Source organism: Pristiophorus japonicus, chromosome 11 (assembly GCF_044704955.1).
Source record: "Pristiophorus japonicus isolate sPriJap1 chromosome 11, sPriJap1.hap1, whole genome shotgun sequence".
Classification (NCBI taxonomy): Eukaryota; Metazoa; Chordata; class Chondrichthyes; family Pristiophoridae; genus Pristiophorus; species Pristiophorus japonicus.
The window spans coordinates 162197044-162758115 of record NC_091987.1 but is presented as its reverse complement, the minus strand read 5'-3'; positions in this window follow the sequence as shown (position 1 = coordinate 162758115).

The window sequence follows — 561072 nt, the reverse complement described above, 5'->3', positions numbered from 1 at the left end:
TTTTGGTACAATCAAGCAGAGAAGCCCATGGATTAATTGGCTGGAGGGAGAACATCAGTTCCGTATGGAGACTGCAAGGCTGCAAACGATCCCACAAGGCGTGCACGTTTGTATAGCGAGGCAGAAAAGAAAAGGAGCAACTTCTGGCCCTGCCAATTCCTTGCACAGACGAGTGGTGGATGCAGCAGTTAATGAGATGTGAATTGTGACTATCCAAACAGATGCAAACCCATCAGTACAGACATCGAGACTCATGGAGACGCATTAACTGAAAGCAGTGCATCAGGAGAATTGTATAACCTGTCATCGAGACCCATCCAGATGCATTACCTGAAAGCAGCGCAGCAGAAGACTTGTATAATCGAATCGATATATATGAAAGAGCTAGCAGAAGTAAAACACCTCAGGATAACAGGTCAAAGGAACAACTACCACGAAGCGGAACAATCGAAAGAAGAACAAGAAGGGGGAGAGACAAGCGGAGAAGCAAGCAGCCGGAACCCTTCCCTCGCTCTACGAGCCGACAATCGACAAAAGCAGCAACTCGCTAATGGCCGATTGTATGTCTTCGGTCAATCTCGAAGAAGTTTTGTTCTGTAATTCTTTGTTCTTTTTTGTGCAATAAACTAACAGTTGGATTTAAGCCTAAACGTTGCACTATGTGGAGTCCATTCTGTAATTCCCGATGTCTATGGATCAAAGTAGAGTGGAAAACGAACACTTTGTAGTTCCGGCAATTTTCTGATCTCAGTCCTTGTCCTTGTCCAGAAAATTGCAGACTTGCAAATTCGAGAGTTTAATGACTTTGAAAGGAGCATTTTTGTTTTGTGCAGTTTTGGCTGGAGAAATGCTTGTGAACCATTTTTTTTTACAGAAAGACGAATTCAGCATTTCAGATTCTCGCTCAACACTTCTCTCTGGGTTCTGAATTACCATAGTGCAGTGGTTATCTCTTTCACTTCATTCACGAAAGGTCCAGGTTTGATCACTGGTGGAAACATTATTTTGGAAAAATAACTTGTGTGCAACATAATTGAACAAAAACAACCTTGTTTCATTAGCAATGGACATTTTAAACCAGTCTCCTAAAATACGGAGTCTGTAAAGTCAGATAGGGGATAAAATTTCCTCAATGATTAAAGTTTCACAAATTATTAAAGTTCAGTTGTTGTAGTTCTGTCTGTCCCTCAGTGACCATTTTACCATTTCTTTCATTGTGCCCAACAAAGCTATCGGATAAAACTAGCAGATCTAAGCCGCATTTCAAACCCGGAAACCACTCATTAATTATTCGCTCTTCCCCAGTTACAGAGCTCAAAGGGTTATTATCCATCCCTCGGATGCAAGCTACCACGGTCCCGGATCTAATCTCCCCATACACCGAGCACAGGCTCAGGAAAACCCCGGAGAAGATGGTACCCCGGTCACTGGGCCTACCAGGAGCACTGAACAAACGCCTCGACTGAAACTTTCAAAAATATTAACGTGCTACTAGAGCATTCAACAGTAAGGATCGTCGAGCAGTCTAAGGTGCTGCTTTCGAATTGCAGCTACTTCTGTCGGTGTGGGTTTGCAGCTGACATTCATTGCATTTAATTACTATCTCATTTGTTTTAAAACCACTCTGAAGTGCTTTGGGACATCCATCTAACTTAAGGAAATTACTTCACTTCAATTAAAAACGGTGATATCAACATTACTTCCCAAACGGGGAATCAAACCCGTATTACTGTACCGATAGCAATGGTTTTGTGAAGCATTTAAAGGTGCCGTCTAAAAAGCTCACACTGCCAATTTAAAAGCACAGTTACAAATTGTTTTGGTATGAAAGAAGGCAGGCTGGAAGGGTCAAATGGCCGGCGCCTGCTCCTGCTTCTAGTGTTCTTATGCAGAGCACAGAACAAATGATGAAATTATCAACTCTCCCTCAGTTCGCCTTTCTTTCAGTGTTCAAAAGAAGATTATCGGTTAATTAATTTTGTTTTCCCATAAAAGCAACATAAAAAGTTCAGCGAAACATGAATATCCTCTTGCTCTGCCGACTGAGCAAGCCTGGTCTGGCTTAATAGTGTGAACCCTGTCGCTGACTGCAGCCAGGCGTATGTTGGGTCCGCCCCCGCAGTTTAACTTAAACTTTAAACCACGAACCAGGTACTCTTGAATTCCAAGTTGTGTAAGGAAATCAAACAACAAATGCCCTTTCATTAACCACAGGGGTTTCGGCAAGTTTCTGTTCGCAAAATGCTTTTAGTCCTTTTCAATAGCTCTTGTCTATTTCCCCGTGTTGCCCGATTCTGTCAGTCTTTCTCGCTATGTTCATCCTGTGTGTGGTCACCTGCAGGTTGATTTTCAACGAATGTCTGTGTTTGTGTCTTCAATAAAAACAGAAACTGTTTCATATATATTTCTTATTTTCCTTCCAATACCTAGATATCGTCCGTAACTTGTGGAGCTCAGAACTGGAGACACGACGCAAGCATAGGCCTTCCTGGTGCAAGGATCAAGGATGTTTCAGAGCGGCTGCAGGACATTTTGGAGGGGGATGGTGAACTGACAGTTGTCGTGGAGCGTATAGGTACCAATGGCATAGGTAAAAAACGGGATGAGCTCCTACAAGCTGAAATTAGGGAGCTAGGAGTTAAATTAAAAAGCATGACCTCAAGTGTAGTAATCTCAGGATTGCTAGCAGTGCCACGTGCTAGTCAGAGTAGGACTTGCAGGATAGCTAAGATGAATATGTGGCTTGAGGAGTGGTCTAGGAGGAAGGGATTATATTTCCTGGGACATTGGAACCGGTTCTGTGGGATGTGGGACCAGGAACAAACCGACGGTCTGCACCTGGGAAAAACTGGAATCAATTTCCGAGGGGAGTGTTTGCAAGTGCTGTTTGGGAGTGGTTAGCTAATATGGCAGGGGATGTTAACCTATGCAGGGAGACAGAGGTAAGTAAAATCGGTCAGAAGCAAAAGATAGAAAGAAGACAAGTTAAAGTGGAGGGTAGAGAAATCCAAGGCAAATATAAAGAAGGGCCACATAACAGCAAAATTCTAAAGGGACAAAGTCTGCGAAAAAAGAAAAACATGAAGACTCTGTGCCTCAGTGCGAGGAGTAATCGTAATAAGATGGAGGAATTAACTGCGCAGGCAGCTATTATCAAATATGATACAAATGGGATTATGGAGACATGGCTCCAGGTGAACAAGACTGGGAACTCAACATCCAGGGGTATTCAATATTCAGGAATGATAGACAGAAAGGAAAAGAAGGTGGGGTAGCGTTGCTGGTTAAAGACGAAATTAAGGCAATAGTAAGGAAGGGCATTAGCTTGGATGATGTGGAATCAATATGGGTAGGGATGCAGAATGCCAATGGGCAGAAAACACTAGTGGGAGTTGTGTGCAGACCACCAAAACATTGTTAATGAGGTTAGGGGCAGCATGAAACCAGAAATTAGGGAAGAGTGCAATAAAGTTACAGCAGTTATCATGGGCGACTTTAATCTACACATAGGTTGGGCTAAGCAAACTGGTAACAGTACGGTGGAGGAGGATCTCCTGGAGTGTATTAGGGCTTCTTTTCTAGATCAATATGTCGAAGAACCAACTAGAGGGCTGGTCATCCTAGACTAGGCGATGTGTAATGGGAAAAGTCTAATTAGCAATCTCATTGTGTGAGGCCCCTTGGGGAAGTGTGACCATAATATGGTAGAATTCTTTTTTAAGATGGAGAGTGACATCGTCTATTCAGAGCCTAGGGCCCTGAACGTAATAAAGATTACTTCGATGGTATGAGATGAATTGTCTAGAATAGATTGGCTAATGATACTTAAAGGGTTAACGGTGGATAGGTAATGGCAACCATTTAAAGATCACATGGATGAACTTCAGCAATTGTACATCTCTGCTTGGAGTAAAAATAAAACTGGGAAGGTGACTCAACCGTTGCTAACAAGGGAAATTATGGTAGCTTTAATCCATGGACGAGGCATAGAAATTGGCTGGAAAAAGCAACAAATCTGAGGAATGGGAAGAAATTTAGAATTCAATAGAGAAGGATTAAGGGTTTAATTAAGAGGGGGAAATAGAGTACGAGAGGATGCTTGCAGGGAACATAAAAACTGACTGCAAAAGCTTATATAAATATGTGAAGATAAAAATATTAGTGAAGACAAACGTAGGTCCCTTGCAGTCGGATTCAGGTGAATTTATAATGGGAAACAAAGAAATGGCAGACCAATTGAACAAATACTTCGGTTCTGTCTTCATGACAGAAGACACAATTAACCTTCCGAATGTACTATGGGACAGTGGGTCTTGTGAAAAGGAGGAACTGAAGGATATCCTTATTAGGCGGGAAATTGTGTTAGGGAAATTGATGGGATTGAAGGTCGATAAATCCCCGGGGCCTAATAGTCTGCATCCCAGAGTACTTAAGGAAGTGGCCCTAGAAATTGTAGATGCATTGGTGATCATTTTCCAACAGTCTATTGATTCTGCATCAGTTCCTGAGGACTGGAGGGTAGCTAATGTAACACGACTTTTTAAAAAAGGAGGGAGAGAGAAGAAAACGTGTAATTATAGCCTGAAACGGCTAGCCTGACATCAGTAGTGTGGGAAAATGTTGGAATCAATCATTAAGGATGGAATAGCCATGCATTTCGAAAGCAGTGACTAGATCGGTCCAAGTCAGCATGGATTTATGAAAGGGAAATCATGCTTTATGAATCTTCTGGAATTTTTTGAGGATGTAACTAGCAGAGTGGACAAGGGAGAACCAGTGGATGTAGTGTATTTAGACTTTCAAAAGCCTTATGACAAGGTCCGCACAAGAGATTGTTCTGCAAAATCAACGGGAATGTGATTGGGGCTAATGTATTGCCGTGGATAGAGAATTTCTTGGCAGACACAAAGCAGAGAGTCGGGATAAATGGGTCCATTTCAGAATGGCAGGCAGAGACTGGTGGAGTGCCGCAGGGCTCAGTGGTGGGATCCCAGCTCTTTAGAATATACATTAACGAATTAGCTGAAGGAATTGAGTGTAATATCTCCAAGTTTGCAGGTGACACTAAACTGGGTGGCAGTGTGAGCTGTGAGGAGGACGCTAAGAGGCTGCAGGGTGACTTGGACACGTTAGGTGAGTGGACAAATACATGGCTGATGCAGTATAATGTGAATAAATGTGAGGTTATCAATTTTGAGGGCAAAAACATGAAGGCAGAATGTTATCTGAATGGCGGCAGATTAGGAAAAGGGGAGGTGTAACGAGACATGCGTGACATGCTTTATCAGTCATTGAAAGTTGGCATGCAGTTACAGCAGGTGGTGAAGAAGGCAAATGGTATGTTGGCCTTCATAGCTAGGGGATTTTAGTTTAGAAGCAGGGAGGTCTTACTGCAGTTGTACAGGGACTTAGTTAGGCCTCATCTGGAATATTGAGTTCAGTTTTGGTCTCCTAATCTGAGGAAGGACGGAATTGCTATTGAGGGAGTGCAGCGAAGGTGCACCAGACTGATTCCAGGGATGGCTGGACTGTCATAGGAGGGGAGACTGGATCAACGGGGCCTTTATTCACTGGAGTTTAGAAGGATGAGAGGGGATCTCATAGCAGTGTATAAGATTCTGACGGGACTGGACAGGTTAGATGCGGGAAGAATGTTCCCGGTGTTGGGGATATCCAGACCCCGGGGGATAGAGTCTTAGAATAAGTGGAAGGCCATTGAGGACTGAAATGGGTAGAAACTTCTTCACTCAGAGAGTTGTTAATCTGTGGAATTCCCTGCCGCAGAGTTGTTCATGCCAGTTCATTGGATATAATAAAGATCGAGTTAGATTTTGGGCCTCACGGTTAAGGGGATCAAGGGGTATGGTGAGAAAGCTGGAAAGGCGTACTGAGGGAATGATCAGCCATGATCTTATTGAATGGTGATGCAGGCTCGAAGGTCCGAATGGCCTACTCCTGCACCTATTTTCTATGTTTCTATGTTTCTAACTGAAGGAGATGTTATTAGTCAGGAAATTGTGTTTGGAATATTGATGGGATTGAAGGCCGATAAATCCCCAGGGCTTGATAGTCTGCATCCTAGAGTACTTAAGGATGTCGCACGAGAATTAGTGAATGCATTGGTGCTCATTTTCCAACAGTCAATCCACTCTGGATCAGTTCCTATGCACTAGAGTTTAACTAATGCAACACCATTTTTTCAAAAAGTAGGGAGAGAAAAAATGGGGAATTATAGACAGGTTTACCTGACATCAGTAGTGGACAAAATGTTGGAATCAATTATTAAAGATTAAATAGCAGCGCATTTGGAAAGCAATGACAGAATCTGTCCAAGTCAGCATGGAGTTATGAAAGGGAAATCAAGCTTGCCAAATCTTCCAGAATTTTTTGAGGTTGTAACTAATAGAGGGGACAAGGGAGTACCAGTGGATGTGGTGTATTTGCATTTTTAAAAGGCTTTTGACAAGGTCCCCCACAAGAGTTTAGTGTGCAAGTTTAAACAACATGGTATTGGGGCTAATATATTCACGTGGATAAAGAATTGTTTGGCAGACAGGAAGCAGGACGTCGAGATAAACGGGTCCTTTTCAGAATGGCAGGCCGTGACTGGTAGCGTGCCTCAGAGCTCAGTGCTGGGACTCCAGCTATTTACAATGTACATCAATAATTTAGACGAAGGAATTGAGAGTAATATCTACAAGTTTGTAGATGACACAAAGCTGGGTGGCGGTGTGACATTTGAGGAAGCTGCTAACAGGCTGCAGGGTGATTGGAGAGGTTAGGTGAGTAGGCAAATGCATGGCATATGCAGTATAATAGAGATAAATGTGAGATTATTCGCTTTGGTGGCAAAAACATGAAGGCAGAACATTATCTGAATTTGGCAGATTAGGAAATGGGGAGGTGCAACGAGACCTGGGTGTCATGGTACATCAGTCATTGAAGGTTGTCATGCATGTGCAGCAGGTGGTCAAGAAGGCAAATGGCATGTAGACCTTCATAACTAGAGGATTTGAGAATAGGAGTAGGGAGGTCTTGCTGTAGCTGTACAGGGCCTTGATGAGGACTCAGCTGGAATATTGTTTTCAGTTTTGGTCTCCTACTCTGAGAAATTACGTTGCTGCTATTGCGCGACTGCAGCGAAGGTTCACCAGACTGATTCCCTGGATGGCAGGACCGACATATGAGGAGAGACTGGATCGAAAGGGCCTGTATTCTATTGAGTCCTAAGAATGAGAGGGAATTTCAAAGAAACATATAAAATTATGATGCGACTGGACAGGTTAGATGCGGGAAGAATGTAACCTATGTTGTTGGAGCCCAGAACAGTCTAAGGATAAGGAGTAAGCCTTTTAGGACCGAGATAAGGAGAAACATCAATCATGAAGTTTTTGCTATTGTTTGAAAACTCTGTATACTTGCACCAGCCCTCATTGCTAAAAGCTCTCAAAAGGTTGTTTCTTACTCGAAGTCGCTGTCACAATAGAATTGTGGTAACTGAGAGGCAGCGGCCAGATTGCAATATCTGACCGTGCTGGATATGTATTACTGGGATTATCTGACATTGAAGAACTGTACTGAGTGTCGTTAATTGAATGGGGTCAAACATCTGACGACAGTGGCCATGTAATATTGGAAGTATCTGTCATTATTGAAGTGTCCTAGGCGTGGGCCACTAACTGAAGTGGATAATTTTACTACAGTTATCATGTAACACTGGGCGTATATTCGACTGTAGCACTGCACTGGTTGTGGGTCATTGACGGTAGTGGGAAACCCTGATTCCATTGGTGATGTATTAGTGGAGGTGTCTGTCATTGAAGAATGTTATTATATGTGGTTTACTAACCAGCGTTGAACACCAGACTCCAGTGCCACATTTATCTGTCACTATAGAATTATTCTGAATGTGAGTCACATGTAGAATTATATATAGTGTACAGCTCAGAATTAGCCATTTGGCGTTTATATTCCACTCGATCCTTCTCATGTCTTTTCTCATCTAACTCTAACAGTGTAACCCTCTATTCCCTTATTCCTCATCTACTTATCTAGCCTCCTGTTAAATTAATGTATACTATTATCGCCTCAACCACTTCCTCACCAATCTCTGTCTCAGGACACTTCTGCTGAATTCCCCAGTTGGTTTCTTGGTGACTCTCTTATATTGACATTTCCAGTATAGTTCTGACCCACACGTGAACACACTCGCTCTGTGTCAACTCAATCAAAATCTTTCATAATATTAAACACATAAATTAGGTCACAGCTCAGACTTCTCTTTTCAAAAGAAAAGAGATCCAGTCTCTTCATCCCTTTCTGATAGGTATAAACTCGTATTTCTGGTTTCATTCTTGTACATCGTGTTTGCAACCTTTCCAGTGCCTCTACATCCTTTTTATAACATGGCGAACAGTACTGTACAGTGTACTGCAAGTGTGGTCCAAACAAGATTTGATACCAGTTCAGCATAATTTCACTAATTGTCAATACTATCCGTATTGAAATAACCCTTGGTGCTTCGTTTCCTTTTTATGGATGTATTAGCCCGCATCACTACCTTTACTGTTTATTTGTACTTCTGCTCTTAGATCTCTTTGCTCCTCTACCTCACTTAGATTCTTACTCTCACATAGGATTTGACCTCCTTACCTTTTTTCCCAAATTACGCTACCTCACTCTTTCTGTGTTGAATCGAATTCTCTAATTAAATGTTCAGTCTGCAAGATTATTAATGTTTTGTTGTAATTTGTTGCTGTCCTCCTAAATAATGTCTATCACCCCACCTCAATTTCGCGTCATCTGAAAATGTTGAAATTGTTTTCTGGCTTTCAAATCTAAATCGATAATTTAAATGCTGAACAACATTGGTCCCAGCACTGATCCTCATGCGAGCCCACTTTACACCTTCTGCACTCAGGATAATAATCCTTTACTTCTGCTTTCTGTCTTGAGGTCAGCTCGCTATACATTCTACTACTTGTCCCCTAACACTGCATGCTCTCACCTTATTCAGTATTCTAATATGTGGTAGCTCATTAAAGTCTATTTGGAAATTTAAGTATATTACATCTACTGCGTGATTCTTGTCTACTCTCCCTGTTACTTCTTCACAGAAATCAAATAAGTTGTTCAAGTAAGACTTTTCCTTTTGGATCCAAGCTGATTATTCATTATTATATTTTTGGTTTATAGATATTCTTCTATTCTCTACTTTAGTAGGGATTCCATTATTTTCCTACCACCCAAGTTCCGCTGAGTGATCTATAGATCCCCAGACATATTCCAACTCCTATCACAAATATAAGTATTACGTTAGCTGTCTGCCATTCCTCTGGCACTACATATTTTTCAAACTAATTATTAAATATTTGTAATAGTGCTCCTGCTATCTCTTCGATGTATTATTTTAAAGGTTATGGATGCAATACATCCACACCAGGGGTTCCATCCTCCTTTCATTTGATTCGTTCATTTAATATTTCTCCGCTTTATTTTATTGCAGTTATTTAATTTCTCATACATTATTCCGATGTCATGTCCATCTGGTCTGTCTCCGTAGTAAATACAGATGCAAAGTCATTATTTCATATATCATATTTGAATGTATGTGCGTTTAGAAAGTTAGATGACCGATTATGTCATCGGCTACCAAATAGTGGGAAGGATAAAGAGATATAAATGTAGTTAAACTGCAGAAGGCTTTAAGGTATGTAATGATAATGTTGGACATCAATATCAACTGGGAAAATAACCATGCAAAGGAAAAATGCAGGGGAGGATTTCCTGAAATCTTTAGTAGAACTTTCTCGATCAGTATGTTTCCAGCACGATGAGGAAGAAAGCAGTTCTGGATCTCGGAATGGACCAAGTAGAGCATGTTACTATGGAGGAGCATTGAGAAAACAGTGATCACAATATAATTAGCTTTAGAGTAGTTATGGAAAAGGAAAAGGTCCAATCTTGTGTGAAAATACTCAACTGTAGGAGGCCTAATTTCAATGAGCTGAAACGGATCTGGCCCAGGTATATTGAAACCAAAGTTTTCGAGGTAAAACAATAAATGCGCATTTGGAGAATTTCAAAAAGGAGATTGATCGGGTACAGAATAGACACGGGCTTCAGAAATGGCATCCATAGCTCGCTAAAGACCAGTGGATGACTGAAGATCAGCTAAAACACAAAAACGAATGCTTGTGGTAAACCTTAGGCTCATATTTCAGTAGAGAGCAAAGCAGAATACAGATTGAACAGAGAGGAACTGTCAAAGGAGGAGGAAATAGCAGTATTCATGCGATAAAATAGCTAAAGAAGATATGAAATGCTGACACACATCAAAGTACAAATATCAGCGAATTTGAATGGGACGCATCCTAACTTACTGAGGGAAGTACGAATGGAAATTATGGAGGCAATATAGGTCGCAATCTTCCAACCCACCTTTGTTTTGGGTGCAGTGCCAGAGGACTGGAAATTCGCAAATTTGAAATCCCTGTTTAAATAAGGGGAAAGGCTTAAACTAATGACAAGCCGATGTATCGTTTGTGGCAAGGTAATGATTAGAAACACCAATGTGTGAAAGTATTATTTTTGACAAACTTGATCGAGTTCTTTGATAATGTAACGTAGCAAGTTGATAATGGCAGTGCGTTTGATGTGTATATGAACTGTCAAAAGTTTTGACAAAGTACCACATATTAGACTTGTGAGCAAAACTAAAGCCCAAAGACTTAAAGGGACATTGGCAGTTTGGTGAGAACACTTGCTAATGGACAGAAACATGAGAGTGGTGGTGGTGAACAAAAAAATAAACTGCTGGGAATATTCATCACGTCAGGCAGCAGCTGAGGAGAGTGAAACAATGCGAAGGTTTCAGGTCCTTGACCTTCCGTCAGAATTGTTTCTTTTCCGATTACTGGCGTCAGCAGTATTTTGCTTGTGTATTAGTGGTAGTGACCTGTTCATTTCAGAACGGAGGATCGTTTCCCAGTTGTCGGTATAAAGAACAAATGTTATTTTTGATACATATTACTGACCTGGACCTGGGTATATAAGGCATAATTTCAAAGTTTTCAGATGCCGTAAACCTTGAGAATGTCGGAATCAATGAGATGGGCAGTAAGAGGTTTCCGCAGGACATACAGACAGTGGTAAAATGGGCAGACACATAGCAAATTCCATTTAACACAGAAATATGTGAAGTGACTAATTTTGATTGGAAGAAATAGGAGAGGAAATACATATTAAAATTATACCATTTTAAAAGGGCTTCAGGAAAAGATAGACCTGGGAGTATACCTACAGTCTCTGAATGTCTGAAGACAAGTTGAGAAGGCTGTTTCAAATAGTACATGGGATCTTTGGCTTTATTAATAAAGGCATAGAGTACAAAAACAAGGACGGAAAAGGAACCTTTCTAAAACACTGTTTAGGTCTCAGCTGTAATATTGTTTCAAAATCTGGGGATTACATTTTAGGAATAATGTCAAGTCCTTAGACAGAGTGCAAATGAGATTTACTAGATTGCGACGATGGATGGCGGACTTCAGTTATGAGGAGAGACTGAAGAAGTTGGGTTGTTCTCCTTAGAGCAGATAAGGATAAGAGGAGATTTAATAGAAATATTTTGATAGAGTACATAATGATAAACGAATGTCATGTACAGAAGGATCGGTAACCAGAGGACACAGATTTAAAGCGAAGCACAAACGACATAAGGAAAATTATTTTACACAGTGAGTTTTTGCGATCTAGAATGCACTGCGAAGTCACCTGGCAGTGCGCTCTTTTCTAGAGAATAAGGCTGTTCACACTTTCCCAAAGTACAACAGTAACTACACGAGTCGGGACGTCCTAGGGTCGTGAAATTCAAAAGATAAATGCAAAGTTTTTCATCCTTTCTTTTCCGATAGTTGTAGCCTCTCGTTTCTGGTATCCTACTTGTAAATAATTTCCTTCCATTTGTTCAGTTTGTCTATGTCTTTTTGTGATATGGAGACAACATCCATGCTCAATAAGCTAAGCATTGTTGAATCATGTTTCTTTATAAGTCTCGCATAAATTCTCTGCTTTTGACTTCGACACCTGTAAAAATGAGCCTTGCTCGCAATGTTTGTGACTCTATTAACCTGTGTTGCTGCGTTTAATGATTTGTGAATTCAGACGCCTTCATCCCTTTGCTGCACTAACTCTTCTATTCCAAATTGTAGGTGGTTTCCTTCTTCCTGCGAACAAAGTTCACCAAATCATATTTATCTGCATTGAAATTAATCTGCCATTTACAAGAAAGTAATGCAAGTTTGTTAATATCTTCCTGAATTTTATAACAGTGTTCCTCAGTATTAACTATACCCTCTAATTTGGTGTCATCCGTAAAGTTTGATATTGCACTGCAGAATTCCGAGTGCAAACCATTTAAGTAAATGTGAACAGCACTGGTCCCAGCACCATTCCTTATGGAACAGCACTACCATTCTGATAATCTACCTTTAACCGCCATTCTCTATGTTCTGTTTTTTTAGCAAATTTACTCTCCAGTCTGCTGTTTGCTCCTTAATTGCCATTGAATGAGTGCAACAAAGGTTCACCAGACTGATTCCTGGAATGTGGGGATTTTCCTATGAGGACAGATTGAGACGACGAGGCCTGCAGTCTCTCGAGCTTAGAAGAATGAGAGGTGATCTCAGTGAAATATACAGCATTCTTACAGGTCTTGACAGGATAGATGAAGAGAGCATGTTTCCTCTGACTGAGGAGTCCAGAACCAGGGGTCAACTTCTCAGAATAAGGTGACGGCCATTTAGGACTGAAATGAGGAGAAACCTATCTCTCAGAAAGTGGTGAATCTCATGATTTTTCTACCCCAGGAGTCTGTGTAGACACAATCTTTGAATATATTCAAGACAGGGATCAAAAGATTTTTGGAGATTAAGCGAGTCAAGTGATATGGGGATCGAGTAGGAAAGAGGAGTTGAGGTAGAAGATCAGCCGTGATCTCATTGAATGGCAGAGCAGGTTCTAGCGTGCGAATGGCCAACTCCTGCTCCTAATTGTTATATTCTTATGACTCCACATGCTCTGACCATAATCACGATTCTCCTATGTGGTACCTTATTTATGGCCTTTTGAAAGGCCATGAACTTAAATTCCATTGGTCCTATCCGATAAAACAGTTGCCTAATCAAAAGCCTCTAATCTCAGTTTCGAAATTTTCAATGAACTAGCCTCAAAAGCTTTATTGAAGTTTGAGTTTGGAAAGAGTTCCAGATTTACACTATCCTTTGTATGAAAACCTGTCTCCTGATAGCAAACATGAATGATCGAGCCTAAATGTTAAGGTTATGTCCCTTTGCTCTGGACTCCCCCACAAGAGGTAACATTTTTCTCTATATAATATTTTTTAATCATCTTTAACTATTCAATTAGTTAAACACTTAATCTCTGTGCTAAACTTGATAAAAGGCTTGTCTATGAAATGTGTCCTCATCAATTAACCCTTTTGGCCATGGTATCATTCTGGTGAATCTGCAATAGGTTGCCTCCAAATCTAGGCGCTTTCCTTTTTGTTACCGTATTTTTATGTACCCTTGTCGACTGTCTACTGGAAAGCGGTATCAATAACATCCGTGTGAACCTTCTTATCGACAAGTTAGTAAATTGATCAACATGTTGAACTAGATTTGTTTGCAGTGACTTCCCTTTTTTCAAATCCATGCTTGCTCTCTCTAGTTTGTTCATATTTGTCCACGGGCTTCGTCACTCTCCCTAATAATAGTTTTTCTTAACATATACACAGTACACTCGATACTAAGAGGTCTTGGAATTGCTGGTTCACCACCCCCACACCCTTCTTAAATAATAGAGTGAACGGCAATTTTCCAAACTTCAGGGACAATTCCTAAATCGAGACAGTTTTTGAAAATCATGAGTGACACATCAACATTTTTCTCACTATCTTCTTTTAGCACGCTGGGGTGAAAACTATCACGTTCTGGAGACTTCTCAATTTTCTTTTTCATTATTTTCTCCTTTACCATTGTAACCTGGATTTAATCTTGCAACTTCATGCATTGTTTACTTTTAACGTGTCCTTGTATCTCTGGTACTTTACCCTCTTCCTTTAGTACTGCGTATATCATTAAGGACCCACATTATCCTTAACCAACTGTTTCTCTTACTATACTTGTAGAAATTTTATTGTTGACCCTGACTAATTTTGCAATGTGTTTCTCATGTTCTGTTGTATCACATTTTTTTCTTTTTATCATTCCCAGATTGCTGTGTCTCCAACATTCATTGAATTTGTAATCTCTTTCTTTTAATTGTATACTCTCTTCAGTTTGAATCTGGTGACCAAGGTTGATTATTTGTAAAAATAACTTATTTGCTTAAAATCTATATTTGGGTCTTGTATTGTGTCAAATACTTATTTGAACATATCCCACTGTTCATTTGTAGTATTACAGCTAATAGTTTCGCCCAATTTACCGTGGCCAATTTTTATTCCACCCTCTTAAATTTAACCTCACCTGAATTTACACGTTGGCTTATGACTCAGCATTGTCCCTGTCACATCATGTTATGCGTCATGAAGAATAGTCCGTTGAACTTGATCAGTAATTGCTGTCTACGTTCTCATTCTTACAGTTAATTTAGTGGCGATTGTGATCCTGCCCCAAAGAGAGTGTGGGCTCTCCACGTGCATCACTCGCTATCTGTTGGCCTTGGCAGCGACAGATCTACTGGTTGTTATCACTGAGGTCATATTGTATCAAATCAATTTGTATTTCTTCCCAATATGCTTCCTGGACATCATCACTGTTTGCAAAATAATGACAATCCTGAGTCGCACATCGATAGACTGCTCTGCTGGGCTTACAGTCACACTTTCCATTGATCGCTATGTCGCTATTTGTTGACAAAAACTCAAAGCAAAATATTGCATCTAGAAAACTGCGGCTGTTATTTTTGCAACAACCTGCATTTTTCTCTGTTTGTAAAACATTCATTGGTACTTTTCTGATGAACCTGGGGAGAAAATCGACAATGTGCCATATTTTTGTATTGCAAAAACAAGCTATTTTACTGAGCCCGGATGGGTAGGATTTGACTGGTTTGATACAGTTCTAACCACAATGCTCCCATTCACTTTAATTTTGTTGCTTAACGCTTTGACCGTCAGATACATTTTATTGGCCAGTCGATTCCATAAGGGACTGAGGGGTCAGTGCAAGGGAGAGAATCACAGTGACCCAGAGATGGAGTGCAGAAGAAAGTCTGTGATATTACTCTTCACCATATCCGGCAGCTTCATACTTTTGTGGCTTTTATATGTTATAGAATTTTTCTACTATAGCATTACAAAAACATACAACTATGATTACAATGATTCATTATATATATTTCAACAAGTCAAATACAGGCTGCAAAATTTAAATTGCTGCAAAAATACAATTGTTTATGTGGTGACTCAGACCAAGTTCAGAGAGCAGTTCAAGAACGTGGTGAAATATCCCATTACCCTAATCGTTCAGTTAATTAACAATAAAAGTAAATGAGTATTTCTAGATCAGTAATCTAAATTTTGTCCCCAGACATCTACCCACTGAATTGCATGACGAATGACAAGATATCTTGAGATACATTCAGCATTGGAGCCACCTCACCATTTTTATTGACAAATGCGCCATTTTTTATGGGGTAGGGCTTTGATCAATGTTCAGAGTCAGTTCAGTTTTTCAGAGTAACAATCAACGTGCAGAGTGAACCCTGGGTCAATACGAAGAGCTGGGCTGTAGTTTCGAGGATGTGGTACATAGCTCATGACAATTCATCTTCAATATTTGAAACAAAACCTAAGTTTAGATGCAATAGTAAAGGCAACATTTCCAAACTGAAGGAAGTTTTTAAATTTCAAAAGAGAAGATTAAGATTTACTGCACAATGCAAGACCTTATGATGTGACATTTGTTTAGCTTTATTTAGAAAAGATTCCTAAAGTTAATAATTCCTTTAATTAAATAGGCCCCTTTGTTCTTACTTGTTCCATCACTATGTGGTTTTATCTTTCTATTTTTGTACATCTATTGTGTCTATCTTTCCATATCTCTCCCAGTTGTTATCTATAACTACTGCCTTACATCATTCACTATTTCTTACTGACTCGTTGTTAGTATTTCCACACTAAGCTGCCTCCTAATCTGCTTCTTATCTACTTTGAAGATTTCTCCCGATCTATCTCATTCTTTGTTCCAAAATATCCTTATCTCTGTCACTGTATCGCACTTTCGGTTTCGCATGCTGTCTGCAACGTTTCCATTCCAGTTACTTCCCTTGTGGTCTTGTTTCTATACATCTTCCTTTGTGTCTGTGTTTCTCGATATGTGTGTTTTTCTGTTCGTTTGTCACGTAAATATAGCAGAACTCTGGGTGCTTCCATCTCGAGTAGCGAATTGTTTTCTAGCTTTTTCATCCCAGCTTTTTGAATGAAATCAGAATATAGATGTAACCATAAAAATCCTCTATCTTGTTTCTTGCACCTGCCTTCCGAGTCAGTCCAATTGCATTTGAATGACAGCGCTCGCTTTTTTAAACAATCATTTTCTCGATCTTTCTTTTCTTCAACAACAGTGCGATATGTTATCTCTCTCTTTTGTGTTAAACTTATTCACTGTCTGATAATTTTGAATTCACAGCAGCTCTTCCAAAACCTTTTTCCAATCCCAAGCTTTGCTGCAACTTCACATTTGGATCTGAATTAAAGTAATTGGTCGGATTAGAAAGGAGTTGATGAGAATGTTTTTTCATCGAGAGCGTGTTGGGATCTGGGTCTCAGTGCATAAAAGAGTGTCAGAGGCAGAAACCCTAATCACATTTATATTCTATTTGGATGTCCACTTGATGTGCTGTAACTTACAATCTGGAAAGTAGTATTAGGTTGGATAGCTCATCTACGGGCGAAATTGCTATTATTCTATGATCACTTGATTCTAAATGCAGCCACTAATTGTCAACTAGTGCCTGAAAGCACAAATATTCTTTAAACAAATTTAAGTAGCAAGAACTGGAAATATTCGATTTACACACGACATTAATTAAAGCTTGAAAAACTTTGGAATGGTTTTAATGCAGGTACCAGGGAGTAAAGACTAGCATATAGTGGGAATGTTACTTACATAGATAGCAGTTTCGGAAGGGAATCAGAAACTGACAATATTTGTTACGCAGGCAGCGAGGAGTAAATAGTATCAGTTCTTAAATATTCCTGAATGAGGCACCAGGGATTAAGGTAATCATAAATGCGAATGTATCTTATACAAATGACAGAGTTAAAGTTATAGAAATAGACCATTTTTTATTAATGAGCTTTCACCCCACAGATAGTCATTGGTCCGGCATTTTCCGTGCGTTCATTCGAAACTGGAATGAAAATCGTAAATAATCTCTCAGTAAAAGTGTCGACAAGATTGTGGGGAAGGGACCTGTTATCCTCATTGTAAAATTACACCTGTCCACCCTCATAATCCAAGAACACGCCTATACTCCGGAGCTTCAAACTCGGGGTGAGGAGGGTCCACAAGGAGGAGCTTCTGGCAAAATAAAAACATCCGCTGAATAGCCACACAATTCAGTATCCGGCCGCAGGCCTCAATCCAGTGATTCGTTTCTTGTTAACAGACTCTTGTACCACTCCCACACCGCATCAAGTCGTGTGCATCACCTCTACCTCCCAGCAACGTTTCCCTGATGTGAATGTGTCCAATCCCACGATGCAGTGCCATTGATCAAACCTCTTTGGTATGGCAAGGAACGTCTCCCGACTGCCTGCATGTCATAAGAAAATAACAACATAAGAAATAGGCACAGCTGTCGGCCATATGGCCCCTCGGGCCGGCTCCGCCCTTTATACGATCATGGTTGATCCGATCACGGGCTCACGTCCACTTACCTGCCCGTTCCCCATAACCCTTAATCCCTTATCGGCTAAGAAACTGCCTATCACTGTCTTAAATCTATTCTATGGCCCGCTTCCACAGCTTTCTGAGCCAGTGAATTCCACAGATGTACAGCCCTCTGAGAGAAGAACTTCCTCCTCATCTCGGTTTTAAATGTTCGGCCTCTTATTCTTGGCTTATGCCCCCTAGTTCTAGTTTCCCCTATTAGTGAAAACATCCTCTCTGCCAAGTCCTCTTATAATCTTATACATTATGATAAAATCACCACTCATTCTTCTGAATTCAAATGAGTAGCCGCCCAACATCCTCAACATTTCCTCATAAATCAACCCCATCACCTGCTGAATCGACGTACTGACCCTTCTCTGAACTGCGTCCACAGCAAGTATATCCTTTCTTAAATATGGGAAACAAAACTGTAAGCAATAATCTAGGTTTGGCCTCACCAATACCCAGTATAATTATAGAAAGACTTCCCTCCTTTTATAATCAATCCCCTTGGCAATAAAGATGAAGATTCCGTTTGCTTTCCTGAACGCTTGCTGTACCTGCATACTAACCTTTTATGTTCCATGCATAATTACCGCCTGGTCTCGCTGTACTGCAGCACTTGTAATTTTGTTCCAATAAAAATGACTTGCTCTTTGATTTTTTTTCTGCAAACGTGCATGACCTCACACTTTCCAAAATTATACTCCATCTGCCAAATTGTTGCCCATTCATTTAGCCTGCTAATGTCCTTTTGCAGATTTTTTGTGACCTCCTCCCAAAATGCTTTTCCTCTCAGCTTTGTATCGTCATCAAACTTGGCTACGTTACACTTAGTCCTTTCTACCAAGGCGTTGGTACAGATTGTAAATAGTTGGGTTCCCAGCACTGATACCTGCGGCACCCCACTGGTTACTTTTTGCAAACCCAAGAGTTAACCATTCATCGCGACACTCTCTCTAATACTGTTGTGATCTGCAGCCAGAATGAGCCAGGAATAGGCTATATTAGGATACAGCGTCAGAGGCTGGGACTGCAGGAAAGTTAAAATAATACATTGAGTGATTTCGTTTCCTGCTGTGAAATTTGGCAATTGTGAGTGGTGTTCCTTGTTAACGTCCTGGCCTGCTGTATAATTTGATGGCGTTCAAGGGGCCAGCCGTCGGCTGAGACTCACTCCGCTCTGGGAATGGTGGAACAGAAGGCAGGGACTGCAGGAGGGGAGATCATGTGAAAGATTGCTTAAATTTATATATATATATAGGATATAATACTCTGATAACTGCCGTTCATTTGGAGGTGGTTTCTCTGTCATAATAATGGGAACTCCTACTTACTGACTTCCAATTATGATGAATGAGAAGATACTGTACCTTGATTGGCTGCCCAAAGCCATGTGTTTCCGGTTCCAGCTTACGAGCGTCCCAACGTGCATGCGCTGCAATGCACAGCGAGTGAAGGCCTCAGGACTGGGTTATCGAGCGGGCGCGGGAGAAAAAGGTAAATGCGCATCTTTTTTCCATTTTTCAGTCGTTTGCCCTCGGGAAGACATCGAGCGGGATGTCTAGGCAATTAGCTTTTGTGGAAAGATTAGATAGGTTGGGGTTGTTTTCGTCGGAAAAGAGTTATCTGCGAGGAGATTTAATTGAGGTGTCGACATTTATGAGAGGCCTACATAGTCTGGACAGAACGAGCCTATTTCTCTGAACAAGGTCGTCAACATCCAGTGGGGCATAGATTTAAAAGGAAACAACATACATTTTTAATTTTCTTTCAGACGGTAAGATGTCTAAGGCGCTGAGGCTGCTTCTTTTCTCCTGTACACAAACCGCTTCACTGGAATCAGTTCTCTGAAATGATCAGATAGTGTAGCAGTAAAATCGCTGCCCTCAGTGTGCACCTACTTGGTGCCAGCTTGCGAGGATGTTGAATTATGTTTCCTTTGTTGATATTACTTAGATGTGAATTGAAAGTAATTCATTGGTTGACTTCGTGAGGAAGGCAGAAGTCTGAATGAATCTGCCCTCATCTTTCCGTCTCGCAGGCAAGAATTAAACTGTCTGTTTTAAATGAGAGGTGACACAAGAGTGCTGACTTGGGAAGAGAAATTGAACTAAGATAAATTGAAGCAGTCAATTGCAAAGACACATCCGATAATAAAAGGATGATAAAAATGTTATTATATTGTTTACATGACTATCGCTAAATGTGTCAAAAGGAAGTCTGTGTGTGTGTGAATGTGTGTATGTGAGTACGCATGTGATTGTGTGCGCCTGTGTATCTGAGTGTGTTTCTATGTGTCACTCTGACTGTATGTATCTGTGTTTGTGTCCATGTGCATATATATATATACGTGCATATAAGTGCGTGTATGTATATGTGCGTGTATCTTTGCACGGTTGAATGTGTGTATATACGTGCGTACAAATGCGTGTGTGCGAGTTTGCGCACCTGTGCCTGTGTGTGTTAATCTGTGTGTGATAATGTCTGTATATCTGTGTTGCTGTTGTGGTGGGGTTAGGAATGGGTTTCATGTTTGAATCGCTTTTACAGTTCCGATAATTTGATTCAGACAGGGATTTCTTCCTTCAATTACAATTTGCATCTCCTGAATGTACCTTAATATTCCTGTAAACAAGTGCAGAAACTTTATACCCAGCTGAACTATGAGTTTAGCGTCGAACATGAATTCCTCTCTTGCAGTGCTATCTCAAACCATTCGAATGCGAGCAGATATAACAAAGAAAGTGTTTATCAGAGAATTATACAGTGCAGGCACAGATGCAGACCATCGTGTCTGTGCCAACTCTTTGGTGGAGCTTTCCAACGTGTCCCACTGCGCTGCTCATTCCCCGTAGCCCTTCAAATGCTTTCTTTCAAGTATTTATCCAATTCCTTTTTAAAAGTTATTATTCAATTTGATTCCACCAACCTTTTGGGCAGCGCATTGCAGATTACAACAACTCACAGCGCAAAAAAATATTCCTGATGCTGTATCTGGTTGATTTGCCAATCACCTTAAATATGTGTCTTTAAGTAAGAGACCCTTGTGCCACTGGAAACAGTTTACCTCATTTACTCTACCTAACCCGTTCATGATTTTGAATTCTGCGAGCAAATCTTTATGTCCTTCCAAAGTCTCTAACAACCCTACTTATTGTTTACCAAATTTCTGAGTTTCATTTCATCTGCAAACTTTTAAATTTTACCTATAGACCGAAGCCAAGGTTTCTAATATATTTATAAATACGGTGAATGCTCAGAAAAGTAAAGATGGCTAAATTTGGGTACATTTATTTCTGTTATAAATTTGGTAGTTCCAGTTTGCGATCACCTGTGTTCATTAGTAGCATGCTTTTGCATCCAGTGGGTCTCAGTTCCCAGCATGTTGTGATGAGCAATATAATGGCCCGGATTTTGCTGCAGAAACAATGGCGAAGCTATCAGATCTTTGCTTTATTAAGGAGTAAAGCAAACAGCAATTTCCACCATCCACACATCGCATTCAAATGCGAAAATCATGGAGGAGCTTTCAATGTTGCCCTACTCCTCCAATCGGTTACTACTGTGCTGTCGTACCAAGAGACTGGTTATTCACAGACATGGGACGGTGCGCAGTTGCGGTACTATCCACTAGATACCCACTAACGAAGTATGAGCTGTGAGTATGAAGCTAAGTGGTTGCTGGATGACTTGGACAGGTTAGGTGAGTGGGCAAATGCATGACAGATGCAGTATAATTTAGATAAGTGTGAGGTTATCCAATTTGGTGGGAAAAACAAGAAGACAGAATATTATCTGAATGGTGCAGATTAGGAAAATGGGAGGTGCAACGAGACCTGGGTGTGATGGCACATCAGTCATTGAAATGGGCATCAGGCGGTTATGAAGTCAAAAGGTATGTTGGCCTTCATAGCGAGAGGAATTGGATATAGGAGCAAGGAGCTCTTACTGCGGATGTACAGGGCTTTGATGACGCCACACTTTGAATGCTATGTACAGTTTTGTTCTCCTAATCTGATGAAGGTCAATCTGCAGGTTCAGCAGACTGTTTCCGGCAATGGCAGGACTTAAATATGAAGAAAGACCGGAACGACTACGCTTATATTCACTGGAATTTAGAAGAATGAGCGTGCACCTCATAGAAACATATACAATTCTGATGGGACTGGACAGGTTAGATGCAGGAAGAATGTTTCCGATGTTGGGGAAGTCCAGATGAGGGGTAGCAGTCTAAGGATAAGGGGTAAGCTATTTAGCAGCGAGATGAGGAGAAACCTCTTCACTAAGATAATTGTGAACCTGTGGAATGTGTAACCACAGAAAGTTGTTGAGCCCAGTTCGTTAGATATATTCAAAATGGAGTTAGATGTGGTCCTTATGGCTATCGGGATATATGGAGAGAAAGCATGAATGGGGTACTGAAGTTGCAGGATCAGCCATTATCATATTTAATGGTGGTGCAGGGTCGAATGGCCAAATGGCCTACTTCTATGATACACACTAACAGGTCAAGAAAAGCAAGGATTGTTGATACAGGAACAAAAAGTAAAAGGCAAGTCTTGGAAAGTCAAAAGCATCAAAAGACAAATATAACGCATTGTGGTGATAAAATAGGACCAATAGGAGACAGAATGGATTTTTCAGTACACCTACACTCGTAATGTATAATTTGATTATGTCCACTAACAGTGGATGATACAATGTAGGGAGTGCATACCTTCGTTTAATTTTATCCAGTCTGCACAGCTACTGTGTGTGTTGAAGCAAGAATAAAAATGCAGCGAGAGACTGTGGAGTGATGTGATCAGGGCCCAAGGCAGGCGTGAGTTCGGAGCTAAGGTCCCAATGGCAGCACGGTCCAGGCAACACTGCGATATGTGTGCACACTATGCTAGTGCAGCAGAGCTGGTCTCCAGTCGCCTTGGTTTGTCCTTGCCACTGGACCCAGACCGAGCTCTGTCAAGTTAAAAAATAAATCTATGCACAGGCAAATTATACCCTTCGGGATGAAGGTCAGGTCCTGGAACTTTAGGTCCTTCTTTGGAACAGCTGTGAACTTATCCTTTTTTGGCGTGGAAGCACGTCATCATCGTTTCGCAGGACCACCTTTGAATGAATAAATGAATGAAAAATATTGCTACCAGAAGCAAATGCTGATTTGTTATGATAAAACGGAAAAGAGTGACTAAAGTAAATGTTGGGCCCTTAGAAGATGAGAAAGGGGATTAAATAATGGGAAATGTGGAAATGGCTGAGGCCTTAAACAATTATTTTGCTTCGTTCTTCACAGTGGAGACACAAAACCCATATCAAAAATTGCTGGTCACGGGAATGTGGGAAGGGAGGACTTTGAGATAATCACTGTCACTAGAGGGTTAGTGCTGGACAGGCTAATGGGACTCAAGGTAGACAAGTCTCCTGGTCCTGCTGAAATGCATCCCAGGGTATTAAAAGAGATGGCGGAAGTTATAGCAGATGCATTCGTTATAATCTATCAAAATTCTCTGGACACTGGGGAGGTACCATCGGATTGGAAAGCAGCATCTGTTTTAAAAAGGAGGCAGACAAAAGGCAGGTAACTATAGGCCGGTTAGTTTAACATCTGTAGTGGGGAAAAAGCTTGAAGCTATCATCAAGGAAGCAATAGCGGGACATCTCGATAGGAATAGTGCAATCAAGCAGACGCAACATGGATTCATGAAGGGGAAATCATGTTTAACTAATTTACTGGAATTCATTGAGGATATAACGAGCATGGTGGATAGAGGTGTATCGATGGATAGTGTAATTAGATTTCCAAAAGGCATCAGATAAGGTGCCACACAAAAGGTTACTGCTTAAGATAAATGTACGCTGAATCTGAGGAAATGTATTAGCATGGATCGAGATTTGGCTGGCTAACAGAAAGCAGAGAGTCGGGATAAATGGGTCCTTTTCGGGTTGGAAATCGGTGTTACTGGTGTGCCACAGGGATCGGCGCTGGGACCACAACTGTTTACAATATACATAGATGAGCTGGAAGAGGGGACAGAGTGTAGTGTAACAAAATTTGCAGATTACACAAAGATTAGTGGGGAAGCGGGCTGTGTAGAGGGCACAGAGAGGCTGCAAAGAGAGTTAGTTAGGTTAAGAGAATGGCAGATGGAATACAATGTTGGACAATGTGAGGTTATCCACCTTGGGGAAAAAAACACAGTAAAAGGGAATTGTATTTGAATGGGGAGAAATTACAACAGGTTGCGGTGCAGAGGGACCTGGGGGTCCTTGTGCATGAATCCCAAAAATTAGTTTGCAGGTGCAGCAGGTAATGAGTAAGGCAAATGGAATGCTGGCCTTCATTGCGAGAGGGATGGAGTACAAAAGCAGGGAGGACCTGCTCCAACTGTCCAGAGTATTGATGAGGCCGCACCTGGAGTACTGCGTGCAGTTTTCGTCATCGTACTTAAGGAAGGATAGACTAGCTTTGGAGGGGTACAGAGACGATTCACTAGGCTGATTTCGGAGGTGAGGGGGCTGCCATATGATGATAGATTGAGTCGACTGGGTCTTTACTCGTTGGAGTTCAGAAGGATGAGGGGTGATCTTACAGAAACATTTAAAATAATGAAAGGGATAGACAAGATAGAGGCAGAGAGGTTATATCCACTGGTCGGGGAGACTAGAACTTGGGGGCACAGCCTCAAACTATGGGGGAGAATATTTAAAACCGAGTTGAGGGAAGTGACTGCTGCTGCGCCTTCTCCCTCGTGAGTGAGCTGAGTCCATGGCCTAATCAGCCATGATCTTGTTGAATGGCGGACCAGGCTCGAGGGGCTCGATGGCCTACTCCTGTTCCTAATTCTTATGTTCTTATGTTCTTATTGAGAAGGAATTTCTTCTCCCAGAGGGTTGTGAATCTGTGGAATTCTCTGCGCAAGGAAGCAGTTGAGGTTAGCTCATTGAATGCATTCAAATCACAGATTGATAAATTTTTAACCAATAAGGGAAGTATGGGTTATGGGGAGCAGGCGGCTAAGTGGTGCTGAGTCCACGGCCAAATCAGCAATGATCTTGTTGAATGGCAGAGCAGGCTCGAGGGGCAAGATGGCCTTCTCCTGCTCTTAATTCTTATGTTCTTATGTTCTTATGAAACGAAAGATGCAGGGTATTTTTTAAATTCAACAGGGCTAGTCTATTCAATTGCAAGTGCATCTGTAACAGCATGATATGTCTTGATTCCTGAAAACAACCTATATAGCACTGAAAATTTAATTTTATAAGTGTGGACGCTCATTGTTGAAAATTTAGGAAAATAATAACTTGTTAAAACTTTGTAATTGCGTCTCTTATATCTCTTTCTCTTACTCCCATCTTTCTTTCTCTCTCTTTATGTAGCTTTCTATGCACGATTTGGCATTGAATTAAATATTCGAACTTACAATTCCTTGTTTAGATTCTGAATATTTGAATAATGAATCTTCAATCTGATTTGTTAAGGACACATACAGGTTCTTTCCTTGTTCACACAGGTTCCCGATACTCTTCAGAGGGCGCTGCGCTGCTTTGCCTCGCTAATTACCACATTTCGCAGCGGAAAGTCCCACAATGGCAAGTGTTGTTCATTCGCGACTAACCGGAGAATCCTGGCCAATTTCACGTGTGTTCACGTAGCATGTTCCTATCAGTTCTTTCTTAATATCGGCTTATCCCATTGGATAGTGTGACACTGGCTATCCTATAAGAGCACAAGACATAGTGTGCCATTGGGACCTTGCATCCTACTCCACCATTCAACGAGATCATGGTGGCACTTCTGAAAAATTCTTGGCAAATAAAATCAAGGAAAACACAAAGATGTTTTTTAAATATATTAAGTGCAAGAGGATAACTAACAAAAGGATATGGCCTATTAGGGACCATGAAGGAAATCTGTGTGTGCGGGCGGAAGATGTGGGAATGGTTCTTAATGAATACTTTGCGACTGTTTTCACAAAAGAGAGGCGCGATGCAGATACTGCTATCGGGGATGTGGTGTGTGAAACATTAGATGAGATAAACATACTGGCAGAGGAGGTATGAAGTGGTTTAGCAGCTTTCAAAGTAGATAATTGTCCAGGCCCGAATGAAATGCATCCCTGTCTGTTATCGAAGCAAAAGAGGAAATAGCAGAGGCTTTGACAATCATTTTCGAATCCTCTCCGGCTTCAGCTGTGGTCCCAGAGGATTGGAGGACTGCTTTGTTTAAGAAGGGAGAAAGGGAAAGACCGACTAGTTACAGGCCAGTCAGCCTAACCACAGTTGTGGGAACATTATTCGAAAAAATCGTGAAGGACAGGATAAATCTAGATTTAGAAAGACACGGGTTAATCAGGGACAGTCAGCATTGATTTGTTAAGGGAAGGTCGTGTCTGATAAAATTGATTGACTTTTTCACGGAGGTAACTACGAGGATCAACCAGGTCAGTGCATATAATGTAGTGTGCATGGATTTTAGTAAGGAATTTGATTAGGTCCCACATGGCAGACTGTTCATGAAAGTAAAATCCCATTGGATCCAGGGCAAAGAGGCAAGTTGGACACAAAATTCACTCAGAGGCAGGAAGCAAAGTTTAATGGTTGGTGTGTGCTTTTGCGACTGGAACAATGTTTCCAGCGGGGTTCTGCAGTGCTTCTTGCTCGGTCCCTTGCTTTTTGTGGTATACAATCAATGATCTAGACATGAATATAGCGGTTATGATTACGAAGTTTGCAGCTAATACAAAAATAGTCTGTGTGGTTTATAATGCAGAAGAAAGCTGCGGACTGCAGGAAGATATCTAGCAACTTGTCAGATGGGCAGGACAATGGAAATTGAATTTAATCCACAGAAATATAATGCAATGCATCTAGGGAGTGCTCGCAATGAAAGGGAAACACATTAAATGGTAAGACCTTGGGTAGTGCAGTGGAACAAAGGAACATTGGAGTGTATATCCACATATCTCTGAACGTAGCAGGCGAGGTATATCAGGTGGTTAAGAAAGCATACGGCATGCTTGCCGACACGTAGAATATAAGAGCATTTGGGTTATGCTTGAACTGTATAAAACACTGGTTAGGCAATGGCTGGAGTACTGCGTGCAGTTCTGGTCGCCGCATGACAGGAAGATCGTGATTGCACTGGAGAGGGTACAGAGGAGATTAACGAGGATGTTGCTGTTAATACGGATTCTTTTTCCCTCAATCTGTTTCAGCGAATACACTGACGCGAACACCTTCTTGCCTTTTCTGTAAAAGACCTTTATTGAAGATTCTCTGGCCGGGACTTGTCAAGACAAAGGAACACTCTCAATTAGAGCCTGTTTACCTTCCTCTGGACAAGCCCCTCTACAGCGCAAAAAGCACAGTAGTTATACATTTTCAAAATATAACACATTTGATTAGCACTTGGTCTATCCACTCCCTTTCTTCCTCCCCCCCGAGTATGTCCAATGGCAGGCGAGGAGGTCTCCTAATTAGAACTGGCCCCGAAGTCAGCTTGTTTATAGCCTCATTAAATTCTTCTTCCTTATCAGTAAAACTTATTTCCCTCCTATCAGTAAAAAAGCATTACGTTACACTCTCCTATCCGTGATTGCCTTTTCTTTCCCGTGACCCGTGTTTAACCTCAACTCTCAGTAACCCCTTTTTTTTCCTGTTGATTCTGCAACTGTCTGCAACATGACATTTCTTTAGCTATTTTCCCATGATTCCCTATCTCCATCCCTCTGCCACATTCACAATCCTTCTGTACACATCCTCATTCCCCCCTTTTATCATTCCATGATAACCCTGGTGACTATTCCAGGAGTATCGCACTCAGCCGTTCGCACTCTCTTTCCTGATCCTCCTTGTTGTCTGTGTGTCCACCTCGAGCATCTTCGCAAGGTCTTATCAATGTCTGTTTAGGTTCTCACATCGTATCCTGTCGGAATATTATTGAATTGATAACTTCTGGAGCCTTGGTACAAGGCCGAAAAGAGGCCTTTTACCTCCTTATGGGCCGTTGCAAGAAACAGCACTTTAACCCTTGTCCCGCTGGTACCCCTAATGCCAAATTTCTCTTACAATTACCCCCTTTTGGCCCTTGGCTATACACCAAGCTGGCCATATTTTCCAATAACTATATCCCTGTAGGCATGTTCCAGATAGGTTCGTTTACCTGGGTGGCCATCTCCCAAGCTTCGGGACCTCCTGAAACCCTCCCACAGAGTTATATAAGGTAAGTCCTTCCTGTAGGACTGCTTAAATTTTCATCCCTTATGGCCTTAATCATAGTGCGTGCCCTGACTTATCGTTTTGCCTGTTTAATTCGTGCACATGTTAATCCTATCATGACCATCAGAACCAGACGCTGTATTACTACAAGTACATGTGATATTATTCTTATCCATGGGTGAAATTGAGTAGCAGGGCTGATCAGCCAGCATTGCTTTAGTGTCACTCTGTAAGTTGTCTATTTCTTCCATCAGCCGGACATACTGTCGTCTTTGATTCTGGATTCATTGCACCAAACGTAATTGTTCCTCATTTAGTTCCAGTATCTGTTTGCCTTGCGGTTCCCATACCACCTCATCGTATCCTTCTCGGAGGGTATCCGTGATTGTTCCATGGATGATTTCCGTTGTCTCGGGATATATGTGGTATCCATTTACATGTATTTTCCCCATGGGCCTGAAACACAAGTTAGGGTTGGTAATGACACAGGGCGTGACTCCTCCCCTGGTCTTAATCGTCGGGTTGGCTGCTCCTGTGCTCCATTCCTTTGTGGAGCAGCGATTGTTTCGCAATCGTGTTTGAGAGGAGTGATACTCAGCATGCATCCGTTTGTTTGGTGGAATCTGCAATCATCATTCGTCATTCGTGTCATACCTCGACATAAAACCACTTGGTTAATTTTATAGCAGTCAGTTATGTCAAAGCCTTTGGTACTATTGTTAATTTTAACCACCCATCTGGCAGGCTGATGGTAATGTAACCGAGATTGGTTTCTCACTTCACCAATATTATCGATCTGATATAAGGGGGTCTCCCTTTGTTACATCATACTGTGGTGTGGACAACACAAATCGGATCATATTCACCCGCCCAGTAATACATCTGAATTTTGGCACCCATGTGTGACTATTCCATCAACCTCGCATGTGTTATTCATTTTTTTTATCTCGAGTCCAATTGTTAAGTATGCTGTTCGGAATCCAATCTGGTATGTCTCCATTCTGGAGTTGCTCCAAATTATGTTGTACCTCATTTAATATCCAGGCCCCATACCCAGAGAAAACTATCTCAGCCTGTAATCGTTTACTTATATCTTTCCCCATTGCGTGGATCAATTTTATTGTCTTGGCATTTCGGCAATATATGGGCCACTTGTAACAGTTCCCCTTCCGCGCCATCTCCCCACCGCGCATGTAGGGCTTGGTTATCCAAGTCCCTCCCCACTAAACCACTCAAGACTACGCCATTAAGTTGTTAGCCCGGTCGTATATTGCATACAGGCCTATGGAATTCATCATCGTAACCCCTGCCGCATAACCCTTGCCTAGTGTTTCCATTATTCCCATTTTTGTTCGACCTTGCCCTGTTCCATTTCTGACATTAAATCTCAGGGTAGTGGGTTCCGGGCCTTCAAGGATCCGTTGTGTCAGGATCTCGTATAGACTTATAGTTTCATTCCCACAGAAGTTAGGAAAAATGATATCCATTAGGTTTAGGCTAAGTAGTCGCTGACACACCCCAAATTATATCCTTTCTTTAGATTATTTCCTGGGCAAAGACAGGCGTGCACCTTATATTCCAGAGACCTCCCTTGGTCTTAATTTTATCCCACTGGCCAGTTTTCCTAAACATCCTGGAGTCCCACCCCCTTTTTGCTCCGTTCTCTTCCCACCCTTCTGTTTCTTGCGGGTGGATTTGGCTGCTTGTTTGCAGCTTCGTCCGCCCAGGCATGAGCTTCTAGAACTGAAATTCCATCCAGTTGGATTTCTGCGCCCATCCCTTTTTGGTCCCATGAACTTGCTCCTGTCCTCGGAATCTACTGGCGCCCATGGCATCGGCAGCCTGCTGCATTATAACGTTAATTAATACACTATACATAGCCATGCGTTAAAATAAGTTCTGTCCTTGCTCCAGTCCTTGGCTGCTGGGATGCATATTTCGGAAGTCCAATTAAACAAAGCTAGTTAATGTAGTTGTGTCTTTCCTGCGTGTGCTATATCTCTCGTAGTCCATCTGTATTATCCAGTGCCTGCGTGGGCCTTATGTTCACAGTATCATGAGTCTCCAGAGTCGAAGTAGCCGCTGCGGTCCCATCTCTGTGAGTGTTTTATCTGCAAATTTTAAACAGACAGCCTGGTCGTCACCAGGTGTTAGGTTCTGGTCTACTCATATTTTATCCATGCATGTTGCGGTCACTCTGTGAAATCGGAGGTAAGGTTAGGTTGGGTTTGTAGACAACACTTACCCACCGTGGGGTACATTGGCTCTATTGTCATAGGTGATGGTGCTATGGCTGCGCACTGCACTATCCGTTTGGCCCCGTTTTAAAAAAAATCTGCTCCAACTTATTTATCCTAGCTTCTAACACTTGAATTTGTTTTGTTTGAGTATCTTTCTTTTATTTGTATCAGGCGAGTATTATTACATAGGCTAGTTCTGTTTTTATTTTTATTCTGACTATCGCACCATTTCCTCTGTTCGGTGAGTCTTTTTTATTCTGTTAAGAAATCCAAATTAATAATGTCCAGTATAAAGCAGCTGTCAATGGAAAGGGCTAACTCCTTTACAGGTTTGTAAGAAAGCCTGATGTCATTACGTGACTTCACGTAATCATCCGAAAACTTCTTTTTTTTTAAGTCTTTGTGCTTTCAAATCTTGCTTAGAAATTAGGAATCCGTTAAAACAACAGAAATCTTTAGTAAAGCCAACATAATAAAAGTCTTCTCATCAGGAAAGACGGCATTTTAGAGTAAACTCTTAACTTCTAATTGCCAAAGATTTTTTTTTCATTGATTTAATACGAGACCACACATTTTTAATAGCTATTTTGTTTACTGAAATCCAATTTTCACACACGCTGTGTACATTCTAACATTTCGTTTTATTTTACAGTCCCGTTTAATGGGCAAATCTTGTATTTTATTTCTCTCTCAGCACAAAATCTAAACATCCGTGCCAGTTCCATTTTCTATAAGAATTTTAAAATTTAGTAAGATTCTCTAATTCCCAGTTCTTTCTGTGCTGAGCTCGAATAGCTTAGATATTTTCTCCTCGATATTTTCAAAACCCTCCTGCTTGTTTAGATAGTTCGGGACTTTTCTTGATAAACACTGTCTATTCTGGAAATCTTTTCAAGCTGCAGTGAAACTTTCTGGTAATTTAAAATCATTATCACTGTACAGTGTCTTTTACCTCTTCCAATTTTTTTTTCCTTTTCCCAATTAAACCAATACCTTTTTCACAGCAAACATCAACTAGTATTTAGTAATTTATGCAGTTTTCCATCGCAAACACATTTTTTTCAGCACTTATTTAGTACGGTACATATTTTATCAAAACTTTTAGTTTTATATCTCCTTTTTTCTTTAAGAGATCAGATTTAATTTATTTTTTTTTGAATCCACCTCAGTATTTTGCTGTGCCTTCTATTAATATCTCAAAATCCCAATTTAAATTTTGTAATTTCAATCTTTATTTAAAACTTTTTTTTTGAGCTAGAAGCTTTTTTTAAAAGGCATTCTTTATCTCATTCCTGGACTAAATTAATGCCTTTCAACCCAATGTAATCAATCATTGCATGTTTTGTTTCGACAAGTAAGTGAGCGTGTCAAATAAATTATTTTATTTTCAACCACCGGGAACATGTATTTTTTATCTTTTACTCAACAAACCTATCCTTTGTGCATTTCCTAGCTCCGTAACTTATCATCCGAATATATCCGCACCTGCGTTCCAAACTTAAAATGTCTTAAAACTTCCCACGTACAGTACGACACTACAAAGGGTTGAAACAACTTTCACTCTGTTTGGAGAAGTGGGTGGAGCTAAAATAAACAAAGAGCTGCTCCACTCTTCCAAACAGGCTTTTAAAAACATTGAGAATGTGTAAAGGGTTGCGAAAATGATAGATGAATAGAGAAGGTGGCAAAAGGATGGAGATAGGGAATCATGGGAAAATAGTTAAAGAAACTGCAGAAACAACAGGAAAAAAAAAGGGTTATCAAGAGTTGAAGTTGAGGTTAGACACGGGACATGAGAAAGCCCAAGGCAGCACAAAGAAAGAAAGCAATCCTAGATAGGAAGGGAAAAGTAATAGCTTCTACTGATAAGGAAGAAGGGAAACTAATTGGGTTCTTTACTGATAAGGGAAGACGGTGCAGCAAAGCTATAACAAACCTGACCTGACACCAGCTCTAATGGTGAGACGTTCTTGCCTGCCATTGGACTTACTCGGGTGGGGGGGGGAGGCAGAAAGGGATTGGATAGACCAAGTGCTAATCAAATGTGTTCTGTTTTGAAAATGTATATCTACTGTGCTTTTTGCGCTGTAAAGGCATTGTCCAGGGGAAGAAAAACAGGCTCTGATTGAGAGTGTCCCTTTCTCTTGTCAAGTCCACGCCGGAGAATCTTCAATAAAGGTCTTTTACAGAAAAGGCAAAGAGGTGTTCGCGAAAGTGTATTCGCTGAAACAGACTGAGGGAAAAATAATCCGTAATAACATTTGGTGTCAGAAGTGGGATCTCAACGGACGGCTGCTGAAAGCTTGTGAATTAAGAGCCAAACTATACTAGCTTTGGAGGGGTACAGAGACGATTCACGAGGCTGATTCCGGAGATGAGGGGGTTACCTTATGATGATAGATTGAGCAGACTGGGTCTTTACTCGTTGGAGTTCAGAAGGATGATGGGTCTTCATATAGAAACATTTAAAATAATGAAAGGGATAGACAAGATATAGGCAGAGAGGTTGTTTCCAATGGTCGGGGAGACTAGAACTAGGGGGCACAGCCTCAAAATACGGGGGAGCCAATTTAAAACCGAGTTGAGAATGAATTTCCTCTCCCAGAGGGTTGTGAATCTGTGGAATTTTCTGCCCAAGGATGCAGTTGAGGCGAGCTCATTGAATGTATTCAAATCACAGATAGATAGATTTTTAAGCAATAAGGGAATTAAGGGTTACGGGGAGCGGGCAGGTAAGTGGAGCTGAGTCCACGGCCAGATCAGCCATGATCTTGTTGAATGGTGGAGCAGGCTCGAGGGGCGAGATGGCCTACTCCTGTTCCTAATTCTTATGTTCTTATGTTCTTATGTTCTTATGTTGATGGTGGATAAGCAATGGCAAACATTTAAAGATCACATAGATGAACTTCAGCAAATGTACATCCCTGTGTGGAGTAAAAATAAAACTGGGAAGGTGGCTCAATCATGGCTGACAAAGGGAATTAGGGATAGTGTTAAAGCCAAGGAAGAAGCATATAAATTGGCTAGAAAAAGCAACAAACCTGAGGACTGGGAGAAATTTAGAATTCAACAGAGGAGGACTAAGGGTTTAATTAAGAGGGGGGAAATAGAGTACGAGCGGAAGCTTGCAGGGAATATAAAAACTGATTGCAAAAGCTTTTATAATTATGTGAAGGGAAAAAGATTTATAAAGAGAAACATAAGTCCGTTGCAGTCGGATTCAGGTGAAATTATAATGGGGAACAAAGAATTGGCAGACCAATTGAACAACTACTTCGGTTCTGTCTTCACGAAGGAAGATACAAATAATCTTCCGAAGGTACTAAGGGACAGTGGGTCTGGTGAGAAGGAGGAACTGAAGGATATCCTTATTCGATGGCAAATTGTGTTAGGGAAATTGATGGGATTGAAGGCCATTAAATCCCCTGGGCCTGATAGTCTGCATTCCAGAGTGCTCAAGGAAGTGGCCCTAGAAATAGTGGATGCATTGGTGATCATTTTCCAACAGTCTATCGACTCTGGATCAGTTCCCATGGACTGGAGGGTAGCTAATGTAACACCACTTTTGTAAAAAGGAGGGAGAGAGAAAACAGGTAATTATAGACCGGTTAGTTTGACATCGGTGGTCGGGAAAGTGTTGGAATCGATCATGAAGGACGAAAGAGCAGCGCATTTGGAAAGCGGTGACAGGATCGGATCAAGTCAGCATGGATTTATGAAAGGGAAATTATGCTTGACGAATCTTCTGGAATTGTTTGAGGATGTAACTAGCAGAGTGTACAAGTGAGAACCAGTGGGTGTGGTGTATTTGGACTTTCAGAAGGCTTTTGACAAGGTACTGTAAAGAGATTGTTGTGCAAAGTCAAAGCTCATGGTATTTGGGGTAATATACTGACGAGGATAGGGAACTAGTTGGCAGACAGCAAGCAGAGAGTCGGGATAAACGGGTCCTTTTCAGAATGGCAGGCAGGGACTAGTGGAGTGCCGCAGGGCTCAGTGCTGGGACCCCAGCTCTTTACAACATATATTAACAATTTGGATGAAGGAATAGAGTGTAATACCTCCAAGTGTGCAGATGACACTAAACTGGGTGGCGGTGTGAGCTGTGAGGAGGATGCTAAGAGCCTGCAGGGTGACTTGGACAGGTTAGGTGAGTGGGCAAATGCATAGCAGATGCAGTATAATGTGGATAAATGTGAGGTTATCAATTTTGGGGGCAAAAACACGAAGGCAGAATATTATCTGAATGGCAGCAGACTAGGAAAAGGGGTGGTGCATCGAGACCTTGGGGTCATGGTTCATCAGTCACTGAAAGTGGACACGCAGGTACAGCAGGCGGTGAAAAGGCAAATGGTATGTTGGCCTTCATAGCTAGCGGATTTGAATATAGAAGCAGGGATGTCTTACTGCAGCTGTACAGGGCCTTAGTGAGGCCTCACCTGGAATATTGTGTTCAGTTTTGGTCTCCTAATCTGAGGAAGGACATTCTTGCTATTGAGGGAGTAAAGTGAAGATTCACCAGACTGATTCCAGGGATGGCTGGGCTGTCATATGAGGAGAGACTGGATCAACTGGGCCTTTATTCACTGGAATTTAGAATGATAAGAGAGGATCTTATAGAAACATACAAGATTCTGACGGGACTGGACAGGTTAGATGCAGGAAGAATGTTCCCGATGTTGGGGAACCAGGGGACATAGTCTTAAGATAAGGGGTAGGCCATTTAGGACTGAGGTGAGGAGAAACCTATTCACTCAGAGAGTTGTTAACCTGTGGAATTCCCTGCCGCAGAGAGCTGTTGATGCCAGTTCACTGGGTATATTCAAGAGGGAGTTAGACATGGCTCTTAGGGTGAAGGGGATCAAGGGGTATGGAGAGAAAGCAGGAAAGGGGTACTGAAGAAATGATCAGCCATGATGTTATTGAATGGCGGTGCAGGCTCGAAGGGCCGAATGGCCTACTCCTGCACCTATTTTGCTATGTTTCTATGTTTCTATGATGCAATCACAGAAAATAAGATGAAAATAAAAATGCGTGAGAAAAATTCGGGAAAAATGCATGTGGAAAAAAATATGGGAAAAAATGCAGCAAAACAAATGTGGGGAAAATGCGTTAAAAAATGCGGGGAAAAATAAACGTGAAAACAAAAATGCAGGTACAAAAATGCAGGAAGAAAAGTGCGGGGAAAATCTTCGGGAAAAAATATATGCAGGAAAAAACCTGGGAAACAAATGTGGGAAGACAAACATGGGGAAATAATAAGGGGGATAACACAGCGCAAAAAACATGGCAAGAAAAATTTTGAAAAAAACGTGAAAAAAACATGGGAAGTCAAATTGCAGTGAAAAAACTACATGGAAAAAATGGGGAAAATGCATAAAGAAGGTGCGGGCAAAAAAATTTGGAAAATAGAAACACGAGAAAAATAATTGCAAAATTCAACAGGGGAAAAAAATCAAGGAAAAAGTTTTAGAATAAAAATGCAAGAAAACAACACGGAAACAAATGCATTAAAAAGCGCGAGGAAAATTTTTTGGAAAAGAACATGAGAAAAAAAACATGAGAAATAAAAAGGCGGGAGAACAAACACAGGAAAATCCATTGGAAACCAACTATGCAGAAAAAAATCACAGAAAAAAAACGTGAAATTAAAAATGTGTAAAAAATTAACGGAAAAAAGGCGTTAAAAAAAGTGGGGAAAAACCGTGAAAAAAGGTGTGGAAAAATGCGTCAAAAAACGCTGAAAAAATTGTGAAGAAAAGATGAAAAGAAAAGCTAAGGAAATAAAACTATGGGGAAAATAGCACTGGAAAAAACAACGGGGGAAGAAATCAAGGAAACAAAACGTGAAAATAAAAATTCGGGACAAAATTTCGGGAAAAAAATTTGCGGGAAAAAATGGTAAAAAATGCCAGAAAAAAACACGAGAAAAAAAACATGTGAAAATAAAAACGCGGGGAAAAAAAGGGAGAAGAAAAATTCAGGAAAAAAAGGAAAAAAAAGCATTAAAAATATGTGGGAAAAAAATTTGGAAAAAAAGCGTGAGAAAAAATATTGGAAAAACTACAGGGAAAAAATCATGGAAAAATGCGTTAAAAAAGCAGTAACAACAATGTTGAAATAAGCATGAGAATTAAAAAGGCGGGCAAAAGCATGAGAAATAATATTGGAAACAATCACAGAAAATAACATGAAAATAAAAATGTGGGAGAAAAATTCGGGAAAAATATATGCGGAAAAAACTATGGGGAAAAAATGAAGCAAATCATGCGGGGATTAAAAACAAGTGAAAATAAAAATGGAAGCACAGAAACGCGTGAAGAAAATTGCGGGAAAAATGTTCAGGAATAAATATATGCGGGAAAAAAATATAGGAAACAAATGCGGGATTACAAATGCAGAAAAATAACAAGGGGAAAAACACAGAGCAAAAAAGATGGCAAGAAAAATTTGGAAAAAATCATGAGAAAAAAAACATGGGAAGTAAAATGGCCGTTTCAAAACTATGTGGGAAAAATGGGGAAAATGCGTAAAGAGGATGCAGGAAAAACAATTTGCAAAAATAAAAACACGAGAAAAAAATAATTGGAAAAACATTAAAGGGAAAAAAATCAAAGAAAAAGGTTCGATTAAAAATGTAGGAAAACATATGGAAGCAAATGCTTTAAAAAGTGTGGGGAAAAAATTGGTAAAAACATGAGAAAAAAACAGGAGTAAAAGAAAGGCAGAGGAAGAAAACACAGGAAAGTCTACAGGAAAATATCTACGCAGAAAAAAATCACGGAAATAAACATGAAAGTTAACATGTGTAAAAAAATTAAGGTGAAAAAAAGCTTAAAAGAAGTGGGAAAAAAGCGGAAAAAAAACGGGAAAAATAACGCGTCAAAATACGCTGAAAAAAATGATGGATAAAAACACGAGAAAAAATCATGGGAAATAAAAAGGTGGAGACAAAAGCACTGGAAAAAAACTACGGGGAAAGGAATCAAGCAAATAAAAGGGTGGGACAAAACATAGGAACATCTATTGGAAAAAAACAAGGCAGAAAAAAAATCACAGAATATAACGTGAAAACAAAAATCTGTAAAAAAAAAATTACGGAAAAAAGGCATTAAAAAAACGTGGGAAATAAACACGGAAAAATAATGCATCAAAAAATGCTGAAAAAATATTGGAAATAAGCACGAGAGAAAAAGCACGGGAAATGAAAAGGTGGGGAAAATAGCACTGGAAAAATCTACGGGAAAAAATTCAAAGAAAAAAAGTGAAAATAAAAAAGCGGGACAAAAATCCAGGGAAAAATATATGCGGGATAAAAAGGGATAAATTGCGAGAAAAAAACACGAGAAAAAAGCGGGAAAACAACATGGAAAAAATGCTTTTAAAACGCGATGAAAAAAGCTGGAAAAAACACAAGTAAAAAACGCAAGAAATATAAAGGGTGGGGGAAAAAACACAGGAAAATCTATTGGAAAAAACTATTCAGAAAAAAATCACGGGAAAAAAATTTGAAAATAAAAATTTACAAAAAATTAACAGAAAAAAAGGCATTAAAAACATGGAAAAAACGTGGGAAAAAGGAGGGAAAAAACACGTAAAAAAATGGGCAAAAATCACTGAAAAAATTGTTGGAAAAATCACGAGAGAAAAAGCATGGGAAATAAAAAGGTGTAAAAAATTAATGGAAAAAGGCATTAAAAAACCGTGGAAAAAACATGAAAAAAAAGGCTGGTAAAAACATGAGAAAAAAACCACGGAAAATAAAAAAAGTGGGGAAAAAAGCACTGGAACAAAACCATGGGGAAAAAAATCAAGGAAAAAAAGGTTAAAAAAAATGCAGGACAAAAATTGGGGGAAAAATTTATGTGGGAAAAAATGTGAAAAAATCTAAGAAAAAAATGCGAGAAAAAAAACCACATGAAAATAAAAATGTGGGAAAAAAACGCGAGAAGAATAATTCGACAAAAAAATGGAAAAAAATGCATTAAGAAAAATGTGGAAAAAAAAACTTGGAAAAAAAGCGCGAGAAAGAATAATAGAAAAATTAGAGTGAAAAAATTCATGGAAAAAATGTGTTAAAAAAAGCGGTGAAAACAATGTCGAAAAAAGCATGAGAAATAAAATGGCGGGAAAAAACATGAGAGAAAATATTGGAAACAATCATAGAAAATAACATGAAAATAAAAATGCGGGAGAAAAATTCGGGAAAAATATTTGGGAAAATATACATGCCGGAAAAAATATGGGACTCAAATGCGGGAATACAAATGCGGGAACATAAGAAGAGGAAAAACACAGAGCAGAAAACATAGAAAAATTTGAAAAAAAACATGAGAAATAAAACATGGGAAGTAAAAAGGCCGTGAAAAAAGCTACATGGAAAAAAATGGAAAAATGCATAAAGAAGTGGCGGGGAACAAAAATTTGAATTTAAAAATATGAGAAAAAATAATTGGAAATACACGACAGGGAAAAAAATCAAGGAAAAAACGTTAGAATAAAAAAAAAGACGGAAACAAATGCGTTAAAAAGCTGGGAAAATGAATTTAAAAAACACAAGAAAAAACACGAGCAATAAAAAGACAGTGGAAAAACACAGGAAAATCTATTGGAAAAAAACTAGGCAGTAAAAAATCATGGAAAAAAAGTGAAAATAAAAATGAAAAGAAAAAAAGGCATTAAGAAAAGTTGCAAAAACTTGAAGAAAAGGCGGGAAAAAACACGAAAAAAGGTGCAAAAAAGGCTGAAAAAATGTTGGAAAAATTCGAGAATAAAACCACGGGAAATAAAAAGGTGGGGAAAAAAGCACAGGAACAAAACTATGGGGAAAAAAATCAAGTAAAAAAAAGGTGAAAATAAAAATGCGGAACAATAATTCGGGAAAAAATATATGTAGGAAAAATGTGAAAAATGTGAGAAAAATGCGTGAAAAAATACGTGAAAATAAAAATGTGGGGAAAAACGCGAGAAGAATAATTCGGGGAAAAACCAGAAAAAATGCATTAAAAACGTGGGAAAAAAACACGGAAACAAATGCGTTAAAAAGCGCGGGGGGAAAAATTTGGAAAAGAACATGATAAAAAAAATACGAGAATAAAAAATGGAAAGAAAATATGGAAAAAAGTTGGTTAAAAACATGGGTGAAAAAATTGGAAAAAACACGAGAAATAAAACACGAGAAATAAAAAGGTGGGGGAAGAAAATAAAGGAAAATCTATTGGAAAAAAACGATGCAGAAAAAAATGTCAGAAAAAAAAGTGAAAATAAAAATGTGTAAAAAAATTAACGGAAAAAAAGGCGTTAAAAAACGTAGGGAAAAAACGTGAAAAAAGGCTGGAAAAAAACATGGAAAAAAATGCATGAAAACATGCTGAAAAAAATGTTGGAAAAAAACACGAGAAAAAAGCATGGGAAATAAAAAGGAGGGGAAAATAGCACTGCAAAAAACTACGGGAAAAAAATCAAGGAAAAAAAACGTGAAAATAAAAATGCGGGACAAAATTTCGGGAAAATTATCTGCGGGAAAAAATGGGAAAAAATGCGAGAAAAAAACACAAGAAAAAAAAACGTGTTAATAAAAATGCGGGATAAAAAACGCAAGAAGAAAAATTTAGGAAAAAAACGGAAAAAAATGCATATAAAATATGTGGGAAAAAAATTTGGAAAAAATGCGCGAGAAAAAATATTGGAAAAACTACAGGGAAGAAATCATGCAAAAATGCATTTAAAAAAAGTGGTAACAACAATGTTGAAAAAAGCATGAGAAATAAAAAGGCGGGAAAAAACACGAGAAAAAATATTGGAAACAATCACTGTAAGGGTTTCTGGGGAGTCTTGTGTCTTAGGTGTCTCTCTCTGGGCTTCTGCCCTCAGAGCTTATGCCTGGTCTGTGAGGTACCCTGAGTGCTGCAAGAGCGCTCCTGGAGAGACTGTGGCCACGGCTTATAAAGGGAGTTTTGAGACTCGTTCGTCCCCACAACTTATGACTAGCCTGTGAGGCACCTGTGAGTGTCAAACACTCCTAACCCCTTTCTTCCCTAGCCTGTGGCACACAGTTGAGCATTTTCGAGGCGCTCCTGGCTTCCCTTACACTGTTCTGACACAAGACGCACGATCAGGAGATGTAATACAACAGAACTGAGACGAGGCGATTCCAAGAGGAACTTGAAGCTTCCAATTTATTTGACAAGGTATATCTCAACAAAAAGAAATGCACCAGCAAAACAATCCCCCTAAATCCCACTAAACGGACACAACGACAATTTTTACACAAGTATTAGCAGTACAATGCCCATCCTCCCACCTTTCCTGACCTAACTGAGTTGGAAGTTCTGGGGAGCAGAGGCAGTACTCACTACTGTGCCTTTTGCAGTCTGGTGGTTTGTTTCTTCTGTCTTCGGTGTCTTCGGACACTGGTCTTCCTTCTGTGTCGAGAGGCTTGCTGGTTGCTGAATCACGAGAGCAGAACACCCACACACACCCACTTCTTATAGCCAGATATCCAGTACGACTTCATGAAATCGATCCTTCCCATTGGTGGGCTCTGTGATTTTGAAAAATGCAGCAGTGTTAGATTTTGCGTGTTTTTTCCACTTTCCATTCAGATGTTAACCTACTCACGGTTTGAGTAGGTGTTGATTGGGTTGGCAGGGTGTGTGCCTCCTGTAGCCATTGTGTAGGCCCTTGGTTTGTTTTGGGTTCCCTCGGTTTTCTGAAAGTCTGCATAATTTCCCGATAATGGTGTTTACATAGGGAAACCAATAGCCCGATAATGGTGATGAGTAAGTCCCACAGTTTTCGAGCAAGTGCTCTTCCATTAGCTTGAAGCCCCTTGCTTTGGGCTAACTCCGTCCCACCATTGGCCCTCTGGTGTCCTCCCGCATCCAATCACTGCTTGGCCAAGGCCACATAATCTCGGTCGCAACCCACGCCTGGATCTGGGTTCTCTGCTCATTCCAGGACTCTGGTTTCTGTTTTATTGCAGCACAGGCAGATCCCACAGCTCATTTTCTTCTGGGTAAAATGAGGGTTTTTGTCCTCCCCCACATCATCCCCCATCTGACACAGTCAGACACCACTCGAGTGTGTCAAAGTTCAGGGTGGTGAGAAAACCCTTGGTCTCCCAAATTGGCCAACTTTCCCCAGTTTAACTCTAAACTGATCCCGTCGATATATAAATCGTAATTCCTTTTAACGCGGTGAAAAACACAGAATCCAACAGGTTACAATATATAACAGCAATATACATATGTGTACTTAAGGTTACAGCAGTAATTGTACATTGAGTCTCATTTCAGTCTTAACCGCAAAACAAACAAACCTGCCCTGTAAGCTCCCCAGGGGCCATGTATTAAAACGCGGTCATCCCTGGAAATAACAAAACCACCTGAGTGTTGCGGTCAAGCTTTGTTTACACGCCTTGAGGGTTTAGCAACGGCTCTCCTGTCTGTGTAGTAGCCTGAGGAACTGCTTTCTTTTCCTTTTTCTCCTGAGTTTACAGTTTGTAGCTAGCAGATATGCTACAATCAGGAGTTGGCCGATTACGAAGACATGTGATACCACCCGGATCCACGCAGATATATCTGCCCGTATCCCCAAATCCCACCATGCTGGGGGTTTCAGCCGGGCAATCTCTCCTGCTAGAACTTCAGTTTTCTGATCCGTGGTGTAAAAATGTTTTTTGAGACAAATCCCCTGCCTGGAGGAGGGCTGTAGTTTCTCAGGTAGCGGGGCAATGGGATAGCCAAAATGGGCGACATATTGTTGTAGATGACTGACGTTGTTTTGTACCGTGAGGTGAATCGTGGAAGGTTGAGGGATGGGTGTGATTCTGGTGTGTGCCACTTGAACCTGTAGCCTGGGTTTAAAGCAAAAGCTCCTGTACGGTATTGGACACCATCTTCCTGGTCCGTGTTCAAACCGTTGGACACTTGTGGTGACAGAATATGTCCCACCGCCTACATATGCCAACTGTGGAGGCATGTGGTTCGGGGCCATTACCTCCATTGTGCAATCGATAGGCTCTGCCCCAGAAGTGCTAAACCTGCATTGTGGCCTTGCAAAAGCGTTCAAGTGTTGGGTGCTCCCCTGCTCCGACAACCCGAGAGGTCTGTACCTGTCACAGTGTGTTCCCACATTGTGACATAAGGTGGGACCTCATGGAATCAAACATGCAACCCTCCACGAATAACTCCCACATTCTCCACTCTGTACAGGGGTGCTGGTCATGGGGATGCCCTCAACATGGGCATCCTGACCACCACACCCATGATGGTATGGTTTGACTTTCCACAGTCCACCCGTTGCGGGTAGGCTTGCGACGCTACACGAAGTTGGCAAGGACTCAAAACATTATCATGAGGGTGCAGTGCTGCTAAGTGCTGGTTGCTGATCCAGGAGGGGACCTGTCCCTGTCACAGATCCTCGAGGTTACTCCATCCATCTCCCAGCAACCAGGCCCCATAGAGGACGCACGCCTCATTTTAGGCAGCTTGATCGGAGGCGTTTCTATCCTCCTGAATCAAAGCGTTTATAGCCCTGGCCAGTGCCTCCAATTGAGAGATAATCTCCTTTAAGTGAACCGTCATTGCCACCTCTTCATGGAGCGCGGATCCCACTACGGTATTCTCGTCCCCCAGGATTTTGCGCAGCTGATTCTTTAACCCATTTATCTGGAGGGCCAGCTGCATATTATCCAAACTGTTTAACGCCGATGCCCTGGTGTTAAACCCCGTGAAAATGTAATTTCAAGTGCTATGCCTCTGCCTGCCCGGTTCGGCCCTTTCACACTGTTTATTACAAGTCTGTCACTTTGACATCCCCGAAGTCCAGTTCGTAGAACTTCCGGAACATCTCCCGCAGAAGAGCCTGGTATAACAGCTCGGTTTCCCGGGGACACCACGTAGATAAGCGGACTTCTGTCAGATCTAGCACCACTGATGCCACCGCATAGTGTACCCCTCGATAAAGTAGTTTCTTGGTAGGGACCAACACTAAACCATTCCCCGGCCCCCGAGTTGTTGTCGGGCACTCGTGTGGGATGGTTGGCTTGGCCATGGGTGTGGGTTTCCTTTCCGAACTACTAGTTCGGTGGTGTTTACTGGTACCCGGGAATTGGGCGTCACACACGCCTCCCCGCTGTGATCCCAACCACCTCATCCCTGACATCCTGTCACCCCCTATAGAAAGCAATGGAGACCCCCGCTGACCACACGCGAGTGGATCCCCACATACACAAATAAATTCCAGGGTCGTACGCCCACCATTTCTCCCTGCACACCATGACCCGTCTGGATGACCCTGTGATGGTTCGGTAGGTATCATTATCCAGACGTTCCCAGTCCACGTGACGGTCTCCCACGTCCCTCTTGAGCTTTCTGACCCACCACCACCGTCCCAGAGGTATGTCCCCTTGGCAAGTTAGGCATACCTTCCTGCCTTCTGTCACTCTCACTCTGGAAGTGGCCACGGGGATCTCCGGGCAAGGGATGGAGGCCTCTCCCTAGGTGAAGTCTTTATAGTTGGAGTACTTGGTGGAATTAGATCCCAACCACCCAGGCCTTCTCCCTTCATGGGAGGAGATGACCCGGCCATCTGCCGCCCGAGTCCCTTCTCCTGTCATCACTGTCGGCGCTCTGCCCCCGGAGCATCCGAAAACCAGGGAGTCCTCTGTGTCCCCTCGCTACCCGGTGCAGATCCTTAGCGATACCAGCATCGCTAACGTCCAGTAGCGAGGTGTTGACATCTGAAAGGCAAGATGAACATGCCTTGCCTTGAGAGACCTCTCCAGGCTCGGCCCGCGTAACATGTTCCAAACATAAAATGCTGTACCCAACCATCACTGCCTTACCTAAACACATATGCTCACAGCACAAAGTAACAAAACAGGAAGGCAAAATATATACACCGCCATCCGTTCCCGGGTGGTCAGGCAACATCCTGTCACTGTACAGGCGGCGTCGACCACTAGGCTGACCGTACCCTGGGGGCCAGGATGCGCTCCGCTGAGGGGCTCGTATTGTCCCACTTAATGCATCTCGTGCTGCCCTCCAAGGCCCTCCCGAGTCCCGGATAATTGGTGGAAGACCCTTGCTAGTGCAACAGAGCACCAGCCCTGTTGTCTTTCACCTTCTCGGTCTGGGGCGTGGAGCTAAGTAAACAGGGGACCATGGCGCCCTGGGCTGTGGCACTCTTTCACTCCTCCTTACTGTCAGTGCAGAGTCCCACGTTATGGGCTGCAATGCTATCTCCTCCACCCCTTGGGCTAACCCCAGCTGATCCACCATGGGAGGTTCAGCTTCCCCTTGGACCTTGCTAGTGGTGGAGCCTTTCTCCCCACTTCTGTTAGTAGGCTGGGAACCCCTACCCAGTGGTGGGATAGACTTACTGGAGCAGTGAACCATCCCCGGCTGTAGAACTTTGGGGCCGGCTGACTCCTGCGGAGCCTCCACATCCACTGGGGCCTGTTCTTCCTCCAGTGCCTGGTTCCCTTCACTTGCTCGTCCCCTCTGTTTGTCAACCTCTTTTGGGGTCAAACAATTTAAACTGATTAATGTGATACCACTTCACCCGGCGAGGCAATTGAACCACATAAACCATAGAGCTAGCCTTGTCGTCTATGCTGTATGACCCCTTATGCAGTGGTTCAAATACCCCGACCGGGGCGAAGCTTTTCACCATCACCTGGTCGCCCACCTCCCAATCATGGTGACTGCGGGGTTCCAGCAGCAGCCGATTGATGCGGTGCTGTTTACCAATTTTGTTGGCCGCCTGCAAGTGAATCTGTTGAAGCTGTTCAAACAGATTCCTGATAAAGCGGTCCAGGTTCATCTCTCGAAGCTGCCCTTTGGTGAGAACCGATGCCAACACATGCACTGGGATTCTCATGATCCGGCCAGTCATCAGCTCATGGGGTGAGAACCCTTTTCTCTTTGACTGACTGGCCCGGATTCCCATGAGGACCAACGGTAAGACCTCCACCCACTTGTTTGGTGAGTCTCCCGTCTCCTTGCGCAGCCTTTCCATTTGGGTCCGGTTCAGGCATTCTATGGGGCCTGAGGACTGAGGGTTGTCGACGACATGCATTTTGGCTCTTATCCCCAGCACCTTTCGGGTGGCCTGCATCACCTGGCTGGTGAAGTGATTCCCCGGTCGAACTCCATGATTTGAGGTAGACCCCACCGAGAGAACACTTCCCTCACCAGGATTTTTGCAGTCCCCACCGTGGTAGCTATTCGGCAAGGGAAGGCTTCCATCCACTTGGAAAACACATCCACCAGGATGAGGCAGTATTTATAACCTCCCTGGGCGGCCGGTAGGGGTCCGATGTAGTCGATCTGGATGGATTGCCATGGTCTCTCTACACGCCTGAAGTGTCCCATGGACACCTTCCTTTTCTGGAGGACCGGGTTGTTTGCAGTGCAAACCATATAGCCCGCACAGAAGTCGTGGACGTCTTCCCGGAGGCCTGGCCATCACCCTGCCTTGTCTACCCATTGCCAGGTAGACTCCGGCCCGGGGTGTCCCGCACCTGGACACTCATCGGCCAGCTGAAGGAATTACCTCCGGTGTTTTGGCGGCACTACGCAATTGTCCCCTTTAAACAACATACCTTCCCGCACAGCAATATTTGCAGCACTTTACGGGCCCTCGGCCTTTTCCCCCTTTTTGATAGCAGCCAAGACAGCCTTCAGCACCGGATCCTGCATCTGGACTACTTTAAGGTCCGGGACCACAGCCTCCCCTACGCTCCCTTGTGTCCCTAGCTTGCTTGTTGCTGCTGCTATCCTGCCTGCCTCGCATGGGTCCCACAGGCGACCTGTACGAGCATCTTCCCTTGCCAGTAGATCTGCCTGCTGGTTACCTTCCCCCCGTGGCTCAGCTTTGGAGTGGGCCTTCACCTTATGGATATATACATCCCCGGATTCTCCCACTGCAGCCACGATCTTTTCTAGCAGGGGTTTGGTCACAAGCGGCTTCCCATCCGCAGAGGTGTATCCCGGCGTGACCAAATCGGCAGATACTCTGTACACGAATTGCAAGTGAACGTGCTGTCCGAGCAAATCGTGTATGGGGTAGGGAATTCCTCGGTATATGTGACCACATACGACTGAGAGTTCCGTCTGCTGGGCGCTCAGGGTGCATTGCATTTTAAGAGCCAAGGCAATCCCTGTTTTGGGATCCCAAACTCCGCAGCCCGTGAGTCTTGTACCCACGGACACTTAACTGGATCATCAACGGAGATCTCGCGGCCTGTGGGATTCCTGCACGAAATCCAAAGTTGATGTCCCATAACCCCTCCACAGAGCATCTATGCTGCTGCCCTGGATAGATTAAATTTGCTGCGAGCCTGGGCTCGCAGAGGCCCTTGACCTTTAATGCCATTTGGAAGAGAAGGAGGGTCATGCCAGTGATCCTAGCACTGCATTCGTAATAATCTACCAAAATTATCTGGTCTCTGGGGAGATACCAGCAGATTGGAAAGCAGTTAATGAAATGCCTCTGTTTAAAAAAGGGGGCAGACAAAAGGCAGGTAACTACAGGCCAGTTAGTTTAACATCTGTGGTGGGGAAAATGCTTGAATCTATCATTAAGGAAGAAATAGCGGGACATCGAGGTAGGAATAGTGCAATCAAGCAGACGCAACATGTATTCATGAAGGGGAAGTAATGTTTAACTAATTTACTGGAATTCTTTCAGGATATAACAAGCATGGTGGATAGAGGTGTACCGATGGATGTGGTGTGTTTTGATTTCCAAAAGACTTTCGATAAGGTACCACACAAAAGTTTACTGCAGAAGATAAATGTACGCGGAGTCAGAGGAAATGTATCAGCATGGATCGAGAATTAGCTGGCTAACAGAAAGCAGAGAGTAGGGATAAATGGGTCCTTTTCGGGTTGGAAATCGGTGGTTAGTGGTGTGCCACAGGGATCGGTGCTGGCACCACAACTGTTTACAATATACATAGATGACCTGGAAGAGGGGACAGAGTGTAGTGCAACAACATTTGCAAATGACACAAAGATTAGTGGCAAAGCGGGTTGTGAAGACGACACAGAGAGGCTGCAAAGAGATTTAGATAGGTTAAGAGAATGAGTAAGGTTTGGCAGATGGAATACAATGTCGGAAAGTGTGAGGTCATCCACCTTGGAAAAAAAACAGTAAAATGGAATATTATTTGAATGGGGAGAAATTACAACATGCTGCAGTGCAGAGGGACCTGTTGGCCCTTGTGCGTGAATCTCAAAAAGTTAGTTTGCAGGTGCAGCAGTTAATGAGGAAGGCGAATGGAATGTTGGCCTTCCTTGCGAGAGGGATGGAGTACAAAAGCAGGGAGGTCCTGCTGCAACTGTACAGGGTATTGATGAGGCCGCATCTGGAGTACTGCATGCAGTTTTGGTCATCTTACTTATGGAAGGATATACTAGCTTTGGAGGGGGTGCAGAGACGATTCACTAGGTTGATTCCGGAGATGAGGGGTTACCTTATGATGATATGTTGAGTTAACTGGGTCTTTACTCGTTGGAGTTCCGAAGGATGAGGGGTGATCTTATAGAAAAATTTAAAATAATGAAAGGGATGGACAAGATAGAGGCAGAGAGGTTGTTTCCACTGGTCGGGGAGACTAGAACTAAGGGGCACAGCCTCAAAATTAGGGGGAGCCAATTTAAAACCGAGTTGAGAAGGAATTTCTTCTCCCAGAGGGTTGTGAATCTGTGGAATTCTCTGCCCAAGGAAGCAGTTGAGGCTAGCTCATTGAATGTATTCAAATCACAGATAGATAGATTTTTAACCAATAAGGTAATTAAGGGTGATGGGGAGCGGGCGGGTAATTGGAGCTGAGTCCACGGCCAGATCAGCCACGATCTTGTTGAACATAAGAACATAAGAACATAAGAATTAAGAACAGGAATAGGCCATCTAGCCCCTCGAGCCTGCTCCGCCATTCAATAAGATCATGGCTGATCTCGCTGTGGAATCAGTTCCACTTACCCGCCCTCTCTCCGTAAAACTTAGTTCCCTTATTGGTTAAAAATCTATCTATATGTGACTTGAATACATTCAATGAGCTAGCCTCAACTGCTTCCTTGGGCAGAGAATTCCGCAGATTTACAACCCTCTGGGTGAAGAAATTCCTTCTCAACTCGGTTTTAAATTGGCTCCCCCGTATTTTGAGGCTGTGCCCCCGAGCTCTAGTCTTCCCTACCAGTGGAAACAACCTCTCTGCCTCTATCTTGTCTATCCCTTTCATGATTTTAAATGTTTCTTTAAGATCGCCCCTCATCCTTCTGAACTCCAACGAATAAAGACCCAGTCTACTCAATCTATCATCATAAGGTAACCCCCTCATCTCCGGATTCAGCCGAGTGAATCGTCTCTGTACCCCCTCCAAAGCCAATATAATCCTTCCTTAAGTAAGGTGACCAAAACTGCACGCAGTACTCCAGGTGCGGCCTCACCAATACCCTATACAGTTGCAGCAGGACCTCCCTGCTTTTGTACTCCATCCCTCTCGCAATGAAGGCCAACATTTAATTCGCCTTCCTGATTCCCTGCTGCACCTGCAAACTAACTTTTTGGGATTCATGCACAAGGACCCCCAGGTCCTTCTGCACCTCAGCATGTTGTAATTTCTCCCCATTCAAATTATGTTCCCTTTTGCTGTTTTTTCCCCCCAAGGTGGATGACCTCACACTTTCCGTCATTGTATTCCATCTGCCAAACCTTAGCCCATTAGCTTGACCTATCCAAATCACTATGCAGCCTCTCTGTGTCCTCTACACAACCCGCTTTCCCACTAATCTCAGTGTCATCTGCAAATTTTGTTGCACTACACTCTGTCCCCTCTTCCAGGTCATCTATGTATATTGTAAACAGTTGTGGTCCCAGCACCGATCCCTGTGGCACACCACTAACCACCGATTTCCAACCCGAAAAGGACCCATTTATCCAGACTCTGCTTTCTGTTCACCAGCCAATTCTCTACCCATGCTCATACATTTCCTCTGACTCCACGTACCTCTATCTTCTGCAGTAACCTTTTGTGTGGCACCTTATCGAATGTCTTTTGCAAATCTAAATACACCACATCCATTGGTGCACGTCTATCCACCATGCTCGTTATATCCTCAAAGATTTCCAGTAAATTAGTTAAACATGATTTCCCCTTCATGAATCTATGCTGCGTCTGCTTGATTGCACTATTCCTATCTAGATGTCCCGCTATTTCTTCCTTAATGATAGTTTCAAGCATTTTCCCCACTACATATGTTAAACTAACCAGCCTATAATTACCTGCCTTTTGACTGCCCCCTTTTTTAAACAGAGGTGTTCCATTAGCTGCTTTCCAATCCGCTGGTACGTCCCCAGAGTCCAGAGAATTTTGGTAGATTATAACGAGTGCATCTGCTATAACTTCCGCCATTTCGTTTAATACCCTGGGATGCATTTCATCAGGACCAGAGGACTTGTCTACCTTGAGTCCCATTAGCCTGTCCAGCACTACCCCCCTAGTGATAGTGATTGACTCAAGGTCCTCCCTTCCCACAGTCCTGTGACCAGCAATTTTTGGCATGGTTTTTGTGTCTTCCACTGTGAAGACCGAAGCAAAATAATTGTTTAAGATCTCAAACATTTCCACATTTCTCATTATTAAATCCCCCTTCTCATCTTCGAAGGGATCAACATTTACTTTAGTCACTCTTTTCCGTTTTATATACCTGTAAAAACTTTAACTATCTGTTTTTATGTTTTGCGCAAGTTTCCCTTCGTAATCTATCTTTCCTTTCTTTATTGCATTTTTAATCATTCTTTGCTGTTGTTTAAAATTTTCCCAATCCTCTAGTTTCCCACTAACCTTGGCCACCTTATACGCATTGGTCTTTGATTTGATACTCTCCTTTATTTCCTTGGTTATCCACGGCTGGTTATCCCTTCTCTTACCGCCCTTGGCGGAGCAGGCTCGAGGGGCTAGATGGCCTTCTCATGCTCCTAAATCTTATGTTCTTATGTTCTTATGTTCATATATGCTCACTGTCCCATCATTAATCTTTCCATCCTACAGTATCTGCGTCGGGGTATGATGGGTGAGGAGTGTAATGGAGGACACTCCAATAAAGATCTGAGCTCACTTTACTGCCCAGTCAGTGGCAAACAAGTGCCTCTCACAATTGGAGTATCTCTTTTCTACCTCCATGAGGTCCATGGAGGAGTACACCACTGGTCTCAGCTGGCCGGTTCACTCCTGGAGCAACACTGCACTTAAGCTATTGCCACTGGCTGCCACCTCCAGGAAGAATTCCTCTCCCCCATCAATTGCCCCTTGGGCCGGTGCTACCTGCAGGTCTCACTTCAGACGCACAAATGCTGCCTCACAGCCCTTGTCCCACTCCCACTCGACCCCCTTGTGTTGGAGTCTGAGCAGAGGGGCGGCAGTGGCTGCATCGTCCTCGATGAAGTCCCTACAGTAGCCAGTGATTCCCAAGAAATATCTCACCCCCGACACATTCCTAGGGACAGGGAGTTCCTGTACTGCCTTTCTTCTAACCTCATCAATGATCCTTTTTCCTGCCCTTATCATCAAGCCCAAGAATTTTACTTCTCCTGGACTTATCTGGGCTTTCTTGGGGTTAACGTTAAAACCCCCTTCCTTCAGTAAGACCAGCAGCTTGGCCAGCAGTGGACTGTGTTCCTCACTGCTGTTCGTGAACAGCAACAGGTCGTCCACATACTGCATCAGTTGGTGTGGTTGGCTGAAGCCTTTTAAGCAGTTCGCCATACTTTGGTCAAAAATGCTTGGACTGTTCTGAAAGCCCTGTGGGAGGCAGCTCCATGTATACTGCTATTCCCTGAAGGTGAAGACAAACTTGTACTGCTTTTCCCTCTGTACAGGGATAGACCAGAACCCGTTGGATATGTCCAACACTGTGAACGTCGTTGCGGATTCAGGGATTTCCCCTATCAGATCCGCAACCGGCGCTACTGAGGGAGCACAAGCTGGGATGTTTTTATTGAGCACCCTGTAATCCACAGTAGCCCTCCAAGAATTGTCCGGTTTCCTAACCGGCTAAAGCGGGGAGTTGACATGGGTAGCAATGGGTCTCAAAACACGCTGCTCTACAAGCGAGTTTAAAGCTGTCTCCAAGTCTGCTTCTGCCTCTCGGGGAAAGCCATACTCCTTTTGCGGGTGGGATATGGGATTCCCATCTATTCTAACCTCCACTCCTGTGACTCTCCCACAATCATGTTTATGGGTGGCAAATGCTGCAAGATTTGCTTGCACATAGGCCCGGTACTCGGCCGGGGTGTTACCGACCAGAACCTTCAGGTCGTAACCCCCTTTTGGCTTCACTGTACACAGAGTCCCTTTTCCCTGTTTCTTATCAATAACCATGACTTCTCCCTCTGCACCCGTGCTCACTGTGCCCCATAGACTGTGATTCCTCAAGTCTAGTAGGATCGGGCGAGTGATGATAAAATCGTCCCACAAGATCCCTTTTCCCACCTGCTCCCAGTTAATCAGGACGCACTTGGAGTGCTCCTAAACGAACTGGGAGCGGGACTGAGAAAAACCCAGTCTTCTCATTTCCTGTGAACCCAATTAGTTGTTACGGCACCCCGTTTGATAGAGGTGAAGTTGCAGGGTCCTCCGAATGGACTATGGTGCTGGAAGCATCAGTGTCCAAAAGATAAGTACCCATTACACTCGCAACCTCCATCTTGACCCAGGGTCGTCCCCAGGGGTTGTATTCTAGTGGGCAGAGTTATGCAGGCTGTATCTGGGCTAGTCACGGCCTCTGTACTGGCAGGATTGCTGGTGCTTCCCAGCCTGTTGCCGTGGCTACCTTCCCAGTCACCTCCAGCGCTGTCCTCACTGCAGCTACTATCTCGTCAAAGGATGGTGAGGAGCTCCCTCCACCTCCCCCACCTTGGTCGGCTCCTGAAGTAGTTCACCCCCACCCCCCGCCCCATATCTCTTTGCTGGGCTCCTGCAATCCCTTTTAAAATGCCCAGCTTTCCCACACCGTAGCACATTCTCTCCTTATCAGATGAGCGGCGACCCTCCTGGTGCCATTCCCTTTTGGGAATCGAGTTGGGTTTTACTTCATTTACCCGACCTTTGGAAGTTTACTCCTCCTCCCCTCCTCCATTCCGTTGGATCAGTGCCAGTTGCCTGACCACTGCTTCCTCGGTGAGTTTGGGGTCCTGTTAATCAAACCACAGTTCTGTCCTTGAACCGGGGCAAGCAGTTCGCCACAGCATTCTCAGCCAGTGGCCGGTCTATACTGCGGAAAGATTCGCCCGGACGAGAAGCTCCGCACAGGCTGCATGGTATACCACCCACAGTCTGTCCGGAAATGTCTGCGGGGTTTCCCCTGCAAGTTTCCTTGTCCTTTCGACCCGTTCGAAAGGACTGCCGTCATCGAAGCCCATAGCCTCAAGGACGGCCCTCTGGACCTCAACAAGTGTGCGCTGCCCCCTCCGGCATTCTGCCGGGAGGGCCTGGTACAATTTGCTGTCCAGAACGAAGAGCAGCAGCTTGGCTGTCTCTTCCTCATCGCATCCATTAATTTCCCCTGCCTACACCACCTCCATGAAGTGGATAGATGGGTCTCCGGTGCGAGTGAGTTGGGCCAAATTGGCCAGCGTGGCCCTGATTGATTGAACTCCATGGGGAATAATAAAGTCGCTCTCCAGCGCACCTCGACCCTGGCCACCTGCCTGTGGAGGACCATACTTGCACTGCCTGACCGGGCACATCCGCCCTGGTTCAGAATCTTTCAACGCTGGTCCCTCCACCTCCGGCTGTCCCACCATACCCGATGCAGCAGACAGTGCCTGGTCGCCTGATCCCACCCTTAACTGACCCTTAGCCGGTGCCTCACATCCCTGCTGCGGAGCGGGACACATTGGTCCTGCCCCCAGCCCTGGGTATGCTATTACCTGCGCGCTCTGCTCCTCCTGGTACCCCACCGGACAAACCACTGGTGCATCAGGATGTGTTCAGGCGTCTCTTGCCTTTGGATTCTCCTCTACCCCCCAATACTCTCCTTTGTCCCCTATGGACCATCCAGGTCCTATCAGGGTGACCATCCCCTTGCCTGGGATAGAGCGTGGTTGAGAGTTTTAATCCTCTCCTGGCAGGGGCTGTGATCTGCAAACTCACTGCTACTGGCTACCTTATAGGCTGCCTGTACATCTTTTAATTTATTCTCGAGTTCCCTAATTTTCTGGGCGTACCGAGAGTTCCGTTTCCGGAGGGACCCCTCACTATCCTTGGCCTCAGTGACCTGACACTGAAGATTGTCCCGGCTATTTCGGAAGGTCTCCTCCAACTGCCTCTTCCTTTGCTGCTCCTCAGCTAATTCGGCCAGCAGGTTGTCCTCAACCGCAGCCCAGATAGCCGAGAACTCTTCTGATTTCTGAAGACTCTGTTCCAAGTCCTTCACCCGCTGGTCGAGCTTTTGGACTTGGTGGGTGAGGCAGATAAGCCAGATGGCCTTTTCCACCCTACAGTTGTGGTCCTTCCCTGCTGTCCACTGAGCAGCAGCATCCACTGTGTTCTCTGCCCGTGTGAGGGCTTGCACCCAAGGTTTTGTGAGGTTTACCTTGCCAAAAATGTGTGAGGAAATTCTCTCCTCCATTTTAGTTTCTTCTCTTATCACTTCATCTGTTATATTAACATCTCCGGTTTGCTTGTGTCCTGCCGTGGTCACCATCTTCTGTAAGGGGTTCTGGGGGGTCTTTTGTCTTGGGTGTCTCTCTCTGGGCTTCTGCCCTCACAGCTTATGCGTGGCCTGTGAGGTACCCTGAGTGCTGCAAGAGCACTCTTAGAGAGACTGTGTCCAAAGCTTATGAAGGGGTTTTGAGACTCGTGTGTCGACATAGCTTATGACTAGCATGTGAGGCACTTGTGAGTGTCAAACACTCCTAACGCCTTTCTTTCCTAGCCTGTGGCACACAGTTAAGCGTTTTTGAGGCGCTCCTGGCTTCCCTTACACTGTTCTGCCACAAGACTCACGATCAGGAGATGTAATACAACAGAACTGAGACGAGGCGATTCCAAGAGGAATTTTAAGCTTCCAATTTATTTGACAAGGTATATCTCAACAAACAGCAATACACCATCAAAACAATCCCACTAAATCCCACTAAACGGACACAACGAAAATTTTTACACAAGTATTAGCAGCACAACGCCCAACCTCCCACCTTTCCTGACCTAACTGGAGTTGGGAGTTCTGGGGACCATAGTTAGTACTCACTACTGTGCCTTTTGCAGTCTGGTGGTTTGGTTCTTCTGTCTTCGATGTCTTCGGACACTGGTCTTCCTTCTGTGCTGAGAGGCTTGCTGGTTGCTGGATCACGAGAGCAGAACACCCACACACACTTGGTCAGAACCCCCTTCTTATAGCCAGACATCCATCCGCCTCTCGTGCTGAAATCGATCCTTCCCATTGGTGGGCTTTGTGATTTTGAAACAGTGTTCGATGAGTCAGTCCCACAATTTAACTCTGTCCCACCACTGGCCCTCTGATATCCTCCCCCATCCAATCATTGCTCTGCCAAGGCCACATGATCTCGGTCAAAACCCACGCCTGGATCTGGGTTCTCTGTTCCTTCCAGGACACTGGCCTTCTGTTTTATTGCAGCACAGGCAGATCCCACAGCTCATTTTCTTCTGGGTAAAATGAAGTGTTTTCGTCCTACCCTGCATCACAGAAAATAACATGAATTTAAAAATGCGGGAGAAAAATTCGGGAAAAATACATGCGGAAAAAACTATGGGAAAAAATGCAGCAAAACAAATGTGGGAAAAATGCGTTAAAATGCGGGGAATAAAAACAAGTGAAAATAAAAATGCAAGCACAAAAACGCGTGAAGAAAATTGCGGGAAAAATATTCAGGAAAAAATATATGCGGGAAAAAAATATGGGAAACAAATGTGGGAAGACAAATGCAGAAAAATATTAAGGGGTAAAATACAGAGCAAAAAACATGGCAAAAAATAATTTACTCTTGTTTTTTCCCACCTTTTTATATCTCATGTTTCTTTCAACATTGTTTTTACCGCTTTTTAACGTATTTTTTCCATGATATTTTTCTCTGCAGTTTTTCCATTATTTTTTCTCGTGCTTTTTTCCAAATCTTTTCCCCCCATTTTTTTAATGCATTTTTTTCCCCGAATTTTTTCCCACATCTTTATTTTGACTTTTTTTTTCTCGTGTTTTTACTCGCATTTTTTCCCATTTTTTCCCGCATATATTCTTTCCCGAATTTTTGTCCCGCATTTTTTTTCACGTTTTTTTCCTTGATTTTTTCCCCCGTATTTTTTTCCAGTGCTATTATCCCCACCTTTTTATTTCCCATGCTTTTTTTCTCATGTTTTTCCAATATTTTTTCAGCGTTTTTGGCCCATTTTTCCTTGTTTTTTTCATGCTTTCTTTTTCAAGTTGTTTTGCCAAGTTTTTGCAATGCCTTTTTTTCCATTAATTTTTTACCCATTTTTATTTTCATGTTGTTTCTCCGTGATTTTTTTCTGCATAGTTTTTTTTGCAATAGATTTTCCTGTCTTTTTTCCGACCGTCTTTTTATGTCTCATGTTTTATTTCTTGTCTTTTTTCCAGTTTTTTTCCCCGCATTTTAAATACATTTTTTCCCGACTTTTCATTTCTCATGTTTTTTTTCCTCGAATTCTTTTCCAAATTTTTCCCCCACGCTTTTTAACGCATTTGTTTCCGTGCTTTTTTCCTGCAATTTTATACTAACATTTTTTCCTTGATTTTTTTCCCTGTAGAGTTTTTCCAATTATTTTTTCTTGTATTTTTATCTTACAAATTGATTTTCCCGCACCTTTATTATGCATTTTTCCCGTTTTTCCAAGAAGTTTTTTATCACTGCCTTTTTACTTCCTATGTTTTTTTTCTCATGTTTTTTTCCAAATTTTTCTTGCCATTTTTTTTGCTCTGTATTTTTCCCCTTATTATTTTCCTTCATTTGTATTTCCGCATTTGTTTCCAATATTTTTTCCCGCATATATTTTTTCCCAAATAGTTTTCCCACATTTATCTTCCCACATTTTTGTTCCTGCATTTTTATTTTCAGGTGTTTCTTTCCCCGCATTTTTAACGCATTTTTCGCCCAGTTTGTATGCTGCATTTTTTCCCATACTTTTTTTCCGCATGTATTTTTCCCGAATTATTCTCACACTATTATATTTTCATGTTATTTTCTGTGATTGTTTCCAATATTTTCCTCCTGTTTTTTCCCACCTTTTTATTTCTCATGCTTTTTTCAACATTGTTTTTAATGCACTTTTAATGCATTTTTTCCATGGTTTTTTTTACCTGTAGCTTTTTCAAAATAGTTTCTCGCGCTTTTTTTCCCCAAATTGTTTTCCCACATTTTTTTAATGCATTTTTTTCCGTGTTTTTCCCAAATTTTTCTTCTCGCATTTTTTTCCCGCATTTTTATGTTCTTGTCTTTTTATTTCTCGTGTTTTTTTTCTCGTGTTCTTTTCCAAATTCCCCCCCCATGCTTTTTAACGCATTTGCTTCGTGTTTTTTTCCTGCCTGTTTATTCTAACATTTTTTCCATGATTTTTATCCCATGTAGACTTTTTACAATTATTTTTCTCGTGTTTTTATTTTCCAAAGTGTTTTTCCCACATCTTCTTTATGCATTTTTCCCGTTTTTTCCAAGTAGTTCTTTCACAGCCTTTTTACTTCCCATGCTTTTTTTCACGTTTTTTTCCAAACTTTTATTTACGTTTTTTTCTCTTTGTTTTTCTCCTTATTTTTTTCCCGCGTTTGTTTTCCCGCATTTGTTTCCAATATTCTTTTCCCATTTTTTTTCCCGAATATTTTTCCTGCACTTTTCTTCCTACGTTTTTGTTCCCGCATTTTTATTTTCATGTGTTTTTTTCCCTGCATTTTTAACGCATTTTTCCCACATTTGTTTTGCTGCATTTTTTCCCATCTTTTGTCCACATGTATTTTTCCTGAATTTTTCTCCTACATTTTTATTCTCGTGTTATTTTCTGTGATTGTTTCCAATACTTTTCTCTTGTTTTTTCCTGCCTTTTTATTTTTCGTGCTTTTTTCAACATTATTTTTACTGCTTTTTTAGCGCATTTTTTGCATGATTTTTTTCCCTGTGGTTTTTCCAATATTTTTTCTTGTGCTTTTTTTAAAATTCTTTTCCCACATTTTTTTAATGGATTTTTTTCCGTTTTTTTCCCGCATTTTTATTTTCACGTGTTTATTTCTTGTGTTTTTTTCTTTAATTTTTCCCATTTTTTCCCCGCATATATTTTTTCCAAATTTTTGTCCTGCATTTTTATTTTCATATTTTTTTTCCTTGATTTTTTTCCAGTGCTATTTTCCCCACCTTTTTAGTTCCCGTGCTTTTTTTCTCATGTTTTTTTTTCCAATTTTTTTTTCAGCGTTTTTTTGCCCCTTCTATTTCGTGTTTTTTTCCCGCCTTTTTTTTCACGGTTTTTTCTCATGTTTTTTAAATGTCTTTTTTCTGTTCATTTTTTTACACATTTTTATTTTCTCATTTTTTTCCTTGATTTTTTTCCCCTGTAGTTTCTTTGCAGTGCTTTTTGCCCCACCTTTTTTATTTCCCGTGCTTTTTTTCTCATTTTTTCCCAACATTTTTTTAAGCGTTTTTTGACGAATTTGTTTCCGTGTTTTTTTCCTGCCTTTTTATTTTAACATTTTTTCCTTGAATTTTTTTCCCTGTATAGTTTCGCCAATTACCTTTTTCTTGTTTTTACTTTCCAAATAATTTTTCCCGCATCTTCTTTACGCATTTTTTCCATTTTTTCCACGCATTATTTTCATGTTTTTTTCTCATGTTTTTTTCCAAATTTTTCTTGCAATGCTTTTTGCTCTGTGTTTTTCCCCTTCTGACATTCCCGCATTTCTATTTCCACATTTGTTTCCCATATTTTTTCCCCACATATATTTTTTCCTGAATATCTTTCCCCCATTATTCTTTGCGTGTTTTTGTTCCCAGATTTTTATTTTCACGTGTTTGTTTTCCAGCATTTTTAATGCATTTTTCCCATGTGTCTTTGCCTGCATTTTTAAAAAAATTTTTCCGCATGTATTTTTCCAGAATTTTTCTCCCGCATTTTGATTTTCATGTTATTTTCTGCGATTGCTTCCAATACTTTTTCTCTGTTTTTTTCCCGCCTTTTTTTTCAAGTTTTTTCCACGCTTTTTTAACATCTTTTTTCCATTAATTTTGAACTTATTTTTATTTTCACGTTTTATTTCCGTGATTTTTTCTGCATAGCTTTTTTCCAATAAATTTTTTCTTGTTTTTCTTCCTCCACCATTTTATTTCTCGTGTTTTTTTTCTCGTGTTTTTCCCAAGTATTTTCCCCATGTTTTAAACGTATTTTTTTATTTTTTTCTCGCCTGCCTATTTATTTTTATGCTTTTTTCAACATTGTTTTATCACCTTTTAAACGCATTTTCCCATAATTTTTTGCCCTGTAGTTTTACCAATATTTTTTCTCCCATGTTTTTTTAAATTTTTTTCCACGTTTTTTAAATGTATTTTTTTCTGTTTTTGTCCCGAATTTTTCTTCTTGTGCTTTCCCCCCCACATTTTTATTTTCACTTGTTTTTTTCTCGTGTTTTTTTCTCGCATTTTTTCCCATTTTTTCTCGCATATATTTTTCCCGAAGTTTTGACTCACATTTTTATTTTCACGTTTTTTTAACGCCATTTGTTCCGTTACTTTTTTACACATTTTTATTTTCAAGTTTTTTTCCATGATTTTTTTGTCATAGTTTTTTTCCAATAGATTTTCCTGTGTTTTTTCACCCCACCTTTTTATTTGTCGTGTTGTTTTTCCTCGTGCTTTTTCCAATTTTTTTCCTTATGTTTTAAACGCATTTTTCCCTCATTTGTTTAATGCATTTTTTTCTATTTTTTTCCCCGAATTTATCTTCTTGCGCTTTTCCCCCCATATTTTTATTTTTACGTGTTTTTTTTCTCGTGTTTTTTTCTCGCATTTTTTCAAATTTTTTCCTGCATAGATTTTTTCCCGGATTTTTGTCCCGCATTTTTATGTTCACATTATTTCCTGGATTTCATTCCCCGTGGTTATTTTCCAGTGCTTTTTCCCCACCTTTTTATTTCCCATGCTTCTCTTCTCATGATTTTTTTCCAACATATTTTTCAGCATTTTTCCATTTTTTTCCAAAATTTTTATTTTCACTTTTTTTTTCCTGATATTTTCCCTTAGTATTTTTCCAATATTTTTCCCCACCCATTTATTTCCCATGTTTTTTCCAACTTTGTTTGCAACATTTTATTAATTCATTTCTTCCCATGCTTTTACTCTCATTTTTACCTTCACGTTTTTTTACCCCGCGACTTTGCTCTGTGTTTTTGCCCCTTATTACTTCCGGTGTTTGTTTTACTGCATTTGCTTTGTCCCGTGCTTTTTAACATATTTTTTTCTGCATGATTTTTTTCTCGCATTTTCGTTTTCACGTTCATTTTCTGTTATTTTTCCCCCCGTAGTTATTTTCTTGTGCTTTTTCCCTGCCTTTTTTTCGCATGTTTATTCAACATCTTTTTCCCGAATTTTTAAAGCATTTTTTCTGTTACTTCCCGCATTTTTATTGGCACTTTTTTTTCCGTGATTTTCTTCTCCCGTAGTTTTTTTCCAATATTCTTCCCTGTGTTTTTTTATGCCCGCCTTTTTATTTCTCATGTTTTTTCTTGTGTTTTTCCCCAATTTTTTTTCCAGAATTTTTTTCAGGCACTTTTTCCGTTTTTCCCCACATTGTTTCTTCAATATTTTCAAGTGATTTTTTTCCAATATTATTTCCCGTGTTTTTTCCCGCATTTTTATTTTCATGATTTTTTCCGTGATTATTTGCCCCATACTGTTTTTCTAATATATTTTCTCGTATTTTTTTCTAAATCTTTTTTCCCACATTTTTTTAATGCATTATTTTCCATTTTTTTCCCCATAGTTTATTTCCCTGCCTTTTTACTTCCCGTGTTTTTTGCCTCTTGTTTTTTCCAAATTATTTCCCATATTCTCAAAGGCGAGAAAAATAAAGAGTTGTAATATGAAGAATCAGTTAAATTGGGCAAGAACAGGTAGAAATGGTGGGTCTACTGGAGCAATCCAGTTTGTGGATCTGAACAAGGAGGTGGAAGTGGGCTGGGCGGGGTTTTGGAACTATTTATTTGGCAGTCATGTTGGGAAGTTCTGCGGAGGAAATAAGGTTAGTGACAATCTTAAAAAAGTTGGCTTGGTCATCGGTCGTGGGCCATGGTCCACGGGAAGATAGAATGAGGTTTTTGACTAATGGTAATAATGACACCGTGTTTGTACTTACTTCCAGTCTATGCATAAAAATGCATACGAATTAAGAATTAGAGCCATTCGGCCCCTCAAGCCTGCTTCGCATTCAATAAGATCATGCCTGGTCTTCTACTTCAAATCCACTTTCCTGCACTTGATGCTCTTCATAAACAAAAATCTATCCACCTCTGTCTTGAATATACTCAAAGACTGAGCCTCCACAGCCCTCAGGTGTAGAGAATTCCAAAGATGTACCATCCTCTCAGTGAAGAGGTTACTCCTCATCGCAGTCATAAATGGCCAACGCATTGCTCTCAGACTGTGACCCCTGATTCTAGACAATTCAGCCAGAGGAAATGTCATCCTTGCATCTACCCTTTCAAGCCCTGTAAGAATTCTGTGTGTTTCACTGAGAGCATCTCTCATGCTTCTAAACTCTACTCAATCTCTCATTATAGAATCCCCAATGACAGGACTCAGATTGGTGAACCTTTGCACTCCCATATTGGCACATTTATTATTTCTTTGGTAAGGAGGCCAAAACTGTACACATGCTTTGCACTCCAAGCCAATCAATGGCTGTGAACCATTGATTGAATGAAATACGAGTCGTCCTGAAGTCCATCACCAGTCCCTGTGCTTCCTGCTCGCCAGATGTTCTGCTGCCCTCAGTGACTTTCATTGCTTCGTGTCCTCCTTTAACTCCTCCTAAATTTCAAACATTAAACGACAGCTCAGTCCGTTAATCTAATCTGCTGACTGCATTCAAGAAAATCCTTCCCTGCTTGGTGCCAATCTTTTACCTCTAACCTGTGGAGTGTCCCACCTCAGCAACATTACCTTTACCTCAGATCATCCACGAACGGAATCGTCATCCATGCCATCGTTACCTCTAGACTCAGATTGGCTTCCCATGTTCTACCCTATGTGAAGTTGAGCTCGTCAAAAAATAGACTACCCGTGTCGTAACTCACACCAATTCCATTCATCCATCACCCATAAGCTAGCTGACCTACAATGGCTCCTGTTAAGGCAACTCAACGGTTTTTACAATCTCATCCTCGTTTTGAAATCCCTCCATGTTCTTGCCCCTTACTATCTATGTAATCTGCTCCAGGCCCACAACCTATATCTGCACTACTCCAATTCTTCCCTTTCCGCATCCATGATTATAATCTCTATTAACTATTGGCAGCCTTACCTTCAGCTGCCTAGGCCCTAAGCTCCAGCATTCCCTCCCTAAACATCTCCACTTCTCTAACACTGTCTGCTCATAGAATCACAGAAACATAACAACACAGAAGGATGCCATCACCCCACCATGTCTGTATCGGTCGACCCAGCCTAATCCCACCTCCTGCACTAGGTCCGTAGTCCTGTTGGTCATGGGTCTTTAAGTGCAAATAAAGTGCATTCTAAAATGTTGTGAGAGTTTCTGCATTTATCATCCTTTAAGGTGGTGAGTTCCAAACACCTTGTTGGTGAAATTCTTACCTTCATCTTCCTTCTAATCATTGTACCAACTCCTTAAAATATATGCACTTGGTTTTTGAACCCTCTGCTACAGGAAATCGGTCCATTATATCCATTATATCCTGATCCTCATAATTTTATACATCGCAATTCAATATCCCCTCAGCCTCTTCTGTTGCAAATAAAACAACACAGCTGATCTAATCTTTCCTCATAGCTACAATTTTCCAGGCCAGGAAGCATCCTCTTAAATCGGCTCTGTACCCTTTCTCGTTCAATCACGTTTTCCTGTAATGCGGTGACCAGAACTTCACACAGTTCTCGAGCTGTGGCATAACTAATGTTTTGTGCAGTTCAAGCATAACCTACATGCTCTTGTATTCTATGCCTCAGGTATTAAAGTCAAATATTCCTTAAGTCATTTTAACTACATGATCAACCGGTTGTCCAAGTTTAAGGATCCGTGGACATGCAGTCCAAGGTCCCTTTGTTCCTCTACACTACACAGTGACCCACCATTTAACGTAAAGTCCCCTGCCTTGTTAACCCTCCCCAAATGCATGACCTCACACTTCTCTGCTTTGAATTCCATTGTCCATGGTTATGCACACCTGACCAGATCTTTGGTATCTTCCTGCAGTCAAGAACTTTATTTTTATTATCAACAACACCATCAATTGTTCTATCATCTGCAACTTCGTAATGGTACCCCCAACATTCGGTCTAAATAATTGATATATACCACAAACAATAAGGAACATTGAAGTGAGCACTGCAGAACCCCAGTGGAAACAGACATTCAGGACAAAACTCCAAGGACAAAAATTTTGCTTCCTTCCTCTGAGCCAAATTTGCATCCAATTTGCCAAATTGCCCTCAGTCCCATGGCGTTTATCTTCATGACCAGTCTGTCACATGAGGCCTTATTAAAACCCTTGCTAAAATCCATTTACACGACATCAAATGCACTACCCACATCTACCCAACTTGTCCCTCCTGAAAAAAGTCAATCAAGTTGGTCACGACTTTCCCTTATCAAATCTATGCCGACCTTCCTTGATTAATCCGTGTCTTTCTAAATGTTAATTTATCCTGTCCCTCATAATTGTTTCCTATAATTTGCCCACCACCGAGGTTAGGCTGACTGCCCTATAATTACTCGGTCTATTCGTTTCTCACTTTTTAATCAAAGGTATGACATTAGCCGTCATCCAGTCCTCTGCAGGACACCTGTAGCGAGGGAGGACAGGTAAATTTTAGTCAGCGCCTCTGCTATTTCCTCTTTTGCTTCTTTTTACAACCTGGGATGCATTTCCTCCGGGATCTGACAATGTTTCCATTTTCAAAGCTGCTCACCTCCTGAATACTTCCCACTGCTCTGACATTGATTTACTTTCAAGTAGCTGTTTCCAGTCGACTTTAGCTAAATCCGATGTCGCCTTAGCAAAATAATTGAGAACATTTATTCCTGGACTAACGTTGTCCTTTTCCATAACTATCCAAATCTAACTTAATTATGATCACTAGCACCAAATTGCTCTTCCACCGATACACATTCCCCTGCCCAGTTACGTTCCCTAAAACTAAGTCCAGAACCGCACCCTCCTTTGTTAGGCTTGCTACTATCCCAGTTAATATTAGTGTAGTTGAAATCCGCTACTATGCTGAAGATAGCCAGCTCTAACTAAGCATTACATCAATTGAAACCTCCACAGTCTCCAAATTGTCAGACTACTTGCCCGACATCCAGTATTGGATAAAAACATAGAAATATAGTAAATTTCAGCGCAGCTGGAGGCTATTTCGGCCTATCGTGTCCTCACGGCCCTCGGTTAGCAACCCCAAAGGTTATAAAAAGCCTATGAACAATGTACAATGGTGGACAGGTAAAGAGCATCCGGCTCAACCGAGCCACCCCATACAACCGATGTAGAACAAAATTTTACACCCAACCCCACCCAGAGCCATGCGGTCGCCTGGGAGAGGCAAAAGAAAAACAGGTAAAAACCCCAGAGCAAATGGGGGAAAAAATTTGGGAAATTTCCTCTCCAACCCGTCCAGGCTATCGAAATTAGCCCAGGAGATCACCTGGCCATACTAGATTTCCTGAAGTACTTACAATCATGTCTGTGCCAGCCAACAAGGGAATATCCAGTCTAATCCCACTTACCAGTTCTAGCTCATTAAACCTGCTGGTTATGGTACTTCAAGTTCATAACGAAACACCTTTTAAATATGATGAGGGTTTCTACCTCTACCGCCCTTCCAGGCAGTGAGTTCCAGATCCCCACAACCCTCTGTGTGAAGTAGATTCCTCTCAAATCCCTTATAAATCTTTCACCGCCAATCAATTTAGCGACAATGAAGATAATGAATTTGAATATATTTACAATTAATGGTATTTAGTTGGATTGCATTCTTTAATATTTAGTTGCTATTTCCGTTCCTTACCCCCTGTTTATCGTGGCTATACTCCCTCAGAAAAGCTGCTGCCAACTCCAGCTGCGCTCACAGTAGCACACCATTGATGGTGCAGAACCAGGGGCGTAATCCTATCTCCAGGTGACATCACAAAAAGCCAGGAACCAATCACAGAGCAGCCAGTAACAATGTCACAAAGCGGCCGGAGCTCCGCCCATCGAGGTGTCATGATGTCATGTGGCCATGTTCTGATACTGGTCTGCTCTCTTATTGGGGAGGAGCATGCAGTCCTTTCATTGATCCTGTTCCAATGTACTGAGTGTCCAGGCAGGGAACACAGCCAAACAAAATTGCCATTTAGGAATTTCCTCCGCCAATAATCCAAATATGGCTTCCTGTTAAATTATGTTAAAAATATGCATCTTAATTAATTTAAAAAATGTAACTTGTTATTCATTTAGTTAATATGTTTCTGTGTTCTGGGATATGCCCACTCTTAATTATGGCAGCTCTGTTAATAGTGAATCAACAAAAGTATGAATGGGGAACTCCCTACTCTGATAGATTGGGCTGGCTCACGTGATCCCAGTGATGTGTGCAAAGCCCTTACGTTCCGAGGATACGTGTCCCTGGGGTACATGTAGAGGCGCAAGACCAGAAATCTCCATACCTCCCAGGCGACCAGATACTTTCCCAAAAATATTTGTGGTTGGAGACATTACCCGCGGGAAGTCTCCCATGTAAATTACTGGCCAATGTGTGAGTCAACTTAAAACTTGCAGACATCGCCACTGGTAGCCTGCTTGCACGCGAGGTTTACCTGAAGTGATTCGCCCCCAGCACTGAATTCAGCACGAGGGTCGAACTCTTCGCTTGTGATGTAAAATCGGTGCTGCTCGCCGATTTACCTGTCAGCGCCGCTATTTTGATGTCAGTTGCAGCAGCACAATGGTAAGGGCCAAAACGACGGCCATGGGGAATCTGCCAACACCTGGAGAAAGACTGGTGGCCAACATTTTATTACCACTTAATGGTGCTATGGATTCATGCAAAGGCCATGAATGTCTCGCCCCTTACTCCCCAACAAGCGGAAATAGTTTATCTTTATCCACCCTATGAGTTTTCACTATTATCTTGACAAATTCCTTTAATCACCGCAAACTTTTAAATTCTAGGGAATATAAACCTACTTTGTGTAATCTTTCCTCTTAATTTAAACCTTGATCCTTCCTAAGGCATGTTGCCCAGAACTGCTCACAGTCACCATCATAGGCAGTCCCTCGGAATCGAGGAAGACTTGCTTCTTCTACTCTTAGAATGAGTTCTCACGTGCCTGACAGTCCAATACGAGAGCCGTAGTCGCTGCCACAGGTGGGCAGACAGCCGTTGAGGGTTTTCCGCATGTTTTTTCGCTGCCTCCAATTGTCTTCTGCATGCACTCAGCGATGAGACTCGAGGTGCTCAGCGCCCTCCCAGATGCACTTCCACCACTTCGGGCTGTCTTTGGCCAGAAACTCCCAGGTGTCGTTGGGGATGTTGCACTTTAACAGGGAAGGTTCGAGGGTGTCCTTGTAAAGTTTCCTCTGACCAACTGTGGCACATTTGCCATGAAAGAATGCCCAGTAGAGTGCTTACTTTGGGAGTCTCGTGTCTGGCATGGGGACAATGTGGCCTGCCCAGTGGAGCTGATCAAGTGTGGTCAGTGTTTCAATGCTGGGGATGTTGACCTCGACGAGGACACCGATGTTGATGCGTTTGTCCTCCCAGGGGATAGATAGGACCTTGCACTGGCATCGTCGGTGGTACTTCTCCCGCGACTTGAGGTGTCTATTTTACATGGTACATGTCCCTGAACCCTACAGGAGGTTGGCTATTACTACAGCACTGGAAAACATGAGCTGGTGGTAGATTTGAGCCTCCTCCGCCTCCGGGCCAGGTCCAAGTGTACCCCAACATCTGTCTTCGAGCTACAGTAAGCAGACGATGCCTATGTCTGCGCACATTCAGAGGCAGAACTCCAGGACATAGTCCACGTATTTACTGAGGCATAGAAAAGCATGGGCCTTATGCTAAACATTTGTAAGACAAAAGTCCTCCACCAACCTGTCCTCACTAAACAGCACTGCCCCCAGTCATCAAGATCCACAGTGTGACCCTGGACAACGTGGACCATTCCCCATACCTCGGGAGCCTTTTATCAACAAAAGTAGACATTGATGAGCAGATTCAACTCCGCCTCCAGTGCGCCAGTACAGCCTTCGGCCGCCTGACGAAAAGAGTGTTCAAAGACAAGGCCCTCAAATCTATCACCAAGCTCATGCTCACAGTACTCAAGGCATGGTCTCACCAGGACTTTGTATAGCTGTGGAATAATTATTACTCATTGTATTCAAGTCCTCTAGATATAAACCCAGCATTTCATTAACCCTTTTGTTATTTTCGCAACTGTTCACGATATCTTAATGACCTATGCGTGAACTACTAATTCGCTTTGTACTCCACTGTTTTTAGCCTTTCACAATTTACAAAGTACTCTGGTTTATCCGACTATGTTCAAAGCAGGGGAACTCGCACTTGTCGACATTGAAATCCATTTGCCACAGTTTTGCCTAATCACTTAATCAATGAATGTCCCTTTGTAATTGTATGCTTTCGTCCAGACTGCTTGCAATAGCACCTATCTTTGTACCATCCGCAAACTTGGATTCGTGGTTCTTAATCACATCATCTAACTCGTTCATAATTATGGGGAATTGGAGATGCCCCAATACGGATTCCTCCAGGACATCAGTAATTGCATCCTGACAATTAGAGTACCTGCTTATTAGCCCTACTCTCTGGCTCCTGCTTCTCAGTCAACTTCCGATCCAGATTTAAAATAATAAAAGGCATAGACAAGATAGAGGTGGAGAGGTTGTTTCCACTGATCGGGGAGACTAGAACTAGGGGGCACAGCCTCAAAATACGGGGGAGCCAATTTAAAACCGAGTTGAGAAGGAATTTCTTCTCCCAGAGGGTTGTGAATCTTTGGAATTATCTGCCCAAGGAAGCAGTTGAGGCTAGCTCATTGAATGTATTCAAGTAACAGATAGATAGATTTTTAACCAATAAGCGAATTAAGCGTTACGGGGAACGGGCGGGTAAGTGGAGCTGAGTCCACGGCCAGATCAGCCATGATCTTGTTGAATAGCGTAGCAGGCTCGAGGGGATGGATGGCCTACTCCTGTTCCTAATTCTTATATTCTTATGTTCTTTTTAATATCAATACATTGCCTTCTACTTTAGCTAGCAGTCTCTGCTGACCGAATTTATCGAGTGCCTTTTGGACGTCCATACAAATAACATCCATTTTCATTCTCCTGTCCACTACTTAGGTCATCTCTTCAAAACATTCATTCACTTTCGTCAGGCCTGAACTATCATATAAAAATCCACAGCTCTCTTTGATCAGCTGAAAATGTTCACGGTGTTCAGTCTCTCTGTCCATAATTATAGACTATTGTAATTTCCTGATGACAGCTGTTAGGCTAACTTGTCTGGTTTCCCTGTGTCAAGATTCTTAAATAGCGGAGAGCCATGTAGAATGTTCCAATCTATAATAATGGCTCCTAAGTTGAGAGAACGTTGGAAGATTTTAGTTGGGGCATGTGCAATGTGCTCACTTACTTCCCTTTGAACCCTGGGATGGGAGCCATCTGCTCCTCGGGCGTGTCACTCTTTAGTGTAATTATATTCTTTATTACTATTATATTTCTTGCATTTATCTTGGTGAGTAGCTGTCTCTGATTCAATATTAGCTTCCTTGGGATTTGGGGGGGTTCTATCCATTTCCTCTCCTGTAAATACTGATGCAAATTAATTATTGAAGAAACATAGAAACATAGAAAAGAGGTGCAGGATTAGGCCATTCGGCCCTTCGCGCATGCACCGCCATTGAAAATGATCATGGCTGATCATGCAACTTCAGTACCCCATTCCTGCTTTCTCTCCATATTCCTTGATCCCTTTAGCAATAAGGTCAACATCTAACTCCCTTTTGAACATATCTAACGAACTGGTCTGAACAACTTTCAGTGGTAGAGAATTCCACAGGTTCACAATTCTCCGAGTGAAGAAGTTTCTCCTCATATTGGTGCTAAACGGAATCCCCCTTACCCTTAGACTGTGACCCCTGGTTCTGGACTTCCCCAATATCGGGAACATTCTTCCTGCATCAAGAAGTCTGTCTTTTCCTCTTTACCATTGACAATATTACCGTTATCAGGTTCAAAGTGCTCCTGACAACCCTATTTTTCCGAATATAATTGTAAAATAAATATTGTGTGAATATTGATAAGCTTTGCAAGGTTAGTTTTCATCATATCTTTTGTAGCTCTTACTATCTGTTTGTTAGCCCTTGTTGACCTTTGTCACTATCGCAGTCGCCAGGATCTGTGCTATATTTTGCATTTCTTTATGCTTTTTCTTTAAGTTTCACATTGTTCCTTACCGCTTCAATCATCCATGGCTGTTATCTCCTCTCTTATCGTTGATGTAACTTCTCCTATGATCAATAAGGCTCCTCCTCCCATCTAATATTTTATGCAGACCTTATAACCAGGTGCATTCATTTCCCGGTTCTAACTGTCTTGTTGCCATGGCTCAGTAATGGCTACCATATCGTAGTCTTTACGTTACATTTTCGGCTGCAAATCATTCAATGGCACAGAACTTGCTCTCGGACAGTGGCGCGAAATGGGACCTATCATTATAGGGAGCATATGATATTCAGGCCCATTGATTGCAATGTACTTTGATTGGCATATTTATCCTTTCTACTAGGATCCTGGTCCCTGCCCAGTTCATTTGGAGCACGTCCCAATGGAACAGTTCCTTCCTGTGCCAATACTGCTGACAGTGCCCAATGATATTGAATCCCTCTTTCCCACACCACTCTTCCAGCCACGTGTTCACCTCCCCAATCTGTTCTGCCTATGCCAATCGAGAAATTATAACACTTGAGGTCCTGTTTTTTCAAATTTATGTCTTCGCTCTGGCTACTCTCCGAGAAGGACCTTTGCCTAACACAATGACTGGATCCTACCCCTTCCTCTCCAGTACCTTTTCAAGCCTGTTCGAGAAGTGACTCACTCTGGCACTAGGTAGGCAACGTACCACGAGGGACCCGCGATCATGTTAACAAAGAATGCTATCTGAATCCTTACTTATGGAATCCCGAACAACTACCAAATTACACTTCACCTCACCCTCCTCTGCTCACCGCACCCCCGTCCCCATTGCTCCATTCTTGCTGCCATTTCGATATCCTTATCCTCCAAAGATAGCAAAGCAAATTGTGCCTGTTGCACGGGACCAGTTTCTGCAGATCTTCGTTTTCTATCCCAACAGTATTCCCCTTATTCTGCGCACTGTCGGTCACACCAACCACCTTCGTATCCTGCAACTCTCTACCCGGTCTGAAGAAAATCTCGCAGATGTTATTCTTCCCCCCTGATCTGCTGCAGTGTCCACAATTCGCTTGCTCGCTCAGAGTCATTGAGCTGGAGAGTTCAAGGTGTAAACATCGACTGCAGAAGTGTTCGCTCGGGAGAGTCCAGATTTCCCAAAACTCCCTCATAAAGCAGTCCAGACACACAAACTGCTCAGTCATATCGGAGTCTATATTTATTAAGAGATAATTATTATCCATTTGATTTGCTTTGTACACACTATGTTTCACTAACCGATAAAGCACTGAACAAAATTTTAAATATTTACTGCCTCGAGCTTACCCACAACACTACAAGTATTAAAGGTAAGATGGTGCAGCTTCTGCCCATTCTGTACCGAATTCCCGCTCTCAGTAAATACTCAATGAGACGCTTCATTCACATTGCGAACTATAGTTGCATGTTGTACTTCAGCTCTGGTTGGAGCGATTTATGCTGGTAATTACGGTAGCTTTCGGCATAGAATATAGAGGTGACAAGTGCTTTGAAGAGTAAATTGCATTTGTAAATCGGGTGGTAATTTGCAAAGAGACAAGGGCCACGTGTGTGTTTTTGAGGAGGTGGCGATGATGGCAGACTTGACGGCGAGGGGGACAGTAATGAGGAAAGAGAACTTTAAACAATATCAGTTAACATGGGGGCTAGGAAAGGAAGTTGGCTGGTCAGTATATTAGTAGCAATAGATTCGAGGGAGCAGCAGTCAGGTCTCATGGGCATGATGAGCTTGGTGTGTGCATGAATGTCGATAAGAGACAAACTAGAGAAATATGCAAGTTCACGGCTTGGGCAGGGTATATGTTGCCGAGACATCACAAATGAATCTTGTGTTTCTGTTCCTGAAATACGGGTAAACTTTCAACTTGACAGGCCAGCATTAAACTCGCATTGTGGTTGGACCGTTAGTTATAAATCTGCCCGATACAGAAGGCCAGTTATACAACCATGGCAATAAGTTGAAAAACACACCCACCATCACCATCACGTCCATTATCACTAAATGGCGAAAGGAAATCCATTGTTTCCACTAGCCGAAGTTTTGATAACCAGAGGACACATATTTAAGACGATTGGCAGAAGAATGAGTGTGGAGATTAGGATTATTCTTTTTTACACAGCGAATTGTGATGTGGAATGCGCTGCCTGAAAGGGCGGTGGAAGCAGATTCATAAGTGACATTCAAAAGTGAATTGGATATATACTTGAAAGGGAAAGGTATGCGGGGCTTTTGGGGGAAGAACAGTTTTTTAATTCGTTCCTGCGATATGGGCGTCGCTGGCAAGGCCAGCATTTATTACCCATCCCTAATTGCACTTGAGAAGGTGGGAATAATTCGACAGATTTTTCAAAGAGCAGGCAAAGGCACAATGAGCCGAATGGCCTCCTTCTATGCTGAAAGATTCTATGATTGTATCGAAGTCATATTTTGTGTTGTCTAATAACAGGGACTGCGGGAAAATGAAAGTTAAAGATTTCAAACTAAATATGCCATTTTAAGAATACTGAGAGGCTGGAAGCTAAGGTACTAACAGGAAAGAGAACAGTGTGGTTGTGTATACTCCCGGTTTATGTAAATTGTCATGATAATTTAAGCCTCCAGGTTCCAGTATGCAATCCAAGTAGAATGCCCACCACCTACTGCTCCGAGGTAACTAAAAATGTGCACTAAATTCCGGTCTTTCCAGTGGCGCCACGATCCCGTGAGTGAATAATACAAAAAGGGAATTTTATAACAAGGTATTCTAATTGTTTGAAATGACAATTTAATGGACTGTAGTTTAGAAATACAGAAAAATAGAATCACAGAAAGTTATGGGACACAACGAGACCATTTGATCCATCGTGTCTATGCCCATCGAAAAAGAGCGATCCAAGCCTAATGCCACATCCCTGCTCTTGGCCCATAGCCTTCTGAGTTATGGCACTTCAAGTGAACTTCCAAGTATTTTTTTAATGTGATCAGCTTTTCTGCCCACTACCATCCTTTCAGGCATTGTGTTTCTATCACCCTAGCTGATTTGTTTTCCTCTATTCCATATAATCCTACTACCAATTATTTTAAATCTATACCTCTGGTTATTGATCTCTCTGTTGAGGAAAATAGATCCTTCCTATCCACTCTATCTAGACACCTTATAAATTGATATACCTAAATTAAGTTTACCCTCAGCCCCAGCGTATCCAATCTTACCTCAAATCTAACTTTCTCCAGTCCTGATGAAATCCTCGTTATTCTCCTTTGTACCCACACTAGTGCAGTCAGATATATCCTGTAATGACATGAACTGTATGCGGTACTGTAGCTGTAGCCAAACAGGTGATTTATACAGTTCAGGCATAACCTCCATGCGCTAATATTTTATGCCACGGCAAATAGAGTAAAATATGTCATACAGTCAAATGCACTCGGCTGTTTGTGTCAATAAAGGACGAGCCCACACTTAAAGCAGAAATCCCACTCCCAGAATTAAACAGGTTATTCAGGCGTATGAACTCAGTGTGTCCTTCTGAGCAGAGTGCATATCTTGCAATTTCTCAATGAGATACCGAAGATGTTTTACTAATTGTCGAGTCCACGTCTACTGTGTGCATTCAGAAATATTTTGATCCATAAAAGAATAGGAGGGATGGTGTAACCTTCCAGTCTCAGCGGGGGCTTAGTCTCTGTATAAAGAAGTCCCGTGGAGAGCAGCATGTATGAGACCATCCAGAACATCCACCAGATTACACGCTTCTCACAAATCATGGATCAACAATTCATAATTCTTCACATCGAAATGGTTTACTACGCTGTTATTGCAGTAGCCGGTATTCTCGGTAAGCTATGCCACATGGTTGTTAAGCTTAAAGCAAATTTACCCAGTTCTGTCGCCGATTTACTGAAACCACTTCAACCAATCGCACGGTCTATATCCCTCGCTTTTCCACCTGATGCTTTGCTCTAATGGTGAAAGTTATTGAATTTCCGCAAGGGGTGATGTTTGCAGGAGGTTATTGTATTTTTCCTTAAGCAGCTGAAAAGCTTTCCTCCAGGAAGAGCAGGTGCATGCGAGTGCAGATATCGAATGAAAGTTTGGTCTGATTTTAATTTCACTTAGCGTGGGGAATGATGCCGAGTGACACAGGGTGGTATCGACAGAAGAAGCACCTTGAATGAGGAAACAGAGGGAGAGAGGCGGAGAGATTTAATCAGGGAGTTCTAGAACTTGAATGAATGAATACATTGCATGTGTAAGGATGGTAAGCTCAACGTTTATGAAACTTTAGCTCGATTCCAGCTGCTGTCTGGTATAGGATTACAGGTGACACACAGGAAGGATTTCGAGCCCTTAGAGAGGGTGCAGAAGAGATGTGGTAGAATAGTGTCCGGGACGAAGGACTTAAGTTACGTGGTGAGACCAGCGAAGCTCGAATTATCCTCTTTAAAGCAGAGTAGTTTTTGGGCAGGTTTAACAGAGGTGTTGAAATTATGAAGCGTTTTGATGAATTAAGTAAGGAGAAACTGTTTCTAGTTACAGAAGGGTTGGTAACAAGAGGACACAAATGTAACGTACTTGGAAGAATAGCCAAATGCATATAAGGAGAACTTTTTTATGCAGCGAGTTATTTTGATATAGAATGCAGGGTTTCAAAGAACGGTGGAAGCAGATTCAATAATAAGTTTGAAAAGGGATTTGGATAAATGCTTGAAGGGCAAAACTGTGCAGCGGTATGGGGAAAGAGCAGAGTAATGTGTCTAATTGTGTCGCTTAAGGAGCCAGCACAGTCGTATTCTGCTGTTTCATTCTAAGATTTTCTTTCACAGTGCTGTTCGCGAGGATGTTCCAGGATTTTGACCCAGCAACCAAATAGAAATGGCGATATATTTCCATGTCAGGATCGGGTGTAATTTAGAGGGGAACTTATAAATGCTAGTGTTACTTTGTGCCTGCTGCCATTTTCCTTCTCAGTGGTACAGGTTGCGGGTTTGGACGGTGCTGTCGAAGAAGCCTTGGCGAGTTGCTGACGTGATTCCATGAGGTTGTGTTATCTTCCTGGTGCCAGGGTCAATGATGTCATTAAGCGGCTGCAGGGCATTCTGGGAGGAGCGAGTGAACAGCCAGAGTTCGTGGTCCATAATCGGGATCAATTACGTATGTAGTAAGAGGGATGAGGTCCTATAGGCAGAGTTTAGAAAGATAGGAGAAATTAAAAAGCAGGACCTCAAAGGTAGTAATCTCCAAATTACTCCCAGTGCCACGAGCTAGTGAGTACCAAAATAGGTGGATAGAGCAGATGGTGCAATAGGGAGGGTTTTAGATTCCTGAGGCAGTGAGACCGCTACTGGGGGTGGTGGGACCTGTACAACCCCCACGGGTTGCACCTCAACAGAGGCGGGACCAATACCATCGCGGGGGTGGGGGGCGGGGGGAATGCTGGTGCTGTTGTAAAGGGTTTAAATGAACTTGGCAGGAGGATGGGAACTTGGAAATAAATTCAATAGGGAGGCAAGTAAAGCTGGAAATGGAAAGCTTGAATGTAGAAAATGAATTTGAAGTACAGAGGAAACAGTGGCTTGAACGTCATCAACAAGGAGATCTGGATGTAAGAAATGGTATACACTTCGATGCAAGCAGTATAGCGAATAAGGCAATGAGCTGAGAGCACAGGTAGACACTTGGGAGTATGATATTACAGCTATTACAGCAACATGCCAAAAAGAGGTGCTGCTCAACTTTCTTGGTTACAGGATTTTAAGACGGGGTAGAGAAGGGCGGTAAAAGGGAGGGGTAGTCGCGGTTTTGATTAAAGAAACTATTACAGCTGTGAGAAGAAGATAATATTTTAGCGGAATCATCAAAGGAAGCCATAAGGGTAGACCTGAAAAAGAAAAAAGGTGTGAGCACACTGCCGGGGGTGTAGTATAGACAGCGAATGGGAGATATAGGAGCAAATGTGTAGCCACATTCCTGAGAAGTGCAAAAACTATAGGCCAGTAATAGTAGAGGCTTTCAACTATCCTAATATTAACTGGGACAAAATAATGTTAAGGGTATAAAGAGTGCGCAATTCCTAAAATGCATTCAAGTGAACTTTATTTAAGCCAGCATGATGCAAGCCCAACATGGGAGGGAGCGGTTTTGGATTTAGTTTTATGAACAGAAGCTGGGCAGGTGGAAGGGGTATCAGTGGGAGAGCATTTAGGTGCTAGTGACCACAATTCAGATTTAAAATAATTCTGGAAAAGGACATGGTTAAACCAGGAATAAAAGTTGTAAATTGGGGAAAAGCCAACTTTGATAAGCTGAGAGGTGATTTAGCCACAGTGGACTGGATAAAACTACTTGAAGGTAAATCAGTGTCAGAGCAGTGGGAGGCATTCATGGGGGAGATCTGGAGGGCTCAGGCCAAATATGTGCCCTTAAAGAAAAAGGGGGAAGCAACAAATCTTGAGCCCCATGGATGTCTAGGTACATACAGGGTAAGAAAAAGAAAAAGAGGGAAGCTTATAACATACACAGAGGGCGAAATATTGGAGAATCTCTCGTGGAGTATACAAAGTCGAGGGCTGAAATCAAAAGGGATATTCAGAAAGCAAAGATGGATAATGAAAAATTCTTACAGTAAAATCAAGGAAAGCCCAAAGATGTTTCATAAATATATTAAGAGAAAGAGGCTAACGAAAGAAAGTGCAGGGCCTACTAGAGACCATGAGGTTAATCTGTGTGTGGAGGTGGAAGATTTGGGTATGGCTTTTAATACATACTTTGCGTCAGTTTTCAGAAAAGAGATGGGCGATGCAGACACTGCTATCAAGGAGGAGGAGTGTGAAATTTTAGATGAAATAAGCATTGTGAGTGAAGGAGGTATTAAGGGGCTTAGCAGCTTTGAAAGTGGAGAAGTCCCCAGGCCTGGATGAAATATATGACAGGCTGTTAAGCGAAGCAAAAGAGGAAGTAGCAGAGGATTTGACCATCATTTTCCAATCCACTGCGGCTTCAGGTGTGATGCCAGAGGAGGACTGCTAATGTGGTTCATTTGATTAAGAAAGGGAGAAAGGGATAGACCGAGTAATTATAGGCCAGTCAGCCCAAAGTCGGTCGTGGGAAAATTATTGGAAAACTTCCAGAAGGACAGGATAAATCTTCATTTAGAAAGACAGGGATGCATCATGGAGCGTCACCATGGATTTGTTAAGGGAAGGTCATGTCTGCCCAAATTTTTTGTATTTTTCGAGGAGGTAACCAGGATGGTCGATGAGGGAAGTGTATATGATCTAGTGTATATGGATGTTTAACAAAGTTTTTGATAAGTTCCCACATGGCAGACTTGCCATGTAAGTAAAACTGCATGGGATGCAGGACAAAGTGCCAAGTTAGAACCGAAATTGGCTCAGAGGCAAGAAGCAAAGGGTATTGGTTAATGGGTGTTTTTGTGAGAGGAAGGATGTTTCCAGTGTGGTTTAGTACTAGGTCTCTTGCTTTTTGTGGTACACATCAATGATCTAAACTTGAATATTGGGGTTATGATTAAGGAGTTTGCAAATGTTACAAAAGTAGGTTTTGTGGTTGAAACATGGAAACATAGAAACTAGGTGCAGGAGCAGGCCATTCAGCCCTTCTAGCCTGCACTGCCATTCAATGAGTTCATGGCTGAACATGAAACTTCAGTACCCACTTCCTGCTTTCTCGCCATACCCCTTGATCTCCCGAGTAGTAAGGACTTCATCTAATTCCCTTTTGATTATATTTAGTGAATTGGCCTCAACTACTTTCTGTGGTAGAGAATTCCACAGGTTCACCACTCTCTGGGTGAAGAAGTTTCTCCTCATCTCGGTCCTAAATTGCTTACCCCTTATCCTTAGACTGTGACCCCTGGTTCTGGACTTCCCCAACATTGGGAACATTCTTCCTGCATCTAACCTGTCTAAACCCGTCAAAACTTTAAACGTTTCTATGAGGTTCCCTCTCATTCTTCTGAACTCCAGTGAATACAAGCCCAATTGATCCAGTCTTTCTTGATAGGTCAGTCCCGCCATCCCGGGAATCAGTCTGGTGAATCTTCGCTGCACTCCCTCAATAGCAAGAATGTCCTTCCTCAAGTTAGGAGACCAAAACTGTGCACAATACTCCAGGTGTGGCCTCACCAAGGCCCTGTACAACTGTAGCAACACCTCCCTTCCCCTGTACTCAAATCCCCTCGCTATGAAGGCCAACATGCCATTTGTTTTCTTAACCGCCTGCTGTACCTGCATGCCAACCTTCAATGACTGATGTTGACAATGAAGAAGAAAACTGCGGAATGCAGAACGATAACAATCGACTAGTCAGGTGGGCAGAACGGTGGCAAATGGAAATTAATCTGGTAATGCATTTCGGGAGGGCTAACAAAGAAAGGGAATACACATTAAAAGGCAGGAGGCTAAGACGTGTAGAGGAACAAAGGGACCTGGTAGTGCATGTCCACAGATCTCTGAAGGTAGCAGGCTGTGTACATAAAGTGGTTAAGAAGTTATATGGAAAGCTTTACTTTATTAGCCTAGGCATAAATATAAGAGCAGCGAGGTTATGTTTGACATTCACAAAACACTGGTTAGGCTACAGCTGGAGTACTGCGTGCAATACTGGTCACCGCTTTACAGGAAGGACAGGCCAGGGATGTTGATGGAGGAGTCTGAGACGTTGGCTGAAAGGTATGATTCTGTGAGGATGAATATGTCAGGCTGTTGTTTGACTAATCTCTGCGATAGCTATCCCAATGTTGGCACAAGTCCCTGGTTTCAGTGAGAAGGACTTTGGAGGGTTCCCTGAGCCTTTGAACTTCCGAATCTGGTGCAGGGGCTGATGCCAGGTTATCTATCAACTTTTATTATTCTTGTTTTTCTAACGGTTTTGGTACAATCGTGTGGCTTGCTAGGCCATTTCTGAGGGCAGTTAAGAGTCAACCACATTGCTGTGTGCAAGGTGTCACATAGGCTCATATGGGATAAAGCTGGCAGATTGCCTTTGCTAAAGGACTTTAGTGAACCAGATGGGTATTTTACGACAATCCATTAGTTTTACGGTCACTATTATGGATACCAGCTTTTTATTCCAGATTTATTTAATTAACTAAATTTAAACACCACAGCATCCGCGGTGGGATTTGAATTCATGCCTCCATCCATCAGTCCCGACCTCTAGATACATGAATGAATTTCAATCGCTGGATAGAATATCAACACATCAACTCTTAGAGAAATCTAATTACATTGAGGTGTTTGTTTTTGGTCGGGTATCTTCCTTATGTTTTTTCTTACAGTGAACTTGGTGGCGATTGTGATCCTGTGCCAAGGAAAGTGCGATCTCTCCAAATGCATCACTTGCTACCTGGTGGCCATGACAGCGGCGGATCTCCTGGTCGTGCTCTCCGATGTGATATTGTTTAGGATCTGTTACTATTATCCGGGTTCTTTCCTGGACTCCACTCCCGTGTCTTGCCTCAATGAATACCTGCATTACGGAGCCACGACGGTTTCGGTCTGGTTAACAGTGGCGTTCATCTTTGATCGGTTTGTAACTATTTGCTGCCAAAACCTGAAAACAAAATATTGCACCGAGAGAACGGCGGCTGTGGTTATCGCCATGGTGACTGTGCTGGGCTGTCTAGAATGTGTCCCCTGGTACTTCCTGTATGAACCTCGCTTTGTCATTAATAACGTACCCTGGCGATGCAGCACGGCGCAGAACTTGTACATTATCCCCTCGTGGACCGTCTTCGAGCTGTTTCACCGCATTTTGATTCCCTGTGTCCCCTTCGTTCTGATTTTGCTGCTTAACTCTCTGCCCGTCGGATACATTGTAGCAGCTGGTCGAGTCCGGAGGGGTCTCTGGGGCTGCAGCAATGGAGAGAATCACAAGGACCCAGAGATGGAGAACCGAAGGAGATCAATGATTTTACTCTTCACCATCTCGGGCAGCTTCATAGTATTGTGGACGACAGACGTGGTGTTTTATATATATATCAGCGAATTAGCAACCTTAACTATTACACTGCAAATGACCCGGCCTATGTCACGGCATCTGCAGGAGCAATGCTGCAGCTCCTCAGCTCCTGCACCAACACCTGTATTTATGTCGTTACCCAGACCAAGTTCAGAGAGCAGCTAAAGAATGCGGTGAAATACCCATTTAATCTCATTGTTAAATGCATCGGATGAACATCAGAAGCTCTTCCTGAATTAGAACTGCATCTCGGATACCTCCCTCCTACACACACACACACACACACACCCCACTGGCTACTTAATGTGAATTGGGAGTTTTTCTCCATTGTCACTGAGCACTCATTATCAGCAAAGCTCACAGCATCAGGTACAGCAGGTGTGAACAAACCATGCACAAATCTGAGATAATGCATGCTGTTCATTTAATTGTAAAGATATTTCAATAAAGTTAAAAAAAACAGACCAAACGGCCAAAATCGCCGGTTCAAAATGAAATGTATAATAGTGACAGTCGTTAGCATAAGTGAGATCTCCATCCTGCCTGTACGCCTCCCATTCAGGCAGTGGTCTGCAATTAGGGCCTGCTCACTCGTTGAGTTAATAGCTCATTCAGAGAGCCAGCACAGGTGCGATGGGCTGATTGGCCTCCTTCTCTGCTGCTGGATTCTATGACTCGATAAAGCTATGAGTAATATCTGTATGATGCATTTTGTCATCACAGGTCACAGTGATAACAAACTGACATTCTCTACACAGGAAGACATGCTTTGTGTGAACCTCACAGATTCGCTATAACTTCATGTGTTTATCATTCCACTTAGCTCCTGGAGCCCATTAATTTGTTACAAAACCTTCAGTTATAGAGGTTTGGACGGCCTCATCTGTGAACTAAATTCATGAATTGAAAAGAGCACAAAACTCTGTCAGTTTTTTCGAAGCAGAACATTTAATTTACGTGGATCGGTTGTTTTTTCTGTAATGTTCCTTTCATATAACAATCTGACTGGAAGATGTAACAAGCGTCACGTAGTATGTATCTTCAGACCTTTCACAGAGGAGCAGCCAGCATCCTGGTGGGCTGTTTACCTCCGGAAGAAGATAGCTGGCAGTTACAGTCAAGGCTGGAAACACATCTGGTTCTTTCTAGATTTCCATCTGTCCGTCTGATCAGTGTGTGGATACACCTTGATAGTTGAAGACCTTCACTGTAGACAGAATCAACATATTAATTTCACATTGAGAGAATAATATATATATTACAATCGTTTATTAAGGCAATGTTTTCTACTTGTTTTAGCACTGATACATTACATAACTGTGGAACTTACATATTATTTTAAAGCCTGACCTCAGTGGCACTAATGGGTACTGTTTCATCGAAGGTCTCGAATAAAATGCCATAATATAAGTTGACCCCTGTTCCCCAGGTGTGGGTATTGGACCACTGCTCTTTTTGATATGTATTAATGCACTTGACATGGATACACGGGGCATCAGGTCCAAATATTCAGATGAGATGGCATTCTTAAATGTAGTAAATAGTTAGGAGGATAGTAACAGGATTCAGGAGAACATAGACAAGTTGGTAAAATTGGTCACAATTAACGCAGAGATGTGTGAAATGGTTCATTCTGCTAGGAAGAATGAGGAGATGCAATATGATATAAATCGTACAAATTTAATGGGGATGCAGGAATAGAGAGACCTGGGGGTGCATGTACACACTACCTTTAATATGGAAGGCCAAGTTTAGAAAGCTGTTGAAAGCCATTCATGATCCTTGGCTTAATTAATAGAACATCAGAGTAAAAAGAAAGAATTAATTCCAAATCTTAATAGAACAGTAGTTATACCGTAGCTGCAACATTGAGTTCAATTCTGGCATTGCACTTTAGAGAGGATGTGAAGGTAGACACTTACTGGATTTGTACCAGAGACTTCAGTTATTTGGAGAGAATAAAGAAGCTGGGCTCTTCTGCGCAGAGTAGAGAAGGTTAAGAGGACATCTGATAGAGGTGTTCAAAATCATGAACGAGTTTGATGCAGGAACGAAGCAGAAATTGTTTCCAGTTGCAGAATGGTGGGTAACGAGATGAAACAGATTTAAGGTGATTAGCAAAAGAAGCAGAAGCGACAATAGGAAACATATTTGTTTATGCAGCGAGTTGATATCATTTGGAATGCACTGCCTAAAAGGGTGGTGGTAGCAGATGCAAGAGTATTATTGGAAAGATAATTGGCTATATATTTGAAGAAACAAATACAGGGCTATGGGAAACAACGGGGGCGTGGGACTAATCGAATAGCTTTACCAAAGAGCTGCACAGGCACGATGAGCCGAATGTCCTCTGCCTGTGCTGAATAATTGTATGATCTTTTAAATAGAAATTAACACACCATTTGTAACAGCCAGAATTATCCGATGGTTCAGCGGACGGGATTGGAAATGCTGATATTTTTGACAGTGGGTAGGGAACCTCTGTCAGCTTGCTCCCTTGCGCCTTTCTTGAATCACATAATTACTGACTTGTTTCGAACCACTGAACAATAATTTCAGCTTACATTTTGCATTTCACAGCACCGCCACGTGGTCCTCCCATGTAAGCTCCCAGCATACAGAAATATCTTCCCTCAGCCTCAAACGTTTGATCGCTGCATTTCAGCAACAGATTCAGCATGCTGAAAGTCCTTACAGAAATATCCAACCAATCTGACTTTATTACCTCTCCCACTATTGACAAATCGCTTCTGTCATCACTACATCGCCTGCCATCCATTCCATCTGCATGGCTTCATTGTATACTCTCTCATCTTGATCCTCAGAATCCCACCACGATCAACCACAACAACAGCAGTACCAAGCATACCAACAGCACCAACAACAACAGCAACCTTCTGTGAAATCATCTGATGCTGCACAGGAGAGCAGAACTTGGCACCCAGCCAAATTACTGCCCAGGAGGGCAGGGATGGCCGCACCATGACCAGGTATACTTCATTTGAATCTATGCTCCCTGGCAGCCACATGAAGCGTCAGATTGGAACCACTCCTCGACAACACCATAAACCATCCCTATGATGCCCAAGCTATTCCTTTCACACTCATGACTATTGCATTGGGTGCGGTTATTTCTCAATACACAATGCAATACACTAAACAACTTCCAATTTGAACTTGGATCTGTCGAAGAACGCCAATGTGTTGAAAATAAATGGTTCAATAGTTCACACCACATTAAAATACACTTTACATGGATATCCTTCTCTTGAACTAACAAGCTCTCTAGACGCCCCTCACCGGACCACTGCAGTAATGGAATCTCCTCCCAATCCTGTCCAATCGTCTGTTCAATCCTCCCAGGCTATATCAGTGGCCCCTTCTTCTTCCTCATCTATATGATGGTCCTCAGCAACATCATCCCCGAGCAGTGGTTACTTTCAACAAGTCTCACAGCTCTACCTGCTCACCAGCTCTCTTGGCCGATCTCTGCCTCTGCAATGTCAAAGTGATTGTCTGGACGCCGTTTCGCACCCTGGCCATGTTGATGGAGGCTTACAGCATGAGGCTTCTGTTCACCCTAGGGCTGAGCTTCAGATCCGATATAATCGCCAAAACTAGGCCTCTCACTTCAATCTCCACAATGTCGTCCAATTCTGCACAGTGCCAGTCCCCAATCACTGCAAAATTTGTACAGGTCTTCAGGAAGCCTTCCTGCGCATGTACAGAACAATTCTCTCTCTGCTCTTTACCACATTTAAAATTCCACAATTGAAGCAGCGTTTCTTCACAATTTTCCACATGGAGCGAGATCTGCCACCTTTCACCTTCACTTTAATCGATGGCCTTTGCAACCATTTCCTACACACACACACAATATACTGACACTTAGAAAATCTGAGTGCACGTAACTCAGATCATTGCTCCACATCCTTTATATGGTAACCCTTTGCTTGGAGTAATCTGCAGCCGAAGTTGGATATTAGAGGTTAGGCAAGAGTTGGACCACAGCGAGAGTACTGGAAATAGTTCTGGTCATCATATTACAGGAAGATGTGATTGTACTAGGGAGTGTACGGAGGAGATTTCGGAGGATGTTGCCCAGATTGGAGAATTATAGCTATGAGGAAAGATTGCGTAGGCTGGGTTTTATTTTTCTTTGGAATAGAGGAGGCCGAGGGAAGACTTGATTGAGGCGTATAAAATAGTGAGCGGCCGAGGTAGTGTATATAGGAATGACCTAATTCAACAAGCAGAAAGTTAATAACTTGGGGACATAGATGTAACATCGTTCTAGATGGTTTAGATTGGAGTTGAGGAGAACTTCTTTCATACAACGGTGGTGGGGGTTGAGAACGCACTGCCTGAAAGGGTGGTAGATCAGAAACGCTCATCACATTTAAAAAGTCCTTAGATATGCACTTGAAGTGCCGTAACCTACAAGGCTATGGAACAAGAGCCGTGAAGAGGGATTAGGCTGGATACCTTTTTTCAGTCAGCACAGAAACGATGGGTCGAATGGCCTCTTTCTGTGCCGTAAATGCAGTTAATGCTACGAATCTATAAAGAGGAGTTACTTAAAAGGTTGGTGTGCTCGAACTAGAAAAGTCACCCGGTCTGGATAGGATACATCCTAGGTTGCTGCAGGATGTATAGGTGGAGGTTACAGAGCTCCAGGCCACAATAAGGATTGTAAATATTACAGCCCTGGTTAGAAAAGGTGGGAGTGATCAATCCGGCAATAACAGACCCATCAGCCTAATGGCGGTGTCTGGGAATGTTTTTGGAACACTCATCTGGGAAAAATTACTTAACACTTGTAAAAATGAAATAATAAATGAAGGCCAGCCCTGACTTGTTAAAGGCAGATCGTGTTTGATTAACTTGATTGAGTTCTTTGGTAAAGTAAAAGAGAGGGTTGATGACGGTGACGCATTTGATGTTGTGTATATGGAATTTCGAAAGACTTTTGATAAAGTACCAACTCGTAGAATTATTGGCAATGTTACACTGGTTCAAAAAAATTCTGCTCAACTTCCTTCGAATCCTATTACCTAATGCGCAAAGTACTCATTTAGTAGATGACTGCCATCTGCCTTCATATGAAGATCTCCTTATGGTCACGAATCGACCCTTCCTGTGGCTACCTTTTTACTAGTTAGATGATTATAAAGGTGCAGGTCGCAGATCAATTGGATAGGATAAAATATATAAATTGTCAGTACCTGAATAGTGGTCAAGGTAGAAAGTCACCCGGTCTGTATGGGATGCATCTTACTTTGTTGTGGGAAATAATGGTGGAAATTTAGGAATCTCGGGCCACAATCTTACAATCCTCCTTAGGAAGTACAGGAGGAGGTTGCAAAGGACTGAAGGAGTGCATATGTTACAACCTATTTCAAAAAAGTGCTAGTGTTTAAACCCGGCAATTACAGACAGTCAGCCTAACGTTTAGACACAATAATCCAACAATAATTGCCACATGGAACAACATGGGTTCATAAATGAACAGCACAGATGTTAAAGGGGAACCGTGTCTAACAAACCTGACTGGGTCCTTTGATTATATAACACCGAGTGTCGAGGAGGATCGTACAGAAGATACTGTGCCAATGGACTTTGAAAAGGCCCGTTTTTTTGAAGTGCCATATAATATACGTGTTAAAATAATTGCAGCCCATTGGGTTAACGGAGCATTGATTGTGTGGATATGAAACTGGCAAAGCTACAGAAATCAGAGAGTACTAGTGAGTGGTTGTTTTTCCGACAGCAATCGTTTCACTAGGGTTTGGTAATAGGTCCACTGCTCTTTTTGATTAATTTTAATGACAAAGACTTGTGTATAGGTGGGATAATTTAAAAGCTTGCAGATGACCAATAAATCAATAGATGGCAAAGTGGGAAACAATGAGGAGACTTGAAAAGGACATAGACAGATTGGTGAAACAGACAGATGCATGGCCATTGAAATTTAATGCAGAGAAGATTAAACTGATGCAGTTTGGAAGGAAGAAAAAGGTATGACTACATTATAAATGTTAATGGAATGCAGAAACAGGGAGAGCTGGGGATTTATAAGGCTGTTTAAAAAAGTCATACGTGATAGTTGACTTCATTAATATAGGTATAACTTACAAAAGGAAAAAAAATAATGCAAAACCTTTATAAATCTCTGGGAAGGTCTGTGCCAAAGCAGTGTTTCAAATTGTGCTCACCACAATTTAGGAAAGATGTCAAGGTCTTGTGGAAGGTGTATGGGAGATTTACGAGAAATATACAAGTAATTCGGCACTTCAGTTGAATGGAGGGACTGGGGAAGCTGATTTTGTTCTCATTACAGCAGAGAAGATAAGGGGTGATTTAATAGAAATGTTAACAAATATGAAGACTTGTGATAACGTAAACACGGATAAACTATTTCCACTGGCAGAACAATATTGACCAGACGACATCGATTTTAAGATACCTGGGGAAAAAATCAGCGAATAGGAGATGTATTTTACACTGTGAGCTGCTTTGCTATGGAATGCGTTATCTCAATATGAAGAATAGAGCAAACACGAGGGAGAAACCTACTCAGTCTCGTCCTCACAAATCTACCTGCCACAAAAGCATGTATTCATGACAGCATTGGTAGCAGTGACCACTGCACAGTCATTGTGGAGACAAAGTCCCGTCTTCATACTGATGACACCCTCTATCGTGTTAGGCGGCACCACTACCGTGCTAAATGGGATAGATTCACAACAGATCGAGTCGCTCAAACTTGGCATCCGTGTGGCACTGTGGGCTGTGGGCCATCAGCAGCAGCAGAATTTTATTCCACCAAAATCTGTAAATCTACCATTACCATCAAGCAAGGGGAGCAACACTGGTTCATTGAGGCGTGTAGAAGGGCATGCCAAGATCAGCACCAGTCGTACCTAACTGAACCTGCTGAATCTGCAACACAGGGATACATGCTTGCTAAACAGCTGACGTGGAGAGGGAGACAGGCGGTTGGACAGATGAGGGTAGACAGCTGAAGAGACGGACAGGGTTACACAGAGAACAGTGGCAAGTGTTGGGAAATGGAGAGATGGACATAAGCAGGGAAATACAGTCATACAGTGGGAGAGACAGACCAATGGAGTGAGAGATGGATGGATGGAGATAGATTGGGGGAGATAGCTGGTGGGTGGCACAGAGAGAGACAGATGCGAAGAGGCTGACAGGACGAGACAAGTGGGGAGAAAGAGTGAAGACGATGACGTAGAGACAGAGAGAGACACTCAGATGGTGGGAGACAGAGGCAAGGGACGGAATGGTAGGATATGGGATCAAGAGAAATAGACAGACATGGATGGTCAGGCGGGCAGCCAGAGATAGATAGAGACATAGAGACATAGAGACATAGATAGATAGATAGAGAGCGAAAGCTAGAGATATATAGAAAGATAGAAAGATAGATGGATAGGTAGATAGATAGATGGATGGATAGATACATAGATAGATAGATAGATAGATTGATAGAGATATATGGATAGATAGATAGTTAGATAGATAGAGATATATGGATAGATAGATAGATAGATAGATAGATAGATGGATAGATATAGAAAGATAGATGGATAGATAAATAGATAGAGAGAGATAGAGAGATAGAGAGATGGATGGATAGATAGATAGATAGATAGAGAGATAGATATATATATAGAGAGAGATAGAGAGATAGATAGATAGATGGCGATAGATATAGAGAAATAGGTGGATAGATAGATAAATGGATTGATATATAGAGATAGCTAAATAGATAGCTGGATAGATAGCTAGAGAGATAGATAGATAGATAGATCGAGATACAGACATATAGATAGAGAGAGAGAGGGAGAGATGCATCGTGTCATGTATCTCACATTACTATATATAACTGTATCTTACCATGCTATACATGACTATAAGTGGATATGATCTGTAACAATAAGCATACCTTACCACCAGGGGTCACTTGCAGGAGACACTGCATATCTGCCCCACTGAGGTATATAAAGGGAGGTCTCAGGCAAGTGCAGTACTGGAGAGCTATGAATTAAAGGTGCAGATCCTGAGTCACCTTGACTTCAGCATGTCTCGTGTAAGTCAGTACATTAGAGTCAGGACTTAACAGTGACGACGAGTTACAGGATCACAGAATCCAATGAATGGCTACCAACAGCTCAGATGAAAAATACAATGCTGGAGACAATTGGGATGACTTTATAGAAAGGCTCCAGCAAAGCTTTGTGACCAAAGGTTGGCTGGGCGACGATAAGGCAGACAAGAGAAGAGCCCATTTCTTGACCAGCTGTGGTTCGATAACATACGCTTTAATGAAAGACCTGCTGGCACCCGAGAGACCAGCAAACAAGTCGTTTGAGGAGTTGCACACACTGGTGCGAGACCACCTGAAGCCAGTGAGCAGCCTACACATGGCCATACAACTACAGATGCTGTGTGGGCCAAAGCATACCCGACTTCGTGGCGGAACTTCGGAGGGTGGCTAGTTCATGTGAGTTCCCTGATGAACTAAGGAGAGAAGTACTGAGAGACTTTTTAAATGAATGAATACGCCACGCAGGCATATTCCAAAAGCTTATAGAGACTAAGAACTTGACTCGAGAGGCAGCAGCACTGGTCGCACAGACATTCTTGGCAGGCGAAGAAGAAACGAGGCTGAGCTATACTTCGGGTAAGATAACCAACGAGGCATCGGAACAAGGGGTTCACATTGTGAAACAAACCACTACCCCCACACACAGACAAAGGCAGGTGAGCAGGACTTCAACAGCAGACAGTGGCGCCAGAAGCCATCAAAATTAAGGGCCACATGAATGGCCGATCACACCTCATTAACCCACAATGCGAGCAATCAACAACAGAGTGAGAGACGCTCAAGGGAGATCAGCCAGACGCAGCTCATCCTTTGGAAACAATAGAAACGGTCTGTGTTGGAGATGTGGGGGAAGGCACTCAACCAGCGTATGTCGATTTCAGCATGATGTTTTCAGAAACTGCAACTACACAGGGCATCTGACTCGCATATGCAGAAAAACACAGCTCGGCTGATATACGAATCGGAAGGGTCGGAAAGCAGACCAGAAGATGGTTTGAACAGTGCACGGGACGCCGAGGTACAGTGGGTTAACACGATCAATGTCCAATGTTCTTACACCAAGATGCCTCCAATTATGATGAGGGTTCTACTCAATGGGATACCCGTCAACATGGAACTGGACATGGGGGCCAGTCAATTCCTCATGAGCGTTCAACAATTTGAACAGCTGTGGCCGCATAAAAGCAACAGACCAAAACTCACAAAGATCGACATCAAACTAAGGATCTATACTAACGAAATCGTCCCAGTCCTTGGCAGCGCCATGCTCTCGGTCACACACAAAGGGATGGTGAACCGACTTTCCCTGTGGATTGTCCCCGGGGAACTCCCAGCCCTGTTGGGGAGAAGCTGGCTAGCAGAACTTAATTGGAAATGGGATGATTTTCACGCCATGTCGTCACAGTTCTAAGCTGTTTTGAACATCTCTTTCAGCCAGGTGTGGGCACCTTCAAAGGGGCTAAAGTTAGAATCTACATCACACAGAATGCCAGACCGGTCCATCACAAGGCTAGAGCTGTGCCTTATAAGATGAGGTAAAAGATTGAACATGAATTGGACCGGCTTCTGCGGGAAGGCTTAATTTCTCATGTGGAATTCAGTGATGGGCAAGCCCCATCGTCCCCGTCATGAAGCCTGATGGATCCGTGCGAATCTGTGGGGATTACAAGTCTACCATAAACAGAGTCTCCCTACAGGACCAATAACCACTGCCCAGAGTGGAGGAATTATTTGCCACATTGGCTGGAGGAAAACTTTTCTCGAAACTTGAGCTCACATCTGCGTATATGATGCAAGAACTGACCAAATAATCTAAGCTACTCACCACCATCAACACACATCGAGGCCTTTTTGTGTACAATCGATGCCCATTCAACATCAGGTCAGCAGCTGCTATATTCCAGCGCAACATGGAAAGTGTGCTCAATTCCATCACGGGCATGGTTGTGTTTCAAGATGACATACTCATCACGGGCAGAGACACCGACTCTCATCTCCGCAATCTTGAGAAAGTACGAAGTCGATTAGATCGGGTAGGCCTAAGAGTTAAGAAATCCAGGTGTCTGTTTTTCGTGCATGTGGTTGAATTTTTGGGCAGAAGGAATGCTGCTGATGGAATCCGCCCAACCGAATCCAAACCGAAGTGATTCGACTGGCACCCAGATCCCTGTATGTCTCGGAACTGCGCGCCTTTGTTGGGCTACTCAATTACTTTGCGAACTTTATACTGAACTTGAGCATGCTGCTGGAGGCTCTCCACATGCTACTCAGAAACGGGTGCGATTGGTTTTGGGGGGAGGCCCAAGAATGCACCTTCAATAAGGCACGCAACCTTCTATGTTCCAAGTGTGTTTTAGCCTTTTTTGACACAGGTAAAAAGTTAGTCCTTACATGTGATGCGTCAGCGTACGGGGTCAGGTGCGTTTTACAGCACATAAATGATGCGGGTAAATTGCAGCCCATTGCATATGCCTCCAGATCACTTTTGCGGGCGGAGCGCGGGAACGGTATGGTTGAGAAGGAGGCGCTCACATGCGTGTATGGTGTCAAAAAGATGCATCAATACCTTTCCGTGCAACTATTGATGAAACAAACCTTAAAGACCAGGCTCTCGTTAATCCTCTCAGACATGCATGAAATTTTTGAGGCTAAGCATCAAAAGCTAACTGAGTACAATGATCAAAATTCGAGGGGGAGGTGGAATGAGATCGGGGACAAAGTGTTTGTGCTAAACTATGACCCGGGTCCCATATGGCTTGCAGGGACAGTAACAGGCAAAGAGGGAAACAGGCTACTGGTTGTACAAATGGACAATGACCAAACCTGCCGGAGGCATGTAGACCAAGTAAAAAGTAGATTCACTGATAATACTGAAGAATCAGAGAGAGACTACAATGTGGAACTCACACCACACATGGTGGACAGACAGGTGGAACAAGCTGAGGAAAGGGCAGCCTCAACAGACAGCCCAGGCGAGATACCAGCAATCACACCGAACAAAACAGACAACCCAGGCGAGATACCAGCAATCAAACTGAATGAAACGCAAGCAACAAGGCAAACAATTGAACCACAACTAAGACACTCCATGAGAGAGCGCAGACCACCTGAGAGACAGAATCTATAAAGGCAATAAGACCTTGGGGAGGGTGACGTCATGTATCTCACATTACTGTATATAACTGTATCTTACCATGCTATACATGACTGTAACTGGATATGACTGTAACGATAAGCATACCTTACCACCAGGGGTGCACTTGCAGGAGACACTGCATACCTGTCCCACTGATGTATATAAAGGGAGGTCTCAGGCAAGTTCAGCACTGGAGAGCTGAGTGACCTTGACTTTCAGCATGTGTCTTGTGTAAGTCAGTACATTAGAGTCAGGACTTAACAGATAGATAGATGGATAGATAGATAGATAAAGAAAGATAGATAGATATAGATAGATAGGGAGATAGATAGAAGGAGAGATATAGATAGATAGATAGATAGATAGATAGATAGATAGATAGATAGATAGATAGATAGATAGATAGATAGATAGATAGAGAAAGATAGATAAATAGATCGAGAAATAAATAGACAAATAGACATTCATTCATTCATTCATTCATCATTCCATTTCCATTTCCATTTCTACTTCCATTTCCATTCATTTACGAGGACAAACAGAAAGGAAAAGGAGGTGGGCTTGAATCAATGCAATAGTGTGGAATGATATAAACTCAAATGATGAGGAAGTTGAAACAGTTTGGGTGGAGATAAGGAATAATAAAGGGAAAAAGTCACTGCTGGGCATAGGCTTTACTCCCCCTATCAGTAGCAACTATGTTGGTCGGAGTATAAACCAAGAAATAGTGGAGGCTTGTAAAAAGGCAGCAGCAATAATCATGGATGATTTTAACCTCCATATTGATTGAACAAATGAAATTGGTCAGGGCAGCCTTGAGCAAGATTTCATAGAATGCATAAAATTTTGAAACATAGAAATTTACAGTGCAAAAGGTAGCCATTTTGACCAATTGTGTCTGCGCCTGCCAACAAAGAGCCACGCGGCCCTCGGTCAGCAGCCTTGAAGGTTACATATGAACAATAAACAATGCCATAAAGGTAAAGAGCACACAGTCCAACGACTCCGCCTCACATAACCATGAAACCCCTTACAGCGAAATAATCTAAATTCCACCCCAACTGGAGCCATGTGATCTCCTGGGAAAGGCAAAAACCAGATAAAACCCAGGCCAATTGAGGAAAAAACATCTGGGAAGATTCCTCTCCCACCCATCCAGGCGATCGACACTAGTCCAGAATATAGCCCGCTGCAGTACTTGTCATGTCTGCGCTGGACAAAAAGAGGTTATCCAGTCTAATCCCAATTACAAGTTCTTCGTCCGTAACACTGCAGTTTATGAAACTTTAAGTGCCCATCCAACCATTTCTTACAAGTGATGAGGGTTTCTGCATCCACCACTCTTCCAGGCAGTGAATTTGAAATCCCCACAAACCTCTGAGTATAGAAGCACCACGCCCCCTCCACCCCCAGCAACAAATCCCCTCTAAACCTTCCACCAACCACCTTAAATCTATGCCCTCTCATAATAGACTCCTACGCCAATGGAAATAGACCACTACTATCTACTATGTTCAGGCCCCTCAATATGTTGAACACCTCAATGTCGTCTCCTCTCAACTTCCTCTGTTTCAATGAGGACAAACCGAGCCTATCCAATCTGCCCTCATAACTAAGATTCACTATTCCAAGCAGAATCCTAGAACCCTCTCTAGTGCAATCACGTCTTCCTATCATAAGGCAATCAGAACTGCATGCAGTACTGCGGCTGTGGCCAAACAAAGTATTGTACAATTTAAGCATAACCTCCTTGCTCTTTTATTCTGTTCCTTGGCCAATAAAGAAAAGCATTCTGTATACCTTCTTAACCAACTTATCCACCTGGCCTGCTACTTTCAGGGGATCTGTGGACCAATGGTGGAGCTTTGGAGGCGTGGCCTCTTCAGCTGGAGCTGTGCTGCTGAGAGAGAAGGAACTCCCTGCTGAAGCTCCTGTCTCGAAAACCTGGAGTGAACCTTGAGAACAGCCCAGGAAGAGGAGGAGAGGGCTGGCTTACTACACATTCAACGTCCAGAGGGAGAGGAGGACAGCAGAAAATGTATCATTTATTGCTACTACAGAGAGTTGGAGAGAGGGGGAAAAGAACATCCTGAGAAAACACCATCCTGTGTGGAAGGAGGGAGAGCCATTTCGACAATCCTCGACAGGTGGGTGTGTTTTGGTGCATTCCCCGAAAGACTTTGTTGTATCGGTGGGGGGAGGAAAGAAGACCTTTCGAGGGCCGGAAAATCGCGGCGGGTGTGTGTGTGTGGAAGTGTGTGTGGGGTTCTTGCTTACAGCTAGGCCCCACACACCACTGAAGCACCCCTCCCCCATTGCCTAGCCTGGGATAGCTGGAACTACCTGGCTGATGTAGTACTAATCACGCTATTAAACATCATTGGGAGTGTGTGCCTGGGTGGCTCCAGCTACCCCAGGTGAAGACATCTGCTCCCCCCACCCGAAGACCATATACAAAGACTGTTTTTTGCCATCTGGGCAGTGCACCCCAGGAAACACCCACCCATCGCTGTGAGGGGAGACCTGCCCTCGCAGCTTCCATCTTTCCCACCCCCCCACCCTCATTCTCTCTCTCTCTGTCTCACCCCTCTCTCTCTGAGAGCCCTTTCCTCCCAATTGTAAAACAATTAAGACAACTGAGCAGAGGGAGCAAGGCCCCTCCCCATTCGTTAACTAGGGGAGAGGTGTGCCCCATTAAGAGCTCCCTCTGCTCAAAAAACCAACGAGGCCAATTAAAGACCATTAAGGCCTGTAACTTTGGGGTGGGTGTAGCCCTTAAAGGGACCCCATGATGCGACCCCATCCACGCCGGTGGCAGGGCCAGCTAGGACATATGCGCAGGCGGCATCCACATTCACGGCACCTCCTGCGCCTCCTGCTGCCCTTCCACCATTCAGACTGATAACAAAAAAACACGGGGTCAAGAGCTACACTCACCCCACAATGAGCATTGAGGAGTGCGTGCGGGCGATAGCTGGCGTAGTTGGCCCCTCGGCCATTGTCGCAGCCTCCAAGTTGTCTGGGAAGGCCGTGTTCTTCCTGGGGTCGGAGCGGCCGGTGTCCCTGGCCTTCGAAAAGGGGCTCACGGTGGGCGGGACTTTCCTGCCGGTGGACACTCTCGAGGCCACCGCGCAGAGGGTTATCATTTCAAACGTCCCGCCCTTTGTTCCCGCTGAGCTCCTCCTCCCTCACCTACACCAACTGGGGGAGGTAAGGTCGGGGATCAACCCCATACCGCTCGGCATCAGGGAGAACAGCCTGCGCCATGTGTTCTCCTTCAGCCGCCAGCTCTTTGTCTGGCTGGCACGGGAGGAGACGACGGAGGGCAATTTTAATGTGGTGCACGAGGGAACCCTCTACCGCGTCTTTTGGACATCGGACGGCGTGCGGTGCCATGCCTGCAGGGAGGTGGGGCACGTTCGCAAGAACTACCCCACCTCCAAAGCCACCAAACCACAGAAAGCGGCCAAGGGCTGGCGCCGCCGCCACACCTCACCCTAGTACCGACCGCATGCCGGGAGCTGTGGGTGCGCAGGCATCGTCGGGGGCCTTTGTTTTCACGGCCTCCGGTGAGGGGGAGGGATAGCGTCCGATCGGAAGGAAGGCACGGAGGAAGGCGAAACATCTCGAGGCGGGTCCCCTCAGTGCGCCAGACAGCTTGAAGACCAACCCTGACATCGGCGAGCGTGGGGTGCCCAGAGCCCGTGCCCGAGCGCTTGACCAGTACCACAGAGGGACTCGGGCACGGGCAAGAAAAGATAAAAGTGGAGGGTGGAGCGGGAGGCCTCGGCAGACATGGAGGTCTCCTTGCCTCCACGCCCCCCCAGGAACAAAAGGAGGCGCCGCTCCAATGAGGCGGAGGGGGAACAATATCCCTCCATGGAGGAGTTGGTGCCCGCCGCGTGTCCCGCGTCTCCCACCAGCGCCCCCAAACTGCGCCGTAGGTAGGAGGAATCTGTCCCCGGGGAGGGTGAGACAGTCGAGGCTGCCCAGCCTCTGCCTCACGGGGATGGCGTGGAAGATCTGCCTGTCATGAGGGGTGTGGGGCCAGCGGAGGAATGCATTGCTGTCGGGTCGAGCATCCCGGGGACTGAGGCGGGCGGGGCCGAAAAGGTCGAAGCTGAGCCCGCCCAGCTATTAACCAACTTCCCCCGGGTGTCGCTCAGCCCGGAAGAAACGGAAATTATGAATAATTTTACCGATTCTGTACACGCTGGGCCGGGGGTTGGCGGCGGGGAGGGGGAAGAACAACAACCCTCGCCCCCGACTTTGTAGCTGGGGTACTTGGAGGACCTGGAACATTACTTTGGCCAGGTCTCTCCGTGTTCCCCGGTTCCTGGGGCGGAGGAGGAACCCCTTCCGCTGTCACTTCCTGACCCATCACCACTTTTAAAAGAGCCCAGTGGAGACTCTTCTGTCGACGATCCTGGGGGTGGGATCGGGGCAGAGCCAGGGCCAGATGGAGCGGCCGGGCCTTTTGCCATACCTTGTGCGGTCGACGGGCCGGCTGCTAGCGGCGACCTCCCGGAGGGGGACGGGGACTTGGTGGAGGACACGGTTGAAGATCTCTAGTCCAGCGCCAGTGAGGCGGTGGATCTCTGCGTGCCCGCCGCTGAGTCCCCCCTCATTCCTGCAGAGGAACTCTGGGAATTTTTGGTCCAGAGCCAGGGTCGCCACAACCGAACCCATCTGGCCCGGGAAAGATGGTCCGAGCCGGGGCTGCTCATCGCTTCCGTCCGCGTCGCCGCTAAAACCATCGCCGCAGACGGGCACTTATCAAAGGCGCAAGGCCTTGAGCTGCGCCGGCTCAAAAAGTTCCTCGCTGGGCTGCTGAAGGAGTGGAGGTCAACAAACGACTCCACTCCGCCCACCCCCCACAATAGGTTAGGTAGAGGTTGCACTATGCTTTTGTCATGAAGATAACCATATCCAGCCTCAACATCAACGGCAGCAGAGATGCACACCGTAGATTTTACAATTTTTCACTCCTGCGGGAGGAGAAATATGCGATGTGCTTCCTGCAAGAAACCCACACCGTTCCGGGAGACGAAGCCACGTGGCTCCTGGAATGGCAAGGAGAGGTCCGCATGAGCCACCTCACTACCACTTCTTGTGGTGTGGCCATCTTGTTGGCCCCGCATTTTCAGCCGGAGATCTTGGGGGTCGAGGAGCCCGTGCCAGGCCGCTTGCTGCACGTCACGGTTCGCCTGGGGGACGTGCCGCTCCATATCGTGAACATGCCTCTATCCTGTCTATCCCTTTCATTATCTTAAATGTTTCTAGAAGATCAACCCTCATCCTTCTGACCTCCAACGAGTAAAGAACCAGTCTACTCAATCTATCATCATAAGGTAACCCCCTCATCTCCGGAATCAGCCGAGTGAATCGTCTCTGTACCACCTCCAAAGCTAGTATATCCTTCCTTTAGTAAGGTGAACAAAACGGCATGCAGTACTCCAGGTGCGGCCTCACCAATACCCTATACAGTTGCAGAAGGACCTCCCTGCTTTTGTGCTCCATAGCTCTCGCAATGAAGGCCAACATTCCATTCGCATTCCTGATTACCTGCTGCACCTGCAAACTGACTTTTTGGGATTCATTCACAAGGAACCCCAGGTCACGCTACACCGCAGTATGTTGTAATTTCTCCCCATTCAAATAATATTCCCTTTTACTGTAGTTTTTTCCAAGGTGGATGACCTCATAATTTCCGACATTGTATTCCATCTGCGAAACGTTAGCCCATTCACTTATCCTATCTATATCTCTTTGCAGACTCTCTGTGTCCTCTACACAACCCGCTTTCCCACTAATCTTTGTGTCATGTGCAAATTTTGTTACACTACACTCTGTCCCCTCTTCCAGATCATCTATCTATATTGTAAACAGTTGTGGTCCCAGCACCGATCCCTGTGGCACACCACCAACCACCAAGCAGGTAATCAGGTAGGTGTTTAAACGTGTATTGCCTCCCTTCCCAAGTGAATGCAAACTGGTTGTGGGATTCTTCCGCTATTGGAATGGAGAAAAAGGCATTGGCCAGGTCAATTACAGCATATCATTCCGTACCTTCTTCAGACAGCCGCTCTGTTATAGTTACTACATCTGGGACAGCGGCTGCCAGGGGAGGGGCAAATTTGTTCAGTTGTCGGTCGTCCACAGTCATCCTCCAACTTTTGTCGGGTTTCTGCACAGGCCAAACAGGGTTATTGTAGGGGGACACCGCATGTCTAATGATACCCACCTCCAAGAGACCTTGTATCATTTCCCCTATATCTTTGTGTCCCCCAGGTATTCGGTACTGTTTCATAGTTGCTATACGTGATGGCCGTGGTATTACCACAGGTTCCCACTTTGTTTCCCCTTCAATCACAGTGATCACCCGTATCCCGAATGAGAATCACCCGAACGAGGTATTGTGTGTGGTTCCCTTAAAAAGGTCCATCCCAATAATATGTTCCTTTACTTCCGATATTAATACAATTACCCAGTGCAGAGGCCCATTTCCCAACGCCATTCTGATAGTTGTTCGGACAGCGGGTGTTTCTGCCCCTCCGAACCCATTAATCATCATACGGGTCCCTGTTTTGTTTCCTAGGATTTCCATGGACAATAGTAACTTCTGCCCCTGTATCTGGTAAAGCAACATCTCTTTGTATGTTCCCCCCCGTCAATGTATCGTAATCGGAATGTGTGGCCTAAGGTCCCCGGGAGCTTGGGTTGATGTGGTTCTAAAGGGGAGTACTCCCAGATCCCGGCCACACCCCTAGTCGAGGGGATTACTAGCCTTCCACAGCTCTTCTTTGTTGGGGTATAGGCTGGAGGGAGGTGGTTTCTCCGCATCCGCCGACTTATCGCTGTCTGACTTAGTTTCTATTACCTCCCTCCTTTCACCCTTCCCTGTTCCTGGGATGCAGTGTTGCTTCCACATAGAATACATCGCTCCTGTTGAGATTCCATCAATTTTTTCCTTGGGGACCCCTTGCTTCAGTATAGCTGCGAACATGTCCCTCCGCGTAATTCTTTTTTTTGTTTTTCCTGACCCTGTACTTTTCCCAGAGATCGAACCTTGTCGCTGGTCCCGATCCCCCTCTACATTCGCTGTCCTCGACTCTTGCACACTATCTTCTACATCCTCTAGCTGTCCTAACAATAGGCAAGCGTGCCCCACCCGCTGCCATTGGGCTGATCCCAATAATGCGAGTAGTACACCCCTCATCATAGGAGGGCCACTCTTCATCAGCCTTCTCCGCATTCCTGCCGTAAAGATCTCCTGATCTGGCCCCCCATATGGTTTGTTATATAATCCTCCTTGTGCTGCCATGTTGCGCAACTGTATCGCACCCTTGGCCACAGTATTCCAAGGTTTTATCTCCTCTTCCCAATCAACGGCAGAGGGATATTTTTTGCCGGACCCCTACAGTAACCATGTCCGATAGCGAACCTGTGCCATGGACATTCCGTAGCACTGCTGTGATATGGTGGTCCGTAGTCATAGCCCACATTTTTGATAACTCTTCAGGTTTAAGTATTACGCCTGATGCTCCCTGGTCCCAAATCCGGGTTTGCCATTCTGACAACGATTCCACGGGTTTTTGGCAAAACCGAGGCCCTATTTCTTGTAACTCACTAGTGGTGAAGTCACGCACCGCTCTAATGGTTACCAGCAGTTCCCCATCTCGTTGTTTCGTCATAAGTGGTGAAGCTTCCGTGCTCGGAGTGTATGAGGGAGGGACTTAGTTTCCTCCCGTTCCCTCCCCTCTCCATCTGTCCACTCATATTCTGAGTCAGAGGAGTACCAGATGTCTCCGTCCCAACGATCGAATCCCAAGAGGATCCAGCTACCAATGCACGTAACTTTGACCGATCTATCTGTAATTTCTGTCGTCTGGCTTTATTTTTATTTTGTACTGTCAACAGATGGCATTTTAAAGTTTCTGATTGTTCATTGACTTTATCCGCCCGTTCTTATGCAGTGTGGACCGCTTCAATCAGAGTTTTGACTTTCCAAAACCTTAACAGCTGTTTTCACTGTAGGTTTTCTGCCTCACTTTCCTTAAGTTGTTTTCACATCGCCCTTAATGCTGTCAACAAAATGCATCCCATTTGTGGGGGACTACTTTTCTTCTGTGGGAAGCCCACTTCCTCCAGGAGAGACAGTACCGCTCTGTTCCAATAACTGCATATCCAATGTTGCGGGGGTCCAAATCGGGCTAGCATATTGGCAAGAGAACCAAAACCCTTATCCCCCATGCTCCACCCTGGTATTCTATACTTTTCTCCCGCAGGAGGAGACTACTTTTTGTCTTTTCTCTTAAACATTTTACCAGATCCTGCCGACTACGCCAAAATGTTTTGGATCGATAATAATAGACCCAGGTTCGGGATCTGGATGTATGTTAAATAAGAGACAAGACAATTGAAGTAAAGATAAAACACCGTTTACTGAGAGAAAAGAAAAATAATACAGTTTACGAAGAAAAGAGAAGTATGATAAGATGCAACAATGCTCACAGCCTTCGGCCCGTTGGGAACTCCACAACGACGGCTGGTCAGGAGCCTTGGGGGTCCCAGCACCGCTCGCGAATCACGGTCCAAGGTGAAGTTCAAAGAGCTACTGGACAGTTCCATTCCTTTATACTATTGAACAAACATGGCTGCATGTTGCTTATGGCCAACTCCTAATCTGTAAGGCCCCAGCTGTTCTTCCACAAAGCATGAGACCTCGAGGTGCCGATTGTCCCATAAACAAGATGGTGTGTGCATCAAGTTCTCTCTCTTCTCTGTCTCTGTCTCTCTGCATCAACAACATTCCACGAGGCATGAAGCAGAAAGCACACTGTAAATGTCGGAATATTATAATTAACCCTATGTGATTAACCCTTTACAATACACTTGCCCTTAATAGAAACATAGAAAATAGGTGCAGGGACAGGCCAGTCGTCCCTTCGACCTTGCACCGCCTTTCAATGAGTTCATGGCTGATCATGCAACCTCAGTACCCCACCCCTGCCTTCTCTCCATACCCACTGATCCCTTTAGCCATAAGGGCCACATCTAACTCCCTTTTGAATATGACCAACGAATTGGACTGAACAACTTTCTGTGGCAGAGAACTCTCTGGTGAAAAGGTTTTCCTCATCTCGGTCTTATATCACTTACTCCTTATCTTTAGACTGTGACCCCTGGTTCTGGACTTCCCTGTAAGAGAGCTTTGGCATTAGGGCGAACAGAGGGACAACGGTTAAAGTGTTGGTTCCTGCACTGATCCATAAGGAGGTAAAAGGCCTCTCTTCGGCCTTGTACCAAGGCTCCAGAAGTTATCAATTCAATAATATTCCGACAGGATACGATGTGAGAACCTAAACAGACATTGATAAGACCTTGCAAAGAAACCCGAGATAGACTTCATGGCACCAAAGGAAATGTAAAACAAATTCCATCCTAGAGATACCATTCTGGGGACGGTCTAAAATGGTCACGAGATCATGGCCTGTCAGTCAGAGCTCATGACCTGTCAATCCAGAGTAGTATTGATAAGGTAGTCCAATTAGAGATCGAGGGATGTTTTACCAGGGAACGAAGGGGTTTTTGAAATATATAAAAGTTGTATGATTGTGCTGTTCGGGGAGCATCTCCACTCACAGGCGGCTGTGATTAGTGGTGTTCCCGGATGTTCGTAATAAACATTGTTATACTTTGCCATCCATCTCTATCTGCTAACTTCGAGAATTGCGACGTGGGCTGGGGCGAGCGTTGACCCCCTATACCAGTGGGCCCACTCGTGGGAAAAGAAGCCTTCCCTCTCTCCCCTTACATTCCCCAACATCGGGCACATTCTATCTGCATCTAACCTGTTCAGTCCTGTCAGAATTTTATAAGTTTCTATGAAATCTCCTCTCATTCTTCTAAATTCCATTGAGTATATGGCTAGCCGATCCAAATTTGTGTCATATGTCAGTCCTGCTAACCCGGGAATAAGTCTGGTTAACCTTCGCTGTACTCCCTCAATTGCAAGCACGTCCTCCCTCAGATAAGGTGACCAAAACTGCACACACTACTCAGTGTGTGATCTCACCAAGGCCATGTACAACTGCAGTAAGACCTCCCTGCTCATATTCTCAAATCCCCTTGCTTTGAAGGCCAGCATGCCATTTGTTTTCTTTCGTGCCTGCTGTACCTGCATGCCTATCTTCAATGACTGATATACCATGACACCGAGATCTCGTTGCACCTCCTCTTTTCGGAATCTGTCACCTTTCAGATAATAATCTGCCGACCTGTTTTTGCCAATAAAGTGGATAACCTCACATTTATCCACATTGTACTGCATCTGCCGCGCATTTACCCATCCACTTAACCTGTCCAAGTCCGCTTGCAGCCTCTTAGCTTCCTCCTCGCAGCTCTCACTGCCACCCAGCTTAGTGTCATCTGCAAGCTTGAAGATATTACCGTCAAGTCCTTCATCTAAATCATTAATGTATATTGTAAATAGCTGGGGTCCCAGCACTGGACCCTGTGGCACCCCACTAGTCACCATTCTGAAAAAGACCAATTTATTCCGACTCTTTGCTTCCTGTCTGTCAACCAGTTCTTTATCCATGTCAATACATTACCCCCAATACGTTGTGCACACTAATCTCTTGTGTGGGACCCTGTCAAAAGCCTTTTGAAAGTCCAAATACACCACACCAAATTGTTCTCCCATAACCACTCCAATAGTTACATCCTCAAAAAACTTAAGAAGATTTGTCAAGCATGAATTCCCTTTCATAAATCCATGCTGACTTGGACCGATCCTGTCACTGCTTTTCAGATACACTGCTATTACATTTTTAATAATTGATTCCTGCATTGATTCCAGCACCAATGTCAGGCTGACCGGTCTATAATTACCCATTTTCTCGCTCCCTCCATTATTAAAAAGTGGGGTTATGTTAGCAATCCTCCAATCCATAGGAACTGATCCAGAGTCCATGTAATGTTGGAAAATGACCACCAATGCATCTACTATTTCTAGGGCCACTTCCTTAAGTACTCTGGGATGCAGAATATTAGGCCCTGGGGATTTATTGGCTTTCAGTCCCTTCAACTTCCCTAACACAGGAGAGGACTCTGAGCTAGATAGAATGGGTGAGAGCTCAATGAACAGGATCCCAAGAAAAAATGCAAAAGGCAGGAGGCAGCAGAGCAGAGTAGCACTGGGCTAAGTGTAAACCACAACGTGATAGGAAGGGACAATATGTATGAATATAAAGAGGCTGGAGGAGGGGTCAAAACTAAAAATCATGGTTTAAAAACTAGTATTAAAACACTCTACCTAAACGCACGCAGCATTCGAATTAAAGTAAATGAGTTGACGGCACAAATCATTGCAAATGGGTATGATTTGGTGGCCATGACAGAAACGTGGTTGCAGGGTGGCCAAGTCTGGGAATTAAATATACAGGGGTATCTGACAATTCGGAAAGATAGACAAGAAGGGAAAGGAGGTGGGCTAGCTCTGTTAATAAAGGAAGATATCAGGGCAGTTGTGAGAGACGATATTGGCTCTAATGAACAAAATGTTGAATCATTGTGGGTGGAGATTAGAGATAGTAAGGGGAAAAAGTCACTGGTGGGCGTAGTTTATAGGCCCCCAAATAATAACTTCACGGTGGGGCGGGCAATAATCAAGGAAATAATGGAGGCATGTGAAAAAGGAACGGCAGTAATCATGGGGGATTTTAACCTACATATCGATTGGTCAAATCAAATCGCACGGGGTAGCCTTAAGGAGGAATTCATAGAATGCATACGGGATTGTTTCTCAGAACAGTATGTTACACAACCTACAAGGGACCAAGCGATCTTAGATATGGTCCTATGTAATGAGACAGGAATAATAAACGATCTCCAAGTAAAAGATCCTCTCGGAATGAGTGATCACAGTGTGGTTGAATTTGTAATAAAGATTGAGGTTGAGGAAGTCGTGTCTCAAAAGGGCGTACTATGCTTAAACAAAGGGGACTACAGTGGGATGAGGGCAGAGTTGGCTAAAGTAGACTGGAAACACAGACTAAACGGTAGCACATTTGAGGAACAGTGGAGGACTTTAAAGGAGCTCTTTCATAGTGCTCAACAGAAATATATTCCAGTGAACAAGGGCGGTAAGAGACGGGATAACCAGCCGTGGATAACCAAGGAAATAAAGGAGAGTATCAAATTAAAAACCAATGCGTATAAGGTGGCCAAGGTTAGTGGGAAACTAGAAGATGGGAAAATTTTAAAAGAAGCAAAGAATGACTAAGAAAGCAAAAAAGAAAGGAAAGATAGATTAAGAAAGTAAACTTGCGCAAAACATAAAAACAGACAGTAAAAGCTTTTACAGATATATGAAACTGAAAAGAGTGACTAAAGTAAATGCTGGTCCCTTAGAAGATGAGAAGGGGGATTTAATAATGGGAAATGTGGAAATGGCTGAGACCTTAAACAATTATTTTGCTTCGGTCTTCACAGTGGAAGACACAAAAACCACGCCAGAAATTGCTGGTCACAGGAATGTGGGAAGGGAGGACCTCGAAACAATCACTATCACTAGGGGGGTAGTGCTGGACAGGCTAATGGGACTTAAGGTAGACAAGTCCCCTGGTCCTAATGAAATGCATCCCAGGGTATTAAAATAGATGGCAAAAGTTATGGCAGATGAATTCGTTATAATCGACCAATATTTTCTGGACTCTGGGGAAGTACCAGCGGATTAGAAAGCAGCTAATGTAACGCCCCTGTTTAAAAAGGGGGACAGACAAAAGGCAGGTGACTCTAGGCCAGTTAGTTTAACATCTGCAGGGGGAAAATGCTTGAAGCTATCATTAAGGAAGAAATAGCAGGACATCGAGATAGGAATAGTGCAATCAAGCAGACGCAACATGGATTCATGAAGGGGAAATCATATTTAACTAATTTACTGGAATTCTTTGAGGATATAACGAGCATGGTGGATAGAGGTGTACCGATGGATGTGGTGTATTTAGATTTCCAAAAGGCATTCGATAAGGTGCCGCACAAAAGGTTACTGTAGAAGATAAAGGTACGCGGAGTCAGAGGAAATGTATTAGCATGGATAGAGAATTGGCTGGCTAACAGAAAGCAGAGAGTCGGGATAAATGGGTTCTTTCGGGTTGGAAATCAGTGGTTAGTGGTGTGCCACAGGGATCGGTGCTGGGACCACAACTGTTTACAATATAGATAGATGATCTGGAAGAGGGGACAGAGTGTAGTGTAACAACATTTACAGATGACACAAAGATTAGTGGGAAAGCGGGTTGTGTAGATGACACAGAGAGGCTGCAAAGAGATTTAGATAGGTTAAGCGAATGGGCTAATGTTTGGCAGATGGAATACAATGTCGGAAAGTGTGAGGTCATCCACCTTGGAAAAAAATACAGTAAGAGGGAATATTATTTGAATGGGGAGAAGTTACAACATACTGCGTGTAGAGGGACCTGGGGGTCCTTGTGCATGAATCACAAAAGGTTTGTTTGCAGGTGCAGCAGGTAATCAGGAATGTGAATTGAATGATGGCCTTCATTGCGAGAGGAATGGAGCAAAAAGCAGGGAGATCCTTCTGCAACTGTATAGGGTATTGGTGAGGCCGCACCTGGAGTACTGCATGCAGTTTTGTTCACCTTACTTAAGGAAGGATATACTAGCTTTGGAGGGGGTACAGAGACGATTCACTAGGCTGATTCCGGAGATGATGGGGTTAACTTATGATGATAGATTGAGTAGACTGGGTCTTTACTCGTTGGAGTTCAGAAGGATGAGGGTTAATCTTATGGAGACATTTATAATAATGAAAGGGATAGACAAGATAGAGGCAGAGAGGTTGTTTCCACTTGTCGGGAAGACTAGAACTATGGGGCACAGCCTCAAAATACGAGGGAGCCAATTTAAAACCAAGTTGAGAAGGGATTTCTTCTCCCAGAGGGTTGTGAATCTGTGGAATTCTCTGCCCAAGGAAGCAGTTGAGGCTAGTTCATTGAATGTACTCAAGTCACAGATAGATAGATTTTTAAACAATAAAATAATTAAGGGTTACAGGGAGCGGGCGGGTAAGTGGAACTGATCAGCCATGATCTAGTTGAATGATGGAGCAGGCTCGAGGGGCTAGATGGCCTACTCCTGTTCCTGATTCTTATGTTCTTATAAGAGGGGGCTGTAAGAGAAATTTGGCATTTGGGGTACCAGCGGGACACGGGTTAAATTGCTGGTTCCTGCAGAAGGAGGTAAAGGCTTTTCATCTCACGCCTTGTATCTTTTCTCACGCCTTGTATCTCTTCTCACACATTGTACATTCCAGCTCCAAGGCTCCAGAAGGTACTGTTATGGGTTGGGATACCAGATAGTATTCCAACATGGAATGTCAATAGGAGAGAACCTAAACAGACCGCTGATAAGGCGCTGAGAAGAGAACAGAGAGAGACTTCATGGCACCAAAGGAAATGTATAACAAAGTACAACATAATGATACCATTCTGGGAACGGTCGAAGACAGTCACGAGATCATGGCCTGTCAGTCAGAGCTCATAACCTGTCAATCAGGAGTAGTACTGATAAGGTAGTCCATTTAGAGAAGTAGCGCTGATATGGTAGTCCAATTAGAGATCTAGGGAGGTCTTGTCCGGGAACAGAAGGGTTTTTGAAATGTATAAAAGTTGTATGATTGTGCTGTTCGGGGAGCATCCCCACTCACAGGCGGCTGTGATGTGGGTTGTTCCCAGACGTTCGTAATAAAGATCGTTACACTTTGCCATCCGTCTCTGTCTGCTAACTTCGAGAATCGCTACGTGGGCTGGGGCGAGCGTCGACCCTCTATATCAGTGGGCCCGCTCGTGCGAAAAGAAGCCTTCGCTCTCTCCCCCAACATTTGGCGCTGCGAGCAGGATGCGGACTTCCCGAATGGAACAATGACTCAGCTGTTGGGGTGAGTATGTTTTAATTTACCAACTTCAAGTTAGAGCTGTGACATGGTAAACCGCAAGGGAAGGACATCTATACAAAAGAACCATCTGTAGTGAGTCCCGGAGGGACAGAGATGGAGGACAAGGACGATCTCGGGGTGAAAGGGGGTCAAAAGGTGCATCCTAAAATACGCGCGTGGAGGTAGCACAGCAGTGCAATCAGGGTACGATGCAAGGGAAGATATAGAGGGAGAGAGAGATTTATTGACCTGAAGCAGTACAAGCGCAGGGTGCTGAGATGAGAGAGAGAGGGAATAGAGACACCGTCCCTGAGCAGTGACGGGATATATTGACCCAAAGCGTGCAGTAGTACGAGTGTATGTTGCAAGGGAAGACATATAAATCGCGTCCTGGATACCTGACACGAATTTAAGGGAGTACCGACGACCCTCATAGCCCGAAGAAGATGGGTAACTCGGCAAGTAAAGGATCAAATGGATCTGGTGAGGGAATGAGGACCCAGGCCATTAAACAAGTGAAAAGGGGAGAGGGTAACCAGGTACCCGAAGGGTCTCTATTAGAATTACTAAGTAACAAATATGCAACCTTAATGGAAGGAATGAAGCGGAGAGGGTGGCAGCCCACGGATGCCCCTGATAGACAGAAAAAATGGTGGGATAGTCAGACCAAAAACAAGGTTAGAATGGCCCAGGCAATTATCCTCACCTGCTACCGGGAACTAGTCATGGAAATAGATACCCATGTTGAGCTGATTCAGAGATTAAACACGAAAATAGCAACCTTAGAAAGGGCCGTGAAGGAGAACGGTAAACCCATACAGTGTGCATCAGAAATATCCAACCCAAAGGCAGCGCCGATAGCCGCTCCATTGTATCCCTCCCTGGAGGAAATATCAGTAGGAGAGCCTCCAGATGGTGCAACACAGAGAGAGCCTCCGGCATATAATGAATACATACAGGCAGCTCCCGTACACAAGACTACCACCCCTGCACACGGACAGCAACTCATTCACGTCACTATACAAGAAGTTCCCCTCACCCCGCATGAAAGACAGACACTATTAAAAGATCTATTCACACCCAAACCCAATAACAGAAATACAGAGTTCTGACAAAAGGTTGAGGAAATGTTCGATGCTCATAACTTAACCTTAGGTGACATTCACAGTTTGGTAAAGGCCAAAACCGGTAGTGTAAATTGGCAGAGGGCTACCCTAAACGTGCAAAATGGTGGCTGGATGACGATAGGGAACCGGACCAAGCCACAGCTGTTGCTCGACCTAAAGCACGGGATGGATGGATGTTGGGGACCTATAAGAATGAACTGCAGCAGAATATCAAAGATAACCCAGAAGCCAAACGAAACTGCAGGCGAGCATGAGGAGCGGAAATGGCTTGAGTATCAGGACCACTCCGGTGCAAATGACCCCGAGAAGGATGACGATGCATTTCTCGAAATGTTTAAGGATGGGCTGGGGGAGGCGCATCAAAAGGTAATTAAACTAGGATTTAAGACAGGGGATGACTATGATGAGATTTTAGAATGGGCACAGAAGGTCGAGGAGCTAAAGGCTGAGCAGAAGGAGAAAGTGTCAAAGATGGTGGCAACAGTATTAGCAACAGAAGGAAAGGAAGGGGATGGGGACCTCCGCGCCGCCGCCTTGACATGTTACACGTGCCATCAGGGCGGACACACTAGCAAAGAATGCCCACGAATGGATGCCAGAAAGGGGACGTTTAGATGCTATAATTGCAATAAACCGGGACACATGGCAAGACACTGCCGAACACAGAAAGGGGCGTGGTGGGGAAGGGCCCCCAACAAACCGGGAAACAAACTGGGACGCCCATTACCCGCGAGGAACTGGTGGAGATCCTTCAGCAAAAAGTACTGCCCCCGCCGGAGCCACCCTCTAATGAAGAGCTCCTTAACATGCGCAAAATTCAACCTGGGAAAAAGGATAAAGGTCCGACTGGGACACCAACCCCGCCCAAAGGGACCCTGGGAAGCCCTACAAATAGATTTTACCAGGCCACTGCTCAGCCAGAGGGGAAAATGTACTGCCTGGTAGTAATAGATCAATTTACAAAGTGCGTAGAAGCCTTTGCTACCAGGAATTGCACCGCCGATACAGTTGCTAAAATTCTGGCTGCGGAAATAATACCCAGGTGGGGGATGCCACTGCAGTTGGACTCAGATCAAGGTACACATTTTACGTGAAAAGTCAGGAAACAAGCCTGTGCCCTGCTAGGGATTAAACAAAAATACCACAGCCCATACCATCCAGAATCATCCGGATTAGTAGAGCGGATGAATAGGACCCTAAAAACTGCATTGGCCTAGGCAATCGAGGAGACCGGGAAGGGATGGGTGGAGTTACTTCCACGAATCCTAATGAAATTAAGAGCCACCCGGAACCGAACCACCGGATTGACCCCCTTTGAGCTAATGACAGGCAGAGCTATGAGATTGCCAGAAGTATTAGTATCTGGGAGTGAGGACGTGGGTACAAGGACAAGATATGGAGGTTTGTCATGGAGCTATGTAAACAGCTGCATGGATTACGAGCGCAAGCTAGGGACCAACAAGCCATTAAAGATTTAGAAAGGGATACGAAGGAACAAAGGGTTCAGGTACCCACCATAGGGAGCCAGGTCATGGTGAGGTTGAATCACGAGAGAGCCAGACTCTCACCAAAATGGACCGGTCCCCACCAAGTGATCATGATAAGCGACACATGCGCTTGCATAGATATGGGGGGTATTGGTAGATGGAAGCACTGGACCCAGTTGAAACGATTTGGATCTTAACCGACCGGTGAACACCGGAAACGTTGTGTTTTACAAGATCCTACTCCTCCTTGGAGCCGGGAAGTCATCCGACGAAGGAAGCTACAGACACCAAGGCCTATACTATAGATCATCTGAAACCATTAAGTGTGATTCGAGAGCCTTAGTGGTGGTAGCCGGTACAACAGTTGATTTAAATTGTAGCATTGGACAAACTGGCATAACTCAATTCAACACGGATGTCAATCGACATTGGGGGTGGACCAATAACCAGGGCATAACAGTAATAGTAAACGAGACCGCAGTGTGCTTCCTGCTAGAGAAGAAACGGGGAAGTTGTACTCACAGGGAGGGGGCACAAATAAGGTGCACGCCTGTCTTTGCCCAATTCTCAGGGAGATCTCAACCAGGGGATACCAGTTGGAGAATATGCCCGACCACCCCGTGTGTGGGTACAGATCAGTGGTGTTGGGACATTCAAGTCCAGAACAGATCCACCACCGTTGCTCCAACAACCACTCTAGGAACTACAACTCTTTATAGTACCACCACACATACCCCTCCCACATGCCCGTCCATAAAGATGGGAGTCACAGGGGGATTAGTAATAAGATATTCTAAGAAGAAGATACATTTTGGGGTGCGGCAACGGCTACTTACAGTGGTCCTAAACCTAACGGATATCATCCTTCCTAGCTTCCGTGGGAATGAGACTATAAGTCTGTACCAGAATCTGACTCAGAGAATCCTTGAAGGCCCGGAATCCACAACCATGAGATTCAATACCAGAAAGGGGATAGAACGAGGTTGAACGAAGAGGGACATACTGGAAATGCTGGGCACGGGTTACGCTGCGAGCCTTGCAACAGTGAATACCATAGACCTGTATGCAATAGACGATAGGGTCAATACCTTGACGCAAATCTTGAGGGGAGTGCTGGGGAGGGACATGGATAACCAAGCCCTACAAGCGTGGTTGGGAGATGGCGTGGAGGGGGAACTGTTGCAGGTGGCCCATACCTTGCAGAAACATGCCAAGACAATAAATTTGATCCACGCAATGGGGAACGATATAATTAAACGATTACAAGCTGAGCTAGTTTGCTCCGAGTATGGGGCCTGGATATTAAGTGAGGTACAACATAATTTGGAGCAACTTCAAAATGGGGACATACCAGAATGGATCCCAAACAGTATACTTAACAATTAGATTCTAGATAAAAAAGTGAATAACACATGCGAGGTACGAAGGAATAGTCACGCATGGGTGCCAAAATTCAGATGTATTACTGGGCGAGTGAATATGATTGGATTTGTGTTGTCCATACCACAGTATGATGTGACAAAGGGAGACCCCTTATACCAGATTGATAATATCGGTGAAGTGAGAAACCAAACTCGGTTGCGTTACCATCGGCCTGCCAGATGGGCGATTAAAGTTAACAATAGTACCAGAGGCATTGCCATAACTGACTGCTATAAAAATTAGCAAGTGGTTTTATGTCGAGGTACGCCACGAATGACGAATGATGAGTGCGGATTCCACCAGATAAATGGATGTATGCTGAGTATCACTCCTCTTGAACACGACCTGGAGACCATCGCTGTCCTGCAAGGGAATGGAGAGTGGTGCGTGAGCACAGGGCAGGCAACCTAACCATTAAGACCAGGGGAGGAATCACCCCCTGTGTCCTCATTAGTCCTAACATCTGCTTCAGACCGAAGGGAGAAATAGAAATAGACGGATATCATATTCATCCCGAGGCAACGGAAATCATCCACGGAACAATCACGGATACCCTCCGAGAAAGGTACGAAGAGGTGGTATGGGAACCGCAAGGCAAACAGATACCGGAATTAAATGAGGAACAATTACGTCTGGTGCAAGGAATCCACAGTCAAAGACGGCAGTATATCCGGCTGATGGAAGAAATAAACAATTTACAGAGAGACACTAAAGCAATGCTGGCTGATCAGCCCTGGTACTCAAAGCTGTTCGACATTGGACTTAATATTCAAATTCACCCATGGATAAGAATAATATCACACGTACTTGTAGTAATCCAGGGCCTTGTTCTGTTGGTCATGATTGGAATAACATGTGCACGAATAAAACACGCCAAACGGCACGTCAGGGCATGCACTATGATTAAGGCCATAAGGGATGAAAATGTAAGCAGTCCTAATGGAAGGACTTACCTTATATAACTCTGTGTGAAGGTTTCAGGAGGTCCCGAAACTTGGGAGATGGCCACCCAGCTGAACGAACCTATCTAGAACTCGCCTACAGGGAGATAGTTGTCGGGAATTATGGCCAGCCTGGCATATAGCCAAGGACCAAAAGGGGGGAAATTGTAAGAGAAATTTGGCATTAGGGGTACCAGCGGTACAAGGGTTAAAGTGCTGGTTCCTGCATAAGGAGGTAAAGGCTTTTCTTCTCACGCCTTGTATCTCTTCTCACGCCTTGTATCTCTTCTCACGCCTTGTACATTCCAGCACCAAGGCTCCAGAAGTACTGTTATGGGTTGGGATACCAGATAGTATTCCAACATGGAATGTCAATAGGAGAAAACCTAAACAGACCGCTGATAAGCCGGTGAGAAGAGACCAGAGAGAGACTTCATGGCACCAAAGGAAATGTATAACAAATTCCAACATAATGATATCATTCTGGGAACGGTCTAAGACGGTCAGAGCTCATGACCTGTCAATCCAGAGTAGTACTGATAAGGTAGTCCAATTAGAGAAGTAGCGCTGATAAGGTAGTCCAATTATAGATCTAAGGAGGTCTTGTCCGCGAACAGAGGGGTTTTTCAAATGTATAAAAGTTGTATGATTGTGCTGTTCAGGGATCATCCCCACTCACAGGCGGCTGTGATGGGGGTTGTTCCCGGACGTTCGTAATAAAGATCGTTATATTTTGCCATCCGTCTCTGTCTGCTAACTTCGAGAATCGCGACGTGGGCTGGGGCGAGCGTCGACCCTCTATATCAGTGGGCCCGCTCGTGGGAAAAGAAGCCTTCCCTCTCTCCCCCATCAGAGGCGGTCTTGGATTTAGTTTTGGAAAATGAAGCTGGGCAGTTTGGAAGGGTATTAGTGGGAGAGCACTTGGGTGCCAGTGACCATAATTTAGTCAGATTCAAGTTGGTCATGGATAAGGACAAGGATAGGCCAGGAATAAAGGTTCCAAATTGGGGAAAAGCTAATTTTGCGAAGTTAAGGAGTGATTTGCCCATAGTCGACTGGAAACAGCTACTTGTGGATAAATCAGTGTCGGAACAGTGGGAAGCATTCAAGGAGGAGATCCGGAAGGCTCAAGCTAAACATGTACCCTTAAAGAAAAAGGCGGGGAAAGTAATTCTCGAGCCGCTTGGATGTCTCGTGAATTATATGGGAGGATTGAGAAAAAAGGTACTCTTATGTCATACACCAACGGCTAAATAGTATAGAATCTCTAGAGGAATATGGAAAGTTAAGATGCAAAACTAAAAAGGATATTAGGAATGCTAAGAGACAGCACGACAAATTCTTGGCCAGTACAATTAAGGAAACACCTAAGATGTTCTATAAATATATTAAGAGTAAGGGGGTAAATAAAGAATGGGTAGGGGCTATTTGAGACTATGAGGGTAATCTTTGTGTGGAGGCGGAAGATGTTGGTAGGTTTCTTAATGAATACTTTGCATCTGTTTTCACAAAGGAAATGGGCAATGCAGGTACTGCTATCAAGAAGGAGTGTGATATTCTGGATGAAATAAATATAGTGAGAGAGGAAGTATTAAGGATTTAGCAGCTTTGAAAGTAGGTAAGTCACCAGGCCCGGAGGAAATGCATTCCAGGCTGTTGAGCGAAGTAAAAGACGAGATAGCAGAAGTCTTTACCATCATTTTCCAGTCCTCTGGATCTGCGCATGGTGCTGGAGGATTGGAGGACTGCTAATGTAGTCCCCTTGTTTAAGAAGGGAGAAAGGGATAGGCTGAGTAATTACAGGCCTGTTAGACTAACATCACTGGTGTCAACATTATTGGAAAAAATCCTGAAAGACAGAATAAATCTACATTTGGAAAGGCAAGGATTAATTAGAGACAGTCAGTACAGATTTGTTAAGGGAAGGTCGTGGTTGACTAACCTGATTGAATTTTATGAGGAAGTAACTAAGAGGGTCGATGAGGGTAGTGTGTACGATGTAGTATATATGGACTTCAGCAAGGCTTTTGATAAGGTTGCACATAGTAGACTGGACATGAAGGTTAATGCCCACGGGATACAGGGCAAAGTGGCAAATTGGATCTAAAATTGGCGTGGAGGTAGGAAGCAAAGTGTAATGATTGATGGATATTTTTGTGATTGGAAGTATGTTTCCAGGGGGGTTCCGCAGGGCTCAGTACTGTGTCCCTTGCTTTTTGTTGCATATATCAATGATTTTGATTTGAATGTAGGGTGTATGATTTAAGGAGTGCAGACGACATTAAAATTGGCTATGTCGCTGATAAGGAAGAGGAATGTCATGGACTGCAGGAGGATATCAGTCTCCTGTCAGGTGGGCAGAGCAGTGGCAAATGGAATTTCATTCAGAGAAGTGTGAGGTGGTGCACTTGGGAGGACTAATAAGGAAAGGGTATACACATTAACTGGTAGCCACTTAATAGCGTAGATGAACAATGAGACTTTGGAGTGTTTGTCCACAGAACTCTTTTGGGAGGAAACCAAAACATTAATTCTTAAATCGTGTCCCCCCGATCTGGGGTGCACACCAAACATTTACAAGGCCGTTTTTTTGTGTTTTTTTGGGGGGGTTTTTTGTGGGGTATTTTTAAGTTCTTTTTTTGGGCACATAAATCATATATATATTTTTCTTTCCTCCAAGTGCCCCCTACAAAAGGGGAGGGGGACACCAAAACCGCCGGCAATTAAAACAAATTAAACTTTAAAACATAAAATCAAATTAAAATTTGGTTGCCGGGCATGATGATGCACTCCAGTCCCTCTGGTGCCAACCTCTCGCAGAAGGTCGCAAGCGTACCGGTGGACACCGCGTGCTCCATCTCCAAGGACACCCTGGCGCGGCTGTACACGCGGAAGAGAGGCAGGCAGTCAAGTTGAACGACCCCCTCAACCGCCCGCTGCCTGGACCGGCTGATGGCACCCTTGGCCGTGCCCAGGAGCAGTTATACGAGGAGGCCCTCGGACCTACCAGCTCCCCTCCGCACAGGGTGCCCAAAGATCAGGAGTGTGGGACTGAAGTGCAGCCCCTTTAAATACTAAAACAGGGGCTGCAACCTCGTGCATTCAATAAAAACATGGAACACGGACTCTTCCAGACTGCAGAAATTGCAGGCGGCCTGGGAGCCCGTGAACTGGCTTAAAAATGTATTGCACAGCACTGCTCCTTGCACCACCCTCCAGGCCAAGACCCCGATAAATACTGGGAGGACTCCCGCATAGAGTGCCCTCCATCGGGGACCCACGCCTCCTCTGGATGGCAAGATGGTACGCCATGGCGTGTCCGGACGGCAGGTGAGGATGGCAAAATTGAGAGTGCGCAGGAGCAGCCCGTACAGGAAACCCCTCCGCGCGGAACTGAAAGGCACGGAGGGATTTCCTTGAGGCGGCTCAAGTTGTGAGGCACTGGCTCCCGAGGGAGGTTCCGGGGTTTTACGCCGATGAGGAATTTCGTACGGATGGGGGACAGTTTGGACGGGATTTCTCCACGTGCTTGAGCATCCTCGATGCACCTAATGGAGTCGGGGCCCAGAGCTGTTTTTAGCAACTCGATGGCATTGGCCGTGCGGCGGATGTTGGCAGAATTTAGGCGCCGCGCCAGCGTGTCTGGCGCCATCCAGCCCGCTCCTCCGCCATTAAGCAGGTCTCTGACCCTGGTCACCTCACCAGCCACAGCCCTCTCGTCCAACCGCCACATAAAACCTCGGTCGTGGAGGTACAGATTCCCGAGCAGCGGCTCCTGCAGGACAGCCGCCACTCCAGCCAGTGGAGAGCTGTGCTTGGTGGAGACTTTGTTCCAGACCCTGGTGAGTTCCTTGTAAAAGACAGGCAGCTCCTGGAAGGCGGTCCTGACGCCCCTCAAGCTCACAAACAGGAGCTGCGTGCCATAGTTGAGGCCGTGCTGCTGGCGGAAGATGTACGTCCCCAGAGCACGCCACCTGGGAGGGGGCTCGACGTAAAGGTATCTCTGCAGGGTCTGAAGACGGAAAGTCGCGAGCTGGGTGCTGACACACACCAACGACTGACCGCCCTCCCCAAGCGGGAGACTCAAGACCGTGGCAGAGACCCACTGCTTCCTGATGTTCCAGAAGAAGTCCACCAGCTTCTTCTGTATCTTGGTGACAAACGCAGGGGGAGGGCTCAAAGTGACCAGCCGGTACCACAACATGGCGGCCACCAGCTGGTTTATGACTAGCGCTCGACCCCTGTAGGACAGCGCTCGGAGCAGTCATGTCCAGCGCCCTACGCGAGCGGCGACCTTGGGCTCCAGCTCTTGCCAGTTCGCCGGCCAGGCTTCCTCGTCGGGGCTAAGGTAGACTCCCAGATCGAGGAGATGGGCCGTGCTCCAGGCAAAAGGCCTGAGCTCCCCCGGCAGGGAGTCCACCCGTCACTGACCCACCAGGTGTCCGGAACATTTCTCCCAGTTGATCCTGGCAGAGGATGCGTCCGAGTAAATCTCCTGGCACTCACGCATTCTCTGCAAGTCAGCGGGATCCTCTACCGCGAGGAGAATGTCATCGGCGTAAGCCGAGAGGACGACCTCCACGCCCGGCCCTTGCAGAGCCAGTCCCGTCAACCTCGTCCGCAGGAGGCGCAGGAAAGGCTCCACGCAGATGGCATATAACTGGCCGGACATGGGGCATCCCTGGCGCATCCCTTTCCCAAAGCAAAGGGGCGCCGTCAAGGACCCATTAACCTTTATCAGACACTCCGCGACGGCGTACAAAATTCAGATCCGGGCGACGAAATGCGTCCCGAACCCGAAAGCGCGCAGAGTCCTGAACAGGTAGTCATGATCCACCCTGTCAAAAGCCTTCTCTTGGTCAAGAGATAGGAACGCGACCGACAGACCAGCCTCCTGGGAATGATGGATGAGGTCCCGGACCAGATGGATATTATTGTGCATTGTCCGGCCCGGGACCGTGTAGGACTGGTCGGGGTGGATCATGTGGTCCAGCACAGCGCCAAGGCGAGCAGACATCGCCCTGGCGAAGATTTTGTAGTCCGTGCGAGGAGGGAGACTGGGCGCCAGTTCTTAAGGAGGCGGAGATCGCCCTCCTTAGGCAGCAGGACGATGACTGCCCTGCGCCAAGAGAGGGGCAACTCCCCAGTCGCCAGACTTTCCCCCAAGACCCAAGTGTAGTCGCCCCCCAGGACGTCCCAGAACGCCCTGTGGAACTCCACGGTCAGCCCGTCCAGCCCTGGGGCTTTTCCCCTCGAGATTCGGGCGAGGGGGCCGGTCAGCTCCGCCAGGCTTAGCGGAGCTTCCAGATTTTCGGCGCCCTCCGGGCTGACCTTCGGCAGATCCTCCCACAAAACTCTACACGCTTCCTCGCTGGACGGCTCCGGAGAGAACAGAGCCCCGTAATATTCATGGGCCCTGTTGTTGACCCCCTCCAGATCCGAGAGGAGAGAGCCGTCGTCGGCCAGCAGCATCAAGAGCTGCTTACGGACACTCTGTCTTTTTTCCAGCAAGTAGAAGAAGGGGGAGCTGCGGTCCAGATCCGGCAGGAACCGGATCCGCGACCTCTCGGACGCGCCTCGGGACCCGACGAGCTGCAGGTCCTTCAGCGCGGCCTTCTTCGCTTCGTACACCATCCGCAGGGCCGGGTCCTCGACGACTTGACCGAGACGGGACTCCAGGTCGAGCATCTCTTTTTCTAGGTGCCCGACCCTGGCCGCCCGCCTCTTGGTCGACCCCCTCACGTATTCTTGACAGAAGGCGCGGAAGTGAGCCTTGCCCATGTCCCACCATAGCCTCAAGGAGGGGAAGCCCCCCTGCTTCCTTCTCCAGTCGCCCCGAAATGACGGAACGAGTCCTGGAACCGCACGTCCTCCAGCAGCTGGTTGTTAAAATGCCAGTACACGGACCCCGTCCTCGCACGGAGCGAAGCGAGCTCCGCCCACACCAGGTGGTGGTCCGAACACGGCATCGGTCGCATGGAGGCCGCCGGGACGTAGGAAACGAACGCCTGAGACACATAAAGGTGGTCGACTCTGGACCATCCTACTCCAGGCCTCACCCAAGTAAAGGCGCTGGAGTCGGGATGGAGATTCCGCCCGACGTCCACCAAGTCGAAGGATGCGACCAGGTCCCTCCACTTCTCCATCGCCATCATGCTCTGCGGGGCACCGGAGTGGTCCCTCGCCTCGAGGGTGCAGTTAAAATCCCCCCCGAGGACAATGCAGTCGCCAATGTCGACGGAGCCAAGAGCGGATACCTCTTCGAAGAAGCGCGTTTGCTGCGGTCCGGGCTGAGGGGCGTACACGTTCACGAGATGGTGGGCACATCCCCCAGGTGAACCATGACATGCAGCAAGTGGCCTGGCATGGGCTCCTCGATCCCCAAGATCTCCGGCTGAAAATGCGGGGCCAACAAGATGGCCACCCCACAAGAAATGGTAGTGAGGTGGCTCATGTGGACCTCTCCTTGCCATTCCAGGAGCCACGTGGCTTCGTCTCCCGGAATGGTGTGGGTTTCTTGCAGGAAGCACACCGCAAATTTCCCCTCCTGCAGGAGGGAAAAATTGTTAAATCTACGGTGTGCCTCTCTGCTGCCGTTGATGTTGAGGCTGGCTATGGTTATCTTCATGACAAAAGCATAGTGCAACCTCTACCTAACCTATTGTGGGGGGGCGGAGTGGAGTCGTTTGTTGACATCCACTCCTTCAGCAGCCCAGCAAGGAACTTTTTGAGCCGGCGCAGCTCAAGGCCTTGCGCCTTTGATAAGGGCCCGCCCGCGGCCATTATTTTAGCGGCGACGCGGACGGAAGCGATGAACAGCCCCGGCTTGGATCATCTTTCCCGGGCCAGATGGGTTCGGTTGCGGCGACCCTGGCTCTGGACCAAAAAGTCCCGGAGTTCCTCTGCAGGAATGAGGGGGGACTCAGCGGCGGGCACGAGGAGATCCACCGCCTGACTGGCGATGGAATCTAGATCTTCACCCGCGTCCTCCACTGAGTCCCCGTCCCCCTCCGGGAGGTCGCTGCTGGCAGCCGGCCCGTCGACCGCACGAGGTAAGGCAAACGGCCCGGCCGCTCCATCCGACCCTGTCTCTGCCCCGATCCCACCCCCAGGATCCTCGGCAGAGGATTCCCCACCGTTCTCTTTTAAAAGCGGTGCTGGGTCAGGAAGCGACAGCGGAAGGCGTTCCTAATCCGCCCCAGGAGCCAGGGAACACGGAGAGACCAGGTCAAAGAAATGTTCCAGGTCCTCCAAGTACCCCAGCTCCAAAGTCGCAGGCGAGGGTTGTTGTTCTTCCCCCTCGCCGCCGCCACCCCCCGGCCCAGCGTGTACAGAATCGTTAAAATTATTAACATTTTCAGTGCCTGCCGAATCGAGCAAATCCCGGTGGAAGTTGAATAAAGGCTGGGCGGGCTCAAGTTCGGCCTTTTCGGCCCCGCCCGCCTTAGTCCCTGGGACGCTCAACCCGGCGGCTACGCATTCCTCCGCTGGCCCCACGCCCACCATGATAGGCAGATCTTCCACGCCATCCCCGGAAGGCAGAGGCTGGGCAGCCTCGACTGACTCACCCTCCCCGGGGACAGACTCCTCTCGCCTACAGCGCAGTTTGGGGGCGCTGGTAGGGGATGCGGGACACGCAGTGTGCTCCGACTCGTCCGCAGAGGGATGTTGTTCCCCCTCCAACTCATTGGAGCGGCGCCTCCTTTTGTTCCTGGGGGTGCACGGAGGCAGGGAGACCTCCATGTCTGCCGAGGCCTCCCACTCCACTCCCCCCTTTTTCTTTTCTTGCCCGTGCCCGAGCCCCTCTGTGATATTGGTCAAGGGCTCGGGCACGGGCTCAGGGCACCCCCCGCTCACCGGTGTCAGGGTTGGGCTGAGCGTGGTGTTCAAGCTGTCTGGCGCACTGAGGGTACCCGCCTCGAGATGTTTCGCCTTCCTCCGCGCCTTCTTTCCGATCGGACGTTCTCCCACCCCCCTGCCGGAGGCCGTGAAAATAAAGGCCCCCAACGATGCCCGCGCATCTACAGCTCCCGGCACGCGGATGCAAATAGGGGGAGCGGTGGCGGCGGCGCCAGCCTTGGCCGCCTTCGGTGGTTTGGCGGCCTTGGAGGCGGGGCAGTTCTGGCGAACGTGCCCCACGTCACTGCAGGCATGGCACCGCACGCCGTCCGACGTCCAAAAGACGCGGTAGGCAGTCCCCTCGTGCACCACATTAAAACTTCCCTCCATCGTCTTCTCCCGCGCCAGCCGGAAAAAGAGCTGGCGGTGGAAGGAGAAGACTTGGCGCAGGCTGATCTCCCTGAACCCGAGCGGTATGGCGTTGATCCGTGCCCTTACCTCCCCCAGTTGGTGTAGGTGAGGGAGGAGGAGCCCAGCGGGAACAAAGGGCGGAACTTTAAAAATGATGACCCTTAGCGCGGTGGCCTCGCGAGGGTCCACCGGCAGCAACGTCCCGTCCACCATGAGCCCCTTTTCGAGGGCCAGGGACACCGCCCGATCCGACCCCAGGAAGAACACCGCCTTCCCAGACATCTTGGAGGCTGCGACAATGGCCGAGGGGCCGACTACCCCAGCCATCGCCCGCACGCACTCGTCAATGCTCATTGTGGGGTGAGTGTAGCTCTTGACCCCATGTTTTTTTGTTATCAATCTGAATGGTGGCAGGGCAGCAGGAGGCGCAGGACGCGCCATGGATGTGGATGCCGCCTGCACATATGTCCTAGCTGGCCCTGCCACTGGCGTGGATGGGGTCGCCATCACGGGGTCCCTTTAAGGGCTACACCTACCCCAAAGTTACAGGCCTTAATGTTCTTTAATTGGCCTCATTGGTGTTTTGAGCAGAGGGAGCTCTTAATGGGGCACACCTCTCCCCTAGTTAACGAATGGGGAGGGGCCTTGCTCCCTCTCCTCAGTTGTCTTAATTAACTTTAATTTAAGGAGGAAAGGGCTCTCAGAGAGAGAGGGGAGAGACAGAGAGAGTGACAGAGAGAGAGAGTGTGGGGTGGGAAAGGGGGAAGCTGCGAGGGCAGGTCTCCCCTCACAGCGATGGGTGGGCGTTTTTCTGGGGTGCACTCCCCAGATGATGGAAAAAAACACAGTCTTTGTAGATGGTCTTCGGGTAGGGGGAGAAGATGTCATCACCTGGGGCAGCTGGAGCCACCGAGGCACACACTCCCAACGATGTTAAATAGGGTGATTAGTAATACTTCAGCCAGGTAGCTCCAGCTATCCCAGGCTAGGCAATGGGGGAGGGGTGCTTCACTGGTGTGTGGGGCCTAGCTGTAAGCAAGACTCCCACACACACTTCCACACACACACACCCCCCGCGATGTTCCGGCCCTCGAGATGGTCTTCTTTCCTCCCCCCACCGATACAACAAGGTCTTTCGGGGAATGCACCAAAAACCACCCACCTGTCGAAGATTGTAGAAATGGCTCTCCCTCCTCCCACACTGGATGGTGTTTTCTCAGGTTGTTGTTCTTTTCCCCCTCTCTCCAACTCTCTGTAGCAGTAAGAAGTTGATCAATTTTCTGCTCTCCTCCTCTCCCTCTGGACGTTGAATTGTCGTAACCCAGCCCCTTCCTCCTCTTCCTGGGCTGGTCTCATGGTTCACTCTAGGCCTTCCAGGCAGGAGCAAGGCAGCAAGCTCCTTCTCTCACCACAGCACAGCTCAAACTGATTAGGCCACGCCTCCAAAGCTCCACCATTGGTCCACAGATCCCTGAAATTAGCAGGCCAGGTGGATAAGGTTGTAAATAATTCATACGGAATGCTTGCTTTTATTGGCCGACGCATCGAATATAAAAGCAGGGAGGTTATGCTTAAATGTATGCTTTGGTTAGGCCACAGCTGGAGTACTGTGTGCTGTTCTGATCGCCGTATTTTAGGAAGGATGTGATTGCACTAGAGAGGGTGCAGAGGAGATTTACTAGGATGCTGCCTGAAATGTAGAATCTTAGTTATGAGGACAGATTGGATAGACTGGATTTGTTCTCATTGGAATAGAGGAGGCTGAGAGGAGACTGTAGTGAGGTGTAAACATAGTGAGAGGCCTTGGCATAGTGGATAGTAAGGGTCTATTTCCATTCGTGGACGGGTGTATTACGAGGGTGCATAGTTTTAAGGTGGTTGCTGGAAGGTTTAGAGAAGATTTGAGGAGGGGCTTCTTTACACAGAGCGTTGTGGGGCTCTGGAATTTGTTGCCTGGGAGAGTGGTGGATGCAGAAACCCTCACCACTTTTAAGAAATGGTTGGATGGGCACTAAAATTGCTGCATTACGGAGCTAGAGCTGGCTACGAAACTGACCCAAAGTGCCCCTACCAACTGCGCCCCCTAACTGCAGCACCCCTAACCACAGAAACCCCTACCTATAGCGACCCCTACCTGTAGCGACCCCTACCTACAGCGACACTTACCCAAAACACACCTACCGACAGCACCCCTTATCTGCAGATCCCTCTACTTGCAGAGCCACCTACCTACAGTGCTCCAACGCACAGCCCCCAACACCCACAGTGCTCCCTACCTGCAGCACCCCCCACATGCAGTACTCCTACCTACAGTGCTCCCTACCTGCAGCACCCCTACAGAAAGCGCCCCTTACCCACAGCGCACACAACCTGAAGCCCGCTTACCTGCAGTGCCCAGTACGCACAGCACCCCTTATCCATAGCTCCCCTATCTATAGCACCCACTACCCACAGTGTCCCTAACCCAACTCCTCTATGTGCAGCACCCACGAACTTCAGCACCCACAACACACAGCACCCCCTACCCACAGCACCCCCTACCCGCAGTGCACCGTACGCAGAGTGCCCAATACCTTCAGCGAACCACATGTAGCGCCCCCCCCCCACCTGTAGCTTCCATACCCATAGCGCCCGGTAAATGCAGCAACCTCTACCCACAGTGACCCCTACTTGCAGTGCAGCCGAAACACAGCGTCCCAAACGTGCAGTGTCAAATACCCACAGCACCCCCTAAAGGCAGCATCGCGTGCCTGCAGTGCTCCCTGCCCTCAGCGCCCGCCAGCCACAGCGACAATACCTACATTGCCCCCTATTTACAGAACTCACCACACGCAGCCACTCTATCTACAGTGCCCCCTACCTGCAACGCACCCTAGCCACAGTTCTCCCAATACACCGCACCCCCTACCCACAATGCCCCCTGACTGCAGTGCCCCTAACCTGCAGCGCTCCCTATCCGCAGTGTCCCGGAACCAAAGCGCCCCCTGCACACAGCGTACACTACCCTCAGTGCTGCCTACCTGCACTGCCCCTGGCTGCAGTGCCTCCTACTTCTAGCGCCCCCCCACCCACAGCACTTCCTGCCCACATCGCCCCCTACCTACAGTGCCCCTACCCACAGCGCCCCCTACACAGAGCGTCCACTATCCACAGCGCACCGTACCCACAGTGCCCCCTATGGCAGTGTCACAAAACTGCAGCACCCGCTACCTACAGCGCCCTCTCGCCACAGTGCCTCCTACCTGCAGTGCTCCCAACCACAGCGCCCCCTATGGAGTGACCCATACACAGCGCCCGCTATCCGCAGCACCGCACTCCTACAGTGCTCCCTACCTGCTACGTCCCCACACCGGAAGCAATGTCTTCGGGGGAGTGTTTGCTAGTGCTGATGGAGAGGGTGTAAACTAATATGGCAGTGGGATGGGAATCTATGCAGGGAGACAGAAGGAAGTAAAATGGGGGCAGGAGCAAAAGGTAGAAAGGAGATTGCGAAAGTTGGAGGGCAGAGAAATCAAAGGCAAAAATCTAAAAGAGTCATATTACAACATAATTCTAAACGGACAAAGTGTGTTAAAAAAACAAGCCTGAAGGCTCTGTGTCTCAATGTGAGGAGCATTTGTAATAACGTGGATGAATTAACTGCACAGATAGCTGTTAATGGATATGATTAAATTGGAATTATGGAGACATGACTTTAGGGTGACCAATGCTGGGAACTCAACATACAGGTTTATGCAATATTCAGGAAGGATAGACAGAAAGGAAAAGGAGGTGGGGTAGCTTGGATAATGCCAAATCTGTATGGGTAGAACTGCGGAACACCAAAGCAGAAAATGCTACTGGGAGTTCTGTACAGACCACCAAACAGTGGTCGTGAGGTTTGGGATGGCATCAAACAGGAAATTACGGATGGGTGCAATAAAGGTACAGCAATTATCATGGATGGCTTTATTCTATATATAGATTGGGCTAACAAAACTGGTAGCAACACAGTGGAGGAGGATTTCTTGGAGTGTATAAAGGATGGTTTTCGAGACCAATATGTCGAGGAAGCAACTAGAGAGCAGGTCATCCTATATAGGGCCTTGTGTAATGAGAGAGGATTAATTAGCAATCATGTTGTCCGAGGCCCCTTGGGAAAGAGTGATCATAATATGGTAGAATTTTTCATTAAGATGGAGAGTGACACAGTTAATTCAGATACGATGTTCCTGAACTTTAAGAGAGGTAACTTCGATGGTATGAGACGTAAGGTGGATAGGCCAGATTGGCGAATGACACTTAAAGGGTTGACGGCGGATAGACAATGGCAGACTTTTAAAGATCACATTCATGAACATCAACAATTGAATATCCCATCTGGCGCAAAAATAAAATGGGGAAGGTGGCTCAACCGTGGCTAACAAGGGAAATTAGAGATAGCGTTAAATCCAAGGAAGAGGCATATAAATTGGCCAGGAAAAGCAGCAAACCTGAGGAGTGGGAGAAATTTAGAATTCAGCAAGGAGGACAAAGGGATAATTAGGAGGGGGGAAATAAAGTATGAGAATAATTTTGCAGGGAACATAAAAACTGATTGCAAAATCTTCTATGGGTATGTGAAGAGAAAAAGCTTAGTGACAACAAATGTAGGTCCCTTGCAATCAGAATCAGGTGAATTTATAATGGGGAACAAAGAAATGGCAGACCAATTGAATAAATACATTGGTTCTGTCTTTACCAATGAAGTCACTAATAAGCTTCCAGAAATACTAGGGGACCAAGGATCCAGTGAGAAGGAGGAACTGAAGGAAATCCTTATTCGTCAGGAAATTGTGTTAGGGAAATTGATGGGATTGATGGCCAATAAATCCTCAGGGCCTGGTAGTCTGAATCCAAGAGTACTTAAGGAAGTGGCCCTAGAAATAGTGGATGCATTGGTGGTCATTTTCCAACATTCTATAGTCTCTGCATCAGTTCCTATGGATTGGAGGGTAGCTAATGTAACCCTCCACAACAACACTAGAAAACAGGGAATTATAGACCCATTAGCCTTACATCGGTGGTGGGGAAAATTCTGGAATAAATTATTAAAGATGTAATAGCAGCGCATTTGGAAAGCAGTGACAGGATCGGTCCAAGTCAGCATGGATTTATGAAAGGGAAATCGTGCTTGACAAATCTTTTAGAATTTTTTGAGGATGTAACTACTAGAGTGGACAAGGGAGAACTAGTGGAGGTGGTGTATTTTTACTTTCAAAAGGCTTTTGACAAGGTCCCACACAAGAGATTAATGTGCAAAATTAAAATACATTGTATTGGGGAAAAATATATTGACGTGGATAGAGAACTGGTTGGCAGACAGGAAGCAAATAGTAGGAAGGCAGGCAGTGACTAGTGGTGTACCGCAAGGTTCAGTGCTGGGCCCCCAGCTATTTACAATATACATAAATTATTTGGACGAAGAAATTGAAGGTAATATCTCCAAGTTTGTAGATGAAACTAAGCTGGGTGGCAGTGTGAGCTATGATGAGGATGCTAAGAGGCTGCAAGGTGATTTGGACAGGTTCGGTGAGTGGGCAAACGCAAGGCAAATGCAGTGTAATGTGGATAAATGTGAGGTTATCCACTTTGATGGCAAAAACAGGGAGGCCGAATATTATCTGAATGCTGACAGCTTAGGAAAAGGGGAGGTGCAACGAGACCTGGGTGTCATGGCACACCAGTCATTGAAAGTTGGCATGTAGGTACAGCAGGCGGTGAAGAATGCAAATGGCATGTTGGCCTTCATAGCGAGAGGATTTGAGTATAGGAGCAGGGAGGTCCTGCTGCATTTGTACAGGGCCTTGGTGAGGCCACACCTTGATTGTTGTTTACAGTTTTGGTCTCCTAATCTGAGGAAGGGCATTCTTGCTATTGAGGAAGTGCAACGAAGGTCCACCAGACTGATTCCCAGGATGGCAGGACTGTCATATGAAGAAAGGCTGGATCGACTAGGCTTATAGTCACTGGAATTTAGAAGAATGAGCGGGGATCTCATAGAAACATATAAAATTCTGAGGGGATTGGACAAGTTAGATGCAGGAGGAATTTTCCCGATGTTGGGGAAGTCCAGAACCAGGGGTCACAATCTAAGCATAAGCGGTAAGACATTTAGGACCGAGATGAGCAGAAACTTCTTCTCTCAGAGAGTTGTGAACCTGTTGAATTCTCTACCACAATAGTTTGTTGGGACCAGTTCATTAGATATATTCTAAAGACAGCTAGCTGTGGCCCTAATGGCTAAAGGGATCAATGGTTATGGAGAGAAAGAAGGAATGGGGTACTGAAGTTGCATGAACAGCCATGATCATATTGAATTATGTTGCAGGCTCGACGGGCCAGATGGTCTACTCCTGCACCTATATTTTATGTTTCTATGTTTCTATATAATACCCCCTACCCGCAGCGTCCCTTAACCACAGTGCCCCCTACATACAGCACCCAATAACTTCCTGCAGCACCGCTTACCTGCAGTCCCCTATCAACTGCACCACCCATCCACAGTGCCCCCCAATTGCTGTGCCTCGATCCGCAGCTCGACTTAGCTGCAGCGCCCCCTACCGGCAGCACCCATACACACATCGCCCCCTACCCACAGCGTCCCCAACCTGCAGCGCCCCCATGCACAGCAACCGCTACCCATAGCGCCCACTACACACAGCGCCCACCACGCTCAGTGCCCCCTATCCACAGTGCATCTACCCATAGAGTGGCCAGACACACAGTGCCCCCACCTTCTGTGCCCCTACCCACAGCACCACTGACCCGCAGTGGCCCCTATGTGCAGCTCCCCTACCCGCAGTACCACCTACCCGCAGCACTCAGTACCAACTGCGCCGCCTACCCGCAGCACCCCCTACCTGCAACGCCCCCTACCCACAGATCCCCCGACCCGCAGCACCCACTATCCACAATGACCCCTACGCAGAGTGTCTGCTACCTACGGCGCCCACGAGCCCTAGCGCCCCTACCCACAGCGCCCCCTACCCACAGTGACCCTTCCCACAGCGCCCCCTACCCGCAGTACCCCCGACCCACAACGCCCCCAAAACTCAGCGCCCCATATCTACAGCACCTCCAAATTGCTGCTCCCCTTATCCACAGTGCCCCCTCTCCAAAGCACCCCCAACCTGCAGCATCTCCTACCCACAGCGCCCACTACCCACAGTGCCCCCTAACTGCGACAGCCCCTTTCTGAAGTGACCCTACCAGCAGCGTCACCCACAGCACCTCCCACGTGCAAAGGCCCCGAGCTACAATGCCCCCTACCCGCACCATCCCCTACCTACAGAGCCTGCTATGGTAGTGACACATACTTGCAGTGCCCTCTACCTGCAGCGCCACTATCCAAAGTGCCACCTACCTGCAACGCCCAAACATGTAATGCCCCTTACCCACAGCGCCCCTTATCCACAGAGCCACCTACCCACAGTGCCTCCTAAATGCTGTGCCCCCTACCCGCATCTCGCCCTAGCTGCAGTGCCTCCTACTGCAGCATCCCAAATGCATGGCACCCCCATCCACAGTGCCCCCTAACTGTTGCGCCTCCTAACCGCAGCGCCCCCTACCTGCAGCACCACTTACCAGCAACATCCCCTATCCACAGCGCCCCCTATCCACAGCGCCCCTACCTGCAGCTCCTCCTACCTGCAGCGCCCCCTACCCATAGCACCCCTTCCCACAGTGCCCGTTAACTACAGCGCCACCTACATGTGTCACCCTCTACCTGCAGTGTCCCCCAACCGCAGCGCTTCCTTCCCGTGGAGCATGCTACTCGCAGTGTCCCCTATATGCAGTGCCACATACCTGCAGTGACCCCTACCTGCTGCACCATCTACCCACAGCACCCGCATCAAGGTGCCCCTACCCACTGCGCTACCATCCACCGAGCGCAATACATGTTGCGCCCCCTTCCCACAGCGCCCCCTATGCACAGCGTGCCCTAATTGCTTTGCCGCCTACATACAGCTCCTCCTACCTACTGCGCCCCTTACCTGCTGCGCCTCAACCCACTGCGCCCTTACCCGCAGTATTTCTCATGCACAGCGTCCCATACCTGCCATGCTCCCTACATGCAGTGCCCTCTAAATGTAGCGCCCCCTACCTGCTGCGCACCCTACCTGCAGCATCACCTACCCCGAGCGCTCCCCACCCTCAGCACCCTTACCCCACAGCGCCCCGTAGTTATGGTGCCCCTACCTGCAGCGCCCTCTTATTTGCAGCGTCCCCTACATGCTGCGCTCCCTAACTGCAGTGTCCCCTCTCCATAGCGCCCCTGCAGGCAGCGCCACCGTTATTGTGCCCTTTACCAACAACGCCCCCGACCTGCAGTGCTCCCTACCCACAGCACCCTCTATCTGCAGCGCCCCCACCTGATGCGCCCACTATCCGCAGCACCCACTACTTGCAGCACACCCTACTCACATCACCACCTACCCAAAGTGCTCTCCACCCTCGGCTCCCCTACGCCACAGCATCCCCTACATATGGCATCCCGTACTTGCAGCGTCTTCTTATCTGCAGCGTGCACTATCTGCAGCACCCCGTACCCGCAGTGCTCCCCCATCTTCAGAACCTCCAACACGCAGCGCCCCCTATTTATTGTGCCCCTAACCAACAATGCCCCCTACCCACAGCACTCGCTGCCCGCAGCGCCCTGCCAACCACTGTGCCTCCTACTTGCAGCGCCCCATAACCGCAGTGCTCCCCCACCGACACTGCCCCTAACTGCAGTGCCCCCTACTCGCAGTGACCTCCATCCACAGCACCCCCAAATACAGTGGCCACTTCCCGCAGCGCCCGATAAACTCATCAGCCCCTACCCGCAGTGGTCCCCCACCTACAGCGTCCCCTACCTGCGGCGCCTCTACCTGCAGCATCTCCCACATGCAACGTCCCCTACCCATAATGCCCTCTACCCGAAATGCCCTCTACCTGCAGTGCCTCCTACCCACAGAGCCCCCCACAAGCAGCGTCTTAACCCAAAATGCCCTTTACCAATAGCGCCCCTACCGGCAGCGCCCTCTACCTGCAGCGGTCCATACCCGCAGTGCACCTGATCCACTGCTCCCCATACCTGAAGCGCCCCATACGCACTGCGCACCCTACCTTAAGCACCTCAAGCCTCTGGGCTCCAACCCCGCATCTCCTCCCACCAATGCACGCCCTACCTGCAGCAGCCCCTACCTGCGGCGCCTCTACCTGCAGCATCTCCCACATGCAACGTCCCCTACCCATAATGCCCTCTACCCGAAATGCCCTCTACCTGCAGTGCCTCCTACCCACAGAGCCCCCCACAAGCAGCGTCTTAACCCAAAATGCCCTTTACCAACAGCGCCCCTACTGGCAGCGCCCTCTACCTGCAGCGGTCCATACCCGCAGTGCACCTGATCCACTGCTCCCCATACCTGAAGCGCCCCATACGCACTGCGCACCCTACCTTAAGCACCTCAAGCCTCTGGGCTCCAACCCCGCATCTCCTCCCACCAATGCACGCCCTACCTGCAGCAGCCCCTACCTGCAGCGCATCCTATCCACAGCACACCCTACCCTCAGCGCTCCCCACTCACAGCGGCCCCTACCTGCAGTGCACCCTATATGCAGCACCCCTCATCTGCATCGCACACTATCTGCACCATCCCCTGCCTGCAACGCCCCCTAATCGCTGCAGCCCCAACCTGCAGCACCATCGACCTGCAGCGCCCCTACCTACAGTAACCCCCACACACAACGCCCATTACTCACAGTGCCCTCTACTTGCAGCACCTTCTACCTGCAGCACCTCCAACCCACACAGCCCCCACAGGCAGATTCTTAATCCCTACTGATAGCACACACTACCTGCAGTGCCCCTACCTGCTGCGCCACCTACCTGCAGCAGTCCATAACCACAGCGCACCCGCCCACAGTACCCCCTACCTGCAGCATCCCCCAGACATAGAGCTCCCTAACTGCAGCGCTCCATACCCACTGCGCACAGTACCTGCAGTGCCATGACTCTCTGCACATATACCAGAACTCCCCCCATCCATAGTGCCCCCTTCCCGCAGCGCATCCTACCTGCAGAGTACCACTACCTGCAGCGCCACCTAGCTGTAGCATTCCCTATCCATAGCGATCTCCAAACACAGCACCCCATACATGTGGCGTCGCCTACCTGCAGCGCCCCCTCCCCACAGCGCCCCCTGCCCACAGCACCACCGAACCCACAGCACCCCCACTTGCATCCCTCCATACCCGCTGCGCTCCCCCACCCACAGCTCCCCTACCTGTAGTACCCCCTACCCGCAGTGACCACCAACCCACAGCGCCCCCTACATTCAGCGCCACCTACCTGCAGCGCCCGCGAACCTCAGGGCCCCTAGCCGCAGCGCTCCCCACCTACAGCACCCCCTAACTGCGGCGCCCCTATGTTCAGCACCCCCCACATGCATCACCCCTTACACACAGTGCCCTCTACCCGCAGTAACCTCTACCCGCAGTGCCTCCTACCCACAATGCACCCCACTCGCAGCATCTTAATACAAAGCACATCTTATCCACAGCAACCCTACCAGCAATACCCCTTAGCTGCAGCTGTCCATACCCGCAGTACCCTCGACCAACAGCACCCCGTACCTGCAGCGCCCCCCAGGCGCAGATCCCCCTACCTGCAGCGCCCCATACTAATGCGCCCCCTCCCTGCAGTGCCTCGACCATCTGCGCCCTTTACCCACAGCTCCCCCATGCATAGGGCCCCCTACGTGCAGTGCTCCCTACCCTCAACTACCCTACCTGCAGCGCTCCCTATCTGCATTGCCCACTATCGGCAGCACCCCTCACCCACAGCGGCCCAACCGACAGCGCAACCTACTTGCAGCATGCTCCACATCCTGCGCCCCCTTACTGCAGCTCCACCTCGCTGCAGCGCCCCCTACCCGTAGCATCCACCACCCACAGCTTTCCCTACCTGCAGCGCCCCCTACACGCAGCACAACCGACCCACAGCAACCCCTACCCTCAGCGCTCTCCACCCTCAGCGCCTCCTACCTGCAGTGCCCCCTACCTGCAGCAACCCCCTCCCCACATGCATCACCCCTATCTGTAGCACCGCTACCAACAGCGGCCCTACATCCAGCGCCCTCTACCTACAGCGCACCCTACATGCATTGCCTCATAACAGCAGCGCCCCCTATCTGCAGCGCCCCCTACCTGCAGCGTCCCCTGCCTGCAGGGCCCCGTACCTGCAGCACGGACGACATGCAGCGCCCCCATACCGGCAGCGCCCTCTTGCCTGCAGTGCCCTCTTACCTGCAGCGTCAGCATATTGGAAAACTTCAAATTTAATGCCCCTATTTAAAAAAGGAGGCGGACAAGAAGCAGCAAAGTATACATCAGTCAGCCTAACATCTGTGGTTGGGAAAATGTTTGAGTCCATTATTAAAGAAGCAGTAGCAGGACATTTGGACAAGCATAATTCGGTCTGGCAGAGTCAGCATGGATTATGAAGGGGAAGTCATGTTTGACAAATATGCTGGAATTCTTTGAGGACACAACGAGCAGAGGGGATAAAAGGGAACCAGTGGATGTGGTGTATTTGGATTTCCAGAAGGCATTTGGCAAGGTGCCACATAAAAGGTTACTGCAAGATAAAATTCACGGCTTTTGATGTATTATATTTGCATAGATAGAGGATTTGCTAAAAAACAGAAATCAGATAGTTGGGATAAATGCTTCATTCTCATGTTGGCAAGCAGTAACTAGTGGTGTGCCACCGGGATCAGTGCTGGGACCCAACTATTTACAATCTATATTAATAACTTGGAAGAAGGGAGCGAGTGTCATGTAGCCAAGTTTGCTGATGATGCAAAGATGGGAGGAAAAGCAATATGTGCGGAGGACACAGAAATCTGCTAAAGGATATAGACAGGCTAACTGAATGTGCAAAAAAATTGGCAGGTGGAGTGTAAGGTTGGAAAGTGTCAGGTCATGGAGTTTGGCAGAAGAAAATCAAAGAGCAGCTTATTATTTAAATGGAAAGAGATTGCAAAGTGCTGCAGTACAGCGGGACGTGGGGGTACTTGTGCAAGAAACACAAAAGGTTAGTATGCAGGTACAGAAAATGATCAGGAAGGCCATTGGAATCGTGGGCTTTATCGCAAAGGGGATGAAGTATAAAAGCAGCAAAGTCTTGCTACAGTTATACAGGGTATTGGTGAGGCCACAGCTGGAATACTGCGTGCAGTTTTGGTTTACATATTTATGAAAGGATATACTTGCTTTGGAGGCAGTTTAGAGAAGGTTCACAAGGTTGATTCCAGAGATGTGGGGGTTGACTTATGAGGAAAGGTTAAGTAGGTTGGGCCTCTGCTCATTGGAATTCAGAAGAATGAAAGATGATCTTATCGAAATGTACAAGATTATGAGGAGGCTTGACAAGGAGGATGCAGTTTCCACTGATGGGGGAGGCTAGAACTAAAGGGCAAAATGTTAAAATAAGCGGCAGCCCATTTAAAACTGAGATGAGGGGAAATTTCTGCTCTCAGAGGGTTGTGGATCTGTGGAAGTCACCGCCTCAGAGAACTGTGGAAGCTGGGACATTGAATAAATTTAAGATAGAAATAGATAGTTTCTTAAACGATAATGGAATAATGGTTATGGGGAGCGGGCAGGGAAGCGGATTTGATTTCATGATCAGATCAGCCATGATTGTATTATAATGTGGAGCAAGCTTGTGGGATCATATGGCCGACCCCTGCTCTTATTTCTTATGTTCTTATGCCCCTAGCCACAGCGCCCCCTGCCCACAGCACCCCCTTCCCACAGCACGCTCATCCACATCACCCTCTAACTTCAGCGCGCCAGCACAGCACCACCCACAGCAGCCACAGACTCATGGCCCCCTACCTGCAGAGCCTCTTACCCACAGCACCCCCTATCAGCAGTGCCGCCTACCCACAGCGCCTGTTGCCCTCAGCGCCCCTACACGCAGTGCCCCAACACGGAGCGCCCACTTTCAGCGGCGGCCCTACCTGTAGCTCCCCCACACGCAATGCCCCCTAACCTCAGTGACCTCTACCCACAGCACCCTCTACCTGCAGCATCTCCTAAATGCAGCATCTTAAGCAAAAGTCCCCCCTACCAGCAGCAGCCGCTATCTCCAGCATCCACCACACGCAATGCCCCCTAACCACAGAACCCTCTACCTGCAGCGCCTTCCACCCGCAACACATCCTACAACAGTGAAACCACAAGCAGCGCCTTAATTAAGTGCCCCCTACCTCCAGCAACCCAAACACACCACGCCCCTTTGCCATGGCGCCCTCTACCCAGAGTGCCCCCTACCTGCAGAGGCGCATACCCGCAGCAGCCCTACCCACAGCTCCCTCTACCTGCAGCGTCCCATACCCACTGCACACCCTACCCAGAGCACCCCCTATCTTCAGCTCTCTCCACCCTCAGTGGCCCCTACCTACAGTGCCCCCTACCTACAGCCCACAATCTGCATCTCCCACTCTCTGCAGCGCCCCCCGCCTGTGGCACCCCCTAACCGCAGCAGCCCCTACCTGCAGCGCTCCCTACACACAGTGCCCTCTACCCGCAGCACCCTCTATCCGCAGCACCTCCAACCCACACAGCCCCCGCAGGCAGAGCCTTAACCCAAAACAGCCCTTAACCACAGTGCCTCCTACCGGAAGCACCTCCTACCTGTCGTGCACCCTACTGGTAGTGCCATCTACCTGCAGCGATCCATACCTGCTGCGCAACCGACCCACAGCACCCCCTACCTGCAGTATCCCCCAGACGCAGAGCTCCTTAACTGCAGCGCCCCATAACCACTACGCCCAGTACCTGCAGCGCCCTGGTCCTCTGCGCCCTTACCGGAAATGCCCCCACACATAGTGTCCCCTACCTGCAGCGTCCACTACAGTCAGCGCCCCTACCTGCAGCACCCCCTAGCCGCTGCACCCCCTAACCGCAGCAAACCCTAGCCGCAGCGTTTCCCATGCTCAGCGCCCCCTAACTGCAGAGGCGCATAGCCACAGCACCCGCTATGCACAGCGCCCTGACCTGCATCGCCCCCCACTTGCAGAGCCCTCTACGCACAGCGCCCCATATCTGCAGCACCCAATACTTACAGTGCACCAAACTGCAGCACGATGACTCACTGCGCCATTACCCGCAGCGCCCCACCACCCATCGCGCACCCACCTGTAGGGCCCCCTACCCACAGCGCCCACTACCTGTAGCACCACCTACCTGCAGCGCCCGTTACCCGCAGCACTCCCCACCCACAGTGGCCCTACCTACAGCACCACCTACTTTCAGCACAATCCACACGCAGTGCCCCCCCACCTGCAGTGCCCCCTAGCCACAGCACCCCCTATCCGCGGCAGACCCTACCATCAGTGCGCCATACACGCAACGCCCCTACCCACAGCATACCTTACCCACTGCATCCCTACCCATGGTGCTCCCTACCCTCAGCACCCTCAACCTACAGAGCTCCCTACCTATGGCATCCCCTACCAGCAGCATCCTCATGCGTGCAGTGTCTGCGAACGGCAGTGCCCCCTAACTGCAGCGTCCCCTATCCACGGCTCCCTGAATGGCAGCGCTGCTACCTACTGTGACCCTTACCCACAAAGTCCCGTACCTGAAGCACCCCGAGCTGCAGCGCCCCCTACCTGCAGCGTCCCCTATCCACAGTGCCCCCCAACCACAGTGGTGCACCCTACCTGCAGCGCTCCGTAACCACAGCACACCCTCCATTGAGTGCCCCTTACCAGGAGCGCCTGCTACCCTCAGCGCCCTACCCACAGTGCTCCATATACACAGTGCTCCCTACCGACAGCTACTCTACCTTCTGTCCCCTACCCACTGCGCCCCCTGCCCACAGCACACCCGTCCCACAGCGTCCTCATCCACATCGCCCCCTAAACTTCAGCGCCCCAGCACAGCACCACCCACAGAAGCCACACACACATGCCCCTACCCACAGCGCTCTAATCAGAGTGCCCCATACACACAGCGCTCCCTAGCGACAGCGATACTACCTGCAGCACCCGCTACCTACAGCGCCCATATCTGCAGCATTCCTTAATCTGCCTACCTGCAGCACTGGCTATCTGCAGCGTCTCCGATCCACAGTGCCCCCGACATGTAGCGCCGACTATGTACTGCAACCCTTACCCAAAACGCTCCCTACCTCTAGCACCCTCTACCTGCAGTGACCCGTACTTGCAGCAGCCCCTATTGACAGCACCTCTCAACTACAGCACACCCTACCTCCACTGCCTCCTACTTACAGCGCTCAAACACACAACGCCGTCTATCCACAGCACATCCCACTCACAGGGCCCCCTGCCTGCAGTGCCTCATACCTGCAGCAACCCACCACCCACAGCGCCCCCGACATGCAGTGCCCCCTACCCGCAGTGACCCTCCACTTACAGCGTCCCCAACCTGCAAAACCCCTACACGCAGCACCTGCTACCCACAACGCCCCAACCCATAGCGCCTCCAACACATAGCGCCCCTACCCAGAGCGCTCTACCCACAGTGCCCCATACACACAGTGCTCCCTACCAACAGCTACTCTATCTGCAGCGTGCCTACCTGCAGCGCCCGCTAACTGCAGCATCTCCTTTCCACAATGCTCCCGACCCACAGCGCCGACTACCGACTGCAACCCTTATCCACAGCGCACACTACCTCAAGCACCCTCGATCTGCAGCGTCCCCTACCTGCAGCGGCCCCTATTCACAGCACCCCTCAACCACAGCGCCCCCTACCTGCGCTGCCACCTACTGAAAGCGCCCCAACCCACAGCGTCCCCTCCCGCAGAGCTCCCTACATGCAGTGCCTCCTACGCGCATTGCCTGCTACCCGCAGTGTCCGCAACCGCAGTGCCTTCCCAAACACAGTGCCCCCTATCTGCGGCGGCTCTACCTGCAGGCGAACAACAAGCAACGCCCAATAACCTCAGTGCCCTTTACCCGCTGCGCCCTCTACCTGCAGCACCTCCTACCCACAGCGAACGCACAAACAGTGCCTTCACCAAAAGTACCCCCTACCTGCAGCACCCCCTTGCTCCAGCATCCACCACATGCAACACCCCTTAACCTCAGCACCTTCTACTTGCAGCGCACTCTACCCGCAGCACCTCCTACCCAGTGAAACCACACGCAGCGGCTTAAACAAAGTGCCCCCTACCTCCAGCAATCCCCACACACCGTGCCCCTTTGCCACAGCTCCCCCAACCACAGCGCCCCCTACCTGCAGCAGCGCACGCCCGCAGTGCTCCCTATTTGCAGCGCCCCGATCCACTGTGCACTTACCCGCAGCAGCCCTCCACACACAGCAGCCCCTATCTACAGCGCCCCCTACAAGCAGCGTCCCCTACCTGCAGTGGCCACTACCCGCAGCACCCCCCACCAACTCTGGCCCTACCTACAGCCACCTACTTGCAGCACAATCCACATTGTGGAGTAAAAATAAAAAAGGGAAGGTGGCTCAACCGTGGCTATCTAGGGAAACCAGGGATAGTATTAAAGCCAAGGAAGTGGCATACAAATTGTCCAGAAATAGCAGCGAACCTGGGGACTGGGAGAAATTTAGAACTCAGCAGAGGAGGACAAAGGGTTTGATTAGGGCAGGGAAAATGGAGTACGAGAAGAAGCTTGCAGGGAGCATTAAGGTGGATTGCAAAAGTTTCTATAGGTATGTAAAGAGAAAAAGGTTAGTAAAGACAAACGTAGGTCCCCTGCAGTCAGAATCAGGGGAATTCATAACGGGGAACAAAGAAATGGCAGATCAATTGAACAAGTACTTTGGTTCAGTATTCACTAAGGAGGACACAAACAACCTTCCGGATATAAAAGGGGTCAGAGGGTCTAGTAAGGAGCAGGTACTGAGGGAAATCTTTATTAGTCGGGAAATTGTGTTGGGGAAATTGATGGGATTGAAGGCCGATAAATCCCCAGGGCCTGATGGACTGCATCCCAGAGTACTTAAGGAAGTGGCCTTGGAAATAGCGGATGCATTGACAGTCATTTTCCAACATTCCATTGACTCTGGATCAATTCCTATCGAGTGGAGGGTAACCAATGTAACCCCACTTTTTAAAAAAGGAGGGAGAGAGAAAGCAGGGAATTATAGACCGGTCAGCCTGACCTCAGTAGTGGGTAAAATGATGGAATCAATTATTAAGGATGTCATAGCAGCGCACTTGTAAAATGGTGTCATGATAGGTCCAAGTCAGCACGCATTTGTGAAAGGGAGATCAGGCTTGACAAATCTTCTGGAATTTTTTGAGGATGCTTACAGTAAAGTGGACAAAGGATAACCAGTTGATGTGGTATATTTGGACTTTCAGAAGGCTTTCTACAAGGTCCCACACAGGAGATTAATGTGCAAAGTTAAAGCACATGGGATTGGGGGTAGTGTGTTGACGTGGATTGAGAACTGGTTGTCAGACAGGAAGCAAAGAGTAGGAGTAAATGGGTACTTTTCAGAATGGCAGGCAGTGACTAGTGGGGTACCGCAAGGTTCTGTGCTGAATCCCCACATGTTTACATTGTACATTAATGATTTAGACGAGGGGATTAAATGTAGTATCTCCAAATTTGCGGATGACACTAACTTGGGTGGCAGTGTGACCTGCGAGGAGGATGCTATGAGGCTGCAGAGTGACGTGGATAGGTTAGGTGAGTGGGCAAATGCGTGGCAGATGAAGTATAATGTGGATAAATGTGAGGTTATCCACTTTGGTGGTAAAAACAGAGAGACAGACTATTATCTGAATGGTGACAGATTAGGAAGGGGGAAGGTGCAGCGAGACCTGGGTGTCATGGTACATCAGTCATTGCAGGTTGGCATGCAGGTGCAGCAGGCGGTTCAGAAAGCAAATGGCATGTTGGCCTTCATAGCGAGAGGATTTGAGTACAGGGGCAGGGAGGTGTTGCTACAGTTGTATAGGGCCTTGGTGAGGCCACACCTGGAGTATTGTGTACAGTTTGGTCTCCTAACTTGAGGAAGGACGTTCTTGCTATTGAGTGAGTGCAGCGAAGATTCACCAGACTGATTCCCGGGAAGGTGGGACTGACCTATCAAGAAAGATTGGATCAACTGGGCTTGTATTCACTGGAGTTCAGAAGAGTGAGAGGGGACCTCATAGAAACGTTTAAAATTGTGACAGGTTTGGACAGGTTGGATGCAGGAAAAATGTTGCCAATCTTGGGGAAGCCCAGAACCAGGGGTCACAGTCTAAGGATAAGGGGTAAGCCATTTAGGACCGAGATGAGGAGAAACTTCTTCACCCAGAGACTGGTGAACCTGTGGAATTCTCTACCACAGAAAGTAGTTGAGGCCAATTCACTAAATATATTCAAAAGGGAGTTAGATGAAGTCTTTACTACTCGGGGGATCAAGGGGTATGGCGAGAAAGCAGGAAGGGGGTACTGAATTTCATGTTCAGTCATGAACTCATTGAATGGCGGTGCAGCTAGAAGGGCTGAATGGCCTGCTCCTGCACCTATTTTCTATGTTTCTATGTTTACATGCAGCGCCACCTACCTGCATCGGCCCTTGCCGCAGTGCCCCCTTCTGCTGCACTCCCGACCCACAGCGCCACCTACATGAAGTGCCCCCTACCCGGAGCACACCATACCTGCAGCACCCCTACCCATGTCGCTCGCCACAATCAACACCCCCAACCCAGATCGCGCCCTGCCTCTCACTCCCCCTACCTGCAGAACCCTCTTACCTACAGCGTCCCCTTGCACCAGTGCCTCCTAATTGCAGTGTCCCCTATCCACAGCACCCCCGACAGACAGCAACCCCTACCTACTTCACCCCTTACCCACAATGCTTCCAATCTGCAGTGCCCCCTACCTGCAGCGCCACATACCTGCAGCGTTCCCATCCCAAGCGCCACCCAACCATTGCGCCCCATACCTGCAGTGCCCCCTAAATGCAGTGGCGGGAAGCACAGCGCCCCCTCCCCTCAGCACCCCCACACCCACAATGCCCCCTACCTGCAGCGCTCTATAACCGCAACGCTCCCCCACCCACAGCGCACCCTCCCTGCATCACCTTCTACCTGCAGTGATCCCCCACTCACAGCGCCCCGTACCTGCAGCGCCCCCTACCCACAGCACCCGCTAGCTTCAGCGCACCATACCCACAGCGACCCCCCCCACCTACAGCGCCACCTACGTGCAATACCCCGATCTGCAGCGCCACAACAAGCATCGGCACTCTACCCACAGCACCCTCTTCCCGCAGCTCCCTCTACCCACAGCGCCCCCGATGCACAGCGCCCCCCGTGCACGCAACATCTTAACTCAAATCGCCCCATAAGCACAGCGCCCCCTACCTGCAGCGCCCCCCAGACGCAGATTCCCCTATATGCAGCACATCATACACAATGCGCCCCCTACCTGCAGCGCTTCTTACTTGCAGCATTGCCGATCCATAGCGCCCCCTCTCCACACTGCCCGCTACCTGCAGCGCCCACTACCCGCAGCACCCCCGAACCACAGCACCCATCACAAGCTATGCCCCCGAGCCATAGCGCCCCCTAGTCGCAGGGCCCCTAACCACAGTGAAACCTTCCAGCAGGGACCCCAAGCCACAATGCCCGCTACCTGCAGGGAGCCCTAACCACATTGCCTATTAAGCGCAGCGCCCCTGACCCAGTTTACCTGCTGCACACGCTACCCACAGCGCCCCCTAACTGCAGTGACCCCTAACCACTCTGCCCACTACCCGCAGCGCCCCCGACCCACAGTACTTGCAGCGTCCCCTACCCACAGTGCCCGCATCAACAGCACGCCATACCTGCAGCGCCACCTACCCATAATTCCCCACACCAGGGCACACCCCAACCACCGCGCCCGTTGTGCACAGCGCCCCTTGCCTGCAGCTTCCCCACATGCAGTGCCTGCCACCTGCAGCGCAGTCTACCTGCAGCGTCACCCTCCTGCAGGCAGCACTTGAGGAGTGCCTCAGCCAGGCGGTGTGGAGCGAGGAGGGGAAGGGGTAGAGGCGGGTCAAAGAAGGGGAGGAGGAAGAAAAGTAAGATGCATGCCCGAAGGTGATGGCTTTGTTATATCTCCATCTCGGTGCATGCAATTCGTTATAAAGTATGGGGGTGGGGGCCACTCTGTTCATTTACATTTATGTTCTGTGTTGCTGGACATGTTGACCATTTGATTGATATCATTTTCTAAAAAGTGTTGTGGGGTGGGGTGGGGGTGTGTTGTTTTTGCCTGTTATACGTATGATTTCAGATCAATAGTCATATTAAATGTTTTTTATTTAACATAACGTTGTTGCGCATTGTCTCAGATAGCTGGTCCGTTACACACTAGTGAATACTTAAAATGAAAGAGTATAGTTGACATAGAAACATAGAAGCATAGAAAATTGGTGCAGGGGTAGGTCATTCGGCCCTTCTCGCCTTCACCGCCATTCAATGAGTTCATGGCTCAACATGCAACTTCAGTACCCCATTCCTGCTTTCTCGCCATACCCCTTGATCCCCCGAGTAGTAAGGACTGCATCTAACTCCTTTTTGAATATATTTAGTGAATTGGCCTCAACAGCTTTCTGTGGTAGAGAATTCCACAGGTTCACCACTCTCTGGGTTAAGATGTTTCTCCTCATCTCGGTCCTAAATGGCTTACCTCTTATCCTTAGACTGAGACCCCTGGTTCTGGACTTCCCCAACATTGGAACATTCTTCCTGCATCTAACCTGTCTGAACCCATCAGAATTTTAAACGTTTTTATGAGGTCCCCTCTAATTCTTCTGAATTCCAGTGAATACAAGCCCAGTTGATCTAGTCTTTCTTGATAGGTCAGTCCCGCCATCCCGGGAACCAGTCTGGTGAACCTTCGCTGCACTCCCTCAATAGCAAGAATGTCCTTCCTCAAGTTAGGAGACCAAAATGTACACAATACTCCAAGTGTGGCCTCACCAAGGCCCTGTACAACTGTAGCAACACCTCCCTGCCCATGTACTCAAATCCCCTCGCGATGAAGGCCAACATGCCATTTGCTTTCTTAACCGCCTGCTGTACCTGCATGCCAACCTTCAATGACTGATGTACCATGACACCCAGGTCTCGTTGCACCTCTCCTTTTCCTAATCTGTCAACATTAAGATAATAGTCTGTCTCTCTGTTTTTACCACCAAAGTGGATAACCTCACATTTATCCACATTATACTTCATCTGCCATGCATTTGCCCACTCACCTTACCTATCTTAGTCACTCTGCAGCCTCATAGCATCCTCTTCGCAGCTAACACTGCCACCCAACTTAGTGTCATCTGCAAATTTGGAGATACTACAATTAATCCCCTCGTCTAAATCATTAATGTACAGTGTAAACAGCTGGGGCCCCAGCACAGAACGTTGCGGTACCCCACTAGTCACTGCTTGCCATTCTGAAAAGTACCCATTTGCTCCTACTCTTTGCTTCCTGTCTGACAACCAGTTCTCAATCCATGTCAGCACCCTACCCCCAATCCCATGAGCCTTAACTTTGCACATTAATCTCTTGTGTGGGACCTGGTCGAAAGCCTGCTGAAAGTCCAAATATACCACATCAACTGGTTCTCCCTTGTCCACTCTACTGGAAATATCCTCAAAAAATTCCACAAGATTTGTCAAGCATGATTTCCCTTTCACAAATCCATGCTGACTTGGATCTATCATGTCACCTCTTTCCAAATGCGCTGCTATGACATCCTTAATAATTGATTCCATCATTTTACCCACTACTGAGGTCAGGCTAACCGGTCTATAATTCCCTGTTTTCTCTCTCCCTCCTTTTTAAAAAAGTGTGGTTACATTGGCTACCCTCCACTCGATAGGAACTGATCCAGAGTCAATGGAATGTTGGAAAATGACTGTCAATGCATCCGCTATTTCCAAGGCCACCTCCTTAAGTACTCTGGGATGTATTCCATTAGGCCCTGGGAATTTATCGTCCTTCAATCCCATCAATTTCCCCAACACAATTTCCCGACTAATAAGGATTTCACTCAGTTTCTCCTTCTTACTGGACCCTCTGACCACTTTTATATCCGGAAGGTTTGTTGTGTCCTCCTTAGTGAATACCGAACCAATGTACTTGTTCAATTGGTCTGCCATTTATTTTTTCCCCGTTATGACTTCCCCTGATTCTGACTTCAGGGGACCTATGTTTGTCTTTACTAACCTTTTTCTCTTTACATATCTATAGAATCTTTTGCAATCCTTGTTAATGTTCCCTGCAAGCTTCTTCTCGTACTCCATTGTCCCTGCCCGAATCAAACCCTTTGTCCTCCTCTGCTGAGTTCTAAATTTTTCCCAGTCCCCGGGTTCGCTGCTATTTCTGGCCAATTTGTATGCCACTTCCTTGGCTTTATTACTATCCATGATTTCCCTTGATAGCCACGGTTGAGCCACCTTCCCTTTTTTATTTTTCCACCAGACAGGAATGTACAATTGTTGTAGTTCATCCATGCGGTCTCTAAATGTCTGCCATTGCCCATCCACGGTCAACCCCTTAATTATCATTCGCCAATCTATCCTTGCCAATTCACGCCTCATACCTTCAAAGTTACCATTCTTTTAAGTTCTGGACCATGGTCTTTGAATTAACTGTCTCATTCTCCATCCTAATGTAGAATTCCACCATATTATGGTCACTCTTCCCCAAGCGGCCTCGCACAACGAGATTGCTAATTAATCCTCTCCCATTACACAACACCCAGTCTAAGATGGCCTCCCCCCTAGTTGGTTCCTCAACATATTGGTCTAGAAAACCATCCCTAATGCACTCCAGGAAATCCTCCTCCACTGTATTGCTTCCAGTTTGGTTAGCCCAATCTATGTGCATATTAAAGTCACCCATTATAACTGCTGCACCTTTGTTGCATGCACCTCTAATTTCCTGTTTGATGCCCTCCTCAAGTTGATTGAACTTAACTTCAATCAACTTAAACTTTAACTGGCACCAAGGTGATGCCTATGATTGATGTCTGAGTTGCACACACAGCAATGTACAAGCTTTGTCAACAACAGCAACATTCTTTCAGGCAAAGCTCTCATTTATCAGCTGCTGACGTAAGAACCTTGCAGCTTTGTATCCACCACGGTCCCTATCCTGCGGTCTGGAGTGGGGCGTTGGCATGGTTGCATAGTCCGCCTGATTGTCTGGCCCTAGGTCAGCGTCCAATCCCTCGTCCTGCACTTCCTCTCTCTCATGAGGTGGACCATCAGTCCCTTCTGGCAATTCTTGCCTCCTCCTGATAGCCAAGTTGTGCAGCATGGATCACACGACCACAAATTGAGCTAGCTGATCACAGAAACATCGAACCATATAAATTAGTTGCACGAATAGTCCATTCGGCCCTTCAAGCCTGCACCACCATTCAATAAGATCTTGGCTGATCATTCACCTCAGTATCCCGTTCCTGCTTTCTCTCCATACCCTTCAGCCATAAGGGCCATATAAACTCCCTCTTGAATATATCCAGTGAACTGGCATCAAAAACTCTCTGCGGTAGGGAATTCCACAGGTTAACAACTCTCTCAGTGAAGAAGTTTCTCCTCATCTCAGTCCTAAATGGCCTACCCCTTATCTTTAGACTGTGTCCTCTGGTTCTGGACTTCCCCAACATCGGGAAAATTCTTCCTGCCTCGAACATGTCCACTGCTGTCCGGATTTTCTGTTTCTATGAGATCCCCTCTCATCCTTCGAAACTCGATTGAATAAAGGTGCAGTCGATCCAGTCTCTCCTCATAGGTCAGTCCAGCCATCCTTGGAATCAGTCTGGTGAACCTTCGCTGCACTCCTTCAATAGCAAGACCGTTCTTCTTCAGACTAGGAGACCAAAACTGAACACAACATTCCAGGCGAGGCCTCACCAAGGCCCTGTACAAATGCAGTAAGACCTCCCTGCTCCTATACTCAAAACCGCTAGATACGAAGGCCAAAATACCATTTGCCTTCTTTATCGCCTGCTGTACCTGCATGCCAACTTTCAATGACTGATGAACCATGACACCCAGGTCTCATTGCACCTCCCCTTTTCCTAATCTGCCGACATTCAGATAATATTCTGCCTTTGTGTTTTTGCCCCCAAAGTGATTAACCTCACATTTATCCACATTGTACTGCATCTGCCATGCATATGCCCACTCATCTAATATGTCAAAGTCACCCTGCAGCCTCTTAGCATCCTCCTCACAGCTCACATTGCCACCCAGTTTAGTGTCATCTGCAAACTTGGAAATATTACACTCAATTCCTGCATCCAAATCATTAATGTATATTCTATGTAGCTGGGGTCCCAGCACTGAACACTGTGGCATCCCACTAATCACTGCCTGCCATTCTGAAAAGGACCGTTTATCCCGACTCTCTGCTTCCTGTCTGCCAACTTGTTCTCTATCAACGTCAGTACATTACCCCCAATACCTTGTGCTTTAATTTTCCACACCAATCTCTTGTGTGGGACCTTGTCAAAAAACCTTTTGAAAGTCCATGTACAGCACATCCACTGGTTCTCCCTTGTCCACTCTACTAGTTACATCCTCAAAAAATTCCAGAAGACTTGTCAAGAATGATGTCCCTTTCATAAATCCATGTTGACTGGGACCGATCCTGTCACTGCCTTCCAAATGCGCTGTTATTTCATCTTGTATAATTGATACCAACATTTTCCCACTACTGATGTCAGGCTAACCAGTCTATAATTACCGTTTTCTCTCTCCCTCCTTTTTAAAAAAATGGTTTTACATTCTCTACCCTTCAGTCCATAGGAACTGATCCAGAGTCGATAGACTTTTGGAAAATGATCCCCATTGCATCCATTATTTCTCGGGCCACTTCATTAAGTACTCTGGGATGCAGACTATCAGGGCCCGGGGATTTATCCGCCTTAAATCCCATCAATTTCCCTAACACAATTTCCTGCCTAATAAGAATATTCTTCACTTCCTCCTTCTCACTAGACCCTCGGTCCCCGAGTATTTGTGAAAGGTTATTTGTGTCTTCCTTCGTGAAGACAGAACCAAAATATTTGTTCAACTGGTCTACCATTGTTTGTTCCCCATTATAAATTCACCTGAATCTGACTGAAAGCGATCTACATTTGTCTTCACTGATCTTTTTCTCTTCACATATCTATAGAAGCCTTTGCAGTCAGTTTTTATGTTCCCGGCAAGCTTCTTCTCATACTCCATTTTTCCCCTCCTAATTAAATCCTTTGTCCTCCTCTGCTGAATTCTAAATTTGTCCCAGTCCTCAGGTTTGCTGCTTTTTCTGGCCAATTTATATGCTTCCAACTTGGATTGAACACTATGCTTAATTTTCCTTGTTAGCCATTGTTGAGCCACCTTCCCTTTGATTTTTACACCAGACGGGGATGTACAATTGGTGAAGTTCATCCATGTGATCTTTAAATGTTTGCCATTGCCTATCCGCCGAGAACCCTTTAAGTATCATTTGACAGTCTATTCTAGCCAATTCACGTCTCATACCAGCGAAGCTACCTTTCCTTAAGTTAAGGACCCCAGTCTTTGAATTAACTGTGTCACTCTTCATCTTAATAAAGAATTCTACCATATTATGGTCACACACAACAAGATTGCTCATTAGTCATTTCTCATTGCACATCACCCAGTCAAGGATGGACAGCCCGCTAGTTGGTTCCTCGACATATTGGTCCAGAAAACCATCCCCAATACAGTCCAGGAAATCCTCTTCCACCATTTTGCTACCAGTTTGGTTAGCCCAATCTATACGTAGATTAAAGTCGACCATGATAACTGCTGTACCTTTATTGCACTCATCCCTAATTTCTTGTTTGATGCTGTCCCCAAACTCACTGCTGTTTGGTGGTCAGTACACAAATTCCACTAGCATTTTATGGCCTTTGGTATTCCGCAGCTTCACCCATACAGATTCCACATCATCCAAGCTATTGGCCTTCCTTATTATTGTGTTAATTTCCTCTTTAACCAGCAACGCTACCCCACCTCCTTTTCCTTTCTTTCTATCCCTCGTGAATGTTGAACACCCCTGGATGTTGAGTTCCCAGCCTTGGTCACCCTGGAGCCATGTCTCTGCGATACCAATAATATCATATTCATTAATTGCTGCCTGTGCAGTTAATTCGTCCACTGTATTACGAATACTCCTTGCATTGAGGAACAGAGCCTTCAGACTTGTCTTTTTAACAACTTTTGGCCTTTTAGAATGTTGCTGCAATGTGGCCCTTTTTGATTTTTGACTTGGGTTTCCCTGCCCTCCAATTTTACTTTTCTTCTTTCTATCTTTTGCTTCTGTCCCCATTCTACTTCCCTCTGTCTCCCTGCATATGTTCCCGTCCCCCTGCCATATTAGTTTAATCAGGGTTGTATTGTTGCTCCCCTCCTGAGTGATCCAGGCATCTAAAGCAATGTTTAAGCACAAGAATGATTTTCTGGACGATACTGCATGTGGCACTGTGGCTCTTGTTTTATTGCTTCTTGTCTTCAGTGTGGATTTCACACAGCGGGGTCATAAGCCAGATGGCTAGGCCATATTGTTTGTCACCAAGCATCCAGCATTGACCTTGTGGCTCACTGGTAAACATGTCAGATACAGCACTCTCACGCAGGATGTGAGCTTCATCGATGCTGCTCGGAAATTTGGCATTCACTCCCATAATTATCTAGTTTTGGTCGAAAACTAGTTGGACCTTCAGGGTGTGAAATCCTTTTAGAAACATAGAAACATAGAAAATAGGTGCAGGAGTAGGCCATTCGGCCCTTCTAGCCTGCACTGCCATTCAATGAGTTCATGGCTGAACATTCAACTTCAGTACCCCATTCCTGCTTTCTCGCCATACCCCTTGATCCCCCTAGCAGTAAGGACCTCATCTAACTCCTTTTTGAATATATTTAGTGAATTGGCCTCAACAACTTTCTGTGGTAGAGAATTCCACAGGTTCACCACTCTCTGGGTGAAGAAGTTCCTCCGCATCTCGGTCCTAAATGGCTTACCCCTTATCCTTAGACTGTGACCCCTGGTTCTGGACTTCCCCAACATTGGGAACATTCTTCCTGCATCTAACCTGTCTAACCCCGTCAGAATTTTATATGTTTCTATGAGGTCCCCTCTCATTCTTCTGAACTCCAGTGAATACAAGCCCAGTTGATCCAATCTTTCTTGATAGGTCAGTCCCGCCATCCCGGGAATCAGTCTGGTGAACCTTCGCTGCACTCCCTCAATAGCAAGAATGTCCTTCCTCAGGTTAGGAGACCAAAACTGTACACAATACTCCAGGTGTGGCCTCACCAATGCCCTGTACAACTGTAGCAACACCTCCCTGCCCCTGTACTCAAATCCCCTTGATATGAAGGCCAACATGCCATTTGCTTTCTTAACCGCCTGCTGCACCTGCATGCCAACCTTCAATGACTGATGTACCATGACACCCAGGTCTCTTTGCACCTCCCCTTTTCCTAATCTGTCACCATTCAGATAATAGTCTGTCTCTCTGTTTTTACCACCAAAGTGGATAACCTCACATTTATCCACATTATACTTCATCTGCCATGCATTTGCCCACTCACCTAACCTATCCAAGTCGCTCTGCAGCCTCACAGCATCCTCCTCGCAGCTCACACTGCCACCCAACTTAGTGTCATCCGCAAATGTGGAGATACTACATTTAATCCCCTCATCTAAATCATTAATGTACAGTGTAAATAGCTGGGGCCCCAGCACAGAACCTTGCGGTACCCCACTAGTCACTGCCTGCCATTCTGAAAAGTACCCATTTACTCCTACTCTTTGCTTCCTGTCTGACAACCAGTTCTCAATCCATGTCAGTACACTACCCCCAATCCCATGTGCTCTAACTTTGCACATCAATCTCTTGTGTGGGACCTTGTCGAACGCCTTCTGAAAGTCCAAATATACCACATCAACTGGTTCTCCCTTATCCACTCTACTGGAAACATCCTCAAAAAATTCCAGAAGATTTGTCAAGCATGATTTCCCTTTCACAAATCCATGCTGACTTGGACCTATCATGTCACCTCTTTCCAAATGCACTGCTATGACATCCTTAATAATTGATTCCATCATTTTACCCACTACCGATGTCAGGCTGACCGGTCTATAATTCCCTGTTTTCTCTCTCCCTCCTTTTTTAAAAAGTGGGGTTACATTGGCTACCCTCCACTCCATAGGAACTGATCCAGAGTCAATGGAATGTTGGAAAATGACTGTCAACGCATCCACTATTTCCAAGGCCACCTCCTTAAGTACTCTGGGATGCAGTCCATCAGGCCCTGGGGATTTATCGGCCTTCAATCCCATCAATTTCCCCAACACAATTTCCCGGCTAATAAGGATTTCCCTCAGTTCCTCCTCCTTACTAGACCCCCCGACCCCTTTTATAACCAGAAGGTTGTTCGTGTCCTCCTTCGTGAATACCGAACCAAAGTACTTGTTCAATTGGTTCGCCATTTCTTTGTTCCCCGTTATGACTTCCCCTGATTCTGACTGCAGGGGACCTACATTTGTCTTTACTAACCTTTTTCTCTTTACATATCTATAGAAACTTTTGCAATCCGTCTTAATGTTCCCCGCAAGCTTCTTCTCATACTCCATTTTCCCTGCCCTAATCAAACCCTGATCATCCTGAGAATGTACACGCTTGCTGATGTGCGTACAGTGTATTGCTCCCTGCACCTTGGGGAAGTTTGCAATTCGGTAGAATGCTAGATCCCTGTCATTCTGAGCCTCCGTGGTCATAGGAAAGCTGATAAAGTCCATCCTATATGTGTACCGGGCTTCAGTGACCTGTCTAATGCAGCAATGTGTGGCATGCTGAAATATAGTGCAAATGTCGACCACGAAGGCCTGAAAGGAACCAGATGTGTCGAATGAAAGTGCTGTGGTGACCTTGACCTCGACGGACAGTGATGTCCTGAAGGTGCTGGCAGGCTGCAGATCTCCGTTGATGAGCTGGCATATCTCACTGATAACCACTATGTGGAATCACAGTCTTCAAAGGCAGGTGTTCTCAGATACGTCAAGATAAGAACGTTTCTCCCTGTAACGGGTGTCTGGTCTGGTCCTCCTCATCAGTCTGACACGTATTAGATTGGCCACATAATGCTGTGGATTAGATGTGCCATTTGCACTCTGCAGCATCAGCATTATAATCGATGCAGGCTGAGAAATGGCTGGCCCCATTCCAAAACTATAAGTGTGATGCGGATTGTTCACAAGCAATAACTTTCCCCACTAAGACACCTAATATAAAATCCAATTGTCCAAAGTATGATAAGATGTCTGTTCATGTGCTCACATCACCTTAAAAGAACTCCAGAGTACATCCAAACTCTCCTGAAGTTGAAGCAGCCTTTTCCATGAAGCGATGTGTGATTTATAAAATGACGTTCACACCGTTGTGATTAATTCAGGTCTGTTCAACCTTTTCACAGCATTTCTGTCGGTGAGCAAGATTGTGGGCGACATGTGTGCGAGGTGCTGAAAGTGAAGGTGGCCGATATACTGGACATTAGTTTCGGCAAATGTGATGTTTGTGACAAAAAATGGTGCCAGTTGGTTTCATTGAATCTCAGCATTAATTATATGCCAAAAGTAATGCTGGGCGATATTATGGGTGTTGGGTTCACCCATTCTGATGATTCTGCATAAAAAAAGAAGAAGAGCAGTATTATTTTTTTCTCGGCGTTACATGCATGCCGAAAGTAACGCTCGACGATATTTGATTGAGAAATGGCATCAGTTTCCATTTTGTGTCTAAATGAGCGAAATATGGGCATTACACCTCACTTCAGCATTAAAATGGATGTTGAGTGGGCGGTATGCATGCAAAAATAATGGAAAATCCAGCCCCATGTCAGCTCGTTTTAGTTCCGAGATCCATTCTTAACCCTTTAATTATAACAGAGCTCGATAGCCTCACTTCAGCCCCCTCTTTTGGTACTTGGCTACACAGCCCAAGATTACCAACCTAATTCTACTTCATCCTGTGTCCCCTGCTCCGTTCGTGGTGATGAGCCACGTGGTTTGGGAGCACGGCGCGTCACCTACGTCTGAAAGTATTTCAGGTTACTCTGCTAACAATTTTCACTGTTCCATTATTAAAGCTTTTTCTTTCCTTCTACGTTGCCTCTTTCTGCCATGCATAACCCAATACCTCATCCGACAGCTAGCCCTAGCTATATGACCACAATAAATGAGAGGCTATACTAATCTACATTCATTCCCTAATTCCATACATGTTCTCACTATTGAGTGTCTTCCAGGCTTCATTCAATGTCCTTTGAATGCTGTATGGAAGCTTCCAAAATCTCATGATAAAGATGTATGCTTTTCTCAGTGTTCTTTTTCAATTGCGTCAAATGTTCTTTGAGACGGGGAATGCTTTGCTAACTTTGTATGTAATTTGTTAAATTTCATCATCCCATCTCGGGTTGTTTAAAGTGATGTTCTCGATGAACTCCGCCCTTCATGGGAATAGGTATCGATGGCTTAGTTTGACCACAGCTATCAGCGTAAAACACAAGTTAGGTTGTGGGATCGCACATATGACATTACCATGCTTGTACTCATTTTGCTTGGTAGATATGTAGTACATCCCATAATCCCAGGCTACTATGCCAGTTCCTCTCTGACTAAGGGTATTGATGTGGTATATTTGGACTTTCAGAAGGCGTTCGACAAGGTCCCACACAAGAGATTGATGTGCAAAGTTAGAGCACATGGGATTGGGGGTAGTGTACTGACATGGATTGAGAACTGGTTGTCAGACAGGAAGCAAAGAGTAGGAGTAAATGGGTACTTTTCAGAATGGCAGGCAGTGACTAGTGGGGTACCGCAAGGTTCTGTGCTGGGGCCCCAGCTGTTTACACTGTACATTAATGATTTAGATGAGGGGATTAAATGTAGTATCTCCAAATTTGCGGATGACACTAAGTTGGGTGGCAGTGTGAGCTGCGAGGAGGATGCTGTGAGGCTGCAGAGCGACTTGGATAGGTTAGGTGAGTGGGCAAATGCATGGCAGATGAAGTATAATGTGGATAAATGTGAGGTTATCCACTTTGGTGGTAAAAACAGAGAGACAGACTATTATCTGAATGGTGACAGATTAGGAAAAGGGGAGGTGCAAAGAGACCTGGGTGTCATGGTACATCAGTCATTGAAGGTTGGCATGCAGGTGCAGCAGGCGGTTAAGAAAGTAAATGGCATGTTGGCCTTCATAGCAAGGGGATTTGAGTACAGGGGCAGGGAGGTGTTGCTACAGTTGTACAGGGCATTGGTGAGGCCACACCTGGAGTATTGTGTACAGTTTTGGTCTCCTAACCTGAGGAAGGACATTCTTGCTATTGAGGGAGTGCAGCGAAGGTTCACCAGACTGATTCCCGGGATGGCGGGACTGACCTATCAAGAAAGACTGGATCAACTGGGCTTGTATTCACTGGAGTTCAGAAGAATGAGAGGGGACCTCATAGAAACATATAAAATTCTGACGGGGTTAGACAGGTTAGATGCAGGAAGAATGTTCCCAATGTTGGGGAAGTCCAGAACCAGGGGTCACAGTCTAAGGATAAGGGGTAAGCCATTTAGGACCGAGATGCGGAGGAACTTCTTCACCCAGAGAGTGGTGAACCTGTGGAATTCTCTACCACAGAAAGTTGTTGAGGCCAATTCACTAAATATATTCAAAAAGGAGTTAGATGAGGTCCTTACTGCTAGGGGGATCAAGGGGTATGGCGAGAAAGCAGGAATGGGGTACTGAAGTTGAATGTTCAGCCATGAACTCATTGAATGGCGGTGCAGGCTAGAAGGGCCGAATGGCCTACTCCTGCACCTATTTTCTATGTTTCTCTGTTTCTTTGTTTCTATTTCCGACATGCAATTAACCGTCTGAGTGAACCTGTACGCTATATGTTGCTGTGCTTCTCAGCGGTGTGCATACACTATCTCATCTAAATATTGCATGCAACCACCAATATGCACCCCTTTAAATGTGTCACTGATTTTTCCCGCATAAGAGGGTGTATCATGGAACTGAACCCGTGATTGGCCTTGTATCTCGCCTATGTTCTGTGCTGCCCACAGAGGGTCAGCATCTGTACCCTCTGTCTGTGGGATAGCTAGAACCATACCTATTCCAATTCTCTGGTGATACAATTACTTTGGGACAAGAACACTTATGTTGTCCTACAAACATCACAGAGGTTAATACCGTCCTTAGTCCATTTGGACAAATGCTCAATACTTATCCAATCAGGTGTTTTCCTGTTTCGTCTGGTTTACATTGTATCGGATGTTCCTTGCAAGTTCTTTATGTGTTTCTTGGGTTAGATCATTTAATCGCACACTTATCTTATTGATAGTTTTGACATGAGGCTCTCGGATTTCCTCGACCTGCAGCATTTGTCTGGCGATGTTGTCCCTGGTTTCTGACAACTGTGAAGTCTGATTCTTTCCCTTTAGTAAAGGGTTCTCAAAAGTTGGGCTAAGCCTTGAACTTCTTGGTCTATACTGGCATTGTCAAATGTGTTAACAGCTACCACCCTCGCGACAGACCGATAGTGTATGGTGGTTGTTGTTAGACAATAGATAACATGAAAACCACACATAGTCTCGTGGTTCATTGTCGGACTATCTCGATCAAATGTACCATAAGTATCACCTCAGCGTCTAGCCTTTGTGATACTCTGTTCCCCATTTTGCTTAATGCCCATTGTACTTGGTCCTCAATTGGCCAAATTAAATATCCAACTTTATTATATCTTCCCTTTGTCAGTTACACTTTTAACTCCTTTCTCACAGTGATATTTATTTGCCTACACAAATAATTAGTTAATGAAACCCGCACTCCAAGTCTCACAGTTTGGACTGGGGAAATGAAAAAGGTTTCTGTCACAATGGTTCAAGTCAGATTGGTACCGTACTGGTATTCCGAGTGAATGGTGCTGAGACAATATTCACCCTTCCATCTTTATACAGATCAAACAGGAAAATGTTGGCCCGCAATTACCTTCGTGGTGCAGTTCCATGGTATCCCATACATTCGGGTTACAGTTCCCGTGTTCATTGTGTCCTAATACATTTCCTTAGACATGCTTGAGTAATACTCTACTATCCCTAACAAGGTGATGTCATTCTTTTCCTGTAACTGATACTTGTGCCACCAGGTACACCTGTACCAACCTTCTGACTTGGCACAGAGTCTTAGTAAGTTGATAAGTGGACATTGCCCTAGGTTTCCTTCAGTTACCCAGAAAAAGAGCTTTCCCTCTGCAATATGCTGCAGGTTTCCTTGGGCATGTTCCACTAACCAAGATCCATACATTACTTCGAGCCATTTTGTTGAAGACGATGTGTTCCCCTTCTATAATCTGGCTTACCCACTTTTTAGCATAAACCAGTTGTAACATATTAATCAGGCCACACCGCCTTCTGTGATGATTCTCCCCATTAGTCTTAACACCATTCGTGTCAAGGTACGATCAAGCCCATCACTTTCCCTGAACTCAGTGCAGGTTGTACTAGGCTTCTGCCAAAATCCCGTGTTCATTCTCCCATGTAGCCACACTGTTTTAGGCTTGCACCACCCAGGTAGTCCCACTTTGGTCAGATTCAATATTACAGGTACCACTTCGTGATGCACATCATGGTACAATGTCACCTGAGTTGAAATTAACATTAGCCCATGTGTTGGCCCTGGGGCGTGTTTATGACAAACAATTCGCTTTTCCCACAAATCTGTTTATTCCTTGGAGAAGGAGCCTTTGGATGAGTCTTAAAAAAAAACTCTACTGCTTGTACAACCACGCTCACGTCCTTGCACCTCTAGATATAATGGGCGGTTACAGTGGTATGATTACCATGCCACTGTAAACATACCTCTATCATTTACCCTCGGCCATCCTTACTTCTACCATTCATGATATGTCTCTTACTACTTTGTGAGATTGGCGGGGTTTGCGAGATATGTCTGTGGACAGGAGGTAGTTCCAAATCTAGGACCCGAGGAGATTCTTCCACCTCCCATGTCCTGTCCACTTCCCTTTGGATCATACTGTACCTGTTTAGGAAGGGGTATCCCATTAGGCACCTGTTCTCCTCATTACCTTGGAGAGGACGAATGCCACTTCTGAGATTTACTCCCAGATGTAGTCGGTTGCAGTGGTTTGCCCTCTTGACCCCTCAGGCACAATCGACTAAACCCTTTAATCAATATCGCTTCTTCCCGATGTTCACCTGCTTAAAATAAAAGACACAGGGAATATCTGGTAATTCTCTTCAAATTAAGAAGATTTCCAATAATCAAAAGGTATCACCCACTGAGTTAAAACAGAGTTCCCAGCTGCCTGTGAAAGAGTTAACTTCCTTTGTTCCGAAAGCTGACAAACACAGACACCATCAATCAATGCCGACTTCAGCTCACAGTCTTTTTTCAGTTTAAACCTTCCAGTTACACATTGCTCAGAATGTTTTAAAAACCATACTAATTATTGATGTGAAATGCCTTATGTCCTGAATTAAAGGCTGTCCACACAATTGACATCAACAAGAATTTGATCATGGCCATAATAAAAGTCTGTTTTTTTTAATAGGTTAATTAATAGGAATATTAAACTTCCCAATATCACTTGGAAAAGGGGGAGCAACCACAGCCAGACAAAGGAACAGTCGCACATGTTCATGTTTTCCTAAAACTTTTGTGAAACATCAAAGAAAAACACGAGAACAGTAAGAAAGAAACATGATCTTCCCTTTTCTCCTTTTGATTAGGCATAACTATTTATCCATTAGTCCTTAAATTAACTTTCAATTTCTGATCCTTATCATATCTCCTCTAACCTTCCCTTCAATTACTTTAAAACCATGCCCTCTGGTTGTTGACCTCTCCGCCAAGGGAAACAGGACCTCTCCATCAATTTATCCAGGCCCCAGCTAATTTTATTCAACTCCATAAAGTCTCCCCTCAGGCCTGCTCTATTCCAAAGAAAAGAGACCCAGCATCTCTAATACTTTGGCACAGCCAAAATTCTCCAGCGCAGGCAACATTCTTGTAAATCTCCTCTGCACCCTTTCCAGTGCAATCACATCTTTCCTGTAATGTGGTGACCCAACTAGAGTTTTCTACATTTCAAGCATGACGTCTTTGCTCCTGCAATCCATACCTCGACTAATAAAGGCAAGTATTCCATATGCCTTCCTAATCACCGTATGTACATAGCCTGCTAGCTTCAGGGCTCTGTGGACCTACAGTCCAAAGTCCCTTTGTTCCTCTACACTTGTCAGTGTCGTACCATTTAATGTTTGTTTTATAATGTGCACCATAATCTGTTGCCGCTTTTAGCACATATGACTACAATTCATGGTTCGGATTCGCACTGAATATCTCCTTTTAGATTTATTTCCTGCTTTTTTTTTAACGTCACCATAGTAACCAACTTCGACCCCTCATTTCTTGCATTGCAGAGAGCATCTCTCTCTCTACATTTCCACCACGTTTGTTGCAGTTATAACAGTCTTTGGATGTCCTACCACCGCCCGCCACCACCCCACCCCCATTGTTTCTAATTTCTGCTGGCAGTTGTTCCTTTTCATATGTCCTGATGGATGCTGTCGTCATCGCATCTACTGTCAGTTTATTTTGCTGCTTTCTCAGTCAATAAATGAGTCCATTTACTTAATTCATAATATGTGTGAGTGATTAAAACAAGGGCTTTCTCCTCCTCCTTTTGTTTCTTTTCCATCTCCCACCATTTTCTTTGTTCAGCAGGTGAATCTTCTGGTTTAAAATTTCATTTAATCATTATTTCAATTAGTTTTTGTTTTTCGTTTGCTCGGTCCCGACTCCAGCTTCTCATTTTGCATGGCTATAGGTTGTCAGCGGTAAGTGCTTTACTTACCCTCCTTGACTGAGACTAATACTTGCAACCTATTTGTTGTCAGCAGTACGTCCCTTACTAAATTACTCCTCATGAGTGAGACCATTACTTGCAACCTTACTCGTTGCCAGTGATATGTCCTTTACTTACTCGCCCTGAGTGAGACTTATACGTGCAACCTTATTGGTTGTCAGTGGTACATCCATTACTAACTTACTCCTCACGAGTGAGTTCATTACTTGCAAGCTTATCAATTATCAATCGCAATGTTACATAGAAACACTTCTATATAATCGTCAAAATAGTTTCACCTGGGATCTTCCGCTGACTACTTGAAGTCTCGGCCAGACTTGCAGTTTCAGATCTCTAAGGCAACTGAACCCAGACAGATTTCTGCCATTGTCCTAACTGTACGCGATAATTAAAGCATACTCATGCATTTGAAATAGCTTCCATCTGCTGGTGTCCGTCACCAGCTTCAAACCCTGCTCGGAGTGCCAATTGTAGTGGAATCTTTAAAATTAACACTAAACACCAGATCTGGATTCGAAGATTCAAGCAGTCTTTAATTTCTTGCAAGGGAGTGTCAATTCTGCAGTCAAGCTGGTGCTGGGCTGTCCTCACTTGCTCTTCTTGAACAAAAAAAAAACAGGGATTTTATAGAGTTCCTCGGCCTTTATTCAGATGATTAAGAAAGGGAAGATAGACAATAGACACATAGCAAATAGGTGCAGGAATAGGCCATTCAGCCCTTCGAGCCTGCACCACTATTCAATAAGTTCATGGCTGATCATTCACCTCAGTACCACTTTTGCTTTCCCTCCATACACCTGATCCCTTTAGCCATAAGGGCCATATCTAACTCCCTCTTGAATATATCCAATGAACTGGCATCAACAAATCTCTGCGCAGGGAATTCCACAGGTAAACAATTCTCTGAGTGAAGAAGTTTCTCCTCATCCCTGTCCTAAATGGCTTACCCCTTATCCTTAAGACTATGTCCCCTGCTTCTGGACTTCCACAAGATCGGGAACATTCTTCCTGCATCTAACCTGTCCAGTCTCGTCAGATTTTTCTATGTTTCTATGAGATCCTCTCTCATCCTTCTAAACTCCAGTGAATACAGGCCCAGTCGATTCAGTCTCTCCTCATATGTCAGTCCTGCCATCCCACGAATCCGTCTGGTGAAGCTATGCTGCACTTCCTCAATAGCAAGAACATCCTTCCTCAGATTAGGAGACCAGAACTGAACACAATATTCCAGGTGAGGCCTCACTAAGGCCCTGTACAACTGCAGTAAGCCCTCACTGCTCCTATACTCAAATCCCCATCTATGAAGGCCAACATACCATTTGCCTTCATCACCGCCTGCTGTACCTGCATGCCAACTTACAATGACTGATGTACAATGACATCCAGGTCTCGTTGCACCTCCCCTTTTCCTAATCTGCCACCATTCAGATAATATTCTGCCTTCGTGTTTTTGCCACCAAAGTGGATAACTTCACATTTATCCACATTATACTGCATCTGCCACGCGTTATCCCACTCACCTAAACTGTCCACGTCACCCTGCAGCCTCTTATCGACATCGACACAGCTCACACCGCCACCCAGCTTAGTGTCATCTGCAAACTTGGAGATATTACACTCAATTCCTTCATCCAAATCATTAATGTATATTGTAAAGAGCTGGAGTCCCAGCACAGATACCTGTGCCAACCTACTAGTCACTGCCTGTCATTCTGAAAAGAATCCATTCATCCCGACTCTCTGCTTCCTGTCTGCATCAGTACATTATCCCAAATACCATGTGCTTTAACTTTGAACACCAATCTCTTGTGTGGGACTTTGTCGAAAGCCTTTTGAAAGTCCAAATACACCACATCCAGTGGTTCTCCCTTGTCCACTCTACCAGTTACATCCTCAAAATGTTTTAGAAGATTTGTCAAGCAGGATTTCCCTTTCATAAATCCATGCTGACTTGGACCGATCCCGTCACTGCTTTCCAAATGTGCTGCTATTTCGTCTTTAATAATTGATTCCAACATTTTCCCCACTACTGATGTCAGGCCAACCGGTCTATAATTACCCGTTTTCTCTCTCCCTCCTTTCGGAAACAGTGGTGTTACATTAGCTACCCTACAGTCCATAGGAACCGATCCAGATTGATAGACTGTTTGAAAATGATCACCAATGCATCCACTATTTAAAGGGCTAGTTCGTAAAGTACTCTGGGATGCAGACTATCAGGCCCCGGGGATTTATCGACCTTCCATCCCATCAATTTCCCTAAAACAATTTCCCGCCTAATAAGGACTTCCTTGAGTTCCTCCTTCTCACTAGACCTGCGGTCCCCTAGTATTTCCAGAAGGTTATTTGTGTCTTCCTTCATGAAGACAAACCAAGGTATTTGTTTAACTGGTCCGCCATTTCTTTGCTCCCCATTATAAATTCACCTGAATCTGACTGCAAGGGACCTACGTTTGTTTTCGCTAATCTTTTTTTCTCTTCACATATCTATAGAACCTTTTGCAGTCAGTTTTTATGTTCCCAGCAAGCTTCCTCTCATACTCTATTTTCCCCCTCCTAATTAAATCCTTTGTCCTCCTCTGCTGTATAACCAAATTCTCCCAGTCCTCAGGTTTGCTGCTTTTTCTGGCCAATTTATATGCCTCTTCCTTGCATTTAACACTATCCTTAATTTCCCTTGCAAGCCATGGTTGAGCCAATTTCCTGTTTTATTTTTACTCCAGACAGGGATGTACAATTGTTGAAGTTCATCCATGTGATATTTAAATTTTTGCCATTGCCTATCCACTGTGAACCCTTTAAGTATCATTCGCCAGTCTATGATAGCCAATTCACATCTCACACCATCGAAGTTACCTTTCCTTAAGTTCAGGACCCTAGTCTCTGAATTAACTGTGTCACTCTTCATCTTGATAAAGAATTCTACCATATTATGGTCACTCTTCCCCAAGGTGCCTCGCAGAACAAGATTGTTAATTAGTCCTTTCTCATTACACATCACCCAGTCTAGGATGGCCAGCCCTCTAGTTGGTTCCTCGACATATTGGTCAAGAAAACCATCCCTAATACACGCCAGGAAATCCTCCTCCACCGCATTGTTACCAGTTTGGTTAGCCCAATCAATATGTAGATTAAAGTCGCCCATGATAACTGCTGTATTGCAAGCATCCCTAATTTCTTGTTTGCTGCTGTCCCCAAACTCACTACTACTGTTTGGTGGTCTGTACACACTCTCATTAGCGTTTTCTGCCCTTTGGTACTCCGTAGTTCCACCCTTACCGATTCTGCATCATCCAAGCTAATGTCCTTCCTTACTATTGCATTAATTTCCTCTTTAACCAGCAACGCCACCCCACCTACTTTTTCTTTCTGTTTATCCTTCCTAAATGTTGAATACCCCTGGATTTTGAGTTCCCAGCCTTGGTCACCCTGGAGCTATTTCTCCGTGATGCCAATTACATCATATCCGTTAACTGCTATCTGCTCAGTTAATTCGTCCACCTTATTCCGAATACTCCTCGCATTGAGACACAGAGCCTAAACTAGCACACAATATAAAAACAAATAGCAAGAGTTTTTATAAGTATATAAAATAAAAAGTAAATGTTGGTCCCTTCGAGGATGAGACCGGGGAATTAGTAATGAGGAACATGGAGATGGCAGAAACTCTAAACAAGTATATTGTATCAGTTGTTATGGTAGAGGATACTAACAATATTCCATCAGTGAATAGTCAAGGGGCTAAGGGGTGGGGGTGTGTGGGGGGGGGGCGGAGAAGAACTAAACACAATCACAATCACTAAGGAGGCGGTGTTTAGTAAGATAATGGGACTAAAGATGGATAAATCCGTTGGAGCTGATGGCACGCATCCTTGGGTTTTAAGGGAATAGTGGCAGGGATAGAGGATGCATTGGTTGTAATTTAACAAAATTCTATGGATTCTGGGGAGATCCAAGCAGACTGGAAAACTGCAAGCGTATTGCAGCTATTTAAAAAAGGAGGCAGACAAAAAGCAGGAAATTATATACCAGTTAGCCTAACATCTGTCGTTGGGAAATGGTTGGAGTCCATTATTAAAGAAGCATTAACAGGACATTTGGAAAATCAAAATTTGGTCAGGTAAAGTCAGCATGGCTTTATGAAGGGGAAGTCATGTTTGACAAATTTTCTGGAATTCTGTGAGGATGTAACGAACAGGGTGGATGAAGGGGAACCAGTAGATGTCGTGTATTTGGACTTCCACAAGGCATTTGACAAGGTGCAATACAAAACGTGACTGCACAAGATAAATGTTCACGGGGTTGGGGATAATATATTAGCATGGATCGAAGAGTAGCTGACAAACAGAAAACAGAGCGTCGGGGTAAAGGGTTCATTCTCTGGTTGGCAATTGTAATGCGTGGGAAGCCGCAGGGTTCAATGCTGGGACCCCATCTATTTATAATCTATATTAACGACTTGGAAGAGAGGACTGAGTGTAACGTAACCAAGTTTGCTGATGATACAATGATGGGAGGAATGGTAATGTGTGAAGAGCACATAAAGAAGCTGCAGGAGGATATAGACAAGCTAATTAAGTTGTCAAAAATTCAGCAGATGGAGTATAATGTCGGAAAATGTGAGATCATGCACTTTGGCAGAAAAAAATCAAAAAGCAAGTTATTTTTTAAATTGAGAAAGATTGCAAAGTGTGCAATACAGCGGGAACTGGGGGTACTTGTGCATGAAACACAAAAGGATAGTATGCAGGTACACCAATTGATCAAGAAGGCCAATGGAATCTTGGCCTTTATTGCAAAGGGGATGGAGTATAAAAGCAGGGAAGTCTTGTTACAGATGTACAGGTTATTGGTGAAACCACACCTGGAATACTGCGAGTAGTTTTGGTTTCCATATTTAAGAAAGGATATACTTGCTTTGGAGGCAGTTCAGAGTTGGTTCACTAGGTTGATCCCGGGGATGAGTGGGTTGAATTATGAGGAAAGGTTGAGTAGGTTGGGCCTCTACTCATTGAAATTTAGAAGAATGAGAGGTGATCTTATTAGAACGTAAAAGATTATGAGGGAGCTTGACGAGATGGATACAGAGAGGATGTTTCCACTGGTGGGGGAGACTAAAACTAGAGGACATGATCTTAGGATAAGGGGCTGCCCATTTAGAACTGAGATGAGGAGAATTTCTTTCTCTCAGAGGGTTCTGAATCTGTGGCATTCGCTGCCTCAGCGAGCTGTGGAAGGTGGGACATTAAATATATTTAATATAGAAAAGAGAGTTTCTTAAATGATGCGGGGATAAGGAGTTATAGGGAGCGGGCAAGGAAGTGGAGCTGTGTTCATGATCAGATCAGCCATGATTTTATTGAATGGCAGGGAAGGCTCAAGAAGCATTATGACCCACTCCTGCCCCTATTTCTTAAGTTCTTATGTTCTTATAATGGACGGAGATTCAATACATGAGGCATACATTGATTTGAATGGTCAAAACCCTTGTCACTCAAAGTAAAGGTACAATCCTGTCCAGGCCTACCTCCAGTACTTTTCCATAAACGATACTGTGTCCCAAAAGTTCATTAGCACATTGGAATGTTATCTTATCTCTCTTGCCTTGACCAGATGGAGTTTTTCCATTGTGTCACCTTTGACACCTTGCACTGTTGCTGCCCCTCTGGGTTTCCTGTGGTTCAACAGGTTGGCCTCCTGTAATTGTCCTCGGGTTACACAGCTTGTAACAATTAATCATTCTGGTTGCTAACTTCCTTGTTGGGCATGTTAAATACACTGACAAGTGTAGGTGAATAAAGGGACCTTGGAGTGCCTGACCAACGATAACTGAAAGTAGCAGGCCAGGTGGATAAGGTGGCTAAGAAGGCATATCGAATGCTTGCCTTTATTGGCCGAGGCATAGCATATAAGAACAGGGATGTTATGCTTAAATTGTATAATACTATGGTTAGGCCACAGCTGGAGTACTGCATGCAGTTCTGGTTGCCATATTATAGGAAGACGTGATTGCACTGGCGAGGAGATTTACGAGGATGCTGACTGTAATAGAGAATATTAGCTATGAGAACAGATTGGACAGGATGGATTTGTTCTCTTTGGAAAAGAGGCGGGGAGGAGACCTCATTGAGGTGTATAATATTTTGAGGGGCCTGGATATGGTGGATAGCAAGGGCCTACTTCCCTTGGTGGAAGGGTCTATTATGAGAGGGTATAGTTTTAAGGTGGTTGGTGGAAGGTTCAGAGTGAATTTGACGGGTGGCTTATTCACGCAGAGGGTTGTAGGTGTCTGGAATTCACTGCCTGGAAGGATGGTAGAACCAGAAACCCTCACTATATTTAAAAGTTGCTTGGATGGGCAGCTGAAGTGCCATTACCTGCAGTGTTACGGGTGGAGATCTGGTTAAGGGATTAGATTGGATAACCTCTTGTTGGCTGGTGCAGATACAATGGTAAGTACTGCAGGGAATCGACTACGGCCAGGGTGATCTGGACTAGTTTCGATCGCCTGGATGGATCGGAGAGGAATTTTCCCAGATTTTTTCCCCAATTGGCCTCGGCTTTTATCTGTTTTTTTTATATCTCTCGGGTAATCTCATGACTCCGGTTGGTGTTGAATGTAAATTTTGCGATGCCTAGGGCATCGCAGTTGTATGGGGCAGACTAGTTGGGCCGGATGCTCTTTACATTACACCATTTTTCATTATTCATAGGTTTATATGTAATCAGGGTTTCTGACTTAATTCCGGGTGGCTGCCGCTTTGTCGGCCGGTGCGGACGTAGTGGGAAGAAATGGCCTCCTTCTGTGCTGTAGATTTCTATTGCTCTAAAGAAGTATCCCTGAATGCATATCTGCTAACTCAGCACAGGCCAGCGATGAACCTTGTACCTTTCCTGTTTTATATTGGCTTAGTAGCACAACCCATGAGATGATCTAACATACCGTGGGTTGGTGATGAAGCCTCGGTCCAACGTGCTCTGTATGGCTCAGTACCATGCTGGATGAGATCAGCTACTGCAGCAAAGGCCTTCCTACTCTCTGTGTGGCCCAGAAACACATTGGGTGAGATAATCGATCTCAGCACAGGGCGGGAATGAAGCCTCGGACTTTCCTGTTCTGTGGGGCTCAGGACAACACCATTTGGGATCAGATATCTCAGTACAGACTGGAGATGGTTTGTGGCCCCATCCTGCTCTGTGTGGTGCTCAGTCCCATAGCTGGCGAGATGAACTAACCTAGCACAGGCCTGAGCTGGAGCCTGGGTCTTTTTTGCCCTATGTGGCTCAATAACACACAGAGGAGTTCTAGCCAGTAGCGGTATCGGATTTTGAAGGGGCAGATCAAGAAGCCTTGCTACAGTGCATCTTATGCACTGCACACACTGCAGCCACTGTGCGATGGTGGAGAAGGGACTGACTGTTTACAGTACTGGATGGAGTTCCAATTCCAATCTGGCTGCTGGTTCCCTGATGGTGCCAGATTGCTTGAGTGTTGTTGGAGCTGCACTCATCCATGGACGCGGAGAGTATTCCTTCGCACTCCTGGTTTGTGCCTTGTACATGGTGGAAATGCTTTGGGGAGTCAGAATATGAGCCACTCGCCACAGAATACCCAGCATCTGGCCGGCTCTTGTAGCCACATTGTTTATGTGGTTGAAACAGTTAAGTCCCTGGTCAATGGTGACCTCCAGGCTGTTGATATTGGGGCTTCTGCGGTGGTAATTCCATTGAATGTCAAGGGGCGGTAGTTAGACTTTATATTGTTGAAAATGGTTATTTGTTGATAATTGTGTAGCAAAAATTTAATCCCACTTATCAGCCCAAGCCTGAATTTTGTCCAGGTTTTTCTACATGAGGGCATGGGTTGCCTCCTGATCTGAAGATTTGTTAACTCGGTGCGAAGATCCCCACTTCTGACCTTACGGTGGAGGGAAGCTCATTGATGCAACAGCTGAAGATGGATGGGCCTAGGACACTGCCCTGTGGAACTTATGCAACAAGGTCCTGGGGCTGAAAGGATTGGCCTTCCACAACCATAACCATCTTCCATTGTGCTCGGATTGAATCCAGCCAATGGGCAGTTTCCACCTTGATTCTCATTGATATCAATTTTACTAGGGTTCCTTGATGCCACACACTCGGTCAAATGCTGCCTTAATGTCATGGGCTGTCACTCTCAGCTCGCCGCTGGAATTCAATTCTGTTCTCCATATTTGGACCAAGGCTGTAATGCAGTCTGGATCCGAGTGCTTTTCATATAATTCAACCTGAAGCTCGGGGTCAGTGCAGCTCATTGGGACTGCGGCGCCGACTCTCCCTTTACAACCCATAGGTGGCGACATAACAACGGGGAATATTACAGCCATATATTTAGTAACTTTTCAATAACCATGTCATTGCATTTCACTACCTTTCCAACATTGTGACGTCCCCTCTGGTGTGTCAGCTTTCTGTGTTTTTAAACACTTCCGCAAAACATTAGCATAACCCGAGCTCAGAGATATGGTCGGTCCCATTCCCTAGAATGAGGAATGAGCGGGAGGAGCAGTTCCATCCGGATTTCCGCAGTTTTTAGTTATTTACTGCCTCCGTCTTTGGTCCAACTCCGGAAAAGATCGATTTACAATTAAGTTATTTACCCATCACTGAAGTTTTGGGCTGGAACAGAGAGACATCAATGATGGAAATTATCACTATCGTCTGTATTCAGCTTTTATTTCACCATCTGCTTTTGACCTTTCCTCTGGTTTTGGCTCTCTCGGTACCAGATGAACATTTGATTTAATGCATTTTATTTCAAGTGCTGACTTTTGCACAACTCGGGGTAGTCAGACACGCTCTGTCTTTCCGTTCCTGCTTATACCATTAACGGGAACAGGCCAAGAATCAAAAAAATATCAGCAACTCGAAGGAATACAACTCAAAAGAAATATGTGTTGCTCTGCTCCATTGATAAATAATTTACCCGCGATATTTTGTGTGAATTATTTGTTGTAAAGTCTGGATATTGAAGGTAAATAGCAGTGAGGCAATTCCAGTTTTGGGGATTCTAGTCAGCAGCGTGAAGTCAATCATCTTATTAGTGAACATTTTCCGGTTTGAAGGCACTTCGGGGGACCAATGCCCCGGGAAACGAGTCACATAACAGCCTGGTCATACCTACGGATGTCAGACGTGACATACTTTCTGCGGCTGTGCCCACGGGAGAGGCACTGACCAAGTTGTGGTACCGGCTGAAGGTCTTGCATTATCTTTGCCCGATGACATTACAGGGCCAGCAGCAAGTCGCTGTGAGCAGATGCATCAAACAAACGCCCCTGACTGAACTGCCAGAGTAGATGTCTCAGAATCACGTAAACTTACAGTACAGGTACACAGCTAAGATACATTGATGAGTGTTCTAACGTCAAGGTATTGAATGAAACAGGGTTCAAGGGTTGCTACGCCTTCGGAACAGAGGAACACGAGAGGGGTTTCTTCCCCTCGAGCCTAGACGGCCATTTTATTAGAGCTAGCTGATTTGTATCGTAACTCAATTTAATCGTAACTTAATCCATATCCCAATGCCCTTATTGGTGCGCCAGTGCTGGCACCGTTTGTGTGTGCACTTCATCTACATAATGCTCCATTTTGAAGAATGAAGCTGAGAAAGAGCTACAGCCTGTTTGTATCTCGGCACAATTTCTATCTTGGGGGTAGGGCATATACTGCATTTTCTCTCTAAAATTCTTCCACAGCAAGGGGCTGTGTGAATTAAGGTGACTATGACATCGGTAAGGAGGAGGATGCGGAATCGGGAGAAAGTCCTCACTGACGATGGTGATGAAGCTTTTGTTTTTCTTTACTTAAAATGGGAGCACTTCAGGGCTCGTCCTGGAGATCTCGCGTTTCAAACTCACTGTGCGAGAATCAAACAATGTACTCCAAAGGACGCTGATCTACCGAGTTCCACCTGTCACTGGCGAGAGGTGATACTGTGTTCTACTCGCACACAAGGAAGTGCTGAAGGATAACTAATGGGTGTAACTGGAGGGGAACAATGTGGCGGTGGATAACAGTGTATAGGTTGTGTAAGTACTGGTGTAACTGTGTTCAGTGTGTGGTGTATGTAGCACACAAATCACTGACTCCACACCGTCTGCTGTGACCTTCATACTTTATTGAACAGCTCCAGAGTGACTATCAGATGTGGTGGTCTGCCTTTTATGCTGCCTCTTGCAGATACTTTCAGGTCTCCCACCACAGCGCCCCCTATGGTGTACCTTTGTGCTTATTATACATTTAAGGTACCAGGACGAAAAACACATCAATACATAACATCTCACTTCCCTTTGCCCCCCCCCCCACCCCAGGACGCAGGACAATACACACATCGATACATAACATCTCACTTCCCCCCCTCCTTGTCTCAAAGCCGTTGCCGGAGATCTCGGCCTTGTTTGTCCAACGGAAGGTTGGTATGCATAGACAGTGCGTTTGTATGGTACATGTTATCTGGTACAGATGTTCTGTCAACGGGTTGCGGGTACACTGAGCAGTTACATTAAATAGTTATTAAAGCCCAGCTCCTCTGGGTGAGGTGCAGTGACATGGTAACGGATCCCTGATTTCCTTATTAGCTCTTATCATTAATTATACTTCATAGCCATTATTTTATACAAACACAATGACCATTCAGCATTAAAATATTAATTCTTATTATAAATCCGTCATCGCACATTAACATAGCTGATTTTAGGCTCGCTCTTGCCTTACAAAAGTCACATTTTGGCGACCACCACGTGGTAAGGCCCTTTTTAGACTCCCGAGTGCGTTTCCTTTTTAAGGCGCCATCTTGGATTCCTCGAGGCTTCTCCGTGGGTGCCACCATCTTTGATGCTCTGCTGCTCTCGACACGAGGCCGCTGCCATCTTGCTCTCTGCCGCTCCGGATGCCGTCCGCCGCCACAGCCTCCGCTCCCCTTCGCTGCCACCTGACTTGCCGCCTCTCCTGCGGCCGTAGTCGTCGCTTCTCCAGCGGCCACCATAGCCGCCTCCCCTGCGGCCTCTGTAGTGGCCTCCCCTGCGGCCGTCGTGGCCGCCGACCTCAAGCTGCTGCCGCCAACCGACTCTGCAAGGCTGCTTGCCTGTGGGGGCGAAGGCTGCAGGATCTCTGTGGTTTGAGATCCGGGGCTGGGGCTTGCTCTGCTTGCCTGTGGAGGCTAAGGCTACAGGATCTCCGTGGCTTGAGGTCCGGGGCTGGGGCTTGCTCTGCTTGCCTGTGGGGGCTAAGGCTGCAGGGTCTCTGTGGCTTGAGGTCCGGGGCTGGGGCTTGCTCTGCTTGCCTGTGGGGGCTAAGGCTGCAGGATCTCTGTGGCTTGAGGTCCGGGGCTGGGGCTTGCTCTGCTTGCCTGTGGGGGCTAAGGCTGTAGGATCTCTGTGGCTTGAGGTCCGGGGCTGGGGCTTGCTCTGCTCGCCTGTGGGTGGATTAAGGCTGCAGCTCCAGCTCGGTCGGCGCTGCTCTCTGGCAACCGGGAGCACGGCAGCACCCCGGGGAGCAGCAGCCTGTGGAGTAGTGAAGTCTTCCCAGCTCCCACGGACTGTCCCCATCCACCTCCGGCTGAGGAGCGTCGGTCCATCGCCTGCAACGACCCACAAAGGTAAACCGTGCATCTCGTCCCCATGGGATACCTACACTTCCGCTCTGCCAAGTACAGATATCAGTTCCCTGGTATAGGTACACAGCACAGTCGTGACCGGGACCAGTTTGGGTCGTGCAGCTCGGTTAATCCACAGTTCATGAAAACTTCTCTGTCTCATCAACGACGGACCCGAGCCCGTGTCCACTTCGATACTCACAGGGACTCCGTTGATTTTTACTTCCATTACCACTGGAGGCGACTCGTCTGTGCACCTATCCAGTCCCAACACCTCATCTTCTTCTGCCTGCTCCTCGCTGAACAGTGGATCATCCCCCATCTCCTCAGCCACATGGTGAGTCCGATTTATTTTACAGATACGTTGAAGGTGGCCTTTCAGGTGGCAGGTATTGCACATGTACTCCGCAAATCTGCACCGGTGAGCCCCATGGCTTCCTCCGCAGCGCCAGCATGGTGTTGCTTCATTGGCACCCCTCAGCAGACTCTGAGTTCCAGGACCCCGAGATCCGTGCTCTCTGCCCTGGGCAGAGACACATTCTGCAGATTTGTCCATGGTGGGCGCTATCCTGTCGACAGTGCCTGCCGGGTTCGAGACTGTGTGGATCATTTGTTTGGTGCTGCAATTCGAGGTCACATGTGTCCGGCTGATGGTGATTGCCTTTGTCAGGGTGACTGTGAGTTCCATGGCTAGCAGCTTGTGAAGGAGACCCTCATGGCCAATCCCCATGCCGAAAACATCCTGCAACGCCTCGTCAAGGTATGGACCAAAATCACAAGGTGCCGCAAGTCTCCTGAGGTCTGCAGCATATTTGGTGACATCCTGGCCCTCGGGTCTGCAGCGATGGTAAAATTTGTACCTGGCCGTGAGGATGCTCTCCTTCGGTTTCAACTGGTCACGAATGAGTTCAGTCAGCTCCTTGTATGACTTGTCCCTGGCGCTCCCAGGTGCCAGCAAATCCCTGACGAGACAGTAAACCTCATCGACACAACTGGAGAGCAATATCACCTTACGCTTCTCTCTCAGTGCATTCGTGTCCTCCGTCAGATTGTTTGCTGTGAAGTAGTACTCGTGCCTCTCTGTAAAGTCCTCCCAGTCAATGCCCATGGTAAAATCCTTTAGCGAGCCCAGAGTAGCCATGGTTGTGTGGAATTCGTCTGCTTCCTTGTCGCGAATGTGCTGTATGTAACACATAAATCACTGACTCCATACGGTCTGGTGTTGATTTAACTGCTGTGACCTTCGTCCTTTATTGAACAGCTCCAGAGTGACTCTCAGGTGTGATGGTCAGCCTTTTATACTGCCTCTTGCAGGTACATTCAGGTCTCCCACCATAGCGCCCTCTGTGGTGTACCATTGTGCTTATTAAACATTGAAGGTACCAAGACGATACACACATCAATACATAACTCAGTGGGTAAATGGGAGATGCAGGAGAAGCAGCTGCCAGCAGAGAATATGTCAGAGCTGGAGTGGGAGTTGCTGGGGCGGTGGGTATGTGGTAGGATGAGGACTTGCGGATTTACATGGAAACATAAAAACATAGAAAATAGCTGCAGGAGTAGGCAATTCAGCCATTCGAGCCTGCACCTCCATTCAATAAGATCATGGCTGATCATTCCCTCAGTACCCCTTTCCTGCTTTCTCTCCATAACCCTTGATCCCTTTAGCCGTAAGGGCCATATCTAACTCCCTTTTTTGAATATATCCAATGAACTGGCATCAATAACTCTCTGCAGCAGGGAATTCCACAAGTTAACAGCTCTATGAGTGAAGAAGTTTCTCCTCATCTCAGTCCTAAATGGCCTACTCCTTATCCTAAGACTATGTACCCTGGTTCTGGACTTCCCCAACATCGGGAACATTCTTCCCGCATCGAACCTGTCCAGTCCCGTCAGAATCTTATACGTTTCTATGAGATCCTCTCTCATCCTTCGAAACTCCAGTGTCTAAAGTCCCAGTTGATCCAGTCTCTCCTCATATGCCAGTCCAGCCATCCCAGTAATCAGTCTGGTGAACCTTCGCTGCACTCCCTCAATAGCAAGAATGTCCCTCCTCAGATTAGGAGACCAAAACTGAACACAATATTCCCGGTGAGGTCTCACCAAGGCCCTGTACAACTGCAGTAAGACCTCTCTGCTCCTATACTCAAATCCCCTAGCTGTGAAGGCCAACATACCATTTGCCTTCTTCACCGCCTGCAGTACCTGCATGCCAACTTTCAATGACTGATGAACCATGACACCCAAGTCTCATTGCATCTCCCCTTTTCTTAATCTACCACAATTCAGATAATATACTGCCTTCGTGATTTTGCCCCCAAAGTAGATAACCTCACATTTATCCACAGTATACTGCATCTGCCATGCATTTCCCACTCACCTAACCTGTCCAATTCACCCTGCAGCCTCTTCGCCTCCTCCTCACAGCTCACTCCGCCACGCAGTTTAGTGTCATCTGCAAACTTGGAGATATTGCACTCAATTCCTTCATCTAACTCATTAATGTATATTGTAAAGAGCTGGGGTCCCCGCACTGAGCCCTGTGGCACCCTACTAGTCACTGCAAGCCATTCTGAAAAGGCTCCGTTTTTCCCAACTATCTGCTTGCTGTCTGCCAACTAGTTGTCTATCCACGTCAGTACATTGTCCCCAATACCATGTGCTTTGATTTTGCACACAAATCTCTTGTGTGGGACCTTGTCAAAAGCCTTTTGACAGTCCAAATACACCACATCCATTGGTTGTCCCTTGTCCACTCTGCTAATTACATCCTCAAAAAATGCCAGAAGATTCGTCAAGCATGATCTCCCTTTCATAAATCCATGCTGACTTGGTCCGATCCTGTCACTGCTTTCCAAATGCGTTGCTATTTCACCCTTAATGATTGATTCCAACATTTTCCCCACTACTGATGTCAGGCTGACCAGTCTATAATTACACGTTTTCTCTCTCCCTCCTTTTTTAAAAAGTGGTGTTACATTAGCTACCCTCAGTCCATAGGAACAGATCCAGAGTCAATAGACTGTTGGAAAATGATAACTAATGCATCCACTATTTCTAAAGCCACTTCTTTAAGAACTCTGGGATGCAGACTATCAGGCCCTAGGGATTTATCGGTCTTCAATCCCATCAATTTCCCTAACACAATTTCCCTCCTAATAAGGATATCCTTCTGTTCCTCCTCTCACTAGATCCTCTGCCCCCGAGTACATCAGGAAGGTTATTTGTGTCTTCATTTATGAAGACAGAACCAAAGTATTTGTTCAATTGGTCTGCCATTTCTTTGTTCCCCATTATAAATTCACCCGAATCTGACTGCAAGGGACCTACATTTGTCTTCACTAATCTTTTTCTCTTCGCATATCTATAGAAGCTTTAGCAGTCAGTTTTTATGTTCCCGGCAAGCTTCCTCTCGTACTCTATTTTCCCCCTCTTAATTAAACACTTAGTCTTCCTCTGCTGAATTCTAAATTTCTCCCAGTCCTCAGGTTTGCTGCTTTTTCTGGCCAATTTATATGTCTCTTCCTTTGGATTTAACACGATCCTTAATTTCCCTTGGTAGTTTTGATTGAGCCACCTTCCCCATTTTACTTTTACTCCAGACAGGGATGTACAATTGTTGAAGTTCATCCATGTGATCCTTAAATATTTTCCATTGCCTATCCACCGTCAACACTTTCAGTATCATTTGTCAGTCTATTCTGGCCCTTTCATACCTCATACCATCGAAGTTACCTTTCCTTAAGTTCAGGACCCTAGTTTCTGAATTAACTGTGTCACTCACCATCTGAATAAAGAATTCTACCATATTATGGTCACTCTTCCCCAAGGGGCCTCGCACAACAAGATTGCTAATTAGTCCCTTCTCATTACACATCACCCAGTCTAGGATGGCCAGCTGTCTAGTTGGTTCCTCGACATATTGGTCGAGAAAACTATCCCGAATACACTCCAGGAAATCCTCCTCCACCGCATTGCTACCAGTTTGATCAGCCCAATCAATATGTAGATTAAAGTCGCCCATGATAACTGCTGTACATTTATTGCACACGTCCCTTATTTTTAGTCTGATGCTGTCCCGAACCTCACTACTACTCTTTGGTGGTCTGTACACAACTCCCACTACTGTTTTCTGCCCTTTGGTATTCCGCAGCTCCACCCATACCGACTCCACAACATCCAAGCTAATGTCTCTCCTTACTTTTGCATTAATTTCTTCTTTAACCAACAACGCCACCCCACCTCCTTTTCCTTTCTGTCTATCCTTCCTAAATGTTGAATACCTCTGGATGTTGAGTTGCCAGCCTTGGTCACCCTGGAGCCATGTCTCCGTGATGCCAATTGCATCATATCCGTTAACTGCTATCTGCACAGTTAATGCATTCACCTTATTCCGAATACTCCTCTGATTGAGGCACAGAGTCTTCAGGCTTGTCTTTTTAACACACTTTGCCCCTTTAGAATTTTGCTGTAATGTGGCTCTGTTTGTTTTTTGCCTTGCATTTCTCTGCCCTCCACTTTTACTTTTCTCCTTTCTATCTTTTGCTTCCGACTCCATTTTATTTATCTCTGTCTCCCTACATAGGTTCCCATCCCCCTGCTATAATAGTTTAACTCCTCCCGAACAGCACGAGCAAACACTCCCCCTAGGATATTGGTTCCAGTCCTGCCCAGGTGGAGACCGTCCAGTTTGTACTGGTCCCAACTTCCCAAGAACCAGTTCCAATGTCCCAGGAATTTGAAATCCTCCCTTGTTCACCACTGCTCAAGCCAAGTATTCATCTGAGCTATCCTGCAATTCCAACTCTGACTAGCACGTGGCACTGGTAGCAATCCTGAGATGACTACTTTTGAGGTCCTACTTTTTAATTTAGCTCCTAGCTCCATGAATTCGTCTCAAAGGACATAATTCCGTTGTTTACCTATATCGTTGCTACCTATATGCACCACGACAACTGGCTGTTCTCCTCCCTTTTCAGAATGTCCTGCAACCGCTCCGAGACATCCTTGACCCTTGCACCAGGGAGGCAACATAGCATCCTGGAGTCTTGATTGCGCTGCAGAAATGCCTATCTATTCCCCTTAAAATCGAATCCCCTATCACTATAGCTCTCCCACTCTTTTTTCTATCCTCCTGTGCAGCAGAGCCAGCCACGGTGCCTTGAACTTGGCTGCTGCTGCCCTTCCCTGATAAGTCATCCTCCTCAACAGTACCCAAAGCAGTGTATCTGTTTTGCAAGGGGATGACCGCAAGGGACCACCGCACTACCTTCCTACCACTGCTCTTCCTGTTGGTCACCCATTCCCCATCTGGTTGTGTACTCTTTACCTGCAGTAAGACCAACTCACTAAACGTGCTATTCACAACATCCTCAGCATTGCGCATGCTCCAGAGTGCATCCACCCACAGCTCTAATGCCGCAATGTGGTCTGTCAGGCGGATGCACTTCCCGCACACGTAGTCGTCAGGAACACTGGAAGGATCCCTGACTTCCCTCAGATAGTACAGGAGGAGCATAAAACGTGTCCAAGCTCTCCTGCCATGAATTAACCCCTATATTAACTTAATTTGGCAACAACAATGCTAAATGTTACTTATTTATAAAGAAAAGAAAAAGAAAAAACTACTTACCAATCACCAGCTAATCAATTACCGCCTTGGCTGTGACGTCACCTTTCGATTTTTATTTCTGCTTCTTTTTTGCTTCCCTGCTGCAGCTGAACCAGCTGGCCTCTACGACGTCCCTGCTCTAAATCCTTCTGCCTCTCCGACCCCTGACTTTTATAGGCCGCCTCTCCAACGTCCCTGCTCGAAGTCCCTCTGCCTCTCTGACCCCGGACTTTTATAGACCGCCTCTCCGATGTCCCCATTCAAAGTCACGCTGCCTCTCCGACCCCGGACTTTTATAGGCCGCCTCTCCGACGTCCCCGCTCAAAGTCGCGCTGCCTCTCCAACACCGGACTTTTATAGGCCATCTCTCCGACGTCCCCGTTCAAAGTCGCGCTGCCTCTCCGACCCCGGACTTTTATTGGCCGCCTCTCCGACGTCCCCGCTTAAAATCGCGCTGCCTCTCCGACCCCGGACTTTTATAGGCCACCTCTCTGACGTCCCCAGTCGAAGTCCCGGAGAATAGTTTGCCGCTGGAGTTCGTGTTGGAGATTCTGGAAGAAGTGTGCCGGGTGTCACACTTTACAGTGAATAAAGTGCAAGTGGGGAAAGGAGGACATGGGGGTTCACTGCAAAGTGTGTCGGACCTCCTTAATACAGAATGGACCGAAGCAGACCCTGCCTTATGATCCAAACTCCTGAAGAGTTCCATTCCGATACTCCATCCCCATGGCCCTGCAAGTTTTATTCCCTCAAATATCTATCCAACTTTGTTTTGAAATCATTGATGGTGTCCGCTTCCATCATCCTCGTCGGAACCGAGTTCCATATCATTAACACTCGCTGTGTAAAAAGTTCTTCATCACATCCCCCCTGTATTTGTTGCTTAAATCTGTATTCCCGAGTATTGGACCATCAGTTAATCGAAACAGCCTGTTTCTCTCTACCTTATTCAATCCCGTCTTAATCTTGTACACCTCTATCAATGCTCCCCTCAACCTCATTTACTCCAAGGAGAACAACCGCAGCATTGCCAACCTAACCCTATCGTTAAAATGCCTCATCCATAGAACCATTCTGGTAAATCTCCTCTGCAACATTTCAAAGAACTTCATGTCATTCCAAAAGTGTGGTGACCAGAACTGGGTGCAATACTCTAGCTTTGGCTTAACCAGAGATTTATAAAGGTTCAGCATAACTTTCTTGTGTTTGTACAAAATGCCTCTATTTATGAAGCCCAGGATCTAATATGCTTGGCAAACTACTCTCTCAATATGTCCTGCCACTATCAAAGATTGATCCAATGAACACCTCGGTGCCTCTGTCCCTGCAAATTATTTACAACTGTGCCACAATCTATCACCTCACCTTTCTTTGTATTAACTTCCCTCTGCCACTTGTCTGCCAATTCTGCGAGCCTAGCTATGTCCTGTAGCAGTCAATTGGTATCATCTTCCATGTATGCCATACCTCCCAAGTTTGGTATCATTGGCAAATTGTGGAATTTTAGTCTGTATTCCAATATCAAAAAAATAATGGCCCGAGCACTGACCCTTGGGAGACATCACAGTTTACCATCCTCCAGTCTGAAAATCAACTATTTACCATGATGCATTGTTTTTTGTCTTTAAGCCAATTTCTTATCTAAGCCGATGCTGACCCTCCTATTACGAGCTTCGAATGATATTATCCAACCTTTTATGTGGTACTTTTCCCAACGATTTCTTAACTCTCATATAAACAAAACCCACTGCGTTCACTTCATTCACCTTCTATGTTTCTTAATCAAAAAATGCAATCAGATTTGTCAAACACAATCTGCTTTTGACAAGGTCCCACACAAGAGATTAGTGAGCAAAATTAAAGCACATGGTATTGGCAGTAATGTATTGACGTGGATAGAGAACTGGTTAGTGGACAACAAGCAAAGAGTATGAATAAACGGGTTATTTTCAGAATGCAGGCAGTGACTAGTGGGATATCGCAAGGTTCAGTGCTGGGCCCCCAGCTATTTACAATACACATTAATGACTTGGACGAAGGAATTGAATGTAATATCTCCAAGTTTGCAGATGATACTAAGCTGGGTGGCAGTGAGCTGTGAGGAGGATGCTAAGAGGTTGCAGGGTGAATTGGACAGGTTAGGTGAGTGGGCAAATGCATGGCAGATGCAATTTAATATCGATAATTGTGAGGTTATCCACTTTGGTGGCAAAAATGGGGATGCAGACTATTATCTGAATGGTGAAAGATTAGGAAAAGGGGAGGTGCAACGAAAGCTTGGTGTCTTGGTACGTCAGTCATTGAAAGTTTGTATGCAGGTACAGCAAGCGGAAGCGAGTGGATTTGATTATAGGAGCAGAGAGGTCTTACTGCAATTGTACCGGACCTTGGTGAGGCCACTCATTGAATATTATATGCAGTTTTGGTCCCTAATCTGAGGAAGGACATTCTGGCCATTGAAGGAGTGCAGCGAAGGTTCATCAGACTGATTCCCGGGATGGCAGGACTGACATATGAAGTCAGACTGGATCAATTAGGCTTATATTCACTTGAATGTAAAAGAATGAGAGGGTAGCTCATAGAAACATATACAATTCTGACAGGATTGGACAAGTTAGATGCAGGAAGAATGTTCCCGATGTTGGAGATGTCCAGAACCAGCAGTCACAGTCTAAGAATAAGGGGTAAGCTATTTAGGACTTCGATGAGGAGAAACTTCTTCACTCAGAGAGTTGTGAACCTGTGGAATTCTCGACCACAGAAAGTTGTTAGTTAGATATATTCAAAAGGGTGCTAGATGTGACCTTACAGCTTCAGGTTTTATATATGTAAACCTGTAAATACCTTATTTAACCACCAGAATGCTCAACCTCTGGAGTCCCAAGGGATCCCACAATCCCTGGGGAACAACTGTACTGAAGGAAGCCTCAAAGGCTGGAGAGGCACTCTGGAGATCTGTAATAAAAGACGAGGGTCACACTTTATTTTGAGCTCACAGTTTCTGTTCAGACTCTTTATTCAATACATAATAAATGTCGACGCGATACAGATGACGAACCCCACCGCAACGATGCAGAGAACAGTGGGCATCCTGGAGAAATTTTCGGAGGGAGATGATTGGTAAACCTTCGTGGAGTGACTCGATCAATACTTCGTGGCCAATGAGCTCGAAGGAGAAGCGAACACAACGAAACAATGGGCGATTCTCCTCACTGTTTGCGGGGCACCAACATATGGCCTCATGAAAAATTTGCTTGTTCCAGCGAAACCCACAAAGAAGTCGGATGATGATTTGTGCACACTTGTCTGGGAGCATGTTAACATGAAGGAAAACGTTTTGATGGCGAGGTACAGGTTCTACACATACTAGAGTTCTGAAGGCCAGGAAGTAGATAACTATGTCACCGAGCTAAGACACCTTGCAGGACATTGTGAATTTGAAGGGCAGTTGGAACACATGCTCAGGGATGTCTTTGTACTTGGCATTGGTCATGAAGTAATACATCATAAACGTTTGACTGTAGAGACCCCAACCTTGAGTAAAGCCATAGCGATAGCCCAGATGTTCATCGCCACCAGTGACAATACCAAGCAAATCTGTCAGCACATAACTGCTGCTACAAGTATTGTGAACAAAGTAATGAGTTGCTTTCGAATGGTAACATACAGGGCAGGCCTCACATGCCTGCAGCTACACGTTCGCAGATATCTCAGAGTCCACCATCAAGAGTGATGAATGCTAAGCCATTACCACCTTGTTGGCGCTGCGGAGCTGATCATCGTTTCCATTCATGACGCTTCAAAGGATACGTTTGCATGGGCTGTGGAACAATGGGACACCTCCAATGTATGTGCAGGCGAGCTGCAAACCCTGATAATCTTGCAAACCACCATGTTGCAGAGGAGGACAGATCCGTGGCAAATCACGACGAACCAGAGTCTCAGACCGAGGAGGCAGAGGTATATGGGGCGCACACACTTACACAAAGTGTCCCCCGATAATGCTGAAGGTTGAATTAAATGGACTCCCAGTGTCAATGGAGCTGGACACTGACACGAGCCAGTCCATTATGAGCAAAAAGACTTTAGATAAATTGTGGTGCAGCAAGGCCTCAAGGCCAGCCCCATTCGCACGAAACTGAGAACTTATACAAAGGAATTGATTCCCGTAATCGACAGTGCTACCATAAAGGTCTCCTACGATGGAGCGGTGCACAAGTTAGCACTCTGGGTGGTACCGCATGATGGCCCCATGCTGCTCGGCAGGAGCTGGCTGGGGAAGATACCCTGGAACTGGGATGACTTCCGAGCGCTCCCGCCCATCGATGATACTTCATGTGCCCAGGTCCTAAATGAGTTCCTCTCACTGTTCAAACCAGGCATCGGGAAATTCCAAGGAGCAAAAGTGCAGATCAACCCAATTCCGGGAGCGTGACCCATCCATCACAAGGCGAGAGCAGTACCGTACATGATGAGAGAGAGGGTGGAGATCGAGCTGCACCGGCTTTAATGAGAGGGCATCATTTCGCCAATCGAATTCAACGAGTGGGCCAGTCCGATTGTTCCAGTCCTCAAGGGAGATGGCACCGTCAGAATCTGTGGTTTTGTAATGTAATTATTAGCCTTTTCTCCCTGCAGGATTAATATCCAATACCAAAGGCAGACGACCTCTTTGCGACCCTGGCGGGAGGAAAGACATTTATGAAGCTGGAGTTGACCTCTGCCTACATGGCACAGGAGCTGGAGGAATCATCGAAGGGCCTCACCTGCATCAACACACACCAAGGTCTCTTCATTTACAACAGTTGCCCGTTTGGGATTTGATCAGCCATGGTGATATTCCAGAGAAATAGGGAAAACTTGCTGAAGTCAGTCCCGCGCACCGTGGTCTTCCAGTACGACATCTTGCTCACAGGTCGGGACACAGTCGAGCATCTGCAGAAACGGGAAGAGGTTCTTAGTCGGCTCAATCGCGTGGGGCTCAGGTTAAAACGCTCGAATTGCGTTTTCCTGGCGCCTGAAGTGGAGTTCCTGGAGAAGAATTGCAGGGGATGGCATCAGACCCACCGATTCAAAGACGGAGGCAATCGAGAATGAACCGAGGCCACAGAACGTGACGGAGCTGCGGTCGTTTCAAGGCTCCAGAACTACTTTGGTAACTTCTTACTGGGTGTCAGCACACTGTTAGAACCACTGCATGCCTTACTGCATAAAGGAGACGAATGGGTATGGGGTAAGAGCCAAGAAAATGCCTTTGTAAAAGCTAGAAAACTGTTATGCTCAAACAAATTGCTTGAGTTGTATGATCCATGTCAGCGTTTGATACTAGCATGGGATGCGTCATTATATGGTGTCGGGTGTGTATTGCAACACGCTAATGAATGTGGGAAATTGCAACTGGTTGCTTATGCATCCAGAAGTCTGTCTAAGACTGAGAGGGCCTTCAGCGTGTTTCAAATAGAAGCGTTAGCATGTGTTTATGTGGTAAAGAAAATGCAGCAATATCTGTTTGGGCTCAAATTTGAATTGAAAACTGAACATAAGCCACTGATATCCCTCTTTTTCTGAAAGTAAGTGGATGAATACGAATGCATTGGCCTGCAAACAGAGATGGGCACTCACGTTGTCCACATACAACTATGCCATCTGCAACTGGCCAGGCACAGAAAACTGTGCCGATGCTCTCAGTAGGCTGCCATTGCCCACCACGGGGCTGGAAATGACACAGCCCGCAGATTTAGTTATGGTAAGGAAGCATTTGTGAGTGAGCAATCACCTGTTACCGCCTGACAGATTAGAACTAGGATGAACCAGGACTCCTTACTGTCCTTCGTAAAAAACTGTGTGCTTCACGGTAGCTGGTCAGAAATGTAGGAAGAAATAAAGCTGTACCAGCAGCGCAAATATGAAATGTCTATACAGGCAGACTGCCTTCTGTGGAGAAATCGGGTAGTGATGCCAAAAAAGGGCAGGGAAACTTACATTAGTGATCTCCACAATACCCATCCAGGCATTGTAGTGACGAAAGCGAAAGCCAGATCCAACGTGTGGTGGCCCGGTATCGATGCAGACTTAGAGTCCTGCTTGCACAAGTGTAACACATGTTCACAATTAAGTAATGCACCCAGGGAGGCGCCACTAAGTTTATGGTCTTGGCCCTCCAAACCACGGCCTAGAGTCAATGTCGACTATGCAGGCCCGTTCTTGGGAAAAATGTTCCCAACAGTTGTAGATGCATAATCCAAATGGATTGAATGGGAGATATTGTCGGCAAGCATGTCCGCTGCCACCACTGAAAGGCTGTGGGCCATGTTTGCCACGCATGGCCTGCCCACCGTCCTGGTGAGCAACAACAGACTGTGCTTCACCAGTGCCGAGATCAAAGAGTTCATGATCCGCAATGAGATCAAACATGTCACATCTGCCCCTTTCAAACCAACATCCAATGGACAGGAAGAGTCAGTGCAAACAATCAAGCAGAGCTTGAAGAAGGTAATTGAAGGCTCACTGCAGACTTGCCTTTCCCGAGTCCTGCTTAGTTACCGCACGAGACCCCACTCGCTCACTGGGATTCCACCTGCTGAACTGCTCATGAAAAGGGCACTTAAAACAAGGCTCTCGTTTGTCCACCCTGATCTACACGAACAGGGAGAGAGGTGGTGGCTTCAAAAAAGTACATATCAGTATAGCGCAAATGTGTCATGCGGAATTGAGATTAATGATCCTGTCTTTGTGTTGAACCATAGACAAAGTCCCAAGTGGTTTTCGGGCACTGTCGTGGCCAAAGAGGGAAGTCGGGTGTTTTGGGTCGAACTTTCAAATGTATTCATCTACAGGAAACACTTGGACCAAACCAAACTCAGATTCACGGACTATCCAGAGCAACCCACATTAGACCCTACCATTTTTGAACCTCCAACACACACACCAGTGGCAACCAACACAGCGGTTGACCACAAAGCAGAACCCATCATCCACAGCAGCCCAACAGGACTCACCACACCAGGCAGCCCAGCAAGGATAGCTACACAGCAGCCCAGCGAGGGCCCAACAAACAACTCACCAAAATCAGCATTTGCACCGAGACGATCAACCAGGGAAAGAAAGGCCCCAGAACGACTCACCTTGTTAAGTTTGGAGGGGAGTGTTGTTTTATATGTAAACCTGTAAATACCTTGGTTAACCACCTGAGGGCTCATCCCCTGGATCCTCAAGGGATCCCACAATTCCTGGGGAGCATCTGTACTTAAGGAGGCCTCACAGGCTGGAGAGGCGCTCTGGAGACCTGCAGTAAAAGACTACGGTCACACTTTACTTTGAGCTCACAGTATCTGTTCAGACTCTTTATTCAAAACATAATAAAAGGTATCAAGCGGTATGGAGAGAAAGCAAGAATGGGGTACTGAAGTTGCATGGTCAGCCATGATCATATTGAATGGTGGTGCAGGCTCGAAGGGCCGAATGACCTATTCCTGCATCTATTTTGTATGTGTCTATGTTTCCATGAATGTGTGCATGCTCTCCTTAAATCGGTTAAATTGCTCCAAGTGCCTTTTAATTTTTTCTTGATTATGGTTTCCATAACCTTACGCACCACTGATGTTACACTTACTGCCCCGATTTTGTTAGGATTGTCCAGACACCATTTCTTGAACAAAGGTGTCACATTTGCCACTTTCCAATCATCTGGCACATCGCCTGCATCTAGGTGAGATTGGAAGATCATGTCAAGCCCTTCTGCTATCTCCACTCCACTTCCCTTAGCAACCTGGGATGCAAGGCATCTGGACCAGGCGACTTATCCACTCTCGGTATATGCAGCCTGTCAAGTACACCCTGCCTGTCACTTTGCATCCCATTTCATAGCTCCAATATTTCCACTTCTACCGATATTTTGTCAGCATCCTCTTCCTTAGTAAACACTGAAACAAAGTACTCATTACATATTCTAGCCTCTCAGCAAATATCACCTTCTTTGACCCTAATAGGACCCAACCCACCTCTAACTACCCCTTTACTATTTAAATATCGGCAGAAGATATTTGGCTTCCCTTTTATGTTAACTGCCATTCTATTATCATATCTTTTCTTTGACAGTTTTCTTTTCCTCTTCACTTCCCCTCTCAACTTATGTATTTGGCCTGGTTCTCACTTGTAGAATTCTCCTGACTTGCATCTTACACCCCCTCTTTTTTGTTTAATCACATGCTCTATCTCCTGCGTCATCCATGGAGCCCTGCGTTTGGTTCTCCTATTTTTATCTCTTGTTAAAATGTCCCTAGCCTGTACCTGAAACTTTTCATTCTAAGGGATCACCCATTGTTCTGTTGCAGATTTCCTGCTAATCTTTGATTCCATCTTACCCTGGATAGATCCCCTTTCAACTCATTGAAGCTTGCCCTGATCCAAATTAGAATTTCTACTTTAAATTGTTCCTTATTCTTCTCCATTATTAATTTAAACCTTATGATACAATGATCACTCTTACCAAGTTTTCACCAATTTATTTCGTCCCATCTGTCAGTCCTTTCTGAGATGCTTAATGAATTTGGATAGAATATCAACCTTGAAAACCATCCCTTGTAATACTGAAACCTTGGTACTCCCCGTCCTCTGGATCTGGGCTAGCTCACTCATGGATCTTTATTTCCCGTGCGATTACTAACCCTCATTGTTATACCACCATGTTATGTCGATTGTTGTACCTATATATTCGCCCAGATTCTCCATATTGCCAAATCTGCTCTGTATGAGTCTGTTTGACTCGAGAAGGTCAGTCACCAAATCAAATATTGAAAGTCATAATTAGTCCTAGTGTTGACACGGTCGCCAATTATGTTGGGTCTAAGGGATATTTTCTCTGGCTTGAGGACTGAGATGTCTGACTAATGCACTTTATTTCTTAAATAATTGATACGTTTAATTGTCGTGTCCATGAGTGTGGTAGCAAAATGTATTCACGTGCAAGGGACTCATCTGATGTTGTAATCTTGTGGTCTTAAGAGCTCATGCTAGTCTAAGTTGTCAAAGGCAAATCGTGCTTAACTAACTTGATTAAGTTCTTTGACGAACTTTCAAAATACCTTTGATGAAGTGCCGGACAGTAGATTTGCTCGCAAAATTGAAGCCCATTATATTAAAGGGACAATGGCTGCATAGATACGAAATTGTTTGTGAGATAGAAAGCAGAGAGTTGTGGAGAATGGTTGTTATTCAGATTGCAGAGAGGTATCCGGTGGTGTGTGCCCATTGGCAGTGTTGGGACCACTGCTCCTTTATGAGATATATTAATGTCCTGGACTTGTGCACACAGGGCATAATGTCAAAGTTTGCAACTGTCACAAAGTTGCAAATGTAGCAAATAGAGAGGAAAGTAGCAGACGTCAGGACAACATAGACAGACCAGCGAAATGGGCGGAAGCTTTGCTGTTGAAGTTTAATGCAGATAATTACGTACTGAAGCATATGTGTATTAGTGGTAAAAATGAGCAGAAGCAAAATATACTAAATGGTGCAATTTAAAAGGGGCTGCAGGAAGCAGAGACGTGTTACTTCACAGGTCCAAGAAGGTTTGGGAGCTTTAATCATGAACGGTTTTGATAAGATAAATGGAAATTGTTTCCACTGGCTGGAGGGTCAGAAACCATAGGACACAGATTTAAGATACCTGATAAGAAATCTAGTGGTGAAACATGAAGTTTCTTAACAACACTAATTATTATCGTGAATAACCTGACTGAAAGGGTGGAGGAAGCCGATTCAGCACTGACTGTCATGCGGGAATTGGATAAATGCTTGAAAGGCAGAATTTTCAGAACGATTGGAAAAGAGCAGCTGACTGGGACTAAATGTATAGCTCATTCAAAGAGCTGGCAAATGCACGGTGGGGCAAATTACCTGTTATGTGCTATGTTAATCTACAAAATATTTCAGCACGAGTGATCAGATTATCGTCTTGACTGCTCATGCTATCTGGATCGAAAGCCCTGAAAGGCTCCAGTGTGATGTATATTTTATCAGGTTAATTATGTCCTCATAATGTGATACTATTATGTCAAACTGTGCTCACTACGTCTGTATAATATGTGATTGCATTAAACCTCGACGTCCCCATGTCAAGTAATGTTTCCTTTAAACAAATCTGCCCCAATGTCTTCTGTATTGAATTATTTTTCCTTTCGGCATGAGAAACCATGTATATACACCATGGCCTTCTCCATATTTTCTCCTTTCGCTACATCATCTACATCGGGTCATTGAGAATATGAACTTGAATTTAGTCCTGATGCTGGAACATCTACTCCTCATTTAATGACTCTAACAATTTGGAGAAAGGGACATTTCACCACATACTTCAACTGCTCTCTGAACTTATTCTAGGTCACGGCATCAATACAAGCGTTCGTGCAGCAACTCAGGAGCTAGAGCATGTAACCTATTTATTTTATGTAAGAAGGTAGAGGTAAAGTATCATAACCTAAATACAGCATCCGGTTCCAAATAGAAAAGAACATAAACATAGCCCATAACAGAATGAAATTCCCCGAGATAACAAGCAGTAAAATGATGGATTCCTTTCGTCTCTCTATCTCTATGTCACTGTGAATCCCCTTGCTGCTGTGACTCTGGATTCTCCTGCGGGCTCTTCTGGCCAGTAAAATGTGTCTGATGGTTAAAGCATTGAGCAACAGAATCAGAACAAATGGGATGCAAGGAGTTAGAATATAATGAAGAAGCTCGATTGTCACCCACAAATCTGAAACCATAACAAGAACACTCATGTTACAGAACCAGGGGCATTTGTCAACCTGTACCAAGGTACATACATAAAGTACCAGAAAATGTTCTTTAAACAACTCAGGAGGGTCACTGCTCCAAGAACCATAGCCGCGGTTTTCTCAGTGCAGTAGTTAGTTTTCAGCTTCTGGCAACAAATTGGCACAAATCTATCAAGGTTACAGTGAACCCGACAGAACATTCTGTGGCTGCATAAAGCAGGATGGCGTGGATGTTACATATGTGGATTCCCCGCACAAATTGCAGATGATCGGCAATTGGAATCTGCCTCAATAACAGGTCAGTGATAACCAGTAGATGCACCGCTGCCATGGCCACCAAGTAGCGAGTGACACATTTGGAGAGACTGCAAGTTCCCCGAGACATAGAAACATAGAAACATAGAAAATAGGTGCAGGAGTAGGCCATTCAGCCCTTCGAGCCTGCACCACCATTCAATGAGTTCATGGCTGAACATGGAACTTCAGTACCCCATTCCTGCTTTCTCGCCATACCCCTTGAACTCCCTAGTAGTAAGGACTACATCTAACTCCTTTTTGAATATATTTAATGAATGAGACAAGATCATAATCGCCAGTAAATTAATTGTGGGGAAGGGAATCCAACAGACAAATTCACACAACAGGATGAGAGTGAAATCAACAGGTTGATATGAAATTTCAATATTTGTTACTGCTTGCAGTGATGGATATTAATAACATTCCTGAGAAAGGGCTTTTTGATGGAGACAGGATTTACAATGATGTTGCCAGTAGAAGTCGTGTATTTCGATTTTCAGAAGGCATTCGTTAAGGTGCCGCCTAAAAGGTTACTGCACAAGACAAGAGCTCACAGGGTTCGTGGTATTATATTAACAAGAATAGAGGATTGGCTAACTCACAGAAAACAAGAGTCTGGTTAAATGGGTCATTTTCAGGTCGGCAAACTGTAACTAGTGGGGTGCCACAGCGATAACTGCTGGGGCTTCGATTATTAACAATCTATATTAATGCCTTGGATGAAGGGACCGAGTATAACCTGGCCAAATTTTCTGATAATACAAAGATAGTTGGGAAAGCAAGTTGTGAGGAGGGTGCAAAGAATCTGCAACGGGAAATTGATAGTTAAAGGTTCAAAAATTGGTAGATGGCGTATAATGTGGGAAAATGTGATGTTATCCACTTTGGTAAGAAAAATAAAAAAGCTAATTATTATTTCAATAGGGAGTGATATCAAAATGCTGCAGTACAGAGGGGTCTGGGGATCCTTGTACATGAAACTCAAAATATTAGCATGCAGGTAAAGCAAGTATTTGGGAAATAAAAAGGATTGTTGGCCTTTATTGCAAGGGGTATGGAGTATAAAATTAGGTAAGTCCTGTTGTGAGACCATACCTGGAGTATTGCGTATAGTTTTGGTTACTTATTTAAGGATGGATATATTGCATTGTAGGCTGTTTAGAGAAGGTCCACGAGGCTGTTTCCTGAGATGAAAGGGTTGTCATATGAAGAAAGGTTGAGCAAGTTGGGCATATACCCATTGGAGTTTAGAAGACTGAAATGGGATCTTATTTAAAAGTATAAGTTTCTGATGGGGCTTGATAGGTTAGATGCAGAAAGGATGATACCTTTCGTGCAGAAATTTAGAATGAGGGGGCAAAGTTTCAGAATAAACGGCCGTCTATAGATAATTGCAATGAGAAAGAATGTCCTTTCTCAGCGGGCTCTGCATCGTTGTAATTTTCTGTCCCAGAGAGCAATGGAGGCTGGGCCATTGAATATAATTAAGTTGACATAGGCAGACTTTTGAAGAGTAGGTATAAACGTGTCCATTTCAGAATGGCAGGCAGTGACTAGTGGGGTACCGCAAGATTCAGTGCAGGGCCCCAAGCTATTTACAATACACATTAATGATTTAGATGAAGGAATTGAGTGTAATGTCTCCAGGTTTGCAGATGACACTAAGCTGGGTGGCAGTGTGAGCTGTGAGGAGGATACTAAGAGACTGCAGGGTGACTTTGGCAGGTTAGGTGAGTGGGTAAATGCATGGCAGATGCAGTATAATGTAGATAAATGTGAGGTTATCCACTTTGCTGGAAAAACAAGGAGGCAGAATATTATCTGAATGGTAACAGATTAGGAAAAGGGGAGGTGCAATGAAACCTGGGTGTCATGGTACAACAGTCATTGAAAGTTGGCATGAAGGCACCGCACATGGTGAGGAAATCAAATGGCATGTTGGCCTTCATAGCGAGCGGATTTCAGTAAAGGAGCAGGGTGGTCTTACTGCAGTGGTACAGGGCCTTGGTGAGTCCACACCTGGAGTATTGTGTACAGTTTTGGTCTCCTAATCTGAGGAAGGATGTTCTTGCTATTGAGGGAGTGCAGCGAAGGTTCACCAGACTGATTCCCAGGATGGCTGGACTGACATATGCGAAGAGACACGATCAACTGGGCCTTTATACATTAGAGTTTAGAAGGATGAGAGGGGACCTCATAGAAACATATAACATTCTGACGGGATTGGACAGGATAGATGCAGGAAGAATATTCCAGTGTTGGGGAAGTCCAGAACCAAGGGTCACAGTCTAAGGATAAGGAGTAAGCCATTTTGGACCGAGATGAAGAGAAACTTCTTCACTCAGAGAATTGTGAACCTGTGGAATTCTCTACCATAGAAAGATGTTGAGTCCAGTTCATTAGATATATTCAAAAGGCAGTTAGATGTGGCCCTTATGGCTAGAGATCAAGGGGCATGGAGAGAAAGCAGGAATGTGGTACTGACGTTGTTTCATCAGCCATCATCATATTGAATTGTGGTACAGGCTCGAATGGCCAAATGATCTACTCCTGCACCTATTTTCCATGTTTCTATGTTTCTATATTTCTATGTGTCTACGTTTCTATGATAAGGAAGACAAGTATTATGGGAGATAGTGCAGCAGGTGAGTTGAGCACAAGATCAGATCAGCCACGATCTTATTGAATGGCGGAGCAGGCTCGAGCTGTCAAATGCTCTCCCCTTGCTCCTATTTCTTCTGTTCTTATGTTGTGAATTCTGTACCACTAAATAATCAGTAATGAATTGTAAACTGAACCGGCAATGGGATTTAATGATGCAGGAGTAATGCCTGGTGGAAAATAATCATCATAGGATCAACAATGCAGTGGGATGATCCCTCATCTTCCGATTTGAAATATCATTGCTGGGTCCTGCAAGAATCGTGGAATCATCGAATTTCTGTGTTTCCAAATCCAGCCGATACCCAATCAGGAGCAGGATTTGAACAACAGGACTATCTCTGAAATTTCCGTGTGGGTCATCCTGGGTTTACGCCAAACATCCTCAATAATACAGCGCATGATCAGGAGAATCCTGGGCAGCAATTATAGGAGTGTGTCCAGGAAGTGTGAGACAGTGTCTGGGGAGAGTGAGTCAATGAGCGGGGATAGTGAGTCAGTGAGGGGGGAGAGTGAGTCAGTGACTGGGGAGAGTGAGTCACTGAGCGGGGAGAATGAGTCAGTGAGGGGGGAAAGTGAGTCAGTGACCGGGGAGAGTGAGTCAATGAGGGGTATAGTGAGTCAGTGAGCGGGAAGAGTGAGTCAGTGACTGGGGAGAGTGAGTCACTGAGCGGGAAGAATGAGTCAGTGAGCGGGGAGAATGAGTCAGTGAGCGGGGAGAGTTAGTCAGTGAGCGTGGAAAGCGAGTCAGTGACCGGGGAGAGTGAGCCAGTGACTGGGGAGAGTGAGTCAGTGAACGGGGAGAGGGGGTCAGTGAGCGGGGAGAGTGAGCGGGGAGAGTGAGACAGTGAGTGGGGATAGTGAGTCAGTGAGCGGGGAGAGTGAGTCAGTGAGCGAGGAGAGTGAGTCAGTGAGCGGGGAGAGTGAGTCAGTGAGCGGGGAGAGTGAGACAGTGAGCGGGGAGAGTGAGTCAGTGATGGGGAGAGTGAGTCAGTGATGGGGGAGAGTGAGACAGTGACCCGGGAGAGTGAGTCAGTGATGGGGGAGAGTGAGGCAGTGAGCGGGGAGAATGAGTCAGTGACTGGGGAGAGTGAGTCAGTGACCGGGGAGAGTGAATCAGTGACTGGGCAGAGTGAGTCAGTGAGCGGGGAGAGTGAGTCAGTGATGGGAAAGAATGAGACAGTGAGCGGGCAGATTGAGTCAGTGACTGGGGAGAGTGAGTCAGTGACCGGTGAGAGTCAGACAGTGAGCGAGGAGAGTGAGTCAGTGAGCGGGAGAGTGAGTCAGTGAGTGGGGAGAGTGAGCGGGGAGATTGAGCGGGGAGAGTGAAATAGTGAGCGGGGAGAGTGAGTCAGTGAGCGGGGAGAGTGAGTCAGTGACCGGGGAGAGTGAGTCACTGAGCGGGAAGAATGAGTCAGTGAGCGGGGAGAGTGAGTCAGTGAGCGGGGAGAGTGAGTCAGTGAGCGTGGAAAGTGAGTCAGTGACCGGGGAGAGTGAGTCAGTGACTGGGGAGAGTGAGTCAGTGAACGGGGAGAGTGGGTCAGTGAGCGGGGAGAGTGAGCGTGGAGAGTGAGACAGTGAGTGGGGATAGTCAGTCAGTGAGCGGGGAGAGTGAGTCAGTGAGCGAGGAGAGTGAGTCAGTGAGCGGGTAGAGTGAGTCAGTGAGCGGGGAGAGTGAGACAGTGAGCGGAGAGAGAGAGCGGGAAGAGTCAGTCAGTGAGCGGTCAGAGTGAGTCAGTGACCGGGGAGTCAGTCAGTGAGCGAGGAGAGTGAGACAGTGAGCGGGGAGTGTGAGTCAGTGATGGGGAGAGTGAGTCAGTGATGGGGGAGAGTGAGACAGTGACCCGGGAGAGTGAGTCAGTGATGGGGGAGAGTGAGGCAGTGAGCGGGGAGAATGAGTCAGTGACTGGGGAGAGTGAGTCAGTGACCGGGGAGAGTGAATCAGTGACTGGGCAGAGTGAGTCAGTGAGCGGGGAGAGTGAGTCAGTGATGGGAAAGAATGAGACAGTGAGCGGGCAGATTGAGTCAGTGACTGGGGAGAGTGAGTCAGTGACCGGTGAAAGTCAGACAGTGAGCGAGGAGAGTGAGTCAGTGAGCGGGAGAGTGAGTCAGTGAGTGGGGAGAGTGAGCGGGGAGATTGAGCGGGGAGTGTGAGAGAGTGAGCGGGTAGAGTGAGCGGGGAGAGTGAAACAGTGAGCGGGGAGAGTGAGTCAGTGAGCGGGGAGAGTGAGTCAGTGAGCGGCGAGAGTGAGACAGTGAGCGGGCAGAGTGCGACAGTGAGCGGGGAGAGAGAGCCGGGAGAGTCAGTCAGTGAGCGGTCAGAGTGAGTCAGTGACCGGGGAGTGAGTCAGTGAGCGAGGAGAGTGAGTCAGTAAGTGGGGAGAGTGAGACAGTGAGCGGGGAGAGTGAGTCAGTGATGGGGAGAGTGAGTCAGTGATGGGGGAGAGTGAGACAGTGACCCGGGAGAGTGAGTCATTGACTGGGGAGAGTGAGTGCGTGATAGGGGAGTGTGAGACAGTGACTAGGGAGATTGAGTCAGTGATGGGGGAGAGTGAGGCAGTGAGCAAGGAGAATGAGTCAGTGACTGGGGAGAGTGAGTCAGTGACCGGGGAGAGTGAGTCAGTGACCGGGGAAAGTGTGTCAGTGAGCGGGGAGAGTGAGACACTGAACAGGGATAGTGAGTCAGTGATGGGGAGAGTAAGTGACTAATGGGGGAGAGAGAGTCAGTGATGGGGCAGAGTGAGTCAGTGATGGGATCGAGTGAGACAGTGAGCGGGGAGACTGAGTCATTAACTGGGGAGAGTGAGTCAGTGACTGGGGGGAGTGAGTCAGTGATGGGGGAGAGTGAGACAGTGACTGGGGAGAGTGAGTCAGTGATGGGGGAGACTGAGGCAGTGAGCGGGGAGAATGAGTCAGTGACTGGGGAGAGTGAATCAGTGACCGGGGAGAGTCAGCCAGTGAGCGGGCAGTGTGAAACAGTGAGCGGGGAGAGTGAGTCAGTGAGCGGGGAGAGTGAGTCAGTGAGCGGGGAGAGTGAGACAGTGAGCGGGGAGAGTGAGACAGTGAGCGGGGAGAGAGAGCGTGGAGAGTCAGTCAGTGAGCGGGCAGAGTGTGTCAGTGAACGGGGAGTCAGTCAGTGAGCGAGGAGAGTGAGTCAGTGAACGGGGAGAGTGAGTCAGTGATGGGGAGAGAGAGTCAGTGATGGGGCAGAGTGAGACAGTGACCCTGGACAGTGAGTCAGTGACTGGGGAGAGTGAGTCAGTGACTGGGGAGTGTGAGTCAGTGATGGGGGAGAGTGAGACAGTGACTCGGGAGAGTGAGTCAGTGATGGGGGAGATGAGGCAGTGAGCGGGTAGAATGATTCAGTGACTGGGGAGAGTGAGTCAGTGACCGGGGAGAGTGAGTCAGCGACTGGGGAGAGTGAGTCAGTGAGCGGGGAGAGTGAGTCAGTGAGCGGGGAGAGTGAGACACTGAACAGGGATAGTGAGTAAGTGATGGGGAGAGTGAGTCAGCGACTGGGGAGAGTGAGTCAGTGAGCGGGGAGATTGCGTCAGTGAGCGGGGAGAGTGAGACACTGAACAGGGATAGTGAGTCAGTGATGGGGAGAGTAAGTTACTGATGGGGGAGAGTGAGGCAGTGAGCGGGGAGAATGAGTCAGTGACTGGGGAGAGTGAGTCAGTGACCGGCGAGAGTGAGTCAGTGACTGGGGAGAGTGTGTCAGTGAGCGGGGAGAGTGAGTCAGTGAGCGGGGAGAGTGAGACACTGAACAGGGAGAGTGAGTCAGTGATGGGGAGAGTAAGTTACTGATGGGGGAGAGAGAGTCAGTGATGGTGCAGAGTCAGTCAGTGATGGGGTAGAGTGAGACAGTGACCGGGGAGAGTGAGTCAGTGACCGGGGAGAGTGAGTCAGTGATGGGAAAGAGTGAGACAGTGAGCGGGGAGAGCGAGTCAGTGACTGGGGAGAGTGAGTCAGTGACCGGGGAGAGTCAGACAGTGAGCGAGGAGAGTGGGTCAGTTAGCGGGAGAGTGAGTCAGTGAGTGGGGAGAGTGAGCGGGGAATTTAACGGGGAGTATGAGACAGTGAGCGGGGAGAGTGAGCGGGGAGAGTGAGACAGTGAGCGGGGAGAGTGAGTCAGTGATGGGGAAAGTGAGTTACGGATGGGGGAGAGTGAGTCAGTGAGCGGGCAGAGTGAGTCAGTGAGCGGGGAGAGTGAGCAGGGAGAGGGAAACAGTGACTGGGGAGAGTGAGTCAGTGAGCGGGGAGAGTGAGTCAGTGACCGGGGAGAGTGAGTCAGTGACCGGGGAGTTTGAGTCAGTGAGCGAGGAGAATGAGTAAGTGAGCGGGGAGAGTAAGACACTGAACAGGGATAGTGAGTCAGTGATGGGGAGAGTAAGTTACTGATGGGGGAGAGTGAGGCAGTGAGCGGGGAGAATGAGTCAGTGACTGGGGAGAGTGAGTCAGTGACCGGCGAGAGTGAGTCAGTGACTGGGGAGAGTGTGTCAGTGAGCGGGGAGAGTGAGTCAGTGAGCGGGGATAGTGAGACACTGAACAGGGATAGTGAGTCAGTGATGGGGAGAGTAAGTTACTGATGGGGGAGAGAGAGTCAGTAATGGTGCAGAGTCAGTCAGTGATGGGGTAGAGTGAGTCAGTGACCGGGGAGAGTGAGTCAGTGACCGGGGAGAGTGAGTCAGTGACGGGAAAGAGTGAGACAGTGAGCGGGGAGAGCGAGTCAGTGACTGGGGAGAGTGAGTCAGTGACCGGGGAGAGTCAGACAGTGTGCGAGGAGAGTGGGTCAGTTAGCGGGAGAGTGAGTCAGTGAGTGGGGAGAGTGAGCGGGGAATTTAACGGGGAGTGTGAGACAGTGAGCGGGGAGAGTGAGCGGGGTGAAACAGTGAGCGGGGAGAGTGAGTCAGTGAGCGGGGAGAGTGAGCTGGGAGAGTGAGACAGTGAGCGGGGAGAGTGAGACAGTGAGCGGGGAGAGAGAGCGTGGAGATTCAGTCAGTGAGCGGGCAGAGTGTGTCAGTGAACGGGGAGTCAGTCAGTGAGCGAGGAGAGTGAGTCACTGAGCGGGGAGAGTGAGTCAGTGATGGGGAGAGAGAGTCACTAATGGGGCAGAGAGAGACAGTGACCCTGGAGAGTGAGTCAGTGACTGGGGAGAGTGAGTCAGTGACTGGGGAGAGTGAGTCAGTGATGGGGGAGAGTGAGGCAGTGAGCAAGGAGAATGAGTCAGTGACTGGGGAGAGTGAGTCAGTGACCAGGGAGAGTGAGTCAGTGACCGGGGAAAGTGTGTCAGTGAGCGGGGAGAGTGAGTCAGTGAGCGGAGAGAGTGAGACACTGAACAGGGATAGTGAGTCAGTGATGGGGAGAGTAAGTGACTAATGGGGGAGAGAGAGTCAGTGATGGGGCAGAGTGAGTCAGTGATGGGATCGAGTGAGACATTGAGCGGGAGAGTGAGTCAGTGATGGGAAAGAGTGAGACAGTGAGCGGGGAGAGTGAGTCAGTAACTGGGGAGAGTGAGTCAGTGACTGGGGGGAGTGAGTCAGTGATGGGGGAGAGTGAGACAGTGACTGGGGAGAGTGAGTCAGTGATGGGGGAGACTGAGGCAGTGAGCGGGGAGAATGAGTCAGTGACTGGGGAGAGTGAATCTGTGACCGGGGAGAGTCAGACAGTGAGCGGGGAGTGTGAAACAGTGAGCGGGGAGAGTGAGTCAGTGAGCGGGGAGAGTAAGTCAGTGAGCGGGGAGAGTGAGACAGTGAGCGGGGAGAGTGAGACAGTGAGCGGGGAGAGAGAGCGTGGAGAGTCAGTCAGTGAGCGGGCAGAGTGTGTCAGTGAACGGGGAGTCAGTCAATGAGCGAGGAGAGTGAGTCAGTGAGCGGGGAGAGTGAGTCAGTGAGCGGGGAGAGTGAGACACTGAACAGGGATAGTGAGTAAGTGATGGGGAGAGTGAGTCAGCGACTGGGGAGAGTGAGTCAGAGAGCGGGGAGATTGAGTCAGTGAGCGGGGAGAGTGAGACAATGAACAGGGATAGTGAATCAGTGATGGGGAGAGTAAGTTACTGATGGGGGAGAGTGAGGCAGTGAGCGGGGAGAATGAGTCAGTGACTGGGGAGAGTGAGTCAGTGACCGGCGAGAGTGAGTCAGTGACTGGGAAGAGTGAGTCAGTGAGTGGGGAGAGTGAGTCAGTGAGCGGGGAGAGTGAGTCAGTGACCGGGGAGAGTCAGACAGTGAGCGAGGAGAGTGGGTCAGTTAGCGGGAGAGTGAGTCAGTGATTGGGGAGAGTGAGCGGGGAATTTAACGGGGAGTGTGAGACAGTGAGCGGGGAGAGTGAGCGGGGAGAGTGAGACAGTGAGCGGGGAGAGTGAGTCAGTGATGGGGAAAGTGAGTTACGGATGGGGGAGAGTGAGTCAGTGAGTGGGGAGAGTGAGTCAGTGAGCGGGGAGAGTGAGACAGTGAGCGGGGAGAGTGAGCGGGGAGAGTGAGACAGTGAGCGGGGAGAGTGAGTCAGTGATGGGGAAAGTGAGTTACGGATGGGGGAGAGTGAGTCAGTGAGCGGGCAGAGTGAGTCAGTGATGGGGAGAGTGAGACAGTGAGCGGGGAGAGTGAGTCAGTGAGCGGGGAGAGTGAGCCAGTGAGCGGGGAGAGTGAGCAGGGAGAGGGAAACAGTGACTGGGGAGAGTGAGTCAGTGAGCGGGGAGAGTGAGTCAGTGACCGGGGAGAGTGAGTCAGTGACCGGGGAGTTTGAGTCAGTGAGCGAGGAGAATGAGTAAGTGAGCGGGGAGAGTAAGACACTGAACAGCGATCGTGAGTCAGTGATGGGGAGAGTAAGTTACTGATGGGGGAGAGTGAGGCAGTGAGCGGGGAGAATGAGTCAGTGACTGGGGAGAGTGAGTCAGTGACCGGCGAGAGTGAGTCAGTGACTGGGAAGAGTGTGTCAGTGAGCGGGGAGAGTGAGTCAGTGAGCGGGGATAGTGAGACACTGAACAGGGATAGTGAGTCAGTGATGGGGAGATTAAGTTACTGATGGGGGAGAGAGAGTCAGTGATGGTGCAGAGTCAGTCAGTGATGGGGTAGAGTGAGTCAGTGACCGTGGAGAGTGAGTCAGTGACCGGGGAGAGTGAGTCAGTGACGGGAAAGTGTGAGACAGTGAGCGGGGAGAGCGAGTCAGTGACTGGGGAGAGTGAGTCAGTGACCGGGGAGAGTCAGACAGTGAGCGAGGAGAGTGGGTCAGTTAGCGGGAGAGTGAGTCAGTGAGTGGGGAGAGTGAGTGGGGAATTTAACGGGGAGTGTGAGATAGTGAGCGGGGAGAGTGAGCGGGGAGAGTGAAACAGTGAGCGGGGAGAGTGAGTCAGTGAGCGGGGAGAGTGAGTCAGTGAGCGGGGAGAGTGAGACAGTGAGCGGGGAGAGTGAGCTGGGAGAGTGAGACAGTGAGCGGGGAGAGTGAGACAGTGAGCGGGGAGAGAGAGCGTGGAGAGTCAGTCAGTGAGCGGGCAGAGTGTGTCAGTGAACGGGGAGTCAGTCAGTGAGCGAGGAGAGTGAGTCACTGAGCGGGGAGAGTGAGTCAGTGATGGGGAGAGAGAGTCACTAATGGGGCAGAGAGAGACAGTGACCCTGGAGAGTGAGTCAGTGACTGGGGAGAGTGAGTCAGTGACTGGGGAGAGTGAGTCAGTGATGGGGGAGAGTGAGGCAGTGAGCACGGAGAATGAGTCAGTGACTGGGGAGAGTGAGTCAGTGACCAGGGAGAGTGAGTCAGTGACCGGGGAAAGTGTGTCAGTGAGCGGGGAGAGTGAGTCAGTGAGCGGAGAGAGTGAGACACTGAACAGGGATAGTGAGTCAGTGATGGGGAGAGTAAGTGACTAATGGGGGAGAGAGAGTCAGTGATGGGGCAGAGTGAGTCAGTGATGGGATCGAGTGAGACATTGAGCGGGAGAGTGAGTCAGTGATGGGAAAGAGTGAGACAGTGACTGGGGAGAGTGAGTCAGTGATGGGGGAGACTGAGGCAGTGAGCGGGGAGAATGAGTCAGTGACTGGGGAGAGTGAATCAGTGACCGGGGAGAGTCAGACAGTGAGCGGGGAGTGTGAAACAGTGAGCGGGGAGAGTGAGTCAGTGAGCGGGGAGAGTAAGTCAGTGAGCGGGGAGAGTGAGACAGTGAGCGGGGAGAGTGAGACAGTGAGCGGGGAGAGAGAGCGTGGAGAGTCAGTCAGTGAGCGGGCAGAGTGTGTCAGTGAACGGGGAGTCAGTCAGTGAGCGAGGAGAGTGAGTCAGTGAGCGGGGAGAGTGAGTCAGTGATGGGGAGAGAGAGTCAGTGATGGGGCAGAGTGAGACAGTGACCCTGGACAGTGAGTCAGTGACTGGGGAGAGTGAGTCAGTGACTGGGGAGTGTGAGTCAGTGATGGGGGAGAGTGAGACAGTGACTCGGGAGAGTGAGTCAGTGATGGGGGAGAGTGAGGCAGTGAGCGGGTAGAATGAGTCAGTGACTGGGGAGAGTGAGTCAGTGACCGGGGAGAGTGAGTCAGCGACTGGGGAGAGTGAGTCAGTGAGCGGGGAGAGTGAGTCAGTGAGCGGGGAGAGTGAGACACTGAACAGGGATAGTGAGTAAGTGATGGGGAGAGTGAGTCAGCGACTGGGGAGAGTGAGTCAGAGAGAGGGGAGATTGAGTCAGTGAGCGGGGAGAGTGAGACAATGAACAGGGATAGTGAATCAGTGATGGGGAGAGTAAGTTACTGATGGGGGAGAGTGAGGCAGTGAGCGGGGAGAATGAGTCAGTAACTGGGGAGAGTGAGTCAGTGACAGGGGGGAGTGACTCAGTGATGGGGGAGAGTGAGACAGTGACTGGGGAGAGTGAGTCAGTGATGGGGGAGACTGAGGCAGTGAGCGGGGAGAATGAGTCAGTGACTGGGGAGAGTGAATCTGTGACCGGGGAGAGTCAGACAGTGAGCGGGGAGTGTGAAACAGTGAGCGGGGAGAGTGAGTCAGTGAGCGGGGAGAGTAAGTCAGTGAGCGGGGAGAGTGAGACAGTGAGCGGGGAGAGTGAGACAGTGAGCGGGGAGAGAGAGCGTGGAGAGTCAGTCAGTGAGCGGGCAGAGTGTGTCAGTGAACGGGGAGTCAGTCAATGAGCGAGGAGAGTGAGTCAGTGAGCGGGGAGAGTGAGTCAGTGATGGGGAGAGAGAGTCAGTGATGGGGCAGAGTGAGACAGTGACCCTGGACAGTGAGTCAGTGACTGGGGAGAGTGAGTCAGTGACTGGGGAGTGTGAGTCAGTGATGGGGGAGAGTGAGACAGTGACTCGGGAGAGTGAGTCAGTGATAGGGGAGAGTGAGGCAGTGAGCGGGTAGAATGAGTCAGTGACTGGGGAGAGTGAGTCAGTGACCGGGGAGAGTGAGTCAGCGACTGGGGAGAGTGAGTCAGTGAGCGGGGAGAGTGAGTCAGTGAGCGGGGAGAGTGAGACACTGAACAGGGATAGTGAGTAAGTGATGGGGAGAGTGAGTCAGCGACTGGGGAGAGTGAGTCAGAGAGCGGGGAGATTGAGTCAGTGAGCGGGGAGAGTGAGACAATGAACAGGGATAGTGAATCAGTGATGGGGGGAGTAAGTTACTGATGGGGGAGAGTGAGGCAGTGAGCGGGGAGAATGAGTCAGTGACTGGGGAGAGTGAGTCAGTGACCGGCGAGAGTGAGTCAGTGACTGGGAAGAGTGTGTCAGTGAGTGGGGAGAGTGAGTCAGTGAGCGGGGAGAGTGAGTCAGTGACCGGGGAGAGTCAGACAGTGAGCGAGGAGAGTGGGTCAGTTAGCGGGAGAGTGAGTCAGTGATTGGGGAGAGTGAGCGGGGAATTGAACGGGGAGTGTGAGACAGTGAGCGGGGAGAGTGAGTGGTGAGAGTGAAACAGTGAGCGGGGAGAGTGAGTCAGTGAGTGGGGAGAGTGAGTCAGTGAGCGGGGAGAGTGAGACAGTGAGCGGGGAGAGTGAGCGGGGAGAGTGAGACAGTGAGCGGGGAGAGTGAGTCAGTGATGGGGAAAGTGAGTTACGGATGGGGGAGAGTGAGTCAGTGAGCGGGCAGAGTCAGTCAGTGATGGGGAGAGTGAGACAGTGAGCGGGGAGAGTGAGTCAATGAGCGGGGAGAGTGAGCCAGTGAGCGGGGAGTGTGAGCAGGGAGAGGGAAACAGTGACTGGGGAGAGTGAGTCAGTGAGCGGGGAGAGTGAGTCAGTGACCGGGGAGAGTGAGTCAGTGACCGGGGAGTTTGAGTCAGTGAGCGAGGAGAATGAGTAAGTGAGCGGGGAGAGTAAGACACTGAACAGGGATAGTGAGTCAGTGATGGGGAGAGTAAGTTACTGATGGGGGAGAGTGAGGCAGTGAGCGGGGAGAATGAGTCAGTGACTGGGGAGAGTGAGTCAGTGACCGGCGAGAGTGAGTCAGTGACTGGGAAGAGTGTGTCAGTGAGCGGGGAGAGTGAGTCAGTGAGCGGGGATAGTGAGACACTGAACAGGGATAGTGAGTCAGTGATGGGGAGAGTAAGTTACTGATGGGGGAGAGAGAGTCAGTGATGGTGCAGAGTCAGTCAGTGATGGGGTAGAGTGAGTCAGTGACCGGGGAGAGTGAGTCAGTGACCGGGGAGAGTGAGTCAGTGACGGGAAAGTGTGAGACAGTGAGCGGGGAGAGCGAGTCAGTGACTGGGGAGAGTGAGTCAGTGACCGGGGAGAGTCAGACAGTGAGCGAGGAGAGTGGGTCAGTTAGCGGGAGAGTGAGTCAGTGAGTGGGGAGAGTGAGCGGGGAATTTAACGGGGAGTGTGAGACAGTGAGCGGGGAGAGTGAGCGGGGTTAGTGAAACAGTGAGCGGGGAGAGTGAGTCAGTGAGCGGGGAGAGTGAGTCAGTGAGCGGGAAGAGTGAGACAGTGAGCGGGGAGAGTGAGCTGGGAGAGTGAGACAGTGAGCGGGGAGAGTGAGACAGTGAGCGGGGAGAGAGAGCGTGGAGAGTCAGTCAGTGAGCGGGCAGAGTGTGTCAGTGAACGGGGAGTCAGTCAGTGAGCGAGGAGAGTGAGTCACTGAGCGGGGAGAGTGAGTCAGTGATGGGGAGAGAGAGTCACTAATGGGGCAGAGAGAGACAGTGACCCTGGAGAGTGAGTCAGTGACTGGGGAGAGTGAGTCAGTGACTGGGGAGAGTGAGTCAGTGATGGGGGAGAGTGAGGCAGTGAGCAAGGAGAATGAGTCAGTGACTGGGGAGAGTGAGTCAGTGACCAGGGAGAGTGAGTCAGTGACCGGGGAAAGTGTGTCAGTGAGCGGGGAGAGTGAGTCAGTGAGCGGAGAGAGTGAGACACTGAACAGGGATAGTGAGTCAGTGATGGGGAGAGTAAGTGACTAATGGGGGAGAGAGAGTCAGTGATGGGGCAGAGTGAGTCAGTGATGGGATCGAGTGAGACATTGAGCGGGAGAGTGAGTCAGTGATGGGAAAGAGTGAGACAGTGACTGGGGAGAGTGAGTCAGTGATGGGGGAGACTGAGGCAGTGAGCGGGGAGAATGAGTCAGTGACTGGGGAGAGTGAATCAGTGACCGGGGAGAGTCAGACAGTGAGCGGGGAGTGTGAAACAGTGAGCGGGGAGAGTGAGTCAGTGAGCGGGGAGAGTAAGTCAGTGAGCGGGGAGAGTGAGACAGTGAGCGGGGAGAGTGAGACAGTGAGCGGGTAGAGAGAGCGTGGAGAGTCAGTCAGTGAGCGGGCAGAGTGTGTCAGTGAACGGGGAGTCAGTCAGTGAGCGAGGAGAGTGAGTCAGTGAGCGGGGAGAGTGAGTCAGTGATGGGGAGAGAGAGTCAGTGATGGGGCAGAGTGAGACAGTGACCCTGGACAGTGAGTCAGTGACTGGGGAGAGTGAGTCAGTGACTGGGGAGTGTGAGTCAGTGATGGGGGAGAGTGAGACAGTGACTCGGGAGAGTGAGTCAGTGATGGGGGAGAGTGAGGCAGTGAGCGGGTAGAATGAGTCAGTGACTGGGGAGAGTGAGTCAGTGACCGGGGAGAGTGAGTCAGCGACTGGGGAGAGTGAGTCAGTGAGCGGGGAGAGTGAGTCAGTGAGCGGGGAGAGTGAGACACTGAACAGGGATAGTGAGTAAGTGATGGGGAGAGTGAGTCAGCGACTGGGGAGAGTGAGTCAGAGAGCGGGGAGATTGAGTCAGTGAGCGGGGAGAGTGAGACAATGAACAGGGATAGTGAATCAGTGATGGGGAGAGTAAGTTACTGATGGGGGAGAGTGAGGCAGTGAGCGGGGAGAATGAGTCAGTGACTGGGGAGAGTAAGTCAGTGACCGGCGAGAGTGAGTCAGTGACTGGGGAGAGTGTGTCAGTGAGCGGGGAGAGTGAGTCAGTGAGCGGGGAGAGTGAGACACTGAACAGGGAGAGTGAGTCAGTGATGGGGAGAGTAAGTTACTGATGGGGGAGAGAGAGTCAGTGATGGTGCAGAGTCAGTCAGTGATGGGGTAGAGTGAGACAGTGACCGGGGAGAGTGAGTCAGTGACCGGGGAGAGTGAGTCAGTGATGGGAAAGAGTGAGACAGTGAGCGGGGAGAGCGAGTCAGTGACTGGGGAGAGTGAGTCAGTGAGCGGGGAGAGTCAGACAGTGAGCGAGGAGAGTGGATCAGTTAGCGGGAGAGTGAGTCAGTGAGTGGGGAGGGTGAGCGGGGAATTTAACGGGGAGTGTGAGACAGTGAGCGGGGAGAGTGAGTGGTGAGAGTGAAACAGTGAGCGGGGAGAGTGAGTCAGTGAGTGGGGAGAGTGAGTCAGTGAGCGGGGAGAGTGAGACAGTGAGCGGGGAGAGTGAGCGGGGAGAGTGAGACAGTGAGCGGGGAGAGTGAGTCAGTGATGGGGAAAGTGAGTTACGGATGGGGGAGAGTGAGACAGTGAGCGGGGAGAGTGAGTCAGTGAGCGGGGAGAGTGAGCCAGTGAGCGGGGAGAGTGAGCAGGGAGAGGGAAACAGTGACTGGGGAGAGTGAGTCAGTGAGCGGGGAGAGTGAGTCAGTGACCGGGGAGAGTGAGTCAGTGACCGGGGAGTTTGAGTCAGTGAGCGAGGAGAATAAGTAAGTGAGCGGGGAGAGTAAGACACTGAACAGGGATAGTGAGTCAGTGATGGGGAGAGTAAGTTACTGATGGGGGAGAGTGAGGCAGTGAGCGGGGAGAATGAGTCAGTGAATGGGGAGAGTGAGTCAGTGACCGGCGAGAGTGAGTCAGTGACTGGGGAGAGTGTGTCAGTGAGCGGGGAGAGTGAGTCAGTGAGCGGGGATAGTGAGACACTGAACAGGGATAGTGAGTCAGTGATGGGGTGAGTAAGTTACTGATGGGGGAGAGAGAGTCAGTGATGGTGCAGAGTCAGTCAGTGATGGGGTAGAGTGAGACAGTGACCGGGGAGAGTGAGTCAGTGACCGGGGAGAGTGAGTCAGTGATGGGAAAGAGTGAGACAGTGAGCGGGGAGAGCGAGTCAGTGACTGGGGAGAGTGAGTCAGTGACCGGGGAGTCAGACAGTGAGCGAGGAGAGTGGGTCAGTTAGCGGGAGAGTGAGTCAGTGAGTGGGGAGAGTGAGCGGGGAATTTAACGGGGAGTGTGAGAGAGTGAGCGGGGAGAGTGAGCGGGGAGAGTGAAACAGTGAGCGGGGTGAGTGAGTCAGTGAGCGGGGAGAGTGAGTCAGTGAGCGGGGAGAGTGAGACAGTGAGCGGGGTGAGTGAGCGGGGAGAGTGAGACAGTGAGCGGGGAGAGTGAGACAGTGAGCGGGGAGAGAGAGCGTGGAGATTCAGTCAGTGAGCGGGCAGAGTGTGTCAGTGAACGGGGAGTCAGTCAGTGAGCGAGGAGAGTGAGTCACTGAGCGGGGAGAGTGAGTCAGTGATGGGGAGGGAGATCCAGTGATGGGGCAGAGTGAGACAGTGACCCTGGAGAGTGAGTCAGTGACTGGGGAGAGTGAGTCAGTGACTGGGGAGAGTGAGTCAGTGATGGGGGAGAGTGAGACAGTGACTCGGGAGAGTGAGTCAGTGATGGGGGAGAGTGAGGCAGTGAGCAAGGAGAATGAGTCAGTGACTGGGTAGAGTGAGTCAGTGACCGGGGAGAGTGAGTCAGTGACCGGGGAAAGTGTATCAGTGAGCGGGGAGAGTGAGTCAGTGAGGGGAGAGAGTGAGACACTGAACAGGGATAGTGAGTCAGTGATGGGGAGAGTAAGTGACTATTGGGGGAGAGAGAGTCAGTGATGGGGCAGAGTGAGTCAGTGATGGGATCGAGTGAGACATTGAGCGGGAGAGTGAGTCAGTGATGGGAAAGAGTGAGTCAGTGAGCGGGGAGAGTGAGTCAGTAACTTGGGGGAGTGAGTCATTGACTGGGGGGAGTGAGTCAGTGATGGGGGAGAGTGAGACAGTGACTCGGGAGAGTGAGTCAGTGATGGGGGAGACTGAGGCAGTGAGCGGGGAGAATGAGTCAGTGACTGGGGAGAGTGAATCAGTGACCGGGGAGACTCAGACAGTGAGCGGGGAGTGTGAAACAGTGAGCGGGGAGAGTGAGTCAGTGAGCGGGGAGAGTGAGTCAGTGAGCGGGGAGAGTGAGACAGTGAGCGGGGAGAGTTAGACAGTGAGCGGGGAGAGAGAGCGTGGAGAGTCAGTCAGTGAGCGGGCAGAGTGAGTCAGTGAACGGGGAGTCAGTCAGTGAGCGAGGAGAGTGCGTCAGTGAGCGGGGAGAGTGAGTCAGTGATGGGGAGAGAGAGTCAGTGATGTGGCAGAGTGAGACAGTGACCCTGGAGAGTGAGTCAGTGACTGGGGAGAGTGAGTCAGTGACTGGGGAGTGTGAGTCAGTGATGGGGGAGAGTGAGACAGTGACTCGGGAGAGTGAGTCAGTGATGGGGGAGAGTGAGGCAGTGAGCGGGTAGAATGAGTCAGTGACTGGGGAGAGTGAGTCAGTGACCGGGGAGAGTGAGTCAGCGACTGGGGAGAGTGAGTCACTGAGCGGGGAGAGTGAGTCAGTGAGCGGGGAGAGTGAGACACTGAACAGGGATAGTGAGTCAGTGATGGGGAGAGTGAGTCAGCGACTGGGGAGAGTGAGTCAGTGAGCGGGGAGAGTGAGTCGGTGAGCGGGGAGAGTGAGACACTGAACAGGGATAGTGAGTCAGTGATGGGGAGAGTAAGTTACTGATGGGGGAGAGTGAGGCAGTGAGCGGGGAGAATGAGTCAGTGACTGGGGAGAGTGATTCAGTGACCGGCGAGAGTGAGTCAGTGACTGGGGAGAGTGAGTCAGTGACCGGGGAGAGTGAGTCAGTGACCGGGGAAAGTATGTCAGTGAGCGGGGAGAGTGAGTCAGTGAGCGGAGAGAGTGAGACACTGAACAGGGATAGTGAGTCAGTGATGGGGAAAGTAAGTGACTAATGGGGGAGAGCGAGTCAGTGATGGGGCAGAGTGAGTCAGTGATGGGATCGAGTGAGACATTGAGCGGGAGAGTGAGTCAGTGATGGGAAAGAGTGAGACAGTGAGCGGGGAGAGTGAGTCAGTAACTGGGGAGAGTGAGTCAGTGACTGGGGGGAGTGAGTCAGTGATGGGGAAGAGTGAGACAGTGACTGGGGAGAGTGAGTCAGTGATGGGGGAGACTGAGGCAGTGAGCGGGGAGAATGAGTCAGTGACTGGGGAGATTGAATCAGTGACCGGGGAGAGTCAGACAGTGAGCGGGGAGTGTGAAACAGTGAGCGGGGAGAATGAGTCAGTGAGCGGGGAGAGTGAGTCAGTGAGCGGGGAGAGTGAGACAGTGAGCGGGGAGAGTGAGACAGTGAGCGGGGAGAGAGAGCGTGGAGAGTCAGTCAGTGAGCGGGCAGAGTGAGTCAGTGAACGGGGAGTCAGTCAGTGAGCGAGGAGAGTGAGTCAGTGAGCGGGGAGAGTGAGTCAGTGATGGGGAGAGAGAGTCAGTGATGGGGCAGAGTGAGACAGTGACCCTGGAGAGTGAGTCAGTGACTGGGGAGAGTGAGTCAGTGAATGGGGAGTGTGAGTCAGTGATGGGGGAGAGTGAGACAGTGACTCGGGAGAGTGAGTCAGTGATGGGGGAGAGTGAGGCAGTGAGCGGGTAGAATGAGTCAGTGACTGGGGAGAGTGAGTCAGTGACCGGGGAGAGTGAGTCAGCGACTGGGGAGAGTGAGTCACTGAGCGGGGAGAGTGAGTCAGTGAGCGGGGAGAGTGAGACACTGAACAGGGATAGTGAGTCAGTGATGGGGAGAATGAGTCAGCGACTAGGGAGAGTGAGTCAGTGAGCGGGGAGAGTGAGTCAGTGAGCGGGGAGAGTGAGACACTGAACAGGGATAGTGAGTCAGTGATGGGGAGAGTAAGTTACTGATGGGGGAGAGTGAGGCAGTGAGCGGGGAGAATGAGTCAGTGACTGGGGAGAGTGATTCAGTGACCGGCGAGAGTGAGTGAGTGACTGGGGAGAGTGTGTCAGTGAGCGGGGAGAGTGAGTCAGTGAGCGGGGAGAGTGAGACACTGAACAGGGATAGTGAGTCAGTGATGGGGAGAGTAAGTTACTGATGGGGGAGAGAGAGTCAGTGATGGTGCAGAGTCAGTTAGTGATGGGGTAGAGTGAGACAGTGACCGGGGAGAGTGAGTCAGTGACCGGGGAGAGTGTGTCAGTGCTGATAAAAGAGTGAGACAATGAGCGGGGAGAGCGTGTCAGTGACTGGGGAGAGTGAGTCAGCGACCGGGGAGAGTCAGACAGTGAGCGAGGAGAGTGGGTCAGTTAGCGGGAGAGTGAGTCAGTGAGTGGGGAGAGTGAGCGGGGAATTGAACGGGGAGTATGAGACAGTGAGCGGGGAGAGTGAGTGGTGAGAGTGAAACAGTGAGCGGGAAGAGTGAGTCAGTGAGCGGGGAGAGTGAGTCAGTGAGCGGGGAGAGTGAGACGGTGAGCGGGGAGAGTGAGCGGGGAGAGTGAGACAGTGAGCGGGGAGAGTGAGTCAGTGATGGGGAAAGTGAGTTACGGATGGGGGAGAGTGAATCAGTGACCGGGGAGAGTGTATCAGTGATGGGGAGAGTGAGACAGTGAGCGGGGAGAGTGAGTCAGTGAGCGGGGAGAGTGAGCCAGTGAGCGGTGAGAGTGAGCAGGGAGAGTGAGTCAGTGACTGGGGAGAGTGAGTCAGTGAGCGGGGAGAGTGAGACAGTGAGCGGGGAGAGTGAGCGGGGAGAGTGAAACAGTGAGCGGGGAGAGTGAGACAGTGAGCGGGGAGAGAGAGCGTGGAGAGTCAGTCAGTGAGCGGGCAGAGTGTGTCAGTGAACGGGGAGTCAGTCAGTGAGCGAGGAGAGTGAGTCACTGAGCGGGGAGAGTGAGTCAGTGATGGGGAGAGAGAGTCAGTGATGGGGCAGAGTGAGACAGTGACCCTGGAGAGTGAGTCAGTGACTGGGGAGAGTGAGTCAGTGACTGGGGAGAGTGAGTCAGTGATGGGGGAGAGTGAGACAGTGACTCGGGAGAGTGAGTCAGTGATGGGGGAGAGTGAGGCAGTGAGCGGGTAGAATGAGTCAGTGATGGGGAGACTGAGTCAGTGACCGGGAAGAGTGAGTCAGTGACTGGGGGGAGTGACTCAGTGAGCGGGGAGAGTGAGTCAGTGAGCGGGCAGAGTGACTCACTGAACAGGGATAGTGAGTCAGTGATGGGGAGAGTGAGTCAGTGACCGGGGAGTTTGAGTCAGTGAGCGAGGAGAATGAGTAAGTGAGCCGGGAGAGTGAGACACTGAACAGGGATAATGAGTCAGTGATGGGGAGAGTAAGTTACTGATGGGGGAGAGTGAGGCAGTGAGCGGGGAGAATGAGTCAGTGACTGGGGAGAGTGAGTCAGTGACCGGCGAGAGTGAGTCAGTGACTGGGGAGAGGGTGTCAGTGATCGGGGAGAGTGAGTCAGTGAGCGGGGAGAGTGAGACACTGAACAGGGATAGTGAGTCAGTGATGGGGAGAGTAAGTTACTGATGGGGCAGAGAGAGTCAATGATGGTGCAGAGTCAGTCAGTGATGGGGTAGAGTGAGACAGTGACTGGGGAGAATGAGTCAGTGACCGGGGAGAGTGAGTCAGTGAGCGGGGAGAGTGAGTCAGTGAGCGGGGAGAGTGAGAAAGTGAGCGGGGAGAGTGAGCGGGGAGAGTGAGACAATGAGCGGGGAGAGAGAGTCAGTGATGGGGAAAGTGAGTTACGGATGGGGGAGAGTGAGTCAGTGACCGGGGAGAGTGAGTCAGTGATGGGGAGAGTGAGACAGTGAGGGGGGAGAGTGAGTCAGTGAGCGGGGAGAGTGAGCCAGTGAGCGGGGAGAGTGATCAGGGAGAGGGAAACAGTGACTGGGGAGAGTGAGTCAGTGAGCGGGGAGAGTGAGTCAGTGACCGGGGAGAGTGAGTCAGTGACCGGGGAGTTTGAGTCAGTGAGCGAGGAGAATGAGTCAGTGAGCGGGGAGAGTAAGACACTGAACAGGGATAGTGAGTCAGTGATGGGGAGAGTAAGTTACTGATGGGGGAGAGTGAGGCAGTGAGCTGGGAGAATGAGTCAGTGACTGGGGAGAGTGAGTCAGTGACCGGCGAGTGTGAGTCAGTGACTGGGGAGAGTGTGTCAGTGAGCGGGGAGAGTGAGTCAGTGAGCGGGGATAGTGAGACACTGAACAGGGATAGTGAGTCAGTGATGGGGAGAGTAAGTTACTGATGGGGGAGAGAGAGTCAGTGATGGTGCAGAGTCAGTCAGTGATGGGGTAGAGTGAGACAGTGACCGGGGAGAGTGAGTCAGTGACCGGGGAGGAGTGAGTCAGTGATGGGAAAGAGTGAGACAGTGAGCGGGGAGAGCGAGTCAGTGACTGGGGAGAGTGAGTCAGTGACCGGGGATAGTGAGACACTGAACAGGGATAGTGAGTCAGTGATGGGGAGAGTAAGTTACTGATGGGGGAGAGAGAGTCAGTGATGGTGCAGAGTCAGTCAGTGATGGGGTAGAGTGAGACAGTGACCGGGGAGAATGAGTCAGTGACCGGGGAGAGTGAGTCAGTGATGGGAAAGAGTGAGACAGTGAGAGGGGAGAGCGAGTCAGTGACTGGGGAGAGTCAGACAGTGAGCAAGGAGAGTGGGTCAGTTAGCGGGAGAGTGAGTCAGTGAGTGGGGAGAGTGAGCGGGGAATTTAACGGGGAGTGTGAGGCAGTGAGCGGGGAGAGTGAGCGGGGAGAGTGAAACAGTGAGCGGGGAGAGTGAGTCAGTGAGCGGGGAGAGTGAGTCAGGGAGCGGGGAGAGTGAGACAGTGAGCGGGGAGAGTGAGCGGGGAGAGTGAGATAGTGAGCGGGGAGAGTGAGACAGTGAGCGGGGAGAGAGAGCGTGGAGAGTCAGTCAGTGAGCGGGCAGAGTGAGTCAGTGAACGGGGAGTCAGTCAGTGAGCGAGGAGAGTGAGTCAGTGAGCGGGGAGAGTGAGTCAGTGATGGGGAGAGAGAGTCAGTGATGGGGCAGAGTGAGACAGTGACCCTGGAGAGTGAGTCAGTGACTGGGGAGAGTGAGTCAGTGATGGGGGAGAGTGAGACAGTGACTCGGGAGAGTGAGTCAGTGATGGGGGAGAGTGAGGCAGTGAGCGGGTAGAATGAGTCAGTGACTGGGGAGAGTGAGTCAGTGATTGGGAGAGTGAGTCAGCGACTGGGGAGAGTGAGTCAGTGAGCGGGGAGAGTGAGTCAGTGAGCGGGGAGAGTGAGACACTGAACAGGGATCGTGAGTCAGTGATGGGGAGTGTGAGTCAGCGACTGGGGAGAGTGAGGCAGTGAGCGGGGAGAATGAGTCAGTGACTGGGGAGAATGTGTCAGTGACCGGCGAGAGTGAGTCAGTGACTGGGGAGAGTGTGTCAGTGAGCGGGGAGAGTGAGTCAGTGAGCGGGGAGAGTGAGACACTGAACAGGGATAGTGAGTCAGTGATGGGGAGAGTAAGTTACTGATGGGGAGAGTGAGTCAGTGATGGTGCAGAGTCAGTCAGTGATGGGGTAGAGTGAGACAGTGAGTGGGGAGAGTGAGTCAGTGATGGGGAAAGTGAGTTACGGATGGGGGAAAGTGAGTCAGTGACCGGGGAGAGTGTATCAGTGATGGGGAGAGTGAGACAGTGAGCGGGGAGAGTGAGTCAGTGAGCGGGGAGAGTGAGCCAGTGAGCGGTGAGAGTGAGCAGGGAGAGTGAGTCAGTGACTGGGGAGAGTGAGTCAGTGAGCGGGGAGAGTGAGACAGTGAGCGGGGAGAGTGAGCGGGGAGAGTGAGACAGTGAGCGGGGAGAGTGAGACAGTGATCGGGGAGAGAGAGCGTGGAGAGTCAGTCAGTGAGCGGGCAGAGTGTGTCAGTGAACGGGGAGTCAGTCAGTGAGCGAGGAGAGTGAGTCACTGAGCGGGGAGAGTGAGTCAGTGATGGGGAGAGAGAGTCAGTGATGGGGCAGAGTGAGACAGTGACCCTGGAGAGTGAGTCAGTGACTGGGGAGAGTGAGTCAGTGACTGGGGAGAGTGAGTCAGTGATGGGGGAGAGTGAGACAGTGACTCGGGAGAGTGAGTCAGTGATGGGGGAGAGTGAGGCAGTGAGCGGGTAGAATGAGTCAGTGATGGGGAGAGTGAGTCAGTGACCGGGAAGAGTGAGTCAGTGACTGGGGGGAGTGACTCAGTGAGCGGGGAGAGTGAGTCAGTGAGCGGGCAGAGTGACTCACTGAACAGGGATAGTGAGTCAGTGATGGGGAGAGTGAGTCAGTGACCGGGGAGTTTGAGTCAGTGAGCGAGGAGAATGAGTAAGTGAGCCGGGAGAGTGAGACACTGAACAGGGATAATGAGTCAGTGATGGGGAGAGTAAGTTACTGATGGGGGAGAGTGAGGCAGTGAGCGGGGAGAATGAGTCAGTGACTGGGGAGAGTGAGTCAGTGACCGGCGAGAGTGAGTCAGTGACTGGGGAGAGGGTGTCAGTGATCGGGGAGAGTGAGTCAGTGAGCGGGGAGAGTGAGACACTGAACAGGGATAGTGAGTCAGTGATGGGGAGAGTAAGTTACTGATGGGGCAGAGAGAGTCAATGATGGTGCAGAGTCAGTCAGTGATGGGGTAGAGTGAGACAGTGACTGGGGAGAATGAGTCAGTGACCGGGGAGAGTGAGTCAGTGAGCGGGGAGAGTGAGTCAGTGAGCGGGGAGAGTGAGACACTGAACAGGGATAGTGAGTCAGTGATGGGGAGAGTAAGTTACTGATGGGGCAGAGAGAGTCAATGATGGTGCAGAGTCAGTCAGTGATGGGGTAGAGTGAGACAGTGACTGGGGAGAATGAGTCAGTGACCGGGGAGAGTGAGTCAGTGAGCGGGGAGAGTGAGTCAGTGAGCGGGGAGAGTGAGAAAGTGAGCGGGGAGAGTGAGCGGGGAGAGTGAGACAATGAGCGGGGAGAGAGAGTCAGTGATGGGGAAAGTGAGTTACGGATGGGGGAGAGTGAGTCAGTGACCGGGGAGAGTGAGTCAGTGATGGGGAGAGTGAGACAGTGAGCGGGGAGAGTGAGTCAGTGAGCGGGGAGAGTGAGCCAGTGAGCGGGGAGAGTGATCAGGGAGAGGGAAACAGTGACTGGGGAGAGTGAGTCAGTGAGCGGGGAGAGTGAGTCAGTGACCGGGGAGAGTGAGTCAGTGACCGGGGAGTTTGAGTCAGTGAGCGAGGAGAATGAGTCAGTGAGCGGGGAGAGTAAGACACTGAACAGGGATAGTGAGTCAGTGATGGGGAGAGTAAGTTACTGATGGGGGAGAGTGAGGCAGTGAGCTGGGAGAATGAGTCAGTGACTGGGGAGAGTGAGTCAGTGACCGGCGAGTGTGAGTCAGTGACTGGGGAGAGTGTGTCAGTGAGCGGGGAGAGTGTGTCAGTGAGCGGGGATAGTGAGACACTGAACAGGGATAGTGAGTCAGTGATGGGGAGAGTAAGTTACTGATGGGGGAGAGAGAGTCAGTGATGGTGCAGAGTCAGTCAGTGATGGGGTAGAGTGAGACAGTGACCGGGGAGAGTGAGTCAGTGACCGGGGAGGAGTGAGTCAGTGATGGGAAAGAGTGAGACAGTGAGCGGTGAGAGCGAGTCAGTGACTGGGGAGAGTGAGTCAGTGACCGGGGAGAGTCAGACAGTGAGCGAGGAGAGTGGGTCAGTTAGCGGGAGAGTGAGTCAGTGAGTGGGGAGAGTGAGCGGGGAATTTAACGGGAAGTGTGAGAGAGTGAGCGGGGAGAGTGAGCGGGGAGAGTGAAACAGTGAACGGGGTGAGTGAGTCAGTGAGCGGGGAGAGTGAGTCAGTGAGCGGGGAGAGTGAGACAGTGAGCGGGGAGAGTGAGCGGGGAGAGTGAGACAGTGAGCGGGGAGAGTGAGACAGTGAGCGGGGAGAGAGAGCGTGGAGAGTCAGTCAGTGAGCGGGCAGAGTGTGTCAGTGAACGGGGAGTCAGTCAGTGAGCGAGGAGAGTGAGTCACTGAGCGGGGAGAGTGAGTCAGTGATGGGGAGAGAGAGTCAGTGATGGGGCAGAGTGAGACAGTGACCCTGGAGAGTGAGTCAGTGACTGGGGAGAGTGAGTCAGTGACTGGGGAGAGTGAGTCAGTGATGGGGGAGAGGGAGACAGTGACTCGGGAGAGTGAGGCAGTGAGCGGGTAGAATGATTCAGTGATGGGGAGAGTGAGTCAATGACCGGGGAGAGTGAGTCAGTGACTGGGGGGAGTGACTCAGTGAGCGGGGAGAGTGAGTCAGTGAGCGGGCAGAGTGAGACACTGAACAGGGATAGTGAGTCAGTGATGGGGAGAGTGAGTCAGTGACCGGGGAGTTTGAGTCAGTGAGTGATGAGAATGAGTAAGTGAGCGGGGAGAGTGAGACACTGAACAGGGATAGTGAGTCAGTAATGGGGAGAGTAAGTTACTGATGGGGGAGAGTGAGGCAGTGAGCGGGGAGAATGAGTCAGTGACTGGGGAGAGTGAGTCAGTGACCGGCGAGAGTGAGTCAGTGACTGGGGAGAGTGTGTCAGTGAGCGGGGAGAGTGAGTCAGTGAGCGGGGAGAGTGAGACACTGAACAAGGATAGTGAGTCAGTGATGGGGAGAATAAGTTACTGATGGGGGAGAGAGAGTCAGTGATGGTGCAGAGTCAGTCAGTGATGGGGTAGAGTGAGACAGTGACCGGGGAGAGTGAGTCAGTGACCGGGGAGAGTGAGTCAGTGATGGGAAAGAGTGAGACAGTGAGCGGGGAGAGCGAGTCAGTGACTGGGGAGAGTCAGACAGTGAGCGAGGAAAGTGGGTCAGTTAGCGGGAGAGTGAGTCAGTGAGTGGGGAGAGTGAGCGGGGAATTTAACGGGGAGTGTGAGACAGTGAGCGGGGAGAGTGAGCGGTGAGAGTGAAACAGTGAGCGGGGAGAGTGAGTCAGTGAGCGGGGAGAGTGGGTCAGTGAGCGGGGAGAGTGAGACAGTGAGCGGGGAGAGTGAGACACTGAACAGGGATAGTGAGTCAGTGACGGGGAGAGTAAGTTACTGATGGGGGAGAGAGAGTCAGTGATGGTGCAGAGTCAGTCAGTGATGGGGTAGAGTGAGCCAGTGACCGGGGAGAATGAGTCAGTGACCGGGGAGAGTGAGTCAGTGAGCGGGGAGAGTGAGTCAGTGAGCGGGGAGAGTGAGACAGTGAGCGGGGAGAGTGAGCGGGGAGAGTGAGACAATGAGCGGGGAGAGAGAGTCAGTGATGGGGAAAGTGAGTTACGGATGGGGGAGAGTGAGTCAGTGACCGGGGAGGGTGAGTCAGTGATGGGGAGAGTGAGACAGTGAGCGGCGAGAGTGAGTCAGTGAGCGGGGAGAGTGAGCCAGTGAGCGGGGAGAGTGAGCAGGGAGAGGGAAACAGTGAATGGGGAGAGTGAGTCAGTGAGCGGGGAGAGTGAGTCAGTGACCGGGGAGAGTGAGTCAGTGACCGGGGAGTTTGAGTCAGTGAGCGAGGAGAATGAGTAAGTGAGCGGGGAGAGTAAGACACTGAACAGGGATAGTGAGTCAGTGATGGGGAGAGTAAGTTACTGATGGGGGAGAGTGAGGCAGTGAGCGGGGAGAATGAGTCAGTGACTGGGGAGAGTGAGTCAGTGACCGGCGAGAGTGAGTCAGTGACTGGGGAGAGTGTGTCAGTGAGCGGGGAGAGTGAGTCAGTGAGCGGGGATAGTGAGACACTGAACAGGGATAGTGAGTCAGTAATGGGGAGAGTAAGTTACTGATGGGGGAGAGAGAGTCAGTGATGGTGCAGAGTCAGTCAGTGATGGGGTAGAGTGAGACAGTGACCGGGGAGAGTGAGTCAGTGACCGGGGAGAGTGAGTCAGTGATGGGAAAGAGTGAGACAGTGAGCGGGGAGAGCGAGTCAGTGACTGGGGAGAGTGAGTCAGTAACCGGGGAGAGTCAGACAGTGAGCGAGGAGAGTGGGTCAGTTAGCGGGAGAGTGAGTCAGTGAGTGGGGAGAGTGAGCGGGGAATTTAACGGGGAGTGTGAGAGAGTGAGCGGGGAGAGTGAGCGGGGAGAGTGAAACAGTGAGCGGGGTGAGTGAGTCAGTGAGCGGGGAGAGTGAGCGGGGAGAGTGAGACAGTGAGCGTGGAGAGTCAGTCAGTGAGCGGGCAGAGTGTGTCAGTGAACGGGGAGAGTGAGTCAGTGATGGGGGATAGTGAGACAGTGACTCGGGAGAGTGAGACAGTGATGGGGGAGAGTGAGGCAGTGAGCGGGTAGAATGAGTCAGTGATGGGGAGAGTGAGTCAGTGACCGGGGAGAGTGAGTCAGTGATGGGGGATAGTGAGACAGTGACTCGGGAGAGTGAGACAGTGATGGGGGAGAGTGAGGCAGTGAGCGGGTAGAATGAGTCAGTGATGGGGAGAGTGAGTCAATGACCGGGGAGAGTGAGTCAGTGACTGGGGGAAGTGACTCAGTGAGCGGGGAGAGTGAGTCAGTGAGCGGGCAGAGTGAGACACTGAACAGCGATAGTGAGTCAGTGATGGGGAGAGTGAGTCGTGAGAGTGAAACAATGAGCGGGGAGAGTGAGTCAGTGAGCGGGGAGAGTGAGTCAGTGAGCGGGGAGAGTGAGACAGTGAGCGGGGAGAGTGAGACACTGAACAGGGATAGTGAGTCAGTGATGGGGAGAGTAAGTTACTGATGGGGGAGAGAGAGTCAGTGATGGTGCAGAGTCAGTCAGTGATGGGGTAGAGTGAGACAGTGACCGGGGAGAATGAGTCAGTGACCGGGGAGAGTGAGTCAGTGATGGGAAAGAGTGAGACAGTGAGAGGGGAGAGCGAGTCAGTGACTGGGGAGAGTGAGTCAGTGACCGGGGAGAGTCAGACAGTGAGCAAGGAGAGTGGGTCAGTTAGCGGGAGAGTGAGGCAGTGATGGGGAGAGTGAGCGGGGAGAGTGAAACAGTGAGCGGGGAGAGTGAGTCAGTGAGCGGGGAGATTGAGACAGTGAGCGGGGAGAGTGAGCGGGGAGAGTGAGATAGTGAGCGGGGAGAGTGAGACAGTGAGCGGGGAGAGAGAGCGTGGAGAGTCAGTCAGTGAGCGGGCAGAGTGAGTCAGTGAACGGGGAGTCAGTCAGTGAGCGAGGAGAGTGATTTAGTGAGCGGGGAGGGTGAGTCAGTGATGGGGAGAGAGAGTCAGTGACGGGGCAGTGTGAGACAGTGACCCTGGAGAGTGAGTCAATGACTGGGGAGAGTGAGTCAGTGACTGGGGAGAGTGAGTCAGTGATGGGGGAGAGTGAGACAGTGACTCGGGAGAGTGAGTCAGTGATGGGGGAGAGTGAGGCAGTGAGCGGGTAGAATGAGTCAGTGACTGGGGAGAGTGAGTCAGTGATTGGGAGAGTGAGTCAGCGACTGGGGAGAGCGAGTCAGTGAGCGGGGAGAGTGAGTCAGTGAGCGGGGAGAGTGAGACACTGAACAGGGATCGTGAGTCAGTGATGGGGAGTGTGAGTCAGCGACTGGGGAGAGTGAGTCAGTGAGCGGGGAGAGTGAGTCAGTGAGCGGGGAGAGTGAGACACTGAACAGGGATAGTGAGTCAGTGATGGGGAGAGTAAGTTACTGATGGGGGAGAGTGAGGCAGTGAGCGGGGAGAATGAGTCAGTGACTGTGGAGAGTGAGTCAGTGACCGGCGAGAGTGAGTCAGTGACTGGGGAGAGTGTTTCAGTGAGCGGGGAGAGTGAGTCAGTGAGCGGGGAGAGTGAGACACTGAACAGGGATAGTGAGTCAGTGATGGGGAGAGTAAGTTACTGATGGGGGAGAGTGAGTCAGTGACCGGGGAGAGTGAGTCAGTGACCGGGGAGAGTGAGTCAGTGATGGGAAAGAATGAGACAGTGAGCGGGGAGAGCGAGTCAGTGACTGGGGAGAGTGAGTCAGTGACCGGGGAGAGTCAGACAGTGAGCGAGGAGAGTGGGTCAGTTAGCGGGAGAGTGAGTCAGTGAGTGGGGAGAGTGAGCGGGGAATTTAACGGGGAGTGTGAGAGAGTGAGCGGGGAGAGTGAGCGGGGAGAGTGAAACAGTTAGCGGGGTGAGTGAGTCAGTGAGCGGGGAGAGTGAGTCAGTGAGCGGGGAGAGTGAGACAGTGAGCGGGGAGAGTGAGCGGGGAGAGTGAGACAGTGAGCGGGGAGAGTGAGACAGTGATCGGGGAGAGAGAGCGTGGAGAGTCAGTCAGTGAGCGGGCAGAGTGTGTCAGTGAACGGGGAGTCAGTCAGTGAGCGAGGAGAGTGAGTCACTGAGCGGGGAGAGTGAGTCAGTGATGGGGAGAGAGAGTCAGTGATGGGGCAGAGTGAGACAGTGACCCTGGAGAGTGAGTCAGTGACTGGGGAGAGTGAGTCAGTGACTGGGGAAAGTGAGTCAGTTATTGGGGAGAGTGAGACAGTGACTCGGGAGAGTGAGTCAGTGATGGGGGAGAGTGAGGCAGTGAGCGGGTAGATGAGTAAGTGACTGGGGAGAGTGAGTCAGTGACCGGGGAGAGTGAGTCAGCGACTGGGGAGAGTGAGTCAGTGAGCGGGGAGAGTGAGTCAGTGAGCGGGCAGAGTGAGACACTGAACAGGGATAGTGAGTCAGTGATGGGGAGAGTGAGTCAGTGACCGGGGAGTTTGAGTCAGTGACCGGGGAGTTTGAGTCAGTGAGCGGGGAGAGTGAGTCAGTGACCGGGGAGAGTGAGACAGTGAGCGAGGAGAGTGAGCGGGGAGAGTGAGACAGTGAGCGGGGAGAGTGAGTCAGTGATGGGGAAAGTGAGTTACGGATGGGGGAGAGTGAGTCAGTGACCGGGGAGAGTGAGTCAGTGATGGGGAGAATGAGACAGTGAGCGGGGAGAGTGAGTCAGTGAGCGGGGAGAGTGAGCCAGTAAGCGGGGAGAGTGAGCAGGGAGAGGGAAACAGTGACTGGGGAGAGTGAGTCAGTGAGCGGGGAGAGTGAGTCAGTGACCGGGGAGAGTGAGTCAGTGACCGGGGAGTTTGAGCCAGTGAGCGAGGAGAATGAGTAAGTGAGCGGGGAGAGTGAGACACTGAACAGGGATAGTGAGTCAGTGAGCGGGGAGAGTGAGACAGTGAGCGGGGAGAGTGAGCGGGGAGAGTGAGACAGTGAGCGGGGAGAGTGAGACAGTGATCGGGGAGAGAGAGCGTGGAGAGTCAGTCAGTGAGCGGGCAGAGTGTGTCAGTGAACGGGGAGTCAGTCAGTGAGCGAGGAGAGTGAGTCACTGAGCGGGGAGAGTGAGTCAGTGATGGGGAGAGAGAGTCAGTGATGGGGCAGAGTGAGACAGTGACCCTGGAGAGTGAGTCAGTGACTGGGGAGAGTGAGTCAGTGACTGGGGAGAGTGAGTCAGTGATGGGGGAGAGTGAGACAGTGACTCGGGAGAGTGAGTCAGTGATGGGGGAGAGTGAGGCAGTGAGCGGGTAGAATGAGTAAGTAACTGGGGAGAGTGAGTCAGTGACCGGGGAGAGTGAGTCAGCGACTGTGGAGAGTGAGTCAGTGAGCGGGGAGAGTGAGTCAGTGAGCGGGCAGAGTGAGACACTGAACAGGGATAGTGAGTCAGTGATGGGGAGAGTGAGTCAATGATGGGGAGAATGAGACAGTGAGCGGGGAGAGTGAGTCAGTGAGCGGGGAGAGTGAGCCAGTGAGCGGGGAGAGTGAGCAGGGAGAGGGACACAGTGACTGGGGAGAGTGAGTCAGTGAGCGGGGAGAGTGAGTCAGTGACCGGGGAGAGTGAGTCAGTGACCGGGGAGTTTGAGTCAGTGAACGAGGAGAATGAGTAACTGAGCGGGGAGAGTGAGACACTAAACAGGGATAGTGAGTCAGTGATGGGGAGAGTAAGTTACTGATGGGGGAGAGTGAGGCAGTGAGCGGGGAGAATGAGTCAGTGACTGGGGAGAGTGAGTCAGTGAGCGGGGAGAGTGAGTCAGTGAGCGGGGAGAGTGAGACACTGAACAGGGATAGTGAGTCAGTGAGCGGGGAGAGTGAGACAGTGAGCGGGGAGAGTGAGCGGGGAGAGTGAGATAGTGAGCGGGGAGAGTGAGACAGTGAGCGGGGAGAGAGAGCATGGAGAGTCAGTCAGTGAGCGGGCAGAGTGAGTCAGTGAACGGGGAGTCAGTCAGTGAGCGAGGAGAGTGAGTCAGTGAGCGGGGAGAGTGAGTCAGTGATGGGGAGAGAGAGTCAGTGACGGGGCAGTGTGAGACAGTGACCCTGGAGAGTGAGTCAATGACTGGGGAGAGTGAGTCAGTGACTGGGGACAGTGAGTCAGTGATTGGGAGAGTGAGTCAGCGACTGGGGAAAGTGAGTCAGTGAGCGGGGAGTTTGAGTCAGTGACCGGGGAGTTTGAGTCAGTGAGCGGGGAGAGTGAGTCAGTGACCGGGGAGAGTGAGACAGTGAGCGAGGAGAGTGAGCGGGGAGAGTGAGACAGTGAGCGGGGAGAGTGAGTCAGTGATGGGGAAAGTGAGTTACGGATGGGGGAGAGTGAGTCAGTGACCGGGGAGAGTGAGTCAGTGATGGGGAGAATGAGACAGTGAGCGGGGAGAGTGAGTCAGTGAGCGGGGAGAGTGAGCCAGTAAGCGGGGAGAGTGAGCAGGGAGAGGGAAACAGTGACTGGGGAGAGTGAGTCAGTGAGCGGGGAGAGTGAGTCAGTGACCGGGGAGAGTGAGTCAGTGACCGGGGAGTTTGAGCCAGTGAGCGAGGAGAATGAGTAAGTGAGCGGGGAGAGTGAGACACTGAACAGGGATAGTGAGTCAGTGAGCGGGGAGAGTGAGACAGTGAGCGGGGAGAGTGAGCGGGGAGAGTGAGACAGTGAGCGGGGAGAGTGAGACAGTGATCGGGGAGAGAGAGCGTGGAGAGTCAGTCAGTGAGCGGGCAGAGTGTGTCAGTGAACGGGGAGTCAGTCAGTGAGCGAGGAGAGTGAGTCACTGAGCGGGGAGAGTGAGTCAGTGATGGGGAGAGAGAGTCAGTGATGGGGCAGAGTGAGACAGTGACCCTGGAGAGTGAGTCAGTGACTGGGGAGAGTGAGTCAGTGACTGGGGAGAGTGAGTCAGTGATGGGGGAGAGTGAGACAGTGACTCGGGAGAGTGAGTCAGTGATGGGGGAGAGTGAGGCAGTGAGCGGGTAGAATGAGTAAGTAACTGGGGAGAGTGAGTCAGTGACCGGGGAGAGTGAGTCAGCGACTGTGGAGAGTGAGTCAGTGAGCGGGGAGAGTGAGTCAGTGAGCGGGCAGAGTGAGACACTGAACAGGGATAGTGAGTCAGTGATGGGGAGAGTGAGTCAGTGATGGGGAGAATGAGACAGTGAGCGGGGAGAGTGAGTCAGTGAGCGGGGAGAGTGAGCCAGTGAGCGGGGAGAGTGAGCAGGGAGAGGGACACAGTGACTGGGGAGAGTGAGTCAGTGAGCGGGGAGAGTGAGTCAGTGACCGGGGAGAGTGAGTCAGTGACCGGGGAGTTTGAGTCAGTGAACGAGGAGAATGAGTAACTGAGCGGGGAGAGTGAGACACTAAACAGGGATAGTGAGTCAGTGATGGGGAGAGTAAGTTACTGATGGGGGAGAGTGAGGCAGTGAGCGGGGAGAATGAGTCAGTGACTGGGGAGAGTGAGTCAGTGAGCGGGGAGAGTGAGTCAGTGAGCGGGGAGAGTGAGACACTGAACAGGGATAGTGAGTCAGTGAGCGGGGAGAGTGAGACAGTGAGCGGGGAGAGTGAGCGGGGAGAGTGAGATAGTGAGCGGGGAGAGTGAGACAGTGAGCGGGGAGAGAGAGCATGGAGAGTCAGTCAGTGAGCGGGCAGAGTGAGTCAGTGAACGGGGAGTCAGTCAGTGAGCGAGGAGAGTGAGTCAGTGAGCGGGGAGAGTGAGTCAGTGATGGGGAGAGAGAGTCAGTGACGGGGCAGTGTGAGACAGTGACCCTGGAGAGTGAGTCAATGACTGGGGAGAGTGAGTCAGTGACTGGGGACAGTGAGTCAGTGATTGGGAGAGTGAGTCAGCGACTGGGGAAAGTGAGTCAGTGAGCGGGGAGAGTGAGTCAGTGAGCGGGGAGAGTGAGACACTGAACAGGGATCGTGAGTCAGTGATGGGGAGTGTGAGTCAGCGACTGGGGAGAGTGAGTCAGTGAGCGGGGAGAGTGAGTCAGTGAGCGGGGAGAGTGAGACACTGAACAGGGATAGTGAGTCAGTGATGGGGAGAGTAAGTTACTGATGGGGGAGAGTGAGGCAGTGAGCGGGGAGAATGAGTCAGTGACTGTGGAGAGTGAGTCAGTGACCGGCGAGAGTGAGTCAGTGACTGGGGAGAGTGTGTCAGTTAGCGGGGAAAGTGAGTCAGTGAGCGGGGAGAGTGAGACACTGAACAGGGATAGTGAGTCAGTGATGGGGAGAGTAAGTTACTGATGGGGGAGAGTGAGGCAGTGAGCGGGTAGAATGAGTAAGTGACTGGGGAGAGTGAGTCAGTGACCGGGGAGAGTGAGTCAGTGACCGGGGAGAGTGAGTCAGTGATGGGAAAGAATGAGACTGTGAGCGGGGAGAGCGAGTCAGTGACTGGGGAGAGTGAGTCAGTGACCGGGGAGAGTCAGACAGTGAGCGAGGAGAGTGGGTCAGTTAGCGGGAGAGTGAGTCAGTGAGTGGGGAGAGTGAGCGGGGAATTTAACGGGGAGTGTGAGAGAGTGAGCGGGGAGAGTGAGCGGGGAGAGTGAAACAGTTAGCGGGGTGAGTGAGTCAGTGAGCGGGGAGAGTGAGTCAGTGAGCGGGGAGAGTGAGACAGTGAGCGGGGAGAGTGAGCGGGGAGAGTGAGACAGTGAGCGGGGAGAGTGAGACAGTGATCGGGGAGAGAGAGCGTGGAGAGTCAGTCAGTGAGCGGGCAGAGTGTGTCAGTGAACGGGGAGTCAGTCAGTGAGCGAGGAGAGTGAGTCACTGAGCGGGGAGAGTGAGTCAGTGATGGGGAGAGAGAGTCAGTGATGGGGCAGAGTGAGACAGTGACCCTGGAGAGTGAGTCAGTGACTGGGGAGAGTGAGTCAGTGACTGGGGAAAGTGAGTCAGTTATTGGGGAGAGTGAGACAATGACTCGGGAGAGTGAGTCAGTGATGGGGGAGAGTGAGGCAGTGAGCGGGTAGAATGAGTAAGTGACTGGGGAGAGTGAGTCAGTGACCGGGGAGAGTGAGTCAGTGAGCGGGCAGAGTGAGACACTGAACAGGGATAGTGAGTCAGTGATGGGGAGAGTGAGTCAGTGACCGGGGAGTTTGAGTCAGTGACCGGGGAGTTTGAGTCAGTGAGCGGGGAGAGTGAGTCAGTGACCGGGGAGAGTGAGACAGTGAGCGAGGAGAGTGAGCGGGGAGAGTGAGACAGTGAGCGGGGAGAGTGAGTCAGTGATGGGGAAAGTGAGTTACGGATGGGGGAGAGTGAGTCAGTGACCGGGGAGAGTGAGTCAGTGATGGGGAGAATGAGACAGTGAGCGGGGAGAGCGAGTCAGTGAGCGGGGAGAGTGAGCCAGTAAGCGGGGAGAGTGAGCAGGGAGAGGGAAACAGTGACTGGGGAGAGTGAGTCAGTGAGCGGGGAGAGTGAGTCAGTGACCGGGGAGAGTGAGTCAGTGACCGGGGAGTTTGAGTCAGTGAGCGAGGAGAATGAGTAAGTGAGCGGGGAGAGTAAGACACTGAACAGGGATAGTGAGTCAGTGATGGGGAGAGTAAGTTACTGATGGGGGAGAGTGAGGCAGTGAGATGGGAGAATGAGTCAGTGACTGGGGAGAGTGAGTCAGTGACCGGCGAGAGTGAGTCAGTGACTGGGGAGAGTGTGTCAGTGAGCGGGGAGAGTGAGTCAGTGAGCGGGGATAGTGAGACACTGAACAGGGATAGTGAGTCAGTGATGGGGAGAGTAAGTTACTGATGGGGGAGAGAGAGTCAGTGATGGTGCAGAGTCAGTCAGTGATGGGGTAGAGTGAGACAGTGACCGGGGAGAGTGAGTCAGTGACCGGGGAGAGTGAGTCAGTGATGGGAAGGAGTGAGACAGTGAGCGGGGAGAGCGAGTCAGTGACTGGGGAGAGTGAGTCAGTGACCGGGGAGAGTCAGACAGTGAGCGAGGAGATTGGGTCAGTTAGCGGGAGAGTGAGTCAGTGAGTGGGGAGAGTGAGCGGGGAATTTAACGGGGAGTGTGAGAGAATGAGCGGGGACAGTGAGCGGGGAGAGTGAAACAGTGAGCGGGGTGAGTGAGTCAGTGAGCGGGGAGAGTGAGTCAGTGAGCGGGGAGAGTGAGACAGTGAGCGGGGAGAGTGAGACAGTGAGCGGGGAGAGAGAGCGTGGAGAGTCAGTCAGTGAGCGGGCAGAGTGTGTCAGTGAACGGGGAGTCATTCAGTGAGCGAGGAGAGTGAGTCGCTGAGCGGGGAGAGTGAGTCAGTGATGGGGAGAGAGAGTCAGTGATGGGGCAGAGTGAGACAGTGACCCTGGAGAGTGAGTCAGTGACTGGGGAGAGTGAGTCAGTGACTGGGGAGAGTGAGTCAGTGATGGGGGAGAGTGAGACAGTGACTCGGGAGAGTGAGTCAGTGATGGGGGAGAGTGAGGCAGTGAGCGGGTAGAATGAGTCAGTGATGGGGAGAGTGAGTCAGTGACCGGGGAGAGTGAGTCAGTGAGCGGGGAGAGTGAGACAGTGAGCGGGGAGAGTGAGCGGGGAGAGTGAGACAGTGAGCGGGGAGAGTGAGACAGTGATCGGGGAGAGAGAGCGTGGAGAGTCAGTCAGTGAGCGGGCAGAGTGTGTCAGTGAACGGGGAGTCAGTCAGTGAGCGAGGAGAGTGAGTCACTGAGCGGGGAGAGTGAGTCAGTGATGGGGAGAGAGAGTCAGTGATGGGGCAGAGTGAGACAGTGACCCTGGAGAGTGAGTCAGTGACTGGGGAGAGTGAGTCAGTGACTGGGGAAAGTGAGTCAGTTATTGGGGAGAGTGAGACAGTGACTCGGGAGAGTGAGTCAGTGATGGGGGAGAGTGAGGCAGTGAGCGGGTAGAATGAGTAAGTGACTGGGGAGAGTGAGTCAGTGACCGGGGAGAGTGAGTCAGCGACTGGGGAGAGTGATTCAGTGAGCGGGGAGAGTGAGTCAGTGAGCGGGCAGAGTGAGACACTGAACAGGGATAGTGAGTCAGTGATGGGGAGAGTGAGTCAGTGACCGGGGAGTTTGAGTCAGTGACCGGGGAGTTTGAGTCAGTGAGCGGGGAGAGTGAGTCAGTGACCGGGGAGAGTGAGACAGTGAGCGAGGAGAGTGAGCGGGGAGAGTGAGACAGTGAGCGGGGAGAGTGAGTCAGTGATGGGGAAAGTGAGTTACGGATGGGGGAGAGTGAGTCAGTGACCGGGGAGAGTGAGTCAGTGATGGGGAGAATGAGACAGTGAGCGGGGAGAGTGAGTCAGTGAGCGGGGAGAGTGAGCCAGTAAGCGGGGAGAGTGAGCAGGGAGAGGGAAACAGTGACTGGGGAGAGTGAGTCAGTGAGCGGGGAGAGTGAGTCAGTGACCGGGGAGAGTGAGTCAGTGACCGGGGAGTTTGAGCCAGTGAGCGAGGAGAATGAGTAAGTGAGCGGGGAGAGTGAGACACTGAACAGGGATAGTGAGTCAGTGAGCGGGGAGAGTGAGACAGTGAGCGGGGAGAGTGAGCGGGGAGAGTGAGACAGTGAGCGGGGAGAGTGAGACAGTGATCGGGGAGAGAGAGCGTGGAGAGTCAGTCAGTGAGCGGGCAGAGTGTGTCAGTGAACGGGGAGTCAGTCAGTGAGCGAGGAGAGTGAGTCACTGAGCGGGGAGAGTGAGTCATTGATGGGGAGAGAGAGTCAGTGATGGGGCAGAGTGAGACAGTGACCCTGGAGAGTGAGTCAGTGACTGGGGAGAGTGAGTCAGTGACTGGGGAGAGTGAGTCAGTGATGGGGGAGAGTGAGACAGTGACTCGGGAGAGTGAGTCAGTGATGGGGGAGAGTGAGGCAGTGAGCGGGTAGAATGAGTAAGTAACTGGGGAGAGTGAGTCAGTGACCGGGGAGAGTGAGTCAGCGACTGTGGAGAGTGAGTCAGTGAGCGGGGAGAGTGAGTCAGTGAGCGGGCAGAGTGAGACACTGAACAGGGATAGTGAGTCAGTGATGGGGAGAGTGAGTCAGTGTCCGGGGAGTTTGAGTCAGTGACCGGGGAGTTTGAGTCAGTGAGCGGGGAGAGTGAGTCAGTGACCGGGGAGAGTGAGACAGTGAGCGAGGAGAGTGAGCGGGGAGAGTGAGACAGTGAGCGGGGAGAGTGAGTCAGTGATGGGGAAAGTGAGTTACGGATGGGGGAGAGTGAGTCAGTGACCGGAGAGAGTGAGTCAGTGATGGGGAGAATGAGACAGTGAGCGGGGAGAGTGAGTCAGTGAGCGGGGAGAGTGAGTCAGTGAGCGGGGAGAGTGAGCAGGGAGAGGGACACAGTGACTGGGGAGAGTGAGTCAGTGAGCGGGGAGAGTGAGTCAGTGACCGGGGAGAGTGAGTCAGTGACCGGGGAGTTTGAGTCAGTGAACGAGGAGAATGAGTAACTGAGCGGGGAGAGTGAGACACTAAACAGGGATAGTGAGTCAGTGATGGGGAGAGTAAGTTACTGATGGGGGAGAGTGAGGCAGTGAGCGGGGAGAATGAGTCAGTGACTGGGGAGAGTGAGTCAGTGAGCGGGGAGAGTGAGTCAGTGAGCGGGGAGAGTGAGACACTGAACAGGGATAGTGAGTCAGTGAGCGGGGAGAGTGAGACAGTGAGCGGGGAGAGTGAGCGGGGAGAGTGAGATAGTGAGCGGGGAGAGTGAGACAGTGAGCGGGGAGAGAGAGCATGGAGAGTCAGTCAGTGAGCGGGCAGAGTGAGTCAGTGAACGGGGAGTCAGTCAGTGAGCGAGGAGAGTGAGTCAGTGAGCGGGGAGAGTGAGTCAGTGATGGGGAGAGAGAGTCAGTGACGGGGCAGTGTGAGACAGTGACCCTGGAGAGTGAGTCAATGACTGGGGAGAGTGAGTCAGTGACTGGGGACAGTGAGTCAGTGATTGGGAGAGTGAGTCAGCGACTGGGGAAAGTGAGTCAGTGAGCGGGGAGAGTGAGTCAGTGAGCGGGGAGAGTGAGACACTGAACAGGGATCGTGAGTCAGTGATGGGGAGTGTGAGTCAGCGACTGGGGAGAGTGAGTCAGTGAGCGGGGAGAGTGAGTCAGTGAGCGGGGAGAGTGAGACACTGAACAGGGATAGTGAGTCAGTGATGGGGAGAGTAAGTTACTGATGGGGGAGAGTGAGGCAGTGAGCGGGGAGAATGAGTCAGTGACTGTGGAGAGTGAGTCAGTGACCGGCGAGAGTGAGTCAGTGACTGGGGAGAGTGTGTCAGTTAGCGGGGAAAGTGAGTCAGTGAGCGGGGAGAGTGAGACACTGAACAGGGATAGTGAGTCAGTGATGGGGAGAGTAAGTTACTGATGGGGGAGAGTGAGGCAGTGAGCGGGTAGAATGAGTAAGTGACTGGGGAGAGTGAGTCAGTGACCGGGGAGAGTGAGTCAGTGACCGGGGAGAGTGAGTCAGTGATGGGAAAGAATGAGACTGTGAGCGGGGAGAGCGAGTCAGTGACTGGGGAGAGTGAGTCAGTGACCGGGGAGAGTCAGACAGTGAGCGAGGAGAGTGGGTCAGTTAGCGGGAGAGTGAGTCAGTGAGTGGGGAGAGTGAGCGGGGAATTTAACGGGGAGTGTGAGAGAGTGAGCGGGGAGAGTGAGCGGGGAGAGTGAAACAGTTAGCGGGGTGAGTGAGTCAGTGAGCGGGGAGAGTGAGTCAGTGAGCGGGGAGAGTGAGACAGTGAGCGGGGAGAGTGAGCGGGGAGAGTGAGACAGTGAGCGGGGAGAGTGAGACAGTGATCGGGGAGAGAGAGCGTGGAGAGTCAGTCAGTGAGCGGGCAGAGTGTGTCAGTGAACGGGGAGTCAGTCAGTGAGCGAGGAGAGTGAGTCACTGAGCGGGGAGAGTGAGTCAGTGATGGGGAGAGAGAGTCAGTGATGGGGCAGAGTGAGACAGTGACCCTGGAGAGTGAGTCAGTGACTGGGGAGAGTGAGTCAGTGACTGGGGAAAGTGAGTCAGTTATTGGGGAGAGTGAGACAATGACTCGGGAGAGTGAGTCAGTGATGGGGGAGAGTGAGGCAGTGAGCGGGTAGAATGAGTAAGTGACTGGGGAGAGTGAGTCAGTGACCGGGGAGAGTGAGTCAGTGAGCGGGCAGAGTGAGACACTGAACAGGGATAGTGAGTCAGTGATGGGGAGAGTGAGTCAGTGACCGGGGAGTTTGAGTCAGTGACCGGGGAGTTTGAGTCAGTGAGCGGGGAGAGTGAGTCAGTGACCGGGGAGAGTGAGACAGTGAGCGAGGAGAGTGAGCGGGGAGAGTGAGACAGTGAGCGGGGAGAGTGAGTCAGTGATGGGGAAAGTGAGTTACGGATGGGGGAGAGTGAGTCAGTGACCGGGGAGAGTGAGTCAGTGATGGGGAGAATGAGACAGTGAGCGGGGAGAGCGAGTCAGTGAGCGGGGAGAGTGAGCCAGTAAGCGGGGAGAGTGAGCAGGGAGAGGGAAACAGTGACTGGGGAGAGTGAGTCAGTGAGCGGGGAGAGTGAGTCAGTGACCGGGGAGAGTGAGTCAGTGACCGGGGAGTTTGAGTCAGTGAGCGAGGAGAATGAGTAAGTGAGCGGGGAGAGTAAGACACTGAACAGGGATAGTGAGTCAGTGATGGGGAGAGTAAGTTACTGATGGGGGAGAGTGAGGCAGTGAGATGGGAGAATGAGTCAGTGACTGGGGAGAGTGAGTCAGTGACCGGCGAGAGTGAGTCAGTGACTGGGGAGAGTGTGTCAGTGAGCGGGGAGAGTGAGTCAGTGAGCGGGGATAGTGAGACACTGAACAGGGATAGTGAGTCAGTGATGGGGAGAGTAAGTTACTGATGGGGGAGAGAGAGTCAGTGATGGTGCAGAGTCAGTCAGTGATGGGGTAGAGTGAGACAGTGACCGGGGAGAGTGAGTCAGTGACCGGGGAGAGTGAGTCAGTGATGGGAAGGAGTGAGACAGTGAGCGGGGAGAGCGAGTCAGTGACTGGGGAGAGTGAGTCAGTGACCGGGGAGAGTCAGACAGTGAGCGAGGAGATTGGGTCAGTTAGCGGGAGAGTGAGTCAGTGAGTGGGGAGAGTGAGCGGGGAACTTAACGGGGAGTGTGAGAGAATGAGCGGGGACAGTGAGCGGGGAGAGTGAAACAGTGAGCGGGGTGAGTGAGTCAGTGAGCGGGGAGAGTGAGTCAGTGAGCGGGGAGAGTGAGACAGTGAGCGGGGAGAGTGAGACAGTGAGCGGGGAGAGAGAGCGTGGAGAGTCAGTCAGTGAGCGGGCAGAGTGTGTCAGTGAACGGGGAGTCATTCAGTGAGCGAGGAGAGTGAGTCGCTGAGCGGGGAGAGTGAGTCAGTGATGGGGAGAGAGAATCAGTGATGGGGCAGAGTGAGACAGTGACCCTGGAGAGTGAGTCAGTGACTGGGGAGAGTGAGTCAGTGACTGGGGAGAGTGAGTCAGTGATGGGGGAGAGTGAGACAGTGACTCGGGAGAGTGAGTCAGTGATGGGGGAGAGTGAGGCAGTGAGCGGGTAGAATGAGTCAGTGATGGGGAGAGTGAGTCAGTGACCGGGGAGAGTGAGTCAGTGACTGGGGGGAGTGACTCAGTGAGCGGGGAGAGTGAGTCAGTGAGCGGGCAGAGTGAGACACTGAACAGGGATAGTGAGTCAGTGATGGGGAGAGTGAGTCAGTGACCGGGGAATTTGAGTCAGTGAGCGAGGAGAATGAGTAAGTGAGCGGGGAGAGTGAGACACTGAACAGGGATAGTGAGTCAGTAATGGGGAAAGTAAGTTACTGATGGGGGAGAGTGAGGCAGTGAGCGGGGAGAATGAGTCAGTGACTGGGGAGAGTGAGTCAGTGACCGGCGAGAGTGAGTCAGTGACTGGGGAGAGTGTGTCATTGAGCGGGGAGAGTGAGTCAGTGAGCGGGGAGAGTGAGACACTGAACAAGGATAGTGAGTCAGTAATGGGGAGAATAAGTTACTGATGGGGGAGAGAGAGTCAGTGATGGTGCAGAGTCAGTCAGTGATGGGGTAGAGTGAGACAGTGACCGGGGAGAGTGAGTCAGTGACCGGGGAGAGTGAGTCAGTGATGGGAAAGAGTGAGACAGTGAGCGGGGAGAGCGAGTCAGTGACTGGGGAGAGTGAGTCAGTGACCGGGGAGAGTCAGACAGTGAGCGAGGAGAGTGGGTCAGTTAGCGGGAGAGTGAGTCAGTGAGTGGGGAGAGTGAGCGGGGAATTTAACGGGGAGTGTGAGACAGTGAGCGGTGAGAGTGAGCGGTGAGAGTGAAACAGTGAGCGGGGAGAGTGAGTCAGTGAGCGGGGAGAGTGAGTCAGTGAGCGGGGAGAGTGAGACAGTGAGCGGGGAGAGTGAGACACTGAACAGGGATAGTGAGTCAGTGATGGGGAGAGTAAGTTAATGATGGGGGAGAGAGAGTCAGTGATGGTGCAGAGTCAGTCAGTGATGGGGTAGAGTGAGACAGTGACCGGGGAGAATGAGTCAGTGACCGGGGAGAGTGAGTCAGTGAGCGGGGAGAGTGAGTCAGTGAGCGGGGAGAGTGAGACAGTGAGCGGGGAGAGTGAGCGGGGAGAGTGAGACAATGAGCGGGGTGAGAGAGTCAGTGATGGGGAAAGTGAGTTACGGATGGGGCAGAGTGAGTCAGTGACCGGGGAGAGTGAGTCAGTGATGGGGAGAGTGAGACAGTGAGCGGGGAGAGTGAGTCAGTGAGCGGGGAGAGTGAGCCAGTGAGCGGGGAGAGTGAGCAGGGAGAGGGAAACAGTGACTGGGGAGAGTGAGTCAGTGAGCGGGGAGAGTGAGTCAGTGTCCGGGGAGAGTGAGTCAGTGACCGGGGAGTTTGAGTCAGTGAGCGAGGAGAATGAGTAAGTGAGCGGGGAGAGTAAGACACTGAACAGGGATAGTGAGTCAGTGATGGGGAGAGTAAGTTACTGATGGGGGAGAGTGAGGCAGTGAGCGGGGAGAATGAGTCAGTGACTGGGGAGAGTGAGTCAGTGACCGGCGAGAGTGAGTCAGTGACTGGGGAGAGTGTGTCAGTGAGCGGGGAGAGTGAGTCAGTGAGCGGGGATAGTGAGACACTGAACAGGGATAGTGAGTCAGTGATGGGGAGAGTAAGTTACTGATGGGGGAGAGAGAGTCAGTGATGGTGCAGAGTCAGTCAGTGATGGGGTAGAGTGAGACAGTGACCGGGGAGAGTGAGTCAGTGACCGGGGAGAGTGAGTCAGTGATGGGAAACAGTGAGACAGTGAGCGGGGAGAGCGAGTCAGTGACTGGGGAGAGTGAGTCAGTGACCGGGGAGAGTCAGACAGTGAGCGAGGATAGTGGGTCAGTTAGCGGGAGAGTGAGTCAGTGAGTGGGGAGAGTGAGCGGGGAATTTAACGGGGAGTGTGAGAGAGTGAGCGGGGAGAGTGAGCAGGGAGAGTGAAACAGTGAGCGGGGTGAGTGAGTCAGTGAGCGGGGAGAGTTAGCCAGTGAGCGGGGAGAGTGAGACAGTGAGCGGGGAGAGTGAGCGGGGAGAGTGAGACAGTGAGCGGGGAGAGTGAGACAGTGATCGGGGAGAGAGAGCGTGGAGAGTCTGTCAGTGAGCGGGCAGAGTGTGTCAGTGAACGGGGAGTCAGTCAGTGAGCGAGGAGAGTGAGTCACTGAGCGGGGAGAGTGAGTCAGTGATGGTGAGAGAGAGTCAGTGATGGGGCAGAGTGAGACAGTGACCCTGGAGAGTGAGTCAGTGACTGGGGAGAGTGAGTCATTGACTGGGGAGAGTGAGTCAGTGATGGGGGAGAGTGAGACAGTGACTCGGGAGAGTGAGTCAGTGATGGGGGAGAGTGAGGCAGTGAGCGGGTAGAATGAGTCAGTGATGGGGAGAGTGAGTCAGTGACCGGGGAGAGTGAGTCAGTGACTGGGGGGAGTGACTCAGTGAGCGGGGAGAGTGAGTCAGTGAGCGGGCAGAGTGAGACACTGAACAGAGATAGTTAGTCAGTGATGGGGAGAGTGAGTCAGTGACCGGGGAGTTTGAGTCAGTGAGCGAGGAGAATGAGTAAGTGAGCGGGGAGAGTGAGACACTGAACAGGGATAGTGAGTCAGTAATGGGGAGAGTAAGTTACTGATGGGGGAGAGTGACACAGTGAGCGGGGAGAATGAGTCAGTGACTGGGGAGAGTGAGTCAGTGACCGGCGAGAGTGAGTCAGTGACTGGGGAGAGTGTGTCAGTGAGCGGGGAGAGTGAGTCAGTGAGCGGGGAGAGTGAGACACTGAACAAGAATAGTGAGTCAGTGATGGGGAGAATAAGTTACTGATGGGGGAGAGAGAGTCAGTGATGGTGCAGAGTCAGTCAGTGATGGGGTAGAGTGAGACAGTGACCGGGGAGAGTGAGTCAGTGACCGGGGAGAGTGAGTCAGTGATGGGAAAGAGTGAGACAGTGAGCGGGGAGAGCGAGTCAGTGACTGGGGAGAGTGAGTCAGTGACCGGGGAGAGTCAGACAGTGAGCGAGGAGAGTGGGTCAGTTAGCGGGAGAGTGAGTCAGTGAGTGGGGAGAGTGAGCGGGGAATTTAACGGGGAGTGTGAGACAGTGAGCGGGGAGAGTGAGCGGTGAGAGTGAAACAGTGAGCGGGGAGAGTGAGTCAGTGAGCGGGGAGAGTGAGTCAGTGAGCGGGGAGAGTGAGACAGTGAGCGGGGAGAGTGAGACAGTGATGGGGGAGAGTGAGGCAGTGAGCGGGTAGAATGAGTAAGTGACTGGGGAGAGTGAGTCAGTGACCGGGGAGAGTGAGTCAGCGACTGGGGAGAGTGAGACACTGAACAGGGATCGTGAGTCAGTGATGGGGAGAGTGAGTCAGTGACCGGGGAGTTTGAGTCAGTGACCGGGGAGTTTGAGTCAGTGATGGGGAGAGTGAGTCATGGCCGGGGAGTTTGAGTCAGTGAGCGAGGAGAATGAGTAAGTGAGCGGGGAGAGTGAGACACTGAACAGGGAGAGTGAGTCAGTAATGGGGAGAGTAAGTTACTGATGGGGGAGAGTGAGGCAGTGAGCGGGGAGAATGAGTCAGTGACTGGGGAGAGTGAGTCAGTGACCGGCGAGAGTGAGTCAGTGACTGGGGAGAGTGTGTCAGTGAGCGGGGAGAGTGAGTCAGTGAGCGGGGAAAGTGAGACACTGAACAAGGATAGTGAGTCAGTGATGGGGAGAATAAGTTACTGATGGGGGAGAGAGAGTCAGTGATGGTGCAGAGTCCGTCAGTGATGGGATAGAGTGAGACAATGACCGGGGAGAGTGAGTCAGTGACCGGGGAGAGTGAGTCAGTGATGGGAAAGAGTGAGACAGTGAGCGGGTAGAGCGTGTCAGTGACTGGGGAGAGTGAGTCAGTGACCGGGGAGAGTCAGACAGTGAGCGAGGAGAGTGGGTCAGTTAGCGGGAGAGTGAGTCAGTGAGTGGGGAGAGTGAGCGGGGAATTTAACGGGGAGTGTGAGACAGTGAGCGGGGAGAGTGAGCGGTGAGAGTGAAACAGTGAGCGGGGAGAGTGAGTCAGTGAGCGGGGAGAGTGAGTCAGTGAGCGGGGAGAGTGAGACAGTGAGCGGGGAGAGTGAGACACTGAACAGGGATAGTGAGTCAGTGATGGGGAGAGTAAGTTACTGATGGGGGAGAGAGAGTCAGTGATGGTGCAGAGTCAGTCAGTGGATGGGGTAGAGTGAGACAGTGACCGGGGAGAATGAGTCAGTGACCGGGGAGAGTGAGTCAGTGATGGGAAAGAGTGAGACAGTGAGAGGGGAGAGCGAGTCAGTGACTGGGGAGAGTGAGTCAGTGACCGGGGAGAGTCAGACAGTGAGCTAGGAGAGTGGGTCAGTTAGCGGGAGAGTGAGTCAGTGAGTGGGGAGAGTGAGCGGGGAATTTAACGGGGAGTGTGAGGCAGTGAGCGGGGAGAGTGAGCGGGGAGAGTGAAACAGTGAGCGGGGAGAGTGAGTCAGTGAGCGGGGAGAGTGAGTCAGTGAGCGGGGAGAGTGAGACAGTGAGCGGGGAGAGTGAGCGGGGAGAGTGAGATAGTGAGCGGGGAGAGTGAGACAGTGAGCGGGGAGAGAGAGCGTGGAGAGTCAGTCAGTGAGCGGGCAGAGTGAGTCAGTGAACGGGGAGTCAGTCAGTGAGCGAGGAGTGTGAGTCAGTGAGCGGGGAGAGTGAGTCAGTGATGGGGAGAGAGAGTCATTGATGGGGCAGAGTGAGACAGTGACCCTGGAGAGTGAGTCAGTGACTGGGGAGAGTGAGTCAGTGACTGGGGAGAGTGAGTCAGTGATGGGGGAGAGTGAGACAGTGACTCGGGAGAGTGAGTCAGTGATGGGGGAGAGTGAGGCAGTGAGCGGGTAGAATGAGTCAGTGACTGGGGAGAGTGAGTCAGTGATTGGGAGAGTGAGTCAGCGACTGGGGAGAGTGAGTCAGTGAGCGGGGAGAGTGAGTCAGTGAGCGGGGAGAGTGAGATACTCAACAGGGATCGTGAGTCAGTGATGGGGAGTGTGAGTCAGCGACTGGGGAGAGTGAGTCAGTGAGCGGGGAGAGTGAGTCAGTGAGCGGGGAGAGTGAGACACTGAACAGGGATAGTGAGTCAGTGATGGGGAGAGTAAGTTACTGATGGTGGAGAGTAAGGCAGTGAGCGGGGAGAATGAGTCAGTGACTGGGGAGAATGAGTCAGTGACCGGCGAGAGTGAGTCAGTGTCTGGGGAGAGTGTGTCAGTGAGCGGGGAGAGTGAGTCAGTGAGCGGGGAGAGTGAGCCACTGAACAGGGATAGTGAGTCAGTGATGGGGAGAGTAAGTTACTGATGGGGAGAGAGAGTCAGTGATGGTGCAGAGTCAGTCAGTGATGGGGTAGAGTGAGACAGTGACCGGGGAGAGTGAGTCAGTGACCGGGGAGAGTGAGTCAGTGATGGGAAAGAGTGAGACACTGAGCGGGGAGAGCGAGGCAGTGACTGGGGAGAGTGAGTCAGTGACCGGGGAGAGTCAGACAGTGAGCGGGGAGAGTGAGTCAGTGAGCGGGGAGAGTGAGCCAGTGAGCGGGGAGAGTGAGCAGGGAGAGGGAAACAGTGACTGGGGAGAGTGAGTCAGTGAGCGGGGAGAGTGAGTCAGTGACCGGGGAGAGTGAGTCAGTGACCGGGGAGTTTGAGTCAGTGAGCGAGGAGAATGAGTAAGTGAGCGGGGAGAGTAAGACACTGAACAGGGATAGTGAGTCAGTGATGGGGAGAGTAAGTTACTGATGGGGAAGAGTGAGGCAGTGAGCGGGGAGAATGAGTCAGTGACTGGGGATTGTGAGTCAGTGACCGGCGAGAGTGAGTCAGTGACTGGGGAGAGTCTGTCAGTGAGCGGGGAGAGTGAGTCAGTGAGCGGGGATAGTGAGACACTGAACAGGGATAGTGAGTCAGTGATGGGGAGAGTAAGTTACTGATGGGGGAGAGAGAGTCAGTGATGGTGCAGAGTCAGTCAGTGATGGGGTAGAGTGAGACAGTGACCGGGGAGAGTGAGTCAGTGACCGGGGAGAGTGAGTCAGTGATGGGAAAGAATGAGACAGTGAGCGGGGAGAGCGAGTCAGTGACTGGGGAGAGTGAGTCAGTGACCGGGGAGAGTCAGACAGTGAGCGAGGAGAGTGGGTCAGTTAGCGGGAGAGTGAGTCAGTGAGTGGGGAGAGTGAGCGGGGAATTTAACGGGGAGTGTGAGAGAGTGAGCGGGGAGAGTGAGTGGGGAGAGTGAAACAGTTAGCGGCGTGAGTGAGTCAGTGAGCGGGGAGAGTGAGTCAGTGAGCGAGGAGAGTGAGACAGTGAGCGGGGAGAGTGAGCGGGGAGAGTGAGACAGTGAGCGGGGAGAGTGAGACAGTGATCGGGGAGAGAGAGCGTGGAGAGTCAGTCAGTGAGCGGGCAGAGTGTGTCAGTGAACGGGGAGTCAGTCAGTGAGCGAGGAGAGTGAGTCACTGAGCGGGGAGAGTGAGTCAGTGATGGGGAGAGAGAGTCAGTGATGGGGCAGAGTGAGACAGTGACCCTGGAGAGTGAGTCAGTGACTGGGGAGAGTGAGTCAGTGACTGGGGAGAGTGAGTCAGTGATGGGGGAGAGTGTGACAGTGACTCGGGAGAGTGAGTCAGTGATGGGGGAGAGTGAGGCAGTGAGCGGGTAGAATGAGTAAGTGACTGGGGAGAGTGAGTCAGTGACCGGGGAGAGTGAGTCAGCGACTGGGGAGAGTGAGTCAGTGAGCGGGGAGAGTGAGTCAGTGAGCGGGCAGAGTGAGACACTGAACAATGATAGTGAGTCAGTGATAGGGAGAGTGAGTAGGTGACCGGGGAGTTTGAGTCAGTGACCGGGGAGTTTGAGTCAGTGAGCGGGGAGAGTGAGTCAGTGACCGGGGAGAGTGAGACAGTGAGCGAGGAGAGTGAGCGGGGAGAGTGAGACAGTGAGCGGGGAGAGTGAGTCAGTGATGGGGAAAGTGAGTTACGGATGGGGGAGAGTGAGTCAGTGACCGGGGAGAGTGAGTCAGTGATGAGGAGAATGAGACAGTGAGCGGGGAGAGTGAGTCAGTGAGCGGGGAGAGTGAGCCAGTGAGCGGGGAGAGTGAGCAGGGAGAGGGAAACAGTGACTGGGGAGAGTGAGTCAGTGAGCGGGGAGAGTGAGTCAGTGACCGGGGAGTTTGAGTCAGTGAGCGAGGAGAATGAGTAAGTGAGCGGGGAGAGTGAGACACTGAACAGGGATAGTGAGTCAGTGAGCGGGGAGAGTGAGTCAGTGACCGGGGAGTTTGAGTCAGTGACCGGGGAGTTTGAGTCAGTGAGCGGGGAGAGTGAGTCAGTGACCGGGGGGAGTGAGACAGTGAGCGAGGAGAGTGAGCGGGGAGAGTGAGACAGTGAGCGGGGAGAGTGAGTCAGTGATGGGGAAAGTGAGTTACGGATGGGGGAGAGTGAGTCAGTGACCGGGGAGAGTGAGTCAGTGATGGGGAGAATGAGACAGTGAGCGGGGAGAGTGAGTCAGTGAGCGGGGAGAGTGAGCCAGTGAGCGGGGAGAGTGAGCAGGGAGAGGGAAACAGTGACTGGGGAGAGTGAGTCAGTGAGCGGGGAGAGTGAGTCAGTGACCGGGGAGAGTGAGTCAGTGACCGGGGAGTTTGAGTCAGTGAGCGAGGAGAATGAGTAAGTGAGCGGGGAGAGTGAGACACTGAACAGGGATAGTGAGTCAGTGATGGGGAGAGTAAGTTACTGATGGGGGAGAGTGAGGCAGTGAGCGGGGAGAATGTGTCAGTGACTGGGGAGAGTGAGTCAGTGACCGGCGAGAGTGAGTCAGTGACTGGGGAGAGTGTGTCAGTGAGCGGGGAGAGTGAATCAGTGATGGGAAAGAGTGAGACAGTGAGCTGGGAGAGCGAGTCAGTGACTGGGGAGAGTGAGTCAGTGACCGGGGAGAGTCAGACAGTGAGCGAGGAGAGTGGGTCAGTTAGCGGGAGAGTGAGTCAGTGAGTTGGGAGAGTGAGCGGGGAATTTAACGGGGAGTGTGAGAGAGTGAGCGGGGAGAGTGAGTGGGGAGAGTGAAACAGTGAGCGGGGTGAGTGAGTCAGTGAGCGGGGAGAGTGAGTCAGTGAGCGGGGAGAGTGAGACAGTGAGCGGGGAGAGTGAGCGGGGAGAGTGAGACAGTGAGCGGGGAGAGTGAGACATTGAGCGGGGAGAGAGAGCGTGGAGAGTCAGTCAGTGAGCGGGCGAGTAAGTTACTGATGGGGGAGAGTGAGGCAGTGAGCGGGGAGAATGAGGCAGTGACTGGGAAGAGTGAGTCAGTGACCGGGGAGAGTGAGTCAGTGATGGGGAGAGTGAGACAGTGAGCGGGGAGAGTGAGTCAGTGAGCGGGGAGAGTGAGCCAGTGAGCGGGGAGAGTGAGCAGGGAGAGGGAAACAGTGACTGGGGAGAGTGAGTCAGTGAGCGGGGAGAGTGAGTCAGTGACCGGGGAGAGTGAGTCAGTGACCGGGGAGTTTGAGTCAGTGAGCGAGGAGAATGAGTAAGTGAGCGGGGAGAGTAAGACACTGAACAGGGATAGTGAGTCAGTAATGGGGAGAGTAAGTTACTGATGGGGGAGAGTGAGGCAGTGAGCGGGGAGAATGAGTCAGTGACTGGGGAGAGTGAGTCAGTGACCGGCGAGAGTGAGTCAGTGACTGGGGAGAGTGTGTCAGTGAGCGGGGAGAGTGAGTCAATGAGCGGGGATAGTGAGACACTGAACAGGGATAGTGAGTCAGTGATGGGGAGAGTAAGTTACTGAGGGGGGAGAGAGAGTCAGTGATGGTGCAGAGTCAGTCAGTGATGTGGTAGAGTGAGACAGTGACCGGGGAGAGTGAGTCAGTGACCGGGGAGAGTGAGTCAGTGATGGGAAAGAGTGAGACAGTGAGCGGGGAGAGCGAGTCAGTGACTGGGGGGAGTGAGTCAGTGACCGGGGAGAGTCAGACAGTGAGCGAGGAGAGTGGGTCAGTTAGCGGGAGAGTGAGTCAGTGAGTGGGGAGAGTGAGCGGGGAATTTAACGGGGAGTGTGAGAGAGTGAGCGGGGAGAGTGAGCGGGGAGAGTGAAACAGTGAGCGGGGTGAGTGAGTCAGTGAGCGGGGAGAGTGAGTCAGTGAGCGGGGAGAGTGAGACAGTGAGCGGGGAGAGTGAGCGGGGAGAGTGAGACAGTGAGCGGGGAGAGTGAGACAGTGAGCGGGGAGAGAGAGCGTGGAGAGTCAGTCAGTGAGCGGGCAGAGTGTGTCAGTGAACGGGGAGTCAGTCAGTGAGCGAGGAGAGTGAGTCACTGAGCGGGGAGATTGAGTCAGTGATGGGGAGAGAGAGTCAGTGATGGGGCAGAGTGAGACAGTGACCCTGGAGAGTGAGTCAGTGACTGGGGAGAGTGAGTCAGTGACTGGGGAGAGTGAGTCAGTGATGGGGGAGAGTGAGACAGTGACTCGTGAGAGTGAGTCAGTGATGGGGGAGAGTGAGGCAGTGAGCGGGTAGAATGAGTCAATGATGGGGAGAGTGAGTCAGTGACCGGGGAGAGTGAGTCAGTGATGGGGAGAGTGAGTCAGTGACCGGGGAGTTTGAGTCAGTGAGCGAGGAGAATGAGTAAGTGAGCGGGGAGAGTGAGACACTGAACAGGGATAGTGAGTCAGTAATGGGGAGAGGAAGTTACTGATGGGGGAGAGTGAGGCAGTGAGCGGGGAGAATGAGTCCGTGACTGGGGAGAGTGAGTCAGTGACCGGCGAGAGTGAGTCAGTGACTGGGGAGAGTGTGTCAGTGAGCGGGGAGAGTGAGTCAGTGAGCGGGGAGAGTGAGACACTGAACAAGGATAGTGAGTCAGTGATGGGGAGAATAAGTTACTGATGGGGGAGAGAGAGTCAGTGATGGTGCAGAGTCAGTCAGTGATGGGGTAGAGTGAGACAGTGACCGGGGAGAATGAGTCAGTGACCGGGGAGAGTGAGTTAGTGATGGGAAAGAGTGAGACAGTGAGCGGGGAGAGCGAGTCAGTGACTGGGGAGAGTGAGTCAGTGACCGGGGAGAGTGAGACAGTGAGCGAGGAGAGTGGGTCAGTTAGCGGGAGAGTGAGTCAGTGAGTGGGGAGAGTGAGCGCGGAATTTAACGGGGAGTGTGAGACAGTGAGTGGGGAGAGTGAGCGGTGAGAGTGAAACAGTGAGCGGGGAGAGTGAGTCAGTGAGCGGGGAGAGTGAGTCAGTGAGCGGGGAGAGTGAGACAGTGAGCGGGGAGAGTGAGACACTGAACAGGGATAGTGAGTCAGTGATGGGGAGAGTAAGTTACTGATGGGGGAGAGAGAGTCAGTGATGGTGCAGAGTCAGTCAGTGATGGGGTAGAGTGAGACAGTGACCGGGGAGAATGAGTCAGTGACCGGGGAGAGTGAGTCAGTGATGGGAAAGAGTGAGACAGTGAGAGGGGAGATCGAGTCAGTGACTGGGGAGAGTGAGTCAGTGACCGGGGAGAGTCAGACAGTGAGCAAGGAGAGTGGGTCAGTGAGTGGGGAGAGTGAGCGGTGAATTTAACGGGGAGTGTGAGGCAGTGAGCGGGGAGAGTGAGCGGGGAGAGTGAAACAGTGAGCGGGGAGAGTGAGTCAGTGAGCGGGGAGAGTGAGTCAGTGAGCGGGGAGAGTGAGACAGTGAGCGGGGAGAGTGAGCGGGGAGAGTGAGATAGTGAGCGGGGAGAGTGAGCCAGTGAGCGGGGAGAGAGAGCGTGGAGAGTCAGTCAGTGAGCGGGCAGAGTGAGTCAGTGAACGGGGAGTCAGTCAGTGAGCGAGGAGAGTGAGTCAGTGAGCGGGGAGAGTGTGTCAGTAATGGGGAGAGAGAGTCAGTGATGGGGCAGAGTGAGACAGTGACCCTGGAGAGTGAGTCAGTGACTGGGGAGAGTGAGTCAGTGACTGGGGAGAGTGAGTCAGTGATGGGGGAGAGTGAGACAGTGACTCGGGAGAGTGAGTCAGTGATGGGGGAGAGTGAGGCAGTGAGCGGGTAGAATGAGTCAGTGACTGGGGAGAGTGAGTCAGTGATTGGGAGAGTGAGTCAGCGACTGGGGAGAGTGAGTCAGTGAGCGGGGAGAGTGAATCAGTGAGCGGGGAGAGAGAGACACTGAACAGGGATCGTGAGTCAGTGATGGGGAGTGTGAGTCAGCGACTGGGGAGAGTGAGTCAGTGAGCGGGGAGAGTGAGTCAGTGAGCGGGGAGAGTGAGACACTGAACATGGATAGTGAGTCAGTGATGGGGAGAGTAAGTTACTGAGCGGGGAGAGCGAGGCAGTGACTGGGGAGAGTGAGTCAGTGACCGGGGAGAGTCAGACAGTGAGCGGGGAGAGTGAGTCAGTGAGCGGGGAGAGTGAGCCAGTGAGCGGGGAGAGTGAGCAGGGAGAGGGAAACAGTGACTGGGGAGAGTGAGTCAGTGAGCGGGGAGAGTGACTGAGTCAGTGACCGGGGAGTTTGAGTCAGTGAGCGAGGAGAATGAGTAAGTAAGCGGGGAGAGTAAGACACTGAACAGGGATAGTGAGTCAGTGATGGGGAGAGTAAGTTACTGATGGGGGAGAGTGAGGCAGTGAGCGGGGAGAATGAGTCAGTGACTGGGGAGAGTGAGTCAGTGACCGGCGAGAGTGAGTCAGTGACTGGGGAGAGTGTGTCAGTGAGCGGGGAGAGTGAGTCAGTGAGCGGGGTTGTGAGACACTGAACAGGGATAGTGAGTCAATGATGGGGAGAGTAAGTTACTGATGGGGGAGAGAGAGTCAGTGATGGGGCAGAGTCAATCAGCGATGGGGTAGAGTGAGACAGTGACCGGGGAGAGTGAGTCAGTGACCGGGGAGAGTGAGTCAGTGATGGGAAAGAATGAGACAGTGAGCGGGGAGAGCGAGTCATTGACTGGGGAGAGTGAGTCAGTGACCGGGGAGAGTCAGACAGTGAGCGAGGAGAGTGGGTCAGTTAGCGGGAGAGTGAGTCAGTGAGTGGGGAGAGTGAGCGGGGAATTTAACGGGGAGTGTGAGAGAGTGAGCGGGGAGAGTGAGCGGGGAGAGTGAAACAGTTAGCGGGGTGAGTGAGTCAGTGAGCGGGGAGAGTGAGTCAGTGAGCGGGGAGAGTGAGACAGTGAGCGGGGAGAGTGAGCGGGGAGAGTGAGACAGTGAGCGGGGAGAGTGAGACAGTGATCGGGGAGAGAGAGCGTGGAGAGTCAGTCAGTGAGCGGGCAGAGTGTGCCAGTGAACGGGGAGTCAGTCAGTGAGCGAGGAGAGTGAGTCACTGAGCGGGGAGAGTGAGTCAGTGATGGGGAGAGAGAGTCAGTGATGGGGCAGAGTGAGACAGTGACCCTGGAGAGTGAGTCAGTGACTGGGGAGAGTGAGTCAGTGACTGGGGAGAGTGAGTCAGTGATGGGGGAGAGTGTGACAGTGACTCGGGAGAGTGAGTCAGTGATGGGGGAGAGTGAGGCAGTGAGCGGGTAGAATGAGTAAGTGACTGGGGAGAGTGAGTCAGTGACCGGGGAGAGTGAGTCAGCGACTGGGGAGAGTGTGTCAGTGAGCGGGGAGAGTGAGTCAGTGAGCGGGCAGAGTGAGACACTGAACAATGATAGTGAGTCAGTGATGGGGAGTGTGAGTCAGTGACCGGGGAGTTTGAGTCAGTGACCGGGGAGTTTGAGTCAGTGAGCGGGGAGAGTGAGTCAGTGACCGGGGAGAGTGAGACAGTGAGCGAGGAGAGTGAGCGGGGAGAGTGAGACAGTGAGCGGGGAGAGTGAGTCAGTGATGGGGAAAGTGAGTTACGGATGGGGGAGAGTGAGTCAGTGACCGGGGAGAGTGAGTCAGTGATGGGGAGAGTGAGACAGTGAGCGGGGAGAGTGAGTCAGTGAGCGGGGAGAGTGAGCCAGTGAGCGGGGAGAGTGAGCAGGGAGAGGGAAACAGTGACTGGGGAGAGTGAGTCAGTGAGCGGGGAGAGTGAGTCAGTGACCGGGGAGAGTGAGTCAGTGACCGGGGAGTTTGAGTCAGTGAGCGAGGAGAATGAGTAAGTGAGCGGGGAGAGTGTGACACTGAACAGGGATAGTGAGTCAGTGAGCGGGGAGAGTGAGACAGTGAGCGGGGAGAGTGAGCGGGGAGAGTGAGACAGTGAGCGGGGAGAGTGAGACAGTGATCGGGGAGAGGGAGCGTGGAGAGTCAGTCAGTGAGCGGGCAGAGTGTGTCAGTGAACGGGGAGTCAGTCAGTGAGCGAGGAGAGTGAGTCACTGAGCGGGGAGAGTGAGTCAGTGACCGGGGAGAGTGAGTCAGTGACCGGGGAGTTTGAGTCAGTGAACGAGGAGAATGAGTAAGTGAGCGGGGAGAGTGAGACACTAAACAGGGATAGTGAGTCAGTGATGGGGAGAGTAAGTTACTGATGGGGGAGAGTGAGGCAGTGAGCGGGGAGAATGAGTCAGTGACTGGGGAGAGTGAGTCAGTGACCGGCGAGAGTGAGTCAGTGACTGGGGAGAGTGTGTCAGTGAGCGGGGAGAGTGAGTCAGTGAGCGGGGAGAGTGAGACACTGAACAGGGATAGTGAGTCAGTGAGCGGGGAGAGTGAGACAGTGAGCGGGGAGAGTGAGCGGGGAGAGTGAGATAGTGAGCGGGGAGAGTGAGACAGTGAGCGGGGAGAGAGAGCGTGGAGAGTCAGTCAGTGAGCGGGCAGAGTGAGTCAGTGAACGGGGAGTCAGTCAGTGAGCGAGGAGAGTGAGTCAGTGAGCGGGGAGAGTGAGTCAGTGATGGGGAGAGAGAGTCAGTGACGGGGCAGTGTGAGACAGTGACCCTGGAGAGTGAGTCAGTGATGGGGGAGAGTGAGGCAGTGAGCGGGTAGAATGAGTCATTGACTGGGGAGAGTGAGTCAGTGATTGGGAGAGTGAGTCAGCGACTGGGGAGAGTGAGTCAGTGAGCGGGGAGAGTGAGTCAGTGAGCGGGGAGAGTGAGACACTGAACAGGGATCGTGAGTCAGTGATGGGGAGTGTGAGTCAGCGACTGGGGAGAGTGAGTCAGTGAGCGGGGAGAGTGAGTCAGTGAGCGGGGAGAGTGAGACACTGAACAGGGATAGTGAGTCAGTGATGGGGAGAGTAAGTTACTGATGGGGGAGAGTGAGGCAGTGAGCGGGGAGAATGAGTCAGTGACTGTGGAGAGTGAGTCAGTGACCGGCGAGAGTGAGTCAGTGACTGGGGAGAGTGTGTCAGTGAGCGGGGAAAGTGAGTCAGTGAGCGGGGAGAGTGAGACACTGAACAGGGATAGTGAGTCAGTGATGGGGAGAGTAAGTTACTGATGGGGGAGAGTGAGGCAGTGAGCGGGGAGAATGAGTCAGTGACTGGGGAGAGTGAGTCAGTGACCGGCGAGAGTGAGTCAGTGACTGGGGAGAGTGTGTCAGTGAGCGGCGAGAGTGAGTCAGTGAGCGGGGAGAGTGAGACACTGAACAGGGAGAGTGAGTCAGTGATGGGGAGAGTAAGTTACTGATGGGGGAGAGAGAGTCAGTGATGGTGCAGAGTCAGTCAGTGATGGGGTAGAGTGAGACAGTGACCGGGGAGAGTGAGTCAGTGACCGGGGAGAGTGAGTCAGTGATGGGAAAGAGTGAGACAGTGAGCGGGGAGAGCGAGTCAGTGACTGGGGAGAGTGAGTCAGTGACCGGGGAGAGTCAGACAGTGAGCGAGGAGAGTGGGTCAGTTAGCGGGAGAGTGAGTCAGTGAGTGGGGAGAGTGAGCGGGTAAATTAACGGGGAGTATGAGACAGTGAGCGGGGAGAGTGAGCGGGGAGAGTGAGACAGTGAGCGGGGAGAGTGAGTCAGTGATGGGGAAAGTGAGTTACGGATGGGGGAGAGTGAGTCAGTGAGCGGGCAGAGTGAGTCAGTGAGCGGGGAGAGTGAGCAGGGAGAGGGAAACAGTGACTGGGGAGAGTGAGTCAGTGAGCGGGGAGAGTGAGTCAGTGACCGGGGAGAGTGAGTCAGTGACCGGGGAGTTTGAGTCAGTGAGCGAGGAGAATGAGTAAGTGAGCGGGGAGAGTAAGACACTGAACAGGGATAGTGAGTCAGTGATGGGGAGAGTAAGTTACTGATGGGGGAGAGTGAGGCAGTGAGCGGGGAGAATGAGTCAGTGACTGGGGAGAGTGAGTCAGTGACCGGCGAGAGTGAGTCAGTGACTGGGGAGAGTGTGTCAGTGAGCGGGGAGAGTGAGTCAGTGAGCGGGGATAGTGAGACACTGAACAGGGATAGTGAGTCAGTGATGGGGAGAGTAAGTTACTGATGGGGGAGAGAGAGTCAGTGATGGTGCAGAGTCAGTCAGTGATGGGGTAGAGTGAGTCAGTGACCGGGGAGAGTGAGTCAGTGACCGGGGAGAGTGAGTCAGTGACGGGAAAGAGTGAGACAGTGAGCGGGGAGAGCGAGTCAGTGACTGGGGAGAGTGAGTCAGTGACCGGGGAGAGTCAGACAGTGTGCGAGGAGAGTGGGTCAGTTAGCGGGAGAGTGAGTCAGTGAGTGGGGAGAGTGAGCGGGGAATTTAACGGGGAGTGTGAGACAGTGAGCGGGGAGAGTGAGCGGGGAGAGTGAAACAGTGAGCGGGGAGAGTGAGTCAGTGAGCGGGGAGAGTGAGCGGGGAGAGTGAGACAGTGAGCGGGGAGAGAGAGCGTGGAGATTCAGTCAGTGAGCGGGCAGAGTGTGTCAGTGAACGGGGAGTCAGTCAGTGAGCGAGGAGAGTGAGTCACTGAGCGGGGAGAGTGAGTCAGTGATGGGGAGAGAGAGTCACTAATGGGGCAGAGAGAGACAGTGACCCTGGAGAGTGAGTCAGTGACTGGGGAGAGTGAGTCAGTGACTGGGGAGAGTGAGTCAGTGATGGGGGAGAGTGAGGCAGTGAGCAAGGAGAATGAGTCAGTGACTGGGGAGAGTGAGTCAGTGACCAGGGAGAGTGAGTCAGTGACCGGGGAAAGTGTGTCAGTGAGCGGGGAGAGTGAGTCAGTGAGCGGAGAGAGTGAGACACTGAACAGGGATAGTGAGTCAGTGATGGGGAGAGTAAGTGACTAATGGGGGAGAGAGAGTCAGTGATGGGGCAGAGTGAGTCAGTGATGGGATCGAGTGAGACATTGAGCGGGAGAGTGAGTCAGTGATGGGAAAGAGTGAGACAGTGAGCGGGGAGAGTGAGTCAGTAACTGGGGAGAGTGAGTCAGTGACTGGGGGGAGTGAGTCAGTGATGGGGGAGAGTGAGACAGTGACTGGGGAGAGTGAGTCAGTGATGGGGGAGACTGAGGCAGTGAGCGGGGAGAATGAGTCAGTGACTGGGGAGAGTGAATCTGTGACCGGGGAGAGTCAGACAGTGAGCGGGGAGTGTGAAACAGTGAGCGGGGAGAGTGAGTCAGTGAGCGGGGAGAGTAAGTCAGTGAGCGGGGAGAGTGAGACAGTGAGCGGGGAGAGTGAGACAGTGAGCGGGGAGAGAGAGCGTGGAGAGTCAGTCAGTGAGCGGGCAGAGTGTGTCAGTGAACGAGGAGTCAGTCAATGAGCGAGGAGAGTGAGTCAGTGAGCGTGGAGAGTGAGTCAGTGAGCGGGGAGAGTGAGACACTGAACAGGGATAGTGAGTAAGTGATGGGGAGAGTGAGTCAGCGACTGGGGAGAGTGAGTCAGAGAGCGGGGAGATTGAGTCAGTGAGCGGGGAGAGTGAGACAATGAACAGGGATAGTGAATCAGTGATGGGGAGAGTAAGTTACTGATGGGGGAGAGTGAGGCAGTGAGCGGGGAGAATGAGTCAGTGACTGGGGAGAGTGAGTCAGTGACCGGCGAGAGTGAGTCAGTGACTGGGAAGAGTGTGTCAGTGAGTGGGGAGAGTGAGTCAGTGAGCGGGGAGAGTGAGTCAGTGACCGGGGAGAGTCAGACAGTGAGCGAGGAGAGTGGGTCAGTTAGCGGGAGAGTGAGTCAGTGATTGGGGAGAGTGAGCGGGGAATTTAACGGGGAGTGTGAGACAGTGAGCGGGGAGAGTGAGCGGGGAGAGTGAGACAGTGAGCGGGGAGAGTGAGTCAGTGATGGGGAAAGTGAGTTACGGATGGGGGAGAGTGAGTCAGTGAGTGGGGAGAGTGAGTCAGTGAGCGGGGAGAGTGAGACAGTGAGCGGGGAGAGTGAGCGGGGAGAGTGAGACAGTGAGCGGGGAGAGTGAGTCAGTGATGGGGAAAGTGAGTTACGGATGGGGGAGAGTGAGTCAGTGAGCGGGCAGAGTGAGTCAGTGATGGGGAGAGTGAGACAGTGAGCGGGGAGAGTGAGTCAGTGAGCGGGGAGAGTGAGCCAGTGAGCGGGGAGAGTGAGCAGGGAGAGGGAAACAGTGACTGGGGAGAGTGAGTCAGTGAGCGGGGAGAGTGAGTCAGTGACCGGGGAGAGTGAGTCAGTGACCGGGGAGTTTGAGTCAGTGAGCGAGGAGAATGAGTAAGTGAGCGGGGAGAGTAAGACACTGAACAGGGATAGTGAGTCAGTGATGGGGAGAGTAAGTTACTGATGGGGGAGAGTGAGGCAGTGAGCGGGGAGAATGAGTCAGTGACTGGGGAGAGTGAGTCAGTGACCGGCGAGAGTGAGTCAGTGACTGGGAAGAGTGTGTCAGTGAGCGGGGAGAGTGAGTCAGTGAGCGGGGATAGTGAGACACTGAACAGGGATAGTGAGTCAGTGATGGGGAGATTAAGTTACTGATGGGGGAGAGAGAGTCAGTGATGGTGCAGAGTCAGTCAGTGATGGGGTAGAGTGAGTCAGTGACCGGGGAGAGTGAGTCAGTGACCGGGGAGAGTGAGTCAGTGACGGGAAAGTGTGAGACAGTGAGCGGGGAGAGCGAGTCAGTGACTGGGGAAAGTGAGTCAGTGACCGGGGAGAGTCAGACAGTGAGCGAGGAGAGTGGGTCAGTTAGCGGGAGAGTGAGTCAGTGAGTGGGGAGAGTGAGCGGGGAATTTAACAGGGAGTGTGAGATAGTGAGCGGGGAGAGTGAGCGGGGAGAGTGAAACAGTGAGCGGGGAGAGTGAGTCAGTGAGCGGGGAGAGTGAGTCAGTGAGCGGGGAGAGTGAGACAGTGAGCGGGGAGAGTGAGCTGGGAGAGTGAGACAGTGAGCGGGGAGAGTGAGACAGTGAGCGGGGAGAGAGAGCGTGGAGAGTCAGTCAGTGAGCGGGCAGAGTGTGTCAGTGAACGGGGAGTCAGTCAGTGAGCGAGGAGAGTGAGTCACTGAGCGGGGAGAGTGAGTCAGTGATGGGGAGAGAGAGTCACTAATGGGGCAGAGAGAGACAGTGACCCTGGAGAGTGAGTCAGTGACTGGGGAGAGTGAGTCAGTGACTGGGGAGAGTGAGTCAGTGATGGGGGAGAGTGAGGCAGTGAGCACGGAGAATGAGTCAGTGACTGGGGAGAGTGAGTCAGTGACCAGGGAGAGTGAGTCAGTGACCGGGGAAAGTGTGTCAGTGAGCGGGGAGAGTGAGTCAGTGAGCGGAGAGAGTGAGACACTGAACAGGGATAGTGAGTCAGTGAGCGGGGAGAGTAAGTGACTAATGGGGGAGAGAGAGTCAGTGATGGGGCAGAGTGAGTCAGTGATGGGATCGAGTGAGACATTGAGCGGGAGAGTGAGTCAGTGATGGGAAAGAGTGAGACAGTGACTGGGGAGAGTGAGTCAGTGATGGGGGAGACTGAGGCAGTGAGCGGGGAGAATGAGTCAGTGACTGGCGAGAGTGAATCAGTGACCGGGGAGAGTCAGACAGTGAGCGGGGAGTGTGAAACAGTGAGCGGGGAGAGTGAGTCAGTGAGCGGGGAGAGTAAGTCAGTGAGCGGGGAGAGTGAGACAGTGAGCGGGGAGAGTGAGACAGTGAGCGGGGAGAGAGAGCGTGGAGAGTCAGTCAGTGAGCGGGCAGAGTGTGTCAGTGAACGGGGAGTCAGTCAGTGAGCGAGGAGAGTGAGTCAGTGAGCGGGGAGAGTGAGTCAGTGATGGGGAGAGAGAGTCAGTGATGGGGCAGAGTGAGACAGTGACCCTGGACAGTGAGTCAGTGACTGGGGAGAGTGAGTCAGTGACTGGGGAGTGTGAGTCAGTGATGGGGGAGAGTGAGACAGTGACTCGGGAGAGTGAGTCAGTGATGGGGGAGAGTGAGGCAGTGAGCGGGTAGAATGAGTCAGTGACTGGGGAGAGTGAGTCAGTGACCGGGGAGAGTGAGTCAGCGACTGGGGAGAGTGAGTCAGTGAGCGGGGAGAGTGAGTCAGTGAGCGGGGAGAGTGAGACACTGAACAGGGATAGTGAGTAAGTGATGGGGAGAGTGAGTCAGCGACTGGGGAGAGTGAGTCAGAGAGCGGGGAGATTGAGTCAGTGAGCGGGGAGAGTGAGACAATGAACAGGGATAGTGAATCAGTGATGGGGAGAGTAAGTTACTGATGGGGGAGAGTGAGGCAGTGAGCGGGGAGAATGAGTCAGTGACTGGGGAGAGTGAGTCAGTGACCGGCGAGAGTGAGTCAGTGACTGGGAGAGTGTGTCAGTGAGCGGGGAGAGTGAGTCAGTGAGCGGGGAGAGTGAGACACTGAACAGGGAGAGTGAGTCAGTGATGGGGAGAGTAAGTTACTGATGGGGGAGAGAGAGTCAGTGATGGTGCAGAGTCAGTCAGTGATGGGGTAGAGTGAGACAGTGACCGGGGAGAGTGAGTCAGTGACCGGGGAGAGTGAGTCAGTGATGGGAAAGAGTGAGACAGTGAGCGGGGAGAGCGAGTCAGTGACTGGGGAGAGTGAGTCAGTGAGCGGGGAGAGTCAGACAGTGAGCGAGGAGAGTGGATCAGTTAGCGGGAGAGTGAGTCAGTGAGTGGGGAGGGTGAGCGGGGAATTTAACGGGGAGTGTGAGACAGTGAGCGGGGAGAGTGAGTGGTGAGAGTGAAACAGTGAGCGGGGAGAGTGAGTCAGTGAGTGGGGAGAGTGAGTCAGTGAGCGGGGAGAGTGAGACAGTGAGCGGGGAGAGTGAGCGGGGAGAGTGAGACAGTGAGCGGGGAGAGTGAGTCAGTGATGGGGAAAGTGAGTTACGGATGGGGGAGAGTGAGACAGTGAGCGGGGAGAGTGAGTCAGTGAGCGGGGAGAGTGAGCCAGTGAGCGGGGAGAGTGAGCAGGGAGAGGGAAACAGTGACTGGGGAGAGTGAGTCAGTGAGCGGGGAGAGTGAGTCAGTGACCGGGGAGAGTGAGTCAGTGACCGGGGAGTTTGAGTCAGTGAGCGAGGAGAATAAGTAAGTGAGCGGGGAGAGTAAGACACTGAACAGGGATAGTGAGTCAGTGATGGGGAGAGTAAGTTACTGATGGGGGAGAGTGAGGCAGTGAGCGGGGAGAATGAGTCAGTGAATGGGGAGAGTGAGTCAGTGACCGGCGAGAGTGAGTCAGTGACTGGGGAGAGTGTGTCAGTGAGCGGGGAGAGTGAGTCAGTGAGCGGGGATAGTGAGACACTGAACAGGGATAGTGTATCAGTGATGGGGTGAGTAAGTTACTGATGGGGGAGAGAGAGTCAGTGATGGTGCAGAGTCAGTCAGTGATGGGGTAGAGTGAGACAGTGACCGGGGAGAGTGAGTCAGTGACCGGGGAGAGTGAGTCAGTGATGGGAAAGAGTGAGACAGTGAGCGGGGAGAGCGAGTCAGTGACTGGGGAGAGTGAGTCAGTGACCGGGGAGTCAGACAGTGAGCGAGGAGAGTGGGTCAGTTAGCGGGAGAGTGAGTCAGTGAGCGGGGAGAGTGAGCGGGGAGAGTGAAACAGTGAGCGGGGTGAGTGAGTCAGTGAGCGGGGAGAGTGAGTCAGTGAGCGGGGAGAGTGAGACAGTGAGCGGGGTGAGTGAGCGGGGAGAGTGAGACAGTGAGCGGGGAGAGTGAGACAGTGAGCGGGGAGAGAGAGCGTGGAGATTCAGTCAGTGAGCGGCAGAGTGTGTCAGTGAACGGGGAGTCAGTCAGTGAGCGAGGAGAGTGAGTCAGTGAGCGGGGAGAGTGAGTCAGTGATGGGGAGAGAGATCCAGTGATGGGGCAGAGTGAGACAGTGACCCTGGAGAGTGAGTCAGTGACTGGGGAGAGTGAGTCAGTGAATGGGGAGAGTGAGTCAGTGATGGGGGAGAGTGAGACAGTGACTCGGGAGAGTGAGTCAGTGATGGGGGAGAGTGAGGCAGTGAGCAAGGAGAATGAGTCAGTGACTGGGGAGAGTGAGTCAGTGACCGGGGAGAGTGAGTCAGTGACCGGGGAAAGTGTGTCAGTGAGCGGGGAGAGTGAGTCAGTGAGGGGAGAGAGTGAGACACTGAACAGGGATAGTGAGTCAGTGATGGGGAGAGTAAGTGACTAATGGGGGAGAGAGAGTCAGTGATGGGGCAGAGTGAGTCAGTGATGGGATCGAGTGAGACATTGAGCGGGAGAGTGAGTCAGTGATGGGAAAGAGTGAGTCAGTGACTGGGGAGAGTGAATCAGTGACCGGGGAGAGTCAGACAGTGAGCGGGGAGTGTGAAACAGTGAGCGGGGAGAGTGAGTCAGTGAGCGGGGAGAGTGAGTCAGTGAGCGGGGAGAGTGAGACAGTGAGCGGGGAGAGTTAGACAGTGAGCGGGGAGAGAGAGCGTGGAGAGTCAGTCAGTGAGCGGGCAGAGTGAGTCAGTGAACGGGGAGTCAGTCAGTGAGCGAGGAGAGTGAGTCAGTGAGCGGGGAGAGTGAGTCAGTGATGGGGAGAGAGAGTCAGTGATGTGGCAGAGTGAGACAGTGACCCTGGAGAGTGAGTCAGTGACTGGGGAGAGTGAGTCAGTGACTGGGGAGTGTGAGTCAGTGATGGGGGAGAGTGAGACAGTGACTCGGGAGAGTGAGTCAGTGATGGGGGAGAGTGAGGCAGTGAGCGGGTAGAATGAGTCAGTGACTGGGGAGAGTGAGTCAGTGACCGGGGAGAGTGAGTCAGCGACTGGGGAGAGTGAGTCACTGAGCGGGGAGAGTGAGTCAGTGAGCGGGGAGAGTGAGACACTGAACAGGGATAGTGAGTCAGTGATGGGGAGAGTGAGTCAGCGACTGGGGAGAGTGAGTCAGTGAGCGGGGAGAGTGAGTCGGTGAGCGGGGAGAGTGAGACACTGAACAGGGATAGTGAGTCAGTGATGGGGAGAGTAAGTTACTGATGGGGGAGAGTGAGCCAGTGAGCGGGGAGAATGAGTCAGTGACTGGGGAGAGTGATTCAGTGACCGGCGAGAGTGAGTCAGTGACTGGGGAGAGTGAGTCAGTGACCGGGGAGAGTGAGTCAGTGACCGGGGAAAGTATGTCAGTGAGCGGGGAGAGTGAGTCAGTGAGCGGAGAGAGTGAGACACTGAACAGGGATAGTGAGTCAGTGATGGGGAAAGTAAGTGACTAATGGGGGAGAGCGAGTCAGTGATGGGGCAGAGTGAGTCAGTGATGGGATCGAGTGAGACATTGAGCGGGAGAGTGAGTCAGTGATGGGAAAGAGTGAGACAGTGAGCGGGGAGAGTGAGTCAGTAACTGGGGAGAGTGAGTCAGTGACTGGGGGGAGTGAGTCAGTGATGGGGAAGAGTGAGACAGTGACTGGGGAGAGTGAGTCAGTGATGGGGGAGACTGAGGCAGTGAGCGGGGAGAATGAGTCAGTGACTGGGGAGATTGAATCAGTGACCGGGGAGAGTCAGACAGTGAGCGGGGAGTGTGAAACAGTGAGCGGGGAGAATGAGTCAGTGAGCGGGGAGAGTGAGTCAGTGAGCGGGGAGAGTGAGACAGTGAGCGGGGAGAGTGAGACAGTGAGCGGGGAGAGAGAGCGTGGAGAGTCAGTCAGTGAGCGGGCAGAGTGAGTCAGTGAACGGGGAGTCAGTCAGTGAGCGAGGAGAGTGAGTCAGTGAGCGGGGAGAGTGAGTCAGTGATGGGGAGAGAGAATCAGTGATGGGGCAGAGTGAGACAGTGACCCTGGAGAGTGAGTCAGTGACTGGGGAGAGTGAGTCAGTGAATGGGGAGTGTGAGTCAGTGATGGGGGAGAGTGAGACAGTGACTCGGGAGAGTGAGTCAGTGATGGGGGAGAGTGAGGCAGTGAGCGGGTAGAATGAGTCAGTGACTGGGGAGAGTGAGTCAGTGACCGGGGAGAGTGAGTCAGCGACTGGGGAGAGTGAGTCACTGAGCGGGGAGAGTGAGTCAGTGAGCGGGGAGAGTGAGACACTGAACAGGGATAGTGAGTCAGTGATGGGGAGAATGAGTCAGCGACTAGGGAGAGTGAGTCAGTGAGCGGGGAGAGTGAGTCAGTGAGCGGGGAGAGTGAGACACTGAACAGGGATAGTGAGTCAGTGATGGGGAGAGTAAGTTACTGATGGGGGAGAGTGAGGCAGTGAGCGGGGAGAATGAGTCAGTGACTGGGGAGAGTGATTCAGTGACCGGCGAGAGTGAGTCAGTGACTGGGGAGAGTGTGTCAGTGAGCGGGGAGAGTGAGTCAGTGAGCGGGGAGAGTGAGACACTGAACAGGGATAGTGAGTCAGTGATGGGGAGAGTAAGTTACTGATGGGGGAGAGAGAGTCAGTGATGGTGCAGAGTCAGTTAGTGATGGGGTAGAGTGAGACAGTGACCGGGGAGAGTGAGTCAGTGACCGGGGAGAGTGAGTCAGTGCTGATAAATGAGTGAGACAATGAGCGGGGAGAGCGTGTCAGTGACTGGGGAGAGTGAGTCAGCGACCGGGGAGAGTCAGACAGTGAGCGAGGAGAGTGGGTCAGTTAGCGGGAGAGTGAGTCAGTGAGTGGGGAGAGTGAGCGGGGAATTGAACGGGGAGTATGAGACAGTGAGCGGGGAGAGTGAGTGGTGAGAGTGAAACAGTGAGCGGGGAGAGTGAGTCAGTGAGCGGGGAGAGTGAGTCAGTGAGCGGGGAGAGTGAGACGGTGAGCGGGGAGAGTGAGCGGGGAGAGTGAGACAGTGAGCGGGGAGAGTGAGTCAGTGATGGGGAAAGTGAGTTACTGATGGGGGAGAGTGAGTCAGTGACCAGGGAGAGTGTATCAGTGATGGGGAGAGTGAGACAGTGAGCGGGGAGAGTGAGTCAGTGAGCGGGGAGAGTGAGCCAGTGAGCGGTGAGAGTGAGCAGGGAGAGTGAGTCAGTGACTGGGGAGAGTGAGTCAGTGAGCGGGGAGAGTGAGACAGTGAGCGGGGAGAGTGAGCGGGGAGAGTGAAACAGTGAGCGGGGAGAGTGAGACAGTGAGCGGGGAGAGAGAGCGTGGAGAGTCAGTCAGTGAGCGGGCAGAGTGTGTCAGTGAACGGGGAGTCAGTCAGTGAGCGAGGAGAGTGAGTCACTGAGCGGGGAGAGTGAGTCAGTGATGGGGAGAGAGAGTCAGTGATGGGGCAGAGTGAGACAGTGACCCTGGAGAGTGAGTCAGTGACTGGGGAGAGTGAGTCAGTGACTGGGGAGAGTGAGTCAGTGATGGGGGAGAGTGAGACAGTGACTCGGGAGAGTGAGTCAGTGATGGGGAGAGTGAGGCAGTGAGCGGGTAGAATGAGTCAGTGATGGGGAGAGTGAGTCAGTGACCGGGAAGAGTGAGTCAGTGACTGGGGGGAGTGACTCAGTGAGCGGGGAGAGTGAGTCAGTGAGCGGGCAGAGTGAGTCACTGAACAGGGATAGTGATTCAGTGATGGGGAGAGTGAGTCAGTGACCGGGGAGTTTGAGTCAGTGAGCGAGGAGAATGAGTAAGTGAGCCGGGAGAGTGAGACACTGAACAGGGATAATGAGTCAGTGATGGGGAGAGTAAGTTACTGATGGGGGAGAGTGAGGCAGTGAGCGGGGAGAATGAGTCAGTGACTGGGGAGAGTGAGTCAGTGACCGGCGAGAGTGAGTCAGTGACTGGGGAGAGGGTGTCAGTGATCGGGGAGAGTGAGTCAGTGAGCGGGGAGAGTGAGACACTGAACAGGGATAGTGAGTCAGTGATGGGGAGAGTAAGTTACTGATGGGGCAGAGAGAGTCAATGATGGTGCAGAGTCAGTCAGTGATGGGGTAGAGTGAGACAGTGACTGGGGAGAATGAGTCAGTGACAGGGGAGAGTGAGTCAGTGAGCGGGGAGAGTGAGTCAGTGAGCGGGGAGAGTGAGAAAGTGAGCGGGGAGAGTGAGCGGGGAGAGTGAGACAATGAGCGGGGAGAGAGAGTCAGTGATGGGGAAAGTGAGTTACGGATGGGGGAGAGTGAGTCAGTGACCGGGGAGAGTGAGTCAGTGATGGGGAGAGTGAGACAGTGAGCGGGGAGAGTGAGTCAGTGAGCGGGGAGAGTGAGCCAGTGAGCGGGGAGAGTGATCAGGGAGAGGGAAACAGTGACTGGGGAGAGTGAGTCAGTGAGCGGGGAGAGTGAGTCAGTGACCGGGGAGAGTGAGTCAGTGACCGGGGAGTTTGAGTCAGTGAGCGAGGAGAATGAGTCAGTGAGCGGGGAGAGTAAGACACTGAACAGGGATAGTGAGTCAGTGATGGGAAGAGTAAGTTACTGATGGGGGAGAGTGAGGCAGTGAGCTGGGAGAATGAGTCAGTGACTGGGGAGAGTGAGTCAGTGACCGGCGAGTGTGAGTCAGTGACTGGGGAGAGTGTGTCAGTGAGCGGGGAGAGTGAGTCAGTGAGCGGGGATAGTGAGACACTGAACAGGGATAGTGAGTCAGTGATGGGGAGAGTAAGTTACTGATGGGGGAGAGAGAGTCAGTGATGGTGCAGAGTCAGTCAGTGATGGGGTAGAGTGAGACAGTGACCGGGGAGAGTGAGTCAGTGACCGGGGAGGAGTGAGTCAGTGATGGGAAAGAGTGAGACAGTGAGCGGGGAGAGCGAGTCAGTGACTGGGGAGAGTGAGTCAGTGACCGGGGAGAGTCAGACAGTGAGCGAGGAGAGTGGGTCAGTTAGCGGGAGAGTGAGTCAGTGAGTGGGGAGAGTGAGCGGGGAATTTAACGGGAAGTGTGAGAGAGTGAGCGGGGAGAGTGAGCGGGGAGAGTGAAACAGTGAGCTGGGTGAGTGAGTCAGTGAGCGGGGAGAGTGAGTCAGTGAGCGGGGAGAGTGAGTCAGTGAGCGGGGAGAGTGAGCGGGGAGAGTGAGACAGTGAGCGGGGAGAGTGAGACAGTGAGCGGGGAGAGAGAGCGTGGAGAGTCAGTCAGTGAGCGGGCAGAGTGTGTCAGTGAACGGGGAGTCAGTCAGTGAGCGAGGAGAGTGAGTCACTGAGCGGGGAGAGTGAGTCAGTGATGGGGAGAGAGAGTCAGTGATGGGGCAGAGTGAGACAGTGACCGTGGAGAGTGAGTCAGTGACTGGGGAGAGTGAGTCAGTGACTGGGGAGAGTGAGTCAGTGATGGGGGAGAGTGAGACAGTGACTCGGGAGAGTGAGTCAGTGATGGGGGAGAGTGAGGCAGTGAGCGGGTAGAATGAGTCAGTGATGGGGAGAGTGAGTCAGTGACCGGGGAGAGTGAGTCAGTGACTGGGGGGAGTGACTCAGTGAGCGGGGAGAGTGAGTCAGTGAGCGGGCAGAGTGAGACACTGAACAGGGATAGTGAGTCAGTGATGGGGAGAGTGAGTCAGTGACCGGGGAGTTTGAGGCAGTGAGCGAGGAGAATGACTAAGTGAGCGGGGAGAGTGAGACACTGAACAGGGATAGTGAGTCAGTAATGGGGAGAGTATGTTACTGATGGGGGAGAGTGAGGCAGTGAGCGGGGAGAATGAGTCAGTGACTGGGGAGAGTGAGTCAGTGACCGGCGAGAGTGAGTCAGTGACTGGGGAGAGTGTGTCAGTGAGCGGGGAGAGTGAGTCAGTGAGCGGGGAGAGTGAGACACTGAACAAGGATAGTGAGTCAGTGATGGGGAGAATAAGTTACTGATGGGGGAGAGAGAGTCAGTGATGGTGCAGAGTCAGTCAGTGATGGGGTAGAGTGAGACAGTGACCGGGGAGAGTGAGTCAGTGACCGGGGAGAGTGAGTCAGTGATGGGAAAGAGTGAGACAGTGAGCGGGGAGAGCGAGTCAGTGACTGGGGAGAGTGAGTCAGTGACCAGGGAGAGTCAGACAGTGAGCGAGGAGAGTGGGTCAGTTAGCGGGAGAGTGAGTCAGTGAGTGGGGAGAGTGAGCGGGGAATTTAACGGGGAGTGTGAGACAGTGAGCGGGGAGAGTGAGCGGTGAGAGTGAAACAGTGAGCGGGGAGAGTGAGTCAGTGAGTGGGGAGAGTGAGTCAGTGAGCGGGGAGAGTGAGACAGTGAGCGGGGAGAGTGAGACACTGAACAGGGATAGTGAGTCAGTGATGGGGAGAGTAAGTTACTGATGGGGGAGAGAGAGTCAGTGATGGTGCAGAGTCAGTCAGTGATGGGGTAGAGTGAGACAGTGACCGGGGAGAATGAGTCAGTGACCGGGGAGAGTGAGTCAGTGATGGGAAAGAGTGAGACAGTGAGAGGGGAGAGCGAGTCAGTGACTGGGGAGAGTCAGACAGTGAGCAAGGAGAGTGGGTCAGTTAGCGGGAGAGTGAGTCAGTGAGTGGGGAGAGTGAGCGGGGAATTTAACGGGGAGTGTGAGGCAGTGAGCGGGGAGAGTGAGCGGGGAGAGTGAAACAGTGAGCGGGGAGAGTGAGTCAGTGAGCGGGGAGAGTGAGTCAGTGAGCGGGGAGAGTGAGACAGTGAGCGGGGAGAGTGAGCGGGGAGAGTGAGATAGTGAGCGGGGAGAGTGAGACAGTGAGCGGGGAGAGAGAGCGTGGAGAGTCAGTCAGTGAGCGGGCAGAGTGAGTCAGTGAACGGGGAGTCAGTCAGTGAGCGAGGAGAGTGAGTCAGTGAGCGGGGAGAGTGAGTCAGTGATGGGGAGAGAGAGTCAGTGATGGGGCAGAGTGAGACAGTGACCCTGGAGAGTGAGTCAGTGACTGGGGAGAGTGAGTCAGTGATGGGGGAGAGTGAGACAGTGACTCGGGAGAGTGAGTCAGTGATGGGGGAGAGTGAGGCAGTGAGCGGGTAGAATGAGTCAGTGACTGGGGAGAGTGAGTCAGTGATTGGGAGAGTGAGTCAGCGACTGGGGAGAGTGAGTCAGTGAGCGGGGAGAGTGAGTCAGTGAGCGGGGAGAGTGAGACACTGAACAGGTATCGTGAGTCAGTGATGGGGAGTGTGAGTCAGCGACTGGGGAGAGTGAGTCAGTGAGCGGGGAGAGTGAGTCAGTGAGCGGGGAGAGTGAGACACTGAACAGGGATAGTGAGTCAGTGATGGGGAGAGTAAGTTACTGATGGGGGAGAGTGAGGCAGTGAGCGGGGAGAATGAGTCAGTGACTGGGGAGAATGAGTCAGTGACCGGCGAGAGTGAGTCAGTGACTGGGGAGAGTGTGTCAGTGAGCGGGGAGAGTGAGTCAGTGAGCGGGGAGAGTGAGACACTGAACAGGGATAGTGAGTCAGTGATGGGGAGAGTAAGTTACTGATGGGGAGAGTGAGTCAGTGATGGTGCAGAGTCAGTCAGTGATGGGGTAGAGTGAGACAGTGACCGGGGAGAGTGAGTCAGTGACCGGGGAGAGTGAGTCAGTGATGGGAAAGAGTGAGACACTGAGCGTGGAGAGCGAGGCAGTGACTGGGGAGAGTGAGTCAGTGACCGGGGAGAGTCAGACAGTGAGCGGGGAGAGTGAGTCAGTGAGCGGGGAGAGTGAGCCAGTGAGCGGGGAGAGTGAGCAGGGAGAGGGAAACAGTGACTGGGGAGAGTGAGTCAGTGAGCGGGGAGAGTGAGTCAGTGACCGGGGAGAGTGAGTCAATGACCGGGGAGTTTGAGTCAGTGAGCGAGGAGAATGAGTAAGTGAGCGGGGAGAGTAAGACACTGAACAGGGATAGTGAGTCAGTGATGGGGAGAATAAGTTACTGATGGGGGAGAGTGAGGCAGTGAGCGGGGAGAATGAGTCAGTGACTGGGGAGAGTGAGTCAGTGACCGGCGAGAGTGAGTCAGTGACTGGGGAAACTGAGTCAGTGAGCGGGGAGAGTGAGTCAGTGACTGGGGAGAGTGAGTCAGTGACCGGGGAGAGTCAGACAGTGAGCGAGGAGAGTGGGTCAGTTAGCGGGAGAGTGAGTCTGTGAGTGGGGAGAGTGAGCGGGGAATTTAACGGGAAGTGTGAGAGAGTGAGCGGGGAGAGTGAGCGGGGAGAGTGAAACAGTGAGCGGGGTGAGTGAGTCAGTGAGCGGGGAGAGTGAGTCAGTGAGCGGGGAGAGTGAGACAGTGAGCGGGGAGAGTGAGCGGGGAGAGTGAGACAGTGAGCGGGGAGAGTGAGACAGTGAGCGGGGAGAGAGAGCGTGGAGAGTCAGTCAGTGAGCGGGCAGAGTGTGTCAGTGAACGGGGAGTCAGTCAGTGAGCGAGAAAAGTGAGTCACTGAGCGGGGAGAGTGAGTCAGTGATGGGGAGAGAGAGTCAGTGATGGGGCAGAGTGAGACAGTGACCGTGGAGAGTGAGTCAGTGACTGGGGAGAGTGAGTCAGTGACTGGGGAGAGTGAGTCAGTGATGGGGGAGAGTGAGACAGTGACTCGGGAGAGTGAGTCAGTGATGGGGGAGAGTGAGGCAGTGAGCGGGTAGAATGAGTCAGTGATGGGGAGAGTGAGTCAGTGACCGGGGAGAGTGAGTCAGTGACTGGGGGGAGTGACTCAGTGAGCGGGGAGAGTGAGTCAGTGAGCGGGCAGAGTGAGACACTGAACAGGGATAGTGAGTCAGTGATGGGGAGAGTGAGTCAGTGACCGGGGAGTTTGAGTCAGTGAGCGAGGAGAATGACTAAGTGAGCGGGGAGAGTGAGACACTGAACAGGGATAGTGAGTCAGTAATGGGGAGAGTATGTTACTGATGGGGGAGAGTGAGGCAGTGAGCGGGGAGAATGAGTCAGTGACTGGGGAGAGTGAGTCAGTGACCGGCGAGAGTGAGTCAGTGACTGGGGAGAGTGTGTCAGTGAGCGGGGAGAGTGAGTCAGTGAGCGGGGAGAGTGAGACACTGAACAAGGATAGTGAGTCAGTGATGGGGAGAATAAGTTACTGATGGGGGAGAGAGAGTCAGTGATGGTGCAGAGTCAGTCAGTGATGGGGTAGAGTGAGACAGTGACCGGGGAGAGTGAGTCAGTGACCGGGGAGAGTGAGTCAGTGATGGGAAAGAGTGAGACAGTGAGCGGGGAGAGCGAGTCAGTGACTGGGGAGAGTGAGTCAGTGACCAGGGAGAGTCAGACAGTGAGCGAGGAGAGTGGGTCAGTTAGCGGGAGAGTGAGTCAGTGAGTGGGGAGAGTGAGCGGGGAATTTAACAGGGAGTGTGAGACAGTGAGCGGGGAGAGTGAGCGGTGAGAGTGAAACAGTGAGCGGGGAGAGTGAGTCAGTGAGTGGGGAGAGTGAGTCAGTGAGCGGGGAGAGTGAGACAGTGAGCGGGGAGAGTGAGACACTGAACAGGGATAGTGAGTCAGTGATGGGGAGAGTAAGTTACTGATGGGGGAGAGAGAGTCAGTGATGGTGCAGAGTCAATCAGTGATGGGGTAGAGTGAGACAGTGACCGGGGAGAATGAGTCAGTGACCGGGGAGAGTGAGTCAGTGATGGGAAAGAGTGAGACAGTGAGAGGGGAGAGCGAGTCAGTGACTGGGGAGAGTCAGACAGTGAGCAAGGAGAGTGGGTCAGTTAGCGGGAGAGTGAGTCAGTGAGTGGGGAGAGTGAGCGGGGAATTTAACGGGGAGTGTGAGGCAGTGAGCGGGGAGAGTGAGCGGGGAGAGTGAAACAGTGAGCGGGGAGAGTGAGTCAGTGAGCGGGGAGAGTGAGTCAGTGAGCGGGGAGAGTGAGACAGTGAGCGGGGAGAGTGACCGGGGAGAGTGAGATAGTGAGCGGGGAGAGTGAGACAGTGAGCGGGGAGAGAGAGCGTGGAGAGTCAGTCAGTGAGCGGGCAGAGTGAGTCAGTGAACGGGGAGTCAGTCAGTGAGCGAGGAGAGTGAGTCAGTGAGCGGGGAGAGTGAGTCAGTGATGGGGAGAGAGAGTCAGTGATGGGGCAGAGTGAGACAGTGACCCTGGAGAGTGAGTCAGTGACTGGGGAGAGTGAGTCACTGACTGGGGAGAGTGAGTCAGTGATGGGGGAGAGTGAGACAGTGACTCGGGAGAGTGAGTCAGTGATGGGGGAGAGTGAGGCAGTGAGCGGGTAGAATGAGTCAGTGACTGGGGAGAGTGAGTCAGTGATTGGGAGAGTGAGTCAGCGACTGGGGAGAGTGAGTCAGTGAGCGGGGAGAGTGAGTAAGTGAGCGGGGAGAGTGAGACACTGAACAGGGATCGTGAGTCAGTGATGGGGAGTGTGAGTCAGCGACTGGAGAGAGTGAGTCAGTGAGCGGGGAGAGTGAGTCAGTGAGCGGGGAGAGTGAGACACTGAACAGGGATAGTGAGTCAGTGATGGGGAGAGTAAGTTACTGATGGGGGAGAGTGAGGCAGTGAGCGGGGAGAATGAGTCAGTGACTGGGGAGAATGAGTCAGTGACCGGCGAGAGTGAGTCAGTGACTGGGGAGAGTGTGACAGTGAGCGGGGAGAGTGAGTCAGTGAGCGGGGAGAGTGAGACACTGAACAGGGATAGTGAGTCAGTGATGGGGAGAGTAAGTTACTGATGGGGAGAGTGAGTCAGTGATGGTGCAGAGTCAGTCAGTGATGGGGTAGAGTGAGACAGTGACCGGGGAGAGTGAGTCAGTGACCGGGGAGAGTGAGTCAGTGATGGGAAAGAGTGAGACACTGAGCGTGGAGAGCGCGGCAGTGACTGGGGAGAGTGAGTCAGTGACCGGGGAGAGTCAGACAGTGAGCGGGGAGAGTGAGTCAGTGAGCGGGGAGAGTGAGCCAGTGAGCGGGGAGAGTGAGCAGGGAGAGGGAAACAGTGACTGGGGAGAGTGAGTCAGTGAGCGGGGAGAGTGAGTCAGTGACCGGGGAGAGTGAGTCAGTGACCGGGGAGTTTGAGTCAGTGAGCGAGGAGAATGAGTAAGTGAGCGGGGAGAGTAAGACACTGAACAGGGATAGTGAGTCAGTGATGGGGAGAATAAGTTACTGATGGGGGAGAGTGAGGCAGTGAGCGGGGAGAATGAGTCAGTGACTGGGGAGAGTGAGTCAGTGACCGGCGAGAGTGAGTCAGTGACTGGGGAGAGTGAGTCAGTGAGCGGGGAGAGTGAGTCAGTGAGCGGAGATAGTGAGACACTGAACAGGGATAGTGAGTCAGTGATGGGGAGAGTAAGTTACTGATGGGGGAGAGAGAGTCAGTGATGGTGCAGAGTCAGTCAGTGATGGGGTAGAGTGAGACAGTGACCGGGGAGAGTGAGTCAGTGACCGGGGAGAGTGAGTCAGTGATGGGAAAGAATGAGACAGTGAGCGGGGAGAGCGAGTCAGTGACTGGGGAGAGTGAGTCAGTGACCGGGGAGAGTCAGACAGTGAGCGAGGAGAGTGGGTCAGTTAGCGGGAGAGTGTGTCAGTGAGTGGGGAGAGTGAGCGGGGAATTTAACGGGGAGTGTGAGAGAGTGAGCGGGGAGAGTGAGCGGGGAGAGTGAGATAGTGAGCGGGGAGAGTGAGACAGTGAGCGGGGAGAGTGAGCGGGGAGAGTGAGATAGTGAGCGGGGAGAGTGAGACAGTGAGCGGGGAGAGAGAGCGTGGAGAGTCAGTCAGTGAGCGGGCAGAGTGAGTCAGTGAACGGGAAGTCAGTCAGTGAGCGAGGAGAGTGAGTCAGTGAGCGGGGAGAGTGAGTCAGTGATGGGGAGAGAGAGTCAGTGATGGGGCAGAGTGAGACAGTGACCCTGGAGAGTGAGTCAGTGACTGGGGAGAGTGAGTCAGTGATGGGGGAGAGTGAGACAGTGACTCGGGAGAGTGAGTCAGTGATGGGGGAGAGTGAGGCAGTGAGCGGGTAGAATGAGTCAGTGACTGGGGAGAGTGAGTCAGTGATTGGGAGAGTGAGTCAGCGACTGGGGAGAGTGAGTCAGTGAGCGGGGAGAGTGAGTCAGTGAGCGGGGAGAGTGAGACACTGAACAGGGATCGTGAGTCAGTGATGGGGAGTGTGAGTCAGCGACTGGGGAGAGTGAGTCAGTGAGCGGGGAGAGTGAGTCAGTGAGCGGGGAGAGTGAGACACTGAACAGGGATAGTGAGTCAGTGATGGGGAGAGTAAGTTACTGATGGGGGAGAGTGAGGCAGTGAGCGGGGAGAATGAGTCAGTGACTGGGGAGAATGAGTCAGTGACCGGCGAGAGTGAGTCAGTGACTGGGGAGAGTGTGTCAGTGAGCGGGGAGAGTGAGTCAGTGAGCGGGGAGAGTGAGACACTGAAAAGGGATAGTGAGTCAGTGATGGGGAGAGTAAGTTACTGATGGGGAGAGTGAGTCAGTGATGGTGCAGAGTCAGTCAGTGATGGGGTAGAGTGAGACAGTGACCGGGGAGAGTGAGTCAGTGACCGGGGAGAGTGAGTCAGTGATGGGAAAGAGTGAGACACTGAGCGTGGAGAGCGAGGCAGTGACTGGGGAGAGTGAATCAGTGACCGGGGAGAGTCAGACAGTGAGCGGGGAGAGTGAGTCAGTGAGCGGGGAGAGTGAGCCAGTGAGCGGGGAGAGTGAGCAGGGAGAGGGAAACAGTGACTGGGGAGAGTGAGTCAGTGAGCGGGGAGAGTGAGTCAGTGACCGGGGAGAGTGAGTCAATGACCGGGGAGTTTGAGTCAGTGAGCGAGGAGAATGAGTAAGTGAGCGGGGAGAGTAAGACACTGAACAGGGATAGTGAGTCAGTGATGGGGAGAATAAGTTACTGATGGGGGAGAGTGAGGCAATGAGCGGGGAGAATGAGTCAGTGACTGGGGAGAGTGAGTCAGTGACCGACGAGAGTGAGTCAGTGACTGGGGAAACTGAGTCAGTGAGCGGGGAGAGTGAGTCAGTGACTGGGGAGAGTGAGTCAGTGACCGGGGAGAGTCAGACAGTGAGCGAGGAGAGTGGGTCAGTTAGCGGGAGAGTGAGTCAGTGAGTGGGGAGAGTGAGCGGGGAATTTAACGGGAAGTGTGAGAGAGTGAGCGGGGAGAGTGAGCGGGGAGAGTGAAACAGTGAGCGGGGTGAGTGAGTCAGTGAGCGGGGAGAGTGAGTCAGTGAGCGGAGAGAGTGAGACAGTGAGCGGGGAGAGTGAGCGGGGAGAGTGAGACAGTGAGCGGGGAGAGTGAGACAGTGAGCGGGGAGAGAGAGCGTGGAGAGTCAGTCAGTGAGCGGGCAGAGTGTGTCAGTGAACGGGGAGTCAGTCAGTGAGCGAGGAGAGTGAGTCACTGAGCGGGGAGAGTGAGTCAGTGATGGGGAGAGAGAGTCAGTGATGGGGCAGAGTGAGACAGTGACCGTGGAGAGTGAGTCAGTGACTGGGGAGAGTGAGTCAGTGACTGGGGAGAGTGAGTCAGTGATGGGGGAGAGTGAGACAGTGACTCGGGAGAGTGAGTCAGTGATGGGGGAGAGTGAGGCAGTGAGCGGGTAGAATGAGTCAGTGATGGGGAGAGTGAGTCAGTGACCGGGGAGAGTGAGTCAGTGACTGGGGGGAGTGACTCAGTGAGCGGGGAGAGTGAGTCAGTGAGCGGGCAGAGTGAGACACTGAACAGGGATAGTGAGTCAGTGATGGGGAAAGTGAGTTAGTGACCGGGGAGTTTGAGTCAGTGAGCGAGGAGAATGACTAAGTGAGCGGGGAGAGTGAGACACTGAACAGGGATAGTGAGTCAGTAATGGGGAGAGTATGTTACTGATGGGGGAGAGTGAGGCAGTGAGCGGGGAGAATGAGTCAGTGACTGGGGAGAGTGAGTCAGTGACCGGCGAGAGTGAGTCAGTGACTGGGGAGAGTGTGTCAGTGAGCGGGGAGAGTGAGTCAGTGAGCGGGGAGAGTGAGACACTGAACAAGGATAGTGAGTCAGTGATGGGGAGAATAAGTTACTGATGGGGGAGAGAGAGTCAGTGATGGTGCAGAGTCAGTCAGTGATGGGGTAGAGTGAGACAGTGACCGGGGAGAGTGAGTCAGTGACCGGGGAGAGTGAGTCAGTGATGGGAAAGAGTGAGACAGTGAGCGGGGAGAGCGAGTCAGTGACTGGGGAGAGTGAGTCAGTGACCAGGGAGAGTCAGACAGTGAGCGAGGAGAGTGGGTCAGTTAGCGGGAGAGTGAGTCAGTGAGTGGGGAGAGTGAGCGGGGAATTTAACGGGGAGTGTGAGACAGTGAGCGGGGAGAGTGAGCGGTGAGAGTGAAACAGTGAGCGGGGAGAGTGAGTCAGTGAGTGGGGAGAGTGAGTCAGTGAGCGGGGAGAGTGAGACAGTGAGCGGGGAGAGTGAGACACTGAACAGGGATAGTGAGTCAGTGATGGGGAGAGTAAGTTACTGATGGGGGAGAGAGAGTCAGTGATGGTGCAGAGTCAGTCAGTGATGGGGTAGAGTGAGACAGTGACCGGGGAGAATGAGTCAGTGACCGGGGAGAGTGAGTCAGTGATGGGAAAGAGTGAGACAGTGAGAGGGGAGAGCGAGTCAGTGACTGGGGAGAGTCAGACAGTGAGCAAGGAGAGTGGGTCAGTTAGCGGGAGAGTGAGTCAGTGAGTGGGGAGAGTGAGCGGGGAATTTAACGGGGAGTGTGAGGCAGTGAGCGGGGAGAGTGAGCGGGGAGAGTGAAACAGTGAGCGGGGAGAGTGAGTCAGTGAGCGGGGAGAGTGAGTCAGTGAGCGGGGAGAGTGAGACAGTGAGCGGGGAGAGTGAGCGGGGAGAGTGAGATAGTGAGCGGGGAGAGTGAGACAGTGAGCGGGGAGAGAGAGCGTGGAGAGTCAGTCAGTGAGCGGGCAGAGTGAGTCAGTGAACGGGGAGTCAGTCAGTGAGCGAGGAGAGTGAGTCAGTGAGCGGGGAGAGTGAGTCAGTGATGGGGAGAGAGAGTCAGTGATGGGGCAGAGTGAGACAGTGACCCTGGAGAGTGAGTCAGTGACTGGGGAGAGTGAGTCAGTGACTGGGGAGAGTGAGTCAGTGATGGGGGAGAGTGAGACAGTGACTCGGGAGAGTGAGTCAGTGATGGGGGAGAGTGAGGCAGTGAGCGGGTAGAATGAGTCAGTGACTGGGGAGAGTGAGTCAGTGATTGGGAGAGTGAGTCAGCGACTGGGGAGAGTGAGTCAGTGAGCGGGGAGAGTGAGTAAGTGAGCGGGGAGAGTGAGACACTGAACAGGGATCGTGAGTCAGTGATGGGGAGTGTGAGTCAGCGACTGGGGAGAGTGAGTCAGTGAGCGGGGAGAGTGAGTCAGTGAGCGGGGAGAGTGAGACACTGAACAGGGATAGTGAGTCAGTGATGGGGAGAGTAAGTTACTGATGGGGGAGAGTGAGGCAGTGAGCGGGGAGAATGAGTCAGTGACTGGGGAGAGTGAGTCAGTGAGCGGCGAGAGTGAGTCAGTGACTGGGGAGAGTGTGTCAGTGAGCGGGGAGAGTGAGTCAGTGAGCGGGAAGAGTGAGACACTGAACAAGGATAGTGAGTCAGTGATGGGGAGAATATGTTACTGATGGGGGAGAGAGAGTCAGTGATGGTGCAGAGTCAGTCAGTGATGGGGTAGAGTGAGACAGTGACCGGGGAGAGTGAGTCAGTGACCGGGGAGAGTGAGTCAGTGATGGGAAAGAGTGAGACAGTGAGCGGGGAGAGCGAGTCAGTGACTGGGGAGAGTGAGTCAGTGACCAGGGAGAGTCAGACAGTGAGCGAGGAGAGTGGGTCAGTTAGCGGGAGAGTGAGTCAGTGAGTGGGGAGAGTGAGCGGGGAATTTAACGGGGAGTGTGAGACAGTGAGCGGGGAGAGTGAGCGGTGAGAGTGAAACAGTGAGCGGGGAGAGTGAGTCAGTGAGTGGGGAGAGTGAGTCAGTGATCGGGGAGAGTGAGACAGTGAGCGGGGAGAGTGAGACACTGAACAGGGATAGTGAGTCAGTGATGGGGAGAGTAAGTTACTGATGGGGGAGAGAGAGTCAGTGATGGTGCAGAGTCAGTCAGTGATGGGGTAGAGTGAGACAGTGACCGGGGAGAATGAGTCAGTGACCGGGGAGAGTGAGTCAGTGATGGGAAAGAGTGAGACAGTGAGAGGGGAGAGCGAGTCAGTGACTGGGGAGAGTCAGACAGTGAGCAAGGAGAGTGGGTCAGTTAGCGGGAGAGTGAGTCAGTGAGTGGGGAGAGTGAGCGGGGAATTTAACGGGGAGTGTGAGGCAGTGAGCGGGGAGAGTGAGCGGGGAGAGTGAAACAGTGAGCGGGGAGAGTGAGTCAGTGAGCGGGGAGAGTGAGTCAGTGAGCGGGGAGAGTGAGACAGTGAGCGGGGAGAGTGAGCGGGGAGAGTGAGATAGTGAGCGGGGAGAGTGAGACAGTGAGCGGGGAGAGAGAGCGTGGAGAGTCAGTCAGTGAGCGGGCAGAGTGAGTCAGTGAACGGGAAGTCAGTCAGTGAGCGAGGAGAGTGAGTCAGTGAGCGGGGAGAGTGAGTCAGTGATGGGGAGAGAGAGTCAGTGATGGGGCAGAGTGAGACAGTGACCCTGGAGAGTGAGTCAGTGACTGGGGAGAGTGAGTCAGTGATGGGGGAGAGTGAGACAGTGACTCGGGAGAGTGAGTCAGTGATGGGGGAGAGTGAGGCAGTGAGCGGGTAGAATGAGTCAGTGACTGGGGAGAGTGAGTCAGTGATTGGGAGAGTGAGTCAGCGACTGGGGAGAGTGAGTCAGTGAGCGGGGAGAGTGAGTCAGTGAGCGGGGAGAGTGAGACACTGAACAGGGATCGTGAGTCAGTGATGGGGAGTGTGAGTCAGCGACTGGGGAGAGTGAGTCAGTGAGCGGGGAGAGTGAGTCAGTGAGCGGGGAGAGTGAGACACTGAACAGGGATAGTGAGTCAGTGATGGGGAGAGTAAGTTACTGATGGGGGAGAGTGAGGCAGTGAGCGGGGAGAATGAGTCAGTGACTGGGGAGAATGAGTCAGTGACCGGCGAGAGTGAGTCAGTGACTGGGGAGAGTGTGTCAGTGAGCGGGGAGAGTGAGTCAGTGAGCGGGGAGAGTGAGACACTGAAAAGGGATAGTGAGTCAGTGATGGGGAGAGTAAGTTACTGATGGGGAGAGTGAGTCAGTGATGGTGCAGAGTCAGTCAGTGATGGGGTAGAGTGAGACAGTGACCGGGGAGAGTGAGTCAGTGACCGGGGAGAGTGAGTCAGTGATGGGAAAGAGTGAGACACTGAGCGTGGAGAGCGAGGCAGTGACTGGGGAGAGTGAATCAGTGACCGGGGAGAGTCAGACAGTGAGCGGGGAGAGTGAGTCAGTGAGCGGGGAGAGTGAGCCAGTGAGCGGGGAGAGTGAGCAGGGAGAGGGAAACAGTGACTGGGGAGAGTGAGTCAGTGAGCGGGGAGAGTGAGTCAGTGACCGGGGAGAGTGAGTCAATGACCGGGGAGTTTGAGTCAGTGAGCGAGGAGAATGAGTAAGTGAGCGGGGAGAGTAAGACACTGAACAGGGATAGTGAGTCAGTGATGGGGAGAATAAGTTACTGATGGGGGAGAGTGAGGCAATGAGCGGGGAGAATGAGTCAGTGACTGGGGAGAGTGAGTCAGTGACCGACGAGAGTGAGTCAGTGACTGGGGAAACTGAGTCAGTGAGCGGGGAGAGTGAGTCAGTGACTGGGGAGAGTGAGTCAGTGACCGGGGAGAGTCAGACAGTGAGCGAGGAGAGTGGGTCAGTTAGCGGGAGAGTGAGTCAGTGAGTGGGGAGAGTGAGCGGGGAATTTAACGGGAAGTGTGAGAGAGTGAGCGGGGAGAGTGAGCGGGGAGAGTGAAACAGTGAGCGGGGTGAGTGAGTCAGTGAGCGGGGAGAGTGAGTCAGTGAGCGGAGAGAGTGAGACAGTGAGCGGGGAGAGTGAGCGGGGAGAGTGAGACAGTGAGCGGGGAGAGTGAGACAGTGAGCGGGGAGAGAGAGCGTGGAGAGTCAGTCAGTGAGCGGGCAGAGTGTGTCAGTGAACGGGGAGTCAGTCAGTGAGCGAGGAGAGTGAGTCACTGAGCGGGGAGAGTGAGTCAGTGATGGGGAGAGAGAGTCAGTGATGGGGCAGAGTGAGACAGTGACCGTGGAGAGTGAGTCAGTGACTGGGGAGAGTGAGTCAGTGACTGGGGAGAGTGAGTCAGTGATGGGGGAGAGTGAGACAGTGACTCGGGAGAGTGAGTCAGTGATGGGGGAGAGTGAGGCAGTGAGCGGGTAGAATGAGTCAGTGATGGGGAGAGTGAGTCAGTGACCGGGGAGAGTGAGTCAGTGACTGGGGGGAGTGACTCAGTGAGCGGGGAGAGTGAGTCAGTGAGCGGGCAGAGTGAGACACTGAACAGGGATAGTGAGTCAGTGATGGGGAAAGTGAGTTAGTGACCGGGGAGTTTGAGTCAGTGAGCGAGGAGAATGACTAAGTGAGCGGGGAGAGTGAGACACTGAACAGGGATAGTGAGTCAGTAATGGGGAGAGTATGTTACTGATGGGGGAGAGTGAGGCAGTGAGCGGGGAGAATGAGTCAGTGACTGGGGAGAGTGAGTCAGTGACCGGCGAGAGTGAGTCAGTGACTGGGGAGAGTGTGTCAGTGAGCGGGGAGAGTGAGTCAGTGAGCGGGGAGAGTGAGACACTGAACAAGGATAGTGAGTCAGTGATGGGGAGAATAAGTTACTGATGGGGGAGAGAGAGTCAGTGATGGTGCAGAGTCAGTCAGTGATGGGGTAGAGTGAGACAGTGACCGGGGAGAGTGAGTCAGTGACCGGGGAGAGTGAGTCAGTGATGGGAAAGAGTGAGACAGTGAGCGGGGAGAGCGAGTCAGTGACTGGGGAGAGTGAGTCAGTGACCAGGGAGAGTCAGACAGTGAGCGAGGAGAGTGGGTCAGTTAGCGGGAGAGTGAGTCAGTGAGTGGGGAGAGTGAGCGGGGAATTTAACGGGGAGTGTGAGACAGTGAGCGGGGAGAGTGAGCGGTGAGAGTGAAACAGTGAGCGGGGAGAGTGAGTCAGTGAGTGGGGAGAGTGAGTCAGTGAGCGGGGAGAGTGAGACAGTGAGCGGGGAGAGTGAGACACTGAACAGGGATAGTGAGTCAGTGATGGGGAGAGTAAGTTACTGATGGGGGAGAGAGAGTCAGTGATGGTGCAGAGTCAGTCAGTGATGGGGTAGAGTGAGACAGTGACCGGGGAGAATGAGTCAGTGACCGGGGAGAGTGAGTCAGTGATGGGAAAGAGTGAGACAGTGAGAGGGGAGAGCGAGTCAGTGACTGGGGAGAGTCAGACAGTGAGCAAGGAGAGTGGGTCAGTTAGCGGGAGAGTGAGTCAGTGAGTGGGGAGAGTGAGCGGGGAATTTAACGGGGAGTGTGAGGCAGTGAGCGGGGAGAGTGAGCGGGGAGAGTGAAACAGTGAGCGGGGAGAGTGAGTCAGTGAGCGGGGAGAGTGAGTCAGTGAGCGGGGAGAGTGAGACAGTGAGCGGGGAGAGTGAGCGGGGAGAGTGAGATAGTGAGCGGGGAGAGTGAGACAGTGAGCGGGGAGAGAGAGCGTGGAGAGTCAGTCAGTGAGCGGGCAGAGTGAGTCAGTGAACGGGGAGTCAGTCAGTGAGCGAGGAGAGTGAGTCAGTGAGCGGGGAGAGTGAGTCAGTGATGGGGAGAGAGAGTCAGTGATGGGGCAGAGTGAGACAGTGACCCTGGAGAGTGAGTCAGTGACTGGGGAGAGTGAGTCAGTGACTGGGGAGAGTGAGTCAGTGATGGGGGAGAGTGAGACAGTGACTCGGGAGAGTGAGTCAGTGATGGGGGAGAGTGAGGCAGTGAGCGGGTAGAATGAGTCAGTGACTGGGGAGAGTGAGTCAGTGATTGGGAGAGTGAGTCAGCGACTGGGGAGAGTGAGTCAGTGAGCGGGGAGAGTGAGTAAGTGAGCGGGGAGAGTGAGACACTGAACAGGGATCGTGAGTCAGTGATGGGGAGTGTGAGTCAGCGACTGGGGAGAGTGAGTCAGTGAGCGGGGAGAGTGAGTCAGTGAGCGGGGAGAGTGAGACACTGAACAGGGATAGTGAGTCAGTGATGGGGAGAGTAAGTTACTGATGGGGGAGAGTGAGGCAGTGAGCGGGGAGAATGAGTCAGTGACTGGGGAGAGTGAGTCAGTGAGCGGCGAGAGTGAGTCAGTGACTGGGGAGAGTGTGTCAGTGAGCGGGGAGAGTGAGTCAGTGAGCGGGAAGAGTGAGACACTGAACAAGGATAGTGAGTCAGTGATGGGGAGAATATGTTACTGATGGGGGAGAGAGAGTCAGTGATGGTGCAGAGTCAGTCAGTGATGGGGTAGAGTGAGACAGTGACCGGGGAGAGTGAGTCAGTGACCGGGGAGAGTGAGTCAGTGATGGGAAAGAGTGAGACAGTGAGCGGGGAGAGCGAGTCAGTGACTGGGGAGAGTGAGTCAGTGACCAGGGAGAGTCAGACAGTGAGCGAGGAGAGTGGGTCAGTTAGCGGGAGAGTGAGTCAGTGAGTGGGGAGAGTGAGCGGGGAATTTAACGGGGAGTGTGAGACAGTGAGCGGGGAGAGTGAGCGGTGAGAGTGAAACAGTGAGCGGGGAGAGTGAGTCAGTGAGTGGGGAGAGTGAGTCAGTGATCGGGGAGAGTGAGACAGTGAGCGGGGAGAGTGAGACACTGAACAGGGATAGTGAGTCAGTGATGGGGAGAGTAAGTTACTGATGGGGGAGAGAGAGTCAGTGATGGTGCAGAGTCAGTCAGTGATGGGGTAGAGTGAGACAGTGACCGGGGAGAATGAGTCAGTGACCGGGGAGAGTGAGTCAGTGATGGGAAAGAGTGAGACAGTGAGAGGGGAGAGCGAGTCAGTGACTGGGGAGAGTCAGACAGTGAGCAAGGAGAGTGGGTCAGTTAGCGGGAGAGTGAGTCAGTGAGTGGGGAGAGTGAGCGGGGAATTTAACGGGGAGTGTGAGGCAGTGAGCGGGGAGAGTGAGCGGGGAGAGTGAAACAGTGAGCGGGGAGAGTGAGTCAGTGAGCGGGGAGAGTGAGTCAGTGAGCGGGGAGAGTGAGACAGTGAGCGGGGAGAGTGAGCGGGGAGAGTGAGATAGTGAGCGGGGAGAGTGAGACAGTGAGCGGGGAGAGAGAGCGTGGAGAGTCAGTCAGTGAGCGGGCAGAGTGAGTCAGTGAACGGGGAGTCAGTCAGTGAGCGAGGAGAGTGAGTCAGTGAGCGGGGAGAGTGAGTCAGTGATGGGGAGAGAGATCAGTGATGGGGCAGAGTGAGACAGTGACCCTGGAGAGTGAGTCAGTGACTGGGGAGAGTGAGTCAGTGACTGGGGAGAGTGAGACAGTGACTCGGGAGAGTGAGTCAGTGATGGGGGAGAGTGAGGCAGTGAGCGGGTAGAATGAGTCAGTGACTGGGGAGAGTGAGTCAGTGATTGGGAGAGTGAGTCAGCGACTGGGGAGAGTGAGTCAGTGATTGGGAGAGTGAGTCAGCGACTGGGGAGAGTGAGTCAGTGAGCGGGGAGAGTGAGTAAGTGAGCGGGGAGAGTGAGACACTGAACAGGGATCGTGAGTCAGTGATGGGGAGTGTGAGTCAGCGACTGGGGAGAGTGAGTCAGTGAGCGGGGAGAGTGAGTCAGTGAGCGGGGAGAGTGAGACACTGAACAGGGATAGTGAGTCAGTGATGGGGAGAGTAAGTTACTGATGGGGGAGAGTGAGGCAGTGAGCGGGGAGAATGAGTCAGTGACTGGGGAGAATGAGTCAGTGACCGGCGAGAGTGAGTCAGTGACTGGGGAGAGTGTGTCAGTGAGCGGGGAGAGTGAGTCAGTGAGCGGGGAGAGTGAGACACTGAACAGGGATAGTGAGTCAGTGATGGGGAGAGTAAGTTACTGATGGGGAGCGTGAGTCAGTGATGGTGCAGAGTCAGTCAGTGATGGGGTCGAGTGAGACAGTGACCGGGGAGAGTGAGTCAGTGACCGGGGAGAGTGAGTCAGTGATGGGAAAGAGTGAGACACTGAGCGTGGAGTGCGCGGCAGTGACTGGGGAGAGTGAGTCAGTGACCGGGGAGAGTCAGACAGTGAGCGGGGAGAGTGAGTCAGTGAGCGGGGAGAGTGAGCCAGTGAGCGGGGAGAGTGAGCAGGGAGAGGGAAACAGTGACTGGGGAGAGTGAGTCAGTGAGCGGTGAGAGTGAGTCAGTGACCGGGGCGAGTGAGTCAGTGACCGGGGAGTTTGAGTCAGTGAGCGAGGAGAATGAGTAAGTGAGCGGGGAGAGTAAGACACTGAACAGGGATAGTGAGTCAGTGATGGGGAGAATAAGTTACTGATGGGGGAGAGTGAGGCAGTGAGCGGGGAGAATGAGTCAGTGACTGGGGAGAGTGAGTCAGTGACCGGCGAGAGTGAGTCAGTGACTGAGGAGAGTGAGTCAGTGAGCGGGGAGAGTGAGTCAGTGAGTGGAGATAGTGAGACACTGAACAGGGATAGTGAGTCAGTGATGGGGAGAGTAAGTTACTGATGGGGGAGAGAGAGTCAGTGATGGTGCAGAGTCAGTCAGTGATGGGGGAGAGTGAGACAGTGACCGGGGAGAGTGAGTCAGTGACCGGGGAGAGTGAGTCAGTGATGGGAAAGAATGAGACAGTGAGCGGGGAGAGCGAGTCAGTGACTGGGGAGAGTGAGTCAGTGACCGGGGAGAGTCAGACAGTGAGCGAGGAGAGTGGGTCAGTTAGCGGGAGAGTGTGTCAGTGAGTGGGGAGAGTGAGCGGGGAATTTAACGGGGAGTGTGAGACAGTGAGCGGGGAGAGTGAGCGGGGAGAGTGAAACAGTTAGCGGGGTGAGTGAGTCAGTGAGCGGGGAGAGTGAGTCAGTGAGCGGGGAGAGTGAGACAGTGAGCGGGGAGAGTGAGCGGGGAGAGTGAGATAGTGAGCGGGGAGAGTGAGACAGTGAGCGGGGAGAGAGAGCGTGGAGAGTCAGTCAGTGAGCGGGCAGAGTGAGTCAGTGAACGGGGAGTCAGTCAGTGAGCGAGGAGAGGGAGTCAGTGAGCGGGGAGAGTGAGTCATTGATGGGGAGAGAGAGTCAGTGATGGGGCAGAGTGAGTCAGCGACTGGGGAGAGTGAGTCAGTGAGCGGGGAGAGTGAGTCAATGAGCGGGGAGAGTGAGACACTGAACAGGGATAGTGAGTCAGTGATGGGGAGAGTAAGTTACTGATGGGGGAGAGTGAGGCAGTGAGCGGGGAGAATGAGTCAGTGACTGGGGAGAATGAGTCAGTGACCGGCGAGAGTGAGTCAGTGACTGGGGAGAGTGTGTCAGTGAGCGGGGAGAGTGAGTCAGTGAGCGGGGAGAGTGAGACACTGAACAGGGATAGTGAGTCAGTGTTGGGGAGAGTAAGTTACTGATGGGGAGAGAGAGTCAGTGATGGTGCAGAGACAGTCAGTGATGGGGTAGAGTGAGACAGTGACCGGGGAGAGTGAGTCAGTGACCGGGGAGAGTGAGTCAGTGATGGGAAAGAGTGAGACACTGAGCGGGGAGAGCGAGGCAGTGACTGGGGAGAGTGAGTCAGTGACCGGGGAGAGTCAGACAGTGAGCGGGGAGAGTGAGTCAGTGAGCGGGGAGAGTGAGCCAGTGGGCGGGGAGATTGAGCAGGGAGAGGGAAACAGTGACTGGGGAGAGTGAGTCAGTGAGCGGGGAGAGTGAGTCAGTGACCGGGGAGAGTGAGTCAGTGACCGGGGAGTTTGAGTCAGTGAGCGAGGAGAATGAGTAAGTGAGCGGGGAGAGAAAGACACTGAACAGGGATAGTGAGTCAGTGATGGGGAGAATAAGTTACTGATGGGGGAGAGTGAGGCAGTGAGCGGGGAGAATGAGTCAGTGACTGGGGAGAGTGAATCAGTGACCGGCGAGAGTGAGTCAGTGACTGGGGAGAGTGTGTCAGTGAGCGGGGAGAGTGAGTCAGTGAGCGGGGATAGTGAGACACTGAACAGAGATAGTGAGTCAGTGATGGGGAGAGTAAGTTACTGATGGGGGAGAGAGAGTCAGTGATGGTGCAGAGTCAGTCAGTGATGGGGTAGAGTGAGACAGTGACCGGGGAGAGTGAGTCAGTGACCGGGGAGAGTGAGTCAGTGATGGGAAAGAATGAGACAGTGAGCGGGGAGAGCGAGTCAGTGACTGGGGAGAGTGAGTCAGTGACCGGGGAGAGTCAGACAGTGAGCGAGGAGAGTGGGTCAGTTAGCGGGAGAGTGTGTCAGTGAGTGGGGAGAGTGAGCGGGGAATTTAACGGGGAGTGTAAGAGAGTGAGCGGGGAGAGTGAGCGGGGAGAGTGAAACAGTTAGCGGGGTGAGTGAGTCAGTGAGCGGGGAGAGTGAGTCAGTGAGCGGGGAGTGTGAGACAGTGAGCGGGGAGAGTGAGCGGGGAGAGTGAGACAGTGAGCGGGGAGAGTGAGACAGTGATCGGGGAGAGAGAGCGTGGAGAGTCAGTCAATGAGCGGGCAGAGTGTGTCAGTGAATGGGGAGTCAGTCAGTGAGCGAGGAGAGTGAGTCACTGAGCGGGGAGAGTGAGTCAGTGATGGGGAGAGAGAGTCAGTGATGGGGCAGAGTGAGACAGTGACCCTGGAGAGTGAGTCAGTGACTGGGGAGAGTGAGTCAGTGACTGGGGAGAGTGAGTCAGTGATGGGGGAGAGTGTGACAGTGACTCGGGAGAGTGAGTCAGTGATGGGGGAGAGTGAGGCAGTGAGCGGGTAGAATGAGTAAGTGACTGGGGAGAGTGAGTCAGTGACCGGGGAGAGTGAGTCAGCGACTGGGGAGAGTGAGTCAGTGAGCGGGGAGAGTGAGTCAGTGAGCGGGCAGAGTGAGACACTGAACAGGGATAGTGAGTCAGTGATGGGGAGAGTGAGTCAGTGACCGGGGTGTTTGAGTCAGTGACCGGGGAGTTTGAGTCAGTGAGCGGGGAGAGTGAGTCAATGACCGGGGAGAGTGAGACAGTGAGCGAGGAGAGTGAGCGGGGCGAGTGAGACAGTGAGCGGGGAGAGTGAGTCAGTGATGGGGAAAGTGAGTTACGGATGGGGGAGAGTGAGTCAGTGACCGGGGAGAGTGAGTCAGTGATGGGGAGAATGAGACAGTGAGCGGGGAGAGTGAGTCAGTGAGCGGGGAGAGTGAGCCAGTGAGCGGGGAGAGTGAGCAGGGAGAGGGAAACAGTGACTGGGGAGAGTGAGTCAGTGAGCGGGGAGAGTGAGTCAGTGACAGGGGAGAGTGAGTCAGTGACCGGGGAGTTTGAGTCAGTGAGCGAGGAGAATGAGTAAGTGAGCGGGGAGAGTGAGACACTGAACAGGGATAGTGAGTCAGTGAGCGGGGAGAGTGAGACAGTGAGCGGGGAGAGTGAGCGGGGAGAGTGAGACAGTGAGCGGGGAGAGTGAGACAGTGATCGGGGAGAGGGAGCGTGGAGAGTCAGTCAGTGAGCGGGCAGAGTGTGTAAGTGAACGGGGAGTCAGTCAGTGAGCGAGGAGAGTGAGTCACTGAGCGGGGAGAGTGAGTCAGTGATGGGGAGAGAGAGTCAGTGATGGGGCAGAGTGAGACAGTGACCCTGGAGAGTGAGTCAGTGACTGGGGAGAGTGAGTCAGTGACTGGGGAGAGTGATTCAGTGATGGGGGAGAGTGAGACAGTGACTCGGGAGATTGAGTCAGTGATGGGGGAGAGTGAGGCAGTGAGCGGGTAGAATGAGTAAGTGACTGGGGAGAGTGAGTCAGTGACCGGGGAGAGTGAGTCAGCGACTGGGGAGAGTGAGTCAGTGAGCGGGGAGAGTGAGTCAGTGAGCGGGCAGAGTGAGACACTGAACAGGGATAGTGAGTCAGTGATGGGGAGAGTGAGTCAGTGACCGGGGAGTTTGAGTCAGTGACCGGGGAGTTTGAGTCAGTGAGCGGGGAGAGTGAGTCAGTGACTGGGGGGAGTGAGACAGTGAGCGAGGAGAGTGAGCGGGGAGAGTGAGACAGTGAGCGGGGAGAGTGAGTCAGTGATGGGGAAAGTGAGTTACGGATGGGGGAGAGTGAGTCAGTGACCGGGGAGAGTGAGTCAGTGATGGGGAGAATGAGACAGTGAGCGGGGAGAGTGAGTCAGTGAGCGGGGAGAGTGAGCCAGTGAGCGGGGAGAGTGAGCAGGGAGAGGGAAACAGTGACTGGGGAGAGTGAGTCAATGAGCGGGGAGAGTGAGTCAGTGACCGGGGAGAGTGAGTCAGTGACCGGGGAGTTTGAGTCAGTGAGCGAGGAGAATGAGTAAGTGAGCGGGGAGAGTGAGACACTGAACAGGGATAGTGAGTCAGTGATGGGGAGAGTAAGTTACTGATGGGGGAGAGTGAGGCAGTGAGCGGGGAGAATGAGTCAGTGACTGAGGAGAGTGAGTCAGTGACCGGCGAGAGTGAGTCAGTGACTGGGGAGAGTGTGTCAGTGAGCGGGTAGAGTGAGTCAGTGAGCGGGGATAGTGAGACACTGAACAGGGATAGTGAGTCAGTGAAGGGGAGAGTAAGTTACTGATGGGGGAGAGAGAGTCAGTGATGGTGCAGAGTCAGTCAGTGATGGGGTAGAGTGAGACAGTGACCGGGGAGAGTGAGTCAGTGACCGGGGAGAGTGAGTCAGTGATGGGAAAGAGTGAGACAGTGAGCGGGGAGAGCGAGTCAGTGACTGGGGAGAGTGAGTCAGTGACCGGGGAGAGTCAGACAGTGAGTGAGGCGAGTGGGTCAGTTAGCGGGAGAGTGAGTCAGTGAGTGGGGAGAGTGAGCGGGGAATTTAACGGGGAGTGTGAGAGAGTGAGCGGGGAGAGTGAGCGGCGAGAGTGAAACAGTGAGCGGGGTGAGTGAGTCAGTGAGCGGGGAGAGTGAGTCAGTGAGCGGGGAGAGTGAGACAGTGAGCGGGGAGAGTGAGCGGGGAGAGTGAGACAGTGAGCGGGGTGAGTGAGACATTGAGCGGGGAGAGAGAGCGTGGAGAGTCAGTCACTGAGCGGGCAGAGTGTGTCAGTGAACGGGGAGTCAGTCAGTGAGCGAGGAGAGTGAGTCACTGAGCGGGGAGAGTGAGTCAGTGATGGGGAGAGAGAGTCAGTGATGGGGCAGAGTGAGACAGTGACCCTGGAGAGTGAGTCAGTGACTGGGGAGAGTGAGTCAGTGACTGGGGAGAGTGAGTCAGTGATGGGGGAGATTGAGACAGTGACTCGGGAGAGTGAGTCAGTGATGGGGGAGAGTGAGGCAGTGAGCGGGTAGAATGAGTCAGTGATGGGGAGAGTGAGTCAGTGACCGGGGAGAGTGAGTCAGTGACTGGGGGGAGTGACTCAGTGAGCGGGGAGAGTGAGTCAGTGAGCGGGCAGAGTGAGACACTGAACAGGGATACTGAATCAGTGATGGGGAGAGTGAGTCAGTGACCGGGGAGTTTGAGTCAGTGAGCGAGGAGAATGAGTATGTGAGCGGGGAGAGTGAGACACTGAACAGGGATAGTGAGTCAGTGATGGGGAGAGTAAGTTACTGATGGGGGAGAGTGAGGCAGTGAGCGGGTAGAATGAGGCAGTGACTGGGGAGAGTGAGTCAGTGACCGGCGAGAGTGAGTCAGTGACTGGGGAGAGTGTGTCAGTGAGCGGGTAGAGTGAGTCAGTGAGCGGGGAGAGGGAGACACTGAACAAGGATAGTGAGTCAGTGATGGGGAGAATAAGTTACTGATGGGGGAGAGAGAGTCAGTGATGGTGCAGAGTCAGTCAGTGATGGGGTAGAGTGAGACAGTGACCGGGGAGAGTGAGTCAGTGACCGGGGAGAGTGAGTCAGTGATGGGAAAGAGTGAGACAGTGAGCGGGGAGAGCGAGTCAGTGACTGGGGAGAGTGAGTCAGTGACCGGGGAGAGTCAGACAGTGAGCGAGGAGAGTAGGTCAGTTAGCGGGAGAGTGAGTCAGTGAGTGGGGAGAGTGAGCGGGGAATTTACCGGGGAGTGTGAGACAGTGAGCGGGGAGAGTGAGCGGTGAGAGTGAAACAGTGAGCGGGGAGAGTGAGTCAGTGAGCGGGGAGAGTGAGTCAGTGAGCGGGGAGAGTGAGACAGTCAGCGGGGAGAGTGAGCGGGGAGAGAGAGTCAGTGAGCGGGGAGAGTGAGTCAGTGAGCGGGGAGAGTGAGACAGTGAGCGGGGAGAGTGAGCGGGGAGAGTGAGTCAGTGACCGGGGAGAGTGAGTCAGTGATGGGGAGAATGAGACAGTGAGCGGGGAGAGTGAGTCAGTGAGCGGGGAGAGTGAGCCAGTGAGCGGGGAGAGTGAGCAGGGAGAGGGAAACAGTGACTGGGGAGAGTGAGTCAGTGAGCGGGAAGAGTGAGTCAGTGACCGGGGAGAGTGAGTCAGTGATGCGGAGAGTAAGTTACTGATGGGGGAGAGTGAGGCAGTGAGCGGGGAGAATGAGTCAGTGACTGGGGAGAGTGAGTCAGTGACCGGCGAGAGTGAGTCTGTGACTGGGGAGAGTGTGTCAGTGAGCGGGGAGAGTGAGTCAGTGAGCGGGGAGAGTGAGACACTGAACAGTGATAGTGAGTCAATGATGGGGAGAGTAAGTTACTGATGGGGGAGAGAGAGTCAGTGATGGTGCAGAGTCAGTCAGTGATGGGGTAGAGTGAGACAGTGACCGGGGAGAATGAGTCAGTGACCGGGGAGAGTGAGTCAGTGATGGGAAAGAGTGAGACAGTGAGAGGGGAGAGCGAGTCAGTGACTGGGGAGAGTGAGTCAGTGACCGGGGAGAGTCAGACAGTGAGCAAGGAGAGTGGGTCAGTTAGCGGGAGAGTGAGTCAGTGAGTGGGGAGGGTGAGCGGGGAATTTAACGGGGAGTGTGAGACAGTGAGCGGGGAGAGTGAGCGGGGAGAGTGAAACAGTGAGCGGGGAGAGTGAGTCAGTGAGCGGGGAGAGTGAGTCAGTGAGCGGGGAGAGTGAGACAGTGAGCGGGGAGAGTGAGCGGGGAGAGTGAGATTGTGAGCGGGGAGAGTGAGACAGTGAGCGGGGAGAGAGAGCGTGGAGAGTCAGTCAGTGAGCGGGCAGAGTGAGTCAGTGAACGGGGAGTCAATCAGTGAGCGAGGAGAGTGAGTCAGTGAGCGGGGAGAGTGAGTCAGTGATGGGGAGAGAGAGTCAGTGATGGGGCAGAGTGAGACAGTGACCCTGGAGAGTGAGTCAATGACTGGGGAGAGTGAGTCAGTGACTGGGGAGAGTGAGTCAGTGATGGGGGAGAGTGAGACAGTGACTCGGGAGAGTGAGTCAGTGATGGGGGAGAGTGAGGCAGTGAGCGGGTAGAATGAGTCATTGACTGGGGAGAGTGAGTCAGTGATTGGGAGAGTGAGTCAGCGACTGGGGAGAGTGAGTCAGTGAGCGGGGAGAGTGAGTCAGTGAGCGGGGAGAGTGAGACACTGAACAGGGATCGTGAGTCAGTGATGGGGAGTGTGAGTCAGCGACTGGGGAGAGTGAGTCAGTGAGCGGGAAGAGTGAGTCAGTGAGCGGGGAGAGTGAGACACTGAACAGGGATAGTGAGTCAGTGATGGGGAGAGTAAGTTACTGATGGGGGAGAGTGAGGCAGTGAGCGGGCAGAATGAGTCATTGACTGGGGAGAGTGAGTCAGTGACCGGCGAGAGTGAGTCAGTGACTGGGGAGAGTGTGTCAGTGAGCGGGGAGAGTGAGTCAGTGAGCGGGGAGAGTGAGACACTGAACAGGGATAGTGAGTCACTGATGGGGAGAGTAAGTTACTGATGGGGGAGAGTGAGGCAGTGAGCGGGTAGAATGAGTAAGTGACTGGGGAGAGTGAGTCAGTGACCGGGGAGAGTGATTTAGTGACCGGGGAGAGTGAGTCAGTGATGGGAAAGAATGAGACAGTGAGCGGGGAGAGCGAGTCAGTGACTGGGGAGAGTGAGTCAGTGACCGGGGAGAGTCAGACAGTGAGCGAGGAGAGTGGGTCAGTTAGCGGGAGAGTGAGTCAGTGAGTGGGGAGAGTGAGCGGGGAATTTAACGGGGAGTGTGAGAGAGTGAGCGGGGAGAGTGAGCGGGGAGAGTGAAACAGTTAGCGGGGTGAGTGAGTCAGTGAGCGGGGAGAGTGAGTCAGTGAGCGGGGAGAGTGAGACAGTGAGCGGGAAGAGTGAGCGGGGAGAGTGAGACAGTGAGCGGGGAGAGTGAGACAGTGATCGGGGAGAGAGAGCGTGGAGAGTCAGTCAGTGAGCGGGCAGAGTGTGTCAGTGAACGGGGAGTCAGTCAGTGAGCGAGGAGAGTGAGTCACTGAGCGGGGATAGTGAGTCAGTGATGGGGAGAGAGAGTCAGTGATGGGGCAGAGTGAGACAGTGACCCTGGAGAGTGAGTCAGTGACTGGGGAGAGTGAGTCAGTGACTGGGGAGAGTGAGTCAGTGATGGGGGAGAGTGAGACAGTGACTCGGGAGAGTGAGTCAGTGATGGGGGAGAGTGAGGCAGTTAGCGGGTAGAATGAGTAAGTGACTGGGGAGAGTGAGTCAGTGACCGGGGAGAGTGAGTCAGCGACTGGGGAGAGTGAGTCAGTGAGCGGGGAGAGTGAGTCAGTGAGCGGGCAGAGTGAGACACTGAACAGGGATAGTGAGTCAGTGATGGGGAGATTGAGTAAGTGACCGGGGAGTTTGAGTCAGTGACCGGGGAGTTTGAGTCAGTGAGCGGGGAGAGTGAGTCAGTGACCGGGGAGAGTGAGACAGTGAGCGAGGAGAGTGAGCGGGGAGAGTGAGACAGTGAGCGGGGAGAGTGAGTCAGTGATGGGGAAAGTGAGTTACGGATGGGGGAGAGTGAGTCAGTGACCGGGGAGAGTGAGTCAGTGATGGGGAGAATGAGACACTGAGCGGGGAGAGTGAGTCAGTGAGCGGGGAGAGTGAGCCAGGAAGCGGGGAGAGTGAGCAGGGAGAGGGAAACAGTGACTGGGGAGAGTGAGTCAGTGAGCGGGGAGAGTGAGTCAGTGACCGGGGAGAGTGAGTCAGTGACCGGGGAGTTTGAGTCAGTGAGCGAGGAGAATGAGTAAGTGAGCGGGGAGAGTGAGACACTGAAAAGGGATAGTGAGTCAGTGAGCGGGGAGAGTGAGACAGTGAGCGGGGAGAGTGAGCGGGGAGAGTGAGACAGTGAGCGGGGAGAGTGAGACAGTGATCGGGGAGAGAGAGCGTGGAGAGTCAGTCAGTGAGCGGGCAGAGTGTGTCAGTGAACGGGGAGTCAGTCAGTGAGCGAGGAGAGTGAGTCACTGAGCGGGGAGAGTGAGTCAGTGATGGGGAGAGAGAGTCAGTGATGGGGCAGAGTGAGACAGTGACCCTGGAGAGTGAGTCAGTGACTGGGGAGAGTGAGTCAGTGACTGGGGAGAGTGAGTCAGTGATGGGGGAGAGTGAGACAGTGACTCGGGAGAGTGAGTCAGTGATGGGGGAGAGTGAGGCAGTGAGCGGGTAGAATGAGTAAGTGACTGGGGAGAGTGAGTCAGTGACCGGGGAGAGTGAGTCAGCGACTGGGGAGAGTGAGTCAGTGAGCGGGGAGAGTGAGTCAGTGAGCGGGCAGAGTGAGACACTGAACAGGGATAGTGAGTCAGTGATGGGGAGAGTGAGTCAGTGACCGGGGAGTTTGAGTCAGTGACCGGGGAGTTTGAGTCAGTGAGCGGGGAGAGTGAGTCAGTGACCGGGGAGAGTGAGACAGTGAGCGAGGAGAGTGAGCGGGGAGAGTGAGACAGTGAGCAGGGAGAGTGAGTCAGTGATGGGGAAAGTGAGTTACGGATGGGGGAGAGTGAGTCAGTGACCGGGGAGAGTGAGTCAGTGATGGGGAGAATGAGACAGTGAGCGGGGAGAGTGAGTCAGTGAGCGGGGAGAGTGAGCCATTGAGCGGGGAGAGTGAGCAGGGAGAGGGAAACAGTGACCGGGGAGAGTGAGTCAGTGACCGGGGAGTTTGAGTCAGTGAACGAGGAGAGTCAGACAGTGAGCGAGGAGAGTGGGCCAGTTAGCGGGAGAGTGAGTCAGTGAGTGGGGAGAGTGAGCGGGGAATTTAACGGGGAGTGTGAGACAGTGAGCGGGGTGAGTGAGTGGTGAGAGTGAAACAGTGAGCGGGGAGAGTGAGTCAGTGAGCGGGGAGAGTGAGTCAGTGAGCGGGGAGAGTGAGACAGTGAGCAGGGAGAGTGAGCGGGGAGAGTGAGACAATGAGCGGGGAGAGAGAGTCAGTGATGGGGAAAGTGAGTTACGGATGGGGGAGAGTGAGTCAGTGACCGGGTAGAGTGAGTCAGTGATGGGGAGAGTGAGACAGTGAGCGGGGAGAGTGAGTCAGTGAGCGGGGAGAGTGAGCCAGTGAGCGGGGAGAGTGAGCAGGGAGCGGGAAACAGTGACTGGGGAGAGTGAGTCAGTGAGCGGGGAGAGTGAGTCAGTGACCGGGGAGAGTGAGTCAGTGACCGGGGAGTTTGAGTCAGTGAGCGAGGAGAATGAGTAAGTGAGCGGGGAGAGTAAGACACTGAACAGGGATAGTGAGTCAGTGATGGGGAGAGTAAGTTACTGATGGGGGAGAGTAAGTCAGTGAGCGGGGTGAATGAGTCAGTGACTGGGGAGAGTGAGTCAGTGACCGGCGAGAGTGAGTCAGTGACTGGGGAGAGTGTGTCAGTGAGCGGGGAGAGTGAGTCAGTGAGCGGGGATAGTGAGACACTGAACAGGGATAGTGAGTCAGTGATGGGGAGAGTAAGTTACTGATGGGGGAGAGAGAGTCAGTGATGGTGCAGAGTCAGTCAGTGATGGGGTAGAGTGAGACAGTGACCGGGGAGAGTGAGTCAGTGACCGGGGAGAGTGAGTCAGTGATGGAAAAGAGTGAGACAGTGAGCGGGGAGAGCGAGTCAGTGACTGGGGAGAGTGAGTCAGTGACCGGGGAGAGTCAGACAATGAGCGAGGAGAGTGGGTCAGTTAGCGGGAGAGTGAGTCAGTGAGTGGGGAGAGTGAGCGGGGAATTTAACGGGGAGTGTGAGAGAGTGAGCGGGGAGAGTGAGCGGGGAGAGTGAAACAGTGAGCGGGGCGAGTGAGTCAGTGAGCGGGGAGAGTGAGTCAGTGAGCGGGGAGAGTGAGACAGTGAGCGGGGAGAGTGAGCGGGGAGAGTGAGACAGTGAGCGGGGAGAGTGAGACAGTGAGCGGGGAGAGAGAGCGTGGAGAGTCAGTCAGTGAGCGGGCAGAGTGTGTCAGTGAACGGGGAGTCAGTCAGTGAGCGAGGAGAGTGAGTCACTGAGCGGGGAGAGTGAGTCAGTGATGGGGAGAGAGAGTCAGTGATGGGGCAGAGTGAGACAGTGACCCTGGAGAGTGAGTCAGTGACTGGGGAGAGTGAGTCAGTGACTGGGGAGAGTGAGTCAGTGATGGGGGAGAGGGAGACAGTGACTCGGGAGAGTGAGGCAGTGAGCGGGTAGAATGATTCAGTGATGGGGAGAGTGAGTCAATGACCGGGGAGAGTGAGTCAGTGACTGGGGGGAGTGACTCAGTGAGCGGGGAGAGTGAGTCAGTGAGCGGGCAGAGTGAGACACTGAACAGGGATAGTGAGTCAGTGATGGGGAGAGTGAGTCAGTGACCGGGGAGTTTGAGTCAGTGAGTGATGAGAATGAGTAAGTGAGCGGGGAGAGTGAGACACTGAACAGGGATAGTGAGTCAGTAATGGGGAGAGTAAGTTACTGATGGGGGAGAGTGAGGCAGTGAGCGGGGAGAATGAGTCAGTGACTGGGGAGAGTGAGTCAGTGACCGGCGAGAGTGAGTCAGTGACTGGGGAGAGTGTGTCAGTGAGCGGGGAGAGTGAGTCAGTGAGCGGGGAGAGTGAGACACTGAACAAGGATAGTGAGTCAGTGATGGGGAGAATAAGTTACTGATGGGGGAGAGAGAGTCAGTGATGGTGCAGAGTCAGTCAGTGATGGGGTAGAGTGAGACAGTGACCGGGGAGAGTGAGTCAGTGACCGGGGAGAGTGAGTCAGTGATGGGAAAGAGTGAGACAGTGAGCGGGGAGAGCGAGTCAGTGACTGGGGACAGTCAGACAGTGAGCGAGGAAAGTGGGTCAGTTAGCGGGAGAGTGAGTCAGTGAGTGGGGAGAGTGAGCGGGGAATTTAACGGGGAGTGTGAGACAGTGAGCGGGGAGAGTGAGCGGTGAGAGTGAAACAGTGAGCGGGGAGAGTGAGTCAGTGAGCGGGGAGAGTGAGTCAGTGAGCGGGGAGAGTGAGACAGTGAGCGGGGAGAGTGAGACACTGAACAGGGATAGTGAGTCAGTGACGGGGAGAGTAAGTTACTGATGGGGGAGAGAGAGTCAGTGATGGTGCAGAGTCAGTCAGTGATGGGGTAGAGTGAGCCAGTGACCGGGGAGAATGAGTCAGTGACCGGGGAGAGTGAGTCAGTGAGCGGGGAGAGTGAGTCAGTGAGCGGGGAGAGTGAGACAGTGAGCGGGGAGAGTGAGCGGGGAGAGTGAGACAATGAGCGGGGAGAGAGAGTCAGTGATGGGGAAAGTGAGTTACGGATGGGGGAGAGTGAGTCAGTGACCGGGGAGAGTGAGTCAGTGATGGGGAGAGTGAGACAGTGAGCGGCGAGAGTGAGTCAGTGAGCGGGGAGAGTGAGCCAGTGAGCGGGGAGAGTGAGTCAGTGACCGGGGAGGGTGAGTCAGTGATGGGGAGAGTGAGACAGTGAGCGGCGAGAGTGAGTCAGTGAGCGGGGAGAGTGAGCCAGTGAGCGGGGAGAGTGAGCAGGGAGAGGGAAACAGTGAATGGGGAGAGTGAGTCAGTGAGCGGGGAGAGTGAGTCAGTGACCGGGGAGAGTGAGTCAGTGACCGGGGAGTTTGAGTCAGTGAGCGAGGAGAATGAGTAAGTGAGCGGGGAGAGTAAGACACTGAACAGGGATAGTGAGTCAGTGATGGGGAGAGTAAGTTACTGATGGGGGAGAGTGAGGCAGTGAGCGGGGAGAATGAGTCAGTGACTGGGGAGAGTGAGTCAGTGACCGGCGAGAGTGAGTCAGTGACTGGGGAGAGTGTGTCAGTGAGCGGGGAGAGTGAGTCAGTGAGCGGGGATAGTGAGACACTGAACAGGGATAGTGAGTCAGTAATGGGGAGAGTAAGTTACTGATGGGGGAGAGAGAGTCAGTGATGGTGCAGAGTCAGTCAGTGATGGGGTAGAGTGAGACAGTGACCGGGGAGAGTGAGTCAGTGACCGGGGAGAGTGAGTCAGTGATGGGAAAGAGTGAGACAGTGAGCGGGGAGAGCGAGTCAGTGACTGGGGAGAGTGAGTCAGTAACCGGGGAGAGTCAGACCGTGAGCGAGGAGAGTGGGTCAGTTAGCGGGAGAGTGAGTCAGTGAGTGGGGAGAGTGAGCGGGGAATTTAACGGGGAGTGTGAGAGAGTGAGCGGGGAGAGTGAGCGGGGAGAGTGAAACAGTGAGCGGGGTGAGTGAGTCAGTGAGCGGGGAGAGTGAGCGGGGAGAGTGAGACAGTGAGCGCGGAGAGTGAGACAGTGAGCGGGGAGAGAGAGCGTGGAGAGTCAGTCAGTGAGCGGGCAGAGTGTGTCAGTGAACGGGGAGAGTGAGTCAGTGATGGGGGATAGTGAGACAGTGACTCGGGAGAGTGAGACAGTGATGGGGGAGAGTGAGGCAGTGAGCGGGTAGAATGAGTCAGTGATGGGGAGAGTGAGTCAGTGACCGGGGAGAGTGAGTCAGTGACTGGGGGGAGTGACTCAGTGAGCGGGGAGTGTGAGTCAGTGAGCGGGCAGAGTGAGACACTGAACAGCGATAGTGAGTCAGTGATGGGGAGAGTGAGTCAGTGACCGGGGAGTTTGAGTCAGTGAGCGAGGAGAATGAGTAAGTGAGCGGGGAGAGTGAGACACTGAACAGGGATAGTGAGTCAGTAATGGGGAGAGTAAGTTACTGATGGGGGAGAGTGAGGCAGTGAGCGGGGAGAATGAGTCAGTGACTGGGGAGAGTGAGTCAGTGACCGGCGAGAGTGAGTCAGTGACTGGGGAGAGTGTGTCAGTGAGCGGGGAGAGTGAGTCAGTGAGCGGGGAGAGTGAGACACTGAACAAGGATAGTGAGTCAGTGATGGGGAGAATAAGTTACTGATGGGGGAGAGAGAGTCAGTGATGGTGCAGAGTCAGTCAGTGATGGGGTAGAGTGAGACAGTGACCGGGGAGAGTGAGTCAGTGACCGGGGAGAGTGAGTCAGTGATGGGAAAGAGTGAGACAGTGAGCGGGGAGAGCGAGTCAGTGACTGGGGAGAGTGAGTCAGTGACCGGGGAGAGTCAGACAGTGAGCGAGGAGAGTGGGTCAGTTAGCGGGAGAGTGAGTCAGTGAGTGGGGAGAGTGAGCGGGGAATTTAACGGGGAGTGTGAGACAGTGAGCGGGGAGAGTGAGCGGTGAGAGTGAAACAATGAGCGGGGAGAGTGAGTCAGTGAGCGGGGAGAGTGAGTCAGTGAGCGGGGAGAGTGAGACAGTGAGCGGGGAGAGTGAGACACTGAACAGGGATAGTGAGTCTATGATGGGGAGAGTAAGTTACTGATGGGGGAGAGAGAGTCAGTGATGGTGCAGAGTCAGTCAGTGATGGGGTAGAGTGAGACAGTGACCGGGGAGAATGAGTCAGTGACCGGGGAGAGTGAGTCAGTGATGGGAAAGAGTGAGACAGTGAGAGGGGAGAGCGAGTCAGTGACTGGGGAGAGTGAGTCAGTGACCGGGGAGAGTCAGACAGTGAGCAAGGAGAGTGGGTCAGTTAGCGGGAGAGTGAGTCAGTGAGTGGGGAGAGTGAGCGGGGAATTTAACGGGGAGTGTGAGGCAGTGATGGGGAGAGTGAGCGGGGAGAGTGAAACAGTGAGCGGGGAGAGTGAGTCAGTGAGCGGGGAGAGTGAGACAGTGAGCGGGGAGAGTGAGCGGGGAGAGTGAGATAGTGAGCGGGGAGAGTGAGACAGTGAGCGGGGAGAGAGAGCGTGGAGAGTCAGTCAGTGAGCGGGCAGAGTGAGTCAGTGAACGGGGAGTCAGTCAGTGAGCGAGGAGAGTGAGTCAGTGAGCGGGGAGGGTGAGTCAGTGATGGGGAGAGAGAGTCAGTGACGGGGCAGTGTGAGACAGTGACCCTGGAGAGTGAGTCAATGACTGGGGAGAGTGAGTCAGTGACTGGGGAGAGTGAGTCAGTGATGGGGGAGAGTGAGACAGTGACTCGGGAGAGTGAGTCAGTGATGGGGGAGAGTGAGGCAGTGAGCGGGTAGAATGAGTCAGTGACTGGGGAGAGTGAGTCAGTGATTGGGAGAGTGAGTCAGCGACTGGGGAGAGCGAGTCAGTGAGCGGGGAGAGTGAGTCAGTGAGCGGGCAGAGTGAGACACTGAACAGGGATCGTGAGTCAGTGATGGGGAGTGTGAGTCAGCGACTGGGGAGAGTGAGTCAGTGAGCGGGGAGAGTGAGTCAGTGAGCGGGGAGAGTGAGACACTGAACAGGGATAGTGAGTCAGTGATGGGGAGAGTAAGTTACTGATGGGGGAGAGTGAGGCATTGAGCTGGGAGAATGAGTCAGTGACTGTGGAGAGTGAGTCAGTGACCGGCGAGAGTGAGTCAGTGACTGGGGAGAGTGTGTCAGTGAGCGGGGAGAGTGAGTCAGTGAGCGGGGAGAGTGAGACACTGAACAGGGATAGTGAGTCAGTGATGGGGAGAGTAAGTTACTGATGGGGGAGAGTGAGGCAGTGAGCGGGTAGAATGAGTAAGTGACTGGGGAGAGTGAGTCAGTGACCGGGGAGAGTGAGTCAGTGACCGGGGAGAGTGAGTCAGTGATGGGAAAGAATGAGACAGTGAGCGGGGAGAGCGAGTCAGTGACTGGGGAGAGTGAGTCAGTGACCGGGGAGAGTCAGACAGTGAGCGAGGAGAGTGGGTCAGTTAGCGGGAGAGTGAGTCAGTGAGTGGGGAGAGTGAGCGTGGAATTTAACGGAGAGTGTGAGAGAGTGAGCGGGGAGAGTGAGCGGGGAGAGTGAAACAGTTAGCGGGGTGAGTGAGTCAGTGAGCGGGGAGAGTGAGTCAGTGAGCGGGGAGAGTGAGACAGTGAGCGGGGAGATTGAGCGGGGAGAGTGAGACAGTGAGCGGGGAGAGTGAGACAGTGATCGGGGAGAGAGAGCGTGGAGAGTCAGTCAGTGAGCGGGCAGAGTGTGTCAGTGAACGGGGAGTCAGTCAGTGAGCGAGGAGAGTGAGTCACTGAGCGGGGAGAGTGAGTCAGTGATGGGGAGAGAGAGTCAGTGATGGGGCAGAGTGAGACAGTGACCCTGGAGAGTGAGTCAGTGACTGGGGAGAGTGAGTCAGTGACTGGGGAAAGTGAGTCAGTTATTGGGGAGAGTGAGACAGTGACTCGGGAGAGTGAGTCAGTGATGGGGGAGAGTGAGGCAGTGAGCGGGTAGAATGAGTAAGTGACTGGGGAGAGTGAGTCAGTGACCGGGGAGAGTGAGTCAGCGACTGGGGAGAGTGAGTCAGTGAGCGGGGAGAGTGAGTCAGTGAGCAGGCAGAGTGAGACACTGAACAGGGATAGTGAGTCAGTGATGGGGAGAGTGAGTCAGTGACCGGGGAGTTTGAGTCAGTGACCGGGGAGTTTGAGTCAGTGAGCGGGGAGAGTGAGTCAGTGACCGGGGAGAGTGAGACAGTGAGCGAGGAGAGTGAGCGGGGAGAGTGAGACAGTGAGCGGGGAGAGTGAGTCAGTGATGGGGAAAGTGAGTTACGGATGGGGGAGAGTGAGTCAGTGAGCGGGGAGAGTGAGCCAGTAAGCGGGGAGAGTGAGCAGGGAGAGGGAAACAGTGACTGGGGAGAGTGAGTCAGTGAGCGGGGAGAGTGAGTCAGTGACCGGGGAGAGTGAGTCAGTGACCGGGGAGTTTGAGTCAGTGAGCGAGTAGAATGAGTAAGTGAGCGGGGAGACTGAGACACTGAACAGGGATAGTGAGTCAGTGAGCGGGGAGAGTGAGACAGTGAGCGGGGAGAGTGAGCGGGGAGAGTGAGATAGTGAGCGGGGAGAGTGAGACAGTGAGCGGGGAGAGAGAGCGTGGAGAGTCAGTCAGTGAGCGGGCCGAGTGAGTCAGTGAACGGGGAGTCAGTCAGTGAGCGAGGAGAGTGAGTCAGTGAGCGGGGAGAGTGAGTCAGTGATGGGGAGAGAGAGTCAGTGACGGGGCAGTGTGAGACAGTGACCCTGGAGAGTGAGTCAATGACTGGGGAGAGTGAGTCAGTGACTGGGGAGAGTGAGTCAGTGATGGGGGAGAGTGAGACAGTGACTCGGGAGAGTGAGTCAGTGATGGGGGAGAGTGAGGCAGTGAGCGCGTAGAATGAGTCAGTGACTGGGGAGAGTGAGTCAGTGATTGGGAGAGTGAGTCAGCGACTGGGGAGAGTGAGTCAGTGAGCGGGGAGAGTGAGTCAGTGAGCGGGGAGAGTGAGACACTGAACAGGGATCGTGAGTCAGTGATGGGGAGTGTGAGTCAGCGACTGGGGAGAGTGAGTCAGTGAGCGGGGAGAGTGAGGCACTGAACAGGGATAGTGAGTCAGTGATGGGGAGAGTAAGTTACTGATGGGGGAGAGTGAGGCAGTGAGCGGGTAGAATGAGTAAGTGACTGGGGAGAGTGAGTCAGTGACCGGGGAGAGTGAGTCAGTGACCGGGGAGAGTGAGTCATTGATGGGAAAGAATGAGACAGTGAGCGGGGAGAGCGAGTCAGTGACTGGGGAGAGTGAGTCAGTGACCGGGGAGAGACAGACAGTGAGCGAGGAGAGTGGTTCAGTTAGCGGGAGAGTGAGTCAGTGAGTGGGGAGAGTGAGCGGGGAATTTAACGAGGAGTGTGAGAGAGTGAGCGGGGAAAGTGAGCGGGGAGAGTGAAACAGTTAGCGGGGTGAGTGAGTCAGTGAGCGGGGAGAGTGAGTCAGTGAGCGGGGAGAGTGAGACAGTGAGTGGGGAGAGTGAGCGGGGAGAGTGAGACAGTGAGCGGGGAGAGTGAGACAGTGATCGGGGAGAGAGAGCGTGGAGAGTCAGTCAGTGAGCGGGCAGAGTGTGTCAGTGAACGGGGAGTCAGTCAGTGAGCGAGGAGAGTGAGTCACTGAGCGGGGAGAGTGAGTCAGTGATGGGGAGAGAGAGTCAGTGATGGGGCAGAGTGAGACAGTGACCCTGGAGAGTGAGTCAGTGACTGGGGAGAGTGAGTCAGTGACTGGGGAAAGTGAGTCAGTTATTGGGGAGAGTGAAACAGTGACTCGGGAGAGTGAGTCAGTGATGGGGGAGAGTGAGGCAGTGAGCGGGTAGAATGAGTAAGTGACTGGGGAGAGTCAGTCAGTGACCGGTGAGTGTGAGTCAGCGACTGGGGAGAGTGAGTCAGTGAGCGGGGAGAGTGAGTCAGTGAGCGGGCAGAGTGAGACACTGAACAGGGATAGTGAGTCAGTGATGGGGAGAGTGAGTCAGTGACCGGGGAGTTTGAGTCAGTGACCGGGGAGTTTGAGTCAGTGAGCGGGGAGAGTGAGTCAGTGACCGGGGAGAGTGAGACAGTGAGCGAGGAGAGTGAGCGGGGAGAGTGCGACAGTGAGCGGGGAGAGTGAGTCAGTGATGGGGAAAGTGAGTTACGGATGGGGGAGAGTGAGTCAGTGACCGGGGAGAGTGAGTCAGTGATGAGGAGAATGAGACAGTGAGCGGGGAGAGTGAGTCAGTGAGCGGGGAGAGTGAGCCAGTAAGCGTGGAGAGTGAGCAGGGAGAGGGAAACAGTGACTGGGGAGAGTGAGTCAGTGAGCGGGGAGAGTGAGTCAGTGACCGGGGAGAGTGAGTCAGTGACCGGGGAGTTTGAGTCAGTGAGCGAGGAGAATGAGTAAGTGAGCGGGGAGAGTGAGACACTGAACAGGGATAGTGAGTCAGTGAGCGGGGAGAGTGAGACAGTGAGCGGGGAGAGTGAGCGGGGAGAGTGAGACAGTGAGCGGGGAGAGTGAGACAGTGATCGGGGAGAGAGAGCGTGGAGTGTCAGTCAGTGAGCGGGCAGAGTGTGTCAGTGAACGGGGAGTCAGTCAGTGAGCGAGGAGAGTGAGTCACTGAGCGGGGAGAGTGAGTCAGTGATGGGGAGAGAGAGTCAGTGATGGGGCAGAGTGAGACAGTGACCCTGGAGAGTGAGTCAGTGACTGGGGAGAGTGAGTCAGTGACTGGGGAGAGTGAGTCAGTGATGGGGGAGAGTGAGACAGTGACTCGGGAGAGTGAGTCAGTGATGGGGGAGAGTGAGGCAGTGAGCGGGTAGAATGAGTAAGTGACTGGGGAGAGTGAGTCAGTGACCGGGGAGAGTGAGTCAGCGACTGTGGAGAGTGAGTCAGTGAGCGGGGAGAGTGAGTCAGTGAGCGGGCAGAGTGAGACACTGAACAGGGATAGTGAGTCAGTGATGGGGAGAGTGAGTCAGTGACCGGGGAGTTTGAGTCAGTGACCGGGGAGTTTGAGTCAGTGAGCGGGGAGAGTGAGTCAGTGACCGGGGAGAGTGAGACAGTGAGCGAGGAGAGTGAGCGGGGAGAGTGAGACAGTGAGCGGGGAGAGTGAGTCAGTGATGGGGAAAGTGAGTTACGGATGGGGGAGAGTGAGTCAGTGACCGGAGAGAGTGAGTCAGTGATGGGGAGAATAAGTTACTGATGGGGGAGAGAGAGTCAGTGATGGTGCAGAGTCAGTCAGTGATGGGGTAGAGTGAGACAGTGACCGGGGAGAGTGAGTCAGTGACCGGGGAGAGTGAGTCAGTGATGGGAAAGAGTGAGACAGTGAGCGGGGAGAGCGAGTCAGTGACTGGGGAGAGTGAGTCAGTGACCGGGGAGAGTCAGACAGTGAGCGAGGAGAGTGGGTCAGTTAGCGGGAGAGTGAGTCAGTGAGTGGGGAGAGTGAGCGGGGAATTTAACGGGGAGTGTGAGACAGTGAGCGGGGAGAGTGAGCGGTGAGAGTGAAACAATGAGCGGGGAGAGTGAGTCAGTGAGCGGGGAGAGTGAGTCAGTGAGCGGGGAGAGTGAGACAGTGAGCGGGGAGAGTGAGACACTGAACAGGGATAGTGAGTCAGTGATGGGGAGAGTAAGTTACTGATGGGGGAGAGAGAGTCAGTGATGGTGCAGAGTCAGTCAGTGATGGGGTAGAGTGAGACAGTGACCGGGGAGAATGAGTCAGTGACCGGGGAGAGTGAGTCAGTGATGGGAAAGAGTGAGACAGTGAGAGGGGAGAGCGAGTCAGTGACTGGGGAGAGTGAGTCAGTGACCGGGGAGAGTCAGACAGTGAGCAAGGAGAGTGGGTCAGTTAGCGGGAGAGTGAGTCAGTGAGTGGGGAGAGTGAGCGGGGAATTTAACGGTGAGTGTGAGGCAGTGATGGGGAGAGTGAGCGGGGAGAGTGAAACAGTGAGCGGGGAGAGTGAGTCAGTGAGCGGGGAGAGTGAGACAGTGAGCGGGGAGAGTGAGCGGGGAGAGTGAGATAGTGAGCGGGGAGAGTGAGACAGTGAGCGGGGAGAGAGAGCGTGGAGAGTCAGTCAGTGAGCGGGCAGAGTGAGTCAGTGAACGGGGAGTCAGTCAGTGAGCGAGGAGAGTGAGTCAGTGAGCGGGGAGGGTGAGTCAGTGATGGGGAGAGAGAGTCAGTGACGGGGCAGTGTGAGACAGTGACCCTGGAGAGTGAGTCAATGACTGGGGAGAGTGAGTCAGTGACTGGGGAGAGTGAGTCAGTGATGGGGGAGAGTGAGACAGTGACTCGGGAGAGTGAGTCAGTGATGGGGGAGAGTGAGGCAGTGAGCGGGTAGAATGAGTCAGTGACTGGGGAGAGTGAGTCAGTGATTGGGAGAGTGAGTCAGCGACTGGGGAGAGCGAGTCAGTGAGCGGGGAGAGTGAGTCAGTGAGCGGGCAGAGTGAGACACTGAACAGGGATCGTGAGTCAGTGATGGGGAGTGTGAGTCAGCGACTGGGGAGAGTGAGTCAGTGAGCGGGGAGAGTGAGTCAGTGAGCGGGGAGAGTGAGACACTGAACAGGGATAGTGAGTCAGTGATGGGGAGAGTAAGTTACTGATGGGGGAGAGTGAGGCAGTGAGCTGGGAGAATGAGTCAGTGACTGTGGAGAGTGAGTCAGTGACCGGCGAGAGTGAGTCAGTGACTGGGGAGAGTGTGTCAGTGAGCGGGGAGAGTGAGTCAGTGAGCGGGGAGAGTGAGACACTGAACAGGGATAGTGAGTCAGTGATGGGGAGAGTAAGTTACTGATGGGGGAGAGTGAGGCAGTGAGCGGGTAGAATGAGTAAGTGACTGGGGAGAGTGAGTCAGTGACCGGGGAGTGTGAGTCAGTGACCGGGGAGAGTGAGTCAGTGATGGGAAAGAATGAGACAGTGAGCGGGGAGAGCGAGTCAGTGACTGGGGAGAGTGAGTCAGTGACCGGGGAGAGTCAGACAGTGAGCGAGGAGAGTGGGTCAGTTAGCGGGAGAGTGAGTCAGTGAGTGGGGAGAGTGAGCGGGGAATTTAACGGAGAGTGTGAGAGAGTGAGCGGGGAGAGTGAGCGGGGAGAGTGAAACAGTTAGCGGGGTGAGTGAGTCAGTGAGCGGGGAGAGTGAGTCAGTGAGCGGGGAGAGTGAGACAGTGAGCGGGGAGAGTGAGCGGGGAGAGTGAGACAGTGAGCGGGGAGAGTGAGACAGTGATCGGGGAGAGAGAGCGTGGAGAGTCAGTCAGTGAGCGGGCAGAGTGTGTCAGTGAACGGGGAGTCAGTCAGTGAGCGAGGAGAGTGAGTCACTGAGCGGGGAGAGTGAGTCAGTGATGGGGAGAGAGAGTCAGTGATGGGGCAGAGTGAGACAGTGACCCTGGAGAGTGAGTCAGTGACTGGGGAGAGTGAGTCAGTGACTGGGGAAAGTGAGTCAGTTATTGGGGAGAGTGAGACAGTGACTCGGGAGAGTGAGTCAGTGATGGGGGAGAGTGAGGCAGTGAGCGGGTAGAATGAGTAAGTGACTGGGGAGAGTGAGTCAGTGACCGGGGAGAGTGAGTCAGCGACTGGGGAGAGTGAGTCAGTGAGCGGGGAGAGTGAGTCAGTGAGCAGGCAGAGTGAGACACTGAACAGGGATAGTGAGTCAGTGATGGGGAGAGTGAGTCAGTGACCGGGGAGTTTGAGTCAGTGACCGGGGAGTTTGAGTCAGTGAGCGGGGAGAGTGAGTCAGTGACCGGGGAGAGTGAGACAGTGAGCGAGGAGAGTGAGCGGGGAGAGTGAGACAGTGAGCGGGGAGAGTGAGTCAGTGATGGGGAAAGTGAGTTACGGATGGGGGAGAGTGAGTCAGTGAGCGGGGAGAGTGAGCCAGTAAGCGGGGAGAGTGAGCAGGGAGAGGGAAACAGTGACTGGGGAGAGTGAGTCAGTGAGCGGGGAGAGTGAGTCAGTGACCGGGGAGAGTGAGTCAGTGACCGGGGAGTTTGAGTCAGTGAGCGAGTAGAATGAGTAAGTGAGCGGGGAGACTGAGACACTGAACAGGGATAGTGAGTCAGTGAGCGGGGAGAGTGAGACAGTGAGCGGGGAGAGTGAGCGGGGAGAGTGAGATAGTGAGCGGGGAGAGTGAGACAGTGAGCGGGGAGAGAGAGCGTGGAGAGTCAGTCAGTGAGCGGGCCGAGTGAGTCAGTGAACGGGGAGTCAGTCAGTGAGCGAGGAGAGTGAGTCAGTGAGCGGGGAGAGTGAGTCAGTGATGGGGAGAGAGAGTCAGTGACGGGGCAGTGTGAGACAGTGACCCTGGAGAGTGAGTCAATGACTGGGGAGAGTGAGTCAGTGACTGGGGAGAGTGAGTCAGTGATGGGGGAGAGTGAGACAGTGACTCGGGAGAGTGAGTCAGTGATGGGGGAGAGTGAGGCAGTGAGCGCGTAGAATGAGTCAGTGACTGGGGAGAGTGAGTCAGTGATTGGGAGAGTGAGTCAGCGACTGGGGAGAGTGAGTCAGTGAGCGGGGAGAGTGAGTCAGTGAGCGGGGAGAGTGAGACACTGAACAGGGATCGTGAGTCAGTGATGGGGAGTGTGAGTCAGCGACTGGGGAGAGTGAGTCAGTGAGCGGGGAGAGTGAGGCACTGAACAGGGATAGTGAGTCAGTGATGGGGAGAGTAAGTTACTGATGGGGGAGAGTGAGGCAGTGAGCGGGTAGAATGAGTAAGTGACTGGGGAGAGTGAGTCAGTGACCGGGGAGAGTGAGTCAGTGACCGGGGAGAGTGAGTCATTGATGGGAAAGAATGAGACAGTGAGCGGGGAGAGCGAGTCAGTGACTGGGGAGAGTGAGTCAGTGACCGGGGAGAGACAGACAGTGAGCGAGGAGAGTGGTTCAGTTAGCGGGAGAGTGAGTCAGTGAGTGGGGAGAGTGAGCGGGGAATTTAACGAGGAGTGTGAGAGAGTGAGCGGGGAAAGTGAGCGGGGAGAGTGAAACAGTTAGCGGGGTGAGTGAGTCAGTGAGCGGGGAGAGTGAGTCAGTGAGCGGGGAGAGTGAGACAGTGAGTGGGGAGAGTGAGCGGGGAGAGTGAGACAGTGAGCGGGGAGAGTGAGACAGTGATCGGGGAGAGAGAGCGTGGAGAGTCAGTCAGTGAGCGGGCAGAGTGTGTCAGTGAACGGGGAGTCAGTCAGTGAGCGAGGAGAGTGAGTCACTGAGCGGGGAGAGTGAGTCAGTGATGGGGAGAGAGAGTCAGTGATGGGGCAGAGTGAGACAGTGACCCTGGAGAGTGAGTCAGTGACTGGGGAGAGTGAGTCAGTGACTGGGGAAAGTGAGTCAGTTATTGGGGAGAGTGAAACAGTGACTCGGGAGAGTGAGTCAGTGATGGGGGAGAGTGAGGCAGTGAGCGGGTAGAATGAGTAAGTGACTGGGGAGAGTCAGTCAGTGACCGGTGAGTGTGAGTCAGCGACTGGGGAGAGTGAGTCAGTGAGCGGGGAGAGTGAGTCAGTGAGCGGGCAGAGTGAGACACTGAACAGGGATAGTGAGTCAGTGATGGGGAGAGTGAGTCAGTGACCGGGGAGTTTGAGTCAGTGACCGGGGAGTTTGAGTCAGTGAGCGGGGAGAGTGAGTCAGTGACCGGGGAGAGTGAGACAGTGAGCGAGGAGAGTGAGCGGGGAGAGTGCGACAGTGAGCGGGGAGAGTGAGTCAGTGATGGGGAAAGTGAGTTACGGATGGGGGAGAGTGAGTCAGTGACCGGGGAGAGTGAGTCAGTGATGAGGAGAATGAGACAGTGAGCGGGGAGAGTGAGTCAGTGAGCGGGGAGAGTGAGCCAGTAAGCGTGGAGAGTGAGCAGGGAGAGGGAAACAGTGACTGGGGAGAGTGAGTCAGTGAGCGGGGAGAGTGAGTCAGTGACCGGGGAGAGTGAGTCAGTGACCGGGGAGTTTGAGTCAGTGAGCGAGGAGAATGAGTAAGTGAGCGGGGAGAGTGAGACACTGAACAGGGATAGTGAGTCAGTGAGCGGGGAGAGTGAGACAGTGAGCGGGGAGAGTGAGCGGGGAGAGTGAGACAGTGAGCGGGGAGAGTGAGACAGTGATCGGGGAGAGAGAGCGTGGAGTGTCAGTCAGTGAGCGGGCAGAGTGTGTCAGTGAACGGGGAGTCAGTCAGTGAGCGAGGAGAGTGAGTCACTGAGCGGGGAGAGTGAGTCAGTGATGGGGAGAGAGAGTCAGTGATGGGGCAGAGTGAGACAGTGACCCTGGAGAGTGAGTCAGTGACTGGGGAGAGTGAGTCAGTGACTGGGGAGAGTGAGTCAGTGATGGGGGAGAGTGAGACAGTGACTCGGGAGAGTGAGTCAGTGATGGGGGAGAGTGAGGCAGTGAGCGGGTAGAATGAGTAAGTGACTGGGGAGAGTGAGTCAGTGACCGGGGAGAGTGAGTCAGCGACTGTGGAGAGTGAGTCAGTGAGCGGGGAGAGTGAGTCAGTGAGCGGGCAGAGTGAGACACTGAACAGGGATAGTGAGTCAGTGATGGGGAGAGTGAGTCAGTGACCGGGGAGTTTGAGTCAGTGACCGGGGAGTTTGAGTCAGTGAGCGGGGAGAGTGAGTCAGTGACCGGGGAGAGTGAGACAGTGAGCGAGGAGAGTGAGCGGGGAGAGTGAGACAGTGAGCGGGGAGAGTGAGTCAGTGATGGGGAAAGTGAGTTACGGATGGGGGAGAGTGAGTCAGTGACCGGAGAGAGTGAGTCAGTGATGGGGAGAATAAGTTACTGATGGGGGAGAGAGAGTCAGTGATGGTGCAGAGTCAGTCAGTGATGGGGTAGAGTGAGACAGTGACCGGGGAGAGTGAGTCAGTGACCGGGGAGAGTGAGTCAGTGATGGGAAAGAGTGAGACAGTGAGCGGGGAGAGCGAGTCAGTGACTGGGGAGAGTGAGTCAGTGACCGGGGAGAGTCAGACAGTGAGCGAGGAGAGTGGGTCAGTTAGCGGGAGAGTGAGTCAGTGAGTGGGGAGAGTGAGCGGGGAATTTAACGGGGAGTGTGAGACAGTGAGCGGGGAGAGTGAGCGGTGAGAGTGAAACAATGAGCGGGGAGAGTGAGTCAGTGAGCGGGGAGAGTGAGTCAGTGAGCGGGGAGAGTGAGACAGTGAGCGGGGAGAGTGAGACACTGAACAGGGATAGTGAGTCAGTGATGGGGAGAGTAAGTTACTGATGGGGGAGAGAGAGTCAGTGATGGTGCAGAGTCAGTCAGTGATGGGGTAGAGTGAGACAGTGACCGGGGAGAATGAGTCAGTGACCGGGGAGAGTGAGTCAGTGATGGGAAAGAGTGAGACAGTGAGAGGGGAGAGCGAGTCAGTGACTGGGGAGAGTGAGTCAGTGACCGGGGAGAGTCAGACAGTGAGCAAGGAGAGTGGGTCAGTTAGCGGGAGAGTGAGTCAGTGAGTGGGGAGAGTGAGCGGGGAATTTAACGGTGAGTGTGAGGCAGTGATGGGGAGAGTGAGCGGGGAGAGTGAAACAGTGAGCGGGGAGAGTGAGTCAGTGAGCGGGGAGAGTGAGACAGTGAGCGGGGAGAGTGAGCGGGGAGAGTGAGATAGTGAGCGGGGAGAGTGAGACAGTGAGCGGGGAGAGAGAGCGTGGAGAGTCAGTCAGTGAGCGGGCAGAGTGAGTCAGTGAACGGGGAGTCAGTCAGTGAGCGAGGAGAGTGAGTCAGTGAGCGGGGAGGGTGAGTCAGTGATGGGGAGAGAGAGTCAGTGACGGGGCAGTGTGAGACAGTGACCCTGGAGAGTGAGTCAATGACTGGGGAGAGTGAGTCAGTGACTGGGGAGAGTGAGTCAGTGATGGGGGAGAGTGAGACAGTGACTCGGGAGAGTGAGTCAGTGATGGGGGAGAGTGAGGCAGTGAGCGGGTAGAATGAGTCAGTGACTGGGGAGAGTGAGTCAGTGATTGGGAGAGTGAGTCAGCGACTGGGGAGAGCGAGTCAGTGAGCGGGGAGAGTGAGTCAGTGAGCGGGCAGAGTGAGACACTGAACAGGGATCGTGAGTCAGTGATGGGGAGTGTGAGTCAGCGACTGGGGAGAGTGAGTCAGTGAGCGGGGAGAGTGAGTCAGTGAGCGGGGAGAGTGAGACACTGAACAGGGATAGTGAGTCAGTGATGGGGAGAGTAAGTTACTGATGGGGGAGAGTGAGGCAGTGAGCTGGGAGAATGAGTCAGTGACTGTGGAGAGTGAGTCAGTGACCGGCGAGAGTGAGTCAGTGACTGGGGAGAGTGTGTCAGTGAGCGGGGAGAGTGAGTCAGTGAGCGGGGAGAGTGAGACACTGAACAGGGATAGTGAGTCAGTGATGGGGAGAGTAAGTTACTGATGGGGGAGAGTGAGGCAGTGAGCGGGTAGAATGAGTAAGTGACTGGGGAGAGTGAGTCAGTGACCGGGGAGTGTGAGTCAGTGACCGGGGAGAGTGAGTCAGTGATGGGAAAGAATGAGACAGTGAGCGGGGAGAGCGAGTCAGTGACTGGGGAGAGTGAGTCAGTGACCGGGGAGAGTCAGACAGTGAGCGAGGAGAGTGGGTCAGTTAGCGGGAGAGTGAGTCAGTGAGTGGGGAGAGTGAGCGGGGAATTTAACGGAGAGTGTGAGAGAGTGAGCGGGGAGAGTGAGCGGGGAGAGTGAAACAGTTAGCGGGGTGAGTGAGTCAGTGAGCGGGGAGAGTGAGTCAGTGAGCGGGGAGAGTGAGACAGTGAGCGGGGAGAGTGAGCGGGGAGAGTGAGACAGTGAGCGGGGAGAGTGAGACAGTGATCGGGGAGAGAGAGCGTGGAGAGTCAGTCAGTGAGCGGGCAGAGTGTGTCAGTGAACGGGGAGTCAGTCAGTGAGCGAGGAGAGTGAGTCACTGAGCGGGGAGAGTGAGTCAGTGATGGGGAGAGAGAGTCAGTGATGGGGCAGAGTGAGACAGTGACCCTGGAGAGTGAGTCAGTGACTGGGGAGAGTGAGTCAGTGACTGGGGAAAGTGAGTCAGTTATTGGGGAGAGTGAGACAGTGACTCGGGAGAGTGAGTCAGTGATGGGGGAGAGTGAGGCAGTGAGCGGGTAGAATGAGTAAGTGACTGGGGAGAGTGAGTCAGTGACCGGGGAGAGTGAGTCAGCGACTGGGGAGAGTGAGTCAGTGAGCGGGGAGAGTGAGTCAGTGAGCAGGCAGAGTGAGACACTGAACAGGGATAGTGAGTCAGTGATGGGGAGAGTGAGTCAGTGACCGGGGAGTTTGAGTCAGTGACCGGGGAGTTTGAGTCAGTGAGCGGGGAGAGTGAGTCAGTGACCGGGGAGAGTGAGACAGTGAGCGAGGAGAGTGAGCGGGGAGAGTGAGACAGTGAGCGGGGAGAGTGAGTCAGTGATGGGGAAAGTGAGTTACGGATGGGGGAGAGTGAGTCAGTGAGCGGGGAGAGTGAGCCAGTAAGCGGGGAGAGTGAGCAGGGAGAGGGAAACAGTGACTGGGGAGAGTGAGTCAGTGAGCGGGGAGAGTGAGTCAGTGACCGGGGAGAGTGAGTCAGTGACCGGGGAGTTTGAGTCAGTGAGCGAGTAGAATGAGTAAGTGAGCGGGGAGAGTGAGACACTGAACAGGGATAGTGAGTCAGTGAGCGGGGAGAGTGAGACAGTGAGCGGGGAGAGTGAGCGGGGAGAGTGAGATAGTGAGCGGGGAGAGTGAGACAGTGAGCGGGGAGAGAGAGCGTGGAGAGTCAGTCAGTGAGCGGGCCGAGTGAGTCAGTGAACGGGGAGTCAGTCAGTGAGCGAGGAGAGTGAGTCAGTGAGCGGGGAGAGTGAGTCAGTGATGGGGAGAGAGAGTCAGTGACGGGGCAGTGTGAGACAGTGACCCTGGAGAGTGAGTCAATGACTGGGGAGAGTGAGTCAGTGACTGGGGAGAGTGAGTCAGTGATGGGGGAGAGTGAGACAGTGACTCGGGAGAGTGAGTCAGTGATGGGGGAGAGTGAGGCAGTGAGCGCGTAGAATGAGTCAGTGACTGGGGAGAGTGAGTCAGTGATTGGGAGAGTGAGTCAGCGACTGGGGAGAGTGAGTCAGTGAGCGGGGAGAGTGAGTCAGTGAGCGGGGAGAGTGAGACACTGAACAGGGATCGTGAGTCAGTGATGGGGAGTGTGAGTCAGCGACTGGGGAGAGTGAGTCAGTGAGCGGGGAGAGTGAGGCACTGAACAGGGATAGTGAGTCAGTGATGGGGAGAGTAAGTTACTGATGGGGGAGAGTGAGGCAGTGAGCGGGAAGAATGAGTCAGTGACTGTGGAGAGTGAGTCAGTGACCGGCGAGAGTGAGTCAGTGACTGGGGAGAGTGTGTCAGTGAGCGGGGAGAGTGAGTCAGTGAGCGGGGAGAGTGAGACACTGAACAGGGATAGTGAGTCAGTGATGGGGAGAGTAAGTTACTGATGGGGGAGAGTGAGGCAGTGAGCGGGTAGAATGAGTAAGTGACTGGGGAGAGTGAGTCAGTGACCGGGGAGAGTGAGTCAGTGACCGGGGAGAGTGAGTCATTGATGGGAAAGAATGAGACAGTGAGCGGGGAGAGCGAGTCAGTGACTGGGGAGAGTGAGTCAGTGACCGGGGAGAGACAGACAGTGAGCGAGGAGAGTGGTTCAGTTAGCGGGAGAGTGAGTCAGTGAGTGGGGAGAGTGAGCGGGGAATTTAACGAGGAGTGTGAGAGAGTGAGCGGGGAAAGTGAGCGGGGAGAGTGAAACAGTTAGCGGGGTGAGTGAGTCAGTGAGCGGGGAGAGTGAGTCAGTGAGCGGGGAGAGTGAGACAGTGAGTGGGGAGAGTGAGCGGGGAGAGTGAGACAGTGAGCGGGGAGAGTGAGACAGTGATCGGGGAGAGAGAGCGTGGAGAGTCAGTCAGTGAGCGGGCAGAGTGTGTCAGTGAACGGGGAGTCAGTCAGTGAGCGAGGAGAGTGAGTCACTGAGCGGGGAGAGTGAGTCAGTGATGGGGAGAGAGAGTCAGTGATGGGGCAGAGTGAGACAGTGATCCTGGAGAGTGAGTCAGTGACTGGGGAGAGTGAGTCAGTGACTGGGGAAAGTGAGTCAGTTATTGGGGAGAGTGAAACAGTGACTCGGGAGAGTGAGTCAGTGATGGGGGAGAGTGAGGCAGTGAGCGGGTAGAATGAGTAAGTGACTGGGGAGAGTCAGTCAGTGACCGGTGAGTGTGAGTCAGCGACTGGGGAGAGTGAGTCAGTGAGCGGGGAGAGTGAGTCAGTGAGCGGGCAGAGTGAGACACTGAACAGGGATAGTGAGTCAGTGATGGGGAGAGTGAGTCAGTGACCGGGGAGTTTGAGTCAGTGACCAGGAAGTTTGAGTCAGTGAGCGGGGAGAGTGAGTCAGTGACTGGGGAGAGTGAGACAGTGAGCGAGGAGAGTGAGCGGGGAGAGTGCGACAGTGAGCGGGGAGAGTGAGTCAGTGATGGGGAAAGTGAGTTACGGATGGGGGAGAGTGAGTCAGTGACCGGGGAGAGTGACTCAGTGATGAGGAGAATGAGACAGTGAGCGGGGAGAGTGAGTCAGTGAGCGGGGAGAGTGAGCCAGTAAGCGTGGAGAGTGAGCAGGGAGAGGGAAACAGTGACTGGGGAGAGTGAGTCAGTGAGCGGGGAGAGTGAGTCAGTGACCGGGGAGAGTGAGTCAGTGACCGGGGAGTTTGAGTCAGTGAGCGAGGAGAATGAGTAAGTGAGCGGGGAGAGTGAGACACTGAACAGGGATAGTGAGTCAGTGAGCGGGGAGAGTGAGACAGTGAGCGGGGAGAGAGAGCGGGGAGAGTGAGACAGTGAGCGGGGAGAGTGAGACAGTGATCGGGGAGAGAGAGCGTGGAGTGTCAGTCAGTGAGCGGGCAGAGTGTGTCAGTGAACGGGGAGTCAGTCAGTGAGCGAGGAGAGTGAGTCACTGAGCGGGGAGAGTGAGTCAGTGATGGGGAGAGAGAGTCAGTGATGGGGCAGAGTGAGACAGTGACCCTGGAGAGTGAGTCAGTGACTGGGGAGAGTGAGTCAGTGACTGGGGAGAGTGAGTCAGTGATGGGGGAGAGTGAGACAGTGACTCGGGAGAGTGAGTCAGTGATGGGGGAGAGTGAGGCAGTGAGCGGGTAGAATGAGTAAGTGACTGGGGAGAGTGAGTCAGTGACCGGGGAGAGTGAGTCAGCGACTGTGGAGAGTGAGTCAGTGAGCGGGGAGAGTGAGTCAGTGAGCGGGCAGAGTGAGACACTGAACAGGGATAGTGAGTCAGTGATGGGGAGAGTGAGTCAGTGACCGGGGAGTTTGAGTCAGTGACCGGGGAGTTTGAGTCAGTGAGCGGGGAGAGTGAGTCAGTGACCGGGGAGAGTGAGACAGTGAGCGAGGAGAGTGAGCGGGGAGAGTGAGACAGTGAGCGGGGAGAGTGAGTCAGTGATGGGGAAAGTGAGTTACGGATGGGGGAGAGTGAGTCAGTGACCGGAGAGAGTGAGTCAGTGATGGGGAGAATGAGACAGTGAGCGGGGAGAGTGAGTCAGTGAGCGGGGAGAGTGAGCCAGTGAGCGGGGAGAGTGAGCAGGGAGAGGGAAACAGTGACTGGGGAGAGTGAGTCAGTGAGCGGGGAGAGTGAGTCAGTGACCGGGGAGAGTGAGTCAGTGACCGGGGAGTTTGAGTCAGTGAACAAGGAGAATGAGTAAGTGAGTGGGGAGAGTGAGACACTAAACAGGGATAGTGAGTCAGTGATGGGGAGAGTAAGTTACTGATGGGGGAGAGTGAGGCAGTGAGCGGGGAGAATGAGTCAGTGACTGGGGAGAGTGAGTCAGTGACCGGCGAGAGTGAGTCAGTGACTGGGGAGAGTGTGTCAGTGAGCGGGGAGAGTGAGTCAGTGAGCGGGTAGAGTGAGACACTGAACAGGGATAGTGAGTCAGTGAGCGGGGAGAGTGAGACAGTGAGCGGGGAGAGTGAGCGGGGAGAGTGAGATAGTGAGCGGGGAGAGTGAGACAGTGAGCGGGGAGAGAGAGCGTGGAGAGTCAGTCAGTGAGCGGGCAGAGTGAGTCAGTGAACGGGGAGTCAGTCAGTGAGCGAGGAGAGTGAGTCAGTGAGCGGGGAGAGTGAGTCAGTGATGGGGAGAGAGAGTCAGTGACGGGGCAGTGTGAGACAGTGACCCTGGAGAGTGAGTCAATGACTGGGGAGAGTGAGTCAGTGACTGGGGAGAGTGAGTCAGTGATGGGGGAGAGTGAGACAGTGACTCGGGAGAGTGAGTCAGTGATGGGGGAGAGTGAGGCAGTGAGCGGGTAGAATGAGTCAGTGACTGGGGAGAGTGAGTCAGTGATTGGGAGAGTGAGTCAGCGACTGGGGAGAGTGAGTCAGTGAGCGGGGAGAGTGAGTCAGTGAGCGGGGAGAGTGAGACACTGAACAGGGATCGTGAGTCAGTGATGGGGAGTGTGAGTCAGCGACTGGGGAGAGTGAGTCAGTGAGCGGGGAGAGTGAGTCAGTGAGCGGGGAGAGTGAGACACTGAACAGGGATAGTGAGTCAGTGATGGGGAGAGTAAGTTACTGATGGGGGAGAGTGAGGCAGTGAGCGGGGAGAATGAGTCAGTGACTGTGGAGAGTGAGTCAGTGACCGGCGAGAGTGAGTCAGTGACTGGGGAGAGTGTGTCAGTGAGCGGGGAAAGTGAGTCAGTGAGCGGGGAGAGTGAGACACTGAACAGGGATAGTGAGTCAGTGATGGGGAGAGTAAGTTACTGATGGGGGAGAGTGAGGCAGTGAGCGGGTAGAATGAGTAAGTGACTGGGGAGAGTGAGTCAGTGACCGGGGAGAGTGAGTCAGTGACCGGGGAGAGTGAGTCAGTGATGGGAAAGAATGAGACAGTGAGCGGGGAGAGCGAGTCAGTGACTGGGGAGAGTGAGTCAGTGACCGGGGAGAGTCAGACAGTGAGCGAGGAGAGTGGGTCAGTCAGCGGGAGAGTGAGTCAGTGAGTGGGGAGAGTGAGCGGGGAATTTAACGGGGAGTGTGAGAGAGTGAGCGGGGAGAGTGAGCGGGGAGAGTGAAACAGTTAGCGGGGTGAGTGAGTCAGTGAGCGGGGAGAGTGAGTCAGTGAGCGGGGAGAGTGAGACAGTGAGCGGGGAGAGTGAGCGGGGAGAGTGAGACAGTGAGCGGGGAGAGTGAGACAGTGATCGGGGAGAGAGAGCGTGGAGAGTCAGTCAGTGAGCGGGCAGAGTGTGTCAGTGAACGGGGAGTCAGTCAGTGAGCGAGGAGAGTGAGTCACTGAGCGGGGAGAGTGAGTCAGTGATGGGGAGAGAGAGTCAGTGATGGGGCAGAGTGAGACAGTGACCCTGGAGAGTGAGTCAGTGACTGGGGAGAGTGAGTCAGTGACTGGGGAAAGTGAGTCAGTTATTGGGAAGAGTGAGACAGTGACTCGGGAGAGTGAGTCAGTGATGGGGGAGAGTGAGGCAGTGAGCGGGTAGAATGAGTAAGTGACTGGGGAGAGTGAGTCAGTGACCGGGGAGAGTGAGTCAGCGACTGGGGAGAGTGAGTCAGTGAGCGGGGAGAGTGAGTCAATGAGCGGGCAGAGTGAGACACTGAACAGGGATAGTGAGTCAGTGATGGGGAGAGTGAGTCAGTGACCGGGGAGTTTGAGTCAGTGACCGGGGAGTTTGAGTCAGTGAGCGGGGAGAGTGAGTCAGTGACCGGGGAGAGTGAGACAGTGAGCGAGGAGAGTGAGCGGGGAGAGTGAGACAGTGAGCGGGGAGAGTGAGTCAGTGATGGGGAAAGTGAGTTACGGATGGGGGAGAGTGAGTCAGTGACCGGGGAGAGTGAGTCAGTGATGGGGAGAATGAGACAGTGAGCGGGGAGAGCGAGTCAGTGAGCGGGGAGAGTGAGCCAGTAAGCGGGGAGAGTGAGCAGGGAGAGGGAAACAGTGACTGGGGAGAGTGAGTCAGTGAGCGGGGAGAGTAAGTCAGTGACCGGGGAGAGTGAGTCAGTGACCGGGGAGTTTGAGTCAGTGAGCGAGGAGAATGAGTAAGTGAGCGGGGAGAGTGAGACACTGAACAGGGATATTGAGTCAGTGAGCGGGGAGAGTGAGACAGTGAGCGGGGAGAGTGAGCGGGGAGAGTGAGACAGTGAGCGGGGAGAGTGAGACAGTGATCGGGGAGAGAGAGCGTGGAGAGTCAGTCAGTGAGCGGGCAGAGCGTGTCAGTGAACGGGGAGTCAGTCAGTGAGCGAGGAGAGTGAGTCACTGAGCGGGGAGAGTGAGTCAGTGATGGGGAGAGAGAGTCAGTGATGGGGCAGAGTGAGACAGTGACCCTGGAGAGTGAGTCAGTGACTGGGGAGAGTGAGTCAGTGACTGGGGAGAGTGAGTCAGTGAAGAGGGAGAGTGAGACAGTGACTCGGGAGAGTGAGTCAGTGATGGGGGAGAGTGAGGCAGTGAGCGGGTAGAATGAGTAAGTGACTGGGGAGAGTGAGTCAGTGACCGGGGAGAGTGAGTCAGCGACTGGGGAGAGTGAGTCAGTGAGCGGGGAGAGTGAGTCAGTGAGCGGGCAGTGAGACACTGAACAGGGATAGTGAGTCAGTGATGGGGAGAGTGAGTCAGAGACCGGTGAGTTTGAGTCAGTGACCGGGGAGTTTGAGTCAGTGAGCGGGGAGAGTGAGTCAGTGACCGGGGAGAGTGAGACAGTGAGCGAGGAGAGTGAGCGGGGAGAGTGAGACAGTGAGCGGGGAGAGTGAGTCAGTGATGGGGAAAGTGAGTTACGGATGGGGGAGAGTGAGTCAGTGACCGGAGAGAGTGAGTCAGTGATGGGGAGAATGAGACAGTGAGCGGGGAGAGTGAGTCAGTGAGCGGGGAGAGTGAGCCAGTGAGCGGGGAGAGTGAGCAGGGAGAGGGAAACAGTGACTGGGGAGAGTGAGTCAGTGAGCGGGGAGAGTGAGTCAGTGACCGGGGAGAGTGAGTCAGTGACCGGGGAGTTTGAGTCAGTGAACGAGGAGAATGAGTAAGTGAGCGGGGAGAGTGAGACACTAAACAGGGATAGTGAGTCAGTGATGGGGAAAGTAAGTTACTGATGGGGGAGAGTGAGGCAGTGAGCGGGGAGAATGAGTCAGTGACTGGGGAGAGTGAGTCAGTGACCGGCGAGAGTGAGTCAGTGACTGGGGAGAGTGTGTCAGTGAGCGGGGAGAGTGAGTCAGTGAGCGGGGAGAGTGAGACACTGAACAGGGATAGTGAGTCAGTGATGGGGAGAGTAAGTTACTGATGGGGGAGAGAGAGTCAGTGATGGTGCAGAGTCAGTCAGTGATGGGGTAGAGTGAGACAGTGACCGGGGAGAATGAGTCAGTGACCGGGGTGAGTGAGTCAGTGATGGGAAAGAGTGAGACAGTGAGCGGGGAGAGCGAGTCAATGACTGGGGAGAGTGAGTCAGTGACCGGGGAGTGTCAGACAGTGAGCGAGGAGAGTGGGCCAGTTAGCGGGAGAGTGAGTCAGTGAGTGGGGAGAGTGAGCGGGGAATTTAACGGGGAGTGTGAGACAGTGAGCGGGGAGAGTGAGTGGTGAGAGTGAAACAGTGAGCGGGGAGAGTGAGTCAGTGAGCGGAGAGAGTGAGTCAGTGAGCGGGGAGAGTGAGACAGTGAGCGGGGAGAGTGAGCGGGGAGAGTGAGACAATGAGCGGGGAGAGAGAGTCAGTGATGGGGAAAGTGAGTTACGGATGGGGGAGAGTGAGTCAGTGACCGGGGAGAGTGAGTCAGTGATGGGGAGAGTGAGACAGTGAGCCGGGAGAGTGAGTCAGTGAGCGGGGAGAGTGAGCCAGTGAGCGGGGAGAGTGAGCGGTGAGAGTGAGTCAGTGACCGGGGAGAGTGAGTCAGTGACCGGGGAGTTTGAGTCAGTGAGCGAGGAGAATGAGTAAGTGAGCGGGGAGAGTAAGACACTGAACAGGGATAGTGAGTCAGTGATGGGGAGAGTAAGTTACTGATGGGGGAGAGTGAGGCAGTGAGATGGGAGAATGAGTCAGTGACTGGGGAGAGTGAGTCAGTGACCGGCGAGAGTGAGTCAGTGACTGGGGAGAGTGTGTCAGTGAGCGGGGAGAGTGAGTCAGTGAGCGGGGATAGTGAGACACTGAACAGGGATAGTGAGTCAGTGATGGGGAGAGTAAGTTACTGATGGGGGAGAGAGAGTCAGTGATGGTGCAGAGTCAGTCAGTGATGGGGTAGAGTGAGACAGTGACCGTGGAGAGTGAGTCAGTGACCGGGGAGAGTGAGTCAGTGATGGGAAAGAGTGAGTCAGTGAGCGGGGAGAGCGAGTCAGTGACTGGGGAGAGTGGGTCAGTGACCGGGGAGAGTCAGACAGTGAGCGAGGAGATTGGGTCAGTTAGCGGGAGAGTGAGTCAGTGAGTGGGGAGAGTGAGCGGGGAATTTAACGGGGAGTGTGAGAGAATGAGCGGGGAGAGTGAGCGGGGAGAGTGAAACAGTGAGCGGGGTGAGTGAGTCAGTGAGCGGGGAGAGTGAGTCAGTGAGCGGGGAGAGTGAGTCAGTGATGGGGGAGAGTGAGACAGTGACTCGGGAGATTGAGTCAGTGATGGGGGAGAGTGAGGCAGTGAGCGCGTAGAATGAGTCAGTGACTGGGGAGAGTGAGTCAGTGATTGGGAGAGTGAGTCAGCGACTGGGGAGAGTGAGTCAGTGAGCGGGGAGAGTGAGTCAGTGAGCGGGGAGAGTGAGACACTGAACAGGGATCGTGAGTCAGTGATGGGGAGTGTGAGTCAGCGACTGGGGAGAGTGAGTCAGTGAGCGGGGAGAGTGAGACACTGAACAGGGATAGTGAGTCAGTGATGGGGAGAGTAAGTTACTGATGGGGGAGAGTGAGGCAGTGAGCGGGGAGAATGAGTCAGTGACTGTGGAGAGTGAGTCAGTGACCGGCGAGAGTGAGTCAGTGACTGGGGAGAGTGTGTCAGTGAGCGGGGAGAGTGAGTCAGTGAGCGGGGAGAGTGAGACACTGAACAGGGATAGTGAGTCAGTGATGGGGAGAGTAAGTTACTGATGGGGGAGAGTGAGGCAGTGAGCGGGTAGAATGAGTAAGTGACTGGGGAGAGTGAGTCAGTGACCGGGGAGAGTGAGTCAGTGACCGGGGAGAGTGAGTCAGTGATGGGAAAGAATGAGACAGTGAGCGGGGAGAGCGAGTCAGTGACTGGGGAGAGTGAGTCAGTGACCGGGGAGAGTCAGACAGTGAGCGAGGAGAGTGGGTCAGTTAGCGGGAGAGTGAGTCAGTGAGTGGGGAGAGTGAGCGGGGAATTTAACGGGGAGTGTGAGAGAGTGAGCGGGGAGAGTGAGCGGGGAGAGTGAAACAGTTAGCGGGGTGAGTGAGTCAGTGAGCGGGGAGAGTGAGTCAGTGAGCGGGGAGAGTGAGACAGTGAGCGGGGAGAGTGAGCGGGGAGACTGAGACAGTGAGCGGGGAGAGTGAGACAGTGATCGGGGAGAGAGAGCGTGGAGAGTCAGTCAGTGAGCGGGCAGAGTGTGTCAGTGAACGGGGAGTCAGTCAGTGAGCGAGGAGAGTGAGTCACTGAGCGGGGAGAGTGAGTCAGTGATGGGGAGAGAGAGTCAGTGATGGGGCAGAGTGAGACAGTGACCCTGGAGAGTGAGTCAGTGACTGGGGAGAGTGAGTCAGTGACTGGGGAAAGTGAGTCAGTTATTGGGGAGAGTGAGACAGTGACTCGGGAGAGTGAGTCAGTGATGGGGGAGAGTGAGGCAGTGAGCGGGTAGAATGAGTAAGTGACTGGGGAGAGTGAGTCAGTGACCGGGGAGAGTGAGTCAGCGACTGGGGAGAGTGAGTCAGTGAGCGGGGAGAGTGAGTCAGTGAGCGGGCAGAGTGAGACACTGAACAGGGATAGTGAGTCAGTGATGGGGAGAGTGAGTCAGTGACCGGGGAGTTTGAGTCAGTGACCGGGGAGTTTGAGTCAGTGAGCGGGGAGAGTGAGTCAGTGACCGGGGAGAGTGAGACAGTGAGCGAGGAGAGTGAGCGGGGAGAGTGAGACAGTGAGCGGGGAGAGTGAGTCAGTGATGGGGAAAGTGAGTTACGGATGGGGGAGAGTGAGTCAGTGACCGGGGAGAGTGAGTCAGTGATGGGGAGAATGAGACAGTGAGCGGGGAGAGTGAGTCAGTGAGCGGGGAGAGTGAGCCAGTAAGCGGGGAGAGTGAGCAGGGAGAGGGAAACAGTGACTGGGGAGAGTGAGTCAGTGAGCGGGGAGAGTGAGTCAGTGACCGGGGAGAGTGAGTCAGTGACCGGGGAGTTTGAGTCAGTGAGCGAGGAGAATGAGTAAGTGAGCGGGGAGAGTGAGACACTGAACAGGGATAGTGAGTCAGTGAGCGGGGAGAGTGAGACAGTGAGCGGGGAGAGTGAGCGGGGAGAGTGAGACAGTGAGCGGGGAGAGTGAGACAGTGATCGGGGAGAGAGAGCGTGGAGAGTCAGTCAGTGAGCGGGCAGAGTGTGTCAGTGAACGGGGAGTCAGTCAGTGAGCGAGGAGAGTGAGTCACTGAGCGGGGAGAGTGAGTCAGTGATGGGGAGAGAGAGTCAGTGATGGGGCAGAGTGAGACAGTGACCCTGGAGAGTGAGTCAGTGACTGGGGAGAGTGAGTCAGTGACTGGGGAGAGTGAGTCAGTGATGGGGGAGAGTGAGACAGTGACTCGGGAGAGTGAGTCAGTGATGGGGGAGAGTGAGGCAGTGAGCGGGTAGAATGAGTAAGTGACTGGGGAGAGTGAGTCAGTGACCGGGGAGAGTGAGTCAGCGACTGTGGAGAGTGAGTCAGTGAGCGGGGAGAGTGAGTCAGTGAGCGGGCAGAGTGAGACACTGAACAGGGATAGTGAGTCAGTGATGGGGAGAGTGAGTCAGTGACCGGGGAGTTTGAGTCAGTGACCGGGGAGTTTGAGTCAGTGAGCGGGGAGAGTGAGTCAGTGACCGGGGAGAGTGAGACAGTGAGCGAGGAGAGTGAGCGGGGAGAGTGAGACAGTGAGCGGGGAGAGTGAGTCAGTGATGGGTAAAGTGAGTTACGGATGGGGGAGAGTGAGTCAGTGACCGGAGAGAGTGAGTCAGTGATGGGGAGAATGAGACAGTGAGCGGGGAGAGTGAGTCAGTGAGCGGGGAGAGTGAGCCAGTGAGCGGGGAGAGTGAGCAGGGAGAGGGAAACAGTGACTGGGGAGAGTGAGTCAGTGAGCGGGGAAAGTGAGTCAGTGACCGGGGAGAGTGAGTCAGTGACCGGGGAGTTTGAGTCAGTGAACGAGGAGAATGAGTAACTGAGCGGGGAGAGTGAGACACTAAACAGGGATAGTGAGTCAGTGATGGGGAGAGTAAGTTACTGATGGGGGAGAGTGAGGCAGTGAGCGGGGAGAATGAGTCAGTGACTGGGGAGAGTGAGTCAGTGAGCGGGGAGAGTGAGTCAGTGAGCGGGGAGAGTGAGACACTGAACAGGGATAGTGAGTCAGTGAGCGGGGAGAGTGAGACAGTGAGCGGGGAGAGTGAGCGGGGAGAGTGAGATAGTGAGCGGGGAGAGTGAGACAGTGAGCGGGGAGAGAGAGCATGGAGAGTCAGTCAGTGAGCGGGCAGAGTGAGTCAGTGAACGGGGAGTCAGTCAGTGAGCGAGGAGAGTGAGTCAGTGAGCGGGGAGAGTGAGTCAGTGATGGGGAGAGAGAGTCAGTGACGGGGCAGTGTGAGACAGTGACCCTGGAGAGTGAGTCAATGACTGGGGAGAGTGAGTCAGTGACTGGGGAGAGTGAGTCAGTGAAGGGGGAGAGTGAGACAGTGACTCGGGAGAGTGAGTCAGTGATGGGGGAGAGTGAGGCAGTGAGCGGGTAGAATGAGTCAGTGACTGGGGACAGTGAGTCAGTGATTGGGAGAGTGAGTCAGCGACTGGGGAGAGTGAGTCAGTGAGCGGGGAGAGTGAGTCAGTGAGCGGGGAGAGTGAGACACTGAACAGGGATCGTGAGTCAGTGATGGGGAGTGTGAGTCAGCGACTGGGGAGAGTGAGTCAGTGAGCGGGGAGAGTGAGTCAGTGAGCGGGGAGAGTGAGACACTGAACAGGGATAGTGAGTCAGTGATGGGGAGAGTAAGTTACTGATGGGGGAGAGTGAGGCAGTGAGCGGGGAGAATGAGTCAGTGACTGTGGAGAGTGAGTCAGTGACCGGCGAGAGTGAGTCAGTGACTGGGGAGAGTGTGTCAGTGAGCGGGGAAAGTGAGTCAGTGAGCGGGGAGAGTGAGACACTGAACAGGGATAGTGAGTCAGTGATGGGGAGAGTAAGTTACTGATGGGGGAGAGTGAGGCAGTGAGCGGGTAGAATGAGTAAGTGACTGGGGAGAGTGAGTCAGTGACCGGGGAGAGTGAGTCAGTGACCGGGGAGAGTGAGTCAGTGATGGGAAAGAATGAGACAGTGAGCGGGGAGAGCGAGTCAGTGACTGGGGAGAGTGAGTCAGTGACCGGGGAGAGTCAGACAGTGAGCGAGGAGAGTGGGTCAGTTAGCGGGAGAGTGAGTCAGTGAGTGGGGAGAGTGAGCGGGGAATTTAACGGGGAGTGTGAGAGAGTGAGCGGGGAGAGTGAGCGGGGAGAGTGAAACAGTTAGCGGGGTGAGTGAGTCAGTGAGCGGGGAGAGTGAGTCAGTGAGCGGGGAGAGTGAGACAGTGAGCGGGGAGAGTGAGCGGGGAGAGTGAGACAGTGAGCGGGGAGAGTGAGACAGTGATCGGGGAGAGAGAGCGTGGAGAGTCAGTCAGTGAGCGGGCAGAGTGTGTCAGTGAACGGGGAGTCAGTCAGTGAGCGAGGAGAGTGAGTCACTGAGCGGGGAGAGTGAGTCAGTGATGGGGAGAGAGAGTCAGTGATGGGGCAGAGTGAGACAGTGACCCTGGAGAGTGAGTCAGTGACTGGGGAGAGTGAGTCAGTGACTGGGGAAAGTGAGTCAGTTATTGGGGAGAGTGAGACAATGACTCGGGAGAGTGAGTCAGTGATGGGGGAGAGTGAGGCAGTGAGCGGGTAGAATGAGTAAGTGACTGGGGAGAGTGAGTCAGTGACCGGGGAGAGTGAGTCAGTGAGCGGGCAGAGTGAGACACTGAACAGGGATAGTGAGTCAGTGATGGGGAGAGTGAGTCAGTGACCGGGGAGTTTGAGTCAGTGACCGGGGAGTTTGAGTCAGTGAGCGGGGAGAGTGAGTCAGTGACCGGGGAGAGTGAGACAGTGAGCGAGGAGAGTGAGCGGGGAGAGTGAGACAGTGAGCGGGGAGAGTGAGTCAGTGATGGGGAAAGTGAGTTACGGATGGGGGAGAGTGAGTCAGTGACCGGGGAGAGTGAGTCAGTGATGGGGAGAATGAGACAGTGAGCGGGGTGAGCGAGTCAGTGAGCGGGGAGAGTGAGCCAGTAAGCGGGGAGAGTGAGCAGGGAGAGGGAAACAGTGACTGGGGAGAGTGAGTCAGTGAGCGGGGAGCGTGAGTCAGTGACCGGGGAGAGTGAGTCAGTGACCGGGGAGTTTGAGTCAGTGAGCGAGGAGAATGAGTAAGTGAGCGGGGAGAGTGAGACACTGAACAGGGATAGTGAGTCAGTGAGCGGGGAGAGTGAGACAGTGAGCGGGGAGAGTGAGCGGGGAGAGTGAGACAGTGAGAGGGGAGAGTGAGACAGTGATCGGGGAGAGAGAGCGTGGAGAGTCAGTCAGTGAGCGGGCAGAGTGTGTCAGTGAACGGGGAGTCAGTCAGTGAGCGAGGAGAGTGAGTCACTGAGCGGGGAGAGTGAGTCAGTGATGGGGAGAGAGAGTCAGTGATGGGGCAGAGTGAGACAGTGACCCTGGAGAGTGAGTCAGTGACTGGGGAGAGTGAGTCAGTGACTGGGGAGAGTGAGTCAGTGATGGGGGAGAGTGAGACAGTGACTCGGGAGAGTGAGCCAGTGATGGGGGAGAGTGAGGCAGTGAGCGGGTAGAATGAGTAAGTGACTGGGGAGAGTGAGTCAGTGACCGGGGAGAGTGAGTCAGCGACTGGGGAGAGTGAGTCAGTGAGCGGGGAGAGTGAGTCAGTGAGCGGGCAGAGTGAGACACTGAACAGGGATAGTGAGTCAGTGATGGGGAGAGTGAGTCAGTGACCGGGGAGTTTGAGTCAGTGACCGGGGAGTTTGAGTCAGTGAGCGGGGAGAGTGAGTCAGTGACCGGGGAGAGTGAGACAGTGAGCGAGGAGAGTGAGCGGGGAGAGTGAGACAGTGAGCGGGGAGAGTGAGTCAGTGATGGGGAAAGTGAGTTACGGATGGGGGAGAGTGAGTCAGTGACCGGAGAGAGTGAGTCAGTGATGGGGAGAATGAGACAGTGAGCGGGGAGAGTGAGTCAGTGAGCGGGGAGAGTGAGCCAGTGAGCGGGGAGAGTGAGCAGGGAGAGGGAAACAGTGACTGGGGAGAGTGAGTCAGTGAGCGGGGAGAGTGAATCAGTGACCGGGGAGAGTGAGTCAGTGACCGGGGAGTTTGAGTCAGTGAACGAGGAGAATGAGTAAGTGAGCGGGGAGAGTGAGACACTAAACAGGGATAGTGAGTCAGTGATGGGGAGAGTAAGTTACTGATGGGGGAGAGTGAGGCAGTGAGCGGGGAGAATGAGTCAGTGACTGGGGAGAGTGAGTCAGTGACCGGCGAGAGTGAGTCAGTGACTGGGGAGAGTGCGTCAGTGAGCGGGGAGAGTGAGTCAGTGAGCGGGGAGAGTGAGACACTGAACAGGGATAGTGAGTCAGTGATGGGGAGAGTAAGTTACTGATGGGGGAGAGAGAGTCAGTGATGGTGCAGAGTCAGTCAGTGATGGGGTAGAGTGAGACAGTGACCGGGGAGAATGAGTCAGTGACCGGGGTGAGTGAGTCAGTGATGGGAAAGAGTGAGACAGTGAGCGGGGAGAGCGAGTCAATGACTGGGGAGAGTGAGTCAGTGACCGGTGAGTGTCAGACAGTGAGCGAGGAGAGTGGGCCAGTTAGCGGGAGAGTGAGTCAGTGAGTGGGGAGAGTGAGTGGGGAATTTAACGGGGAGTGTGAGACAGTGAGCGGGGAGAGTGAGTGGTGAGAGTGAAACAGTGAGCGGGGAGATTGAGTCAGTGAGCGGGGAGAGTGAGTCAGTGAGCGGGGAGAGTGAGACAGTGAGCGGGGAGAGTGAGACAATGAGCGGGGAGAGAGAGTCAGTGATGGGGAAAGTGAGTTACGGATGGGGGAGAGTGAGTCAGTGACAGGGGAGAGTGAGTCAGTGACGGGGAGAGTGAGACAGTGAGCCGGGAGAGTGAGTCAGTGAGCGGGGAGAGTGAGCCAGTGAGCGGGGAGAGTGAGCAGGGAGAGGGAAACAGTGACTGGGGAGAGTGAGTCAGTGAGCGGGGAGAGTGAGTCAGTGACCGGGGAGAGTGAGTCAGTGACCGGGGAGTTTGAGTCAGTGAGCGAGGAGAATGAGTAAGTGAGCGGGGAGAGTAAGACACTGAACAGGGATAGTGAGTCAGTGATGGGGAGAGTAAGTTACTGATGGGGGAGAGTGAGGCAGTGAGATGGGAGAATGAGTCAGTGACTGGGGAGAGTGAGTCAGTGACCGGCGAGAGTGAGTCAGTGACTGGGGAGAGTGTGTCAGTGAGCGGGGAGAGTGAGTCAGTGAGCGGGGATAGTGAGACACTGAACAGGGATAGTGAGTCAGTGATGGGGAGAGTAAGTTACTGATGGGGGAGAGAGAGTCAGTGATGGTGCAGAGTCAGTCAGTGATGGGGTAGAGTGAGACAGTGACCGGGGAGAGTGAGTCAGTGACCGGGGAGAGTGAGTCAGTGATGGGAAGGAGTGAGACAGTGAGCGGGGAGAGCGAGTCAGTGACTGGGGAGAGTGAGTCAGTGACCGGGGAGAGTCAGACAGTGAGCGAGGAGATTGGGTCAGTTAGCGGGAGAGTGAGTCAGTGAGTGGGGAGAGTGAGCGGGGAATTTAACGGGGAGTGTGAGAGAATGAGCGGGGAGAGTGAGCGGGGAGAGTGAAACAGTGAGCGGGGTGAGTGAGTCAGTGAGCGGGGAGAGTGCGTCAGTGAGCGGGGAGAGTGAGACAGTGAGCGGGGAGAGTGAGACAGTGAGCGGGGAGAGAGAGCGTGGAGAGTCAGTCAGTGAGCGGGCAGAGTGTGTCAGTGAACGGGGAGTCATTCAGTGAGCGAGGAGAGTGAGTCGCTGAGCGGGGAGAGTGAGTCAGTGATGGGGAGAGAGAGTCAGTGATGGGGCAGAGTGAGACAGTGACCCTGGAGAGTGAGTCAGTGACTGGGGAGAGTGAGTCAGTGACTGGGGAGAGTGAGTCAGTGATGGGGGAGAGTGAGACAGTGACTCGGGAGAGTGAGTCAGTGATGGGGGAGAGTGAGGCAGTGAGCGGGTAGAATGAGTCAGTGATGGGGAGAGTGAGTCAGTGACCGGGGAGAGTGAGTCAGTGACTGGGGGGAGTGACTCAGTGAGCGGGGAGAGTGAGTCAGTCAGCGGGCAGAGTGAGACACTGAACAGGGATAGTGAGTCAGTGATGGGGAGAGTGAGTCAGTGACCGGGGAGTTTGAGTCAGTGAGCGAGGAGAATGAGTAAGTGAGCGGGGAGAGTGAGACACTGAACAGGGATAGTGAGTCAGTAATGGGGAAAGTAAGTTACTGATGGGGGAGAGTGAGGCAGTGAGCGGGGAGAATGAGTCAGTGACTGGGGAGAGTGAGTCAGTGACCGGCGAGAGTGAGTCAGTGACTGGGGAGAGTGTGTCATTGAGCGGGGAGAGTGAGTCAGTGAGCGGGGAGAGTGAGACACTGAACAAGGATAGTGAGTCAGTGATGGGGAGAATAAGTTACTGATGGGGGAGAGAGAGTCAGTGATGGTGCAGAGTCAGTCAGTGATGGGGTAGAGTGAGACAGTGACCGGGGAGAGTGAGTCAGTGACCGGGGAGAGTGAGTCAGTGATGGGAAAGAGTGAGACAGTGAGCGGGGAGAGCGAGTCAGTGACTGGGGAGAGTGAGTCAGTGACCGGGGAGAGTCAGACAGTGAGCGAGGAGAGTGGGTCAGTTAGCGGGAGAGTGAGTCAGTGAGTGGGGAGAGTGAGCGGGGAATTTAACGGGGAGTGTGAGACAGTGAGCGGTGAGAGTGAGCGGTGAGAGTGAAACAGTGAGCGGGGAGAGTGAGTCAGTGAGCGGGGAGAGTGAGTCAGTGAGCGGGGAGAGTGAGACAGTGAGCGGGGAGAGTGAGACACTGAACAGGGATAGTGAGTCAGTGATGGGGAGAGTAAGTTAATGATGGGGGAGAGAGAGTCAGTGATGGTGCAGAGTCAGTCAGTGATGGGGTAGAGTGAGACAGTGACCGGGGAGAATGAGTCAGTGACCGGGGAGAGTGAGTCAGTGAGCGGGGAGAGTGAGTCAGTGAGCGGGGAGAGTGAGACAGTGAGCGGGGAGAGTGAGCGGGGAGAGTGAGACAATGAGCGGGGAGAGAGAGTCAGTGATGGGGAAAGTGAGTTACGGATGGGGGAGAGTGAGTCAGTGACCGGGGAGAGTGAGTCAGTGATGGGGAGAGTGAGACAGTGAGCGGGGAGAGTGAGTCAGTGAGCGGGGAGAGTGAGCCAGTGAGCGGGGAGAGTGAGCAGGGAGAGGGAAACAGTGACTGGGGAGAGTGAGTCAGTGAGCGGGGAGAGTGAGTCAGTGTCCGGGGAGAGTGAGTCAGTGACCGGGGAGTTTGAGTCAGTGAGCGAGGAGAATGAGTAAGTGAGCGGGGAGAGTAAGACACTGAACAGGGATAGTGAGTCAGTGATGGGGAGAGTAAGTTACTGATGGGGGAGAGTGAGGCAGTGAGCGGGGAGAATGAGTCAGTGACTGGGGAGAGTGAGTCAGTGACCGGCGAGAGTGAGTCAGTGACTGGGGAGAGTGTGTCAGTGAGCGGGGAGAGTGAGTCAGTGAGCGGGGATAGTGAGACACTGAACAGGGATAGTGAGTCAGTGATGGGGAGAGTAAGTTACTGATGGGGGAGAGAGAGTCAGTGATGGTGCAGAGTCAGTCAGTGATGGGGTAGAGTGAGACAGTGACCGGGGAGAGTGAGTCAGTGACCGGGGAGAGTGAGTCAGTGATGGGAAAGAGTGAGACAGTGAGCGGGGAGAGCGAGTCAGTGACTGGGGAGAGTGAGTCAGTGACCGGGGAGAGTCAGACAGTGAGCGAGGAGAGTGGGTCAGTTAGCGGGAGAGTGAGTCAGTGAGTGGGGAGAGTGAGCGGGGAATTTAACGGGGAGTGTGAGAGAGTGAGCGGGGAGAGTGAGCAGGGAGAGTGAAACAGTGAGCGGGGTGAGTGAGTCAGTGAGCGGGGAGAGTTAGTCAGTGAGCGGGGAGAGTTAGACAGTGAGCGGGGAGAGTGAGCGGGGAGAGTGAGACAGTGAGCGGGGAGAGTGAGACAGTGAGCGGGGAGAGAGAGCGTGGAGAGTCTGTCAGTGAGCGGGCAGAGTGTGTCAGTGAACGGGGAGTCAGTCAGTGAGCGAGGAGAGTGAGTCACTGAGCGGGGAGAGTGAGTCAGTGATGGGGAGAGAGAGTCAGTGATGGGGCAGAGTGAGACAGTGACCCTGGAGAGTGAGTCAGTGACTGGGGAGAGTGAGTCAGTGACTGGGGAGAGTGAGTCAGTGATGGGGGAGAGTGAGACAGTGACTCGGGAGAGTGAGTCAGTGATGGGGGAGAGTGAGGCAGTGAGCGGGTAGAATGAGTCAGTGATGGGGAGAGTGAGTCAGTGACCGGGGAGAGTGAGTCAGTGACTGGGGGGAGTGACTCAGTGAGCGGGGAGAGTGAGTCAGTGAGCGGGCAGAGTGAGACACTGAACAGAGATAGTGAGTCAGTGATGGGGAGAGTGAGTCAGTGACCGGGGAGTTTGAGTCAGTGAGCGAGGAGAATGAGTAAGTGAGCGGGGAGAGTGAGACACTGAACAGGGATAGTGAGTCAGTAATGGGGAGAGTAAGTTACTGATGGGGGAGAGTGACACAGTGAGCGGGGAGAATGAGTCAGTGACTGGGGAGAGTGAGTCAGTGACCGGCGAGAGTGAGTCAGTGACTGGGGAGAGTGTGTCAGTGAGCGGGGAGAGTGAGTCAGTGAGCGGGGAGAGTGAGACACTGAACAAGAATAGTGAGTCAGTGATGGGGAGAATAAGTTACTGATGGGGGAGAGAGAGTCAGTGATGGTGCAGAGTCAGTCAGTGATGGGGTAGAGTGAGACAGTGACCGGGGAGAGTGAGTCAGTGACCGGGGAGAGTGAGTCAGTGATGGGAAAGAGTGAGACAGTGAGCGGGGAGAGCGAGTCAGTGACTGGGGAGAGTGAGTCAGTGACCGGGGAGAGTCAGACAGTGAGCGAGGAGAGTGGGTCAGTTAGCGGGAGAGTGAGTCAGTGAGTGGGGAGAGTGAGCGGGGAATTTAACGGGGAGTGTGAGACAGTGAGCGGGGAGAGTGAGCGGTGAGAGTGAAACAGTGAGCGGGGAGAGTGAGTCAGTGAGCGGGGAGAGTGAGTCAGTGAGCGGGGAGAGTGAGACAGTGAGCGGGGAGAGTGAGACAGTGATGGGGGAGAGTGAGGCAGTGAGCGGGTAGAATGAGTAAGTGACTGGGGAGAGTGAGTCAGTGACCGGGGAGAGTGAGTCAGCGACTGGGGAGAGTGAGACACTGAACAGGGATCGTGAGTCAGTGATGGGGAGAGTGAGTCAGTGACCGGGGAGTTTGAGTCAGTGACCGGGGAGTTTGAGTCAGTGAGCGGGGAGAGTGAGTCAGTGACCGGGGAGAGTGAGACAGTGAGCGAGGAGAGTGAGCGGGGAGAGTGAGACAGTGAGCGTGGAGAGTGAGTCAGTGATGGGGAAAGTGAGTTACGGATGGGGGAGAGTGAGTCAGTGACCGGGGAGAGTGAGTCAGTGATGGGGAGAATGAGACAGTGAGCGGGGAGAGTGAGTCAGTGAGCGGGGAGAGTGAGCCAGTGAGCGGGGAGAGTGAGCAGGGAGAGGGAAACAGTGACTGGGGAGAGTGAGTCAGTGAGCGGGGAGAGTGAGTCAGTGACCGGGGAGAATGAGTCAGTGACCGGGGAGTTTGAGTCAGTGAACGAGGAGAATGAGTAAGTGAGCGGGGAGAGTGAGACACTAAACAGGGATAGTGAGTCAGTGATGGGGAGAGTAAGTTACTGATGGGGGAGAGTGAGGCAGTGAGCGGGGAGAATGAGTCAGTGACTGGGGAGAGTGAGTCAGTGACCGGCGAGAGTGAGTCAGTGACTGGGGAGAGTGTGTCAGTGAGCGGGGAGAGTGAGTCAGTGAGCGGGGAGAGTGAGACACTGAACAGGGATAGTGAGTCAGTGATGGGGAGAGTAAGTTACTGATGGGGGAGAGAGAGTCAGTGATGGTGCAGAGTCAGTCAGTGATGGGGTAGAGTGAGACAGTGACCGGGGAGAATGAGTCAGTGACCGGGGTGAGTGAGTCAGTGATGGGAAAGAGTGAGACAGTGAGCGGGGAGAGCGAGTCAATGACTGGGGAGAATGAGTCAGTGACCGGGGAGAGTCAGACAGTGAGCGAGGAGAGTGGGCCAGTTAGCGGGAGAGTGAGTCAGTGAGTGGGGAGAGTGAGCGGGGAATTTAACGGGGAGTGTGAGACAGTGAGCGGGGAGAGTGAGTGGTGAGAGTGAAACAGTGAGCGGGGAGAGTGAGTCAGTGAGCGGGGAGAGTGAGTCAGTGAGCGGGGAGAGTGAGACAGTGAGCGGGGAGAGTGAGCGGGGAGAGTGAGACAATGAGCGGGGAGATAGAGTCAGTGAGCGGGGAGAGTGAGCCAGTGAGCGGGGAGAGTGAGCAGGGAGAGGGAAACAGTGACTGGGGAGAGTGAGTCAATGAGTGGGGAGAGTGAGTCAGTGACCGGGGTGAGTGAGTCAGTGACCGGGGAGTTTGAGTCAGTGAGCGAGGAGAATGAGTAAGTGAGCGGGGAGAGTAAGACACTGAACAGGGATAATGAGTCAGTGATGGGGAGAGTAAGTTACTGATGGGGGAGAGTGAGGCAGTGAGCGGGGAGAATGAGTCAGTGACTGGGGAGAGTGAGTCAGTGACCGGCGAGAGTGAGTCAGTGACTGGGGAGCGTGTGTCAGTGAGCGGGGAGAGTGAGTCAGTGAGCGGGGATAGTGAGACACTGAACAGGGATAGTGAGTCAGTGATGGGGAGAATAAGTTACTGATGGGGGAGAGAGAGTCAGTGATGGTGCAGAGTCAGTCAGTGATGGGGTAGAGTGAGACAGTGACCGGGGAGAGTGAGTCAGTGACCGGGGAGAGTGAGTCAGTGATGGGAAAGAGTGAGACAGTGAGCGGGGAGAGCGAGTCATTGACTGGGGAGAGTGAGTCAATGCCGGGGAGAGTCAGACAGTGAGCGAGGAGAGTGGGTCAGTTAGCGGGAGAGTGAGTCAGTGAGTGGGGAGAGTGAGCGGGGAATTTAACGGGGAGTGTGAGACAGTGAGCGGGGAGAGTGAGCGGTGAGAGTGAAACAATAAGCGGGGAGAGTGAGTCAGTGAGCGGGGAGAGTGAGTCAGTGAGCGGGGAGAGTGAGACAGTGAGCGGGGAGAGTGAGACACTGAACAGGGATAGTGAGTCAGTGACGGGGAGAGTAAGTTACTGATGGGGGAGAGAGAGTCAGTGATGGTGCAGAGTCAGTCAGTGATGGGGTAGAGTGAGACAGTGACCGGGGAGAATGAGTCAGTGAGCGGGGAGAGTGAGTCAGTGAGCGGGGAGAGTGAGTCAGTGAGCGGGGAGAGTGAGACAGTGAGCGGGGAGAGTGAGCGGGGAGAGTGAGACAATGAGCGGGGAGAGAGAGTCAGTGATGGGGAAAGTGAGTTACGGATGGGGGAGAGTGAGTCAGTGACCGGGGAGAGTAAGTCAGTGATGGGGAGAGTGAGACAGTGAGCGGGGAGAGTGAGTCAGTGAGCGGGGAGAGTGAGTCAGTGACCGGGGAGAGTGAGTCAGTGACCGGGGAGTTTGAGTCAGTGAGCGAGGAGAATGAGTAAGTGAGCGGGGAGAGTAAGACACTGAACAGGGATAGTGAGTCAGTAATGGGGAGAGTAAGTTACTGATGGAGGAGAGTGAGGCAGTGAGCGGGGAGAATGAGTCAGTGACTGGGGAGAGTGAGTCAGTGACCGGCGAGAGTGAGTCAGTGACTGGGGAGAGTGTGTCAGTGAGCGGGGAGAGTGAGTCAGTGAGCGGGGATAGTGAGACACTGAACAGGGATAGTGAGTCAGTGATTGGGAGAGTAAGTTACTGATGGGGGAGAGAGAGTCAGTGATGGTGCAGAGTCAGTCAGTGATGGGGTAGAGTGAGACAGTGACCGGGGAGAGTGAGTCAGTGACCGGGGAGAGTGAGTCAGTGATGGGAAAGAGTGAGACAGTGAGCGGGGAGAGCGAGTCAGTGACTGGGGAGAGTGAGTCAATGCCGGGGAGAGTCAGACAGTGAGCGAGGAGAGTGGGTCAGTTAGCGGGAGAGTGAGTCAGTGAGTGGGGAGAGTGAGCGGGGAATTTAACGGGGAGTGTGAGACAGTGAGCGGGGAGAGTGAGCGGTGAGAGTGAAACAGTGAGCGGGGAGAGTGAGTCAGTGAGCGGGGAGAGTGAGTCAGTGAGCGGGGAGAGTGAGACAGTGAGCGGGGAGAGTGAGACACTGAACAGGGATAGTGAGTCAGTGACGTGGAGAGTAAGTTACTGATGGGGGAGAGAGAGTCAGTGATGGTGCAGAGTCAGTCAGTGATGGGGTAGAGTGAGACAGTGACCGGGGAGAATGAGTCAGTGAGCGGGGAGAGTGAGTCAGTGAGCGGGGAGAGTGAGTCAGTGAGCGGGGAGAGTGAGACAGTGAGCGGGGAGAGTGAGCGGGGAGAGTGAGACAATGAGCGGGGAGAGAGAGTCAGTGATGGGGAAAGTGAGTTACGGATGGGGGAGAGTGAGTCAGTGACCGGGGAGAGTACGTCAGTGATGGGGAGAGTGAGACAGTGAGCGGGGAGAGTGAGTCAGTGAGCGGGGAGAGTGAGCAGTGACCGGGGAGAGTAAGTCAGTGACCGGGGAGTTTGAGTCAGTGAGCGAGGAGAATGAGTAAGTGAGCGGGGAGAGTAAGACACTGAACAGGGATAGTGAGTCAGTAATGGGGAGAGTAAGTTACTGATGGAGGAGAGTGAGGCAGTGAGCGGGGAGAATGAGTCAGTGACTGGGGAGAGTGAGTCAGTGACCGGCGAGAGTGAGTCAGTGACTGGGGAGAGTGTGTCAGTGAGCGGGGAGAGTGAGTCAGTGAGCGGGGATAGTGAGACACTGAACAGGGATAGTGAGTCAGTGATTGGGAGAGTAAGTTACTGATGGGGGAGAGAGTGTCAGTGATGGTGCAGAGTCAGTCAGTGATGGGGTAGAGTGAGACAGTGACCGGGGAGAGTGAGTCAGTGACCGGGGAGAGTGAGTCAGTGATGGGAAAGAGTGAGACAGTGAGCGGGGAGAGCGAGTCAGTGACTGGGGAGAGTGAGTCAGTGACCGGGGAGAGTCAGACAGTGAGCGAGGAGAGTGGGTCAGTTAGCGGGAGAGTGAGTCAGTGAGTGGGGAGAGTGAGCGGGGAATTTAACGGGGAGTGTGAGAGAGTGAGCGGGGAGAGTGAGCGGGGAGAGTGAGACAGTAAGCGGGGAGAGTGAGACAGTGAGCGGGGAAAGAGAGCGTGGAGAGTCAGTCAGTGAGCGGGCAGAGTGTGTCAGTGAACGGGGAGTCAGTCAGTGAGCGAGGAGAGTGAGTCACTGAGCGGGGAGAGTGAGTCAGTGATGGGGAGAGAGAGTCAGTGATGGGGCAGAGTGAGACAGTGACCCTTGAGAGTGAGTCAGTGACTGGGGAGAGTGAGTCAGTGACTGGGGAGAGTGAGTCAGTGATGGGGGAGAGTGAGGCAGTGAGCGGGTAGAATGAGTCAGTGATGGGGAGAGTGAGTCAGTGACCGGGGAGAGTGAGTCAGTGACTGGGGGGAGTGACTCAGTGAGCGGGGAGAGTGAGTCAGTGAGCGGGCAGAGTGAGACACTGAACAGGGATAGTGAGTCAGTGATGGGGAGAGTGAGTCATGGCCGGGGAGTTTGAGTCAGTGAGCGAGGAGAATGAGTAAGTGAGCGGGGAGAGTGAGACACTGAACAGGGATAGTGAGTCAGTAATGGGGAGAGTAAGTTACTGATGGGGGAGAGTGAGGCAGTGAGCGGGGAGAATGAGTCAGTGACTGGGGAGAGTGAGTCAGTGACCGGCGAGAGTGAGTCAGTGACTGGGGAGAGTGTGTCAGTGAGCGGGGAGAGTGAGTCAGTGAGCGGGGAAAGTGAGACACTGAACAAGGATAGTGAGTCAGTGATGGGGAGAATAAGTTATTGATGGGGGAGAGAGAGTCAGTGATGGTGCAGAGTCCGTCAGTGATGGGATAGAGTGAGACAATGACCGGGGAGAGTGAGTCAGTGACCGGGGAGAGTGAGTCAGTGATGGGAAAGAGTGAGACAGTGAGCGGGTAGAGCGTGTCAGTGACTGGGGAGAGTGAGTCAGTGACCGGGGAGAGTCAGACAGTGAGCGAGGAGAGTGGGTCAGTTAGCGGGAGAGTGAGTCAGTGAGTGGGGAGAGTGAGCGGGGAATTTAACGGGGAGTGTGAGACAGTGAGCGGGGAGAGTGCGCGGTGAGAGTGAAACAGTGAGCGGGGAGAGTGAGTCAGTGAGCGGGGAGAGTGAGTCAGTGAGCGGGGAGAGTGAGACAGTGAGCGGGGAGAGTGAGACACTGAACAGGGATAGTGAGTCAGTGATGGGGAGAGTAAGTTACTGATGGGGGAGAGAGAGTCAGTGATGGTGCAGAGTCAGTCAGTGGATGGGGTAGAGTGAGACAGTGACCGGGGAGAATGAGTCAGTGACCGGGGAGAGTGAGTCAGTGATGGGAAAGAGTGAGACAGTGAGAGGGGAGAGCGAGTCAGTGACTGGGGAGAGTGAGTCAGTGACCGGGGAGAGTCAGACAGTGAGCTAGGAGAGTGGGTCAGTTAGCGGGAGAGTGAGTCAGTGATTGGGGAGAGTGAGCGGGGAATTTAACGGGGAGTGTGAGGCAGTGAGCGGGGAGAGTGAGCGGGGAGAGTGAAACAGTGAGCGGGGAGAGTGAGTCAGTGAGCGGGGAGAGTGAGTCAGTGAGCGGGGAGAGTGAGACAGTGAGCGGGGAGAGTGAGCGGGGAGAGTGAGATAGTGAGCGTGGAGAGTGAGACAGTGAGCGGGGAGAGAGAGCGTGGAGAGTCAGTCAGTGAGCGGGCAGAGTGAGTCAGTGAACGGGGAGTCAGTCAGTGAGCGAGGAGTGTGAGTCAGTGAGCGGGGAGAGTGAGTCAGTGATGGGGAGAGAGAGTCATTGATGGGGCAGAGTGAGACAGTGACCCTGGAGAGTGAGTCAGTGACTGGGGAGAGTGAGTCAGTGACTGGGGAGAGTGAGTCAGTGATGGGGGAGAGTGAGACAGTGACTCGGGAGAGTGAGTCAGTGATGGGGGAGAGTGAGGCAGTGAGCGGGTAGAATGAGTCAGTGACTGGGGAGAGTGAGTCAGTGATTGGGAGAGTGAGTCAGCGACTGGGGAGAGTGAGTCAGTGAGCGGGGAGAGTGAGTCAGTGAGCGGGGAGAGTGAGATACTGAACAGGGATCGTGAGTCAGTGATGGGGAGTGTGAGTCAGCGACTGGGGAGAGTGAGTCAGTGAGCGGGGAGAGTGAGTCAGTGAGCGGGGAGAGTGAGACACTGAACAGGGATAGTGAGTCAGTGATGGGGAGAGTAAGTTACTGATGGTGGAGAGTAAGGCAGTGAGCGGGGAGAATGAGTCAGTGACTGGGGAGAATGAGTCAGTGACCGGCGAGAGTGAGTCAGTGTCTGGGGAGAGTGTGTCAGTGAGCGGGGAGAGTGAGTCAGTGAGCGGGGAGAGTGAGACACTGAACAGGGATAGTGAGTCAGTGATGGGGAGAGTAAGTTACTGATGGGGAGAGAGAGTCAGTGATGGTGCAGAGTCAGTCAGTGATGGGGTAGAGTGAGACAGTGACCGGGGAGAGTGAGTCAGTGACCGGGGAGAGTGAGTCAGTGATGGGAAAGAGTGAGACACTGAGCGGGGAGAGCGAGGCAGTGACTGGGGAGAGTGAGTCAGTGACCGGGGAGAGTCAGACAGTAGCGGGGAGAGTGAGTCAGTGAGCGGGGAGAGTGAGCCAGTGAGCGGGGAGAGTGAGCAGGGAGAGGGAAACAGTGACTGGGGAGAGTGAGTCAGTGAGCGGGGAGAGTGAGTCAGTGACCGGGGAGAGTGAGTCAGTGACCGGGGAGTTTGAGTCAGTGAGCGAGGAGAATGAGTAAGTGAGCGGGGAGAGTAAGACACTGAACAGGGATAGTGAGTCAGTGATGGGGAGAGTAAGTTACTGATGGGGAAGAGTGAGGCAGTGAGCGGGGAGAATGAGTCAGTGACTGGGGAGAGTGAGTCAGTGACCGGCGAGAGTGAGTCAGTGACTGGGGAGAGTCTGTCAGTGAGCGGGGAGAGTGAGTCAGTGAGCGGGGATAGTGAGACACTGAACAGGGATAGTGAGTCAGTGATGGGGAGAGTAAGTTACTGATGGGGGAGAGAGAGTCAGTGATGGTGCAGAGTCAGTCAGTGATGGGGTAGAGTGAGACAGTGACCGGGGAGAGTGAGTCAGTGACCGGGGAGAGTGAGTCAGTGATGGGAAAGAATGAGACAGTGAGCGGGGAGAGCGAGTCAGTGACTGGGGAGAGTGAGTCAGTGACCGGGGAGAGTCAGACAGTGAGCGAGGAGAGTGGGTCAGTTAGCGGGAGAGTGAGTCAGTGATTGGGGAGAGTGAGCGGGGAATTTAACGGGGAGTGTGAGGCAGTGAGCGGGGAGAGTGAGCGGGGAGAGTGAAACAGTGAGCGGGGAGAGTGAGTCAGTGAGCGGGGAGAGTGAGTCAGTGAGCGGGGAGAGTGAGACAGTGAGCGGGGAGAGTGAGCGGGGAGAGTGAGATAGTGAGCGTGGAGAGTGAGACAGTGAGCGGGGAGAGAGAGCGTGGAGAGTCAGTCAGTGAGCGGGCAGAGTGAGTCAGTGAACGGGGAGTCAGTCAGTGAGCGAGGAGTGTGAGTCAGTGAGCGGGGAGAGTGAGTCAGTGATGGGGAGAGAGAGTCATTGATGGGGCAGAGTGAGACAGTGACCCTGGAGAGTGAGTCAGTGACTGGGGAGAGTGAGTCAGTGACTGGGGAGAGTGAGTCAGTGATGGGGGAGAGTGAGACAGTGACTCGGGAGAGTGAGTCAGTGATGGGGGAGAGTGAGGCAGTGAGCGGGTAGAATGAGTCAGTGACTGGGGAGAGTGAGTCAGTGATTGGGAGAGTGAGTCAGCGACTGGGGAGAGTGAGTCAGTGAGCGGGGAGAGTGAGTCAGTGAGCGGGGAGAGTGAGATACTGAACAGGGATCGTGAGTCAGTGATGGGGAGTGTGAGTCAGCGACTGGGGAGAGTGAGTCAGTGAGCGGGGAGAGTGAGTCAGTGAGCGGGGAGAGTGAGACACTGAACAGGGATAGTGAGTCAGTGATGGGGAGAGTAAGTTACTGATGGTGGAGAGTAAGGCAGTGAGCGGGGAGAATGAGTCAGTGACTGGGGAGAATGAGTCAGTGACCGGCGAGAGTGAGTCAGTGTCTGGGGAGAGTGTGTCAGTGAGCGGGGAGAGTGAGTCAGTGAGCGGGGAGAGTGAGACACTGAACAGGGATAGTGAGTCAGTGATGGGGAGAGTAAGTTACTGATGGGGAGAGAGAGTCAGTGATGGTGCAGAGTCAGTCAGTGATGGGGTAGAGTGAGACAGTGACCGGGGAGAGTGAGTCAGTGACCGGGGAGAGTGAGTCAGTGATGGGAAAGAGTGAGACACTGAGCGGGGAGAGCGAGGCAGTGACTGGGGAGAGTGAGTCAGTGACCGGGGAGAGTCAGACAGTAGCGGGGAGAGTGAGTCAGTGAGCGGGGAGAGTGAGCCAGTGAGCGGGGAGAGTGAGCAGGGAGAGGGAAACAGTGACTGGGGAGAGTGAGTCAGTGAGCGGGGAGAGTGAGTCAGTGACCGGGGAGAGTGAGTCAGTGACCGGGGAGTTTGAGTCAGTGAGCGAGGAGAATGAGTAAGTGAGCGGGGAGAGTAAGACACTGAACAGGGATAGTGAGTCAGTGATGGGGAGAGTAAGTTACTGATGGGGAAGAGTGAGGCAGTGAGCGGGGAGAATGAGTCAGTGACTGGGGAGAGTGAGTCAGTGACCGGCGAGAGTGAGTCAGTGACTGGGGAGAGTCTGTCAGTGAGCGGGGAGAGTGAGTCAGTGAGCGGGGATAGTGAGACACTGAACAGGGATAGTGAGTCAGTGATGGGGAGAGTAAGTTACTGATGGGGGAGAGAGAGTCAGTGATGGTGCAGAGTCAGTCAGTGATGGGGTAGAGTGAGACAGTGACCGGGGAGAGTGAGTCAGTGACCGGGGAGAGTGAGTCAGTGATGGGAAAGAATGAGACAGTGAGCGGGGAGAGCGAGTCAGTGACTGGGGAGAGTGAGTCAGTGACCGGGGAGAGTCAGACAGTGAGCGAGGAGAGTGGGTCAGTTAGCGGGAGAGTGAGTCAGTGAGTGGGGAGAGTGAGCGGGGAATTTAACGGGGAGTGTGAGAGAGTGAGCGGGGAGAGTGAGCGGGGAGAGTGAAACAGTTAGCGGCGTGAGTGAGTCAGTGAGCGGGGAGAGTGAGTCAGTGAGCGAGGAGAGTGAGACAGTGAGCGGGGAGAGTGAGCGGGGAGAGTGAGATAGTGAGCGTGGAGAGTGAGACAGTGAGCGGGGAGAGAGAGCGTGGAGAGTCAGTCAGTGAGCGGGCAGAGTGAGTCAGTGAACGGGGAGTCAGTCAGTGAGCGAGGAGTGTGAGTCAGTGAGCGGGGAGAGTGAGTCAGTGATGGGGAGAGAGAGTCATTGATGGGGCAGAGTGAGACAGTGACCCTGGAGAGTGAGTCAGTGACTGGGGAGAGTGAGTCAGTGACTGGGGAGAGTGAGTCAGTGATGGGGGAGAGTGAGACAGTGACTCGGGAGAGTGAGTCAGTGATGGGGGAGAGTGAGGCAGTGAGCGGGTAGAATGAGTCAGTGACTGGGGAGAGTGAGTCAGTGATTGGGAGAGTGAGTCAGCGACTGGGGAGAGTGAGTCAGTGAGCGGGGAGAGTGAGTCAGTGAGCGGGGAGAGTGAGATACTGAACAGGGATCGTGAGTCAGTGATGGGGAGTGTGAGTCAGCGACTGGGGAGAGTGAGTCAGTGAGCGGGGAGAGTGAGTCAGTGAGCGGGGAGAGTGAGACACTGAACAGGGATAGTGAGTCAGTGATGGGGAGAGTAAGTTACTGATGGTGGAGAGTAAGGCAGTGAGCGGGGAGAATGAGTCAGTGACTGGGGAGAATGAGTCAGTGACCGGCGAGAGTGAGTCAGTGTCTGGGGAGAGTGTGTCAGTGAGCGGGGAGAGTGAGTCAGTGAGCGGGGAGAGTGAGACACTGAACAGGGATAGTGAGTCAGTGATGGGGAGAGTAAGTTACTGATGGGGAGAGAGAGTCAGTGATGGTGCAGAGTCAGTCAGTGATGGGGTAGAGTGAGACAGTGACCGGGGAGAGTGAGTCAGTGACCGGGGAGAGTGAGTCAGTGATGGGAAAGAGTGAGACACTGAGCGGGGAGAGCGAGGCAGTGACTGGGGAGAGTGAGTCAGTGACCGGGGAGAGTCAGACAGTAGCGGGGAGAGTGAGTCAGTGAGCGGGGAGAGTGAGCCAGTGAGCGGGGAGAGTGAGCAGGGAGAGGGAAACAGTGACTGGGGAGAGTGAGTCAGTGAGCGGGGAGAGTGAGTCAGTGACCGGGGAGAGTGAGTCAGTGACCGGGGAGTTTGAGTCAGTGAGCGAGGAGAATGAGTAAGTGAGCGGGGAGAGTAAGACACTGAACAGGGATAGTGAGTCAGTGATGGGGAGAGTAAGTTACTGATGGGGAAGAGTGAGGCAGTGAGCGGGGAGAATGAGTCAGTGACTGGGGAGAGTGAGTCAGTGACCGGCGAGAGTGAGTCAGTGACTGGGGAGAGTCTGTCAGTGAGCGGGGAGAGTGAGTCAGTGAGCGGGGATAGTGAGACACTGAACAGGGATAGTGAGTCAGTGATGGGGAGAGTAAGTTACTGATGGGGGAGAGAGAGTCAGTGATGGTGCAGAGTCAGTCAGTGATGGGGTAGAGTGAGACAGTGACCGGGGAGAGTGAGTCAGTGACCGGGGAGAGTGAGTCAGTGATGGGAAAGAATGAGACAGTGAGCGGGGAGAGCGAGTCAGTGACTGGGGAGAGTGAGTCAGTGACCGGGGAGAGTCAGACAGTGAGCGAGGAGAGTGGGTCAGTTAGCGGGAGAGTGAGTCAGTGAGTGGGGAGAGTGAGCGGGGAATTTAACGGGGAGTGTGAGAGAGTGAGCGGGGAGAGTGAGCGGGGAGAGTGAAACAGTTAGCGGCGTGAGTGAGTCAGTGAGCGGGGAGAGTGAGTCAGTGAGCGAGGAGAGTGAGACAGTGAGCGGGGAGAGTGAGCGGGGAGAGTGAGACAGTGAGCGGGGAGAGTGAGACAGTGATCGGGGAGAGAGAGCGTGGAGAGTCAGTCAGTGAGCGGGCAGAGTGTGTCAGTGAACGGGGAGTCAGTCAGTGAGCGAGGAGAGTGAGTCACTGAGCGGGGAGAGTGAGTCAGTGATGGGGAGAGAGAGTCAGTGATGGGGCAGAGTGAGACAGTGACCCTGGAGAGTGAGTCAGTGACTGGGGAGAGTGAGTCAGTGACTGGGGAGAGTGAGTCAGTGATGGGGGAGAGTGTGACAGTGACTCGGGAGAGTGAGTCAGTGATGGGGGAGAGTGAGGCAGTGAGCGTGTAGAATGAGTAAGTGACTGGGGAGAGTGAGTCAGTGACCGGGGAGAGTGAGTCAGTGACTGGGGAGAGTGAGTCAGTGAGCGGGGAGAGTGAGTCAGTGAGCGGGCAGAGTGAGACACTGAACAATGATAGTGAGTCAGTGATAGGGAGAGTGAGTAGGTGACCGGGCAGTTTGAGTCAGTGACCGGGGAGTTTGAGACAGTGAGCGAGGAGAGTGAGCGGGGAGAGTGAGACAGTGAGCGGGGAGAGTGCGTCAGTGATGGGGAAAGTGAGTTACGGATGGGGGAGAGTGAGTCAGTGACCGGGGAGAGTGAGTCAGTGATGAGGAGAATGAGACAGTGAGCGGGGAGAGTGAGTCAGTGAGCGGGGAGAGTGAGCCAGTGAGCGGGGAGAGTGAGCAGGGAGAGGGAAACAGTGACTGGGGAGAGTGAGTCAGTGAGCGGGGAGAGTGAGTCAGTGACCGGGGAGAGTGAGTCAGTGACCGGGGAGTTTGAGTCAGTGAGCGAGGAGAATGAGTAAGTGAGCGGGGAGAGTGAGACACTGAACAGGGATAGTGAGTCAGTGAGCGGGGAGAGTGAGTCAGTGACCGGGGAGTTTGAGTCAGTGACCGGGGAGTTTGAGTCAGTGAGCGGGGAGAGTGAGTCAGTGACCGGGGGGAGTGAGACAGTGAGCGAGGAGAGTGAGCGGGGAGAGTGAGACAGTGAGCGGGGAGAGTGAGTCAGTGATGGGGAAAGTGAGTTACGGATGGGGGAGAGTGAGTCAGTGACCGGGGAGAGTGAGTCAGTGATGGGGAGAATGAGACAGTGAGCGGGGAGAGTGAGTCAGTGAGCGGGGAGAGTGAGCCAGTGAGCGGGGAGAGTGAGCAGGGAGAGGGAAACAGTGACTGGGGAGAGTGAGTCAGTGAGCGGGGAGAGTGAGTCAGTGACCGGGGAGAGTGAGTCAGTGACCGGGGAGTTTGAGTCAGTGAGCGAGGAGAATGAGTAAGTGAGCGGGGAGAGTGAGACACTGAACAGGGATCGTGAGTCAGTGATGGGGAGAGTAAGTTACTGATGGGGGAGAGTGAGGCAGTGAGCGGGGAGAATGTGTCAGTGACTGGGGAGAGTGAGTCAGTGACCGGCGAGAGTGAGTCAGTGACTGGGGAGAGTGTGTCAGTGAGCGGGGAGAGTGAATCAGTGATGGGAAAGAGTGAGACAGTGAGCGGGGAGAGCGAGTCAGTGACTGGGGAGAGTGAGTCAGTGACCGGGGAGAGTCAGACAGTGAGCGAGGAGAGTGGGTCAGTTAGCGGGAGAGTGAGTCAGTGAGTTGGGAGAGTGAGCGGGGAATTTAACGGGGAGTGTGAGAGAGTGAGCGGGGAGAGTGAGTGTGGAGAGTGAAACAGTGAGCGGGGTGAGTGAGTCAGTGAGCGGGGAGAGTGAGTCAGTGAGCGGGGAGAGTGAGACAGTGAGCGGGGAGAGTGAGCGGGGAGAGTGAGACAGTGAGCGGGGAGAGTGAGACATTGAGCGGGGAGAGAGAGCGTGGAGAGTCAGTCAGTGAGCGGGCGAGTAAGTTCCTGATGGGGGAGAGTGAGGCAGTGAGCGGGGAGAATGAGGCAGTGACTGGGAAGAGTGAGTCAGTGACCGGGGAGAGTGAGTCAGTGATGGGGAGAGTGAGACAGTGAGCGGGGAGAGTGAGTCAGTGAGCGGGGAGAGTGAGCCAGTGAGCGGGGAGAGTGAGCAGGGAGAGGGAAACAGTGACTGGGGAGAGTGAGTCAGTGAGCGGGGAGAGTGAGTCAGTGACCGGGGAGAGTGAGTCAGTGACCGGGGAGTTTGAGTCAGTGAGCGAGGAGAATGAGTAAGTGAGCGGGGAGAGTAAGACACTGAACAGGGATAGTGAGTCAGTAATGGGGAGAGTAAGTTACTGATGGGGGAGAGTGAGGCAGTGAGCGGGGAGAATGAGTCAGTGACTGGGGAGAGTGAGTCAGTGACCGACGAGAGTGAGTCAGTGACTGGGGAGAGTGTGTCAGTGAGCGGGGAGAGTGAGTCAATGAGCGGGGATAGTGAGACACTGAACAGGGATAGTGAGTCAGTGATGGGGAGAGTAAGTTACTGAGGGGGGAGAGAGAGTCAGTGATGGTGCAGAGTCAGTCAGTGATGTGGTAGAGTGAGTCAGTGACCGGGGAGAGTGAGTCAGTGATGGGAAAGAGTGAGACCGTGAGCGGGGAGCGCGAGTCAGTGACTGGGGAGAGTGAGTCAGTGACCGGGGAGAGTCAGACAGTGAGCGAGGAGAGTGGGTCAGTTAGCGGGAGAGTGAGTCAGTGAGTGGGGAGAGTGAGCGGGGAATTTAACGGGGAGTGTGAGAGAGTGAGCGGGGAGAGTGAGCGGGGAGAGTGAAACAGTGAGCGGGGTGAGTGAGTCAGTGAGCGGGGAGAGTGAGTCAGTGAGCGGGGAGAGTGAGACAGTGAGCGGGGAGAGTGAGCGGGGAGAGTGAGACAGTGAGCGGGGAGAGTGAGACAGTGAGCGGGGAGAGAGAGCGTGGAGAGTCAGTCAGTGAGCGGGCAGAGTGTGTCAGTGAACGGGGAGTCAGTCAGTGAGCGAGGAGAGTGAGTCACTGAGCGGGGAGATTGAGTCAGTGATGGGGAGAGAGAGTCAGTGATGGGGCAGAGTGAGACAGTGACCCTGGAGAGTGAGTCAGTGACTGGGGAGAGTGAGTCAGTGACTGGGGAGAGTGAGTCAGTGATGGGGGAGAGTGAGACAGTGACTCGTGAGAGTGAGTCAGTGATGGGGGAGAGTGAGGCAGTGAGCGGGTAGAATGAGTCAGTGATGGGGAGAGTGAGTCAGTGACCGGGGAGAGTGAGTCAGTGATGGGGAGAGTGAGTCAGTGACCGGGGAGTTTGAGTCAGTGAGCGAGGAGAATGAGTAAGTGAGCGGGGAGAGTGAGACACTGAACAGGGATAGTGAGTCAGTAATGGGGAGAGGAAGTTACTGATGGGGGAGAGTGAGGCAGTGAGCGGGGAGAATGAGTCCGTGACTGGGGAGAGTGAGTCAGTGACCGGCGAGAGTGAGTCAGTGACTGGGGAGAGTGTGTCAGTGAGCGGGGAGAGTGAGTCAGTGAGCGGGGAGAGTGAGACACTGAACAAGGATAGTGAGTCAGTGATGGGGAGAATAAGTTACTGATGGGGGAGAGAGAGTCAGTGATGGTGCAGAGTCAGTCAGTGATGGGGTAGAGTGAGACAGTGACCGGGGAGAATGAGTCAGTGACCGGGGAGAGTGAGTTAGTGATGGGAAAGAGTGAGACAGTGAGCGGGGAGAGCGAGTCAGTGACTGGGGAGAGTGAGTCAGTGACCGGGGAGAGTCAGACAGTGAGCGAGGAGAGTGGGTCAGTTAGCGGGAGAGTGAGTCAGTGAGTGGGGAGAGTGAGCGCGGAATTTAACGGGGAGTGTGAGACAGTGAGTGGGGAGAGTGAGCGGTGAGAGTGAAACAGTGAGCGGGGAGAGTGAGTCAGTGAGCGGGGAGAGTGAGTCAGTGAGCGGGGAGAGTGAGACAGTGAGCGGGGAGAGTGAGACACTGAACAGGGATAGTGAGTCAGTGATGGGGAGAGTAAGTTACTGATGGGGGAGGGAGAGTCAGTGATGGTGCAGAGTCAGTCAGTGATGGGGTAGAGTGAGACAGTGACCGGGGAGAATGAGTCAGTGACCGGGGAGAGTGAGTCAGTGATGGGAAAGAGTGAGACAGTGAGAGGGGAGAGCGAGTCAGTGACTGGGGAGAGTGAGTCAGTGACCGGGGAGAGTCAGACAGTGAGCAAGGAGAGTGGGTCAGTTAGCGGGAGAGTGAGTCAGTGAGTGGGGAGAGTGAGCGGTGAATTTAACGGGGAGTGTGAGGCAGTGAGCGGGGAGAGTGAGCGGGGAGAGTGAAACAGTGAGCGGGGAGAGTGAGTCAGTGAGCGGGGAGAGTGAGTCAGTGAGCGGGGAGAGTGAGACAGTGAGCGGGGAGAGTGAGCGGGGAGAGTGAGATAGTGAGCGGGGAGAGTGAGCCAGTGAGCGGGGAGAGAGAGCGTGGAGAGTCAGTCAGTGAGCGGGCAGAGTGTGCCAGTGAACGGGGAGTCAGTCAGTGAGCGAGGAGAGTGAGTCAGTGAGCGGGGAGAGTGTGTCAGTGATGGGGAGAGAGAGTCAGTGATGGGGCAGAGTGAGACAGTGACCCTGGAGAGTGAGTCAGTGACTGGGGAGAGTGAGTCAGTGACTGGGGAGAGTGAGTCAGTGATGGGGGAGAGTGAGACAGTGACTCGGGAGAGTGAGTCAGTGATGGGGGAGAGTGAGGCAGTGAGCGGGTAGAATGAGTCAGTGACTGGGGAGAGTGAGTCAGTGATTGGGAGAGTGAGTCAGCGACTGGGGAGAGTGAGTCAGTGAGCGGGGAGAGTGAATCAGTGAGCGGGGAGAGTGAGACACTGAACAGGGATCGTGAGTCAGTGATGGGGAGTGTGAGTCAGCGACTGGGGAGAGTGAGTCAGTGAGCGGGGAGAGTGAGTCAGTGAGCGGGGAGAGTGAGACACTGAACATGGATAGTGAGTCAGTGATGGGGAGAGTAAGTTAATGAGCGGGGAGAGCGAGGCAGTGACTGGGGAGAGTGAGTCAGTGACCGGGGAGAGTCAGACAGTGAGCGGGGAGAGTGAGTCAGTGAGCGGGGAGAGTGAGCCAGTGAGCGGGGAGAGTGAGCAGGGACAGGGAAACAGTGACTGGGGAGAGTGAGTCAGTGAGCGGGGAGAGTGACTGAGTCAGTGACCGGGGAGTTTGAGTCAGTGAGCGAGGAGAATGAGTAAGTGAGCGGGGAGAGTAAGACACTGAACAGGGATAGTGAGTCAGTGATGGGGAGAGTAAGTTACTGATGGGGGAGAGTGAGGCAGTGAGCGGGGAGAATGAGTCAGTGACTGGGGAGAGTGAGTCAGTGACCGGCGAGAGTGAGTCAGTGACTGGGGAGAGTGTGTCAGTGAGCGGGGAGAGTGAGTCAGTGAGCGGGGTTGTGAGACACTGAACAGGGATAGTGAGTCAATGATGGGGAGAGTAAGTTACTGATGGGGGAGAGAGAGTCAGTGATGGTGCAGAGTCAATCAGTGATGGGGCAGAGTGAGACAGTGACCGGGGAGAGTGAGTCAGTGACCGGGGAGAGTGAGTCAGTGATGGGAAAGAATGAGACAGTGAGCGGGGAGAGCGAGTCATTGACTGGGGAGAGTGAGTCAGTGACCGGGGAGAGTCAGACAGTGAGCGAGGAGAGTGGGTCAGTTAGCGGGAGAGTGAGTCAGTGAGTGGGGAGAGTGAGCGGGGAATTTAACGGGGAGTGTGAGAGAGTGAGCGGGGAGAGTGAGCGGGGAGAGTGAAACAGTTAGCGGGGTGAGTGAGTCAGTGAGCGGGGAGAGTGAGTCAGTGAGCGGGGAGAGTGAGACAGTGAGCGGGGAGAGTGAGCGGGGAGAGTGAGACAGTGAGCGGGGAGAGTGAGACAGTGATCGGGGAGAGAGAGCGTGGAGAGTCAGTCAGTGAGCGGCAGAGTGTGCCAGTGAACGGGGAGTCAGTCAGTGAGCGAGGAGAGTGAGTCACTGAGCGGGGAGAGTGAGTCAGTGATGGGGAGAGAGAGTCAGTGATGGGGCAGAGTGAGACAGTGACCCTGGAGAGTGAGTCAGTGACTGGGGAGAGTGAGTCAGTGACTGGGGAGAGTGAGTCAGTGATGGGGGAGAGTGTGACAGTGACTCGGGAGAGTGAGTCAGTGATGGGGGAGAGTGAGGCAGTGAGCGGATAGAATGAGTAAGTGACTGGGGAGAGTGAGTCCGTGACCGGGGAGAGTGAGTCAGCGACTGGGGAGAGTGTGTCAGTGAGCGGGGAGAGTGAGTCAGTGAGCGGGCAGAGTGAGACACTGAACAATGATAGTGAGTCAGTGATGGGGAGAGTGAGTCAGTGACCGGGGAGTTTGAGTCAGTGACCGGGGAGTTTGAGTCAGTGAGCGGGGAGAGTGAGTCAGTGACCGGGGAGAGTGAGACAGTGAGCGAGGAGAGTGAGCGGGGAGAGTGAGACAGTGAGCGGGGAGAGTGAGTCAGTGATGGGGAAAGTGAGTTACGGATGGGGGAGAGTGAGTCAGTGACCGGGGAGAGTGAGTCAGTGATGGGGAGAGTGAGACAGTGAGCGGGGAGAGTGAGTCAGTGAGCGGGGAGAGTGAGCCAGTGAGCGGGGAGAGTGAGCAGGGAGAGGGAAACAGTGACTGGGGAGAGTGAGTCAGTGAGCGGGGAGAGTGAGTCAGTGACCGGGGAGAGTGAGCCAGTGACCGGGGAGTTTGAGTCAGTGAGCGAGGAGAATGAGTAAGTGAGCGGGGAGAGTGAGACACTGAACAGGGATAGTGAGTCAGTGAGCGGGGAGAGTGAGACAGTGAGCGGGGAGAGTGAGCGGGGAGAGTGAGACAGTGAGCGGGGAGAGTGAGACAGTGATCGGGGAGAGGGAGCGTGGAGAGTCAGTCAGTGAGCGGGCAGAGTGTGTCAGTGAACGGGGAGTCAGTCAGTGAGCGAGGAGAGTGAGTCACTGAGCGGGGAGAGTGAGTCAGTGACCGGGGAGAGTGAGTCAGTGACCGGGGAGTTTGAGTCAGTGAACGAGGAGAATGAGTAAGTGAGCGGGGAGAGTGAGACACTAAACAGGGATAGTGAGTCAGTGATGGGGAGAGTAAGTTACTGATGGGGGAGAGTGAGGCAGTGAGCGGGGAGAATGAGTCAGTGACTGGGGAGAGTGAGTCAGTGACCGGCGAGAGTGAGTCAGTGACTGGGGAGAGTGTGTCAGTGAGCGGGGAGAGTGAGTCAGTGAGCGGGGAGAGTGAGACACTGAACAGGGATAGTGAGTCAGTGAGCGGGGAGAGTGAGACAGTGAGCGGGGAGAGTGAGCGGGGAGAGTGAGATAGTGAGCGGGGAGAGTGAGACAGTGAGCGGGGAGAGAGAGCGTGGAGAGTCAGTCAGTGAGCGGGCAGAGTGAGTCAGTGAACGGGGAGTCAGTCAGTGAGCGAGGAGAGTGAGTCAGTGAGCGGGGAGAGTGAGTCAGTGATGGGGAGAGAGAGTCAGTGACGGGGCAGTGTGAGACAGTGACCCTGGAGAGTGAGTCAATGACTGGGGAGAGTGAGTCAGTGACTGGGGAGAGTGAGTCAGTGATGGGGGAGAGTGAGACAGTGACTCGGGAGAGTGAGTCAGTGATGGGGGAGAGTGAGGCAGTGAGCGGGTAGAATGAGTCATTGACTGGGGAGAGTGAGTCAGTGATTGGGAGAGTGAGTCAGCGACTGGGGAGAGTGAGTCAGTGAGCGGGGAGAGTGAGTCAGTGAGCGGGGAGAGTGAGACACTGAACAGGGATCGTGAGTCAGTGATGGGGAGTGTGAGTCAGCGACTGGGGAGAGTGAGTCAGTGAGCGGGGAGAGTGAGTCAGTGAGCGGGGAGAGTGAGACACTGAACAGGGATAGTGAGTCAGTGATGGGGAGAGTAAGTTACTGATGGGGGAGAGTGAGGCAGTGAGCGGGGAGAATGAGTCAGTGACTGTGGAGAGTGAGTCAGTGACCGGCGAGAATGAGTCAGTGACTGGGGAGAGTGTGTCAGTGAGCGGGGAAAGTGAGTCAGTGAGCGGGGAGAGTGAGACACTGAACAGGGATAGTGAGTCAGTGATGGGGAGAGTAAGTTACTGATGGGGGAGAGTGAGGCAGTGAGCAGGTAGAATGAGTAAGTGACTGGGGAGAGTGAGTCAGTGACCGGGGAGAGTGAGTCAGTGACCGGGGAGAGTGAGTCAGTGATGGGAAAGAATGAGACAGTGAGCGGGGAGAGCGAGTCAGTGACTGGGGAGAGTGCGTCAGTGACCGGGGAGAGTCAGACAGTGAGCGAGGAGAGTGGGTCAGTTAGCGGGAGAGTGAGTCAGTGAGTGGGGAGAGTGAGCGGGGAATTTAACGGGGAGTGTGAGAGAGTGAGCGGGGAGAGTGAGCGGGGAGAGTGAAACAGTTCGCGGGGTGAGTGAGTCAGTGAGCGGGGAGAGTGAGTCAGTGAGCGGGGAGAGTGAGACAGTGAGCGGGGAGAGTGAGCGGGAAGAGTGAGACAGTGAGCGGGGAGAGTGAGACAGTGATCGGGGAGAGAGAGCGTGGAGAGTCAGTCAGTGAGCGGGCAGAGTGTGTCAGTGAACGGGGAGTCAGTCAGTGAGCGAGGAGAGTGAGTCACTGAGCGGGGAGAGTGAGTCAGTGATGGGGAGAGAGAGTCAGTGATGGGGCAGAGTGAGACAGTGACCCTGGAGAGTGAGTCAGTGACTGGGGAGAGTGAGTCAGTGACTGGGGAAAGTGAGTCAGTTATTGGGGAGAGTGAGACAGTGACTCGGGAGAGTGAGTCAGTGATGGGGGAGAGTGAGGCAGTGAGCGGGTAGAATGAGTAAGTGACTGGGGAGAGTGAGTCAGTGACCGGGGAGAGTGAGTCAGCGACTGGGGAGAGTGAGTCAGTGAGCGGGGAGAGTGAGTCAGTGAGCGGGCAGAGTGAGACACTGAACAGGGATAGTGAGTCAGTGATGGGGAGAGTGAGTCAGTTACCGGGGAGTTTGAGTCAGTGACCGGGGAGTTTGAGTCAGTGAGCGGGGAGAGTGAGTCAGTGACCGGGGAGAGTGAGACAGTGAGCGAGGAGAGTGAGCGGGGAGAGTGAGACAGTGAGCGGGGAGAGTGAGTCAGTGATGGGGAAAGTGAGTTACGGATGGGGGAGAGTGTGTCAGTGACCGGGGAGAGTGAGTCAGTGATGGGGAGAATGAGACAGTGAGCGGGGAGAGCGAGTCAGTGAGCGGGGAGAGTGAGCCAGTAAGCGGGGAGAGTGAGCAGGGAGAGGGAAACAGTGACTGGGGAGAGTGAGTCAGTGTGCGGGGAGAGTGAGTCAGTGACCGGGGAGAGTGAGTCAGTGACCGGGGAGTTTGAGTCAGTGAGCGAGGAGAATGAGTAAGTGAGCGGGGAGAGTGAGACACTGAACAGGGATAGTGAGTCAGTGAGCGGGGAGAGTGAGACAGTGAGCGGGGAGAGTGAGCGGGGAGAGTGAGACAGTGAGCGGGGAGAGTGAGACAGTGATCGGGGAGAGAGAGCGTGGAGAGTCAGGCAGTGAGCGGGCAGAGTGCGTCAGTGAACGGGGAGTCAGTCAGTGAGCGAGGAGGGTGAGTCACTGAGCGGGGAGAGTGAGTCAGTGATGGGGAGAGAGAGTCAGTGATGGGGCAGAGTGAGACAGTGACCCTGGAGAGTGAGTCAGTGACTGGGGAGAGTGAGTCAGTGACTGGGGAGAGTGAGTCAGTGATGGGGGAGAGTGAGACAGTGACTCGGGAGAGTGAGTCAGTGATGGGGGAGAGTGAGGCAGTGAGCGGGTAGAATGAGTAAGTGACTGGGGAGAGTGAGTCAGTGACCGGGGAGAGTGAGTCAGCGACTGGGGAGAGTGAGTCAGTGAGCGGGGAGAGTGAGTCAGTGAGCGGGCAGAGTGAGACACTGAACAGGGATAGTGAGTCAGTGATGGGGAGAGTGAGTCAGTGACCGGGGAGTTTGAGTCAGTGACCGGGGAGTTTGAGTCAGTGAGCGGGGAGAGTGAGTCAGTGACCGGGGAGAGTGAGACAGTGAGCGAGGAGAGTGAGCGGGGAGAGTGAGACAGTGAGCGGGGAGAGTGAGTCAGTGATGGGGAAAGTGAGTTACGGATGGGGGAGAGTGAGTCAGTGACCGGAGAGAGTGAGTCAGTGATGGGGAGAATGAGACAGTGAGCGGGGAGAGTGAGTCAGTGAGCGGGGAGAGTGAGCCAGTGAGCGGGTAGAGTGAGCAGGGAGAGGGAAACAGTGACTGGGGAGAGTGAGTCAGTGAGCGGGGAGAGTGAGTCAGTGACCGGGGAGAGTGAGTCAGTGACCGGGGAGTTTGAGTCAGTGAACGAGGAGAATGAGTAAGTGAGCGGGGAGAGTGAGACACTAAACAGGGATAGTGAGTCAGTGATGGGGAGAGTAAGTTACTGATGGGGGAGAGTGAGGCAGTGAGCGGGGAGAATGAGTCAGTGACTGGGGAGAGTGAGTCAGTGACCGGCGAGAGTGAGTCAGTGACTGGGGAGAGTGTGTCAGTGAGCGGGGAGAGTGAGTCAGTGAGCGGGGATAGTGAGACACTGAACAGGGATAGTGAGTCAGTGATGGGGAGAGTAAGTTACTGATGGGGGAGAGAGAGTCAGTGATGGTGCAGAGTCAGTCAGTGATGGGGTAGAGTGAGACAGTGACCGGGGAGAATGAGTCAGTGACCGGGGTGAGTGAGTCAGTGATGGGAAAGAGTGAGACAGTGAGCGGGGAGAGCGAGTCAATGACTGGGGAGAGTGAGTCAGTGACCGGGGAGTGTCAGACAGTGAGCGAGGAGAGTGGGCCAGTTAGCGGGAGAGTGAGTCAGTGAGTGGGGAGAGTGAGCGGGGAATTTAACGGGGAGTGTGAGACAGTGAGCGGGGAGAGTGAGTGGTGAGAGTGAAACAGTGAGCGGGGAGAGTGAGTCAGTGAGCGGGGAGAGTGAGTCAGTGAGCGGGGAGAGTGAGACAGTGAGCGGGGAGAGTGAGCGGGGAGAGTGAGACAATGAGCGGGGAGAGAGAGTCAGTGATGGGGAAAGTGAGTTACGGATGGGGGAGAGTGAGTCAGTGACCGGGGAGAGTGAGTCAGTGATGGGGAGAGTGAGACAGTGAGCCGGGAGAGTGAGTCAGTGAGCGGGGAGAGTGAGCCAGTGAGCGGGGAGAGTGAGCAGGAAGAGGGAAACAGTGACTGGGGAGAGTGAGTCAGTGAGCGGGGAGAGTGAGTCAGTGACCGGGGAGAGTGAGTCAGTGACCGGGGAGTTTGAGTCAGTGAGCGAGGAGAATGAGTAAGTGAGCGGGGAGAGTAAGACACTGAACAGGGATAGTGAGTCAGTGATGGGGAGAGTAAGTTACTGATGGGGGAGAGTGAGGCAGTGAGATGGGAGAATGAGTCAGTGACTGGGGAGAGTGAGTCAGTGACCGGCGAGAGTGAGTCAGTGACTGGGGAGAGTGTGTCAGTGAGCGGGGAGAGTGAGTCAGTGAGCGGGGATAGTGAGACACTGAACAGGGATAGTGAGTCAGTGATGGGGAGAGAAAGTTACTGATGGGGGAGAGAGAGTCAGTGATGGTGCAGAGTCAGTCAGTGATGGGGTAGAGTGAGACAGTGACCGGGGAGAATGAGTCAGTGACCGGGGTGAGTGAGTCAGTGATGGGAAAGAGTGAGACAGTGAGCGGGGAGAGCGAGTCAATGACTGGGGAGAGTGAGTCAGTGACCGGGGAGTGTCAGACAGTGAGCGAGGAGAGTGGGCCAGTTAGCGGGAGAGTGAGTCAGTGAGTGGGGAGAGTGAGCGGGGAATTTAACGGGGAGTGTGAGACAGTGAGCGGGGAGAGTGAGTGGTGAGAGTGAAACAGTGAGCGGGGAGAGTGAGTCAGTGAGCGGGGAGAGTGAGACAGTGAGCGGGGAGAGTGAGACAGTGAGCGGGGAGAGAGAGCGTGGAGAGTCAGTCAGTGAGCGGGCAGAGTGTGTCAGTGAACGGGGAGTCAGTCAGTGAGCGAGGAGAGTGAGTCGCTGAGCGGGGAGAGTGAGTCAGTGATGGGGAGAGAGAGTCAGTGATGGGGCAGAGTGAGACAGTGACCCTGGAGAGTGAGTCAGTGACTGGGGAGAGTGAGTCAGTGACTGGGGAGAGTGAGTCAGTGATGGGGGAGAGTGAGACAGTGACTCGGGAGAGTGAGTCAGTGATGGGGGAGAGTGAGGCAGTGAGCGGGTAGAATGAGTCAGTGATGGGGAGAGTGAGTCAGTGACCGGGGAGAGTGAGTCAGTGACTGGGGGGAGTGACTCAGTGAGCGGGGAGAGTGAGTCAGTGAGCGGGCAGAGTGAGACACTGAACAGGGATAGTGAGTCAGTGATGGGGAGAGTGAGTCAGTGACCGGGGAGTTTGAGTCAGTGAGCGAGGAGAATGAGTAAGTGAGCGGGAGAGTGAGACACTGAACAGGGATAGTGAGTCAGTAATGGGGAGAGTAAGTTACTGATTGGGGAGAGTGAGGCAGTGAGCGGGGAGAATGAGTCAGTGACTGGGGAGAGTGAGTCAGTGACCGGCGAGAGTGAGTCAGTGACTGGGGAGAGTGTGTCAGTGAGCGGGGAGAGTGAGTCAGTGAGCGGGGAGAGTGAGACACTGAACAGGGATAGTGAGTCAGTGAGCGGGGAGAGTGAGACAGTGAGCGGGTAGAGTGAGCGGGGAGAGTGAGATAGTGAGCGGGGAGAGTGAGACAGTGAGCGGGGAGAGAGAGCGTGGAGAGTCAGTCAGTGAGCGGGCAGAGTGAGTCAGTGAACGGGGAGTCAGTCAGTGAGCGAGGAGAGTGAGTCAGTGAGCGGGGAGAGTGAGTCAGTGATGGGGAGAGAGAGTCAGTGACGGGGCAGTGTGAGATAGTGAACCTGGAGAGTGAGTCAATGACTGGGGAGAGTGAGTCAGTGACTGGGGAGAGTGAGTCAGTGATGGGGGAGAGTGAGACAGTGACTCGGGAGAGTGAGTCAGTGATGGGGCAGAGTGAGGCAGTGAGCGGGTAGAATGAGTCAGTGACTGGGGAGAGTGAGTCAGTGATTGGGAGAGTGAGTCAGCGACTGGGGAGAGTGAGTCAGTGAGCGGGGAGAGTGAGTCAGTGAGCGGGGAGAGTGAGACACTGAACAGGGATCGTGAGTCAGTGATGGGGAGTGTGAGTCAGCGACTGGGGAGAGTGAGTCAGTGAGCGGGGAGAGTGAGTCAGTGAGCGGGGAGAGTGAGACACTGAACAGGGATAGTGAGTCAGTGATGGGGAGAGTAAGTTACTGATGGGGGAGAGTGAGGCAGTGAGCGGGGAGAATGAGTCAGTGACTGTGGAGAGTGAGTCAGTGACCGGCGAGAGTGAGTCAGTGACTGGGGAGAGTGTGTCAGTGAGCGGGGAAAGTGAGTCAGTGAGCGGGGAGAGTGAGACACTGAACAGGGATAGTGAGTCAGTGATGGGGAGAGTAAGTTACTGATGGGGGAGACTGAGGCAGTGAGCGGGTAGAATGAGTAAGTGACTGGGGAGAGTGAGTCAGTGACCGGGGAGAGTGAGTCAGTGACCGGGGAGAGTCAGACAGTGAGCGAGGAGAGTGGGTCAGTTAGCGGGAGAGTGAGTCAGTGAGTGGGGAGAGTGAGCGGGGAATTTAACGGGGAGTGTGAGAGAGTGAGCGGGAAGAGTGAGCGGGGAGAGTGAAACAGTTAGCGGGGTGAGTGAGTCAGTGAGCGGGGAGAGTGAGTCAGTGAGCGGGGAGAGTGAGACAGTGAGCGGGGAGAGTGAGCGGGGAGAGTGAGACAGTGAGCGGGGAGAGTGAGACAGTGATCGGGGAGAGAGAGCGTGGAGAGTCAGTCAGTGAGCGGGCAGAGTGTGTCAGTGAACGGGGAGTCAGTCAGTGAGCGAGGAGAGTGAGTCACTGAGCGGGGAGAGTGAGTCAGTGATGGGGAGAGAGAGTCAGTGATGGGGCAGAGTGAGACAGTGACCCTGGAGAGTGAGTCAGTGACTGGGGAGAGTGAGTCAGTGACTGGGGAAAGTGAGTCAGTTATTGGGGAGAGTGAGACAGTGACTCGGGAGAGTGAGTCAGTGATGGGGGAGAGTGAGGCAGTGAGCGGGTAGAATGAGTAAGTGACTGGGGAGAGTGAGTCAGTGACCGGGGAGAGTGAGTCAGCGACTGGGGAGAGTGAGTCAGTGAGCGGGGAGAGTGAGTCAGTGAGCGGGCAGAGTGAGACACTGAACAGGGATAGTGAGTCAGTGATGGGGAGAGTGAGTCAGTGACCGGGGAGTTTGAGTCAGTGACCGGGGACTTTGAGTCAGTGAGCGGGGAGAATGAGTCAGTGACCGGGGAGAGTGAGACAGTGAGCGAGGAGAGTGAGGGGGGAGAGTGAGACAGTGAGCGGGGAGAGTGAGTCAGTGATGGGGAAAGTGAGTTACGGATGGGGGAGAGTGAGTCAGTGACCGGGGAGAGTGAGTCAGTGATGGGGAGAATGAGACAGTGAGCGGGGAGAGTGAGCATGGAGAGGGAAACAGTGACTGGGGAGAGTGAGTCAGTGAGCGGGGAGAGTGAGTCAGTGACCGGGGAGAGTGAGTCAGTGACCGGGGAGTTTGAGTCAGTGAGCGAGGAGAATGAGTAAGTGAGCGGGGAGAGTGAGACACTGAACAGGGATAGTGAGTCAGTGAGCGGGAAGAGTGAGACAGTGAGCGGGGAGAGTGAGCGGGGAGAGTGAGACAGTGAGCGGGGAGAGTGAGACAGTGATGGGGGAGAGAGAGCGTGGAGAGTCAGTCAGTGAGCGGGCAGAGTGTGTCAGTGAACGGGGAGTCAGTCAGTGAGCGAGGAGAGTGAGTCACTGAGCGGGGAGAGTGAGTCAGTGATGGGGAGAGAGAGTCAGTGATGGGGCAGAGTGTGACAGTGACCCTGGAGAGTAAGTCAGTGACTGGGGAGTGTGAGTCAGTGACTGGGGAGAGTGAGTCAGTGATGGGGGAGAGTGAGACAGTGACTCGGGAGAGTGAGTCAGTGATGGGGGAGAGTGAGGCAGTGAGCGAGTAGAATGAGTAAGTGACTGGGGAGAGTGAGTCAGTGACCGGGGAGAGTGAGTCAGCGACTGGGGAGAGTGAGTCAGTGAGCGGGGAGAGTGAGTCAGTGAGCGGGCAGAGTGAGACACTGAACAGGGATAGTGAGTCAGTGATGGGGAGAGTGAGTCAGTGACCGGGGAGTTTGAGTCAATGACCGGGGAGTTTGAGTCAGTGAGCGGGGAGAGTGAGTCAGTGACCGGGGAGAGTGAGACAGTGAGCGAGGAGAGTGAGCGGGGAGAGTGAGACAGTGAGCGGGGAGAGTGAGTCAGTGATGGGGAAAGTGAGTTACGGATGGGGGAGAGTGAGTCAGTGACCGGAGAGAGTGAGTCAGTGATGGGGAGAATGAGACAGTGAGCGGGGAGAGTGAGTCAGTGAGCGGGGAGAGTGAGCCAGTGAGCGGGGAGAGTGAGCAGGGAGAGGGAAACAGTGACTGGGGAGAGTGAGTCAGTGAGCGGGGAGAGTGAGTCAGTGACCGGGGAGAGTGAGTCAGTGACCGGGGAGTTTGAGTCAGTGAACGAGGAGAATGAGTAAGTGAGCGGGGAGAGTGAGACACTAAACAGGGATAGTGAGTCAGTGATGGGGAGAGTAAGTTACTGATGGGGGAGAGTGAGGCAGTGAGCGGGGAGAATGAGTCAGTGACTGGGGAGAGTGAGTCAGTGACCGGCGAGAGTGAGTCAGTGACTGGGGAGAGTGTGTCAGTGAGCGGGGAGAGTGAGTCAGTGAGCGGGGAGAGTGAGACACTGAACAGGGATAGTGAGTCAGTGATGGGGAGAGTAAGTTACTGATGGGGGAGAGAGAGTCAGTGATGGTGCAGAGTCAGTCAGTGATGGGGTAGAGTGAGACAGTGACCGGGGAGAATGAGTCAGTGACCGGGGTGAGTGAGTCAGTGATGGGAAAGAGTGAGACAGTGAGCGGGGAGAGCGAGTCAATGACTGGGGAGAGTGAGTCAGTGACCGGGGAGTGTCAGACAGTGAGCGAGGAGAGTGGGCCAGTTAGCGGGAGAGTGAGTCAGTGAGTGGGGAGAGTGAGCGGGGAATTTAACGGGGAGTGTGAGACAGTGAGCGGGGAGAGTGAGTGGTGAGAGTGAAACAGTGAGCGGGGAGAGTGAGTCAGTGAGCGGGGAGAGTGAGTCAGTGAGCGGGGAGAGTAAGACAGTGAGCGGGGAGAGTGAGCGGGGAGAGTGAGACAATGAGCGGGGAGAGAGAGTCAGTGATGGGGAAAGTGAGTTACAGATGGGGGAGAGTGAGTCAGTGACCGGGGAGAGTGAGTCAGTGATGGGGAGAGTGAGACAGTGAGCCGGGAGAGTGAGTCAGTGAGCGGGGAGAGTGAGCCAGTGAGCAGGGAGAGTGAGCAGGGAGAGGGAAACAGTGACTGGGGAGAGTGAGTCAGTGAGCGGGGAGAGTGAGTCAGTGACCGGGGAGAGTGAGTCAGTGACCGGGGAGTTTGAGTCAGTGAGCGAGGAGAATGAGTAAGTGAGCGGGGAGAGTAAGACACTGAACAGGGATAGTGAGTCAGTGATGGGGAGAGTAAGTTACTGATGGGGGAGAGTGAGGCAGTGAGATGGGAGAATGAGTCAGTGACTGGGGAGAGTGAGTCAGTGACCGGCGAGAGTGAGTCAGTGACTGGGGAGAGTGTGTCAGTGAGCGGGGAGAGTGAGTCAGTGAGCGGGGATAGTGAGACACTGAACAGGGATAGTGAGTCAGTGATGGGGAGAGTAAGTTACTGATGGGGGAGAGAGAGTCAGTGATGGTGCAGAGTCAGTCAGTGATGGGGTAGAGTGAGACAGTGACCGGGGAGAGTGAGTCAGTGACCGGGGAGAGTGAGTCAGTGATGGGAAAGAGTGAGACAGTGAGCGGGGAGAGCGAGTCAGTGACTGGGGAGAGTGAGTCAGTGACCGGGGAGAGTCAGACAGTGAGCGAGGAGATAGGGTCAGTTAGCGGGAGAGTGAGTCAGTGAGTGGGGAGAGTGAGCGGGGAATTTAACGGGGAGTGTGAGAGAATGAGCGGGGAGAGTGAGCGGGGAGAGTGAAACAGTGAGCGGGGTGAGTGAGTCAGTGAGCGGGGAGAGTGAGTCAGTGAGCGGGGAGAGTGAGACAGTGAGCGGGGAGAGTGAGACAGTGAGCGGGGAGAGAGAGCGTGGAGAGTCAGTCAGTGAGCGGGCAGAGTGTGTCAGTGAACGGGGAGTCAGTCAGTGAGCGAGGAGAGTGAGTCGCTGAGCGGGGAGAGTGAGTCAGTGATGGGGAGAGAGAGTCAGTGATGGGGCAGAGTGAGACAGTGACCCTGGAGATTGAGTCAGTGACTGGGGAGAGTGAGTCAGTGACTGGGGAGAGTGAGTCAGTGATGGGGGAGAGTGAGACAGTGACTCGGGAGAGTGAGTCAGTGATGGGGGAGAGTGAGGCAGTGAGCGGGTAGAATGAGTCAGTGATGGGGAGAGTGAGTCAGTGACCGGGGAGAGTGAGTCAGTGACTGGGGGGAGTGAATCAGTGAGCGGGGAGAGTGAGTCAGTGAGCGGGCAGAGTGAGACACTGAACAGGGATAGTGAGTCAGTGATGGGGAGAGTGAGTCAGTGACCGGGGAGTTTGAGTCAGTGAGCGAGGAGAATGAGTAAGTGAGCGGGGAGAGTGAGACACTGAACAGGGATAGTGAGTCAGTAATGGGGAGAGTAAGTTACTGATTGGGGAGAGTGAGGCAGTGAGCGGGGAGAATGAGTCAGTGACTGGGGAGAGTGAGTCAGTGACCGGCGAGAGTGAGTCAGTGACTGGGGAGAGTGTGTCAGTGAGCGGGGAGTGTGAGTCAGTGAGCGGGGAGAGTGAGACACTGAACAAGGATAGTGAGTCAGTGATGGGGAGAATAAGTTACTGATGGGGGAGAGAGAGTCAGTGATGGTGCAGAGTCAGTCAGTGATGGGGTAGAGTGAGACAGTGACCTGGGAGAGTGAGTCAGTGACCGGGGAGAGTGAGTCAGTGATGGGAAAGAGTGAGACAGTGAGCGGGGAGAGCGAGTCAGTGACTGGGGAGAGTGAGTCAGTGACCGGGGAGAGTCAGACAGTGAGCGAGGAGAGTGGGTCAGTTAGCGGGAGAGTGAGTCAGTGAGTGGGGAGAGTGAGCGGTGAGAGTGAAACAGTGAGCGGGGAGAGTGAGTCAGTGAGCGGGGAGAGTGACTCAGTGAGCGGGGAGCGTGAGACAGTGAGCGGGGAGAGTGAGACACTGAACAGGGATAGTGAGTGAGTGATGGGGAGAGTAAGTTAATGATGGGGGAGAGAGAGTCAGTGATGGTGCAGAGTCAGTCAGTGATGGGGTAGGGTGAGACAGTGACCGGGGAGAATGAGTCAGTGACCGGGGAGAGTGAGTCAGTGAGCGGGGAGAGTGAGTCAGTGAGCGGGGAGAGTGAGACAGTGAGCGGGGAGAGTGAGCGGGGAGAGTGAGACAATGAGCGGGGAGAGAGAGTCAGTGATGGGGAAAGTGAGTTACGGATGGGGGAGAGTGAGTCAGTGACCGGGGAGAGTGAGTCAGTGATGGGGAGAGTGAGACAGTGAGCGGGGAGAGTGAGTCACTGAGCGGGGAGAGTGAGCCAGTGAGCGGGGAGAGTGAGCAGGGAGAGGGAAACAGTGACTGGGGAGAGTGAGTCAGTGAGCGGGGAGAGTGAGTCAGTGTCCGGGGAGAGTGAGTCAGTGACCGGGGAGTTTGAGTCAGTGAGCGAGGAGAATGAGTAAGTGAGCGGGGAGAGTAAGACACTGAACAGGGATAGTGAGTCAGTGATGGGGAGAGTAAGTTACTGATGGGGGAGAGTGAGGCAGTGAGCGGGGAGAATGAGTCAGTGACTGGGGAGAGTGAGTCAGTGACCGGCGAGAGTGAGTCAGTGACTGGGGAGAGTGTGTCAGTGAGCGGGGAGAGTGAGTCAGTGAGCGGGGATAGTGAGACACTGAACAGGGATAGTGAGTCAGTGATGGGGAGAGTAAGTTACTGATGGGGGAGAGAGAGTCAGTGATGGTGCAGAGTCAGTCAGTGATGGGGTAGAGTGAGACAGTGACCGGGGAGAGTGAGTCAGTGACCGGGGAGAGTGAGTCAGTGATGGGAAAGAGTGAGACAGTGAGCGGGGAGAGCGAGTCAGTGACTGGGGAGAGTGAGTCAGTGACCGGGGAGAGTCAGACAGTGAGCGAGGAGAGTGGGTCAGTTAGCGGGAGAGTGAGTCAGTGAGTGGGGAGAGTGAGCGGGGAATTTAACGGGGAGTGTGAGAGAGTGAGCGGGGAGAGTGAGCGGGGAGAGTGAAACAGTGAGCGGGGTGAGTGAGTCAGTGAGCGGGGAGAGTTAGTCAGTGAGCGGGGAGAGTGAGACAGTGAGCGGGGAGAGTGAGCGGGGAGAGTGAGACAGTGAGCGGGGAGAGTGAGACAGTGAGCGGGGAGAGAGAGCGTGGAGAGTCAGTCAGTGAGCGGGCAGAGTGTGTCAGTGAACGGGGAGTCAGTCAGTGAGCGAGGAGAGTGAGTCACTGAGCGGGGAGAGTGAGTCAGTGATGGGGAGAGAGAGTCAGTGATGGGGCAGAGTGAGACAGTGACCCTGGAGAGTGAGTCAGTGACTGGGGAGAGTGAGTCAGTGACTGGGGAAAGTGAGTCAGTTATTGGGGAGAGTGAGACAGTGACTCGGGAGAGTGAGTCAGTGATGGGGGAGAGTGAGGCAGTGAGCGGGTAGAATGAGTAAGTGACTGGGGAGAGTGAGTCAGTGACCGGGGAGAGTGAGTCAGCGACTGGGGAGAGTGAGTCAGTGAGCGGGGAGAGTGAGTCAGTGAGCGGGCAGAGTGAGACACTGAACAGGGATAGTGAGTCAGTGATGGGGAGAGTGAGTCAGTGACCGGGGAATTTGAGTCAGTGACCGGGGAGTTTGAGTCAGTGAGCGGGGAGAATGAGTCAGTGACCGGGGAGAGTGAGACAGTGAGCGAGGAGAGTGAGCGGGGAGAGTGAGACAGTGAGCGGGGAGAGTGAGTCAGTGATGGGGAAAGTGAGTTACGGATGGGGGAGAGTGAGTCAGTGACCGGGGAGAGTGAGTCAGTGATGGGGAGAATGAGACAGTGAGCGGGGAGAGTGAGCATGGAGAGGGAAACAGTGACTGGGGAGAGTGAGTCAGTGAGCGGGGAGAGTGAGTCAGTGACCGGGGAGAGTGAGTCAGTGACCGGGGAGTTTGAGTCAGTGAGCGAGGAGAATGAGTAAGTGAGCGGGGAGAGTGAGACACTGAACAGGGATAGTGAGTCAGTGAGCGGGGAGAGTGAGACAGTGAGCGGGGAGAGTGAGCGGGGAGAGTGAGACAGTGAGCGGGGAGAGTGAGACAGTGATGGGGGAGAGAGAGCGTGGAGAGTCAGTCAGTGAGCGGGCAGAGTGTGTCAGTGAACGGGGAGTCAGTCAGTGAGCGAGGAGAGTGAGTCACTGAGCGGGGAGAGTGAGTCAGTGATGGGGAGAGAGAGTCAGTGATGGGGCAGAGTGTGACAGTGACCCTGGAGAGTAAGTCAGTGACTGGGGAGTGTGAGTCAGTGACTGGGGAGAGTGAGTCAGTGATGGGGGAGAGTGAGACAGTGACTCGGGAGAGTGAGTCAGTGATGGGGGAGAGTGAGGCAGTGAGCGGGTAGAATGAGTAAGTGACTGGGGAGAGTGAGTCAGTGACCGGGGAGAGTGAGTCAGCGACTGGGGAGAGTGAGTCAGTGAGCGGGGAGAGTGAGTCAGTGAGCGGGCAGAGTGAGACACTGAACAGGGATAGTGAGTCAGTGATGGGGAGAGTGAGTCAGTGACCGGGGAGTTTGAGTCAATGACCGGGGAGTTTGAGTCAGTGAGCGGGGAGAGTGAGTCAGTGACCGGGGAGAGTGAGACAGTGAGCGAGGAGAGTGAGCGGGGAGAGTGAGACAGTGAGCGGGGAGAGTGAGTCAGTGATGGGGAAAGTGAGTTACGGATGGGGGAGAGTGAGTCAGTGACCGGGGAGAGTGAGTCAGTGATGGGGAGAATGAGACAGTGAGCGGGGAGTGTGAGTCATTGAGCGGGGAGAGTGAGCCAGTGAGCGGGGAGAGTGAGCAGGGAGAGGGAAACAGTGACTGGGGAGAGTGAGTCAGTGAGCGGGGAGAGTGAGTCAGTGACCGGGGAGAATGAGTCAGTGACCGGGGAGTTTGAGTCAGTGAACGAGGAGAATGAGTAAGTGAGCGGGGAGAGTGAGACACTAAACAGGGATAGTGAGTCAGTGATGGGGAGAGTAAGTTACTGATGGGGGAGAGTGAGGCAGTGAGCGGGGAGAATGAGTCAGTGACTGGGGAGAGTGAGTCAGTGACCGGCGAGAGTGAGTCAGTGACTGGGGAGAGTAAGTTACTGATGGGGGAGAGAGAGTCAGTGATGGTGCAGAGTCAGTCAGTGATGGGGTAGAGTGAGACAGTGACCGGGGAGAATGAGTCAGTGACCGGGGTGAGTGAGTCAGTGATGGGAAAGAGTGAGACAGTGAGCGGGGAGAGCGAGTCAATGACAGGGGAGAGTGAGTCAGTGACCGGGGAGAGTCAGACAGTGAGCGAGGAGAGTGGGCCAGTTAGCGGGAGAGTGAGTCAGTGAGTGGGGAGAGTGAGCGGGGAATTTAACGGGGAGTGTGAGACAGTGAGCGGGGAGAGTGAGTGGTGAGAGTGAAACAGTGAGCGGGGAGAGTGAGTCAGTGAGCGGGGAGAGTGAGTCAGTGAGCGGGGAGAGTGAGACAGTGAGCGGGGAGAGTGAGCGGGGAGAGTGAGACAATGAGCGGGGAGAGAGAGTCAGTGATGGGGAAACTGAGTTACGGATGGGGGAGAGTGAGTCAGTGACCGGGGAGAGTGAGTCAGTGATGGGGAGAGTGAGACAGTGAGCGGGGAGAGTGAGTCAGTGAGCGGGGAGAGTGAGCCAGTGAGCCAGTGAGCGGGGAGAGTGAGCAGGGAGAGGGAAACAGTGACTGGGGAGAGTGAGTCAGTGAGCGGGGAGAGTGAGTCAGTGACCGGGGTGAGTGAGTCACTGAACAGGGATAGTGAGTCAGTGATGGGGAGAGTAAGTTACTGATGGGGGAGAGTGAGGCAGTGAGCGGGGAGAATGAGTCAGTGACTGGGGAGAGTGAGTCAGTGACCGGCGAGAGTGAGTCAGTGACTGGGGAGCGTGTGTCAGTGAGCGGGGAGAGTGAGTCAGTGAGCGGGGATAGTGAGACACTGAACAGGGATAGTGAGTCAGTGATGGGGAGAATAAGTTATTGATGGGGGAGAGAGAGTCAGTGATGGTGCAGAGTCAGTCAGTGATGGGGTAGAGTGAGACAGTGACCGGGGAGAGTGAGTCAGTGACCGGGGAGAGTGAGTCAGTGATGGGAAAGAGTGAGACAGTGAGCGGGGAGAGCGAGTCAGTGACTGGGGAGAGTGAGTCAATGCCGGGGAGAGTCAGACAGTGAGCGAGGAGAGTGGGTCAGTTAGCGGGAGAGTGAGTCAGTGAGTGGGGAGAGTGAGCGGGGAATTTAACGGGGAGTGTGAGACAGTGAGCGGGGAGAGTGAGCGGTGAGAGTGAAACAGTGAGCGGGGAGAGTGAGTCAGTGAGCGGGGAGAGTGAGTCAGTGAGCGGGGAGAGTGAGACAGTGAGCGGGGAGAGTGAGACACTGAACAGGGATAGTGAGTCATTGACGGGGAGAGTAAGTTACTGATGGGGGAGAGAGAGTCAGTGATGGTGCAGAGTCAGTCAGTGATGGGGTAGAGTGAGACAGTGACCGGGGAGAATGAGTCAGTGAGCGGGGAGAGTGAGTCAGTGAGCGGGGAGAGTGAGTCAGTGAGCGGGGAGAGTGAGACAGTGAGCGGGGAGAGTGAGCGGGGAGAGTGAGACAATGAGCGGGGAGAGTGAGTCAGTGATGGGGAAAGTGAGTTACGGATGGGGGAGAGTGAGTCAGTGACCGGGGAGAGTGAGTCAGTGATGGGGAGAGTGAGACAGTGAGCGGGGAGAGTGAGTCAGTGAGCGGGGAGAGTGAGTCAGTGACCGGGGAGAGTGAGTCAGTGACCGGGGAGTTTGAGTCAGTGAGCGAGGAGAATGGGTAAGTGAGCGGGGAGAGTAAGACACTGAACAGGGATAGTGAGTCAGTAATGGGGAGAGTAAGTTACTGATGGAGGAGAGTGAGGCAGTGAGCGGGGAGAATGAGTCAGTGACTGGGGAGAGTGAGTCAGTGACCGGCGAGAGTGAGTCAGTGACTGGGGAGAGTGTGTCAGTGAGCGGGGAGAGTGAGTCAGTGAGCGGGGATAGTGAGACACTGAACAGGGATAGTGAGTCAGTGATTGGGAGAGTAAGTTACTGATGGGGGAGAGAGAGTCAGTGATGGTGCAGAGTCAGTCAGTGATGGGGTAGAGTGAGACAGTGACCGGGGAGAGTGAGTCAGTGACCAGGGAGAGTGAGTCAGTGATGGGAAAGAGTGAGACAGTGAGCGGGGAGAGCGAGTCAGTGACTGGGGAGAGTGAGTCAGTGACCGGGGAGAGTCAGACAGTGAGCGAGAAGAGTGGGTCAGTTAGCGGGAGAGTGAGTCAGTGAGTGGGGAGAGTGAGCGGGGAATTTAACGGGGAGTGTGAGAGAGTGAGCGGGGAGAATGAGCGGGGAGAGTGAAACAGTGAGCGGGGTGAGTGAGTCAGTGAGCGGGGAGAGTGAGTCAGTGAGCGGGGAGAGTGAGACAGTGAGCGGGGAGAGTGAGCGGGGAGAGTGAGACAGTGAGCGGGGAGAGTGAGACAGTGAGCGGGGAGAGAGAGCGTGGAGAGTCAGTCAGTGAGCGGGCAGAGTGTGTCAGTGAACGGGGAGTCAGTCAGTGAGCGAGGAGAGTGAGTCACTGAGCGGGGAGAGTGAGTCAGTGATGGGGAGAGAGAGTCAGTGATGGGGCAGAGTGAGACAGTGACCCTTGAGAGTGAGTCAGTGACTGGGGAGAGTGAGTCAGTGACTGGGGAGAGTGAGTCAGTGATGGGGGAGAGTGAGACAGTGACTCGGGAGAGTGAGTCAGTGATGGGGGAGAGTGAGGCAGTGAGCGGGTAGAATGAGTCAGTGATGGGGAGAGTGAGTCAGTGACCGGGGAGAGTGAGTCAGTGACTGGGGGGAGTGACTCAGTGAGCGGGGAGAGTGAGTCAGTGAGCGGGCAGAGTGAGACACTGAACAGGGATAGTGAGTCAGTGATGGGGAGAGTGAGTCATGGCCGGGGAGTTTGAGTCAATGAGCGAGGAGAATGAGTAAGTGAGCGGGGAGAGTGAGACACTGAACAGGGATAGTGAGTCAGTAATGGGGAGAGTAAGTTACTGATGGGGGAGAGTGAGGCAGTGAGCGGGGAGAATGAGTCAGTGACTGGGGAGAGTGAGTCAGTGACCGGCGAGAGTGAGTCAGTGACTGGGGAGAGTGCGTCAGTGAGCGGGGAGAGTGAGTCAGTGAGCGGGGAGAGTGAGACACTGAACAAGGATAGTGAGTCAGTGATGGGGAGAATAAGTTACTGATGGGGGAGAGAGAGTCAGTGATGGTGCAGAGTCAGTCAGTGATGGGGTAGAGTGAGACAGTGACCGGGGAGAGTGAGTCAGTGACCGGGGAGAGTGAGTCAGTGATGGGAAAGAGTGAGACAGTGAGCGGGTAGAGCGAGTCAGTGACTGGGGAGAGTGAGTCAGTGACCGGGGAGAGTCAGACAGTGAGCTAGGAGAGTGGGTCAGTTAGCGGGAGAGTGAGTCAGTGTGTGGGGAGAGTGAGCGGGGAATTTAACGGGGAGTGTGAGGCAGTGAGCGGGGAGAGTGAGCGGGGAGAGTGAAACAGTGAGCGGGGAGAGTCAGACAGTGAGCGAGGAGAGTGGGTCAGTTAGCGGGAGAGTGAGTCAGTGAGTGGGGAGAGTGAGCGGGGAATTTAACGGGGAGTGTGAGACAGTGAGCGGGGAGAGTGAGCGGTGAGAGTGAAATAGTGAGCGGGGAGAGTGAGTCAGTGAGCGGGGAGAGTGAGTCAGTGAGCGGGGAGAGTGAGACAGTGAGCGGGGAGAGTGAGACACTGAACAGGGATAGTGAGTCAGTGATGGGGAGAGTAAGTTACTGATGGGGGAGAGAGAGTCAGTGATGGTGCAGAGTCAGTCAGTGGATGGGGTAGAGTGAGACAGTGACCGGGGAGAATGAGTCAGTGACCGGGGAGAGTGAGTCAGTGATGGGAAAGAGTGAGACAGTGAGAGGGGAGAGCGAGTCAGTGACTGGGGAGAGTGAGTCAGTGACCGGGGAGAGTCAGACAGTGAGCTAGGAGAGTGGGTCAGTTAGCGGGAGAGTGAGTCAGTGAGTGGGGAGAGTGAGCGGGGAATTTAACGGGGAGTGTGAGGCAGTGAGCGGGGAGAGTGAGCGGGGAGAGTGAAACAGTGAGCGGGGAGAGTGAGTCAGTGAGCGGGGAGAGTGAGTCAGTGAGCGGGGAGAGTGAGACAGTGAGCGGGGAGAGTGAGCGGGGAGAGTGAGATAGTGAGCGGGGAGAGTGAGACAGTGAGCGGGGAGAGAGAGCGTGGAGAGTCAGTCAGTGAGCGGGCAGAGTGAGTCAGTGAGCGGGGAGTCAGTCAGTGAGCGAGGAGTGTGAGTCAGTGAGCGGAAAGAGTGAGTCAGTGATGGGGAGAGAGAGTCATTGATGGGGCAGAGTGAGACAGTGACCCTGGAGAGTGAGTCAGTGACTGGGGAGAGTGAGTCAGTGACTGGGGAGAGTGAGTCAGTGATGGGGGAGAGTGAGACAGTGACTCGGGAGAGTGAGTCAGTGATGGGGGAGAGTGAGGCAGTGAGCGGGTAGAATGAGTCAGTGACTGGGGAGAGTGAGTCAGTGATTGGGAGAGTGAGTCAGCGACTGGGGAGAGTGAGTCAGTGAGCGGGGAGAGTGAGTCAGTGAGCGGGGAGAGTGAGATACTCAACAGGGATCGTGAGTCAGTGATGGGGAGTGTGAGTCAGCGACTGGGGAGAGTGAGTCAGTGAGCGGGGAGAGTGAGTCAGTGAGCGGGGAGAGTGAGACAGTGAGCGGGGAGAGTGAGCGTGGAGAGTGAGACAATGAGCGGGGAGAGAGAGTCAGTGATGGGGAAACTGAGTTACGGATGGGGGAGAGTGAGTCAGTGACCGGGGAGAGTGAGTCAGTGATGGGGAGAGTGAGACAGTGAGCGGGGAGAGTGAGTCAGTGAGCGGGGAGAGTGAGCCAGTGAGCCAGTGAGCGGGGAGAGTGAGCAGGGAGAGGGAAACAGTGACTGGGGAGAGTGAGTCAGTGAGCGGGGAGAGTGAGTCAGTGACCGGGGTGAGTGAGTCACTGAACAGGGATAGTGAGTCAGTGATGGGGAGAGTAAGTTACTGATGGGGGAGAGTGAGGCAGTGAGCGGGGAGAATGAGTCAGTGACTGGGGAGAGTGAGTCAGTGACCGGCGAGAGTGAGTCAGTGACTGGGGAGCGTGTGTCAGTGAGCGGGGAGAGTGAGTCAGTGAGCGGGGATAGTGAGACACTGAACAGGGATAGTGAGTCAGTGATGGGGAGAATAAGTTATTGATGGGGGAGAGAGAGTCAGTGATGGTGCAGAGTCAGTCAGTGATGGGGTAGAGTGAGACAGTGACCGGGGAGAGTGAGTCAGTGACCGGGGAGAGTGAGTCAGTGATGGGAAAGAGTGAGGCAGTGAGCGGGGAGAGCGAGTCAGTGACTGGGGAGAGTGAGTCAATGCCGGGGAGAGTCAGACAGTGAGCGAGGAGAGTGGGTCAGTTAGCGGGAGAGTGAGTCAGTGAGTGGGGAGAGTGAGCGGGGAATTTAACGGGGAGTGTGAGACAGTGAGCGGGGAGAGTGAGCGGTGAGAGTGAAACAGTGAGCGGGGAGAGTGAGTCAGTGAGCGGGGAGAGTGAGTCAGTGAGCGGGGAGAGTGAGACAGTGAGCGGGGAGAGTGAGACACTGAACAGGGATAGTGAGTCATTGACGGGGAGAGTAAGTTACTGATGGGGGAGAGAGAGTCAGTGATGGTGCAGAGTCAGTCAGTGATGGGGTAGAGTGAGACAGTGACCGGGGAGAATGAGTCAGTGAGCGGGGAGAGTGAGTCAGTGAGCGGGGAGAGTGAGTCAGTGAGCGGGGAGAGTGAGACAGTGAGCGGGATGAGTGAGCGGGGAGAGTGAGACAATGAGCGGGGAGAGTGAGTCAGTGATGGGGAAAGTGAGTTACGGATGGGGGAGAGTGAGTCAGTGACCGGGGAGAGTGAGTCAGTGATGGGGAGAGTGAGACAGTGAGCGGGGAGAGTGAGTCAGTGAGCGGGGAGAGTGAGTCAGTGACCGGGGAGAGTGAGTCAGTGACCGGGGAGTTTGAGTCAGTGAGCGAGGAGAATGGGTAAGTGAGCGGGGAGAGTAAGACACTGAACAGGGATAGTGAGTCAGTAATGGGGAGAGTAAGTTACTGATGGAGGAGAGTGAGGCAGTGAGCGGGGAGAATGAGTCAGTGACTGGGGAGAGTGAGTCAGTGACCGGCGAGAGTGAGTCAGTGACTGGGGAGAGTGTGTCAGTGAGCGGGGAGAGTGAGTCAGTGAGCGGGGATAGTGAGACACTGAACAGGGATAGTGAGTCAGTGATTGGGAGAGTAAGTTACTGATGGGGGAGAGAGAGTCAGTGATGGTGCAGAGTCAGTCAGTGATGGGGTAGAGTGAGACAGTGACCGGGGAGAGTGAGTCAGTGACCAGGGAGAGTGAGTCAGTGATGGGAAAGAGTGAGACAGTGAGCGGGGAGAGCGAGTCAGTGACTGGGGAGAGTGAGTCAGTGACCGGGGAGAGTCAGACAGTGAGCGAGAAGAGTCGGTCAGTTAGCGGGAGAGTGAGTCAGTGAGTGGGGAGAGTGAGCGGGGAATTTAACGGGGAGTGTGAGAGAGTGAGCGGGGAGAGTGAGCGGGGAGAGTGAAACAGTGAGCGGGGTGAGTGAGTCAGTGAGCGGGGAGAGTGAGTCAGTGAGCGGGGAGAGTGAGACAGTGAGCGGGGAGAGTGAGCGGGGAGAGTGAGACAGTGAGCGGGGAGAGTGAGACAGTGAGCGGGGAGAGAGAGCGTGGAGAGTCAGTCAGTGAGCGGGCAGAGTGTGTCAGTGAACGGGGAGTCAGTCAGTGAGCGAGGAGAGTGAGTCACTGAGCGGGGAGAGTGAGTCAGTGATGGGGAGAGAGAGTCAGTGATGGGGCAGAGTGAGACAGTGACCCTTGAGAGTGAGTCAGTGACTGGGGAGAGTGAGTCAGTGACTGGGGAGAGTGAGTCAGTGATGGGGGAGAGTGAGACAGTGACTCGGGAGAGTGAGTCAGTGATGGGGGAGAGTGAGGCAGTGAGCGGGTAGAATGAGTCAGTGATGGGGAGAGTGAGTCAGTGACCGGGGAGAGTGAGTCAGTGACTGGGGGGAGTGACTCAGTGAGCGGGGAGAGTGAGTCAGTGAGCGGGCAGAGTGAGACACTGAACAGGGATAGTGAGTCAGTGATGGGGAGAGTGAGTCATGGCCGGGGAGTTTGAGTCAATGAGCGAGGAGAATGAGTAAGTGAGCGGGGAGAGTGAGACACTGAACAGGGATAGTGAGTCAGTAATGGGGAGAGTAAGTTACTGATGGGGGAGAGTGAGGCAGTGAGCGGGGAGAATGAGTCAGTGACTGGGGAGAGTGAGTCAGTGACCGGCGAGAGTGAGTCAGTGACTGGGGAGAGTGCGTCAGTGAGCGGGGAGAGTGAGTCAGTGAGCGGGGAGAGTGAGACACTGAACAAGGATAGTGAGTCAGTGATGGGGAGAATAAGTTACTGATGGGGGAGAGAGAGTCAGTGATGGTGCAGAGTCAGTCAGTGATGGGGTAGAGTGAGACAGTGACCGGGGAGAGTGAGTCAGTGACCGGGGAGAGTGAGTCAGTGATGGGAAAGAGTGAGACAGTGAGCGGGTAGAGCGAGTCAGTGACTGGGGAGAGTGAGTCAGTGACCGGGGAGAGTCAGACAGTGAGCTAGGAGAGTGGGTCAGTTAGCGGGAGAGTGAGTCAGTGAGTGGGGAGAGTGAGCGGGGAATTTAACGGGGAGTGTGAGGCAGTGAGCGGGGAGAGTGAGCGGGGAGAGTGAAACAGTGAGCGGGGAGAGTCAGACAGTGAGCGAGGAGAGTGGGTCAGTTAGCGGGAGAGTGAGTCAGTGAGTGGGGAGAGTGAGCGGGGAATTTAACGGGGAGTGTGAGACAGTGAGCGGGGAGAGTGAGCGGTGAGAGTGAAATAGTGAGCGGGGAGAGTGAGTCAGTGAGTGGGGAGAGTGAGTCAGTGAGCGGGGAGAGTGAGACAGTGAGCGGGGAGAGTGAGACACTGAACAGGGATAGTGAGTCAGTGATGGGGAGAGTAAGTTACTGATGGGGGAGAGAGAGTCAGTGATGGTGCAGAGTCAGTCAGTGGATGGGGTAGAGTGAGACAGTGACCGGGGAGAATGAGTCAGTGACCGGGGAGAGTGAGTCAGTGATGGGAAAGAGTGAGACAGTGAGAGGGGAGAGCGAGTCAGTGACTGGGGAGAGTGAGTCAGTGACCGGGGAGAGTCAGACAGTGAGCTAGGAGAGTGGGTCAGTTAGCGGGAGAGTGAGTCAGTGAGTGGGGAGAGTGAGCGGGGAATTTAACGGGGAGTGTGAGGCAGTGAGCGGGGAGAGTGAGCGGGGAGAGTGAAACAGTGAGCGGGGAGAGTGAGTCAGTGAGCGGGGAGAGTGAGTCAGTGAGCGGGGAGAGTGAGACAGTGAGCGGGGAGAGTGAGCGGGGAGAGTGAGATAGTGAGCGGGGAGAGTGAGACAGTGAGCGGGGAGAGAGAGCGTGGAGAGTCAGTCAGTGAGCGGGCAGAGTGAGTCAGTGAGCGGGGAGTCAGTCAGTGAGCGAGGAGTGTGAGTCAGTGAGCGGGGAGAGTGAGTCAGTGATGGGGAGAGAGAGTCATTGATGGGGCAGAGTGAGACAGTGACCCTGGAGAGTGAGTCAGTGACTGGGGAGAGTGAGTCAGTGACTGGGGAGAGTGAGTCAGTGATGGGGGAGAGTGAGACAGTGACTCGGGAGAGTGAGTCAGTGATGGGGGAGAGTGAGGCAGTGAGCGGGTAGAATGAGTCAGTGACTGGGGAGAGTGAGTCAGTGATTGGGAGAGTGAGTCAGCGACTGGGGAGAGTGAGTCAGTGAGCGGGGAGAGTGAGTCAGTGAGCGGGGAGAGTGAGATACTCAACAGGGATCGTGAGTCAGTGATGGGGAGTGTGAGTCAGCGACTGGGGAGAGTGAGTCAGTGAGCGGGGAGAGTGAGTCAGTGAGCGGGGAGAGTGAGACACTGAACAGGGATAGTGAGTCAGTGATGGGGAGAGTAAGTTACTGATGGGGGAGAGTGAGGCAGTGAGCGGGGAGAATGAGTCAGTGACTGGGGAGAATGAGTCAGTGACCGGCGAGAGTGAGTCAGTGACTGGGGAGAGTGTGTCAGTGAGCGGGGAGAGTGAGTCAGTGAGCGGGGAGAGTGAGACACTGAACAGGGATAGTGAGTCAGTGATGGGGAGAGTAAGTTACTGATGGGAAAGAGTGAGACACTGAGCGTGGAGAGCGAGGCAGTGACTGGGGAGAGTGAGTCAGTGACCGGGGAGAGTCAGACAGTGAGTGGGGAGAGTGAGTCAGTGAGCGGGGAGAGTGAGCCAGTGAGCGGGGAGAGTGAGCAGGGAGAGGGAAACAGTGACTGGGGAGAGTGAGTCAGTGAGCGGGGAGAGTGAGTCAGTGACCGGGGAGAGTGAGTCAGTGACCGGGGAGTTTGAGTCAGTGAGCGAGGAGAATGAGTAAGTGAGCGGGGAGAGTAAGACACTGAACAGGGATAGTGAGTCAGTGATGGGGAGAGTAAGTTACTGATGGGGGAGAGTGAGGCAGTGAGCGGGGAGAATGAGTCAGTGACTGGGGAGAGTGAGTCAGTGACCGGCGAGAGTGAGTCAGTGACTGGGGAGAGTCTGTCAGTGAGCGGGGAGAGTGAGTCAGTGAGCGGGGATAGTGAGACACTGAACAGGGATAGTGAGTCAGTGATGGGGAGAGTAAGTTACTGATGGGGTGAGAGAGTCAGTGATGGTGCAGAGTCAGTCAGTGATGGGGTAGAGTGAGACAGTGACCGGGGAGAGTGAGTCAGTGACCGGGGAGAGTGAGTCAGTGAGGGGAAAGAATGAGACAGTGAGCGGGGAGAGCGAGTCAGTGACTGGGGAGAGTGAGTCAGTGACCGGGGAGAGTCAGACAGTGAGCGAGGAGAGTGGGTCAGTTAGCGGGAGAGTGAGTCAGTGAGTGGGGAGAGTGAGCGGGGAATTTAACGGGGAGTGTGAGAGAGTGAGCGGGGAGAGTGAGCGGGGAGAGTGAAACAGTTAGCGGGGTGAGTGAGTCAGTGAGCGGGGAGAGTGAGTCAGTGAGCGAGGAGAGTGAGACAGTGAGCGGGGAGAGTGAGCGGGGAGAGTGAGACAGTGAGCGGGGAGAGTGAGACAGTGATCGGGGAGAGAGAGCGTGGAGAGTCAGTCAGTGAGCGGGCAGAGTGTGTCAGTGAACGGGGAGTCAGTCAGTGAGCGAGGAGAGTGAGTCACTGAGCGGGGAGAGTGAGTCAGTGATGGGGAGAGAGAGTCAGTGATGGGGCAGAGTGAGACAGTGACCCTGGAGAGTGAGTCAGTGACTGGGGAGAGTGAGTCAGTGACTGGGGAGAGTGAGTCAGTGATGGGGGAGAGTGTGACAGTGACTCGGGAGAGTGAGTCAGTGATGGGGGAGAGTGAGGCAGTGAGCGGGTAGAATGAGTAAGTGACTGGGGAGAGTGAGTCAGTGACCGGGGAGAGTGAGTCAGCGACTGGGGAGAGTGAGTCAGTGAGCGGGGAGAGTGAGTCAGTGAGCGGGCAGAGTGAGACACTGAACAATGATAGTGAGTCAGTGATGGGGAGAGTGAGTAGGTGACCGGGGAGTTTGAGTCAGTGACCGGGGAGTTTGAGTCAGTGAGCGGGGAGAGTGAGTCAGTGACCGGGGAGAGTGAGACAGTGAGCGAGGAGAGTGAGCGGGGAGAGTGAGACAGTGAGCGGGGAGAGTGAGTCAGTGATGGGGAAAGTGAGTTACGGATGGGGGAGAGTGAGTCAGTGACCGGGGAGAGTGAGTCAGTGATGGTTAGAATGAGACAGTGAGCGGGGAGAGTGAGTCAGTGAGCGGGGAGAGTGAGCCAGTGAGCGGGGAGAGTGAGCAGGGAGAGGGAAACAGTGACTGGGGAGAGTGAGTCAGTGAGCGGGTAGAGTGAGTCAGTGACCGGGGAGAGTGAGTCAGTGACCGGGGAGTTTGAGTCAGTGAGCGAGGAGAATGAGTAAGTGAGCGGGGAGAGTGAGACACTGAACAGGGATAGTGAGTCAGTGAGCGGGGAGAGTGAGACAGTGAGCGGGGAGAGTGAGCGGGGAGAGTGAGACAGTGAGCGGGGAGAGTGAGACAGTGATCGGGGAGAGGGAGCGTGGAGAGTCAGTCAGTGAGCGGGCAGAGTGTGTCAGTGAACGGGGAGTCAGTCAGTGAGCGAGGAGAGTGAGTCACTGAGCGGGGAGAGTGAGTCAGTGATGGGGAGAGAGAGTCAGTGATGGGGCAGAGTGAGACAGTGACCCTGGAGAGTGAGTCAGTGACTGGGGAGAGTGAGTCAGTGACTGGGGAGAGTGAGTCAGTGATGGGGGAGAGTGAGACAGTGACTCGGGAGAGTGAGTCAGTGATGGGGGAGAGTGAGGCAGTGAGCGGGTAGAATGAGTAAGTGACTGGGGAGAGTGAGTCAGTGACCGGGGAGAGTGAGTCAGCGACTGGGGAGAGTGAGTCAGTGAGCGGGGAGAGTGAGTCAGTGAGCGGGCAGAGTGAGACACTGAACAGGGATAGTGAGTCAGTGATGGGGAGAGTGAGTCAGTGACCGGGGAGTTTGAGTCACTGACCGGGGAGTTTGAGTCAGTGAGCGGGGAGAGTGAGTCAGTGACCGGGGGGAGTGAGACAGTGAGCGAGGAGAGTGAGCGGGGAGAGTGAGCCAGTGAGCGGGGAGAGTGAGTCAGTGATGGGGAAAGTGAGTTACGGATGGGGGAGAGTGAGTCAGTGACCGGGGAGAGTGAGTCAGTGATGGGGAGAATGAGACAGTGAGCGGGGAGAGTGAGTCAGTGAGCGGGGAGAGTGAGCCAGTGAGCGGGGAGAGTGAGCAGGGAGAGGGAAACAGTGACTGGGGAGAGTGAGTCAGTGAGCGGGGAGAGTGAGTCAGTGACCGGGGAGAGTGAGTCAGTGACCGGGGAGTTTGAGTCAGTGAGCGAGGAGAATGAGTAAGTGAGCGGGGAGAGTGAGACACTGAACAGGGATAGTGAGTCAGTGATGGGGAGAGTAAGTTACTGATGGGGGAGAGTGAGGCAGTGAGCGGGGAGAATGTGTCAGTGACTGGGGAGAGTGAGTCAGTGACCGGCGAGAGTGAGTCAGTGATTGGGGAGAGTGTGTCAGTGAGCGGGGAGAGTGAATCAGTGATGGGAAAGAGTGAGACAGTGAGCGGGGAGAGCGAGTCAGTGACTGGGGAGAGTGAGTCAGTGACCGGGGAGAGTCAGACAGTGAGCGAGGAGAGTGGGTCAGTTAGCGGGAGAGTGAGTCAGTGAGTTGGGAGAGTGAGCGGGGAATTTAACGGGGAGTGTGAGAGAGTGAGCGGGGAGAGTGAGTGGGGAGAGTGAAACAGTGAGCGGGGTGAGTGAGTCAGTGAGCGGGGAGAGTGAGTCAGTGAGCGGGGAGAGTGAGACAGTGAGCGGGGAGAGTGAGCGGGGAGAGTGAGACAGTGTGCGGGGAGAGTGAGACATTGAGCGGGGAGAGAGAGCGTGGAGAGTCAGTCAGTGAGCGGGCAGAGTGTGTCAGTGAACGGGGAGTCAGTCAGTGAGCGAGGAGAGTCAGTCACTGAGCGGGGAGAGTGAGTCAATGATGGGGAGAGAGAGTCAGTGATGGGGCAGAGTGAGACAGTGACCCTGGAGAGTGAGTCAGTGACTGGGGAGAGTGAGTCAGTGAGCGGGGAGAGTGAGTCAGTGAGCGGGGAGAGTGAGACAGTGAGCGGGGAGAGTGAGCGGGGAGAGTGAGACAATGAGCGGGGAGAGTGAGTCAGTGATGGGGAAAGTGAGTTACGGATGGGGGAGAGTGAGTCAGTGACCGGGGAGAGTGAGTCAGTGATGGGGAGAGTGAGACAGTGAGCGGGGAGAGTGAGTCAGTGAGCGGGGAGAGTGAGTCAGTGACCGGGGAGAGTGTGTCAGTGACCGGGGAGTTTGAGTCAGTGAGCGAGGAGAATGAGTAAGTGAACGGGGAGAGTAAGAAACTGAACAGGGATAGTGAGTCAGTAATGGGGAGAGTAAGTTACTGATGGGGGAGAGTGAGGCAGTGAGCGGGGAGAATGAGTCAGTGACTGGGGAGAGTGAGTCAGTGACCGGCGAGAGTGAGTCAGTGACTGGGGAGAGTGTGTCAGTGAGCGGGGAGAGTGAGTCAGTGAGCGGGGATAGTGAGACACTGAACAGGGATAGTGAGTCAGTGATTGGGAGAGTAAGTTACTGATGGGGGAGAGAGAGTCAGTGATGGTGCAGAGTCAGTCAGTGATGGGGTAGAGTGAGACAGTGACCGGGGAGAGTGAGTCAGTGACCGGGGAGAGTGAGTCAGTGATGGGAAAGAGTGAGACAGTGAGCGGGGAGAGCGAGTCAGTGACTGGGGAGAGTGAGTCAGTGACCGGGGAGAGTCAGACAGTGAGCGAGAAGAGTGGGTCAGTTAGCGGGAGAGTGAGTCAGTGAGTGGGGAGAGTGAGCGGGGAATTTAACGGGGAGTGTGAGAGAGTGAGCGGGGAGAGTGAGCGGGGAGAGTGAAACAGTGAGCGGGGTGAGTGAGTCAGTGAGCGGGGAGAGTGAGTCAGTGAGCGGGGAGAGTGAGACAGTGAGCGGGGAGAGTGAGCGGGGAGAGTGAGACAGTGAGCGGGGAGAGTGAGACAGTGAGCGGGGAGAGAGAGCGTGGAGAGTCAGTCAGTGAGCGGGCAGAGTGTGTCAGTGAACGGGGAGTCAGTCAGTGAGCGAGGAGAGTGAGTCACTGAGCGGGGAGAATGAGTCAGTGATGGGGAGAGAGAGTCAGTGATGGGGCAGAGTGAGACAGTGACCCTTGAGAGTGAGTCAGTGACTGGGGAGAGTGAGTCAGTGACTGGGGAGAGTGAGTCAGTGATGGGGGAGAGTGAGAAAGTGACTCGGGAGAGTGAGTCAGTGATGGGGGAGAGTGAGGCAGTGAGCGGGTAGAATGAGTCAGTGATGGGGAGAGTGAGTCAGTGACCGGGGAGAGTGAGTCAGTGACTGGGGGGAGTGACTCAGTGAGCGGGGAGAGTGAGTCAGTGAGCGGGCAGAGTGAGACACTGAACAGGGATAGTGAGTCAGTGATGGGGAGAGTGAGTCATGGCCGGGGAGTTTGAGTCAATGAGCGAGGAGAATGAGTAAGTGAGCGGGGAGAGTGAGACACTGAACAGGGATAGTGAGTCAGTAATGGGGAGAGTAAGTTACTGATGGGGGAGAGTGAGGCAGTGAGCGGGGAGAATGAGTCAGTGACTGGGGAGAGTGAGTCAGTGACCGGCGAGAGTGAGTCAGTGACTGGGGAGAGTGCGTCAGTGAGCGGGGAGAGTGAGTCAGTGAGCGGGGAGAGTGAGACACTGAACAAGGATAGTGAGTCAGTGATGGGGAGAATAAGTTACTGATGGGGGAGAGAGAGTCAGTGATGGTGCAGAGTCAGTCAGTGATGGGGTAGAGTGAGACAGTGACCGGGGAGAGTGAGTCAGTGACCGGGGAGAGTGAGTCAGTGAAGGGAAAGAGTGAGACAGTGAGCGGGTAGAGCGAGTCAGTGACTGGGGAGAGTGAGTCAGTGACCGGGGAGAGTCAGACAGTGAGCGAGGAGAGTGGGTCAGTTAGCGGGAGAGTGAGTCAGTGAGTGGGGAGAGTGAGCGGGGAATTTAACGGGGAGTGTGAGACAGTGAGCGGGGAGAGTGAGCGGTGAGAGTGAAACAGTGAGCGGGGAGAGTGAGTCAGTGAGCGGGGAGAGTGAGTCAGTGAGCGGGGAGAGTGAGACAGTGAGCGGGGAGAGTGAGACACTGAACAGGGATAGTGAGTCAGTGATGGGGAGAGTAAGTTACTGATGGGGGAGAGAGAGTCAGTGATGGTGCAGAGTCAGTCAGTGGATGGGGTAGAGTGAGACAGTGACCGGGGAGAATGAGTCAGTGACCGGGGAGAGTGAGTCAGTGATGGGAAAGAGTGAGACAGTGAGAGGGGAGAGCGAGTCAGTGACTGGGGAGAGTGAGTCAGTGACCGGGGAGAGTCAGACAGTGAGCTAGGAGAGTGGGTCAGTTAGCGGGAGAGTGAGTCAGTGAGTGGGGAGAGTGAGCGGGGAATTTAACGGGGAGTGTGAGGCAGTGAGCGGGGAGAGTGAGCGGGGAGAGTGAAACAGTGAGCGGGGAGAGTGAGTCAGTGAGCGGGGAGAGTGAGTCAGTGAGCGGGGAGAGTGAGACAGTGAGCGGGGAGAGTGAGCGGGAAGAGTGAGATAGTTAGCTGGGAGAGTGAGACAGTGAGCGGGGAGAGAGAGCGTGGAGAGTCAGTCAGTGAGCGGGCAGAGTGAGTCAGTGAACGGGGAGTCAGTCAGTGAGCGAGGAGTGTGAGTCAGTGAGCGGGGAGAGTGAGTCAGTGATGGGGAGAGAGAGTCATTGATGGGGCAGAGTGAGACAGTGACCCTGGAGAGTGAGTCAGTGACTGGGGAGAGTGAGTCAGTGACTGGGGAGAGTGAGTCAGTGATGGGGGAGAGTGAGACAGTGACTCGGGAGAGTGAGTCAGTGATGGGGGAGAGTGAGGCAGTGAGCGGGTAGAATGAGTCAGTGACTGGGGAGAGTGAGTCAGTGATTGGGAGAGTGAGTCAGCGACTGGGGAGAGTGAGTCAGTGAGCGGGGAGAGTGAGTCAGTGAGCGGGGAGAGTGAGATACTGAACAGGGATCGTGAGTCAGTGATGGGGAGTGTGAGTCAGCGACTGGGGAGAGTGAGTCAGTGAGCGGGGAGAGTGAGTCAGTGAGCGGAGAGAGTGAGACACTGAACAGGGATAGTGAGTCAGTGATGGGGAGAGTAAGTTACTGATGGGGGAGAGTGAGGCAGTGAGCGGGGAGAATGAGTCAGTGACTGGGGAGAATGAGTCAGTGACCGGCGAGAGTGAGTCAGTGACTGGGGAGAGTGTGTCAGTGAGCGGGGAGAGTGAGTCAGTGAGCGGGGAGAGTGAGACACTGAACAGGGATAGTGAGTCAGTGATGGGGAGAGTAAGTTACTGATGGGGAGAGAGAGTCAGTGATGGTGCAGAGTCAGTCAGTGATGGGGTAGAGTGAGACAGTGACCGGGGAGAGTGAGTCAGTGACCGGGGAGAGTGAGTCAGTGATGGGAAAGAGTGAGACACTGAGCGTGGAGAGCGAGGCAGTGACTGGGGAGAGTGAGTCAGTGACCGGGGAGAGTCAGACAGTGAGCGGGGAGAGTGAGCAGGGAGAGGGAAACAGTGACTGGGGAGAGTGAGTCAGTGAGCGGGGAGAGTGAGTCAGTGACCGGGGAGAGTGAGTCAGTGACCGGGGAGTTTGAGTCAGTGAGCGAGGAGAATGAGTAAGTGAGCGGGGAGAGTAAGACACTGAACAGGGATAGTGAGTCAGTGATGGGGAGAGTAAGTTACTGATGGGGGAGAGTGAGGCAGTGAGCGGGGAGAATGAGTCAGTGACTGGGGAGAGTGAGTCAGTGACCGGCGAGAGTGAGTCAGTGACTGGGGAGAGTCTGTCAGTGAGCGGGGAGAGTGAGTCAGTGAGCGGGGATAGTGAGACACTGAACAGGGATAGTGAGTCAGTGATGGGGAGAGTAAGTTACTGATGGGGGAGAGAGAGTCAGTGATGGTGCAGAGTCAGTCAGTGATGGGGTAGAGTGAGACAGTGACCGGGGAGAGTGAGTCAGTGACCGGGGAGAGTGAGTCAGTGATGGGAAAGAATGAGACAGTGAGCGGGGAGAGCGAGTCAGTGACTGGGGAGAGTGAGTCAGTGACCGGGGAGAGTCAGACAGTGAGCGAGGAGAATGGGTCAGTTAGCGGGAGAGTGAGTCAGTGAGTGGGGAGAGTGAGCGGGGAATTTAACGGGGAGTGTGAGAGAGTGAGCGGGGAGAGTGAGCGGGGAGAGTGAAACAGTTAGCGGGGTGAGTGAGTCAGTGAGCGGGGAGAGTGAGTCAGTGAGCGAGGAGAGTGAGACAGTGAGCGGGGAGAGTGAGCGGGGAGAGTGAGACAGTGAGCGGGGAGAGTGAGACAGTGATCGGGGAGAGAGAGCGTGGAGAGTCAGTCAGTGAGCGGGCAGAGTGTGTCAGTGAACGGGGAGTCAGTCAGTGAACGAGGAGAGTGAGTCACTGAGCGGGGAGAGTGAGTCAGTGATGGGGAGAGAGAGTCAGTGATGGGGCAGAGTGAGACAGTGACCCTGGAGAGTGAGTCAGTGACTGGGGAGAGTGAGTCAGTGACTGGGGAGAGTGAGTCAGTGATGGGGGAGAGTGTGACAGTGACTCGGGAGAGTGAGTCAGTGATGGGGGAGAGTGAGGCAGTGAGCGGGTAAAATGAGTAAGTGACTGGGGAGAGTGAGTCAGTGACCGGGGAGAGTGAGTCAGCGACTGGGGAGAGTGAGTCAGTGAGCGGGGAGAGTGAGTCAGTGAGCGGGCAGAGTGAGACACTGAACAATGATAGTGAGTCAGTGATGGGGAGAGTGAGTAGGTGACCGGGGAGTTTGAGTCAGTGACCGGGGAGTTTGAGTCAGTGAGCGGGGAGAGTGAGTCAGTGACCGGGGAGAGTGAGACAGTGAGCGAGGAGAGTGAGCGGGGAGAGTGAGACAGTGAGCGGGGAGAGTGAGTCAGTGATGGGGAAAGTGAGTTACGGATGGGGGAGAGTGAGTCAGTGACCGGGGAGAGTGAGTCAGTGATGGTTAGAATGAGACAGTGAGCGGGGAGAGTGAGTCAGTGAGCGGGGAGAGTGAGCCAGTGAGCGGGGAGAGTGAGCAGGGAGAGGGAAACAGTGACTGGGGAGAGTGAGTCAGTGAGCGGGTAGAGTGAGTCAGTGACCGGGGAGAGTGAGTCAGTGACCGGGGAGTTTGAGTCAGTGAGCGAGGAGAATGAGTAAGTGAGCGGGGAGAGTGAGACACTGAACAGGGATAGTGAGTCAGTGAGCGGGGAGAGTGAGACAGTGAGCGGGGAGAGTGAGCGGGGAGAGTGAGACAGTGAGCGGGGAGAGTGAGACAGTGATCGGGGAGAGGGAGCGTGGAGAGTCAGTCAGTGAGCGGGCAGAGTGTGTCAGTGAACGGGGAGTCAGTCAGTGAGCGAGGAGAGTGAGTCACTGAGCGGGGAGAGTGAGTCAGTGATGGGGAGAGAGAGTCAGTGATGGGGCAGAGTGAGACAGTGACCCTGGAGAGTGAGTCAGTGACTGGGGAGAGTGAGTCAGTGACTGGGGAGAGTGAGTCAGTGATGGGGGAGAGTGAGACAGTGACTCGGTAGAATGAGTAAGTGACTGGGGAGAGTGAGTCAGTGACCGGGGAGAGTGAGTCAGCGACTGGGGAGAGTGAGTCAGTGAGCGGGGAGAGTGAGTCAGTGAGCGGGCAGAGTGAGACACTGAACAGGGATAGTGAGTCAGTGATGGGGAGAGTGAGTCAGTGACCGGGGAGTTTGAGTCAGTGACCGGGGAGTTTGAGTCAGTGAGCGGGGAGAGTGAGTCAGTGACCGGGGGGAGTGAGACAGTGAGCGAGGAGAGTGAGCGGGGAGAGTGAGACAGTGAGCGGGGAGAGTGAGTCAGTGATGGGGAAAGTGAGTTACGGATGGGGGAGAGTGAGTCAGTGACCGGGGAGAGTGAGTCAGTGATGGGGAGAATGAGACAGTGAGCGGGGAGAGTGAGTCAGTGAGCGGGGAGAGTGAGCCAGTGAGCGGGGAGAGTGAGCAGGGAGAGGGAAACAGTGACTGGGGAGAGTGAGTCAGTGAGCGGGGAGAGTGAGTCAGTGACCGGGGAGAGTGAGTCAGTGACCGGGGAGTTTGAGTCAGTGAGCGAGGAGAATGAGTAAGTGAGCGGGTAGAGTGAGACACTGAACAGGGATAGTGAGTCAGTGATGGGGAGAGTAAGTTACTGATGGGGGAGAGTGAGGCAGTGAGCGGGGAGAATGAGTCAGTGACTGGGGAGAGTGAGTCAGTGACCGGCGAGAGTGAGTCAGTGACTGGGGAGAGTCTGTCAGTGAGCGGGGAGAGTGAGTCAGTGAGCGGGGATAGTGAGACACTGAACAGGGATAGTGAGTCAGTGATGGGGAGAGTAAGTTACTGATGGGGGAGAGAGAGTCAGTGATGGTGCAGAGTCAGTCAGTGATGGGGTAGAGTGAGACAGTGACCGGGGAGAGTGAGTCAGTGACCGGGGAGAGTGAGTCAGTGATGGGAAAGAATGAGACAGTGAGCGGGGAGAGCGAGTCAGTGACTGGGGAGAGTGAGTCAGTGACCGGGGAGAGTCAGACAGTGAGCGAGGAGAGTGGGTCAGTTAGCGGGAGAGTGAGTCAGTGAGTGGGGAGAGTGAGCGGGGAATTTAACGGGGAGTGTGAGAGAGTGAGCGGGGAGAGTGAGCGGGGAGAGTGAAACAGTTAGCGGGGTGAGTGAGTCAGTGAGCGGGGAGAGTGAGTCAGTGAGCGAGGAGAGTGAGACAGTGAGCGGGGAGAGTGAGCGGGGAGAGTGAGACAGTGAGCGGGGAGAGTGAGACAGTGATCGGGGAGAGAGAGCGTGGAGAGTCAGTCAGTGAGCGGGCAGAGTGTGTCAGTGAACGGGGAGTCAGTCAGTGAGCGAGGAGAGTGAGTCACTGAGCGGGGAGAGTGAGTCAGTGATGGGGAGAGAGTGTCAGTGATGGGGCAGAGTGAGACAGTGACCCTGGAGAGTGAGTCAGTGACTGGGGAGAGTGAGTCAGTGACTGGGGAGAGTGAGTCAGTGATGGGGGAGAGTGTGACAGTGACTCGGGAGAGTGAGTCAGTGATGGGGGAGAGTGAGGCAGTGAGCGGGTAGAATGAGTAAGTGACTGGGGAGAGTGAGTCAGTGACCGGGGAGAGTGAGTCAGCGACTGGGGAGAGTGAGTCAGTGAGCGGGGAGAGTGAGTCAGTGAGCGGGCAGAGTGAGACACTGAACAATGATAGTGAGTCAGTGATGGGGAGAGTGAGTAGGTGACCGGGGAGTTTGAGTCAGTGACCGGGGAGTTTGAGTCAGTGAGCGGGGAGAGTGAGTCAGTGACCGGGGAGAGTGAGACAGTGAGCGAGGAGAGTGAGCGGGGAGAGTCAGACAGTGAGCGGGGAGAGTGAGTCAGTGATGGGGAAAGTGAGTTACGGATGGGGGAGAGTGAGTCAGTGACCGGGGAGAGTGAGTCAGTGATGGTTAGAATGAGACAGTGAGCGGGGAGAGTGAGTCAGTGAGCGGGGAGAGTGAGCCAGTGAGCGGGGAGAGTGAGCAGGGAGAGGGAAACAGTGACTGGGGAGAGTGAGTCAGTGAGCGGGGAGAGTGAGACACTGAACAGGGATAGTGAGTCAGTGAGCGGGGAGAGTGAGACAGTGAGCGGGGAGAGTGAGCGGGGAGAGTGAGACAGTGAGCGGGGAGAGTGAGACAGTGATCGGGGAGAGGGAGCGTGGAGAGTCAGTCAGTGAGCGGGCAGAGTGTGTCAGTGAACGGGGAGTCAGTCAGTGAGCGAGGAGAGTGAGTCACTGAGCGGGGAGAGTGAGTCAGTGATGGGGAGAGAGAGTCAGTGATGGGGCAGAGTGAGACAGTGACCCTGGAGAGTGAGTCAGTGACTGGGGAGAGTGAGTCAGTGACTGGGGAGAGTGAGTCAGTGATGGGGGAGAGTGAGACAGTGACTCGGGAGAGTGAGTCAGTGATGGGGGAGAGTGAGGCAGTGAGCGGATAGAATGAGTCAGTGATGGGGAGAGTGAGTCAGTGACCGGGGGGAGTGAGACAGTGAGCGAGGAGAGTGAGCGGGGAGAGTGAGACAGTGAGCGGGGAGAGTGAGTCAGTGAGCGGGCAGAGTGAGACACTGAACAGGGATAGTGAGTCAGTGATGGGGAGAGTGAGTCAGTGACCGGGGAGTTTGAGTCAGTGACCGGGGAGTTTGAGTCAGTGAGCGGGGAGAGTGAGTCAGTGACCGGGGGGAGTGAGACAGTGAGCGAGGAGAGTGAGCGGGGAGAGTGAGACAGTGAGCGGGGAGAGTGAGTCAGTGATGGGGAAAGTGAGTTACGGATGGGGGAGAGTGAGGCAGTGAGCGGGGAGAATGAGGCAGTGACTGGGAAGAGTGAGTCAGTGACCGGGGAGAGTGAGTCAGTGATGGGGAGAGTGAGACAGTGACCGGGGAGAGTGAGTCAGTGATGGGGAGAATGAGACAGTGAGCGGGGAGAGTGAGTCAGTGAGCGGGGAGAGTGAGCCAGTGAGCGGGGAGAGTGAGCAGGGAGAGGGAAACAGTGACTGGGGAGAGTGAGTCAGTGAGCGGGGAGAGTGAGTCAGTGACCGGGGAGAGTGAGTCAGTGACCGGGGAGTTTGAGTCAGTGAGCGAGGAGAATGAGTAAGTGAGCGGGGAGAGTGAGACACTGAACAGGGATAGTGAGTCAGTGATGGGGAGAGTAAGTTACTGATGGGGGAGAGTGAGGCAGTGAGCGGGGAGAATGTGTCAGTGACTGGGGAGAGTGAGTCAGTGACCGGCGAGAGTGAGTCAGTGACTGGGGAGAGTGTGTCAGTGAGCGGGGAGAGTGAATCAGTGATGGGAAAGAGTGAGACAGTGAGCGGGGAGAGCGAGTCAGTGACTGGGGAGAGTGAGTCAGTGACCGGGGAGAGTCAGACAGTGAGCGAGGAGAGTGGGTCAGTTAGCGGGAGAGTGAGTCAGTGAGTTGGGAGAGTGAGCGGGGAATTTAACGGGGAGTGTGAGAGAGTGAGCGGGGAGAGTGAGTGGGGAGAGTGAAACAGTGAGCGGGGTGAGTGAGTCAGTGAGCGGGGAGAGTGAGTCAGTGAGCGGGGAGAGTGAGACAGTGAGCGGGGAGAGTGAGCGGGGAGAGTGAGACAGTGAGCGGGGAGAGTGAGACATTGAGCGTGGAGAGTCAGTCAGTGAGCGGGCAGAGTGTGTCAGTGAACGGGGAGTCAGTCAGTGAGCGAGGAGAGTCAGTCACTGAGCGGGGAGAGTGAGTCAGTGATGGGGAGAGAGAGTCAGTGATGGGGCAGAGTGAGACAGTGACCCTGGAGAGTGAGTCAGTGACTGGGGAGAGTGTGTCAGTGACTGGGGAGAGTGAGTCAGTGATGGGGGAGAGTGAGACAGTGACTCGGGAGAGTGAGTCAGTGATGGGGGAGAGTGAGGCAGTGAGCGGGTAGAATGAGTCAGTGATGGGGAGAGTGAGTCAGTGACCGGGGAGAGTGAGTCAGTGACTGGGGGGAGTGACTCAGTGAGCGGGGAGAATGAGTCAGTGAGCGGGCAGAGTGAGACACTGAACAGGGATAGTGAGTCAGTGATGGGGAGAGTGAGTCAGTGACCGGGGAGTTTGAGTCAGTGAGCGAGGAGAATGAGTAAGTGAGCGGGGAGAGTGAGACACTGAACAGGGATAGTGAGTCAGTGATGGGGAGAGTAAGTTACTGATGGGGGAGAGTGAGGAAGTGAGCGGGGAGAATGAGGCAGTGACTGGGAAGAGTGAGTCAGTGACCGGGGAGAGTGAGTCAGTGATGGGGAGAGTGAGACAGTGAGCGGGGAGAGTGAGTCAGTGACCGGGGAGAGTGAGTCAGTGACCGGGGAGTTTGAGTCAGTGAGCGAGGAGAATGAGTAAGTGAGCGGGGAGAGTAAGACACTGAACAGGGATAGTGAGTCAGTAATGGGGAGAGTAAGTTACTGATGGGGGAGAGTGAGGCAGTGAGCGGGGAGAATGAGTCAGTGACTGGGGAGAGTGAGTCAGTGACCGGCGAGAGTGAGTCAGTGACTGGGGAGAGTGTGTCAGTGAGCGGGGAGAGTGAGTCAGTGAGCGGGGATAGTGAGACACTGAACAGGGATAGTGAGTCAGTGATGGGGAGAGTAAGTTACTGATGGGGGAGAGTGAGTCAGTGACCGGGGAGAGTCAGACAGTGAGCGAGGAGAGTGGGTCAGTTAGCGGGAGAGTGAGTCAGTGAGTGGGGAGAGTGAGCGGGGAATTTAACGGGGAGTGTGAGAGAGTGAGCGGGGAGAGTGAGTGGGGAGAGTGAAACAGTGAGCGTGGTGAGTGAGTCAGTGAGCGGGAAGAGTGAGTCAGTGAGCGGGGAGAGTGAGGCAGTGAGCGGGTAGAATGAGTCAGTGACTGGGGAGAGTGAGTCAGTGATTGGGAGAATGAGTCAGCGACTGGGGAGAGTGAGTCAGTGAGCGGGGAGAGTGAGTCAGTGAGCGGGGAGAGTGAGACACTGAACAGGGATCGTGAGTCAGTGATGGGGAGTGTGAGTCAGCGACTGGGGAGAGTGAGTCAGTGAGCGGGGAGAGTGAGTCAGTGAGCGGGGAGAGTGAGACACTGAACAGGGATAGTGAGTCAGTGATGGGGAGAGTAAGTTACTGAGCGGGGAGAGCGAGGCAGTGACTGGGGAGAGTGAGTCAGTGACCGGGGAGAGTCAGACAGTGAGCGGGGAGAGTGAGTCAGTGAGCGGGGAGAGTGAGCCAGTGAGCGGGGAGAGTGAGCAGGGAGAGGGAAACAGTGACTGGGGAGAGTGAGTCAGTGAGCGGGGAGAGTGAGTCAGTGACCGGGGAGAGTGAGTCAGTGACCGGGGAGTTTGAGTCAGTGAGCGAGGAGAATGAGTAAGTGAGCGGGGAGAGTAAGACACTGAACACGGATAGTGAGTCAGTGATGGGGAGAGTAAGTTACTGATGGGGGAGAGTGAGGCAGTGAGCGGGGAGAATGAGTCAGTGACTGGGGAGAGTGAGTCAGTGACCGGCGAGAGTGAGTCAGTGACTGGGGAGAGTGTGTCAGTGAGCGGGGAGAGTGAGTCAGTGAGCGGGGATAGTGAGACACTGAACAGGGATAGTGAGTCAGTGATGGGGAGAGTAAGTTATTGATGGGGGAGAGAGAGTCAGTGATGGTGCAGAGTCAATCAGTGATGGGGTAGAGTGAGACAGTGACCGGGGAGAGTGAGTCAGTGACCGGGGAGAGTGAGTCAGTGATGGGAAACTATGAGACAGTGAGCGGGGAGAGCGAGTCATTGACTGGGGAGAGTGAGTCAGTGACCGGGGAGAGTCAGACAGTGAGTGAGGAGAGTGGGTCAGTTAGCGGGAGAGTGAGTCAGTGAGTGGGGAGAGTGAGCGGGGAATTTAACGGGGAGTGTGATAGAGTGAGCGGGGAGAGTGAGCGGGGAGAGTGAAACAGTTAGCGGGGTGAGTGAGTCAGTGAGCGGGGAGAGTGAGTCAGTGAGCGGGGAGAGTGAGACAGTGAGCGGGGAGAGTGAGCGGGGAGAGTGAGACAGTGAGCGGGGAGAGTGAGACAGTGATCGGGGAGAGAGAGCGTGGCGAGTCAGTCAGTGAGCGGGCAGAGTGTGTCAGTGAACGGGGAGTCAGTCAGTGAGAGAGGAGAGTGAGTCACTGAGCGGGGAGAGTGAGTCAGTGATGGGGAGAGAGAGTCAGTGATGGGGCAGAGTGAGACAGTGACCCTGGAGAGTGAGTCAGTGACTGGGGAGAGTGAGTCAGTGACTGGGGAGAGTGAGTCAGTGATGGGGGAGAGTGTGACAGTGACTCGGGAGAGTGAGTCAGTGATGGGGGAGAGTGAGGCAGTGAGCGGATAGAATGAGTAAGTGACTGGGGAGAGTGATTCAGTGACCGGGGAGAGTGAGTCAGCGACTGGGGAGAGTGAGTCAGTGAGCGGGGAGAGTGAGTCAGTGAGCGGGCAGAGTGAGACACTGAACAATGATAGTGAGTCAGTGATGGGGAGAGTGAGTCAGTGACCGGGGAGTTTGAGTCAGTGACCGGGGAGTTTGAGTCAGTGAGCGGGGAGAGTGAGTCAGTGACCGGGGAGAGTGAGACAGTGAGCGAGGAGAGTGAGCGGGGAGAGTGAGACAGTGAGCGGGGAGAGTGAGTCAGTGATGGGGAAAGTGAGTTACGGATGGGGGAGAGTGAGTCAGTGACCGGGGAGAGTGAGTCAGTGATGGGGAGAATGAGACAGTGAGCGGGGAGAGTGAGTCAGTGAGCGGGGAGAGTGAGCCAGTGAGCGGGGAGAGTGAGCAGGGAGAGGGAAACAGTGACTGGGGAGAGTGAGTCAGTGAGCGGGGAGAGTGAGTCAGTGACCGGGGAGAGTGAGTCAGTGACCGGGGATTTTGAGTCAGTGAGCGAGGAGAATGAGTAAGTGAGCGGGGAGAGTGAGACACTGAACAGGGATAGTGAGTCAGTGAGCGGGGAGAGTGAGACAGTGAGCGGGGAGAGTGAGCGGGGAGAGTGAGACAGTGAGCGGGGAGAGTGAGACAGTGATCGGGGAGAGGGAGCGTGGAGAGTCAGTCAGTGAGCGGGCAGAGTGTGTCAGTGAACGGGGAGTCAGTCAGTGAGCGAGGAGAGTGAGTCACTGAGCGGGGAGAGTGAGTCAGTGATGGGGAGAGAGAGTCAGTGTTGGGCAGAGTGAGACAGTGACACTGGAGAGTGAGTCAGTGACTGGGGAGAGTGAGTCAGTGACTGGGGAGAGTGAGTCAGTGATGGGGGAGAGTGAGACAGTGACTCGCGAGAGTGAGTCAGTGATGGGGGAGAGTGAGGCAGTGAGCGGGTAGAATGAGTAAGTGACTGGGGAGAGTGAGTCAGTGACCGGGGAGAGTGAGTCAGCGACTGGGGAGAGTGAGTCAGTGAGCGGGGAGAGTGAGTCAGTGAGCGGGCAGAGTGAGACACTGAACAGGGATAGTGAGTCAGTGATGGGGAGAGTGAGTCAGTGACCGGGGTGTTTGAGTCAGTGACCGGGGAGTTTGAGTCAGTGAGCGGGGAGAGTGAGTCAGTGACCGGGGGGAGTGAGACAGTGAGCGAGGAGAGTTAGCGGGGAGAGTGAGACAGTGAGCGGGGAGAGTGAGTCAGTGATGGGGAAAGTGAGTTACGGATGGGGGAGAGTGAGTCAGTGATGGGGAGAATGAGACAGTGAGCGGGGAGAGTGAGTCAGTGAGCGGGGAGAGTGAGCCAGTGAGCGGGGAGAGTGAGCAGGGAGAGGGAAACAGTGACTGGGGAGAGTGAGTCAGTGAGCGGGGAGAGTGAGTCAGTGACCGGGGAGAGTGAGTCAGTGACCGGGGAGTTTGAGTCAGTGAGCGAGGAGAATGAGTAAATGAGCGGGGAGAGTGAGACACTGAACAGGGATAGTGAGTCAGTGATGGGGAGAGTAAGTTACTGATGGGGGAGAGTGAGGCAGTGAGCGGGGAGAATGAGTCAGTGACTGGGGAGAGTGAGTCAGTGACCGGCGAGAGTGAGTCAGTGACTGGGGAGAGTGTGTCAGTGAGCGGGTAGAGTGAGTCAGTGAGCGGGGATAGTGAGACCCTGAAATGGATAGTGAGTCAGTGATGGGGAGAGTAAGTTACTGATGGGGGAGAGAGAGTCAGTGATGGTGCAGAGTCAGTCAGTGATGGGGTAGAGTGAGACAGTGACCGGGGAGAGTGAGTCAGTGACCGGGGAGAGTGAGTCAGTGATTGGAAAGAGTGAGACAGTGAGCGGGGAGAGCGAGTCAGTGACTGGGGAGAGTGAGTCAGTGACCGGGGAGAGTCAGACAGTGAGCGAGGAGAGTGGGTCAGTTAGCGGGAGAGTGAGTCAGTGAGTGGGGAGAGTGAGCGGGGATTTTAACGGGGAGTGTGAGACAGTGAGCGGGGAGAGTGAGTGGGGAGAGTGAAACAGTGAGCGTGGTGAGTGAGTCAGTGAGCGGGGAGAGTGAGTCAGTGAGCGGGGAGAGTGAGACAGTGAGCGGGGAGAGTGAGCGGGGAGAGTGAGACAGTGAGCGGGGAGAGTGAGACATTGAGCGGGGAGAGAGAGCGTGGAGAGTCAGTCAGTGAACGGGCAGAGTGTGTCAGTGAACGGGGAGTCAGTCAGTGAGCGAGGAGAGTCAGTCACTGAGCGGGGAGAGTGAGTCAATGATGGGGAGAGAGAGTCAGTGATGGGGCAGAGTGAGACAGTGACCCTGGAGAGTGAGTCAGTGACTGGGGAGAGTGAGTAAGTGACTGGGGAGAGTGAGTCAGTGATGGGGGAGAGTGAGACAGTGACTCGGGAGAGTGAGTCAGTGATGGGGGCGAGTGAGGCAGTGAGCGGGTAGAAAGAGTCAGTGATGGGGAGAGTCAGTCAGTGACCGGGGAGAGTGAGTCAGTGACTGGGGGGAGTGAATCAGTGAGCGGGGAGAATGAGTCAGTGAGCGGGCAGAGTGAGACACTGAACAGGGATAGTGAGTCAGTGATGGGGAGAGTGAGTCAGTGACCGGGGAGTTTGAGTCAGTGAGCGAGGAGAATGAGTAAGTGAGCGGGGAGAGTGAGACACTGAACAGGGATAGTGAGTCAGTGATGGGGAGAGTAAGTTACTGATGGGGGAGAGTGAGGCAGTGAGCGGGGAGAATGAGTCAGTGACTGGGGAGAGTGTGTCAGTGAGCGGGTAGAGTGAGTCAGTGAGCGGGGAGAGTGAGACACTGAACAAGGATAGTGAGTCAGTGATGGGGAGAATAAGTTACTGATGGGGGAGAGAGAGTCAGTGATGGTGCAGAGTCAGTCAGTAATGGGGTAGAGTGAGACAGTGACCGGGGAGAGTGAGTCAGTGACCGGGGAGAGTGAGTCAGTGATGGGAAAGAGTGAGACAGTGAGCGGGGAGAGCGAGTCAGTGACTGGGGAGAGTGAGTCAGTGACCGGGGAGAGTCAGACAGTGAGCGAGGAGAGTGGGTCAGTTAGCGGGAGAGTGAGTCAGTGAGTGGGGAGAGTGAGCGGGGAATTTAACGGGGAGTGTGAGACAGTGAGCGGGGAGAGTGAGCGGTGAGAGTGAAACAGTGAGCGGGGAGAGTGAGTCAGTGAGCGGGGAGAGTGAGTGGTGAGAGTGAAACAGTGAGCGGGGAGAGTGAGTCAGTGAGCGGGGAGAGTGAGTCAGTGAGCGGGGAGAGTGAGACAGTGAGCGGGGAGAGTGAGCGGGGAGAGTGAGACAATGAGCGGGGAGAGAGAGTCAGTGATGGGGAAAGTGAGTTACGGATGGGGGAGAGTGAGTCAGTGACCGGGGAGAGTGAGTAAGTGATGGGGAGAGTGAGACAGTGAGCCGGGAGAGTGAGTCAGTGAGCGGGGAGAGTGAGCCAGTGAGCGGGGAGAGTGAGCAGGGAGAGGGAAACAGTGACTGGGGAGAGTGAGTCAGTGAGCGGGGAGAGTGAGTCAGTGACCGGGGAGAGTGAGTCAGTGACCGGGGAGTTTGAGTCAGTGAGCGAGGAGAATGAGTAAGTGAGCGGGGAGAGTAAGACACTGAACAGGGATAGTGAGTCAGTGATGGGGAGAGTAAGTTACTGATGGGGGAGAGTGAGGCAGTGAGATGGGAGAATGAGTCAGTGACTGGGGAGAGTGAGTCAGTGACCGGCGAGAGTGAGTCAGTGACTGGGGAGAGTGTGTCAGTGAGCGGGGAGAGTGAGTCAGTGAGCGGGGATAGTGAGACACTGAACAGGGATAGTGAGTCAGTGATGGGGAGAGAAAGTTACTGATGGGGGAGAGAGAGTCAGTGATGGTGCAGAGTCAGTCAGTGATGGGGTAGAGTGAGACAGTGACCGGGGAGAATGAGTCAGTGACCGGGGTGAGTGAGTCAGTGATGGGAAAGAGTGAGACAGTGAGCGGGGAGAGCGAGTCAATGACTGGGGAGAGTGAGTCAGTGACCGGGGAGTGTCAGACAGTGAGCGAGGAGAGTGGGCCAGTTAGCGGGAGAGTGAGTCAGTGAGTGGGGAGAGTGAGCGGGGAATTTAACGGGGAGTGTGAGACAGTGAGCGGGGAGAGTGAGTGGTGAGAGTGAAACAGTGAGCGGGGAGAGTGAGTCAGTGAGCGGGGAGAGTGAGACAGTGAGCGGGGAGAGTGAGACAGTGAGCGGGGAGAGAGAGCGTGGAGAGTCAGTCAGTGAGCGGGCAGAGTGTGTCAGTGAACGGGGAGTCAGTCAGTGAGCGAGGAGAGTGAGTCGCTGAGCGGGGAGAGTGAGTCAGTGATGGGGAGAGAGAGTCAGTGATGGGGCAGAGTGAGACAGTGACCCTGGAGAGTGAGTCAGTGACTGGGGAGAGTGAGTCAGTGACTGGGGAGAGTGAGTCAGTGATGGGGGAGAGTGAGACAGTGACTCGGGAGAGTGAGTCAGTGATGGGGGAGAGTGAGGCAGTGAGCGGGTAGAATGAGTCAGTGATGGGGAGAGTGAGTCAGTGACCGGGGAGAGTGAGTCAGTGACTGGGGGGAGTGACTCAGTGAGCGGGGAGAGTGAGTCAGTGAGCGGGCAGAGTGAGACACTGAACAGGGATAGTGAGTCAGTGATGGGGAGAGTGAGTCAGTGACCGGGGAGTTTGAGTCAGTGAGCGAGGAGAATGAGTAAGTGAGCGGGAGAGTGAGACACTGAACAGGGATAGTGAGTCAGTAATGGGGAGAGTAAGTTACTGATTGGGGAGAGTGAGGCAGTGAGCGGGGAGAATGAGTCAGTGACTGGGGAGAGTGAGTCAGTGACCGGCGAGAGTGAGTCAGTGACTGGGGAGAGTGAGTCAGTGACCGGGGAGAGTCAGACAGTGAGCGAGGAGAGTGGGTCAGTTAGCGGGAGAGTGAGTCAGTGAGTGGGGAGAGTGAGCGGGGAATTTAACGGGGAGTGTGAGAGAGTGAGCGGGAAGAGTGAGCGGGGAGAGTGAAACAGTTAGCGGGGTGAGTGAGTCAGTGAGCGGGGAGAGTGAGTCAGTGAGCGGGGAGAGTGAGACAGTGAGCGGGGAGAGTGAGCGGGGAGAGTGAGACAGTGAGCGGGGAGAGTGAGACAGTGATCGGGGAGAGAGAGCGTGGAGAGTCAGTCAGTGAGCGGGCAGAGTGTGTCAGTGAACGGGGAGTCAGTCAGTGAGCGAGGAGAGTGAGTCACTGAGCGGGGAGAGTGAGTCAGTGATGGGGAGAGAGAGTCAGTGATGGGGCAGAGTGAGACAGTGACCCTGGAGAGTGAGTCAGTGACTGGGGAGAGTGAGTCAGTGACTGGGGAAAGTGAGTCAGTTATTGGGGAGAGTGAGACAGTGACTCGGGAGAGTGAGTCAGTGATGGGGGAGAGTGAGGCAGTGAGCGGGTAGAATGAGTAAGTGACTGGGGAGAGTGAGTCAGTGACCGGGGAGAGTGAGTCAGCGACTGGGGAGAGTGAGTCAGTGAGCGGGGAGAGTGAGTCAGTGAGCGGGCAGAGTGAGACACTGAACAGGGATAGTGAGTCAGTGATGGGGAGAGTGAGTCAGTGACCGGGGAGTTTGAGTCAGTGACCGGGGACTTTGAGTCAGTGAGCGGGGAGAATGAGTCAGTGACCGGGGAGAGTGAGACAGTGAGCGAGGAGAGTGAGCGGGGAGAGTGAGACAGTGAGCGGGGAGAGTGAGTCAGTGATGGGGAAAGTGAGTTACGGATGGGGGAGAGTGAGTCAGTGACCGGGGAGAGTGAGTCAGTGATGGGGAGAATGAGACAGTGAGCGGGGAGAGTGAGCATGGAGAGGGAAACAGTGACTGGGGAGAGTGAGTCAGTGAGCGGGGAGAGTGAGTCAGTGACCGGGGAGAGTGAGTCAGTGACCGGGGAGTTTGAGTCAGTGAGCGAGGAGAATGAGTAAGTGAGCGGGGAGAGTGAGACACTGAACAGGGATAGTGAGTCAGTGAGCGGGGAGAGTGAGACAGTGAGCGGGGAGAGTGAGCGGGGAGAGTGAGACAGTGAGCGGGGAGAGTGAGACAGTGATGGGGGAGAGAGAGCGTGGAGAGTCAGTCAGTGAGCGGGCAGAGTGTGTCAGTGAACGGGGAGTCAGTCAGTGAGCGAGGAGAGTGAGTCACTGAGCGGGGAGAGTGAGTCAGTGATGGGGAGAGAGAGTCAGTGATGGGGCAGAGTGTGACAGTGACCCTGGAGAGTAAGTCAGTGACTGGGGAGTGTGAGTCAGTGACTGGGGAGAGTGAGTCAGTGATGGGGGAGAGTGAGACAGTGACTCGGGAGAGTGAGTCAGTGATGGGGGAGAGTGAGGCAGTGAGCGAGTAGAATGAGTAAGTGACTGGGGAGAGTGAGTCAGTGACCGGGGAGAGTGAGTCAGCGACTGGGGAGAGTGAGTCAGTGAGCGGGGAGAGTGAGTCAGTGAGCGGGCAGAGTGAGACACTGAACAGGGATAGTGAGTCAGTGATGGGGAGAGTGAGTCAGTGACCGGGGAGTTTGAGTCAATGACCGGGGAGTTTGAGTCAGTGAGCGGGGAGAGTGAGTCAGTGACCGGGGAGAGTGAGACAGTGAGCGAGGAGAGTGAGCGGGGAGAGTGAGACAGTGAGCGGGGAGAGTGAGTCAGTGATGGGGAAAGTGAGTTACGGATGGGGGAGAGTGAGTCAGTGACCGGAGAGAGTGAGTCAGTGATGGGGAGAATGAGACAGTGAGCGGGGAGAGTGAGTCAGTGAGCGGGGAGAGTGAGCCAGTGAGCGGGGAGAGTGAGCAGGGAGAGGGAAACAGTGACTGGGGAGAGTGAGTCAGTGAGCGGGGAGAGTGAGTCAGTGACCGGGGAGAGTGAGTCAGTGACCGGGGAGTTTGAGTCAGTGAACGAGGAGAATGAGTAAGTGAGCGGGGAGAGTGAGACACTAAACAGGGATAGTGAGTCAGTGATGGGGAGAGTAAGTTACTGATGGGGGAGAGTGAGGCAGTGAGCGGGGAGAATGAGTCAGTGACTGGGGAGAGTGAGTCAGTGACCGGCGAGAGTGAGTCAGTGACTGGGGAGAGTGTGTCAGTGAGCGGGGAGAGTGAGTCAGTGAGCGGGGAGAGTGAGACACTGAACAGGGATAGTGAGTCAGTGATGGGGAGAGTAAGTTACTGATGGGGGAGAGAGAGTCAGTGATGGTGCAGAGTCAGTCAGTGATGGGGTAGAGTGAGACAGTGACCGGGGAGAATGAGTCAGTGACCGGGGTGAGTGAGTCAGTGATGGGAAAGAGTGAGACAGTGAGCGGGGAGAGCGAGTCAATGACTGGGGAGAGTGAGTCAGTGACCGGGGAGTGTCAGACAGTGAGCGAGGAGAGTGGGCCAGTTAGCGGGAGAGTGAGTCAGTGAGTGGGGAGAGTGAGCGGGGAATTTAACGGGGAGTGTGAGACAGTGAGCGGGGAGAGTGAGTGGTGAGAGTGAAACAGTGAGCGGGGAGAGTGAGTCAGTGAGCGGGGAGAGTGAGTCAGTGAGCGGGGAGAGTAAGACAGTGAGCGGGGAGAGTGAGCGGGGAGAGTGAGACAATGAGCGGGGAGAGAGAGTCAGTGATGGGGAAAGTGAGTTACAGATGGGGGAGAGTGAGTCAGTGACCGGGGAGAGTGAGTCAGTGATGGGGAGAGTGAGACAGTGAGCCGGGAGAGTGAGTCAGTGAGCGGGGAGAGTGAGCCAGTGAGCAGGGAGAGTGAGCAGGGAGAGGGAAACAGTGACTGGGGAGAGTGAGTCAGTGAGCGGGGAGAGTGAGTCAGTGACCGGGGAGAGTGAGTCAGTGACCGGGGAGTTTGAGTCAGTGAGCGAGGAGAATGAGTAAGTGAGCGGGGAGAGTAAGACACTGAACAGGGATAGTGAGTCAGTGATGGGGAGAGTAAGTTACTGATGGGGGAGAGTGAGGCAGTGAGATGGGAGAATGAGTCAGTGACTGGGGAGAGTGAGTCAGTGACCGGCGAGAGTGAGTCAGTGACTGGGGAGAGTGTGTCAGTGAGCGGGGAGAGTGAGTCAGTGAGCGGGGATAGTGAGACACTGAACAGGGATAGTGAGTCAGTGATGGGGAGAGTAAGTTACTGATGGGGGAGAGAGAGTCAGTGATGGTGCAGAGTCAGTCAGTGATGGGGTAGAGTGAGACAGTGACCGGGGAGAGTGAGTCAGTGACCGGGGAGAGTGAGTCAGTGATGGGAAAGAGTGAGACAGTGAGCGGGGAGAGCGAGTCAGTGACTGGGGAGAGTGAGTCAGTGACCGGGGAGAGTCAGACAGTGAGCGAGGAGATAGGGTCAGTTAGCGGGAGAGTGAGTCAGTGAGTGGGGAGAGTGATCGGGGAATTTAACGGGGAGTGTGAGAGAATGAGCGGGGAGAGTGAGCGGGGAGAGTGAAACAGTGAGCGGGGTGAGTGAGTCAGTGAGCGGGGAGAGTGAGTCAGTGAGCGGGGAGAGTGAGACAGTGAGCGGGGAGAGTGAGACAGTGAGCGGGGAGAGAGAGCGTGGAGAGTCAGTCAGTGAGCGGGCAGAGTGTGTCAGTGAACGGGGAGTCAGTCAGTGAGCGAGGAGAGTGAGTCGCTGAGCGGGGAGAGTGAGTCAGTGATGGGGAGAGAGAGTCAGTGATGGGGCAGAGTGAGACAGTGACCCTGGAGATTGAGTCAGTGACTGGGGAGAGTGAGTCAGTGACTGGGGAGAGTGAGTCAGTGATGGGGGAGAGTGAGACAGTGACTCGGGAGAGTGAGTCAGTGATGGGGGAGAGTGAGGCAGTGAGCGGGTAGAATGAGTCAGTGATGGGGAGAGTGAGTCAGTGACCGGGGAGAGTGAGTCAGTGACTGGGGGGAGTGAATCAGTGAGCGGGGAGAGTGAGTCAGTGAGCGGGCAGAGTGAGACACTGAACAGGGATAGTGAGTCAGTGATGGGGAGAGTGAGTCAGTGACCGGGGAGTTTGAGTCAGTGAGCGAGGAGAATGAGTAAGTGAGCGGGGAGAGTGAGACACTGAACAGGGATAGTGAGTCAGTAATGGGGAGAGTAAGTTACTGATTGGGGAGAGTGAGGCAGTGAGCGGGGAGAATGAGTCAGTGACTGGGGAGAGTGAGTCAGTGACCGGCGAGAGTGAGTCAGTGACTGGGGAGAGTGTGTCAGTGAGCGGGGAGTGTGAGTCAGTGAGCGGGGAGAGTGAGACACTGAACAAGGATAGTGAGTCAGTGATGGGGAGAATAAGTTACTGATGGGGGAGAGAGAGTCAGTGATGGTGCAGAGTCAGTCAGTGATGGGGTAGAGTGAGACAGTGACCTGGGAGAGTGAGTCAGTGACCGGGGAGAGTGAGTCAGTGATGGGAAAGAGTGAGACAGTGAGCGGGGAGAGCGAGTCAGTGACTGGGGAGAGTGAGTCAGTGACCGGGGAGAGTCAGACAGTGAGCGAGGAGAGTGGGTCAGTTAGCGGGAGAGTGAGTCAGTGAGTGGGGAGAGTGAGCGGTGAGAGTGAAACAGTGAGCGGGGAGAGTGAGTCAGTGAGCGGGGAGAGTGACTCAGTGAGCGGGGAGCGTGAGACAGTGAGCGGGGAGAGTGAGACACTGAACAGGGATAGTGAGTGAGTGATGGGGAGAGTAAGTTAATGATGGGGGAGAGAGAGTCAGTGATGGTGCAGAGTCAGTCAGTGATGCGGTAGGGTGAGACAGTGACCGGGGAGAATGAGTCAGTGACCGGGGAGAGTGAGTCAGTGAGCGGGGAGAGTGAGTCAGTGAGCGGGGAGAGTGAGACAGTGAGCGGGGAGAGTGAGCGGGGAGAGTGAGACAATGAGCGGGGAGAGAGAGTCAGTGATGGGGAAAGTGAGTTACGGATGGGGGAGAGTGAGTCAGTGACCGGGGAGAGTGAGTCAGTGATGGGGAGAGTGAGACAGTGAGCGGGGAGAGTGAGTCAGTGAGCGGGGAGAGTGAGCCAGTGAGCGGGGAGAGTGAGCAGGGAGAGGGAAACAGTGACTGGGGAGAGTGAGTCAGTGAGCGGGGAGAGTGAGTCAGTGTCCGGGGAGAGTGAGTCAGTGACCGGGGAGTTTGAGTCAGTGAGCGAGGAGAATGAGTAAGTGAGCGGGGAGAGTAAGACACTGAACAGGGATAGTGAGTCAGTGATGGGGAGAGTAAGTTACTGATGGGGGAGAGTGAGGCAGTGAGCGGGGAGAATGAGTCAGTGACTGGGGAGAGTGAGTCAGTGACCGGCGAGAGTGAGTCAGTGACTGGGGAGAGTGTGTCAGTGAGCGGGGAGAGTGAGTCAGTGAGCGGGGATAGTGAGACACTGAACAGGGATAGTGAGTCAGTGATGGGGAGAGTAAGTTACTGATGGGGGAGAGAGAGTCAGTGATGGTGCAGAGTCAGTCAGTGATGGGGTAGAGTGAGACAGTGACCGGGGAGAGTGAGTCAGTGACCGGGGAGAGTGAGTCAGTGATGGGAAAGAGTGAGACAGTGAGCGGGGAGAGCGAGTCAGTGACTGGGGAGAGTGAGTCAGTGACCGGGGAGAGTCAGACAGTGAGCGAGGAGAGTGGGTCAGTTAGCGGGAGAGTGAGTCAGTGAGTGGGGAGAGTGAGCGGGGAATTTAACGGGGAGTGTGAGAGAGTGAGCGGGGAGAGTGAGCGGGGAGAGTGAAACAGTGAGCGGGGTGAGTGAGTCAGTGAGCGGGGAGAGTTAGTCAGTGAGCGGGGAGAGTGAGACAGTGAGCGGGGAGAGTGAGCGGGGAGAGTGAGACAGTGAGCGGGGAGAGTGAGACAGTGAGCGGGGAGAGAGAGCGTGGAGAGTCAGTCAGTGAGCGGGCAGAGTGTGTCAGTGAACGGGGAGTCAGTCAGTGAGCGAGGAGAGTGAGTCACTGAGCGGGGAGAGTGAGTCAGTGATGGGGAGAGAGAGTCAGTGATGGGGCAGAGTGAGACAGTGACCCTGGAGAGTGAGTCAGTGACTGGGGAGAGTGAGTCAGTGACTGGGGAAAGTGAGTCAGTTATTGGGGAGAGTGAGACAGTGACTCGGGAGAGTGAGTCAGTGATGGGGGAGAGTGAGGCAGTGAGCGGGTAGAATGAGTAAGTGACTGGGGAGAGTGAGTCAGTGACCGGGGAGAGTGAGTCAGCGACTGGGGAGAGTGAGTCAGTGAGCGGGGAGAGTGAGTCAGTGAGCGGGCAGAGTGAGACACTGAACAGGGATAGTGAGTCAGTGATGGGGAGAGTGAGTCAGTGACCGGGGAGTTTGAGTCAGTGACCGGGGAGTTTGAGTCAGTGAGCGGGGAGAATGAGTCAGTGACCGGGGAGAGTGAGACAGTGAGCGAGGAGAGTGAGCGGGGAGAGTGAGACAGTGAGCGGGGAGAGTGAGTCAGTGATGGGGAAAGTGAGTTACGGATGGGGGAGAGTGAGTCAGTGACCGGGGAGAGTGAGTCAGTGATGGGGAGAATGAGACAGTGAGCGGGGAGAGTGAGCATGGAGAGGGAAACAGTGACTGGGGAGAGTGAGTCAGTGAGCGGGGAGAGTGAGTCAGTGACCGGGGAGAGTGAGTCAGTGACCGGGGAGTTTGAGTCAGTGAGCGAGGAGAATGAGTAAGTGAGCGGGGAGAGTGAGACACTGAACAGGGATAGTGAGTCAGTGAGCGGGGAGAGTGAGACAGTGAGCGGGGAGAGTGAGCGGGGAGAGTGAGACAGTGAGCGGGGAGAGTGAGACAGTGATGGGGGAGAGAGAGCGTGGAGAGTCAGTCAGTGAGCGGGCAGAGTGTGTCAGTGAACGGGGAGTCAGTCAGTGAGCGAGGAGAGTGAGTCACTGAGCGGGGAGAGTGAGTCAGTGATGGGGAGAGAGAGTCAGTGATGGGGCAGAGTGTGACAGTGACCCTGGAGAGTAAGTCAGTGACTGGGGAGTGTGAGTCAGTGACTGGGGAGAGTGAGTCAGTGATGGGGGAGAGTGAGACAGTGACTCGGGAGAGTGAGTCAGTGATGGGGGAGAGTGAGGCAGTGAGCGGGTAGAATGAGTAAGTGACTGGGGAGAGTGAGTCAGTGACCGGGGAGAGTGAGTCAGCGACTGGGGAGAGTGAGTCAGTGAGCGGGGAGAGTGAGTCAGTGAGCGGGCAGAGTGAGACACTGAACAGGGATAGTGAGTCAGTGATGGGGAGAGTGAGTCAGTGACCGGGGAGTTTGAGTCAATGACCGGGGAGTTTGAGTCAGTGAGCGGGGAGAGTGAGTCAGTGACCGGGGAGAGTGAGACAGTGAGCGAGGAGAGTGAGCGGGGAGAGTGAGACAGTGAGCGGGGAGAGTGAGTCAGTGATGGGGAAAGTGAGTTACGGATGGGGGAGAGTGAGTCAGTGACCGGAGAGAGTGAGTCAGTGATGGGGAGAATGAGACAGTGAGCGGGGAGAGTGAGTCAGTGAGCGGGGAGAGTGAGCCAGTGAGCGGGGAGAGTGAGCAGGGAGAGGGAAACAGTGACTGGGGAGAGTGAGTCAGTGAGCGGGGAGAGTGAGTCAGTGACCGGGGAGAGTGAGTCAGTGACCGGGGAGTTTGAGTCAGTGAACGAGGAGAATGAGTAAGTGAGCGGGGAGAGTGAGACACTAAACAGGGACAGTGAGTCAGTGATGGGGAGAGTAAGTTACTGATGGGGGAGAGTGAGGCAGTGAGCGGGGAGAATGAGTCAGTGACTGGGGAGAGTGAGTCAGTGACCGGCGAGAGTGAGTCAGTGACTGGGGAGAGTGTGTCAGTGAGCGGGGAGAGTGAGTCAGTGAGCGGGGAGAGTGAGACACTGAACAGGGATAGTGAGTCAGTGATGGGGAGAGTAAGTTACTGATGGGGGAGAGAGAGTCAGTGATGGTGCAGAGTCAGTCAGTGATGGGGTAGAGTGAGACAGTGACCGGGGAGAATGAGTCAGTGACCGGGGTGAGTGAGTCAGTGATGGGAAAGAGTGAGACAGTGAGCGGGGAGAGCGAGTCAATGACTGGGGAGAGTGAGTCAGTGACCGGGGAGTGTCAGACAGTGAGCGAGGAGAGTGGGCCAGTTAGCGGGAGAGTGAGTCAGTGAGTGGGGAGAGTGAGCGGGGAATTTAACGGGGAGTGTGAGACAGTGAGCGGGGAGAGTGAGTGATGAGAGTGAAACAGTGAGCGGGGAGAGTGAGTCAGTGAGCGGGGAGAGTGAGTCAGTGAGCGGGGAGAGTAAGACAGTGAGCGGGGAGAGTGAGCGGGGAGAGTGAGACAATGAGCGGGGAGAGAGAGTCAGTGATGGGGAAAGTGAGTTACAGATGGGGGAGAGTGAGTCAGTGACCGGGGAGAGTGAGTCAGTGATGGGGAGAGTGAGACAGTGAGCCGGGAGAGTGAGTCAGTGAGCGGGGAGAGTGAGCTAGTGAGCAGGGAGAGTGAGCAGGGAGAGGGAAACAGTGACTGGGGAGAGTGAGTCAGTGAGCGGGGAGAGTGAGTCAGTGACCGGGGAGAGTGAGTCAGTGACCGGGGAGTTTGAGTCAGTGAGCGAGGAGAATGAGTAAGTGAGCGGGGAGAGTAAGACACTGAACAGGGATAGTGAGTCAGTGATGGGGAGAGTAAGTTACTGATGGGGGAGAGTGAGGCAGTGAGATGGGAGAATGAGTCAGTGACTGGGGAGAGTGAGTCAGTGACCGGCGAGAGTGAGTCAGTGACTGGGGAGAGTGTGTCAGTGAGCGGGGAGAGTGAGTCAGTGAGCGGGGATAGTGAGACACTGAACAGGGATAGTGAGTCAGTGATGGGGAGAGTAAGTTACTGATGGGGGAGAGAGAGTCAGTGATGGTGCAGAGTCAGTCAGTGATGGGGTAGAGTGAGACAGTGACCGGGGAGAGTGAGTCAGTGACCGGGGAGAGTCAGACAGTGACCGGGGAGAGTCAGACAGTGAGCGAGGAGATAGGGTCAGTTAGCGGGAGAGTGAGTCAGTGAGTGGGGAGAGTGAGCGGGGAATTTAACGGGGAGTGTGAGAGAATGAGCGGGGAGAGTGAGCGGGGAGAGTGAAACAGTGAGCGGGGTGAGTGAGTCAGTGAGCGGGGAGAGTGAGTCAGTGAGCGGGGAGAGTGAGACAGTGAGCGGGGAGAGTGAGACAGTGAGCGGGGAGAGAGAGCGTGGAGAGTCAGTCAGTGAGCGGGCAGAGTGTGTCAGTGAACGGGGAGTCAGTCAGTGAGCGAGGAGAGTGAGTCGCTGAGCGGGGAGAGTGAGTCAGTGATGGGGAGAGAGAGTCAGTGATGGGGCAGAGTGAGACAGTGACCCTGGAGATTGAGTCAGTGACTGGGGAGAGTGAGTCAGTGACTGGGGAGAGTGAGTCAGTGATGGGGGAGAGTGAGACAGTGACTCGGGAGAGTGAGTCAGTGATGGGGGAGAGTGAGGCAGTGAGCGGGTAGAATGAGTCAGTGATGGGGAGAGTGAGTCAGTGACCGGGGAGAGTGAGTCAGTGACTGGGGGGAGTGAATCAGTGAGCGGGGAGAGTGAGTCAGTGAGCGGGCAGAGTGAGACACTGAACAGGGATAGTGAGTCAGTGATGGGGAGAGTGAGTCAGTGACCGGGGAGTTTGAGTCAGTGAGCGAGGAGAATGAGTAAGTGAGCGGGGAGAGTGAGACACTGAACAGGGATAGTGAGTCAGTAATGGGGAGAGTAAGTTACTGATTGGGGAGAGTGAGGCAGTGAGCGGGGAGAATGAGTCAGTGACTGGGGAGAGTGAGTCAGTGACCGGCGAGAGTGAGTCAGTGACTGGGGAGAGTGTGTCAGTGAGCGGGGAGTGTGAGTCAGTGAGCGGGGAGAGTGAGACACTGAACAAGGATAGTGAGTCAGTGATGGGGAGAATAAGTTACTGATGGGGGAGAGAGAGTCAGTGATGGTGCAGAGTCAGTCAGTGATGGGGTAGAGTGAGACAGTGACCTGGGAGAGTGAGTCAGTGACCGGGGAGAGTGAGTCAGTGATGGGAAAGAGTGAGACAGTGAGCGGGGAGAGCGAGTCAGTGACTGGGGAGAGTGAGTCAGTGACCGGGGAGAGTCAGACAGTGAGCGAGGAGAGTGGGTCAGTTAGCGGGAGAGTGAGTCAGTGAGTGGGGAGAGTGAGCGGTGAGAGTGAAACAGTGAGCGGGGAGAGTGAGTCAGTGAGCGGGGAGAGTGACTCAGTGAGCGGGGAGCGTGAGACAGTGAGCGGGGAGAGTGAGACACTGAACAGGGATAGTGAGTGAGTGATGGGGAGAGTAAGTTAATGATGGGGGAGAGAGAGTCAGTGATGGTGCAGAGTCAGTCAGTGATGGGGTAGAGTGAGACAGTGACCGGGGAGAATGAGTCAGTGACCGGGGAGAGTGAGTCAGTGAGCGGGGAGAGTGAGTCAGTGAGCGGGGAGAGTGAGACAGTGAGCGGGGAGAGTGAGACAATGAGCGGGGAGAGAGAGTCAGTGATGGGGAAAGTGAGTTACGGATGGGGGAGAGTGAGTCAGTGACCGGGGAGAGTGAGTCAGTGATGGGGAGAGTGAGACAGTGAGCGGGGAGAGTGAGTCAGTGAGCGGGGAGAGTGAGCCAGTGAGCGGGGAGAGTGAGCAGGGAGAGGGAAACAGTGACTGGGGAGAGTGAGTCAGTGAGCGGGGAGAGTGAGTCAGTGTCCGGGGAGAGTGAGTCAGTGACCGGGGAGTTTGAGTCAGTGAGCGAGGAGAATGAGTAAGTGAGCGGGGAGAGTAAGACACTGAACAGGGATAGTGAGTCAGTGATGGGGAGAGTAAGTTACTGATGGGGGAGAGTGAGGCAGTGAGCGGGGAGAATGAGTCAGTGACTGGGGAGAGTGAGTCAGTGACCGGCGAGAGTGAGTCAGTGACTGGGGAGAGTGTGTCAGTGAGCGGGGAGAGTGAGTCAGTGAGCGGGGATAGTGAGACACTGAACAGGGATAGTGAGTCAGTGATGGGGAGAGTAAGTTACTGATGGGGGAGAGAGAGTCAGTGATGGTGCAGAGTCAGTCAGTGATGGGGTAGAGTGAGACAGTGACCGGGGAGAGTGTGTCAGTGACCGGGGAGAGTGAGTCAGTGATGGGAAAGAGTGAGACAGTGAGCGGGGAGAGCGAGTCAGTGACTGGGGAGAGTGAGTCAGTGACCGGGGAGAGTCAGACAGTGAGCGAGGAGAGTGGGTCAGTTAGCGGGAGAGTGAGTCAGTGAGTGGGGAGAGTGAGCGGGGAATTTAACGGGGAGTGTGAGAGAGTGAGCGGGGAGAGTGAGCGGGGAGAGTGAAACAGTGAGCGGGGTGAGTGAGTCAGTGAGCGGGGAGAGTTAGTCAGTGAGCGGGGAGAGTGAGACAGTGAGCGGGGAGAGTGAGCGGGGAGAGTGAGACAGTGAGCGGGGAGGGTGAGACAGTGAGCGGGGAGAGAGAGCGTGGAGAGTCAGTCAGTGAGCGGGCAGAGTGTGTCAGTGAACGGGGAGTCAGTCAGTGAGCGAGGAGAGTGAGTCACTGAGCGGGGAGATTGAGTCAGTGATGGGGAGAGAGAGTCAGTGATGGGGCAGAGTGAGACAGTGACCCTGGAGAGTGAGTCAGTGACTGGGGAGAGTGAGTCAGTGACTGGGGAGAGTGAGTCAGTGATGGGGGAGAGTGAGACAGTGACTCGGGAGAGTGAGTCAGTGATGGGGGAGAGTGAGGCAGTGAGCGGATAGAATGAGTCAGTGATGGGAAGAGTGAGTCAGTGACCGGGGAGAGTGAGTCTGTGACTGGGGGGAGTGACTCAGTAAGCGGGGAGAGTGAGTCAGTGAGCGGGCAGAGTGAGACACTGAACATAGATAGTGAGTCAGTGATGGGGAGAGTGAGTCATTGACCGGGGAGTTTGAGTCAGTGAGCGAGGAGAATGAGTAAGTGAGCGGGGAGAGTGAAACACTGAACAGGGATAGTGAGTCAGTAATGGGGAGAGTAAGTTACTGATGGGGGAGAGTGACACAGTGAGCGGGGAGAATGAGTCAGTGACTGGGGAGAGTGAGTCAGTGACCGGCGAGAGTGAGTCAGTGACTGGGGAGAGTGTGTCAGTGAGCGGGGAGAGTGAGTCAGTGAGCGGGGAGAGTGAGACACTGAACAAGAATAGTGAGTCAGTGATGGGGAGAATAAGTTACTGATGGGGGAGAGAGAGTCAGTGATGGTGCAGAGTCAGTCAGTGATGGGGTAGAGTGAGACAGTGACCGGGGAGAGTGAGTCAGTGACCGGGGAGAGTGAGTCAGTGATGGGAAAGAGTGAGATAGTGAGCGGGGAGAGCGAGTCAGTGACTGGGGAGAGTGAGTCAGTGACTGGGGAGAGTCAGACAGTGAGCGAGGAGAGTGGGTCAGTTAGCGGGAGAGTGAGTCAGTGAGTGGGGAGAGTGAGCGGGGAATTTAACGGGGAGTGTGAGACAGTGAGCGGGGAGAGTGAGCGGTGAGAGTGAAACAGTGAGCGGGGAGAGTGAGTCAGTGAGCGGGGAGAGTGAGTCAGTGAGCGGGGAGAGTGAGACAGTGAGCGGGGAGAGTGAGACAGTGATGGGGGAGAGTGAGGCAGTGAGCGGGTAGAATGAGTAAGTGACTGGGGAGAGTGAGTCAGTGACCGGGGAGAGTGAGTCAGCGACTGGGGAGAGTGAGACACTGAACAGGGATCGTGAGTCAGTGATGGGGAGAGTGAGTCAGTGACCGGGGAGTTTGAGTCAGTGACCGGGGAGTTTGAGTCAGTGAGCGGGGAGAGTGAGTCAGTGACCGGGGAGAGTGAGACAGTGAGCGAGGAGAGTGAGCGGGGAGAGTGAGACAGTGAGCGGGGAGAGTGAGTCAGTGATGGGGAAAGTGAGTTACGGATGGGGGAGAGTGAGTCAGTGACCGGGGAGAGTGAGTCAGTGATGGGGAGAATGAGACAGTGAGCGGGGAGTGTGAGTCATTGAGCGGGGAGAGTGAGCCAGTGAGCGGGGAGAGTGAGCAGGGAGAGGGAAACAGTGACTGGGGAGAGTGAGTCAGTGAGCGGGGAGAGTGAGTCAGTGACCGGGGAGAATGAGTCAGTGACCGGGGAGTTTGAGTCAGTGAACGAGGAGAATGAGTAAGTGAGCGGGGAGAGTGAGACACTAAACAGGGATAGTGAGTCAGTGATGGGGAGAGTAAGTTACTGATGGGGGAGAGTGAGGCAGTGAGCGGGGAGAATGAGTCAGTGACTGGGGAGAGTGAGTCAGTGACCGGCGAGAGTGAGTCAGTGACTGGGGAGAGTAAGTTACTGATGGGGGAGAGAGAGTCAGTGATGGTGCAGAGTCAGTCAGTGATGGGGTAGAGTGAGACAGTGACCGGGGAGAATGAGTCAGTGACCGGGGTGAGTGAGTCAGTGATGGGAAAGAGTGAGACAGTGAGCGGGGAGAGCGAGTCAATGACTGGGGAGAGTGAGTCAGTGACCGGGGAGAGTCAGACAGTGAGCGAGGAGAGTGGGCCAGTTAGCGGGAGAGTGAGTCAGTGAGTGGGGAGAGTGAGCGGGGAATTTAACGGGGAGTGTGAGACAGTGAGCGGGGAGAGTGAGTGGTGAGAGTGAAACAGTGAGCGGGGAGAGTGAGTCAGTGAGCGGGGAGAGTGAGTCAGTGAGCGGGGAGAGTGAGACAGTGAGCGGGGAGAGTGAGCGGGGAGAGTGAGACAATGAGCGGGGAGAGAGAGTCAGTGATGGGGAAACTGAGTTACGGATGGGGGAGAGTGAGTCAGTGACCGGGGAGAGTGAGTCAGTGATGGGGAGAGTGAGACAGTGAGCGGGGAGAGTGAGTCAGTGAGCGGGGAGAGTGAGCCAGTGAGCCAGTGAGCGGGGAGAGTGAGCAGGGAGAGGGAAACAGTGACTGGGGAGAGTGAGTCAGTGAGCGGGGAGAGTGAGTCAGTGACCGGGGTGAGTGAGTCACTGAACAGGGATAGTGAGTCAGTGATGGGGAGAGTAAGTTACTGATGGGGGAGAGTGAGGCAGTGAGCGGGGAGAATGAGTCAGTGACTGGGGAGAGTGAGTCAGTGACCGGCGAGAGTGAGTCAGTGACTGGGGAGCGTGTGTCAGTGAGCGGGGAGAGTGAGTCAGTGAGCGGGGATAGTGAGACACTGAACAGGGATAGTGAGTCAGTGATGGGGAGAATAAGTTATTGATGGGGGAGAGAGAGTCAGTGATGGTGCAGAGTCAGTCAGTGATGGGGTAGAGTGAGACAGTGACCGGGGAGAGTGAGTCAGTGACCGGGGAGAGTGAGTCAGTGATGGGAAAGAGTGAGACAGTGAGCGGGGAGAGCGAGTCAGTGACTGGGGAGAGTGAGTCAATGCCGGGGAGAGTCAGACAGTGAGCGAGGAGAGTGGGTCAGTTAGCGGGAGAGTGAGTCAGTGAGTGGGGAGAGTGAGCGGGGAATTTAACGGGGAGTGTGAGACAGTGAGCGGGGAGAGTGAGCGGTGAGAGTGAAACAGTGAGCGGGGAGAGTGAGTCAGTGAGCGGGGAGAGTGAGTCAGTGAGCGGGGAGAGTGAGACAGTGAGCGGGGAGAGTGAGACACTGAACAGGGATAGTGAGTCATTGACGGGGAGAGTAAGTTACTGATGGGGGAGAGAGAGTCAGTGATGGTGCAGAGTCAGTCAGTGATGGGGTAGAGTGAGACAGTGACCGGGGAGAATGAGTCAGTGAGCGGGGAGAGTGAGTCAGTGAGCGGGGAGAGTGAGTCAGTGAGCGGGGAGAGTGAGACAGTGAGCGGGGAGAGTGAGCGGGGAGAGTGAGACAATGAGCGGGGAGAGTGAGTCAGTGATGGGGAAAGTGAGTTACGGATGGGGGAGAGTGAGTCAGTGACCGGGGAGAGTGAGTCAGTGATGGGGAGAGTGAGACAGTGAGCGGGGAGAGTGAGTCAGTGAGCGGGGAGAGTGAGTCAGTGACCGGGGAGAGTGAGTCAGTGACCGGGGAGTTTGAGTCAGTGAGCGAGGAGAATGGGTAAGTGAGCGGGGAGAGTAAGACACTGAACAGGGATAGTGAGTCAGTAATGGGGAGAGTAAGTTACTGATGGAGGAGAGTGAGGCAGTGAGCGGGGAGAATGAGTCAGTGACTGGGGAGAGTGAGTCAGTGACCGGCGAGAGTGAGTCAGTGACTGGGGAGAGTGTGTCAGTGAGCGGGGAGAGTGAGTCAGTGAGCGGGGATAGTGAGACACTGAACAGGGATAGTGAGTCAGTGATTGGGAGAGTAAGTTACTGATGGGGGAGAGAGAGTCAGTGATGGTGCAGAGTCAGTCAGTGATGGGGTAGAGTGAGACAGTGACCGGGGAGAGTGAGTCAGTGACCAGGGAGAGTGAGTCAGTGATGGGAAAGAGTGAGACAGTGAGCGGGGAGAGCGAGTCAGTGACTGGGGAGAGTGAGTCAGTGACCGGGGAGAGTCAGACAGTGAGCGAGAAGAGTGGGTCAGTTAGCGGGAGAGTGAGTCAGTGAGTGGGGAGAGTGAGCGGGGAATTTAACGGGGAGTGTGAGAGAGTGAGCGGGGAGAGTGAGCGGGGAGAGTGAAACAGTGAGCGGGGTGAGTGAGTCAGTGAGCGGGGAGAGTGAGTCAGTGAGCGGGGAGAGTGAGACAGTGAGCGGGGAGAGTGAGCGGGGAGAGTGAGACAGTGAGCGGGGAGAGTGAGACAGTGAGCGGGGAGAGAGAGCGTGGAGAGTCAGTCAGTGAGCGGGCAGAGTGTGTCAGTGAACGGGGAGTCAGTCAGTGAGCGAGGAGAGTGAGTCACTGAGCGGGGAGAGTGAGTCAGTGATGGGGAGAGAGAGTCAGTGATGGGGCAGAGTGAGACAGTGACCCTTGAGAGTGAGTCAGTGACTGGGGAGAGTGAGTCAGTGACTGGGGAGAGTGAGTCAGTGATGGGGGAGAGTGAGACAGTGACTCGGGAGAGTGAGTCAGTGATGGGGGAGAGTGAGGCAGTGAGCGGGTAGAATGAGTCAGTGATGGGGAGAGTGAGTCAGTGACCGGGGAGAGTGAGTCAGTGACTGGGGGGAGTGACTCAGTGAGCGGGGAGAGTGAGTCAGTGAGCGGGCAGAGTGAGACACTGAACAGGGATAGTGAGTCAGTGATGGGGAGAGTGAGTCATGGCCGGGGAGTTTGAGTCAATGAGCGAGGAGAATGAGTAAGTGAGCGGGGAGAGTGAGACACTGAACAGGGATAGTGAGTCAGTAATGGGGAGAGTAAGTTACTGATGGGGGAGAGTGAGGCAGTGAGCGGGGAGAATGAGTCAGTGACTGGGGAGAGTGAGTCAGTGACCGGCGAGAGTGAGTCAGTGACTGGGGAGAGTGCGTCAGTGAGCGGGGAGAGTGAGTCAGTGAGCGGGGAGAGTGAGACACTGAACAAGGATAGTGAGTCAGTGATGGGGAGAATAAGTTACTGATGGGGGAGAGAGAGTCAGTGATGGTGCAGAGTCAGTCAGTGATGGGGTAGAGTGAGACAGTGACCGGGGAGAGTGAGTCAGTGACCGGGGAGAGTGAGTCAGTGATGGGAAAGAGTGAGACAGTGAGCGGGTAGAGCGAGTCAGTGACTGGGGAGAGTGAGTCAGTGACCGGGGAGAGTCAGACAGTGAGCTAGGAGAGTGGGTCAGTTAGCGGGAGAGTGAGTCAGTGTGTGGGGAGAGTGAGCGGGGAATTTAACGGGGAGTGTGAGGCAGTGAGCGGGGAGAGTGAGCGGGGAGAGTGAAACAGTGAGCGGGGAGAGTCAGACAGTGAGCGAGGAGAGTGGGTCAGTTAGCGGGAGAGTGAGTCAGTGAGTGGGGAGAGTGAGCGGGGAATTTAACGGGGAGTGTGAGACAGTGAGCGGGGAGAGTGAGCGGTGAGAGTGAAATAGTGAGCGGGGAGAGTGAGTCAGTGAGCGGGGAGAGTGAGTCAGTGAGCGGGGAGAGTGAGACAGTGAGCGGGGAGAGTGAGACACTGAACAGGGATAGTGAGTCAGTGATGGGGAGAGTAAGTTACTGATGGGGGAGAGAGAGTCAGTGATGGTGCAGAGTCAGTCAGTGGATGGGGTAGAGTGAGACAGTGACCGGGGAGAATGAGTCAGTGACCGGGGAGAGTGAGTCAGTGATGGGAAAGAGTGAGACAGTGAGAGGGGAGAGCGAGTCAGTGACTGGGGAGAGTGAGTCAGTGACCGGGGAGAGTCAGACAGTGAGCTAGGAGAGTGGGTCAGTTAGCGGGAGAGTGAGTCAGTGAGTGGGGAGAGTGAGCGGGGAATTTAACGGGGAGTGTGAGGCAGTGAGCGGGGAGAGTGAGCGGGGAGAGTGAAACAGTGAGCGGGGAGAGTGAGTCAGTGAGCGGGGAGAGTGAGTCAGTGAGCGGGGAGAGTGAGACAGTGAGCGGGGAGAGTGAGCGGGGAGAGTGAGATAGTGAGCGGGGAGAGTGAGACAGTGAGCGGGGAGAGAGAGCGTGGAGAGTCAGTCAGTGAGCGGGCAGAGTGAGTCAGTGAGCGGGGAGTCAGTCAGTGAGCGAGGAGTGTGAGTCAGTGAGCGGAAAGAGTGAGTCAGTGATGGGGAGAGAGAGTCATTGATGGGGCAGAGTGAGACAGTGACCCTGGAGAGTGAGTCAGTGACTGGGGAGAGTGAGTCAGTGACTGGGGAGAGTGAGTCAGTGATGGGGGAGAGTGAGACAGTGACTCGGGAGAGTGAGTCAGTGATGGGGGAGAGTGAGGCAGTGAGCGGGTAGAATGAGTCAGTGACTGGGGAGAGTGAGTCAGTGATTGGGAGAGTGAGTCAGCGACTGGGGAGAGTGAGTCAGTGAGCGGGGAGAGTGAGTCAGTGAGCGGGGAGAGTGAGATACTCAACAGGGATCGTGAGTCAGTGATGGGAAGTGTGAGTCAGCGACTGGGGAGAGTGAGTCAGTGAGCGGGGAGAGTGAGTCAGTGAGCGGGGAGAGTGAGACAGTGAGCGGGGAGAGTGAGCGTGGAGAGTGAGACAATGAGCGGGGAGAGAGAGTCAGTGATGGGGAAACTGAGTTACGGATGGGGGAGAGTGAGTCAGTGACCGGGGAGAGTGAGTCAGTGATGGGGAGAGTGAGACAGTGAGCGGGGAGAGTGAGTCAGTGAGCGGGGAGAGTGAGCCAGTGAGCCAGTGAGCGGGGAGAGTGAGCAGGGAGAGGGAAACAGTGACTGGGGAGAGTGAGTCAGTGAGCGGGGAGAGTGAGTCAGTGACCGGGGTGAGTGAGTCACTGAACAGGGATAGTGAGTCAGTGATGGGGAGAGTAAGTTACTGATGGGGGAGAGTGAGGCAGTGAGCGGGGAGAATGAGTCAGTGACTGGGGAGAGTGAGTCAGTGACCGGCGAGAGTGAGTCAGTGACTGGGGAGCGTGTGTCAGTGAGCGGGGAGAGTGAGTCAGTGAGCGGGGATAGTGAGACACTGAACAGGGATAGTGAGTCAGTGATGGGGAGAATAAGTTATTGATGGGGGAGAGAGAGTCAGTGATGGTGCAGAGTCAGTCAGTGATGGGGTAGAGTGAGACAGTGACCGGGGAGAGTGAGTCAGTGACCGGGGAGAGTGAGTCAGTGATGGGAAAGAGTGAGACAGTGAGCGGGGAGAGCGAGTCAGTGACTGGGGAGAGTGAGTCAATGCCGGGGAGAGTCAGACAGTGAGCGAGGAGAGTGGGTCAGTTAGCGGGAGAGTGAGTCAGTGAGTGGGGAGAGTGAGCGGGGAATTTAACGGGGAGTGTGAGACAGTGAGCGGGGAGAGTGAGCGGTGAGAGTGAAACAGTGAGCGGGGAGAGTGAGTCAGTGAGCGGGGAGAGTGAGTCAGTGAGCGGGGAGAGTGAGACAGTGAGCGGGGAGAGTGAGACACTGAACAGGGATAGTGAGTCATTGACGGGGAGAGTAAGTTACTGATGGGGGAGAGAGAGTCAGTGATGGTGCAGAGTCAGTCAGTGATGGGGTAGAGTGAGACAGTGACCGGGGAGAATGAGTCAGTGAGCGGGGAGAGTGAGTCAGTGAGCGGGGAGAGTGAGTCAGTGAGCGGGGAGAGTGAGACAGTGAGCGGGGAGAGTGAGCGGGGAGAGTGAGACAATGAGCGGGGAGAGTGAGTCAGTGATGGGGAAAGTGAGTTACGGATGGGGGAGAGTGAGTCAGTGACCGGGGAGAGTGAGTCAGTGATGGGGAGAGTGAGACAGTGAGCGGGGAGAGTGAGTCAGTGAGCGGGGAGAGTGAGTCAGTGACCGGGGAGAGTGAGTCAGTGACCGGGGAGTTTGAGTCAGTGAGCGAGGAGAATGGGTAAGTGAGCGGGGAGAGTAAGACACTGAACAGGGATAGTGAGTCAGTAATGGGGAGAGTAAGTTACTGATGGAGGAGAGTGAGGCAGTGAGCGGGGAGAATGAGTCAGTGACTGGGGAGAGTGAGTCAGTGACCGGCGAGAGTGAGTCAGTGACTGGGGAGAGTGTGTCAGTGAGCGGGGAGAGTGAGTCAGTGAGCGGGGATAGTGAGACACTGAACAGGGATAGTGAGTCAGTGATTGGGAGAGTAAGTTACTGATGGGGGAGAGAGAGTCAGTGATGGTGCAGAGTCAGTCAGTGATGGGGTAGAGTGAGACAGTGACCGGGGAGAGTGAGTCAGTGACCAGGGAGAGTGAGTCAGTGATGGGAAAGAGTGAGACAGTGAGCGGGGAGAGCGAGTCAGTGACTGGGGAGAGTGAGTCAGTGACCGGGGAGAGTCAGACAGTGAGCGAGAAGAGTGGGTCAGTTAGCGGGAGAGTGAGTCAGTGAGTGGGGAGAGTGAGCGGGGAATTTAACGGGGAGTGTGAGAGAGTGAGCGGGGAGAGTGAGCGGGGAGAGTGAAACAGTGAGCGGGGTGAGTGAGTCAGTGAGCGGGGAGAGTGAGTCAGTGAGCGGGGAGAGTGAGACAGTGAGCGGGGAGAGTGAGCGGGGAGAGTGAGACAGTGAGCGGGGAGAGTGAGACAGTGAGCGGGGAGAGAGAGCGTGGAGAGTCAGTCAGTGAGCGGGCAGAGTGTGTCAGTGAACGGGGAGTCAGTCAGTGAGCGAGGAGAGTGAGTCACTGAGCGGGGAGAGTGAGTCAGTGATGGGGAGAGAGAGTCAGTGATGGGGCAGAGTGAGACAGTGACCCTTGAGAGTGAGTCAGTGACTGGGGAGAGTGAGTCAGTGACTGGGGAGAGTGAGTCAGTGATGGGGGAGAGTGAGACAGTGACTCGGGAGAGTGAGTCAGTGATGGGGGAGAGTGAGGCAGTGAGCGGGTAGAATGAGTCAGTGATGGGGAGAGTGAGTCAGTGACCGGGGAGAGTGAGTCAGTGACTGGGGGGAGTGACTCAGTGAGCGGGGAGAGTGAGTCAGTGAGCGGGCAGAGTGAGACACTGAACAGGGATAGTGAGTCAGTGATGGGGAGAGTGAGTCATGGCCGGGGAGTTTGAGTCAATGAGCGAGGAGAATGAGTAAGTGAGCGGGGAGAGTGAGACACTGAACAGGGATAGTGAGTCAGTAATGGGGAGAGTAAGTTACTGATGGGGGAGAGTGAGGCAGTGAGCGGGGAGAATGAGTCAGTGACTGGGGAGAGTGAGTCAGTGACCGGCGAGAGTGAGTCAGTGACTGGGGAGAGTGCGTCAGTGAGCGGGGAGAGTGAGTCAGTGAGCGGGGAGAGTGAGACACTGAACAAGGATAGTGAGTCAGTGATGGGGAGAATAAGTTACTGATGGGGGAGAGAGAGTCAGTGATGGTGCAGAGTCAGTCAGTGATGGGGTAGAGTGAGACAGTGACCGGGGAGAGTGAGTCAGTGACCGGGGAGAGTGAGTCAGTGATGGGAAAGAGTGAGACAGTGAGCGGGTAGAGCGAGTCAGTGACTGGGGAGAGTGAGTCAGTGACCGGGGAGAGTCAGACAGTGAGCTAGGAGAGTGGGTCAGTTAGCGGGAGAGTGAGTCAGTGTGTGGGGAGAGTGAGCGGGGAATTTAACGGGGAGTGTGAGGCAGTGAGCGGGGAGAGTGAGCGGGGAGAGTGAAACAGTGAGCGGGGAGAGTCAGACAGTGAGCGAGGAGAGTGGGTCAGTTAGCGGGAGAGTGAGTCAGTGAGTGGGGAGAGTGAGCGGGGAATTTAACGGGGAGTGTGAGACAGTGAGCGGGGAGAGTGAGCGGTGAGAGTGAAATAGTGAGCGGGGAGAGTGAGTCAGTGAGCGGGGAGAGTGAGTCAGTGAGCGGGGAGAGTGAGACAGTGAGCGGGGAGAGTGAGACACTGAACAGGGATAGTGAGTCAGTGATGGGGAGAGTAAGTTACTGATGGGGGAGAGAGAGTCAGTGATGGTGCAGAGTCAGTCAGTGGATGGGGTAGAGTGAGACAGTGACCGGGGAGAATGAGTCAGTGACCGGGGAGAGTGAGTCAGTGATGGGAAAGAGTGAGACAGTGAGAGGGGAGAGCGAGTCAGTGACTGGGGAGAGTGAGTCAGTGACCGGGGAGAGTCAGACAGTGAGCTAGGAGAGTGGGTCAGTTAGCGGGAGAGTGAGTCAGTGAGTGGGGAGAGTGAGCGGGGAATTTAACGGGGAGTGTGAGGCAGTGAGCGGGGAGAGTGAGCGGGGAGAGTGAAACAGTGAGCGGGGAGAGTGAGTCAGTGAGCGGGGAGAGTGAGTCAGTGAGCGGGGAGAGTGAGACAGTGAGCGGGGAGAGTGAGCGGGGAGAGTGAGATAGTGAGCGGGGAGAGTGAGACAGTGAGCGGGGAGAGAGAGCGTGGAGAGTCAGTCAGTGAGCGGGCAGAGTGAGTCAGTGAGCGGGGAGTCAGTCAGTGAGCGAGGAGTGTGAGTCAGTGAGCGGAAAGAGTGAGTCAGTGATGGGGAGAGAGAGTCATTGATGGGGCAGAGTGAGACAGTGACCCTGGAGAGTGAGTCAGTGACTGGGGAGAGTGAGTCAGTGACTGGGGAGAGTGAGTCAGTGATGGGGGAGAGTGAGACAGTGACTCGGGAGAGTGAGTCAGTGATGGGGGAGAGTGAGGCAGTGAGCGGGTAGAATGAGTCAGTGACTGGGGAGAGTGAGTCAGTGATTGGGAGAGTGAGTCAGCGACTGGGGAGAGTGAGTCAGTGAGCGGGGAGAGTGAGTCAGTGAGCGGGGAGAGTGAGATACTCAACAGGGATCGTGAGTCAGTGATGGGGAGTGTGAGTCAGCGACTGGGGAGAGTGAGTCAGTGAGCGGGGAGAGTGAGTCAGTGAGCGGGGAGAGTGAGACAGTGAGCGGGGAGAGTGAGCGTGGAGAGTGAGACAATGAGCGGGGAGAGAGAGTCAGTGATGGGGAAACTGAGTTACGGATGGGGGAGAGTGAGTCAGTGACCGGGGAGAGTGAGTCAGTGATGGGGAGAGTGAGACAGTGAGCGGGGAGAGTGAGTCAGTGAGCGGGGAGAGTGAGCCAGTGAGCCAGTGAGCGGGGAGAGTGAGCAGGGAGAGGGAAACAGTGACTGGGGAGAGTGAGTCAGTGAGCGGGGAGAGTGAGTCAGTGACCGGGGTGAGTGAGTCACTGAACAGGGATAGTGAGTCAGTGATGGGGAGAGTAAGTTACTGATGGGGGAGAGTGAGGCAGTGAGCGGGGAGAATGAGTCAGTGACTGGGGAGAGTGAGTCAGTGACCGGCGAGAGTGAGTCAGTGACTGGGGAGCGTGTGTCAGTGAGCGGGGAGAGTGAGTCAGTGAGCGGGGATAGTGAGACACTGAACAGGGATAGTGAGTCAGTGATGGGGAGAATAAGTTATTGATGGGGGAGAGAGAGTCAGTGATGGTGCAGAGTCAGTCAGTGATGGGGTAGAGTGAGACAGTGACCGGGGAGAGTGAGTCAGTGACCGGGGAGAGTGAGTCAGTGATGGGAAAGAGTGAGACAGTGAGCGGGGAGAGCGAGTCAGTGACTGGGGAGAGTGAGTCAATGCCGGGGAGAGTCAGACAGTGAGCGAGGAGAGTGGGTCAGTTAGCGGGAGAGTGAGTCAGTGAGTGGGGAGAGTGAGCGGGGAATTTAACGGGGAGTGTGAGACAGTGAGCGGGGAGAGTGAGCGGTGAGAGTGAAACAGTGAGCGGGGAGAGTGAGTCAGTGAGCGGGGAGAGTGAGTCAGTGAGCGGGGAGAGTGAGACAGTGAGCGGGGAGAGTGAGACACTGAACAGGGATAGTGAGTCATTGACGGGGAGAGTAAGTTACTGATGGGGGAGAGAGAGTCAGTGATGGTGCAGAGTCAGTCAGTGATGGGGTAGAGTGAGACAGTGACCGGGGAGAATGAGTCAGTGAGCGGGGAGAGTGAGTCAGTGAGCGGGGAGAGTGAGTCAGTGAGCGGGGAGAGTGAGACAGTGAGCGGGATGAGTGAGCGGGGAGAGTGAGACAATGAGCGGGGAGAGTGAGTCAGTGATGGGGAAAGTGAGTTACGGATGGGGGAGAGTGAGTCAGTGACCGGGGAGAGTGAGTCAGTGATGGGGAGAGTGAGACAGTGAGCGGGGAGAGTGAGTCAGTGAGCGGGGAGAGTGAGTCAGTGACCGGGGAGAGTGAGTCAGTGACCGGGGAGTTTGAGTCAGTGAGCGAGGAGAATGGGTAAGTGAGCGGGGAGAGTAAGACACTGAACAGGGATAGTGAGTCAGTAATGGGGAGAGTAAGTTACTGATGGAGGAGAGTGAGGCAGTGAGCGGGGAGAATGAGTCAGTGACTGGGGAGAGTGAGTCAGTGACCGGCGAGAGTGAGTCAGTGACTGGGGAGAGTGTGTCAGTGAGCGGGGAGAGTGAGTCAGTGAGCGGGGATAGTGAGACACTGAACAGGGATAGTGAGTCAGTGATTGGGAGAGTAAGTTACTGATGGGGGAGAGAGAGTCAGTGATGGTGCAGAGTCAGTCAGTGATGGGGTAGAGTGAGACAGTGACCGGGGAGAGTGAGTCAGTGACCAGGGAGAGTGAGTCAGTGATGGGAAAGAGTGAGACAGTGAGCGGGGAGAGCGAGTCAGTGACTGGGGAGAGTGAGTCAGTGACCGGGGAGAGTCAGACAGTGAGCGAGAAGAGTCGGTCAGTTAGCGGGAGAGTGAGTCAGTGAGTGGGGAGAGTGAGCGGGGAATTTAACGGGGAGTGTGAGAGAGTGAGCGGGGAGAGTGAGCGGGGAGAGTGAAACAGTGAGCGGGGTGAGTGAGTCAGTGAGCGGGGAGAGTGAGTCAGTGAGCGGGGAGAGTGAGACAGTGAGCGGGGAGAGTGAGCGGGGAGAGTGAGACAGTGAGCGGGGAGAGTGAGACAGTGAGCGGGGAGAGAGAGCGTGGAGAGTCAGTCAGTGAGCGGGCAGAGTGTGTCAGTGAACGGGGAGTCAGTCAGTGAGCGAGGAGAGTGAGTCACTGAGCGGGGAGAGTGAGTCAGTGATGGGGAGAGAGAGTCAGTGATGGGGCAGAGTGAGACAGTGACCCTTGAGAGTGAGTCAGTGACTGGGGAGAGTGAGTCAGTGACTGGGGAGAGTGAGTCAGTGATGGGGGAGAGTGAGACAGTGACTCGGGAGAGTGAGTCAGTGATGGGGGAGAGTGAGGCAGTGAGCGGGTAGAATGAGTCAGTGATGGGGAGAGTGAGTCAGTGACCGGGGAGAGTGAGTCAGTGACTGGGGGGAGTGACTCAGTGAGCGGGGAGAGTGAGTCAGTGAGCGGGCAGAGTGAGACACTGAACAGGGATAGTGAGTCAGTGATGGGGAGAGTGAGTCATGGCCGGGGAGTTTGAGTCAATGAGCGAGGAGAATGAGTAAGTGAGCGGGGAGAGTGAGACACTGAACAGGGATAGTGAGTCAGTAATGGGGAGAGTAAGTTACTGATGGGGGAGAGTGAGGCAGTGAGCGGGGAGAATGAGTCAGTGACTGGGGAGAGTGAGTCAGTGACCGGCGAGAGTGAGTCAGTGACTGGGGAGAGTGCGTCAGTGAGCGGGGAGAGTGAGTCAGTGAGCGGGGAGAGTGAGACACTGAACAAGGATAGTGAGTCAGTGATGGGGAGAATAAGTTACTGATGGGGGAGAGAGAGTCAGTGATGGTGCAGAGTCAGTCAGTGATGGGGTAGAGTGAGACAGTGACCGGGGAGAGTGAGTCACTGACCGGGGAGAGTGAGTCAGTGATGGGAAAGAGTGAGACAGTGAGCGGGTAGAGCGAGTCAGTGACTGGGGAGAGTGAGTCAGTGACCGGGGAGAGTCAGACAGTGAGCTAGGAGAGTGGGTCAGTTAGCGGGAGAGTGAGTCAGTGAGTGGGGAGAGTGAGCGGGGAATTTAACGGGGAGTGTGAGGCAGTGAGCGGGGAGAGTGAGCGGGGAGAGTGAAACAGTGAGCGGGGAGAGTCAGACAGTGAGCGAGGAGAGTGGGTCAGTTAGCGGGAGAGTGAGTCAGTGAGTGGGGAGAGTGAGCGGGGAATTTAACGGGGAGTGTGAGACAGTGAGCGGGGAGAGTGAGCGGTGAGAGTGAAATAGTGAGCGGGGAGAGTGAGTCAGTGAGTGGGGAGAGTGAGTCAGTGAGCGGGGAGAGTGAGACAGTGAGCGGGGAGAGTGAGACACTGAACAGGGATAGTGAGTCAGTGATGGGGAGAGTAAGTTACTGATGGGGGAGAGAGAGTCAGTGATGGTGCAGAGTCAGTCAGTGGATGGGGTAGAGTGAGACAGTGACCGGGGAGAATGAGTCAGTGACCGGGGAGAGTGAGTCAGTGATGGGAAAGAGTGAGACAGTGAGAGGGGAGAGCGAGTCAGTGACTGGGGAGAGTGAGTCAGTGACCGGGGAGAGTCAGACAGTGAGCTAGGAGAGTGGGTCAGTTAGCGGGAGAGTGAGTCAGTGAGTGGGGAGAGTGAGCGGGGAATTTAACGGGGAGTGTGAGGCAGTGAGCGGGGAGAGTGAGCGGGGAGAGTGAAACAGTGAGCGGGGAGAGTGAGTCAGTGAGCGGGGAGAGTGAGTCAGTGAGCGGGGAGAGTGAGACAGTGAGCGGGGAGAGTGAGCGGGGAGAGTGAGATAGTGAGCGGGGAGAGTGAGACAGTGAGCGGGGAGAGAGAGCGTGGAGAGTCAGTCAGTGAGCGGGCAGAGTGAGTCAGTGAGCGGGGAGTCAGTCAGTGAGCGAGGAGTGTGAGTCAGTGAGCGGGGAGAGTGAGTCAGTGATGGGGAGAGAGAGTCATTGATGGGGCAGAGTGAGACAGTGACCCTGGAGAGTGAGTCAGTGACTGGGGAGAGTGAGTCAGTGACTGGGGAGAGTGAGTCAGTGATGGGGGAGAGTGAGACAGTGACTCGGGAGAGTGAGTCAGTGATGGGGGAGAGTGAGGCAGTGAGCGGGTAGAATGAGTCAGTGACTGGGGAGAGTGAGTCAGTGATTGGGAGAGTGAGTCAGCGACTGGGGAGAGTGAGTCAGTGAGCGGGGAGAGTGAGTCAGTGAGCGGGGAGAGTGAGATACTCAACAGGGATCGTGAGTCAGTGATGGGGAGTGTGAGTCAGCGACTGGGGAGAGTGAGTCAGTGAGCGGGGAGAGTGAGTCAGTGAGCGGGGAGAGTGAGACACTGAACAGGGATAGTGAGTCAGTGATGGGGAGAGTAAGTTACTGATGGGGGAGAGTGAGGCAGTGAGCGGGGAGAATGAGTCAGTGACTGGGGAGAATGAGTCAGTGACCGGCGAGAGTGAGTCAGTGACTGGGGAGAGTGTGTCAGTGAGCGGGGAGAGTGAGTCAGTGAGCGGGGAGAGTGAGACACTGAACAGGGATAGTGAGTCAGTGATGGGGAGAGTAAGTTACTGATGGGAAAGAGTGAGACACTGAGCGTGGAGAGCGAGGCAGTGACTGGGGAGAGTGAGTCAGTGACCGGGGAGAGTCAGACAGTGAGTGGGGAGAGTGAGTCAGTGAGCGGGGAGAGTGAGCCAGTGAGCGGGGAGAGTGAGCAGGGAGAGGGAAACAGTGACTGGGGAGAGTGAGTCAGTGAGCGGGGAGAGTGAGTCAGTGACCGGGGAGAGTGAGTCAGTGACCGGGGAGTTTGAGTCAGTGAGCGAGGAGAATGAGTAAGTGAGCGGGGAGAGTAAGACACTGAACAGGGATAGTGAGTCAGTGATGGGGAGAGTAAGTTACTGATGGGGGAGAGTGAGGCAGTGAGCGGGGAGAATGAGTCAGTGACTGGGGAGAGTGAGTCAGTGACCGGCGAGAGTGAGTCAGTGACTGGGGAGAGTCTGTCAGTGAGCGGGGAGAGTGAGTCAGTGAGCGGGGATAGTGAGACACTGAACAGGGATAGTGAGTCAGTGATGGGGAGAGTAAGTTACTGATGGGGTGAGAGAGTCAGTGATGGTGCAGAGTCAGTCAGTGATGGGGTAGAGTGAGACAGTGACCGGGGAGAGTGAGTCAGTGACCGGGGAGAGTGAGTCAGTGAGGGGAAAGAATGAGACAGTGAGCGGGGAGAGCGAGTCAGTGACTGGGGAGAGTGAGTCAGTGACCGGGGAGAGTCAGACAGTGAGCGAGGAGAGTGGGTCAGTTAGCGGGAGAGTGAGTCAGTGAGTGGGGAGAGTGAGCGGGGAATTTAACGGGGAGTGTGAGAGAGTGAGCGGGGAGAGTGAGCGGGGAGAGTGAAACAGTTAGCGGGGTGAGTGAGTCAGTGAGCGGGGAGAGTGAGTCAGTGAGCGAGGAGAGTGAGACAGTGAGCGGGGAGAGTGAGCGGGGAGAGTGAGACAGTGAGCGGGGAGAGTGAGACAGTGATCGGGGAGAGAGAGCGTGGAGAGTCAGTCAGTGAGCGGGCAGAGTGTGTCAGTGAACGGGGAGTCAGTCAGTGAGCGAGGAGAGTGAGTCACTGAGCGGGGAGAGTGAGTCAGTGATGGGGAGAGAGAGTCAGTGATGGGGCAGAGTGAGACAGTGACCCTGGAGAGTGAGTCAGTGACTGGGGAGAGTGAGTCAGTGACTGGGGAGAGTGAGTCAGTGATGGGGGAGAGTGTGACAGTGACTCGGGAGAGTGAGTCAGTGATGGGGGAGAGTGAGGCAGTGAGCGGGTAGAATGAGTAAGTGACTGGGGAGAGTGAGTCAGTGACCGGGGAGAGTGAGTCAGCGACTGGGGAGAGTGAGTCAGTGAGCGGGGAGAGTGAGTCAGTGAGCGGGCAGAGTGAGACACTGAACAATGATAGTGAGTCAGTGATGGGGAGAGTGAGTAGGTGACCGGGGAGTTTGAGTCAGTGACCGGGGAGTTTGAGTCAGTGAGCGGGGAGAGTGAGTCAGTGACCGGGGAGAGTGAGACAGTGAGCGAGGAGAGTGAGCGGGGAGAGTGAGACAGTGAGCGGGGAGAGTGAGTCAGTGATGGGGAAAGTGAGTTACGGATGGGGGAGAGTGAGTCAGTGACCGGGGAGAGTGAGTCAGTGATGGTTAGAATGAGACAGTGAGCGGGGAGAGTGAGTCAGTGAGCGGGGAGAGTGAGCCAGTGAGCGGGGAGAGTGAGCAGGGAGAGGGAAACAGTGACTGGGGAGAGTGAGTCAGTGAGCGGGTAGAGTGAGTCAGTGACCGGGGAGAGTGAGTCAGTGACCGGGGAGTTTGAGTCAGTGAGCGAGGAGAATGAGTAAGTGAGCGGGGAGAGTGAGACACTGAACAGGGATAGTGAGTCAGTGAGCGGGGAGAGTGAGACAGTGAGCGGGGAGAGTGAGCGGGGAGAGTGAGACAGTGAGCGGGGAGAGTGAGACAGTGATCGGGGAGAGGGAGCGTGGAGAGTCAGTCAGTGAGCGGGCAGAGTTTGTCAGTGAACGGGGAGTCAGTCAGTGAGCGAGGAGAGTGAGTCACTGAGCGGGGAGAGTGAGTCAGTGATGGGGAGAGAGAGTCAGTGATGGGGCAGAGTGAGACAGTGACCCTGGAGAGTGAGTCAGTGACTGGGGAGAGTGAGTCAGTGACTGGGGAGAGTGAGTCAGTGATGGGGGAGAGTGAGACAGTGACTCGGGAGAGTGAGTCAGTGATGGGGGAGAGTGAGGCAGTGAGCGGGTAGAATGAGTAAGTGACTGGGGAGAGTGAGTCAGTGACCGGGGAGAGTGAGTCAGCGACTGGGGAGAGTGAGTCAGTGAGCGGGGAGAGTGAGTCAGTGAGCGGGCAGAGTGAGACACTGAACAGGGATAGTGAGTCAGTGATGGGGAGAGTGAGTCAGTGACCGGGGAGTTTGAGTCAGTGACCGGGGAGTTTGAGTCAGTGAGCGGGGAGAGTGAGTCAGTGACCGGGGGGAGTGAGACAGTGAGCGAGGAGAGTGAGCGGGGAGAGTGAGCCAGTGAGCGGGGAGAGTGAGTCAGTGATGGGGAAAGTGAGTTACGGATGGGGGAGAGTGAGTCAGTGACCGGGGAGAGTGAGTCAGTGATGGGGAGAATGAGACAGTGAGCGGGGAGAGTGAGTCAGTGAGCGGGGAGAGTGAGCCAGTGAGCGGGGAGAGTGAGCAGGGAGAGGGAAACAGTGACTGGGGAGAGTGAGTCAGTGAGCGGGGAGAGTGAGTCAGTGACCGGGGAGAGTGAGTCAGTGACCGGGGAGTTTGAGTCAGTGAGCGAGGAGAATGAGTAAGTGAGCGGGGAGAGTGAGACACTGAACAGGGATAGTGAGTCAGTGATGGGGAGAGTAAGTTACTGATGGGGGAGAGTGAGGCAGTGAGCGGGGAGAATGTGTCAGTGACTGGGGAGAGTGAGTCAGTGACCGGCGAGAGTGAGTCAGTGATTGGGGAGAGTGTGTCAGTGAGCGGGGAGAGTGAATCAGTGATGGGAAAGAGTGAGACAGTGAGCGGGGAGAGCGAGTCAGTGACTGGGGAGAGTGAGTCAGTGACCGGGGAGAGTCAGACAGTGAGCGAGGAGAGTGGGTCAGTTAGCGGGAGAGTGAGTCAGTGAGTTGGGAGAGTGAGCGGGGAATTTAACGGGGAGTGTGAGAGAGTGAGCGGGGAGAGTGAGTGGGGAGAGTGAAACAGTGAGCGGGGTGAGTGAGTCAGTGAGCGGGGAGAGTGAGTCAGTGAGCGGGGAGAGTGAGACAGTGAGCGGGGAGAGTGAGCGGGGAGAGTGAGACAGTGTGCGGGGAGAGTGAGACATTGAGCGGGGAGAGAGAGCGTGGAGAGTCAGTCAGTGAGCGGGCAGAGTGTGTCAGTGAACGGGGAGTCAGTCAGTGAGCGAGGAGAGTCAGTCACTGAGCGGGGAGAGTGAGTCAATGATGGGGAGAGAGAGTCAGTGATGGGGCAGAGTGAGACAGTGACCCTGGAGAGTGAGTCAGTGACTGGGGAGAGTGAGTCAGTGAGCGGGGAGAGTGAGTCAGTGAGCGGGGAGAGTGAGACAGTGAGCGGGGAGAGTGAGCGGGGAGAGTGAGACAATGAGCGGGGAGAGTGAGTCAGTGATGGGGAAAGTGAGTTACGGATGGGGGAGAGTGAGTCAGTGACCGGGGAGAGTGAGTCAGTGATGGGGAGAGTGAGACAGTGAGCGGGGAGAGTGAGTCAGTGAGCGGGGAGAGTGAGTCAGTGACCGGGGAGAGTGAGTCAGTGACCGGGGAGTTTGAGTCAGTGAGCGAGGAGAATGAGTAAGTGAACGGGGAGAGTAAGAAACTGAACAGGGATAGTGAGTCAGTAATGGGGAGAGTAAGTTACTGATGGAGGAGAGTGAGGCAGTGAGCGGGGAGAATGAGTCAGTGACTGGGGAGAGTGAGTCAGTGACCGGCGAGAGTGAGTCAGTGACTGGGGAGAGTGTGTCAGTGAGCGGGGAGAGTGAGTCAGTGAGCGGGGATAGTGAGACACTGAACAGGGATAGTGAGTCAGTGATTGGGAGAGTAAGTTACTGATGGGGGAGAGAGAGTCAGTGATGGTGCAGAGTCAGTCAGTGATGGGGTAGAGTGAGACAGTGACCGGGGAGAGTGAGTCAGTGACCGGGGAGAGTGAGTCAGTGATGGGAAAGAGTGAGACAGTGAGCGGGGAGAGCGAGTCAGTGACTGGGGAGAGTGAGTCAGTGACCGGGGAGAGTCAGACAGTGAGCGAGAAGAGTGGGTCAGTTAGCGGGAGAGTGAGTCAGTGAGTGGGGAGAGTGAGTGGGGAATTTAACGGGGAGTGTGAGAGAGTGAGCGGGGAGAGTGAGCGGGGAGAGTGAAACAGTGAGCGGGGTGAGTGAGTCAGTGAGCGGGGAGAGTGAGTCAGTGAGCGGGGAGAGTGAGACAGTGAGCGGGGAGAGTGAGCGGGGAGAGTGAGACAGTGAGCGGGGAGAGTGAGACAGTGAGCGGGGAGAGAGAGCGTGGAGAGTCAGTCAGTGAGCGGGCAGAGTGTGTCAGTGAACGGGGAGTCAGTCAGTGAGCGAGGAGAGTGAGTCACTGAGCGGGGAGAATGAGTCAGTGATGGGGAGAGAGAGTCAGTGATGGGGCAGAGTGAGACAGTTACCCTTGAGAGTGAGTCAGTGACTGGGGAGAGTGAGTCAGTGACTGGGGAGAGTGAGTCAGTGATGGGGGAGAGTGAGAAAGTGACTCGGGAGAGTGAGTCAGTGATGGGGGAGAGTGAGGCAGTGAGCGGGTAGAATGAGTCAGTGATGGGGAGAGTGAGTCAGTGACCGGGGAGAGTGAGTCAGTGACTGGGGGGAGTGACTCAGTGAGCGGGGAGAGTGAGTCAGTGAGCGGGCAGAGTGAGACACTGAACAGGGATAGTGAGTCAGTGATGGGGAGAGTGAGTCATGGCCGGGGAGTTTGAGTCAATGAGCGAGGAGAATGAGTAAGTGAGCGGGGAGAGTGAGACACTGAACAGGGATAGTGAGTCAGTAATGGGGAGAGTAAGTTACTGATGGGGGAGAGTGAGGCAGTGAGCGGGGAGAATGAGTCAGTGACTGGGGAGAGTGAGTCAGTGACCGGCGAGAGTGAGTCAGTGACTGGGGAGAGTGCGTCAGTGAGCGGGGAGAGTGAGTCAATGAGCGGGGAGAGTGAGACACTGAACAAGGATAGTGAGTCAGTGATGGGGAGAATAAGTTACTGATGGGGGAGAGAGAGTCAGTGATGGTGCAGAGTCAGTCAGTGATGGGGTAGAGTGAGACAGTGACCGGGGAGAGTGAGTCAGTGACCGGGGAGAGTGAGTCAGTGAAGGGAAAGAGTGAGACAGTGAGCGGGTAGAGCGAGTCAGTGACTGGGGAGAGTGAGTCAGTGACCGGGGAGAGTCAGACAGTGAGCGAGGAGAGTGGGTCAGTTAGCGGGAGAGTGAGTCAGTGAGTGGGGAGAGTGAGCGGGGAATTTAACGGGGAGTGTGAGACAGTGAGCGGGGAGAGTGAGCGGTGAGAGTGAAACAGTGAGCGGGGAGAGTGAGTCAGTGAGCGGGGAGAGTGAGTCAGTGAGCGGGGAGAGTGAGACAGTGAGCGGGGAGAGTGAGACACTGAACAGGGATAGTGAGTCAGTGATGGGGAGAGTAAGTTACTGATGGGGGAGAGAGAGTCAGTGATGGTGCAGAGTCAGTCAGTGGATGGGGTAGAGTGAGACAGTGACCGGGGAGAATGAGTCAGTGACCGGGGAGAGTGAGTCAGTGATGGGAAAGAGTGAGACAGTGAGAGGGGAGAGCGAGTCAGTGACTGGGGAGAGTGAGTCAGTGACCGGGGAGAGTCAGACAGTGAGCTAGGAGAGTGGGTCAGTTAGCGGGAGAGTGAGTCAGTGAGTGGGGAGAGTGAGCGGGGAATTTAACGGGGAGTGTGAGGCAGTGAGCGGGGAGAGTGAGCGGGGAGAGTGAAACAGTGAGCGGGGAGAGTGAGTCAGTGAGCGGGGAGAGTGAGTCAGTGAGCGGGGAGAGTGAGACAGTGAGCGGGGAGAGTGAGCGGGAAGAGTGAGATAGTTAGCTGGGAGAGTGAGACAGTGAGCGGGGAGAGAGAGCGTGGAGAGTCAGTCAGTGAGCGGGCAGAGTGAGTCAGTGAACGGGGAGTCAGTCAGTGAGCGAGGAGTGTGAGTCAGTGAGCGGGGAGAGTGAGTCAGTGATGGGGAGAGAGAGTCATTGATGGGGCAGAGTGAGACAGTGACCCTGGAGAGTGAGTCAGTGACTGGGGAGAGTGAGTCAGTGACTGGGGAGAGTGAGTCAGTGATGGGGGAGAGTGAGACAGTGACTCGGGAGAGTGAGTCAGTGATGGGGGAGAGTGAGGCAGTGAGCGGGTAGAATGAGTCAGTGACTGGGGAGAGTGAGTCAGTGATTGGGAGAGTGAGTCAGCGACTGGGGAGAGTGAGTCAGTGAGCGGGGAGAGTGAGTCAGTGAGCGGGGAGAGTGAGATACTGAACAGGGATCGTGAGTCAGTGATGGGGAGTGTGAGTCAGCGACTGGGGAGAGTGAGTCAGTGAGCGGGGAGAGTGAGTCAGTGAGCGGAGAGAGTGAGACACTGAACAGGGATAGTGAGTCAGTGATGGGGAGAGTAAGTTACTGATGGGGGAGAGTGAGGCAGTGAGCGGGGAGAATGAGTCAGTGACTGGGGAGAATGAGTCAGTGACCGGCGAGAGTGAGTCAGTGACTGGGGAGAGTGTGTCAGTGAGCGGGGAGAGTGAGTCAGTGAGCGGGGAGAGTGAGACACTGAACAGGGATAGTGAGTCAGTGATGGGGAGAGTAAGTTACTGATGGGGAGAGAGAGTCAGTGATGGTGCAGAGTCAGTCAGTGATGGGGTAGAGTGAGACAGTGACCGGGGAGAGTGAGTCAGTGACCGGGGAGAGTGAGTCAGTGATGGGAAAGAATGAGACACTGAGCGTGGAGAGCGAGGCAGTGACTGGGGAGAGTGAGTCAGTGACCGGGGAGAGTCAGACAGTGAGCGGGGAGAGTGAGCAGGGAGAGGGAAACAGTGACTGGGGAGAGTGAGTCAGTGAGCGGGGAGAGTGAGTCAGTGACCGGGGAGAGTGAGTCAGTGACCGGGGAGTTTGAGTCAGTGAGCGAGGAGAATGAGTAAGTGAGCGGGGAGAGTAAGACACTGAACAGGGATAGTGAGTCAGTGATGGGGAGAGTAAGTTACTGATGGGGGAGAGTGAGGCAGTGAGCGGGGAGAATGAGTCAGTGACTGGGGAGAGTGAGTCAGTGACCGGCGAGAGTGAGTCAGTGACTGGGGAGAGTCTGTCAGTGAGCGGGGAGAGTGAGTCAGTGAGCGGGGATAGTGAGACACTGAACAGGGATAGTGAGTCAGTGATGGGGAGAGTAAGTTACTGATGGGGGAGAGAGAGTCAGTGATGGTGCAGAGTCAGTCAGTGATGGGGTAGAGTGAGACAGTGACCGGGGAGAGTGAGTCAGTGACCGGGGAGAGTGAGTCAGTGATGGGAAAGAATGAGACAGTGAGCGGGGAGAGCGAGTCAGTGACTGGGGAGAGTGAGTCAGTGACCGGGGAGAGTCAGACAGTGAGCGAGGAGAATGGGTCAGTTAGCGGGAGAGTGAGTCAGTGAGTGGGGAGAGTGAGCGGGGAATTTAACGGGGAGTGTGAGAGAGTGAGCGGGGAGAGTGAGCGGGGAGAGTGAAACAGTTAGCGGGGTGAGTGAGTCAGTGAGCGGGGAGAGTGAGTCAGTGAGCGAGGAGAGTGAGACAGTGAGCGGGGAGAGTGAGCGGGGAGAGTGAGACAGTGAGCGGGGAGAGTGAGACAGTGATCGGGGAGAGAGAGCGTGGAGAGTCAGTCAGTGAGCGGGCAGAGTGTGTCAGTGAACGGGGAGTCAGTCAGTGAACGAGGAGAGTGAGTCACTGAGCGGGGAGAGTGAGTCAGTGATGGGGAGAGAGAGTCAGTGATGGGGCAGAGTGAGACAGTGACCCTGGAGAGTGAGTCAGTGACTGGGGAGAGTGAGTCAGTGACTGGGGAGAGTGAGTCAGTGATGGGGGAGAGTGTGACAGTGACTCGGGAGAGTGAGTCAGTGATGGGGGAGAGTGAGGCAGTGAGCGGGTAAAATGAGTAAGTGACTGGGGAGAGTGAGTCAGTGACCGGGGAGAGTGAGTCAGCGACTGGGGAGAGTGAGTCAGTGAGCGGGGAGAGTGAGTCAGTGAGCGGGCAGAGTGAGACACTGAACAATGATAGTGAGTCAGTGATGGGGAGAGTGAGTAGGTGACCGGGGAGTTTGAGTCAGTGACCGGGGAGTTTGAGTCAGTGAGCGGGGAGAGTGATTCAGTGACCGGGGAGAGTGAGACAGTGAGCGAGGAGAGTGAGCGGGGAGAGTGAGACAGTGAGCGGGGAGAGTGAGTCAGTGATGGGGAAAGTGAGTTACGGATGGGGGAGAGTGAGTCAGTGACCGGGGAGAGTGAGTCAGTGATGGTTAGAATGAGACAGTGAGCGGGGAGAGTGAGTCAGTGAGCGGGGAGAGTGAGCCAGTGAGCGGGGAGAGTGAGCAGGGAGAGGGAAACAGTGACTGGGGAGAGTGAGTCAGTGAGCGGGTAGAGTGAGTCAGTGACCGGGGAGAGTGAGTCAGTGACCGGGGAGTTTGAGTCAGTGAGCGAGGAGAATGAGTAAGTGAGCGGGGAGAGTGAGACACTGAACAGGGATAGTGAGTCAGTGAGCGGGGAGAGTGAGACAGTGAGCGGGGAGAGTGAGCGGGGAGAGTGAGACAGTGAGCGGGGAGAGTGAGACAGTGATCGGGGAGAGGGAGCGTGGAGAGTCAGTCAGTGAGCGGGCAGAGTGTGTCAGTGAACGGGGAGTCAGTCAGTGAGCGAGGAGAGTGAGTCACTGAGCGGGGAGAGTGAGTCAGTGATGGGGAGAGAGAGTCAGTGATGGGGCAGAGTGAGACAGTGACCCTGGAGAGTGAGTCAGTGACTGGGGAGAGTGAGTCAGTGACTGGGGAGAGTGAGTCAGTGATGGGGGAGAGTGAGACAGTGACTCGGTAGAATGAGTAAGTGACTGGGGAGAGTGAGTCAGTGACCGGGGAGAGTGAGTCAGCGACTGGGGAGAGTGAGTCAGTGAGCGGGGAGAGTGAGTCAGTGAGCGGGCAGAGTGAGACACTGAACAGGGATAGTGAGTCAGTGATGGGGAGAGTGAGTCAGTGACCGGGGAGTTTGAGTCAGTGACCGGGGAGTTTGAGTCAGTGAGCGGGGAGAGTGAGTCAGTGACCGGGGGGAGTGAGACAGTGAGCGAGGAGAGTGAGCGGGGAGAGTGAGACAGTGAGCGGGGAGAGTGAGTCAGTGATGGGGAAAGTGAGTTACGGATGGGGGAGAGTGAGTCAGTGACCGGGGAGAGTGAGTCAGTGATGGGGAGAATGAGACAGTGAGCGGGGAGAGTGAGTCAGTGAGCGGGGAGAGTGAGCCAGTGAGCGGGGAGAGTGAGCAGGGAGAGGGAAACAGTGACTGGGGAGAGTGAGTCAGTGAGCGGGGAGAGTGAGTCAGTGACCGGGGAGAGTGAGTCAGTGACCGGGGAGTTTGAGTCAGTGAGCGAGGAGAATGAGTAAGTGAGCGGGTAGAGTGAGACACTGAACAGGGATAGTGAGTCAGTGATGGGGAGAGTAAGTTACTGATGGGGGAGAGTGAGGCAGTGAGCGGGGAGAATGAGTCAGTGACTGGGGAGAGTGAGTCAGTGACCGGCGAGAGTGAGTCAGTGACTGGGGAGAGTCTGTCAGTGAGCGGGGAGAGTGAGTCAGTGAGCGGGGATAGTGAGACACTGAACAGGGATAGTGAGTCAGTGATGGGGAGAGTAAGTTACTGATGGGGGAGAGAGAGTCAGTGATGGTGCAGAGTCAGTCAGTGATGGGGTAGAGTGAGACAGTGACCGGGGAGAGTGAGTCAGTGACCGGGGAGAGTGAGTCAGTGATGGGAAAGAATGAGACAGTGAGCGGGGAGAGCGAGTCAGTGACTGGGGAGAGTGAGTCAGTGACCGGGGAGAGTCAGACAGTGAGCGAGGAGAGTGGGTCAGTTAGCGGGAGAGTGAGTCAGTGAGTGGGGAGAGTGAGCGGGGAATTTAACGGGGAGTGTGAGAGAGTGAGCGGGGAGAGTGAGCGGGGAGAGTGAAACAGTTAGCGGGGTGAGTGAGTCAGTGAGCGGGGAGAGTGAGTCAGTGAGCGAGGAGAGTGAGACAGTGAGCGGGGAGAGTGAGCGGGGAGAGTGAGACAGTGAGCGGGGAGAGTGAGACAGTGATCGGGGAGAGAGAGCGTGGAGAGTCAGTCAGTGAGCGGGCAGAGTGTGTCAGTGAACGGGGAGTCAGTCAGTGAGCGAGGAGAGTGAGTCACTGAGCGGGGAGAGTGAGTCAGTGATGGGGAGAGAGAGTCAGTGATGGGGCAGAGTGAGACAGTGACCCTGGAGAGTGAGTCAGTGACTGGGGAGAGTGAGTCAGTGACTGGGGAGAGTGAGTCAGTGATGGGGGAGAGTGTGACAGTGACTCGGGAGAGTGAGTCAGTGATGGGGGAGAGTGAGGCAGTGAGCGGGTAGAATGAGTAAGTGACTGGGGAGAGTGAGTCAGTGACCGGGGAGAGTGAGTCAGCGACTGGGGAGAGTGAGTCAGTGAGCGGGGAGAGTGAGTCAGTGAGCGGGCAGAGTGAGACACTGAACAATGATAGTGAGTCAGTGATGGGGAGAGTGAGTAGGTGACCGGGGAGTTTGAGTCAGTGACCGGGGAGTTTGAGTCAGTGAGCGGGGAGAGTGAGTCAGTGACCGGGGAGAGTGAGACAGTGAGCGAGGAGAGTGAGCGGGGAGAGTCAGACAGTGAGCGGGGAGAGTGAGTCAGTGATGGGGAAAGTGAGTTACGGATGGGGGAGAGTGAGTCAGTGACCGGGGAGAGTGAGTCAGTGATGGTTAGAATGAGACAGTGAGCGGGGAGAGTGAGTCAGTGAGCGGGGAGAGTGAGCCAGTGAGCGGGGAGAGTGAGCAGGGAGAGGGAAACAGTGACTGGGGAGAGTGAGTCAGTGAGCGGGGAGAGTGAGACACTGAACAGGGATAGTGAGTCAGTGAGCGGGGAGAGTGAGACAGTGAGCGGGGAGAGTGAGCGGGGAGAGTGAGACAGTGAGCGGGGAGAGTGAGACAGTGATCGGGGAGAGGGAGCGTGGAGAGTCAGTCAGTGAGCGGGCAGAGTGTGTCAGTGAACGGGGAGTCAGTCAGTGAGCGAGGAGAGTGAGTCACTGAGCGGGGAGAGTGAGTCAGTGATGGGGAGAGAGAGTCAGTGATGGGGCAGAGTGAGACAGTGACCCTGGAGAGTGAGTCAGTGACTGGGGAGAGTGAGTCAGTGACTGGGGAGAGTGAGTCAGTGATGGGGGAGAGTGAGACAGTGACTCGGGAGAGTGAGTCAGTGATGGGGGAGAGTGAGGCAGTGAGCGGATAGAATGAGTCAGTGATGGGGAGAGTGAGTCAGTGACCGGGGGGAGTGAGACAGTGAGCGAGGAGAGTGAGCGGGGAGAGTGAGACAGTGAGCGGGGAGAGTGAGTCAGTGAGCGGGCAGAGTGAGACACTGAACAGGGATAGTGAGTCAGTGATGGGGAGAGTGAGTCAGTGACCGGGGAGTTTGAGTCAGTGACCGGGGAGTTTGAGTCAGTGAGCGGGGAGAGTGAGTCAGTGACCGGGGGGAGTGAGACAGTGAGCGAGGAGAGTGAGCGGGGAGAGTGAGACAGTGAGCGGGGAGAGTGAGTCAGTGATGGGGAAAGTGAGTTACGGATGGGGGAGAGTGAGGCAGTGAGCGGGGAGAATGAGGCAGTGACTGGGAAGAGTGAGTCAGTGACCGGGGAGAGTGAGTCAGTGATGGGGAGAGTGAGACAGTGACCGGGGAGAGTGAGTCAGTGATGGGGAGAATGAGACAGTGAGCGGGGAGAGTGAGTCAGTGAGCGGGGAGAGTGAGCCAGTGAGCGGGGAGAGTGAGCAGGGAGAGGGAAACAGTGACTGGGGAGAGTGAGTCAGTGAGCGGGGAGAGTGAGTCAGTGACCGGGGAGAGTGAGTCAGTGACCGGGGAGTTTGAGTCAGTGAGCGAGGAGAATGAGTAAGTGAGCGGGGAGAGTGAGACACTGAACAGGGATAGTGAGTCAGTGATGGGGAGAGTAAGTTACTGATGGGGGAGAGTGAGGCAGTGAGCGGGGAGAATGTGTCAGTGACTGGGGAGAGTGAGTCAGTGACCGGCGAGAGTGAGTCAGTGACTGGGGAGAGTGTGTCAGTGAGCGGGGAGAGTGAATCAGTGATGGGAAAGAGTGAGACAGTGAGCGGGGAGAGCGAGTCAGTGACTGGGGAGAGTGAGTCAGTGACCGGGGAGAGTCAGACAGTGAGCGAGGAGAGTGGGTCAGTTAGCGGGAGAGTGAGTCAGTGAGTTGGGAGAGTGAGCGGGGAATTTAACGGGGAGTGTGAGAGAGTGAGCGGGGAGAGTGAGTGGGGAGAGTGAAACAGTGAGCGGGGTGAGTGAGTCAGTGAGCGGGGAGAGTGAGTCAGTGAGCGGGGAGAGTGAGACAGTGAGCGGGGAGAGTGAGCGGGGAGAGTGAGACAGTGAGCGGGGAGAGTGAGACATTGAGCGTGGAGAGTCAGTCAGTGAGCGGGCAGAGTGTGTCAGTGAACGGGGAGTCAGTCAGTGAGCGAGGAGAGTCAGTCACTGAGCGGGGAGAGTGAGTCAGTGATGGGGAGAGAGAGTCAGTGATGGGGCAGAGTGAGACAGTGACCCTGGAGAGTGAGTCAGTGACTGGGGAGAGTGTGTCAGTGACTGGGGAGAGTGAGTCAGTGATGGGGGAGAGTGAGACAGTGACTCGGGAGAGTGAGTCAGTGATGGGGGAGAGTGAGGCAGTGAGCGGGTAGAATGAGTCAGTGATGGGGAGAGTGAGTCAGTGACCGGGGAGAGTGAGTCAGTGACTGGGGGGAGTGACTCAGTGAGCGGGGAGAATGAGTCAGTGAGCGGGCAGAGTGAGACACTGAACAGGGATAGTGAGTCAGTGATGGGGAGAGTGAGTCAGTGACCGGGGAGTTTGAGTCAGTGAGCGAGGAGAATGAGTAAGTGAGCGGGGAGAGTGAGACACTGAACAGGGATAGTGAGTCAGTGATGGGGAGAGTAAGTTACTGATGGGGGAGAGTGAGGAAGTGAGCGGGGAGAATGAGGCAGTGACTGGGAAGAGTGAGTCAGTGACCGGGGAGAGTGAGTCAGTGATGGGGAGAGTGAGACAGTGAGCGGGGAGAGTGAGTCAGTGACCGGGGAGAGTGAGTCAGTGACCGGGGAGTTTGAGTCAGTGAGCGAGGAGAATGAGTAAGTGAGCGGGGAGAGTAAGACACTGAACAGGGATAGTGAGTCAGTAATGGGGAGAGTAAGTTACTGATGGGGGAGAGTGAGGCAGTGAGCGGGGAGAATGAGTCAGTGACTGGGGAGAGTGAGTCAGTGACCGGCGAGAGTGAGTCAGTGACTGGGGAGAGTGTGTCAGTGAGCGGGGAGAGTGAGTCAGTGAGCGGGGATAGTGAGACACTGAACAGGGATAGTGAGTCAGTGATGGGGAGAGTAAGTTACTGATGGGGGAGAGAGAGTCAGTGATGGTGCAGAGTCAGTCAGTGATGGGGTAGAGTGAGACAGTGACCGGGGAGAGTGAGTCAGTGACCGGGGAGTGTGAGTCAGTGATGGGAAAGAGTGAGACAGTGAGCGGGGAGAGCGAGTCAGTGACTGGGGAGAGTGAGTCAGTGACCGGGAAGAGTCAGACAGTGAGCGAGGAGAGTGGGTCAGTTAGCGGGAGAGTGAGTCAGTGAGTGGGGAGAGTGAGCGGGGAATTTAACGGGGAGTGTGAGAGAGTGAGCGGGGAGAGTGAGCGGGGAGAGTGAAACAGTGAGCGGGGTGAGTGAGTCAGTGAGCGGGGAGAGTGAGTCAGTGAGCGGGGAGAGTGAGACAGTGAGCGGGGAGAGTGAGCGGGGAGAGTGAGACAGTGAGCGGGGAGAGTGAGACAGTGAGTGGGGAGAGAGAGCGTGGAGAGTCAGTCAGTGAGCGGGCAGAGTGTGTCAGTGAACGGGGAGTCAGTCAGTGAGCGAGGAGAGTGAGTCACTGAGCGGGGAGAGTGAGTCAGTGATGGGGAGAGAGAGTCAGTGATGGGGCAGAGTGAGACAGTGACCCTGGAGAGTGAGTCAGTGACTGGGGAGAGTGAGTCAGTGACTGGGGAGAGTGAGTCAGTGATGGGGGAGAGTGAGACAGTGATTCGTGAGAGTGAGTCAGTGATGGGGGAGAGTGAGGCAGTGAGCGGGTAGAATGAGTCAGTGATGGGGAGAGTGAGTCAGTGACCGGGGAGAGTGAGTCAGTGATGGGGAGAGTGAGTCAGTGACCGGGGAGTTTGAGTCAGTGAGCGAGGAGAATGAGTAAGTGAGCGGGGAGAGTGAGACACTGAACAGGGATAGTGAGTCAGTAATGGGGAGAGTAAGTTACTGATGGGGGAGAGTGAGGCAGTGAGCGGGGAGAATGAGTCCGTGACTGGGGAGAGTGAGTCAGTGACCGGCGAGAGTGAGTCAGTGACTGGGGAGAGTGTGTCAGTGAGCGGGGAGAGTGAGTCAGTGAGCGGGGAGAGTGAGACACTGAACAAGGATAGTGAGTCAGTGATGGGGAGAATAAGTTACTGATGGGGGAGAGAGAGTCAGTGATGGTGCAGAGTCAGTCAGTGATGGGGTAGAGTGAGACAGTGACCGGGGAGAATGAGTCAGTGACCGGGGAGAGTGAGTTAGTGATGGGAAAGAGTGAGACAGTGAGCGGGGAGAGCGAGTCAGTGACTGGGGAGAGTGAGTCAGTGACCGGGGAGAGTCAGACAGTGAGCGAGGAGAGTGGGTCAGTTAGCGGGAGAGTGAGTCAGTGAGTGGGGAGCGTGAGCGGTGAATTTAACGGGGAGTGTGAGGCAGTGAGCGGGGAGAGTGAGCGGGGAGAGTGAAACAGTGAGCGGGGAGAGTGAGTCAGTGAGCGGGAATAGTGAGTCAGTGAGCGGGGAGAGTGAGACAGTGAGCGGGGAGAGTGAGCGGGGAGAGTGAGATAGTGAGCGGGGAGAGTGAGACAGTGAGCGGGGAGAGAGAGCGTGGAGAGTCAGTCAGTGAGCGGGCAGAGTGAGTCAGTGAACGGGGAGTCAGTCAGTGAGCGAGGAGAGTGAGTCAGTGAGCGGGGAGAGTGTGTCAGTGATGGGGAGAGAGAGTCAGTGATGGGGCAGAGTGAGACAGTGACCCTGGAGAGTGAGTCAGTGATGGGGGAGAGTGAGACAATGACTCGGGAGAGTGAGTCAGTGATGGGGGAGAGTGAGGCAGTGAGCGGGTAGAATGAGTCAATGACTGGGGAGAGTGAGTCAGTGATTGGGAGAGTGAGTCAGCGACTGGGGAGAGTGAGTCAGTGAGCGGGGAGAGTGAGTCAGTGAGCGGGGAGAGTGAGACACTGAACAGGGATCGTGAGTCAGTGATGGGGAGTGTGAGTCAGCGACTGGGGAGAGTGAGTCAGTGAGCGGGGAGAGTGAGTCAGTGAGCGGGGAGAGTGAGACACTGAACAGGGATAGTGAGTCAGTGATGGGGAGAGTAAGTTACTGAGCGGGGAGAGCGAGGCAGTGACTGGGGAGAGTGAGTCAGTGACCGGGGAGAGTCAGACAGTGAGCGGGGAGAGTGAGTCAGTGAGCGGGGAGAGTGAGCCAGTGAGCGGGGAGAGTGAGCAGGGAGAGGGAAAGAGTGACTGGGGAGAGTGAGTCAGTGAGCGGGGAGAGTGAGTGAGTCAGTGACCGGGGAGTTTGAGTCAGTGAGCGAGGAGAATGAGTAAGTGAGCGGGGAGAGTAAGACACTGAACAGGGATAGTGAGTCAGTGATGGGGAGAGTAAGTTACTGATGGGGGAGAGTGAGGCAGTGAGCGGGGAGAATGAGTCAGTGACTGGGGCGAGTGAGTCAGTGACCGGCGAGAGTGAGTCAGTGACTGGGGAGAGTGTGTCAGTGAGCGGGGAGAGTGAGTCAGTGAGCGGGGATAGTGAGACACTGAACAGGGATAGTGAGTCAGTGATGGGGAGAGTAAGTTACTGATGGGGGAGAGAGAGTCAGTGATGGTGCAGAGTCAATCAGTGATGGGGTAGAGTGAGACAGTGACCGGGGAGAGTGAGTCAGTGACCGGGGAGAGTGAGTCAGTGATGGGAAAGAATGAGACAGTGAGCGGGGAGAGCGAGTCATTGACTGGGGAGAGTGAGTCAGTGACCGGGGAGAGTCAGACAGTGAGCGAGGAGAGTGGGTCAGTTAGCGGGAGAGTGAGTCAGTGAGTGGGGAGAGTGAGCGGGGAATTTAACGGGGAGTGTGAGAGAGTGAGCGGGGAGAGTGAGCGGGGAGAGTGAAACAGTTAGCGGGGTGAGTGAGTCAGTGAGCGGGGAGAGTGAGTCAGTGAGGGGGGAGAGTGAGACAGTGAGCGGGGAGAGTGAGCGGGGAGAGTGAGACAGTGAGCGGGGAGAGTGAGACAGTGATCGGGGAGAGAGAGCGTGGAGAGTCAGTCAGTGAGCGGGCAGAGTGTGTCAGTGAACGGGGAGTCAGTCAGTGAGCGAGGAGAGTGAGTCACTGAGCGGGGAGAGTGAGTCAGTGATGGGGAGAGAGAGTCAGTGATGGGGCAGAGTGAGACAGTGACCCTGGAGAGTGAGTCAGTGACTGGGGAGAGTGAGTCAGTGATTGGGGAGAGTGAGTCAGTGATGGGGGAGAGTGTGACAGTGACTCGGGAGAGTGAGTCAGTGATGGGGGAGAGTGAGGCAGTGAGCGGATAGAATGAGTAAGTGACTGGGGAGAGTGAGTCAGTGACCGGGGAGAGTGAGTCAGCGACTGGGGAGAGTGAGTCAGTGAGCGGGGAGAGTGAGTCAGTGAGCGGGCAGAGTGAGACACTGAACAGGGATAGTGAGTCAGTGATGGGGAGAGTGAGTCAGTGACCGGGGAGTTTGAGTCAGTGACCGGGGAGTTTGAGTCAGTGAGCGGGGAGAGTGAGTCAGTGACCGGGGGGAGTGAGACAGTGAGCGAGGAGAGTGAGCGGGGAGAGTGAGACAGTGAGCGGGGAGAGTGAGTCAGTGATGGGGAAAGTGAGTTACGGATGGGGGAGAGTGAGTCAGTGACCGGGGAGAGTGAGTCAGTGATGGGGAGAATGAGACAGTGAGCGGGGAGAGTGAGTCAGTGAGCGGGGAGAGTGAGCCAGTGAGCGGGGAGAGTGAGCAGGGAGAGGGCAACAGTGACTGGGGAGAGTGAGTCAGTGAGCGGGGAGAGTGAGTCAGTGACCGGGGAGAGTGAGTCAGTGACCGGGGAGTTTGAGTCAGTGAGCGAGGAGAATGAGTAAGTTAGCGGGGAGAGTGAGACACTGAACAGGGATAGTGAGTCAGTGAGCGGGGAGAGTGAGACAGTGAGCGGGGAGAGTGAGCGGGGAGAGTGAGACAGTGAGCGGGGAGAGTGAGACAGTGATCGGGGAGAGGGAGCATGGAGAGTCAGTCAGTGAGCGGGCAGAGTGTGTCAGTGAACGGGGAGTCAGTCAGTGAGCGAGGAGAGTGAGTCACTGAGCGGGGAGAGTGAGTCAGTGACTGGGGAGAGTGAGTCAGTGATGGGGGAGAGTGAGACAGTGACTCGCGAGAGTGAGTCAGTGATGGGGGAGAGTGAGGCAGTGAGCGGGTAGAATGAGTAAGTGACTGGGGAGAGTGAGTCAGTGACCGGGGAGAGTGAGTCAGCGACTGGGGAGAGTGAGTCAGTGAGCGGGGAGAGTGAGTCAGTGAGCGGGCAGAGTGAGACACTGAACAGGGATAGTGAGTCAGTGATGGGGAGAGTGAGTCAGTGACCGGGGTGTTTGAGTCAGTGACCGGGGAGTTTGAGTCAGTGAGCGGGGAGAGTGAGTCAGTGACCGGGGGGAGTGAGACAGTGAGCGAGGAGAGTGAGCGGGGAGAGTGAGACAGTGAGCGGGGAGAGTGAGTCAGTGATGGGGAAAGTGAGTTACGGATGGGGGAGAGTGAGTCAGTGACCGGGGAGAGTGAGTCAGTGATGGGGAGAATGAGACAGTGAGCGGGGAGAGTGAGTCAGTGAGCGGGGAGAGTGAGCCAGTGAGCGGGGAGAGTGAGCAGGGAGAGGGAAACAGTGACTGGGGAGAGTGAGTCAGTGAGCGGGGAGAGTGAGTCAGTGACCGGGGAGAGTGAGTCAGTGACCGGGGAGTTTGAGTCAGTGAGCGAGGAGAATGAGTAAGTGAGCGGGGAGAGTGAGACACTGAACAGGGATAGTGAGTCAGTGATGGGGAGAGTAAGTTAATGATGGGGGAGAGTGAGGCAGTGAGCGGGTAGAATGAGTCAGTGACTGGGGAGAGTGAGTCAGTGACCGGCGAGAGTGAGTCAGTGACTGGGGAGAGTGTGTCAGTGAGCGGGTAGAGTGAGTCAGTGAGCGGGGATAGTGAGGCACTGAAAAGGGATAGTGAGTCAGTGATGGGGAGAGTAAGTTACTGATGGGGGAGAGAGAGTCAGTGATGGTGCAGAGTCAGTCAGTGATGGGGTAGAGTGAGACAGTGACCGGGGAGAGTGAGTCAGTGACCGGGGAGAGTGAGTCAGTGATGGGAAAGAGTGAGACAGTGAGCGGGGAGAGCGAGTCAGTGACTGGGGAGAGTGAGTCAGTGACCGGGGAGAGTCAGACAGTGAGCGAGGAGAGTGGGTCAGTTAGCGGGAGAGTGAGTCAGTGAGTGGGGAGAGTGAGCGGGGAATTTAACGGGGAGTGTGAGAGAGTGAGCGGGGAGAGTGAGTGGGGAGAGTGAAACAGTGAGCGTGGTGAGTGAGTCAGTGAGCGGGAAGAGTGAGTCAGTGAGCGGGGAGAGTGAGGCAGTGAGCGGGTAGAATGAGTCAGTGACTGGGGAGAGTGAGTCAGTGATTGGGAGAATGAGTCAGCGACTGGGGAGAGTGAGTCAGTGAGCGGGGAGAGTGAGTCAGTGAGCGGGGAGAGTGAGACACTGAACAGGGATCGTGAGTCAGTGATGGGGAGTGTGAGTCAGCGACTGGGGAGAGTGAGTCAGTGAGCGGGGAGAGTGAGTCAGTGAGCGGGGAGAGTGAGACACTGAACAGGGATAGTGAGTCAGTGATGGGGAGAGTAAGTTACTGAGCGGGGAGAGCGAGGCAGTGACTGGGGAGAGTGAGTCAGTGACCGGGGAGAGTCAGACAGTGAGCGGGGAGAGTGAGTCAGTGAGCGGGGAGAGTGAGCCAGTGAGCGGGGAGAGTGAGCAGGGAGAGGGAAACAGTGACTGGGGAGAGTGAGTCAGTGAGCGGGGAGAGTGAGTCAGTGACCGGGGAGAGTGAGTCAGTGACCGGGGAGTTTGAGTCAGTGAGCGAGGAGAATGAGTAAGTGAGCGGGGAGAGTAAGACACTGAACACGGATAGTGAGTCAGTGATGGGGAGAGTAAGTTACTGATGGGGGAGAGTGAGGCAGTGAGCGGGGAGAATGAGTCAGTGACTGGGGAGAGTGAGTCAGTGACCGGCGAGAGTGAGTCAGTGACTGGGGAGAGTGTGTCAGTGAGCGGGGAGAGTGAGTCAGTGAGCGGGGATAGTGAGACACTGAACAGGGATAGTGAGTCAGTGATGGGGAGAGTAAGTTATTGATGGGGGAGAGAGAGTCAGTGATGGTGCAGAGTCAATCAGTGATGGGGTAGAGTGAGACAGTGACCGGGGAGAGTGAGTCAGTGACCGGGGAGAGTGAGTCAGTGATGGGAAACTATGAGACAGTGAGCGGGGAGAGCGAGTCATTGACTGGGGAGAGTGAGTCAGTGACCGGGGAGAGTCAGACAGTGAGCGAGGAGAGTGGGTCAGTTAGCGGGAGAGTGAGTCAGTGAGTGGGGAGAGTGAGCGGGGAATTTAACGGGGAGTGTGATAGAGTGAGCGGGGAGAGTGAGCGGGGAGAGTGAAACAGTTAGCGGGGTGAGTGAGTCAGTGAGCGGGGAGAGTGAGTCAGTGAGCGGGGAGAGTGAGACAGTGAGCGGGGAGAGTGAGCGGGGAGAGTGAGACAGTGAGCGGGGAGAGTGAGACAGTGATCGGGGAGAGAGAGCGTGGCGAGTCAGTCAGTGAGCGGGCAGAGTGTGTCAGTGAACGGGGAGTCAGTCAGTGAGAGAGGAGAGTGAGTCACTGAGCGGGGAGAGTGAGTCAGTGATGGGGAGAGAGAGTCAGTGATGGGGCAGAGTGAGACAGTGACCCTGGAGAGTGAGTCAGTGACTGGGGAGAGTGAGTCAGTGACTGGGGAGAGTGAGTCAGTGATGGGGGAGAGTGTGACAGTGACTCGGGAGAGTGAGTCAGTGATGGGGGAGAGTGAGGCAGTGAGCGGATAGAATGAGTAAGTGACTGGGGAGAGTGATTCAGTGACCGGGGAGAGTGAGTCAGCGACTGGGGAGAGTGAGTCAGTGAGCGGGGAGAGTGAGTCAGTGAGCGGGCAGAGTGAGACACTGAACAATGATTGTGAGTCAGTGATGGGGAGAGTGAGTCAGTGACCGGGGAGTTTGAGTCAGTGACCGGGGAGTTTGAGTCAGTGAGCGGGGAGAGTGAGTCAGTGACCGGGGAGAGTGAGACAGTGAGCGAGGAGAGTGAGCGGGGAGAGTGAGACAGTGAGCGGGGAGAGTGAGTCAGTGATGGGGAAAGTGAGTTACGGATGGGGGAGAGTGAGTCAGTGACCGGGGAGAGTGAGTCAGTGATGGGGAGAATGAGACAGTGAGCGGGGAGAGTGAGTCAGTGAGCGGGGAGAGTGAGCCAGTGAGCGGGGAGAGTGAGCAGGGAGAGGGAAACAGTGACTGGGGAGAGTGAGTCAGTGAGCGGGGAGAGTGAGTCAGTGACCGGGGAGAGTGAGTCAGTGACCGGGGATTTTGAGTCAGTGAGCGAGGAGAATGAGTAAGTGAGCGGGGAGAGTGAGACACTGAACAGGGATAGTGAGTCAGTGAGCGGGGAGAGTGAGACAGTGAGCGGGGAGAGTGAGCGGGGAGAGTGAGACAGTGAGCGGGGAGAGTGAGACAGTGATCGGGGAGAGGGAGCGTGGAGAGTCAGTCAGTGAGCGGGCAGAGTGTGTCAGTGAACGGGGAGTCAGTCAGTGAGCGAGGAGAGTGAGTCACTGAGCGGGGAGAGTGAGTCAGTGATGGGGAGAGAGAGTCAGTGTTGGGCAGAGTGAGACAGTGACACTGGAGAGTGAGTCAGTGACTGGGGAGAGTGAGTCAGTGACTGGGGAGAGTGAGTCAGTGATGGGGGAGAGTGAGACAGTGACTCGCGAGAGTGAGTCAGTGATGGGGGAGAGTGAGGCAGTGAGCGGGTAGAATGAGTAAGTGACTGGGGAGAGTGAGTCAGTGACCGGGGAGAGTGAGTCAGCGACTGGGGAGAGTGAGTCAGTGAGCGGGGAGAGTGAGTCAGTGAGCGGGCAGAGTGAGACACTGAACAGGGATAGTGAGTCAGTGATGGGGAGAGTGAGTCAGTGACCGGGGTGTTTGAGTCAGTGACCGGGGAGTTTGAGTCAGTGAGCGGGGAGAGTGAGTCAGTGACCGGGGGGAGTGAGACAGTGAGCGAGGAGAGTTAGCGGGGAGAGTGAGACAGTGAGCGGGGAGAGTGAGTCAGTGATGGGGAAAGTGAGTTACGGATGGGGGAGAGTGAGTCAGTGATGGGGAGAATGAGACAGTGAGCGGGGAGAGTGAGTCAGTGAGCGGGGAGAGTGAGCCAGTGAGCGGGGAGAGTGAGCAGGGAGAGGGAAACAGTGACTGGGGAGAGTGAGTCAGTGAGCGGGGAGAGTGAGTCAGTGACCGGGGAGAGTGAGTCAGTGACCGGGGAGTTTGAGTCAGTGAGCGAGGAGAATGAGTAAATGAGCGGGGAGAGTGAGACACTGAACAGGGATAGTGAGTCAGTGATGGGGAGAGTAAGTTACTGATGTGGGAGAGTGAGGCAGTGAGCGGGGAGAATGAGTCAGTGACTGGGGAGAGTGAGTCAGTGACCGGCGAGAGTGAGTCAGTGACTGGGGAGAGTGTGTCAGTGAGCGGGTAGAGTGAGTCAGTGAGCGGGGATAGTGAGACCCTGAAATGGATAGTGAGTCAGTGATGGGGAGAGTAAGTTACTGATGGGGGAGAGAGAGTCAGTGATGGTGCAGAGTCAGTCAGTGATGGGGTAGAGTGAGACAGTGACCGGGGAGAGTGAGTCAGTGACCGGGGAGAGTGAGTCAGTGATTGGAAAGAGTGAGACAGTGAGCGGGGAGAGCGAGTCAGTGACTGGGGAGAGTGAGTCAGTGACCGGGGAGAGTCAGACAGTGAGCGAGGAGAGTGGGTCAGTTAGCGGGAGAGTGAGTCAGTGAGTGGGGAGAGTGAGCGGGGATTTTAACGGGGAGTGTGAGACAGTGAGCGGGGAGAGTGAGTGGGGAGAGTGAAACAGTGAGCGTGGTGAGTGAGTCAGTGAGCGGGGAGAGTGAGTCAGTGAGCGGGGAGAGTGAGACAGTGAGCGGGGAGAGTGAGCGGGGAGAGTGAGACAGTGAGCGGGGAGAGTGAGACATTGAGCGGGGAGAGAGAGCGTGGAGAGTCAGTCAGTGAACGGGCAGAGTGTGTCAGTGAACGGGGAGTCAGTCAGTGAGCGAGGAGAGTCAGTCACTGAGCGGGGAGAGTGAGTCAATGATGGGGAGAGAGAGTCAGTGATGGGGCAGAGTGAGACAGTGACCCTGGAGAGTGAGTCAGTGACTGGGGAGAGTGAGTAAGTGACTGGGGAGAGTGAGTCAGTGATGGGGGAGAGTGAGACAGTGACTCGGGAGAGTGAGTCAGTGATGGGGGAGAGTGAGGCAGTGAGCGGGTAGAAAGAGTCAGTGATGGGGAGAGTCAGTCAGTGACCGGGGAGAGTGAGTCAGTGACTGGGGGGAGTGAATCAGTGAGCGGGGAGAATGAGTCAGTGAGCGGGCAGAGTGAGACACTGAACAGGGATAGTGAGTCAGTGATGGGGAGAGTGAGTCAGTGACCGGGGAGTTTGAGTCAGTGAGCGAGGAGAATGAGTAAGTGAGCGGGGAGAGTGAGACACTGAACAGGGATAGTGAGTCAGTGATGGGGAGAGTAAGTTACTGATGGGGGAGAGTGAGGCAGTGAGCGGGGAGAATGAGTCAGTGACTGGGGAGAGTGTGTCAGTGAGCGGGTAGAGTGAGTCAGTGAGCGGGGAGAGTGAGACACTGAACAAGGATAGTGAGTCAGTGATGGGGAGAATAAGTTACTGATGGGGGAGAGAGAGTCAGTGATGGTGCAGAGTCAGTCAGTAATGGGGTAGAGTGAGACAGTGACCGGGGAGAGTGAGTCAGTGACCGGGGAGAGTGAGTCAGTGATGGGAAAGAGTGAGACAGTGAGCGGGGAGAGCGAGTCAGTGACTGGGGAGAGTGAGTCAGTGACCGGGGAGAGTCAGACAGTGAGCGAGGAGAGTGGGTCAGTTAGCGGGAGAGTGAGTCAGTGAGTGGGGAGAGTGAGCGGGGAATTTAACGGGGAGTGTGAGACAGTGAGCGGGGAGAGTGAGCGGTGAGAGTGAAACAGTGAGCGGGGAGAGTGAGTCAGTGAGCGGGGAGAGTGAGTCAGTGAGCGGGGAGAGTGAGACAGTCAGCGGGGAGAGTGAGCGGGGAGAGAGAGTCAGTGAGCGGGGAGAGTGAGTCAGTGAGCGGGGAGAGTGAGACAGTGAGCGGGGAGAGTGAGCGGGGAGAGTGAGTCAGTGACCGGGGAGAGTGAGTCAGTGATGGGGAGAATGAGACAGTGAGCGGGGAGAGTGAGTCAGTGAGCGGGGAGAGTGAGCCAGTGAGCGGGGAGAGTGAGTCAGTGAGCGGGGAGAGTGAGACACTGAACAGGGATCGTGAGTCAGTGATGGGGAGTGTGAGTCAGCGACTGGGGAGAGTGAGTCAGTGAGCGGGGAGAGTGAGTCAGTGAGCGGGGAGAGTGAGACACTGAACAGGGATAGTGAGTCAGTGATGGGGAGAGTAAGTTACTGAGCGGGGAGAGCGAGGCAGTGACTGGGGAGAGTGAGTCAGTGACCGGGCAGAGTCAGACAGTGAGCGGGGAGAGTGATTCAGTGAGCGGGGAGAGTGAGCCAGTGAGCGGGGAGAGTGAGCAGGGAGAGGGAAACAGTGACTGGGGAGAGTGAGTCAGTGAGCGGGGAGAGTGAGTCAGTGACCGGGGAGAGTGAGTCAGTGACCGGGGAGTTTGAGTCAGTGAGCGAGGAGAATGAGTAAGTGAGCGGGGAGAGTAAGACACTGAACACGGATAGTGAGTCAGTGATGGGGAGAGTAAGTTACTGATGGGGGAGAGTGAGGCAGTGAGCGGGGAGAATGAGTCAGTGACTGGGGAGAGTGAGTCAGTGACCGGCGAGAGTGAGTCAGTGACTGGGGAGAGTGTGTCAGTGAGCGGGGAGAGTGAGTCAGTGAGCGGGGATAGTGAGACACTGAACAGGGATAGTGAGTCAGTGATGGGGAGAGTAAGTTATTGATGGGGGAGAGAGAGTCAGTGATGGTGCAGAGTCAATCAGTGATGGGGTAGAGTAGGACAGTGACCGGGGAGAGTGAGTCAGTGACCGGGGAGAGTGAGTCAGTGATGGGAAACTATGAGACAGTGAGCGGGGAGAGCGAGTCATTGACTGGGGAGAGTGAGTCAGTGACCGGGGAGAGTCAGACAGTGAGCGAGGAGAGTGGGTCAGTTAGCGGGAGAGTGAGTCAGTGAGTGGGGAGAGTGAGCGGGGAATTTAACGGGGAGTGTGATAGAGTGAGCGGGGAGAGTGAGCGGGGAGAGTGAAACAGTTAGCGGGGTGAGTGAGTCAGTGAGCGGGGAGAGTGAGTCAGTGAGCGGGGAGAGTGAGACAGTGAGCGGGGAGAGTGAGCGGGGAGAGTGAGACAGTGAGCGGGGAGAGTGAGACAGTGATCGGGGAGAGAGAGCGTGGCGAGTCAGTCAGTGAGCGGGCAGAGTGTGTCAGTGAACGGGGAGTCAGTCAGTGAGCGAGGAGAGTGAGTCACTGAGCGGGGAGAGTGAGTCAGTGATGGGGAGAGAGAGTCAGTGATGGGGCAGAGTGAGACAGTGACCCTGGAGAGTGAGTCAGTGACTGGGGAGAGTGAGTCAGTGACTGGGGAGAGTGAGTCAGTGATGGGGGAGAGTGTGACAGTGACTCGGGAGAGTGAGTCAGTGATGGGGGAGAGTGAGGCAGTGAGCGGATAGAATGAGTAAGTGACTGGGGAGAGTGAGTCAGTGACCGGGGAGAGTGAGTCAGCGACTGGGGAGAGTGAGTCAGTGAGCGGGGAGAGTGAGTCAGTGAGCGGGCAGAGTGAGACACTGAACAATGATAGTGAGTCAGTGATGGGGAGAGTGAGTCAGTGACCGGGGAGTTTGAGTCAGTGACCGGGGAGTTTGAGTCAGTGAGCGGGGAGAGTGAGTCAGTGACAGGGGAGAGTGAGACAGTGAGCGAGGAGAGTGAGCGGGGAGAGTGAGACAGTGAGCGGGGAGAGTGAGTCAGTGATGGGGAAAGTGAGTTACGGATGGGGGAGAGTGAGTCAGTGACCGGGGAGAGTGAGTCAGTGATGGGGAGAATGAGACAGTGAGCGGGGAGAGTGAGTCAGTGAGCGGGGAGAGTGAGCCAGTGAGCGGGGAGAGTGAGCAGGGAGAGGGAAACAGTGACTGGGGAGAGTGAGTCAGTGAGCGGGGAGAGTGAGTCAGTGACCGGGGAGAGTGAGTCAGTGACCGGGGAGTTTGAGTCAGTGAGCGAGGAGAATGAGTAAGTGAGCGGGGAGAGTGAGACACTGAACAGGGATAGTGAGTCAGTGAGCGGGGAGAGTGAGACAGTGAGCGGGGAGAGTGAGCGGGGAGAGTGAGACAGTGAGCGGGGAGAGTGAGACAGTGATCGGGGAGAGAGAGCGTGGCGAGTCAGTCAGTGAGCGGGCAGAGTGTGTCAGTGAACGGGGAGTCAGTCAGTGAGCGAGGAGAGTGAGTCACTGAGCGGGGAGAGTGAGTCAGTGATGGGGAGAGAGAGTCAGTGATGGGGCAGAGTGAGACAGTGACCCTGGAGAGTGAGTCAGTGACTGGGGAGAGTGAGTCAGTGACTGGGGAGAGTGAGTCAGTGATGGGGGAGAGTGTGACAGTGACTCGGGAGAGTGAGTCAGTGATGGGGGAGAGTGAGGCAGTGAGCGGATAGAATGAGTAAGTGACTGGGGAGAGTGAGTCAGTGACCGGGGAGAGTGAGTCAGCGACTGGGGAGAGTGAGTCAGTGAGCGGGGAGAGTGAGTCAGTGAGCGGGCAGAGTGAGACACTGAACAATGATAGTGAGTCAGTGATGGGGAGAGTGAGTCAGTGACCGGGGAGTTTGAGTCAGTGACCGGGGAGTTTGAGTCAGTGAGCGGGGAGAGTGAGTCAGTGACAGGGGAGAGTGAGACAGTGAGCGAGGAGAGTGAGCGGGGAGAGTGAGACAGTGAGCGGGGAGAGTGAGTCAGTGATGGGGAAAGTGAGTTACGGATGGGGGAGAGTGAGTCAGTGACCGGGGAGAGTGAGTCAGTGATGGGGAGAATGAGACAGTGAGCGGGGAGAGTGAGTCAGTGAGCGGGGAGAGTGAGCCAGTGAGCGGGGAGAGTGAGCAGGGAGAGGGAAACAGTGACTGGGGAGAGTGAGTCAGTGAGCGGGGAGAGTGAGTCAGTGACCGGGGAGAGTGAGTCAGTGACCGGGGAGTTTGAGTCAGTGAGCGAGGAGAATGAGTAAGTGAGCGGGGAGAGTGAGACACTGAACAGGGATAGTGAGTCAGTGAGCGGGGAGAGTGAGACAGTGAGCGGGGAGAGTGAGCGGGGAGAGTGAGACAGTGAGCGGGGAGAGTGAGACAGTGATCGGGGAGAGGGAGCGTGGAGAGTCAGTCAGTGAGCGGGCAGAGTGTGTCAGTGAACGGGGAGTCAGTCAGTGAGCGAGGAGAGTGAGTCACTGAGCGGGGAGAGTGAGTCAGTGATGGGGAGAGAGAGTCAGTGTTGGGCAGAGTGAGACAGTGACCCTGGAGAGTGAGTCATTGACTGGGGAGAGAGAGTCAGTGATGGTGCAGAGTCAGTCAGTGATGGGGTAGAGTGAGACAGTGACCGGGGAGAGTGAGTCAGTGACCGGGGAGAGTGAGTCAGTGATGGGAAAGAGTGAGACAGTGAGCGGGGAGAGCGAGTCAGTGACTGGGGAGAGTGAGTCAGTGACCGGGGAGAGTCAGACAGTGAGCGAGGAGAGTGGGTCAGTTAGCGGGAGAGTGAGTCAGTGAGTGGGGAGAGTGAGCGGGGATTTTAACGGGGAGTGTGAGAGAGTGAGCGGGGAGAGTGAGTGGGGAGAGTGAAACAGTGAGCGTGGTGAGTGAGTCAGTGAGCGGGGAGAGTGAGTCAGTGAGCGGGGAGAGTGAGACAGTGAGCGGGGAGAGTGAGCGGGGAGAGTGAGACAGTGAGCGGGGAGAGTGAGACATTGAGCGGGGAGAGAGAGCGTGGAGAGTCAGTCAGTGAACGGGCAGAGTGTGTCAGTGAACGGGGAGTCAGTCAGTGAGCGAGGAGAGTCAGTCACTGAGCGGGGAGAGTGAGTCAATGATGGGGAGAGAGAGTCAGTGATGGGGCAGAGTGAGACAGTGACCCTGGAGAGTGAGTCAGTGACTGGGGAGAGTGAGTAAGTGACTGGGGAGAGTGAGTCAGTGATGGGGGAGAGTGAGACAGTGACTCGGGAGAGTGAGTCAGTGACTGGGGGGAGTGAATCAGTGAGCGGGGAGAATGAGTCAGTGAGCGGGCAGAGTGAGACACTGAACAGGGATAGTGAGTCAGTGATGGGGAGAGTGAGTCAGTGACCGGGGAGTTTGAGTCAGTGAGCGAGGAGAATGAGTAAGTGAGCGGGGAGAGTGAGACACTGAACAGGGATAGTGAGTCAGTGATGGGGAGAGTAAGTTACTGATGGGGGAGAGTGAGGCAGTGAGCGGGGAGAATGAGGCAGTGACTGGGAAGAGTGAGTCAGTGACCGGCGAGAGTGAGTCAGTGACTGGGGAGAGTGTGTCAGTGAGCGGGTAGAGTGAGTCAGTGAGCGGGGAGAGTGAGACACTGAACAAGGATAGTGAGTCAGTGATGGGGAGAATAAGTTACTGATGGGGGAGAGAGAGTCAGTGATGGTGCAGAGTCAGTCAGTAATGGGGTAGAGTGAGACAGTGACCGGGGAGAGTGAGTCAGTGACCGGGGAGAGTGAGTCAGTGATGGGGAGAATGAGACAGTGAGCGGGGAGAGTGAGTCAGTGAGCGGGGAGAGTGAGCCAGTGAGCGGGGAGAGTGAGCAGGGAGAGGGAAACAGTGACTGGGGAGAGTGAGTCAGTGAGCGGGGAGAGTGAATCAGTGACCGGGGAGAGTGAGTCATAGACCGGGGAGTTTGAGTCAGTGAGCGAGGAGAATGAGTAAGTGAGCGGGGAGAGTGAGACACTGAACAGGGATATTGAGTCAGTGATGGGGAGAGTAAGTTACTGATGGGGGAGAGTGAGGCAGTGAGCGGCGAGAATGTCAGTGACTGGGGAGAGTGAGTCAGTGACCGGCGAGAGTGAGTCAGTGACTGGGGAGAGTGTGTCAGTGAGCGGGGAGAGTGAGTCAGTGAGCGGGGAGAGTGAGACACTGAACAGGGATAGTGAGTCAGTGATGGGGAGAGTAAGTTACTGATGGGGGAGAGAGAGTCAGTGATGGTGCAGAGTCAGTCAGTGATGGGGTAGAGTGAGACAGTGACCGGGGAGAATGAATCAGTGACCGGGGAGAGTGAGTCAGTGATGGGAAAGAGTGAGACAGTGAGAGGGGAGAGCGAGTCAGTTACTGGGGAGAGTGAGTCAGTGACCGGGGAGAGTCAGACAGTGAGCAAGGAGAGTGGGTCGGTGAGCGGGAGAGTGAGTCAGTGAGTGGGGAGAGTGAGCGGGGAATTTAACGGGGAGTGTGAGACAGTGAGCGGGGAGAGTGAGCGGGGAGAGTGAAACAGTGAGCGGGGAGAGTGAGTCAGTGAGCGGGGAGAGTGAGTCAGTGAGCGGGGAGAGTGAGACAGTGAGCGGGGAGAGTGAGCGGGGAGAGTGAGATAGTGAGCGGGGAGAGTGAGACAGTGAGCGGGGAGAGAGAGCGTGGAGAGTCAGTCAGTGAGCGGGCAGAGTGAGTCAGTGAACGGGGAGTCAGTCAGTGACTGGGGAGAGTGAGACACTGAACAGGGATCGTGAGTCAGTGATGGGGAGTGTGAGTCAGCGACTGGGGAGAGTGAGTCAGTGAGCGGGGAGAGTGAGTCAGTGAGCGGGGAGAGTGAGACACTGAACAGGGATAGTGAGTCAGTGATGGGGAGAGTAAGTTACTGATGGGGGAGAGTGAGGCAGTGAGCGGGGAGAATGAGTCAGTGACTGGGGAGAGTGAGTCAGTGACCGGCGAGTGTGAGTCAGTGACTGGGGAGAATGTGTCAGTGAGCGGGGAGAGTGAGTCAGTGAGCGGGGATAGAGAGTCAGTGATGGGGAAAGTGAGTTACGGATGTGGGAGAGTGAGTCAGTGACCGGGGAGAGTGAGTCATTGATGGGGAGAGTGAGACAGTGAGCCGGGAGAGTGAGTCAGTGAGCGGGGAGAGTGAGCCAGTGAGCGGGGAGAGTGAGCAGGGAGAGGGAAACAGTGACTGGGGAGAGTGAGTCAGTGAGCGGGGAGAGTGAGTCAGTGACCGGGGAGAGTGAGTCAGTGACCGGGGAGTTTGAGTCAGTGAGCGAGGAGAATGAGTAAGTGAGCGGGGAGAGTAAGACACTGAACAGGGATAGTGAGTCAGTGATGGGGAGAGTAAGTTACTGATGGGGGAGAGTGAGGCAGTGAGCGGGGAGAATGAGTCAGTGACTGGGGAGAGTGAGTCAGTGACCGGCGAGAGTGAGTCAGTGACTGGGGAGAGTGTGTCAGTGAGCGGGGAGAGTGAGTCAGTGAGCGGGGATAGTGAGACACTGAACAGGGATAGTGAGTCAGTGATGGGGAGAGTAAGTTACTGATGGGGGAGAGAGAGTCAGTGATGGTGCAGAGTCAGTCAGTGATGGGGTAGAGAGAGACAGTGACCGGGGAGAGTGAGTCAGTGACCGGGGAGAGTGAGTCAGTGAAGGGAAAGAGTGAGACAGTGAGCGGGGAGAGCGAGTCAGTGACTGGGGAGAGTGAGTCAGTGACCGGGGAGAGTCAGACAGTGAGCGAGGAGAGTGGGTCAGTTAGCGGGAGAGTGAGTCAGTAAGTGGGGAGAGTGAGCGGGGAATTTAACGGGGAGTCTGAGAGAGTCAGCGGGGAGAGTTAGCGGGGAGAGTGAAACAGTGAGCGGGGTGAGTGAGTCAGTGAGCGGGGAGAGTGAGTCAGTGAGGGGGGAGAGTGAGACAGTGAGCGGGGAGAGTGAGCGGGGAGAGTGAGACAGTGAGCGGGGAGAGTGAGACATTGAGCGGGGAGAGAGAGCGTGGAGAGTCAGTCAGTGAGCGGGCAGAGTGTGTCAGTGAACGGGGAGTCAGTCAGTGAGCGAGGAGAGTGAGTCACTGAGCGGGGAGAGTGAGTCAGTGATGGGGAGAGAGAGTCAGTGATGGGGCAGAGTGAGACAGTGACCCTGGAGAGTGAGTCAGTGACTGGGGAGAGTGAGTCAGTGACTGGGGAGAGTGAGTCAGTGATGGGGGAGAGTGAGACAGTGACTCGGGAGAGTGAGTCAGTGATGGGGGAGAGTGAGACAGTGACTCGGGAGAGTGAGTCAGTGATGGGGAGAGTGAGACAGTGAGCGGGGAGAGCGAGTCAGTGACTGGGGAGAGTGAGTCAGTGACCGGGGAGAGTCAGACAGTGAGCGAGGAGAGTGGGTCAGTTAGCGGGAGAGTGAGTCAGTGAGTGGGGAGAGTGAGCGGGGAATTTAACGGGGAGTGTGAGAGAGTGAGCGGGGAGAATGAGTGGGGAGAGTGAAACAGTGAGCGGGGTGAGTGAGTCAGTGAGCGGGGAGAGTGAGTCAGTGAGCGGGGAGAGTGAGTCAGTGAGCGGGCAGAGTGAGACACTGAACAGGGATAGTGAGTCAGTGATGGGGAGAGTGAGTCAGTGACCGGGGAGTTTGAGTCAGTGAGCGAGGAGAATGAGTAAGTGAGCGGGGAGAGTGAGACACTGAACAGGGATAGTGAGTCAGTGATGGGGAGAGTAAGTTACTGATGGGGGAGAGTGAGGCAGTGAGCGGGGAGAATGAGTCAGTGACTGGGGAGAATGAGTCAGTGACCGGCGAGAGTGAGTCAGTGTCTGGGTAGAGTGTGTCAGTGACTGGGGAGACTGAGTCAGTGAGCGGGGGAGAGTGAGAAAGTGAGCGGGGAGAGTGAGTCAGTGATGTGGGTGAGCGAGACAGTGACCGGGAAGAGTGAGTCAGTGACTGGGGCGAGTGAGTCAGTGATGGCGGAGAGTGAGGCAGTGAGCGGGGAGAGTGAGTCAGTGACTGGGGAGAGTGAGCCAGTGAGCGGGGAGAGTGAGCAGGGAGAGGGAAACAGTGACTGGGGAGAGTGAGTCAGTGAGCGGGGAGAGTGAGTCAGTCACCGGGGAGAGTGAATCAGTGACCGGGTAGTTTGAGTCAGTGAGCGAGGAGAATGAGTAAGTGAGCGGGGAGAGTGAGACAGTGTGCGGGGAGAGTGAGATAGTGAGCGGGGAGAGTGAGTCAGTGACTGGGGAGAGTGAGTCAGTGAGCGGGGGCGAGTGAGAAAGAGAGCGGGGAGAGTGAGTCAGTGATGTGGGAGAGCGAGACAGTGACCGGGAAGAGTGAGTCAGTGACTGGGGCGAGTGAGTCAGTGATGGGGGAGAGTGAGGCAGTGAGCGGGGAGAGTGAGTCAGTGACTGGGGAGAGTGAGTCAGTGACCGGGGCGAGTGAGTCAGTGATTGGGAGAGTGAGTCAGCGACTGGGGAGAGTGAGTCAGTGAGCGGGGAGAGTGAGTCAGTGAGCGGGGAGAGAGAGACACTGAACAGGGATCGTGAGTCAGTGATGGGGAGTGTGAGTCAGCGACTGGGGAGAGTGAGTCAGTGAGCGGGGAGAGTTTGTCAGTGAGGGGGGAGAGTGAGACACTGAACAGGGATAGTGAGTCAGTGATGGGGAGAGTAAGTTACTGATGGTGGAGAGTGAGGCAGTGAGCGGGGAGAATGAGTCAGTGACTGGGGAGAATGAGTCAGTGACCGGCGAGAGTGAGTCAGTGTCTGGGGAGAGTGTGTCAGTGACTGGGGAGAGTGAGTCAGTGAGCGGGGGAGAGTGAGAAAGTGAGCGGGGAGAGTGAGTCAGTGATGTGGGAGAGCGAGACAGTTGCCGGGAAGAGTGAGTCAGTGACTGGGGCGAGTGAGTCAGTGATGGGGGAGAGTGAGGCAGTGAGCGGGGAGAGTGAGTCAGTGACTGGGGAGAGTGAGCCAGTGAGCGGGGAGAGTGAGCAGGGAGAGGGAAACAGTGACTGGGGAGAGTGAGTCAGTGAGCGGGGAGAGTGAGTCAGTGACCGGGGAGAGTGAATCAGTGACCGGGTAGTTTGAGTCAGTGAGCGAGGAGAATGAGTAAGTGAGCGGGGAGAGTGAGACAGTGTGCGGGGAGAGTGAGATAGTGAGCGGGGAGAGTGAGTCAGTGATGGGGGAGAGTGAGACAGTGAGTGGGGAGAGTGAGTCAGTGACTGGGGAGAGTGAGTCAGTGAGCGGGGGAGAGTGAGAAAGTGAGCGGGGAGAGTGAGTCAGTGATGTGGGAGAGCGAGACAGTGACCGGGAAGAGTGAGTCAGTGACTTGGGCGAGTGAGACAGTGATGGGGGAGAGTGAGGCAGTGAGCGGGGAGAGTGAGTCAGTGACTGGGGAGAGTGAGTCAGTGACCGGGGCGAGTGAGTCAGTGATGGGGAAGAGTGAGACAGTGAGCGGGGAAAGTGAGTCAATGTCTGGGGAGAGTGAGTCAGTGACCGGGGAGAGTGAGTCAGTGACCGGGGAGTTTGAGTCAGTGAGCGAGGAGAGTGAGTCAGTGAGGGGGAGAGTGAGTCAGTGAGCGGGGAGAGTGAGCGGGGAGAGTGAGTCAGTGACCGGGGAGAGTGAGTCAGTGAGCGGCGAGAGTGAGACAGTGAGCGGGGAGAGTGAGCGGGGAGAGTGAGACAGTGAGCAGGGAGAGTGAGTCAGTGATGGGGAGAGTGAGTCAGTGATGGGAAAGAGAGAGACAGTGAGCGGGGAGAGCGAGTCAGTGACTGGGGAGAGTGAGTCAGTGACCGGGGAGAGTCAGACAGTGAGCAAGGAGAGTGGGTCAGTTAGCGGGAGAGTGAGTCAGTGAGTGGGGAGAGTGAGCGGGGAATTTAACGGGGAGTGTGAGACAGTGAGCGGGGAGAGTGAGCGGTGAGAGTGAAACAGTGAGCGGGGAGAGTGAGTCAGTGAGCGGGGAGAGTGAGTCAGTGAGCGGGGAGAGTAAGTCAGTGATGGGGAGAGTGAGCAGGGAGAGGGAAACAGTGACCGGGCAGTTTGAGTCAGTGACCGAGGAGAATGAGTAAGTGAGCGGGGATAGTGAGACACTGAACAGGGATAGTGAGTCAGTGATGGGGAGAGTAAGTTACTGATGGGGGAGAGTGAGGCAGTGAGCGGGGAGAATGAGTCAGTGACTGGGGAGAGTGAGTCACTGACCGGCGAGAGTGAGTCAGTGACTAGGGAGAGTGTGTCAGTGAGCGGGGAGAGTGAGTCAGTGAGCGGGGAGAGTGAGACACTGAACAGGGATAGTGAGTCAGTGATGGGGAGAGTAAGTTACTGATGGGGGAGAGAGAGTCAGTGATGGTGCAGAGTCAGTCAGTGATGGGGTAGAGTGAGACAGTGACCGGGGAGAGTGAGTCAGTGACCGGGGAGAGTGAGTCAGTGATGGGAAAGAGTGAGACAGTGAGCGGGGAGAGCGAGTCAGTGACTGGGGAGAGTGAGTCAGTGACCGGGGAGAGTCAGACAGTGAGCGAGGAGAGTGGGTCAGTTAGCGGGAGAGTGAGTCAGTGAGTGGGGAGAGTGAGCGGGGAATTTAACGGGGAGTGTGAGACAGTGAGCGGGGAGAGTGAGCGGGGAGATTGAAACAGTGAGCGGGGAGAGTGAGTCAGTGAGCGGGGAGAGTGAGTCAGTGAGCGGGGAGAGTGAGACAGTGAGCGGGGAGAGTGAGCGGGGAGAGTGAGACAGTGAGCGGGGAGAGAGAGCGTGGAGAGTCAGTCAGTGAGCGGGCAGAGTGAGTCAGTGAACGGGGAGTCAGACAGTGAGCGAGGAGAGTGAGTCAGTGAGCGGGGAGAGTGAGTCAGTGATGGGGAGAGAGAGTCAGTGATGGGGCAGAGTGAGACAGTGACCCTGGAGAGTGAGTCAGTGATTGGGGAGAGTGAGTCAGTGACTGGGGAGAGTGAGTCAGTGAAGGGGGAGAGTGAGACAGTGACTCGGGAGAGTGAGTCAGTGATGGGGGAGAGTGAGGCAGTGAGCGGGTAGAATGACTCAGTGACTGGGGAGAGTGAGTCAGTGACCGGGGAGAGTGAGTCAGCGACTGGGGAGAGTGAGTCAGTGAGCGGGGAGAGTGAGTCAGTGAGCGGGGAGAGTGAGACACTGAACAGGGAAAGTGAGTCAGTGATGGGGAGAGTGAGTCAGCGACTGGGGAGAGTGAGTCAGTGAGCGGGGAGAGTGAGTCAGTGAGCGGGGAGAGTGAGACACTGAACAGGGATAGTGAGTCAGTGATGGGGAGAGTAAGTTACTGATGGGGGAGAGTGAGGCAGTGAGCGGCGAGAATGAGTCAGTGACTGGGGAGAGTGATTCAGTGACCGGCGAGAGTGAGTCAGTGACTGGGGAGAGTGTGTCAGTGAGCGGGGAGAGTGAGTCAGTGAGCGGGGAGAGTGAGACACTGAACAGGGATAGTGAGTCATTGATGGGGAGAGTAAGTTACTGATGGGGGAGAGAGAGTCAGTGATTGTGCAGAGTCAGTCAGTGATGGGGTAGAGTGAGACAGTGACCGGGGAGAGTGAGTCAGTGAGCGGGGAGATTGAGTCAGTGATGGGGAAAGTGAGTTACGGATGGGGGAGAGTGAATCAGTGACCGGGGAGAGTGAGTCAGTGATGGGGAGAGTGAGACAGTGACTGGGGAGAGTGAGTCAGTGAGCGGGGAGAGTGAGTCAGTGACCGGGGAGAGTGAGTCAGTGACCGGGGAGTTTGAGTCAGTGAGCGAGGAGATTGAGTAAGTGAGCGGGGAGAGTGAGACACTGAACAGGGATAGTGAGTCAGTGATGCGGAGAGTAAGTTACTGATGGGGGAGAGTGAGGCAGTGAGCGGGGAGAATGAGTCAGTGACTGGGGAGAGTGAGTCAGTGACCGGCGAGAGTGAGTCAGTGACTGGGGAGAGTGTGTCAGTGAGCGGGGAGAGTGAGTCAGTGAGCGGGGAGAGTAAGAAACTGAACAGGGATAGTGAGTCAGTGATGGGGAGAGTAAGTTACTGAGGGGAGAGAGAGTCAGTGATGGTGCAGAGTCATTCAGTGATGGGGTAGAGTGAGACAGTGACCGGGGAGAGTGAGTCAGTGACCGGGGAGAGTGAGTCAGTGATGGGAAAGAGTGAGACAGTGAGAGGGGAGAGCGAGTCAGTGACTGGGGAGAGTGAGTCAGTGACCAGGGAGAGTCAGACAGTGAGCGAGGAGAGTGGGCCAGTTAGCGGGAGAGTGAGTCAGTGAGTGGGGAGAGTGAGCGAGGAATTTAACGGGGAGTGTGAGACAGTGAGCGGGGAGAGTGAGCGGTGAGAGTGAAACAGTGAGCGGGGAGAGTGAGTCAGTGAGCGGGGAAAGTGAGTCAGTGAGCGGGGAGAGTGAGACAGTGAGCGGGGAGAGTGAGCGGGGAGAGTGAGACAGTGAGCGGGGAGAGTGAGCGGGGTGAGTGAGTCAGCGACCGGGGAGAGTGAGTCAGTGATGGGGAGAGTGAGACAGTGAGCGGGGAGAGTGATTCAGTGAGCGGGGTGTGTGAGCCAGTGAGCGGGGAGAGTGAGCAGGGAGAGGGAAACAGTGACCGGGGAGTTTGAGTCAGTGACCGAGGAGAATGAGTAAGTGAGCGGGGATAGTGAGACACTGAACAGGGATAGTGAGTCAGTGATGGGGAGAGTAAGTTACTGATGGGGGAGAGTGAGGCAGTGAGCGGGGAGAATGAGTCAGTGACTGGGGAGAGTGAGTCAGTGACCGGCGAGAGTGAGTCAGTGACTAGGGAGAGTGTGTCAGTGAGCGGGGAGAGTGAGTCAGTGAGCGGGGAGAGTGAGACAATGAACAGGGATAGTGAGTCAGTGATGGGGAGAGTAAGTTACTGATGGGGGAGAGAGAGTCAGTGATGGTGCAGAGTCAGTCAGTGATGGGGTAGAGTGAGACAGTGACCGGGGAGAGTGAGTCAGTGACCGGGGAGAGTGAGTCAGTGATGGGAAAGAGTGAGACAGTGAGTGGGGAGAGCAAGTCAGTGACCGGGGAGAGTCAGACAGTGAGTGAGGAGTGTGGGTCAGTTAGCGGGAGAGTGAGTCAGTGAGTGGGGAGAGTGAGCGGGGAATTTAACGGGGAGTGTGAGACAGTGAGCGGGGAGAGTGAGCGGGGAGATTGAAACAGTGAGCGGGGAGAGTGAGTCAGTGAGCGGGGAGAAGTGAGTCAGTGAGCGGGGAGAGTGAGACAGTGAGCGGGGAGAGTGAGCAAGGAGAGTGGGTCGGTGAGCGGGAGAGTGAGTCAGTGAGTGGGGAGAGTGAGCGGGGAATTTAACGGGGAGTGTGAGACAGTGAGCGGGGAGAGTGAGCGGGGAGAGTGAAACAGTGAGCGGGGAGAGTGAGTCAGTGAGCGGGGAGAGTGAGTCAGTGAGCGGGGAGAGTGAGACAGTGAGCGGGGAGAGTGAGCGGGGAGAATGAGATAGTGAGCGGGGAGAGTGAGACAGTGAGCGGGGAGAGAGAGCGTGGAGAGTCAGTCAGTGAGCGGGCAGAGTGAGTCAGTGAACGGGGAGTCAGTCAGTGACTGGGGAGAGTGAGACACTGAACAGGGATCGTGAGTCAGTGATGGGGAGTGTGAGTCAGCGACTGGGGAGAGTGAGTCAGTGAGCGGGGAGAGTGAGTCAGTGAGCGGGGAGAGTGAGACACTGAACAGGGATAGTGAGTCAGTGATGGGGAGAGTAAGTTACTGATGGGGGAGAGTGAGGCAGTGAGCGGGGAGAATGAGTCAGTGACTGGGGAGAGTGAGTCAGTGACCGGCGAGTGTGAGTCAGTGACTGGGGAGAATGTGTCAGTGAGCGGGGAGAGTGAGTCAGTGAGCGGGGATAGAGAGTCAGTGATGGGGAAAGTGAGTTACGGATGTGGGAGAGTGAGTCAGTGACCGGGGAGAGTGAGTCATTGATGGGGAGAGTGAGACAGTGAGCCGGGAGAGTGAGTCAGTGAGCGGGGAGAGTGAGCCAGTGAGCGGGGAGAGTGAGCAGGGAGAGGGAAACAGTGACTGGGGAGAGTGAGTCAGTGAGCGGGGAGAGTGAGTCAGTGACCGGGGAGAGTGAGTCAGTGACCGGGGAGTTTGAGTCAGTGAGCGAGGAGAATGAGTAAGTGAGCGGGGAGAGTAAGACACTGAACAGGGATAGTGAGTCAGTGATGGGGAGAGTAAGTTACTGATGGGGGAGAGTGAGGCAGTGAGCGGGGAGAATGAGTCAGTGACTGGGGAGAGTGAGTCAGTGACCGGCGAGAGTGAGTCAGTGACTGGGGAGAGTGTGTCAGTGAGCGGGGAGAGTGAGTCAGTGAGCGGGGATAGTGAGACACTGAACAGGGATAGTGAGTCAGTGATGGGGAGAGTAAGTTACTGATGGGGGAGAGAGAGTCAGTGATGGTGCAGAGTCAGTCAGTGATGGGGTAGAGAGAGACAGTGACCGGGGAGAGTGAGTCAGTGACCGGGGAGAGTGAGTCAGTGAAGGGAAAGAGTGAGACAGTGAGCGGGGAGAGCGAGTCAGTGACTGGGGAGAGTGAGTCAGTGACCGGGGAGAGTCAGACAGTGAGCGAGGAGAGTGGGTCAGTTAGCGGGAGAGTGAGTCAGTAAGTGGGGAGAGTGAGCGGGGAATTTAACGGGGAGTCTGAGAGAGTCAGCGGGGAGAGTTAGCGGGGAGAGTGAAACAGTGAGCGGGGTGAGTGAGTCAGTGAGCGGGGAGAGTGAGTCAGTGAGGGGGGAGAGTGAGACAGTGAGCGGGGAGAGTGAGCGGGGAGAGTGAGACAGTGAGCGGGGAGAGTGAGACATTGAGCGGGGAGAGAGAGCGTGGAGAGTCAGTCAGTGAGCGGGCAGAGTGTGTCAGTGAACGGGGAGTCAGTCAGTGAGCGAGGAGAGTGAGTCACTGAGCGGGGAGAGTGAGTCAGTGATGGGGAGAGAGAGTCAGTGATGGGGCAGAGTGAGACAGTGACCCTGGAGAGTGAGTCAGTGACTGGGGAGAGTGAGTCAGTGACTGGGGAGAGTGAGTCAGTGATGGGGGAGAGTGAGACAGTGACTCGGGAGAGTGAGTCAGTGATGGGGAGAGTGAGACAGTGAGCGGGGAGAGCGAGTCAGTGACTGGGGAGAGTGAGTCAGTGACCGGGGAGAGTCAGACAGTGAGCGAGGAGAGTGGGTCAGTTAGCGGGAGAGTGAGTCAGTGAGTGGGGAGAGTGAGCGGGGAATTTAACGGGGAGTGTGAGAGAGTGAGCGGGGAGAATGAGTGGGGAGAGTGAAACAGTGAGCGGGGTGAGTGAGTCAGTGAGCGGGGAGAGTGAGTCAGTGAGCGGGGAGAGTGAGTCAGTGAGCGGGCAGAGTGAGACACTGAACAGGGATAGTGAGTCAGTGATGGGGAGAGTGAGTCAGTGACCGGGGAGTTTGAGTCAGTGAGCGAGGAGAATGAGTAAGTGAGCGGGGAGAGTGAGACACTGAACAGGGATAGTGAGTCAGTGATGGGGAGAGTAAGTTACTGATGGGGGAGAGTGAGGCAGTGAGCGGGGAGAATGAGTCAGTGACTGGGGAGAATGAGTCAGTGACCGGCGAGAGTGAGTCAGTGTCTGGGTAGAGTGTGTCAGTGACTGGGGAGACTGAGTCAGTGAGCGGGGGAGAGTGAGAAAGTGAGCGGGGAGAGTGAGTCAGTGATGTGGGTGAGCGAGACAGTGACCGGGAAGAGTGAGTCAGTGACTGGGGCGAGTGAGTCAGTGATGGCGGAGAGTGAGGCAGTGAGCGGGGAGAGTGAGTCAGTGACTGGGGAGAGTGAGCCAGTGAGCGGGGAGAGTGAGCAGGGAGAGGGAAACAGTGACTGGGGAGAGTGAGTCAGTGAGCGGGGAGAGTGAGTCAGTGACCGGGGAGAGTGAATCAGTGACCGGGTAGTTTGAGTCAGTGAGCGAGGAGAATGAGTAAGTGAGCGGGGAGAGTGAGACAGTGTGCGGGGAGAGTGAGATAGTGAGCGGGGAGAGTGAGTCAGTGACTGGGGAGAGTGAGTCAGTGAGCGGGGGCGAGTGAGAAAGAGAGCGGGGAGAGTGAGTCAGTGATGTGGGAGAGCGAGACAGTGACCGGGAAGAGTGAGTCAGTGACTGGGGCGAGTGAGTCAGTGATGGGGGAGAGTGAGGCAGTGAGCGGGGAGAGTGAGTCAGTGACTGGGGAGAGTGAGTCAGTGACCGGGGCGAGTGAGTCAGTGATTGGGAGAGTGAGTCAGCGACTGGGGAGAGTGAGTCAGTGAGCGGGGAGAGTGAGTCAGTGAGCGGGGAGAGAGAGACACTGAACAGGGATCGTGAGTCAGTGATGGGGAGTGTGAGTCAGCGACTGGGGAGAGTGAGTCAGTGAGCGGGGAGAGTTTGTCAGTGAGGGGGGAGAGTGAGACACTGAACAGGGATAGTGAGTCAGTGATGGGGAGAGTAAGTTACTGATGGTGGAGAGTGAGGCAGTGAGCGGGGAGAATGAGTCAGTGACTGGGGAGAATGAGTCAGTGACCGGCGAGAGTGAGTCAGTGTCTGGGGAGAGTGTGTCAGTGACTGGGGAGAGTGAGTCAGTGAGCGGGGGAGAGTGAGAAAGTGAGCGGGGAGAGTGAGTCAGTGATGTGGGAGAGCGAGACAGTTGCCGGGAAGAGTGAGTCAGTGACTGGGGCGAGTGAGTCAGTGATGGGGGAGAGTGAGGCAGTGAGCGGGGAGAGTGAGTCAGTGACTGGGGAGAGTGAGCCAGTGAGCGGGGAGAGTGAGCAGGGAGAGGGAAACAGTGACTGGGGAGAGTGAGTCAGTGAGCGGGGAGAGTGAGTCAGTGACCGGGGAGAGTGAATCATTGACCGGGTAGTTTGAGTCAGTGAGCGAGGAGAATGAGTAAGTGAGCGGGGAGAGTGAGACAGTGTGCGGGGAGAGTGAGATAGTGAGCGGGGAGAGTGAGTCAGTGATGGGGGAGAGTGAGACAGTGAGTGGGGAGAGTGAGTCAGTGACTGGGGAGAGTGAGTCAGTGAGCGGGGGAGAGTGAGAAAGTGAGCGGGGAGAGTGAGTCAGTGATGTGGGAGAGCGAGACAGTGACCGGGAAGAGTGAGTCAGTGACTTGGGCGAGTGAGACAGTGATGGGGGAGAGTGAGGCAGTGAGCGGGGAGAGTGAGTCAGTGACTGGGGAGAGTGAGTCAGTGACCGGGGCGAGTGAGTCAGTGATGGGGAAGAGTGAGACAGTGAGCGGGGAAAGTGAGTCAATGTCTGGGGAGAGTGAGTCAGTGACCGGGGAGAGTGAGTCAGTGACCGGGGAGTTTGAGTCAGTGAGCGAGGAGAGTGAGTCAGTGAGGGGGAGAGTGAGTCAGTGAGCGGGGAGAGTGAGCGGGGAGAGTGAGTCAGTGACCGGGGAGAGTGAGTCAGTGAGCGGCGAGAGTGAGACAGTGAGCGGGGAGAGTGAGCGGGGAGAGTGAGACAGTGAGCAGGGAGAGTGAGTCAGTGATGGGGAGAGTGAGTCAGTGATGGGAAAGAGAGAGACAGTGAGCGGGGAGAGCGAGTCAGTGACTGGGGAGAGTGAGTCAGTGACCGGGGAGAGTCAGACAGTGAGCAAGGAGAGTGGGTCAGTTAGCGGGAGAGTGAGTCAGTGAGTGGGGAGAGTGAGCGGGGAATTTAACGGGGAGTGTGAGACAGTGAGCGGGGAGAGTGAGCGGTGAGAGTGAAACAGTGAGCGGGGAGAGTGAGTCAGTGAGCGGGGAGAGTGAGTCAGTGAGCGGGGAGAGTAAGTCAGTGATGGGGAGAGTGAGCAGGGAGAGGGAAACAGTGACCGGGCAGTTTGAGTCAGTGACCGAGGAGAATGAGTAAGTGAGCGGGGATAGTGAGACACTGAACAGGGATAGTGAGTCAGTGATGGGGAGAGTAAGTTACTGATGGGGGAGAGTGAGGCAGTGAGCGGGGAGAATGAGTCAGTGACTGGGGAGAGTGAGTCACTGACCGGCGAGAGTGAGTCAGTGACTAGGGAGAGTGTGTCAGTGAGCGGGGAGAGTGAGTCAGTGAGCGGGGAGAGTGAGACACTGAACAGGGATAGTGAGTCAGTGATGGGGAGAGTAAGTTACTGATGGGGGAGAGAGAGTCAGTGATGGTGCAGAGTCAGTCAGTGATGGGGTAGAGTGAGACAGTGACCGGGGAGAGTGAGTCAGTGACCGGGGAGAGTGAGTCAGTGATGGGAAAGAGTGAGACAGTGAGCGGGGAGAGCGAGTCAGTGACTGGGGAGAGTGAGTCAGTGACCGGGGAGAGTCAGACAGTGAGCGAGGAGAGTGGGTCAGTTAGCGGGAGAGTGAGTCAGTGAGTGGGGAGAGTGAGCGGGGAATTTAACGGGGAGTGTGAGACAGTGAGCGGGGAGAGTGAGCGGGGAGATTGAAACAGTGAGCGGGGAGAGTGAGTCAGTGAGCGGGGAGAGTGAGTCAGTGAGCGGGGAGAGTGAGACAGTGAGCGGGGAGAGTGAGCGGGGAGAGTGAGACAGTGAGCGGGGAGAGAGAGCGTGGAGAGTCAGTCAGTGAGCGGGCAGAGTGAGTCAGTGAACGGGGAGTCAGACAGTGAGCGAGGAGAGTGAGTCAGTGAGCGGGGAGAGTGAGTCAGTGATGGGGAGAGAGAGTCAGTGATGGGGCAGAGTGAGACAGTGACCCTGGAGAGTGAGTCAGTGATTGGGGAGAGTGAGTCAGTGACTGGGGAGAGTGAGTCAGTGAAGGGGGAGAGTGAGACAGTGACTCGGGAGAGTGAGTCAGTGATGGGGGAGAGTGAGGCAGTGAGCGGGTAGAATGACTCAGTGACTGGGGAGAGTGAGTCAGTGACCGGGGAGAGTGAGTCAGCGACTGGGGAGAGTGAGTCAGTGAGCGGGGAGAGTGAGTCAGTGAGCGGGGAGAGTGAGACACTGAACAGGGATAGTGAGTCAGTGATGGGGAGAGTAAGTTACTGATGGGGGAGAGTGAGGCAGTGAGCGGCGAGAATGAGTCAGTGACTGGGGAGAGTGATTCAGTGACCGGCGAGAGTGAGTCAGTGACTGGGGAGAGTGTGTCAGTGAGCGGGGAGAGTGAGTCAGTGAGCGGGGAGAGTGAGACACTGAACAGGGATAGTGAGTCATTGATGGGGAGAGTAAGTTACTGATGGGGGAGAGAGAGTCAGTGATTGTGCAGAGTCAGTCAGTGATGGGGTAGAGTGAGACAGTGACCGGGGAGAGTGAGTCAGTGAGCGGGGAGATTGAGTCAGTGATGGGGAAAGTGAGTTACGGATGGGGGAGAGTGAATCAGTGACCGGGGAGAGTGAGTCAGTGATGGGGAGAGTGAGACAGTGACTGGGGAGAGTGAGTCAGTGAGCGGGGAGAGTGAGTCAGTGACCGGGGAGAGTGAGTCAGTGACCGGGGAGTTTGAGTCAGTGAGCGAGGAGATTGAGTAAGTGAGCGGGGAGAGTGAGACATTGAACAGGGATAGTGAGTCAGTGATGCGGAGAGTAAGTTACTGATGGGGGAGAGTGAGGCAGTGAGCGGGGAGAATGAGTCAGTGACTGGGGAGAGTGAGTCAGTGACCGGCGAGAGTGAGTCAGTGACTGGGGAGAGTGTGTCAGTGAGCGGGGAGAGTGAGTCAGTGAGCGGGGAGAGTAAGAAACTGAACAGGGATAGTGAGTCAGTGATGGGGAGAGTAAGTTACTGAGGGGAGAGAGAGTCAGTGATGGTGCAGAGTCATTCAGTGATGGGGTAGAGTGAGACAGTGACCGGGGAGAGTGAGTCAGTGACCGGGGAGAGTGAGTCAGTGATGGGAAAGAGTGAGACAGTGAGAGGGGAGAGCGAGTCAGTGACTGGGGAGAGTGAGTCAGTGACCAGGGAGAGTCAGACAGTGAGCGAGGAGAGTGGGCCAGTTAGCGGGAGAGTGAGTCAGTGAGTGGGGAGAGTGAGCGAGGAATTTAACGGGGAGTGTGAGACAGTGAGCGGGGAGAGTGAGCGGTGAGAGTGAAACAGTGAGCGGGGAGAGTGAGTCAGTGAGCGGGGAAAGTGAGTCAGTGAGCGGGGAGAGTGAGACAGTGAGCGGGGAGAGTGAGCGGGGAGAGTGAGACAGTGAGCGGGGAGAGTGAGCGGGGTGAGTGAGTCAGCGACCGGGGAGAGTGAGTCAGTGATGGGGAGAGTGAGACAGTGAGCGGGGAGAGTGATTCAGTGAGCGGGGTGTGTGAGCCAGTGAGCGGGGAGAGTGAGCAGGGAGAGGGAAACAGTGACCGGGGAGTTTGAGTCAGTGACCGAGGAGAATGAGTAAGTGAGCGGGGATAGTGAGACACTGAACAGGGATAGTGAGTCAGTGATGGGGAGAGTAAGTTACTGATGGGGGAGAGTGAGGCAGTGAGCGGGGAGAATGAGTCAGTGACTGGGGAGAGTGAGTCAGTGACCGGCGAGAGTGAGTCAGTGACTAGGGAGAGTGTGTCAGTGAGCGGGGAGAGTGAGTCAGTGAGCGGGGAGAGTGAGACAATGAACAGGGATAGTGAGTCAGTGATGGGGAGAGTAAGTTACTGATGGGGGAGAGAGAGTCAGTGATGGTGCAGAGTCAGTCAGTGATGGGGTAGAGTGAGACAGTGACCGGGGAGAGTGAGTCAGTGACCGGGGAGAGTGAGTCAGTGATGGGAAAGAGTGAGACAGTGAGTGGGGAGAGCAAGTCAGTGACCGGGGAGAGTCAGAGAGTGAGCGAGGAGTGTGGGTCAGTTAGCGGGAGAGTGAGTCAGTGAGTGGGGAGAGTGAGCGGGGAATTTAACGGGGAGTGTGAGACAGTGAGCGGGGAGAGTGAGCGGGGAGATTGAAACAGTGAGCGGGGAGAGTGAGTCAGTGAGCGGGGAGAGTGAGTCAGTGAGCGGGGAGAGTGAGACAGTGAGCGGGGAGAGTGAGCGGGGAGAGTGAGACAGTGAGCGGGGAGAGTGAGACAGTGAGCGGGGAGAGAGAGCGTGGAGAGTCAGTCAGTGAGCGGGCAGAGTGAGTCAGTGAACGGGGAGTCAGTCAGTGAGCGAGGAGAGTGAGTCAGTGAGCGGGGAGAGTGAGTCAGTGATGGGGAGATAGAGTCAGTGATGGGGCAGAGTGAGACAGTGACCCTGGAGAGTGAGTCAGTGATTGGGGAGAGTGAGTCAGTGACTGGGGAGAGTGAGTCAGTGATGGGGGAGAGTGAGACAGTGACTCGGGAGAGTGAGTCAGTGATGGGGGAGAGTGAGGCAGTGAGCGGGTAGAATGAGTCAGTGACTGGGGAGAGTGAGTCAGTGACCGGAGAGAGTGAGTCAGCGACTGGGGAGAGTGAGTCAGTGAGCGGGGAGAGTGAGTCAGTTAGCGGGGAGAGTGAGATAGTGAGCGGGGAGAGTGAGTCAGTGATGGGGGAGAGTGAGACAGTGAGTGGGGAGAGTGAGTCAGTGACTGGGGAGAGTGAGTCAGTGAGCGGGGGAGAGTGAGAAAGTGAGCGGGGTGAGTGAGTCAGTGATGTGGGAGAGCGAGACAGTGACCGGGAAGAGTGAGTCAGTGACTTGGGCGAGTGAGACAGTGATGGGGGAGAGTGAGGCAGTGAGCGGGGAGAGTGAGTCAGTGACTGGGGAGAGTGAGTCAGTGACCGGGGCGAGTGAGTCAGTGATGGGGAAGAGTGAGACAGTGAGCGGGGAAAGTGAGTCAATGTCTGGGGAGAGTGAGTCAGTGACCGGGGAGAGTGAGTCAGTGACCGGGGAGTTTGAGTCAGTGAGCGAGGAGAGTGAGTCAGTGAGGGGGAGAGTGAGTCAGTGAGCGGGGAGAGTGAGCGGGGAGAGTGAGTCAGTGAACGGGGAGAGTGAGTCAGTGAGCGGCGAGAGTGAGACAGTGAGCGGGGAGAGTGAGCGGGGAGAGTGAGACAGTGAGCAGGGAGAGTGAGTCAGTGATGGGGAGAGTGAGTCAGTGATGGGAAAGAGAGAGACAGTGAGCGGGGAGAGCGAGTCAGTGACTGGGGAGAGTGAGTCAGTGACCGGGGAGAGTCAGACAGTGAGCAAGGAGAGTGGGTCAGTTAGCGGGAGAGTGAGTCAGTGAGTGGGGAGAGTGAGCGGGGAATTTAACGGGGAGTGTGAGACAGTGAGCGGGGAGAGTGAGCGGTGAGAGTGAAACAGTGAGCGGGGAGAGTGAGTCAGTGAGCGGGGAGAGTGAGTCAGTGAGCGGGGAGAGTAAGTCAGTGATGGGGAGAGTGAGCAGGGAGAGGGAAACAGTGACCGGGCAGTTTGAGTCAGTGACCGAGGAGAATGAGTAAGTGAGCGGGGATAGTGAGACACTGAACAGGGATAGTGAGTCAGTGATGGGGAGAGTAAGTTACTGATGGGGGAGAGTGAGGCAGTGAGCGGGGAGAATGAGTCAGTGACTGGGGAGAGTGAGTCACTGACCGGCGAGAGTGAGTCAGTGACTAGGGAGAGTGTGTCAGTGAGCGGGGAGAGTGAGTCAGTGAGCGGGGAGAGTGAGACACTGAACAGGGATAGTGAGTCAGTGATGGGGAGAGTAAGTTACTGATGGGGGAGAGAGAGTCAGTGATGGTGCAGAGTCAGTCAGTGATGGGGTAGAGTGAGACAGTGACCGGGGAGAGTGAGTCAGTGACCGGGGAGAGTGAGTCAGTGATGGGAAAGAGTGAGACAGTGAGCGGGGAGAGCGAGTCAGTGACTGGGGAGAGTGAGTCAGTGACCGGGGAGAGTCAGACAGTGAGCGAGGAGAGTGGGTCAGTTAGCGGGAGAGTGAGTCAGTGAGTGGGGAGAGTGAGCGGGGAATTTAACGGGGAGTGTGAGACAGTGAGCGGGGAGAGTGAGCGGGGAGATTGAAACAGTGAGCGGGGAGAGTGAGTCAGTGAGCGGGGAGAGTGAGTCAGTGAGCGGGGAGAGTGAGACAGTGAGCGGGGAGAGTGAGCGGGGAGAGTGAGACAGTGAGCGGGGAGAGAGAGCGTGGAGAGTCAGTCAGTGAGCGGGCAGAGTGAGTCAGTGAACGGGGAGTCAGACAGTGAGCGAGGAGAGTGAGTCAGTGAGCGGGGAGAGTGAGTCAGTGATGGGGAGAGAGAGTCAGTGATGGGGCAGAGTGAGACAGTGACCCTGGAGAGTGAGTCAGTGATTGGGGAGAGTGAGTCAGTGACTGGGGAGAGTGAGTCAGTGAAGGGGGAGAGTGAGACAGTGACTCGGGAGAGTGAGTCAGTGATGGGGGAGAGTGAGGCAGTGAGCGGGTAGAATGAGTCAGTGACTGGGGAGAGTGAGTCAGTGACCGGGGAGAGTGAGTCAGCGACTGGGGAGAGTGAGTCAGTGAGCGGGGAGAGTGAGTCAGTGAGCGGGGAGAGTGAGACACTGAACAGGGAAAGTGAGTCAGTGATGGGGAGAGTGAGTCAGCGACTGGGGAGAGTGAGTCAGTGAGCGGGGAGAGTGAGTCAGTGAGCGGGGAGAGTGAGACACTGAACAGGGATAGTGAGTCAGTGATGGGGAGAGTAAGTTACTGATGGGGGAGAGTGAGGCAGTGAGCGGCGAGAATGAGTCAGTGACTGGGGAGAGTGATTCAGTGACCGGCGAGAGTGAGTCAGTGACTGGGGAGAGTGTGTCAGTGAGCGGGGAGAGTGAGTCAGTGAGCGGGGAGAGTGAGACACTGAACAGGGATAGTGAGTCATTGATGGGGAGAGTAAGTTACTGATGGGGGAGAGAGAGTCAGTGATTGTGCAGAGTCAGTCAGTGATGGGGTAGAGTGAGACAGTGACCGGGGAGAGTGAGTCAGTGAGCGGGGAGATTGAGTCAGTGATGGGGAAAGTGAGTTACGGATGGGGGAGAGTGAATCAGTGACCGGGGAGAGTGAGTCAGTGATGGGGAGAGTGAGACAGTGACTGGGGAGAGTGAGTCAGTGAGCGGGGAGAGTGAGTCAGTGACCGGGGAGAGTGAGTCAGTGACCGGGGAGTTTGAGTCAGTGAGCGAGGAGATTGAGTAAGTGAGCGGGGAGAGTGAGACACTGAACAGGGATAGTGAGTCAGTGATGCGGAGAGTAAGTTACTGATGGGGGAGAGTGAGGCAGTGAGCGGGGAGAATGAGTCAGTGACTGGGGAGAGTGAGTCAGTGACCGGCGAGAGTGAGTCAGTGACTGGGGAGAGTGTGTCAGTGAGCGGGAAGAGTGAGTCAGTGAGCGGGGAGAGTAAGAAACTGAACAGGGATAGTGAGTCAGTGATGGGGAGAGTAAGTTACTGAGGGGAGAGAGAGTCAGTGATGGTGCAGAGTCATTCAGTGATGGGGTAGAGTGAGACAGTGACCGGGGAGAGTGAGTCAGTGACCGGGGAGAGTGAGTCAGTGATGGGAAAGAGTGAGACAGTGAGAGGGGAGAGCGAGTCAGTGACTGGGGAGAGTGAGTCAGTGACCAGGGAGAGTCAGACAGTGAGCGAGGAGAGTGGGCCAGTTAGCGGGAGAGTGAGTCAGTGAGTGGGGAGAGTGAGCGAGGAATTTAACGGGGAGTGTGAGACAGTGAGCGGGGAGAGTGAGCGGTGAGAGTGAAACAGTGAGCGGGGAGAGTGAGTCAGTGAGCGGGGAAAGTGAGTCAGTGAGCGGGGAGAGTGAGACAGTGAGCGGGGAGAGTGAGCGGGGAGAGTGAGACAGTGAGCGGGGAGAGTGAGCGGGGTGAGTGAGTCAGCGACCGGGGAGAGTGAGTCAGTGATGGGGAGAGTGAGACAGTGAGCGGGGAGAGTGATTCAGTGAGCGGGGTGTGTGAGCCAGTGAGCGGGGAGAGTGAGCAGGGAGAGGGAAACAGTGACCGGGGAGTTTGAGTCAGTGACCGAGGAGAATGAGTAAGTGAGCGGGGATAGTGAGACACTGAACAGGGATAGTGAGTCAGTGATGGGGAGAGTAAGTTACTGATGGGGGAGAGTGAGGCAGTGAGCGGGGAGAATGAGTCAGTGACTGGGGAGAGTGAGTCAGTGACCGGCGAGAGTGAGTCAGTGACTAGGGAGAGTGTGTCAGTGAGCGGGGAGAGTGAGTCAGTGAGCGGGGAGAGTGAGACAATGAACAGGGATAGTGAGTCAGTGATGGGGAGAGTAAGTTACTGATGGGGGAGAGAGAGTCAGTGATGGTGCAGAGTCAGTCAGTGATGGGGTAGAGTGAGACAGTGACCGGGGAGAGTGAGTCAGTGACCGGGGAGAGTGAGTCAGTGATGGGAAAGAGTGAGACAGTGAGTGGGGAGAGCAAGTCAGTGACCGGGGAGAGTCAGACAGTGAGCGAGGAGTGTGGGTCAGTTAGCGGGAGAGTGAGTCAGTGAGTGGGGAGAGTGAGCGGGGAATTTAACGGGGAGTGTGAGACAGTGAGCGGGGAGAGTGAGCGGGGAGATTGAAACAGTGAGCGGGGAGAGTGAGTCAGTGAGCGGGGAGAGTGAGTCAGTGAGCGGGGAGAGTGAGACAGTGAGCGGGGAGAGTGAGCGGGGAGAGTGAGACAGTGAGCGGGGAGAGTGAGACAGTGAGCGGGGAGAGAGAGCGTGGAGAGTCAGTCAGTGAGCGGGCAGAGTGAGTCAGTGAACGGGGAGTCAGTCAGTGAGCGAGGAGAGTGAGTCAGTGAGCGGGGAGAGTGAGTCAGTGATGGGGAGATAGAGTCAGTGATGGGGCAGAGTGAGACAGTGACCCTGGAGAGTGAGTCAGTGATTGGTGAGAGTGAGTCAGTGACTGGGGAGAGTGAGTCAGTGATGGGGGAGAGTGAGACAGTGACTCGGGAGAGTGAGTCAGTGATGGGGGAGAGTGAGGCAGTGAGCGGGTAGAATGAGTCAGTGACTGGGGAGAGTGAGTCAGTGACCGGAGAGAGTGAGTCAGCGACTGGGGAGAGTGAGTCAGTGAGCGGGGAGAGTGAGTCAGTTAGCGAGGAGAGTGAGACACTGAACAGGGAAAGTGAGTCAGTGATGGGGAGAGTGAGTCAGCGACTGGGGAGAGTGAGTCAGTGAGCGGGGAGAGTGAGTCAGTGAGCAGGGAGAGTGAGACACTGAACAGGGATAGTGAGTCAGTGATGGGGAGAGTAAGTTACTGCTGGGGGAGAGTGAGGCAGTGAGCGGGGAGAATGAGTCAGTGACTGGGGAGAGTGATTCAGTGACCGGCGAGAGTGAGTCAGTGACTGGGGAGAGTGTGTCAGTGACTTGGGAGAGTGAGTCAGTGAGCGGGGGAGAGTGAGAAAGTGAGCGGGTTGAGTGAGTCAGTGATGGGGGAGAGCGAGACAGTGACCGGGGAGAGTGAGTCAGTGACTGGGGCGAGTGAGTCAGTGTTGGGGGAGAGTGAGACAGTGACTCGGGAGAGTGAGTCAGTGATGGCGGAGAGTGAGACAGTGAGCGGGGAGAGTGAGTCAGTGACTGGGGAGAGTGAGTCAGTTACCGGGGAGAGTGAGTCAGTGACCGGGGAGAGTGAGTCACTGAACAGGGAAAGTGAGTCAGTGATGGGGAGAGTGAGTCAGCGACTGGGGAGAGTGAGTCAGTGAGCGGGGAGAGTGAGTCAGTGAGCGGGGAGAGTGAGACACTGAACAGGGATAGTGAGTCAGTGATGGGGAGAGTAAGTTACTGCTGGGGGAGAGTGAGGCAGTGAGCGGGGAGAATGAGTCAGTGACTGGGGAGAGTGATTCAGTGACCGGCGAGAGTGAGTCAGTGACTGGGGAGAGTGTGTCAGTGACTTGGGAGAGTGAGTCAGTGAGCGGGGGAGAGTGAGAAAGTGAGCGGCTTGAGTGAGTCAGTGATGGGGGAGAGCGAGACAGTGACCGGGGAGAGTGAGTCAGTGACCGGGGAGAGTGAGTCAGTGAGCGGCGAGTGTGAGACAGTGAGCGGGGAGAGTGAGCGGGGAGAGTGAGACAGTGAACAGGGAGAGTGAGTCAGTGATGGGGAGAGTGAGTTTTTGATGGGGGAGAGTGAGTCAGTGACCGGGGAGAGTGAGTCAGTGATGGGGGAGAGTGAGACAGTGAGCGGGGAGAGTGAGACAGTGAGCGGGGATCGTGAAATAGTGAGCGGGGAGAGTGAGTCAGTGAGCGGGGAGAGTGAGTCTGTGACCAGAGAGAGTTTGTCAGTGATCGTGGAGTGTGAGTCAGTGAGCGAGGAGAATGAGTCAGTGAGCTGGGAGAGTGAGACAGTGTGAGGGTAGAGTGAGTCAGTGACTTGGGAGAGTGAGTCAGTGACCGGGGAGAGTGAGTCAGTGAGCGGGGAGAGTGAGACAGTGAGCGGGGAGAGTTATTCAGTGAGCGGGGAGAGTGAGACAGTGAGAGGGGAGAGTGAGTGGGGAGAGTGAGACAGTGAGCGGGAAGAGTGGGTCAGTGACCGGGGTGAGTGACTGGGGAGAGTGAGTCAGTGAGCGGGAAGAGTGAGACAGTGAGCGGGTAGAGTGAGTCAGTGATCGGGGAGAGTGACTCAGTGACTGGTGAGAATGAGTCAGTGATGGGGGAGAGTGAGACAGTGACTGGGGAGAGTGAGGCAGTGAGCAAGGAGAATGAATCAGTGACTGGGGAGAGTGAGTCAGTGACCGGGGAGAGTGAGTCAGTGACTGGGGAGAGTGAATCAGTGACTCGGGAAAGTATGTCAGTGAGCGGGGAGAGTGAGTCAGTGAGCGGGGAGAGTGAGACACTGAACAGGGATAGTGAGTCAGTGATGGGGAGATTAAGTTACTAATGGGGGAGAGAGAGTCAGTGATGGGGCAGAGTGAGACAGTGACCGGGGAGAGTGAGGCAATGTCTGGGGAGAGTGAGTCAGTGACATGGGAAAGTCAGACAGTGAGCGAGGAGAGTGAGTCAGTGATGGGTAGAGTGAGTTACTGATGGGGGAGAGTGAGTCAGTGACCGGGGAGAGTGAGTCAGTGATGGGGGAGAGTGAGAAATTGAGCGTGGAGAGTGATTCAGTAACTGGGGAGAGTGAGTCAGTGAGCGGGGAGAGTGAGACAGTGAGGGGGCAGAGTGAGTCAGTGACCGGGGAGAGTGAGTCAGTGACCGGGGAGAGTGAGCCAGTGAACGGCGAGAGTAAGCCAGTGAGCGGGGAGAGTGAGCGGGGAGAGTGAGACAGTGAGCAGGGAGAGTGAGTCAGTGATGGGGAGAGCGAGTTACTGATGGGGGAGAGTGAGTCCGTGACCGGGGAGAGTGAGTCAGTGATGGGGGAGAGTGAGACAGTGAGCGGGGAGAGTGAAATAGTGAGCGGGGAGAGTGAGTCAGTGAGCGGGGAGAGTGAGTCTGTGACCAGATAGAGTGAGTCAATGAGCGAAGAGAATGAGTAAGTGTGCGGGGAGAGTGAGACAGTGTGCGAGGAGAGTGAGACAGTGACCGGGGAGAGTGAGTCAGTGATGGGGGAGAGTGAGACAGTGAGCGGGGAGAGTGAAATAGTGAGCGGGGAGAGTGAGTCAGTGAGCGGGGAGAGTGAGTCTGTGACCAGATAGAGTGAGTCAATGAGCGAAGAGAATGAGTAAGTGTGCGGGGAGAGTGAGACAGTGTGCGGGGAGAGTGAGACAGTGAGCGGGGAGAGTGAGTCAGTGATGGGGGAGAGTGAGGCAGTGAGCAAGGAGAATGAATCAGTGACTGGGGAGAGTGAGTCAGTGACACGGGAAAGTGTGTCAGTGAGCGGGGAGAATGAATCAGTGACTGGGGAGAGTGAGTCAGTGACCGGGGAGTGTGAGTCAGTGAGCGGGGAGAGTGAGACACTGAACAGGGATAGTGAGTCAGTGATGGGGAGAGTAAGTTACTAATGGGGGAGAGAGAGTCAGTGATGGGGCAGAGTGAGACAGTGATGGGGTAGAGTGAGACAGTGACCGGGGAGAGGGAGTCAGTGATGGGAAAGAGTCAGACAGTGAGCGAGGAGAGTGAGTCAGTGAGCGGGAGAGTGAGTCAGTGACCAGAGAGAGTGAGTCAGTGAGCGAAGAGAATGAGTAAATGAGCGGGGAGAGTGAGACAGTGTGCGGGGAGAGTGAGTCAGTGATGGGGGAGAGTGAGACGGTGAGTGGGGAGAGTGAGTCAGTGACTGGGGAGAGTCAGTCACTGAGCAGGGGAGAGTGAGAAAGTGAGCGGAGAGAGTGAGTCAGTGATGGGGGAGAGCGAGACAGTGACCGGGGAGAGTGAGTCAGTGATTGGGGCGAGTGAGTCAGTGATGGGGGAGAGTGAGTCAGTGATGGGGCAGAGTGAGTCTGTGATGGGGTGGAGTGAGAGAGTAACCGGGGAGAGTGAGTCAGTGACTGGGGAGAGTGAGTCAGTGAGCGGGGAGAGTGAGACAGTGAGCGGGGAGAGTGAAATAGTGAGCGGGGAGAGTGAGTCAGTGAGCGGGGAGAGTGAGTCTGTGACCAGAGAGAGTGAGTCAGTGAGCGAAGAGAATGAGTAAGTGTGAGGGGAGAGTGCGACAGTGTGCGGGGAGAGTGAGACAGGGAGCGGGGATAGTGAGTCAGTGATGGGTGAGAGTGAGATGCTGAGTGGGGAGAGTGAGTCAGTGACTGGGGAGAGTGAGTCAGTGAGCGGGGAGAGTGAGAAAGTGAGCGGGGAGAGTGAGACAGTGATGGGGGAGAGCGAGACAGTGAGCGGGGAAAGTGAGTCAATGTCTGGGGAGAGTGAGCGGGGAAAGTGAGTCAATGTCTGGGGAGAGAGAGTCAGTGACCGGGGACAGTCAGACAGTGAGGGAGGAAAGTGAGTCAGTGAGCGGGAGAGTGAGTCAGTAAGCGGGGAGAGTGAGCGGGGAAATTGAGCGGGGAGAGTGAGACAGTGAGCGGGGCGAGTGATCGGGGAGAGTGAAACAGTGAGCGGGGAAAGTGAGTCAGTGAGCGGGGAGAGTGAGTCAGTGACTGGGGAGAGTGAGTCTGTGACCGGGGAGAGTGAGTCAGTGTGATGCGAGAGTGAGACAGTGAGCGGGGAGAGTGAGCGGGGAGAGTGAGACAGTGAGCAGGGAGAGTGAGTCAGTGATGGGGAGAGTAAGTTACTGATGGGGGAGAGTGAGTCAGTGACCGGGGAGAGTGAGACAGTGAGCGGGGAGAGTGAAATAGTGAGCGGGGAGAGTGAGTCAGTGAGCGGGGAGAGTGAGTCTGTGACCAGATAGAGTGAGTCAGTGAGCGAAGAGAATGAGTAAGTGTGCGGGGAGAGTGAGACAGTGTGCGGGGAGAGTGAGACAGTGAGCGGGGAGAGTGAGACAGTGATGGGGGAGAGTGAGGCAGTGAGCAAGGAGAATGAATCAGTGACTGGGGAGAGTGAGTCAGTGACCGGGGAGATTGAGTCAGTAACCCGGGAAAGCATGTCAGTGAGCGGGGAGAGTGAGTCAGTGAGCGGGGAGAGTGATACACTGAACAGGGATAGTGAGTCAGTGATGGGGAGAGTAAGTTACTAATCGGGGAGAGTGAGTCAGTGATGGGGCAGAGTGAGACAGTGATGGGGTAGAGTGAGACAGTGACCGGGGAGAGTGAGTCAGTGATGGGAAAGAGTCAGACAGTGAGCGAGGAGAGTGAGTCAGTGAGCGGGAGAGTGAGTCAGTGACTGGGGAGAGTGAGATACTGATGTGGAGAGTGAGTCAGTGATGGGGCTGAGTGAGTCAGTGATGGGGTAGAGTGAGACAGTGACCGGGGAGAGTGAGTCAGTGACCGGGGAGAGTGAGTCAGTGATGGGGAAGAGTGAGACAGTGAGCGGGGAAAGTGAGTCAATGTCTTGGGAGAGTGAGTCAGTGACCGGGGAAATTCAGACAGTGAGCGAGGAGAGTGAGTCAGTGATGGGGAGAGTGAGTTACTGATGCGGGTGAGTGAGTCAGTGACCGGTGAGATTGAGTCAATGATGGGGGAGAGTGAGAAATTGAGCGGGGAGAGAGAGTCAGTGACTGGGGAGAGTGAGTCAGTGAGCGGGGAGAGTGAGACAGTGAGCGGGGAGAGTGAAATAGTTAGCGGGGAGAGTGAGTCAGTGAGCGGGGAGAGTGAGTCTGTGACCAGAGAGAGTGAGTCAGTGAGCGAAGAGAATGAGTAAGTGAGCGGGGAGAGTGAGACAGTGTGCGGGGAGAGTGAGTCAGTGATGGGGGAGAGTGAGACGGTGAGTGGGGAGAGTGAGTCAGCGACTGGGGAGAGTGAGTCAGTGAGCGGGGGTGAGTGAGAAAGTGAGCGGGGAGAGTGAGTCAGTGATGGGGGAGAGCGAGACAATGACCGGGGAGAGTGAGTCAGTGATTGGGGCGAGTGAGTCAGTGATGGGGGAGAGTGAGTCAGTGATGGGGCAGAGTGAGTCAGTGATGGGGTAGAGTGAGAGAGTGACCGGGGAGAGTGAGTCAGTGACCGGTGAGAGTGAGTCAGTGATGGGGGAGAGTGAGACAGTGAGCGGGGAGAGTGAGTCAGTGACTGGGGAGAGTGAGTCAGTGAGCGGGGAGAGTGAGACAGTGAGCGGGGAGAGTGAGATAGTGAGCGGGGAGAGTGAGACAGTGAGCGGGGAGAGTGAGACAGTGAGCGGGGAGAGAGAGCGTGGAGAGTCAGTCAGTGAGCGGGCAGAGTGAGTCAGTGAACGGGGAGTCAGTCAGTGAGCGAGGAGAGTGAGTCAGTGAGCGGGGAGAGTGAGTCAGTGATGGGGAGATAGAGTCAGTGATGGGGCAGAGTGAGACAGTGACCCTGGAGAGTGAGTCAGTGATTGGGGAGAGTGAGTCAGTGACTGGGGAGAGTGAGTCAGTGATGGGGGAGAGTGAGACAGTGACTCGGGAGAGTGAGTCAGTGATGGGGGAGAGTGAGGCAGTGAGCGGGTAGAATGAGTCAGTGACTGGGGAGAGTGAGTCAGTGACCGGAGAGAGTGAGTCAGCGACTGGGGAGAGTGAGTCAGTGAGCGGGGAGAGTGAGTCAGTTAGCGGGGAGAGTGAGACACTGAACAGGGAAAGTGAGTCAGTGATGGGGAGAGTGAGTCAGCGACTGGGGAGAGTGAGTCAGTGAGCGGGGAGAGTGAGTCAGTGAGCGGGGAGAGTGAGACACTGAACAGGGATAGTGAGTCAGTGATGGGGAGAGTAAGTTACTGCTGGGGGAGAGTGAGGCAGTGAGCGGGGAGAATGAGTCAGTGACTGGGGAGAGTGATTCAGTGACCGGCGAGAGTGAGTCAGTGACTGGGGAGAGTGTGTCAGTGACTTGGGAGAGTGAGTCAGTGAGCGGGGGAGAGTGAGAAAGTGAGCGGGTTGAGTGAGTCAGTGATGGGGGAGAGCGAGACAGTGACCGGGGAGAGTGAGTCAGTGACCGGGGAGAGTGAGTCAGTGAGCGGCGAGTGTGAGACAGTGAGCGGGGAGAGTGAGCGGGGAGAGTGAGACAGTGAACAGGGAGAGTGAGTCAGTGATGGGGAGAGTGAGTTTTTGATGGGGGAGAGTGAGTCAGTGACCGGGGAGAGTGAGTCAGTGATGGGGGAGAGTGAGACAGTGAGCGGGGAGAGTGAGACAGTGAGCGGGGATAGTGAAATAGTGAGCGGGGAGAGTGAGTCAGTGAGCGGGGAGAGTGAGTCTGTGACCAGAGAGAGTTTGTCAGTGATCGTGGAGTGTGAGTCAGTGAGCGAGGAGAATGAGTCAGTGAGCTGGGAGAGTGAGACAGTGTGAGGGTAGAGTGAGTCAGTGACTTGGGAGAGTGAGTCAGTGACCGGGGAGAGTGAGTCAGTGAGCGGGGAGAGTGAGACAGTGAGCGGGGAGAGTTATTCAGTGAGCGGGGAGAGTGAGACAGTGAGAGGGGAGAGTGAGTGGGGAGAGTGAGACAGTGAGCGGGAAGAGTGGGTCAGTGACCGGGGTGAGTGACTGGGGAGAGTGAGTCAGTGAGCGGGAAGAGTGAGACAGTGAGCGGGTAGAGTGAGTCAGTGATCGGGGAGAGTGACTCAGTGACTGGTGAGAATGAGTCAGTGATGGGGGAGAGTGAGACAGTGACTGGGGAGAGTGAGGCAGTGAGCAAGGAGAATGAATCAGTGACTGGGGAGAGTGAGTCAGTGACCGGGGAGAGTGAGTCAGTGACTGGGGAGAGTGAATCAGTGACTCGGGAAAGTATGTCAGTGAGCGGGGAGAGTGAGTCAGTGAGCGGGGAGAGTGAGACACTGAACAGGGATAGTGAGTCAGTGATGGGGAGATTAAGTTACTAATGGGGGAGAGAGAGTCAGTGATGGGGCAGAGTGAGACAGTGATGTGGTAGAGTGAGACAGTGACCGGGGAGAGTGAGTCAGTGATGGGAAAGAGTCAGACAGTGAGCGAGGAGAGTGAGTCAGTGAGCGGGAGAGTGAGTCAGTGACTGGGGAGAGTGAGATACTGATGGGGAGAGTGAGTCAGTGATGGGGCAGAGTGAGTCAGTGATGGGTTAGAGTGAGACAGTGACCGGGGAGAGTGAGGCAATGTCTGGGGAGAGTGAGTCAGTGACATGGGAAAGTCAGACAGTGAGCGAGGAGAGTGAGTCAGTGATGGGTAGAGTGAGTTACTGATGGGGGAGAGTGAGTCAGTGACCGGGGAGAGTGAGTCAGTGATGGGGGAGAGTGAGAAATTGAGCGTGGAGAGTGATTCAGTAACTGGGGAGAGTGAGTCAGTGAGCGGGGAGAGTGAGACAGTGAGGGGGCAGAGTGAGTCAGTGACCGGGGAGAGTGAGTCAGTGACCGGGGAGAGTGAGCCAGTGAACGGCGAGAGTAAGCCAGTGAGCGGGGAGAGTGAGCGGGGAGAGTGAGACAGTGAGCAGGGAGAGTGAGTCAGTGATGGGGAGAGCGAGTTACTGATGGGGGAGAGTGAGTCCGTGACCGGGGAGAGTGAGTCAGTGATGGGGGAGAGTGAGACAGTGAGCGGGGAGAGTGAAATAGTGAGCGGGGAGAGTGAGTCAGTGAGCGGGGAGAGTGAGTCTGTGACCAGATAGAGTGAGTCAATGAGCGAAGAGAATGAGTAAGTGTGCGGGGAGAGTGAGACAGTGTGCGAGGAGAGTGAGACAGTGACCGGGGAGAGTGAGTCAGTGATGGGGGAGAGTGAGACAGTGAGCGGGGAGAGTGAAATAGTGAGCGGGGAGAGTGAGTCAGTGAGCGGGGAGAGTGAGTCTGTGACCAGATAGAGTGAGTCAATGAGCGAAGAGAATGAGTAAGTGTGCGGGGAGAGTGAGACAGTGTGCGGGGAGAGTGAGACAGTGAGCGGGGAGAGTGAGTCAGTGATGGGGGAGAGTGAGGCAGTGAGCAAGGAGAATGAATCAGTGACTGGGGAGAGTGAGTCAGTGACACGGGAAAGTGTGTCAGTGAGCGGGGAGAATGAATCAGTGACTGGGGAGAGTGAGTCAGTGACCGGGGAGTGTGAGTCAGTGAGCGGGGAGAGTGAGACACTGAACAGGGATAGTGAGTCAGTGATGGGGAGAGTAAGTTACTAATGGGGGAGAGAGAGTCAGTGATGGGGCAGAGTGAGACAGTGATGGGGTAGAGTGAGACAGTGACCGGGGAGAGGGAGTCAGTGATGGGAAAGAGTCAGACAGTGAGCGAGGAGAGTGAGTCAGTGAGCGGGAGAGTGAGTCAGTGACCAGAGAGAGTGAGTCAGTGAGCGAAGAGAATGAGTAAATGAGCGGGGAGAGTGAGACAGTGTGCGGGGAGAGTGAGTCAGTGATGGGGGAGAGTGAGACGGTGAGTGGGGAGAGTGAGTCAGTGACTGGGGAGAGTCAGTCACTGAGCAGGGGAGAGTGAGAAAGTGAGCGGAGAGAGTGAGTCAGTGATGGGGGAGAGCGAGACAGTGACCGGGGAGAGTGAGTCAGTGATTGGGGCGAGTGAGTCAGTGATGGGGGAGAGTGAGTCAGTGATGGGGCAGAGTGAGTCTGTGATGGGGTGGAGTGAGAGAGTAACCGGGGAGAGTGAGTCAGTGACTGGGGAGAGTGAGTCAGTGAGCGGGGAGAGTGAGTCAGTGAGCGGGGAGAGTGAGTCTGTGACCAGAGAGAGTGAGTCAGTGAGCGAAGAGAATGAGTAAGTGTGAGGGGAGAGTGCGACAGTGTGCGGGGAGAGTGAGACAGGGAGCGGGGATAGTGAGTCAGTGATGGGGGAGAGTGAGATGCTGAGTGGGGAGAGTGAGTCATTTGACTGGGGAGAGTGAGTCAGTGAGCGGGGAGAGTGAGAAAGTGAGCGGGGAGAGTGAGACAGTGATGGGGGAGAGCGAGACAGTGAGCGGGGAAAGTGAGTCAATGTCTGGGGAGAGTGAGCGGGGAAAGTGAGTCAATGTCTGGGGAGAGAGAGTCAGTGACTGGGGACAGTCAGACAGTGAGGGAGGAAAGTGAGTCAGTGAGCGGGAGAGTGAGTCAGTAAGCGGGGAGAGTGAGCAGGGAAATTGAGCGGGGAGAGTGAGACAGTGAGCGGGGCGAGTGATCGGGGAGAGTGAAACAGTGAGCGGGGAAAGTGAGTCAGTGAGCGGGGAGAGTGTGTCAGTGACTGGGGAGAGTGAGTCTGTGACCGGGGAGAGTGAGTCAGTGTGATGCGAGAGTGAGACAGTGAGCGGGGAGAGTGAGCGGGGAGAGTGAGACAGTGAGCAGGGAGAGTGAGTCAGTGATGGGGAGAGTAAGTTACTGATGGGGGAGAGTGAGTCAGTGACCGGGGAGAGTGAGACAGTGAGCGGGGAGAGTGAAATAGTGAGCGGGGAGAGTGAGTCAGTGAGCGGGGAGAGTGAGTCTGTGACCAGATAGAGTGAGTCAGTGAGCGAAGAGAATGAGTAAGTGTGCGGGGAGAGTGAGACAGTGTGCGGGGAGAGTGAGACAGTGAGCGGGGAGAGTGAGACAGTGATGGGGGAGAGTGAGGCAGTGAGCAAGGAGAATGAATCAGTGACTGGGGAGAGTGAGTCAGTGACCGGGGAGATTGAGTCAGTAACCCGGGAAAGCATGTCAGTGAGCGGGGAGAGTGAGTCAGTGAGCGGGGAGAGTGATACACTGAACAGGGATAGTGAGTCAGTGATGGGGAGAGTAAGTTACTAATCGGGGAGAGTGAGTCAGTGATGGGGCAGAGTGAGACAGTGATGGGGTAGAGTGAGACAGTGACCGGGGAGAGTGAGTCAGTGATGGGAAAGAGTCAGACAGTGAGCGAGGAGAGTGAGTCAGTGAGCGGGAGAGTGAGTCAGTGACTGGGGAGAGTGAGATACTGATGTGGAGAGTGAGTCAGTGATGGGGCTGAGTGAGTCAGTGATGGGGTAGAGTGAGACAGTGACCGGGGAGAGTGAGTCAGTGACCGGGGAGAGTGAGTCAGTGATGGGGAAGAGTGAGACAGTGAGCGGGGAAAGTGAGTCAATGTCTTGGGAGAGTGAGTCAGTGACCGGGGAAATTCAGACAGTGAGCGAGGAGAGTGAGTCAGTGATGGGGAGAGTGAGTTACTGATGCGGGTGAGTGAGTCAGTGACCGGAGAGATTGAGTCAATGATGGGGGAGAGTGAGAAATTGAGCGGGGAGAGAGAGTCAGTGACTGGGGAGAGTGAGTCAGTGAGCGGGGAGAGTGAGACAGTGAGCGGGGAGAGTGAAATAGTTAGCGGGGAGAGTGAGTCAGTGAGCGGGGAGAGTGAGTCTGTGACCAGAGAGAGTGAGTCAGTGAGCGAAGAGAATGAGTAAGTGAGCGGGGAGAGTGAGACAGTGTGCGGGGAGAGTGAGTCAGTGATGGGGGAGAGTGAGACGGTGAGTGGGGAGAGTGAGTCAGTGACTGGGGAGAGTGAGTCAGTGAGCGGGGGTGAGTGAGAAAGTGAGCGGGGAGAGTGAGTCAGTGATGGGGGAGAGCGAGACAATGACCGGGGAGAGTGAGTCAGTGATTGGGGCGAGTGAGTCAGTGATGGGGGAGAGTGAGTCAGTGATGGGGCAGAGTGAGTCAGTGATGGGGTAGAGTGAGAGAGTGACCGGGGAGAGTGAGTCAGTGACCGGTGAGAGTGAGTCAGTGATGGGGGAGAGTGAGACAGTGAGCGGGGAGAGTGAGTCAGTGACTGGGGAGAGTGAGTCAGTGAGCGGGGAGAGTGAGACAGTGAGCGGGGAGAGTGAGATAGTGAGCGGGGAGAGTGAGACAGTGAGCGGGGAGAGTGAGACAGTGAGCGGGGAGAGAGAGCGTGGAGAGTCAGTCAGTGAGCGGGCAGAGTGAGTCAGTGAACGGGGAGTCAGTCAGTGAGCGAGGAGAGTGAGTCAGTGAGCGGGGAGAGTGAGTCAGTGATGGGGAGATAGAGTCAGTGATGGGGCAGAGTGAGACAGTGACCCTGGAGAGTGAGTCAGTGATTGGGGAGAGTGAGTCAGTGACTGGGGAGAGTGAGTCAGTGATGGGGGAGAGTGAGACAGTGACTCGGGAGAGTGAGTCAGTGATGGGGGAGAGTGAGGCAGTGAGCGGGTAGAATGAGTCAGTGACTGGGGAGAGTGAGTCAGTGACCGGAGAGAGTGAGTCAGCGACTGGGGAGAGTGAGTCAGTGAGCGGGGAGAGTGAGTCAGTTAGCGGGGAGAGTGAGACACTGAACAGGGAAAGTGAGTCAGTGATGGGGAGAGTGAGTCAGCGACTGGGGAGAGTGAGTCAGTGAGCGGGGAGAGTGAGTCAGTGAGCGGGGAGAGTGAGACACTGAACAGGGATAGTGAGTCAGTGATGGGGAGAGTAAGTTACTGCTGGGGGAGAGTGAGGCAGTGAGCGGGGAGAATGAGTCAGTGACTGGGGAGAGTGATTCAGTGACCGGCGAGAGTGAGTCAGTGACTGGGGAGAGTGTGTCAGTGACTTGGGAGAGTGAGTCAGTGAGCGGGGGAGAGTGAGAAAGTGAGCGGGTTGAGTGAGTCAGTGATGGGGGAGAGCGAGACAGTGACCGGGGAGAGTGAGTCAGTGACCGGGGAGAGTGAGTCAGTGAGCGGCGAGTGTGAGACAGTGAGCGGGGAGAGTGAGCGGGGAGAGTGAGACAGTGAACAGGGAGAGTGAGTCAGTGATGGGGAGAGTGAGTTTTTGATGGGGGAGAGTGAGTCAGTGACCGGGGAGAGTGAGTCAGTGATGGGGGAGAGTGAGACAGTGAGCGGGGAGAGTGAGACAGTGAGCGGGGATAGTGAAATAGTGAGCGGGGAGAGTGAGTCAGTGAGCGGGGAGAGTGAGTCTGTGACCAGAGAGAGTTTGTCAGTGATCGTGGAGTGTGAGTCAGTGAGCGAGGAGAATGAGTCAGTGAGCTGGGAGAGTGAGACAGTGTGAGGGTAGAGTGAGTCAGTGACTTGGGAGAGTGAGTCAGTGACCGGGGAGAGTGAGTCAGTGAGCGGGGAGAGTGAGACAGTGAGCGGGGAGAGTTATTCAGTGAGCGGGGAGAGTGAGACAGTGAGAGGGGAGAGTGAGTGGGGAGAGTGAGACAGTGAGCGGGAAGAGTGGGTCAGTGACCGGGGTGAGTGACTGGGGAGAGTGAGTCAGTGAGCGGGAAGAGTGAGACAGTGAGCGGGTAGAGTGAGTCAGTGATCGGGGAGAGTGACTCAGTGACTGGTGAGAATGAGTCAGTGATGGGGGAGAGTGAGATAGTGACTGGGGAGAGTGAGGCAGTGAGCAAGGAGAATGAATCAGTGACTGGGGAGAGTGAGTCAGTGACCGGGGAGAGTGAGTCAGTGACTGGGGAGAGTGAATCAGTGACTCGGGAAAGTATGTCAGTGAGCGGGGAGAGTGAGTCAGTGAGCGGGGAGAGTGAGACACTGAACAGGGATAGTGAGTCAGTGATGGGGAGAGTAAGTTACTAATGGGGGAGAGAGAGTCAGTGATGGGGCAGAGTGAGACAGTGATGGGGTAGAGTGAGACAGTGACCGGGGAGAGTGAGTCAGTGATGGGAAAGAGTCAGACAGTGAGCGAGGAGAGTGAGTCAGTGAGCGGGAGAGTGAGTCAGTGACTGGGGAGAGTGAGATACTGATGGGGAGAGTGAGTCAGTGATGGGGCAGAGTGAGTCAGTGATGGGGTAGAGTGAGACAGTGACCGGGGAGAGTGAGGCAATGTCTGGGGAGAGTGAGTCAGTGACATGGGAAAGTCAGACAGTGAGCGAGGAGAGTGAGTCAGTGATGGGTAGAGTGAGTTACTGATGGGGGAGAGTGAGTCAGTGACCGGGGAGAGTGAGTCAGTGATGGGGGAGAGTGAGAAATTGAGCGTGGAGAGTGATTCAGTAACTGGGGAGAGTGAGTCAGTGAGCGGGGAGAGTGAGACAGTGAGGGGGCAGAGTGAGTCAGTGACCGGGGAGAGTGAGTCAGTGACCGGGGAGAGTGAGCCAGTGAACGGCGAGAGTAAGCCAGTGAGCGGGGAGAGTGAGCGGGGAGAGTGAGACAGTGAGCAGGGAGAGTGAGTCAGTGATGGGGAGAGCGAGTTACTGATGGGGGAGAGTGAGTCCGTGACCGGGGAGAGTGAGTCAGTGATGGGGGAGAGTGAGACAGTGAGCGGGGAGAGTGAAATAGTGAGCGGGGAGAGTGAGTCAGTGAGCGGGGAGAGTGAGTCTGTGACCAGATAGAGTGAGTCAATGAGCGAAGAGAATGAGTAAGTGTGCGGGGAGAGTGAGACAGTGTGCGAGGAGAGTGAGACAGTGACCGGGGAGAGTGAGTCAGTGATGGGGGAGAGTGAGACAGTGAGCGGGGAGAGTGAAATAGTGAGCGGGGAGAGTGAGTCAGTGAGCGGGGAGAGTGAGTCTGTGACCAGATAGAGTGAGTCAATGAGCGAAGAGAATGAGTAAGTGTGCGGGGAGAGTGAGACAGTGTGCGGGGAGAGTGAGACAGTGAGCGGGGAGAGTGAGTCAGTGATGGGGGAGAGTGAGGCAGTGAGCAAGGAGAATGAATCAGTGACTGGGGAGAGTGAGTCAGTGACACGGGAAAGTGTGTCAGTGAGCGGGGAGAATGAATCAGTGACTGGGGAGAGTGAGTCAGTGACCGGGGAGTGTGAGTCAGTGAGCGGGGAGAGTGAGACACTGAACAGGGATAGTGAGTCAGTGATGGGGAGAGTAAGTTACTAATGGGGGAGAGAGAGTCAGTGATGGGGCAGAGTGAGACAGTGATGGGGTAGAGTGAGACAGTGACCGGGGAGAGGGAGTCAGTGATGGGAAAGAGTCAGACAGTGAGCGAGGAGAGTGAGTCAGTGAGCGGGAGAGTGAGTCAGTGACTGGGGAGAGTGAGATACTGATGGGGAGAGTGAGTCAGTGATGGGGCAGAGTGTATCAGTGATGGGGTAGAGTGAGACAGTGACCGGGGAGAGTGAGTCAGTGACCGGGGAGAGTGAGTCAGTGATGGGGAAGAGTGAGACAGTGAGCGGGGAAAGTGAGTCAATGTCTGGGGAGAGTGAGTCAGTGACCGGGGAAAGTCGGACAGTGAGCGAGGAGAGTGAGTCAGTGATGGGGAGAGTGAGTTACTGATGGGGGAGAGTGAGTCAGTGACCGGGGAGAGTGAGTCAGTGATGGGGGAGAGTGAGAAATTGAGCGGGGAGAGTGAGTCAGTGACTGGGGAGAGTGAGTCAGTGAGCGGGGAGAGTGAGACAGTGAGCGGGGAGAGTGAAATAGTGAGCGGGGAGAGTGAGTCAGTGAGCGGGGAGAGTGAGTCTGTGACCAGAGAGAGTGAGTCAGTGAGCGAAGAGAATGAGTAAATGAGCGGGGAGAGTGAGACAGTGTGCGGGGAGAGTGAGTCAGTGATGGGGGAGAGTGAGACGGTGAGTGGGGAGAGTGAGTCAGTGACTGGGGAGAGTCAGTCACTGAGCAGGGGAGAGTGAGAAAGTGAGCGGGGAGAGTGAGTCAGTGATGGGGGAGAGCGAGACAGTGACCGGGGAGAGTGAGTCAGTGATTGGGGCGAGTGAGTCAGTGATGGGGGAGAGTGAGTCAGTGATGGGGCAGAGTGAGTCTGTGATGGGGTGGAGTGAGAGAGTAACCGGGGAGAGTGAGTCAGTGACTGGGGAGAGTGAGTCAGTGAGCGGGGAGAGTGAGACAGTGAGCGGGGAGAGTGAAATAGTGAGCGGGGAGAGTGAGTCAGTGAGCGGGGAGAGTGAGTCTGTGACCAGAGAGAGTGAGTCAGTGAGCGAAGAGAATGAGTAAGTGTGCGGGGAGAGTGCGACAGTGTGCGGGGACAGTGAGACAGGGAGCGGGGAGAGTGAGTCAGTGATGGGGGAGAGTGAGATGCTGAGTGGGGAGAGTGAGTCAGTGACTGGGGAGAGTGAGTCAGTGAGCGGGGAGAGTGAGAAAGTGAGCGGGGAGAGTGAGACAGTGATGGGGGAGAGCGAGACAGTGAGCGGGGAAAGTGAGTCAATGTCTGGGGAGAGTGAGCGGGGAAAGTGAGTCAATGTCTGGGGAGAGAGAGTCAGTGACCGGAGACAGTCAGACAGTGAGGGAGGAAAGTGAGTCAGTTAGCGGGAGAGTGAGTCAGTAAGCGGGGAGAGTGAGCGGGGAAATTGAGCGGGGAGAGTGAGACAGTGAGCGGGGCGAGTGATCGGGGAGAGTGAAACAGTGAGCGGGGAAAGTGAGTCAGTGAGCGGGGAGAGTGAGTCAGTGACTGGGGAGAGTGAGTCTGTGACCGGGGAGAGTGAGTCAGTGTGATGCGAGAGTGAGACAGTGAGCGGGGAGAGTGAGCGGGGAGAGTGAGACAGTGAGCAGGGAGAGTGAGTCAGTGATGGGGAGAGTAAGTTACTGATGGGGGAGAGTGAGTCAGTGACCGGGGAGAGTGAGACAGTGAGCGGGGAGAGTGAAATAGTGAGCGGGGAGAGTGAGTCAGTGAGCGGGGAGAGTGAGTCTGTGACCAGATAGAGTGAGTCAGTGAGCGAAGAGAATGAGTAAGTGTGCGGGGAGAGTGAGACAGTGTGCGGGGAGAGTGAGACAGTGAGCGGGGAGAGTGAGACAGTGATGGGGGAGAGTGAGGCAGTGAGCAAGGAGAATGAATCAGTGACTGGGGAGAGTGAGTCAGTGACCGGGGAGATTGAGTCAGTAACCCGGGAAAGCATGTCATTGAGCGGGGAGAGTGAGTCAGTGAGCGGGGAGAGTGATACACTGAACAGGGATAGTGAGTCAGTGATGGGGAGAGTAAGTTACTAATCGGGGAGAGTGAGTCAGTGATGGGGCAGAGTGAGACAGTGATGGGGTAGAGTGAGACAGTGACCGGGGAGAGTGAGTCAGTGATGGGAAAGAGTCAGACAGTGAGCGAGGAGAGTGAGTCAGTGAGCGGGAGAGTGAGTCAGTGACTGGGGAGAGTGAGATACTGATGTGGAGAGTGAGTCAGTGATGGGGCTGAGTGAGTCAGTGATGGGGTAGAGTGAGACAGTGACCGGGGAGAGTGAGTCAGTGACCGGGGAGAGTGAGTCAGTGATGGGGAAGAGTGAGACAGTGAGCGGGGAAAGTGAGTCAATGTCTTGGGAGAGTGAGTCAGTGACCGGGGAAATTCAGACAGTGAGCGAGGAGAGTGAGTCAGTGATGGGGAGAGTGAGTTACTGATGCGGGTGAGTGAGTCAGTGACCGGTGAGATTGAGTCAATGATGGGGGAGAGTGAGAAATTGAGCGGGGAGAGAGAGTCAGTGACTGGGGAGAGTGAGTCAGTGAGCGGGGAGAGTGAGACAGTGAGCGGGGAGAGTGAAATAGTTAGCGGGGAGAGTGAGTCAGTGAGCGGGGAGAGTGAGTCTGTGACCAGAGAGAGTGAGTCAGTGAGCGAAGAGAATGAGTAAGTGAGCGGGGAGAGTGAGACAGTGTGCGGGGAGAGTGAGTCAGTGATGGGGGAGAGTGAGACGGTGAGTGGGGAGAGTGAGTCAGTGACTGGGGAGAGTGAGTCAGTGAGCGGGGGTGAGTGAGAAAGTGAGCGGGGAGAGTGAGTCAGTGATGGGGGAGAGCGAGACAATGACCGGGGAGAGTGAGTCAGTGATTGGGGCGAGTGAGTCAGTGATGGGGGAGAGTGAGTCAGTGATGGGGCAGAGTGAGTCAGTGATGGGGTAGAGTGAGAGAGTGACCGGGGAGAGTGAGTCAGTGACCGGTGAGAGTGAGTCAGTGATGGGGGAGAGTGAGACAGTGAGCGGGGAGAGTGAGTCAGTGACTGGGGAGAGTGAGTCAGTGAGCGGGGAGAGTGAGACAGTGAGCGGGGAGAGTGAGATAGTGAGCGGGGAGAGTGAGACAGTGAGCGGGGAGAGTGAGACAGTGAGCGGGGAGAGAGAGCGTGGAGAGTCAATCAGTGAGCGGGCAGAGTGAGTCAGTGAACGGGGAGTCAGTCAGTGAGCGAGGAGAGTGAGTCAGTGAGCGGGGAGAGTGAGTCACAATGGGGAGATAGAGTCAGTGATGGGGCAGAGTGAGACAGTGACCCTGGAGAGTGAGTCAGTGATTGGGGAGAGTGAGTCAGTGACTGGGGAGAGTGAGTCAGTGATGGGGGAGAGTGAGACAGTGACTCGGGAGAGTGAGTCAGTGATGGGGGAGAGTGAGGCAGTGAGCGGGTAGAATGAGTCAGTGACTGGGGAGAGTGAGTCAGTGACCGGGGAGAGTGAGTCAGCGACTGGGGAGAGTGAGTCAGTGAGCGGGGAGAGTGAGTCAGTTAGCGGGGAGAGTGAGACACTGAACAGGGAAAGTGAGTCAGTGATGGGGAGAGTGAGTCAGCGACTGGGGAGAGTGAGTCAGTGAGCGGGGAGAGTGAGTCAGTGAGCGGGGAGAGTGAGACACTGAACAGGGATAGTGAGTCAGTGATGGGGAGAGTAAGTTACTGCTGGGGGAGAGTGAGGCAGTGAGCGGGGAGAATGAGTCAGTGACTGGGGAGAGTGATTCAGTGACCGGCGAGAGTGAGTCAGTGACTGGGGAGAGTGTGTCAGTGACTTGGGAGAGTGAGTCAGTGAGCGGAGGAGAGTGAGAAAGTGAGCGGGTTGAGTGAGTCAGTGATGGGGGAGAGCGAGACAGTGACCGGGGAGAGTGAGTCAGTGATGGGGGAGAGTGAGACAGTGAGCGGGGAGAGTGAAATAGTGAGCGGGGAGAGTGAGTCAGTGAGCGGGGAGAGTGAGTCTGTGACCAGATAGAGTGAGTCAATGAGCGAAGAGAATGAGTAAGTGTGCGGGGAGAGTGAGACAGTGTGCGGGGAGAGTGAGACAGTGAGCGGGGAGAGTGAGTCAGTGATGGGGGAGAGTGAGGCAGTGAGCAAGGAGAATGAATCAGTGACTGGGGAGAGTGAGTCAGTGACACGGGAAAGTGTGTCAGTGAGCGGGGAGAATGAATCAGTGACTGGGGAGAGTGAATCAGTGACCGGGGAGTGTGAGTCAGTGAGCGGGGAGAGTGAGACACTGAACAGGGATAGTGAGTCAGTGATGGGGAGAGTAAGTTACTAATGGGGGAGAGAGAGTCAGTGATGGGGCAGAGTGAGACAGTGATGGGGTAGAGTGAGACAGTGACCGGGGAGAGGGAGTCAGTGATGGGAAAGAGTCAGACAGTGAGCGAGGAGAGTGAGTCAGTGAGCGGGAGAGTGAGTCAGTGACTGGGGAGAGTGAGATACTGATGGGGAGAGTGAGTCAGTGATGGGGCAGAGTGTATCAGTGATGGGGTAGAGTGAGACAGTGACCGGGGAGAGTGAGTCAGTGACCGGGGAGAGTGAGTCAGTGATGGGGAAGAGTGAGACAGTGAGCGGGGAAAGTGAGTCAATGTCTGGGGAGAGTGAGTCAGTGACCGGGGAAAGTCGGACAGTGAGCAAGGAGAGTGAGTCAGTGATGGGGAGAGTGAGTTACTGATGGGGTAGAGTGAGTCAGTGACCGGGGAGAGTGAGTCAGTGATGGGGGAGAGTGAGGCAGTGAGCGGGGAGAGTGAGTCAGTGACTGGGGAGAGTGAGTCAGTTACCGGGGAGAGTGAGTCAGTGACCAGGGAGAGAGAGTCAGTGAGCGTGGAGAGTGAGTCAGTGACTGGGGAGAGTGAGATACTGATGGGAAGAGTGAGTCAGTGATGGGGCAGAGTGAGTCAGTGATGGGGTAGATTGAGAGAGTGACCGGGGAGAGTGAGTCAGTGACCGGGGAGAGGGAGTCAGTGATGGGGAAGAGTCAGACAGTGAGCGGCGAAAGTGAGTCAATGTCTGGGGAGAGTGAGTCAGTGACCGGGGACAGTCATACAGTGAGCGAGGAGAATGAGTCATTGAGCGGGAGAGTGAATCAGTGAGCGGGGAGAGTGAGCGGGGAGATTGAGCGGGGAGAGTGAAACAGTGAGCGGGGAAAGTTAATCAGTGAGCGGGAAGAGTGAGTCAGTGACCGGGGAGAGTGAGTCAGTGACCGGGGAGAGTGAGTCAGTGATGGGGAGAGAGAGTCAGTGATGGGGCAGAGTGAGACAGTGACCCTGGAGAGTGAGTCAGTGACTGGGGAGAGTGAGTCAGTGACTGAGGAGAGTGAGTCAGTGATGGGGGAGAGTGAGACAGTGACTCGGGAGAGTGAGTCAGTGATGGGGGAGAGTGAGTCAGTGAGCGGGGAGAGTGAGTCAGTGAGCGGGGAGAGTGAGACACTGAACAGGGATAGTCAGTCAGTGATGGGGAGAGTGAGTTACGGATGGGGGAGAGTGAGTCAGTGACCGGGGAGAGTGAGTCAGTGATGGGGAGAATGAGACAGTGACTGGGGAGAGTGAGTCAGTGAGCGGGGAGAGTGAGTCAGTGACCGGGGAGAGTGAGTCAGTGACCGGGGAGTTTGAGTCAGTGAGCGAGGAGAATGAGTAAGTGAGCGGGGAGAGTGAGACACTGAACAGGGATAGTGAGTCAGTGATGGGGAGAGTAAGTTACTGATGGGGGAGAGTGAGGCAGTGAGCGGGGAGAATGAATCAGTGACTGGGGAGAGTGAGTCAGTGACCGGCGAGAGTGAGTCAGTGACTGGGGAGAGTGTGTCAGTGAGCGGGGAGAGTGAGTCAGTGAGCGGGGAGAGTGAGAAACTGAACAGGGATAGTGAGTCAGTGATGGGGAGAGTAAGTTACTGTTGGGGAGAGAGAGTCAGTGATGGTGCAGAGTCATTCAGTGATGGGGTAGAGTGAGACAGTGACCGGGGAGAGTGAGTCAGTGACCGGGGAGAGTGAGTCAGTGATGGGAAAGAGTGAGACAGTGAGCGGGGAGAGCGAGTCAGTGACTGGGGAGAGTGAGTCAGTGACCGGGGAGAGTCAGACAGTGAGCGAGGAGAGTGGGTCAGTTAGCGGGAGAGTGAGTCAGTGAGTGGGGAGAGTGAGCGAGGAATTTAACGGGGAGTGTGAGACAGTGAGCGGGGAGAGTGAGCGGTGAGAGTGAAACAGTGAGCGGGGAGAGTGAGTCAGTGAGCGGGGAGAGTGAGTCAGTGAGCGGGGAGAGTGAGACAGTGAGCGGGGAGAGTGAGCGGGGAGAGTGAGACAGTGAGCGGGGAGAGTGAGTCAGTGATGGGGGAGAGCGAGACAGTGACCGGGGAGAGTGAGTCAGTGACTGGGGCGAGTGAGTCAGTGTTGGGGGAGAGTGAGACAGTGACTCGGGAGAGTGAGTCAGTGATGGCGGAGAGTGAGACAGTGAGCGGGGAGAGTGAGTCAGTGACTGGGGAGAGTGAGTCAGTTACCGGGGAGAGTGAGTCAGTGACCGGGGAGAGTGAGTCAGTGAGCGGAGAGAGTGAGTCAGTGACTGGGGAGAGTGAGATACTGATGGGAAGAGTGAGTCAGTGATGGGGCAGAGTGAGTCAGTGATGGGGTAGATTGAGAGAGTGACCGGGGAGAGTGAGTCAGTGACCGGGGAGAGGGAGTCAGTGAGCGGGGAGAGTGAGCGGGGAGATTGAGCGGGGAGAGTGAGACAGTGAGCGGGGCGAGTGAGCGGGGAGAGTGAAACAGTGAGCGCGGAAAGTTAATCAGTGAGCGGGGAGAGTGAGTCAATGACCGGGGAGAGTGAGTCAGTGACCGGGGAGAGTGAGTCAGTGAGCGGCGAGTGTGAGACAGTGAGCGGGGAGAGTGAGCGGGGAGAGTGAGACAGTGAACAGGGAGAGTGAGTCAGTGATGGGGAGAGTGAGTTTTTGATGGGGGAGAGTGAGTCAGTGACCGGGGAGAGTGAGTCAGTGATGGGGGAGAGTGAGACAGTGAGCGGGGAGAGTGAGACAGTGAGCGGGGATCGTGAAATAGTGAGCGGGGAGAGTGAGTCAGTGAGCGGGGAGAGTGAGTCTGTGACCAGAGAGAGTTTGTCAGTGATCGTGGAGTGTGAGTCAGTGAGCGAGGAGAATGAGTCAGTGAGCTGGGAGAGTGAGACAGTGTGAGGGTAGAGTGAGTCAGTGACTTGGGAGAGTGAGTCAGTGACCGGGGAGAGTGAGTCAGTGAGCGGGGAGAGTGAGACAGTGAGCGGGGAGAGTTATTCAGTGAGCGGGGAGAGTGAGACAGTGAGAGGGGAGAGTGAGTGGGGAGAGTGAGACAGTGAGCGGGAAGAGTGGGTCAGTGACCGGGGTGAGTGACTGGGGAGAGTGAGTCAGTGAGCGGGAAGAGTGAGACAGTGAGCGGGTAGAGTGAGTCAGTGATCGGGGAGAGTGACTCAGTGACTGGTGAGAATGAGTCAGTGATGGGGGAGAGTGAGACAGTGACTGGGGAGAGTGAGGCAGTGAGCAAGGAGAATGAATCAGTGACTGGGGAGAGTGAGTCAGTGACCGGGGAGAGTGAGTCAGTGACTGGGGAGAGTGAATCAGTGACTCGGGAAAGTATGTCAGTGAGCGGGGAGAGTGAGTCAGTGAGCGGGGAGAGTGAGACACTGAACAGGGATAGTGAGTCAGTGATGGGGAGATTAAGTTACTAATGGGGGAGAGAGAGTCAGTGATGGGGCAGAGTGAGACAGTGATGGGGTAGAGTGAGACAGTGACCGGGGAGAGTGAGTCAGTGATGGGAAAGAGTCAGACAGTGAGCGAGGAGAGTTAGTCAGTGAGCGGGAGAGTGAGTCAGTGACTGGGGAGAGTGAGATACTGATGGGGAGAGTGAGTCAGTGATGGGGCAGAGTGAGTCAGTGATGGGGTAGAGTGAGACAGTGACCGGGGAGAGTGAGGCAATGTCTGGGGAGAGTGAGTCAGTGACATGGGAAAGTCAGACAGTGAGCGAGGAGAGTGAGTCACTGATGGGTAGAGTGAGTTACTGATGGGGGAGAGTGAGTCAGTGACCGGGGAGAGTGAGTCAGTGATGGGGGAGAGTGAGAAATTGAGCGTGGAGAGTGAGTCAGTAACTGGGGAGAGTGAGTCAGTGAGCGGGGAGAGTGAGACAGTGAGGGGGCAGAGTGAGTCAGTGACCGGGGAGAGTGAGTCAGTGACCGGGGAGAATGAGTCAGTGAACGGCGAGAGTAAGCCAGTGAGCGGGGAGAGTGAGCGGGGAGAGTGAGACAGTGAGCAGGGAGAGTGAGTCAGTGATGGGGAGAGCGAGTTACTGATGGGGGAGAGTGAGTCCGTGACCGGGGAGAGTGAGTCAGTGATGGGGGAGAGTGTGACAGTGAGCGGGGAGAGTGAAATAGTGAGCGGGGAGAGTGAGTCAGTGAGCGGGGAGAGTGAGTCTGTGACCAGATAGAGTGAGTCAATGAGCGAAGAGAATGAGTAAGTGTGCGTGGAGAGTGAGACAGTGTGCGGGGAGAGTGAGACAGTGACCGGGGAGAGTGAGTCAGTGATGGGGGAGAGTGAGACAGTGAGCGGGGAGAGTGAAATAGTGAGCGGGGAGAGTGAGTCAGTGAGCGGGGAGAGTGAGTCTGTGACCAGATAGAGTGAGTCAATGAGCGAAGAGAATGAGTAAGTGTGCGGGGAGAGTGAGACAGTGTGCGGGGAGAGTGAGACAGTGAGCGGGGAGAGTGAGTCAGTGATGGGGGAGAGTGAGGCAGTGAGCAAGGAGAATGAATCAGTGACTGGGGAGAGTGAGTCAGTGACACGGGAAAGTGTGTCAGTGAGCGGGGAGAATGAATCAGTGACTGGGGAGAGTGAGTCAGTGACCGGGGAGTGTGAGTCAGTGAGCGGGGAGAGTGAGACACTGAACAGGGATAGTGAGTCAGTGATGGGGAGAGTAAGTTACTAATGGGGGAGAGAGAGTCAGTGATGGGGCAGAGTGAGACAGTGATGGGGTAGAGTGAGACAGTGACCGGGGAGAGGGAGTCAGTGATGGGAAAGAGTCAGACAGTGAGCGAGGAGAGTGAGTCAGTGAGCGGGAGAGTGAGTCAGTGACTGGGGAGAGTGAGATACTGATGGGGAGAGTGAGTCAGTGATGGGGCAGAGTGTATCAGTGATGGGGTAGAGTGAGACAGTGACCGGGGAGAGAGAGTCAGTGACCGGGGAGAGTGAGTCAGTAATGGGGAAGAGTGAGACAGTGAGCGGGGAAAGTGAGTCAATGTCTGGGGAGAGTGAGTCAGTGACCGGGGAAAGTCGGACAGTGAGCGAGGAGAGTGAGTCAGTGATGGGGAGAGTGAGTTACTGATGGGGGAGAGTGAGTCAGTGACCGGGGAGAGTGAGTCAGTGATGGGGGAGAGTGAGAAATTGAGCGGGTAGAGTGAGTCAGTGACTGGGGAGAGTGAGTCAGTGAGCGGGGAGAGTGAGACAGTGAGCGGGGAGAGTGAAATAGTGAGCGGGGAGAGTGAGTCAGTGAGCGGGGAGAGTGAGTCTGTGACCAGAGAGAGTGAGTCAGTGAGCGAAGAGAATGAGTAAATGAGCGGGGAGAGTGAGACAGTGTGCGGGGAGAGTGAGTCAGTGATGGGGGAGAGTGAGACGGTGAGTGGGGAGAGTGAGTCAGTGACTGGGGAGAGTCAGTCACTGAGCAGGGGAGAGTGAGAAAGTGAGCGGGGAGAGTGAGTCAGTGATGGGGGAGAGCGAGACAGTGACCGGGGGAGTGAGTCAGTGATTGGGGCGAGTGAGTCAGTGATGGGGGAGAGTGAGTCAGTGATGGGGCAGAGTGAGTCTGTGATGGGGTAGAGTGAGAGAGTAACCGGGGAGAGTGAGTCAGTGACCGGTGAGACTGAGTCAGTGATGGGGGAGAGTGAGACAGTGAGCGGGGAGAGTGAGTCAGTGACTGGGGAGAGTGAGTCAGTGAGCGGGGAGAGTGAGACAGTGAGCGGGGAGAGTGAAATAGTGAGCGGGGAGAGTGAGTCAGTGAGCGGGGAGAGTGAGTCTGTGACCAGAGAGAGTGAGTCAGTGAGCGAAGAGAATGAGTAAGTGTGCGGGGAGAGTGCGACAGTGTGCGGGGAGAGTGAGACAGGGAGCGGGGAGAGTGAGTCAGTGATGGGGGAGAGTGAGATGCTGAGTGGGGAGAGTGAGTCAGTGACTGGGGAGAGTGAGTCAGTGAGCGGGGAGAGTGAGAAAGTGAGCGGGGAGAGTGAGACAGTGATGGGGGAGAGCGAGACAGTGAGCGGGGAAAGTGAGTCAATGTCTGGGGAGAGTGAGCGGGGAAAGTGAGTCAATGTCTGGGGAGAGTGAGTCAGTGACCGGGGACAGTCAGACAGTGAGGGAGGAAAGTGAGTCAGTGAGCGGGAGAGTGAGTCAGTAAGCGGGGAGAGTGAGCCGGGAAATTGAGCGGGGAGAGTGAGACAGTGAGCGGGGCGAGTGATCGGGGAGAGTGAAACAGTGAGCGGGGAAAGTGAGTCAGTGAGCGGGGAGAGTGAGTCAGTGACTGGGGAGAGTGAGTCAGTGTGATGCGAGAGTGAGACAGTGAGCGGGGAGAGTGCGCGGGGAGAGTGAGACAGTGAGCAGGGAGAGTGAGTCAGTGATGGGGAGAGTAAGTTACTGATGGGGGAGAGTGAGTCAGTGACCGGGGAGAGTGAGTCAGTGATGGGGGAGAGTGAGACAGTGAGCGGCGAGAGTGAGTCAGTGACTGGGGAGAGTGAGTCAGTGAGCGGGGAGAGTGAGACAGTGAGCGGGGAGAGTGAAATAGTGAGCGGGGAGAGTGAGTCAGTGAGCGGGGAGAGTGAGTCTGTGACCAGATAGAGTGAGTCAGTGAGCGAAGAGAATGAGTAAGTGTGCGGGGAGAGTGAGACAGTGTGCGGGGAGAGTGAGACAGTGAGCGGGGAGAGTGAGACAGTGATGGGGGAGAGTGAGGCAGTGAGCAAGGAGAATGAATCAGTGACTGGGGAGAGTGAGTCAGTGACCGGGGAGATTGAGTCAGTAACCCGGGAAAGCATGTCAGTGAGCGGGGAGAGTGAGTCAGTGAGCGGGGAGAGTGATACACTGAACAGGGATAGTGAGTCAGTGATGGGGAGAGTAAGTTACTAATCGGGGAGAGTGAGTCAGTGATGGGGCAGAGTGAGACAGTGATGGGGTAGAGTGAGACAGTGACCGGGGAGAGTGAGTCAGTGATGGGAAAGAGTCAGACAGTGAGCGAGGAGAGTGAGTCAGTGAGCGGGAGAGTGAGTCAGTGACTGGGGAGAATGAGATACTGACGGGGAGAGTGAGTCAGTGATGGGGGAGAGCGAGACAGTGACCGGGGAGAGTGAGTCAGTGACTGGGGCGAGTGAGTCAGTGATGGGGGAGAGCGAGACAGTGACCGGGGAGAGTGAGTCAGTGACTGGGGCGAGTGAGTCAGTGTTGGGGGAGAGTGAGACAGTGACTCGGGAGAGTGAGTCAGTGATGGCGGAGAGTGAGACAGTGAGCGGGGAGAGTGAGTCAGTGACTGGGGAGAGTGAGTCAGTTACCGGGGAGAGTGAGTCAGTGACCGGGGAGAGTGAGTCAGTGAGCGGAGAGAGTGAGTCAGTGACTGGGGAGAGTGAGATACTGATGGGAAGAGTGAGTCAGTGATGGGGCAGAGTGAGTCAGTGATGGGGTAGATTGAGAGAGTGACCGGGGAGAGTGAGTCAGTGACCGGGGAGAGGGAGTCAGTGAGCGGGGAGAGTGAGCGGGGAGATTGAGCGGGGAGAGTGAGACAGTGAGCGGGGCGAGTGAGCGGGGAGAGTGAAACAGTGAGCGCGGAAAGTTAATCAGTGAGCGGGGAGAGTGAGTCAATGACCGGGGAGAGTGAGTCAGTGACCGGGGAGAGTGAGTCAGTGAGCGGCGAGTGTGAGACAGTGAGCGGGGAGAGTGAGCGGGGAGAGTGAGACAGTGAACAGGGAGAGTGAGTCAGTGATGGGGAGAGTGAGTTTTTGATGGGGGAGAGTGAGTCAGTGACCGGGGAGAGTGAGTCAGTGATGGGGGAGAGTGAGACAGTGAGCGGGGAGAGTGAGACAGTGAGCGGGGATCGTGAAATAGTGAGCGGGGAGAGTGAGTCAGTGAGCGGGGAGAGTGAGTCTGTGACCAGAGAGAGTTTGTCAGTGATCGTGGAGTGTGAGTCAGTGAGCGAGGAGAATGAGTCAGTGAGCTGGGAGAGTGAGACAGTGTGAGGGTAGAGTGAGTCAGTGACTTGGGAGAGTGAGTCAGTGACCGGGGAGAGTGAGTCAGTGAGCGGGGAGAGTGAGACAGTGAGCGGGGAGAGTTATTCAGTGAGCGGGGAGAGTGAGACAGTGAGAGGGGAGAGTGAGTGGGGAGAGTGAGACAGTGAGCGGGAAGAGTGGGTCAGTGACCGGGGTGAGTGACTGGGGAGAGTGAGTCAGTGAGCGGGAAGAGTGAGACAGTGAGCGGGTAGAGTGAGTCAGTGATCGGGGAGAGTGACTCAGTGACTGGTGAGAATGAGTCAGTGATGGGGGAGAGTGAGACAGTGACTGGGGAGAGTGAGGCAGTGAGCAAGGAGAATGAATCAGTGACTGGGGAGAGTGAGTCAGTGACCGGGGAGAGTGAGTCAGTGACTGGGGAGAGTGAATCAGTGACTCGGGAAAGTATGTCAGTGAGCGGGGAGAGTGAGTCAGTGAGCGGGGAGAGTGAGACACTGAACAGGGATAGTGAGTCAGTGATGGGGAGATTAAGTTACTAATGGGGGAGAGAGAGTCAGTGATGGGGCAGAGTGAGACAGTGATGGGGTAGAGTGAGACAGTGACCGGGGAGAGTGAGTCAGTGATGGGAAAGAGTCAGACAGTGAGCGAGGAGAGTTAGTCAGTGAGCGGGAGAGTGAGTCAGTGACTGGGGAGAGTGAGATACTGATGGGGAGAGTGAGTCAGTGATGGGGCAGAGTGAGTCAGTGATGGGGTAGAGTGAGACAGTGACCGGGGAGAGTGAGGCAATGTCTGGGGAGAGTGAGTCAGTGACATGGGAAAGTCAGACAGTGAGCGAGGAGAGTGAGTCACTGATGGGTAGAGTGAGTTACTGATGGGGGAGAGTGAGTCAGTGACCGGGGAGAGTGAGTCAGTGATGGGGGAGAGTGAGAAATTGAGCGTGGAGAGTGAGTCAGTAACTGGGGAGAGTGAGTCAGTGAGCGGGGAGAGTGAGACAGTGAGGGGGCAGAGTGAGTCAGTGACCGGGGAGAGTGAGTCAGTGACCGGGGAGAATGAGTCAGTGAACGGCGAGAGTAAGCCAGTGAGCGGGGAGAGTGAGCGGGGAGAGTGAGACAGTGAGCAGGGAGAGTGAGTCAGTGATGGGGAGAGCGAGTTACTGATGGGGGAGAGTGAGTCCGTGACCGGGGAGAGTGAGTCAGTGATGGGGGAGAGTGTGACAGTGAGCGGGGAGAGTGAAATAGTGAGCGGGGAGAGTGAGTCAGTGAGCGGGGAGAGTGAGTCTGTGACCAGATAGAGTGAGTCAATGAGCGAAGAGAATGAGTAAGTGTGCGGGGAGAGTGAGACAGTGTGCGGGGAGAGTGAGACAGTGACCGGGGAGAGTGAGTCAGTGATGGGGGAGAGTGAGACAGTGAGCGGGGAGAGTGAAATAGTGAGCGGGGAGAGTGAGTCAGTGAGCGGGGAGAGTGAGTCTGTGACCAGATAGAGTGAGTCAATGAGCGAAGAGAATGAGTAAGTGTGCGGGGAGAGTGAGACAGTGTGCGGGGAGAGTGAGACAGTGAGCGGGGAGAGTGAGTCAGTGATGGGGGAGAGTGAGGCAGTGAGCAAGGAGAATGAATCAGTGACTGGGGAGAGTGAGTCAGTGACACGGGAAAGTGTGTCAGTGAGCGGGGAGAATGAATCAGTGACTGGGGAGAGTGAGTCAGTGACCGGGGAGTGTGAGTCAGTGAGCGGGGAGAGTGAGACACTGAACAGGGATAGTGAGTCAGTGATGGGGAGAGTAAGTTACTAATGGGGGAGAGAGAGTCAGTGATGGGGCAGAGTGAGACAGTGATGGGGTAGAGTGAGACAGTGACCGGGGAGAGGGAGTCAGTGATGGGAAAGAGTCAGACAGTGAGCGAGGAGAGTGAGTCAGTGAGCGGGAGAGTGAGTCAGTGACTGGGGAGAGTGAGATACTGATGGGGAGAGTGAGTCAGTGATGGGGCAGAGTGTATCAGTGATGGGGTAGAGTGAGACAGTGACCGGGGAGAGTGAGTCAGTGACCGGGGAGAGTGAGTCAGTAATGGGGAAGAGTGAGACAGTGAGCGGGGAAAGTGAGTCAATGTCTGGGGAGAGTGAGTCAGTGACCGGGGAAAGTCGGACAGTGAGCGAGGAGAGTGAGTCAGTGATGGGGAGAGTGAGTTACTGATGGGGGAGAGTGAGTCAGTGACCGGGGAGAGTGAGTCAGTGATGGGGGAGAGTGAGAAATTGAGCGGGTAGAGTGAGTCAGTGACTGGGGAGAGTGAGTCAGTGAGCGGGGAGAGTGAGACAGTGAGCGGGGAGAGTGAAATAGTGAGCGGCGAGTGTGAGACAGTGAGCGGGGAGAGTGAGCGGGGAGAGTGAGACAGTGAACAGGGAGAGTGAGTCAGTGATGGGGAGAGTGAGTTTTTGATGGGGGAGAGTGAGTCAGTGACCGGGGAGAGTGAGTCAGTGATGGGGGAGAGTGAGACAGTGAGCGGGGAGAGTGAGACAGTGAGCGGGGATCGTGAAATAGTGAGCGGGGAGAGTGAGTCAGTGAGCGGGGAGAGTGAGTCTGTGACCAGAGAGAGTTTGTCAGTGATCGTGGAGTGTGAGTCAGTGAGCGAGGAGAATGAGTCAGTGAGCTGGGAGAGTGAGACAGTGTGAGGGTAGAGTGAGTCAGTGACTTGGGAGAGTGAGTCAGTGACCGGGGAGAGTGAGTCAGTGAGCGGGGAGAGTGAGACAGTGAGCGGGGAGAGTTATTCAGTGAGCGGGGAGAGTGAGACAGTGAGAGGGGAGAGTGAGTGGGGAGAGTGAGACAGTGAGCGGGAAGAGTGGGTCAGTGACCGGGGTGAGTGACTGGGGAGAGTGAGTCAGTGAGCGGGAAGAGTGAGACAGTGAGCGGGTAGAGTGAGTCAGTGATCGGGGAGAGTGACTCAGTGACTGGTGAGAATGAGTCAGTGATGGGGGAGAGTGAGACAGTGACTGGGGAGAGTGAGGCAGTGAGCAAGGAGAATGAATCAGTGACTGGGGAGAGTGAGTCAGTGACCGGGGAGAGTGAGTCAGTGACTGGGGAGAGTGAATCAGTGACTCGGGAAAGTATGTCAGTGAGCGGGGAGAGTGAGTCAGTGAGCGGGGACAGTGAGACACTGAACAGGGATAGTGAGTCAGTGATGGGGAGATTAAGTTACTAATGGGGGAGAGAGAGTCAGTGATGGGGCAGAGTGAGACAGTGATGGGGTAGAGTGAGACAGTGACCGGGGAGAGTGAGTCAGTGATGGGAAAGAGTCAGACAGTGAGCGAGGAGAGTTAGTCAGTGAGCGGGAGAGTGAGTCAGTGACTGGGGAGAGTGAGATACTGATGGGGAGAGTGAGTCAGTGATGGGGCAGAGTGAGTCAGTGATGGGGTAGAGTGAGACAGTGACCGGGGAGAGTGAGGCAATGTCTGGGGAGAGTGAGTCAGTGACATGGGAAAGTCAGACAGTGAGCGAGGAGAGTGAGTCACTGATGGGTAGAGTGAGTTACTGATGGGGGAGAGTGAGTCAGTGACCGGGGAGAGTGAGTCAGTGATGGGGGAGAGTGAGAAATTGAGCGTGGAGAGTGAGTCAGTAACTGGGGAGAGTGAGTCAGTGAGCGGGGAGAGTGAGACAGTGAGGGGGCAGAGTGAGTCAGTGACCGGGGAGAGTGAGTCAGTGACCGGGGAGAATGAGTCAGTGAACGGCGAGAGTAAGCCAGTGAGCGGGGAGAGTGAGCGGGGAGAGTGAGACAGTGAGCAGGGAGAGTGAGTCAGTGATGGGGAGAGCGAGTTACTGATGGGGGAGAGTGAGTCCGTGACCGGGGAGAGTGAGTCAGTGATGGGGGAGAGTGTGACAGTGAGCGGGGAGAGTGAAATAGTGAGCGGGGAGAGTGAGTCAGTGAGCGGGGAGAGTGAGTCTGTGACCAGATAGAGTGAGTCAATGAGCGAAGAGAATGAGTAAGTGTGCGGGGAGAGTGAGACAGTGTGCGGGGAGAGTGAGACAGTGACCGGGGAGAGTGAGTCAGTGATGGGGGAGAGTGAGACAGTGAGCGGGGAGAGTGAAATAGTGAGCGGGGAGAGTGAGTCAGTGAGCGGGGAGAGTGAGTCTGTGACCAGATAGAGTGAGTCAATGAGCGAAGAGAATGAGTAAGTGTGCGGGGAGAGTGAGACAGTGTGCGGGGAGAGTGAGACAGTGAGCGGGGAGAGTGAGTCAGTGATGGGGGAGAGTGAGGCAGTGAGCAAGGAGAATGAATCAGTGACTGGGGAGAGTGAGTCAGTGACACGGGAAAGTGTGTCAGTGAGCGGGGAGAATGAATCAGTGACTGGGGAGAGTGAGTCAGTGACCGGGGAGTGTGAGTCAGTGAGCGGGGAGAGTGAGACACTGAACAGGGATAGTGAGTCAGTGATGGGGAGAGTAAGTTACTAATGGGGGAGAGAGAGTCAGTGATGGGGCAGAGTGAGACAGTGATGGGGTAGAGTGAGACAGTGACCGGGGAGAGGGAGTCAGTGATGGGAAAGAGTCAGACAGTGAGCGAGGAGAGTGAGTCAGTGAGCGGGAGAGTGAGTCAGTGACTGGGGAGAGTGAGATACTGATGGGGAGAGTGAGTCAGTGATGGGGCAGAGTGTATCAGTGATGGGGTAGAGTGAGACAGTGACCGGGGAGAGTGAGTCAGTGACCGGGGAGAGTGAGTCAGTAATGGGGAAGAGTGAGACAGTGAGCGGGGAAAGTGAGTCAATGTCTGGGGAGAGTGAGTCAGTGACCGGGGAAAGTCGGACAGTGAGCGAGGAGAGTGAGTCAGTGATGGGGAGAGTGAGTTACTGATGGGGGAGAGTGAGTCAGTGACCGGGGAGAGTGAGTCAGTGATGGGGGAGAGTGAGAAATTGAGCGGGTAGAGTGAGTCAGTGACTGGGGAGAGTGAGTCAGTGAGCGGGGAGAGTGAGACAGTGAGCGGGGAGAGTGAAATAGTGAGCGGGGAGAGTGAGTCAGTGAGCGGGGAGAGTGAGTCTGTGACCAGAGAGAGTGAGTCAGTGAGCGAAGAGAATGAGTAAATGAGCGGGGAGAGTGAGACAGTGTGCGGGGAGAGTGAGTCAGTGATGGGGGAGAGTGAGACGGTGAGTGGGGAGAGTGAGTCAGTGACTGGGGAGAGTCAGTCACTGAGCAGGGGAGAGTGAGAAAGTGAGCGGGGAGAGTGAGTCAGTGATGGGGGAGAGCGAGACAGTGACCGGGGGAGTGAGTCAGTGATTGGGGCGAGTGAGTCAGTGATGGGGGAGAGTGAGTCAGTGATGGGGCAGAGTGAGTCTGTGATGAGGTAGAGTGAGAGAGTAACCGGGGAGAGTGAGTCAGTGACCGGTGAGACTGAGTCAGTGATGGGGGAGAGTGAGACAGTGAGCGGGGAGAGTGAGTCAGTGACTGGGGAGAGTGAGTCAGTGAGCGGGGAGAGTGAGACAGTGAGCGGGGAGAGTGAAATAGTGAGCGGGGAGAGTGAGTCAGTGAGCGGGGAGAGTGAGTCTGTGACCAGAGAGAGTGAGTCAGTGAGCGAAGAGAATGAGTAAGTGTGCGGGGAGAGTGCGACAGTGTGCGGGGAGAGTGAGACAGGGAGCGGGGAGAGTGAGTCAGTGATGGGGGAGAGTGAGATGCTGAGTGGGGAGAGTGAGTCAGTGACTGGGGAGAGTGAGTCAGTGAGCGGGGAGAGTGAGAAAGTGAGCGGGGAGAGTGAGACAGTGATGGGGGAGAGCGAGACAGTGAGCGGGGAAAGTGAGTCAATGTCTGGGGAGAGTGAGCGGGGAAAGTGAGTCAATGTCTGGGGAGAGTGAGTCAGTGACCGGGGACAGTCAGACAGTGAGGGAGGAAAGTGAGTCAGTGAGCGGGAGAGTGAGTCAGTAAGCGGGGAGAGTGAGCGGGGAAATTGAGCGGGGAGAGTGAGACAGTGAGCGGGGCGAGTGATCGGGGAGAGTGAAACAGTGAGCGGGGAAAGTGAGTCAGTGAGCGGGGAGAGTGAGTCAGTGACTGGGGAGAGTGAGTCAGTGTGATGCGAGAGTGAGACAGTGAGCGGGGAGAGTGCGCGGGGAGAGTGAGACAGTGAGCAGGGAGAGTGAGTCAGTGATGGGGAGAGTGAGACAGTGAGCGGGGAGAGTGAGTCAGTGATGGGGGAGAGTGAGACAGTGAGCGGCGAGAGTGAGTCAGTGACTGGGGAGAGTGAGTCAGTGAGCGGGGAGAGTGAGACAGTGAGCGGGGAGAGTGAAATAGTGAGCGGGGAGAGTGAGTCAGTGAGCGGGGAGAGTGAGTCTGTGACCAGATAGAGTGAGTCAGTGAGCGAAGAGAATGAGTAAGTGTGCGGGGAGAGTGAGACAGTGTGCGGGGAGAGTGAGACAGTGAGCGGGGAGAGTGAGACAGTGATGGGGGAGAGTGAGGCAGTGAGCAAGGAGAATGAATCAGTGACTGGGGAGAGTGAGTCAGTGACCGGGGAGATTGAGTCAGTAACCCGGGAAAGCATGTCAGTGAGCGGGGAGAGTGAGTCAGTGAGCGGGGAGAGTGATACACTGAACAGGGATAGTGAGTCAGTGATGGGGAGAGTAAGTTACTAATCGGGGAGAGTGAGTCAGTGATGGGGCAGAGTGAGACAGTGATGGGGTAGAGTGAGACAGTGACCGGGGAGAGTGAGTCAGTGATGGGAAAGAGTCAGACAGTGAGCGAGGAGAGTGAGTCAGTGAGCGGGAGAGTGAGTCAGTGACTGGGGAGAATGAGATACTGATGGGGAGAGTGAGTCAGTGATGGGGCAGAGTGAGTCAGTGATGGGGTAGAGTGAGACAGTGACCGGGGAGAGTGAGTCAGTGACCGGGGAGAGTGAGTCAGTGATGGGGAAGAGTGAGACAGTGAGCGGGGAAAGTGAGTCAATGTCTTGGGAGAGTGAGTCAGTGACCGGGGAAAGTCAGACAGTGAGCGAGGAGAGTGAGTCAGTGATGGGGAGAGTGAGTTACTGATGCGGGTGAGTGAGTCAGTGACCGGTGAGAGTGAGTCAATGATGGGGGAGAGTGAGAAATTGAGCGGGGAGAGAGAGTCAGTGACTGGGGAGAGTGAGTCAGTGAGCGGGGAGAGTGAGACAGTGAGCGGGGAGAGTGAAATAGTTAGCGGGGAGAGTGAGTCAGTGAGCGGGGAGAGTGAGTCTGTGACCAGAGAGAGTGAGTCAGTGAGCGAAGAGAATGAGTAAGTGAGCGGGGAGAGTGAGACAGTGTGCGGGGAGAGTGAGTCAGTGATGGGGGAGAGTGAGACGGTGAGTGGGGAGAGTGAGTCAGTGACTGGGGAGAGTGAGTCAGTGAGCGGGGGTGAGTGAGAAAGTGAGCGGGGAGAGTGAGTCAGTGATGGGGGAGATCGAGACAATGACCGGGGAGAGTGAGTCAGTGATTGGGGCGAGTGAGTCAGTGATGGGGGAGAGTGAGTCAGTGATGGGGCAGAGTGAGTCAGTGATGGGGTAGAGTGAGAGAGTGACCGGGGAGAGTGAGTCAGTGACCGGTGAGAGTGAGTCAGTGATGGGGGAGAGTGAGACAGTGAGCGAGGAGAGTGAGTCAGTGACTGGGGAGAGTGAGTCAGTGAGCGGGGAGAGTGAGACAGTGAGCGGGGAGAGTGAAATAGTGAGCGGGGAGAGTGAGACAGTGAGCGGGGAGAGTGAGACAGTGAGCGGGGAGAGAGAGCGTGGAGAGTCAGTCAGTGAGCGGGCAGAGTGTGTCAGTGAACGGGGAGTCAGTCAGTGAGCGAGGAGAGTGAGTCAGTGAGCGGGGAGAGTGAGTCAGTGATGGGGAGATAGAGTCAGTGATGGGGCAGAGTGAGACAGTGACCCTGGAGAGTGAGTCAGTGATTGGGGTGAGTGAGTCAGTGACTGGGGAGAGTGAGTCAGTGATGGGGGAGAGTGAGACAGTGACTCGGGAGAGTGAGTCAGTGATGGGGGAGAGTGAGGCAGTGAGCGGGTAGAATGAGTCAGTGACTGGGGAGAGTGAGTCCGTGACCGGAGAGAGTGAGTCAGCGACTGGGGAGAGTGAGTCAGTGAGCGGGGAGAGTGAGTCAGTTAGCGGGGAGAGTGAGACACTGAACAGGGAAAGTGAGTCAGTGATGGGGAGAGTAAGTTACTAATGGGGGAGAGAGAGTCAGTGATGGGGCAGAGTGAGACAGTGATGGGGTAGAGTGAGACAGTGACCGGGGAGAGGGAGTCAGTGATGGGAAAGAGTCAGACAGTGAGCGAGGAGAGTGAGTCAGTGAGCGGGAGAGTGAGTCAGTGACTGGGGAGAGTGAGATACTGATGGGGAGAGTGAGTCAGTGATGGGGCAGAGTGTATCAGTGATGGGGTAGAGTGAGACAGTGACCGGGGAGAGTGAGCCAGTGACCGGGGAGAGTGAGTCAGTGATGGGGAAGAGTGAGACAGTGAGCGGGGAAAGTGAGTCAATGTCTGGGGAGAGTGAGTCAGTGACCGGGGAAAGTCGGACAGTGAGCGAGGAGAGTGAGTCAGTGATGGGGAGAGTGAGTTACTGATGGGGGAGAGTGAGTCAGTGACCGGGGAGAGTGAGTCAGTGATGGGGGAGAGTGAGGCAGTGAGCGGGGAGAGTGAGTCAGTGACTGGGGAGAGTGAGTCAGTTACCGGGGAGAGTGAGTCAGTGACCAGGGAGAGAGAGTCAGTGAGCGTGGAGAGTGAGTCAATGTCTGGGGAGAGTGAGTCAGTGACCGGGGAAAGTCGGACAGTGAGCGAGGAGAGTGAGTCAGTGATGGGGAGAGTGAGTCAGTGACCGGGGAGTTTGAGTCAGTGAGCGAGGAGAATGAGTAAGTGAGCGGGGAGAGTGAGACACTGAACAGGGATAGTGAGTCAGTGATGGGGAGAGTAAGTTACTGATGGGGGAGAGTGAGGCAGTGAGCGGGGAGAATGAATCAGTGACTGGGGAGAGTGAGTCAGTGACCGGCGAGAGTGAGTCAGTGACTGGGGAGAGTGTGTCAGTGAGCGGGGAGAGTGAGAAACTGAACAGGGATAGTGAGTCAGTGATGGGGAGAGTAAGTTACTGTTGGGGAGAGAGAGTCAGTGATGGTGCAGAGTCATTCAGTGATGGGGTAGAGTGAGACAGTGACCGGGGAGAGTGAGTCAGTGACCGGGGAGAGTGAGTCAGTGATGGGAAAGAGTGAGACAGTGAGCGGGGAGAGCGAGTCAGTGACTGGGGAGAGTGAGTCAGTGACCGGGGAGAGTCATACAGTGAGCGAGGAGAGTGGGTCAGTTAGCGGGAGAGTGAGTCAGTGAGTGGGGAGAGTGAGCGAGGAATTTAACGGGGAGTGTGAGACAGTGAGCGGGGAGAGTGAGCGGTGAGAGTGAAACAGTGAGCGGGGAGAGTGAGTCAGTGAGCGGGGAGAGTGAGTCAGTGAGCGGGGAGAGTGAGACAGTGAGCGGGGAGAGTGAGCGGGGAGAGTGAGACAGTGAGCGGGGAGAGTGAGTCAGTGATGGGGAAAGTGAGTTACGGATGGGGGAGAGTGAGTCAGTGACCGGGGAGAGTAAGTCAGTGATGGGGAGAGTGAGCAGGGAGAGGGAAACAAAGTGACCGGGGAGTTTGAGTCAGTGACCGAGGAGAATGAGTAATTGAGCGGGGATAGTGAGACACTGAACAGGGATAGTGAGTCAGTGATGGGGAGAGTAAGTTACTGATGGGGGAGAGTGAGGCAGTGAGCGGGGAGAATGAGTCAGTGACTGGGGAGAGTGAGTCAGTGACCGGCGAGAGTGAGTCAGTGACTAGGGAGAGTGTGTCAGTGAGCGGGGAGAGTGAGTCAGTGAGCGGGGAGAGTGAGACACTGAACAGGGATAGTGAGTCAGTGATGGGGAGAGTAATTACTGATGGGGGAGAGAGAGTCAGTGATGGTGCAGAGTCAGTCAGTGATGGGGTAGAGTGAGACAGTGACCGGGGAGAGTGAGTCAGTGACCGGGGAGAGTGAGTCAGTGATGGGAAAGAGTGAGACAGTGAGCGGGGAGAGCGAGTCAGTGACTGGGGAGAGTGAGTCAGTGACCGGGGAGAGTCAGACAGTGAGCGAGGAGAGTGGGTCAGTTAGCGGGAGAGTGAGTCAGTGAGTGGGGAGAGTGAGCGGGGAATTTAACGGGGAGTGTGAGACAGTGAGCGGGGAGAGTGAGCGGGGAGATTGAAACAGTGAGCGGGGAGAGTGAGTCAGTGAGCGGGGAGAGTGAGTCAGTGAGCGGGGAGAGTGAGACAGTGAGCGGGGAGAGTGAGCGGGGAGAGTGAGACAGTGAGCGGGGAGAGTGAGACAGTGAGCGGGGAGAGAGAGCGTGGAGAGTCAGTCAGTGAGCGGGCAGAGTGAGTCAGTGAACGGGGAGTCAGACAGTGAGCGAGGAGAGTGAGTCAGTGAGCGGGGAGAGTGAGTCAGTGATGGGGAGAGAGAGTCAGTGATGGGGCAGAGTGAGACAGTGACCCTGGAGAGTGAGTCAGTGATTGGGGAGAGTGAGTCAGTGACTGGGGAGAGTGAGTCAGTGAAGGGGGAGAGTGAGACAGTGACTCGGGAGAGTGAGTCAGTGAAGGGGGAGAGTGAGGCAGTGAGCGGGTAGAATGAGTCAGTGACTGGGGAGAGTGAGTCAGTGACCGGGGAGAGTGAGTCAGCGACTGGGGAGAGTGAGTCAGTGAGCGGGGAGAGTGAGTCAGTGAGCGGGGAGAGTGAGACACTGAACAGGGAAAGTGAGTCAGTGAGCGGGGAGAGTGAGTCAGTGAGCGGGGAGAGTGAGACAGTGAGCGGGGAGAGTGAGCGGGGAGAGTGAGACAGTGAGCGGGGAGAGTGAGTCAGTGATGGGGAAAGTGAATTACGGATGGGGGAGAGTGAGTCAGTGACCGGGGAGAGTAAGTCAGTGATGGGGAGAGTGAGCAGGGAGAGGGAAACAGTGACCGGGGAGTTTGAGTCAGTGACCGAGGAGAATGAGTAAGTGAGCGGGGATAGTGAGACACTGAACAGGGATAGTGAGTCAGTGATGGGGAGAGTAAGTTACTGATGGGGGAGAGTGAGGCAGTGAGCGGGGAGAATGAGTCAGTGACTGGGGAGAGTGAGTCAGTGACCGGCGAGAGTGAGTCAGTGACTAGGGAGAGTGTGTCAGTGAGCGGGGAGAGTGAGTCAGTGAGCGGGGAGAGTGAGACACTGAACAGGGATAGTGAGTCAGTGATGGGGAGAGTAAGTTACTGATGGGGGAGAGAGAGTCAGTGATGGTGCAGAGTCAGTCAGTGATGGGGTAGAGTGAGACACTGACCGGGGAGAGTGAGTCAGTGACCGGGGAGAGTGAGTCAGTGATGGGAAAGAGTGAGACAGTGAGCGGGGAGAGCGAGTCAGTGACTGGGGAGAGTGAGTCAGTGACCGGGGAGAGTCAGACAGTGAGCGAGGAGAGTGGGTCAGTTAGCGGGAGAGTGAGTCAGTGAGTGGGGAGAGTGAGCGGGGAATTTAACGGGGAGTGTGAGACAGTGAGCGGGGAGAGTGAGCGGGGAGATTGAAACAGTGAGCGGGGAGAGTGAGTCAGTGAGCGGGGAGAGTGAGTCAGTGAGCGGGGAGAGTGAGACAGTGAGCGGGGAGAGTGAGCGGGGAGAGTGAGACAGTGAGCGGGGAGAGTGAGACAGTGAGCGGGGAGAGAGAGCGTGGAGAGTCAGTCAGTGAGCGGGCAGAGTGAGTCAGTGAACGGGGAGTCAGACAGTGAGCGAGGAGAGTGAGTCAGTGAGCGGGGAGAGTGAGTCAGTGATGGGGAGAGAGAGTCAGTGATGGGGCAGAGTGAGACAGTGACCCTGGAGAGTGAGTCAGTGATTGGGGAGAGTGAGTCAGTGACTGGGGAGAGTGAGTCAGTGAAGGGGGAGAGTGAGACAGTGACTCGGGAGAGTGAGTCAGTGATGGGGGAGAGTGAGGCAGTGAGCGGGTAGAATGAGTCAGTGACTGGGGAGAGTGAGTCAGTGACCGGGGAGAGTGAGTCAGCGACTGGGGAGAGTGAGTCAGTGAGCGGGGAGAGTGAGTCAGTGAGCGGGGAGAGTGAGACACTGAACAGGGAAAGTGAGTCAGTGATGGGGAGAGTGAGTCAGCGACTGGGGAGAGTGAGTCAGTGAGCGGGGAGAGTGAGTCAGTGAGCGGGGAGAGTGAGACACTGAACAGGGATAGTGAGTCAGTGATGGGGAGAGTAAGTTACTGATGGGGGAGAGTGAGGCAGTGAGCGGCGAGAATGAGTCAGTGACTGGGGAGAGTGATTCAGTGACCGGCGAGAGTGAGTCAGTGACTGGGGAGAGTGTGTCAGTGAGCGGGGAGAGTGAGTCAGTGAGCGGGGAGAGTGAGACACTGAACAGGGATAGTGAGTCATTGATGGGGAGAGTAAGTTACTGATGGGGGAGAGAGAGTCAGTGATTGTGCAGAGTCAGTCAGTGATGGGGTAGAGTGAGACAGTGACCGGGGAGAGTGAGTCAGTGAGCGGGGAGATTGAGTCAGTGATGGGGAAAGTGAGTTACGGATGGGGGAGAGTGAGTCAGTGACCGGGGAGAGTGAGTCAGTGATGGGGAGAGTGAGACAGTGACTGGGGAGAGTGAGTCAGTGAGCATGGAGAGTGAGTCAGTGACCGGGGAGAGTGAGTCAGTGACCGGGGAGTTTGAGTCAGTGAGCGAGGAGAATGAGTAAGTGAGCGGGGAGAGTGAGACACTGAACAGGGATAGTGAGTCAGTGATGGGGAGAGTAAGTTACTGATGGGGGAGAGTGAGGCAGTGAGCGGGGAGAATGAGTCAGTGACTGGGGAGAGTGAGTCAGTGACCGGCGAGAGTGAGTCAGTGACTGGGGAGAGTGTGTCAGTGAGCGGGGAGAGTGAGTCAGTGAGCGGGGAGAGTGAGAAACTGAACAGGGATAGTGAGTCAGTGATGGGGAGAGTAAGTTACTGAGGGGAGAGAGAGTCAGTGATGGTGCAGAGTCATTCAGTGATGGGGTAGGGTGAGACAGTGACCGGGGAGAGTGAGTCAGTGACCGGGGAGAGTGAGTCAGTGATGGGAAAGAGTGAGACAGTGAGAGGGGAGAGCGAGTCAGTGACTGGGGAGAGTGAGTCAGTGACCGGGGAGAGTCAGACAGTGAGCGAGGAGAGTGGGCCAGTTAGCGGGAGAGTGAGTCAGTGAGTGGGGAGAGTGAGCGAGGAATTTAACGGGGAGTGTGAGATAGTGAGCGGGGAGAGTGAGCGGTGAGAGTGAAACAGTGAGCGGGGAGAGTGAGTCAGTGAGCGGGGAGAGTGAGTCAGTGAGCGGGGAGAGTGAGACACTGAACAGGGATAGTGAGTCAGTGACTGGGGAGAGTGTGTCAGTGAGCGGGGAGAGTGAGTCAGTGAGCGGGGAGAGTGAGAAACTGAACAGGGATAGTGAGTCAGTGATGGGGAGAGTAAGTTACTGAGGGGAGAGAGAGTCAGTGATGGTGCAGAGTCATTCAGTGATGGGGTAGGGTGAGACAGTGACCGGGGAGAGTGAGTCAGTGACCGGGGAGAGTGAGTCAGTGATGGGAAAGAGTGAGACAGTGAGAGGGGAGAGCGAGTCAGTGACTGGGGAGAGTGAGTCAGTGACCGGGGAGAGTCAGACAGTGAGCGAGGAGAGTGGGCCAGTTAGCGGGAGAGTGAGTCAGTGAGTGGGGAGAGTGAGCGAGGAATTTAACGGGGAGTGTGAGACAGTGAGCGGGGAGAGTGAGTGGTGAGAGTGAAACAGTGAGCGGGGAGAGTGAGTCAGTGAGCGGGGAGAGTGAGTCAGTGAGCGGGGAGAGTAAGACAGTGAGCGGGGAGAGTGAGCGGGGAGAGTGAGACAGTGAGCGGGGAGAGTGAGACAGTGAGCGGGGAGAGAGAGCGTGGAGAGTCAGTCAGTGAGCGGGCAGAGTGAGTCAGTGAACGGGGAGTCAGACAGTGAGCGAGGAGAGTGAGTCAGTGAGCGGGGAGAGTGAGTCAGTGATGGGGAGAGAGAGTCAGTGATGGGGCAGAGTGAGACAGTGACCCTGGAGAGTGAGTCAGTGATTGGGGAGAGTGAGTCAGTGACTGGGGAGAGTGAGTCAGTGAAGGGGGAGAGTGAGACAGTGACTCGGGAGAGTGAGTCAGTGATGGGGGAGAGTGAGGCAGTGAGCGGGTAGAATGAGTCAGTGACTGGGGAGAGTGAGTCAGTGACCGGGGAGAGTGAGTCAGCGACTGGGGAGAGTGAGTCAGTGAGCGGGGAGAGTGAGTCAGTGAGCGGGGAGAGTGAGACACTGAACAGGGAAAGTGAGTCAGTGATGGGGAGAGTGAGTCAGCGACTGGGGAGAGTGAGTCAGTGAGCGGGGAGAGTGAGTCAGTGAGCGGGGAGAGTGAGACACTGAACAGGGATAGTGAGTCAGTGATGGGGAGAGTAAGTTACTGATGGGGGAGAGTGAGGCAGTGAGCGGCGACAATGAGTCAGTGACTGGGGAGAGTGATTCAGTGACCGGCGAGAGTGAGTCAGTGACTGGGGAGAGTGTGTCAGTGAGCGGGGAGAGTGAGTCAGTGAGCGGGGAGAGTGAGACACTGAACAGGGATAGTGAGTCATTGATGGGGAGAGTAAGTTACTGATGGGGGAGAGAGAGTCAGTGATTGTGCAGAGTCAGTCAGTGATGGGGTAGAGTGAGACAGTGACCGGGGAGAGTGAGTCAGTGAGCGGGGAGATTGAGTCAGTGATGGGGAAAGTGAGTTACGGATGGGGGAGAGTGAGTCAGTGACCGGGGAGAGTGAGTCAGTGATGGGGAGAGTGAGACAGTGACTGGGGAGAGTGAGTCAGTGAGCATGGAGAGTGAGTCAGTGACCGGGGAGAGTGAGTCAGTGACCGGGGAGTTTGAGTCAGTGAGCGAGGAGAATGAGTAAGTGAGCGGGGAGAGTGAGACACTGAACAGGGATAGTGAGTCAGTGATGGGGAGAGTAAGTTACTGATGGGGGAGAGTGAGGCAGTGAGCGGGGAGAATGAGTCAGTGACTGGGGAGAGTGAGTCAGTGACCGGCGAGAGTGAGTCAGTGACTGGGGAGAGTGTGTCAGTGAGCGGGGAGAGTGAGTCAGTGAGCGGGGAGAGTGAGAAACTGAACAGGGATAGTGAGTCAGTGATGGGGAGAGTAAGTTACTGAGGGGAGAGAGAGTCAGTGATGGTGCAGAGTCATTCAGTGATGGGGTAGGGTGAGACAGTGACCGGGGAGAGTGAGTCAGTGACCGGGGAGAGTGAGTCAGTGATGGGAAAGAGTGAGACAGTGAGAGGGGAGAGCGAGTCAGTGACTGGGGAGAGTGAGTCAGTGACCGGGGAGAGTCAGACAGTGAGCGAGGAGAGTGGGCCAGTTAGCGGGAGAGTGAGTCAGTGAGTGGGGAGAGTGAGCGAGGAATTTAACGGGGAGTGTGAGACAGTGAGCGGGGAGAGTGAGCGGTGAGAGTGAAACAGTGAGCGGGGAGAGTGAGTCAGTGAGCGGGGAGAGTGAGTCAGTGAGCGGGGAGAGTGAGACACTGAACAGGGATAGTGAGTCAGTGACTGGGGAGAGTGTGTCAGTGAGCGGGGAGAGTGAGTCAGTGAGCGGGGAGAGTGAGAAACTGAACAGGGATAGTGAGTCAGTGATGGGGAGAGTAAGTTACTGAGGGGAGAGAGAGTCAGTGATGGTGCAGAGTCATTCAGTGATGGGGTAGGGTGAGACAGTGACCGGGGAGAGTGAGTCAGTGACCGGGGAGAGTGAGTCAGTGATGGGAAAGAGTGAGACAGTGAGAGGGGAGAGCGAGTCAGTGACTGGGGAGAGTGAGTCAGTGACCGGGGAGAGTCAGACAGTGAGCGAGGAGAGTGGGCCAGTTAGCGGGAGAGTGAGTCAGTGAGTGGGGAGAGTGAGCGAGGAATTTAACGGGGAGTGTGAGACAGTGAGCGGGGAGAGTGAGCGGTGAGAGTGAAACAGTGAGCGGGGAGAGTGAGTCAGTGAGCGGAAAGAGTGAGTCAGTGAGCGGGGAGAGTGAGACAGTGAGCGGGGAGAGTGAGCGGGGAGAGTGAGACAGTGAGCGGGGAGAGTGAGACAGTGAGCGGGGAGAGAGAGCGTGGAGAGTCAGTCAGTGAGCGGGCAGAGTGAGTCAGTGAACGGGGAGTCAGACAGTGAGCGAGGAGAGTGAGTCAGTGAGCGGGGAGAGTGAGTCAGTGATGGGGAGAGAGAGTCAGTGATGGGGCAGAGTGAGACAGTGACCCTGGAGAGTGAGTCAGTGATTGGGGAGAGTGAGTCAGTGACTGGGGAGAGTGAGTCAGTGAAGGGGGAGAGTGAGACAGTGACTCGGGAGAGTGAGTCAGTGATGGGGGAGAGTGAGGCAGTGAGCGGGTAGAATGAGTCAGTGACTGGGGAGAGTGAGTCAGTGACCGGGGAGAGTGAGTCAGCGACTGGGGAGAGTGAGTCAGTGAGCGGGGAGAGTGAGTCAGTGAGCGGGGAGAGTGAGACACTGAACAGGGAAAGTGAGTCAGTGATGGGGAGAGTGAGTCAGCGACTGGGGAGAGTGAGTCAGTGAGCGGGGAGAGTGAGTCAGTGAGCGGGGAGAGTGAGACACTGAACAGGGATAGTGAGTCAGTGATGGGGAGAGTAAGTTACTGATGGGGGAGAGTGAGGCAGTGAGCGGCGAGAATGAGTCAGTGACTGGGGAGAGTGATTCAGTGACCGGCGAGAGTGAGTCAGTGACTGGGGAGAGTGTGTCAGTGAGCGGGGAGAATGAGTCAGTGAGCGGGGAGAGTGAGACACTGAACAGGGATAGTGAGTCATTGATGGGGAGAGTAAGTTACTGATGGGGGAGAGAGAGTCAGTGATTGTGCAGAGTCAGTCAGTGATGGGGTAGAGTGAGACAGTGACCGGGGAGAGTGAGTCAGTGAGCGGGGAGATTGAGTCAGTGATGGGGAAAGTGAGTTACGGATGGGGGAGAGTGAGTCAGTGACCGGGGAGAGTGAGTCAGTGATGGGGAGAGTGAGACAGTGACTGGGGAGAGTGAGTCAGTGAGCATGGAGAGTGAGTCAGTGACCGGGGAGAGTGAGTCAGTGACCGGGGAGTTTGAGTCAGTGAGCGAGGAGAATGAGTAAGTGAGCGGGGAGAGTGAGACACTGAACAGGGATAGTGAGTCAGTGATGGGGAGAGTAAGTTACTGATGGGGGAGAGTGAGGCAGTGAGCGGGGAGAATGAGTCAGTGACTGGGGAGAGTGAGTCAGTGACCGGCGAGAGTAAGTCAGTGACTGGGGAGAGTGTGTCAGTGAGCGGGGAGAGTGTGTCAGTGAACGGGGAGAGTGAGAAACTGAACAGGGATAGTGAGTCAGTGATGGGGAGAGTAAGTTACTGAGGGGAGAGAGAGTCAGTGATGGTGCAGAGTCATTCAGTGATGGGGTAGGGTGAGATAGTGACCGGGGAGAGTGAGTCAGTGACCGGGGAGAGTGAGTCAGTGATGGGAAAGTGTGAGACAGTGAGAGGGGAGAGCGAGTCAGTGACTGGGGAGAGTGAGTCAGTGACCGGGGAGAGTCAGACAGTGAGCGAGGAGAGTGGGCCAGTTAGCGGGAGAGTGAGTCAGTGAGTGGGGAGAGTGAGCGAGGAATTTAACGGGGAGTGTGAGACAGTGAGCGGGGAGAGTGAGCGGTGAGAGTGAAACAGTGAGCGGGGAGAGTGAGTCAGTGAGCGGGGAGAGTGAGTCAGTGAGCGGGGAGAGTGAGACAGTGAGCGGGGAGAGTGAGCGGGGTGAGTGAGACAGTGAGCGGGGAGAGTGAGTCAGTGATGGGGAAAGTGAGTTACGGATGGGGGAGAGTGAGTCAGTGACCGGGGAGAGTGAGTCAGTGATGGGGAGAGTGAGACAGTGAGCGGGGAGAGTGATTCAGTGAGCGGGGTGTGTGAGCCAGTGAGCGGGGAGAGTGAGCAGGGAGAGGGAAACAGTGACCGGGGAGTTTGAGTCAGTGACCGAGGAGAATGAGTAAGTGAGCGGGGATAGTGAGACACTGAACAGGGATAGTGAGTCAGTGATGGGGAGAGTAAGTTACTGATGGGGGAGAGTGAGGCAGTGAGCGGGGAGAATGAGTCAGTGACTGGGGAGAGTGAGTCAGTGACCGGCGAGAGTGAGTCAGTGACTAGGGAGAGTGTGTCAGTGAGCGGGGAGAGTGAGTCAGTGAGCGGGGAGAGTGAGACAATGAACAGGGATAGTGAGTCAGTGATGGGGAGAGTAAGTTACTGATGGGGGAGAGAGAGTCAGTGATGGTGCAGAGTCAGTCAGTGATGGGGTAGAGTGAGACAGTGACCGGGGAGAGTGAGTCAGTGACCGGGGAGAGTGAGTCAGTGATGGGAAAGAGTGAGACAGTGAGTGGGGAGAGCAAGTCAGTGACCGGGGAGAGTCAGACAGTGAGCGAGGAGTGTGGGTCAGTTAGCGGGAGAGTGAGTCAGTGAGTGGGGAGAGTGAGCGGGGAATTTAACGGGGAGTGTGAGACAGTGAGCGGGGAGAGTGAGCGGGGAGATTGAAACAGTGAGCGGGGAGAGTGAGTCAGTGAGCGGGGAGAGTGAGTCAGTGAGCGGGGAGAGTGAGACAGTGAGCGGGGAGAGTGAGCGGGGAGAGTGAGACAGTGAGCGGGGAGAGTGAGACAGTGAGCGGGGAGAGAGAGCGTGGAGAGTCAGTCAGTGAGCGGGCAGAGTGAGTCAGTGAACGGGGAGTCAGTCAGTGAGCGAGGAGAGTGAGTCAGTGAGCGGGGAGAGTGAGTCAGTGATGGGGAGATAGAGTCAGTGATGGGGCAGAGTGAGACAGTGACCCTGGAGAGTGAGTCAGTGATTGGGGAGAGTGAGTCAGTGACTGGGGAGCGTGAGTCAGTGATGGGGGAGAGTGAGACAGTGACTCGGGAGAGTGTGTCAGTGATGGGGGAGAGTGAGGCAGTGAGCGGGTAGAATGAGTCAGTGACTGGGGAGAGTGAGTCAGTGACCGGAGAGAGTGAGTCAGCGACTGGGGAGAGTGAGTCAGTGAGCGGGGAGAGTGAGTCAGTTAGCGGGCAGAGTGAGACACTGAACAGGGAAAGTGAGTCAGTGATGGGGAGAGTGAGTCAGCGACTGGGGAGAGTGAGTCAGTGAGCGGGGAGAGTGAGTCAGTGAGCGGGGAGAGTGAGACACTGAACAGGGATAGTGAGTCAGTGATGGGGAGAGTAAGTTACTGCTGGGGGAGAGTGAGGCAGTGAGCGGGGAGAATGAGTCAGTGACTGGGGAGAGTGATTCAGTGACCGGCGAGAGTGAGTCAGTGACTGGGGAGAGTGTGTCAGTGACTTGGGAGAGTGAGTCAGTGAGCGGGGGAGAGTGAGAAAGTGAGCGGGTTGAGTGAGTCAGTGATGGGGGAGAGCGAGACAGTGACCGGGGAGAGTGAGTCAGTGACTGGGGCGAGTGAGTCAGTGTTGGGGGAGAGTGAGACAGTGACTCGGGAGAGTGAGTCAGTGATGGCGGAGAGTGAGACAGTGAGCGGGGAGAGTGAGTCAGTGACTGGGGAGAGTGAGTCAGTTACCGGGGAGAGTGAGTCAGTGACCGGGGAGAGTGAGTCAGTGAGCGGAGAGAGTGAGTCAGTGACTGGGGAGAGTGAGATACTGATGGGAAGAGTGAGTCAGTGATGGGGCAGAGTGAGTCAGTGATGGGGTAGATTGAGAGAGTGACCGGGGAGAGTGAGTCAGTGACCGGGGAGAGGGAGTCAGTGACCGGGGACAGTCAGACAGTGAGCGAGGAGAGTGAGTCAGTGAGCGGGAGAGTGAGTCAGTGAGCGGGGAGAGTGAGCGGGGAGATTGAGCGGGGAGAGTGAGACAGTGAGCGGGGCGAGTGAGCGGGGAGAGTGAAACAGTGAGCGGGGAAAGTTAATCAGTGAGCGGGGAGAGTGAGTCAATGACCGGGGAGAGTGAGTCAGTGACCGGGGAGAGTGAGTCAGTGAGCGGCGAGTGTGAGACAGTGAGCGGGGAGACTGAGCGGGGAGAGTGAGACAGTGAACAGGGAGAGTGAGTCAGTGATGGGGAGAGTGAGTTTTTGATGGGGGAGAGTGAGTCAGTGACCGGGGAGAGTGAGTCAGTGATGGGGGAGAGTGAGACAGTGAGCGGGGAGATTGAGACAGTGAGCGGGGATAGTGAAATAGTGAGCGGGGAGAGTGAGTCAGTGAGCGGGGAGAGTGAGTCTGTGACCAGAGAGAGTTTGTCAGTGATCGTGGAGTGTGAGTCAGTGAGCGAGGAGAATGAGTCAGTGAGCTGGGAGAGTGAGACAGTGTGAGGGTAGAGTGAGTCAGTGACTTGGGAGAGTGAGTCAGTGACCGGGGAGAGTGAGTCAGTGAGCGGGGAGAGTGAGACAGTGAGCGGGGAGAGTTATTCAGTGAGCGGGGAGAGTGAGACAGTGAGAGTGGAGAGTGTGTGGGGAGAGTGAGACAGTGAGCGGGAAGAGTGGGTCAGTGACCGGGGTGAGTGACTGGGGAGAGTGAGTCAGTGAGCGGGAAGAGTGAGACAGTGAGCGGGTAGAGTGAGTCAGTGATCGGGGAGAGTGACTCAGTGACTGGTGAGAATGAGTCAGTGATGGGGGAGAGTGAGACAGTGACTGGGGAGAGTGAGGCAGTGAGCAAGGAGAATGAATCAGTGACTGGGGAGAGTGAGTCAGTGACCGGGGACAGTGAGTCAGTGACTGGGGAGAGTGAATCAGTGACTCGGGAAAGTATGTCAGTGAGCGGGGAGAGTGAGTCAGTGAGCGGGGAGAGTGAGACACTGAACAGGGATAGTGAGTCAGTGATGGGGAGATTAAGTTACTAATGGGGGAGAGAGAGTCAGTGATGGGGCAGAGTGAGACAGTGATGGGGTAGAGTGAGACAGTGACCGGGGAGAGTGAGTCAGTGATGGGAAAGAGTCAGACAGTGAGCGAGGAGAGTGAGTCAGTGAGCGGGAGAGTGAGTCAGTGACTGGGGAGAGTGAGATACTGATGGGGAGAGTGAGTCAGTGATGGGGCAGAGTGAGTCAGTGATGGGGTAGAGTGAGACAGTGACCGGGGAGAGTGAGGCAATGTCTGGGGAGAGTGAGTCAGTTACATGGGAAAGTCAGACAGTGAGCGAGGAGAGTGAGTCAGTGATGGGTAGAGTGAGTTACTGATGGGGGAGAGTGAGTCAGTGACCGGGGAGAGTGAGTCAGTGATGGGGGAGAGTGAGAAATTGAGCGTGGAGAGTGAGTCAGTAACTGGGGAGAGTGAGTCAGTGAGCGGGGAGAGTGAGACAGTGAGGGGGCAGAGTGAGTCAGTGAGCGGGGAGAGTGAGTCAGTGACCGGGGAGAGTGAGTCAGTGAACGGCGAGAGTAAGCCAGTGAGCGGGGAGAGTGAGCGGGGAGAGTGAGACAGTGAGCAGGGAGAGTGAGTCAGTGATGGGGAGAGCGAGTTACTGATGGGGGAGAGTGAGTCCGTGACCGGGGAGAGTGAGTCAGTGATGGGGGAGAGTGAGACAGTGAGCGGGGAGAGTGAAATAGTGAGCGGGGAGAGTGAGTCAGTGAGCGGGGAGAGTGAGTCTGTGACCAGATAGAGTGAGTCAATGAGCGAAGAGAATGAGTAAGTGTGCGGGGAGAGTGAGACAGTGTGCGGGGAGAGTGAGACAGTGACCGGGGAGAGTGAGTCAGTGATGGGGGAGAGTGAGACAGTGAGCGGGGAGAGTGAAATAGTGAGCGGGGAGAGTGAGTCAGTGAGCGGGGAGAGTGAGTCTGTGACCAGATAGAGTGAGTCAATGAGCGAAGAGAATGAGTAAGTGTGCGGGGAGAGTGAGACAGTGTGCGGGGAGAGTGAGACAGTGAGCGGGGAGAGTGAGTCAGTGATGGGGGAGAGTGAGGCAGTGAGCAAGGAGAATGAATCAGTGACTGGGGAGAGTGAGTCAGTGACTGGGGAGAGTGAGTCAGTGAGCGGGGAGAATGAATCAGTGACTGGGGAGAGCGAGTCAGTGACCGGGGAGTGTGAGTCAGTGAGCGGGGAGAGTGAGACACTGAACAGGGATAGTGAGTCAGTGATGGGGAGAGTAAGTTACTAATGGGGGAGAGAGAGTCAGTGATGGGGCAGAGTGAGACAGTGATGGGGTAGAGTGAGACAGTGACCGGGGAGAGGGAGTCAGTGATGGGAAAGAGTCAGACAGTGAGCGAGGAGAGTGAGTCAGTGAGCGGGAGAGTGAGTCAGTGACTGGGGAGAGTGAGATACTGATGGGGAGAGTGAGTCAGTGATGGGGCAGAGTGTATCAGTGATGGGGTAGAGTGAGACAGTGACCGGGGAGAGTGAGTTCAGTGACCGGGGAGAGTGAGTCAGTGATGGGGAAGAGTGAGACAGTGAGCGGGGAAAGTGAGTCAATGTCTGGGGAGAGTGAGTCAGTGACCGGGGAAAGTCGGACAGTGAGCGAGGAGAGTGAGTCAGTGATGGGGAGAGTGAGTTACTGATGGGGGAGAGTGAGTCAGTGACCGGGGAGAGTGAGTCAGTGATGGGGGAGACTGAGAAATTGAGCGGGGAGAGTGAGTCAGTGACTGGGGAGAGTGAGTCAGTGAGCGGGGAGAGTGAGACAGTGAGCGGGGAGAGTGAAATAGTGAGCGGGGAGAGTGAGTCAGTGAGCGGGGAGAGTGAGTCTGTGACAGAGAGAGTGAGTCAGTGAGCGAAGAGAATGAGTAAATGAGCGGGGAGAGTGAGACAGTGTGCGGGGAGAGTGAGTCAGTGATGGGGGAGAGTGAGACGGTGAGTGGGGAGAGTGAGTCAGTGACTGGGGAGAGTCAGTCACTGAGCAGGGGAGAGTGAGAAAGTGAGCGGGGAGAGTGAGTCAGTGATGGGGGAGAGCGAGACAGTGACCGGGGAGAGTGAGTCAGTGATTGGGGCGAGTGAGTCAGTGATGGGGGAGAGTGAGTCAGTGATGGGGCAGAGTGAGTCTGTGATGGGGTAGAGTGAGAGAGTAACCGGGGAGAGTGAGTCAGTGACCGGTGAGACTGAGTCAGTGATGGGGGAGAGTGAGACAGTGAGCGGGGAGAGTGAGTCAGTGACTGGGGAGAGTGAGTCAGTGAGCGGGGAGAGTGAGACAGTGAGCGGGGAGAGTGAAATAGTGAGCGGGGAGAGTGAGTCAGTGAGCGGGGAGAGTGAGTCTGTGACCAGAGAGAGTGAGTCAGTGAGCGAAGAGAATGAGAAAGTGTGCGGGGAGAGTGCGACAGTGTGCAGGGAGAGTGAGACAGGGAGCGGGGAGAGTGAGTCAGTGATGGGGGAGAGTGAGATGCTGAGTGGGGAGAGTGAGTCAGTGACTGGGGAGAGTGAGTCAGTGAGCGGGGAGAGTGAGAAAGTGAGCGGGGAGAGTGAGACAGTGATGGGGGAGAGCGAGACAGTGAGCGGGGAAAGTGAGTCAATGTCTGGGGAGAGTGAGCGGGGAAAGTGAGTCAATGTCTGGGGAGAGTGAGTCAGTGACCGGGGACAGTCAGACAGTGAGGGAGGAAAGTGAGTCAGTGAGCGGGAGAGTGAGTCAGTAAGCGGGGAGAGTGAGCGGGGAAATTGAGCGGGGAGAGTGAGACAGTGAGCGGGGCGAGTGATCGGGGAGAGTGAAACAGTGAGCGGGGAAAGTGAGTCAGTGAGCGGGGAGAGTGAGTCAGTGACTGGGGAGAGTGAGTCTGTGACCGGGGAGAGTGAGTCAGTGTGATGCGAGAGTGAGACAGTGAGCGGGGAGAGTGAGCGGGGAGAGTGAGACAGTGAGCAGGGAGAGTGAGTCAGTGATGGGGAGAGTAAGTTACTGATGGGGGAGAGTGAGTCAGTGACCGGGGAGAGTGAGTCAGTGATGGGGGAGAGTGAGACAGTGAGCGGCGAGAGTGAGTCAGTGACTGGGGAGAGTGAGTCAGTGAGCGGGGAGAGTGAGACAGTGAGCGGGGAGAGTGAAATAGTGAGCGGGGAGAGTGAGTCAGTGAGCGGGGAGAGTGAGTCTGTGACCAGATAGAGTGAGTCAGTGAGCGAAGAGAATGAGTAAGTGTGCGGGGAGAGTGAGACAGTGTGCGGGGAGAGTGAGACAGTGAGCGGGGAGAGTGAGACAGTGATGGGGGAGAGTGAGGCAGTGAGCAAGGAGAATGAATCAGTGACTGGGGAGAGTGAGTCAGTGACCGGGGAGATTGAGTCAGTAACCCGGGAAAGCATGTCAGTGAGCGGGGAGAGTGAGTCAGTGAGCGGGGAGAGTGATACACTGAACAGGGATAGTGAGTCAGTGATGGGGAGAGTAAGTTACTAATCGGGGAGAGTGAGTCAGTGATGGGGCAGAGTGAGACAGTGATGGGGTAGAGTGAGACAGTGACCGGGGAGAGTGAGTCAGTGACCGGGGAGAGTGAGTCAGTGATGGGGAAGAGTGAGACAGTGAGCGGGGAAAGTGAGTCAGTGAGCGGGAGAGTGAGTCAGTGACTGGGGAGAGTGAGATACTGATGGGGAGAGTGAGTCAGTGATGGGGCAGAGTGAGTCAGTGATGGGGTAGAGTGAGACAGTGACCGGGGAGAGTGAGTCAGTGACCGGGGAGAGTGAGTCAGTGATGGGGAAGAGTGAGACAGTGAGCGGGGAAAGTGAGTCAATGTCTTGGGAGAGTGAGTCAGTGACCGGGGAAAGTCAGACAGTGAGCGAGGAGAGTGAGTCAGTGATGGGGAGAGTGAGTTACTGATGCGGGTGAGTGAGTCAGTGACCGGTGAGAGTGAGTCAATGATGGGGGAGAGTGAGAAATTGAGCGGGGAGAGAGAGTCAGTGACTGGGGAGAGTGAGTCAGTGAGCGGGGAGAGTGAGACAGTGAGCGGGGAGAGTGAAATAGTTAGCGGGGAGAGTGAGTCAGTGAGCGGGGAGAGTGAGTCTGTGACCAGAGAGAGTGAGTCAGTGAGCGAAGAGAATGAGTAAGTGAGCGGGGAGAGTGAGACAGTGTGCGGGGAGAGTGAGTCAGTGATGGGGGAGAGTGAGACGGTGAGTGGGGAGAGTGAGTCAGTGACTGGGGAGAGTGAGTCAGTGAGCGGGGGTGAGTGAGAAAGTGAGCGGGGAGAGTGAGTCAGTGATGGGGGAGAGCGAGACAATGACCGGGGAGAGTGAGTCAGTGATTGGGGCGAGTGAGTCAGTGATGGGGGAGAGTGAGTCAGTGATGGGGCAGAGTGAGTCAGTGATGGGGTAGAGTGAGAGAGTGACCGGGGAGAGTGAGTCAGTGACCGGTGAGAGTGAGTCAGTGATGGGGGAGAGTGAGACAGTGAGCGGGGAGAGTGAGTCAGTGACTGGGGAGAGTGAGTCAGTGAGCGGGGAGAGTGAGACAGTGAGCGGGGAGAGTGAAATAGTGAGCGGGGAGAGTGAGACAGTGAGCGGGGAGAGTGAGACAGTGAGCGGGGAGAGAGAGCGTGGAGAGTCAGTCAGTGAGCGGGCAGAGTGAGTCAGTGAACGGGGAGAGTGAGTCAGTGATGGGGAGAGAGAGTCAGTGATGGGGCAGAGTGAGACAGTGACCCTGGAGAGTGAGTCAGTGATTGGGGAGAGTGAGTCAGTGACTGGGGAGAGTGAGTCAGTGATGGGGGAGAGTGAGACAGTGACTCGGGAGAGTGAGTCAGTGATGGGGGAGAGTGAGGCAGTGAGCGGGTAGAATGAGTCAGTGACTGGGGAGAGTGCGTCAGTGACCGGAGAGAGTGAGTCAGCGACTGGGGAGAGTGAGTCAGTGAGCGGGGAGAGTGAGTCAGTTAGCGGGGAGAGTGAGACACTGAACAGGGAAAATGAGTCAGTGATGGGGAGAGTGAGTCAGCGACTGGGGAGAGTGAGTCAGTGAGCGGGGAGAGTGAGTCAGTGAGCGGGGAGAGTGAGACACTGAACAGGGATAGTGAGTCAGTGATGGGGAGAGTAAGTTACTGCTGGGGGAGAGTGAGGCAGTGAGCGGGGAGAATGAGTCAGTGACTGGGGAGAGTGATTCAGTGACCGGCGAGAGTGAGTCAGTGACTGGGGAGAGTGTGTCAGTGACTTGGGAGAGTGAGTCAGTGAGCGGGGGAGAGTGAGAAAGTGAGCGGGTTGAGTGAGTCAGTGATGGGTGAGAGCGAGACAGTGACCGGGGAGAGTGAGTCAGTGATGGGGGAGAGTGAGACAGTGAGCGGGGAGAGTGAAATAGTGAGCGGGGAGAGTGAGTCAGTGAGCGGGGAGAGTGAGTCTGTGACCAGATAGAGTGAGTCAATGAGCGAACAGAATGTGTAAGTGTGCGGGGAGAGTGAGACAGTGTGCGGGGAGAGTGAGACAGTGAGCGGGGAGAGTGAGTCAGTGATGGGGGAGAGTGAGGCAGTGAGCAAGGAGAATGAATCAGTGACTGGGGAGAGTGAGTCAGTGACACGGGAAAGTGTGTCAGTGAGCGGGGAGAATGAATCAGTGACTGGGGAGAGTGAGTCAATGACCGGGGAGTGTGAGTCAGTGAGCGGGGAGAGTGAGACACTGAACAGGGATAGTGAGTCAGTGATGGGGAGAGTAAGTTACTAATGGGGGAGAGAGAGTCAGTGATGGGGCAGAGTGAGACAGTGATGGGGTAGAGTGAGACAGTGACCGGGGAGAGGGAGTCAGTGATGGGAAAGAGTCAGACAGTGAGCGAGGAGTGTGAGTCAGTGAGCGGGAGAGTGAGTCAGTGACTGGGGAGAGTGAGATACTGATGGGGAGAGTGAGTCAGTGATGGGGCAGAGTGTATCAGTGATGGGGTAGAGTGAGACAGTGACCGGGGAGAGTGAGTCAGTGACCGGGGAGAGTGAGTCAGTGATGGGGAAGAGTGAGACAGTGAGCGGGGAAAGTGAGTCAATGTCTGGGGAGAGTGAGTCAGTGACCGGGGAAAGTCGGACAGTGAGCGAGGAGAGTGAGTCAGTGATGGGGAGAGTGAGTTACTGATGGGGGAGAGTGAGTCAGTGACCGGGGAGAGTGAGTCAGTGATGGGGGAGAGTGAGAAATTGAGCGGGGAGAGTGAGTCAGTGACTGGGGAGAGTGAGTCAGTGAGCGGGGAGAGTGAGACAGTGAGCGGGGAGAGTGAAATAGTGAGCGGGGAGAGTGAGTCAGTGAGCGGGCGGAGTGAGTCTGTGACCAGAGAGAGTGAGTCAGTGAGCGAAGAGAATGAGTAAATGAGCGGGGAGAGTGAGACAGTGTGTGGGGAGAGTGAGTCAGTGATGGGGGAGAGAGAGACGGTGAGTGGGGAGAGTGAGTCAGTGACTGGGGAGAGTCAGTCACTGAGCAGGGGAGAGTGAGAAAGTGAGCGGGGAGAGTGAGTCAGTGATGGGGGAGAGCGAGACAGTGACCGGGGAGAGTGAGTCAGTGATTGGGGCGAGTGAGTCAGTGATGGGGGAGAGTGAGAGAGTACCGGGGAGAGTGAGTCAGTGACCGGTGAGACTGAGTCAGTGATGGTGGAGAGTGAGACAGTGAGCGGGGAGAGTGAGTCAGTGACTGGGGAGAGTGAGTCAGTGAGCGGGGAGAGTGAGACAGTGAGCGGGGAGAGTGAAATAGTGAGCGGGGAGAGTGAGTCAGTGAGCAGGGAGAGTGAGTCTGTGACCAGAGAGAGTGAGTCAGTGAGCGAAGAGAATGAGTAAGTGTGCGGGGAGAGTGCGACAGTGTGCGGGGAGAGTGAGACAGGGAGCGGGGAGAGTGAGTCAGTGATGGGGGAGAGTGAGATGCTGAGTGGGGAGAGTGAGTCAGTGACTGGGGAGAGTGAGTCAGTGAGCGGGGAGAGTGAGAAAGTGAGCGGGGAGAGTGAGACAGTGATGGGGGAGAGCGAGACAGTGAGCGGGGAAAGTGAGTCAATGTCTGGGGAGAGTGAGCGGGGAAAGTGAGTCAATGTCTGGGGAGAGTGAGTCAGTGACCGGGGACAGTCAGACAGTGAGGGAGGAAAGTGAGTCAGTGAGCGGGAGAGTGAGTCAGTAAGCGGGGAGAGTGAGCGGGGAAATTGAGCGGGGAGAGTGAGACAGTGAGCGGGGCGAGTGATCGGGGAGAGTGAAACAGTGAGCGGGGAAAGTGAGTCAGTGAGCGGGGAGAGTGAGTCAGTGACTGGGGAGAGTGAGTCTGTGACCGGGGAGAGTGAGTCAGTGTGATGCGAGAGTGAGACAGTGAGCGGGGAGAGTGAGCGGGGAGAGTGAGACAGTGAGCAGGGAGAGTGAGTCAGTGATGGGGAGAGTAAGTTACTGATGGGGAAGAGTGAGTCAGTGACCGGGGAGAGTGAGTCAGTGAGCGGGAAGAGTGAGACAATGAGCGGGGAGAGTGAAATAGTGAGCGGGGAGAGTGAGTCAGTGAGCGGGGAGAGTGAGTCTGTGACCAGATAGAGTGAGTCAGTGAGCGAAGAGAATGAGTAAGTGTGCGGGGAGAGTGAGACAGTGTGCGGGGAGAGTGAGACAGTGAGCGGGGAGAGTGAGACAGTGATGGGGGAGAGTGAGGCAGTGAGCAAGGAGAATGAATCAGTGACTGGGGAGAGTGAGTCAGTGACCGGGGAGATTGAGTCAGTAACCCGGGAAAGCATGTCAGTGAGCGGGGAGAGTGAGTCAGTGAGCGGGGAGAGTGATACACTGAACAGGGATAGTGAGTCAGTGATGGGGAGAGTAAGTTACTAATCGGGGAGAGTGAGTCAGTGATGGGGCAGAGTGAGACAGTGATGGGGTAGAGTGAGACAGTGACCGGGGAGAGTGAGTCAGTGATGGGAAAGAGTCAGACAGTGAGCGAGGAGAGTGAGTCAGTGAGCGGGAGAGTGAGTCAGTGACTGGGGAGAGTGAGATACTGATGGGGAGAGTGAGTCAGTGATGGGGCAGAGTGAGTCAGTGATGGGGTAGAGTGAGACAGTGACCGGGGAGAGTGAGTCAGTGACCGGAGAGAGTGAGTCAGTGATGGGGAAGAGTGAGACAGTGAGCGGGGAAAGTGAGTCAATGTCTTGGGAGAGTGAGTCAGTGACCGGGGAAAGTCAGACAGTGAGCAAGGAGAGTGAGTCAGTGATGGGGAGAGTGAGTTACTGATGCGGGTGAGTGAGTCAGTGACCGGTGAGAGTGAGTCAATGATGGGGGAGAGTGAGAAATTGAGCGGGGAGAGAGAGTCAGTGACTGGGGAGAGTGAGTCAGTGAGCGGGGAGAGTGAGACAGTGAGTGGGGAGAGTTAAATAGTTAGCGGGGAGAGTGAGTCAGTGAGCGGGGAGAGTGAGTCTGTGACCAGAGAGAGTGAGTCAGTGAGCGAAGAGAATGAGTAAGTGAGCGGGGAGAGTGAGACAGTGTGCGGGGAGAGTGAGTCAGTGATGGGGGAGAGTGATTCAGTGACCGGCGAGAGTGAGTCAGTGACTGGGGAGAGTGTGTCAGTGACTTGGGAGAGTGAGTCAGTGAGCGGGGGAGAGTGAGAAAGTGAGCGGGTTGAGTGAGTCAGTGATGGGTGAGAGCGAGACAGTGACCGGGGAGAGTGAGTCAGTGATGGGGGAGAGTGAGACAGTGAGCGGGGAGAGTGAAATAGTGAGCGGGGAGAGTGAGTCAGTGAGCGGGGAGAGTGAGTCTGTGACCAGATAGAGTGAGTCAATGAGCGAACAGAATGTGTAAGTGTGCGGGGAGAGTGAGACAGTGTGCGGGGAGAGTGAGACAGTGAGCGGGGAGAGTGAGTCAGTGATGGGGGAGAGTGAGGCAGTGAGCAAGGAGAATGAATCAGTGACTGGGGAGAGTGAGTCAGTGACACGGGAAAGTGTGTCAGTGAGCGGGGAGAATGAATCAGTGACTGGGGAGAGTGAGTCAATGAGCGGGGAGTGTGAGTCAGTGAGCGGGGAGAGTGAGACACTGAACAGGGATAGTGAGTCAGTGATGGGGAGAGTAAGTTACTAATGGGGGAGAGAGAGTCAGTGATGGGGCAGAGTGAGACAGTGATGGGGTAGAGTGAGACAGTGACCGGGGAGAGGGAGTCAGTGATGGGAAAGAGTCAGACAGTGAGCGAGGAGTGTGAGTCAGTGAGCGGGAGAGTGAGTCAGTGACTGGGGAGAGTGAGATACTGATGGGGAGAGTGAGTCAGTGATGGGGCAGAGTGTATCAGTGATGGGGTAGAGTGAGACAGTGACCGGGGAGAGTGAGTCAGTGACCGGGGAGAGTGAGTCAGTGATGGGGAAGAGTGAGACAGTGAGCGGGGAAAGTGAGTCAATGTCTGGGGAGAGTGAGTCAGTGACCGGGGAAAGTCGGACAGTGAGCGAGGAGAGTGAGTCAGTGATGGGGAGAGTGAGTTACTGATGGGGGAGAGTGAGTCAGTGACCGGGGAGAGTGAGTCAGTGATGGGGGAGAGTGAGAAATTGAGCGGGGAGAGTGAGTCAGTGACTGGGGAGAGTGAGTCAGTGAGCGGGGAGAGTGAGACAGTGAGCGGGGAGAGTGAAATAGTGAGCGGGGAGAGTGAGTCAGTGAGCGGGCGGAGTGAGTCTGTGACCAGAGAGAGTGAGTCAGTGAGCGAAGAGAATGAGTAAATGAGCGGGGAGAGTGAGACAGTGTGTGGGGAGAGTGAGTCAGTGATGGGGGAGAGAGAGACGGTGAGTGGGGAGAGTGAGTCAGTGACTGGGGAGAGTCAGTCACTGAGCAGGGGAGAGTGAGAAAGTGAGCGGGGAGAGTGAGTCAGTGATGGGGGAGAGCGAGACAGTGACCGGGGAGAGTGAGTCAGTGATTGGGGCGAGTGAGTCAGTGATGGGGGAGAGTGAGAGAGTACCGGGGAGAGTGAGTCAGTGACCGGTGAGACTGAGTCAGTGATGGTGGAGAGTGAGACAGTGAGCGGGGAGAGTGAGTCAGTGACTGGGGAGAGTGAGTCAGTGAGCGGGGAGAGTGAGACAGTGAGCGGGGAGAGTGAAATAGTGAGCGGGGAGAGTGAGTCAGTGAGCAGGGAGAGTGAGTCTGTGACCAGAGAGAGTGAGTCAGTGAGCGAAGAGAATGAGTAAGTGTGCGGGGAGAGTGCGACAGTGTGCGGGGAGAGTGAGACAGGGAGCGGGGAGAGTGAGTCAGTGATGGGGGAGAGTGAGATGCTGAGTGGGGAGAGTGAGTCAGTGACTGGGGAGAGTGAGTCAGTGAGCGGGGAGAGTGAGAAAGTGAGCGGGGAGAGTGAGACAGTGATGGGGGAGAGCGAGACAGTGAGCGGGGAAAGTGAGTCAATGTCTGGGGAGAGTGAGCGGGGAAAGTGAGTCAATGTCTGGGGAGAGTGAGTCAGTGACCGGGGACAGTCAGACAGTGAGGGAGGAAAGTGAGTCAGTGAGCGGGAGAGTGAGTCAGTAAGCGGGGAGAGTGAGCGGGGAAATTGAGCGGGGAGAGTGAGACAGTGAGCGGGGCGAGTGATCGGGGAGAGTGAAACAGTGAGCGGGGAAAGTGAGTCAGTGAGCGGGGAGAGTGAGTCAGTGACTGGGGAGAGTGAGTCTGTGACCGGGGAGAGTGAGTCAGTGTGATGCGAGAGTGAGACAGTGAGCGGGGAGAGTGAGCGGGGAGAGTGAGACAGTGAGCAGGGAGAGTGAGTCAGTGATGGGGAGAGTAAGTTACTGATGGGGAAGAGTGAGTCAGTGACCGGGGAGAGTGAGTCAGTGAGCGGGAAGAGTGAGACAGTGAGCGGGGAGAGTGAAATAGTGAGCGGGGAGAGTGAGTCAGTGAGCGGGGAGAGTGAGTCTGTGACCAGATAGAGTGAGTCAGTGAGCGAAGAGAATGAGTAAGTGTGCGGGGAGAGTGAGACAGTGTGCGGGGAGAGTGAGACAGTGAGCGGGGAGAGTGAGACAGTGATGGGGGAGAGTGAGGCAGTGAGCAAGGAGAATGAATCAGTGACTGGGGAGAGTGAGTCAGTGACCGGGGAGATTGAGTCAGTAACCCGGGAAAGCATGTCAGTGAGCGGGGAGAGTGAGTCAGTGAGCGGGGAGAGTGATACACTGAACAGGGATAGTGAGTCAGTGATGGGGAGAGTAAGTTACTAATCGGGGAGAGTGAGTCAGTGATGGGGCAGAGTGAGACAGTGATGGGGTAGAGTGAGACAGTGACCGGGGAGAGTGAGTCAGTGATGGGAAAGAGTCAGACAGTGAGCGAGGAGAGTGAGTCAGTGAGCGGGAGAGTGAGTCAGTGACTGGGGAGAGTGAGATACTGATGGGGAGAGTGAGTCAGTGATGGGGCAGAGTGAGTCAGTGATGGGGTAGAGTGAGACAGTGACCGGGGAGAGTGAGTCAGTGACCGGAGAGAGTGAGTCAGTGATGGGGAAGAGTGAGACAGTGAGCGGGGAAAGTGAGTCAATGTCTTGGGAGAGTGAGTCAGTGACCGGGGAAAGTCAGACAGTGAGCAAGGAGAGTGAGTCAGTGATGGGGAGAGTGAGTTACTGATGCGGGTGAGTGAGTCAGTGACCGGTGAGAGTGAGTCAATGATGGGGGAGAGTGAGAAATTGAGCGGGGAGAGAGAGTCAGTGACTGGGGAGAGTGAGTCAGTGAGCGGGGAGAGTGAGACAGTGAGTGGGGAGAGTTAAATAGTTAGCGGGGAGAGTGAGTCAGTGAGCGGGGAGAGTGAGTCTGTGACCAGAGAGAGTGAGTCAGTGAGCGAAGAGAATGAGTAAGTGAGCGGGGAGAGTGAGACAGTGTGCGGGGAGAGTGAGTCAGTGATGGGGGAGAGTGAGACGGTGAGTGGGGAGAGTGAGTCAGTGACTGGGGAGAGTGAGTCAGTGAGCGGGGGTGAGTGAGAAAGTGAGCGGGGAGAGTGAGTCAGTGATGGGGGAGAGCGAGACAATGACCGGGGAGAGTGAGTCAGTGATTGGGGCGAGTGAGTCAGTGATGGGGGAGAGTGAGTCAGTGATGGGGCAGAGTGAGTCAGTGATGGGGTAGAGTGAGAGAGTGACCGGGGAGAGTGAGTCAGTGACCGGTGAGAGTGAGTCAGTGATGGGGGAGAGTGAGACAGTGAGCGGGGAGAGTGAGTCAGTGACTGGGGAGAGTGAGTCAGTGAGCGGGGAGAGTGAGACAGTGAGCGGGGAGAGTGAAATAGTGAGCGGGGAGAGTGAGACAGTGAGCGGGGAGAGTGAGACAGTGAGCGGGGAGAGAGAGCGTGGAGAGTCAGTCAGTGAGCGGGCAGAGTGAGTCAGTGAACGGGGAGTCAGTCAGTGAGCGAGGAGAGTGAGTCAGTGAGCGGGGAGAGTGAGTCAGTGATGGGGAGATAGAGTCAGTGATGGGGCAGAGTGAGACAGTGACCCTGGAGAGTGAGTCAGTGATTGGGGAGAGTGAGTCAGTGACTGGGGAGAGTGAGTCAGTGATGGGGGAGAGTGAGACAGTGACTCGGGAGAGTGAGTCAGTGATGGGGGAGAGTGAGGCAGTGAGCGGGTAGAATGAGTCAGTGACTGGGGAGAGTGAGTCAGTGACCGGAGAGAGTGAGTCAGCGACTGGGGAGAGTGAGTCAGTGAGCGGGGAGAGTGAGTCAGTTAGCGGGGAGAGTGAGACACTGAACAGGGAAAGTGAGTCAGTGATGGGGAGAGTGAGTCAGCGACTGGGGAGAGTGAGTCAGTGAGCGGGGAGAGTGAGTCAGTGAGCGGGGAGAGTGAGACACTGAACAGGGATAGTGAGTCAGTGATGGGGAGAGTAAGTTACTGCTGGGGGAGAGTGAGGCAGTGAGCGGGGAGAATGAGTCAGTGACTGGGGAGAGTGATTCAGTGACCGGCGAGAGTGAGTCAGTGACTGGGGAGAGTGTGTCAGTGACTTGGGAGAGTGAGTCAGTGAGCGGGGGAGAGTGAGAAAGTGAGCGGGTTGAGTGAGTCAGTGATGGGGGAGAGCGAGACAGTGACCGGGGAGAGTGAGTCAGTGACTGGGGCGAGTGAGTCAGTGTTGGGGGAGAGTGAGACAGTGACTCGGGAGAGTGAGTCAGTGATGGCGGAGAGTGAGTCAGTTACCGGGGAGAGTGAGTCAGTGACCGGGGAGAGTGAGTCAGTGAGCGGAGAGAGTGAGTCAGTGACTGGGGAGAGTGAGATACTGATGGGAATAGTGAGTCACTGATGGGGCAGAGTGAGTCAGTGATGGGGTAGATTGAGAGAGTGACCGGGGAGAGTGAGTCAGTGACCGGGGAGAGGGAGTCAGTGACCGGGGACAGTCAGACAGTGAGCGAGGAGAGTGAGTCAGTGAGCGGGAGAGTGAGTCAGTGAGCGGGGAGAGTGAGCGGGGAGATTGAGCGGGGAGAGTGAGACAGTGAGCGGGGCGAGTGAGCGGGGAGAGTGAAACAGTGAGCGGGGAAAGTTAATCAGTGAGCGGGGAGAGTGAGTCAATGACCGGGGAGAGTGAGTCAGTGACCGGGGAGAGTGAGTCAGTGAGCGGCGAGTGTGAGACAGTGAGCGGGGAGAGTGAGCGGGGAGAGTGAGACAGTGAGCAGGGAGAGTGAGTCAGTGATGGGGAGAGTGAGTTTTTGATGGGGGAGAGTGAGTCAGTGACCGGGGAGAGTGAGTCAGTGATGGGGGAGAGTGAGACAGTGAGCGGGGAGAGTGAGACAGTGAGCGGGGATAGTGAAATAGTGAGCGGGGAGAGTGAGTCAGTGAGCGGGGAGAGTGAGTCTGTGACCAGAGAGAGTTTGTCAGTGATCGTGGAGTGTGAGTCAGTGAGCGAGGAGAATGAGTCAGTGAGCTGGGAGAGTGAGACAGTGTGAGAGTAGAGTGAGTCAGTGACTTGGGAGAGTGAGTCAGTGACCGGGGAGAGTGAGTCAGTGAGCGGGGAGAGTGAGACAGTGAGCGGGGAGAGTGATTCAGTGAGCGGGGAGAGTGAGACAGTGAGAGGGGAGAGTGAGTGGGGAGAGTGAGACAGTGAGCGGGAAGAGTGGGTCAGTGACCGGGGTGAGTGACTGGGGATAGTGAGTCAGTGATGGGGAGAGTAAGTTAGTGATGGGGGAGAGTGAGGCAGTGAGCGGGGAGAATGAGTCAGTGACTGGGGAGAGTGAGTCAGTGACCGGCGAGAGTGAGTCAGTGACTGGGGAGAGTGTGTCAGTGAGTGGGGAGAGTGAGTCAGTGAGCGGGGAGAGAGAGAAACTGAACAGGGATAGTGAGTCAGTGATGGGGAGAGTAAGTTACTGAGGGGAGAGAGAGTCAGTGATGGTGCAGAGTCATTCAGTGATGGGGTAGAGTGAGACAGTGACCGGGGAGAGTGAGTCAGTGACCGGGGAGAGTGAGTCAGTGATGGGAAAGAGTGAGACAGTGAGCGGGGGGAGCGAGTCAGTGACTGGGGAGAGTGAGTCAGTGACCGGGGAGAGTCAGACAGTGAGCGAGGAGAGTGGGCCAGTTAGCGGGAGAGTGAGTCAGTGAGTGGGGAGAGTGAGCGAGGAATTTAACGGGGAGTGTGAGACAGTGAGCGGGGAGAGTGAGCAGTGAGAGTGAAACAGTGAGCGGGGAGAGTGAGTCAGTGACCGGGGAGAGTGAGTCAGTGATGGGGAGAGTGAGACAGTGAGCGGGGAGAGTGATTCAGTGAGCGGGGTGTGTGAGCTAGTGAGCGGGGAGAGTGAGTCAGTGATGGGGAGAGTGAGACAGTGACCGGGGAGTTTGAGTCAGTGAGCGAGGAGAATGAGTAAGTGAGCGGGGAGAGTGAGACACTGAACAGGGATAGTGAGCCAGTGATGGGGAGAGTAAGTTACTGATGGGGGAGAGTGAGGCAGTTATCGGGGAGAATGAGTCAGTGACTGGGGTGAGTGAGTCAGTGAGCGGGGAGAGTGAGACACTGAACAGGGATAGTGAGTCAGTGATGGGGAGAGTAAGTTACTGATGGGGAGAGAGTCAGTGATGGTGCAGAATCATTCAGTGATGAGGTAGAGTGAGACAGTGACCGGGGAGAGTGAGTCAGTGACCGGGGAGAGTGAGTCAGTGATGGGAAAGTGTGAGACAGTGAGCGGGGAGAGCGAGTCAGTGACTGGGGAGAGTGAGTCAGTGACCGGGGACATTCAGACAGTGAGGGAGGAGAGTGAGTCAGTGAGCGGGAGAGTGAGTCAGTAAGCGGGGAGAGTGAGCAGGGAGATTGAGCGGGGAGAGTGAGACAGTGAGCGGGGCGAGTGATCGGGGAGAGTCAAACAGTGAGCGGGGAAAGTGAGTCAGTGAGCGGGGAGAGTGAGTCAGTGACCGGGGAGAGTGAGTCAGTGACCGGGGAGAGTGAGTCAGTGAGCGGCGAGAGTGAGGCAGTGAGCGGGGAGAGTGAGCGGGGAGAGTGAGACAGTGAGCAGGGAGAGTGAGTCAGTGATGGGGAGAGTGAGTTACTGATGGGGGAGAGTGAGTCAGTGACCGGGGAGAGTGAGTCAGTGATGGGGGAGAGTGAGACAGTGAGCGGGGCGAGTGAGCGGGGAGAGTGAAACAGTGAGCGGGGAAAGTTAATCAGTGAGCGGGGAGAGTGAGTCAGTGACCGGGGAGAGTGAGTCACTGACCGGGGAGAGTGAGTCAGTGATGGGGAGAGAGTGTCAGTGATGGGGCAGAGTGAGACAGTGACCCTGGAGAGTGAGTCAGTGACTGGGGAGAGTGAGTCAGTGACTGGGGAGAGTGAGTCAGTGATGGGGGAGAGTGAGACAGTGACTCGGGAGAGTGAGTCAGTGATGGGGGAGAGTGAGTCAGTGAGCGGGGAGAGTGAGTCAGTGAGCGGGGAGAGTGAGACACTGAACAGGGATAGTCAGTCAGTGATGGGGAGAGTGAGTCACCGACTGGGGAGAGTGAGTCAGTGAGCGGGGAGAGTGAGTCAGTGAGCAGGGAGAGTGAGACACTGAACAGGGATAGTGAGTCAGTGTTGGGGAGAGTAAGTTACTGATGGGGGAGAGTGAGGCAGTGAGCGGGGAGAATGAGTCAGTGACTGGGGAGAGTGAGTCAGTGACCGGCGAGAGTGAGTCAGTGACTGGGGAGAGGGTGTCAGTGAGCGGGGAGAGTGAGTCAGTGAGCGGGGAGAGTGAGACACTGAACAGGGATAGTGAGTCAGTGATGGGGAGAGTAAGTTACTGAAAGGGGAAAGAGAGTCAGTGATGGTGCAGAGTCAGTCAGTGATGGGGTAGAGTGAGACCGTGACCGGGGAGAGTGAGTCAGTGAGCGGGGAGAGTGAGTCAGTGATGGGGAAAGTGAGTTACGGATGGGGGAGAGTGAGTCAGTGACCGGGGAGAGTGAGTCAGTGATGGGGAGAGTGAGACAGTGACTGGGGAGAGTGAGTCAGTGAGCGGGGAGAGTGAGTCAGTGACCGGGGAGAGTGAGTCAGTGACCGGGGAGTTTGAGTCAGTGAGCGAGGAGAATGAATAAGTGAGCGGGGAGAGTGAGACACTGAACAGGGATAGTGAGTCAGTGATGGGGAGAGTAAGTTACTGATGGGGGAGAGTGAGGCAGTGAGCGGGGAGAATGAGTCAGTGACTGGGGAGAGTGAGTCAGTGACCGGCGAGAGTGAGTCAGTGACTGGGGAGAGTGTGTCAGTGAGCGGGGAGAGTGAGTCATGAGCGGGGAGAGTGAGAAACTGAACAGGGATAGTGAGTCAGTGATGGGGAGAGTAAGTTACTGATGGGGAGAGAGAGTCAGTGATGGTGCAGAGTCATTCAGTGATGGGGTAGAGTGAGACAGTGACCGGGGAGAGTGAGTCAGTGACCGGGGAGAGTGAGTCAGTGATGGGAAAGAGTGAGACAGTGAGCGGGGAGAGTGATTCAGTGAGCGGGGTGTGTGAGCCAGTGAGCGGGGAGAGTGAGCAGGGAGAGGGAAACAGTGACCGGGGAGTTTGAGTCAGTGAGCGAGGAGAATGAGACACTGAACAGGGATAGTGAGCCAGTGATGGGGAGAGTAAGTTACTGATGGGGGAGAGTGAGGCAGTTATCGGAGAGAATGAGTCAGTGACTGGGGAGAGTGAGTCAGTGAGCGGGGAGAGTGAGACACTGAACAGGGATAGTGAGTCAGTGATGGGGAGAGTAAGTTACTGATGGGGAGAGAGTCAGTGATGGTGCAGAATCATTCAGTGATGAGGTAGAGTGAGACAGTGACCGGGGAGAGTGAGTCAGTGACCGGGGAGAGTGAGTCAGTGATGGGAAAGTGTGAGACAGTGAGCGGGGAGAGCGAGTCAGTGACTGGGGAGAGTGAGTCAGTGACCGGGGACAGTCAGACAGTGAGGGAGGAGAGTGAGTCAGTGAGCGGGAGAGTGAGTCAGTAAGCGGGGAGAGTGAGCAGGGAGATTGAGCGGGGAGAGTGAGACAGTGAGCGGGGCGAGTGATCGGGGAGAGTCAAACAGTGAGCGGGGAAAGTGAGTCAGTGAGCGGGGAGAGTGAGTCAGTGACCGGGGAGAGTGAGTCAGTGACCGGGGAGAGTGAGTCAGTGAGCGGCGAGAGTGAGGCAGTGAGCGGGGAGAGTGAGCGGGGAGAGTGAGACAGTGAGCAGGGAGAGTGAGTCAGTGATGGGGAGAGTGAGTTATTGATGGGGGAGAGTGAGTCAGTGACCGGGGAGAGTGAGTCAGTGATGGGGGAGAGTGAGACAGTGAGCGGGGCGAGTGAGCGGGGAGAGTGAAACAGTGAGCGGGGAAAGTTAATCAGTGAGCGGGGAGAGTGAGTCAGTGACCGGGGAGAGTGAGTCAGTGACCGGGGAGAGTGAGTCAGTGATGGGGAGAGAGAGTCAGTGATGGGGCAGAGTGAGACAGTGACCCTGGAGAGTGAGTCAGTGACTGGGGAGAGTGAGTCAGTGACTGGGGAGAGTGAGTCAGTGATGGGGGAGAGTGAGACAGTGACTCGGGAGAGTGAGTCAGTGATGGGGGAGAGTGAGTCAGTGAGCGGGGAGAGTGAGTCAGTGAGCGGGGAGAGTGAGACACTGAACAGGGATAGTCAGTCAGTGATGGGGAGAGTGAGTCAGCGACTGGGAAGAGTGAGTCAGTGAGCGGGGAGAGTGAGTCAGTGAGCAGGGAGAGTGAGACACTGAACAGGGATAGTGAGTCATTGTTGGGGAGAGTAAGTTACTGATGGGGGAGAGTGAGGCAGTGAGCGGGGAGAATGGGTCAGTGACTGGGGAGAGTGAGTCAGTGACCGGCGAGAGTGAGTCAGTGACTGGGGAGAGGGTGTCAGTGAGCGGGGAGAGTGAGTCAGTGAGCGGGGAGAGTGAGACACTGAACAGGGATAGTGAGTCAGTGATGGGGAGAGTAAGTTACTGAAAGGGGAAAGAGAGTCAGTGATGGTGCAGAGTCAGTCAGTGATGGGGTAGAGTGAGACCGTGACCGGGGAGAGTGAGTCAGTGAGCGGGGAGAGTGAGTCAGTGATGGGGAAAGTGAGTTACGGATGGGGGAGAGTGAGTCAGTGACCGGGGAGAGTGAGTCAGTGATGGGGAGAGTGAGACAGTGACTGGGGAGAGTGAGTCAGTGAGCGGGGAGAGTGAGTCAGTGACCGGGGAGAGTGAGTCAGTGACCGGGGAGTTTGAGTCAGTGAGCGAGGAGAATGAGTAAGTGAGCGGGGAGAGTGAGACACTGAACAGGGATAGTGAGTCAGTGATGGGGAGAGTAAGTTACTGATGGGGGAGAGTGAGGCAGTGAGCGGGGAGAATGAGTCAGTGACTGGGGAGAGTGAGTCAGTGACCGGCGAGAGTGAGTCAGTGACTGGGGAGAGTGTGTCAGTGAGCGGGGAGAGTGAGTCAGTGAGCGGGGAGAGTGAGAAACTGAACAGGGATAGTGAGTCAGTGATGGGGAGAGTAAGTTACTGATGGGGAGAGAGAGTCAGTGATGGTGCAGAGTCATTCAGTGATGGGGTAGAGTGAGACAGTGACCGGGGAGAGTGAGTCAGTGACCGGGGAGAGTGAGTCAGTGATGGGAAAGAGTGAGACAGTGAGCGGGGAGAGTGGGTCAGTTAGCGGGAGAGTGAGTCAGTGAGTGGGGAGAGTGAGCGAGGAATTTAACGGGGAGTGTGAGACAGTGAGCGGGGAGAGTGAGCGGTGAGAGTGAAACAGTGAGCGGGGAGAGTGAGTCAGTGAGCGGGGAGAGTGAGTCAATGAGCGGGGAGAGTGAGACAGTGAGCGGGGAGAGTGAGCGGGGAGAGTGAGACAGTGAGCGGGGAGATTGAGTCAGTGATGGGGAAAGTGAGTTGCGGATGGGGGAGAGTGAGTCAGTGACCGGGGAGAGTAAGTCAGTGATGGGGAGAGTGAGCAGGGAGAGGGAAACAGTGACCGGGGTGTTTGAGTCAGTGACCGAGGAGAATGAGTAAGTGAGCGGGGATAGTGAGACACTGAACAGGGATAGTGAGTCAGTGATGGGGAGAGTAAGTTACTGATGGGGAGAGTGAGTCAGTGAGCGGGGAGAATGAGTCAGTGACTGGGGAGAGTGAGTCAGTGACCGGCGAGAGTGAGTCAGTGACTAGGGAGAGTGTGTCAGTGAGCGGGGAGAGTGAGTCAGTGAGCGGGGAGAGTGAGACACTGAACAGGGATAGTGAGTCAGTGATGGGGAGAGTAAGTTACTGATGGGGGAAGAGAGAGTCAGTGATGGTGCAGAGTCAGTCAGTGATGGGGTAGAGTGAGACAGTGACCGGGGAGAGTGAGTCAGTGACCGGGGAGAGTGAGTCAGTGATGGGAAAGAGTGAGACAGTGAGCGGGGAGAGCGAGTCAGTGACTGGGGAGAGTGAGTCAGTGACCGGGGAGAGTCAGACAGTGAGCGAGGAGAGTGGGTCAGTTAGCGGGAGAGTGAGTCAGTGAGTGGGGAGAGTGAGCGGGGAATTTAACGGGGAGTGTGAGACAGTGAGCGGGGAGAGTGAGCGGGGAGATTGAAACAGTGAGCGGGGAGAGTGAGTCAGTGAGCGGGGAGAGTGAGTCAGTGAGCGGGGAGAGTGAGACAGTGAGCGGGGAGAGTGAGCGGGGAGAGTGAGACAGTGAGCGGGGAGAGTGAGACAGTGAGCGGGGAGAGAGAGCGTGGAGAGCCAGTCAGTGACCGGGCAGAGTGAGTCAGTGAACGGGGAGTCAGACAGTGAGCGAGGAGAGTGAGTCAGTGAGCGTGGAGAGTGAGTCAGTGATGGGGAGAGAGAGTCAGTGATGTGGCAGAGTGAGACAGTGACCCTGGAGAGTGAGTCAGTGATTGGGGAGAGTGAGTCAGTGACTGGGGAGAGTGAGTCAGTGAAGGGGGAGAGTGAGACAGTGACTCGGGAGAGTGAGTCAGTGATGGGGGAGAGTGAGGCAGTGAGCGGGGAGAGTGAGTCAGCGACTGGGGAGAGTGAGTCAGTGAGCGGGGAGAGTGAGTCAGTTAGCGGGGAGAGTGAGACACTGAACAGGGAAAGTGAGTCAGTGATGGGGAGAGTGAGTCAGCGACTGGGGAGAGTGAGTCAGTGAGCGGGGAGAGTGAGTCAGTGAGCGGGGAGAGTGAGACACTGAACAGGGATAGTGAGTCAGTGATGGGGAGAGTAAGTTACTGATGGGGGAGAGTGAGGCAGTGAGCGGGGAGAATGAGTCAGTGACTGGGGAGAGTGATTCAGTGACCGGCGAGAGTGAGTCAGTGACTGGGGAGAGTGTGTCAGTGAGCGGGGAGAGTGAGTCAGTGAGCGGGGAGAGTGAGACACTGAACAGGGATAGTGAGTCAGTGATGGGGAGAGTAAGTTACTGATGGGGGAGAGAGAGTCAGTGATTGTGCAGAGTCAGTCAGTGATGGGGTAGAGTGAGACAGTGACCGGGGAGAGTGAGTCAGTGAGCGGGGAGAGTGAGTCAGTGATGGGGAAAGTGAGTTACGGATGGGGGAGAGTGAGTCAGTGACCGGGGAGAGTGAGTCAGTGATGGGGAGAGTGAGACAGTGACTGGGGAGAGTGAGTCAGTGAGCGGGGAGAGTGAGTCAGTGACCGGGGAGAGTGAGTCAGTGACCGGGGAGTTTGAGTCAGTGAGCGAGGAGAATGAGTAAGTGAGCGGGGAGAGTGAGACACTGAACAGGGATAGTGAGTCAGTGATGGGGAGAGTAAGTTACTGATGGGGGAGAGTGAGGCACTGAGCGGGGAGAATGAACAGTGACTGTGGAGAGTGAGTCAGTGACCGGCGAGAGTGAGTCAGTGACTGGGGAGAGTGTGTCACTGAGCGGGGAGAGTGAGTCAGTGAGCGGGGAGAGTGAGAAACTGAACAGGGATAGTGAGTCAGTGATGGGGAGAGTAAGTTACTGAGGGGAGAGAGAGTCAGTGATGGTGCAGAGTCATTCAGTGATGGGGTAGAGTGAGACAGTGACCGGGGAGAGTGAGTCAGTGACCGGGGAGAGTGAGTCAGTGATGTTAAACAGTGATACAGTGAGCGGGGAGAGCGAGTCAGTGACTGGGGAGAGTGAGTCAGTGACCGGGGAGAGTGAGCGAGGAATTTAACGGGGAGTGTGAGACAGTGAACGGGGAGAGTGAGCGGTGAGAGTGAAACAGTGAGCGGGGAGAGTGAGTCAGTGAGCGGGGAGAGTGAGTCAGTGAGCGGGGAGAGTGAGACAGTGAGCGGGGAGAGTGAGCGGGGTGAGTGAGACAGTGAGCGGGGAGAGTGAGTCAGTGATGGGGAAAGTGAGTTACGGATGGGGGAGAGTGAGTCAGTGACCGGGGAGAGTGAGTCAGTGATGGGGAGAGTGAGACAGTGAGCGGGGAGAGTGATTCAGTGAGCGGGGTGTGTGAGCCAGTGAGGGGGGAGAGTGAGCAGGGAGAGGGAAACAGTGACCGGGGAGTTTGAGTCAGTGAGCGAGGAGAATGAGTAAGTGAGCGGGGAGAGTGAGACACTGAACAGGGATAGTGAGTCAGTGATGGGGAGAGTAAGTTACTGATGGGGGAGAGTGAGGCAGTTATCGGGGAGAATGAGTCAGTGACTGGGGAGAGTGAGTCAGTGACCGGCGACAGTGAGTCAGTGACTGGGGAGAGTGTGTCAGTGAGCGGGGAGAGTGACTCAGTGAGCGGGGAGAGTGAGACACTGAACAGGGATAGTGAGTCAGTGATGGGGAGAGTAAGTTACTGATGGGGAGAGAGTCAGTGATGGTGCAGAATCATTCAGTGATGAGGTAGAGTGAGACAGTGACCGGGGAGAGTGTGTCAGTGACCGGGGAGAGTGAGTCAGTGATGGGAAAGAGTGAGACAGTGAGCAGGGAGAGCGAGTCAGTGACTGGGGAGAGTGAGTCAGTGACCGGTGACAGTCAGACAGTGAGGGAGGAGAGTGAGTCAGTGAGCGGGAGAGTGAGTCAGTAAGCGGGGAGAGTGAGCAGGGAGATTGAGCGGGGAGAGTGAGACAGTGAGCGGGGCGAGTGAGCGGGGAGAGTGAAACAGTGAGCGGGGAAAGTTAATCAGTGAGCGGGGAGAGTGAGTCAGTGACCGGGGAGAGTGAGTCAGTGACCGGGGAGAGTGAGTCAGTGATGGGGAGAGAGTGTCAGTGATGGGGCAGAGTGAGACAGTGACCCTGGAGAGTGAGTCAGTGACTGGGGAGAGTGAGTCAGTGACTGGGGAGAGTGAGTCAGTGATGGGGGAGAGTGAGACAGTGACTCGGGAGAGTGAGTCAGTGATGGGGGAGAGTGAGTCAGTGAGCGGGGAGAGTGAGTCAGTGAGCGGGGAGAGTGAGACACTGAACAGGGATAGTCAGTCAGTGATGGGGAGAGTGAGTCACCGACTGGGGAGAGTGAGTCAGTGAGCGGGGAGAGTGAGTCAGTGAGCAGGGAGAGTGAGACACTGAACAGGGATAGTGAGTCAGTGTTGGGGAGAGTAAGTTACTGATGGGGGAGAGTGAGGCAGTGAGCGGGGAGAATGAGTCAGTGACTGGGGAGAGTGAGTCAGTGACCGGCGAGAGTGAGTCAGTGACTGGGGAGAGGGTGTCAGTGAGCGGGGAGAGTGAGTCAGTGAGCGGGGAGAGTGAGACACTGAACAGGGATAGTGAGTCAGTGATGGGGAGAGTAAGTTACTGAAAGGGGAAAGAGAGTCAGTGATGGTGCAGAGTCAGTCAGTGATGGGGTAGAGTGAGACCGTGACCGGGGAGAGTGAGTCAGTGAGCGGGGAGAGTGAGTCAGTGATGGGGAAAGTGAGTTACGGATGGGGGAGAGTGAGGCAGTGAGCGGGGAGAATGAGTCAGTGACTGGGGAGAGTGAGTCAGTGACCGGCGAGAGTGAGTCAGTGACTGGGGAGAGTGTGTCAGTGAGCGGGGAGAGTGAGTCATGAGCGGGGAGAGTGAGAAACTGAACAGGGATAGTGAGTCAGTGATGGGGAGAGTAAGTTACTGATGGGGAGAGAGAGTCAGTGATGGTGCAGAGTCATTCAGTGATGGGGTAGAGTGAGACAGTGACCGGGGAGAGTGAGTCAGTGACCGGGGAGAGTGAGTCAGTGATGGGAAAGAGTGAGACAGTGAGCGGGGAGAGTGATTCAGTGAGCGGGGTGTGTGAGCCAGTGAGCGGGGAGAGTGAGCAGGGAGAGGGAAACAGTGACCGGGGAGTTTGAGTCAGTGAGCGAGGAGAATGAGACACTGAACAGGGATAGTGAGCCAGTGATGGGGAGAGTAAGTTACTGATGGGGGAGAGTGAGGCAGTTATCGGAGAGAATGAGTCGGTGACTGGGGAGAGTGAGTCAGTGAGCGGGGAGAGTGAGACACTGAACAGGGATAGTGAGTCAGTGATGGGGAGAGTAAGTTACTGATGGGGAGAGAGTCAGTGATGGTGCAGAATCATTCAGTGATGAGGTAGAGTGAGACAGTGACCGGGGAGAGTGAGTCAGTGACCGGGGAGAGTGAGTCAGTGATGGGAAAGTGTGAGACAGTGAGCGGGGAGAGCGAGTCAGTGACTGGGGAGAGTGAGTCAGTGACCGGGGACAGTCAGACAGTGAGGGAGGAGAGTGAGTCAGTGAGCGGGAGAGTGAGTCAGTAAGCGGGGAGAGTGAGCAGGGAGATTGAGCGGGGAGAGTGAGACAGTGAGCGGGGCGAGTGATCGGGGAGAGTCAAACAGTGAGCGGGGAAAGTGAGTCAGTGAGCGGGGAGAGTGAGTCAGTGACCGGGGAGAGTGAGTCAGTGACCGGGGAGAGTGAGTCAGTGAGCGGCGAGAGTGAGGCAGTGAGCGGGGAGAGTGAGCGGGGAGAGTGAGACAGTGAGCAGGGAGAGTGAGTCAGTGATGGGGAGAGTGAGTTATTGATGGGGGAGAGTGAGTCAGTGACCGGGGAGAGTGAGTCAGTGATGGGGGAGAGTGAGACAGTGAGCGGGGCGAGTGAGCGGGGAGAGTGAAACAGTGAGCGGGGAAAGTTAATCAGTGAGCGGGGAGAGTGAGTCAGTGACCGGGGAGAGTGAGTCAGTGACCGGGGAGAGTGAGTCAGTGATGGGGAGAGAGAGTCAGTGATGGGGCAGAGTGAGACAGTGACCCTGGAGAGTGAGTCAGTGACTGGGGAGAGTGAGTCAGTGACTGGGGAGAGTGAGTCAGTGATGGGGGAGAGTGAGACAGTGACTCGGGAGAGTGAGTCAGCGACTGGGGAGAGTGAGTCAGTGAGCGGTGAGAGTGAGTCAGTGAGCAGGGAGAGTGAGACACTGAACAGGGATAGTGAGTCATTGTTGGGGAGAGTAAGTTACTGATGGGGGAGAGTGAGGCAGTGAGCGGGGAGAATGGGTCAGTGACTGGGGAGAGTGAGTCAGTGACCGGCGAGAGTGAGTCAGTGACTGGGGAGAGGGTGTCAGTGAGCGGGGAGAGTGAGTCAGTGAGCGGGGAGAGTGAGACACTGAACAGGGATAGTGAGTCAGTGATGGGGAGAGTAAGTTACTGAAAGGGGAAAGAGAGTCAGTGATGGTGCAGAGTCAGTCAGTGATGGGGTAGAGTGAGACCGTGACCGGGGAGAGTGAGTCAGTGAGCGGGGAGAGTGAGTCAGTGATGGGGAAAGTGAGTTACGGATGGGGGAGAGTGAGTCAGTGACCGGGGAGAGTGAGTCAGTGATGGGGAGAGTGAGACAGTGACTGGGGAGAGTGAGTCAGTGAGCGGGGAGAGTGAGTCAGTGACCGGGGAGAGTGAGTCAGTGACCGGGGAGTTTGAGTCAGTGAGCGAGGAGAATGAGTAAGTGAGCGGGGAGAGTGAGACACTGAACAGGGATAGTGAGTCAGTGATGGGGAGAGTAAGTTACTGATGGGGGAGAGTGAGGCAGTGAGCGGGGAGAATGAGTCAGTGACTGGGGAGAGTGAGTCAGTGACCGGCGAGAGTGAGTCAGTGACTGGGGAGAGTGTGTCAGTGAGCGGGGAGAGTGAGTCAGTGAGCGGGGAGAGTGAGAAACTGAACAGGGATAGTGAGTCAGTGATGGGGAGAGTAAGTTACTGATGGGGAGAGAGAGTCAGTGATGGTGCAGAGTCATTCAGTGATGGGGTAGAGTGAGACAGTGACCGGGGAGAGTGAGTCAGTGACCGGGGAGAGTGAGTCAGTGATGGGAAAGAGTGAGACAGTGAGCGGGGAGAGTGGGTCAGTTAGCGGGAGAGTGAGTCAGTGAGTGGGGAGAGTGAGCGAGGAATTTAACGGGGAGTGTGAGACAGTGAGCGGGGAGAGTGAGCGGTGAGAGTGAAACAGTGAGCGGGGAGAGTGAGTCAGTGAGCGGGGAGAGTGAGTCAATGAGCGGGGAGAGTGAGACAGTGAGCGGGGAGAGTGAGCGGGGAGAGTGAGACAGTGAGCGGGGAGATTGAGTCAGTGATGGGGAAAGTGAGTTACGGATGGGGGAGAGTGAGTCAGTGACCGGGGAGAGTAAGTCAGTGATGGGGAGAGTGAGCAGGGAGAGGGAAACAGTGACCGGGGTGTTTGAGTCAGTGACCGAGGAGAATGAGTAAGTGAGCGGGGATAGTGAGACACTGAACAGGGATAGTGAGTCAGTGATGGGGAGAGTAAGTTACTGATGGGGAGAGTGAGGCAGTGAGCGGGGAGAATGAGTCAGTGACTGGGGAGAGTGAGTCAGTGACCGGCGAGAGTGAGTCAGTGACTAGGGAGAGTGTGTCAGTGAGCGGGGAGAGTGAGTCAGTGAGCGGGGAGAGTGAGACACTGAACAGGGATAGTGAGTCAGTGATGGGGAGAGTAAGTTACTGATGGGGGAGAGAGAGTCAGTGATGGTGCAGAGTCAGTCAGTGATGGGGTAGAGTGAGACAGTGACCGGGGAGAGTGAGTCAGTGACCGGGGAGCGTGAGTCAGTGATGGGAAAGAGTGAGACAGTGAGCGGGGAGAGCGAGTCAGTGACTGGGGAGAGTGAGTCAGTGACCGGGGAGAGTCAGACAGTGAGCGAGGAGAGTGGGTCAGTTAGCGGGAGAGTGAGTCAGTGAGTGGGGAGAGTGAGCGGGGAATTTAACGGGGAGTGTGAGACTGTGAGCGGGGAGAGTGAGCGGGGAGATTGAAACAGTGAGCGGGGAGAGTGAGTCAGTGAGCGGGGAGAGTGAGTCAGTGAGCGGGGAGAGTGAGACAGTGAGCGGGGAGAGTGAGCGGGGAGAGTGAGACAGTGAGCGGGGAGAGTGAGACAGTGAGCGGGGAGAGAGAGCGTGGAGAGCCAGTCAGTGACCGGGCAGAGTGAGTCAGTGAACGGGGAGTCAGACAGTGAGCGAGGAGAGTGAGTCAGTGAGCGTGGAGAGTGAGTCAGTGATGGGGAGAGAGAGTCAGTGATGTGGCAGAGTGAGACAGTGACCCTGGAGAGTGAGTCAGTGATTGGGGAGAGTGAGTCAGTGACTGGGGAGAGTGAGTCAGTGAAGGGGGAGAGTGAGACAGTGACTCGGGAGAGTGAGTCAGTGATGGGGGAGAGTGAGGCAGTGAGCGGGTAGAATGAGTAAGTGACTGGGGAGAGTGAGTCAGTGACCGGGGAGAGTGAGTCAGCGACTGGGGAGAGTGAGTCAGTGAGCGGGGAGAGTGAGTCAGTTAGCGGGGAGAGTGAGACACTGAACAGGGAAAGTGAGTCAGTGATGGGGAGAGTGAGTCAGCGACTGGGGAGAGTGAGTCAGTGAGCGGGGAGAGTGAGTCAGTGAGCGGGGAGAGTGAGACACTGAACAGGGATAGTGAGTCAGTGATGGGGAGAGTAAGTTACTGATGGGGGAGAGTGAGGCAGTGAGCGGGGAGAATGAGTCAGTGACTGGGGAGAGTGATTCAGTGACCGGCGAGAGTGAGTCAGTGACTGGGGAGAGTGTGTCAGTGAGCGGGGAGAGTGAGTCAGTGAGCGGGGAGAGTGAGACACTGAACAGGGATAGTGAGTCAGTGATGGGGAGAGTAAGTTACTGATGGGGGAGAGAGAGTCAGTGATTGTGCAGAGTCAGTCAGTGATGGGGTAGAGTGAGACAGTGACCGGGGAGAGTGAGTCAGTGAGCGGGGAGAGTGAGTCAGTGATGGGGAAAGTGAGTTACGGATGGGGGAGAGTGAGTCAGTGACCGGGGAGAGTGAGTCAGTGATGGGGAGAGTGAGACAGTGAGCGGGGAGAGTGAGTCAATGAGCGGGGAGAGTGAGCCAGTGAGCGGGGAGAGTGAGTCAGTGACCGGGGAGTTTGAGTCAGTGAGCGAGGAGAATGAGTAAGTGAGCGGGGAGAGTGAGACACTGAACAGGGATAGTGAGTCAGTGATGGGGAGAGTAAGTTACTGATGGGGGAGAGTGAGGCACTGAGCGGGGAGAATGAACAGTGACTGTGGAGAGTGAGTCAGTGACCGGCGAGAGTGAGTCAGTGACTGGGGAGAGTGTGTCACTGAGCGGGGAGAGTGAGTCAGTGAGCGGGGAGAGTGAGAAACTGAACAGGGATAGTGAGTCAGTGATGGGGAGAGTAAGTTACTGAGGGGAGAGAGAGTCAGTGATGGTGTAGAGTCATTCAGTGATGGGGTAGAGTGAGACAGTGACCGGGGAGAGTGAGTCAGTGACCGGGGAGAGTGAGTCAGTGATGGGAAACAGTGAGACAGTGAGCGGGGAGAGCGAGTCAGTGACTGGGGAGAGTGAGTCAGTGACCGGGGAGAGTCAGACAGTGAGCGAGGAGAGTGGGCCAGTTAGCGGGAGAGTGAGTCAGTGAGTGGGGAGAGTGAGCGAGGAATTTAACGGGGAGTGTGAGACAGTGAACGGGGAGAGTGAGCGGTGAGAGTGAAACAGTGAGCGGGGAGAGTGAGTCAGTGAGCGGGGAGAGTGAGTCAGTGAGCGGGGAGAGTGAGACAGTGAGCGGGGAGAGTGAGCGGGGTGAGTGAGACAGTGAGCGGGGAGAGTGAGTCAGTGATGGGGAAAGTGAGTTACGGATGGGGGAGAGTGAGTCAGTGACCGGGGAGAGTGAGTCAGTGATGGGGAGAGTGAGACAGTGAGCGGGGAGAGTGATTCAGTGAGCGGGGTGTGTGAGCCAGTGAGGGGGGAGAGTGAGCAGGGAGAGGGAAACAGTGACCGGGGAGTTTGAGTCAGTGAGCGAGGAGAATGAGTAAGTCAGCGGGGAGAGTGAGACACTGAACAGGGATAGTGAGTCAGTGATGGGGAGAGTAAGTTACTGATGGGGGAGAGTGAGGCAGTTATCGGGGAGAATGAGTCAGTGACTGGGGAGAGTGAGTCAGTGACCGGCGACAGTGAGTCAGTGACTGGGGAGAGTGTGTCAGTGAGCGGGGAGAGTGACTCAGTGAGCGGGGAGAGTGAGACACTGAACAGGGATAGTGAGTCAGTGATGGGGAGAGTAAGTTACTGATGGGGAGAGAGTCAGTGATGGTGCAGAATCATTCAGTGATGAGGTAGAGTGAGACAGTGACCGGGGAGAGTGTGTCAGTGACCGGGGAGAGTGAGTCAGTGATGGGAAAGAGTGAGACAGTGAGCAGGGAGAGCGAGTCAGTGACTGGGGAGAGTGAGTCAGTGACCGGTGACAGTCAGACAGTGAGGGAGGAGAGTGAGTCAGTGAGCGGGAGAGTGAGTCAGTGAGCGGGGAGAGTGAGCAGGGAGATTGAGCGGGGAGAGTGAGACAGTGAGCGGGGCGAGTGATCGGGGAGAGTCAAACAGTGAGCGGGGAAAGTGAGTCAGTGAGCGGGGAGAGTGAGTCAGTAACCGGGGAGAGTGAGTCAGTGACCGGGGAGAGTGAGTCAGTGAGCGGCGAGAGTGAGACAGTGAGCGGGGAGAGTGAGCGGGGAGAGTGAGACAGTGAGCAGGGAGAGTGAGTCAGTGATGGGGAGAGTGAGTTACTGATGGGGGAGAGTGAGTCAGTGACCGGTGAGAATGAGTTAGTGATGGGGGAGAGTGAGACAGTGAGCGGGGAGAGTGAGTCAGTGACTAGGGAGAGTGAGTCAGTGAGCGGGGAGAGTGAGACAGTGAGCGGGGAGAGTGACATAGTGAGCGGGGAGAGTGAGTCAGTGAGCGGGGAGAGTGAGTCTGTGACCAGAGAGAGTGAGTCAGTGAGCGAAGAGAATGATTAAGTGTGCGGGGAGAGTGAGACAGTGTGCGGAGAGAGTGAGACAGAGAGCGGGGAGAGTGAGTCAGTGATGGGGGAGAGTGAGACGGTGAGTGGGGAGGGTGAGTCAGTGACTTGGGAGAGTGAGTCAGTGAGCGGGGGAGAGTGAGAAAGTGAGCGGGGAGAGTGAGTCAGTGATGGGGGAGAGCGAGACAGTGACCGGGGAGAGTGAGTCAGTGACTGGGGCGAGTAAGTCAGTGATGGGGGAGAGTGAGGAAGTGAGCGGGGAGAGTGAGTCAGTGACTGGGGAGAGTGAGTCAGTTACCGGGGAGAGTGAGTCAGTGACCAGGGAGAGAGAGTCAGTGAGCGTGGAAAGTGAGTCAGTGACTGGGGAGAGTGAGATACTGATGGGAAGAGTGAGTCAGTGATGGGGCAGAGTGAGTCAGTGATGGGGTAGATTGAGAGAGTGACCGGGGAGAGTGAGTCAGTGACCGGGGAGAGGGAGTCAGTGACGGGAAAGAGTGAGACAGTGAGCGGGGAGAGCGAGTCAGTGACTGGGGAGAGTGAGTCAGTGACCGGGGAGAGTCAGACAGTGAGCGAGGAGAGTGGGTCAGTTAGCGGGAGAGTGAGTCAGTGAGTGGGGAGAGTGAGCGAGGAATTTAACGGGGAGTGTGAGACAGTGAGCGGGGAGAGTGAGCGGTGAGAGAGAAACAGTGAGCGGGGAGAGTGAGTCAGTGAGCGGGGAGAGTGAGTCAGTGAGCGGGGAGAGTGAGACAGTGAGCGGGGAGAGTGAGCGGGGAGAGTGAGACAGTGAGCGGGGAGAGTGAGTCAGTGATGGGGAAAGTGAGTTACGGATGGGGGAGAGTGAGTCAGTGACCGGGGAGAGTAAGTCAGTGATGGGGAGAGTGAGCAGGGAGAGGGAAACAGTGACCGGGGAGTTTGAGTCAGTGACCGAGGAGAATGAGTAAGTGAGCGGGGATAGTGAGACACTGAACAGGAATAGTGAGTCAGTGATGGGGAGAGTAAGTTACTGATGGGGGAGAGAGAGTCAGTGATGGTGCAGAGTCAGTCAGTGATGGGGTAGAGTGAGACAGTGACCGGGGAGAGTGAGTCAGTGACCGGGGAGAGTGAGTCAGTGATGGGAAAGAGTGAGACAGTGAGCGGGGAGAGCGAGTCAGTGACTGGGGAGAGTGAGTCAGTGACCGGGGAGAGTCAGACAGTGAGCGAGGAGAGTGGGTCAGTTAGCGGGAGAGTGAGTCAGTGAGTGGGGAGAGTGAGCGGGGAATTTAACGGGGAGTGTGAGACAGTGAGCGGGGAGAGTGAGCGGGGAGATTGAAACAGTGAGCGGGGAGAGTGAGTCAGTGAGCGGGGAGAGTGAGACAGTGAGCGGGGAGAGTGAGCGGGGAGAGTGAGACAGTGAGCGGGGAGAGTGAGACAGTGAGCGGGGAGGGAGAGCGTGGAGAGTCAGTCAGTGAGCGGGCAGAGTGAGTCAGTGAACGTGGAGTCAGACAGTGAGCGAGGAGAGTGAGTCAGTGAGCGGGGAGAGTGAGTCAGTGATGGGGAGAGAGAGTCAGTGATGGGGCAGAGTGAGACAGTGACCCTGGAGAGTGAGTCAGTGATTGGGGAGAGGGAGTCATTGACTGGGGAGAGTGAGTCAGTGAAGGGGGAGAGTGAGACAGTGACTCGGGAGAGTGAGTCAGTGATGGGGGAGAGTGAGGCAGTGAGCGGGTAGAATGAGTCAGTGACTGGGGAGAGTGAGTCAATGACCGGGGAGAGTGAGTCAGCGACTGGGGAGAGTGAGTCAGTGAGCGGGGAGAGTGAGTCAGTGAGCGGGGAGAGTGAGACACTGAACAGGGAAAGTGAGTCAGTGATGGGGAGAGTGAGTCAGCGACTGGGGAGAGTGAGTCAGTGAGCGGGGATAGTGAGTCAGTGAGCGGGGAGAGTGAGACACTGAACAGGGATAGTGAGTCAGTGATGGGGAGAGTAAGTTACTGATGGGGGAGAGTGAGGCAGTGAGCGGCGAGAATGAGTCAGTGACTGGGGAGAGTGATTCAGTGACCGGCGAGAGTGAGTCAGTGACTGGGGAGAGTGTGTCAGTGAGCGGGGAGAGTGAGTCAGTGAGCGGGGAGAGTGAGACACTGAACAGGGATAGTGAGTCAGTGATGGGGAGAGTAAGTTACTGATGGGGGAGAGAGAGTCAGTGATTGTGCAGAGTCAGTCAGTGATGGGGTAGAGTGAGACAGTGACCGGGGAGAGTGAGTCAGTGAGCGGGGAGAGTGAGTCAGTGATGGGGAAAGTGAGTTACGGATGGGGGAGAGTGAGTCAGTGACCGGGGAGAGTGAGTCAGTGATGGGGAGAGTGAGACAGTGACTGGGGAGAGTGAGTCAGTGAGCGGGGAGAGTGAGTCAGTGACCGGGGAGAGTGAGTCAGTGACCGGGGAGTTTGAGTCAGTGAGCGAGGGGAATGAGTAAGTGAGCGGGGAGAGTGAGACACTGAACAGGGATAGTGAGTCAGTGATGGGGAGAGTAAGTTACTGATGGGAGAGAGTGAGGCAGTGAGCGGGGAGAATGAGTCAGTGACTGGGGAGAGTGAGTCAGTGACCGGCGAGAGTGAGTCAGTGACTGGGGAGAGTGTGTCAGTGAGCGGGGAGAGTGAGTCAGTGAGCGGGGAGAGTGAGAAACTGAACAGGGATAGTGAGTCAGTGATGGGGAGAGTAAGTTACTGAGGGGAGAGAGAGTCAGTGATGGTGCAGAGTCATTCAGTGATGGGGTAGAGTGAGACAGTGACCGGGGAGAGTGAGTCAGTGACCGGGGTGAGTGAGTCAGTGATGGGAAAGAGTGAGACAGTGAGCAGGGAGAGCGAGTCAGTGACTGGGGAGAGTGAGTCAGTGACCGGTGACAGTCAGACAGTGAGGGAGGAGAGTGAGTCAGTGAGCGGGAGAGTGAGTCAGTGAGCGGGGAGAGTGAGCAGGGAGATTGAGCGGGGAGAGTGAGACAGTGAGCGGGGCGAGTGATCGGGGAGAGTCAAACAGTGAGCGGGGAAAGTGAGTCAGTGAGCGGGGAGAGTGAGTCAGTAACCGGGGAGAGTGAGTCAGTGACCGGGGAGAGTGAGTCAGTGAGCGGCGAGAGTGAGACAGTGAGCGGGGAGAGTGAGCGGGGAGAGTGAGACAGTGAGCAGGGAGAGTGAGTCAGTGATGGGGAGAGTGAGTTACTGATGGGGGAGAGTGAGTCAGTGACCGGTGAGAATGAGTTAGTGATGGGGGAGAGTGAGACAGTGAGCGGGGAGAGTGAGTCAGTGACTAGGGAGAGTGAGTCAGTGAGCGGGGAGAGTGAGACAGTGAGCGGGGAGAGTGACATAGTGAGCGGGGAGAGTGAGTCAGTGAGCGGGGAGAGTGAGTCTGTGACCAGAGAGAGTGAGTCAGTGAGCGAAGAGAATGATTAAGTGTGCGGGGAGAGTGAGACAGTGTGCGGAGAGAGTGAGACAGAGAGTGGGGAGAGTGAGTCAGTGATGGGGGAGAGTGAGACGGTGAGTGGGGAGGGTGAGTCAGTGACTTGGGAGAGTGAGTCAGTGAGCGGGGGAGAGTGAGAAAGTGAGCGGGGAGAGTGAGTCAGTGATGGGGGAGAGCGAGACAGTGACCGGGGAGAGTGAGTCAGTGACTGGGGCGAGTAAGTCAGTGATGGGGGAGAGTGAGGAAGTGAGCGGGGAGAGTGAGTCAGTGACTGGGGAGAGTGAGTCAGTTACCGGGGAGAGTGAGTCAGTGACCAGGGAGAGAGAGTCAGTGAGCGTGGAAAGTGAGTCAGTGACTGGGGAGAGTGAGATACTGATGGGAAGAGTGAGTCAGTGATGGGGCAGAGTGAGTCAGTGATGGGGTAGATTGAGAGAGTGACCGGGGAGAGTGAGTCAGTGACCGGGGAGAGGGAGTCAGTGACGGGAAAGAGTGAGACAGTGAGCGGGGAGAGCGAGTCAGTGACTGGGGAGAGTGAGTCAGTGACCGGGGAGAGTCAGACAGTGAGCGAGGAGAGTGGGTCAGTTAGCGGGAGAGTGAGTCAGTGAGTGGGGAGAGTGAGCGAGGAATTTAACGGGGAGTGTGAGACAGTGAGCGGGGAGAGTGAGCGGTGAGAGAGAAACAGTGAGCGGGGAGAGTGAGTCAGTGAGCGGGGAGAGTGAGTCAGTGAGCGGGGAGAGTGAGACAGTGAGCGGGGAGAGTGAGCGGGGAGAGTGAGACAGTGAGCGGGGAGAGTGAGTCAGTGATGGGGAAAGTGAGTTACGGATGGGGGAGAGTGAGTCAGTGACCGGGGAGAGTAAGTCAGTGATGGGGAGAGTGAGCAGGGAGAGGGAAACAGTGACCGGGGAGTTTGAGTCAGTGACCGAGGAGAATGAGTAAGTGAGCGGGGATAGTGAGACACTGAACAGGAATAGTGAGTCAGTGATGGGGAGAGTAAGTTACTGATGGGGGAGAGAGAGTCAGTGATGGTGCAGAGTCAGTCAGTGATGGGGTAGAGTGAGACAGTGACCGGGGAGAGTGAGTCAGTGACCGGGGAGAGTGAGTCAGTGATGGGAAAGAGTGAGACAGTGAGCGGGGAGAGCGAGTCAGTGACTGGGGAGAGTGAGTCAGTGACCGGGGAGAGTCAGACAGTGAGCGAGGAGAGTGGGTCAGTTAGCGGGAGAGTGAGTCAGTGAGTGGGGAGAGTGAGCGGGGAATTTAACGGGGAGTGTGAGACAGTGAGCGGGGAGAGTGAGCGGGGAGATTGAAACAGTGAGCGGGGAGAGTGAGTCAGTGAGCGGGGAGAGTGAGACAGTGAGCGGGGAGAGTGAGCGGGGAGAGTGAGACAGTGAGCGGGGAGAGTGAGACAGTGAGCGGGGAGGGAGAGCGTGGAGAGTCAGTCAGTGAGCGGGCAGAGTGAGTCAGTGAACGTGGAGTCAGACAGTGAGCGAGGAGAGTGAGTCAGTGAGCGGGGAGAGTGAGTCAGTGATGGGGAGAGAGAGTCAGTGATGGGGCAGAGTGAGACAGTGACCCTGGAGAGTGAGTCAGTGATTGGGGAGAGGGAGTCATTGACTGGGGAGAGTGAGTCAGTGAAGGGGGAGAGTGAGACAGTGACTCGGGAGAGTGAGTCAGTGATGGGGGAGAGTGAGGCAGTGAGCGGGTAGAATGAGTCAGTGACTGGGGAGAGTGAGTCAATGACCGGGGAGAGTGAGTCAGCGACTGGGGAGAGTGAGTCAGTGAGCGGGGAGAGTGAGTCAGTGAGCGGGGAGAGTGAGACACTGAACAGGGAAAGTGAGTCAGTGATGGGGAGAGTGAGTCAGCGACTGGGGAGAGTGAGTCAGTGAGCGGGGATAGTGAGTCAGTGAGCGGGGAGAGTGAGACACTGAACAGGGATAGTGAGTCAGTGATGGGGAGAGTAAGTTACTGATGGGGGAGAGTGAGGCAGTGAGCGGCGAGAATGAGTCAGTGACTGGGGAGAGTGATTCAGTGACCGGCGAGAGTGAGTCAGTGACTGGGGAGAGTGTGTCAGTGAGCGGGGAGAGTGAGTCAGTGAGCGGGGAGAGTGAGACACTGAACAGGGATAGTGAGTCAGTGATGGGGAGAGTAAGTTACTGATGGGGGAGAGAGAGTCAGTGATTGTGCAGAGTCAGTCAGTGATGGGGTAGAGTGAGACAGTGACCGGGGAGAGTGAGTCAGTGAGCGGGGAGAGTGAGTCAGTGATGGGGAAAGTGAGTTACGGATGGGGGAGAGTGAGTCAGTGACCGGGGAGAGTGAGTCAGTGATGGGGAGAGTGAGACAGTGACTGGGGAGAGTGAGTCAGTGAGCGGGGAGAGTGAGTCAGTGACCGGGGAGAGTGAGTCAGTGACCGGGGAGTTTGAGTCAGTGAGCGAGGGGAATGAGTAAGTGAGCGGGGAGAGTGAGACACTGAACAGGGATAGTGAGTCAGTGATGGGGAGAGTAAGTTACTGATGGGAGAGAGTGAGGCAGTGAGCGGGGAGAATGAGTCAGTGACTGGGGAGAGTGAGTCAGTGACCGGCGAGAGTGAGTCAGTGACTGGGGAGAGTGTGTCAGTGAGCGGGGAGAGTGAGTCAGTGAGCGGGGAGAGTGAGAAACTGAACAGGGATAGTGAGTCAGTGATGGGGAGAGTAAGTTACTGAGGGGAGAGAGAGTCAGTGATGGTGCAGAGTCATTCAGTGATGGGGTAGAGTGAGACAGTGACCGGGGAGAGTGAGTCAGTGACCGGGGTGAGTGAGTCAGTGATGGGAAAGAGTGAGACAGTGAGAGGGGAGAGCGAGTCAGTGACTGGGGAGAGTGAGTCAGTGACCGGGGAGAGTCAGACAGTGAGCGAGGAGAGTGGGCCAGTTAGCGGGAGAGTGAGTCAGTGAGTGGGGAGAGTGAGCGAGGAATTTAACGGGGAGTGTGAGACAGTGAGCGGGGAGAGTGAGCGGTGAGAGTGAAACAGTGAGCGGGGAGAGTGAGTCAGTGAGCGGGGAGAGTGAGTCAGTGAGCGGGGAGAGTGAGACAGTGAGCGGGGAGAGTGAGCGGGGTGAGTGAGACAGTGAGCGGGGAGAGTGAGTCAGTGATGGGGAAAGTGAGTTACGGATGGGGGAGAGTGAGTCAGTGACCGGGGAGAGTGAGTCAGTGATGGGGAGAGTGAGACAGTGAGCGGGGAGAGTGATTCAGTGAGCGGGGTGTGTGAGCCAGTGAGCGGGGAGAGTGAGCAGGGAGAGGGAAACAGTGACCGGGGAGTTTGAGTCAGTGACCGAGGAGAATGAGTAAGTGAGCGGGGATAGTGAGACACTGAACAGGGATAGTGAGTCAGTGATGGGGAGAGTAAGTTACTGATGGGGGAGAGTGAGGCAGTGAGCGGGGAGAATGAGTCAGTGACTGGGGAGAGTGAGTCAGTGACCGGCGAGAGTGAGTCAGTGACTAGGGAGAGTGTGTCAGTGAGCGGGGAGAGTGAGTCAGTGAGCGGGGAGAGTGAGACACTGAACAGGGATAGTGAGTCAGTGATGGGGAGAGTAAGTTACTGATGGGGGAGAGAGAGTCAGTGATGGTGCAGAGTCAGTCAGTGATGGGGTAGAGTGAGACAGTGACCGGGGAGAGTGAGTCAGTGACCGGGGAGAGTGAGTCAGTGATGGGAAAGAGTGAGACAGTGAGTGGGGAGAGCAAGTCAGTGACCGGGGAGAGTCAGACAGTGAGCGAGGAGTGTGGGTCAGTTAGCGGGAGAGTGAGTCAGTGAGTGGGGAGAGTGAGCGGTGAATTTAACGGGGAGTGTGAGACAGTGAGCGGGGAGAGTGAGCGGGGAGATTGAAACAGTGAGCGGGGAGAGTGAGTCAGTGAGCGGGGAGAGTGAGTCAGTGAGCGGGGAGAGTGAGACAGTGAGCGGGGAGAGTGAGCGGGGAGAGTGAGACAGTGAGCTGGGAGAGTGAGACAGTGAGCGGGGAGAGAGAGCGTGGAAAGTCAGTCAGTGAGCGGGCAGAGTGAGTCAGTGAACGGGGAGTCAGTCAGTGAGCGAGGAGAGTGAGTCAGTGAGCGGGGAGAGTGAGTCAGTGATGGGGAGATAGAGTCAGTGATGGGGCAGAGTGAGACAGTGACCCTGGAGAGTGAGTCAGTGATTGGGGAGAGTGAGTCAGTGACTGGGGAGAGTGAGTCAGTGATGGGGGAGAGTGAGACAGTGACTCGGGAGAGTGAGTCAGTGATGGGGGAGAGTGAGGCAGTGAGCGGGTAGAATGAGTCAGTGACTGGGGAGAGTGAGTCAGTGACCGGAGAGAGTGAGTCAGCGACTGGGGAGAGTGAGTCAGTGAGCGGGGAGAGTGAGTCAGTTAGCGGGGAGAGTGAGACACTGAACAGGGAAAGTGAGTCAGTGATGGGGAGAGTGAGTCAGCGACTGGGGAGAGTGAGTCAGTGAGCGGGGAGAGTGAGTCAGTGAGCGGGGAGAGTGAGACACTGAACAGGGATAGTGAGTCAGTGATGGGGAGAGTAAGTTACTGCTGGGGGAGAGTGAGGCAGTGAGCGGGGAGAATGAGTCAGTGACTGGGGAGAGTGATTCAGTGACCGGCGAGAGTGAGTCAGTGACTGGGGAGAGTGTGTCAGTGACTTGGGAGAGTGAGTCAGTGAGCGGGGGAGAGTGAGAAAGTGAGCGGGTTGAGTGAGTCAGTGATGGGGGAGAGCGAGACAGTGACCGGGGAGAGTGAGTCAGTGACTGGGGCGAGTGAGTCAGTGTTGGGGGAGAGTGAGACAGTGACTCGGGAGAGTGAGTCAGTGATGGCGGAGAGTGAGACAGTGAGCGGGGAGAGTGAGTCAGTGACTGGGGAGAGTGAGTCAGTTACCGGGGAGAGTGAGTCAGTGACCGGGGAGAGTGAGTCAGTGAGCGGAGAGAGTGAGTCAGTGACTGGGGAGAGTGAGATACTGATGGGAAGAGTGAGTCAGTGATGGGGCAGAGTGAGTCAGTGATGGGGTAGATTGAGAGAGTGACCGGGGAGAGTGAGTCAGTGACCGGGGAGAGGGAGTCAGTGACCGGGGGCAGTCAGACAGTGAGCGAGGAGAGTGAGTCAGTGAGCGGGAGAGTGAGTCAGTGAGCGGGGAGAGTGAGCGGGGAGATTGAGCGGGGAGAGTGAGACAGTGAGCGGGGCGAGTGAGCGGGGAGAGTGAAACAGTGAGCGGGGAAAGTTAATCAGTGAGCGGGGAGAGTGAGTCAATGACCGGGGAGAGTGAGTCAGTGACCGGGGAGAGTGAGTCAGTGAGCGGCGAGTGTGAGACAGTGAGCGGGGAGAGTGAGCGGGGAGAGTGAGACAGTGAGCAGGGAGAGTGAGTCAGTGATGGGGAGAGTGAGTTTTTGATGGGGGAGAGTGAGTCAGTGACCGGGGAGAGTGAGTCAGTGATGGGGGAGAGTGAGACAGTGAGCGGGGAGAGTGAGACAGTGAGCGGGGATAGTGAAATAGTGAGCGGGGAGAGTGAGTCAGTGAGCGGGGAGAGTGAGTCTGTGACCAGAGAGAGTTTGTCAGTGATCGTGGAGTGTGAGTCAGTGAGCGAGGAGAATGAGTCAGTGAGCTGGGAGAGTGAGACAGTGTGAGGGTAGAGTGAGTCAGTGACTTGGGAGAGTGAGTCAGTGACCGGGGAGAGTGAGTCAGTGAGCGGGGAGAGTGAGACAGTGAGCGGGGAGAGTGATTCAGTGAGCGGGGAGAGTGAGACAGTGAGAGGGGAGAGTGAGTGGGGAGAGTGAGACAGTGAGCGGGAAGAGTGGGTCAGTGACCGGGGTGAGTGACTGGGGAGAGTGAGTCAGTGAGCGGGAAGAGTGAGACAGTGAGCGGGTAGAGTGAGTCAGTGATCGGGGAGAGTGACTCAGTGACTGGTGAGAATGAGTCAGTGATGGGGGAGAGTGAGACAGTGACTGGGGAGAGTGAGGCAGGCAGCAAGGAGAATGAATCAGTGACTGGGGAGAGTGAGTCAGTGACCGGGGAGAGTGAGTCAGTGACTGGGGAGAGTGGATCAGTGACTCGGGAAAGTATGTCAGTGAGCGGGGAGAGTGAGTCAGTGAGCGGGGAGAGTGAGACACTGAACAGGGATAGTGAGTCAGTGATGGGGAGATTAAGTTACTAATGGGGGAGAGAGAGTCAGTGATGGGGCAGAGTGAGACAGTGATGGGGTAGAGTGAGACAGTGACCGGGGAGAGTGAGTCAGTGATGGGAAAGAGTCAGACATTGAGCGAGGAGAGTGAGTCAGTGAGCGGGAGAGTGAGTCAGTGACTGGGGAGAGTGAGATACTGATGGGGAGAGTGTGTCAGTGATGGGGCAGAGTGAGTCAGTGATGGGGTAGAGTGAGACAGTGACCGGGGAGAGTGAGGCAATGTCTGGGGAGAGTGAGTCAGTGACATGGGAAAGTCAGACAGTGAGCGAGGAGAGTGAGTCAGTGATGGGGAGAGTGAGTTACTGATGGGGGAGAGTGAGTCAGTGACCGGGGAGAGTGAGTCAGTGATGGGGGAGAGTGAGAAATTGAGCGGGGAGAGTGAGTCAGTAACTGGGGAGAGTGAGTCAGTGAGCGGGGAGAGTGAGTCTGTGACCAGATAGAGTGAGTCAATGAGCGAAGAGAATGAGTAAGTGTGCGGGGAGAGTGAGACAGTGTGCGGGGAGAGTGAGACAGTGAGCGGGGAGAGTGAGTCAGTGATGGGGGAGAGTGAGGCAGTGAGCAAGGAGAATGAATCAGTGACTGGGGAGAGTGAGTCAGTGACACGGGAAAGTGTGTCAGTGAGCGGGGAGAATGAATCAGTGACTGGGGAGAGTGAGTCAGTGACCGGGGAGTGTGAGTCAGTGAGCGGGGAGATTGAGACACTGAACAGGGATAGTGAGTCAGTGATGGGGAGAGTAAGTTACTAATGGGGGAGAGAGAGTCAGTGATGGGGCAGAGTGAGACAGTGATGGGGTAGAGTGAGACAGTGACCGGGGAGAGGGAGTCAGTGATGGGAAAGAGTCAGACAGTGAGCGAGGAGAGTGAGTCAGTGAGCGGGAGAGTGAGTCAGTGACTGGGGAGAGTGAGATACTGATGGGGAGAGTGAGTCAGTGATGGGGCAGAGTGAATCAGTGATGGGGTAGAGTGAGACAGTGACCGGGGAGAGTGAGTCAGTGACCGGGGAGAGTGAGTCAGTGATGGGGAAGAGTGAGACAGTGAGCGGGGAAAGTGAGTCAATATCTGGGGAGAGTGAGTCAGTGACCGGGGAAAGTCGGACAGTGAGCGAGGAGAGTGAGTCAGTGATGGGGAGAGTGAGTTACTGATGGGGGAGAGTGAGTCAGTGACCGGGGAGAGTGAGTCAGTGATGGGGGAGAGTGAGACAGTGAGCGGGGAGAGTGAAATAGTGAGCGGGGAGAGTGAGTCAGTGAGCGGGGAGAGTGAGTCTGTGACCAGAGAGAGTGAGTCAGTGAGCGAAGAGAATGAGTAAATGAGCGGGGAGAGTGAGACAGTGTGCGGGGAGAGTGAGTCAGTGATGGGGGAGAGTGAGACGGTGAGTGGGGAGAGTGAGTCAGTGACTGGGGAGAGTCAGTCACTGAGCAGGGGAGAGTGAGAAAGTGAGCGGGGAGAGTGAGTCAGTGATGGGGGAGAGCGAGACAGTGACCGGGGAGAGTGAGTCAGTGATTGGGGCGAGTGAGTCAGTGATGGGGGAGAGTGAGTCAGTGATGGGGCAGAGTGAGTCTGTGATGGGGTAGAGTGAGAGAGTAACCGGGGAGAGTGAGTCAGTGACCGGTGAGACTGAGTCAGTGATGGGGGAGAGTGAGACAGTGAGCGGGGAGAGTGAGTCAGTGACTGGGGAGAGTGAGTCAGTGAGCGGGGAGAGTGAGACAGTGAGCGGGGAGAGTGAAATAGTGAGCGGGGAGAGTGAGTCAGTGAGCGGGGAGAGTGAGTCTGTGACCAGAGAGAGTGAGTCAGTGAGCGAAGAGAATGAGTAAGTGTGCGGGGAGAGTGCGACAGTGTGCGGGGAGAGTGAGACAGGGAGCGGGGAGAGTGAGTCAGTGATGGGGGAGAGTGAGATGCTGAGTGGGGAGAGTGAGTCAGTGACTGGGGAGAGTGAGTCAGTGAGCGGGGAGAGTGAGAAAGTGAGCGGGGAGAGTGAGACAGTGATGGGGGAGAGCGAGACAGTGAGCGGGGAAAGTGAGTCAATGTCTGGGGAGAGTGAGCGGAGAAAGTGAGTCAATGACTGGGGAGAGTGAGTCAGTGACCGGGGACAGTCAGACAGTGAGGGAGGAAAGTGAGTCAGTGAGCGGGAGAGTGAGTCAGTAAGCGGGGAGAGTGAGCGGGGAAATTGAGCGGGGAGAGTGAGACAGTGAGCGGGGCGAGTGATCGGGGAGAGTGAAACAGTGAGCGGGGAAAGTGAGTCAGTGAGCGGGGAGAGTGAGTCAGTGACTGGGGAGCGTGAGTCTGTGACCGGGGAGAGTGAGTCAGTGTGATGCGAGAGTGAGACAGTGAGCGGGGAGAGTGAGCGGGGAGAGTGAGACAGTGAGCAGGGAGAGTGAGTCAGTGATGGGGAGAGTAAGTTACTGATGGGGGAGAGTGAGTCAGTGAGCGGGGAGAGTGAGTCAGTGATGGGGGAGAGTGAGACAGTGAGCGGGGAGAGTGAGTCAGTGACTGGGGAGAGTGAGTCAGTGAGCGGGGAGAGTGAGACAGTGAGCGGGGAGAGTGAAATAGTGAGCGGGGAGAGTGAGTCAGTGAGCGGGGAGAGTGAGTCTGTGACCAGATAGAGTTAGTCAGTGAGCGAAGAGAATGAGTAAGTGTGCGGGGAGAGTGAGACAGTGTGCGGGGAGAGTGAGACAGTGAGCGGGGAGAGTGAGACAGTGATGGGGGAGAGTGAGGCAGTGAGCAAGGAGAATGAATCAGTGACTGGGGAGAGTGAGTCAGTGACCGGGGAGATTGAGTCAGTAACCCGGGAAAGCATGTCAGTGAGCGGGGAGAGTGAGTCAGTGAGCGGGGTGAGTGATACACTGAACAGGGATAGTGAGTCAGTGATGGGGAGAGTAAGTTACTAATCGGGGAGAGTGAGTCAGTGATGGGGCAGAATGAGACAGTGATGGGATAGAGTGAGACAGTGACCGGGGAGAGTGAGTCAGTGATGGGAAAGAGTCAGACAGTGAGCGAGGAGAGTGAGTCAGTGAGCGGGAGAGTGAGTCAGTGACTGGGGAGAGTGAGATACTGATGGGGAGAGTGAGTCAGTGATGGGGCAGAGTGAGTCAGTGATGTTGTAGAGTGAGACAGTGACCGGGGAGAGTGAGTCAGTGACCGGGGAGAGTGAGTCAGTGATGGGGAAGAGTGAGACAGTGAGCGGGGAAAGTGAGTCAATGTCTTGGGAGAGTGAGTCAGTGACCGGGGAAAGTCAGACAGTGAGCGAGGAGAGTGAGTCAGTGATGGGGAGAGTGAGTTACTGATGCGGGTGAGTGAGTCAGTGACCGGTGAGAGTGAGTCAGTGATGGGGGAGAGTGAGAAATTGAGCGGGGAGAGATAGTCAGTGACTGGGGAGAGTGAGTCAGTGAGCGGGGAGAGTGAGACAGTGAGCGGGGAGAGTGAAATAGTTAGCGGGGAGAGTGAGTCAGTGAGCGGGGAAAGTGAGTCTGTGACCAGATAGAGTGAGTCAGTGAGCGAAGAGAATGAGTAAGTGAGCGGGGAGAGTGAGACAGTGTGCGGGGAGAGTGAGTCAGTGATGGGGGAGAGTGAGACGGTGAGTGGGGAGAGTGAGTCAGTGACTGGGGAGAGTGAGTCAGTGAGCGGGGGAGAGTGAGAAAGTGAGCGGGGAGAGTGAGTCAGTGATGGGGGAGAGCGAGACAATGACCGGGGAGAGTGAGTCAGTGATTGGGGCGAGTGAGTCAGTGATGGGGGAGAGTGAGTCAGTGATGGGGCAGAGTGAGTCAGTGATGGGGTAGAGTGAGAGAGTGACCGGGGAGAGTGAGTCAGTGACCGGTGAGAGTGAGTCAGTGATGGGGGAGAGTGAGACAGTGAGCGGGGAGAGTGAGTCAGTGACTGGGGAGAGTGAGTCAGTGAGCGGGGAGAGTGAGACAGTGAGCGGGGAGAGTGAAATAGTGAGCGGGGAGAGTGAGTCTGTGACCAGAGAGAGTGAGTCAGTGAGCGAAGAGAATGAGTAAGTGTGCGGGGAGAGTGAGAGAGTGTGCGGGGAGAGTGAGACAGTGAGCGGGGAGAGTGAGTCAGTGATGGGGGAGAGTGAGACGGTGAGTGGGGAGAGTGAGTCAGTGACAGGGGAGAGTGAGTCAGTGAGCGGGGAGAGTGAGTCTGTGACCAGATAGAGTGAGTCAATGAGCGAAGAGAATGAGTAAGTGTGCGGGGAGAGTGAGACAGTGTGCGGGGAGAGTGAGACAGTGAGCGGGGAGAGTGAGTCAGTGATGGGGGAGAGTGAGGCAGTGAGCAAGGAGAATGAATCAGTGACTGGGGAGAGTGAGTCAGTGACACGGGAAAGTGTGTCAGTGAGCGGGGAGAATGAATCAGTGACTGGGGAGAGTGAGTCAGTGACCGGGGACAGTCAGACAGTGAGGGAGGAGAGTGAGTCAGTGAGCGGGAGAGTGAGTCAGTAAGCGGGGAGAGTGAGCGAGGAAATTGAGCGGGGAGAGTGAGACAGTGAGCGGGGCGATTGATCGGGGAGAGTGAAACAGTGAGCGGCGAGAGTGAGACAGTGAGCGGGGAGTTGAGCGGGGAGAGTGAGACAGTGAGCAGGGAGAGTGAGTCAGTGATGGGGAGAGTGAGTTACTGATGGGGGAGAGTGAGTCAGTGACCGGGGAGAGTGAGTCAGTGATGGGGGAGAGCGAGAAATTGAGCGGGGAGAGTGAGTCAGTAACTGGGGAGAGTGAGTCAGTGAGCGGGGAGAGTGAGTCTGTGACCAGATAGAGTGAGTCAATGAGCGAAGAGAATGAGTAAGTGTGCGGGGAGAGTGAGACAGTGTGCGGGGAGAGTGAGACAGTGAGCGGGGAGAGTGAGTCAGTGATGGGGGAGAGTGAGGCAGTGAGCAAGGAGAATGAATCAGTGACTGGGGAGAGTGAGTCAGTGACACGGGAAAGTGTGTCAGTGAGCGGGGAGAATGAATCAGTGACTGGGGAGAGTGAGTCAGTGACCGGGGAGTGTGAGTCAGTGAGCGGGGAGATTGAGACACTGAACAGGGATAGTGAGTCAGTGATGGGGAGAGTAAGTTACTAATGGGGGAGAGAGAGTCAGTGATGGGGCAGAGTGAGACAGTGATGGGGTAGAGTGAGACAGTGACCGGGGAGAGGGAGTCAGTGATGGGAAAGAGTCAGACAGTGAGCGAGGAGAGTGAGTCAGTGAGCGGGAGAGTGAGTCAGTGACTGGGGAGAGTGAGATACTGATGGGGAGAGTGAGTCAGTGATGGGGCAGAGTGAATCAGTGATGGGGTAGAGTGAGACAGTGACCGGGGAGAGTGAGTCAGTGACCGGGGAGAGTGAGTCAGTGATGGGGAAGAGTGAGACAGTGAGCGGGGAAAGTGAGTCAATATCTGGGGAGAGTGAGTCAGTGACCGGGGAAAGTCGGACAGTGAGCGAGGAGAGTGAGTCAGTGATGGGGAGAGTGAGTTACTGATGGGGGAGCGTGAGTCAGTGACCGGGGAGAGTGAGTCAGTGATGGGGGAGAGTGAGACAGTGAGCGGGGAGAGTGAAATAGTGAGCGGGGAGAGTGAGTCAGTGAGCGGGGAGAGTGAGTCTGTGACCAGAGAGAGTGAGTCAGTGAGCGAAGAGAATGAGTAAATGAGCGGGGAGAGTGAGACAGTGTGCGGGGAGAGTGAGTCAGTGATGGGGGAGAGTGAGACGGTGAGTGGGGAGAGTGAGTCAGTGACTGGGGAGAGTCAGTCACTGAGCAGGGGAGAGTGAGAAAGTGAGCGGGGAGAGTGAGTCAGTGATGGGGGAGAGCGAGACAGTGACCGGGGAGAGTGAGTCAGTGATTGGGGCGAGTGAGTCAGTGATGGGGGAGAGTGAGTCAGTGATGGGGCAGAGTGAGTCTGTGATGGGGTAGAGTGAGAGAGTAACCGGGGAGAGTGAGTCAGTGACCGGTGAGACTGAGTCAGTGATGGGGGAGAGTGAGACAGTGAGCGGGGAGAGTGAGTCAGTGACTGGGGAGAGTGAGTCAGTGAGCGGGGAGAGTGAGACAGTGAGCGGGGAGAGTGAAATAGTGAGCGGGGAGAGTGAGTCAGTGAGCGGGGAGAGTGAGTCTGTGACCAGAGAGAGTGAGTCAGTGAGCGAAGAGAATGAGTAAGTGTGCGGGGAGAGTGCGACAGTGTGCGGGGAGAGTGAGACAGGGAGCGGGGAGAGTGAGTCAGTGATGGGGGAGAGTGAGATGCTGAGTGGGGAGAGTGAGTCAGTGACTGGGGAGAGTGAGTCAGTGAGCGGGGAGAGTGAGAAAGTGAGCGGGGAGAGTGAGACAGTGATGGGGGAGAGCGAGACAGTGAGCGGGGAAAGTGAGTCAATGTCTGGGGAGAGTGAGCGGAGAAAGTGAGTCAATGTCTGGGGAGAGTGAGTCAGTGACCGGGGACAGTCAGACAGTGAGGGAGGATAGTGAGTCAGTGAGCGGGAGAGTGAGTCAGTAAGCGGGGAGAGTGAGCGGGGAAATTGAGCGGGGAGAGTGAGACAGTGAGCGGGGCGAGTGATCGGGGAGAGTGAAACAGTGAGCGGGGAAAGTGAGTCAGTGAGCGGGGAGAGTGAGTCAGTGTGATGCGAGAGTGAGACAGTGAGCGGGGAGAGTGAGCGGGGAGAGTGAGACAGTGAGCAGGGAGAGTGAGTCAGTGATGGGGAGAGTAAGTTACTGATGGGGGAGAGTGAGTCAGTGACCGGGGAGAGTGAGTCAGTGATGGGGGAGAGTGAGTCAGTGACTGGGGAGAGTGAGTCAGTGAGCGGGGAGAGTGAGACAGTGAGCGGGGAGAGTGAAATAGTGAGCGGGGAGAGTGAGTCAGTGAGCGGGGAGAGTGAGTCTGTGACCAGATAGAGTTAGTCAGTGAGCGAAGAGAATGAGTAAGTGTGCGGGGAGAGTGAGACAGTGTGCGGGGAGAGTGAGACAGTGAGCGGGGAGAGTGAGACAGTGATGGGGGAGAGTGAGGCAGTGAGCAAGGAGAATGAATCAGTGACTGGGGAGAGTGAGTCAGTGACCGGGGAGATTGAGTCAGTAACCCGGGAAAGCATGTCAGTGAGCGGGGAGAGTGAGTCAGTGAGCGGGGTGAGTGATACACTGAACAGGGATAGTGAGTCAGTGATGGGGAGAGTAAGTTACTAATCGGGGAGAGTGAGTCAGTGATGGGGCAGAATGAGACAGTGATGGGGTAGAGTGAGACAGTGACCGGGGAGAGTGAGTCAGTGATGGGAAAGAGTCAGACAGTGAGCGAGGAGAGTGAGTCAGTGAGCGGGAGAGTGAGTCAGTGATTGGGAGAGTGAGATACTGATGGGGAGAGTGAGTCAGTGATGGGGCAGAGTGAGTCAGTGATGGGGTAGAGTGAGACAGTGACCGGGGAGAGTGAGTCAGTGACCGGGGAGAGTGAGTCAGTGATGGGGAAGAGTGAGACAGTGAGCGGGGAAAGTGAGTCAATGTCTTGGGAGAGTGAGTCAGTGACCGGGGAAAGTCAGACAGTGAGCGAGGAGAGTGAGTCAGTGATGGGGAGAGTGAGTTACTGATGCGGGTGAGTGAGTCAGTGACCGGTGAGAGTGAGTCAGTGATGGGGGAGAGTGAGAAATTGAGCGGGGAGAGATAGTCAGTGACTGGGGAGAGTGAGTCAGTGAGCGGGGAGAGTGAGACAGTGAGCGGGGAGAGTGAAATAGTTAGCGAAGAGAATGAGTAAGTGAGCGGGGAGAGTGAGACAGTGTGCGGGGAGAGTGAGTCAGTGATGGGGGAGAGTGAGACGGTGAGTGGGGAGAGTGAGTCAGTGACTGGGGAGAGTGAGTCAGTGAGCGGGGGAGAGTGAGAAAGTGAGCGGGGAGAGTGAGTCAGTGATGGGGGAGAGCGAGACAATGACCGGGGAGAGTGAGTCAGTGATTGGGGCGAGTGAGTCAGTGATGGGGGAGAGTGAGTCAGTGATGGGGCAGAGTGAGTCAGTGATGGGGTAGAGTGAGAGAGTGACCGGGGAGAGTGAGTCAGTGACCGGTGAGAGTGAGTCAGTGATGGGGGAGAGTGAGACAGTGAGCGGGGAGAGTGAGTCAGTGACTGGGGAGAGTGAGTCAGTGAGCGGGGAGAGTGAGACAGTGAGCGGGGAGAGTGAAATAGTGAGCGGGGAGAGTGAGTCAGTGAGCGGGGAGAGTGAGTCTGTGACCAGAGAGAGTGAGTCAGTGAGCGAAGAGAATGAGTAAGTGTGCGGGGAGAGTGAGACAGTGTGCGGGGAGAGTGAGACAGTGAGCGGGGAGAGTGAGTCAGTGATGGGGGAGAGTGAGACGGTGAGTGGGGAGAGTGAGTCAGTGACAGGGGAGAGTGAGTCAGTGAGCGGGGAGAGTGAGAAAGTGAGCGGGGAGAGTGAGACAGTGATGGGGGAGAGCGAGACAGTGAGCGGGGAAAGTGAGTCAATGTCTGGGGAGAGTGAGTCAGTGACCGGGGACAGTCAGACAGTGAGGGAGGAGAGTGAGTCAGTGAGCGGGAGAGTGAGTCAGTAAGCGGGGAGAGTGAGCGAGGAAATTGAGCGGGGAGAGTGAGACAGTGAGCGGGGCGATTGATCGGGGAGAGTGAAACAGTGAGCGGGGAAAGTGAGTCAGTGAGCGGGGAGAGTGAGTCAGAGACTGGGGAGAGTGAGTCAGTGAGCGGCGAGAGTGAGACAGTGAGCGGGGAGTTGAGCGGGGAGAGTGAGACAGTGAGCAGGGAGAGTGAGTCAGTGATGGGGAGAGTGAGTTACTGATGGGGGAGAGTGAGTCAGTGACCGGGGAGAGTGAGTCAGTGATGGGGGAGAGTGAGACAGTGAGCGGGGAGAGTGAGTCAGTGACTGGGGAGAGTGAGTCAGTGAGCGGGGAGAGAGTGACAGTGAGCGGGGAGATTGAAATAGTGAGCGGGGAGAGTGAGTCAGTGAGCGGGGAGAGTGAGTCTGTGACTGGGGCGAGTGAGTCAGTGATGGGGGAGAGTGAGTCAGTGAGCGGGGAGAGTGAGTCAGTGACTTGGGAGAGTGAGTCACTTACCGGGGAGAGTGAGTCAGTGACCGCGGAGAGTGAGTCAGTGAGCGGGGAGAGTGAGTCAGTGACTGGGGAGAGTGAGATACTGATGGGGAGAGTGAGTCAGTGATGGGGCAGAGTGAGTCAGTGATGGGGTAGAGTGAGAGAGTGACCGGGGAGAGTGAGTCAGTGAGCGAAGAGAATGAGTAAGTGTGCGGGGAGAGTGAGACAGTGTGCGGGGAGAGTGAGACAGTGAGCGGGGAGAGTGAGTCAGTGATGGGGGAGAGTGAGACGGTGAGTGGGGAGGGTGAGTCAGTGAGCGGGAGAGTGAGTCAGTAAGCGGGGAGAGTGAGCGAGGAAATTGAGCGGGGAGAGTGAGACAGTGAGCGGGGCGATTGATCGGGGAGAGTGAAACAGTGAGCGGGGAAAGTGAGTCAGTGAGCGGGGAGAGTGAGTCAGAGACTGGGGAGAGTGAGTCAGTGAGCGGCGAGAGTGAGACAGTGAGCGGGGAGTTGAGCGGGGAGAGTGAGACAGTGAGCAGGGAGAGTGAGTCAGTGATGGGGAGAGTGAGTTACTGATGGGGGAGAGTGAGTCAGTGACCGGGGAGAGTGAGTCAGTGATGGGGGAGAGTGAGACAGTGAGCGGGGAGAGTGAGTCAGTGACTGGGGAGAGTGAGTCAGTGAGCGGGGAGAGAGTGACAGTGAGCGGGGAGATTGAAATAGTGAGCGGGGAGAGTGAGTCAGTGAGCGGGGAGAGTGAGTCTGTGACTGGGGCGAGTGAGTCAGTGATGGGGGAGAGTGAGTCAGTGAGCGGGGAGAGTGAGTCAGTGACTTGGGAGAGTGAGTCACTTACCGGGGAGAGTGAGTCAGTGACCGCGGAGAGTGAGTCAGTGAGCGGGGAGAGTGAGTCAGTGACTGGGGAGAGTGAGATACTGATGGGGAGAGTGAGTCAGTGATGGGGCAGAGTGAGTCAGTGATGGGGTAGAGTGAGAGAGTGACCGGGGAGAGTGAGTCAGTGAGCGAAGAGAATGAGTAAGTGTGCGGGGAGAGTGAGACAGTGTGCGGGGAGAGTGAGACAGTGAGCGGGGAGAGTGAGTCAGTGATGGGGGAGAGTGAGACGGTGAGTGGGGAGGGTGAGTCAGTGACTTGGGAGAGTGAATCAGTGAGCAGGGGAGAGTGAGAAAGTGAGCGGGGAGAGTGAGTCAGTGATGGGGGAGAGCGAGACAGTGACCGGGGAGAGTGAGTCAGTGACTGGGGCGAGTGAGTCAGTGATGGGGGATAGTGAGTCAGTGATGGGGAGAGTAAGTTACTGATGGGGAGAGAGAGTCAGTGATGGTGCAGAGTCAGTCAGTGATGGGGTAGAGTGAAACAGTGACCGGGGAGAGTGAGTCAGTGACCGGGGAGAGTGAGTCAGTGATGGGAAAGAGTGATACAGTGAACGGGGAGAGCGAGGCAGTGACTGGTGAGAGTGAGTCAGTGACCGGGGAGACTCAGACAGTGAGCGAGGAGAGTGGGTCGTTAGCGGGAAATTGATTCAGTGAGTGGGGAGGGTGAGCGGGGAATTTAACGGGGAGTGTGAGACAGTGAGCGGGGAGAGTGAGCGGGGAGAGTGAAACAGTGAGCGGGGAGAGTGAGTCAGTGAGCGGGGAGAGTGAGTCAGTGAGCGGGGAGAGTGAGACAGTGAGCGGGGAGAGTGAGCGGGGAGAGTGAGACAGTGAGCGGGGAGAGTGTGTCAGTGATGGGGAAAGTGAGTTACGGATGGGGGAGAGTGAGTCAGTGACCGGGGAGAGTGAGTCAGTGATGGGGAGAGTGAGACAGTGAGCGGGGAGAGTGAGTCAGTGAGCGGGGAGAGTGAGCCAGTGAGCGGGGAGAGTGAGCAGGGAGAGGGAAACACTGACTGGGGAGAGTGAGTCAGTGAGCGGGGAGAGTGAGTCAGTGACCGGGGAGAGTGAGTCAGTGAGCGGGGAGAGTGAGACAGTGAGCGGGGAGAGTGAGACAGTGAGCGGAGAGAGTGAGTCAGTGTTGGGTGAGAGTGAGACAGTGAGTGGGGAGAGTGAGTCAGTGACTGGGGCGAGTGAGTCAGTGATGGGGGAGAGTGAGGAAGTGAGCGGGGAGAGTGAGTTAGTGATGTGGGAGTGTGAGTCGGTGACCGGGGTGAGTGAGTCAGTGATGGGGAAGAGTGAGACAGTGAGCGGGGAAAGTGAGTCAATGTCTGGGGAGAGTGAGTCAGTGACCGGGGAGAGTGAGTCAGTGACCGGGGAGTTTGAGTCAGTGAGCGAGGAGAGTGAGTCAGTGAGGGGGAAAGTGAGTCAGTGAGCGGGGAGAGTGAGCGGGGAGATTGAGCGGGGAGAGTGAGACAGTGAGCGGGGCGAGTGATCGGGGAGAGTGAAACAGTGAGCGGGGAAAGTGAGTCAGTGAGCGAGGAGAGTGAGTCAGTGACCGGGGAGAGTGAGTCAGTGACCGTGGGAGAGTGAGTCAGTGATCGGCGAGAGTGAGACAGTGAGCGGGGAGAGTGAGCGGGGAGAGTGAGACATGAGCAGGGAGAGTGAGTAAATAATGGGGAGAGTGAGTTACTGATGGGGGAGAGTGAGTCAGTCACCGGGGAGAGTGAGTCAGTGATGGGGGAGATTGAGACAGTGAGCGGGGAGAGTGAGTCAGTGACTGGGGAGAGTGAGTCAGTGAGCGGGGAGAGTGAGACAGTGAGCGGGGAGAGTGAAATAGTGAGCGTGGAGAGTGAGTCAGTGACCGGGGAGAGTGAGTCAGTGACTGGGGAGAGTGTGTCAGTGAGCGGGGAGAGTGAGTCTGTGACCAGAGAGAGTGAGTCAGTGAGCGAAGAGAATGAGTAAGTGTCCGGGGAGAGTGAGACAGTGTGCGGGGAGAGTGAGTCAGTGACCGGGGAGAGTGAGTCAGTGATGGGAAAGAGTGATACAGTGAACGGGGAGAGCGAGGCAGTGACCGGGGAGAGTCAGACAGTGAGCGAGGAGAGTGGGTCAGTTAGCGGGAGAGTGAGTCAGTGAGTGGGGAGAGTGAGCGAGGAATTTAACGGGGAGTCTGAGACAGTGAGCGGGGAGAGTGAGCGGGGAGAGTGAAACAGTGAGCGGGGAGAGTGAGTCAGTGAGCGGGGAGAGTGAGTCAGTGAGCGGGGAGAGTGAGACAGTGAGCGGGGAAAGTGAGCGGGGAGAGTGAGACAGTGAGCGGGGAGAGTGTGTCAGTGATGGGGAAAGTGAGTTACGGATGGGGGAGAGTGAGTCAGTGACCGGGGAGAGTGAGTCAGTGATGGGGAGAGTGAGTCAGTGACCGGGGAATTTGAGTCAGTGAGCGAGGAGAATGAGTAAGTGAGCGGGGAGATTGAGACAGTGTGCGGGGAGAGTGAGACAGTGAGCGGGGAGAGTGAGTCAGTGAGCGCGGGAGAGTGAGAAAGTGAGCGGGGAGAGTGAGTTAGTGATGTGGGAGAGCGAGACAGTGACCGGGAAGAGTGAGTCAGTGACTGGGGCGAGTGAGTCAGTGATGGGGGAGAGTGAGGCAGTGAGCGGGGAGAGTGAGTCAGTGACTGGGGAGATTGAGTCAGTGACCGGGGTGAGTGAGTCAGTGATGGGGAAGAGTGAGACAGTGAGCGGGGAAAGTGATTCAGTGAGCGGGGAGAGTGAGCCAGTGAGCGGGGAGAGTGAGCAGGGAGAGGGAAACAGTGACTTGGGAGAGTGAGTCAGTGAGCGGGGAGAGTGAGTCAGTGACCGGGGAGAGTGAGTCAGTGACCGGGGAGTTTGAGTCAGTGAGCGAGGAGAATGAGTAAGTGAGCGGGGATAGTGAGACACTGAACAGGGATAGTGAGTCAGTGATGGGGAGAGTAAGTTACTGATGGGGGACAGTGAGGCAGTGAGCGGGGAGAATGAGTCAGTGACTGGGGAGAGTGAGTCAGTGACTGGCGAGAGTGAGTCAGTGACTGGGGAGAGTGTGTCAGTGAGCGGGGAGAGTGAGACACTGAACAGGGATAGTGAGTCAGTGATGGGGAGAGTAAGTTACTGATGGGGGAGAGAGAGTCAGTGATGGTGCAGAGTCAGTCAGTGATGGGAAAGAGTGAGACAGTAGGCGGGGAGAGCGAGTCAGTGAACGGGGAGTCAGTCAGTGACCCTGGAGAGTGAGTCAGTGACTGGGGAGAGTGAGTCAGTGACTGGGGAGAGTGAGCCAGTGATGGGGGAGAGTGAGACAGTGACTCGGGAGAGTGAGTCAGTGATGGGGGAGAGTGAGGCAGTGAGCGGGTAGAATGAGTCAATGACTGGGGAGAGTGAGTCAGTGACCGGGGAGAGTGAGTCAGTGAGCGGGGAGAGTGAGACAGTGAGCGGGGAGAGAGAGCGTGGAGAGTCAGTCAGTGAGCGGGCAGAGTGAGTCAGTGAACGGGGAGTCAGTCAGTGAGCGAGGAGAGTGAGTCAGTGAGCGGGGAGAGTGAGTCAGTGATGGGGAGAGAGAGTCAGTGATGGGGCAGCGTGAGACAGTGACCCTGGAGAGTGAGTCAGTGACTGGGGAGAGTGAGTCAGTGACTGGGGAGAGTGAGTCAGTGATGGGGGAGAGTGAGGCAGTGACTCGGGAGAGTGAGTCAGTGATGGGGGAGAGTGAGGCAGTGAGCGGGTAGAATGAGTCAATGACTGGGGAGAGTGAGACAGTGACCGGGGAGAGTGAGTCAGCGACTGGGGAGAGTGAGTCAGTGAGCGGGGAGAGTGAGTCAGTTAGCGGGGAGAGTGAGACACTGAAAAGGGAAAGTGAGTCAGTGATGGGGAGAGTGAGTCAGCGACTGGGGAGAGTGAGTCAGTGAGCGGGGAGATTGAGTCAGTGAGCGGGGAGAGTGAGACACTGAACAGGGATAGTGAGTCAGTGATGGGGAGAGTAAGTTACTGATGGGGGAGAGTGAGGCAGTGAGCGGGGAGAATGAGTCAGTGATTGGGGAGAGTGAGTCAGTGACCGGCGAGAGTGAGTCAGTGACTGGGGAGAGTGTGTCAGTGAGCGGGGAGAGTGAGTCAGTGAACGGGGAGAGTGAGACACTGAACAGGGATAGTGAGTCAGTGATGGGGAGAATAAGTTACTGATGGGGGAGAGAGAGTCAGTGATGGTGCAGAGTCAGTCAGTGATGGGGTAGAGTGAGACCGTGACCGGGGATAGTGAGTCAGTGAGCGGGAAGAGTGAGTCAGTGAGCGGGGAGAGTGAGACAGTGAGCGTGGAGAGTGAGCGGGGAAAGTGAGACAGTGAGCGGGGAGAGTGTGTCAGTGATGGGGAAAGTGAGTTACGGATGGGGGAGAGTGAGTCAGTGACCGGGGAGAGTGAGTCAGTGATGGGGAGAGTGAGTCAGTAAGCGGGGAGAGTGAGCCAGTGAGCGGGGAGAGTGAGCAGGGAGAGGGAAACAGTGACTGGGGACAGTGAGTCAGTGAGCGGGGAGAGTGAGTCAGTGACCGGGGAGAGTGAGTCAGTGACCGGGGAGTTTGAGTCAGTGAGCGAGGAGAATGAGTAAGTGAGCGGGGAGAGTGAGACACTGAACAGGGATAGTGAGACAGTGATGGGGAGAGTAAGTTACTGATGGGGGAGAGTGAGGCAGTGAGCGGGGAGAATGAGTCAGTGACTGGGGAGAGTGAGTCAGTGACCGGCGAGAGTGAGTCAGTGACTGGGGAGAGTGTGTCAGTGAGCGGGGAGAGTGAGTCAGTGAGCGGGGAGAGTGAGTCAGTGAGCGGGGAGAGTGAGACACTGAACAGGGATAGTGAGTCAGTGATGGGGAGAGTAAGTTACTGATGGGGGAGAGTGAGGCAGTGAGCGGGGAGAATAAGTCAGTGACTGGGGAGAGTGAGTCAGTGACCGGCGAGAGTGAGTCAGTGACTGGGGAGAGTGTGTCAGTGAGCGGGGAGAGTGAGTCAGTGAGCGGGGAGAGTGAGTCAGTGAGCGGGGAGAGTGAGACACTGAATAGGGATAGTGAGTCAGTGATGGGGAGAGTAAGTTACTGATGGGGAGAGAGAGTCAGTGATGGTGCAGAGTCAGTCAGTGATGGGGTAGAGTGAGACAGTGACCGGGGAGAGTGAGTCAGTGACCGGGGAGAGTCAGACAGTGAGCGAGGAGAGTGGGTCAGTTAGCGGGAGAGTGAGTCAGTGAGTGGGGAGAGTGAGCGAGGAATTTAACGGGGAGTCTGAGACAGTGAGCGGGGAGAGTGAGCGGGGAGAGTGAAACAGTGAGCGGGGAGAGTGAATCAGTGAGCGGGGAGAGTGAGTCAGTGAGCGGGGAGAGTGAGACAGTGAGCGGGGAAAGTGAGCGGGGAGAGTGAGACAGTGAGCGGGGAGAGTGTGTCAGTGATGGGGAAAGTGAGTTACGGATGGGGGAGAGTGAGTCAGTGACCGGGGAGAGTGAGTCAGTGATGGGGAGAGTGAGACAGTGAGCGGGGAGAGTGAGTCAGTGAGCGGGGAGAGTGAGCCAGTGAGCGGGGAGAGTGAGCAGGGAGAGGGAAACAGTGACTGGTGAGAGTGAGTCAGTGAGCGGGGAGAGTGAGTCAGTGACCGGGGAGAGTGAGTCAGTGACCGGGGAATTTGAGTCAGTGAGCGAGGAGAATGAGTAAGTGAGCGGGGAGATTGAGACAGTGTGCGGGGAGAGTGAGACAGTGAGCGGGGAGAGTGAGTCAGTGAGCGGGGGAGAGTGAGAAAGTGAGCGGGGAGAGTGAGTTAGTGATGTGGGAGAGCGGGACAGTGACCGGGAAGAGTGAGTCAGTGACTGGGGCGAGTGAGTCAGTGATGGGGGAGAGTGAGGCAGTGAGCGGGGAGAGTGAGTCAGTGACTGGGGAGAGTGAGTCAGTGACCGGGGTGAGTGAGTCAGTGATGGGGAAGAGTGAGACAGTGAGCGGGGAAAGTGATTCAGTGAGCGGGGAGAGTGAGCCAGTGAGCGGGGAGAGTGAGCAGGGAGAGGGAAACAGTGACTTGGGAGAGTGAGTCAGTGAGCGGGGAGAGTGAGTCAGTGACCGGGGAGAGTGAGTCAGTGACCGGGTAGTTTGAGTCAGTGAGCGAGGAGAATGAGTAAGTGAGCGGGGATAGTGAGACACTGAACAGGGATAGTGAGTCAGTGATGGGGAGAGTAAGTTACTGATGGGGGACAGTGAGGCAGTGAGCGGGGAGAATGAGTCAGTGACTGGGGAGAGTGAGTCAGTGACTGGCGAGAGTGAGTCAGTGACTGGGGAGAGTGTGTCAGTGAGCGGGGAGAGTGAGACACTGAACAGGGATAGTGAGTCAGTGATGGGGAGAGTAAGTTACTGATGGGGGAGAGAGAGTCAGTGATGGTGCAGAGTCAGTCAGTGATGGGAAAGAGTGAGACAGTAGGCGGGGAGAGCGAGTCAGTGAACGGGGAGTCAGTCAGTGAGCGAGGAGAGTGAGTCAGTGAGCGGGGAGAGTGAGTCAGTGATGGGGAGAGAGAGTCAGTGATGGGGCAGAGTGAGACAGTGACCCTGGAGAGTGAGTCAGTGACTGGGGAGAGTGAGTCAGTGACTGGGGAGAGTGAGTCAGTGATGGGGGAGAGTGAGACAGTGACTCGGGAGAGTGAGTCAGTGATGGGGGAGAGTGAGGCAGTGAGCGGGTAGAATGAGTCAGTGACTGGGGAGAGTGAGTCAGTGACCGGGGAGAGTGAGTCAGCGACTGCGGAGAGTGAGTCAGTGAGCGGGGAGAGTGAGTCAGTTACCGGGGAGAGTGAGACACTGAACAGGGAAAGTGAGTCAGTGATGGGGAGAGTGAGTCAGCGACTGGGGAGAGTGAGTCAGTGAGCGGGGAGAGTGAGTCAGTGAGCGGGGAGAGTGAGACACTGAACAGGGATAGTGAGTCAGTGATGGGGAGAGTAAGTTACTGATGGGGGAGAGTGAGGCAGTGAGCGGGGAGAATGAGTCAGTGACTGGGGTGAGTGAGTCAGTCACTGGCGAGAGTGAGTCAGTGACTGGGGAGAGTGTGTCAGTGAGCGGGGAGAGTGAATCAGTGAGCGGGGAGAGTGAGACTCTGAACAGGGATAGTGAGTCAGTGATGGGGAGGGTAAGTTACTGATGGGGGAGAGAGAGTCAGTGATGGTGCAGAGTCAGTCAGTGATGGGGTAGAGTGAGACCGTGACCGGGGAGTAGTGAGTCAGTGAGCGGGGAGAGTGAGTCAGTGAGCGGGGAGAGTGAGACAGTGAGCTTGGAGAGTGAGCGGGGAGAGTGAGACAGTGAGCGGAGAGAGTGAGTCAGTGATGGGGAAAGTGAGTTACGGATGGGGGAGAGTGAGTCAGTGACCGGGGAGAGTGAGTCAGTGATGGGGAGAGTGAGACAGTGAGCGGGGAGAGTGAGTCAGTGAGCGGGGAGAGTGAGCCAGTGAGCGGGGAGAGTGAGCCAGTGAGCGGGGAGAGTGATCAGGGAGAGGGAAACAGTGACTGGGGACAGTAAGTCAGTGAGCGGGGAGAGTGAGTCAGTGACCGGGGAGAGTGAGTCAGTGACTGGGGAGAGTGAGTCAGTGACCGGCGAGAGTGAGTCAGTGACTGGGGAGAGTGTGTCAGTGAGCGGGGAGAGTGAGTCAGTGAGCGGGGAGAGTGAGACACTGAACAGGGATAGTGAGTCAGTGATGGGGAGTGTAAGTTACTGATGGGGAGAGAGAGTCAGTGATGGTGCAGAGTCAGTCAGTGATGGGGTAGAGTGAGACAGTGACCGGGGAGAGTGAGTCAGTGACCGAGGAGAGTGAGTCAGTGAGGGGAAAGTGTGAGACAGTGAACGGGGAGAGCGAGGCAGTGACTGGGGAGAGTGAGTCAGTGACCGGGGAGAGTCAGACAGTGAGCGAGGAGAGTGGGTCAGTTAGCGGGAGAGTGAGTCAGTGAGTGGGGAGAGTGAGCGGGTAATTTAACGTAGAGTGTGAGACAGTGAGCGGGGAGAGTGAGCGGGGAGAGTGAAACAGTGAGCGGGGAGAGTGAGTCAGTGAGCGGGGAGAGTGAGTCAGTGAGCGGGGAGAGTATGACAGTGAGCGGGGAGAGTGAGCGGGGAGAGTGAGGCAGTGAGCGGGGAGAGTGAGACAGTGAGCGGGGAGAGAGAGCGTGGAGAGTCAGTCAGTGAGCGGGCAGAGTGAGTCAGTGAACGGGGAGTCAGTCAGTGAGCGAGGAGAGTGAGTCAGTGAGCGGGGAGAGTGAGTCAGTGATGGGGAGAGAGAGTCAGTGATGGGGCAGAGTGAGACAGTGACCCTGGAGAGTGAGTCAGTGACTGGGGAGAGTGAGTCAGTGACTGGGGAGAGTGAGTCAGTGATGGGGGAGAGTGAGACAGTGACTCGGGAGAGTGAGTCAGTGATGGGGGAGAGTGAGGCAGTGACCGGGGAGAGTGAGTCAGCGACTGTGGAGAGTGAGTCAGTGAGCGGGGAGAGTGAGTCAGTTAGCGGGGAGAGTGAGACACTGAACAGGGAAAGTGAGTCAGTGATGGGGAGAGTGAGTCAGCGACTGGGGAGAGTGAGTCAGTGAGCGGGGAGAGTGAGTCAGTGAGCGGGGAGAGTGAGACACTGAACAGGGATAGTGAGTCAGTGATGGGGAGAGTAAGTTACTGATGGGGGAGAGTGAGGCAGTGAGCGGGGAGAATGAGTCAGTGACTGGGGAGAGTGAGTCAGTGACCGGCGAGAGTGAGTCAGTGACTGGGGAGAGTGTGTCAGTGAGAGGGGAGAGTGAGTCAGTGAGCGGGGAGAGTGAGACACTGAACAGGGATAGTGAGTCAGTGATGGGGAGAGTAAGTCACTGATGGGGGAGAGAGAGTCAGTGATGGTGCAGAGTCAGTCAGTGATGGGGTAGAGTGAGACCGTGACCGGGGAGAGTGAGTCAGTGAGCGGGGAGAGTGAGTCAATGAGCGGGGAGAGTGAGACAGTGAGCGTGGAGAGTGAGCGGGGAGAGTGAGACAGTGAGCGGGGAGAGTGAGTCAGTGATGGGGAAAGTGAGTTACGGATGGGGGAGAGTGAGTCAGTGACCGGGGAGAGTGAGTCAGTGATGGGGAGAGTGAGACAGTGAGCGGGGAGAGTAAGTCAGTGAGTGGGAAGAGTGAGCCAGTGAGCGGGGAGAGTGATCAGGGAGAGGGAAACAGTGACTGGGGACAGTGAGTCAGTGAGCGGGGAGAATGAGTCAGTGACCGGGGAGAGTGAGTCAGTGACCGGGGAGTTTGAGTCAGTGAGCGAGGAGAGTGAGTCAGTGAGGGGGAGAGTGAGTCAGTGAGCGGGGAGAGTGAGCGGGGAAATTGACCGGGGAGTTTGAGTCAGTGAGCGAGGAGAATGAGTAAGTGAGCGGGGAGAGTGAGACACTGAACAGGGATAGTGAGTCAGTGATGGGGAGAGTAAGTTACTGATGGGGGAGAGTGAGGCAGTGAGCGGGGAGAATGAGTCAGTGACTGGGGAGAGTGAGTCAGTGACCGGCGAGAGTGAGTCAGTGACTGGGGAGAGTCTGTCAGTGAGCGGGGAGAGTGAGTCAGTGAGCGGGGAGAGTGAGTCAGTGAGCGGGGAGAGTGAGACACTGAACAGGGATAGTGAGTCAGTAATGGGGAGAGTAAGTTACTGATGGGGAGAGAGAGTCAGTGATGGTGCAGAGTCAGTCAGTGATGGGGTAGAGTGAGACAGTGACCGGGGAGAGTGAGTCAGTGACCGGGGAGAGTGAGTCAGTGATGGGAAAGAGTGAGACAGTGAACGGGGAGAGCGAGGCAGTGACTGGGGAGAGTGAGTCAGTGACCGGGGAGAGTCAGACAGTGAGCGAGGAGAGTGGGTCAGTTAGCGGGAGTGAGTCAGTGAGTGGGAAGAGTGAGCGGGGAATTTAACGGGGAGTGTGAGACAGTGAGCGGGGAGAGTGAGTCAGTGAGCGGGGAGAGTGAGTCAGTGAGCGGGGAGAGTGAGACAGTGAGCGGGGAGAGTGAGCGGGGAGAGTGAGACAGTGAGCGGTGAGAGTGAGTCAGTGAGCGGGGAGAGTGAGTCAGTGAGCGGGGAGAGCGTGTCAGTGATGGGGAAAGTGAGTTACGGATGGGGAAGAGTGAGTCAGTGACCGGGGAGAGTGAGTCAGTGATGGGGAGAGTGAGTCAGTGACCGGGGAGAGTGAGTCAGTGAGCGGGGAGAGTGAGCCAGTGAGCGGGGAGAGTGAGCAGGGAGAGGGAAACAGTGACTGGGGAGAGTGAGTCAGTGAGCGGGGAGAGTGAGTCAGTGACCGGGGAGAGTGAGTCAGTGACCGGGGAATTTGAGTCAGTGAGCGAGGAGAATGAGTAAGTGAGCGGGGAGAGTGAGACAGTGTGCGGGGAGAGTGAGACACTGAGCGGGGAAAGTGAGTCAGTGATGGGGGAGAGTGAGACAGTAAGTGGGGAGAGTGAGTCAGTGACTGGGGAGAGTGAGTCAGTGAGCGGGGGAGAGTGAGAAAGTGAGCGGGGCGAGTGAGTTAGTGATGTCGGAGAGCGAGACAGTGACCGGGAAGAGTGAGTCAGTGACTGGGGCGAGTGAGTCAGTGATGGGGGAGAGTGAGTCAGTGAGCGGGGAGAGTGAGTCAGTGACTGGGGAGAGTGAGTCAGTGACCGGGGTGAGTGAGTCAGTGAGGGGGAAGAGTGAGACAGTGAGCGGGGAAAGTGAGTCAATGTCTGGGGAGAGTGAGTCAGTGACCGGGGAGAGTGAGTCAGTGACCGGGGAGTTTGAGTCAGTGAGCGAGGAGAGTGAGTCAGTGAGGGGGAGAGTGAGTCAGTGAGCGGGGAGAGTGAGCGGGGAAATTGAGCGGGGAGAGTGAGACAGTGAGCGGGGCGAGTGATCGGGGAGAGTGAAACAGTGAGCGGGGAAAGTGAGTCAGTGAGCGGGGAGAGTGAGTCAGTTACCGGGGAGAGTGAGTCAGTGACCGTGGGAGAGTGAGTCAGTGATCGGCGAGAGTGAGACAGTGAGCGGGGAGAGTGAGCGCGGAGAGTGAGACATGAGCAGGGAGAGTGAGTCAGTGATGGGGAGAGTGAGTTACTGATGGGGGAGAGTGAGTCAGTCACCGGGGAGAGTGAGTCAGTGATGGGGGAGATTGAGACAGTGAGCGGGGAGAGTGAGTCAGTGACTGGGGAGAGTGAGTCAGTGAGCGGGGAGAGTGAGACAGTGAGCGGGGAGAGAGAAATAGTGAGCGGGGAGAGTGAGTCAGTGAACGGGGAGAGTGAGTCTCTGACCAGAGAGAGTGAGTCAGTGAGCGAAGAGAATGAGTAAGTGTGCGGGGAGAGTGAGACAGTGTGCGGGGAGAGTGAGACAGTGAGCGGGGAGAGTGAGTCAGTGATGGGGGAGAGTGAGACGGTGAGTGGGGAGAGTGAGTCAGTGACTGTGGAGAGTGAGTCAGTGACCGGGGAGAGTCAGACAGTGATCGAGCAGAGTGGGTCAGTTAGCGGGAGAGTGAGTCAGTGAGTGGGGAGAGTGAGCGGGGAATTTAACGGGGAGTGTGAGACAGTGAGCGGGGAGAGTGAGCGGGGAGAGTGAAACAGTGAGCGGGGAGAGTGAGTCAGTGACCGGGGAGAGTGAGTCAGTGATGGGGAGAGTGAGACAGTGAGCGGGGAGAGTGATTCAGTTAGCGGGGTGTGTGAGCTAGTGAGCGGGGAGAGTGAGTCAGTGATGGGGAGAGTGAGACAGTGACCGGGGAGTTTGAGTCAGTGAGCGAGGAGAATGAGTAAGTGAGCGGGGAGAGTGAGACACTGAACAGGGATAGTGAGCCAGTGATGGGGAGAGTAAGTTACTGATGGGGGAGAGTGAGGCAGTTATCGGGGAGAATGAGTCAGTGACTGGGGAGAGTGAGTCAGTGAGCGGGGAGAGTGAGACACTGAACAGGGATAGTGAGTCAGTGATGGGGAGAGTAAGTTACTGATGGGGAGAGAGTCAGTGATGGTGCAGAATCATTCAGTGATGAGGTAGAGTGAGACAGTGACCGGGGAGAGTGAGTCAGTGACCGGGGAGAGTGAGTCAGTGATGGGAAAGTGTGAGACAGTGAGCGGGGAGAGCGAGTCAGTGACTGGGGAGAGTGAGTCAGTGACCGGGGACATTCAGACAGTGAGGGAGGAGAGTGAGTCAGTGAGCGGGAGAGTGAGTCAGTAAGCGGGGAGAGTGAGCAGGGAGATTGAGCGGGGAGAGTGAGACAGTGAGCGGGGCGAGTGATCGGGGAGAGTCAAACAGTGAGCGGGGAAAGTGAGTCAGTGAGCGGGGAGAGTGAGTCAGTGACCGGGGAGAGTGAGTCAGTGACCGGGGAGAGTGAGTCAGTGAGCGGCGAGAGTGTGGCAGTGAGCGGGGAGAGTGAGCGGGGAGAGTGAGACAGTGAGCAGGGAGAGTGAGTCAGTGATGGGGAGAGTGAGTTACTGATGGGGGAGAGTGAGTCAGTGACCGGGGAGAGTGAGTCAGTGATGGGGGAGAGTGAGACAGTGAGCGGGGCGAGTGAGCGGGGAGAGTGAAACAGTGAGCGGGGAAAGTTAATCAGTGAGCGGGGAGAGTGAGTCAGTGACCGGGGAGAGTGAGTCAGTGACCGGGGAGAGTGAGTCAGTGATGGGGAGAGAGTGTCAGTGATGGGGCAGAGTGAGACAGTGACCCTGGAGAGTGAGTCAGTGACTGGGGAGAGTGAGTCAGTGACTGGGGAGAGTGAGTCAGTGATGGGGGAGAGTGAGACAGTGACTCGGGAGAGTGAGTCAGTGATGGGGGAGAGTGAGTCAGTGAGCGGGGAGAGTGAGTCAGTGAGCGGGGAGAGTGAGACACTGAACAGGGATAGTCAGTCAGTGATGGGGAGAGTGAGTCACCGACTGGGGAGAGTGAGTCAGTGAGCGGGGAGAGTGAGTCAGTGAGCAGGGAGAGTGAGACACTGAACAGGGATAGTGAGTCAGTGTTGGGGAGAGTAAGTTACTGATGGGGGAGAGTGAGGCAGTGAGCGGGGAGAATGAGTCAGTGACTGGGGAGAGTGAGTCAGTGACCGGCGAGAGTGAGTCAGTGACTGGGGAGAGGGTGTCAGTGAGCGGGGAGAGTGAGTCAGTGAGTGGGGAGAGTGAGACACTGAACAGGGATAGTGAGTCAGTGATGGGGAGAGTAAGTTACTGAAAGGGGAAAGAGAGTCAGTGATGGTGCAGAGTCAGTCAGTGATGGGGTAGAGTGAGACCGTGACCGGGGAGAGTGAGTCAGTGAGCGGGGAGAGTGAGTCAGTGATGGGGAAAGTGAGTTACGGATGGGGGAGAGTGAGTCAGTGACCAGGGAGAGTGAGTCAGTGATGGGGAGAGTGAGACAGTGACTGGGGAGAGTGAGTCAGTGAGCGGGGAGAGTGAGTCAGTGACCGGGGAGAGTGAGTCAGTGACCGGGGAGTTTGAGTCAGTGAGCGGGGAGAGTGAGTCAGTGACCGGGGAGAGTGAGTCAGTGACCGGGGAGAGTGAGTCAGTGATGGGGAGAGAGAGTCAGTGATGGGGCAGAGTGAGACAGTGACCCTGGAGAGTGAGTCAGTGACTGGGGAGAGTGAGTCAGTGACTGGGGAGAGTGAGTCAGTGATGGGGGAGAGTGAGACAGTGACTCGGGAGAGTGAGTCAGTGATGGGGGAGAGTGAGTCAGTGAGCGGGGAGAGTGAGTCAGTGAGCGGGGAGTGTGAGACACTGAACAGGGATAGTCAGTCAGTGATGGGGAGAGTGAGTCAGCGACTGGGGAGAGTGAGTCAGTGAGCGGGGAGAGTGAGTCAGTGAGCAGGGAGAGTGAGACACTGAACAGGGATAGTGAGTCATTGTTGGGGAGAGTAAGTTACTGATGGGGGAGAGTGAGGCAGTGAGCGGGGAGAATGGGTCAGTGACTGGGGAGAGTGAGTCAGTGACCGGCGAGAGTGAGTCAGTGACTGGGGAGAGGGTGTCAGTGAGCGGGGAGAGTGAGTCAGTGAGCGGGGAGAGTGAGACACTGAACAGGGATAGTGAGTCAGTGATGGGGAGAGTAAGTTACTGAAAGGGGAAAGAGAGTCAGTGATGGTGCAGAGTCAGTCAGTGATGGGGTAGAGTGAGACCGTGACCGGGGAGAGTGAGTCAGTGAGCGGGGAGAGTGAGTCAGTGATGGGGAAAGTGAGTTACGGATGGGGGAGAGTGAGTCAGTGACCGGGGAGAGTGAGTCAGTGATGGGGAGAGTGAGACAGTGACTGGGGAGAGTGAGTCAGTGAGCGGGGAGAGTGAGTCAGTGACCGGGGAGAGTGAGTCAGTGACCGGGGAGTTTGAGTCAGTGAGCGAGGAGAATGAGTAAGTGAGCGGGGAGAGTGAGACACTGAACAGGGATAGTGAGTCAGTGATGGGGAGAGTAAGTTACTGATGGGGGAGAGTGAGGCAGTGAGCGGGGAGAATGAGTCAGTGACTGGGGAGAGTGAGTCAGTGACCGGCGAGAGTGAGTCAGTGACTGGGGAGAGTGTGTCAGTGAGCGGGGAGAGTGAGTCAGTGAGCGGGGAGAGTGAGAAACTGAACAGGGATAGTGAGTCAGTGATGGGGAGAGTAAGTTACTGATGGGGAGAGAGAGTCAGTGATGGTGCAGAGTCATTCAGTGATGGGGTAGAGTGAGACAGTGACCGGGGAGAGTGAGTCAGTGACCGGGGAGAGTGAGTCAGTGATGGG